General features: G+C 43.2%; 4 protein-coding genes and 2 pseudogenes across 12 annotated transcripts; 3 read left to right on the top strand and 3 right to left on the bottom strand.

Annotated features, from left to right (window-relative positions):
• Window positions 1-71,622: 71,622 nt before the first annotated feature.
• Window positions 71,623-309,901, bottom strand: REPS2 (RALBP1 associated Eps domain containing 2). Of its 8 annotated transcripts, none has more exons than XM_058658823.1 (18): window positions 309,548-309,901; window positions 235,236-235,359; window positions 214,201-214,349; window positions 209,434-209,560; window positions 199,926-200,026; window positions 182,995-183,133; window positions 177,182-177,245; window positions 175,276-175,418; window positions 166,883-166,977; window positions 157,521-157,590; window positions 155,481-155,534; window positions 149,864-149,909; window positions 145,828-145,964; window positions 111,633-111,694; window positions 84,277-84,360; window positions 82,843-82,988; window positions 77,463-77,568; window positions 71,623-73,766 (listed from the first exon to the last, which is right to left on the bottom strand). In XM_058658823.1, exons 1-18 carry the CDS (start codon window positions 309,779-309,781, stop codon window positions 73,698-73,700), a joined length of 1,950 nt encoding a protein of 649 aa, XP_058514806.1. In that variant the 5' UTR covers window positions 309,782-309,901; the 3' UTR covers window positions 71,623-73,697. The 8 variants fall into 8 exon arrangements, with proteins under 8 accessions (XP_058514806.1, XP_058514809.1, XP_058514808.1 ...); XM_058658826.1 differs by having other exon boundaries at window positions 77,463-77,564; XM_058658825.1 differs by having other exon boundaries at window positions 157,521-157,587.
• Window positions 309,902-325,989: 16,088 nt separating this feature from the next.
• LOC118760450 (U6 spliceosomal RNA) lies at window positions 325,990-326,089 on the top strand (annotated as a pseudogene).
• Window positions 326,090-395,776: 69,687 nt separating this feature from the next.
• Window positions 395,777-419,663, top strand: RBBP7 (RB binding protein 7, chromatin remodeling factor). 2 transcript variants are annotated; one of them, XM_058658423.1, is made up of 12 exons: window positions 395,777-395,919; window positions 396,899-397,043; window positions 403,689-403,834; window positions 407,070-407,243; window positions 409,231-409,346; window positions 413,112-413,272; window positions 413,948-414,074; window positions 414,196-414,273; window positions 414,835-414,911; window positions 416,580-416,637; window positions 418,622-418,732; window positions 419,210-419,663. In XM_058658423.1, the coding sequence occupies exons 1-12, from the start codon at window positions 395,811-395,813 to the stop codon at window positions 419,276-419,278; spliced, it is 1,371 nt and encodes a 456-aa protein (XP_058514406.1). In that variant the 5' UTR covers window positions 395,777-395,810; the 3' UTR covers window positions 419,279-419,663. The 2 variants fall into 2 exon arrangements, with proteins under 2 accessions (XP_058514406.1, XP_058514407.1); XM_058658424.1 differs by having other exon boundaries at window positions 395,828-396,131.
• Window positions 419,664-425,609: 5,946 nt separating this feature from the next.
• On the bottom strand, window positions 425,610-470,596 carry TXLNG (taxilin gamma). The gene is made up of 10 exons (XM_004597507.2): window positions 470,378-470,596; window positions 448,450-448,750; window positions 445,394-445,485; window positions 438,064-438,234; window positions 436,584-436,778; window positions 435,605-435,724; window positions 433,018-433,092; window positions 428,984-429,076; window positions 426,573-426,668; window positions 425,610-425,852 (listed from the first exon to the last, which is right to left on the bottom strand). The coding sequence occupies exons 1-10, from the start codon at window positions 470,477-470,479 to the stop codon at window positions 425,610-425,612; spliced, it is 1,488 nt and encodes a 495-aa protein (XP_004597564.2). The 5' UTR covers window positions 470,480-470,596.
• Window positions 470,597-493,394: 22,798 nt separating this feature from the next.
• SYAP1 (synapse associated protein 1) lies at window positions 493,395-530,609 on the bottom strand. The gene is made up of 9 exons (XM_004597487.3): window positions 530,363-530,609; window positions 519,770-519,888; window positions 514,233-514,299; window positions 511,696-511,769; window positions 508,192-508,331; window positions 500,320-500,468; window positions 497,706-497,764; window positions 497,187-497,331; window positions 493,395-493,629 (listed from the first exon to the last, which is right to left on the bottom strand). Exons 1-9 carry the CDS (start codon window positions 530,553-530,555, stop codon window positions 493,502-493,504), a joined length of 1,074 nt encoding a protein of 357 aa, XP_004597544.2. The 5' UTR covers window positions 530,556-530,609; the 3' UTR covers window positions 493,395-493,501.
• Window positions 516,492-516,560, top strand: LOC118760443 (U4 spliceosomal RNA; annotated as a pseudogene).
• Window positions 530,610-539,199: the final 8,590 nt, after the last annotated feature.

Here is a 539,199-nt window from a genome sequence, read left to right as displayed (position 1 = left end):
AACTGGCAGCGATTCATAACTGGAGAACTATTAAAACCACTTGAGCAAATATCTCAGAGCATGCCCCACATCCGGGACTTGGGGTGGGCGGGAAACCGGGTGGGGCTTCTCCCTCAATATCCCGCTTTACCTCAGATACATGATGGACATAATAGTATTACCCGCTTCCCTATAGCCCCTGAACCTTTTTTTTTTAACCGCAATTAACTATGTAAAGATTGTGAACAACAATACAATAAAATAAATTTAAAAAAACATATTTTACTTCATCTACACAAAGAATTTCCAAATATTTTTGCACATAAGAAAATAACCAAGAACACACAACACGAAAATCATCTCTCATACAAGTGAGAATATAGAGCCATTATCTTTATTCTTAAAAAAAAATAAAAGCAGAGCATACTGAATAGGAGAGTTTTATCTGAATTTGAATCAGGATTTTGAGAAATACATGTACTATTAATTCCACTGAGTAAAATTAATAGGCTTCAGGAAGAATGTTATAGAAGAATGTTAATGTAATTGATCAACAAATATTTGCATGCTAATCATGTATAAAGTACTACACTTCCTGCTTTTCCTTAGGACCTCAGTGAAGCTGGGGAAGATCCTGGAGCTCACTTGTGGTCACAGGTGCCAGAGAATGGAGCCCCCGGAGTTCAACACTGGCCCTATACAGCTCATGGCCCTGTGATTTAGCCTTACCTAACTGATTTCCTTCGAGTATGACTCAATTTCTATATCTCAAAGTAGGAGACTATGTGGACTTAGGAAAGCATACAATTTTGAGGAATTTACCTGATAATGTTATTAAATATAAGAGACACTTCCCTTGAACACTTTCTTGGTTTTATTCCTACCTTTCTGAGGTCTGTCTTCTGAGTAGACATGGTCTCCTTGCCTGGAAGCAAGATTTCAAAGCTCTTGCATCCTTGTGCTTTACACATCTTCCTTTTCCACTATCTCCCTACCCCCAAAGTCTCATCCATACCCTTTCCTCAGCCATTTACATGAAGATGGCTCCTAACATTCTATCTTCACCCTACATCTCTTCCCTGAGCTTGGAGCTCTCTGTTAACAGCCTACTTACCAACTCCTCACAGATAGCTCAAAGGCACCTGAAACCAAGCCATTCCAAATCAAACCCACGAGTGTCCAAAATCAACTTGGTCTTTGTTCATTATCTGTCCCCTACCTCAGTGAACTGCACTATCAATTCATCTGAAAGGTGCAGAATGGAAGCTAGTTAATTTTTCTAGGCATGCGTCATGCCTCCTCTCCCTAGAGCCTCATGACCAAGCACTACCAAGTCATGTTGAATTCCCTCCTACATCCCTCTTGCAATTCTTCAACTTCTCTTCACTAACCTCCAACTGGTACAATCTATCATCATTCACTTCAATGACCACCTCAATCAGCCCATCCTCTATACCCCGCAAGAGAGTTATCTTCTGAAAACATAAACATGCACATATCCATTTCCCTACTTAAAGCCTATCAACATATTTTCATGGCTTTGGGGGTCAGGAAAAGCTTATTTGCTATGGTCTGAAAAGTCTTATATGATTCTGTCCCTGCCTATCTCTCCTTCTTCTTCATGCCCCTCCCACTCCTTCTAACTTCTGGGCTCCAGCCACACAGATCTACTTTCAGCTCTTTCTATTTGAGGTTCTTTGCCCAAAGCTATGTCTATTACACACATTGTTCCTTCCACCTAAATGATCTTCCCTCTGATGATAGACAGATTGATAGTCACCCCCAAAGATATCCATTCCTAATCCTGAGCACCCATAGATATGTTATCTTATACAAATTCTGGGGACTTTGCTGATGTGATTAAAGTAAGGACCTTGAGACGGGAAAATACCCTGGATTATTTGGGTAGGCTTATGTAATTACAAGTGTCCTTATAAAGCAAAGAGTGAGAGAAGAGAATCAGAGGCAGAGAAGGAGATATGATGATGGAAACAGGAGAAAGGGGTCATGGACCAAGGTGGCCTCTGGAAACTTAAAAGGTAAAGAGAAGAATTCTCCCCTAGAGTAGCCTAGAAGGCATGCAACCCTGCCAATCTTTGGCTGTCAAGATTTCTGACCTCTAGAGCTGTAAGACAATAAATTTGTGTTGTTTTAAGCAACCAAGCTTGTAGTGACTTGCTGTAGCAGTAGTCAGAATTCAGTAGAGCCTTCTTCTTCATGGAGTTGATTCCTTCTTTGGTTCATCTCTCAGCTTCTCAGGGAATTCCTCTTAGCAATTGAACTAGATCAGATCTACCTAGTCCAGGCCTTCTCAAACTGAGTATGACTTCTTTCTTGCTCTTGTTAAAATTACAAAAGTGTTGACTCTGCCAGTGAGTACAGGCTCTGTGAGTACAGGCCCTGTGCCTGGTTTTCCCCACTGGTGTATTCCTAGCACTTAGCAGAGTGTCTGGAATAGAATAACTCCTAATATAATTGTGAAGGAATAGCACTATAATGCTCTGAAAACTGTTCTTTGTCATAAAATGAGATTCTCAAAAATAAGCAGAAGTGGCATTAGAGAAAACACATCAGAACTAAACAGGATCCAATAACCAATTTTCAAAAACTTTCAAACACACTTTCATTTATTCTAAAAATGGGGACATTCTTGTCAAAATTGGCTATCACACCATTCTTTAGACTGAAGTTTGGCACAAGCTTACAGAAAGAAATCACACTGTAAGGTCCTCTGTAGTTTACAGATGAGTCATGAATATTACTTGACTTAATCCTCAAAACAATTCAATGAGATAGAGTGTATTGTACCACCATTTCACAGGGCAGCTGATACTCACAGAAATTAAGTGGATTACCCAACAAATCACAGCACCCAAGAAACAAAGATAAATCTCAGACTGAGCCCAGTTGACTGCAAATGTAACATGACTCCCTCTGTGTGGTACTTCACAGCAGTATGCCTCAGTGAATCTAGCAGGTCTCCTTATTTCAGTGTTGAGCATGCTATTGGTGAGTGCTTGCTCAGTTCAACTGAGTGGCTGTTAAGTAGCTCTTAAATAAATTGCCTAAAGCCATTCTATTTATCCAAAAAGTATTAAGAGTATTGTGGACAATTTTTGCCATACTTCAACTGTATTTTTCACAGAATCAAAATAACATTTAAATGTGATGTTTTGGAATAACAGAGATTATGAAGGAGACAGTACAATTGGAAAATAATTCCAGGGTATGACTAAAGGAGTGGGAAGTAGAAACAGGCAGAGAAAAAATTACTGGCAGATTGAAAATTAAAGTACCGAGGAAACAATATGAGAAAGTTGGCATGGTATGGTATCCCTTCAGAATCAGGACAGGAGCAGTAATAGAGTGTGGCAATGAGGGAGAAAGCAGGGAAGGAGACACAGGGCTTGCAGATCACTGTCACCAAGTGAAATGGTGGATGGGAGAGGCCAATGACTGAAGGTTCAAAGGTAGGGAAGAGACTGACATAAGGGAGTAGAAGGGGCCCTGGTATTGAGAAATAGAAAGCCACTCCACAGATATAAGGAGCATATGAGAGAAAATAGCATCTCAGGCCATGGCAGGGAAAGTTGTGTCCTTAGGAGAAAGTTGGGATTCATGTACAGCAAGAAGCTAAAAGATATAATCCGATAGCAGATTTAGGTTAGGCGGAATTTTGTTGATGACTAAGATTTATTAAATTATCATTCAAAAGTTTGAGGAAAGGTAGACACAAAAAGTCAGAATGGAGGTTATGTATCAAAGGATCTCCCTAAGAAGTCCTGCCCTTTCTACATGTTCATCAAATGGTAGAGAGCATATTTATTCTTTCCTTAAGTTAGTGCTATTCCTTGACCAATAAAGTACTTCTTTCCTTGGAATACTCCCTTTTGAAATTCAGCATCAGTAGTAGGAGATTTAAGCCTTATGTGGAAGACACATAGCAAGAAACCAAAAATTAATGATCAGCTGCCACGGGAGCTTTCCAACAAAGGCTTGCATCTACTGCCAGCCACACAAGCAGGCCATCTTGAACATTCTAGACCAATCAAGCACCAAGACGACTGTTGCCTCAAAAGAACCATTCAGCTAAACCTATTCACCCATTGAATCATGAGAAAGATTTTGAATGCCTTGAGTTTTGCAGATGACTGAAACAGAAATACATAAAGTCATATGGGGACCAGGGTAGACAAATGAGGGATGACCAACCTTGAACTTCTTTTGCGACTGATGTAATCAAGAATGAAGGTTTAATGAATGTGTTTTTCCCCCCCAACCAATTATATTAATGAAATTGCCGAAGGAAGTGTGCCTTCTTTCTAATCTCTGCAACAGTAATGACTTTGCTTTGCTTCAAGACACATTCTCTGCTGTGGATACATGCATGAATGTGAGATACAGAGGAGCTCAAACCACAGATCTGAAAAGGTGGTGTGTGGATGAATTGTGATTGCAGGATGAATATTAAAAATAATTTCTAATGTAAAGCTGCCTCCATCTGGAAGCTATTACCCAGACACTCAGAAATTAAGACTCTACTTCACCCTTCATATGTGATTTCCCTCTCATTGAAGATCTTTTGAGCAGTTTTCAGGTTAGTATGAGAGAAGTTTACAGATGCAAGTGGATTGTGTAACCATGACAACAAAGGAGGGAACAAACAAAACAATTATGCCTATTCAAATTTGTTCCTGAACCATCAAGGTGAGAGTACACGACTGTTAGAAATCATGTGGAATCGGCAAGGACATATGCTGAGTTAAGGACCTACAGTCAAGGAGGAAGAGAATCAGAAATACACACATGCATATGTGTATTATAGCAAATATATGTGTGATTATTAAACACCAACATATCAATGCCTTTCACACAAAATCCATTCTATTTCACTTCTGATGGTTCCTTCAGTCCAGACCTTCAAAGATTTTTGCTCTACTAGCATCTTAGACATTACTCCAGTGATGCCCTTAACATATCAAACTCTGACTGCCATAAAACAGTCAGGACTTCTCCACCTGTAAGATGCACATGAGTCACCTGGACAGCTATTAAAGGCAGAGTCTGACTCTGTGGGTCTACAGTGGGCTCAATAGTCTGCATTTCCAACAAGCTCCTCCATGAACCATACCTTGAGAAATGAGAGTTAAGTGTATGGTTAAAACTATGGACTCTGCTTCTAACCTTCATGGTTCAAATACTGGCTTTCTGTATATTTGCTCTGTGACATTTGACAACTTGCCTGGCCTTTTAGCACTACTTTTTTGTAAAATGAGAATGATAAAAATAGCCAAGAATATTATCAACCTTTCTGAATGCCTGGCATGTCTTAAACATTCAATAGTATTAATTGCTGTCATCTTCCTATGTCTTGCTCACTAATTGAAATTTTTCTACTTATTGAGAACCATATCCTACATGTTTTTCCTTCACTGCAGTTACAAATTTTTACAACCCTATGAGGAATTTGGAATCACTTTGCAAAGAAAAAAAAAAGATCCTTAGTAAGGTCATGGAACAAATGGAAACAGCGAAAAACTAAAGCTCTCAACATCTATGCTGTGAATGTCTTGAGAAAAGGAACTCTATAAGTGTCCTCACAAAGATAGATTTCAATATATATATATATTTTACTGAATGAATGACCTAGTGTAAATAGACCATCTTTTTGCTCTAAATTTATAGGCAAGTTCAAAAGAATTTTAAAACTTGCCCAATTACACCACAAATGGGAGACTCAGGATTGAAGTCTAGATCCCTTATATATAAAACTTACTTTCTTAACAGAAATAATCCTGACTTCGTCACTAGAATAGATGGAAATGTATAAAGACAGACTGGTGTGGAAGCACTTAAACCCTACCGATTGCAACAAGGACTGCTTGAGTTGTTTTGGAGATATTTAAGTAATAGGAAGGAACCAAAACTAATGCATTTCTTTCATGAAAATATTTTACCCAAATTTATCCCTCTGTTGGGGCCTTTTAAGGGTGTCAAATCATTTCTTCAGCTTCTTTGTACTTCCAGTTAATGGGTTAACAAGAGCTACTTCAATGGTCTTATAAAACCTTTGGTGGATATCTCAGTTTGAGTACCCCCAGGAGCTCAGTATAACTCGTTTATTTGCAAAGTGTTGAGAGCACAAGTGGGAGAGCGGGAATGTGGCTTTGGAAAGGGAAGGCATGCAATAATGAATACGTTATCAAACCCACAATAGGTCATTGGAAATTAATCCCACAAGAAAGTTTTGAGAAATGGTGAAAAACATAGATACTGAATTTATCTCATATGAAGGGAAGGTGGGTTAAGATATTATTCACCAATATCTAATAGTCATTGATCGAGGGCCCCTCCCAGGGGTGTTCATTTCTTGGTAATTCAAGTCTGCCACATATAGACATACAGTGGCCTCCATTGTTTCCAAAAAGGCTATAAGACACAGAGACAAAAATACTGCCATTTGGAAGCCAGTGGGAGTACTCTGAAAAGAGTTCAGAGGTACAGATAGAAACCATCAGAGTCCGCTCTAAACGGATCCTGCTTTCTGCCACTAACCACAGCAATTCATCAAGAGGGCAATTACACTGAGGAAAAAGCTACCCACTTGTCCAACTAGTGTTGTTGGGGGAAAAGTGTTTTAGATTAGGCATTGCAGAGTCATTTTCCAAAAAGGGGATGCAGGAAGAAATGGAGCATGTCTAGTGGACAGATTGTTGATAAGCAGGCTTTGTCTGTACCTCTGTACATCTTAACTTTGAACTCATTTAAATGGATTCCTAAATTTGGTTGTGGGAGAAAGAATTGAAGTTTGATGGGAAATGGAGAGATGAGGGAATACGTGGAGGACGAGAAGATGGCAAGTGGAGAGGGCTCGAAGGAGGCTTCGTGTATTTGTATTAGATGCGTTCTTAATCCCAGAAGGAAAGAATACAAATATTTCCTGAAATATCAGTGTGTTTTCCAAAATCTGTGAGGTCATGGAAACCATAATCTTTGCCACGTGCTCTCACAGCCACAGTTATGCTAATTAAACTGAGGTAGGGGGCTCCAGTGAACCTGCTGAAATCAGACTTAAGTGTGAGAGCTGAAGGAGGAATGAGAAAGCACGTGGGTGCTTACAGTTGTTTTTGCATTCAAGCCTTAAATCTGAGGATGATGGGCCCCAATCTTATTTTTATTTTCCTGATACCTGAACCTTGGAAGCTGGCCATACCCCCAGAGCGTGGAGCAAGGGAGGGCAAGATCTGCCCTCACTGGTAATCTGATCTCTCATCATCAGGGTCTGGAAAGGAATCATTTGAAAAGACTTTAACAACTGGATTCATGATAGAGAGGACTTCGGATGCTGTTGCTATTTTTATTTAGTTTCTTAAAACTAGAAGCTTTGATGCTATCTTGGAATTACAATCACGTGGGCCTCAAGAAGCTACAGTACACAATCATTAGCATTTGGAACTCCGTGTGAAGAGTTGGAACTAAAGTACTGAATATACCATGAAAGCACCAGCCAACCTTTCAAAGGCATCCAAAGGACCTGGGGGAGGTAGATCTGTTTTCTGTATCTAAGCAGTCCTCTTGCTTGTTTCTCTCCGTCCCCTTCTACTTGCTGCCATCTCTGGTTCTCCATATAGAAAATGTTTTAAAAACATAGAGTGGCTATGTGTATATTTACATAACAGCAGTTCTCTGTATAAAAATAAATCTTGACTACATTGCTCCATTGTATATACGTGTGGGCATACATGTCACATACACAGCTTTATTTTTCCAAGAACAAACGTCCTAATGTTTCTTTTCCTTAAGAAAAATCACCAACTGCCAGACTCTCAAATTCCATGTAGAACTTTATAATAATAAGGAAAATATATGTAAAAAGATCAACAGAGAAATGAAATACAGCAAGGACTCAGATTTCGTTTCAAGTAGTGCTGAGTTTCCAAAGACATCAGAAGCCTAGAGGAAGGAAATTATTGGAATTGCTTTGTCCTCTACAGTAAATGAACCATCTTTAAGACACCGAACGATAATTAAACAACTGAGGTTTATTCTTTCCCTGAAGCTAAATGGAGCTGTAGCCACAGGATTACTACTGAGTTGTGCAAAAGTACAGCTTTGCAATCAGACTGTCCAAGTTCAATCACTTGGGCAGGTTTCCAAGTCTCTCAGAATCCGTCTTCTTCCTTAAAATTGGGAGGGGCATTTACAAACACACCACATGGTTATTGCACAGATGAGACAGGCTGCTTGTTAAAGCACATACCATGGGCTACATGAACCGCAAAGGGTCTAAGATTCCCCATAAGTGCAAACTAATAAGCTAGCCTGTCACCTTTTTAAGGATGCTAGCAAAGACATAAGACTCCTCAGTCACAGAAGAAGGCTAGCTTATTCATCGTAGAAACAAAAGCAGCTAGATTACCAGCACCTATTCCACCAGTTTCCCAAGCCCCACATCTCACAGGGCGTTCAAGAGAAGACCACAGACACCTCCGTAAGCAAGTAGATGTTACCACAAGAGAGGAATTCTGAGATTAGGTGTCCTAAACTTTTTAAATAATTATTTATCTATTTATTTTTAAAAGATTTTATTTATTTTTATTGAAAAGGCAGATTTACAGTGAGAATGAGAGATAGAGAGAAAAATCTTCAATACGCTGGTTCACTGCTCAAATGGCCACAATGGCTGGAGCTGAGTGGATCCGAAGCCAGGAACCAGGAGCCTCTTCTGGGTCTTCCCTATGGATGCAGGGTCCCAAGGCTTAGGGCCATTCCTGACTGCTATTCCAGGCCACAAGCAGGGAGCTGGATGGGAAAAGTGGAGCAGGTGGGGTATAAACCCATGCTCATATGAGATCCCAGCGCACGCAAGGTGAGGACTTTAGCCACTGGTTACTGCACCAGGCCCGAGAATTACTTATTTTTTATTTGCTTATTTAAAAGGCAGAATGACAATGAGAGAAGGAGATACACACGGGGATAGAGAAAGATAGAAATCTTACATCCGGTGGTTCACTGGACAGTACGCAAATGTGCTTACCATCTAGTATAATAAAGGCAGAAATGGGAGACCAATGAAGAATGATTTCTGATGGTAAGGTCTCAAAAAATGGTGGGTGGCAAAAGAGGTGGGAAAGGATGATTAAAAATCCTAGTCATTTCTCTGGACTTCGCACTGATCTGCTGTGGAAATTCTCCTGGTTCTGATGGAGGAGCCTGGGCAACTGGGCATTTGGAGCAGCAGGTAAGGCGCCACTTGAGATGCCTGTACCTCACATCAGGTGCAGTAGCTGGTGCAAGTCCCAGCTACTCCAATTCTGAAGCAGTTTCCTGGTAATGTGCACCCTGGGAGGCAGCAAATGGTAGTTAAATTATTTGGTCCTGCCATTCATGTGGAAGATAGAGATGGCATTTAGACTACTGGCTCAGCCCCAGCTATTTGAGGGGCTGAATCAGCAGATGCAGGAGCTCCCCCCACGTGTTTCTCCGCTTTTAAGTAAAAATCACAATAAATAAAAAGTCTTCTTTAAAAAAAAAAAAGAAATTTTGCTTATAAAGACTCATTATAGAACTATAGAAAAGAAAGGGTATTATACTCACAAAAACATGGAATTCAATTCTAGCGTGTCTATTGATACACCGGCGAGGAAATTTTAGCCAGTTTTTATACGTTGTATTTATTTGAAAGACAGAGACAGACCAACCAACAGGGAGAGTTCCCATCTCCTGGTTCACTCACCAATCACCCGTGACAGTTAGGACTGAAACAAGAGTGACCTGGGGCTGAGAAGTTAATCCAGGCCTCCCATGTGGATGGCAGGAACCCAATAACTTATTTATAACCTCAGGATTGATTTTACCACTCAGTAAAATTTAATTGTTTTTACTACTCAGTATTGGACTAACAGAAAGCTGGAGTCAGGAGCCAGAGGCAGGCATCAAGCCCAGGCATTCCAAATGGGATGGGGGCATCTTTACCGCTAGGCTAAATGCCCACTGTGTATTTCCTATCTATAAAAAGAAGATAATAATATAGGCTGCATTAACAAATACTGATACTGCTGATGTTTATGACATATAGAAAGAGTTCAAATAAGTGGTAACTACTGTCATTCTTATACGAAGCAGGCATTTCATGAACATCTACCATGTGCCCTTCATTTATCCTTTTGACAAGTCACTGTGTATATATTTTATATCATGCATTGAGCTAGTCAGTGATAATACAAAGACAAGCACAGAATAATCACTGCCTTAGAGTATAACACAGGCAGGAGTGAAAATAGCAAAATGATAGTGATAGGTCAAAACCAAGTACTCTGAGACCTCAGAGGTGATAACCACCTCCAACAGTAGCAGAGAAATCTGCTTCAAAGAGCAGAAGATTGAGTTGGATTCTGACCACTCCGAACTTTGCTCCAGATTGAAGACAGTAAGAAAGATCCCAAGATGATCTGATGTTCCCGGAGCCTATGAATCTCAAAGTTACCTCTCCCTTCTGGCAACTTTTTAAAAAGAACAATGAAAGAGAAAAGGGAAAGTAAAAAGAAGGGAGAGGGGCGAAAGCAGAAAGAAAGAAGGGACACACCATTTGGAATTCTTAACAAGTGTGGAGAGGGCCAGGGTGGCAATACATAATACCAGCTCCCTTCTTTACATTCTGAATTAAATGTGAAATAATATTAAAATTGGAGAAACAGGAAAGTATCATGTGTATTACTACTAAAGTTCATTTTTAGAGATCATTTACAAGACAGGCTCCATCCATTTGTGTATGTATCATTACCTTAAGGATTTACTCGCATCACAGTGATGTAACTGAGAAGCAAAGTCCAAGGGCTGGAGACACAATCGATAAGGAGATGACCTGGAAGCTGCACACATCACTTCCGTTCATGTCCCGTTGAATCAGACTCAATGACATAAGCCTACCCAGCTACAGGGGATCTGGACATGTGTCTCCTAAAACTCAGGAGCTCTGTTACTACAAACACATGAGAACAAACATGTAAAATTGCTGAAAATTTTCAGAATAGGTGCTAGCAGAAAACAGAGAAAAGAAAGTTGATTTGAGAAAACTTTTGGACATACTGTTCAGGAAGGCACTGAAAATTAACCAATGTTTAGGAGGAAGGTCAGGCCTGGGATAAAGCATTTAAAGTCATCTGCACAAGAGGGAGGTTGCTCAAAATCATGAGACTATCAAGGAGAACAGTTCTGTGACTACCTCAATCCCCAAAGGACCAAGGGAAACATTTTTGAGGATGAACTAGCTTAAAGTGTTGGGAATCTAAAGAAGCATCAGAAAGAGAGTAGACACACAAGTAGGAAGTGAATTAATAGGTTTTATGGCCTAGCAGGGGAAGAGCTTCAACAAGGAAAGCACAGTCACAATTGATTAATGCTACTGAGCAAATTAAAATGGTCTGAAGAAAGCAATAGCCATGATATTTGGGTTCTCAGAAGACACTGCTGACTTTTCAGAGGGCAGAGTCAATATATTCAAGCTGGAAGAAACCGTATCTCAAAGGATTAAAAAGAGGAGTAGTATACGTGAAGATTTAGCAGAAGCAGAAGTAGTCATATTTTATCCTAATTAAGTGATAAATGGAAAACAACAGCCAAGACACTATCTTGGGAGGTACCAGTGTTCCAGCAAGATGTTTTGAAGGGTGAGGAAGATTGAACAAGGCTTGTGAGCTGAGGATAAAGGCCTAATAGAGAGAGAAAGAGAAAGAAACAACAGCATTCACAGGCACATTGGGATGCTAAGTAGTAGAGCAAGGGAACATTGTGGGGGAATGGACCTGAAGAAAAAGGATCTCTACTGTTTGTTTATTTTGCGTGCATGCATGTGTGTGTGTGTGTGTAGTTATTTATATAAGATGAACAAATTTCATATATTTCATATATACAGATTTATATACATTAATTTTTTGTACTCTGTATATTAATTAATAAGGCTTTACTTCATCCCAGTTATAATGGCTATTATCCCCAAATTGAAAAACAAAATGCTGTCAGGATATAGAGAAAATGTATCCTAATCCACTGTTGGTACAGCCATTATGGAGGACAGTTTGGAGAATCTTCAGAAATCTGAAAATAGGTCTGCCATATGACCCAGATATCCCACTCATGCTAATATACCCAAATAAAATGAAATTGGCATATAAAAGAGTCATCTGTACCCCATGTTTATTGCAGCTCAACTCACATGAGCTAAAATATGGACTCAATCCAGAAGACCATCAATTCATGACTGACTAAAGGGTGATATACTAGTCATAAAAAATGAAATACTGTATTGTGCAACAAAATGGCTATAACAACAACAACAACAAAAACCCATTATACTTAGTGAAATAAGTAAATCTTAAAAACACAAATATTACCTTTTTTCTGATTTCAGAAGTGTTATTTTTTTGGGAAAGGTAAAAATATTTTTAAAAAATCCAATAAAATCAGGGGCAGAACAGGAAACAGACACTCAGGTGTCAAATGGATTATAGCTCTCAAGAAAGGAAATGGTCTTATAAGACAAGTAATATTGTAATATTTTCCAAGTACAACCTTAGCACCATCTCCAGTTTCATATACTTTTCCAAAGCCTTGCTGCTTCCCAATCAACAAGTTATAGTCCACTTTCTCTCTTGCTGAAACTGGATGGATCCATGAATGCTTCAACCAATAACGCACAGCAGAAATAAGTGGCTTTCCTGATTAGATCTGAAAAGCTAACTATCTTACACCTGGTTTTCTCTTTCTTGGGATGTTCATCCTTGAAACTGAACCACAGTATTGTGAGGAAGGCAAAGCTACATGGAAAGGTCATGCATAAATGTTCTAACCAAGGCCACATGTTAGCAAAAAAAGCCTTCAAATTATTTCAGTTCTCAGCTGTCAAGTCACAAGCAGCTCCTGAATCTCCCAGCTGAGACCTAATTCTGCAACAGAGAAAAACCACTCCTGCTGTGCTCTGTCTAGACTCTAGGTCCCAGAATCCCTGAGTACAATAAATGTTTCATGGAGTATGTGTAGTGAAAACATGGTTCACGCTAATGCTAGTTACACTGGGATTCCATATCAGCCTGTTAGTCAAGACCAGGCTTCTCTGCTTCCAACCCAGCTTACTGCTAATGCACTTAAAAAGGCAGCAGATGATGATCTAAGTGCTTTGGTCTCTGCCAACCATGTGGGAGACCCAGCCAGAGTTCTATGCTCTTTGCTTTGGACTGGCCCAGACCCGGCTATTTTGGGCATTTGGGTGTGAACCAGTGGATGGAAGATTCCAATTTGTCTCTCCCTCCACCCCTCTTCAATCTGTCACTCTACCTTTAGAATAAATAAATCTTTTCAAGATGTTGTGTTATATTACTGAGTTTCAGGGATAACTTCTCAAACAACAATCATGACCGCAACAATCAATCTACTCACAATCTCCTTATCCCCATCTTAGAAAGGTTGGTAATACTAACCAGAGAGCTAAGTTGGAAACAGGAGTATCCCCTTAAAACCAAACCTTTAGTTAAGGCCTTAAGCATCTTCTGCCTGCACTGTGGTACACAGATGTCTTATAAAAGTGGCCACAATGATTCCCCTTCTTTGTAGCCACAGATTTTGCATGTGGCCTTGTAGTGCATCCTGTTAATTTGTTTCCCTTCCCTTGAATCTGACTGTTTTTGTGGTTGCATTCACTAAGGGGCTAAGTCTTCAATGGTGTTGTGGATCTAGGCCTCCAGGGGTCTTGTGCATTTCTACTCACCCTTGGAACCCTGCCTAGCTGCCATATGCACAAGCCAGGAAGGTCTGCCAGAGGATAAGAGAGCAAATGGAGCAAAAATGAGCTGTCACATCTGACACCAACATGATCAGACAGACCCCTAGCCAGGGAGCCATTCACTGTAGATACATGAGTGAGCCCAGCAGACAGCAGAAGACCCACATGGCTGAGTAAGTTCTCATCATCAACACACAGAATTATAGACACAACAAATGGCCGTTGCTTTCAACACTAAGATTTCAAGTGGTTTGTTCTGAAGCAAAAACTAATTGATATAGAAGACAATGACCTGGAGTGCACAGGTTCTATCAGATCCCAAAGATTCAGAGGCAATTTTTTTACTCCCCTACTTAAAACCTACCAGTAACTTTCCATCAACCACAAGACAAACCAAACCTTCTGAAATTTAGAAAAAATAAAATCAGAGTTCTTTAAAATTTGGCCCAATTCTTAATCTTTCCCATCTCTTCCCTTAATATCTATCCATGACCTACCATTATGAGTTATAAGAAAACATACCAGGATTTCATTTCTACAGGCTTTTTTCTAGAGCTTATTACAGTTCTGGGCATATAATAGGTGACCAGTATATGTTGAAATGGATGGCTCAATTATAGTCCAGCATGGTGCTTGATCCAATTAGAGCTGCCACTTAAGAAGTACTTATTGTGTAGCCAAATAGTATACAAATATCAATGCAACATACAATTACCACCGCCATCATCTTTTGCTTTTCACAGGTAATGAATCTGAGGCTTGGAGTCAGATAGCTTACCAAGAGAAACTGCTAACACAATGGCAGAGCTGTCACTGAAAAATCTGGGGCAACTAATAACATTTTTCATAGTCAGAAAGATCAAGCCCAATGCTTTTCACATCTAGGTCCCCAGCCCTGTTTCCTTACTCTTGTTGACCCTTTCTAGGTTGAGCTTGCATGCAAGTGTTTCCAATTGGTTGTACCATCTGGATCAAGCTCATCTTCTTTCATTCAATGGATGTCTTCCAAAAGGAGATTGAAAACAAATCAAAATGTATATTGAGGAACAGAATTTTAGGCAGTGAAGTAGAGAAGAATCTCTCCTGGAATTACAACCTTTACCTTGAATAAAACCTCTTTGAGAGTCAGTAAACCATGCCCCATGGGCCATATATGGCTGCTGCTATGTTTTTGTGGGACCTTCAAGGTACAAATATTTCTTACCTTTTTCAAAGGTAGAAATATATTAACCAAATACATATGAAGTATCTTTGAAATGTTCCTGAGAAATTATGAAAAATAATGTAAACATTTCAAAATTCTTGCAATAAGATAAACTTTTAATTTCATATCCCGTGAATGTTTTGAAGACCCACAAAGCCTGAACTCTTTATTATTCGATCATCACAGAAAGCATGTGACAGTGCCCATTTTAGGCCATTCTTCTACTACTATTCTTTCCTGAGTGTCGGTTCCTCCAGAAGCTGACTCTGAGAAAAGGATTCCAATGCAAGTCCTTTCTGTAGGGACTGATAGAATGGCAGCTAGAAATGATGAGGGAAGTAATTGCTACAGGCAACTAGAGTACAAACCCTCTGTGAAGATAGTATGGGATATACATCCCAGAGTCACCACACATGAGGGATGCGAGATCTGGGGCATTTACTCAGCCACCCCCATCCATTCTTGGTTAATGGCTACTGCATGGAGGGTGTTAAATTCCAGTGCTCTCACCGCTTCTTGAGTGCGGACACAGCAGATGCAAACTGCCAGAAAAATCCTTCAGGCAAAGAGCTGCAGGTGCTGGCAGTGGGGTGTCAGGCCAGCATCCACAGAAATGGCAAATGCCATAGGGATTCAGGCAGGGACAGCGATAACATTTGCCACCATTCCTTCCCCCATTCTCCTTTGAATCAGTCATACTCTTTAAAAGGTGTACCAGTGGCAGAATTTGAGGCTTATAATCAAGGATATACAAATCTTTCTATTGTTCTTGCTCTTGAGTTTCCATCCCTATTGATGGTGTTAAATCTGGATAGTTTCTTAGCTTTAAATGTTTTTCATTTAAATGAGTGGTTATCTCATTTTTCTTTTTTTTTTTCTATCAAAGATTCTTGCTCCCTCTTTCCCCCAATAAGATGATTAGGTGCATCTTTTCTGGATGGCCTGGTCTTCCCAATGTCATTTGTGGGGGGCAGGCTCTACCTGGTCACTTGACATCCTGCTCTGGTCTTCACATGTGGCTGGTGTTTGGTATACTGTTTTGACATTCCCTGTTATTGATTGCAGTCATGGCTATTATCTCCACTGGAAATTCTGTAACTTCTGTCTCTTCAGACATTCTTAAATAAGCTACCTTCTCAAGTCCCCTGGTCTCAAATTAGGCACCCAAGAACTCTCCACAGATTTCTGGAGTATACGAGGCTTCGGGGCTGCTGTGGGACTCTCTCTACTGCTACTCCCTGACTTCCTCCTCATCTGGGAGGAGGAAGCACAAGGTTATGCTTGTTTCAAAGATGGAGCCTTCTTGTTGCATCCTCACTTGGTTCAAGGTGCTATGGAGGTGTCTGGGAATTTTTCATTTTTTTTTTTAATATGGCCGGGTACTAACGCCATCCATGAGAACTCTGCCCATATGACCTAGTCATCTTCCAAAGGCACCACCTCTTAATGTCATCATTTTGAGGGTTAGGTTTTCAGCATATGAATTTTGGGCAGACATGAATCTTCAAACTCCAACACTGCTCTAAGCATTGGTTTCTGTTATGTAAGAGTTCCACTTTGGAAGTCCTAAGAAAGCCTTTTACTTTCCTTTGTTAGTCCTGCTTTCAAGAATATTGTTCTGCTAAAGACTCTGAAAAGCCTACCTGAAATTTAAAGCTGAGCAATAACTGATCTGTCGTATGCTGTACCTACCTCCTCTTGTCTGGACACAATCTTGATGGCATAAGGACAGTACACAATAATCTTCCTCATTCTTATCTTTTTTCTCCTCATCTTCTCCTTCCTCCTCCTCCAGTAAAACTACCTACAAAAAGGGAAAGTACATTTGGCCGATATTTTAAAACACTAACCTAAGGGCCAAGTTAATTTGAAGAATAAGATCATGGGAACTTGGAAAGCATTAGCTTTTATTTTTAATGATGTCTAGTCCAAGAAAATTAAAATTGGCCTGCAAATAATTAAAATAACTAAATGTATTTGCATAAATCTGAAAGTATGTTAATTGTCATTATCAAGAGGGAAATTTTGAAATGAAAACGAGAAATACTTAACTATTACCTCAAACTCACCCTGTAAAATGTTTTTCAAGTTGTTTCCTATAGTAGAGCATTAATTTAGAAGACAAATTATCAGCTGATCTGGTATGCTCACTGGAAGGCACATTTCTGTTAATGACAAGTTCATTTTCCCAATGTGTACATGCCATTATGATTTAGACTCAATTTTTAAAACTTGGAACATCTATTTGGGAAAGGATGATCCTTGCAGGTAGAAATGACTGGGAGCAAGGAATTCTTTTGGGCTATTTGAACAGTACTGGGATGTTGATCAGCACACCATTTGAGAGGTAGTAGTGAAACTTAGGACTTACCCTAATCACTAATTCTCTTTCTAAAATCTTTTCAGTAGCTTCAGAAAATATTTATTGAGCACTATGCTCAGGTTCAAAGATGAGTGAGGGAGGGAAGGCAAGCAGAAATGAAGGCAAAACAAAGAGGTAGATGCATTAATCCAGTAAGCTGAATTATTGTGTGACTAAATTCTTTTGAGCATTAGTCTTTTATGAGAACCTTGAGTATCTGAAGGGAAAACAGGAAGAAGAAATCAAAGATGGAAATTGGGGGAAACAGGAACGAGAAATGATATTTTCTTGATTCAACTTGTAATGTCTGCTTTTTCTCTCACCTACATTTTATTATTTCTCAGGTCAGGATTGATCCTGCAAACCTATAAATAGATTTAACAAGGCTGTGTGCTTCTTCTTTGTTTTAAATTATTAAATTGAGCTTGTTATTAAATCATGTTTCTTATCATTCACAGTATGTTAGATAGATAATAATTTAATTGAAAATTTTAATGAGATAATTACAGAATTATGTGAAATCATAAGATAAAACAAAGAGAAAGCCCATGGACCCTTTACCCCATTTCACCCAGTGACATTTTTTTCTAAAACCATAGAGCAGTTTCAGAACCAGGATACCAACAATTTGTATATTGTAACTGGGTTTTTCCAGTTTGACATATACTTACGTATATTGAGTTTTACTCAATTTTATCACATGTACAGGTTTATCCACCACTGCAGTCAAGATACTGAACAGTTTCATTATCACAAAATCCATTCATATCGCTCTTTTATAACAATATCCACCTTCCCCCTCCATATTTCCATACCTAAACCTTGACAACCACTTATCTCTTCTCCATTTCTAAAATATTGTCATTAAAAATTCCATATAAATTGAATATATTACATGACCTTCAAATCAGGATTGTTTTTGCTTGGCACAAATCTCTATAGACTCATTTAAATTATGTGTCTTCATTTTATTTCCTTTTTATTGTCAAGTTTTCCATGGGATATACGCAATACGATTTGTTTAATCATTCACATACTGAAGGACATCTGAGATGCTTTTGGCTAGTAGGTCAGTAATATTTATCAAGCACTTACTGTATTTATAGTATATACATTAGGTAATTTTCTATTGTACCAACTAATCTTTACTCAAAAGCATCTTTGGGGGATAAATATTAGTGTCTGTACTCATAAATGAAGAAACTAAGGCTTTCTGATACCAGGGAATGTGCTAGGCTCACCCAATGGGTGAGTGGCACAGCCAAGATTCACACTCAGCTATGCAATTCACAAGCCCATGAGTGCTACTTGTCACTTTGATGGTTTTTCCCTTAGGCTATCACATACACCAGGGCTGAGGCTGGTTAAAACCAGCCCAGAGTGAAAGCATTCAGGATTCTTTATGTGTCCCCAGGTTTCACCATTATTTTCCCACCATAAATCAGGCCAAAGCTGAGGAACTTCACAGTAAAAATGCCTGGTAGCTCCATGGCTTGGCAGGTTTCTGTATTGAAAATGCCTGTGCAAGGAGGGTCATCAACAAGCTAAATAAAAACAGGAATGTGAAATTTGGTTTCCCTACCTTGATAAATACTAATTGTTTCTTGAGCTTTTTTCCTACTTGCTCTTTCAGTTGACAAATGAATCAAGAGACTGGTAGTTAAACTGACACATTGTCATTCTGCAAAGAAATGACTGGAAGTGCCATAACAACTCATACGGTTTCCCAAAAGGCTTCAAGACAACTCATCTGTCCAGGGGAGAGACACATTCTGCCTGTCACCATTCAAGTACAGTCTCCTGGAGGAATGTGTATGCATGCCATTAATGAACCAGTCCTCTGTGGGGGCAGCCTTTGGGAAAACAGGCAGGTGCATCCTACTTGCTTTTTGATTGCAAGGCTGTGATGTTTCCCAAGCCCCTTCTCCTCTCCCACCAGTCCACCTCCTACATTCGCCAACCCATTCATCTGAAACCAATCAGAAATTCTCCTCGTTGGGACAATAGTGAGTGGGCATGTGTACATTTTAAGAGAGAAATTAAAATGTTAATGAGACCCTGTCACACACCCATCACAACAGCAAAAACTAAAAACATTAATTCATCCAAGTGCTAGCAAGGCTAGAAGCAAGAGGACTGCTCATACATTGCTGTTGGAAACAAAACTATCCAATGACTTTGGAAAACTGCTCTGCTGTGTCTACTAGAGTGGAACACGTGCAGCATCTACAACCCAGTAATCCCACTCCTACATATGAACTCAAGAGAAAAGAATTCATATGTCCACCAAAACAGATACAAATATGCTTATAGCTACTTCATTCATAATAGCTGAAAACTATGTAAACTCAAATGGGCAGGGGCCATGTACTTGGCACAGAGATTAATATGTTACTTGGGAATCTTGCATCCCCTATCAAAGTACCAGAGTCCAAGTCTCAGTGCCACTTCCCATTTTAGTCCCCTGTGCTAATGCTAACCTGGAGAGGTAGCAGGTGGTGGCTCCAAACCTCAGGTCCCAGCCACTCAGGACCCTTGAATAAGCTCCCAGCTTCTGGCCTTGCACTGGCTCAGTACTGGCTGTTGGCAGCATTTGGGAATGAATCAGCACATAGGAGATTCTCTCTCATATTCTCTCTCTCTCTCTTTCCCTCCTTCTCTCCTTTCCTCCCTTTCTCTCTTCCTCTGCCTTTCAAAGACATTTTTAAAAGCAATGGGTAAATGAATTGTTCAATATCTGTGCAATAAAATAACATACCACCAAAAATTCTGACACATACCACATGGATGAATTTTACAGATGTTACATTGAGCAAAAGAAGCCAAACTCAAAAGAGTCCCCTTGTATGACAACATTTACGTGAAGTTCAAGAGCAGCCCAATTCCTGCTTTGATGCAGAAGTCAGAATAGTGACTACGTCTAGGAGAGAGTAAGAGATACTTTCTAGCATGAAGAACCCTCTAGGGTGCTTGGTTATATATAGGAAAAACATTCATCAACAAAACATTTGGAAGTTTTGGCTTTATGCCCTTTATTATAAACTGTTACATAAAACTTTTAGCATTTTTAAAAGTATACCATGTTAAACGAAACAATTTAGGCGCAGTGAGACCAAAACCTTATGTTCTCCTGCATATATAGGAACTTAAACAACAATAGCCTCAATATGAACCTAGAATGTTGATTACTAGAGGCCTGGAAGGGTGGAGGAAGAAAAAGAGTTTGGATTGAAAATAGGGGAAGTGGGTGTGGCTTCTGACTTGGGACAAATATATTAACGTAAGATATTAATATTAGTAATGAGGGAAGGGCCTGGCGGCATGGCCTAGAGGGTAAAGTCCTTGCCTTGAATGCGTTGGGATCCCATATGGGCGCCGGTTCTAATCCCGGCAGCTCCACTTGCCATCCAGCTCCCTGCTTGTGGCCTGGGAAAGCAGTCAAGGACGGCCCAAAGCCTTGGGACCCTGCACCCGTGTGGGAGACCCGGATGAAGCTCCAGGCTCCTGGCTTCGGATCGGCGTAGCATTGGCTGTTGTGCTCACTTCAGGAGTGAATCATTGGACATAAGATCTTTCTGTCTCTCCTCTCAAAAAAATTAAATAATAATAATGAGCGAAACTTGCTGTGGGATCCACAGGGATTCTTTTTACAACTCTAAATCGCTGATTGAGAATTGAAAACTATTCTAAAATGCATTAAAAATGCAAAAGCAAACTGCATCCCCATTCAACACAAGCAACCCTGGACCAGGCCACCTGCTTTGCTCCCCATCTGTGGATCTTGTGCATGCCAGGCCTCGTGACAGTGTCCGTTGGCCACTCCACCCAGTAGATTCTGTACGAAAGACAGGCTGATAGAATAGTAGGCAGGACTAGTGGGAAACCAGGTGGGAGATTGGTACTCCAGTCTGAGGTCGGATAAGCACTTCATGCTAAAATGTCTCCAGAGACGTCTCCTATCTCCTGTTAACAAAATAGCAACTCATGCTGAAGTGGCAATGGAGGAATTATTTGAGCATGGATGGTTTCTGCTCTCTTGCAAGCTTAACTTCGGGAGACAGAAACACACACACACACACACACACACACACACACACACACACACAGATGCACAGGGATGTATCTCTGACAGGTACTGATTCCAGAGATATTTAAATACTCCAAGTGGGGGCAAATTACAGAAAAATTAGCAGTACACCAAGCTCACATAATCAATGCACTTGCTGCTTTTATTGAGTTTTGAATTTATCTAAAGCAAAATTCATTCTTTGCAGGGTGCCTTCCTGTAAGCTAGAACAAAAACACCACCACCAAGTCACAAAACAATCCCAGTAATACACCAATTTCATAACAACAAGATCTGCCTCAAGGCGCCCCTTTGTAATGAACGCTGTTTGCACCTTAAACCCGACCTTGCTGAGCTGTCCCCAGCCCTACAGACTTCACTCTGCTGGAAGTCCACATACGCGAAAGTAGAAAGTGGCACCTTTTGGGTCCGGCCTTCTCATTTGGCACAAGGCCTTTGTTTGGTGTATTGATGTTACATTGCTTTTTATTGCTGAGTATTATTCTCTGTGACAGATGTAGCAGTTTAACCATAATAAGTCGAAAGACATTCAGGTTATTCCTGTGATTTTTTTTTTTGCAATTACAAATAAAGATTTTGTGAACTTTATGTACAGATTTTGTAGTGTACATATGTCTTATTTTCTCAGGCAACTACCTATAAGTGGGATTCTGGTAGGTGTAGGTTTAAGTGTCTAAAGCACTAAACATTTATGTCATTTTCCATTCCTACTAGCAATGTATGAGAGTTCAATTATTCCACACCCTTGCCAAAGTTTGGGTTTTGTTATTTTGAATATTGTTGTACTTGTGATAATTGTCAAGTGGTATCTCATTGTGGTTTTTAACTTCCATTTCATTAATAAGTAGTAATGGCGAACATTTTTACTTTTATTTATGTACGAGAGAGAGAGAGACAATATGAATCTTTCATCAGCTGGTTTGAATGCCTACAACAGCCAAGGCTGAGCCATGCCAAATCAAGAATCCAGGAACTCCATCCAGGTCTTCCACATTCACAGGAAAGAGACTTGGAAGCAGAGAGAGAGACAGGACTCTATCACACTCAAATACCGGGTAGCTTAGCCTGTTACATCATATCATGTGCCCAATGGTTAGCATCTTTACCTGTTCTTATTTACCATCCTGGTGTCTTCTTCAGTGATGTATTTTTTTAAATACTTTGCCCATATTTTAAATGGAATGTTTATCTTCTTCTGTTGAATGTGGAAAGTTCCTCATTTAGTCTTGATAACAATTTTATTGTCAGAAACGAGGTTTGCAAATATTTTCTCCCAATATATGGCTTATCTTCTTGTTATATACATGGTGTCTTTTGATAAAGTCTAATTTATCACCTTTTCTTCTGGTCCATGTTGTTGAACACAGTTAAGAATTTTGGGGGTCACAAAGATTCCCTTCTAAATGTCCCCCGAAGCTTTACAGCTTTGTGTTTCAAATTTATGCCATGGTCCACTTTGAGTACAAGTTATGAAGTTGGGCGGAGGTTCATCTGTTCTGCATATGAATGTTTAATTATCCTAGCATAATTTATTTAAAATACGATCCTTTCTCCATGAAACTGTATTTGAGACTTTGGTGAAAATTGATTTATTATGTTTGAGTTGGCTAACTTCTAGACTTTCTCTTTTATTTCATTAATCTGTTTTGAGTCTTTCACCAATATCACACTGTCTTGAGTAATGCAACTTTACAGAAAGTCCTGAAAGCTAAAGGTGTGATTTCTCTGAATTGTTTTGACTGCTATAGTCCATTTGCTTTTCCATATAATTTTTACAATCAACTTGGCAACATCTATACAAAACCTTGTAGGATTTTCATTATGAATATGTTGAATCTGTAGATAAAGTTGTGAAGAATTGACATTTAAACAACATTGAGTTTTTCAATAGATGACCATGATGCATTTATTTGGATCTTCTTTGGTTTATTTTTTTTCAATATGTTGTAGCTGCCAGTATAAAGATCCTGCAATACTTTGTTAGACTTCTACTTAAATGTTTCACATTTTGGGGCACTATTATAAATAGCTTTAAAATTTTGAATTCCAGCTATTTATTGCTAGCATAGAAGAATATACTAAATTACTGCATATATGTCCCACAGTTCACTAGCTGACTTATTCATTCTGGAAACCTTTTGTAGATTCTTTAGGATTTTATAGATAAATAATGCTGTTTTCTGTAAAAATAAATGATTTTATTTTTTTCTGCTTCTATACAGATGTATTGTGTATATGTATTTTAAGGTCAACCTCATCCCTAGTTACAACGTTTACCCCTCAGAAGCCAACCTGGAAGTTCTTCAGATGTTGCCATCGCTCATACTGCACATAAATAACTAAAACTGGGGACCAGCTAGACTGTCAGCGCTAGCTAGGTTTTACTATAGTAACAAGTAGCCCAATATCCCATAATAAATATTTCATCCAGCTCTTGTTCACAGTACATGCTATCATGGGTCAAAGGACTTTGCCCTTCACAGTTTCTCAGAGATTCAAGCAGATGAACCAGAAACTGTCGTAAATGCTACCCATGGCTTGCCACAGCTAAGACAAATTCCAGAGAATTTATAGATGACTCCATGGTTAGGCACATAAGTGATTCACATATATTGTGTTTATAAATCATTGACCAGGACAAGTCACCAAACCCCACAACAACATGAGGGGTTTAAGAAATGCATTTTCTGTCTGAGAAAGCCACAAATACTTGGTGAAGAGTATCAATGACAGTTAAGGAACATACACACACACAGAGAAAGAGAACAAGCAAGAGAGAGAAGACACAAAATAATTCTAATATGAACTAGAAAGTATTATGTGCCTTTAGAGAGTTAGGGAGAAACCAAAACTAAAGTTAAGAGGTTTCCTGTTACATGCACTCAGAGGAAGTCAGCAACTTTTGAAACTAGGTCTAAAAGATGAAATTTACACATCTAGTGTGTCTGTATTTCATATTATAATATAGTAGTTAAGAGTGAGGATTTGGGAACTAGATTGGGTACAAAGCCAAAATTTGCCCAGTATTAGCTGTGTGGCCTTGAGCAATCCATCAACTTCTTTGTACCTTAATTTCTTCACTGTAAGATGTGGCTATGTACTTCAGAGGCTGATGGAAGGATTAACTGAATTAATATTTGTAAACTTCTAGAATAATGGACAGGACGTAAGTGCTATGAATGGTATATACATACCTGGCAATCAATAATAAATCCAAAATCTCAAATTAGCCATTTACTTGCTATTCTTTAAATGCAGACATTGAATAAGAAAACTAGATAATGTGTTCTGCCTGGTGCAATTTCTCCCTGGTTCCAATGAACAATGTGTGTTCCCTGCCAGCCCCGGCCAGTCCTTGTTGCCCAGAGCCTGCAGCACTGAGCAGGGCTCCTGATTGCCTTGCAGACAAGGGATCCAGATCACACTGCTTATCTGACTCAGCAGTTTCCCTTCCCTGGGCCCAGCTGTCCAGTGATGCTATCGCGAGCTGAGCCTTCCCTCAGATATACCCTGTCTCACTTCGGAGACATCTACTGCATCTGGGAAAGTTTGTTTACTAAGGTCTGTGAACTTGTACCTCCACTTTTGCCCTGCCTGGGAGTGTCTTTGAGTACAAGGAGGAGTAGAAATCCCATTAGACAAATGAGCATGTGAAAATGAGGGGTTTTCTCAGAGACACTGACAAGCATGAAGCCAGGACCAGGAGACAACTCAATGTTCTGGAAGATGAGCAACTGGAAAAAGCATTTTTCCTTGAAATAAGGAAATGGGAATGGTCATAAGAGGAGAAATAATGAAAACTTTCATTTGTGTAGCTTGCTTGAATGACTAAAGCTCTTTCAAGTACATCCCCATCTGGCTTGTATGGCAACCCTACAGGACATGAACCGAAAAATCAGTATCATGCCCACTTCACAGCTGAGGAAACAGAGGCAAAGAATGGTAAAGTGAGCTGTCCATGACAGAGGAGAAACTTTAATTCAGAGCTTCTTTTATCCCACCCCAGTGACCTCTAAGGTGACTAATGGCATACTGTCACTTGGATACAAAATGGTCTGGTTTTACACTGTTTATATATATCCAAAGTGCAAAGCCTGAGTTAGATAGGGACTTGAGGCCTCCCTTGGCAATCAATTTTGTTTTATAAAAGCAGTCAGTTTGAAGAACATAATAAGCAGTCATAGCATAGATGGCACACAGATGGTCCCAAAGGACTAAAGGCTACAAACTGCTGAAAGGTGGCTTGGAAAGATCAGTGACTTAAGTATATACAAGGACTATGTGACCTTGTTATACAGCTACTGACCTTTCTGAGCTTCAGTCCAATTTTATGTTGAACAAGATGGTCAGTCGTGATCATTTCTGGAACCAGCCCAACTTGGCATCTTCTCAGAGAGAAGCTGAGGGTTATGGCCAAGAGGAATGTGAAGGGCCAGGCATCTTTGGCCCCTTCCTTCTGCAGTCAGCTTTAATTTGCCTGAAATTGAGCAAACAGGAGGCTGCTGGATTCAGGGTCTGTGGGTCCTGGGCAGCTGCTCAGGAACTGCTTGCTCAGGAGCTTCCAGAGGCTCCTACAGCTGCCTCTATGCCAGTCTCCTTCCATCTCCTTGGCCATGTGCCCAGAGGTCTGCAGCCTGCTTGAGAAGAGAGGCACTGCTGGACGAAGTGGAAGGCAAGGGCTCCCAAAGAGCCATCCTGCACTACCGACAGAGCAGCAGACAAGGCTTGCCGGGATTCCAGCAGTGAGATTGAGGGCAGCCCGAGGAAAGGGACTCATGACAGGGGCGTTCTAAATGCAGTCAGGCTCAATGAAAAGACCTTGTGGAAAGAGCCATGGCTGAGAAGTTCAGGAGGTTCTTGTAGATAAACACAACAGTGCTGGGACAACCGCTCTCCTACCATGAAACCAAGTCGGCACCCAAAGCAAGAAAACACAGAAGGGTTACCATCAGCTCCTGACATTAGAAGGCAGTCCAGCACCACTATGACCGGTTTTGTGACCTTGACCAGGAATTTAATTTGCCTTGTACCTCAGTTTACCCATATGGATATAATAGTTACAATGGATATAATATGTTATAAATGATACAATAGTTATACACATACCATAATAATATGGTATCAATTAAGTATAGTAATATGTGTAAATCCAGGCTTGTGGTAAGAATACTATAAATGTCACTGGTTATGATTTTATACTAGAAATCCAGGATATAGTGCTTTAGCTCAAAGGTAAACAAATAGAAGTTGAGATCTTGCCCTGGCCACCGATCAGTACCTTTGGCTTTGGTTTCCTTTTAAAGAATAGTCACACTGACAGTGCTCACCTCAAAAGAGTATTGTCAGAACGATTTGATTACAGAGCCACATTTGGCACTGGGCAAAATGTCCAGACACCTGAATTGCTCACCAGGGGATAACTGTGCTGGATGTGCAGCCACACCCCACAAAGCTTCCCTCAAGGAAAAGCCTCATTTCCCCTGCTGTGGGGAGGGCTGCCAATGCCCTCAGAGAGTGTGTAACTCCTAACAGCTCTTGCAAGCACTCTGGCACCCCCAAGATATTAAGCACAGCATTGCACAGTGGGTTGGCTCTTAGCAACAGACTATTCTACCGACTTCAACATAGAATACATTCCAACGAATAATACTTTGAAACTGCCCAGGTAAATAGAAGGAAGGGGCAACTCCACCCAGCCTCATTCCAAGCCCACAGGAAGGATGAGGTGGCCTTTGCCAGCATCTCTAGCCAACTTCAGAGGGATTTTGTTTTCTAGATAGGACACAGAGCCCAGCTTTTAGGGATCCAATTTAGTTCTTGTCAAAATCCAGTCACTCTCTCCATGAGCCTGGCTGGGAGGGAGGACACTAGCTTCATACTGACCTCGTTTCCAGGCAAGACTGTCTGGGAAAACGCAGTCTTGGCAGATGTGCCCTTTTGAGGAGATTTTTATCTTACAGAACTTGACAGATTTTCAGCCCCACTCTTTAATTTCAAGTTTCTCATATTACCCCCTCTCTCCTCACCATCCCAGCTTGGATAATTTTTCTTGAAAGCGACAGTTTCTCAGTTGGTGGTTGCATTCCAGAGTGGGTTAATGCAAAAGACAGAATTGCCACATCTTGAATAACTTAAAATGAGGACTGAATATGGGATTGACCAGAGTATAACATGGCCCTGGGAGTTTGAGCAGTCATTTCCAAACATCAGTCCATGGAGCAAGGCCAAAGTCCTGCTCCAATGGAGTCACAGCCCAATAGCAGTATGATAAACTGCAGTCATGGCCACCAGACTTTGTAGCTCCTCTCCTCAAAAAGCTGAGGCTATTCCTCCAGTCCTTGAATCCTAGTCTTGTGATTTGTTTGCTCAATGGAATTCAACACATATGGCACTATAGTTCCTAGCTCAGAGCTAGAGATGCCTTAAAACCTTCATTTGCAAGTTCTTGGAACTCTATATAACCATAGAAACAAACCTGGTCCAACCTCCAAGGGGATGGGAGAATGTGTGGGGAAAGGCCCTACTAGTGCTTTCCTAGCAAAGACCCTTATAAACCAATCAGGCACAACTGACACATCAATCGGCAGTACACATGAGCAGGCCCAGCCAAACTCAGCCAAGCCAGGGTCAAGCAAAACTACTTAGCTGAACCTAGCCCAAATTGGCAACCTATCAAAGCATAACTAATTAAGTAAGGATTTAGGCCTCTAAGATATTCTTATCATCGAGTATACAGAAATCTAGCATCTGATTATAGACAGGACAGAGTATCAGTTCCCAGCTTATGATCCTGGAAGGCAGCAGGGCACGGCTCAAAGCCTGGAGCCACCTGGGAGACTGGGAAGAGGCTCCTGACTTCTAGCTTCAAACTGACTCAGCTCTTACCATTGCAGCCATTTGGGGAGTGAACCATGGATGAAAGATCTCTCTGTGTATTTTTCTTTTGTTCTTTAAAAACTGTCTTTCAAATAAATTTTTAAAAAAACTGGAGTAACAATAGCACCTTCCATATAGTGGTGCTGTGATAGTTAAAATACCCAGTCCATATTTTGGTATTGAGTAAATATTCAATATCAGCTACTAATTGCATCAAATGTACGTAGGATGCCGTTGGGCTGTAGTGTGACTATTTTAAAGTTTCAAAATCACATTTCATGAAAAAAACAATGTTGAAAGATTGCATTTGAAATTTCTTTTAATTTAGCATTTGATTCCTAATTTTCCATCTCAGTGAGTCCTGACTCGCTTCCACTATGCACTGAAGACTCTCAAGTTGACTGTCTCATTGGCACCAGTCTTGAGCTCACGACTGCAGCTTGTGTATGTAAGAAAAAAAGACATCCAGGGACTTGATTAGTGTTTATATCCCTTGGCTATATTCCTGTTGAACAGTGGTCTTCCTACTTTTTACCAGCTGGACTCTTCATTTAGCAGAGCATTAAGCCTGTAACAGTAAACTAAAAAATGTTCTTGTAAAAATTTATAAAGAAAAGGAAAAGGAAGGAGTGGGGAGAGGAGCAGGGAGGGAAGTATCATTGCATTTCAGAGTTGTATCTATGGCGTACATGGAATCTATCCTGTTTGTATTAATAAAGAGTGAAATTAAAATGATAACAACAAAAGGAAAAAAACATGTCAACTACATACCACACAAAGACTATGTCAAACAATGTCACGGAGAGGTTGCCTCTTGTCCCAAAAGTGCCGATGCATTAGCTGACGGAGGGCTGGGGCTGAGATCATTTTGAATTTTATTCAAGTGTCTGTTGTTGGATCTGGAAAGCCAGAAACACCTGCGAGGTGTTCGGCGACCAGGTAGGTGGAGGCAGTCCACCTTACAGGGGAAGCTTGGACCCTCCAGCATGCTTTCTGCTGCAGCAGGCCAAGTCAGGCAGATTCATCCAGTGGGAGAGTCCCGTGCGAGCAAGATTCATCTGCAGGCAATTTTCAAGTCTTCTCAGTGCCCTATCATTGTTCCATGAACTAAATCAAGTCATGTGGCCAAACCAGATCCACCAACATTTTCTTCAAGACGGTGGATACAGGGAAGGGATGAATTGATGACCAATTTTTGCAACTTACAATAGCCTGAGGTATTGTAAAATTTTTTTCATTTTGAAAGCTGCCCTAATTTCTCAGAGACGAGAATCATAGCGAGGAGACGCCCTGGTTGCCCACTTGGGAGGCCAGGGAAGAGCAGGGGCAAGCACTCTGCAGGGCTTCTAGAATCTCCAGTACAGCTCTACAAGATCTATCCATTTAGAAAAATGGATAAAATTTCGTTTATTTAAAAAATACAATACATACATTGCATCCAAGGATTGATAAATATGAAAGTAACACTTTTATTTCAAAACTCTCAATATCACTATCATGATCCATGTCTGGCTTATCTCCATTTTGCCAAAGCATCCCATACTACTAGCATCATACTACTAAGTATACAAGCAGTTAATTGACTACTGCTCAGTTTTTGAGAAGAAATTTAGGCAGTTAATTTTTCAGCCTTAACAATATCTTTCTAAGGCAATGTAACTCAAGTTGACTGTAATCACTGCAATCTATGGTATAGATGAGAACATACAGTTGATGTAATCATGTATTGACTGGTGTTCTCGTTGCTTTAAGATTGTTTCTTCTTCTGGGATCAGCATTAAGGCATTGTGGGTTAAGCCATTGCCTGCAATGTTGGCATCCCGTGGGTACTAGTTCAAGTTCTGGCTAATCCACTTCTTTTTTTTTCCACATAAATAATTTTTTTTTATTCATTGATTACATTGTATTATGTGATACAGTTTCGTTGGAACTGGGAATCACCCCACCCCTCCTCCCGCCCTCCCCCCATGTGGAATATTCCACCTTGTTGCATATCCACTGATCAAGTACAGTTGAGATTCCCTCTTTGCAAGCATAAACTAAACATAGAGTCCAACATCTTATACAGCTCCCTGCTATTGTGCCTAGTAAAGTAGTGGAGAATGTCAAGTCCTTGGGACCCTGCAACACATGGAATATCCAGAGGATTCTCCTGACTCCTGCCTTGGGATTGGCCCAGCCCTGGTCATTGCATCCATGTGCAAGGTAAAACAGTGGATGGAAACTCAATCACAATCTCGGTCTCAATCTCTCTCTCTGACTTCATGTCTCAATAAATACATCTTTTTTAAAAGCAAATTTTTTCTAAAGCCAAGACACAAAAAGACATCCTTACCTATTTCCATGTTTATGATTTTATATCAATAGTATATATTTTGAATAATGTAGGACTCCTGTGTCTCAAACACCACAGTAATATAAACTTGTTGACTTAAAAATATCAGTTTACCCCCAACCCCTAATCTTCAAGTTCACAAAGGCTCAGCAGGGTTCGATCATCTCTGAGCTTAGTGGTGTCCACTGTAGCAGCTCAGAGCCTGGAAAAAATCCTTGAAAATGTTCCCTTATGTGGTTGTTCAGCAGAGAATTTGGTCAGGATTACAGGTCGGGAGCTTGGTTCTTCTCCACTTGGGCCATGCCATGGGCTACTTGGGTTTCCACACAGCCTGGGCATGGATACTAAGTGTGAATGTCTCCAAAAACTAACAAGAAGTTGCATATTTTTTATCCCTCATATATTCTGTGGTATCACTTCTAGCACATTCTATCTGTTGAAATAGCCACAAATCCACCCATTCGTATCAAAGGAGAGGAGAATTAAACTGATGCATGAGGGGAAGGTTCTAGAAGAACGCTTAGGGTAGGAGATATTACTGCAATCACCTTTGGAAAATGCAGTCCTGCCAGACAAAGATCACATAGCTAGTAAGAAATGAAACTAAGACCCAAACTTGGTCTGTTTTCTACTCCCTACTGTGAAAGTGTTTCACTGGTGTGCAAACTGAGTGGCCTCCTGAGGGTTGAATTTGAGGTATGTAAACCAAGTTAAGGAAAGATTGAATGGGGGAGAGGACATTGTGTACTAAATGTTATGGAAATTGATCTATCAGGATTACTTCAATAGCACCTGGCTACCATGTGTCCATAGCACAGCAAGGTCAACAGAAAGCTGACTAGGGGCTCACCAAGACTTTCTAATGACCTTGCTTACCAATACCGAGAGCGACAGTCTGCCACTGTGGCTGCCTTTCACCACCCACCGCCTGCCCCTGGAGGAGTGCTCAGTCAGTCTCAATACAGGAACATCCCCACCAGCACAAACTTTGCCATCATGTCACATCTGCCTTTTCTTCTGTGCTTTTCTTCTTTGTGCATTTCTTGTTTTGATGGGATGAAGCAGTTCAAAACAGGAGACTGGAAGAACAAAAGGTCACTGGGACAGAAGTTATCAGCCACACAAATGAACAAGGTTATGTGGTCTGGGAAAGCGTCGGAGAAGTGCGTGATTGTGCAGAGTGAGGACTTCAATGGATTTCAGAATATCACATTTTAAAAATTGCCCTTGAGATTCCAGTCTCCCTTTGTTTTTTCCATTTAGATGCCTCATTTATTTACCAAAAGTATAAATCACTGCCTTTCTCTGTGGTGACATCTATTTCGGAGGTTAGTACTTAACTAGGCTGTGAACAATTTGTCTCCAAAGAGTAATTCCAATCTCTCTCCTTTATCCTGCTAGCCTGTCCCCTTGCAGTTGGCAACTAACCCTTTTCTGGCACTCCAGTGAGCAGTTAGCCAGGCTGTGGTGGTTGTTGGGAGAGATCTGAATGTGCAGGGGAGGGATCCAACTTGCAGAGTCACAAGCAGCTATGATTAGCTGGGCAGTGAGTATCCTAGACAGAAACCTGGGCAAAGCAATCTAATCTTGATCCTACACTGCCTCACGGATACACCCTAAAGACAACATTCACTAATTTTAGGGTGCATTTTTCCTGTGCTTCTTCAAGTATGTGACTTTTTTACCCAAGTCAGCCCAAAGCATCTTTCTGGGATGTGGGAGTAAGAAATGGTTGGGCATGCGGAGGGTGAGATTTTGATACAAGAGGGAATGTAGAGAGACAGGGACTAAGGTATTTTGCTTCTCGCCATCTTGACTCTCCAGCTGTCCTTTCATGGAGAACTCTCTTAGGAATGTTTATACCACCATTTGCTTCCAGGGAACCCAGCCTACAACAAAAGATAAATAATTGGTATTTGTGAAGGTCTCACTGCCATGCCTTGGGCAAGGCAGGGCAAAATATTAGCTGAAGAGCCTTAGGACTTTGATCTCATCACAAGTTAACAGATGTCTGAGCTAGCCCACCTCTATTTCCAGCTATAGGTCAGAGTGACAAAACCTATCTTCCTTCCATAACTGCCACACTTCTTTCCAATCATGGCAAGGTATTGTGAGCTCATCATATTGGTTTTTTTTCTACTCATTTATTCATTAATTACATTGTATTACATGACACAATTTCATAGGTACTGGGATTCTCCCCCCTTCACCCCAAACGCTTCCCCCATGGTGAATTCCTTCACCTTGATGCATAACCACCGCTCAAGTTCCATTGGGATTCCCTAATTACAAGTTCACACCATACAGAGTCCAGCATCCCACTGTCCAGTCAAGTTCAACGGCCTCTTAGGGAGGCCCTCTCAGGTCCGAAGGCAGAGCCAGCAGAGCGTCACCTCGATCAATTAGAAGCTCCAACATATCATCAGCAACAATCCAGGTACGATGAGGCTGGTGCAGAGTCCACTGATTGACATAGTCCATCTTAGAGTTTCCCCTTGTCCAGTTTTCCACTGCAAACATATAGCTGAGGTGGTTGATTGATCTACTCCATCTTCCATCTTTTCTTGGCTAATGTTTTGACTCCTCCATTTTGTTCAGGGGAATCCCCAAAGAAACTTTGAGGTATTCCCAGTCCAGGCTCCTACATGTACTACTAGTAAGCACAGTGCCCGCCACAGTCCATCACTCGGATCAGCTGGTGGTTGTAATCCCTGGGTTGGTTCTATTCTGAGCCCCAACCTCCATTGGAACCAATGAGTATTGCAGCTCTTCCTGGCTCTGCCCATCACACAATCGTCCCTCACCTAAACCAGTGGGAGGTGTGCTGGTTGGGTGCTGCATTCCCTACTGGCACAGGCCATTTCACCTTGGCATTTTGTGTTTTGTACTGTTTTTATCGCAACCAAAACTGGCCAGGCCCCCACACAGTTCCAGCGCTTGGACTTGCCAGTGGATGACATGAACTGACTCAGCCTGGTCTGCCCCAACCTGAGCCAAATGTATGCCAGTGGGTCACTTTCCAAAGCCTCTTCTGGGTTGTTTACCTCCATGCTTCCTGCGTTTATTTGTAGGGTCAATGTCCCGTCATAGGAACTGTTCAGATTCCTCCATCAGACCCCTTCCTGGTGTCAGGCTTCACGCATACCAGCAGGTCCTTTGGCCAGCACCGCTCTTCGACCCATTCTGGTTCCTGCTGTTGAGAGTTTCAGCCCAGCCATGGCTCGTCCATACCCATATACATCTCATATATGGCTCAGTTGGGGTTGAAACCTAGCCGAGCCTGTCCCACATCTCTCCTGGTCCTCCGGAGCACCAAACTGTGTTGCGGTCTAATCTGGCATTTGGTGTCAAGTCCAAATTGATATTTGTGCCAAGGGATTACAACTGTGACCCGACCAGAACTCAGCCCCCTTCCAGTTCCTGCGCCCCTTAGTGGTAAGCTACACCCAGCCAAAGCCTCCTCCAAGCTCCCAACCAGACCTGTTCTCAGCCAGTGTTAGGTATGCCAGAGGTTGCTCTGGGTCAGCCCAGCATGCCCCATAGACTGTCATGCCTCCTGCATAGACTCAACTGGCCCTTCTAAACCATCCAGTGGGGTCAGAGTTTCCACAGGGATCGGTCCACACATACCTGACACATTCTAGCCCCGAGTATGGTTCTCGAATGCCAGACAATGTCGTAGTCTTGCCTTCTGTGACCCCTCTGCTGATCCCTCATCCTATCAGGTAATGGGGTATCCTGCTGGATAAGCCCGGAATTTTGCCTTTTGAATGAACTGGTGTTGGCCATCTGCACTATAAAGTGACTACAGGTTCTTCAGAGGAAGATTAATTGCCATTGAGAATCTTAAGGACTAATGCACATTCTCAGAGAACTGTGGGTTCAGCATGGAGCGACTCATGTAGCATATCAAAGAAACCAAATTCCAGAACTTCCTGGCCGGGCGACCAGCAGGCACAGCCTGGCGCCAAATGGCACACTGGCTGCCCGAGAGCCGCTCACCCCATGTACGTACGAACGTGGTGGTAAGCCTGGCTGTGCTAGGCTGGAATCGTGGCGGGGAACCCGAGCCCTCCAGACAGCATGGCTGCCCGGGGGTTGAGACGCTCAGGCCTCTGCCCGGATCCTCCTAGCTCCTCCCCCACTCAAGCTGCATGGTGCACTGAGGAGGTCCAGATCCGCTTCTCAGAGTCCTGGGACAACCCTCCCACTCCCAAAAGAGGGCCATCAAACCAGGATTCCAGCAAATCAGGAAGCCGCCCGGGAGCCGCTCACCCTATGTACGTACGTACGTGGTGGTAAGCCTGGCTGTGCTAGGCTGGAATCGTGGCAGGGAACCCCCATCATATTGTTTTGAACCAAGGTCCTCCCTGCTAAAATGTGCATAGGTCTTTTGGAAGCCACTGAAAGTAGAGGTTCGAAGCTTCCTTTGGGTTAGCTCTAATGTTTTAGAAAAGTATCTTGGAAAAGATACCAAAATTTGGGTGTTAGTCACACTGGACACAAAATGAAAGAAGAGTGTGGGAGACAGCAAAAGAATGCTCCCTTAACATTGAATGAGCCTTTATTTATCCCATTGGCTCCAAAGTAAATTCTCCACTCTAAGCATCCTTGATCACAGAGGACCATGAAAACTGCAATTCAATGGAGCATCTCTCGATCATGTATCTTGGCAGCACGGAATCTACAGACTTAGGATGTCACAATTGGCAAGTGTGAAAAATCCTGACCATCCATCACTGTAAAACTCATATTCTCCCTTGGAGCTGAAGCTAGCAGAGCTGAAAAAAGAGGAAAACACAGCAAGGAGGAGACACTGCAAGCCAAAGCATCAGGGCTTTCAGAATCAGACCCATTGGCATTCAGCATCATTAAGCAAATGAAAAGTTAAGCCAAAGGCCTGCAATCTTCTCTGTTCCTGTTTCTGCTCCAAGGGGCAGGCAGACATCTTTTGAGAGGTTCATGGTTTGTGGCCCAATCACCATTTGGTGTGAAACTGTGTGAGACTTCCAGTGAGGCCATGGCCCAAGGAACCTGTGTGCTCCTTCCCTGTCCTATGCATAATGGGTGGAATTTTGGTGGAAAGTAATTGTCAATCAGAAGAGAAATGAAATGAAGCACAAAACGGCTGTCTGGAGAGGGCATGGGCAAGGTCAAGGAGGTGAGGTGTCAGGAATGAGGAGATCTCAGTTGCACATATGGTTGTACACAGGACTACACTGTGTTCACCAAAATCTATCCCCTTGTCCTCATTAGCACACAGCTAGCTACAGTGTGCACTTGCCTTGTGTTACCTATGACTTCCATCTCCTACTGTACTTGCAGAGGCAGAGGACCCAACAGATGCTGCTAAAGAGTACTGGGGGACAGAGCAGCAAGAGAACGGAAACTGGGTCCTTGCATGACTGCAGGAAGCAAACCCCTCCTCCCCTGAAGGTCAGCTGGTCTTTATGCAAACCAAAAGTAAACAGTCCCTGAGAAGGTAAGGTTCCTTAAAACAGCTAATACTGCCTACATTAATCAGCAGGGAAGTTAGACGATGGGAAAAGAAAATTTTAGTGTTAGTGGTTGGGCCAGGATGGGCCCTGATGACAATAATTCTAACAAGAAGCAAGAAAATTGACCCACCCCCAAAATCACATCTACTTGCATCAAAAATTTCTCTTCTCAAATTGATCATTTTCCATGTGTGTGACCTCACAAAGAGGTTTCACCTCAAAGCCTCAATTTCTTCATCTGCAAAACAGACACAAGCATATATAATTCTTACAGTTGTTGAAATATTGAGATTATACATATGACATGTCTCTGCAATGCTAGGCATGCAGTAGGCCTGACCTGAATATGAGTTTTCCATTTTCTATCTTGTCTTCCCCTGAACATTTTCTCTGCCACCTTTTTCCCCAGCAGCACTGGATAATGTCAGTGCTCAGTAAGTTGGCAGCCCCTGAGGCTTCTCCTGGTGCAGCAGGCAAAGAGCACAGAGGTGCTGCTGGTCTTTTCTGCCATGCTGCAGCAACTCAGCCAGGGCTTGCATTCTACTGATTGATACTGCTCATTTGGAGCTGCATGGGGTTGCTCACAAAAATTCATCCCCGGGTATCAGGGTGAGCTGCAAGGCTGGCCAGGTCCCAAAGACACCTCAGCAAATCTGCTCTCCAGCTCCAGTGGCGGGCAGCCAGGCGTCTGCTCCCTCAGTCCCAGTCATGCAGCTATGAGTGACAGGCAGCAGGGAGCCGAAGCTCTGATGTAAGGATCCGCATTGGCTTCTGGAAAAGCAACAGCAGCAGGCTCCATTGGAAAGCAGCCCTCCCAGCATGGATGTGCCTGCTGCCCTGCTGCCCAGAGGCCCACAGTAGAGGCTGAACCAACAGATAATTGATAGCTTCCTAAACTAAATTAGCAGACTGAGTTGACTCCAGAGTTTCAGACAGAGGTCTGATTCTAGCCCGACCCCAGAAGACCATGTCCTGATAGCTCAGACTAGAAAATTAAGCAGAGAGCTGCCTCAGCTGCACACAGAAGCAGCACTCACATGGGTGCTCACACCCAGGGGAAGCCTCCAGTCAGCTGTGTCTGCTCGAGGTTCGCATGTCTGGCTGGATGTTACAATCATGGAAGGACTTCTAAACAATCTTGATGCTCAGGCCAGGATCTTGACCAATTACAACAGATTCTTGAAGGCCAGGACCCAGGCACCTGTGGCTAATAACATGCCCCCCCAAGTCATTCCATTGTGCCAATATGGTAGCGAATCACCGGTGAAGAGCCTCCAAGTACTTCCCCAAGCATGAACTCCCCTGCTGTGACCAAGGTGATACACTCATCATTGGCCTCATTTGGCAGAGGAGACAACAAACAGAAACAGGAAAAATCATTTGCAGGTCACAGCCTACACCATTCCTTGCTCATGAGTGTGGGCAGTCCACGAGACTTGCTACTAATAAATAGACTATGGCAAAGATAATGGGTTGCCACTGTTGTTTTGTGATAAACCGAAATATAGATACAAGAAGCCTTCAAAAAGGTCGTAGATGAATCTTTTTGTAACATTTTTTGAAAGTCAAAGAGGCAGAATGACAATGAGACACAGATGAAGAAATCTCAGATCGATAGGCTCACTTCGCAAACGTCTGCAATAGCCATGGGTGGACCAGGCCAAAGCCAGCAGCTAGGAACTCAACCCAAGTCTCTCACGTGGGTGGCAGAGACCAAGAACTTGAGCTCTCAAAGCTATCTCCCTGAGTGTGCATTAACCAGAAGCTGAAATTGGGAGTGGAGCCAGGACTCAAACCAGGTGTCCAATATGGAATGTGGGTATCTGAAGTGATATCTTAGCCGCTAAACCAAATACCCATCCTGAATGTTACCTTTTAACTTCATTTTCTCAGAAACCTTTTGAAGTTCCCATGTACAGACACAGATTCAGATACACATACAAATACAGATGGAGCTGTAATACTCATCCTACAGGGCTCGGACACACAGACATCCAGACTGTGACTCACCCATGGGAAAGGCCACATGACAGGGAACTATGGGTAGCCTTGAGGACATGAGGGGAGCCTCCAGGCAGCAGGAAGCAGACCCTCAGTCAGACTGTCTCAGGAAAATGAATTCTGCCAACTGTCTCAATGAGGTTGGGCATAAATTCTTCCCAAAATCTCCAGATGAGAAGCCAGCCTGGGCACCATGGCATGGTAGGTTATGCCTCTCTTCCTGTGACACCAGCATCCCATCAATTTGAGTCCCAGCTGCTCCACTTCTGATCCAGCTCCCTTCTGATTATCTGGGAAAGAACCAGAGGCTAGAACATGTGCCTGGGACCCTGTACGAGAGACCTGGAGGAGGCTCATGGCTCCTGGCTTCAGATTGATCCAGTTCCAGCCAATGTGGCCATTTTGGAAGTAAACCAACAGTTGAGATCACTCTCTCTCTCTCTCTCTCTCTCCCCTCTCCTCCTGTCTGTCATTCTAACAAAAATAAATAAATCTTCTTAAAGAAGAAAAATACAACCCCAATTACATTATGATGGCAGCCTTGTAAGATCCAGAGCAAAGGAGCAAGCAGAGCTGGACTTGGACTCCTGACCATGGAAATGACATGACAATAAATACCAGTTGTTGCAAGCCACTGATTTTGGCAATTTGCTATAGTGAAATAGAAAGCAAAGAGAAGCGTCAAGGAAGATGTTTTCTTAGGTGAAACCATTTACAAAATATTAAATTACAAAAGTCAAAATATAAAGCAATATCACACACACAGCAACTAATACAGTAGAAATTGGGATGGCTTTTATTTCCTATACTTTCTGAAATGTCTTTTATCGATAATATTAGAAAATATGGAAAACAAAAATCTAAAATATTCAAGTACTAACAGTGAATTACCTGTGGGTAGTAAATTAAAGCTGTATTTTATATTCTGGAATTCTAGCAAGTTATTATAACTTTCATGCTTTGAAGAAATGACACTCAGTGACAAAATTAAACAATAAATAACTCCAAACTGCTGTTTTATCAGCTGAAAAATAACCCAATCATCATTGTTTCCAGATTAATCAAAAGGGAAAAGTCAGCCAGTTAGGGAGTGTGTGTCATACAACTCAACATAGGATTAAAAGGTTAACAGCACAAATGGCAGTATCAGATAGCCTGGATCCCCAGCCTTGGGTATCCAATCATATTTTTCTGAAACTGAACTGATTATTTTGCCTATGTATCCCTGTTCTTCATCCATAAATAAAATAATACTGACCTCACAGATTAAACATATCATGGAGACGCAAAAGTGTAAATAACATTTTAAAATGAGCCTCACATAAATGGATGCTCGGAAAATGTTGGCTAATGTTAGCATCATCATCATCATTATCAATCAACCTCTTATTATGTAAGCAGCCCATATTTTAGTTCTGGTCTCATTCTTATTTTCAGCTCTTAGAACAAGTGCAAAAAAAAAAAAAGCCATAAGTTACAATTGTGGCATATTTGCTCAACTATTAGGATTCTCACATCTCTTGTAAGACATATGCTATGGGATACTGAAGACACGTTTTATTTATTTTTTACCCACATCAATTCTAGAAAAAATAATTCTTTAATAAAGTTAGCACTACGCTTTTGCTGGTACTTTGAGATTCCAAGTCAAGCTGCTTTGAGGTGTATTGCATGCCATCACCGGCTGGTTATGATGAGAGGTGATCCAAGTCTAAGCCAGAGTTCTCTCAACATTCCAGGTGTCTTCGGGAGCTGGGAAGGGGGTGAGAGCTCTCCAAGGCCACCATGAAGCATGGCTAAAAAGCTTCAGCTACCTTCGGGGCAGTGTTAAAATCTGAGCTTGGTTGATGGGGCTGGTCAACCCGAGAAGACCTGACAAACAGGCTGGAGCAGAGGAGGGGCTAATACTAAGAAGCGTCTATCTGGTCGTATGATCACAGGCGTGAAGTGAATGCCCAGCCCAACAGGCAGCTGGGCTCACAAATGCTCACTGCCTGAGACAAACCAGCCCTTAGCAGTCTGGCAGAGTGGGTGGGCCAAGGGGGGCCAGGACTACTGGTGTCACAAGGGGTCAAGCTTGAGTGCCACAACTACTCATGCTGAGGCTAGCTTATTGTCCCAAGGAGCAGTTCTTTTGAAGCTTGTGGCTCCACACTCCCCCAGACAGGTACAGAACTGTTCCCAGAGGAAGTGGATTCTCCAAAGGCCTCCTGTTTCTCAGGAGAACCTGTGTCCACTGATCTCAGTAGGGCACAGAAGAAAGGATTCCAGACCCACAGTACCTCCCTCTTAAGCAAGGCCAGCACTCTTAGTTTTACTGACATCCTTCAAAAGAACTTCTGCATGTATTTATCTCTGAAAAACTGATCTTTTAAGATTTTGATCCAGAAATTTGGGACCAGTTTTCTAATTCACAACCAAATGGATCAAAAGACATTTATTTATACACATTGTCCCATGCATGCTGGAGCTAATTTTACAAGGTTCTTCCCATGGAAAGAAGACTTTACCTCAAAAGGACACTTTATTTTGATCATTTCCTTTTGTTTTCAAGTCCAAGGCCATATTCATACCCTATATCCAATGGACTTAAGGTCAGTAGGTGTAGAGGGTTGCTCAGCTAGAACACCTTGGTTTTGTACATGTGGTCTTACACCCTCTAACAAGTGGTTCTCTTTTATAAACATTGCACTGGCAGCTTTATAAGAGTTTCAGCAGAATTTACTGATCCACTGAGACCTAAGCTCTGAATTTACAGAATCTCAGTTCTGCTGTATTTGGTACAAAAAGTTGAAGGCCAGTTCAGATGCAACGACAGGAAAATAGATTTCATATTTTTACAGGAAGAGCTTAAAACAACCATATCAGATACATAGTACTATGCTCTCCATGGCTTTCTTACAATGTGGCACTACCTAAAGCCTCCCCCTCCTCCTTGTCTTTGCCTATAGACAGGCATTGTTCAAATTTCAGTGCACAATGGCTTCTGACTTATTTGGGTTCTTTCAAATGCAGAAGCTGAGACAAGAACTTAAGTGCAGATCCTGAGTGAAGAACTGAAGCAAGTAAAACAGAGATGGAGGAAGAGCTAACATAAAAATGATTGACTGAGCTCAGGACTAGAGCCTTGAAGCTGATTCCACAAAGATCTCCAAGAAGCTATGTGATGTCTCTCAAAAGTGTGCATTCTTCAAAGAACCGGAGGCTTGAGTTTTATCCACCACTGCCATCTTCTACAGCTTTATAATGGCCCCAGAGGGCAACTTGTTCCACATTCTCCAGCCTCTCTTAGCCAGCTCCTCACAAACTCTCAAGGCAGAAAGACACATATGCGAACTTGCCTCAAACTATGCACTGCATCTGCATCTGCAAGTAAAGGGATATCAGGGAACACTTTTAAACGATCTGACAGCAGGGGACTTGGCAGGGCAGGGGTGAGGCAACAGACCGTTTCCATCTGCTGGTTCACCCCCAAACGCTCACCTGGTGGGAAACAAGTTTCTCTATTTTTTTGTTCAGGGGATATTTTTGATGTACAAAATGTCAGGTATAATTCCCTAAGGTGTTGTTGGGAGCGAATTCTCCCTCCTAAGGGATCCTGTGCTCTGAAGTTTCCATTGGTACTAATCAATTTTTAATTGTAGAAATTTATCCAACTATATCATCTTCTCTGGTAGATGAAAAGCTCCTAGAGAACGCCAGTGACATTGGTAGACCTTTTTGACCCCTGCCTTGCAAATAGTGCAAAATCCTATCAGTTTTTGGTATGTTGGAGCTTTTAATTGATCGGGATGATACTCTGCTGGCTCTGTCTTCAGACCAGAGAGGGTATACCTAAGAAGCCATTGAACTTGACTGGACAATAAGATGCTGGACTCTATGTTTGGTATACGCTTGCAATGGGGGAATCTCAACTGAACTTGAACTGTGGTTATGCAACAAGGTGGAGGAATCCACCATGGTGGGAGGGTTTGGGGAGGGGTGGGGAGAACCCAAGTATCTATGTAACTGTGTCACATAATACAATGTAATTAATGAATTAAAAATAATAAGTAAATAAATAAAATCCTATCAGTTTTGTTGGGTGAGTAAGGGAACCCCTAGATGCAAGACATTGGATTGTAATCTGTCACTCATTGACTCTGTCCACAAGTAACTGTAACTGCCTAGTATATGCAGTGCAAGAGCAGTTGTAACAAACAAAAACAAGAAGACCTACTATCCCTAATATTCAGAGGTTTTAAGTCCAATGAATAATATAAAGCACACATATATACATAGCATCTAAGGCAACAAAAGTAGTCAGTGGATTTCAGGCAGTGATGGGGTGGGGAGTGACAATGGTTGAGTTGGAAAGACTCAATACAGTTGTACTGTTGATCTGGCTGTCGCAGTGGAAGCAGTGCTACGTTCACAAATGGTCTAACATTTTTACAATATCTTCAGACAGTAAATATGATACATAAGCATTATATAAGATTCAGATGATGGCAAAAAGAATAATAAAAATCAGCCCCTTGTTAACATTTTTATCATAGTTCCTTCTTGTCTTCTTCCTTCATGTTGATGTTGCACAACTGAGGTGACACTGGACATGAATTCCTGCTTTATTTAGAATGAGAGCTAGAAGAGACAAAAAAATGGAAGCCAACTTTCTTGCTGTGTAAACATACTGAAACTCCAAAGAAATCAAGTGACATAAGCAAGCCTCAGAGCTGAGAGCAACTATGCTCTTTCCTGATATGCTGCTGCCTCTATTTACTGCTGCTTTTCCCTACTCACTTGTGAATTTAAACCCCAGAAACTTTGCCTTGGGGCTTAAAATTTCTACAACAAGTACATGCACTTAACACTGTCTATATGTATATACATCGTCGTAGAAATAGTTAAGTGGGTTTCTGTAAGAGTTAAAGAAGATCACAGAAATGAGAAAGCACCCAGAATACAGCATCAACTCCCTAAGTATGACCAGAATGGGGATACATATGGAGATAAGGGCAGAGGAGAAATTCCAGATCTGTTTTCTCCACATGTCCCTCAAGTGTAGGCACGCAGTGTTCTGGAGTTCATGCTGGAAAATAAAATAACAAACTTCTCAGCCAGGAAGGCAGTTCTGCCAGGTCTCTTCTATGTCTGGGTGAATTTATTTTTCTATAAACTCTATGGTCCTTTGCAAAGAATGACTACAAGCACTGCAGATGCTGTAGGCTCCTATGAGCAGATGAGCCTGACTATAAAAATTCCAGGAAAACTATACCTCAACTTTTTAAGACACTGAGCTAAAACCTAACATAACATTCTGAGCTGCATTCTTATTTTCTGTCACTACAGCAGCCTGTGGATTAGTAGTGATGCGACAACTGCATTTTCTTGGGAATTGCCCTTAGTCACTGGAATCACAGGTAAGCCCAACCTCTTAGTCAGTAGCATTATCTTTCTTCAGGGATTGACTACACAGACTCTGTGGTGCCAGAAGAGTAATGCATTCAGGCATTTTATTTGTGAGAAAGAAAGCAACATCTCTCCTCTCTCTCTCAGCACAGCAACTTCTAACCCCTTCACTGCCACATCACCCAAGCAAGGGAAGAGAGAGTCAAAGCATCAAAATAGGGCTTTAGCATAAATACCCATCTGTGCTGGAACCCAGCATGATTTTATTAACATGTATTCATGATGGCTTAAGGGAATTTTATGAAAAGAACCTTAGAAGCTTGTTTGATTCTCCTCCTTTCCTTTCCTTTATTTTTACTCAATACAGAAACATCTTTTTTCCCCCTTAGAACTCAGTGTCTCTATACCTTTGAGGGCAAGGGATTGAGTTATTTCTATAAAGCTATGCATAGTGTCTTTAAGAACTAGGATGTGGCATAATACTCTTACCACCATAAGAAAAAGAACACAGAGCCTGACACAGTAGCCTAGTGGCTAAATCCTTGCCTTGCATCCTCTGGGATCCCATATAGGCACCTGTTCATGTCCCAGCTGCTCCACTTCCCATCCAACTCCCTGCTTGTGCCCTGGGACAGCAGTTGAGCATGGCCTGAAGCTTGGAAAGCTGCACTTGAGTGGAAGACCCAGAAGAAATCTCCTACCTCCTGGCTTTGAATCGGCTCAGCTCTGACTGTAGTGGCCACTTGTGGAGTTAATCAGCGGGTGGAAGATCTATCTCTACTTCTCTCTGTAAAATCTGACTTTCCAATAAAAATTAAAATCTTAAAAAAGAAACAAATTTAGAAGCTATTCTCTTTCTTCCTTTCTACCCAAGCACCCCTCCTCTCTTACCATTTGCACTTTCCAAGTTTAGAAGTAAAAGAATGATAAATACCAACCTCTCTGGCAGGATGCGTCAACATTAGGCCAAGGCATGGTAAATATCACACTCCAAGGAACTTCCAAAAGCACAATCTGTTCAAACAACACTCTGCTCCACACTCAACTACACATGGTGTAGACTGGTTCCCAACCAGCTTTCCCTCCAGATGGAATATAAGGTGAGTGACACACTTTTAACAGAAGAGAAAACCACATGAAAACATTGGACTCACTTCAAATGGCCAAGGGAGAACAAGATCTCCAGGGAATCGAGCACTAGGAACACTATTTAACCAGCAAATAGGTGCTTTTTAGCTGAGCCCACCTCAAGCAGTACAAAGTGTACCCTAGTTATATTGGTGGCAGTAAGCAAAGTCCCAGCTTCCCTTGTTTTATCTTAACTAATTTGTCCATCACTTAAGTGTACAATAACTTTTGAAAATGATGGCAACTAGTGTGTGTCTGTTGAAGGAGAAGGGGTTAGTGTTGAGGAAAATGGAGGAGGTTAGAAATAATCCCTAAAGAAAATGGGACAAAGATCTAAAGACATAAAGAGCAGCCAAGTGTTTAGTACAGCACAAAACTGACACAATAATTTTGTTGATCATTTCCAAGACTAGCCTTTTGTTTCATGGATATTTCTTAATATTTTTCTACTTCCTACTTCGTTAAATTCTATTCTCATCAATGTCATTTCCTTTCTTCCACTCACCTTGGGTTTAGCTCACTTTTTGCCTTTCTAGGTTTCTTGGAGTAGAAGGTTGTTACTGAGTACAGATTTTTCTTTTTCGTTCCAATGTTAGTACATGTGCTGCCGAAGCGAGCACCAGATTTTCCTTTTTAATGTAGACAATTACAATATGAAGTTCTCTGCAAGCACTGCTTTAGCAACATTCCATAACTTTTCTATCCCCCCTTAATTCTAGAACTATTTCATGGATTTGTGGATACTGTTCTTAGCTGAATATGTTTATTAACCTTTTTTAACATTTTATTATTATTATTATCATTTTATGATACAATTCCATAGGCTCCTGGCATTTCCCTTATCCCCTCCCCAACCCCCTCCCCCCACCTAGTTCCTCTATATCATTACTATCATAGTTCTTCATACACAGTCATATGTTCATCATTGCAGGCATAGACAATGGCAGAGAGTCCAGCATCCTATTGTCAAGATATAGTGAACAGTTTCATTGTAAGTCCATCTTTGTCTGGAAGTAGAAATGCATACTACATTGTATCCTCACATCTGGATGTTAGTCTCCATTTCACAGCTACTGTACATCCCCTCAAATGAAAAGTCATAATACAAAATCAACAATAGGAAGAAAAATAGAAATTTATAATGCAATGAAGTTATATGACATGTTACTAGATATGACAGTCTGCATTACACAGCTACTATACATCCCCTTAAATGAAAAGCCACAAAACAAAATCAACATCAGGGAGAAAAAAGAAATTAACACCACCAAGAAGTTAAATAACATGCTACTAAATGACTAACGTGTAGCTGAAGAAATGAAAATCAAGAACCTTCTTGAAGAAAATGATGCCACTGCATGATCTACGAGTCATTGAATGATTTAATCAGAAGGAAGTGTTTTGAAGAGATGAAACTAACAGAAAACAACAAAACCCATGCGATATAGTTTCTGCTGATTTTTGTTGGTGAAGTGTGTCTCTGCTAGACAATAAATAGATGGGTTTTGTTTTTTAATCCAGTCTACTAATCTATGACGTTTGATTGAGCTTAAGCCATTTACATTCAGGGTTAATATGTATGGGTGTTACTTTGGTCCTGTCATTTTAGGAATGGGTTGTTCATTGGTTTAGTCTTCTGTTGTCATTTAGTGGGCTGACATATATTAAACTCACAGGAGATCTCTCACAGGAAACTCTTCAGGCAACAAGAGAATGGAGTGACATATTCCAGATTCTAAAAGAAAAAAATTGTAGGCCTAGGATAACATATCCAGCAAAGCTTTCTTTTGTCTTTGAAAAGGAAATAAAATTCTTCCACAGTAAAGAAAAGTTAAAAGAATTTGCCTCTTCCAAACCGCCCTACAAATGATACAAGATGTTCTCTTCACAGAGAAGAGGAATAGCACCTACCAAAACCAAAGGCAAATGGGAAGAACAGCCCAATAAAATAACCTTCTTGATTGTCACCTTTGTCATAAAATGTGCTTCCTTATCTGTAGCAACTTGGTCATTTCTTACTTAGTCCATTTGGTTTAATAACAGCATAGAAAAACAGATTTTTCTAACATCTTTCAAAAATTTATTTTGCGTCTAAAACTAAAGTGTGTCTCCTTTGGAGAGTATATTGTTGGACTTTTTCTTATTCATTCTACCAATCTCTGACTTCTGATCCAAAGGTTTTAACGATTTAAATTTAATGTAACTACTAATGCAGATTCTACACCTACCATTTTCTTTTTGCTATATGTCTTCTGTCTTTGATCATTTCCCTCTTTCTCCATTATTATCTTCTTTTATGTCAAACTGATATATTTAGTGCATCATCTTAATAACCTTTTTATTTATTTTATAACATTTTTACTTCATCAATGACTTTCTTTGATGTTATAATTAACATCACAACCCACATAAATCTGGTTTGCATCAATATGAACTTGAATTCAATAATACATGTAAACTTTTTCTATAGCTTAACTATTTCATATCTTTTGTGCTGTTATTATACAACTTATAACTTTATACATTATATGCTCATCAACAATTTGTAATTATTTATGTTTACAGTTGCCTTTTGCATCACATATGAGAAAGTAAGGATTACAAACAAAACTGTATTCATAGCGTCTTTTTTCTCTATGTTGTCAATTTATTGGTGCTCTTTATTTAATCATATGGATTCCATTTACTATCTAGTGTTCTTCCATTGCATTGTTTAGTATTTTTTGTAGGACAAGTCTGCTAGTGATAATTTAAAAAAAAAATTTATTTAAAAATGTCTTGATTTTTTCTTCATTTTTGTAGGATATTTTGCGAAATATAAGATTTCTGGGTTCATATTCCTTTTTTAAGCACTTTAAATATATCAGCTGTGTTCTGGCTTCGATGGTTTCTGGTGAGAAGTAAGCCTATAAATCAGCAATGGTTTTGTTGAAGATAGCTTGTACAAGGATACAACAAAAATAGAGTTGAAAGCTTATTTTTGGGCAAAACTGAAATTCCTGCATAGTTTTTTCATAATATGTCTTTTCCATAAGTTTATTGCAGAGTCCCTCATATACATGGCTGACAATGTTTTTGCGCATAATACACTTATTTTCTGACTCTTCATGACATTTTTGGAGTATCCTCAAATATGAACAATTGTTTTTCTCTTTCTACCTTTAAGGTTCTCAATCCCTGGACCTCAATTTGCATTATGGAGTATCCTTCTAATGACTCTTTGCATTTTTCCCACTTGGATTTTTTTTTTTTTTTGCCTTAGACATCTAGGCTAATGTTTATCATAAACTTTTAGGAGGTTTGAATCATTATTTCTGCCTCTTCGTCTCTATTCTCTATTTCTGTGACTATCATTTGCATATTTCTGTACTAAGTAGTTTCCCACAGGTCTCTGAGGTTCTGATTTCTGCCACTTTTTTCATTATCTACTAAAAATAAACAATCCCAGTTCACATATTTCAAGGCCACTGATTCTCTCTTCAGTCACTCAAATTTGCTTGTCATGGTAGTACTTTTCTATGCTGAACTTTTTATAATATATATAAATATAATATATATAATATCCCTTTATTCCCAATTTGGTAAGACATTATTTTCATGATTTTTATTTTTAAGACATGGTTTCCTTTTGCTGCCTGAATATATTTTAAATAGTTTATTTAAATTATTTGCCTATTAAATCCAACATCTGAACTTCCCTGGAAAAGTTTTTATTTATTTATTTATTTAAAATATTCATTATTATTATTATTATTATTGGAAAGTCAGATATACAGAGAGGAGGAGAGAGAGAGAAAGATCCTCCATCTGTTGATTCCACTCCCCACGTGGCTGTAACTGCCAGAGCTGAGTTGATCTGAAGTCAGGAGCCAGAAGCTTCATCTGGGTTCCCCACACAGGTGCAGGGTCCCAAGGCTTTGGGCCATCCTCAACTGCTTTCCTAGGCTACGAGCAGGGAGCAGGAAGGGAAGCAGGGCTGCCAGGATTAGAACCAGCATCCATACAGGATCCCGGCATGTGCAAGGCAAGGACTTTTGGCTGCTAGGCTCCCATGCGAACTCATTTAATTTTAATTCCACAGCAAAAGCCTTCAAAAATTGATGAGAAATGTGAATTATGAGAATGAATTCAAGAATTTCAATAATTGAGACACCAAAATAAACATCTTTTAAGTATGCTTTCCCACAAACTTTCTAAAGTACCTACATTTCTTGTTTCATTGAGTATATTTGTGCAAACTGTTCATTATGGAAAACAGAGAGGAGATTCATCAAAAATCTACCATACAACCAGGCTATCCATCTTCTGGGAGTACAGCTAAAGCTACTGAAATCAGCATATGAAAGAGACACTTGCACTCTTGTGGTTGTACTAGCCCAATTCACACAACAAATGGAATCAACTGATGAGTGGATAAAGAAAATGCGGTAGAAGGCCAGAACAGTGGCTCAACGGTCTAATTCTCCACCTGGCAACACCAGCAACCCATTTTGGCACCAGTTCTTGTTACAGCTGCTGCACTTCCAATCCAGCTCGCTGCTTATAAACTAGGAAGGTGGCAGAGGATGGCTCAGGTCCTTGAACCCCTGACCCCATGTGGGAGGCAGGGAGGAGGCTCCTGGCTTCAGATCAGCTCAGCACTGGCCATTGCAGGCATTTGGAGAGTGAATAAGCAAATGGAAGGTCCTTTCTCTGTCTCTCCTTCTCTCTGTAAATCTGCCTTTCAAAAATTAATAAGCAAATAAATAGATAAATAAATCCGAGAGAGAGAGAAAGAGAAAGAGAGAGAGAGAGAGAGAGAGAGAGAGAGAGAGAGAGAGAGAGAATGAATGTGGTGTATATACTTGATGGAATACTACTCAGCCAGGGAAAAATACTGACATTTTCAACAGAATAGAAGAAATCAGAGATTGTTATGCTAAGTGAAATAAGACAGACTCGAACAAGTAAACTTCATTTCGTTTATGTACTGAAGTTAATATAGAGTATTTCAAAAAAGGGTGAAAAGGGCTATCAACATTTCTTTTTATAGTTTTTCATTTAAGCTTTTTTAGTTAGCCTGTTATGCATTCCTACTTTTGCCTCTGCCTCAGGCAGCCATCATATTAAACAACGGCCACTGATAGTTTGTGACAAACGCTCTTGAGGAGAATGCTCACACGAGCTGAGCTCCTCAGACAGGTTGGATAAAGACAAACTTTGTGAATGGGATTTTCAGACAACTGTAAAATAGGTCAGATAATGGCAGTTGTCTTGGAATGAGGTTTTGAACGCGCCCCAAGACTGTTCTGACCCACTGAGTGCATGTTAGGGCAAACTGGTTACCATTGCAAATGTAGGGTTTCTGTTTGTAAGATTTCTAAGACATGAGAAAAGGAAGCTGGTATAGGGTAATTGAATCTCACTGCTCTTACAGAGATTAAGTCATTTAAAAAATTAACTCTCCCAATAGCTGCAAACTTTTGCTTGGTTTGAAGAGTTGTGAAAATTTGTTTGTGATCATATTTTGCAAAGTACTTACTGCTTTATGGAGATTCTCAGAGTCCCTTGTTTGAATATTCTGAACATTTCCTCAACAAAGTTCACTTTAAAAAACATGTTTAGAGAATTACAGAGATGGAAGGAAAAACACAGACAAGGAAATCTGTCTGCTGTTTTACTCCCCAGATGGCCATCATGGCCAGGGCTGGGGTAGGCTGAAGCCAGGAATTTTATCCAGGTCATAGGGGCCCAACTCTGCTTTTCCTCGTCATTAGCAGGGAGTTCGGTTGGAAGTAGAATAACAGGGACAGGAACAAGTGCTCATATGTGATTCCAGCATCATAACCACTGGCTTATCTGTTAAACCACAATGCTGGCCTCCAAAAGTTCACTTTTATATAGTTCTCTTTTATATATGATGTTTCTTGGTTAATTTTGGGGGGCCAAGTGAAACACAGAGAAATTTGAATGTGCTAGATCTAGATTTTAAAGCAGAGGACATTGCAGCTCACTACTTTTGTGTTTTTGTCATTGCTCTGAGAACATGTCTAGATAGCCTGCGGGTCCAAGAAAGAAGAGACATGTAGGGAACTCATCTGGACCCAATTATTGAGTCCAATATTGGTTCATGTTATTTAAGTGCCAAATAACCCATAGTTGTGAAAGAACAAATTATTTAAGTCACTATGTTTAGTAATGGCTTTTAAATGCAGCATTATTTTGACAATAGCTGAGACAACACATGCTGGTTTTTTTACATGCTGTTTTGATTACGCCCCTAGAGTGTATCTATCCTAAGACTTTGACCTCAAATGTATCCACCAATTACTTGTGGCACCACTACTTCCCTTCTCTCTTTCTAAACAACTGGAATAGCTTGCTCCTTTTTCTTTGAGCTAAGGTTCAGAGCAATTTTATATTATTTGCAGCTATCAAGTGAGTATCTGGTATAAAACCCAGTAAGTACATTAGATGAAGCACACAAAGCCCGGGAAGTATTCAGAAAATGATTCTCCAGACATTAGAAATCCAAGGTCAAAAGATGAGATCTTTTTTATTCTTCCAAAGATAAATGATCTATTCTTTGCTTTCTGAGCCAACAGTTTGCAACAAGGAGAGCTGTAATGGAAACTTTCCTTTTCATTCTAAGAATTTTCCTTCAGAAAAGTAGGTATTCTCTTCACAGCCACTAGAGATCACACCTGTCCAATTGCAGAATACCATTTGTAGGAACAAGATGTGTCTGTTTATTTTTTTTCTGATCAAAATTTGCTCCACTGTCTATAGGTTCTTGCTCCTGAGAAAAGCCAATGAAATAGAAGGAAAATATATGGGTGAATAGATGTGAAGGTACTTGCTAAATTTTTCAAGTGTTTTTCAAAGTGTTGGTGCTTTTTCTGTTGGCTATACATTTCTTACTCAGACACTATGTTAGCTTACTAAACTTTATTATGTTATATGCTAATATATGTTAATTATGCTTATAGCTTAATCATGTTAATTATGTTATGATCTTTTACTGCTCATTAGAATAATTTTAAATATAGAAGAAGTGTAAAAGAACTGAATCTTTTCTGAATAAAACTGTACAATCCATGCATTAGTGATAAATTAGTGTATGAAACCAAGGCCAAAGAGGCTCACTGATGCCTCTGCTCTGAAGCTGCATTTTTTGCTCACATAACCCTTTTCAAGACAGTTTTATGTACATCAAAACAAGTGTCTAAAATTTGTTATACGTGGCAGATTCACACATTGTTTTATAGTGATAGCCACCATGTTTTGCTTATCACAACTCCCATCACACTCTTCCTCTAAATAATAGAACCCCAAATTTATTCAAATATAATGATGGTTTAGCTTAAAGATTTTATTTACACACTTTATATTGCAACTCAATATAGCCAAGTGACTAAATAATGGACAATGAATCGTAAAAGCTCTACACTGACGGGACTTCAAAAAATTATTGGGAATGTATATTATGAAAACACTGAACAAATTTCTAAAACTGTATCAAAATAAGCTTTTCTAAAGTTTTTGGGATGGGGGAAGACCAGGCTGGACAAGGGCTACAACACCTGTTGCTGCATATGAGCTGAGTTAGGGGGAAAGCCAGGCTGAACTAACTGTACCCACTGGTGTATGCATAAGCCAGAGAGGGTGCAAGTTGGTTTGACTTTGCTGCAGCACCAGCTGGCAGGTGCTGGCACTGGGTGCAAATTCTGTCAAGCTAAGCTGCCGAATCACCTGGAGTGTGCAAGATACAGGAGAGGGCCCATTAAGGAATCTGGGTACCTCTCTCTTGGGTTACTGCTCCCACTGGTGAGCATGATAACCCTGGCTGGCGGAGGACATGGCTAGACAGAGTGGCACCTGCCGGCATGAGTGTGAGCTGGATAGAAGGGCTGGTCAGGCTGAACTAGGTTTCAACATCCATTGACATGCATGAGAGCTGAATGGGATGTGGGTAAAACTGGAGCATTATGCTGTACATACTGGCAAACACCGGAGCCAGGGCAGGGGGTAAGTCTGGTAAGGGTTATTGAGGTCACATCAGGGACCCTGGGATGGCGTCGGGTGGCCATTTCCCATCTCTGGGTGCTGGGGTGGTTGAGAGGTTAGGTGTGGCTTCTCCCCTTATTTCCTCCCTTCCCCCAGACACAGGAAGACAAAGAATGTGGAAACAATGTTCTGACCTACTTCCCTCTAACCCTTGACAATGCCCACCTTAATCATCTACGTCAACATCATCAAAAGTAAAATTTTTAAAAATCTTATGAATTTATTAATAAAATAAGTTCTTGAATGAGTAAAAAAAAGAGTAGCAGTGTTCTTAGCTCTTTTTTCCACTGCTTGAATGTGGATGTGATGACTATTTCCAAGTGACCATAACTGACCAGGCAATAAGAGACAGAAAGCCAAATGCTAAGCATTATAAAACAGAATTATTCTCACCAGGCTTCTCTGACAACATGAATTCACCAAGGGATGGGTATTTTGATTGTTTCTAGTGTTTGCAATTATAAACAAAGCTACTCTAATTACTGGTGTATACATCTGAGTATAGACATCGATGATTCCTTTTAAGTGGGACTAACGGGAAGTGTGATGGGTGTATTTTTAATTTTATACAAATCTTCCAAACTTGTTTTGCCCACTGACAATATGTAAGAATTTAGTTCACTCCCCTGTCATAATACAGTCAAGATTTTCAATATTGAAAATATAGTAGGCATATAATGATATTCCTTTATGGCTTTACTTTGCATTTCCCTAATTACCAATAAAGTTTAGCATCTTTTCATGTGTTTGTGTGACCCAGACATATTTGTCTTTTTGTGAAATCTATGTTCAAATCTTTTACCCATATTTTAGGATTCTTCTTATTCACGAGTTCTATTTTGTACATAGGCCCTCCAGGAGATATATACTTTGAAAATATTTTCTCCAAGAATACAATTTGTCCTTCCATTTTCTTAACATTGTCTTTAAAAGAGAAGAAACTTCAATTTTTGTGAAATAACATCAAATTTTTCTTGTATGACTTGTACTTTTGCGTCATTTTTAGAACATCTCCCCCATCTAAATACATCAAATATTTTCTCTAATATTTTCCTCAAACATTTGTATAGTTCTAACATTTATACTTTGGTTTATAATACATTTAACAATTTCTATATATGGTACAAGGGGTGATGTTCACTTTTTTTTGCTTATGCTTGTCTAATTCTTCTAGTATCCACTTGCTGAAAAAACTACCATTTCCGCAAGGAATTACCTTGAAATCTGCAAAAGAAATTGGTTGCTCATATATGCAGTGCACTATTTATGGGCTTTCTATTTTGTCCTACAGAGCTATATGTGTGTCCTTATACCAATGTCACACTGGCTCACTACAGCTTTTAGTAAGTCTTGTACTCTGAGAGTGAGAGTCCTCTTTGTCCTTATATTTTAATTGTTTGACAATTTCAGTTCATTTAATGCTTGATAAAAATATTAGAGTCATCCTGCTAACTTCTACCTAAAAAAAATCTGGAATTACATTGAAACTACTGATAATTTGGGAAAAATTGACCATCTTAACATTGCTGAGTCTGCTGATCCATGAACATGATATGTAAAGGGAGAAAAATAAAAGTCAATCTTGTTTAAAACACTGTTACTTAAGAGTTTATTCTTACATGTAGCCAAGCCTAATGATATTCAATGCAGAGTCATTCACAACTCCACGTGAATGCAGCATTTAAGACACCAAGAAGTTGCTTCAACACTAAAATGGGTTGGGTAGGCCAAAAGGCCGCAGGCAACCTGAAAAGACGTTCAATTGCCAAATGCGAAACAGCGTGAGCAACAAATTCAATAACAATAGTATTAGATTGTAGCACAGAGAATAAAATACCTATTAATTCAAATTGATATAAAATAATAAACAAAGAAAAAAGCAAATGTATTAGAATAACAAATAATAAGTGTGAAAAGGATGAGAAAAATAGAAAGTCACCCTGAAAATACAAAAGTAATATCTTCAGGCAACATTCACTATACCAAAATTCATCAGAGGTTCTAATTTACGAGTGTGCAGCTTATTGCACATCAATTACACCTTAATAAAGCTGGAGATGTGTGAACTGTAGTTTATATTCCAAGGAAACTTCACAATTTGGTGCTTCATTTAAACAGAGGTGAACTTTCTGTGTGCCGGATCATTTTATTAGCTCTAGCTGGTACCACAGCATACCCAACGGGGTAGCAGCATGGACCTGTCAGTGAGCTACTGAACTCTCACTCTTGCTACTCCATACGCTGTCCTGGCCTCCCATAGCAGCACTGGCATTTGCCTGAAGGAGCCTCTGGCCAGTGAAGCCCATTTTCCCTGCCCGTTTGTCAGGCCAGAAATGCCAGGCAATCAATGCTCCCAGTGTAACCATTCTCAATAGCAACTGCTAGGAGTTGCTTGGTGCAGAAATATCCCAACATCCTCACACCATGGTGCAATAACTATGAAATGTGTGTTCTATACTATTTCCCAGAGTTAGATAACAGGACTACAACCTCCAACAGCCCACAGAGCCAAGCCTCTTCTTTAGATACTATTGGCTGCCTTCCTGTCCTTGTCTCACTTCCTTACCGGTATTTCTTTTACACCCAAACAAACCACTTACACCTGAATTCCTGTCTTAAGGCTGTTTTCTGGGAACCAATAAAAACACATAGTGCGCACCTTTGGTAAATGTACATCTTTTGGGAAAAAAGGTTAAGGAACCTACCCTGCTCAAACAGAAAAACTACCAAGAATTTAAAGAATCTAATCGATTGTTTCTCTCCTTACAAGTACTGTCTCTAAATGAGTGGAATTTAAAAATACACAATAATATACACAATTGGCTTGGAATATTTTTTCATGGGTAACTCAAGAAATCTCAGCTACAACTACATTTATTCTTCACCTAACAACACACACTTATCTATTTGTCCAGTTCAGCCATTCTTTACCCATGAGGTTCTTGTTTCGCTACCTGTTACTTTGATTTCACATTTGAGAATAAATGGAGAGGGCCAGTGCATTGCACAAAGCTGCAGTCTTAGAAGGCAATTCCTTATCCTAATGAGAGAGGTGCTAAGCTCAAGACTTGAATATAATGCGCTGACGATGAACACTTTGTGTCACACACTAGCACAGCAGCTGAAGGCCATAGAGATGTAGCTGTTGGAAAGGAATTAGTGCTGGCAGTAGCTGACATGATTCCTGCTCACCTCTGTAAAGACAGTGTCACTAAGCATGACAGACTGCAAAGAATGTCCCAATTCTTTACTATTCCCTGTAATCACGCTCACCTTTGCAAAGTGCTTCCGGGTTCAGCCATGTAGTCTGTTTTAGGACAACAGGATGTAGAACATAACATAACCAGAGACTTGAAAGGAGGTTCTGGGACTGGACTGGCTCACTTTTGCCCTCTATAAGGCCCATAAAAACATGCTCAGAATGGTCCACCAGAGGGTAACAGGCAAATGGGAGAGGGCAATGTAGCTGTGGCTAGCTCGGACCAGTTCACGGGCAATTGCAGATCCACGAGTGATTCCAGCAAGACCAGCCGCATTGTTCAGTGGGATTTAATTAACATATACATGTCAAAATGTAGACATGTTAATTAACTTTATATTTAACATTCTGGGCCCGGCGGCGTGGCCTAGCCGCTAAAGTCCTCGCCTTGAAAGCCCCGGGATCCCATATGGGCGCCGGTTCTAATCCCGGCTGCTCCACTTCCCATCCAGCTCCCTGCTTGTGGCCTGGGAAAGCAGTTGAGGACGGCCCAATGCATTGGGACCCTGCAACCGCGTGGGAGACCCTGAAGAGGTTCCAGGTTCCCGGCTTTGGATGGGCGTGCATCGGCCTGTTGCAGCTCACTTGGGGAGTGAATCATCGGACAGAAGATCTTCCTCTCTGTCTCTCCTGCTCTGTGTATATCTGGCTGTAATAAAAATGAATAAATCTTTTTAAAAATTTATATTTAATATTCTGAGCTACTGATTTTTTTCAGTGGTTATTTTAAATTTTGATACAGATAGACAAATGCAGTTGAGTTAGGATTATGGGAGTATAATCTCTTGATGCAATAAGGTTTCAAATCCATGGGAAAATGGAGAAATTCAGCAAGTCATGTCTCTTAAAATTACAGAGACAAGGGATGTAATCTAAAACACCAAGATCAGAAGTTGCAAGCCACTGGCCCACTCTCCATATCCAGTCTAGAGATGTGTTCCTATGGAACAGAGAATGCACAGTTTCTTCTCTTCCAATTCAGAAGGCATCAGTCCATATTAAAGCGCTCCCCTCTATTCATTTAAATTGCCTTTAGGAAGTAAAATCTCAAGTTAAGCCCTGGGGTCAGGAGAAGTTGACTCTGCATGTTACCCTGGGTTCAGTCAGAGAAATGTTACCAAATAGGAATGTTACCAAATAGGAATTTATGACTGGAATTTGACCCTAAGCAATAACAGGCACTGATCAAACAGCTCTGGGTCAGTTGTTTCTTATGTGTTTGCTCCTGAGCCGGAAGTCAGCCTCGTGTGAAGCAGGAGACAGCAAGGGCAACTAGAACCTGTCAGCAACTAGCTGGCATTTCTGTTGGCTTCTCGTCCGCTCCAAGCCTCAACCTAGGGATCTTTGGGGGGCCAGCAGGAGGTGCTGGTGCTCTTGCCATAAACCAGAATCCCCTGGGGACCTAGAATTTAGAGACTGAAGAAAGAGATCCTGTAAAACACTGAAAGTATAAGCCTGGCTGTTGTTGCACCAATAAGATGCACCAACAAATCCACCCCCCCCACACACACACACTTAACCATGGGACCTTGTCTCACTGACCACCTTAGAGAAAACTGGCTATTGCTTCACGTCCATCTCCCAAATTCCCTACAAATTTCTCATGTGGCCAATTCTAACTAGACACATAGAGGGAAGAGAACTCTTGGAACTGTAGTACTAGCATAGGCAAGTTGACGAAGCTACTGTAACTTGGTCCTTAATCAGACATGTGAAACTGGTGTAAATCAAACAACCAGCTACTTTTATCCTACATTTAAATTTTTGTATGGAAATTACAAATTTAGCTACCTAATTCCTGCTGTATATATCAGTTAGGAAGACACTGACTATAAGTGAATCAAACTGGCCTATGAACATTGGCAGACTTACAGTCTCACACAACAAGTCGGTTAACTAATGGCTCACAGACTCCATCTAGGATCCATACTCTGGTTGTTTGTCTGCCTGCTGCCCACCATCCTTAGCATGCTCGGCTTGAGCTCACACTGGTCTCCTCCTAGTGTCAATGTGGCTGAAGCAGTTCCAACCATCATTCCCCAAGCAGAACATCCAAAGCTACCTGTTACTGAAGTATGAGGAAATCTTTCTTAAACTCTCCTTTTGTCAAGACCTCTCTTGGCAATCCATTGTCAGAACCTGATGACAGGTCCACTTTAAACCAATCATTTGGCAGAGGCGATGGAGATTACAAAAATTGGGGAATTACAAAAATTCCTAGGCTATGTTCTCCAAACTTTCCTTATGTTTTACTTTCTTGTACTGTGAAATATGCTTCAAAGTGCAACTGTTAGCTCAAAAGACATGAAGAATACTTTTTAAGTTTTCGAATGTTGACTGGTACTATAATTGACATCACTTCTTCTGAGTCTATGAAGTATTTACATAGTGAGCCAATCAGTGGATGAATGGATTAGGCTTCCTTGAATCACATGGTTACCCATTGCCTGAGCAAAACAGCATTTCTGTGAACAAGTAACATGGGAAATGGGTGAGATGCAGCTTTTTTCAATCTATTGTTTCATTCAATATTTACTTTACACCAACAAACATGTCAAGACATCAAATGTGGAAGCTCCACAAACAACATGTATGGAAACAGGAAGTATTTCTCCTTGACCTAGAGTAACATATTGTGATCATTTTGTGAGTTTAGAGATAAGTGTAAAAAGACACATAGAAATGGCCAACAAGCACATAATATGTTTAACATAATCAGTTACTACATAAATGAAACTCAAAACCACAGTAAGGTACCACATCATATCCACTGGGATTTTCCAAAATCAGTGGAAACAATCGCTGTTGGTTGGGATGTGCAGAAATTGAAATCCTTGTGGGCTGTTGGCAGGCATGGAAAATTGTACAGCTGTTGTGGAAAATACTTTGGCAGTTTCTCAAAAATTCAAACATATAATCATCACAACCCTACAATTCCACTCCCAAGTAATTAATCAAGAAAAACAAAAACATTTGTCACAAAATTTGTTCACAAAAGGTCATGTCAGCATATTCATGATAGCCAAATTGTAGAAGCAAGTCAAACGTCCATCAATGAAGACTTGATAAATAAATTGTGGAGTATACATACAGTGAAATGTTTGTTACACAGCCATAAATGGGAATGGAGTGCTGCTACATGGTATAAAGTGAATGAACCTTGGAATACTATGGCAAGCAAAAGAAAACTACCACAAAAGGCTAAATTTTCTTTATCCTTTTTACATGAAGTATTCAGAACGGGCCAATCCATAAAGACAGAAAGCTAGAGAAAGCGGTAGCTTGAGACTTGGGAGGCAGTGCTCAAGAGCAATGGGGTTTTCTTGTGGGAACTAGGCAGAGGCGGTATTTACACAACACTGTGAATGTACTAAGTGTCTGCTGCTGAGCTGCTCACTTTAAAATCATTAACTTTATGTAATGTGACATTCACTGTAGTAAAAAATTAAAAATAAACTTTAAAAATAGACACCAGAGGGAAAATAGCTTTTCCCACCTTTAGGTATCACTGTAGGAATAAAACAGCTGGGTCCTATCAAGAAATGTTAGGGGTGGAATATTTTGTCAAATGCTTTTATTTTTCCTCTTTTATTTACATTTATACCTCAGAAGCTGCTAGATTTCTGGAAATACTCCTGAATGACTCAAGGTATTATAATCATATACCAAACTAACAAGCTTCAGTATGGCAAAGAAAACAATGAACCAACATGAAGAGATAACAGCAGAGTGGGGAAAAATGTGCAAACTATGCATTTGATAAAGGATTAATATGCAGAATATATAAGGAGCTCAAGAAATCTCACACCTAAACATGCAAACCAGTTAAGTAATGAGCAAAGGTTACGAGTAGGCATTAATCAAAAGAAGAAAAATAAATGGCCAAAAAAACCACATGCAAATATGCATGGGACCACACGTCATCAAGGAAATACAAATAAACACCAGTTTTTCAAAACATCTGTATGTACCTGCGTGGAGCAAACATGTGCCATTGCTATTGTCACAAAATCCAAGCCCTCTGGACCCAACCATTGGCAGGGCTTAACTATTCCAGGACTTTCAGAGATGGAATTCACAACGAATGGCCACAGCTACATTCTGTCCATTACTTCTCTGCAGGAAATGCTGTTGTGCTTCCGTTGGTGTCTCTTGAACCATGGGCATTTGTAATTCTATAATCAGAAGGAAGCTGACCTTCAACATAATAACTTGGCCTCTTCTTTGTCCCAGTATCACGTCAGTTCATTTTACTGTGTCTCCATATGTTACTGGGAGTCTTCTCACTCCTACTACCACATACAGCTACATTTGAACACACTTGTATACATACCTACCTGCTTCACACCATGTTTCTAGGGAAATATATTTTACCTTCAAAATAATCCAGAAATCCCAATACCACAAATTCCTCAATTTAGTTCTACTTCAGCCTTTCCCACCCCACCTCCCAAGAAAACCACTTTGATAGTAAAAAGGAACTAGAAGGGAGTTTGCCACTTCCTGCCCAAACATATAGAGCTTCAAAGGAGGCAGAAGACCTCTGGAGCTCTTTAAGCCACACCAGCCATTCAGCTGAAGCCAAGCGCAGGGTTTCTTTATTTTTTTCTTCCCTTATCCTCTTTTTAAAAAAATTCTACAGGGCATTTGCTTAGAAAGAGCTCAATCAGTGTCGGCTGATTTATTATCAGGTGTAACAACTCCTAATCATGATTAGGAGATGCTACACAGCTGACAAAATGCTTTCGTATGTTTCATATTATTTAATTGGGACTATAACTCTGCAAGGTTGGTCTTTATCTACATTTCCTGAGAGAAAGCCAAGGAGAAGTGCGAAGAAATTATTTCAAGGAGCCTAGATGTGGCTTCATGAAATCTGACCCTCGCCTTTTCATTCCAAATCACTTCTTCCTCCTCTTATGTCATCTGTGTAGACATCTAGGGCCAGAGGCCAACTCACTCTCGCTTGGTGCTCCATTTTTTAGCCTTATTATTCCAGCATCCATCTGCAATTGTGTTGTTTTCATGGCCAGGCTCATGTACTTGGAAGAAACCAATTACCCAGCAGGACTAATACAGTCAAAACCACAATTACCTCTTGAAATCCATCATATGCTTATGATATTTTTAAAATAAAAGCCTTTTATAAAAAACCATGAATGCTCAGAGAAATAAGAAAGGGCTTTACTTATGTTGGCCTTTTCCTCTATTCTCCCTACTCCAATCCCAGTAAATTCATGGTGGACATAGTGATGTTGGAAATTAAATAAGGAATTGTATTATCTTCCCATTGCCACAATAACATACAATCACAATCTCATTTGCTTAAAGCAAAATCAATCTATTATCTAACAGTTCCGTATGTCAAAAACCTGAATACCGATCTTCCCAACAGTGCAGTATGGCTCAACTCAGTCCCCTACTTACAGCTTTTCAAAAATATCATCAAGGTGTTGACAAGGATGCAATCCTTTCTGGAGATCCTGGATGGAATTTCTTCGAAGCGCAAGTTGTTGGCAGCATTCTGTTCGTTGTGACAACAGGCCTACAGTCTCTCTTTACTTACTAGTTGTCAACTAGCAGCCTCTCTCAGTTCCTAATGGCTGCCTTGCATCTGCAAGTCCTTCTGCTACAAATTGTTCTGACGTCCTACTCTGCTGTAGCGCGTCTGCTTCTACCTGCGCATGTGATTACAATCGGTCTCCCGGATAATCCAGGATACTCTCCCTATTTAAAAGGTCCGTTAGTTAGCAACCTTAATTACACCTGCCAAGCTCCTGCATCAGGTAGCATAACACAACTGTAGAAGCAACACCAGCGGGTAGAGGTCCGGAAGGCCAAGATGCTGCTTGGTTTAATGTACCTGCTGGTGGTCCCCGTGATTCTCATCCATTTCACTGGCAAAGTCAGTCCTCAACAATCCAATCCCATGATAGCACCAACTGAAAGCTGTGAACTCAACCACTACAAAAGGTTCGCACCTTATCATTTACATCATCTAAACCAGATACTTATAAGGCTTTGGGTGTAATGCATAGTAAAACTACTGGAGTGCAATTTGTCTTCTGTGGATATAGAAAACAAAACATGTTATCTGCTGTCAACCTAGTCATGTGACAGACATAGGATAAAAGTTATTAACACAACAGCTTGAAAATGGATGAAATGGGGTGAGGGAAACGGTAAAAAAAAAAAAAAAAAAAAAGGAATCACTGATCCAAACTACCTTTTTTAAGGATTTATTTTTATTGGAAAGTCAGATATACAGAGAGGAGGAGAGACACAGAGGAAGATCTTCTGTCCAATGGTTCACTCCCCAAGCGGCTGCAATGGCTGGAGCTGGGCCATTTCGAAGCCAGGAAACAGGAGCTCTTCTGGGTCTCCCTCGCGGGTGCAGGGTCCCAAGGCTTTGGGCCGTCCTTGGCTGCTTTCCCAGGCCACAAGCAGGGAGCTGGAGGGAAAATAAATCAGCCAGGATACGAACCAGTGCCCAATGTGTGCAAGGCCAGAACTTTAGCTGCTAGGCTATTGTGCCGGGCCCTAAAGTATTTTTTAAATGTAGCTAAGCTGCATTGAATGGCTTCAATACCTGGGAATAATTATCTGCTCATTTTCAATTTGGCTTCTGGGCTCCCAGATTCCCCCTCTAGAATTTGGTTCCATGTTTCAAGTCATTGTTTCTTTTAAATGAAATTTGGCATGCATCTGGATCAAAGTATATGCATCAGCTTATTTCCTGGCAGTAAAATTTGTAGGAACTAACACCTTCTTTCATATCACGCACACTCTGTCCCTTCGGGTTCCAGCCGGCTTTGTTTCTATTAATGTACATTTTCAAGAACTTCATGAATATTTGAACACCATGGGGATTCACTCCATTAAAAAACAGCCAGGTCCACAAATATTTGTAAGATAATTTTTTTGTTTTCTGCTCAGGTACAATGCCCTAAGAACCTTCTGGTCTCACTGCAAGGATCTATGAGCCACACTTGAACCTTTTCAGTGAGCCTTTCTGCATACTTTGACCTTTGTAATAGGATGGACTTGAAAAACCCAAATCATTAAGTGTTGGTTCCATTATGCTTAATAGCTCTTTTCTCAATTTGCTTATTTCCTCTCAACATTTTACTAGAAAGGCAGAGACCAATGTGCACCTTTAACATGCCAGTTTCTCACTCACGAGTTCCGTTTTGCACGGCACTGCACCCTGTGCAGCTTTCGTCGACCTGCCCAGCACCTTCTTTACTCCAACATCACATTTTTTACTTCCTTTTAAGTCTTTGCCAACTACATCCTGTAAGTCCACAGTTCCATTAAGTCTCTTTCTGGTGTTTCGAGTCTTTCTAAGGTGATGTAGGAGTTGGCTAGGATTGTCCTTAATCCTTTTGAACCCTCACCAATAGCCTTTAAGATCCGTGCTTTTAATGACACTCGGTTGAAGGGAATCTGGTCTTTTTCCCTATCAGGTTTCCATATCTTGACCAAGTTACTTCATTTCTCAGGGTTAAGCATCTTCTTATCAACATAATAATTCTAATTTTAACTTTTAGAGAGAGGACTCCACAGTATGATCTTATCTTCTGAGTGACTTTGGATTTTAGCTATTACCAGGTGGCACAATAAAAATAAAATTAAACATTCCGTGCTCACATTTTTGGCTAGTTAAAAAAAAAGCAAGAGGATCACTTTGGCCAAGTTCTTTGCCCATCCTGAAATACGGGATGGCCTGGTAGTGTTCTGGACTGTCTCTGACCCAGGGAGCCCTGTGTCTTCTATTTCGCAAGGAAAAGCAAAATGCCAAAAACCTGACAACTAATTCTCATCAAATTTAAGTTGACCAATACTTGTCTAAAGCTCACATGGTACTATTCATTTTCTTTGTCCACCCTCCTCTCTCGCCACCCCTTCTATGAACACACACACACACACACACACACACACACACAATTTTGGGTAACTTAAACATGAGAGGCTGCAGCATAGAGAAGTAACTTGCCCACGATCACAAAGCTTATGAGGAAGGAAACCAGGATTTAGAAATCACGTAGTCTAATTCCATATCCCATGCTTCATGTCATGCTGTCCGAGTTGCCACAGCACCAGGCTTAGGTCAGCTCCTCTCATATTCTAATAGTAGCATTAGAAGAGGAGACGAGTGGACATTAGCTCTGACCACACTATCACCAACTGAATCATGAACGAGAAGGCCCTGAATGTAAATGGCCTAAACTCATCATTCAAATGTCATTATTAGTAGACTGGATTGAAAAACAAAACCCATCTATTTGTTGCCTACAGGAGACACATTTCACCAACAAAGATCAGGGGAAATTATATCTCACGGATTTTGATTTTTTTTTTGTTAGTTTCACCTCTTCAAAACACTTTCTGCACATTAAATTCTTCACTGACTCATAGATCATACAGAAGCATCATTTTATTCAAGAAGGTTCTTGATTTTCTTTTTTATTTCTTCAGTGACATTAGTCACATTTAACTTCATGACATTGTAAATTTCTATTTTTCTTACTATGTTGATTTTGTATTGTGGCTTTTCATTTAAGGGGATGTGTGGTGACTGTGTAATGGAGACTATCATATCCAGATGTGAGGATACAATGCAGTATGCATCTCTGCTTCCAGACAAAGATGGACTCCCAATGAAGCTGTTTACTGTATCTTGACAATAGGATGCTGGACTCTCTGCCATTGTCCATGCCCGCAATGATGGACACAGGACTGTGCATGAAGAACTGTACTATAGGGGAACTCAGTGAAAGGGGAGGGAATTGGGGAGGGGATAAGGGATATCCCATGGGCTATGGAACTGTAGCATAAAATGATAATAATAATAAGTAAAATTTTAAGAAAAGAAAGATAAGGAAGAATGTTGCTTGGAAGTAGAGTATGGGAAGGAGGTAAGAAAGTAAGGAAGTTGAACACTAACAAACGCAAATGTTAAGAGTTGAAACCTAGTCTGTTTCTGTCTATTACAACCTGAAGCTGACTTCCCATGTCTCTTGACTATCATCTATGAGTGCTGGTAAATTCTAGTCAGACAGAAAATGGCAAACAAAACAAAACAAAACAACAACAATCAGCTAAGGTCTCCACAGAGACAGGGCAGGCTGAACATATAGTAAAGGTCAATTAAAAAGGTTGATTGAATCATATTCAAAAACACTTCCTTTGCTTATTGATTTTTGGGGGGGAGTGGGAGAGAAAACGTTTAAAATCTAACCTATTATCATTTTGCTATCTAAGGGAAATTATTATTATTCAGAAATTGATCTCTGTATTACTTCCTCCTCTCACAGAAGCTGACCCAGGAAAGAATGAGAAACCACAAAAATTCTACAACCTCAATTATTCTTCAGCGCTACTAAAGATGAGAGGACTAAAGTGACAATGTGCTGGCTCAAGCTGGCTCCCAGACCTGTTCTGTTTGGTCTGCATTCTATCCGTCTGCACAGTGGTTTCATTCCCTTCAGTGTTTTAAATGAAAAAGCGTTGTCAACATAAACAATAAGCAAGGATTCTTTGATGGATGTATTGCAAATAAGTTCTACTGTTCTGCTGCTTGCCAAAACTCTTGGTAATGAATTCTGATAAACAAAAGTTCTTAACTTTAATGGAATCCAATTTATCAATCTTTTCCTTTGTGGATAATACTTTGTACATCCTGTTTTAAAAACTCTTATGAAATTCATGAAGATAATATCTGATCCTTTCTTCTTGAAGCTTTATTGTTTTACCTTTCACATTAAGATCTATGAGGCATACTGAATTAATTTTTGCACAATGGTAGGGGTTCCAGGGTTATTTCTTCCATGACTATTCAAATACTGCAGTACCATTTATGTAAGAGACCATCTTTCCACCACTGAATTATGATGGTACTTTCATGGGAAGTCAGGGGATTATATATGTGTAGTTGTGTTTCTCATTTATTTATTCTGTGCTCTTAATTATTTACAGCAATTCTACATTGCCTTCCTTACTTGTAGCTTTATGAGTTTTCAAATATGGCACTGTAAGTCTGCCAACTTTGTGCTTCTTAAAGATCACACTGACAACTCACTGGGTTGATAACTTGAAATTGGTGCACATGTATATGTATGCCAAAACTCACAAAAAGGAAATGGCACAAAAGGGGATGAGATAGATGAGATACTGAATCTATCTCAATGAATAAGAAATCTACCAACACAACACCCTGCACAGCAATAACCTACCTCTATAGGTTGGACGTGCAGGCTACAATCTGCCACATCCTCACTATCCCCCCAGTCTCCTGTCATGAACGCAGGTGAACAAGCCCATTTCTCATTACTCATGACTCATTGCTACCTGAACCCAGCAGGCATTTCAACTACTGGACTAACAGCAGAGCCTGCTGATGTGAATGGGTGCCCCAAGCAGAGAGGAGGAGAGGAGTAAAGCTCTAGATCACTGATGACTGCTCATGGAGGTAAGTGAGAAACACTGAACATTTGGGGATCTTTGTCCCAGCCATGAACCTACCCTAACATATCACGGCACCTACCCCCATCTCGGCACTGCACTCCATCTGTAGGTCTCTGTGCCCTGGGCTGTGAGCTTCTGGAGGCTAGGGGTCTGTCTTCTTGGGCTCATCTCAAGTCCTAACACAATGCATGATTGCACAGTAGGGGCACAGTGCATATTTGTGGAAGGAAACTAAGGGAAGGAACTCACATAGGCACTACTGTTGGCACAGCAGTAAAGCCTTTTGTCTGAATTAGGTGAGATCATAGATCATAGATTACTCAGTTTTGCCTCCTTGAAATGGATTCTGTGACTTCAAAAACAGGCCATCTAGCCAGTAGTTCAACTGTAACGTGCCTCAGCATTATCCGGAGGATTTACTAACACAAAGATGGCCTGGCCAATCTGGGGTTTCTGATCCACTTGAGAGCAGGAATAAGAATCTGCATTTCTAAAAAAATTCATCAATGACACTAATGCTAGTATTACACTAGTAGATGCTAATACTAGTAGCACGTTGAGTATTACTTGCCGAGATGGCAGCAAATCACTTTTATCTTTAAAAGTGAATGAGCCAATGAGCCCCATCAATTCTTGAGAAAGATTAGAGCTTAATGATCCCCAGTCTCCAAGCTTATGAGTCAAATGATGCTTTTCTAAGGTTAGTCTGTCATTTGAAACTACTAGATGGGAAGTATCTTAAATGTAGCCCAGCATTTGCATTTATAACATGGAATAAATCTCTCACCCAACAGGAAACCAATGCCTACTAAATTACTTAAATATCATTGTAAAACATTTTAATCTATGTTTTGATCTATTTCAAGAGCGAGAGAGAGAGAGAAAGGGAGGGAGAGAAAGAGAAAGAGAGAGCGAGATAGAATGCATCTTGCATCTACTGGTACCAGTTCACTCCCTACATGCAGACCAGGTTAAGCCAAAGCCAGAAGCCTTGAACTCAATCTGTGCCTCCAAAGTGGGTGTCAGGGAGCTAAGTACTGCCTCCCAGAATGTGTATCAGCAAGAAACTGGATTGAAGGAAGAGGAGCTGGGACTGGAATCAGGCACTAAGACCTGCGATGCACACATCCCAAGTGACCGCAGTCACAAATGAGCGCCTTTTACATTCTAAAGGTAAGAAAGAGCAACTGGGATAGGGGGGCAGCTTACTAGTCAGGATTTCAGGACAATTTTTTCCATCCATTCTGCTCCAGCTGAAGACATCATGACAGGAAATTTTTGAATAGTAAGAACAGTGATGAATGTGATAGGTACATCTCAGGGCTATTCTAAAGAATACTTGGAACTTTCGAATAGTTCATCACCCATTCTATCAGTGAAGAGCATTTATAAGAACTCTATTTTGAGTTTAGATGATTTTTGTACTATCAGTAAAATTAATTCAAATTGAAATAAAATACTGATAAGGCAAATAAATTGCTCCACATTAAGAAGTCTTCAATGCAGTGGATCCTTAAAATGCATGATGTTATTTCATGATTGTTAAATGTTTATTGTGTACAGATATTTAAAGACCTGTTTCAGATCATGAGAAGGTAAAACAACCACATCTTAGACTTTGATTTAATTTGGAAAATCCCCACTCCATCTCACATGACCTACAACAACACATATGAGACCAAATGCAAACCACAACATATTTATACCCAAACTCCACAAAATCACACTTAGTTATCATATATTTATTTTTAACACAGCACCCCAGTTTCACATCATGTACATTTCCTAAAGCTGGGGATCCTGATCTTGCCATGTTCTCCACAGAATTTTCAACAAGTGTGAACAAGAAACAGTAGAGTTAGCTTGAGTCCACAAGTCACAATCCAAATATAGCACATTCTCAGGGATTTATTTATGTTCAAGGTAATATAGATAATATTCCTGATGCTTAGAAATGAATCATACTCTGAGTAAAATATTAATACAACTTATTAGCACATTACCATGAAAAGACACAAGGCATCAAATATAGAATTTGCTGTTACACCTTTTATGTTCAATGTACCTACAGTGAAAAAATAAACATTTTTATTTTTGTTTGAAGCTAAAATATACCATCAGCTCATTATCTCTCTTGGCCAATAGCTATAAAGACTAAAATGGCTCTTCTAGTCTCTGGCTCATTAGAACATCTTATTTGTGCTATAGATAAAAAAGAATGGCAGTGCTAAAAAAAAGGTTATTTCCAGTTCCCAACTCATAATCAAACTGACTTAAGATAAAAATAACACAACTCAGCAGATCTAAGCTTCACAGCCACTGTCCACCTGCCAGGGCAGAGCTCCCTGATGGGGCTGTGGGGACTAGTCCTGCCATGCAGCAGAGTGCTTTAGGACTGAGTTGGAACCTTACACTCCCCTACTAGAGTCCTGCTAAAGTCTGATATCCTCTCATCTTCAAAGTTATGAACCTGCTTTAGTCCACACTCCACTGCATGAACTTAGCTTACAAGCTTAGTCAGACAGGAGAACTCTCTAAACATGAAAATAACCATTCGTCAGTTGTTGATATCAGAGCAAGACTGCTGTGCCTAAAACATGTTTTGTCAATGAAAACCCTGAAATGCCTCTTAGAAAAGGTTCCTTTGTCAATGCATGAAATGACCATACAAGTCAAAAAGCAGCTGTGCACGTGGAATGTCTTGCTCACACTAGCTGACTGCTGCTTCAGGGCATACTGGCAAGGGAGCCTCCTAAAGCCTGTGTAGGGGAGGGCAGGGCTCTGAGAACCTGCCTCCATTGCTTTGAAAGGCTGGCCTCCACGTCTGCTGCCCTGGCCACTGCTTGTGGGAGGGTCACATAACTAGGCACATTTCTCCTCACAAACAAGCCAAGCAGGGTGGCTCGGAAAGGAAGATTAATGTATAAACTACCATCAGTGACCCATCTGTCAGTATTGGTGGACACTTCTTGCTAGGGACTTGAACCACACTGAGTCATGATGAAAAAAAAAAGCTCCTAGTGCTCATAGTTATAGCATAAATTTATAGATTGAACTGATCCTTTGAAATCAGAGTTCTGAAGAAGTACACTTGAAACAGACTAAACCAGTTAGAAAGAAAAAGTTACCAGTGTCCTAGTTATCTAGAAAGGAAAACAGACCTCTTAACTGCTATTTCATTTTGCTCAAGTGCATAATGTTCAAACCACAACCAAATGAGCCCTATTCGTCAATAGCATGGAAGGATATGCTTGGTGTGGTAAGTTAAAATCTTTACATACTTCTAAAATCACATTCCCTTAGGGGTATCTAGGCAGGTGTGATATTAGTTTTATAGCAAAAATATTTTTCAGTCTAATGTGTTACAAAGTAATTCAGAGCTTTCCAACTACGACTTAGAAGATAGCTTCAAATGCCTGTATTAATTGCAAGAAACACATCAATTTCAGATACTACTTTATTAATCTCTTGGCCATATATCCATTATTACCATGCCTATGAGATGATTTAAAAAATAAATACCATTTAGAAAGAGACTTTTGAATCAAATCAGATCTGAGGAGATGAATGCTTAATGACAATAGGAAGTAAAAAAAAATTTTCACAATTTTGATTCCTCACTCCAAAATGTGACCCAAACAACTGAAGAAATAATGAGGAAAACTCCAGCTTACTACACATTGAGTTCATATCAAACTCAGTAGTCTAATTTAGAAATGAAATCCCTTAAGGAAACAGGGGTGTATCTATTCCAAGCAATAGCTGTCAGAGCTCTGACAAGAAATTCAGAGTAACATATTTCATCATGAAAGCAGAGGTGTTCAGAAGGACAAATATTTCAATTGCATTCTTTTCCTTCAGATTTTATTGTTTTACTTCAATGCCAGAGAAATTTCTATATCTAAAACTCCTTACATGACTTCATCAAGACTAATTATGTAAATAAAATTCAACATAAGTGAGAGAAGACTTTGTATTCTATTTTTAGTACTAATACAGAAGAGGGGACCTAACTCAGAATCCACAAACTCTCACTGGTGCCCCAGCTGTCACTGCCTCTTCCTATACACTGTCTCAGAGAAGGAACTGTTCAGTAGGGCCTTGTTTTCACATATATATGGACTACAAGAGGTGGCTATTACTTCCATTCAGCTCTGATGTTCTCTTCCGGCTAAGTGGTCTCCTGTCCGAATTCGGTCCAAGCACTTGCCTAGTATTTGTTTTTTTTTTTTAATTTGTCCTGGTTTAATTGGACATTAATTGGATTTTCCAAAGATACATTTAGAGCAAATCTCAGCTATTATATAATTTCATTCATAAATACTTCAATAAGTTTATCTAAGAAATAATTTTAATACATTATACCACAATATAATTAGGGCATTACATTAAAATTGCTGTGATTCCTTAGTATTCTCAGAAATACAGTGTTACAATTTTCTCATACTATGGTAGTTTGCTGAGTTCTAAGCAAATCCATACTTTTCACGTGTTTTTATATCATTTATTGCCTAATATTTGTAAAGCAACCAAGATCCTTTCAACTAATGCAAATATTTGTCTTGCTCACAATATATACATCCACTCTAGATTGCCACCTTCTGCTTTTTGCTTTATACCTGCTAGGCAGAGAGAGAGCCAATGTGACGTGTGACATACACGTGACGCTGAGAAGCCCTAAAAGCCCATATTCATCTCCTGTTGTGCATTCCTCCATGGGACTGGAAGATCCTTAGGGAGGAAGAGCACTGAACAACAAAGTAACTAAAGCCCCATGGATGGGAGCAACTTCAATCTTCAGACTATAGAATTCTGCCAATAAAGAAGATCTGATTTTGGAGTGGTTTATAGAAGAGGTATTTTTGTGGTGATTTTAATAACCTAGCCTTTCTACAAATCACATTAGAGGCCCACAGCACTATGAACAGGCCTAAGGTTAAAAGCGCACACCCCAAGAAAACCGAAAGAAAGCAGGAACACTGCTTAGGTAAGAACAATGTGTTTCTACACATACACATAAATGCCTTTTTATAAAAAAAAATCCATTTATAAGCAACCAATAAACTGTGGTCAAAATTAAGTTCAGTCAATAAGGCTGGGTTTGTGCTTTAATGCTATACCTATCTTAAAATACTGGTGAAATTATGAAACTTGGGGGCTCTGATCAGCTAATTCAACCTTTTTTCCTTTAACGAAAACCAAACAACTCCAACCTCCTAATTTGGCTCACTTTGTCACTGGCTTCATGGGAAAACAGCACATCAATATTTTTAAATGCATAGTATAGACTAACATTCCTTAGTTCATATGTCTGGCTAGCAGATATGAAGTGCTATTCTGAGTGAGTACATATGTTCCAGGAGATTATGAGGTAAAGTGCATATGCTGGTCTTTCCTGGATAGGATGTACCAAAAACGAAACATGCTGTAAAATATCTGCAATGAGAAGACTTGATCAAATTTGTTGCAGCCTCCAGACCTCGGAACATGAGAAATGAGGTTACTTGAAAACCTGCATTGACCCATTCACGATCTTAGGACATTTTTAAACTCATTCCCAATCTTACCCCACCCGAACAAAAAAGGCGGCCGTGGACAGAGAGAGAAATGTGAAGGACAGCCGAGAAACAGAGAAACAGTTCAAGTTTCAGGCTCTCTCTCATATGCACACACACAATGATTCAAAACCCTCAGATATGCACGGAATAGATTGTGCTTTTCTTTGAAAAAAAAAATCATGTGTTTAAGCCTTTTGCTTCTGCCATCAAGTAACAGATAAAGCTTGCCAATGAAGTAAGAAAACATTCAACAAATGCCCACTTTTTCTAAAAGCTCTAAACTTGTGAAACCAAAGACTTCATATCACATATTGCAAACTTATCCAAAAAAAACTTCATAAAAGTGCTAGATATACCCAATTCTAGTATCATAAGAATGGCTAAATTAGTAAAATATACAAAAGGCAACACTTCCAGACATTGATGATCTCTGAAAGTGAGGTTAAAGCTGACACCCCTGGGAGGAAAATCAGTAACCTCTGACTCTGTAGGGCCGGCCCCATTCCAACTAGGGCTCTAGGGGAAACAGCAGCTAAATGCATTTCTACAGGACAACAGCTTCTTCAATTTAAGCTAACTGCTTTGCACCACCAGCACTGAAGTTAGCTGAGCTCATCTTGAGCCTGACAGAATCCAATTACTTCCCCAGGGTGAACTTCACAGAGACCAAAAGAGTCAAATGTCCAGTGTGAGGTCTGCTTTCTTTTCTTATTTCTTTATCTCCAATACATTCAGCATCTGGGTTATGATAAGGACAAAAGTAACTACGAGAGATTGCTGGATTGATGCTAAAGCCAGTCCTTTCTTCCCCAGTCTGTATACCTGGGTTCAAACAACAAATATTTATCCATTCAAACTGTCTCAGCAGCCTTTCACAGCTGATGGTGGCTTCCAAACTCATGCATTTATAGGTATGTTATCTCATGCAGGATAAAAGTAGATATCTTGCAATATTTATTTAATTTGATCACTGAGACAGTTAAAGTAGATGGCTTCTTGCACAAAAATTGACATGAAAGGACTGAGTGATCTGCATTGATGGGCTATACTAGCCAAATTAAATAGCTCACTGACACGTTCTTCACTCACAAAGTTGTAAAGACCCCAAAAGTATTTGACATTCAATAGAAAACAACAATTATGTATTATTTATAGCTAGATATAATATAAAATGGCACTAGAGAAGCAATTTTTGGCATATAGTGGTGGAGGGCACAGTGCCAAGCAAAATCTGATGCTTTTCATTTTAACTTTTGTTTTTATTATCATCATGCCAAAGACTATCAAGTTGGAAACCTTATTATTCAGGAAACCAACTGCATGTATGTAGTATACATACAAAAATAAAACAAGCATCCTGTAGGTACTTGGTTAAAGATTTCGTACAAATCATAAACTCTTTAAATAAATAATGCTCTAAATTATTTGTATTTGCTAAAGGAGTGATTTAGGGTAGGGAGCAGCATCTAACACCTTGAGAAAGTACTTCGAAATGGGGATAAATTTCACTGATCTTCATTATAATTTCAAGTGTGATAATCAGTTGAAGCATTTTTTCTACCACATTGAAATGTACAAGTGAAGTGCAACAGAAAAGGTCATACAGATTATATTCTGCTGCTCACAGCTTTGACATAGTCAGACATCTATAACAAGTAGTTGGGCTCAAAGCGTTGAAGAAAACATCTTGGCAGACAAGGTCACCCACTGTCACTGGAACCTTGGGAGGTCACAGCACAGTGACTGGACGAAGCTGCTCCAATTGATTTTCCAATGCAATCCGTTCTTGATGAACTTCCTGAGTTACACAAAATAGAGGAGAAAAACACAGAGTAAAGGGGTCATTCCTGGACTCATTTCCACTTTATCAGATATTCAAAGGATACTTATAATGGAACCCAGAAAAAGTGCTACACAAATCAAGAATAAGTGAGCTGAAATGTATCATATTTAAAGACGGTGACAAGAGGGCTTTACAACTCCTCTCTGAATATGACAAAATGAAACTAACTGACCCCTTCTGCCTCACCTTAGTCTTAGTCATTTTTAACAGATCCAGAGCTGACAGAGTGACAATAAAAATGAAAAGACTTATTAGGAGAAAGTAGAGAAAAAATTCTGACCCTTCCCAACAACACAGAAAGGTGAGGCACTAGAACTAAAGCATTAGTGGAAATTATTGGCTTCTACTCTAGCACCACACTCGGGTCTGAAGGATGGAAAGGTGCATTGGTCACCACTACACCAAAGTCTCATCCAAGCTTCTGCACAAAATATGGTTAAAATGCAGAAGAGAGGGATGGCCATTTGGTATTTAAAAACTTAAGTTTGCACACTAAAACAGATTATTTTTTGGCATGAAGAGAGGGGGCACAAAAATACTTTGAAGTAGAATTAGAAGAGATAGAAAAGAATTTTGTATAAAGATTCAATTCAGAGATGCTCCAGAACCAGTAGCATGCCAGTAGTCAGCATAGTGCTCAACAAGCCCTTACTGACCCACCTTCCAATCCACCCATCTACTATGCGTCAAACAGTATCCTGATTGTGATGGCATCAGCAATGAACAAGACTGATACTCTCACTCATTGGACTTACATTCAAATGGTAATGGAAAGGCAATATAATAAGTTCATGAACAAAACTTCTAGAAGCAAATAAATAACATGATATAACTTAATAGGGTAACAGACTAAATCCAGGAGAGAGCAGAGGGGGTGATGAAGGAAGACTTCTCAAAGGTGATGCAATTTGAGCAGAGACTTGGGTGAAATGAGGAGGAAGCCACATGGAGACAAGGGAGAAATTCATGGCTGAAGACAACATGACAACATAAAGACCCGGAGGGGGGCAATCAGCTTGGTGAGTTGATGAGCAAAAACGTTCATGACCAGAGTAGAGAGAGTAAGGAAGATACTGATAGGAGATGAAGTTCAAGATTCAGTCAGAACCCAGACCATGGGACTTCCAATCACATTAGATCAGAAGTCACTATTATAACTTGTGACTCAATTTATAATTCACAATTTTCACTCTGGCTATTGCAGACAAAATGGATGCAAGAGAGCAATTGCAAGGTTCACACAGGGATCCAGGCAAGAAATAAAGATGGTCTTGATCAATATACAAGCCATAAAAATAAAGAAAAGTAGAAGAATTCTGGACATATTTGATCTACAAAAAAAAATTGCTTCCTGATAAAGTTGATGGGGGAGAAGAGGAAAATTAGATGATGACTCCAAACCCTGGGATTAAGGCAGTGGCCATCAGGTAGTAGCACTAATTGAGACAAAGGAGATTGCATAAAAATGGGAATTTCAAGGAGAGGGTTAGAAATTAACCATCTGAGATGTATAACAATAAATTGCACATGTCTATCTAGAGCTCAGAGGAAGGGATGCAACACTTGAGATACGCATTTAGGTCTCAATAAAGTAGATGTGGTCCTCACAGTAATGGGACTTTGCAGATATCATCCAACTAAACAATATGGAGGGCCCGGCGGCGTGGCCTAGCGGCTAAAGTCCTCACCTTGAAAGCCCAGGGATCCCATATGGGCAAGGTTCTAATCCCGGCAGCTCCAATTCCCATCCAGCTCCCTGCTTGTGGCCTGGGAAAGCAGTCCAGGACAGCCTAATGTATTAGGACACTGCACCCGCGTGGGAGACCCGGAAGAGGTTCCAGGTTCCCGGCTTCGGATCGGCGCGCATCGGCCCGTTACGGCTCACTTGGGGAGTGAATCATTGGACGGAAGATCTTCCTCTCTGTCTCTCCTGCTCTGTGTATATCTGGCTGCAATAAAATGAATAAATCTTTAAAAAAAAAACAACAAAAACAATATGGAGTTCAAGTAAAGACAGAGGACTGACCCTAGCCAGATTCCATACCATATCCCCTTGGGTGCCACTCAAACAATGAAAGAACTTTGGAGTGCCATTTATCTATAGGACAAAAAAAGGAAGAAATTATAGCAATGAAAATTGTAAGTGCAAAAACAAACTGACAAAAGATAAATGACAGCAAATCCAGGAGAAACATATGGGAATGTGGGCAGCAGCTACTTCAAGTACGCATTCTAGAGAGGCCAAAATAAGCAGCCAAGGCCCTCCCTTCGGAGGCCTAGACGCCCCTTCATTCAAGGAGTTTCACATTAGTAAACAAGCTGAATCTGGGAACTGACTGAGAAGCTGCGACTAGAGGTCTGCTCTGATGATTCTTCAGACTGATGTTCGCTAGACCTAGAACATCCAGACTCATACAGACCAAGTAAAGAAAACCGAATCACAAGCTGATGACAGAAGCAAGAAGCAATCTGGTATGACACAGGAGAATCCCTGAGAAATGCAAATTGGCAGCACTACTGACCTGTCAAAGTGGGACTGAATGAATGCAGGGAGATGGGACAAAATTAGTGTTGTTTGCAAGTGTGTTTCAGGAGGAATTAGATTCCCGGATATTTCTTTCCACCAGGCAGAGGATTAAAAATTCATTCCTCAAAAGAGTAAAGCAGATAACATGTGGATGAGCAATACAACAGGCACAACTGGACATGATGCTGGACCGGAAACAGGGAGAGGAAATGCACGTTCTTGCTTTTAAGATTCATTTCTATTTAAAGGCAGTTTTACAGAGAGAAATAGAAACAGAGAAAAAAAGATCTTCCATCTACTGGTTCACTCCCCAAATGGCTGTAATAGCTGTAGCTGAGCCAAGCCAAAGCTAGCAACCAGGAGGCAATTCCGGGTCTCCCCTATGGGTGCAGGGTCCCAAGGCTTTGTGCCATCCCCTGCTGCTTTCCCAGGCCACAAGCAGAACTCGTGGATCAGAAGTGGAGCAGCCAGGACATGAAGTGGGGCCCATTTGGAATGCCAGCACTTTTAGGTGGAGGATTAACCTGTTGAACCACCATTGCAGCCCCCAACCCACATGCCTCTTCCTCCAAGCAGAAGACAAGAAGGGCCTCCAGTCTGAGAACTCCAACTAGACTAAAAGGAAATAGCTGATGATACTGCCTTTGAGAAGGTGAAGCTAGAACCATTTTCAAGGTTAAGAGGAAGGGCTAGCCTTTGATAATACCACTGAAATAAGTATTATGGAATTGCATATCACAAAGAAACTATGTGTGGATTTCAAAAAAAATACACTCAAATATGCTTATGCTTTAATTCCATTTATCATGAACATTTCAAAGTACCTTCACAGAATATCTTCATAGAACCAGAGAGATTCTAAACAACCAAGCTCTTACCTATAAGTTTTGATCAACAGAAATGGCTTCAAAAGCCTCTTTTAGAAGTCTACATTAGTAACACTACTAACCTTCCTGTAAAGCATGCAAGAACCAACCCATGGAGCTTAAAGGCATCTTCCAAAAGAGGCTGGAGAAGAAGGCAAGTCTTACCAGCACGGGTGATCAGGCAATGCTGGGGGTGGAGAAGGGGTAGGGTTATTCAAGGATAAGCCTACAGATCCTAATCCGAGTAGTACTGCCTACCTTGAGCTGCTGTTGAAGTTCACTGTTCAGGCGGGCCAGCACTGCGTTGGCCTCTTTATTTTTGCGGATGGCAGTCTGAATGGCCTTCTTCTGTTTGGAAGACTGCCTACAAGAAAGCACAAAGGTATCTGTGAGCAGCAACTATGTGTCTAGGCTCTCACAGCACTCTGATGCATCAGAGCTTGTAAACTAACAAGGGATTAACATCACAGGGCTCTAAAAATGAAATCTCATAGTCACAGGCAAGCAGCAGGCACACACACAAAATGAAAAAAAAAACTGCCAAGGTGAATTATTTACACCTGAAGTAATTCACATTTTATAACATGAATAAAAGCTGTGAATTGGACCTTTTCAAACATTTGTGTTCCATTTATTCCAAGATATTTTAATAAGCATTTCTTCCTAACAAACCTCGGTAACCGGAATGCCCTTTTTATGTAAGTATCAATGGCATTTTAAAAACCTGCAGGTGGCCCCTCTGGACAAGCCTGAAGGAAAATAATAGAACATTCTCTTTAGCAAAAATCCTGTGTTAACTTATCAAGACTGCCTAATTCTTCCTTATTTCTTTATCATGAGGCATGAATGGCTGAACATACACGCATATGCACACACATGCAGCAGCACACATATGTGGCACCTAAGGGAAACACAGATTACTTTTTTCATATCAGTATTGCCAAGTTAACTCCATGGTAAATTCACAGAATAGATGTAACAACGATGCTGTGTGTCCTATTTAACCAATTATTGTCTCTACTTTTTGGCCTTACATATTACTACTACTCTCTTTGTCTCTCTGTACAAAGTTAGAATGATAAATGAATGTGTTCACCATAGGTATAACCTACCTACAACCTTTTATCTCATAGTAAGAGATGTTAAATTCCTAGAGAACAGAATCCCTGGAGCTGAAGGGAAGAGATTTCCCAGAACAAAACTGCAAAGAAGTTTTGTGAAGAAGAATCAGAAGGAGTAAAAACAACAACAACAAAAAAAAACCTTTCAAACTTCTCTTCTGATTCAACCCCACGTGTCTGACTTCCACAAATCACTTCTCTTTCAATAAAGGATTTGGTTTTGCTACCTCAAGTTACTTTTTATTATTTATAACCAAAAGGAACCTGAAGTAAAGCAAAGACAAGAACAGGCCCAAATTTAGACAGTAATGTGAGCCGCAGAACCCCTCTGGGGGCTCAGTAAGACATTTAACTTGCCTCATCCTCTGTAAGAGTTCCTTCTAGGGTTTGCCAGACAGGTTCTCCTAGTTTTCTACTCAGTGTTCCCGACAGGGCCATAACTGAATCAGTCTCCAGAGAGAAAGGTGAGCCAAGCACACTTCTGTTTTGCCCACTTTATCCACATGTCACACTACCCACTAACTCTGAGGTGCCAGGCCTTCTAGTGGAATACTTCCCCAAACCTTCACTCGTTTTCTTTTATTTTCAGAAATATATTTTCAGGAATATACCACCCTCTGAGCTAGGCACATGACTGCCCAACAAGAAATGATGGCCTTTTCTGTTGCAGGTAAGTGAAATCATGTTCCATGTTTTGGGACAATGAGATCATAGAGAAGTGATATGTGCTATTTCTGAGTTGTGTCCTTTACACATAATCTGGTCTTTCTCCATTTTGTTCTTTCTCCCTGGAAGGCAAACAGGATCTAGAACAAGAAGACACAAGGTGCCTGACTTGCTTAATAAAGGTCTCCTACCCTTCTGAACCACTCAGACTTCTACATGAGAAAGAAAGCAATTTCTGTGCCACAGGGGCCACTATTACCTGGCTTTTGTTCAGGCAGTTAAACCAATATTTTCAAAGATATAAACTGGTTTCTCTACATGCAAAAAAATCTTCTTAGCCTTCACCCTGTGCCCTGACTTCTGAAGCAGTTCTGAGTACTGTTTCTAAGAACTAAATTTGTTCTCCCTTTTCTCTACTTGAAAATGGTAGGTTTTCATCAGAGGAACCAATCATCAATCCCACAGACATTCCAATACCACCATGCCTTAAAGAGGAAAGGAGAAAAGAATGGCAACCATATTGAGACCATCATAAGGTCAAGCAGCACTGCCATAGTGGTTGCTGGGAATCCCCCCAGGTTCCCCAGGAGAGAAGAGGCCACAGAGGCTGGCACGGGCTCACTCACAGTACTGTCAAATGATGTCATCTACCTCCAAAAGACCATGTTTAGCAGACATGTGCAAAGTGGGCAGGGGAGACAAACAACTAAGCCAAACTATTTCTAAGCCTAGTTCTGTTCTTACAAATGATGCAATCTGAAATCAGTTTATTATTTGTAATCTGCACTTAGCAGTTCAGTGAAAGACAAAACCTTATTAATTCCTTTGTGTTAAGTAGCCAATGGCAGTGTGTAAAGCTGAATTTCACTCTTGTGAGTCAGTTCTGATGCTGATTTTCTCACAGCTGATGACCATCTTGCAGCTGGTCTACCTTTTTTAGCTTCTCTCGATTGGTGTGGCAGCAGAGAATTAAGCCCTACAGAAATGACTTGTGACTCTTCTCAACTTTCTCAAGGATGACACTCTAGATGCATAGGACAGAGGCTAAATTACAGCATACAGTGGATGCCCAACGGCATCAAAGCTTCGCTCCCTCCCAGAATCCAGGGTTACATAGACTAAACATCATGTGGCTGGCTGTTTTTCTTTCCAGGGATTATTAAGAAGACTATGTCCCTTTTTACCACCGCAAAATAAGCTGGTCTGAGAACTAAAATAAGAAGTTGTGTGAAGTCCCTTACCTCAAAGCTTATATCCCTGTTATTTATACCACTAAATGTGTTGTTGGCAAGCACTAATCTCTCTCAACTGGATACCACTTGTAGGAGAACAGCATGAGGAAGGACACTCACTGTAGCGGTGCAGAAAAAGTGAAGTTGGCTCATACTCTCGTGCCATGTACAAAAGGAACACAAACTAGACTATATGTCTCACTGTCAACTGAATACTGCCAAAATTTTAGAAGCAAACACAGGAGAAACTCATTATGCCCTGTAGTAGGCAATAGTTTCTTGGATATCTTACACAAAATATAAGTGGTCAAAAACATAAACTGGATTTCATCAAAATTAAAATCTCTCCTGTTATGAACAGTACCATTACAAAAACAGGACAATCCCATAGAATCGTAGAAAATATTTGTAAATCAAATATCTGACAAGGGAGTTGTATCCAGAAAATATAAGGAACTTAGAAGTCAAAATAGATTAATAATCGCATTAAAATTAGTTAAAGGAGATACATGCACACTTCCCTAAAGCAGACATATACCAAAGCTCAATCAGCACATAAGAAGGTTCTCTGCATCAGTTACTGAGGAAATGCACAGCAAAACAACAAAAAGATACCACTTTGTACTCAGTAGGGTGACTTTAATGAAAACAAAACAGATACTATTGACAAAAAATGAAGAGGTGATACTGCTGGTAGAGACATAACATAGTACAGCCACTGCAACAAAATGGTTTGGCAGTTCCTCAGAATGCTAAACATGAAGCTATCAAACAAACCTGCGACCTCACTCCTCGGGTGCTACGTACACGGATAAGCGAAATGCTCATGAGAGGGAATGCAAACCTGATTTTGGTACAGAGTCTCCCAAGAGCCCACAGAAATGGGTATTATGAGAATTATGAGGATTTCAAATTTTTTGGACCAAAATAAAGTTCAGTTTCCTTGAACGTTTTAAAGTATCCTTGTATACCCACGTAGAATGAAAGCATAAATCCACACCAAAACATTTACACAAATAGCATTATTCTTATAGGCCAAAAAGTGCAAATAAGCCAAGAGTCCACCAAATAACTGATAAATGAATGTAGAAAATGGGGTATATACCCATGCAATGGAAAATTAGTTGGAAACAAAATAATTAAGTTTTGATTCATGCTATGTCATTGGTGAATTTTAAAAACACTGATTAAAACATAACAGGCACAAGACATGTTGCATAATTCCATTTATATGAGATGGCCAGAAATCCACAAAGAAAATAGTTTGCTCTTTACAGGGCTGGAGGAGAAAAGGGGAATGGGGAAGACTTCCAATGAGCACAGAGATTCTTTATAGGATGGTGAAATGTCCAAAAATTAGACTGTAGCGATGGCTGCTTGAACTTGTGAATATACTAAAAACAATTGAATTGTAATTTAAAAGGTTAAAGGGAACTCCATATAAACTATATTTCAACAAAGCTATTTCATAAAACAAAAGACCTCTGTGTGAACACCCAGGGCCCTATCGCCCACTTTGGAGGACACTGTACCTACTACTGAATATTAATGTGAAATGGAGATTCAAGTGGGTTGCTAGAGGTATAACACAGAAGAAAATTTAGCCACCTTGTCGCTGGTATCTAACCTCCAAGATTGAAGGTCACTGGAAGATGGCTAAAAGTCTCAGGGAACATGAAAGGCAATGTATATTTCCTTTATGAGCTGTTACCTCCAAGAAACTGTCCATTTGAAAAAAAAATCTGCAGATGAAGGGTACAGAGATGCAGAATGACACTTGGGCTTCAAAAGCACATTGAGAATAGCACCCACAGAGCATGATGTTTCTTTTCCCATACGGATGTAAGCAAAAGAAAGTCCACAGGAGCCACTGAGGTTTGCAGGGCCCCTACAGTAGTGTTGGGATGCTCTTCAGTAGTTTACATTTGTGATCAATCAGGCTCACTGAAGCCAAGTGACAGCAGCAGGAGTCTGCTTGCAACATCTCATTTAATTTCGCCAAAGAGCAATAAAGGCCAATCGAGAGGCTGGTTTGCCCAGGGCATTGAGCATTGCCACATCAGTCCCTGGCCATGTCCCCAGGAGTCTCCCTCTCTCACTGTTACATGTTGCTCCCAGTTATACAGATGTTAACAAAGGATTTGGATGTTTCCATTCTGTGTTGAAAAGGGTCAACAACAGAAACTTCACGGGGATTAAAAATAATCACACAACACATCCACTACAAATTGGGGTTGTGGGTCATGGAGCTAGTCATTTTCTCTAAGGGAACATGAAATAAGACAAAGAGGGCAAAGTGCCACATATAATACTGTCTTCTTGCTAGGAAAATCTGGACCAGCACAAGGAAGAGGTGTGGGAGAAAAATCTAAACCAAACCAAAAAACACAGCGTAGGACTTGCCTGCCTGTTTGGCTCAGGCTGAATCCTGGAGCTCATAAAGCTTTCTTTTATGTGATGGTGACTTTAATCCCATCAGAAAGGTGAGTAAGGTAAGACTTACAACTATCAAATCTTCCCACAGGTGTGACTGTGAATATAAACATGGCTACAGATACATATATTTGCAGATTTAAAGGGAAGTTCCTCCTGTCGCTCTCATCTGCCTGGCTCACTTACTTCTGGACCATTGGATGAGGCTTCACTGTTGCTGTCGAAGCTGGCCCACTTACAATGGCAGAAGGCTCTGGGTTTTCTGTAGCTTGATTCTCAGGTCTGAATTTCCTACGAATGGGCTTTGAAGGGGGCTGAGAATATGGTGCATCCTATGAATTAAAAACAAATATAAAAATCAAAAAGTTAAAATTTAAATGCTTCCCCACCCACTATGTCAATGCTCCACGCTCTTCTAGCTCTGCTCCAAGATCGGATGGCTTCTGTACTCAAAATGCACAGGCGAGGATACATGGCTGATCCTTGGTTTGGCAAGAACTGGAGGGACACTGGCATCAGATTCCAAGGGCCTACCAGCCTGCCTGTACTCATTCCTTTCTTCCTTTTAGTCTTTTCTTCATTCCTACTTCTTTTTATTGCTTTATTATTTGAATTTTCAATAAAATGCAATACTTGTACATATATGGGATATTGTTTAATATTCCAACACACAAACACTGGATGAACTAATCAAAGCATGCACCTTGCCTTGCCTTTGGGAGCCCACAGATCCTGAGTTACCTCTTCTTCACATCTGGAAGGATGTCAGGTCCAGTGTCCTGCTTTTTTGTTTCTTTCACTTTCTCTCTTTTCCCCAGGTTTCAAGCATTCTGTTGCTTCTTGTCATTTAAAACTCACACAGACCCTGTGTATATCTCAGAGAACAAAGCCTTTTCTAGCTGCAGACAAAATGGCTCCTGGCTCACTTTGGGAATATAAATTTTGAATTTTATAAAGGCCTTAGTCGCAAAACCATCATTCTCTTACTCCTGATTTCAACATGAAGTTGGGCCAAAGAGATATGGAGTGTTCTGGAAGGAGAGAATTGGCTTGCTTTACTGAATGACTTTCCTCACTTTTGTTCCTGAATCAAAACCCACTCTCTCTGATGGAAGAAGGGCTTGCAAGAGAATGAGAATATAGAACAAGGGAAGAAGATGGGTGGGAAGCAGGCTGATTGACGGGTACCTACTGAGCAGATGGCAGGTGAGTCAATGGCATTGCTGGGTAGAAGTGAAGATGCCGGAGTACCAGAGGAGACAGAGTATACAGAGAAGAAGAAGGGGAGACTATCCCACATGAAACTGTCATAGAGGCTGGGTCACATGTGAGGCATCACTAAAGGCATGTGTCCCTTCCCATAGGACTTTTTGATCTTGTTAAAAGATCAAAAGGCTACCAGATTTAGCTAGAAGGTTGAGGGACAGGATAAATTGTCAGCGACATCAAAGGTGAAACCCAGGAATCTTCAGGCTCCTACTCTTCATGAAGAATTCACATTCCAGAAAGTCAGGCTTGCTGGGATTCCTTTCAGAATGTGGCAACCTTAAAACCCTGCATCTGTTAGTAGAGGGCAGGGCTCATAATGCCATCAGAATAGCATCTGCACATTGGCCTTACCTTCTTTGCTGGACTACTTTCTCCAGCCTGTGAAGGACCTCTGCTCAGCTGTGGGAGTAACTCAGCCTCAGATACTTGCTCAGCCTGTAACAATAGATAAGAGAACAGAAACGCAAAAGCACAACCAAGTATGTAAGACACAACACTCAGGACAACAGTCACGAAGGGAAAAGTGATTTAGAAACATGGTCCTCTGATCCCTGGAAAACAATGCTTCCACAGACCCTGCTATTGTCTCGCACACCTGCTTCCAGTATGTTCAAGCTTGCAACAAGGAGTCAGCACATATAGATTACTGTAACTGTAACTGGACATATATACTACTATTAAAAACATTAGTGCTTCATCAGATCAAATTCTAAAAGTAATGAGGCTAATCAGAAAAAATAATTGAAAAATCAAAGATTTTTAATTCAAGCATCAAAAGAAAAAATGATCACCATAAAAAACAGTGCAATTTTAAAAATGTTAAATTCCTAATTAAGAAACATTTCACCGAGTGTGGCTCTTTACCTTTATAAAAGGAAGAGGGTGTATGGAGAGAAGAGTAATGTGAAAGGTTAAACCACTGAATGGTAGATAACCAATCTTCCCTCTATTTACCCAGACATTAATTTGCATTACAAAAATACACACTGTAGCACAACATAGTGTCTGAGTGTGCCGCTTGGGTCACTTTCCTATCCTTTGAACTTCCTGCAGGTGTGGCTTCCTCTACAGACTACTCAAACTGCTGCTTCCAAACGGTGCCTCCTCCCATCTCACAGAATCAGACTGTCTCTCAACTCTCCTCTCCACTGACCTGCTCAGCATGGTCTGACGGCCCTTTTAAAATCCCTGCCCCTGCATGTGTGAAACTGCAAACTCCCACTTGTAATCATTTTATTTTTCTTGTTTTGGCTTCTCTTATTGCTCAAATACAGGATTTCCCAAAGTTTCATCTTCAATTCCATCTTTCCAGTTTTCTCTCTCTGTTCATTCTTTCCCAAAGTAATCCCATTTGCTCCTACATTTTGTCCCAACCAATTCCCCATCTCTTCTAAAACCACTGTACAGGCACTCTCTGAGTGCCTGATCTCTAATACAAATACATTTTCTCAATATATTTCTAATCCAGGTATATACCATTAAGAATAGCTGTAGATTTACTGTTATTTTATTAACACTGTGACACATGGAACACTTACTATGTGCCACACATTGGGCATTTGGCATGTCTTCACACATTTCATTATCGCAGTCCTAGGAAGTGGTTATTAGCCCTATCCTGTTGATGAAGAGCAGCTGTTCAGGAACTCACCCAAGATGGCAGGATCTGACCACAAGCGTCAAGTTCCCAAGTTGGGTAGGCCAGCATGACAGCCTCAGGCACTTTTAGTCATGAGTACTACTCACTTAAAATATGTGTATTCAATAGCTTCTACAGGTAATTGAATACTGTGCTACTGTTGGCATCCAAGAATGAAGACATACACTTTGGCTTGAAATCTGTGGGCCAGGCAGAGAAAAGACCAGAAAACTGTGTTTCCATAGCCTAAGGTGGGACATGTGGCCATGGAAGCATGGGTCACATGGAATAGCAAAGACTGGGTAAAGATAAACTGTCAGTGTAATCTTGACAAGCAAGATTCAGTCAGCTAAAGAGGCAACATGTCAGGATGATGGGAAAGGAGACTCGAAAAGCGAGCTCATGAAGGATGTTCTAAATTCCAGTACCTAGTATCTCTGCCCCAAGTATGACAGGAGCACTGAAGCCAGTCCCCAGGACAGGAGACACGGAAGCAGAGGTAAGGCAGAGCTTGTGTTAGACATCCTGAGTCTGAAGCACCTAAAAAACATCCAAGCAAAGCTGTCTAGGTGCTGTTCATTGGCAGGATTCTGGGGAGTAAGTACAATATTCACCTCCCTTTCCCAAGAGATTTTCAAAACCAGACACAGTCCAAGAGCTGTGAGTCGAATGGCTGCCTTATACATGGCCGAGTGAGTGCCCAACTACTACCCGCATGCCCATTTTCCCCATGGGCTATGCCGAAGAACGAGACTCAGAATCCGAAATTAATAGCTTCAAAGGCATATGGCCAACCCCAAGCCCATGCATGCAACCGACTTATCTCAGAGCCCTCGGGTAAGCAACAACATACCCCAGCAGAGACAGAGACAGGAATGACAGACCCCAGCATGCCACCTTTCAGTTGGTCAGCTCTCCATCATCAGGCGGACATAAGTGCTATACACTCTTTGCCCTGCAGACGTGAGTGAAGCCTTCTTTTCACGGAAATAATGAAGGAAATGATAAATTGACCTTTTCTCAATGTGAACAGAACAAAATAGTAGAGTGTCCTTGTCAGTGCTTCCTTTTTCTTAATCATCTCTATAAAACAGAAACAGCACTGGGGCAGGGGGAGAAAGAGGAGGAAGCAGCTGTGAGAAGTGACTGACAATATTTTTTTCCATGTACACGTTTGCCTTCCTAAAACTGCCAAGGTCCTGGATGTTCTAGTGTGTGACTTGGAGGAGGCAATTCCACAGTGCCAAGTCAGCTTGCATCTAACATCGGTCTCCTTAGGAAGAACCCAGGAACTCCCACCCCTTCCGTCTGCTCCAAGACCCATTCCAAAAAGGCCCATGGACTGAGCAGGCAGAGGAAGGAACACAGAGGAGATGGAAGGCACCTAGAATACAGGCACCAGAAAGGTCCCAGAATTAAGCAAAACCTTGTTAGAGCCAAAGTAATCCCAGAGAGATAGAGTGAAAGAAAACCAGCCTCGTGGCAAGAAAATTAAAGATGTGATTTAGGCATATAAGCACTCCCTTCACAGAAAGATTCTCACTTTGTATTGTGAAAATAGTATGAGGCTCACAATTAGGCTTGGCAGCTGTTTCTTCAGACTTCTCTAGGTTACCAATTCTGGAAGACTGACAATCCATGAACACAGAGGAGCCTCAAAGGCTCGCTTTTTCCTCTGAGTATTTGAGAAGGTGGGAGGAACAACTCTGCAGCTATAATGGCCTCATCTCAAATTTTATTTGTCTGAACTGAAATTTAAGGATTCACTCTGGGAAAAGAAATATTTGGCTTACAATTAACATTGCAAATGGCAGTCAGTGTTGTCTTCATGGCTTCCCATGCAATGACACATACTCAGGCAGGATTCAGCGAGCCAGTATGTAATTCAAGCAAAGACACTCACTGAAACTCAAGATGATGTACCTTATAAACTCCCCCACCAACAAATGACAAATGTATTCTCATTTTGCAATGAAATTCCTCGATCAAACATAGGTTTGGAAGGCACTGCCATTCAGGATATGGAGGGTCATCCTATGGCACTGCCCATTCCCATGGGTGATGGGAAACCAATGTCAGGTGGCTTTCCAGAAATGGACACAGACCCAGAGATACTTCTGTTCACTCATTATTCAATTAACAGATATTTATCTTGTACCTCTCTTATATCAAGGACCGTGGTAGATGTGTAGGACCTAAGTGAGAGGAAGCTTCCGATCAAAGGTGCTGTGGTATCCACACCAAGATCCACTCGACCTGGCTGCTACAGCTCTCTCCCCGCTGTTCTGAGGTGACTTGTCTACCAGGGACTTCTCTTTTCCTGGGGTTCAAGAAGCAAGGAAGTGAAAGCTCTTTCCAACAGCCATGTGAGTGAACTGCCAGGAAAGTCGATTATCCTAGCTTCACTTGAGCCTTCAGATAACTCAAGCCCTGGATTACGTCTTGCCAGTGGCCTCATGAAAGACCTTGAGCTAGAACTACCCAATCAAACCACCCCTATCAGTCCTGATCCACAGGCACAGTGAGTGAATAAATGTTGGCCATTTTAAGTCTCTAAAACAAATAAACAAACAAAAAGTACTCTAGCATGTTTAGGATTTGTGGCCTAATAAGGTGAACTAAGAGAACAGAGTAGGGAGAAGGGAGGACTGCGGCTCCAGAAGGGCAGTGGAGTAGACAGTTTCCTGCTAGGACAGGAGGTGGACTAAGTAGGGCTGGTCCATGGACCCACAGGTGTGCGCAAGATCTGGCACTGGGAGAGATCCTGATGGAGGAGCCTGGGTAACTCCTCTGTCAGAACACACTCCCTACAGGTGAGTGCAAGAACCAAGATGGGGAGTGGCCCAGACCCGGTCAAAATACGGTATCCACAGGTATACATTTGGTGTAGGTTGGGGCAAGCCAGACTGGGTCAGTCCATATCACCAACTGGCGAATCCAAGTGCCAGAATGGAACGTGGGTCAGGCCAGGCCAGGGCACAATACCAGCCAGTCCATATGAGGGCTGGGATTGGGGGCTGGCAGGGCTGGGTTAGGCCGTAGCCCCCACCAGTGTGAGTTGGAATTGGGAGTGATCCTGGCCTGGCCAGGCTACAGCACTCACTGGCAAATGCCGAGGTGAGCGGGTTGTGCCACACTGGGCCACAGCACCTAACCAGCACATGTGAAACATTGGGGGTGGGGTGGGGATGGCCCCAGTGAGGGGGCTGTGAAAGCCCTCCTGCTGGGCCACCACTCCCACTGGTGAGCATGGGAGCTGGGATGAGGGCAGATAAGACGGGGCAGGGCTGCAGCCGAAGGCCTAGAAGAGAGCTGGATAAGGGAAAAGCCAGGCTGGGCTGACCTTCTGATACATGCATAAGCCAGTGTTGGTGTGGATTGATTGGGCTTTGCCACGGTATCAGCTGGCAGATGCTGGCACAGCGACCAACTTCTGTCAGGCGCAGGCATGGCCTAGACAGACGGTGACACCCGCTAGCACCAGGGTGGATTGGATAGTGGGGCTAGTTGGGACAAAGTGGGCTTCAATACCCATCAACATGTATGAGAGCTGAATGGGATGTGGGACAGACCAGACCAGTCTGCTGTACATACTGGCAAGAATAGGAACCAGGGCAGGGGCGGGCCTGGTGAGGGGTTTTGTGGGTTGCCCCGACTAGGCTGCAGCTCCCACTGGTTTATGTGAAGGCTGAGTATGGGGTGGGCAGGATAGGGCTGGGCTCCAATATCCATCAGGTTTTGTAAAACACGAAGCTGGAGACAGAACTGACCCAGCACTTTCAACTACCATTGTGTGTAGACTGATTTAGGTAACAGATGGTGCCAGACCCTGTATTGGAAAACACACACAAGAATCAGGTCTGGAATGGCCTGAGAGGTTTCTTGGGAGCTCCCCTTCCAACTGAACTGCTGGACTCAGAATCCTAACCATGGAGAGAATTGCAGGTTCCATAGGCTGACCGTGGGAGTGGATGTGTCAGAGCTGGGCCTCCTCAGTGGCTCAGACGGAGCAGTGGACAGCATATCCAAATGTACATGGAGGATAGGGCAGTGCATCAGAGCCTCCAGAGGACACCTGGTACCATGGCAGAAGATGGAGGACAGAACAAATTGATCAACTACCCCAGCCAATCATCAGCAGTGAAGATCTGGGCAGATGGGGACACTAGTGGACTACAGCAGCCAGTGGATTTGGGAGAGATTTCATCATGATTGGAGTGGCGGGATCGCCAGCAATGCAGGACTGTTGAACTATCAAAACCTCTTGAAAAATTCATGGTGTTGTGAATTTCTATTTTTCTTCCTGTGGTTGATTTTGTATTGTGGCTTTTCATTTAAGGGGATGTGTGGTGACTGTGTAATGGAGACTGTCACATCCAGAGGTGAGGATGCAGTGTGGTATGCATCTCTACTTGCAGATCAAAGATGGACTCCCAATGAGACCGTTAAATAGATCTTGACAATAGACTGCTAGACTCACTGCCATTGTCTATGCCCGCAATGATGAATATGTGACTGTTTATGAAGAGCTATGCTATAGTAATAATATAGGGGAATTCAGTTGGGGGGGATTTGAGGAGGGGGCAAGGGAAATAAAAATAAATAAATATATACCTTTTTTAAAAAAAAAAAAAAAAGAAGTGATGGGTGGGGAGAGTTGAAGAGCAATACTGTGACATAGTTGGCTATGCCTAACCTGCAGCGGCTTATTTGGGTCTCGGTTCAAGTCTCAGCTTCTCCACTCTGACCCAGCTCCCTGCCAATGTGCCTGAGAAAGCTGCAGCAGATGGCCCAAGCTCTGGGGCCCCTGCACATGTGTAGAAGGCCCAGAGGAAGCTCCTGGATTCTGACCAGTCTAGCTCCAGCCATTAAGGCCACTTCGGGGGGTGAACTGGCAGATATAAGTTCTTTCTCTGTCTCTGAGACTATATATATACATATATGTGTGTGTTATATATATATAAGCAATTAAAAGTAACAGGTTCCAGCGTTTCACAGCACAGTAGGGTGACATAATACATGTCCTATGAATAATTAAAAGAAAGGAGCTAGTAGGCACGAAACACAAACACAAGGTAAGGAAATGGGAATGCTAACTACCTGATTTGATGAGTTTTTGCTATGTACCAGTTTTGAAATATTCGACTCCATCCTATAAAAGTGTACACATCATACATGTTAATCAAAGCCCTTTTGGACTTCGGATGATGCTGGCTGCCTTCGCACTGACTGGCATGGAACATCACTCTCTAGTGGTCCTCCCTAGCAGAGCACTCCAACACAAGAAACACTAGCAGAGCTCAGGAACAACTTGGGCGGAAGTGGACAGTGACAGAACTAGCAACTAGCCCCTAGATTTATCAGTCGGAGGGCAAAGTCCCATGAGGATCTCTGGAATTCTCATTTGATCATGGAAAACGTCCTTGAAACAGGCTTCCTGCTACAATTAAAACACTACCATTTGCTTTTTTTTTTTTTAACTGAAAAGTATTTGGCCATGACCAGGGTTTTGTTCTTTTCTGTCCAGTTTCTCGTACTAGAATAGATCTGAGCCAAGACTGAGCCTCGTGCCACACCTCACCCCTCAGGCAGGTTCCAACACCACCTGCAGAGTCAGAAACACCAGCCTCACAGGTAAGGTGACTTCTGGCAGGGATCTGTTGCAACTCATGTTCTCTCTGGTAAAGTCACAGAGGGATGCTTACGTGTATGTGTCACCAAACCAAACAGATCATTGCTGGACGTGTTATCTACCACCCTGGAAGCAGCCAGGACTTGAATCAGAGCCCATATGGGATGCCAGGACTGCTTGTGGAAGATCAACCTGCCATGCATGGGCCTCAAAAGGTGGCTTTTTACAAAATCAATTAGAAATAGATGACTAGAAAGGGAGCTATAGCAATTATGTAAAAGTTAGATGTAGAACTGCAATGAAAATAAAACTGATGGAGTGTAAATCAGCACAAACACTTTGTAAAATGGCTTGACAGTATCTATTAAAGCTAAATATATACCTACATATGACCCCAAAATTCTCTCACGTATACAACTGAGAGAAATGAAAACACACATCCACTCAACACCCTGTACAGCAATTGTTCAGTAAAAAATGCATTGCCAAAATCTCACAACCACCCAAATATCGATCAATAGCAGAAAATACCAATATGCTCATATTTGTTCATAAAATGGAATACTACATAGTGATAACTGTCAGCTATATACAACACTGTGGCTGGATCACACAAACATCATTTAAGCAAAAGTAATCAGACACAAAAGTACATTTCGCACAACTCCATGCAAATTAAGTGACACTAATCTGTAATCTTACAAGAGTGGCAATCCTAAGAACTGGAGATGTGTGGGCCCGGCGGCGTGGCTTAGTGGCTAAAGTCCTCGCCTTGAGTGCGCCGGGATCCCAGGTGGACGCTGGTCCTGATCCCGGTGTCTCTGCTTCCCATCCAGCTCCCTGCTTGTGGCCTGGGAAAGCAGTCAAGGACGGCCCAATGCTTTGGGACACTGCACCCGCGTGGGAGACCTGGAAGAGGTTCCTGGCTCCTGGCTCCAGATTGGCACTCCAGATCGGCAAAGCGCCGGCCATTATGCTCACTTGGGGAGTGAGTCATCGGACCGGACAGAAGATCTTCCTCTCTGTCTCTCCTCCTCTCTGTATGTTTGACTTTGTAATAAAAACAAATAAATCTTCAAAAAAAAAAAAAAGCACTGGAGATGTGGACTGAAAAATAGCATTAGGTTGATTTTAGGGTTGTTAATAATATCCTGCTCTTTAATTCGAGTGCTGATTACATACATGTATTCATCTTGTAAAAAAAATTGAGGTGCACATTCAGTGTACACTCTTCTATCTGCATATTATACTTCAATGAAAATAATTTTTACAAATAAAACAAATAAATTTAGTAAAGCCAATTTCCTGCAATGTCCTTACAGTGCCACCTAGTGGCGAAAGTGAAGTATAAGCAGGAGGGAAGTTTTGCCTCTAGTAACTTCCAAACTACCGCCCCACTACAAATAGTACACTGAGGCTGTACAAAAACAGTACCCTGGACTAACATCACTGATGTGTTGCCAAACCAAAACCAAAACACAAGAAACACCCCACGGTGTCAGTATTGACAACAAAGGCTACAAACTGGGGCTTCTAGCCACTAGGAAAGAAGGTTTACCAACACACCCCTAGGTGATGCCTAACAAAACTTGTTGGGCAGTGCAGAGGATTTTATCATCACAACAACCCTATGAAGATAGATGCTAAAGTTATCCCTAGTGCACAGATAAAGAGATACAAGCAGAGGGACTAAGCAACTTGCCCAAAGGCACAAAACTAGCAACAGGTAGGGACAGATTTGAACTGTGAGCCCATATTCTTAACTCCCTGAACTAGGCCTCTGTCCTCCATGGTCATTTCCCATCAATACCACAGCACATCTGGGTACCAGCCCATCGTTACCCCCTACCACACTTGATCCACCCCTGATCATAAGGAGTGCTTCCTGTTTTCTGTCACTGGGTGGTAGTTGTGGCAGGGTGGAAGGGTGGGGATGGACAGAGAAGAAAAATGAGGATTCCATTGCTCCTGAACCTGGAAAGCAGCCATAGCTAGGGTGGGTGTTGTGGTCCAACAGGTTACATCACAACTTAGGATGCCCACATCCTATGTCAAGTCCTAGATACTCCACATCCAATCCTACTTCCTGCTCATGAGCCTGGGAATACAGAAAATGATTGCTCAAATACCTGTTTGCTGACACTCACATACAAAATCTATTCAGGCTCCTGGCTTTAGTTTGGCCCAGCCCTGGATATTGTATCCATTTGGGAAGTGAACAGATGAAAGATTTCTCTTTCTCTCTTTCTCTCTCTCTCTCTTTCCCTCTCTCTCTCTCTCTCTCTCTCTCTCTGTCTCTCTCTTTCTTATAAAGCTATGAGGCTAGGAAGATCATAACTGATCAGCTCTTTGGAAAAACGCGATTATTTTGTTATGGGACACATGGTGATGAGCTGTTACCTACAACCCTAGCCAATGTAGCATGAGAAAATGGTATACACGGTATATGACATAGGTGTAAGAGATACACGGTAAATGACATAGGTATATATGAGGGAGTTTCAAAAAAGTTCATGGAAATATGTATTATTGAAAGTGTGGAATTATGAAAAATGTGCATGGATTTTAAAAAAACAACTGTATATTGAAACACATGTTATGGAAACTCACATTATGAAAGAAAACTATACATGTATTTCAAACTTTTTCACCCAAATATTTATTGAATTCACCTTTGCCCATGAGCCTTTTGAAGCCCTCTCCTGTCAGTATCATGAAGGAATACACACTGGATGGTGTCAAGTGTTAACTATCTTCAGTAGACATGGAAGGAACTGCAGGATCACTTCGCATTCTTTGTGCTCTCACAGCTATCGGTAGAATGGGGGTTCCAGGTGAGCACATTCCATGAACACCTGATGAACTGATTACACGCACTTCGGTCATCTTCCAGAATGATGCCAGCAAATGATTCCTTATGCAACACAGCTGTATCATGAGCACAATTTGAGGGGGGTAGCTAAGAATGAAAACAAGTCACTAGCAGTGAGGTAATTTCACTGCTGATTTCCTAAGAGGTTTCATAAACTAATGTCTATGCCTAATAAAACGGTTATTTCAGTTATTAAGAGAATCATCATGAGACATGGTTGTGATAGTAGGAGCTGGTGCTCTGGGACTAGACAGCTGGGGTTAGAATTATGCACCATCTTTAACTTGCTGTGGGTGGCCTTGGACAAGTTCCTGAAGTTCTCTGTGCCTTGTTTTCCTTATCTGCAAAATTACGACAATCACACAACCTACCAAACGTGGTTGTTATGAGGATTAAATGTGTTAATATTTAGAAAACACATAGAGGAGCATCTGGTATGTAAGTGAGGGACAAATTAGTAGAATAAGTAATCTCATTGCCTTCATGGCTTGTGAAATTTCAGAAATCAAGAAATCAATTTGTAGATGCATCAAATTAATTAATTTATTTACCAAAAGATGCTTTTGTTCCCTATTAGATGGTATCAGAAGCATCCTAATTGATCTTTTGCTAGATCACATATGGCCCACAGACCAAAACGGGAAGCCTAATTTAGTCAACATAGATAGAGTCTGCATTGGGGATGGTGCTCTGATTCTTACAGCTTTTGCTTTTTTGAAGATTTATTTATTTCAAAGAGCTAGAGAGAGGTAGAGACAAAAGAGATTGTCCATCCATTGGTTCACTCCACCAAGCTGCAATAGCTGAGACTGAGCTAGACCAAAGTCAGGAGCTAGGAGTTTCCTCTGGGTCTACCACATGGGTGCAGAGGCCAAAGAACCTGGCCCACATTTTGCTGCTTTCCTAGACATATTAGCAGGGAGCTACAACAGAAAGGGAGCAACTAGGCCATGAAGCAGCATCAATATGGGATGCCAGAGTGACAGGACAGCTTTGATACTATGCAAAAAAACAGCTCATGAAGGTACTTTTAAAATCAGCATTGTATTTGTCTTCACATAGCGAATAGAAAAGTAATCCTGAATGTAAGAGTGAAATTAACATGATTTTATTATTGTTTATAGACCTTCTCTATAGTCCTATAGAACAATGGTCTTTCTACTTTTTAATTGTTGAGCATTATGGTTGGTAAAACATTAAGCCTGTCATAAACTAAACAAAGTATTTTATCACAAAAATTAAAAGAAAAAAGAAAGAAGGAAGTATCAGTAATTTTTATATTTGTGAAATCTATTCTCTTCATAGTAATAAAAAGCACCTCTGATTAAAACAAAAATATTTCATATTTATTAAATTATTATTGTGTAAAGAGATAAATTATCATCAATGTTTGCTTAGTAAATCTATAGTTAATTTTGTAACTTGTAATGAAAGACTTCTCTCACCAAATTTCTTTTTCAAGAGAAGATCAACTTATTTATTTAGAAACAGTGATAGGGAGGAAGAAGGGGAGGTCTTCCATCAGCTCCAAATGTCCACGACTGCCAAAGCTGGGCCATACCAAAGCCAAAAACCCAGAGCTCAATCCAATTTCCTACATGCGTGGTGGGGTCCCAAGTACTTGACCCATTTATTAACCTCTGTGTTTCCAGGTACATTACTAGGGAGCTGGATCAGAAGCAGAGTACTAGGACTTGAACTAGCACTCTGATGTGGTATCCATGTGGTGGCTCAACCTGCTGTGCCACTATGTCTGCTTCTTATTAAATTTGTAGCACTTCCCCAGAAACCTTTTAGCCTTCCTCTTCTAAAAGAACAAGTAGCTCACTTCTCTGAATCTCTGAATCTCTCTTGCTCTTTGGCTAAATGATAGGTAATGACAGCTATGGCAACATGAGCATGAAAATGTTAAAATTAAGTAGATTTAGACACTTTTAGAAGCAAGGCAAATGACCTTATGGGGCTAAATCACAGTTTGGTAGACCAGAAAGAATATGCAAGCAGAGGCAGCTGGAGCTCACACACAGCAAAATAACAGGAATCAAAATGCTCTACGTGAGGCAGAAGCCTGGGCACCAAGGTCATTTCGGGAAGCAAACATGCTAGCATGGGTGGTACTTGGATGCATATGAAGTTGCAAGGCTCGGGGACAGATGCCTGGGATGCTCACACTGATGCTTCTCTGAGTGCCTGTGTCATGTCCCAGTTCCACTCCTCCTCCGGATTCCTGCAAATACATACCTGGCGAGCAACAGACTTCGAGTACTTGGGTCCCACACACAGGGGAGACCTAGAAGGAGTTTCTGGTTACTAACTTTGCTCTGGTTCAGTTTTGGCTTTTACAGGAATATGGGAAGCAAAGCAGTGGGTACAAAGTGTGTAAAGGGGTCTGTCAGTTGGTCTCTCTCTCTCTATCTCTATCTCCCTCCTTCCCTCCTGCTTTCTAATAAAATGAAATTACTGTTTAACAAAAGAAAAAAGACCAGGATGAAGCCTGTGAAGGTATTCAGGGATTCCCACTTAGAGAAGAAACAGGAAGTATGTATTAATCTTGCAGTTTGGTCCGAGGTTTGCCACCGTCTGATGCCATCTACAAAACCCTTAATATACACATCACATGGAAGTACTATATCCCAATATTAAGAATTTTCTCTACTTCCCCAGGGGATGGAAGAAGTCCAAACACTACCGTGCAGAAACCAACTTCATCGGAAAGACAACCAGAAGCCCTGAGCGGTCCGCAGACACAGAAGAACAATAAATGTCCTTCGGGACCAGGGAGGAGAGCTCTCTCTGGTCTGAGCCTGGCTCCACCTCTGGACCCCCGCCCTCCCTCGCAGTGACCATCGGGATCGCTTCGAAAACCCCTCACAGCAAACAAACAATCATACAAACTAAAAAAAAAAAAAAAAAAAAAAACCTAAAATAAATAGACAAACAACAGAAAGTAGAGCTTGAAATCTGACAGGAAAGAGCTGGCGTGGATTGGCTCATGCCTTGCTGGGTGGGACACAAAGATTAGTCACTCCTCACCATGGTGTTGAGGATTTTCCTGCACAACCCCCCGCAAAGAAAAAAAATGTTCTGCACCTTAAATGTCGACAAATATCTTGTTAGAGTTACAAGCCAGTCTAGATTATCCCAAAATCTGCCAAGATCAACAAAATTATACTTCAACACAACAAATGGCTAAATACTAAAATGAAATAGACACGAGACAGCTGAATGGTACCCTATAGCCATTTTAAGGTATATAGCAGCCGGTCCGGTCCTGTATATAAACTAAAATTGAGATGTCAATGAGCTAATCATAGGTTGTGGTTAGGACTTGTTTTTTTTTTTTTTAACATACTGGTTACTCAAAACCATGTCAATTCCATAATATTGCAAACTGCTGTTGATGTTATATTGGGACTCTTAATTGACTGGGATGATATTCTACCAGCTCTACCTTTGGACCAGAAATGGTCTCCCCAAGAAACTGTTCAACCCATCTGGACAATAAGTAGCTGGACTCCATGCTTAATATATGTTTGCAAGGAAAGAATCTTGATTGAATTTGAACTGTAATACTGCATCAAGGTGGAGGAATCCACCGGGGGGAGGGGCGTGGGGGAGGGGTGGGGGGATTCCCAGAGCCTATGAAACTGTCACATAATGCAAAATATTAATAAAAATATAAAAAAAGGAATTTTCTCTAGATGAAGAAGCCATGAGGGAGACTGAGGAATGTAGTTGTAGTTGGTTAAGTCACTGAACAGCCAGAAAAGGAGGCACACAGAGACCTGGCAATAAAATTTAGACCCCCAACTCAAAATCAATCTTCAAAACAAATCCCAAAAATCATGGAAGAAAAAATCTAACACCAAGAACAGTCCAAAAACAAAAATTCCCACCTGATCAAAGTGGAAATTGAACGAACTGAAAATAAATTCAAAATAAGCATGCTAGAATCCCCAAAGTATGGAAAGTATCCTACAAAAAGCAACAGATGAGTATGAAATAAAAATAGGGGAAAATTAAATAAGAACAGATTAATATAGAAAGAATAAATTAAAATACATAGAATCAAAGAATAGTGATAAAGGCTTTTCAAAAACTAGAAAAATCTAGGCTATTCATTGTTAGAAAATTATTAATTTAGAAGATAAATTTTCATCTAAGAGTAGCCCAGAAAGGTAACAAAATAAAAAAAAATCAAATAGCCCTGACCACAAATGAAAGCTATACTGACAGGCAGAAAATATAGCTAATTGAAGGTTGAAAAGCAAATAGAAGTAGAGGCAGAACTCATAAAAATATATCTAATAGTGGTTTAAAGACATGATTTCTCAGAATGAAAATGCACATCAAGTATCCATTGAAATACATAAACTGAAATCCATGCCCAGGTATCATAGCGACATCAAAAACAAAGTGTTGAAAGTCACACTTTAGTTGATGCAAAGGAACATAAAGCAAAGTAACAGCAAAGGAGTGATACATTCACAACGCCAAGGTCAAACGATCCTCAGTCTAAAATTCCTCTTTTTTTTTTTCAAAGTTACAGAAAGTGAAAACATTGGAATATACAACATCAAACAGATTTTCTTATATATATATTTTTTAATTTTATTTTGCATTATGTGACAGTTTCATAGGCTCTGGGGATCCCCCCCACCCCTCCCCATGCCCCTCCCCCATGGTGGACCCCCCCCACCCCGTTGCATCGTTACAGTTCAAATTCAATCAAGATTCTTCCCCTGCAAACAGATGCCAAGCATAGTCCAGCTGTTCATTGTCCAGATGGATTGAACAGCTTCTAGGGGAGACTATTTAGCTGCGATCAACCCCTAGTGGTTTGTTTTTTTTTGTTTTTTTTTTTTTTAAAGATTTATTCATTTTATTACAGCCAGATATACACAGAGGAGGAAAGACAGAGAGGAAGATCTTCCATCCGATGATTCACTCCCCAAGCGAGCCGCAACGGGCCGGTGCGCGCCGATCCGAAGCAGGGAACCTAGAACCTCTTCCGGGTCTCCCACACGGGTGCAGGGTCCCAAAGCATTGGGCCGTCCTCGACTGCTTTCCCAGGCCACAAGCAGGGAGCTGGATGGGAAGTGGAGCTGCCGGGATTAGAACCGGCGCCCATATGGGATCCCGGGGCTTTCAAGGCGAGGACTTTAGCCGCTAGGCCACGCCGCCGGGCCCTAACCCCTAGTGGTTTTAATATTTCTCTAGTTATGAATCACTGCTAGTCTCGCCTCTCCCAGCTCGATGAGGTCGTTGTAGAGTTCACTGGTTGACACTGTCCATCATAGAGTCTTCATTCGCCCAGTTTTCGCTGCCAACATATATCCGGGATGGTTGATTGACCCGTTCCGTCCCCCGTCTTATCTTGGCTGGCGTTCTGAGTCCAGCTGGTCATCGCCACAATCGGTTTGTACGTGCAATTCCTGGGCTGATTTTGTTTTCAGACTGGAGTTGCTCTGTGAAGGAGGCGGTAGCACTTGGGCCCGGGAAGGAGGTGGTAGCACTTGGGCCTGAAGGATAGCCAGAGAGTCCCTCACTGCCTCGCGGCAGTGGTCTTGGCATACTGAGTCCTGGTTCTCGGATCCTCGCGGCATTGGTCTTGGCATGCTGAGTCCTGGTTCTCGGATCCGGCCTGGCTAGGCTGCCCCCGCCCTGGGGAGCAGCCCGCGATTTTCTTATATTTTTGCAACAATATGTAAGTATAGAATATGATGTAAAATGATTACAACAAACTAATTAAAACATATATTGTTTCACATTGTGATTTTTTCCTGTATAAGAGCTTATACTAATCTTTTAGCAAAATCCCCACATGCAATAATTATTAACAATGTTCTTCATGTCGTTACATTAGATTTTTATGTTTATTCATCCTACATACCTGATACTGTGTAGCATTTGACCTTCATGTCCCTATTCCTCTCTCTTGTCGCTGGTAACTACTCAAAGATACTCTGTTTTTTTATATGTATTTTATTTTATTTTATTTTATTTCTGTTTCTTGGCCCTATTTTAATGAAAAGTTCTTACCCATTTCCAAAGAAACTCCTCCTGCAGTTCCATGGTTTCTTGGCATAACTTGGAATATTATATAAAAGGAAGAATTTCCAATCAGTTTTTACAAAACAGCACCCTGATCCCTGATGTGGAAATGCAAGACGAGATGTGCGATCAAACCTAGTTAAAAAGATAATAAAGCTAACAAAACCAGTCAGAAGGATAGTTATTTGAAAAATCTCAAAGGACAGCTAGATCAGCTTTCAAGTCGCTCAAATACAACAGGTTCATATAAAGTTCCTCTTTTAAGTTACTTTTTATTACTATAAACAGCAGTCTAGAATTCTGTTCACAGTAAAACTGTCATTTAAGAGAGCAGGGGCTGACACTGTGATGTAGCACCAGCATCTCATACGGGCTCTGGTTAGAGTTCAAGGTGCTCCACTTAAAGCCCAGCTCCTCGCTAATGTGCTGGGAAAAACAAAAGATAATATTTGGGCCTCTGGCACCCATGTGGGAGACTTGGAGGAAGCTCTTGGATTCCAGGGAAGTGAAAATATCTTTCTCCCTGTCTTTCCCTCTGTGTGTGTGTAATTTTGCTTTTCAAATAAATAAATCGCTCCCCTTCAATGTAATTCTATCTTCCAAATGAGTAAATCTTTGTAAGGTGGTGGCGGGGGGTGGGGGGAAGCAGAGACCAGCACTGTGATGTAGTGGATAAACCAACTGCCAGTGGTGCCAGCATTCCATATAGGCACTGCCTTAAATCCTGGCTGCTCCACTTCCCATCCAGCTCCCTGCTAATGTGTCTGGTGAAGCAGCAGAGAATGACCCAAATGCTTGTGCCTCTGCACCCACGTGGGAGATTCAGAAGAAGCTCCTGGCCTCTTGCTTAAAACAGGCCCAGCTTCCAGTTCTGCAGACATTGGGGAGTGAACCAGCAGATGGAAGATTCTCCTCTCTCTCTCTCTCTCTCTCTCTCTCTGACAGACTTACAACTAAATGAATAAATCTTTAAAACAAGAGAATGAATAACAGTTCACTTTTTAGAAAACGTATGTTTTTAAAACTGCCAGGTGTCATGTCTGATTATTTCAGCAAACTTTTTATTTGGACCTTACAATTGCTAGAATTACTACAATTATGTGATTACACAATATTACAGGTCTCATACGTTCTGAGAGTATAATCTCCACAGGTAGTTTCTAAAGGTCATTATATTCTGGGAAAGCTTTGAATGACTTTTTTAATTCTAATTGCTTTTTCCAGTTCCCCAACTTAACTCTAAGGGGAAATGTTTCAAAGAAAAACTGGCTAATTTTACCACCAAAACATCTATTTAAACTTCTGCCAACTACTCAGCAATCTACCTTTTGCTTAAGTGTAGCCAGTTTTTCTCATTCTGTCTCATTATGCCCAGAGTTTTAGTTGTAGTTAGCAGGGGGAAACAGCAAGATTAGTCAAGCCATCTCATCCCTCAATTGTGTTTTGAGGCATTTCATATTTACAACACAATTTTTTTCCTGAAAAGAGGAATACAACCTAAACCTTTGCACTAGAATGATCCATCTAGTCCAATCTTCTCATATTTTATAACAGGCAGCAAGTCCATGGGACTAATTCACTGAAAACCTTCCTAAAACGCCTTCGGCAACATGTAGAGTGGGTCTAAGACAAGGACCACATAGAGATCTTCCACATCACTACCACCAGCATCATGCCGCACAGCTTCCGGTGTGTTTATCACAACAGATAAAGACAAATGCTTGGCTTACACCCCCATTCATTAATCACTAAAGCACTCATTAACATTCTGTGTTTTGCATACACTGCAGGACAAAGCCCAGCCACTATTTGAAGGAAAATAAAGCTAGTACCTCAACTAACTGACAAATATTCCTAAACTGAATTGAGATTATTTTGAGTTTCCAATATATGCATGGATAGAATAGTACCTCTTGATGCACACTAATGTATATTCAGAAAAATAAAACTTGAAAGCTTATCAGCATAGGCTACACATTGACATATACACTAAGGAGATTCAGTGATTTTGTTACGTGGGATAAGGTCATACGAATATATTACAGGAAAAGATCTCATGATATTTGATATGTGCCCATTACATTTTAATTTGATAAAGAAAACAATTCTTGAAATGTCATAAGCAGTGCCGTTTCCATCTTGTTTCTTGCTGCTTTCCAGATACTTAAAAGTTGCCAGTGAGATATTATTTCATTTTCCTAAGAGAACAGTATGTTTTAAAAATGGATTCAACATGCACGTTATACTTTAATCAAATACACATTTTAAAATGCTTTAGGTTGGAGCAGTATGATGGTTTAAATGGTTAATCCTCCACCTGCAAGTGCCAGCATCCCATATGAGCACCAATTCATATCCCGGCTGCTCCACTTCCCACCCAGCTCCCTGCTGTGGCCTGGGAAAGCAGTGGAGGACGGCCCAAAGCTTTGGGACCCTGCACCCGCATGGGAGACCTGGAGGAAGCTCTGGCTCCTGCCTCCTAGCTCCATATTGGCTCAGCCCTAGCCATTGTGACCATTTGGAAGAGTGAAGCAGCAAATGGAAGATCTTTCTCTGTCTCTCCTCTATGAAAATCTGCCTTTCCAGAAAAAAATCCTTAAAAACCAGATTAGATAAGAATAAATACGGATGTGAGAATCTGTTGAAGGTGGAAGTTACTTGCTAGATTTGCAAACATGTCACTTATAAAAGATGCTGCATAATTTGAAACCACATCCCCTCATCAGTGATTCTGCATGTATATAAATGGAATTTTGTGCTATTCTTTGCAGATTTTATTTATTTTGGCTTGAAACCAAAAATAGTAGCATTCAACTAGTTATCATTCAAAGCACACATTATTTCTGCTTGAGTTTCAAAGGAAATAGAATTAAAACAAATACAAAATCTAGAGGAAACGGGGGATTAGACAACCTTTGAAAAGATTTGTCACCAGGAATTTCCCCAAAGCAGAGAGAGCTCTAAAAAATTTATGATTGCTTTTATTATCAATTCTATATTACTGCAGAAATAATTATTAATATATTATAGAAATAAAAAATATTGTAGAAAGAATACTTAAAATCGTCAGCTATTAGGGTCCAGCACAGTAGCCCAATGGCTAAAGTCCTCGATCCTTACACTCCAGGATTTCATATGGGCACTGGTTCTAATCCTGGTGGCTCCACTTCCCATCCAGCTCCCTGCTTGTACCCTGGAAAAGCAATGGAGCATGGCCCAGAGCCTTGAGATCCTGCACCCGCATGGGGGACCCAGAAGAAGTTCCTGGTTCCTGACTTCAGATTGGTTCATCTCCGGCCACTGCAGCTACTTGGGGAGTGAATCATCAGATGCAAAATCTTCCTCTCTGTCTCTCCTCCTCTCTGTATATATGACTTTCCAATAAATCTTTAAAAATGGTCAGCTATTAATTAAAGGGATAAGATACTTTTTAAAAACATAGTATCCAATATTTAAGAAATTCAGAGCCTACCAATCACTATTTGTATATAGGTAAGCTTCAACCACTCCTTCTAAAGCAAGCAAAGATAGTATTTAATAAAAAGCTGGTGTGACCTGGGGGATTCTGGGCAGGTGGTAGAGTCCGATGACACATGAGCTGGCTGGGCCATGGTTGGTCCAGGTTCTTACAGAGGCCGTCCGTGATCTTAGCCAGCCTCTCCCACCAGCATACACAGGCCTGAGGCACACAGCCACCAGTCTTTCCAGCAGGTCCTTCCCAGCAGACCCTCTCATTCTGTTCACCTCACCATCACTAGGAGCCCCAGATCCCAGGCCACCCTTCAGGATCCAGGTTTCTATTCCCACATGATCTGTGGCCATATCCTATGCTCAACTGGCATCTGCCACTGCTCCCCAACTCAAACTCCCCTTCCATTGTAGCCTTAAAGAACCCATGGCATCAGACCCACTGCAATGGCTCAATTGGCTAACTCTTCTCCTTGCAAGTGCCAGGATGCCATATGGTCTCCGGTTTCTGTCCTAGTTGCTCCACTTCCCATCCAGCTCCCTGCTTATGACCTGAGAAATCAGTGGAGAATCACCCAATGCCTTAGGACCCAGTACCCCTGTGGGACACCTGGAAGAAGCCCCTAGGGTTTGGATCAACTCTGCTCTGGGCGTTGTGGCCACTTGGGGTGTGAGCCACTGAATGGAAGATCTTTTCTGTCTCTCCTTCTCTCTGTAAATCTCCCATTCCAATAAAAATAAATAAATCTTTTTTTTTAAAAAAGAATGCATAACATAGCATCAACAAAAGCCCCTGTATTCTCACCCTTTTCTCTGGGCAGTCATTCCTCTTGCCCTCAGTTGGTGTTTTCCAACTCTGACAGTGCTGTGGAATCAGCTAGGGAGATCCTTAAAGCTGTCAGCACCTAGCAGCATCGCCTATGGCAGAACGTCAGGGAGTGGGTCCCAGACCTTGGCAGCCTTAAGGCTCCCCCAGGTAACCGTACTCTGTGGCCAACCAGGAAGACTACTGAACTGAATAAAAACTCTGCCCTCTGCAGGGGCTGCCCCCAGGAAGAAGTCTCTTGGTGGGAGATGGGGGTGGGGTAGGGCTGGGGAGGGGAGTGTTGCTCTCCCACAACTCTGGGTCGGCTGGCACTAGACGTGAGCGACAGGTTTGTTCCGCATTTCCATCTCCAGACCATTTGATTTCCCTAAAATTTGCCTAAAATTCAACAGTTTCTCGAACATGGCAGAAGCTTCTGCATTTGGTTTTCTTCTGTACAGTAAAGCTCTATGTCCCTCAGTCATTACACAGATCATCTTGTTTCTTTAAAACTCATTTCACTGGGACTGACACAGTGGTGTAGCAAGTTAATACTCCTCCTGTGGTGCCAGCATTCCATATGGAATCTTACTGGAGTACCAGCTACTCCACTTCCAATCCACCTCCCTGTTTATATACTTGGAAAAGCAGTGAAGGATGCCTCAAGTCTTCGGGCTTTTGCACTCATGTGGAGGACCCAGAAGAAGCGCCTGGCTTCAGACCAGCCCAGCTCTGGTCATTGCAGCCATTTGTGGAATGAACCAGCAGATGGAAGATCTCCACCACCAGCCCAACCTCCTCTCATTTTCTGACTTTCAAATAAAATAAATGAATCTTAAAAAAACAAAACAAAACAAAAACAACAGCAACTAAAAAATTCACTTCATTAGCCACCTCATTCCTCCCATGAGCCTTTGTAGTCTCGCTAAGATTAAAGGTATTAATAAAGTGCATCCTGCATCGTGCTTCCAGCCTGCCGTGCCGTTTTGGTACTCACTACATTGCCAATAAGAAGTACTTGCTGTGATAACATGAAAATCTGTGGCATTGATAGTAACAATTTGAGTACATTACAATACAGGGAGCCCCAAGTCATCAAATGTGATTCTAATATAAAATTCAAAAGGTAAAATTTCTTATACCCCCCCAAATCTTTTTCTCATTTAAAGATGATTACAAGAGGCCTTGTGCAATGACTTTGTAGGTAAATCCTCACCTTGAATGCACCAGGATCCCATGTGGGGACCTGTTCATGACTCAGCTGCTCCAATTTTCACCCAGCTCCCTGCTTGTGGCCTGGGAAAGCAGTGGAGGACGGCCCAAAGCCTTGGGACCCTGCACCTGTATAGCAGACCTGGAAGAGGCTCCTGGCTCCTGGCTTTGAATCTTAGCTTAGGCATTGTGGCTACTTAGGGAGTGAACCAGTGGATGGAAGATCTTTCTCTCAGTGAGTCTGCCTTTCCAATTAAAAAAATCAATAAATATGCAAATGGATATTTTTTTTAAAAAAGATGATCATTGGAGAGCTGTGGTTCTAGCACACTGCTATAAGAAATGTTACCTGAGACAAATATTAGTTAAGAGACTTCATTAATGAAGTGGCAAATGTCCCTTAGCAGACAGCTGACCTGCAGGACAAGAACAAAGGCTGCAGGTGGCACGTGACTCAGCATGCACCAACGCAGGGCTGTGCCAGCACGTTCAGCCCGAGCGTCAGCGCGGCCTCACATCAGTCTGTGCTGACTGCCTTTTGCTCATTTATGCTATGAATTAGCTTTTTTCTTTCCTCAAAAATGTCAGCTCCTGAGTTGAGCCAGAAGACTACGCTCTGGTTTCTATTTTTTTTCTACAGGAATATATGCAAAGCAAATCACTTGATTCTTCATATATTCAATTAGTTCTAAATGTTACCTACAGTATGAGAAATAAAAAGACCTGTTTCTTTGAATTTATTCTTTTTTCCTGACTCCGGGGCCTCATTTAGATAACCTGATCCAGATGTTCACAAGTAGAAGTCGGCTAAACTGTACTTCATACTGGAAAAGTTTATCTCATTTCTCTCACTTGATTAAAGTACATGAATTTTGGATAGACACAGAAACCACAAACAGACAAATGTATGTATGCACAGACATTGCCCTCTGTACACAGGCCTGCAAATGTACTCACTTTTCTTACACACTGCTAACCTGGAAGCATATCACTACTAATGAACCACACAGTTTTTAAAACAGTGCTTCCTTGTAGAGAACACATATTTTCCTATTTACTATAGTCTAGTCTTGACTTAAATAACATGAAATTTTTAAAAATAATAATCTGAATGCTTTATTTCACTTTGTTTAAAGATGGATTTATCAGTTTGAAAGTCAGAGTTACAGAGACAGGGAAGAAAATAGAGATCCTTCATGTATTGCTTCATGCCCCAAAGGGTTGCAACAGCTAGGACTGGGCCAGCCAGAAATCAGGAGCCCGGAGCTTTATCAGGGTCTCCCAAAGGAGTACAGCAGCTTAACCTGCTGTGCTACAAAACAACAGCCCCTAAATGTTTTATCATGACCTAGGTCAGAGTTTTGAGCAAATGCCATGATTTAAATCCCACCAGGATTCCTGCTTTCCCCCATAGTTCTCCTAGAAATGGTACTGTAGCTAAAGCCTCATTTAAAAAATCCCTCTGGAGATCTCACAGGTATCATAAAAACATGGAATTAAAAGGCAAGTTTATTTAAGTGCAAAAAATTGAAATCTATGCATTATTTTGCATAATTCACATGTCCACATATTCATGGATTTCAAAAATGCTTACCACCAAAAATAAATACACCTTTTAGTTTAGTTTTCCACTAACTTTTAAAAGTAGCCTCATATTTCCAAAACCAGGATGATGATCTATATGGAGCAGGGAACATACAACAGATGTGTCACAGTGCAAAACAAGAAGCATGATGTTGAGATTCTCCATAAAGAACCTGCTGTGAGGTGGTGATTCTCCTGGCAAAGCAAAACAAGGAAGGAAACATGGACAAGCTGAAAACTCCAAGCCAGTGGATAGTGAGCCATCCTGTCCAACTCTCCCAGAGAAAACTATTAGAGCAACACCTAAAACATAGCTCTAATCAAATCATACAGAGACAGGGTGGCATATGAGAAAGACATGGTGTATACTAGTGTTTCCTAACCACTATGCCCTTGGCTTATTAAGCTATTTCATAAATGAAGAGATAAATGGTACAAAAGCAAGGAAGCTGTCAGCTTTAACAAAATTGACCAGCTTCCTCTACCTGTAGGACTTCAAAGCCTCTGGTAAGCCCCTACACAGCACAAATGCCCCACATCTGGCACAAGAGCAGTAGCTCACAAGGCCCTATTAACACCTGCCAGACTGTTGCATCACGACTTGTGGGGGAAAGACTGGACTTAATAGTGTACTCCACAAGGACGTCAACTGAGTTACTCCTATGCTTACGATCAGGAATCTGGCATGGCACAGAGACTAAATACAAGTGTATGTTTACTATTCAGACTCCATATATCGAAAAGATGTGTCCCACCTACAATGAAAGGGGAGAACTGAAGGAAGAGATTTTCTGCCTCCATTTCTCACACACCTGTTCCTGCAGTTTGAAATCTCCATAGTTAGGCAGCTGAGCTGGAGGCCTGGGCTCAGTGCCAGGTTCACTGTTTACACTGTGATAGCCAATCTGGTAGACAAAGAAGCAGGTTCACTCATTAACAGCTACTTGAGAATTTCCAGTGCCCCTCCAGATCCTGGGCCACTAAGCCCCCAAACAGGCAGGAAGCCCACCTCCAGCAGCTCAGATGGGGACTGGTGATAGCAACAGCACATTTCAGGATCAGCAAGGAATTACTGTCACTTGTGCAGCAGGACAAAGATAAGGAGGCTGCTAACAAAGCCTGTCAGGTTCTCCACACGCATCTGGGTGGCTCCCAGGCAGATAAGCAGCTCCAGAATGCCTGCTAAATTTGTTGTGACAAAGTCCAGGTCTGTGGATGGTGTGAAGCAAAAGCCTCACCTCATGTGGATCCTGCTTAGGAGGCTGCAGGGAAAGCCTGCGTCGCAGGTCCATTCTTGCTGTATACAGGGACACACAGTGGTACAGAGAGGATGGGCCGCTAGGAGACAGATGTCATTCTGGGAGCTGGCTCTTGTAAATCCTAGCTATACCACCCCGACAGACTTGCCCAATCTCTATATGCTCCCATTTCCTCTTCTACAAAAAGGATAATGTTAGCATCTACTACTTCCTAGGGTTCCTGCGAAGATGGAATATGCACTGAAGGCATTTAGCACAATGTCTGGTCTACCGTAGATGCTTAATATACACAATGTTAGAATGAGCAAAAATTATAACCAAGGAAAGGTTTAAGCTGGAACTAAAGTTTGACAGTCAATATACAGCAGGGACTCAGTGAATACGTTGCATGATTAAGCATCGTGTCTTAGAATCGATGCTGGTTGCTGAAAAGTGAGTTCTCACTTTTTTACATACAGGTTAGGAAGAACTGGGCCATTTACCACCTTTCACATTAAAAACAGGATATCAACACCTCTCAGGAATTACATTTCAAGGTTGGGGGGATGTTAAGGACTATCCAGCCGTCTGAAAGGCAAAGAAACCTGAACAGTGGTTGCAGTGACTCATTGAGTCCCGAGATGTGCCCTATGGAGAGGTGTAAGTATTCTGAACTAGCCAGAGCTGAGAAGAAAATCCTGGACTGCCACTTCTGATTTAGCTCCCTGCTTATGGGACAGAAGAACAGGGGAAGATGGCTAAAGTCCTTGGTCCTTGCACCTATGTGGGAGACCCAGAAGAGGCTCCTGGCTCTGGATCAGCTCAAATCTGACCATTGTGGTCATCTGGGGAGTAAACCAGTGGCTGTAACTCTGCCTGTCAAATGAAAACTAAAATAAGTCTTTACACAAAAAAAGAGAAGAAAAAAAAAAACAAGAAGAAAACCAAGAGGAGCCAAGACTTGAACCTACTAAGAAATGCAAGCTCCAAGCTATGGGCAATGTCCTAAGTTGCACTGTACCTAGCCAAGTGTTAACACTGCTAGAAGAAAACCAGTTAATAGCTTCCAGGCATCCTGAGCCTGATTAATGCCAAATCTGTGTTAGTCATACCAGTGTTCCAGCATAGTTGCCTAACCTGTTCTATTTTTTTCTAAAGATATGTGTAGGGGGGATGCCAGGTCTGTGAACCCAGAAGGCAGGAGGTCCAGTGGGGCTCAGGTTGCTTGGCCTAGGTCCTGAGGCTCACCTGTGTGGTGGGTGCCAGGGGTCTGGCAGGGCCCGGGTCATCCTGCCTTGGCCCACCTGCATGGTAGGTGCCAGGTCCATGAGCCCTGGGGTTGGGAGTCCAGCAGGGCCTAGGTCAGGTGGCTCTGAGTGCCCTCCTCAGTGGAAAAGATGGAGCAGTGGATGGCAGGCGCAGGTGCCCATGGAGGATATGACAGCCCGCTGGGGCCTGCAGAGAACAGTTGGTATCATAGCAGAGGAAGGAGGACAAAAGAAACTGGACAGCTATCCCGATGAAGCAATGACCGCAAACACATGGGTGAACAGAGACTCTAAGGTTGACTATGTCAGTTAACAGACATTGGAAGGATTTCTTCATTCTTGGGTGAGCAGCATTTCAAAACTATCATCCTCAGAACATGCTCCACATCAGGGACCCTGGGTTGATATCGTGCAGCCATTCTCCATCCCCAGGTACTGAGGCGGTTGGCAGGCTGAGTGTGGCTTTTCTCCTATATTTCTCTTACCCCTAAATACAGGAAGAAGAAAAACAAAATGGAAACATGCTCCTTCCCACCCTGACCAACAAAAATAAAAATTAGAAAAAATGCAGGCATTCTAAGGGTTGTCTTAACCATGAGGGCAAACAAAATGCCCACTCGGTAAACTCGTCGTTTAATCTCATTTCCCGACCACCTTTCTGAAGTATGCATTAGACATAAGTGTTGCATTTAGGTGCTGAATTTGTGATGATTTATTCAACAGCAAGTAAAACCAGTACAAAAATCTCCTGTTAAGTCTTCTGACAGCATTTGTTTCCCGTGTAGACTTTCTTTTAGAGAAGAAAATGAATTGGGCAATATTCTGAGGTGGGTTATATGAAATAAAGATCAGGTGTTTTATGAAGGTATTTTAAAAATAAACAAAAATTGGATTGCCTGTGGAGAAAGCTCCTGATACTGTGGCCAAATACAGAAAGGGTCTTTAAAAGAGAGAATGGGCCTGGCACGGTTAGCCTAGTGGCTAAAGTCCTTATCTTACACGTGCCAGGATCCCACGTGGGTGCCAGTTCTAACGCTGGCGCCACCCCCCTACCCCCACTTGCCATCCAGCTCCCTGATTGTGGCCTGGGAAAGCAGTAAAGGATGGCCCAAAGCCTTGGGGCCCTGCACCCATGTGGGAGATCTGGAAGACACTCCTGGCTCCTGGCCTAAGATCGGCTCAGCTCGAGCCATTATGACCACTTGGGAAGTGAATCAGCAGGTGGAAAAATCTTCCTGTCTCCTCCTCTCAGTGAAACTGCCTTTCCAGTAAAAACATGTAACTCTTTAACAGGAGAGAGAGAAGAAAAGGATGGTCTGCAGCACTGCACACCATGCCACAGGCTTGCTGCCTGCGTCCCACTTTCAACTCCATGAAAAGTGTTGATGAAGGAAGCCATAGTAGCACATGTAAATTGGGTAGAATTAATTTACAGGTGAAACAGCTTTGGGTGACACTCTGTCCTACTCTTGCTGTTTCAGCTTACTTTCCTGAGAGAAAATAACACTGTGAAGAAAGCACCTGGACCCAAACCACAGCAGTCACCCCATGGTGATGAGGGCTGTTTGGTTTTAGCTTACATGGAATCACTATAGCTCCTAAAACACTGATGAAACTATCTTCACCCACAACATACACACTAGCAGAAAAACCATATCCTCACCCCCAATGGCAGATGGTCTTTCTTCTCTCCTCCCCATATGAAAACCATATGCAATCCCTGAAGAGCGAACTGCTACATGTTTGCTGGCTCCCTGGGGTAACTCGCTCTGACAAGCGAGGCTGGGGCCTGGCTGCTGGAAAGCAATGCAAGCACACTCGGCTCTTTTCATGCAGATATCCTCTTGGAAATCTGATGGATCAGTTCTGTGGCAACCAACCCTGCACAGCAGCTACGCTATTAGCTCATATACAGAAACCAAACCCTTCTCCTACCTGTGATGGACAAGGTCTCGGGGGGAGCGCAGGTGGTGGGGGTAACAGTCCTGACTTAGTGGCTGAAAAGGAAAACACAGACTGTTAAAGACTCCCCCCAGAAAAGGAAAACAAAAGATACCTCTTGTATTGTCACCTAGGAGCAGGGTGGCATTTGAATTTAACATATGTTCAATTTTTACCTCCTCTGAAGTCTTACAAGGTTTCTCATGCCTGTTGCATTTTTCCCTATCCCAAACTCACCATATACATCAATTGTTATGATTGAGACAATGTAAAGCAGTAAGAAAAATAAAACTTTTTGAACAGAACACAGCAGCCAACTCTGCATGGGGACAAATGGTCATTGCCTCACTATTATGCTGTTATTTACTTTTGAACAAAATAGGGCCAAGGTTAAAGAGGGTCTACTCTGCCTGCTATCATATTTCTCACTGGCTCTAAAGCACTTACACAGTTCATTAGCCCCACACTGAGGCTGCACAAACGGAAGGAGCTGGTACCCAAAGGAGGTCCCATGGGTTCAAGGAGGGGTTCTGTGAATGGCCCGAGAGCAGCAGCGAAGGCGGAAAGCAATGGGCTGAAAAGGGATCTGGGGAGTCTTCAAAGACCGCAGTTCCTCTCGGCCTCATTCATACTTTCGAGAGATAACCAAATCGGCTTCTAGAACAATCTGGCCCCATTCCAGGGTCTTTTGAAAGAAACCTTCAGTCCAATTTTGGAAAGTTTCGTAAAATACAGAGAATACTGGAGTTACGGCAAGATTACAATTTAATGATGAAAATGAATAGCTGCTATGAAATTATAAATGAAGTTCATAACCACACACCAAAAATAAGTTTAGCATCAGACAAGGGCAAGCTAAATCATATGTATTACAAACTGCCTAGAACACCAGGCTCTGTAACTATAGGTAATTTATTTTTGCACATATTGCAAATAATACACATGCTAATATTTGGGCAAGTTTCCAGGCCTTAAAAATAAGTTCAGCAATGTAGCAAGAACATGAAACTTATTGCACATGACTTTTGAGTTCTCTGAGCTGGAAGATGGAATTTGGTGCTTCCCATGAACTCTAATTTAGAGTAATGTCACCAAGATTTGTATTTGGAGCCAGTGCATGGCTATGTACAATCGTGTGAGCTCATCTATGATCTCTCTCAATCTGCCTTTCATTAAAATTTATGAAACACATTAGAGGGTTACAGCTCCAGAGGTGGGGAGCCCTTGCACAGCCCTTAGTAACAAAATGTAGAGCAGCAGAGAATGCCAAAACCCTTCTGTAACTATCCACCGCAGGGTTCCTTCTGTGGGTCCTCAGAGAGCATGCCTGTAAATGACATTGCTTTTAAAGACAAGAAGAAGCAAATACATGAAAAAAAAATCCATGCATGCTTCCACCGAAAAGTCAACCAACTCTGTTCCAGAATAAAGTGTGTTAAAACAACCCTTCATTAACAAAAGAGAGCTACCCCCAAAAAATTACATGCTACTTAACTAAATTGACTTACAGTCAACAAGAGGAAAAACAGATTTACTCCTTTCAAACATTCCACAACAAATGGAAAAAAACATGAAACAACAGTTTTCAAGAAAACAGAACAAGACACATCCCACAGTGAGGACATAAAGGATCAGGTTCAAAAGCCAATCCTCCCAGAGGGCTCCAAAACAAAGCAGGTGAGGCTGGTGGCAACTCCCAGCTCAGTGCTCTGAGAGTTCTCAGAAATGGAAATGGAATTTCCATCCATTTTCAGGTCAGAGCCAGCTCTTAAAAACAAAAACAAACAAACAAACAAACACTGCTATTTAACTTATAAAGCACAAAAGTCCTATTTTTGCAAAACACACCCTGTGGGTCTGTCTGTGAAGACAGTTTTGCATAAACCTACACCCCTACATAACTGGTTTCATGAGCAATTGCCCCAAATAAGAGAGAGAGAGGGTAAAAGACTGAGATCTTTTAAAATGGAATCTTGATTCAGTTTCTTTTCTCATAACTAAGCCTTAAATAACAAAACAGTATCACACACATGTGTCCAATATTCACTCTGAATTTTATTTTAAGAGTTGATATTGACAAAATTCTAAGAGGATTTGGTGGGGGACCCAAAAATTATTTTAAAAATTAACAACAATCTTATTTTCTCTTATTTTGGTATTCTTATTTTTTTTACATTTTATTATTATCATTTTATGATACAGTTCCATAGGCTCCTGGTATTTCCCTTACCCCAGCCCCAATTCTCCCACCCTGCCTAGTTCCTCTATATCATTACTAAAGTATAGTTCTTCATACACAGTCTTGTGTCCATCATTGCGGGCATGGACAACGGCAGAGAGTCCAGCATCCTATTGTCAAAATACAGTAAATAGTTTCGTTGTAAGTCCATCTTTGTCTGGAAGTAGAAATACATACTGCATGTAGCTGAGACTTCTGCCACAAAGTTGAATTTCACTGGGTAATAACTGGCATGTTTGTTTTCCCTTAATAAAAATGGAAAAACTCACTAGTGTGCCAAAATATATAATGTTTGCTATAGGTTTGTTGTAAATATATTTTAATATGTTATGGGAATTATCACCTATTCTAAGATTTTTATGGTAATTTCTTACTGAATTTTAACCAAAGTTGTGATTCAACCCATTGAAATGAAAACATAATATTTTCCTTAGAATTTGCTAATGTGATAAATTACATTACAGAATTTCTAATATTAAAGTATTCTTGCAGACCAAGCATGAACTCGCCAGTGAACACTTTCACATCTGCTAGACTTCGCTCGCTAACGTTTTGTTTAGGAGTTTTGCAACCACACAATGAGTGACACTGACAAATGATTTTCCTTTCTCTTACGCTTGCTTCTGGAAGAGGTTATATACAGTTGGAAATATTTCTTTTCTTAACTATGACATAAAACTTTCCAGTGGAGCCACCTGGGCCTGGAGCTTTGTTTCAAACAAGATTTTTTTGGTGACTGAGTGCATGTTTTTAAGTGTTCTAGGACCATTTAGACTTTCTGATTCTTAAATCAGTCCTGATCATTGGTTTCTCCCTATAAATCTGCTTATTTTGTCTAACTCTTCCACAGTACTGGCATAAGGGTTTTATATGCCCTTTTAACTATGATGTGGGTGATTAGTTCTCCATTCATCACACTATTTGTGTCATCACTCTAGTTTTTTCTTTCCTTAATCTCACCTGACCTGATCAGTTTTAGCTTCTGCCTTTTTGAGCCTTGACATGATGTGCTTACTCTGTTTTCTAAATTAGCTTACCTCCTTGCATTTACTTCAGGCTTCTTTTGTTGGTCTTTTTCTAATTTTAAATTGGCTGCTAAGCTAATTAATTTCCAAATTCTCTTGTTCACTTATTTTTTCTATGTGATCCTCTCGCTAAAATGTATCATTTAGCATTTCCTTTATTGAGAGTGTATTAGTAGCAAATATAGTTATAGTTTACTGAAAAATCCATGTTTCTCTCACTCTTGAGACATTATTTTTTCAGTTATAGAATTCTATACTGATAGATCTTTCCTTCTAGCACATTCACTAGCTTTTGGCTTCCATTGCCACTGTTGAGAAATCACTCTCAGTCAAGTCCTTGCTCTTTGTTAGTCTAACTTTTCTTTGGTCTTGGTACTTTGAAATAGCAAACTTCACCCTTTGTCCACATCTCTTCATTTTTTTTCTACTCCTTGCTTGATCTCCACCACAATTTCTAAGTCACTGATTTTTTGACTATTCCACCATTTTTTCTCACCTCTGAGCTCTTTAGCCAGCATTGTTAGATAATCTCAAAGTTTATTTTCCAATTAACCAATTCCACTTTTAGCTGCACTTAAAGTTCTGTTAATACTGTCACTTTCAGTTATAAAATTTGTTTCATAGGGTTCTATTGTCCTTTAATTTTTTTCATATTTACATTTTCTTGGCTAAACATATTTTCTTCAAATACAGTAAACATATTTATGTAACTCCAATATCTGAGGGCTTTGTATTTCCTACCATTTGCTGCATCTACTCTTATTGTATTTCAGGCTCTTGCTCATTGTATTTCATTTCCTCATGTACTTGATAATTTTTGACTCTGAATTCAAAATCCTTGAAACCTTACCTATAAAAATACTTTGAAGCCTGGGGGGAAATTGTCCCACTTCCATTGATTATGCCAAAAATTTGCCAATGCTAACAACCTGGGATGACTTAAACCTAAAATCTTGAATTTACACTGTGTAGAACTCTGCCTTAGTTTCTGCGGCACAGCCTGACATTTGTTAAATGTGTTGTACTGAGACTTTGCACTATGGAGAGCGATTAGAATGCATATAATTAATCTCATTCTTAACTCATTAAAAATAGCGAAGGGGATTGCCTAAATGCCTCTGTTTAAATTTGGAACTGAGAAAACAGACACAGTGGCTGTCATATCGCTGAACAGATCTGAGAAAGCAGTTATTTGTACCACAAAAGCCACCTCATTTCTCAGAAATTGGCAGAATTAAACTCTGGACACAGAGTAAAATAAGCAATAAAATGTGAAGAAATGCACCAGATCTTCTGATGTTCTGCAGTACCTTCTGTATCCTCCTTCGCCTGACATCTCAGGATACAGGAAATGACCAAGGAATGTTTATCTAAACTACTATATGACCTACAAAATTATGTCCCATCCTCACTTTTTTCAGAAAAATCAGATTTAAGCTATTTAGGAACAATGACTGTAAGATCTGCTCCTGCATGCTGTATAGGAAAGTGTTTCCTACTCTTGCAAAAGGACACATATATACTTTTTGAAGGAGAAGGCCATGCCCAGGCTAAGGCATGAGGGTATATGAGAAAAAAAAGGGGATTTGATAAATGTATGCACCCTAGATGCTGGAACTCTTCCAGCCTACTTTCCTTCTGCTTTCAGACGGTCACACCCGCAAACTGGAATGACTTGTTCCAAATTAGTAGACCAGTCAGGAAGAGAGATCTAAGGATAGTGACATCGAGGGATCAACAACACGACTTAGCCAGTTCATTCTACCATGAAGTCCACATTTCACAAGTTCCATCCATTTGGTCACATAATGCAATCAGCCTTTTATGTGCCATTTAAAAATAGAAACAGATGATTAAGCATTATCAGATACATGCATGTTTTAACCTAACATACACATGTGTATACATTCACATATACATATACACAAACATAAATATATGCACATATAAATGTGTATACATTTATATACATACATATTTGTACATGTATGTATATACAATATACATAGGAAAATATGCTCAAAGAAACAAAAAAATACCTATATTAGAAAATTTTAAAATGTATATTATTAACCAGAATGACTATTTAGGATATTCCAGAAACATTTAGATACTTGCTATGTGTCATACATTATTGAAATATTGAGAAAATATAAACAGCAACCAAAAAATGGGGGTAAATCTCAATCCATATGAAGCTTATAATCTACTGAAAAAAAAACAATGAGCAGGTATGAGCAGGTGGTGAAAGATGGTATGTGGTGAAAGATGGTATGTGGTATTAGGGAGTTTTAATAAGAGATAAGAGATGCAAAGATGAGATAATGGAATGCCATTGAAAAAGGAACTTTTAGAAAATGATAAGAAAAATGAGAAAGAGAACTTGGAAATTAAAAACTAAGATAGCAGAAAGAGAAATCTCAATAGAAGTGTCCAAGGATAACATGAAAAAATTTTTATAGAGTTACACTGATATAAAAGTTTCTCAAAGAGAAAAAAAGCATAAAGAAATCAATTAAATGGTTCAATAAAATGTCATGGAAAAGAAGAATCTGAGTTTCTAAATTAAATTGTCATTGGAGAATTGATGGGAGAAGTGACCGAAGCTCCCTCGAGTCCACCAGAGGAAGGCTGGTGCCACACAGGGAAGGAAGGGTTGAAAACATTCAGGATTGCAGCTAGCAGCCCAGGAGGGTGAGCACAGACCAGCACACCAGGCTGCAGACAAAGCCTGGTAAGTTTCGAACCAGTACAGGGAGACTCCTGGCAGCAGCCTCCTCAAGAAAACAGTGACAGGCAAAGGAACCATAGGACAAAACACCAGCAAAGGAAGGCAAGCCCGAGGGGAAACCTACAGGCATCTGATTGGATGCTACCCTGACTGAGAAGGGCCCACCATTGAGGAATGAGCCATTGGGGAGGGAACAGCATTGGGGGATAGACCATCTCAGAGAGAGATACACAGAGTGAAAACTGAGTCTGCACACACCTGCAGGGTCTATGCCCTGAACTCCTGGAGAGATTCCAGGACCACCCAAGAGGGAGATGCAAGATCCCTGAGGGGCAGTCTGGACCCAGATGCCAAATAGCAGCAAAGTGCATATCCCAGGCCACACAAAGCCATAGCTATCTGCATGAGCCCAAATGATCCACCACTCTCCCTGATCTGCACACCCCATCTGCTGCTTGAAGAAGCAGGGTCAGAGAAGAAGCCTCCCCAAGCAGGTGCACAGTGGGTATCCCTGTGCCTCAGCAGCTACCCCAGTCCCAGACAGTTGCCCCAGAAAGCTCCAGCAAAACACCAGAGACTGAAGGCCCACAAGGGCATGCACATTACCAACAGAAATGAGAAAACCCATAGATCTGAAAGGTCATGGGGAAGGGCAACAGAAAAACAGGAAGCAACATAAATGAGGAAACCAGTGCTTCCCTTTAAAAATCAATAAAAGTGGCAGGCAGGTTTTTTTGAATGAGCTAATCATAGGTTGTGGTTAGGACTTGCTTTTTTTGTTTTTTTCAACATACTGGTTACTCAAAACCATGTCAATTCCATAATATTGCAAATTGCTGTTGATGTTATATTGGGACTCTTACTTTTTAAGACTGGGATGATATTCTACCAGCTCTACCTTCGGACCAGAAATGGTCTCCCCAAGAAACTGTTCAACCCATCTGGACAATAAGTAGCTGGACTCTATGCTTGGTATATGTTTGCAAGGAAAGAATCTTGATTGAATTTGAACTGTAATGCTGCATCAAGGTGGAGGAATCCACCAGGGGGGAGGGGAGGGGAAGGGGAAGGGGGATTCCCAAAGCCTATGAAACTGTCACATAATGCAAAATAATTAATAAAAAAATCAATAAAAGAACATATCAACCTACAGCTATAGCATGAGGATACTGAAGATCTCTCAGACAGGCAATACAGTAAAAAAAAATAATCAGAAAACTCTTCAGAGACAATGCTAAACAATGGCAAGATCTCAAGGAATTTAAAGAATTTATCACCACAAAGATACAACCAATAGAACAAGTCCAAACTGAAATACTTAAGCTAAAGAACACAACAGAAAACCTTAACAACAAAATGAGTGCTGTAAAAGAAAGAATATCAGAATTGGAAGATGACCAATTTGAGAACACACAACTAATTAAACATATGGAAGATAACCTGAATAAAGCCAAGCAATTAATCCATGAAATGAATGACACCATCAAAAAGTCAAATATAAGAATTATAAGAATTCCTGAAGGTGTGGAGAGACAGGATTGCAGAAGGTATTCAATGAAATTATAAAAAGAGAACTTTCCAAAAATTGGGAACATAAGGGGAAGCCAAATACAGCAAGGTTAGAGAACGCCAAACAAATTCGATCCAAAAAGACTCTCACACAGCCCCATCATTGCCAAGTTCCCCTCAGCTGAACATAAAGAAAGAATACTGAACCAAACATGAAAAAGGGATCAGACAACATATAAGGGAAAATCAATCAGAATCACAAGCAACTTCTCAGTAGAGACCCTTCAAGCAAGAAGGGAATGGAGTAACATTTTTGAAATCCTAAAATAGAAAAACCATCAACCCAGGATAATATATTCAGCAAAACTCTCATTTGTATTTGAAACTGAAATATTTCCACAGTAAACAGAAGTTAGAATTGCCAGCACTAAGCCCTAGAAACGCTGCTCAGAAACATGCTGAAGTCAGAAAGGAAATTAATCATAATCAACTATGGCAAAGGTAAAGATCTTCCCATGAAAGCCCATAAAAGAAACCAAAGTTAAACAGAGACTTCAATGTTGAAGGACTGCCCTCCAAAAACCAGACCACCAAATGTCTGAGGACTCTGAATCTCAAACATTCTCGGCAGACTGAGAATTTTGCAAAAGGCAGACTTTTTGCTGAGATTGTAGGCCACCTTTTTGACAAAGCATACCTGGGGAGGTGTGAGGCATCCTGTCATCTTCCCCTTCCTTTAGTGCTTGTGGCCTGAACGTATCCGAGTACAAAGTTCTGTTACATTCCTTTTCCAGATAGATCTGTTTGTTTACTCCTATTAGTTCCTGTAGTTCATGTTTACTTATCCTATTGCCTGAGACCTGGTAATTGTTTTCCAAATCCCTTGTAATTTATTGTTAGAGTAGCTTGTATGCTATTGTTTAGTTAGCTAGTAACTTTTACCCACCTGCTTGCTGTGCCCAAATTATGGTATAAGTTGCCCAGTATAACTCAATAAAGTGTGCATTGGTTCATCTTTCCTTTGCATCCTCCATGTTCCAATTTCTTCTTGGTGCAAATGTCATACCCAAGCCCCAGTTCCTAATAGATGCACCCCTGAGACTCCAACACACACACACACACACACACACACACACACACAGAGGACAGGACTAAATCGCAACATATCAAAACCTATTAATATTAACTCTGAAAACAAATGACTTAAACTCATCAATCAAAATATATAGATCAACACACTGGATCAAAAAGCAGGACCCATTTATCTGCTGTCTACAGGAGATACATTTAATCAACAAAGATACAAGGAAGCTGAGAGTGAAAGGATGGAAAAGAACATTTCATGCCAATGTAAAAGAAAAAAGCGGTGTAGCCATTCTACTATCAGGCAGTATAGACAAACATCAAAAGAGACAGAGAAGGACACTACCATGATAAGGGAACCATCTACCAACAAGAAGTAACAATAATAAATGTATACACATCAAATACAAGAGCACCTAGCTAGATGAAACAATTATTGATTAACCTAAGGGGCAAGATATATGCCAAAACAATAATAGTACGGGACCTCAACACCCCATCAATATCACTAGATGAATCGATGAGACAGAAACTCAGCAAAGAAGTGAAAGATCTCACACAAACAACAGAACAAATAGACTTAACAAATATATACAGAATCTTACATCCCACAGGCACCGAATACACCTTTTTTTCAGTTGTATATGAAACCTTCACCAGGATCTACCAAATGACAGGTCACAAAACAAGCCTCACCAACTTTAAAAAATTCAAATCATAGCATGCATTTTCTCAGACTACCAAGAAGTGAAACCAGAGATTGATAAATCAAAATACCCCAGGAAATTTGTAAACTCTTGGACATTGAACAACATGCTTCTGAATGAACAATGGATTAGAGAAGAAATTAAAGAATAAATTTTTAGAAATTCCTTGAAAGCAATGAAAACTCAAACACAACATACCAAAACCTGTGGGATATTGTAAAGGCAGTATTAAGAGGTAAATTTATCAAAATTGGTGCTTACATTAGGAAACGAAAAAGATACCAGATAAATGAGCTACATATACACCTAAAGGAGCCAGAAAAAAAAAACCAGCAAAATAATCCCAAGAACAATGGAAAAAATAATCAAAATAAGAGAAGAAATAAAGTAAATAGAAACCAAATAAACAATACACAAAATTAATGAATCAAAAAGCTGGTTCTTCGAGAAAATAAAGAGAACAGACATCCCATTGGTCCAACTAACCAAAAAAAAGCAGGAGAACATAACAATTAATGGTATCAAAGATGAAAAAGGGGAACATAACAGATACCTCAGCCATACAGAGAATAATCAGAAATTACTACAAGCAACTATATGCCAACAAACCAGAAGACTTCCAAGAAATGAATAGATTCCTGGACTTATACCATCTATCAAATGTCATGAGGCAATAGAAAATCTAAATAAACCTATAACTGAGGTAATTAAAGCCTTCCCAACAAAGAAAAGCCCAGGCCCAGATGGCTTCACTGCTGAATTCTACAAAGCATTCCAAGTAGAACTGACCCCAATTCTTCATAAACTATTCAAAACAATAGAAAGGGGGGGCAATTCTCCCATGCTCTTTCTACGAGGCCGACATCACCCTAATAACAAAACCAGAGAGAGATACAACAGATAAAGAAAGCTATGGACAGGTCTTCTTGATGAATATCGACTCCAAAATCTTCAACAAAATACTAGCCAACAGAATACAACAATGCATCAGACAGATCATTCACCCAGACCAGGGGGGTTTAACCCCAGCGTGCAGGGATGGTTTAATGTACGCAAGCCTATAAATGTGATATACCACATCAAGAAATTGAAGAATGAAAGCCATATGATAGTCTTAATAGATGCAGAGAAACTATTTGATAAACTCCAACACCACTTCATGCTAAAAACACTAGGCAAGATAGGCATACAAGAAATATTCCACAACCTAATCAAAGCAAGTTATGGAACACCCAATGCCAGCATCATACTGAATGTGAAAATATTGCAAGCTTTTCCACTGTGATCTGGAACTAGACAAGGATGCCCACTATTACCACTGCTATTTAATATAGTACTAGAAGTACTTCCAAGAGCTATTAGGCAAGAAAAACAAATTAAGGGAGTTCAAATTGGAAAAGAGAAAGTCAAACTATCTCTGTTTTAAGACAATGTGATTCTTTCTGTACATAGGAGAACCAAAAGACTCAATGAAGAGATTGCTAAAACTTTATGAGAGTTTGGTAAAGTGTCAGGGTACAAAATAAATGAGCAGAAATCAATGGCTTTAGTGTATACAAACAACTCCAAGGCTGAAAAGGAAATAATCAGTATGGTACCTTTCGAAATAACAGAAGATACTGAAATACCATGGAGTAAACCTAACTAAAAATGTAGATGATCTCTATGAGAAAAATTACAAAACACTGAAAAAGAAATAGAAGAAGATTTTTTAAAATGGAGAAATATACCATGATTCTAAATGGGCAGAGTCATGATCGTCAAAATGTCTGTATTACCACAAGGAAGATACAAATTCAACTTGTTTCCAATCAAAATACCTAGAATATTCTTCACAGAGCTGGGGAAAATGATACAAAAGTTCATCTGGAAACACAAGAGACCATGAATAGCAAACCTATCCTAAAGAGCAAGAACTTAGCTGAGGGGATCATAATCCCAGACCTTAGGACATATTTTAGGGCATCAGTACCGGTATTGGAACAGAAACAGAGAGGAAGATCAATGGAACAGAATAAAAACATTAGAAGGGAGCCCACACATGTACAGCCACCTAATCTTCAACAAGAGAACAGAAACCAACCCAAGGAAGACAGAAGTTCTCTTCAACAAATACTGTTGGAACAATTGAATACAGCCTGCAGATGTAAGAAACAGGATCCCCACCTTTCACCATACACAAAGATCAAAACTAAATGGATAAAGGATCTAGACCTACACCCAGAAGCCATCAGAATTTTAGAAGAAAATGTAGGAAATCTTCTGTAAGATACAGGCGAAGGCAAAGACTTCCTAGAAAAATCAAAAGCAAAGGCAGTCAAAACCAAAATAACAAACGTGACTACATCAAACTAAGAAGCTTCAGCACAGCAAAGGAAACAATCAACAAAGTAAAAAAGCAACCAACAGAGTGGGAGATAATCTCTGCATACTACATAACAGACAGAGGGCTAATTCCAAAACATACAAAAACTCCAGATTAATCATAAAAACAAAACAAGCAAACCAGTTAAGAAATGAACAAGGGAAATGAGCAGAAACTTTTCAAAAGAACAAATCCAAATGGCTAACAGACATGAAAAAAATGCTCAAGCTGCCTAGCAATAAGGGAAATTCAAATAAAAACAAGACTGAGGTTCCACTTAGCTCCAGTGAGAACGGTCCACATACAGAAAACTATCAACAACACCTGCTGGTGAGGATGTGGGGAAAAGGAACTCTACTCCACTGCTGGTGGGATTGCAGGCTGGTGTAACCACTATGGAAGTCAGTATGGAGAATACTCAGGCAACTGAAAATTCACCTACCATATGACCCAGCAATCCCATTCCGGGGAATATATCCAAAGGATCTGATGCATGAGAAATCAATTTGCACCCTTGTATTCACTGCAGCACAATCAACAACAAGCAAAGACATAGAAACAACACAGATACCCACTGAAAAAGGACTGGATTAAGAAACTGGTACATCTACTGTATGAAATACTACATGGCTATTAAAAGGAATAAAATTCAGATCGGTGCAGGTCTGGCCATTGCTGCCACTTAGGGAGTGAATCAGTGGATGGAAGAGCTTCATCTCTGTTTCTCCTCCTCTCTGTATATCTGACTTTCCAATACAAATAAATAAATATTTTTTTAAAATAGAAATTCTATCATTTGCATCCAAATGGGCCCAATTGGAGACCACTATGCTAAGTGAAATGAGCCAATCCCAAAAATACAGCTATCATATGTTTGCTCTAATACAACTTCCATCGAAAATACAAAACAAAAAAATAAATAAATAAAGGAAAGTAAACACATACATGTAACCTCACAAACGAAGGATGTAATGGAGACCACACTATTAGGAATCAAGGAAAATCAACAAAAGGCATCTCTACTAAGGAATGAATGTAGACGCCCAATGAAATTTCTAAATATACCTGGAAAACAAAAAATTTAAATCTCTATTATTGCCCATGACAACAGTGTCATGACTCACATAAAGTGCAAAAAGAACCATTTCTCCTTCATGTCTATTTTTAAGTGGTTGTCCCCTGGTGATGCTCATTGCTAATATGGCTGAAGAGCTGTTCTGCTCATCTTTTTAGGGAATGGCTCTTTCGTGTTTCAATTTGCAATTTTTTTGGTGTCAAGTCTAATTACTTTTACTTTGAATTTTTTCTTTTTGTACTTCCTAATCATTTGTATCTTTTTCAATAAGTCCTTCCTTGTGATTCATCAATTGATCATCCATAAAAGACTTTGTGATTGCCTTAAGCACCTGAGATTGTAATATCCCTTCCAACACTGTTTTTGCTACATCTCATGGGCAATGATGTTCTTGTTTTTATTTATCATTTATTCAGTGCACATGGGTTATGCAGTAGCCTCAATTTCTACAAGAAGGGTTTTGATTTTCTTTCCATCACTTTAGTGATGAATTGATAATTCTGTAGTATGTTGTTTAACTTCCTGTTGATCAAAGTTTTCTGTGTTTCTCCCTGTTGTGGACTGTGTTTTCTGGCTCTGTATTAGAGGGAATATGTAACAGAAGTGTAGCAGAAACTGACACGTCCAGATGTGCAATATGTCTCTCTGCAACCAGACAAAAGACGGACTCCCAGTGAAACAGCTGAATATATCCTAAGAGTATAATGCTGGACTCTGTGACATTGTCCATACCTACAATGTCGGGAAACACTTCAATAGTGGAATGATGGACTTATGACTATTCATGAAGGACCACCCATTGTAATACTAGAGGGGAAATCAATGGGTGTGTGGGGGGGGACATTTAGGGAGAAGGACAGGAAATCCCAGAGCCTATGGAACTGTATCATAAAACAATAATAAAAAATAAATGGTCATTAAATATCCAGAACAATAGAAAAAAAACCCGTGATAATGCACATACACATGAAATTTCAAACTACTGGAGTGAAAGATTTTATAAGTTTTCAGCAGAGGTTGGCATCACAGGAGGGTAGACTGCACACACAAGAACAGGAGTCTAAAAGGTATTAGGTCTATTCATTGCTAGGGAGCAATAAATCAAAATTCTGAAGAAAATATATTACTAATCAACTATCATATACCCATAGTACAGCCTATATGATGGTACAGTTAAAGGTATTTTTAGACATCTCAAACTGTGATGTATGCATCCTTTCAACAGAATCTAATAAAGGATATATTCCACCAAAATAACAGAATAGACCAAGAAAGAGAATGTCTTGGATAAAAGAAATACAACATGTGAGAAAGAAAAGAATATTTAAATGGCAATACAGGGAAATCCTGTGATGGAAATTATATACCAAGCACTGAAGACAATAATTGTTCAGAAAGGTAAAACTGGTAGAATACTTGATGTATCCCAATTTCATAAGAGGAACTCCAGAAATCGAGTAAGTTTACAACTGAATCAATAGCAAACATACTGGAAAAATAATAAGGTAAGTATTTATGCCACGACAAACAAAAACCTTTGCAAGAAATGAAAGTATCTATTATATAGTATGCCACCTTAATTCGGCACAGAGCCCTAAACCTTCCCCTCTGCCATATCAAGGGATGAGCCATGGTTATTTACATTGCCAGGTTATTTTGTCTCTTTCCTGAAGTTATTTTCACTGGCTTACTCATAAATATGGCATTTGCAGGAAAGCAGGTGGGTAGAATCTTTGCCCAAAGCCTCCAGTTTTTTCCTCAAGTGCCACTCTTTAAAAGAAAATGGGCCTATTACTAGTGCTCTAAGGCCTCATTCATTAAGACTTCTCATCAAGTTGAAAACGAGAAGCAGGTGGCAAATCTGTGGAGCATAGTATATGGTGCTCCAGATCCTTCCTTTGGCTGTTGCTGAAAAATCTCTTTGTGTTTATGCTTATCTATTCATTTCCTTTAACAATGAGTGATATTAATCTAACTTCATTGTACCAATTTATGTATAACTCATATTTTGCTTCTGACAGTACCCAAATATGCTGTCTTATGTTTAGTATGTGCCCACATAGTGGTAGAATAATGTTTTCAGCACATTCTGACAAAGTTGTAATCAAATATTTAACTCTTATGTTTGAATAAATAAATATGAAAAAGCACTTTCACACTTAAAATGAAAAATACTCTGGTTAATCTAGTATATGCTTGCAAAAAGATGACAATGTATCTATAAATAGCAACATTTGTTTTGCCAAAAGGAAAAAGAAATCACAGAAGAGAGGAACACCTTTAATATAAGAGCTCCCATGTTCATGAAGCCAATGCAGATTTGTCCCTGGCACTTTATAGTTAGCAAAGTATGACATCAGAAACCATCAAGGTCTTCTTGGCTCAAAATTTTAAAAGTGCGATTAGGGGACAAATAATAAATATTCATATCAAGATAAATAAATACTCACACCCAGATTTCAAAAGTTCAGGAAAAGGGACCAGCCTATGGCATAGAGGGTTCAAGTACTGGCTGTTCCATTCCCATTCCCACTTCCTATTAATGTACCTAGGAAAGCAACAGAAGATGGCCAAGTAAATTGGGCCCCTCACACTTACATGGGTTACTTACAATTAATTCCCACCTCCTGGCTTCAGCCTGGCTCTAGCTCTTGGCTACTACAACCAGAAAGTGAATCAGTAGATGGGAAATCTAACTCTGCCATTCAAATAAATAAATAACTCTTTAAAAGCTCAGGGAAAAAACTGCCACTTGGTCCAAAATTCAAATAACCTTACAATAATCAACCATGCTTAAAGCAATTTCTTAAATTTGTTAAAAATAACACATTTTCAGACAAAGATGAACTGGATATCAATTTCCTGTTGTCTTATCCAAAACTCTAACATATTATGCTCTTACTTCATTAAGCTTTGAAATGTCAAGGAAAAATATTATTCACAGACATTACTATCTGCTAATTTCCTTTGGATCTTTCAAAGCATTAAGTTCATGATTAAATGAAAACATATTTCAATTTACTGAGTGGACATACAGCAGAAGTTTGGCAATTGGGAGTTCAAGAACAGAAAGCTAATTATTCAGGCAAGCGAAAATTGGAATAATTTCATCTGTGAAGAAAATAAAGAAATTTAAATACCAAAGAAAATACATTCAAAGGATGGAAAATGTTGAAAGGAGCCTGAAACTGCGACCTACATTTGAAAGTATCAGTCAAAATAAAGGGCTAACCAAGGAGAATCAAGATGGTGGAACAAGGCAAGGACACATTTAAACAGAGAATTTAAGGAATATGTCACACAGGAAATAGCAACACTGAAACAAAATCAAGCTTAATTATTGGAAATGAAGAATGCAAGAGAGCAAATAAAAAATCAGTGAAAACTCTCAACAACAGAATGAATGTGACATAAGAAAGAATCTTAGAACTGGAAGATATTTCTTGTCACAATGGGAAAAAATCCAAAAGCTGGAGGCAGAGCTGGGTCAAGCTAAAAAAAAAAAAAGTATTTAAGAATTAAGAGACACCATTAGAAGGCCAAAAATAAGAGTTATGGGAGTTCCAGAAGGTGCAGAAAGAGAACCTGGATTTTAAAATATATTTAATGAAATAATAAAACAAATTTTTCCTAATCTGGAGAAAAAATTGGGAAACAACATCCAGGAGGGGCATAAAATTCCCAACAGGATTGACCAAAAGCGATCTTCACTATGACACATGATAATCAAACTCTCTTCAAACATAAGGAAAAGATTCTTAAATGTGCTTGTGAAAAAAATCAATTGACAATTAGAGGAATCTAATCAGACTCACTTCTGTCCTCTCAGATAAAACGCCACAGGCCAGAAGAGAATGGAGTGACATATTCCAGATTCTAAAAGGAAAAAAAAATCAACCCAGAATAACTTATCCAGCAAAGCTTTCCTTTGTCTTTGAAGATGAAATAAAAGTCTTCCACAGCAAAGAGAAACTCAAAGAATTTACCTCTTCCAAATCTGCCCTACAAATGATACTTAAAGATGTTCTCCTGACAGAGAAAAGGAAAAGCATTTTCCAAAACCTAAGGCAAGTGTGGAGAAGATCCCAGTAAAATAACAACTGAAGTCAAAATCAAACAAAGAACAACCCATTGCTACAATGACAGGACCAAATTACTACCTATCCATATTAACCCCAGAATGCAAATTGTTTAAACTTATCAATCAAACATCAGAGATTAGCAGACAGGGTCATAAAACAAAACCAACCTATCTGTTGACTACAGGGGACACATCTCATCAACAAAGATAAGAAGAACCTGAAAGTGAAAGGATGGAAAAAGATATTCCAAGCTAATGGAAAAGAAAACGAGCTGGTATAGCCATTGTAATATCAGACAATATAGACCTCTACATGAAAAACATTAAGAGATGAAGAAGGAGAGCACATCACAATCAAAGTTTCTTACGATGTTTCCTCTTTCATCTCTAATTTTAATTGTTTTTTCTCTCTTGCTTTTATTTCCTAGTTTGGCTAAAAGTTGTTTTGCTCATCTTTAAAAAAAATGGTTCTTTCTTGTTGTAATTTGTAGATTTTTAGTTACAATCAAATTTTTGCTGAAATTTTTACCATTTTTTGTTTCCTATTCATTTTAGTAAGTTGTTGAGATGAATTATTAAATAATTTGAGACATTTCAATTTTTGTAAGCACTTAATGCTATAAACATCCCTTTCAATACTGTTTTTTTATTTCATAGGTTTTTATATTTTTGCTTTTATTTTCATTTCTTCAGCAACACAATTGACATTCAACAGCATGTTATTTAAATTCATGCTGTAGATTTACAATTTTTACTCCTGTTAATTTTATTTTATGGATTTCCATTTAAGGGGAGTATAGTAACTGTAATAAAGACTATCATATCCAGATGTGAAGATACAATACAGTATGCTTTTAAGATTTATTTATTTTTATTGGAAAGTCAGATATACAGAGAGGAGGAGAGACAGAGAGGAAGATCTTCCATCTGATGATTCACTCCCCAAGTGACCGCAACGGCTGGAGCTGGGCCAATCTGAAGCCAGGAGCCAGGAGCTCTTCCCGGTCTCCCTCACGGGTGCAGGGTCCCAAAGCTTTGGACTGTCCTCAACTGCTTTCCCAGGCCACAAGCAGGGAGCTGGATGGGAAGTGGCACTGCCGGGATTAGAACCAGCACCCAAATGGGATCCCAGCGTGTTCAGGGCCAGGACTTTAGCTGCTAGGCCACGATGCCGGGTCCCAGTATGCTTTTCCATTTCCAGATCAAAGATGGACTCCCAATGAAACTGGTAAATATATTTGTACAATAGGATGTTAGCCTCTTTGCCATTGTCCATACTTACAGTGCCAGGATACACATATATAGCAGAATGATGGACTTAAAACTGTTTATGAAGGACTATACTATTCTAATAACATAGGAGAAATCAGTGGGGGCAGAGGACTTGGGGAGGTGGAAGGGGAAATCGAAGAGCCTATGAAACTGTATCATTAAACATTGAAATAAATTTAAAAACATCCTAGAGACAATACAGGGAGTCTAAATATAGATTAGATATTAGATGATGTTAAGGAATGACTATAACTTTATTATCTCTGAAAAAGGTATACTGTTAAGATTATTTTTTCTTTTTAAAATTATTTGCCCATGTGGATCTCTGATTAGGGTGGGGAGGGTCAAGGTATGAAGGAAGGGATATTTTTTTTCCTGTGTCTGCAGCAGGCAAAGGAGGGGAGGCCACTCCTTGCTGTCAAACTCCATTAACACTCAGGGATGAGGGATAATCATTTGCTGATGCTTTAGAGACCCCGATGTGGGGAAGTGTTCCAAGGGTGTTACTTGAGTGGTTTGGATAGTTCTGAGAAGTCACCGGCTTCATTGCACCAGGGATGAGAAAATCTTTCCAAGGTCTATCGGTTAAGTCCATCTCAGTGCATTCACAGACGCAGGGACATGATGCAGTTTGGCCAGGAGAGCCATGCAACCTGTTCTGCTTTCCATCTTCTGATGAGGCAGTTGCTTTCTTTTGCTGGCCTGGATGAACTAGCTGGCTGTCATGTCCCCTCATGTGCAACAGGGCATGCTGCTCACTTCACAGGCATCAGCAATTAGGTTAGACCACTTATCTTGTGATTTTCCCTGTAGCTGGGGTTTGAGCCCAGCCATCTATTTGGGGAGCTCCCCTAAGAAATTTCCCTGAGGTGACATCAAACTTATTTGTTGTATGCAACAGTCAGTGCAGGGTCAGGTTTGGTCTGCCATTTGAAACCAGCCAGTGCACACAAGTGGGTGCAGCTGTTCGAGCAGTTCTACGCCCCCCAGCCCCAACTCTCATATGAACTGACGGGTGCTGTGGCCTAGCTCAGCCCAGCCCACCACATGCACTTTCCTTACACACACTAGCAGATGCCGCAGCCCAGATGCGGTGACCACCAAAAGCCCCTGTCAAACCTGACCCCTGTCCTTCTGTATGTTGGCATGTGCTGCGGCCTCACCCAGCCCATTCCGCATCCCAACTGGCTCTCGTGCAAACCCATGGGTGATGCAATTTAGCTCAGCCCATCCCACTCCCAGACCCAGCTCAATGGTGCTGCTGCTTGACCAGTCTGGCTTGCCCCCAACCCTGGGTCTCATATTCACCAATGGGAACTAGAGCCAGCAGGAGAATATCAACAGTTCCCCAACCAAGTCCACTCCTAGCCCTGGATCTTGCACCTGCCAGGGGGTACTAAGGTCTAGCCTGACATGTCTTGCACCCAGTCACAGTCTCACTTTCAAAATAATTCAGTCAATTTTAAAAGAATACTGAACAAGGAAATTAGAAGATAATACAAGCATTAAGCCACCACCTGGAACCCTACCATTATATGTGGGTACCAGTTTGTTTCCTTGCTTCTCCACTTCTGATCTAGATGTGCCTAGGAAAGCATCATAAGATGGTTCAAGTATTTGGGTCCCTGCCATCCACATGGAGACCATGATGGAATTACAGGCTCCTGGTTTTGGTCTTTATTAGCACCAGCTGCTGTGGCCACCTGAATAGTGAACCAGATGGAAGATACTCCTTTATCTTCTTCTCTCCCTGGCCCTCTCCTGTCCCTCTCCTGTCCTTCTCTGTCTCTCTCTCTCTCTCTCTGTCTTTCAAATAAACATATAAATCTTTAAAAGAAAAAAGGAATACATATTACACAAACTTTTTGCAGATCCCTCTTGACTCTAAGAAATAATGTAGTAATGAAAACAGCATGGAAAATTTCATGATGTGGTACCTAATATTTTAAATATGAACATGACACTGACTTCATAGGTGTACATATACATTCATAAATGTAGTAGAAAATGCTAGGAGTAGGTGATACGGTGATGACTCCTTTGCTTGGGACTCCTGCATTGCAAATCAGAGTGCCTGGCTCAAGGCCCAGCTCCACTTCTATTTCAGCTTCCTTTTAATTTGGACACTAGGAGGCAGCAGGTGATGGCCGAAGTGGTTGATTTATTGTTACCCATGCAGGAGATTCAAATGGAGTATTTGAAGAGCTGAAATAACAGATGAGAAATTCCACTCTCTTTTTTCCTCCCTCCTTCTCTCCCTCCCTCCCTCCCAAATAAAGTAATTCTTCTAAAAGTTTAAAGGAAAAATTCAAAGGGCAATATTCCCTGAACAGAACACTCAGCTTGGTAGATCAAGGAATAGCTTTATAATTGTTTTAAGATTTATTTATTTTTACTGAAAAGCCAGATTTACAGAAGGAAAGAGAGAATGATCTTGTGTTCACTGGTTCACTCCTCAAATGGCTGAAACAGCCAGAGCTGAGTTGACTTGAAGCCAGGAGCCAGGAGCCTCTTCCAGGTCTCCCACACAGGTGCAGGGTCCCAAGGCTTTGGGCCGTCCTCGACTGCTTTCCCAGGCCACAGCAGGGAGCTGGTTGGGAAGTGGGACAGTCAGGGCACAAACCGGCATCCATATGGGATCCTGGCACACTCAAGGTGAGGATTTAGCTACTGAGCCATTATGCCTAGCCCCTATATTGGTTTTTGAGATGTTTAATAAGCTTGCTTTTTTACTTTTATAAAAGCATATTCTTACAATGTTTCTACTTTATTTTTATACATAATCATTGTACATAGTTATGAGGTACATATTTATGTGGCCATTTGATACATATATATAGGAGTGATCAAATCATGAGAGCTAGCATTTCCATCTACTAATCATTTATTATTTCTTTATGTTAGGAACCTTGAACTCTCTTCTACCTCTCTGCAGAATATATAATACATTATTACAAAATACAGTCATCCTCCTAACTTAACTCTCCAATCTAACTGTATCTTGGTGCTTATCAACCAGCTTCTGTTATCCCACCTCCTATCCTTCCCAGTCTCTAGTGATCACTAGTTCATCATTTATTTTTGGAAACTTGATTTGGTTTTCACATATGAGTAAGAGATGTAGCAGTTGTCCTCTGTGCTCTGCTTATTTTACTCAAATTAATGTCCCCTAGTAACATTCATGTTGCCATATTTGTCAGGGTTTCATTCACTGCTATAGATAAAGTTTATGCTGTTATGTAAATACACTACATTTTAAACCATATATCTATCAATGGACATCTATGTTAATGCTATATCTTAGTTATTGGGTATTTTGCAGCAACAAGTGTAGGAATAAAAAGTATTCTTTAATACGCTGATTTCATTTCCTTTGGATATATCTGTTTTTAGTTTTTTTCTTTTTTTAGGGTCTCTCCAATATGTCCCATAATGGTTCTAAAAATACACATTCCCATCAGCAGTTAATGAGAGGGCCTGGCGTGATAACGTAGCAGCTAAAGTCCTCACTTAATGCGCCAGGATCCCAGATGGACACCGGTTCTAATCCCGGTGGCCCCGCTTCCCATCCAGCTCCCTGCTTGTGGCCTGGGACAGCAGTCGAGGACGGCCCAAAACTTTGGGACCCTGCACCCACGTGGGAGACTGGAGGAAGCTCCTGGCTCCTGGCTTCAGACTGGCCCAACTCCAGCCATTTTGTCCACTTGGGGAGTGAATCATTGGATGGAAGATCTTCCTCTCTGTCTTTCCTCCAATCTGTATATCTGCCTTTCCAATAAAAATAAATCAATTTTTAAAAATAGTTAACGAGAGATTTCCTTTCCCAATACCTTCTCCAGAATTTGTAACTTTTTGTCTTTTTGATAGCAGTCATTCCAACTGAGGTAAGATGACATTTCATTGTGATTTTTGCAATTCCATGCTGGCCAGTGTTTTGAGCATTTCTCATATAATTGTAAGTCATTTGTTTGTCTTCCTTTGACAAATGTTTAATCAGACCATTTGCCTTTTCCTGTTTAGTTTTTGCTGCTTCCTTTTATAGTCAATATATTAATCCCTTGCCAGCTGAATAGTTTGAAAATATTTTCTCCCGTTCTGTGAGTCGTCTCTTCATGCTGTGGATTGCTTCCTTTGCCAGGCAGAAGCTTCTTGGTTTGATATAATTCCATTTGCCTATTTTTACTTCTGTGCTTGTGCTTCTGGGATCTTACAAAAAAATCATTGCTTTTACTTATGCCTTGAAGTATGCCCCTATGTTTCTTCTAGTAGATATCATAGTTACAGGTCTTACATTTAGGTCTTTGATTCATTTTGAGTTGACTTTTGTATATAATGAGAAACAAGGGTCTAATTTCATCCCTTGGCATGTTGGTATCCCAGAGGCTGTCCTTGACCTTATGTATAATGTGTAGATTTACACACAAGAAGGTATTTATTAGGGTCAGTGTTGTGGCACAGTTAGTTTAGCTGCCTCCTATGACACCAGCATCTATAATGAGCACAAATTCAAGCTCTAGCTGCTCCATTTCTAATCCAGCTTACTGCTAATGTGCCTGGGAAAGCAGTGAAAGATTATCCAAGGTCTTGGGTTCTACCACACCTTTCCACCTTGCAGACCCAGATGAAATTCTTGACTCAACCTAGCCCAGATCCAAATGTTGTGACTGTCCGGGGAGTGAGCCAGCAGACAGAATATCTCTGTGTGAGAGAGAGTTGAATTAGCCTTTCAAATAAGTACTTTTTCTTAAATATTAAAAAAAGAAGCTGTTGTCCATTACCTAATTTATAAGCATTTTAAAATTAAAGCTCATGATAACAATTCTCACACACTGCTCCAGATTCTGGTCCAGTTCCTCCCAATATGCCCCGAACAGCTGGACAACTGGAGAGTATAAAATCAAAGCCAGCTCCCCTGTCCAGCAGCAGTACTGGCTGCACTCTGAGCTTGGCAACCCTTTGCAGACTTTCTTCAGTCTGTTTCCTTCTCCAGGCACTGCCATGGCACTGTGCTGGTATACAAGCTGTCACATAGCTTCTTGGGAAAGAAGAAACATGTAAATGGACAAAGGAAGAGGAAAAGACAAAAGAAGCCAAAAATACTATAGTATGACCACAACTTCTGAAGACTGAGAGGCATACATGCAGATTCTCACGTTGCAGACTGGTACAGATGGCCTTGAAAATACCCGGACTACATTCACGCCAAAAACAGCCATCTAGCTTTACAAGAAAATATGCTTCTCTAAGACTGAACGAAGTCCTAGACTTCAAATCTTCTTCCACAGGACCACCATATAGCAACGAACTAAGGAAGAGTTCAAAGGGATACTGTTAATGCTCAGCAATATGAATGCTGAATGTGGCATAAGGACAGATCTCTACCACAAGTAAGACCCAGTGGGGGGCCCGGCATCGTGGTCTAGTGGCTAAAAGTCCTCGCCTTGAACGCGCCGGGATCCCATATGGGCGCCGGTTCTAATCCCGGCAGCTCCACTTCCCATTCAGCTCCCTGCTTGTGGCCTGGGAAAGCAGTCGAGGACGGCCCAAAGCCTTGGGACCCTGCACGCGCGTGGGAGACCTGGAGGAGGTTCCTGGTTCCCGGCTTCGGATCGGCACGCACTGGCTGTTGCAGCTCACTTGGGAGTGAATCATCGGACGAAAGATCTTCCTCTCTGTCTCTCCTCCTCTGTGTGTATCTTTTCCAGTCGGAAAGGAAGGATCCACATCTGGAAAGCTCAAAACCATTCCCAGCGATTTAAAGACACTGAATGCAGCCATAGTCAATTGTTAACTCTGATTTTGTCAGTCCTCAATCCTCAATGGAAGGGTAAAGGCCTATGACCAAAAGGAATTAAAGCATTTTGTCACCTGCCCAGTCCTAAGGACTCAACTTTTCAGCAGAGGTGGCTGAACAGATACCCCTACTAAATATCTGACTAAGTAGGCATGGAAAGAAATGCAAGTGGGGTACCATGAGGCTAGAGTGTAGGCTCTAGTATCAGACTGCACAGGTTTAAATCCTATCACCAACAGTTATAAGCACCCTGATCCTGGGTAAACTAACCTTTGTACCTCTGTTTCTGCATTAGTAAAATAGGAATAATACACTATCTACCTCACAGTTTGTGAGGATTCATGGAAATGCAGGCAAAGTGCTTTAAATGTGTCCTCTTGGGCTTGGTGGCATGGCCTGGTGGCTAAGGTCCTCGCCTTGATCCCATGTGGCCGCTGGTTCTGGTCCCGGCAGCTCCACTTCCTCTCTCTGTCTCTCCTCCTCTCGGTGTATCTGACTTTGTAATAAAAATGGAATAAATCTTTAAAAAAAGTGTGTCCTCACCAGGGTGTTGAGGATTTTCCTGCACACCCCCTCCCCCCCAAAAAAATGTTCTGCACCTTAAATGTCGACAAATATCTTGTTAGAGTTACAAGCCAGTCTAGATTATCCCAAAATCTGCCAAGATCAACAAAATTATACTTCAACACAACAAATGGCTAAATACTAAAATGAAATAGACACGAGACAGCTGAATGGTACCCTATAGCCATTTTAAGGTATATAGCAGCCGGTCCGGTCCTGTATATAAACTAAAATTGAGATGTCAATGAGCTAATCATAGGTTGTGGTTAGGACTTTTTTTTTTTTTTAACATACTGGTTACTCAAAACCATGTCAATTCCATAATATTGCAAATTGCTGTTGATGTTATATTGGGACTCTTAATTGACTGGGATGATATTCTACCAGCTCTACCTTCGGACCAGAAATGGTCTCCCCAAGAAACTGTTCAACCCATCTGGACAATAAGTAGCTGAACTCCATGCTTGGTATATGTTTGCAAGGAAAGAATCTTGATTGAATTTGAACTGTAATACTGCATCAAGGTGGAGGAATCCACCAGGTGGGAGGGGAGGGGGAGGGGTGGGGGGATTCCCAGAGCCTATGAAACTGTCACATAATGCTAAATATTAATTAAAAAAATACAAAAAAATGTGTCCTCTTCCTCAAGGAAGACTCAAATTCTTATCAGCTATGATTACCATCATATATGGTGCTATTAATGCAGTAGCAAGCCAAGCTAGAACAGAGAGGACATTTTATAGCTAGAGTATAAACCACAAGTTGAGGATCTTTAATCCAAAAATTAAAATTGGAAATGCTAAAGTCTGATACCTTTTGACTGCTCACATGATGCCACAATTGGAAAAATTCCACACTTGATTTCATAGGACAGGTTACAGTCAAAACATAGGTGTGCTAGAAAATGTATAAAATTATCTTATGATTATGTGTAAAAAGTATATATGAAACATTAACAAATTCTGTAAATAGATGGTTCCCATACTTAAGCTGGATCATTATGTATATCCAAATATTCCAAATTCATGTGGTTTAGTATTTCAGATAATGGTTATTCAACCTAAAGTTGACAAATGGCACCACATAGACTAGTTCCACATATGAGGGAAAAGAAAGTAAAAACTGAATGTAAACATTCAATAATAACTCTCTTGATATTATTCAAACACTAAAAGGGATTGCCTCCTTAATGTGTGGGTAACTACATGACTAGTTGAGCAGTTAGAAGTTCAACAAGGAGTATATCTCTTACCTCTTTATAGAAGCTAAGGATGTGTCCAGACAACTAACCAACAAATTCAACAAGGTTATAGTATACAAAACCAATACACTAAAACTAATTGATTTGCTACACACTAAATACAAATACTTCAAAAATTGATTTTTAAAATTCTATTTAGAATTGCACAAAAAAGAATAAAGTATTAAAAATAAACAACAAATAAATGCATACAACATTATACTTAAAATTATGTGGCTAAAACTTAGAAAACATTGCTGAAAGAAATGCATCCATGGATTGGAAGAATTATCCTTATTAAGATACCAACATGGTAGCACAGTGACTAAAGTCCTCACTTTGAACACAACAGGATCCCATATGGGCACCAGTTCATGTCCTGGCAGCCCTGCTGCCCAGCCAGCTCCCTGCTTGTGGCCTGGGAAAGCAGTCGAGGACGGCCGAAAGCCTTGGGACCCTGTACCTGCGTGGGAGACCTGCAAGAGACTCCAGGCTCCTGGCGTCAGATTGGCGCAGCTCCAGCCATTTTGTCCGCTTGGGGGTGAATCAATGGACAGAAGATCTTCCTCTCTGTCTCTCCTCCTCTCTGTATATTTGATTTTCCAAAAATAAAATCTTAAAAAAAGATAGCAAGACTAATCAACTAACCCACAAATCCCTACCAAAACCACAGCTGTTTTTATTTTTGTCAGAAAGTAATAAATTGATCCTATATTTCACATGTAAGTAAAGGAACTCAGAAAAAAGTAGGAGAAATCAGAATTTGAAATTTCAAAAGTTTACCACAACTCTATAATTGTAAAGACACGGTGATACCAACATAAGGATACATAACCAGATTAATGGGATAGAATTGATAGTTCAGAAGTAAACATCTACATTTATGAGGTGATTTTTAATAAGAGCATAAGGCAAGATAAAGGAGGAATCAATAACCTTTTCAACAATGATACTGAAATAACTAGATATTCATGTGCACAAAAATGCATTTGGACTGGGCCCGGCATCGTGGCCTAGTGGCTAAAGTCCACGCCTTGAACACAACGGGATCCCATATGGGCGCCAGTTCTAATCCCGGCAGCTCCACTTCCCATCCAGCTCCCTGCTTGTGGCCTGGGAAAGCAGTCAAGGACGACCCAAAGCCTTGGGACCCTGCATCCGCGTGGGAGACCTGGAGGAAGTTCCTGGCTCCTGGCTTCAGATTGGCATGGTATCGGCCGTTGTGGTCACTTGGGGAGTGAATCATCGGACGAAGATCTTCCTCTCTGTCTCTCCTCCTCTCTGTATATCTGAGTTTGTAATGAAAATAAAATAAAATGCATTTGGACTCCTGTCTCATGCGGTACAGAAGAATTAACACAACATGAATCATAAACCTAAAGAGCTGAAACTGTAAGACTATTAGAAGAAAAGAGTACATATTTATCATCTTGAGTTAGTCAGTTATTTGTTACATAAGACATCAAAAGCACACGAAAGAAGAAAATGATAGAGTTCACCAAGATTAAAACCTTTTGTGACTAAAAAACCACCATCCAAAACAAGGAAAAGGAGAATAAGGATAGCAGTTACTAATCACATATCTAAAAAGTGAGTTGTATACAAAACATGTAAAGACCTTTTAATACAAAGAATCCAATTTAAATACCATGAAGAGATTTTGAACATGCATTTCTCCAAAGATGAACTAAATATGCCAATAAGCCCTTGAAAAGATATTCAACATCATTAGCCATTAGGAAATGCAAGTCAAAGCCATACTACCACTTCACACATACTAAGATCACTAAAAGAAAAAAAAATAACAATAGATAACAAATTTTGAGAATATAAAGATATTGGAATCTTTACACAGTGCTAGCAAGATGGCAAACTGGTACAACTGCTTCCAGAAACAGTTCAGCAGATCACCAATATGCTCAATGTATAGTCCTATGCATATAAATATATCTAAATGAAAGGAAAATACATTTTCACATAAAAACTTAAACACTATGCTGATAGCAGGATTACTTGACAATGTCAAAAATGTATACATGGCTAAAATGTCCATCTGCTGATACATAAAATGTGGCCTCTCCATACAATTGAATATTTTCCATAAAAGGAATAAAGTAGTAATATATGCATGAAAGACATAGGTGAATGTGGAAAACAATATGCTAAGTGAAAGAAGCCAATCATAAAAGACCACATATTTTATGATTCCCACTAATATGGAATGCGCAGAAGAGGTGAATCCTCAGAAACACAAAACAGGTTAAGTGATCACAAACGGCTGGGAGAAGAGGAGCTCGAAATAGAGAATGACTGATAAAGGCTATGGAGTTTCTTTGGTTGAGAGGAGGGTAGATAAGAGTGGCACACTGATATAACACTATGAATACAGTATAAGCCAGTGAACTGCTCACTTCACAGACTGTATTTTAATTATGTCTCAATAAAGTATTCACTTAAACAAATTGTCCAGATTGCCAAACTGAACCTTTATCTGATTGTGCAATGTACACCCAAAAGTTTGACAGTGGGGCAGGAATCCCATTGCCCTACTAAATATTTAAATCCTATCATATTGCAAAAGGAAACAGATAGATATTACAGAAATAATACAATAAGAAAACCTTTAACACCAGAGTTTTCTGTATGGCCAAAGTTTATTACTGTGAATGTCTTTTATTCAATGTTGGATGTAAACTCGGAAAATGAATCTAAACATTAAATCTGAGCCTTAAAGAATGCTATGGAATGCCTGCCATTTCAACTGCATTCCAGCAAGTGGTAGTAGATGGTCCTCAAGATACGCCAGATACAGAATGGTAAGTTTGAGACAGGTAAACCCAGAAGGAAAGACATCCCTGGTACTTCCAGGTACCATCATTATAACTAGAGTGAAAAGCAAAATGTTTGTAATGGGCAATATCTGTAAATGAGGCAAAGTTTAAAATATACAAATAACTGTTCAGCAAAATAAAAGTCTGTATCCTAATCATGTCCCCAGTCACACTATTTTTCAAAAGTTATCATTACCAGTTTCTTGAGTATTGTTCCTGAATTCTCTATACATTTACAAACATGTATATTCTACACTGTTACCTTTTTTACTTCATTTATCTCCACTTTCCAAATAGTTCACACACATTATTCTATACAAAAACTTCAAAAGAGTCTATGATATAGAAAAATCATACTTTCTTAACCATGGAATAAGTTTTTATCACCATATCTACAGCAGAGATCAGAAGTCAGCTCCTTACTGGCAGACATTATGCACGGGCGTGTCTTGCTAAGCCATTACAATAGTCTTGACATGTAGATCGCAACGTATTTGTTATATGGTATGCAGTAGAAAAAGCTGGCCTGGAAGCTAACTATATCTATTGGACAAAGTCTCTTTCGTTGTTAGATTTGAGTGAAAGTCACGAAATTTCCCGGTGTGAATGGCTGTGTCTCTTCCAGACAAGCTCTGCTCCATCTGCCAGGGTGTTCAATGGCTACAACAGGGACCTCATGGCAGGGGCAGAACTAAGGTTTGTTCATTGTTGTTGTTTAGTTTTGTTTTATTTAACCATTTCCATGGAAACCTCATTGCAAATCTCAGACATGGCCTTAAGAAGAGGTGGATCAGTGTCAAGACTGAAAGCAGAGGAATTCTCATCCTACCCATCGGAACAGAAAAAATTCTATGCACAACATAATTTTATGATAACAACTATTTCAATGAGGAAAAGAAGGCTGATGTCTAGAAAGGACCAGTTTTACAACATTATTTTTCATAAAGGAATGTCAACCATAATAGATATTTCATAGCTATAAATGTAGAGCTATAAAATTGAAACATCACAAAGCAAGTTTCCATTTTGACTAATTTATCTGGGGTTTTCACACTTGCATCATCACTGACTCAAGACTTCCTTGCACATTTTTGTCTCTCAGACACAATACATGTGTGGGACTCTGAGGGGATGGTTCCAAGACCTGCATCAGCTATTACAAATGTGATCTCCCTATGACATACAGTAATCTGCTTATGTGACCTTGTCCCAGTGAAAACATGTGTTTTAGGTTTTATTCCCACATTTGGAGCCCTGGAATAGTCTAGGCTCCTGTAAATCACATGTTCACATTCTACAGATATCAAAGTTGAAGTTCTATTTTTGTTCTATTTTTCTAAAATTGTCTTTGTTCATCTTTATAAATTTATATTCTAAAACATTGTTTTGTGCCTTTTTCCATATTCATAACAATTTTCATATATTTGAAGGCATTAGTGTCACCTACTTCCAAATCATTTCCTTAGATCCTACTTGAACAATAAACTAAGAATCTGTAGACTTTCCTTTGGTTGATTCTAGTATTTTATTCTATTTGTAACTTCCTATTTTGTAACAGCCATCCCATCTTTCACCTTATTTTCTTTCACTCTTATTTCTATGCATCTTCTGTCCAGCCTACTTATTCTCCATATTATCACTCTGCTGGAGGTCAACTTGCCTTAGCAACTTACCTTCACTCTGTTTTTCTCCACAAACCTTCATTTTTAAAACATGCATTTCACTTTATCTTTCTTTTCAGTGCAGGTTCATTACTTGTTTCATCTCACAATATCTCCCCCTCTTTTCTTTCCTTATTCTTGTATTGTTAAAAAAAAAAAAGGTTATCTTACACCATAAATCTGACAGAAGGAAAGGCAGGAAGTGGGTAGGATGTGGGATTTAGAGGGATGTGCAGCCACAGAAGCAGTCTAACTCTGCAGAGCAAGGAACCCATAAAAGAAGAATCCTTGCTGGCTAACAATGATAGGAAAAGATGCTTATCCTCACTAGGAATCAGGCAAACACATATTTTTTTGCCTATCATATACGTAATGATTTAAAATGATGAACATTAACTCGTGTTGGCAAGGATGTGATGAAACAGACAATATTAGCAACTGGGTAAATTGACAGGTTTTCTAAACCATGGCTTGGCAACATATATCTACATTTAAAATGTTTATAGCCTTTGACCATACAATTCTGTGTAGAATTTAGCCACAGAAAACCACCGGAAATGGAAACAAAGATATAGATATGAAATCATTACTAATCTGCCTTGTTTATGATTGGAGCAAAGTAGGCTTGCAGGACAACCTGGCAAAGGGAGGCTCACACATATCAGAGATTGGGGTGAGAGAAGAGGGAAGGTGGAGGAAGCAAAAGCAAAGTGGAAAGGGAAAGGAAGAAAGGGAAGCAGAAAGTAGCACAAGATATGGAAATGGGTAAAGGGAATACAGAGAAAATAGTGAGAGAAGCTTGAAAGAGTGAAAAAGGAGCAAGAAGTAGGGACAGGGGGTAGCCAGTGAGTTTGAAAGGAAAGTATGGAGAAGGGAAAAGAAGAGGGAGAGAGAAAAAAACTCCACACCAATACACAGTCGATTACAGTAACCACACAGGCATTAAGTGGGATGATACATTATCCATGAGAAAATAGAAAGATGGGTAACTGGAAATAAGTGGCCATGGAAAAGCACAGTGTGACCCTACTGGTCTATAATGATTCACCACATAAACAGGGTCAAAATTCTCATCAATGGACTCTTCCACTCCACATGGACTCTGTGCTTCTACGTTTATCAGAATTTCAACAATTTATTCCTGCCAACATGCAACACGCTAAAACTCTACATCATTCAAACTTAGACTTCTGTATTTTCCATGAGAATTAACCAACATGGAAACAAAGTAGATGTAGTGATGCCACCAGCTTTCCACATTCAGAAATATGCTCATATTGTGTGCTAAATTTAAACTGTTGTTAAAATTCCATTTGTGTAAAGCTGTACTGCAGATAGTGGAATTTGCCTATAAAGACAGATGTCACCCATGTCACTGCACTTTGCCCAAGTCTCGGGTTTATCTGAACTATTATAAGAATTCTCATTAGAAAATCTGTCTTCCATCCAAGTACTAACCAGGCCCGACCCTGCTTAGCTTCCGAGATCAGACGAGATCGGGCACGTTCAGGGTGGTACGACCTCACCGAGCGAAACTGGCAGCGATTCATAACTGGAGAACTATTAACACCACTTGAGCAAGTATCTCAGAGCATGCCCCACATCCGGGACTTGGGGTGGGCGGGAAACCAGGTGGGGCTTCTCCCTCAATATCCCCCTTTACCTCAGATACATGAAGGAAACAATATGGACATAATAGTCTTACCCACTTCCCTATCCCCCTGAACCTTTTTTTTTTCTTTAACTGTAATTATGTAAAGATTGTCAACAACAATACAATAAAATGGATTAAAAAAAAAAGAAAATCTGTCAAATCAAAATGTTTTTCATCTTGAAGTCATATTAACATGGGTGACATGGAAGGAAGCTCTCTTAACTCAGGTTCTCCCTAAAGTAGACTATGGGTCAGGGACTCGAGAATAGATATTTTATTTGAGTGTGGGGAAACTCAAGAAAAGGCCAAGTTAATGGAAAGCTATGGCAGGAAATTGGCTATTTAGTCCGTCTCTGAGACTTCTAAGGAACTGTGAATAAGCATCACAGATTTGTTCACTGTGGGTCAAGGGACGTCCCTAGTGACATGAAATCCCTGGAACTTGCAAACCATGAGAATATGGGCCTATTAAGGTCTCTGGGGCCCGGCAGCGTGGCCTAGCAGCTAAAGTCCTCGCCTTGAAAGCCCCGGGATCCCATATGGGCGCCGGTTCTAATCCCGGCAGCTCCACTTCCCATCCAGCTCCCTGCTTCTGGCCTGGGAAAGCAGCTGAGGACGGCCCAATGCATTGGGACACTGCAACCGCGTGGGAGACCCGGAAGAGGTTCCAGGTTCCCGGCTTTGGATCGGTGCGCACTGGCCTGTTGCAGCTCACTTGGGGAGTGAATCATCGGACGGAAGATCTTCCTCTCTGTCTCTCCTCCTCTGTGTATATCTGGCTGTAATAAAAAATGAATAAATCTTTAAAAATAAAAAAGGTCTCTGGATCAAACAGTGCCATTTGGACTATGCTTAGCTCACCAAAACCATTCTACTCTATGGAGTGTTGGCCCTATTTCACAGATTAGGAAGCTCAGGTGCCAAAAGATCAAACTACTTATTGAAGATGAAACAGTTCATAAGCAGCTGAGGTGAGCTCCAAATTCAGTGTCAGCTCTTCCACTATTGGATGCCACATGGTAAAAGCCACCATAGAAGCTCTATTCCAAGACACAGCTGGCCTTTCCTTGCTGGGTCACACAGCCCAAGAGGCCCTTACACATTACCATCCTCCCTATTTGCATGGGAAATGTATTGTGATAGCTTCTCAGTTGCTTCAATCTTCCTGCTTCCATATAAATACACTCTAAGTCATAGTCCATGAGCCATGTGAAATTTTATAGAATCATCACCTGTGGCTATTCCTAGCCTAAACACTAGTTCCTATGAAATCGTGCCAGAATGGAGATCAAAGTATGGGGTGGCAATTTAAGGCAAATTTTTGTCTGATGACCTCATTGCAGAGAATCAAGTTTCACAGAGATCGAGAATTGAAGTATATTAAAAAACAATCTATAATTTTACTGTGAAGAGAGTACTATATTAGAACAAATACAACATGCTGAGCTCTGCCCAGACACAGAGGTCATGCTAACGTGCGAGCCAAGGAGAGTGTTTTCTTGCTTTAGTATAAAAGATAACAATCTGCTAATCATTAGCATCTGAGGCTGGTCTGAGTTAAAAGCACACAGAGATGCAGAAAAAGTTTCGAGAAATTATTGAACTTTCATTTTGCCCACAAGGGGTGGTGGCAAGTTCTGTGCTGCTGCCCCGATGACACCTAGAAAGTTACCAAATCCTATCACCTCCAATAAAGCACCAGCAGTTCTCTCATCACCTGTTCCTTAGGTTCCCTAGTAGGAGGTCTCCTGATTCACAAAGACCCCTGAGGCCTCCCTCCCCTCCAGTGCAGCTGTGCATCTATCAACTCAAGGAACTCCCATTCTGAGAAGTCCCATGTGAGGGGACCCTTAGCATAGACACCTCCACCAACCACCTGTCAGTTAGATCTGTAGACCACCTCCCCACTCTAAGCACTGCATACTACAGTATCTTCTCCACAAAGATAAACTGCAGAAGGCTAGGGCCAACACTGTTCACCAAGCTCTTTCACAGAAGAACTACATAAGCATCTGAGGAAATGACAGTGGTCTTGTTTGCCCACTGCATGATGCAGAAAGCAAGACTCAAGCCACATACTCAGTGAACTTTGTTGGAGTAGAAGCATTTTTGTCCTCTTGGTAGAAAGTTTTATGATTCTTGATCCACAGCCAGTGTGGGCAAGACTCCAGACAAACGTGCTATTTATTTGTCTAGAATTCTTTTGCCACCCAAGAATGCCATAGCAACGTAAAGACCTTCTCAGTATGCAAAACACCCAAGTCTGCTCCTGGGACTCACAAAGAGCTCTGTAGCAGACATGCAACCAGGGGCTCCAGCAGGAAAGGGAAGGACTCAAGGAGTGAAGGGGCACTTCACCTGGCACACTGGGTTGGAAGACTTTATTCAGATCCAAGGAGGAGGCTCTGGAATGAGTTTTCTGTGGTCGCGGTGGTGGGGTGGGAGGGTCCTCACCCCTTTTCATGGCCTCTTCTATGGAAGTGCTAGAGTAAGATCTGCAGCAAAATAAGCGGAGATCAGAAGGGAAATAGCAATGTTTTACTCTCTGAAGTTGAGTTGAAACAGAAACACAAAATCCAAGATGAAAGTGACTGCAAAGGACTGACATAAATTCTGCTCTTTCCTACTTGCCACTATGTACAATAATTGTCCAAATCTAACCATGAATTGGCTTTTCAAAAAAAATTTGCTCTAATTGTCTCTTAGACCTAAATTTATCACCCCCTCAAAAGCTTTCTGCAAATTAAAATCCATTTCTACTACAATTTTTAATAAAAATAACACATAAGCCTTTCAGCTTAGGTACTTCCATGTTTTTAACAGAAGGGATTCATAGTGTTAAGTGATTCCAGAACCATTCTCCTATTTACTTTCAACTGTGATGACAGCCACATATGGAATTAGGACAGCTAAGCTGAAGCCAAGAACCAAATAATCAAAGGACTATACTACAAATTAAATTTACGAAAGGAAAACACACATTGATAAGCTTGAAGGCTCTGGTTTGTCTTACACCTGAGAAATGCAGGTTTTGTGAAATTTCCAAAGCCAAATCCTAATCTTCAACTTTGTCCTCAAATTGTAGCATAGCACAATTTACTAGGGAACATTATTGGAACTGTAATTCCAATAATGACATTTAAAGGAAAAGGAATTGGGGGCCAAATGATCACCGTTCCATTGAACTGCTGTCTACAGACCTTGCCTATATCCCCACTAAACCGAGATCCTTTTGCTTTCACTTGTGGAATTATTTATTTGGTAGAGAACTAAGCCCTTGATTTGAATGTAAATTTTAAAATATGTTATCTTAAAAACTAGAAGAAACAAAGGAGGGAAAGAAACAAGGAATGAAACAAAGTGAGAAGGGAGAAAACCGAGAGGGAGAGGAAATCACTACATTCCTAGAATTGTATCTATTGATGATATTAAATCTGTTAAAAACTAAAAAACTAAAAATAAGTAAATTTCTAAAACATTCTAAAAATTTAAAAATCATTCATAAAAAAGAATAAGACCTAAATAATATGCTAAACAATAATAGCTGAAAAGTTACACAAACGTTACTCAAACTTCAGCCTCTGGTTTTTAAATTGCATTTTTCGAATGTTTTCATACTGTCTATATCTAGGAGAGAAATTATTGTGCAATATTTTGGACTATTACTTAGAAACCAACTTATTTCTAAATTAGTTCAATTCCATACATTAGTCTATTGCTTAAGCACAGATGATTCAAGGACCAATTCCCAATATGCTGACCACAAATGGGATGTGTGTGTTTGTTCTATTCAACTCCTCAGCTAATCTGCCGTCAAAGCAGAAAATGACTTCTGAGTCAGAGATATGTCCTAGAGAAATATTAATCTCAGACAACTGTCCCTGAATGTAGCCATTAGAGTAGCATTCAGGAAATTAGAGCCTATCAATTATTATTAAGCTCCTTTAGTTGTTCATTCGGCTATTTTTTACTTAGTGAGTTTTTATTCTCCTAAATAAGTATCTCCAGTTTCTCTGTGGTAGCCACAAGTTTTGTCTGCCTTTCAAGGTTGCAGTCTTCAATAAAAATCACCATAATGGCATGAGAGGTACTCTGGGATGATTCCTGTAACAAAACTAGCAACAAAGATAGGCAGGTAGGAACTAGCAGAGGAATTTTCTAATACTTTCAACCAGAATCAAAGAAATCGACATGAAAGGACTGTGTTTTACAATGGTAACTCTGAAAATAAAAGAAAATCAGGGTCTGGCGTGGTAGCTTAGTGGCTAAATTGTTAACCTTGCATGCACTGGGATCCAATATGAGTGTTGGTTCTAATCCCGGCAGCTCCACTTCCCATCCAGCTCCCTGCTTGTGGCCTGGGAAAGCAGTCGAGGACGGCCCAAAGCACTGGGACCCTGCACCCACGTGGGAGACCTGGAAGAGATTCCTGGCTCCTGACTTCGGGTAAGCTCAGCTCCAGCCGTTGCGGCCGCTTGGGAAGTGAATCAACAGACAGAAGATTTTCCTCTCTGTCTCTCCTCCTCTCTGTAACTCTGCCTTTCCAATAAAAATAAATAAATCTTTTTTTAAAAAGAAAATCAAAGTACTTTCTATGCTATGTACAGCTTTAATAACATCTTTCACTTAAGAAAGAGAATAGTGGTGGCACCGCAGGCTAAATTGTTGCCTAGGACACCCACATCCAATATTAGAGTGTTCTTTCAAATTCCAGTTATACCACAGCAGATTCAGCTCCCTGAGAACGGAGCTCAGGTGGCAGCAGACGATGGTTCAAGTGTTCAGGCCCGTGCCGCCCACGTGGGAGACCCAGATGGATATCTGGGCTCCTGACTTTGGCCTGGCTCCATCCTGGCTGCTGCTGCCATTTGGAAAGTGAACCAGCAGATGAGAGACCAATTTCAATTTTATTCTTTTATTTAGATAAAAATAAATAAGCAAAAGGGGAAAAATACACATCTAGTGTAGAATAACACATGTAATTAAGCAAACTATTCCATACCACATACCTTATTTCTATTTTATTTCCATATATAATCCATTTTCATATGGAAGGCTACTAAATATTAAAAATAAGTACAATTCAATAACTACAATCAATTATAACACAGATGATTAGGGAACTGAGAAATGATTAATGTATTAGTGTTAGGATAGTGATTTTAACTTGCATTTTCCCTTACATTTCTGCAAATTTTTAAAGAGAGGATAAAATAATTTGACTCTCTTGATCTCAGTAAAGGCTCCATTAGAAATAGTGAAAATAAAATCATTCAAATTATACCAGGAGATCAATTACTAAAATAATAATATATAAATTTAGCTAGGCATGAATATGTATGTATGAGATGTTTCAATTACATTCTCTCTGAAAGAGAAGCTAAAAGTGAAAGTTCAATGTATGATTAACATCTATATATATATATATATATATATATATATATAAGCATATATATATATATATATATAAGCATATATATGCAATTCAAGTGTTTTTTTCTACTATGAAAGGTGGTAAGTATTATCATCCCCACAACCCACAGCTAGAATAATCTGTAAAACAATCACTCATTGCTTCCCCCAAAAGAGCTGATTAATATGGTGACCAAAGATTATACATTTTCTATCTATCAAAATGAATTATCATATTGTTTTTTAAAATCATTGTAGATATTTGTACCTTCTTGAACAAGGAGACAAAACTGCAATTTGGAAAACAGACTCCTAAAAATAAACTAAAGTATAACTATGTTTTACAAAAAGATTACACTTCCTTACATGTTGGTATTCAAACACATAATGTATAAACACACTTAAATTCACTTTTTCAGGAATATATCTAGACGCTAAAGAGGAGAAATGCCACTAAGAACAAAGTAAAACCTAAAACTACACAAATGTATGACAGCTCCATTGTTGAAAAATGAGTCCTGTACCACTGACTTTCTTTGATATCTAAACTCAATCACCATCTTCATTTCTCCTCTACACCTCTCCTCCAAGTGCGGCAACAACTACAGCTCTGCCTTACTGGCTCTCCCTCTTCCACTAGACTCTGGTTCCTTAAAAAGTATGAGACTAAGAAGAGGCATTACATTTGAAAACTATTTCCCTATTTCCATAACTACTTTTCTCTCAGTCATCTCACACAAGCCACTTCCTCTCAGGGAGCCAGAGGACAAGGGCTTCTAGCTAGCTTCCCACCTTCTAGTCCTAACCACCACAGACTCCCAGAGGCTTGCAGCTGCACTGTGCGTTCAACAACACATGTGCAATGAGTGCAATGACACACATCCCAGATGTCCAGACTAAAGAAAAAGGAGACGCTGGGTTTTTATTTCTAGACAGGAGTCGGGGACAAAGGGTATTAAAACAGAAATTAAACAAACACTACCTGGATCTTGGTCTTGCTTTGAGACTGTTGGAATCCTTAGGAGTTGCTGAAACAAAGATTATTTGTTGTTTGTTTAGGTTTCATGTCTAGTTTAACAGGTGTATATGTTGCACCTGGGCTAGTACAGAACAATATCAACAGGTAAATGTGAAGCACAGAGGTCCGTGTGTAAACTTTGCCGGCGTCTACATTTTCACTAGTAATTTTATTCCTAAAGCTGAAGGCAAACTTCGAAAAAGGGAAGGAAGGAAGGAAGGAAGGGAGGGAGGGAGGGAGGGAGGGAGGGAGGTGGGAAGGAGGAAGAAAACACAGTGTATTTTTCCTTTTGTCAGAATGCTGAAAAGCTCTTCTGAAATCTAGGCTGATTCACGGAGATCTTCCAGTATGAAAGACTAGGAAGTTTGTGATGGGTTCCCGGCATTATCAAGATACACTAGCAATAGATTTTGAAACATTTTCCCAGGAAGGCTAGGAAGAAATCTGTCCACACATTTTCTTAAAATGTAATTCTACTACCAGAGGAGCCTGGCCACAAGAAGGCAAAGCTCCTAAAAGCAAGCAGAAATGAGCTATGCAGCATTCTAATAAGAAAATACTATGTTCCAGGGCTTGGCGGCGTGGCCTAGTGGCTAAGGTCCTCGCCTTGATCCCATATGGCCGCTGGTTCTAATCCCGGCAGCTCCACTTCCTCTCTGTCTCTCCTCTTCTCAGTGTATCTGGCTTTGTAATAAAAATAAAATAAATCTTTAAAAAAAAAAAAAGAAAATACTATGTTCCGCATTTGGTTAAAATTACCCAAGATACATGCAGTAAACAGTGCAGTATCCAGATTCTTTTTCTTTGTTTGTTTGTTTGTTTGTTTGTTTATGCTATTGAAAAGGCAGGTCCACAGAGACAAGAGAAACAAAGATGCTCCATCTGCTGGTTCACTCCCCAAGTGGCCACAATGGCTCGAGTTGAGCCAATCCAGAGCCAGGAGCCAGGAGCTTCTTCCAGGTCTCCCATGTGACTACAAGGTCTCAAGGCTTTGGGACAGCCTCCACTTCTTTCCCAGGCCACACTCAGGGATACACACTGCATTAGATACAAGGTTCATTGGCAGTGGAGCAGCCAGGACATAAACCAGCACCCATATGGGATGCCGGCGCTTGCAGGTAAAGATTAGCCAATTCAACCACTCCGCCAGCCCCTTGTCCCACTTTTCTGCTACCAAGTCAGTCAGAGAATATTATAGATTGAAATCTTAAAGTAGTACATTGGGGTTGGTGTTGTAGCACAGCATTTTGGTCACTGTTTGCAACACTAGCATCCCATGTGAGAGTGCCAGTTTCAGTCCCAACTGTTCCACTTTTGATCCAGCTCCCTCCTGGAGGAGGCAGCAAGGATAACTCCATTGCTTTGAACTCCTGCCACCCTCGTGGGAAACCTGGTGTGGCCTAGTCTTGGCCATTGTAGCCATTTGGGGAGTGACCCAGTAGATGCAAGAGTTGTGTGCGTGCGTGCGTACGGGTGTTCATCATTCTGCCTTTCAAATAAAGAAATTGCAGAAAGTAAAATATTTGAGGCCAACATTTTTGTGTAGTTGTTAAGCTGCTACCTGATGCATCAGCATTACACATGGATTCCAAGTCCTTGCAGCTTCACTTCTTAGATAACTCCCTGCTAATGGCCTGAGAAAGTGAAAGAAGATAGCCCAAGTATGTGGACCCCTGCCACTCATGTGGGAGGTCCAGATGGAGTTTTAGGCTCCTTGCTTCAGCCTGACCCATCTTTGGCTCTTTTAGCCATCTGGGGAGTAAACCAGAGGATGGAAGATCTTTCTCTTTTAATCTCAATCTCTCTCTCTCTCTCTCCATCCCTCCCTCCCCTCCCTTTCTCTCTCTTTCTGTGTGTGTGTAATTTTGTCTTTCAAGTATATAAATTTCTTAAAGTAAAATATTTTGTCAACCATACATCTGCTCTCCATCAAACTGAAATCATAAACTAAGTTCCTCACTACCTACACCTATGAAGCCTACTTTCACATCCTAAGCTGGGAAGGGTAATGAGAAACATCAGGAGAAATTAATGCTCCTTTGTTGTTTTCAATCTTGTGGAAGTCAACTTTAGAAATCAGGATCTATGCTAATATTTTACAAATATTGCAAATTTTCATCATAAAATTCATAGAAAAAGTGCTACTATTGAGGAATAGGGAAAAACTATTTCACCTATTTTACAAATTCTTCCAAAAAGAATTTCTTCCACACTGCCCCATTCTCTGCATTATTTCAAATATAAAAACCTCCTTGCTGAAAAGCAAGGTAAATTGATGATCATCATCATTAAAATCCATGGATTAAACAAGCAGGGCAGAAAGGAGGACTGAAAAGCCTCACAAATTCTAACAAAACACAAAGCCAGCAACCAGCACGCAGTCCCTTTACATGACTTTGGTTTGCAGTATAGATGCAGTTCTCTCAACTTAAACATTTTGATTTGTTGTGAGAATGTTAAGTATCACTCACAGCAACCAACTGGAATACAGCAACAGCCCTGAGAAACACAGGAAGTCTGAAGAATGCAAGTCCCTCTCACCCAGCAGCATGTCAAGAACTCTCTCTCTTTCTCTCTTTCTCTCTCTCTCTCTCTCTCTCTCTCTCCTGGAAATCTCACCCAACAAAGAAAGGCAGCCTTTATGGGGCCTCTCTCACAGCCAAGGAGGGATCCCTGAGGTCAGGAGGCAAAACTCACCAGAGAGCTGGGCAAATGCACCTGAAAAGGCTGCCTAATGCTGGCTGTGTCCTTCTTCTCCCTGGGGGCCCACTGCTTTCCAGAAACATCTAAGCAGGAGAGGTCTTGACTATGTTAAAATGCTGTTCCCGAAAGCAGACCATGGTGACCGTTAATTCTTTGGTCAATTGCTATTATCTTTGCCTTTTTTGCTGGTGTAAAGATGGGTGTGGAAGGGTGGGTGAATCCTGCTGATGAGAGATAGGCAGGCAGGCCAGCTAACAGATGGGGTGATGATGTAGATGAGTGATGGAGAATTCTGAGACCTACATGTTCCTCCTCTCAATGACACTTTCCAGCTGTTACCTCCATGAACTTCAGTTTCCTCACCAAAAGAAAGACAATATGCATGTAGCCCCTTTGTCACAGGGACAGCTAAGAAGGTCATGGTACTCTGAAAACTTATTTGGATGTCAGCATTGCAAAATAGCACTCATAACGACAGTACACACATTCTACTAAGGCTACTAATTTTTCAGGCTAGGAATTGTTGTCTGTTTAAATTTAGTTCCTTCTAGGACAGTAAAGAAGGTACAAGTGGGAGCAGGTAATGGAGAGAATTGCTTTACCCCAGGAAGACCATGAGTGACAGGTGGCACAAGAACAGCCACTAGAATCACCACCAACAGTCATCAAAAGATGACACTGCAAAGACAAACTAACCTAGAATACTTCACCCCAACCCAGAAACATCAAGACAAAGATCCCCATTAGGCAGTGTGCTTTGCTGTAAAGTTTGAGATGGGGTATTGGTTTAAAAAAAATCTCATAGATTCTACTAATGAGCAACTAAATTCCATTAACTCCATCTTAAAAGGCAAAAGGGCATATGGAAAATTATTTAACAAGGAATGTCTTAGTTCCCTGATAACAGTACATCTCATGTGTCATCCACCATTTTTTCATAATCATTATTACCACCAATTCTGGAAGACCCAGAGAGATTTCTCCTTCCAACTATACAGGCAGTGGACACCATGATTGTAGTTAACCCTTCCACTAGTCTCCTCGTCCCTGATAATCACACTCAGCTTCTGGTACAGCTGAGTATCTGCAAAGATGGCCAGGGCACGCAGTATGGTGAATTCAGGCAGAGGTAGCCGGAAACAGAGAAGAAGAATGACAACTTCCTAGAATGCTCTAGGCATGTCATCTTTCCAAGGAATGAGAATGGGATGAAGGACCAAGCTTAAGAATAATTCCAAAAGGCAGCAATTGAACTTAGATTAACCATTCAAATGGCATGGAAAAACATGTAAAATTATAAATCACCAACATAAAACTCTAGTGTCTCACATGAGGAATCCAAATACTTCCCAGGAAAGGGAGTATGGGACATTTATAGTCTGAAATGAGGGATTTCCTCATATCAGAAAGGGGCAGCAGTAGGAAGAATGAGCTTGAAAACACAGAATCATCAAGAAACAACATAAAATCATTTCACACACATTTTGCACACTGTGGCGCATGACTTATATCATGTTTGGTGATGCCATGTTCCATTCACTAAAGGTAGGCTAAAGATAAGATCTAAGGCTCAGGCTCCACAGAACATTTGAGATCATGCAAAAGTCCCTAAGGGGAAGCGGGGGGGGCGGGGAGAATATGAAGACCTAAGATCCTCAAAGGCTGCTAGAGAATCAATCATCAATTGAAAAACCCAAGCATAAAAAGCTTTTGTTAATACCACAGCATGAAATGTATAAAAAAATGGAATTTATCTAGTTTATTTCAAGACATCCAAGTTGGAAAAAACTAGCCTCAAATGGTTTGCCTCCACAGAGCATTTCATCTATGATGAATGAATCAAAATCAGTTTGAGAAGTCAAATTAGATTTGGAATCTCCACAACTTTTGGAATTATGAATTATCTACAGTCTTAATTTTCTATTTTGTAGCATCTTCTAGAGTCAGTAGCTCATGAAAGAGACTGCATATCAGAATCATTTGGCTGAAAATAGATTTGCAGGCCCCATCCCTGAAATCAACCATATACTCTTTCTCTCTCTCTCCCTCCTTTTCTTAATTTCTTTCTTTCTTCCAAGTCATTACCAACCCTTCTCTCTTTTAAACCCTGAATGCCGTAGGTGTCTGGGAAATATTACCTCATATCATAAGTCTCAATGCTATATTGATCATCTTGAAGAAGATGATAGCTAATCACAACAGACATAATTTACTTACTAAATATACAAAAGAGACAACAGTAAAGAACAAATCAGCAACTTATTTTATATCCTCATAATCAGAGTTCTAAATAACAGTGTCTTCCATGGCCACTTCATTTTTAGCTAGGTTTACCTTGGTTAAACATTAATAAAGAGCTAAAGACACAGACACATTATGACACTACCAGAAACTGAACAAACACAAATTTAATTTTTGTCCTTGGAATGCACTCCATGCACAAGTACACATACTTATCTTCCTGGAAGTAGAACATAGCAAAATATTTGAGATTTTTGCTTTAGAAATGCGAAGCAACTCAGCTTCCAGTTGGTCAATCCCATTAATTCCTTACTATGCAAAAATAACAACCAAAAAAACCATACCTGAATGAAATCATCTCAACTCCAAATCTTCTCAATTTCATACTTAGTTACAAGACCCTACATTCAACCTGAGTGATCCTTTGGCAACACTTAAGCATGGAACTGAAAAAGAAATCTTATTCTCAGACAGGAAAAGAGGAAAATGATCAAAAACCAAAAGGCTCCCTTATAACAAAACACAGATATTTGGAAAGAATCAGACACACTGTCACAGAGGCAGCAAGCTTTTAGAAATTGTTTTGTCCAATTAGAAATAATTCTACAGAGAGTATATTAAAATGGTTTCCTCCTACCTGAATCCTCAGACGCGTCTTTTGGTAAAGCTTCATTGACAGCATTTTTCAAAGCTGGTGGGTTTTTGTTTCATTTTTAGGGAACAAAAAAGAGAAAAAGAAAACCCATGAAAATTCATTTCTGAGACACATTACATTAAAACAGAGCTCTTTATTCACGTGACTTGCAAAAAAATGGGCATTACAAACTACTAGAGGCTACTACAGCACTAACTAAATAAAGCAACACAGACTTCCTGGGGTACACAAAGATGAAGGATGATTATTTTAACCTTCTAGAAAGTGCCTCTATGCATTAAGAGGAATGTTACCACGAAGTGCCTAGAATTTCCTCCTCATTCATTCTTCACACTCATATCAGTGCTTCAGAATCCCTCAGGCTTCAACACTTTTAGAATTGGCCCAATTATTCCACTGTGCAGCCAAGACTAAGATTCGGCAGTTAGGAGCGTGACCACAGCAAATGCTCTTGTGGATAACGTCCAGTTTCACCTGCCTCTTCTAACCTAGTATTTAAACAAAGAACATGAAAATATTGTTTCTTACTGGAAAACTTTTTCTTCATTTTGAATCCCTTTACAAAGTTGAATCAATGGTGGGTCTCAACAATAAAGTCCAAAATAGCTTTACTGATTTTCAGTCCCTTCAGATGAGCCTCTCTGTCTCATGGGGAGCAAATCAGTATCAGATAAAAATAAATACTGGCTTGAGACTCAAAAAATCTTGGTTCTTCTCTTAGTCATTTTTCTTGCTAACTAAGCAAATGATTCATGTTGCCTGAACTTCAGTTCGCTCATGTTTACATGTCGGGTGATAAAACACACCAGTCTCCAGTTTTGTGAGAACTGAATAAAACAGTATGTAAGAACACACCTTAGTAACAGTTTATAACGTTATGGAATTAATTGATATGGTATTGAGTAACCAATATGTTAAAAAAAAAAAGAATGCAAGTTCTGAACCACATCCTGTGACTTCTTCATTGACATTTCAATTATTAGTTTATATACAAACAGGTTCTATACACCTTAAAATGGCTATAGATTATTATTCAGCTGTCTCGTGTCTATTTTCATTTTAGTATTTAGCAGTTTATAGCGTTGAAGCATGATTTTGCTGAACCTGGCTGTTTTCCGGGTAGTCTAACTCTATAACTCTAACAAGACATATGTCAACAATTTAGGTGAACAGTTTTAGGAGGGGTGTGCAGAGAAATCTTCAATACCCTAGTGAGGAGTAAGGGGGACGGTTTGGGGAGGGGTGGGGGGAATCCCAGTGCCTATAAAAGTGTGTCACATAATGCAATGCAATCAATAAAAAAAACTGTGGCCCTAATGAGGTTAAACTCTTAAGCTAGTCCATACTCAGTTTTCATAAATTAATAAATTATCCATCTAAAAGTTCAAAAAAGGAACACACCTTAGTACATGATAAAGCATTACCAAAGTATATGAGACAGGAGCAGAAAGTCCTTCTTATTCTTTCGGTTATTCCAAGGTCAACTCATCTCTGCTCTGGATAGCAGCTCTAGCCCTGAACACTCTGTTAAACTGTTTGTCAGCTACCCAGTACAATAAGCACATTGTAGCTGGTTCCTTATAATATTTAGACAAAGTCACTAAGAAACAAATACATCCAGAAAGCTGCAAGAGAATTTACTCATGGATTAGACCCGTATGGGAAGCCGCACTGATGGTCTAGTGTCATATCTGCCAACAGCACGAGCTCTCGATCCTTTCGGTCTCTAGTCATTTCCTAATGCGCATGACCAGACCCCCACAAAAGGCATCAGAGTAGCTTGAGGGTCAGCAGTGACTAAGGGACTGCTGAGTTGGAGGGCTTGGAGGGCACTGGACACCTAAGTTCTTACTACCTGCTTAGGAACTATAGTTTTCTGACAACAATTTGTTTTATCTGTCCAAATGTGTTTACATGCAGAGAAGTGCTCTCACATGCTCTGAAAGCTGCCTGTCTGAGACAAGCGGATAAGAAAGCAGAGAGACAATGTCTTCAAAGGGACAAAATCCATTCTTTCCATACCTTGTTTGTCATCACCAGTCACATCTTGAGTAGGGGCAGGAAAGTCAGCCAATTCTTTAATAGCTGTCTTCTTGGAAAATAAAAGTAAATGAATTATACAGGTTGAGATGGAAAATAAGTGATGTGCACATAAAATAAAAATGACTAAAAGGCTATATTTCTTGCAAATATTTCTGTCTTTGTTAAACCCTAACAGTCAACATTTAACAATATTATATTTTTTAGTTACCCAATAAGGTATAAATCAATATGTACTGAAATTTTTACACAAAGGAAAAAATGATATCAATCAAGGCATACACACACACACACACACAACACCATGAATTAAATCTAAATTTGGATTGAGATTCAACCAGAGGATTCCATAGCATTTACTCATCCAGCTAAGAACAAGCTTGTTCTAGACATGCTTTTTCACAAACCAAGAGAATTTCTGACAAGTGACGCTATAATGCAAACATTTTATAGGATCTGTCATGTAAAGGGTGCGAAATCCTGATTAAAATAGCCTCATCTGGTGGAAAAATAAAATGTTATTGAGATACAGATCAGAACTTCCTCCTAATTTACATATGGGTAACTCCTCACTTACACTAACCAAATAAGTACCCAAATAGATCAAGTATGGATTGATAAGTGGTTTGAAGTATGCTTCTTATAAATTGATTTCTTTTTAAAAATTACGTATTTTAAATTTTTATTGGAAAGTCAGATTTATAGAGAGGAAAAGAGAAACAAAGATTTTCTGTCCACTGGTTCACTCCCTAAGTGGCCACAATGGCGGGAGCTGAGCCAATCCGAAGCCAAGAGCCAGCACCCTCTTCCAGACGCAGATGCAGGTTCCAAAGGCTTTGGGCCATCCTCCACTGCTTTCCCAGACTACAAGTAAGGAGTTGGATGGGAAGTGGAGCAACCAGGTCATGATCCAGTACCCATATTGGATTCCAGCAGATGTAAGTCGAGGACTTTAGCCTTCTAGGCTATCACGCTAGGCCCCATAAATTGATTTCTTATAAATTCTCAACTACGTACACTCGAACTATAATTAATAGTAATGACTAATACATTTCAAAATTGTTAAGACAGTAGATCTTAAGTGTTTTCAGCAGCAACAAAACTCAGAAAACAGCATGATGCTGGATAAATATTTCATAATGTATATATCCCAAAACATTTTAAATATATACAATTATATCAATTATACCAAAATAAAGCTGTTAAAAAGCATACATTTTAAGGCCTGTAATGAAATTTAAAATAATACAGGTTCATGCTGTATTTATAATCACAAACTCTTGAAAGCTGTGTAAGAATTGAAAGTGTGGGTAGTGTTTAGGCATAGGATGCCATCTGCAATGCCAGCATCCCATGGGGGTGCCAGTTTGAGTACTTCACTTCCAGTCAAGTTCCCTGATAATGGCCTGGAGAAAGCAGCAGAGGATGGCCAAAGCTTTTGTGTTTGGGCCTCTGCCACTGATGCTGGAGACCTGAATAAAGCTCCTGGCTCCTGGCTTCGGCTTGGCCCAGCCCTGGCGAATGCAGCCATCTCGGGAATGAGCCAGCAAATGGAAGATATCTCTCTTTCTGACTTTCAAATCAATCTTTAATAATAATATAATTGAAAGGGGACTTGAACTGGGAGAAAGGAATGGGAAGAGGACCCATAACCAAATGCCTTTGACATGCTTAATATTTCAAATGCACTCAAAAGCCAGATAAAGATAAATACCAAAAAGAAAAAAGAAAAAGAAATGAGATTAAATTCCTAGAACTGTCTGGTGTTCCAAAGATTAGTTTGTCACTCAGAATTCAAACAACCCCAGAGAAAATAACCATGTTCCTATTTTTACACTGCTCCAAAAATGAAGTTGCAGTCCCATTTGATGGTAACTTCACCTAGTATTTAACAATCCTCAGTCAGATCACTGTTGGAACTACAATGAAGCCTCCACATAAAATTTCCTATTCAAAGTATGTTGTCTTCCATGTAGCAGACAATGCATCTTAGCATGTTTCATTATTCATGCATTCTCCCACCTCTACTATAAACAAAACCTCTTTGGAGAAAAATCATTTGGTAATAAACAATGTAGATTTTTTTTTAAATACTTTTTTTTTATTAATTTTTTTTCTTTTTATTGTATTGTTGTTGACAATCTTTACATAGTTAATTACAGTTAAAGGAAAAAGAAGGAAAAAAAAAAAGGTTTGGGGGATAGGAAAGTGGGTAATGCTATTATGTCCATATTGTTTCCATCACGTATCTGAGGTAAAGGGGGATATTGAGGGAGAAGCCCCACCCGGTTTCCCGCCCACCCCAAGTCCCGGATGTGGGGCATGCTCTGAGATATGTGCTCGAGTGGTGTTAATAGTTCTCCAGTTATGAATCGCTGCCAGTTTCGCTCGATGAGGTCGTCCACCAATTGATATGGTCCATCATAAAGTCTCCGTTTGCCCCATAATTTGCTGCCAACATATAGCTGAGATGAATGATTGTCCTGTTCTGTCTTCTGTCTTTTCTTGGTTAGAGTTCTGAGTCCAGCAGTTCGATTGGGGAGATCTCCAAAGATACTTTGAGGTATTCCCAGACTAGTTTCTTGTATGTTCTAGCAAGCACAGGGCCCGGCACAGTCCATCACCCCGATCAGCTGGTGGTTGCAATTGCTGGGTTGGTTCTGTTTTCAGTCCCAAGTTGCACTGGAACCAATGGGTGTTGCAGTCCAGTCTGGTTCTGCCCAGCACATACTCGGCCCTTACATCACCCAGTGGGAGCTGCAGCCTAGTAGGGGCGACCCACAATAACCCCCACCAAGCCCGCCCCCTACCCTGGTTTGCCAGTATGTGTAGCAGAAGACCAGTCTGTCCCCCATCCCATTTGGCTCTGGTACTTGTCAATGGGTATTAAAGCTTAGTTCTATCTAACCAACTCAACCATCCAGCCCTCCCAGATGTTGTTGAGTGCCTCTCTATCTAGCCATCCCAGCCCCCGTCCTAGTTTTCATGCCCTCCCACGGGAATAGTGACCCAAGAAGGGGGAACCCACTTTTCCCTCGCCTGGTACAATGGTCTATTGGCTAAAGTCCTCGCCTTATATCTGCCAGGGTCCCATTTGGGTGCCGGTTTGTGTCCCAGCTGCTACAGTTCCCATCCAGCTCCCTGCTTGTGGCCTGGGAAAGCAGTAGATGTTGGCACAAAGCCTTGGGACCCTGCACCCGCATGGAAGACCTGGAAAAGCTCCTGGCTCCTGGCTTCAGATTGGCTCAGCTCTGGATGTTGCAATTGCTTAGGAAATGAACCAGCGGATGGAAGATATTCCTCTGTCTCTCCTTCTCTCTGTAAATCTGCCTTTCCAAAAAAAAATAGATAACTCTTTTAAAAAACAAAGTACAAATCTAAGTAAATGGAAAGACATTCTATGTTCATGAATCAGTAGATTAACACTATTGAGAGGGTCAATATTCTCTAAATTGATCAATATATTCACTGTAATTGTTTTTAATTTTGGGGGGTATAATTTTACAAGATTCTCTTAAATGTACATGAAACTCAAAGGAGGTAGAATAACCAAAACACTGTTGAAAAAGATGAGCAAAGTTATATAATATTCATATTTTCACTGAAAAGCCACCATAAATTTATAGTAATTAAAATAATGTGGTACTGGGGAATCAAGATGGCGGAATAGGGTAAGGACACGTTTATACAGATGGAAAAACATTCAATCAGGATGAAGCAGAGAGGACATATTTCAGGTTGTAGGAAAGGACAGAACAACAGCAGAGGGGTACCTGGAGACTGACAGACACAGGAAAGCAGTGGACACAATGGTGTGGTGTTACAGAGACTGATACTCCAGCACGGCGATCTGATCTCCACAGCAGCCGAAACTCCACCAGCAACCAGGTGGGAAGGTACTTTCACTGGGAGCTCGGGAGGTGAACCCAGACAAAGAACTGTCCTGCTGGTCCATTTGATTTGACCAGGAGCAGTGACAGAGCAGCAGATCTCAGACGGGCAGTGCAAGAACAGAGTGGATTTCACAGCTCAGTCAGCCCCCTAGAGCTGAATTGGGCGACATTTTGTGTAAAGAGGAAAGGGCAAGGGAGAGGACGGAGCATGCGCTGAGCTGGGAGTGAACTCATTTCTGTCTTGGTAAACTGCAACGACGTGGCATTCTATGGGTTCCACCCAGGGCAGGTCTGGGATAGCCCTCGGATCTGACGGCCAGCAAATCAAGAACCTTAGTGGTTGTACATCAGGCGCCATTTTGGGCACTGTGGCAATAGTTTTGGGACTGCAGGGGACAATAGTGAACTGCGCATGTGCTGATCTCGTGAGAACTTGCTGAGGATGATGATTGCACTGGTCCCACAGGAAAATAATACCAACTGTGGCATCGTACCAGCCAAAATAGGTCCGTGTGGCACCCTAATGTCCAACAGGTTCCAACAAGATCAGCACCACCAACAACCTAATTATATAGGACACCTGGTGTCTCCCTAATCCTGGGACCTGCTCCAACTGAAAGTGGGAAAAAGGTTGCAGAGACAACAGTGAAGCCTCAGCACGGTATCACAGGAGGTGGAGAGTGGTGAGCTAAGAGCTGGGGCTGTGGAGACCACGGTGGAAATTTGACATAAGAACCCAGACCTGGATTTCACTGGAGGTTGTAGCACAAGTGGCTGCAAGCAAAAAGGTGTGTACCAACTGCAATAAGTAAAATCGCATTGTAGACCTGTGGGTGACACAGCTTAGAAACCTACCCCAAGGAGAAGACTCTGCTAACCAGAAGTACAATGATCAAGAGCAAAAGAAGAAGAGGCACAATGAATATTCCCGAAAACTCCCCTGCAAGGGAGCAAAAGCCTTTGCCAACCTCAGAGTTAACTGAGGAAGACATCGAGAAAAGGGGGCACACAGAATCCATAAGATGCATTTTAAAGATTCTGATTAACAATGAGAAGCTCATGCAAGAGTTCAAAGAATTTAAGGAAGCAATAAAGCAAATCAAGGCTGATATATCACAAATCAAGAACACAGTGGAGCAAATTAAGAGTACAGTGGAGAGTCTCCAAAACAGAATGAAGCAAGCAGAAGAAAGAATCTCAGAATTGGAAGGTATTTCCTGTCATCAGGGAGAAGCAAACAAAAAGCTGGAAGCAGAGCTGGATCAGGCCAAAAAAAGTATTCAAGAATTGAAAGACACTATTAAGAGGCCAAATATAAGAGTTATGGGAGTCCCAGAAGGTGCAGAAAGAGAAGCTGAGTTTGCAAATGTATTTAATGAAATAATGAAGGAAAATTTCCCTAATCTGGAGAAAGAATTGGGAAACAAGTTCCAGGAGGGGCACAAAACTCCCAACAGGCTTGATCAAAAGCAATCTTCACCACGACATATGATCATCAAGCTCTCTTCAATTGAACATAAGGAAAAGATCCTTAAATGTGCACGTGAAAAAAATCAATTGACATATAAAGGAAAGCCAATTAAGCTCACAGGAGACCTCTCACAGGAAACTCTACAGGCAAGAAGAGAATGGAGTGACATATTCCAGATTCTGAAAGAAAAAAATTTTCGGCCCAGGATAACATATCCAGCAAATCTTTCTTTTGTCTTTGAAAATGAAATAAAATTCTTCCACGGTAAAGAAAAGCTAAAGGAATTTGCCTCTTCCAAACCTGCCCTACAAGGGATACTTAAAGATGTTCTTTTGACAGAGAAGAGGAATAGCACCTACCAACACCAAAGGCAAGTGCGAAAAAACATCCCACTAAATGACAACAGAAGACTAAACCAATGAACAACCCATTCCTAAAATGACAGGACCAAAGTACCACCCATGTATATTAAACCCTGAACGTAAATGGCTTAAGCTCAATAAAATGTCATAGATTAGTACAATGGATTAAAAATCAAAACCCATCTTTTTATTGTCTGGAGGAGACTCACTTCAACAAAGATCAGCGGAAACTATATCACATGGGTTTTGTTGTTTTCTGTTGTTTTCATCTCTTCAAAACACTTCCTTCTGATTAAATCATTCAATGACTCGTAGCTCATGCAGTGGCATCATTTTCTTCAAGAAGGTTCTTGATTTTCATTTCTTCAGGTACACATTAGTCATTTAATAACATGTTATTTGACTTCTTGATGTTGTTAATTTCTTTTTTCTCCCAGATGTTTTGTTTTGTGGCTCTTCATTTAAGGGGATGTATAGTAGCTGTGTAATGGAGACTGTCATATCTAGTAACATGTCATTTAACTACAGGCATTGTAAATTTCTATTTTTCTTTTCATTGTTGATTTTGTATCACGACTTTTCATTTAAGGGAATGTACAGCAGTTGTGTAATGGAGACTGTCATATCTAGTAACAGGTCATTTAACTTCATGGCATTGTCAATTTCTATTTTTCTATTTTTCTTTCTATTGTTGATTTTGAATCATGACTTTTCATTTCAGGGGATGTATGGTAGCTGTGAAATGGAGACTAACATTCAGATGTGAGGATGTAGTGTGGCATGCATTTCTACTTTCAGACAAAGATGGACTTACAATGAAACTGTTTACTATGTCTTGACAATAGGATTCTGGACTCTCTGCCATTGTCCGTGCCCGCAATGAAGGATATATGACTGAGTATGAAGAACTTTATGTTAGTAATGTTATAGTGGAACTGAGGGGGAGGGCACAGGGGAGGGGATAAGGGAATATGAAACTGTATTATAAAATAATAACAATAATAAAAATGTATTAAAAAATAATGTGGTACTGGCATAATCATAACATAAATCAGTTGAAGAGAACTGAAAACTGGAAAGAAGCCTTCACATTTATAGTCAACTGATTTTCATTGAAAGTGCAAGACAATTCAATGGGGAAAAGAATTTTTTCAATATGTGTTGTCTGGACAACTAAGTACACGAAAGACGGAAGTGTTAGACCCTCCCTAGGAGGATATATGAAAACATACTCCAATGGATCACAGATCCACATTTAAGACCTAAAACTAAAACTGAGAATTTGTAGAAGAAAATACAATGTCCATGCTTTTATATTAGGCAATAGCTTCTTAAATATGGCACCAAATGCATAAGAATATTTACAATTGAGTAACAGACAACCCTAATTAAAAATGGGCAAATGATTTAAATAGACATTTTACCAAAAGTGGTATACAAATGGTAATAGTCAAACAAAAGATTAGACATTAAGTCATTATGAAATTCAAATGAAAACTATATTGAGATATCCGTTAATTCCATTTGAATAGCTAAATTCTTTTAAAAAATATCAACTAGGATGCATAGAAATCGGAAGCCACATACATTGCTGATAGGAATGTAAAAATGGTACAGCTGCTGTATAAAGCAGTTTGGAGGTTCCTGAAAAAGACAAGCACGGTGCTGGGTTTCAGCTGCGTGGTTAACATACTGTATTACATAGAAGAGTGTCTGAGCACATCGACTGGCGCCAGCTCCTAACTGCAGCTTCCTGCAGCAGTGACAGTTCAAACAGGATCCAGGACACCTTTGTGAGAAACCAAGATGAAGCTCATGGATCCCAGCACCAACCCGAGCATAGCTGTGGCTGTCACAGGTATTGAGAATGAACCAACAGGATGAACATCAATATCCCCCTTTCTGGCTGCCTCTCTCTGTGTCTCACCCTCAACCCTGCCACTCATCTTCCCTCCCTCACTTGCAAATAATGAAGAAGTTAAACACAGTGTTATGATATAATCCAACAACACCACTCCTGGATATATGCCCAAGAGAACTGAAGACACACTCATGTCCACGTAACAACTTCGGCATGTTGAGACTAGAGGAAAAGAGTAGCTAAAAGCACAGCTGTGTAAAGTACAAAAAGCATATGAAACTAGCTGTACATAATGGCCGCCAAGGTAAACATGTGTAAAGTCACCAAAGACAGTGTGTGTACAAAGAAGAGCTTACATTCACCTAGATACTTGCTTTTCTTTCCTTTTAGATTGATGATAAATGACTGTATGGGGAAAGCAACACAAACGAGCAACAAAATTTTGACCCCAAGAAAATCCACATGATTGTCTCTGTTGGAAGAACAAAGACTATCTAATATCACAGTAAGTTGGAATAATGTGTTTATATAGAAATCAGAATTTATGACATTTTTATGACAATCATCTAACCACCAAGCAGGGGAGCCATGCCAGGGCAGAAGAGGGAGAAGAGCGCAATAGAAGTATCCAACCCGGCTTGCTCACCAAACCTCACCAGACATTGCCCAGAAGCCCCAAGGCAAACTGAGTGCAAGATAAACAGTGAATGACTGTGTGAGTATCTGTTTTGTGTATGAGCTGTATTATATCAGTTCTGCAGAAAAAGACATTTTAAAAACTGGAAGTCTTCAAACAATCTATCACTCCTCCTGAAATAATTTCCTTTATAAATTTTACTCCTGAGTAGAAATACGATGAGAAGAGTGTCATGCAGGTTCCAACTTCAAGAAATCAACAGTGTCAAGTAGAGATGCCCAGGCTCAGTGGGGTCCCTGGTGAATGGAGGATGTGATGGCTAACACATACTTCAGGCATAGAGCTCCCATCACACAGTCACAAGCAGTTAAGGAAATGTCCTGGAGTCCTGTTGTTCTATAATCTGCAATAATTTCATTTAGAGTCTGAGCACTCTAACAGGAGTCTGTGAAAAAAACTCCATTTATTAAACATTTTTGGATATTTTTTGAAAGGAACAAGACACATCAAAAGCTCCCACATTAGCAATCCTAATGGTGTTAGTGGTGATAACCATAACCCTAACAACTCTTACTTATTGACTCACGGTCAATGATCACTGAGAACTTGGCTAAGCACTTCCATCAAAGGCCCACCACTGTAGGAATTTTTCAAGCTTCTCTTGGGCTTCATCGCAATCAGCCTTCATTTGGTCCAAAAGCTAAAACCTAAGAGAGCTTTGAATGCAAGTTGGAGCCCTCACATAGAGTTCTCAGAGCTCCTCTCAAAACCGACCCGGTGCATCACGCCTTGTATAGCTACTAAAAATACAACTCAAATTGCTTACTACCAAATTAAAACTTAAACAACTTGACTAGCATTTTCTGGTTTAGTTTGGCTGTACACCTCTGAAAGGTCAACAGACCATGTTGCATACATTATCAAATCCAGCTTAAGGCAAAAAGAAAAAAAATAATTACAGGCATATCTAGTATCTAGATTTGTAAAGTTAATTCTCAAAATAACAATTATAAAGAGAACATATTACAAAAAGCTCATTTCCATAGCCCTTTTAAAAAATATGGACCAATGGATTTAATTCTACACAATCTTCATTTATTAGCATATGAAGTCTTCTTACCTCCATCCGATTCAAGTCACGAGGCTGTTGGTTTGCTGGCATTGACTCAGAATAAGAATCAAATAATGTGCACTCCCATTTAGGCTTAGGAAAAGCTAAGAAAAAGCAAACAGAATGCATAAGAACATTTGGTATAGCAAGTAATCAGTGTTTTTTTTATCAGCTTTTCTGTGCTTGTTAAATATAACAAAATCAGCTAGTATCAGTCATCATCAATAATGATACTCACGTATCGATACTGTTGAGGTAGGCTCTTTAAACATACAGCCCACTACTTCTATCATCCCTATTTAAATACAATCAGACTGAAAAATAATTAAGTTGAGCAACTTAATCAACGTCATGCAGCTGGTAAATGGGACAGGACTTGAATTCGCAGCAGCTTAGTTTAAGGCAATTCGTGCTATACCACAAGTAACCATTTTGCACACAAACCTACACTATTACAATATTTAAGCATTAAATACGCAACTAGCACAATTTTTACATATTAATAACTATGGTGAAAGTTTGCCAACCATGGATATTATTATGGAAATAATTCATTTCAGCTATTACTAGAAATACACAAGATTCTATAATGATTCATGCCCAAGATAACTTTGTACAATATACTGCTCTTTGGTTAGCAAAAATAGCAAAAAGAAAATCGCACCAAATTTTTGTTGGCTTACAACATAAAAATAAAATCATTCTATGTGTTTCTTCTAATCCACAACAATGACAATGGTGAATGAATTAGCATGAGGAAAAAGCATGCTACTTGGTGAGCTAATTATCTAACACCAAACTAATTTCTAGAAGCAGATTAGACTTTGCCACTTTGTCACAAAGCAATTAAGAAATATCTCAACAGCTAAAAAATATGTCCACATTCTGAATAGAATAGGATTCTGGCAAATAATAAACAGAAGCCACAGATCAAATTTGTCAAGACAATCTGTTAGGAAATCAAATTCTAATGCAATCTTTAAAAAAAAAAACCAGGTTTTTTAATCAAATGTGAAAAACAGATTGGCACTGTTTTTAACCCATCCCTACCTCCCACCCCACCAGGAATGGAAGTGAGAATATCCCTCTGCAGTAAAGAACTGGCTACTGTTTGTTTGTTTTGAGGGGTTTCTGGAGCGATCCTGATGGTCATTGCTAGAGAGGATGGGGACCCAAAGTTGGAACCAAGCGAGGACCAGAGAAAGCTCCTCTCCCGAGTCCCGAAGGGACTTTACTGTTCTGTTTCTGCAGACCGCTCAGGGCTCCTGGCTGTAGTTCCGATGACCCTGGATCCTACAAGGAAGGATTTGGGCTTCTTCCATCCCATGTGGGAAATCCAAACGGGGCTGGGTGACCTCAGAGTTCTTGGCCTCCGAAGGCACTCCAATTTCCCGTGGTCTCATTGGCAGTTGGGATGTAGTCCTTGGTGTGGATCTAGGAGTCTTCAGGGTTGGGATACAAGCCTCCTCCTGTCCACCTACTCCACTCTGGGATCCCCCTTGCTCTGTGCATATGACCTCCTATTAAGAGGTTGTCACGATCACTCCTGATTCCCACCATATGCCTTCAAAACAAACAAACAAAAAATCTAAAATAGAGAACAATAAGGAAAGCTTAGAATCAGACAGGAAATGGTCAGTGTGGATTCACTTATACCTTACTAGGTGGGACACAAAGATTAGTTACTCCTCACTAGGGTATTGAAGATTTCTCTGCACATCCCTCCTAAAACTGTTCTGCACCTCAACTGTTGACATATGTCTTGTTAGAGTTATAAGCCAGTCTAGACTACCCGAAAAACAGCCAGGTTCAGCAAAATCATGCTTCAACGCTATAAAATGCTAAATACTATAATGAAAATAGACATGAGACAGCTGAATAGTAATCTAAAACCTTTTTAAGGTGTATAGAACCTGGTTGTATAAACTAAAATTGAAGTGTCAATGAAGAAGTCACAGGATGTAATTAAGAACTTGCATTTTTTTCTACTTCTTTTAACATATTGGTTACTCAATACTATGTAAATTAATTCCATAACGTTATAAATTGGGGCTGATGTTATGTTGGGGCTTTTAATTGATTGGGATGATACTCTGCCAGCTCTACCTTCAGACCAGAGATGGTCTCCCCAAGAAGCCGTTGAACTTATCTGGACAATAAGATGCTGGACTTTATGCTTGGTAGATGCTTGCAATGAAAGAGTCTCACCTGAACTTGAACTGTGGTAATGCAACAAGGAGGAGGAATCCACCATGGGGGGGGGGGTAGGGCAGGGGTAGGGGAAATCCCAGTGCCTATAAAACTGTGTCACATAATGCAATGTAATTAATTTTAAAAAAGAAAAAAACACAAGATATTTCCAAAAAATAAATTAGCATGAATTCTTGCATTGTGAGATCAGGTTAATAACTAAAATATGCTGAAGTTTGGCAAAAGTTGCATGGAATCATTCCCTCTAAATTTCATTCCATTCTTAGGAACTAATTCCATGTTTTACCTTTTCCCAATATTAAAGGACCTTCTGAAATAAAAAAAAAAACTGGCTACTGAATACCAGCTCCATATGAACCTGAACGCAAGCACGTAGGTTTGTTCATTTGCTTACTCTGGTCTGACATTTTGCTAATAAATGGGAAACTATGGGCCTGGTTGATTGTTTGAACATATATGGTAATTTGATTTCCTTGGTAAAAACTCTCAATAAAACATTTTTCAAAGCAACATTTCCAACCCAGCTCCAATGAAAAAATAATGTATGTAATATAATGTATATGAGCTAACTTGATATTTTGAGATTTGATTATTGTTTATACATTATTATTTTTATAATGTTTTCTACTTAACTATTTGCTCACTTTAGTGGAGGGTTAAGCTTGTGATTATAAAGCAAACTGAAAGTATGCCATTGTAAAAATTAGAAGAAAAATAAGAATGAAGAGTGAGGGTGAGAATGAGGAAAGGAGGGAGGATAAAGTGGAAGTAACATTATGTTCTTCAATTGGTATACATGAAATATATGAAATTTGTTGCCCTTAAATAAAAAAAATAATATTCCCAAGTAATAAGGACTGGTTAAGAGGACAATCTATCTTTTTATTCGTATGTTTCATTATACAGTTTTGTAGGTATAGGGCTTATCCCTTTCTCTCCCTTTTCCCCTCACCATTGTCCCCCATGTTTTCCACTATATAGTCATTCAGCTGTAGTGTCAACTCCAGCTTTCTGTTCTTTATGTGTGTCATGACATTGCAGGTGTTAGCAATGGTAGAAAGTCTAGTACCTTGTTGTCAAGGTATATTTAACAGTTTTATTGGGGATCTTCTTTTATTCAGGAATCGAGATGCATACTGTAGTTCTTTCTTTCCCCAGTACTCTGGTCTCCATTACACCACTCATTTGAGATTACAAGTGTATATTCGTTTACCTATATATCTTTTTGTTTCGTATTTTGGGTCAGAGAGAACATATAATATTTCTTGTTTGGGGATTGGCTTATTTCATTGAGCATAATGGTCTCTAGCTGGGAGCATCTTGCTGCAAATGGTAGAATGTCATTATTTTAATGGCTGAGTAATATTCCATTGAGTAGATTAGATGTGCCACAGTTTCTTTATCCATGCCTCTTTCAATGGGCATCTAGGTTGTTTCCATGTCTTTGCAGTTGTGGACTGTGCTGCTACGAATATAGGGATGCAGGGTGTTTTCTTGCATGTAGGTGACACTTCCTTTGACTATGTTGCCAGGAGTGGGACTGCTGGGTCATACGGTAGATCCATTGTCAGTTTTCTGAGCACTCTCTATACTGACATCCACAGTGGCCGCACACGTCTGCAATTCCACCAGCAGTGGAGTAGGGTACCATTTTCTCCAAATCCTCGCCAATAGTTGTTATTACCAGATTTCCGAATGCAGGCAGTTGTTGCTGGAGCTAAGTAGAATCTCAATGTGGTTTTTATTTGTGTTTCCCTGACAGCTAGGGTGCCTGAGCATCTTTTTCATATATCTGTTGCCACTGGAACTTCTTCTAAAAGGACAAATTTAGTAACATCAGTAACTGATGGGCATATTGCCAGGACTTTACTGATCTACTTGTCTACAAAAATAAATCTCCTTTCACATAAGTTACACAGAAAGAGAACAGCGTTTACGAATATAACACACACCTTTCTAGTCTACTAAACAATGCCCTGACTAAGATGATACGTAAGATTAATGGCTTTATCATGAGAACGTCCTCCTACACAGAAAATTAACACTGGGAAAAATTGTAAATTTCAAATTTTTTAAAGATTCATTTGTTTTATTTAAAAGAATTACAAAGAGAGACACAGAGAAAGAGCTCTTTCATCCATTGGTTCACTCCCTGCAATAGTAAGGGCTGGACCAGGCCAAATCCAGAAGACAGCTGCCTAGAGCCAGGAGTTTCATCCAGGTCTCCCACATGGGTACAGGGGCCCAAGGACTCAGGCTATTCCTTCTGGGATGACAGCATCGCAGGCAGCAGTTTAACCTTAATCCTAATGGTAGCCCTAACTACTTTTTTAAAAAGAAAATGTATTTATTTGAAAATCAGAGCTATGGAGACAGAAAGAGAAACAAAGAAAGATCCTCCATGTGCTGGTTTACTCTCCAGATGACCACAATGGCCCAGGCAGGGCCAGACCAAACCAGAAGTCAGAAGCTTTTTCTGGGTGTCTCACGCGGATGTCAGGGGCCCAAGCACTTGGGCCATTTTTCCACTGCTTTTCCAAGGCCTTTAGCAGGGAGCTGGATTGGAAACAGAATGGCTAGGATACAAACTAGAACCTATGAGATGCCAGCCTTGTAGGCAGTGGCTTAACCTGCTATGTCACAAGGCCGGATCTCATGTCAAGGATGAACTGCTAAACCTCTTAAGGAACTCCACATCTTCACCTCCACTGTCACCTGAACAATATGAGGCCTCTTCTGTGCTCCTGATTGGACTGTTCCCTTAACTTGGTCTTCTGCTTCCCACTCTTGCCCCAGAAAGCTATAGCACCCAGCATGATCACTTCAAACAGCAAATCTGATTCTATCACTTTCCAGCCTGTATTAGGTCAATTAACCAACCATACCTTCCTCTTCAACACCATTCTAGCCCCTCTACACCTCACCTTGTGCTGAAATTTCTACTGCTCTTATGTTCCAAATGTCCCTCTCAGTGTTCATCCAGCATTTCTGAAGTGCCCTTTCTCAAGAAACCATCCCCTTAGCTCATCTTTCACATCTCAGCTCATGCAGCACCTGACTGTGTTGGGACTTCCCCTTCAAAGCACGTATCACTGGCTCCAATGGCACTGTGTGAGCCTATCTCATATCTTTCTCCTAACCACAAGCTCCATGAGGGTAGGAACTCTGTTTTACACAGTGTTTTGGCCTCGGGAATCACACAGTGCCTCTCTCATAGCAAGTACTCAAGAAATATTTTTAACAAACCATATGGCAAAAATTTTCAATTACAATCTACCAAGTCTCATAAACATGAAAACAACAAAAGACTCATTCATAGGTAAAGACACTAAATGCTCTAGCTTCTCCTTCCAACTTTGGCCTTAAATTATCAGTGTTAGCAAAAAGGGCTGTATTTGTAATTAGAATTCAAATGACATGAGCTACAACTCTTATTTCATTATTTAGTTGACAGGAAGCTTGTGCAGTTTTGAATGCATCTATACTCAACAATCTTCCTGAAAAACAGATTTTTTTCCAAAGATTGCATAGAAATCAATTAGAAAAGTCTTGGAATAAGACATAAGATTTTTTTAACAAGTAAACAGTTTCATATTAAAAGTAAATTTTATAAAACAAAACATAAAAGGTATGCAATAAAACTGAAGCAAAAAATAAACAAAAAGGACCACCCATATTTTTGCAGTGTCTAAAAGTATAGAAGATATCTAGATGGTTCTGGCCATTTTCATGAGCTTCATACAGGGATAAATATGGATGATAAAACAAAGTTTCCTTTAATATACTATTACTGAGATTTCTGCAATTCGATGAAGCTTCGCATGTATTCTTTTACAACTATAGAATCCAGGATCAATCATGCAACCTCTGGAAATGACGTACATTTTTATTTATATAAACACAACAAATTTCATGTATCTCACCTATACAATTTTATGAACATAATGATACTTCCTACCATATCTTCCCTCCCTCCCTAAACTTCCTTCCTCTTCCCTTTCTTATTTTTCTTTTCGTTTTTATAATGGCATACTTTCCATTTCCTTTTTTATTGTTGATTACATTGCATTATGTGACACAGTTTTACAGGCAGTGGGATTCCCCCCACCCCTCCCCAAACCACCACCCCATGGCCCATTTCCTTTCTAATCATAAGCTTAACTTTGGAAGATATGCCATGCAGTGCTGTTTCCATATAAGTGCATGGGGCTCACCATAAAAGACATAAAGAAAAAAAGGGGTTTCATTTTAAGTAAAGGGAGATGCTTTTTGATTTTTGTTTATAGACTTTCCTCTGTTAAATATGCAAGTCAAAATGAGCCATCTATAGTAGTACAGGAATCAAGTTACAGCCTGTTGTAGGCAAAAAGTAGCTGTTATCACTAAAGTCGAAGCCCTACAATCAGTAGCAGTCCAGAATGGGTCATTCTTCCTCCAATATGCTTACCCATCACTGGCACCTACCACATACACAGGGTTTCTTTGTTTTAGTTGAGTCCCTATCTTCTCCCTACCTAATACATGAAATAACAACCTGTTTCTTTACCTAATATATGAAAGGCAGATATACAGAAAGAAGGAAATACACAAAGAAAGATCTTTCATTCAGTGGTTCACTCCCCAAATGGCTGCAACAGCTGGAGCTGAGCTGATCTGAAATCAGGGGTCAGGAGCTTCTTCTGGGTCTCCCATGTGCGTACAGGGTCCCAAGGCTTTGGGCCATCCTTGACTGCTTTTTCCAGGTCAAAAGCAGGGAGCTGGATGGGAAGTGGAGCAACCAGGACATTAACTGGTACCCATATGGGATCCTGGCGCATACAAGGCAAGGACTTCTGGCACTAGGCTACCAAGCCAAGCCCAACAATCTGTTTCTTTAAGAGAGTCAGAGGCCCCAAGATTCGTCCCTTTGAAGAGAGCGCTACACAAGACAAGCAAAGGCCTTTCCAAATCCAGCCACAAAACTTATACTCTATTAATGAATAGTTACAGGTTTTTTGAAGACATTGCACCCTCTTGCCAATAATCAACCATGACTAAGCTCTCATTTACTTAGAGTCCTTCCCAAAAAGTGAGAAACAATTCTAAAAGCATCAGCTGTTGACTGCATCCATTCACTGGACAATGAGAATCAGGTCAGCACCCAGTGTCTTTGAGAAGAAAGCAGTAATTCTTTCCGTCTTCCAAAGGAAGTCATACTTATGTTGGACTCGCCATTACTCTATGCAAAGAGTTCAAAACCATAGTCACAGGAGAACTATTGAATATATTGAATATATTTGATGGTGGGCCCATAGTATATCCATATATAAAAACTCATTGCCTGCACATTTCAGATGATAGCACCTTGTAGGGTTTACTGCATGGAATTTTTTCACTAGCTAATCAGGCATATCAGTTTTATTTAATTCCATAGCCAATTGTCACTTCAGTACACTGGGAGGTATGTCAAGTCAGCACTTGGCTCTGCAAGATGTTCATTTCATATCACCTGGGAAGTTCAAGACTTGCCGATTCCACAACTGTGATGAATGGGTGACTTTGGTACTAATCCAGTCAGAGGATGGAAATAGATATGATTCACCCTTACCCAGAATAGTCCTATTTCTCGTAAGACATGAAAATCTAAGATCAGTTAAAAATAATTATAGATACTACTGATTGCCCAAATAGCTGGAAACCATTGTAAGAAACGAAAGTTTGGCAGTAGATCAGGGTAGAGATGACACTTGGCATATTAGGCAAGATGCTGCTCAAGGTGCCTGCATGCTATACTGGAGCTCCCAGGTGCAGATCCTGACTCCACTCTCAATTCCAGCTTCCTGCTAATGTGTACCCTGGGAGGCAACATGTGATGGCTCAAATCCTGGGTTTCCACCACCCACCTGAGAGATCTAGATTGAGTTTCAGCCCCTTGCTCCAACCTGACTCTGCCCTGGCTGCTGTAGGCATTTGGGGAGTGAACCAGGAAATGGAAGATAGCCCTGTCTATCTCTAGGTCGGTCTCTCTCTTTTTTTTTTTTTTTTTTCAAGAAAGAGAAGAGAAGGGAAGGGAAGGGAAAAGAAAAGAAGAGAAAAGAACTGAAAGAACTGAAGAAAAGAAGAAAGAGGGAGGAAGGGAGGAAAGGAAGAAAAGCTTCTTGGAAGGCCTGGATGCAAATGTCCGTCATCTGTGATTTCTGAGGCAGCCTTACCTGCTTGCAGGTACTCTGGCTGCAGAGTCGGAGGCAGGCCCTCAGGCAGGGGGTAGCCGTTCTTCCGGGCCACAATGAGATGAAACGCAGCACAGAACTCGGGCAGGGTCAGAGCACCATCACAGTCAGCATCACTAAGCTCCCTGAATGTAAGAGACATCATAAGCACCCACCACTTGGCACAGACCAAAGTTGCTGGGCTTCAAACACTCAAACATATCTCCCAGGCTCTCTGGCAGTGGCTCCACAGAATCTCCAAATTCCCCCAGCCAGACCCATTTGAAATGAAAGGGACCACTGAAAGGAGGAAAAAGGCATCAGTATTTTATTAACCAAAATTTTAATTCTTCCACTTCTCTAGAAAATGTGCTTTATAACACCAAGGAGCTGGCACAGGAATCTAACCAGAAAGAAAAAAGATGGCTGTGTTTGCAGTGAGCTGAGAGTCACTCCATAACATGGCTGCGAGGTATGAAGAACCCCAGGTTTGGTGCTCAAAGTCCATAGGGGAACTGCTATTTTACAGGGGTCCCAACCACTAAGTAGTTTGCTTCGTTTTTCAGCTTTCGGGAAAATCACTGATCTTTTGGAGATACACAGATTTTTGCATCAAACCAATCTCTGCTTGAGGATTTGCTCCTGGGAAAATACAAGTAAGCCTAGAAAGCAATGACTGGAATATGTTTTTAGATGAAACCAGTACCTAGAGATGGCTGGAAACAGACAAGGTCAAAAGCAAGAAAGGGAACCTCTTGCAACAGTTTATCTGTGCTTCAGTTGCTGCTTCCCTCTGAAAGCCACAAACCTATTTATTCCACACAAAAGAAATCTATTTGCCAAAGTCACTACAACCCCAGAAGCTCAACGTGCACAGAACAGATATGTATTCTTGTGTCAGGACAAACACTGAGATAAGACAGTTACAGAATTGTAGTAGAATGATGTTATTTGAAAAAATATCTCTAAGCTAAGTGGCATTACTTTCGTTTATATCATTCACCTCATTCTTCGTGTTGTCCTCCTCCAATTCAGAATGCACTAGCCATGAAAAAGTGGCTCCCCAGGGTAAGAAGCTAAGGAACTACTCCAAATGCTGGATGGGACCGCAGCATTCCACTGTCAGGGGCATGTCGTAGCCAATAGAGAGGGAGCCTCATGCCTATTACATGAAGGTTGGGGATTTTGCCAACACAGACTGTATTCTTTCCAAATGAGAATTTCATCCCTTTTAGCCTTAAAATCTAATATTGCAATGTTTTAACCTTACATTTATGGCAGCATAACCTGAGGCCCAATCATTAGGAGGAGCTAGCCTACACAGCCAGGAGTTACAGCATCATTAAGCACTTTCATAAATGCAAATAGAGCCATCTGGACCAGCCCAGCATGGCCCTGCTGGAGCCAGAATTGCAGCAGGCTCAACTCCAAAGTGCAGTGAATGCTGTAACTGCAAGTCTGAGTCACAGCCCAGCTGATAAACATCAGCCAAATGTTCAAAACTCATAGGCAGCTAGAGTTGCTGAATTTAATTACAAAATATTCCTGGAACTTCTGTCAATCTGTCCTTATAAAATATTATCAAAAATGACTTTTCAAGGTTCTCTGATTTCTTACATTACAATGAGTAGGACAATCTGAAAATAAAACATAAAAAATAGCTGGTATCACATGTCCAACATTGTCTAAGTGGAAAAGGGACCAAGATAGAGATAACTAGGAAATAATAGTTAACGAATATCGTGCTCAGCATGGACCAGGCAACATATATTGTACTTTCATATGACTACTTACTCAACCCTCACAGCAATATACCAAACTTGTAAAACATCATTCAAGACATCAGACTTTAAAAATGCTAAAGGTATATGTATAATAATATGATTCAATCAGTGTTAACTATACTCACCATATATAGGAGAGTTCTGGAATGGAAAGCTTTGATTTCGTGAAGAAGTTTTTGGCCACAGAACCTACCAAAAGCCATTGTTTAAACAAATCATTAGCTATCTAGAACAGTTTTTATATTCATATACATTCTAGTCATCATTTTTTCATTTAACAATCTCTACCTTATAACCACAAACATAACAATTGTTCCTCAGAGCAACCCTGAACCATGGGGCTAGACAGAACATATGAAGTTTCTTAAAAGAATTTATAACTTTTCTTCTATAAATAGCAAAAAGAAGCAATGACAATAACTTATGACAGATACAAATCATATAAATAAATCAATTCCTGTTTTGTTTCTCTCAAAACTGTAAGATTTTACTAGAAATTCAAAATCAAATTGGAAAATCAGCAAAGTAACAATCTATCAAGTGCTCAAACTGAAGTAGTGGAAAATTAATAGATAGCCAAAGGTAGAAAAATGGGCAAAAATAAGGAAATTGACTTCACTAATCCCACCAAAGTCAGAGACACCTTGGAGAAAAGGTCTTTGGTGAGATTTCGGATCTCTTGGTAGCTCTTTAAGAATGTATTCAGGAAGTTTACTCTAGTCACTATAATTTACATACAACAAATGATATCAGGCATCATCACATTTTTACATGTTATACAACTACAATTCTCAGTTGTACTTGAAATGTAGACCTCACTGAGACTATTTTATTTTAAATCTTTAAAATTTTCAGTTATCAACACAATACTGTGGTTCAAAAACCTCAACTTTAACACAAAGAACAGCCAAGCAAAGCCCAATCTCTGTTCTAAATTGATAAAAATCAAGTCTTCCATAGCAATCACAAATCTTCTAATTTGTCTTAAAATAACAGATCATAACAAACCATAAAGCAGACTTATTTTGTTGGAGAGATTGTTAAGGATCAAAAGCAAAGTACCCTATAAACCAATAATTCTCCTCTCCAAAAGTATCCAGGAAACAAAGCTGACATCTGGATTCCTGACCATCAATGAAGCCACCTGTCAAATACTTGTTGGATCTATTTTCCAATACTTTTTACCAATGATTTCATAGATGTAAAAATATAAGACATTCTCCCCAAATCTCAGTCTACATTTCCCCCACTCTAGTTTCTTATGTCAAAGCACACTACACCCAAACCTTCAGCAGAGCCCTGGCTTTGCCTTCTGGACAGATCACCACAGCACTGAGCACCAGGGAAGTGAGATGGAGGAGAGGAAAGTTGACAGCTAACAAGTTTAGTTGTGCCCTGGCTGCCACCTGATGAAGGAAAGTCTATGTGTTCCCTCCTTCTGGGCTGACAGGAAAGTTCAAAAGCTAAACTGGATCTGTCACACCAGCCCTATCACAAAGCACCACAAAATTCCATACCAGGCTCCATTCCTGTTCTTTCAAGCCATTTTCATATCTGCTTTGTTACATAAGTGGAAGAGGGAGGGGTTAGGTTAAAATTATGAATAAATATAAAAATGGATTTAGGAAGCAGGCGTTTGACCGAATGACGAAGAAAATGCATCCCACATCAAAGTACTTGGATTGAATTCTTGGCTCCAACTCCTATCTCCAGCTTCCCTATGTGGGATATGTGGCTTATAATTCAGAACCAGAAGCCTCAGCCCAGCCCTGGGAAGGACATTAAAAACATTTAGGAAGTGAACCAGCAGATGCAATTGATCTCTCCCTCCCGAATCAATAACATATAACTATATTTAGGCTTTTTGTTACAAGGAGTGTCTAGTACCTATTAACTACAGCTGCACAAAGCATTAACGTAACAATGATAAACTATTACTACATAACATACATATAGACTTTAAAAAATAAAGATCAGGGAGCAAATGCTTAGTGGTCTCACATCAGAAGACATGGATTTGGTGATCAATTTGTTCTTTTTTTTAACATATTTTTTAAAATTTATTTAATTTTATCAGGGAGATTTCCAGAGAAAAGGAGAGACAGAGAGAAAGATCTTTCATCTGCTGGTTCACTCCCCAAGCGGCCACAATGGCCAAAACTGAGCCGATCTGAAGCCAGGAGCCAGGAGCCTCCTCCAGGTCTCCTACACAGGTGCAGGGTTCCAAGGCTTTGGGCCATCCTCCACTGCTTTCCCAGGCCACAAGCAGGAGTGGAAGTGGAGCAGCTGGGATACAACTGGCACCTAAATGGGATCCTGGTGCATGCAAGGCGAGTACTCCAGCCACTAGGCTATCACGCTGGGCCCTAGATATTTTTTAATTTTCATTTTTCATGATACAGTTCCATAGGTTCAATGGCTTCCTATTCCGCCCTACCCATTTCCCCTCCCCCCACTGATTTCCTCTATAACAATAGTATAGTCCTTCAGCAACAGTCACAAGTCCATCATTCTGCTACTTAAGTGTATGCTGACACTGTAGGTTTAGACAATGGTATAAAGTCCAGCATCCTATTGTCAAGATACATTTAACAATTTCATTGTGGATCTATCTTTTATTCAGCAGAGATGCGTGCTGTACTGTATCTTACTTCTCGACACGAGTCTGCCTTACAGAGTTCCTCTAGATGAATATCCATGTTTACCTATATCTCTATTGGTCTTGTATTTTGCACGAAGGCTGCCTTACATCTCAGAGAACATATGATATTTGTCCTTTTGAGATGAACTTATTTCACTTCATTCCAGCTTCCTGCTAATGCAGACCCTGGGAGGCAAAGGTAATGGTTCAAGTGATAGAGTTCCTGCAATCACCTGAGAAACCTGTAACACATTCCTAGTTCCAGATCGCAGCTGAGTTCAGCCCTGGCACTTTCAAGCATTCAGGGAATCAACTCACAAATGGAAGTTGTCTATCTTTCAAGTCAAGAGATATTTTTTCCAAGTCTTCAACCTTTTACTCCCTTCATATTTTCAAAATATATGAAGTAAAGACCAATAACACTATAAAAATGGGTAGAGGCATAAGAGCTCACAGAAAGAAGTATCATTTTAGTTACAAGGAAAAAGCCTTGTTTATAAGAGACCTATAAATTAAGCCCACACTAAGATATAATTTCTTGCTTATCAGATGGAAAAAAACTAAAAACATGAGTAACATGCTCTGATAACAAGTTGGTGGGGAACTATGCACACTTCTAAAATGCTGATGACGCAACTCCAGTGCAAGGATAATTTGCAATATCTAGTAAAATCATACATGTCCCAAGCCCTTGAGCTAGCAGTGTCACTGGAAAAAAAAAATACAAGACATGCAGCAAGCTATTTTCAGCAGAAATGTCTGGAATAGCAAAAAGCTAAAACAATCGCAACATAGGAGTGGCTACCTAAATGATGACACGTTCACACAGTCTAGGAGGACATGTATGGATGATACACACCACAGCACAGTCACCACCAGCATACATGTGATCAGTACGGGGAAGAGCTAAGTAGATGCAAGGCTTTTTCAAAGTTATTATGCATCTAAGACAAGATGGGGATACACACACACGTACAGACACACACTTGATGCATACATATATCTGCTTTCTAAGAAATGGACAGGTTAAGCATCAAAAAGTGGCTACATATATTGGCAAAGAAGGAATAAGGAAGACACAATACGAATGAAAATAAAATGTTACTTTAGTGTCGCTTGTTATAAGTGCAGCCATATAATTTTATAATTAAAATTTTAAAGCACAGTACTTAAAAGTTGAAATCAAAACAAATAAAACTGAAAAGTTTTATTGGAAGGTTTATTGGAAGGCATTAATAAAAAACATTTTAAACCGAATTACGAATATACTCAGTGAATACCCTAAAACCAATGAATTGCATAATGTAAATCAGTACATTTGATGGTATATGAATCATATCTGAAGTTTTTAAGGAGATATCAGCTAATTAAATGTATGAGCACCTTTGTCAGACCAAACTTAAAAAAAAGAAAGAAAGAGAAAGAGACCTTTGTGGAGGTGGCCATTTGGCACAGCAAAGCAGCTGCTAGTCTGAACACCTGCAAGCCCCATCAGAGGGCCCGAGGTTCAGTTCCAGGTCTGTTCAGTTCCAGCTTCCTGCTAATGCAGAGCGTGGGCAGCAGCAGGTGAGAGCTCAAGTCCCTAGGCCCCTGGCGTACTCACTGGAGACGTGGGTGGAGTTCCAGCGCCCAGGCTCAGCCTGCTGCAGCCCCAGTTGTGGGCATTTGGGGGAGTGAAGGAGCAGATAAGGAAACACTCTGCTTCTGTCTTTTGCCTTTTTCTCCCTTTTTCCCCTTCTTCCCCCTTCTTTCCTTCTCCTCTCCTCTACCTCCCTCCATTCTCTAATAAATCAAATTTTAGAAGGTATTTGCAAGGAGCAATGGCACGGCACATTATGCTAAGCCTCTGCCTGCAGCACTGGCATGCCTTATGGGCACCAGTTTGTGTCCTGGCTGCTCTGTTTCTCATCCAGCTCCCTGCTTGTGGCCTATGAAAACAGCAGAGGATGGCTCAAGTGTTAAGACCCCTCCCACCTGTGTGGGAGACCCAGACGAAGTTTCTTGTTCCTGGCTTTGGCCTGACACAGACCTGGTCATCGCAGTCATTTGGGGACTGAACCAGTGTCTAGAGGAGCCATCTCTCTGTCTCTCCCTCTGCCCATCTCTCCCTCTCCCTCCTCTTACCCCTGTCTCTTTACCCCTCTCCCTATCTGTACCTCAAGTAAATTTTAAAAATCCTCTTAAAAATAAAATTTAAAAAGGCCTTAACATTAGAAACACGTTTTGAAATATTTTTCAAATGAAATGATTTGCCAGTTATCTGGGCTAAAAAATGATACAAGTAAGAACAGTCACTTCTTTATGATAAATACGTAAGTGTTTGTCACACTGGTTGGCAGAACTGTATCTACATTTGCAATTCCATAAAACAAAAGCACTTCTGACAAATATCCATTTATATTTTACTGGATATCCACATATACTGGGGAAAAAGTGACTTGAGTAGAGAGCAAGGTGACCAAATGGGAACACATGAATGTGAGCTGCTCTTTGTGAATCATCATGCCAAACATTCACTTACTGCGTCACACTCCTCTGGCTTCAATACAGCCACTGCCACCAATCAGAAAGTGATGTGTGCATTTATCTATACAAACAGATTTCGATTACACGTGTTATTTCATGGAAGGAAACTAGCCTCAGTCCACATGCCCAGATGCCACACCACAACGTCCACGCTGTTATTGTTCAAAGTCGAAGTACGAGAGAGAGAGAGAGATTGATACATTTCTCTTGTAGACTGTACTATTTCACTGCTTGCTTAGTCTTCAGCCTGGCAAGATACAAACGCCCAGGGATTCAACCCATTGCTCTTGGCTTGCCGCAGGCGGGAGGGCTCACCGGGAACACTCCCCTCAGCGGGCAGCCAAGGTGAAGACGTTTCCGAAGGAGGGACCCATGGGGAAGTGCAGGCCACTCTTCCTCATGAATCATAACTTCTCTCAGGAAAACCAAACCCCAAAGACTTGAGCCAAAGAAATGAGCAAGAGTCTGCAGCTGTATGGCACGGGCCACTCAGGAGAGCCAAGATGCTGGCTCCCAAGAAAGCGACGGGCCACTATGCCCTAACATAAGCAGCAAGCAATCCGAGCAACCGAGGCGCAGGAGCAGCTTCCCCATGCCTCCATTTCATCTCTGAGATGGAAGCATGATTTTACAAATGTCGTTGCCAATTTTTTAGGCATTGTTTATCCTTGATAAGAAATTCAACCTTAGAGGAAAACAAGTTGAAATCACAGAGGGTTGTGGCGCTCATTCTGTGTGTAGCTGTTTCAAGCAGGGGCACCTTGCTCTCACCTGAGATGAAGGAAGTGGGGTCAGGCTGCAGGGACCGGAACTGGTTGACATAGTACTCCCGCTGCTCGTCTGTTATCCTCCAGGGCTCGTCGGGATAACTACTGCTGTGATCCTGCAGTTCTCTCTCCACTGAAAAGGACTTCAGAAGCAAACAAATGAGCAAATGCTTGGAGAACCTGTGCTTAGTGAGATGAAGCAAGAGTCAAACACCAATAAAATCTAGTGTGCCTCCACACTTAATTTTTCCTGAAGGAAATGAATTGGACAGCTTCACGACCAGAATGTGACTAGAACATAAACTTCAGAGGCAAGATCATACTCTATAATTTCTTTCTTAATTTCCCAAAGTTGTTAACAGGACTGAGAACTTGGTGCCTGACATAAAAATTCTTCCAATGTGATGATTGGTTTAAAAAACAGACAATCTTTCTTCTTCTTTCTTCTCTTCAACTATCCACCACAGTTAGATTCTTTCTATCTGTGTGGACAGAAAATAAAAAGCCGGCATGGCTTTTGAACCCACAGGGATGGAACTACCACAGCAGCTTGTAGCCACATGATCTTTTTTTCTGTGACATTCACCCTGAATCAACGCAGGAGTCAAAGCCCTGGTTAAAATCTATACCCTCTGCTCTTACTTGAGTGGCAAGTCAGGACCATCAACCCTCTCACTGCACATCTGTGGCTGAGGATAACGCTCAGGACTAGAGCTGGCTGGTGAGAGCAGCTGCTCAGATGCCATAAACATGGTAATACAGTGGGGGCTGGGGTGCAGAGGAGCCGTCACTAGAGGGCGCACACGTCAAATCTGAGGATTTGAGTCTAGAAGGTCAGAAATGCGCTGCAAGAGAAAACAAAGCTCTGCTGCATGCTGTGGATAAGAGACAAGCAAGAGCAGCACTGCGGGGAGGGGCCACCAGGGCTTCGTTCTTTGCCTCCCATGTGCCCTAAGACTAAGGCACTGCTTGCCAAGGGCCTTCTGCAGGGAACCAAGAGGTGAACACAGGGAGGGCGAGGTTTTACAACAAAAGGAAATTCAAAAAGGAAGGGCCAGGTGTTCCAGTTGAGGTGCCCAAGAGTCGTCTGCTTCAGGGCACACCATCAAGGAGTTAAGCATTTGGAGGGAACTCTGCCACACTATTCTTGAGACAGCCCAGCACATGCTGTTCCCCCAAAACCATTCCTCCCAGAAATTCATTTCCCCTCTGATGATGTTCAGAGAACAGTCTTCATAAGATTTTAAGATTTTGTGCCGTGATATAACCTTCACATGCCTTTTTTTAAAGTCAAATACCTAAGACTCTGACATCCACAACTTTACACGCAGGGTAAAGTGATTTGGAGGGCAGGTGACTGAGAGGCAGTACCACCTGCACAATGCATAGTCCCAGGAGGGCTGAGTGGGCAGGCATCCAGCCAGGAAGCCATTCCTCAAGGAAAGAAGAAGAAAAACCACGTAAGGATGGCAAGAGTTGTGCACATGTTACTCATCACTGATTAAGACGTTGCTTTCACACCCGTCGGTTTGAGTGGAAGACAGGGCTAGAAACAGAACTGACCCAGCAATTCCAGCGACCAGCATGTGCAGGAGCCGACTGGGGTGACGGGCGGTGCCAGACCCTGTACTGGCAAGCACACACAAGAATCTGGTCTGGGATCACCTCAGACAAAGTTTCTTTGGGGATCCCTCCAACTGAACTGCTGAGCTCAGAAACCCAACCATGAAGAGACTACGTTAGCCAGTGGATTCTGAATAGGTTTCATCGTGATTGGAATGGCGAGACTGGCAGCAATTCAGACCTGTTGAACTATCAAAACTGCTTGAGCAGGACCCTCAGCATGCCCCACATCGGGGATCTGGGATGGGTGGGCAGCGGGGTGGCGCCTCTCCCTTTGTTTCTCCGGTGACCCCAGATACAGGGAAAATGATATTAGTGTGGGAACAATGGTATTACCCACTTTCCTGTAGCCCTTGACCCTTTGTACCCTAATCAACTAAGTAAGATGATTAAAAAAAATTAAAAGAATTTTAAAAAATGTTGATTTCATGCTAAAGAAGCTCCTAGTAAAAGTAAACCCAGTTTTAAATGTCCAGGAAATCAGTACGCACTCACTAACCTTTTACATTCATAGATGGCTTTGCAATTCCCCAAGCCTCCCTGCCTTGCTGGAGCACTTCAGGACAGTGGGGATAGGAGCGCCCATGCTTCCTTCAGATGAGGAAACCAAGGCTCAGCAAGCTTAGGGATATGACCACGGTCATTACTAAACATCTGGAGGCAGAAAATCATGTCCTCCTTCCCTCTTCTCTTTTTTTTTGCAATATTAATTTTTTTATTGTGTATATAAATCTCAGTGAGACATTTACAATGTCAAATACTTGTATTAGAAAAGAAGAAAATATGGGCCCCGGCGCAGTAGCCTAGTGGCTAGTCTTTGTCTTGCACATACCAGGATCCCATATGGACACTGGTTGCTTTTTTATAAATTTTTAAATTTTATTTATTTATTTTAAATATCATTTTATGACACAGTTTCATAGGCTCTGGACTCCACCAGCCCTTCCCCAAGTCCTCCCCTCATATTGATTTCCTCCATATTGTTACATATTCCTTCATTGCGGGCGTGGACCATGCAGAGAGTCCAGCATCTTATTGTCCAGATAAATTCAAAAGTTTCATTGGGAGACCATCCTTGGTTTTTTTTTAAAGACCTACTTATTTTTACTGGAAAGGCAGATTTATAGAGAAAAGGTGAGACAGACGAAGATTTCCTGTCCTCTGGTTCACTCTCCAGATAGAGGCAATGGCTGGAGCTGAGCTGGTCTGAAGCCAGGAGCCAGGAGTTACTTCTGGACCTCCCACATTAGCACAGGGTCCCAAGGCTTTGGCTGTCCTCCACTGCTTTCCCAGGCCACAAGCAGGGAGCTGGATCAGCAGTGCAGCAGCCAGAACACGAACTGGTACCTATGTAATGGGGTTCAGGTACCTGCAGGCAGGGGATTACCTGTTGAGCTATGGCACGAGCCCCTCTCATCTGTTTTTCAAAGCCAGGTTTTAATATCAGGATTTTTTTTAAAGTTGGCTGCTGCTATCCTAATCTTTAAATATGTATCATTCTAGTGATAAATAAACAGTATAAGTAAAGAAAATTAGGGAGATCAAAAGTCAGTCTAAGTACGCAACAGCCCACACAGCAGCTTTTTAATTTGTTCCTATCAAATCTAAAAGCCATGTTCTGCCAGCATCTTGGAAGGTGTCCAGATACCTGACTGGGCATGAAGGCAGAATCCAACGGGGATATCAGCTGGCAATAGACTGACCTCCTGGCTGTGCTACAATGCAGGCAACTCCCAGAAAGTCTACTCTCCAAGAAGGCACTGACAGCAAGAGCTGCAGCAAAGGTGCCTACAGCGCTGGGTGTGCACAGCCAGCGAGCAAGGCAGATGCTTGTGCATGAACAGTTCATGACAGCACGGCTCATTTCCAAGGTCTAGTCCCAGCATGTGCAAGCCAAGAAAGGCAGAGAAGGCTGCACACTGTGTGCTGGTCTGCTGCCTTCCCTGGCTCTGACATGGACGCTCCTACCCCCGGGGATCTGCCCGTTCCATCCCCTGTAGCGAGGCAGTGCCTTCCGTGGCAGCTATGGTCACGTCCTGTGCATCAGAGAGCCCTGCAGGCAGCAGCAAAGACCGGAGCAGATGCACAGCAGGACCATGATGTAGGGAAAGGGCCAAGCGGGATTCAGAGTTAAGAGTGAACAAGAACCCCAATCCACACTATGACGCAGGCAAGAAAGCAATACAAAGAGGAACAGGTGAGAAAGGCTACCAGCGGCTGAAAGATAAGGGGACAATGAAGCAAACTCAAGGCTACAGGGCAAGGTCAGATGCAGGACAAACAAGCACAAACAACCAAGGACTCCCACCCCTCGGGACCACTGGGCTACTTCTTCCCTCTCATTTGTTGAATTCCTGTAGGAAGCATGGGGCCAGGTCAGCAAAAGGAAAACACTTGCAAAGACACTGAAGCAGGAAACAAAATGCCTGTGACCAGGAAGCAAGTCACGAGCCCGAGCACAGGGAGAGCAGGTGCCAGGGCATCACAGCTGTCAGTGCAGCTGCCTCAAGATGCTCCAGCAGACCATGCGGGCCCAGCGCGCCAAGGCAAGGCATCTAGGCTGCGTCCAAAAGACAGGAGGAGGCCGCAGGGAAGTATTAAACAGGCTAACCTAACAATCACATGTGAACTGCAGAAAGACACATCGGTAAGGAAAACAGAGGGGGAAGCCTCCAGACAGGAAGAGCAGTCATGGCTGAATTAGCAACCCCAGCCAGGAGTAAGGCACTGCAGAGCTAGGGAAGGCTGGGAGAGAACTAGCAAAGAAAACCCCACGTGGCCACCGCCAGAGGAAGCTCTTCACATCACCAGCTAGGGGACCCAGAGGCATGGCACCATGGGCTGCAAACCAACCTCCAAATAAACCACAATGCTGACACAGCTAGGGGATCCAGAGGTATGGCACCATGGGCTGCAAACCAACCTCCAAATCAACCACGACGCTGACACAGCTAGGGGACCCAGAGGTATGGCACCATGGGCTGCAAACCAACCTCCAAATCAACCACGACGCTGACACAGCTTTGCAGACAACAATCTGAAAAGGTAGACACAGTGACTGACTGTAAATGCTGGAGACAAGGAGACATGGGGTGGATGGTTTATGAGGCCTGGCCATTCCAGCAGAAGCCAGAACCGGGAAAAGAGTCACGTTGAGACACACTCTAAGAGGCTCTGCTCCAGCTCCAGAACGTTTACTCAGAAGGCTAAGATATTTGCTTCTTGGTGTCAAACATGAGCTCTGACAGTATTTTTAAGAAAAAATTGGGATAGACAGAAAAAGAAATCATCTACATTGCTTAAGCCATATGCATATGATTAATTATACAGTTCCTCCATACACAAGAGAATCAGACTAGCTTATATTTAAAATACTCAACTCCTTGGTTTTTCAAATGAAATGCAGATATTTGGCATTGCAACTTGCTCTCTCTGGGGAAAATAGGCTGTTTATAATGAAACAGACTTCAAAAGACTCATTAAAAAGTAATATCACTAATAAAATCCCAAAGGTGACATTTACCCCCACAGTATGTCAAAAATCAAGTAAAGCTGAATAATATGAATTATAAGGAGGCACTGTGAGGAAGAAGGCTATATTGGTATGCATATTGTTCCAAACATAGAAAAAAATAAAGATCTTCCTTCTGGAATACAGCCTCATCCTAGAAATGGTGCCTAAGAGCACAGCATTGCATTCACAAGTGACTTTTTACCGGTGTCCCCCTGGCGTCTGAGCATGCAAACCATCTGTATTAGCAAAACTTCAAGCCAAAGCCCCAGTGAACATCGGAGCACATATCCCCTGACAAAATGTCTTCATGCTAGAAATACCAGAAGGTAATCCCTGCTCAAGACATGACCACAATGAGCACAGATGTGAGAAAGACAGGCTGGTAAGACTACTCCACACTCCCGAGAGAGCATTTTCATCTGCTTAAACGATCCTGAGAGTTGCTCAGTCATGGGACTGAAAAAAACAAGTGAAAGGCAAACGAGAGCAGTGCTGCTCTGCAGAAGCACGGCAGTCCCCGTCTGCAGGCCACACCTCCCCAGGCCTGCGGAGGCACCACCGAGACACGCACCAGGCAGCAAGACCTTCCCCAGCCCCCCTTGTGCTTACATGCAGCCAGGCAACCAAGTCACCTGCACTGGGAACACCCGTGACTCTGTCCACCGGAAGGCAGTCGTCAGCTCTCAGCCTTGTCTGCCTGTGAACAGGGTGACTGGGTTACAGGACTGAGATGTTCTAGCGCCTAACTCGCCATGTGGAAGAAAGGCACCTGCCAGCAAAAACTGTCCTAGTGAGTGAGCAGACTCGTCCTGTGACAAGCCGTCAAGCTGTAGGGCGTATTCTTCAGAGCAGCAGCTCCCCAAAACTGTTCTCTGCTTTAAACAAGGCCAAAGGAAAGGAAGGTCTGTTCCCCAGCAACACCATCTGAGATGGAAGCCTAAGACCACTTCAGCTTTATAAATTGACTGTCTAATGACATTGACTATTTTGAGTCCAAACAGCTGCCTAATTATAAGCTGATGTCCACACAGTTTATGAGAGCACAGTGTTGCTGTGTTTTGATAGTAGTCTTTCCATGTTGGATTAACAGGAGACCATCTTTCATGGGATTGCAGGAGATTACCAGAGAAGAGGTATAGAGTAAGACAGAGAGGAGGGCCAGGCTAAACCTCTGACGGGGGAAACAACAGAAGGAAACAGAAAGGGGCTGCAAGCTTGCGCTCTGGCTACGTCATATTCATATTGCCCTCCCTATCACTCAGTACAGATTCGGGATGGTGGGCCAATAAATTATACAGAGAGTACCATCACATTTTTCACACAGGAGAATCCTACATTTAGTCATACAGTACATACATCCAATTGCTTTACTGTTATTTAGTATATGGTATTAATACTATCTGATCAACTTAAGAAATACTTGACAATTTTTCCACCAGAAATCAAGATTTGCTGTTTTACCAGGGCATTTCCCCTTAATAATTGTCAGGATTTTTCTGTTAGTTTACATAAGAAAGCCAGAAGAAAATGATACCAGTAGGAAGAGGGGACTCTGGAAGGCTATGGATTTGCAGTCAGGCTGTAATGGCATTCGCACTTCCACCTTAGGCCAGTCAGGTGCAAGCTGCCTGCCTTCTCTGCACTGTGTTCTCCCCTGCACACTCGAAGCAGGCTAAGGTCAGATGAGAGGCAAATGCACCAAGGCTTTTAACCGAATCCAAGGAACACTTCAGATGATGAGGCTACTGAATTAAAGTGCAGAAAGAATACCGGTTCTAGAGGTAGACAGATTTCAGTTCCAATTTAGGATGGTCACTTAATAACTGGTTACTTCACTCCCTACCTGAAAGGTGATCACTAAGTCCGCAAAGCCTGGTTTGCAACTCCAGCCTCATCTTCCTCTCACCCCAGGCTCTAGCCACGCCAACCTTCTCTCCATTGCTTATCCATGTCTGCTGCTCTCTGCACCATGCAAGGTTGATATTCACTCAACATCCACCCCTCTCTCACATGAGTTGCTCTTGCCTTGGTCATTCTCTCTGAGAGACAGAAACACAATGCAAAGAGAGCACCGATCATATTCACCCCCAACCCCAAACACCAGACACACACAAAGGCCAGGGTTGGACCAGATCCTGAGCCAACAACTCAATCCAAGTTTCCTATGTGGGTGATAGGAAACCAATTACTTAGGCCACTACTGCTGCCTCCCAGGATCTGCGTTAGTAAGAAGCTGGAGTCAAAAGCTAAAGCTAGAGCCAGGGGAACTGAAGTCAGGTACTCCATATAGGATGCCATTGTCTGAATCATTAGGCCAAACACCTCCCATCAGTTCTCTCTTAACATAACTTGGGGCACTGTACAATCTGGCTAGCTAAAAACTACACTGCCAGAACACCTTTGCTGTTAGAATTCTACATGGGATTAGGTTTTACTCAACAAATACTCAACTAAAAACTGATTCTGAGGCAAGTCACATGGTGAAAGAGATAAGGATGGAGCAAGGCACTCATTTGGCTGGTTAAAGTCACACATGATATGGACCCTGAGCTGAAGCTAAGCCAGGAGTTTTCCAATTCTCTAGCTTTCTTATGGCAGGGGCAAAGCTCCCTTAGTAGTTCAGCTCTGCTGTGGGGTTTAGGGAACTGTGGAACACTGCTCTCCCCCATGTAGCACTGCCCCCTTTCCCTGTTTGACTCCCACTCATCCTTCACAGCACAGCTCTACTGTCATTCCCTCGGAGGAAACCTGCACTTATTTTCTAGTCCCACGGCAGTTTTGTTATGAGCTATCAGAAGACTCCTTGGCCTTTAGACTTGATTTGTAATTGTACATTCATAATGGAATCACTTGATTCAAATCCATCTCCTCCACATAACTTTAAGTGCCTTAAGGTCAAGAGTGGCATGGTGGCCAAGTGATAAAAGCCATTTAATAAATATTTGCAAATAGATGAATGGGACATGATAATCTACCATGAAACACTGCTAGGAGGACTGGAGGGAATCAGCAGAGCACAGGCACCAAACAAGCACTCATTTGGCAGTGAGTGTTGGTGTTGGGACAGGCAGCTGGGGTTATGACACTGCCTGCTCACCCTAAGATCGAGGGGAATATTGCTGGGCCAAGGACTGAAATAGAGCTGGTGTAACCAAGGCTTCTGTGCTGACAGCCTCGTATGTAACTGAGACCAAAGGGTCACAAGCAAAAGCCAGGAAATACCACTCTCCTCCACAGTTTCACAAAGGATTGTAGGGCAGGAGTTCCATGAAGTGTTTTCAATTGTGGCTGAGAAGCTACATCAGAGCTGCTATGCATTAAATCAATGTGAGCTCTGGCTATCAACAGGAAAATTCTGGCCATCACAGCCTTTAATTCAGTGTCTCCCAACTTCTGCAGAAAAGCAGCATTGGTGATTATGAAAGAATATGTACATGCTCATTTTCATCAGTTCCCTAACCAGCTAGGTGTAAGACCACTACATTGATGCCAGAATTCCATTGGGTACCAGCCTACCACTTTTATCCTCCCAATCACTATTTCTAAGATTGAATTTTGGAAGACTTTAGGGAAGCACTCCTGATTCCTAACATTTATCAAATGGATATATCTTTCCATAGGCATCCTTCCATTTCTATTCCAGATACGCTCTTATTTCCCAGAGCAACTTTTCCTTCAAAGGCTCAGTATTCCTTTAATATTCTCATAACACAAAACATATTCATCTTTCATGTAGAAGTTCCTGACAATAAACAAATGAGGCAATTAGTGTTTCTTTCATTGTTCAGAAGTTTAGGTATCTAATTGATACATTAAGAACACAAGACACAGTTCAAAAAATGTATGTCGAGGAAACTGTGTGTCAGTTAAAGAAAATGTCTCCTTCCTGAAAAATAACAGGTGAAGGAGATAAGTGCATAAGAGGCTGATGTTATAAATAAGGCACCACTCACCATAAACAGTGCCCATTCAGGTATCTGTGGGACAACAGACTCAGTGAAGATGAACACCTGCGACCAACAGCTGGTTAGGCCTTAGGAAAGGGAGAGACAACCCTGCAGCCAGAGAATGAATGTGGTAAACCAGGTCTCAGGTCAAGAGCGAGACACTCACACATCAAAAAATACACCAAAGTGCATCTTCCTCTATCTTTTATCCATACCTCCTATTTCAGAGAATTTAGTTGTGTAAGCAATGGTGAAAGGCACACACACACACACACACACACAGTGCTGACATTTATCACCTCTAACAAGTGTTTCCTGGTCCTAATCTCTACCCATAAACTAAGTAATTCACATTATTGTCATTACTGCATAATCAAGAAACCCCCCCTGCAGGTAAGTCTCATGCACAGAACTGAAAAGAAGCAGAGGGAACTGGTGTGGTGCCTTACAAGCTAATCCTCTGCCTTAGCGCCAGCACCCCATTTGGATGCCACTTTGTGCCCTGGCTGTTCAACTTCCCATCCAGCTCTCTGCTTGTGGCCTGGGAAAGCAGTAGAGGTTGACTCAAGGTCTTGAGACCCTGCTCCCATGTGGGAGACCTGGAAGAAGCTCTTGGCTCCCATCTCTAGATCAGCTCAGCTCTGGCAGTTGCAACCATTTGGGAGTGAACCAGCAGATATAAGATCTATCTCTGTCTTGCCCCTCTGTAAATCTGCCTTTTAAAACAGAAAGAAAAATAAAAGAAGCTAAAGCCCCCAACCTTGCGTAGGGGCTTTTGGGACTCAGACCTTTACACAGAAATATAGCCAAGACCCCAGGAGAACAACAGGTGTTGTCACTGAAGTAACAAATGCAGTAATTATTGACAATATGCAGAAGACAGTTATGTTCTTTATCGCAGCATATATGTTTAGGACCTGAAAAGTGAATATGTTGTTTAAAATAAAAGATACCTTTCTAGTACGACATTGTTGTAAGTATATTTTAGCTGGCAATCTTATATCCCTAGAATCAGGTAAAAATATACTAAATCTTTTTCCAACTTGGGGCTGTTAGCATACACTATGGCTGTTGATTTTTGTTCATTAATTTTGTACCCTGCCACTCTACCGAACTCTCGTATAAGTTCTAGTAGTCTCTGTGTTGAGCCTTTTGGCTCTTCCATATAAAGAATCATGTCATCTGCATATAGTGAAAGCTTGACTTCTTCATTTCCCATTTGGATTCCTTTGATTTCTTTTTCTTGTCTTATGGCCTCAGCGAGTACCTCTAGAACTATGTTGAATAGCAGCGGAGAAAGCGGACATCCCTGTCTTGTTCCAGATCTCAGTGGGAAGGGTTCCAGTTTATGTATAACATGTTATGTTTTGAATGTTATAGGTTGTGTATAAACTAAAATTGAAATGTCAATGAGGTGGTCACAGAAGGTGGCTGGGAACTCGCATTTACTTTTAACATATTGGTTACTCATTACTATGTCAATTAATTCCATAATGATGTAAATTTGTGCTGATGGTATGTTGGAGCTTTTAATTGATCGGGATGATACTCTGCTGGCTCTGTCTTCAGACCAGAGAGTGTATACCTAAGAAGCCGTTGAACTTGACTGGACAATAAGATGCTGGACTCTATGTTTGGTATATGCTTGCAATGGGGGAATCTCAACTGAACTTGAACTGTGGTTATGCAACAAGGTGGAGGAATCCACCATGGTGGGAGGGTTTGGGGAGGGGTGGGGAGAATCCCAGTACCTATGAAACTGTGTCACATAATACAATGTAATTAATGAATTTAAAATAAAATTAAAAAAAAAAGAAATTTGAAAAAAAAAATATATACTAAATCTCTCTTTCTCTCTCTCTCTCATACATACACACACACACACACACACATTTAACTTTCCAAATAACTCTTTTCTCTGTATATCCTTTCGCACTTCTTGGCTCAACCATTGTACTTTGTCACCATAGTGATGATATCAGCTTCTGAATGTATTTGTATACACAATAGTATTTGCTTGTATCTTCATAGAAAGTTCGTGGCAAAATGAAAAGACACATGTAATCCTGGTTGTATCTGAGTTGGGAAACAGATAATGATCAATTCCCATCTCACTGACTGAGATGTAGAGACAAATGAGGATGAACCTATTTTTAATGGGCAAAAACAGAAATATCCAATGTACTAGACAATTATCCCACTTGACATTATCAATGGAGAAAAATCATATATGAATTGAGATAAAGAAGAAAATAAAGATCAAAAGGATGAGTAGATATACTTTTAAGATAGTTTTATATCTGCAGTGGGGATAATTAACAGAAGTGGAGGCAACAAGAAAGTTGTAAGCTGCCATCTCAGCTTTGGTGACAAAGGATGGTGGTCTGAGTCAAGAAGTATATATAGAAGGATGAACAGAGAAAATAATCATTTGGAAGTTAAATGGTCAGGCTTTGATAACCTGGCGGGCATAGAGAGTAAGACAAAGTCAAATACAATGACCAATATTCCAGCCTGTGCTAATGGGTGCATGGAAACTGGAGTAGAAAGGTAAAATCTAGAAAGATGAACATTGACAATGCAATGGGAGATTTGATGTCTGACAGGGGGAGCTATATGACGGTCAGTCTCTATACAGCTGGAAAGTGAGTAGCGTCCAGAGTGGATCAGGGATCACAACATGTGAGGGATGGATGAGGAAAAAGGACTAAGAAGATTAGGCAGAAGTGCCTATAAAAGCAGACAAAAGCCAGGAGAGTGAGACATCATGGACATCAATGAATGACAAGAATCACAAAAAGGCAGCCTGGATCAAAAACTGCCAGGAAATCCATTTTGATAAACTCTTCGCACAAGATATTTTTGATGACCCTGGCAAAAACCAGAGGTTGTGGAGCGGAGTGGGGCAGAAGGTGTAAGCTAAGCATTCTGCCAATCATGTGCCACATGACCGCACAGCTAGAGATTTAGGATAATTGGTGAAAAGCAAACCACAAAATGACATGATCTCAAAACATGACAAAAAGAAAGCTTTACAAACCGCCATCAACCATCCACCAACATGAGACATGCTTAGCATCTGAAATGCCAAAAAAAGGGTAAAAGAGCCAACATTTAACAAAAGAAACTACTAAGCAAAAAGACTAGTCATTCCAAAATCTGAACACTGATTTTCCATAAGCACCTCTAAAGCTCCAACTGCATGGGGTGGAGCAGCACTGACTGTGGGTCCCTAAAGACTTCCTCTAGGGCCCAGAAGCCATGTCTCCTTCTAATCATACAAGATTTTAACATAAGCATCCAGAGGAAGCAGGAAGAGAGAGAGGATGACATGAGCACATACATACAACAAAAAGGGGAATTAGTCACGCCAACCAGACCGAGCACCATGAACCTGTTACGTACTAACTCCTACCATCAAGAATCTTCACTCCAAATCCCCTCATCTTTGTGACTAATTCAGATTGGCATTTTGCTTTCAGGAACATGGAGTCCGGCCAAGCTAAGCTGACAGGCACAAGAAGGAAACCTGAGAACTTAAAAAAGAAAAACATCTGCCATGAATACTGCAGCCTACTTTCCTGAGCAAGTAACCTTGCTCTCATCTTAAACAGAAGGTTCTGTTCCAGCATGAGGGGGCACCTTTACTGCTGGCAAGGAACATTAAGAGAATCAGACTTTGCAGATGGTTACAGTGAACTGTTAAATCCATTCCAGTGTGTTCATGAGATTGAAAAGAAAAGGATCTTGTGCAAAGTCATAGAGTTTGGCAGAACCTGCGTGAGAAACTGTAAGGTTTCTTTTGCGGTGTGCCATGTGACCTTCTGATGCGCAACGGCTGCCAAGTGCCGAGGTCCAGTCATGCGTCTCAGCAAAGAGCCAGAGCACTATAACCTACCAATTCTATGAAACCTCCTTGGGGTTCTCTCCAAAGCTCAATACCTTACATTTACACTGAACTCGTGACCTATCCACAAAGTCAGTGTGACATCTACGGCTTCTTAAAAAACAAAACAAAACAAAACAAAACAGTTGACATCACCATCATTTTGACTCCTGAAACAAACACCAGGGAATCATGACCAGTGTTCCACCTTTAGCTCTATGAATTTTTGTGACCTTGAGAGAAAGTAAATGTCTTTAAACCTAAGCTTTGTCATCTAAAAGCAGGATAACATCTGGCACTATAGGCAGCTGTCTAGGTTGCCTTGTCCATAAACGAGTGTTATACTGCTGGCAGAAAGGCAGCCAATAACTGGCAGGCATTCTGGGCTTGGTTAATGCTAAATTTGTGTTAACTATACCAGTGTGCCAGCATAGTTGCCTATTCCATACTTTTTAAAGATATGTGGGGAAGGCAGGGAACGTCAAGCTGGAACATGCCACCCCAGCCACCCAGGCAGGTGGGTCTGAGGGCATATTAGAGTGGCAATGGCTGAAGGCATGCTTGGCAGGGGAGGAATGATTTCTGGGGGCTTCCAAGGACCGGGACAGTGTAGACTCGCAGGTAGGTGAGGGAGCTGAGATGGGATGGTTTAGAAGGGAGAACAAGAGGGCATATTTGGGTCAGGCCAAGACACCCACCCGTGTGGGAGGCCTGATTGGGCTAAATGGCATCATCTGCCACCTGCTGCTGCACACAAAAGCTAGGACTAGGTGGCAATGTCTGGCTGGCCTAAGCCACAGTACCCACCCTCAAGTGTTGGAGCAGGGGGTGGGCCATGTCAGGTTGGGCCACAGCACCCAGTGAATGTTACAGAAGCACATCTGGGGGCAGATTCTGCAGAAGACTTGTGAGCTCACCTCTGTGGGACTGCAACACCCACTGGCTTGCTCCAGAGCTGAGAGTGATGACAGGCTGAGTCAGACTGGACTACAGACCTCACCTGACATAAAACATAAAACATAAAAATTGCCTCATAAGACAGATAGCTCTAAGCACTGAAAGAGATCATATGTTTCAAATGCTAAGGATGTGGGATATATCTTGCATATATACTCCCCTTTGGCTTCTTGCCTGTTCTTCCATCCTCACCTATTTTTCTGGTTAGCACTCATTTATCTTCATTTCAGCCTAAACATTAATCTCCGCCATTGTTTGATCAACATCTGACCATCTAGGATAAGTTACACTCCACCCCCATTTTACACCCTCAAAGCACAGTATAATTCTCATTTATATAACACATCATAATTATACATTTGCGTTGTGATGGTTTGGTTAATGATTATCTGCTCCAATAGCCTGTAAGCTACATGACAGTAGGGCCTGCAAGTGTTATACTTCATTTTGTGCACTGAACACAGTATCTGGCAGTTAGTAGATGCTAAGTATTGGTTCAGTAAAGGAATAAAGAAGCATGAGTGTCAGCAGAAAAGGGGTCCTGGAGATGAGAAAAGAGGTCACAGGGCACCAGTGCACATGAGCATCCAGTCATCTTTGCTAGGAGGCACAGTAGAAAGGTCCAGCGAACCCCACCCTACCAGGGCAAAGCTGAGAATTCACTGCTTCTTTGGTCTTTGAAGAACCCGGACATGGTATGAAGAAACCGGCATAGCCTTATCCCAGAGAATCTAAGATAAAGCCCATCCCTCCAGTTCCTTTCCTAACATAAATCCCTCCATGGTGGGTGTGAACGTTGTGTTTCAGGACACAGATTTTCATACCACAAGATCTCTAAATGCAGCCAACAACCATAGATAGAGCTCAGCAGAAGAAACAGCTGGGGACAAAATGAGCTCTTCTGGCCCCAAGAGAGAATGGTACCTTGGTTCTCCAAGGTGATACCATTAAGGGATTTTCAGGAATATTTTATGTTTCTCCTACTGCTTGCTTGTGCAATAACTCTACAACCTAACTTCTTTACAAGATAAGACTCTGCTTATGAGGACAAAGTAGTTGAAGTTCAGGTGCTGACACTGGACATGATTGAACTCCATGTATGATTCTAGCACTTACTAGTTCGAATGGAATCTTAGAGCAGCTGTTTCACCTCTGTAGTCACAAACACATCGTTTCTGCTAATAGAAGAGTCTCTAGATCTTATAGTTACAGGAAACATTAAACATAAACACAAGAATATGGCTAAATGATTGTCATTAAGAAAGCTCCTGGTTACACACTGTGGAAGATGAAGTTCAGTTCCACGTGTAACAGTGCTCCATCTCCAGAAGATATTGAGTATCAGGATCCTGCTTGGATTTTGTTTATTCTGTTCCAGATTAACAGTCCACTTCTCTTTGGGAGAGTCAGACATCACCCTTCTATTTTGAGTAGAATGGCCTGTGCATAAATGATTGTTCTTCCTGAGTTACACAATTGAAATATTATACAAACCACCCCACTTCCTCTTCTCTTTAATGTCAAACAGCAAACTCAGCTTTTTTGTAATTTCTATCATACACAGACACCCGCACACTCCATTGATAATTTGACTTCCCCAGCTCAGGGCTCCAACATAACTCTCCAAGACAACAGCTGCAAATGCACAAGAAGATAATAACTCTACAGCTGAAGGAAAACACAGAGAAAAGGTGAAAATGCCTAAGCCATAGGCCAGCCAGGAGAAACTACGATACCACCTGTCCTTTTGCCATAGTATTGCCATGTCCCTCCACATACAGGAAACAGTAGTTGCTGTCACGTGCAAAATCACTGCTCTCCAAATAGCATATTCCTGGGCAGTGAGAGAGAATACAGAAGAACCACTGTGCCTTCCAAAAGATTATTGCATGTTTGGAGGCACAAAACAAATGGAAAATAGCTAACTAGGCACTGAACGAGTATTAATAAAGAAGAATACAGAGCCAACACATTGATTTGGCAACAGCGGTGCGTTCCTGAACAAGGTGCCTAATGATCACACTGATGAAGCTGCAAGGAAATTCCAGATACAATGACAATCAGAAACCAGCCTGACACATTCCAGACACAGAGCAGGGATAAGAAACACAAATGCTGGAAAAGACTGAGGAAAATACAAAAACAGCAAATTTAAAAAGTCTAATATTTGCATGAGAAGACAAAGCTATGCCTTCCTTATGGTAAAAAAAGGGGGGGGGGGACACAACACATCCCCTGGGGCCAGCATTGTGACACACAGGCTAAAGCTCTGCAGCTGCTGCAGAGTCAGCCATATATGAGTGTCACTTTAAGTCCCAGCTGCTCAATTTCTGTTTTTGTTTTTTTTAAGATTTATTTATTTGAATGGCACAGTTACAGAGGGAGCAGGAGAGATAGCAAGCTCTTCCACTCAGTGGTTCACTCCGCAAATGCCTGCAATGACCAGGACAGGGCTAGGCTGAAGCCAGGAGCCAGGAGCTTCCTCCAAGTCTCCCATGCAAGTACAAGAATCCAAGCACTTAGGTCATCCTCCTCTGCATTCCTAGGCACATTAGCAGGGAGCTGATCAGAAGTAGGGCAGCCAGGAGTAAAACCAATGCCCATGCCAGCAATGCAGGCAGAAGCTTTACATGCTATACCACAATACCACTCCCCAGCTGCTGCACTTCCAATTCAGGTCCTTGATAATGCACCTAGGAAAGCAGATAACCCGGCAACTGCCCCCCTGCTAACCATGTGAGAGACTCAGATGGAGTTCCAAGGCTTCTGACTTCTGTCTGTCCCAGCCTGGCTGTTAGAGCCATTTGGGAAGTGAACAGTGGATGGAAGACCTGTGTGTGGATAGGTGTGTGTGTGTGTGTGTGCACGTGCGCATGCATATGTGTGCATGCCTCTCCCTCTTTCAAGTAAATAAATAAGTATGTTTAAAAACTAAACAAAATCCAAGTCCCCAATGTCCAAATCTTATCTCTACTCTCCCACTGGCATAATCCCACATCATCACTCACCCGGATAAGAGAAGCCTGGTGCCGCAGGGGCTTGGTCCCTGGGCCCCCGGATGAGGGGCCCTCTGGCTGCACATGCGGCGGCTGTCTTGCTTCGTATGGAGCTGAAATAGCAGGAGGGAAAATCAGCATGACATGTAAAGATTCCACCCAAAAGTTATGCCTTCACCCTCAAACTGATTTATACCATCTGCTTTTCAGAGTAGAACTTAGCAAAGGAATTAGATTATAACAAGGACTTTTGAAAGTTTATGGAAAACTGGAATTAAAAGATATTACTTTGGTGCAATAAAAAACATGTGCATAGTTTTTTCATTATGTTATCTATGAGGCTGTTTTAGCTCCCTCGTGTACAAAGAGCCACCTACAAGTAAATTCTGATGCCCTTGGCTGCAACTTTACCAAACAACCTAAACATATTTATACCAGTTCGGCCAATTCATGATAAAGCAGAAAACTAATGACAACAGGTTACAGTTAAGAATAAAATGTGAGAGTGGAACAGTGAGAATCCCAACTGGGACAGAAAACAAGAGTAGCTAGCAACACCCCACAGTGGAAGTGTTCTGGTTCTGAGCATCCGTTAAATTCCCTACATACCTCCCTGTGGAAATGTCCTCCACACATCATCCAATGCCCTAAAGAAAGCTAATAGAGATTTTGAACATAATCAACATTACTCTTCATTTCTGAATAATAAATGGCACGGTCTTCCTTATCAGACAAAGGTTTTAAAAGTATAGAAGAAAGCAACAGTAATAAGTATATTTTATATTTTTTCTACTATTCAATAACTAAACTATCGGGCCCAGCGCAGCGGCCTAACATAGTTGTTAAAGTCCTCGCCTTGAACGTGCCGGGATCCCATGTGGGCGCCAGTTCTAATCCTGGCAGCCCCGCTTCCCATCCAGCTCCCTGCTTGTGGCCTGGGAAAGCAGTCGAGGACGGCCCAAAGCCTTGGGATCCTGCACCCATGTGGGAGACCTGGAAGAGGCTCCTGGTTCCCAGCTTCGGATAGGCTCAGCACTGGCTGTTGCAGTCACTTGGGGAGTGAATCATCAGATGGAAGATCTTCCTCTCTGTCTCTCCTCCTCTCTGTATATCTGACTTTGTAATAAAAATAAAAATACATTTTTTTAAAAAAAATTACTAAGCTGTTTCAATGATTTTTCTCCCGTGAAATAAATTTTAAAACCACAAAAATAAATGCATTTACCTCTTCTATTTCCACAGATTTTAATAAGGACAATCCCAAGATGACGGGAAGACAGTTAAATATAATCATGTAATATTCCGCTCTGACAGAAAGGAGAGGTCATCACCCAAATTAAAATTGTTTCCTGTTTCTGTGGTTTAATAGCTTGAGTTTTTAAAAATACATAGGTAGGGCCCGGCGGCGTGGCCTAGCGGCTAAAGTCCTCGCCTTGAAAGCCCCGGGATCCCATGTGGGCACCGGTTCTAATCCCGGCAGCTCCACTTCCCATCCAGCTCCCTGCTTGTGGCCTGGGAAAGCAGTCGAGGACGGCCCAATGCATTGGGACCCTGCACCCGTGTGGGAAACCAGGAAGAGGTTCCAGGTTCCCGGCTTCGGATTGGCGCGCACTGGCTATTGCAGCTCACTTGGGGAGTGAATCATCGGACGGAAGATCTTCCTCTCTGTCTCTCCTCCTCTGTGTATATCTGGCTGTAATAAAAATGAATAAATCTTTAAAAAAAATACATAGGTAAGTAAGATGCTTTCTTTCTGGAGCTTAGTTAAAAATGAAACCAGGCAAAAGCAAAGCATTCTCTTTTGGCACCATATCTGGCACACTTTGGCCTCTTTAACATAACGAATGTTATAACAATGTGCTTAACAGCATGGTGCAACAGCCTAAGCAGCCATTTACACCAACAGCCCATACTGAGTCCTAGTTGTTCTGCTTTGGATCCAGCTCCCTGCTAATGCACATGGGAAAGCAGCAGAGGACGGCCTGGTGCCTGGGTCCCTGCATCCGCAGGGGAGACCCTGATGGAGTTCTGAACTCCTGCCTTTGCCACGCCCTATCCCTAACATTGCAGCCATTTGGAGAGTGACCCAGCAAGTAGAAAAGCACTCACTCTCTTTCTCCCTCTTTTGGTCTTTCCTCCACCCCTCCCACTCTGAAACTCTTTCAAACAAACACAGATCTTTTAAAAGAACAACAAAATAATCTTTGATTCATATCTGTTTTCTGTATTTCTTCCAAGTAACAAGAACACAACATTATGACATTAAAATACGTCAATAACATACATTAAAATATCAAAATCATTTCTGTTAAGCATTAAATGTATTTTCAGAATCTGCAAAGAATGTATAGAAATAAACCTACAAAAGAAACATCCTTTAAGAACACATAATCCAAACCCTAAAAGTAAGTCTCTGCAGGAAGTCAGATGTCTTCTGAGCAGAATTTTTTTAAATCATGCATATTAGTACAATACCAAATTCAACCATTAAAATCAACTGTACTCTGCTAAAAGATTTTTTTAATTACTGATTTTATTATTATTATCACTTTACGATACAATTCCATAGGTTTCTGCTATTTCCCTTATCCCCAACACAATCCCCCCCACCTAATTCCTCCATATCATTAATATAGTATAGTTCTTCATACACAGTCATATGTCCATCATTGTGGGCATGGACAATGGCAGAGAGTCCTGCGTCCTACTGTCAAGACACAGTAAACAGTTTCACTGTAAGTCCATCTTTAGTCTGGAAGTACAAATGCATACCACATTGTATCCACACACATGAATATGATAGTCTCCATTTCACAGCTACAGTGCATCCCCTTACATGAAAAGTCACAGTACAAAATCAACAATAGGAAGAAAAATAGAAATTTACAATGCAATGAAGTTAAATAACATGTTACTAGATATGACAGTCTCCATTATACAGCTACTATACATCCCCTTAATGAAAAGCCACAAAACAAAATCAACATCAGGAAGAAAAAAGAAATTAACACCACCATGAAGTTACATAACATGCTAATAAATGACTAACGTGTAGCTGAAGAAATGAAAATCAAGAACCTTCTTGAACAAAATGATGCCACTGCATGATCTATGAGTCATTGAAGAATCTATTCAGAAGAAAGTGTTTTGAAGAAATGAAACTAACAGAAAACATCAAAACTCATGCGATATAATTTCCACTGATTTTTGCTGGTGAAGTGTGTCTCTTCTAGACAACAAATAGATGAGTTTTGTATTTTAATACAGTCTACTAATCTATGACATTTGATTGAGCCTAAGCCATTTACATTCAGGGTTAATATGTATGGATGGTACTTTGGTCCTGTCATTTTAGGAATGGGTTGTTCATTGGTTTAGTCTTCTGTTGTCATTTAGTGGGATGTTTTTTCGCACTTGCCTTTGGTGTTGGTGGATGCTATTCCTCTTCTCTGTCAAAAGAACATCTTGAAGTATCCCTTGTAGGGCAGGTTTGAAAGAGGCAAATTCTTTTAACTTTTCTTTACTGTGGAGGAATTTTATTTCATTTTCAAAGACAAAAGAAAGCTTTGCTAGATACATTATCCTGGGCCAACATTTTTTTTTTCTTTTAGAATCTGGAATATGTCACTCCATTCTCTTCTTGCCTGTAGAGTTTCCTGTGAGAGGTCTCCTGTGAGTTTAATTGGCATTCCTTTATATGTCAATTGATTTTTTTCACGTGCACATTGAAAGATCTTTTCCTTATGTTCGATTGAAGAGAACTTGATGATCATGTGTCTTGGTGAAGATTGCTTTTGATCAGGCCTGTTGGGAGTTTTGTGCCCCTCCTGGAACTTGTTTCCCAATTCTTTCTCCAGATTAGGGAAATTTTCCTTTATTATTTCATTAAATATATTTGCAAAACCAGTTTCTCTTTCTGCACCTTCTGGGACTCCCATAACTCTTATATTTGGCCTCTTAATAGTGTCTTTCAATTCTTGAATACTTTTTTTGGCCTGATCCAGCTCTGCTTCCAGCTTTTTGTTTGCTTCCCCTGATGACAGGAAATATTTGCCAATTCTGAGATTCTTTCTTCTGCTTGCTTCACTCTATTTTGGATACTCTCCACTGTACTTTTAATTTGCTCTACTGTGTTCTTAATTTCTGATATATCAGCCTTGATTTGCTTTACTGCTGCTATTGCTTGTGTAAAATATTCCTTAAATTCTTTGAACTCTTGTATGTGCTTCTCATTATTGATCAGAAGCTTTAAAATGAGTTTTCTGAATTCTGTGTCCCCCATTTTCTTGATGTCTTCCTCAGTTAACTCTGAGGTTGGCAAAGGCTTTTTCTCCTTTGCAGGGGAGTTTTCAGTAATATCCATTGTGCCTCTTCTTCTTTTGCTCTTGGTCATTGTACTTCTGGTTAGCAGAGTCTTCTCCCTGGGGCAGGTTTCTAAGCTCTGTCACCCACAGGTCTACAATGCGATTTTACTTATTGCAGTTGGTACACAACTGTTTGCTTGCAGCCAATTGTGCTACTCCCTCCAGCGAGTTCCCGGTCTGGGTTCTTATGTTAGATTTCCACCAAGAACTCCGTAGCCCCAACTCCTGGCTCACCAATCTCCACCTCCTGTGATACCGTGCTGAGGCTGAACTGTTGTCTTTGCAACCTTTCTCCCACTTCCGGTTGGAGCAGGTCCCAGGATTAGGGAGACACCAGGTGTCCTATATAGCTAGGTTGTTGGTGGTGCTGATCTTGTCGGAACCTGTTGGACGCTAGGTCTAGGTGCCACACGGACCTATTTTGACCCGTACAATGCTACAGTTGGTATTATTTTCCTGTAGGACCAGTACAATCCACAGAACTCAGTGAGTTCTCGTGAGCTCAGCACATGCGCAGTTCACTGTTGTCCCCTGCAGTCCTAAAGCTATTGCCACAGTGTACAAAATGGCACCTGATGTACCACTACTAGAGTTCTTGATTTGCTGGCCATCAGGTCTTAGGGCTACTCAGACCTGTCTTGGGTGGAACCTATAGAATGCCACGTTGATGCAGCTCACTGAATCAGAAATGAGTTCACTCCCAGCTCAGCGCATGCTCAGTCCTTTCCCTTGCCTTTGCCTCCTTACGCAAAATGATACCCAATTCGGCTCTAGGGGTCTGACTGGGCTGTGAAATTCACCCTGTTCTCGCACTGTCCGTCTGGGATCTGCTGCTCTGTCTCTGCTCCTGGTCAAATCAAACGGACCAGCAGGACAGACAGTTCTTTGTCCGGGTTCACCTCCCAAGCTCCCAGTACAAGTCCTAGTCCCTTCCCACCTGGTTGCTGGTGGAGTTTCGGCTGCTGGTGGAGTTCAGATCGCCATTAGCTGAATTTGCTGGATTATCAGTCACTGCAACACCACACCGTTGTGTCCGCTCCTTTCCTGTGTCTGTCAGTCTCCAGGTACCCCTCTGCTGTTGTTCTGTCCTCTCCTATTTCCTGTAACATGTCCTCTCTGCTTCATCCTGATTAAATGTTTCTTTGTCCAGTTAAATGTGTTCTAACCATATTCCGCCATCTTGATTCTGCTGAAATATTTTAAACACAAGGAACCATAGCAGGATCAGGATCCTGGTGGTCATGACCTTTCCTTAGGAAGCCAAGCCCATATGCTTCTCCTAAAACAAGTGAGGGAGCCTCTGCTGTACATGGAGACACGGGGCCCATTTGGCTCTGTGCTCCATCCAATCTCACCTCCAATCTCTCACCTCTGCCCTTGGAGAAAACAAATATATCTCATTAGTAGGCTTGGAAGGAGACTCAACTATAGAAAGACTCGTTTTCTGGAAAAGCAGATTTTCCGTTCCAACTTATATGAGGATTCTTGACTAATCATGTCTGTAACTGCAAAGGAGAGTGACGCCCACTGGCACAGATCCAGGCACGTGATCTGATTAGTTATATCAGTAGCAAAACTGACAGTCAGGCCTTCATTGGTCTGACTCTAATTTCTTAACTGGATCTGAAACACGAGGTAATTACTTACTTCCTTGACTCTCATTCTTCCCAAATAAATCCAAAGCATCCAACTCCATGCAAAACTAATAATTCTCCAACACCCTTGCAAAAGGTTTAGAAAGGAACCAGAAGAGTTTTGTTTTGTTTTTCTGCATATTAAATACACAATATAGTTTAGTAACAGACAACACAGAACTTGCTAAATTTTAATAGAGTGAATGGTTACATTGTCTGCTATAGTACGTAGAAGACGTCTATAAGTTACCTTCTTAACAGATTTTTAAAAAGATTTATTCTATTTTATTTTATTTTTATTGGAAAGTCAGATACACAGAAAAAAGTAGACACAGATCTTCCATCCACTGGTTCACTCTCCTAATTGATCACAACGGACAGAGCTGAGCCAATCTGAAGCCAGGAGCCAGGAGCCTCTTCCTGGTCTCCCACACAGAGCAGTGTCCCAAGGCTTTGGGCCATCCTCCACTGCTTTCCCAGGCCACAAGCAGGGAGCTGGATGGGAAGTGTAGCAGCCACAACATGAGCTGACACCCATATGAGATCCTGGATGATGCAAGGCGAGGATTTAGTCACTAGGCTGTTGTGCCAGGTCCTCTTTCCAGATTATTTTACTTCATTTTTAAAATTTGTTTTCTATTTTTAATATTATTTACATAAAGTCAGAATTAGAGAGAGAGGAGTAGAGTCAGAGAGAGAGCGAGAGCTTCCATCCACTGGTTCATTCCCCAAAAGGCCACGAAGGCCAGAGGTAAGCTGATCTGAAGCCAGGTGCCAGGAGTTTCTTCTAGGTCTTCCACAGCGGTGCAAAGGCCCAAAGACTTGAGCTATCCTCTACTGCTTTCCCAGCTATAAGCAAGGAGTTGCACCAGGAAATGGAGCAGTTGGGACTTGAACTGGCACCCACATGGCATGCTGTCACTGCAAGTGGAAGATCAGCTTGCCACACCACTGCACCAGCCCAAAGAATAGCATGTTAAGGAAAAAAAAAAAAAAAAAGACGCCTTGAAATTTTCATCACTCTGAAGGTCAATGTCAAACTGAATGTTTTGGCAGTTTCTAATACACCTATTCAGAAACCCAGTGATTTTACTTCCAGGTACTAGGGACACAATAGCATATGACACAAAAGATTAACACATGAATGGTCTAGTATCTTTATTCATAACAACAAGACACTAGTGAGACGACCCAAGTATTCATCGACAGAAGAACAGATCATCAAATCAGCTATTCTTTTTTTACGCTGGAATACTAAATGAAATAACAAAATGGAAAAACTACTGACAAAGTAATATGGATGAATCTCAACCACTTTGCTGAGGGAGAACCAGCAGACAATTGCAGCTACAGTGTTTTCAGCTTGTGTGAAGTTCTAGAAGAAACAAAATAAAATCAATAGTGCTAAAAATTAGGGGAGTGGGGCAGGAAGCACTGGGAAGGCCTATCTTTAAGGAAAATGCTCTGTTCTTGACCTAAACGGTAGTTACATAGGCCTATCCATTTGTTAAAACTCAAAACAAAAGTTAAATTGCGTGAGTTTCATCTTCAATCAGTTTCACCTCACTTGAAAAGTGCATAAAAAGGAATGAAGGCAAGACAGCCTTGGCATGGACTGCTGAGAATTCAGAAAGATGAACAGAAGCAGGCTGCTTCTTCGTCACCGATTGAACACAAGCCCAGTTTGGCTGGAATGAGGAGAGAATGGGAACAAAGCAGAGAAAAGACAGTACCAAAGACTTTTTGAAAAAACAAGACATCACTAGTAGAACTCAGTGACGGGCTGAATTGGTAGAACAAAAATGGGTTCACCTGGAAATGTAGAAGTCAGCACCCAGGGACTGGTGTTTGTCCTAATGGTTTAGACACCCTCAACCTATGGCAGAGTGCTTGGGTCTGAGTCCTGTCTCACCTCCTGACTCTAGTTCTCTGCTAGTGGGCACCCTGGGAGAGAGCTGGCGAGATGGCTCCAATAGTCAAGTTCCCTCCACCCATGGCAATGGGAGACCCAAACTGACTTCTCTCCTCCCAGCTTTGGCCCCCCAGTTAGGGGCCATTATGAGCATCAAGGAAGTGAACCAGCATATGGGAGTACATTCACTTGCTTCTATATAAATAAACAAATAAAACTTAATCATCAATGTTCAAGGTTAAATATGAATAGAAAGAGAAAATGAAACATTTTCAACACTGTTTATTTTCTGACAGTTGTGAGATATTCTACTTGCAGGAGAATAATTTTTTGTTACTATCCATTAGCAACATCACCTTGTATTTGCATAAGAGTGAATTTCCAAATTTTACTCTCACATTCTCTCTGAATCCTCCTAACATCTCCACAGGATACTCTTAGTCCATTTTGACTGAGAAGAGGAAACCTTAGTTCAGAGTAGTGGCTTTGCCAATATCATAAACTAGTCCAAGAAATCCACTTCTTTTGATTCCAATTCAAAGCTCTTTGCATCATGCAGTGTCTGTCTCCCTCTGCAAGCCTGCAGCCTTTCTTCAGCTCAGCCTAACATAAACTGCTATTTCTGGGACCATTTGCAAGTCACCACTATTTTCAATGCATCCAAGCCCTGCAGAAACTGGGACATTTTCAGTCACAGCCCACAAGATAAAAAAGGGAGGTTACAGGATATCCAATTCTAGACATTAAATAGGTCACATCTTAAACTGGGACCATGAACCTCAGAAGGACAACACACTGCAGTGAATTTACAGAGCTTTCAGCGCTGCAGTCTGGACAGCCAACCCTGCAAGGCATCCTCAGGCTCTGCTTGTGCATTTGAACAAACAACACGGCCAGCAGAGCACAAATGTGAGAAAGCAGGCAACCGTGCAACTGTACACGAGACACACTTCTAAACACACTGCCTCGCACTGTCAGCACAGAAGCAACTCTTGTGGTTTTGTGCAGTTAGCATTTTTTTTTGACAATGTTCAAAACAAATTTATTAGGAAATCACTTGAGGTTAACTTAGATAATTTCAACAAATAAAATGCTTAAAGAAAAATCAAGAGTCTTATTTTTAAGTTGAGGAATAACAATTTTAACTGAAGGTAAATCTTACAAAAATATTTGTTATGTAGTACTACCGATATACAAATGGATTCTCTATGAATTGGTGAAGAATCCAGTGATTTCGCAGTTAGCTTTTTCTAAGAAACTTCATAAAAGCAGTTATTACATAGTTATTACATAGACGTGTCCGGTATGCTTTCAAAAAATAACAATTCTAAAGAACACAAACTTTTAGCATGTTGCGTTTCTATTTATGTCTATATGAAAGATCAAATCATCTAAACATGTACTTGTTTCCAGTTCCGGACATGTAGCACTACTGAGCTATGTTTAATTAAATTTTCTAGAAAGCCTTGCTTGAAAACATTAAATTCAGCCATGTTCCAAAACCAGGCGTAATTAAATCAGGAAATTAGGTAGCCAGTAGTGTTGCTGGCTGCTAGATTGAGGAGCCTCCAAGACATCACCTGGGCCAACTGGCCCCTGGGCCGGCCTACCTGCATGCATCTGCTCCCCGCTGCTCCGCAGTTTGCTGTAGCCATGGCTCAAGGGCACCCGCTGGTAATGAGGCGGGGAAGAAGGAGGGGAGGTGAGCGGTGACACCGTGGGAGACTGTGTGTCCTGCTGCAAAGAACCAGAGCAGAGTTCAGAGGTGATTGGTCAAGAGCCTGGCAGTCCTCAGCTGCTGATAGGAAGCCGGTGACCCAGCTGACTTCACAAGTGCAGGAGAGCATTTTCTCAAAAGTGCAGCTTAAATAAAACTGCGTGTCCGAGCAATGGAAAGTCTCATAGAGAATACACTCTGCAGTGCTAAATCACCTAAATTACTAAAGCCACCCTGAAATATTTTCAGTTATTCCAATAATATTTTCCTTTGAAAACAAAAGATACTGTACACAGGAAATAAAATCCATATTCCTTATGACCTCTGTGTGAACAGATTCCATTTCTCTCATTAATAAAGATTCCTATTTCTGAGATTTATGCTTATCAAATCTTTCCAAACATAGGAATACTAAATATATTTTATATGCCTAATGCTAAATATCCTTCAGGCTTACTATTCCGATGTAAAATCTCAGCTTTTTAAAAAACTTGAGGATGGGCCCAGCGCAGTGGCCTAGCAGCTAAAGTCCTTGCCTTAAACACCCCAGGATCCCATGTGGGCGCCGGTTCTAATCCCGGCAGCTCCACTTCCCATCCAGCTCCCTGCTTGTGGCCTGGGAAGGCAGTCGAGGACGGCCCAATGCATTGGGACCCTGCACCCATGTGGGAGACCTGGAGGAGGTTCCTGGTTCCCGGCATCGGATCGGATCAGCGCAGCACCGGCCCGTTGCGGCTCACTTGGGGAGTGAATCATCGGACGGAAGATCTTCCTCTCTGTATAACTGACTTTGTAATAAAAATAAATAAATCTTTGAAAAAAATTTGAGGTTGCAAAACAATTCATTATGGGTAGCCCACTACAACTAGCCTCCACTGAGGCTACAGTTTGAACATGCAGATGTTTAGACCCCAAAGTCTATGTTAATAGTTAATACATTCATATTCACACTTGATGGATTAAGGATGCAAGCTAGATGCAATTGTGTGGAGACATGGAACAAGCCAGATGTCTTCAACTCAGTGGGGGCTGGCCCTCAGAAAGCAGTCCTTGGGGCTAGTGCTGTGGCACAGAGGCTTAAGCCAAAACCTGCCACAATAGCAAGCCACATGGGTGTCCATTTGCGCCCTGACTGTTCCACTTCACATTCAGCCCCCTAGCAGTGAACTGCGGAAGCAGCCAAACACTGCCCACATATTTGGGTCCCTGCCATCCACATGGGAGACCTTGCTGAAGCTCCTGGCTTCGTTCTGGCTCAGCCCTGGATGAAGCAAATGAAAAATATTCTCTCCCTGCTTCCCTTCTTCTCTCTGTTTCTCCCTCTCTCTCCACCCTCTCTGTAACTCTGACTTTCAAATAAATATTGTTTTAAGGAAGGGTAGTCCTCACGAGAACTGGTTATATAAATAAGCTAAGTTCAGTCCACCTGTCTCTGCTTCCTTTTTCCCCCTCTCCTTCCACTGCTCATCAGACAGCAGACTAATGCAGTCACCTGATCTTGGATGGGACCATCTAAAACCGTGAGGTCAAATGAAATTTCTCTTTATAAGGAGCCTTTATGGATATTTTAAAGAGAAGCTAACTAGTAAGATCTAAATACTAGAATATAGTTTTAACAGGCTACAGTTTGAATGTCAACTCATACATGAACCTGATGTTGAACCCAAGGCAAAGCAACCAGTGTAACATATTGTGGATTTCCTTCTTTCTTTTTATTTTTAATCAATAGACTGCTTACATTGGGGGACCCAAGAACAAGAAAATAGCTTTTCTTTTAATCCATACAAACACTATATAAAGGCTCTCTTAAGCTAACAAGAAATATACAATCTGAAATTTTAATTACATACTCTTCTCCAGAAAATATATTTTTGCTTTTTAAAGCATAAGCTCATAGTCACAGATTCAGTGGCTATAGCATAAACCCAGTTTGAAGTGGAAGGATGTCCCTCATTCACAAAACCAGCGACTGGGCCCACAACTTTTTCAGGTCATCACTGTAATTCTTGCCCCTTGTGTACTGGTGGGTAAAACATGTCACCTCTTTCTATACCCACACACATATCCTTAATCTTGTTTAAAATCTGTCAGAATCATGAAAGCAACAGGACCTGTAGTTGTCTAACACAATGTGCTAAACCTCCCTTGTGTTGAAATCCCATCTTCCCTATTCCAGAACCCGATCTGCTAAACGTGTAACACCACATCTCCGAATCTGACATTCCACACGTGCTCCCCTAGAAAGGATTCACCAGGAAAGATGCATGGGAAATGCAGAACGCTGGGGTTTGTCGTTGCAGTTCTCTGACGCTCCACTGTACGCAGATCCACTGTGATTGTCCAAGACTGAAGAGCAAATATGAAGCAGAATTCTCCAAACGTATTTACCCAGAGAAAGCTTTTCTCTGATCTTCTTTTTGAAATAGGAGAGGTAATTAAAAATCCTAACGTTCTCCAGATGTAGGCAGCTGTCTAGGTTGCCTTGTCCATAAACGAGTGTTATACTACTGGCAGAAAAGCAGCCAATAACTGGCAGGCATTCTGGGCTTGGTTAATGCTAAATTTGTGTTAACTATACCAGTGTGCCAGCATAGTTGCCTATTCCATACTTTTTAAAGATATGTGGGGAAGGCAGGGAACGTCAAGCTGGAACATGCCACCCCAGCCACCCAGGCAGGTGGGTCCGAGGGCGTATTAGAGTGGCAATGGCTGAAGGCATGCTTGGCAGGGGAGGAATGATTTCTGGGGGCATGCTTGGCAGGGGAGGAATGATTTCTGGGGGCTTCCAAGGACCGGGACAGTGTAGACTCGCAGGTAGGTGAGGGAGCTGAGATGGGATGGTTTAGAAGGGAGAACAAGAGGGCATATTTGGGTCAGGCCAAGACACCCACCCGTGTGGGAGGCCTGATTGGGCTAAATGGCATCATCTGCCACCTGCTGCTGCACACAAAAGCTAGGACTAGGGGGCAATGTCTGGCTGGCCTAAGCCACAGTACCCACCCTCAAGTGTTGGAGCAGGGGGTGGGCCATGTCAGGGATGGGCCAGGCTGGGCCATGTCAGGGATGGGCCAGGCTGCAGCCCCTGCCAGCACATGCAAAGGCTGGTACTGAAAGCAGACCACGCCAAGCATGGCTACAGCACCCACTAGCTCAGGTAAGACTCAGAGCTGGGGGCAAGCCTAGTAGGGGGACTGTGGGCACTCCCCTGCTGGGCTAAAGCTCCCATCAGTGACCATAAGAGCCAGGGTTGGGGGCGTGCCAGTCTGATCAAGGCCACAGCACTTGTTGGCATATGTGCGGGCCGGGTCTGGGGAGGGCCAAGCTAAGCTAAAGCCGCAGCACCCATGGGTGTACGCAAGAGTCAGACTGACCGGACTAGGCTACAGCACATGATGGCACATGCAAAAGCTGGGGCTAGGGAGGGGCCTTGCAGGGGTTATTAGGGGTCGCCCAACTAGCTTGTGGCACCCGTTTGTGCATGTGAAGAACAGGAGGGTGGCAGGCTAGGCTGAGATGGGATAGGCCACAGCATCCATCAGTTCACATGAGAGATGGGGCTGGGGCAGAACTGATCAAGCTGCATCCACTCAAATATGCATTGACTGGAGTGGGTGATGGACACAACCTGAGTCCGCACTGGCTGGCACACACAAGAGTCAAGTCTGAGGTCACCCCAGGCAAGCTTTCCCAGGGGAGACTCCCCACCACCTAGATGGCTGGACTTAAACCCCAGTTACAGGGAAAATCACAACATATGTGATCTGACCTTGGAGTGCATGTGTCAGGGCAGGGCACCCTCCATTGCTGATGCCTGTGCAGTAGACAGCATGCCCAGATACACATGCAGGGCAACATGACAGCCAGCTCATCTAGGCCAGCAGAGGACATTGAGTGCTTCATCAAAAGATGGGGAGCAGAATGGGTTGGACCACTCCTCTGTCCAAACTTTGTAACTTGTTCCTGGAGGGCCTGTGGATGCACTAAGGTGGACTGACCAGCCAACAGACCTTGGATCGATTTTTCCTCAATCCTGGCGCAGTGAAGCCAATGATGTCTCAGAACTATCAAACCATTCAAGTAACACTCTTGGAACAGTGTTCACCACATCAGAGTCTCTAACGTGCCATCAAATGACCAACCTCCACCCCTGGGTGCTGATACAGTTTGATAGCAAGGAGAGCCCTCTCTTTCCCCTCTGTGGACACAGCCAAAAAGATAATAAAACATTTATCCCATCCACTTGCCTCCACACCGCAATCCTTCCCACCCTACTCAGAGTCCCGCGTGGACATGCATCTCCCTCTACCATATAAACAATATGAAAAATAGAAAAGCACAAAAATTCTAAACATTACATTTCAAAGAAACCATTTATAACATCAGCAACGTAGAGAAATGAGGTCAGGGTATTAGAACAATAGCCCTTTTCCAGACACAATTCTATAATACCAAGAGCTCTGTGGGGTCTGTGATGGCTTGTTGCAATTCCTGTGCATCAGCCTCTTTTTCTCACTCCAAAGAAACTTTCCTGGCTCACTTCCAAGGTATAATTGCATTCCAGATGGTGAGATTTGCTGTGAGCTTGACAGGAGATATGAGGCCCTGGTATGTGAGTTTTCACGGTTAAAATCAAATGAGCATGCCCAAGCAGAAAGCTTACCTGTTTCTCCTCATCATTCATTCTTTTGACGGAATTTTTCTCCACGTTTAAGTATGGAATTTGAATCTTAGTTCCATGCAGCTCAGCTGGGTTCCCAAATCGTATATCACCATCATTCTTTGACATCATAAAGCGAGGCAGAGGCAATTCTTTAGGACCAAAAGCAAGGATGTTTAACTGAAACATTATTTAAACACTGGAATAAAACGGGAACTCAATGGCCAAATGATGAATCATGTGTGAGGAGAAATTTCAAAGCAGTAAATACAGATTAAATTTCAATTCAGAAACAATGAAAACACTTCAAACAATCTCATGATAGAAAAAAATGCAATGGTCTAAGCAAGCAATTCCTGCTTAACAGTTCTAAATATCGCTCAATAATTGCAGAAAAAATCAGAGTAAACTTCCCAGTTTATTCTTTATACAACACCAAGTAAAAGGATGTGACATCATACAAGTATGGTAATAAGTGACAACTGGCAGCAGGTAGAGCTTAAATAACACTTAAATATGCCATGGTCAGTAGCAAAGATCTGCAAATAATAAGTCATTTATTCCTCACAGCCACTCTAACACACAACATTATCAACTAATTTACAGTTGTGCACACAGACCTGAAGGAGCTATCACTCCAGAGATCACAGTTTATGTGCTCATCAAATCAGTATTTGAAACCAGACAAGCAGACACAGTGCAGTGGCTCAGTGGCTAAATCCTTGCCTTGCATGCATGAGGATCCCATATGGGCACCAGCTCATGTCCTGACTGCTCCCTGTTCGTGGCCTGGGAAAGTAGTAGAGGATGGTCCAAAGCCTTAGGACTCTGCATCCTCATGGAAGATCCGAAAGAGACTCCTGGTTCCTGGATTCAATTAGGCTCAGGTCTGGCCGTTGTGGCTATTGGGGAGTGAACCAGTAGAAGAAAGATCTTCTGTGTGTCTCTCCTTCTCTCTGTAAATCTGTCTTTCCAACAAAATTAAATAAATCTTTTTAAAAAGAACCAAGCAAACAAGCTATTTTTCAATTTATTATTAATATAAAGAGAATGAATTTTATGTATTCCCTGCTGACAACCCTACTATATTCACTCCCCTGTAACCTGTAGAAAGGTCTGTGATTCTTAGACCACATTTACTGGGTAGAGCAATTTCTCCCCCAGTATAATGCTCTAAGGAAGTTTTGCACTGCCTCTCTGGTTGTCTTTTTGCAAGGGAATGAAGAAAATTCGGAGGGATTAATGTAAGATTCAACCAAATTTTTCCTGTCATAACCACTAGCCACTCACAATGCTATGAAGAACTGAAATCAAATGAAATAAAATTCTGTTCTCTTTATATTAATTAAAAAGAAGAAAATGTCTAGTATATTTAGTTATCTTTCAAATATCTGACAAGTACTTCAAAACTGGTATTTGTGACACCTCTAGTTCTCAGAACAATCAATCACACACAATGACATAGTTCAAAGGTCTGTACAAACAGCAATAATATGATGGACTATGTGGCATGATTTGCATCTGCAGCCTTTGTTCTGGATAGCACTTATCAGAGTGCCTGTGCACTTCCATCAGCCTTCTATCCCAAAAGCACAGCTGCACATCCAATGATTCATGCTGTGCTAAACCCAGAAAACATCTTCGCTCCCAAAGCCAAGAAAGCCCCTGGTTCTCTGATACTCACATCATGTTTATTTTTAGTTGCTATGTCCACATTTGATTCAAAGAAGCAGGCAAATGACAAATCTCTGCATGATCCACCAGTGCAAGAGACATAAATAGGGTAACCACGCTGGAAAATTAAACCACGATTCTCCTCCCCAAAGAGGATGGCCACCGTGTTTTAATGTTTCCCAAGCTTGGGCAGCACTCAACCACTGAAGGCAAAAATGGATTTCAAAAGCAAACAAGCAAGAGAAAATCAACTCTAGATTCTTAGTAGAGCAAATGAAAGCTAACCCCGAGTTCTATTCTCAGAAACATAGCTGCTGAAGCTCAGTTCACACAAAGGATAGAATAATTTGCACACAATGGAAGGACTCTTAGATGCTCAATATTTATAAGCACCCTAACCAATGTGATACTGTCACTCAGCAGATTACTCCAGGGAAAAACAGCATACAAGTGTAGTATTATACTATTAGCTGATCAGCTAAGACTTACACACAACTCCCAGATAGCCTCCCACTCTGGCTGTGGCATTTTTCTAGAAACAATCCCCTAGGAAACACATCTCTCTCCACTAGCCAGCCACCAAAGAGCAAAATGCAACTACATTTTTCTCATACCTTTTTTGGTCATGTGGTTTCAAACAACTCTTCCTTAAGAGAACTGTAACCAAACATATTAAGATTCTTATCATTGCAAATTCTCCTCAAGCTTCTGCTAATCTATTAGAAAGTAAAAGGTCAAAGTCTAGTTTGTAAATGTCGAAGTCTCCATGTTTTCCTAGTCATACACATACCAAATCTGATAGTGAAGCTTCCTAAGAAAATGCATTCAGTCTTTGCCATGCAGTGATGTGTATCATGGAATCACAGGCGGTTGACTCACAATAATTTCTTACAGCCTGGTCAACACAGTTTGATTAAATTCACATAGAAATGTTCAGATTTAATGTTTATGGGCAATAACAGAAAAAGAAGCAACAATTTCTTAGGAAAAGATAGGCTGTATTCTTTGAACACAGAAATGCTTTGGCGTGGCAGCTATACAGGTTAATCCTCCATCTACAAGCACCAGCATCCCAAATGAGTGCCAGCTCATGTCCTAGGTGCTCCATGTCTGACCAGCTCTCTGCTTATGGCCTGGAAAAGCAGTAGAGGATGGCTGAAATCCTTGAAACCCTGAACCCACGCAGGAAACCCTGAGGCGGCTCCTGGCTCCTGGCTTTGGATGGCCTCAGCTCCAGCCATTATGGCCATCTGGGCAGTGAACCAGTGATTGGAAGATCTTTCTGTCTCCTCTTCCAATAAAAATAAGTAAAACTTTTTTTAAAAAAATGCTTTGTGTATTAAACATAAAAAATTTTCCTTATACACACACACACTGACTCTTACTTTTAAAATAATGTGACCTCTAAAACTTAAGGGGAAAATCCCTTGTTTTTAAATAGTTAATGCACACATTGAAATAAGAAATACTTCGACTTCTTCAATGCATTAGGGGAAAAAATGAGCCAGACAAATGCAATAATAGATGATAAATAACATTGGACTTCATATCCAGAATTTCATAAAATAGAAGCATACAACATTTATGTTCCTACGGTAATCATCCAATTCATTGTATACAGCCATGGTTCAGTCTTTTCCAATGCTATATAATAATCCATTTTACAAATCTATTCACATTGTGACCGTCATTCTGTCCTGAGCATCCGGGTGCTTTTCGCTTAGAGGCCATGATAAACAAAGCTGTTCCGACCATGGCAGTGTTGCACGGAAGACACGCGCTCACCCAGCATAGGCATATAGCTAAAATCCAAATGCAGCCTGCTGCCCATTCCTCTTCATCCTACATGAGTCCAATGCTTCAACAGTGAAGAAATTAAAAACTATTTATCAATTTGTGAAAATTATATGAGATTCAAAGTTTAGTGTTCATAAATAGCTTTGGAACACAATCATGTTCCTTTGTTTACATATCACCCATGTTTACTTTCAAACTATAACAACAGAGTAATTGTAATAAACATCACATAGCCCAAGACATCTAAACCATAATTTATCTATCTGGCTCCTGTCTTACACAATGCAAGAGGCCTATTGAATCATTTAACAAAAAAATATTTTACACTATTTGAGGTTTTAAATTAAATTAAATATTTGGGGCCAGCATTCTGGTGTAGCAAATTAAGCCACTGTCCACAATACTGGCATTCCATATAGGCATCAGTTCTTGTCCGAGCTCCTCCACTTCTGATCCAGCTCTCAGCAGTGGAGGAAGGTCCAAAACCTTGGGCCCAAGCATGCAAGTGGGAGAGCCCCAAGCAGCAGCTCCTGGCTCCCACATTCAGTCCAGCCCAGCTCAGGCCAATGCAGGCATTTGGGGAGTGAACCAGCAGATGGAATATCTCCCTCTTTGTCTCACCCTTTCTCTGTAATTCTTTCAAATAAAATATTTTAAAAAGCTCTATTCCATAGCTATGCTAGCCACATTTCAAGCGTTCAGTAGCCAGCTACATGTTCCTAATGGTTACCATATTGAATACCATAATTGTAGATGCTTTTGTAAATAAACATTATCCTCAAAAATACATTTGCAAAAGCAAATAAATTGATTTTAAGCATAAACAATCCTATCAGCCATAGAAAACTGGTATATTTGTTCACTGAGATTTTAAGCATAAACAATCCTATCAACCACATACAACTGATATATTTCTTCACTGAGAAAGTCATTTCTTTTTTTGACAGATTTTTTTAAATTAATTTTTAATCATCTTACTTAGTTGATTAGGGTACAAAGGGTCAAGGGCTACAGGGTGAAAGTGGGTAGTACCATTGTTTCCACACTAATATTATCATTTTTCCCTGTATCTGGGCTTAGGGGAGTAAAAAGGGAAAAGCCCCACCCAACCTCCCACCCATCCCAGATCCCCAATGGGAGGTGCGCTCCGAGGGTCCTGCTCAAAGAGTTTTGATAGTTCAACAATTCTGGATTGCTGCCAATCTCGTCATTCCAATCGCAATGAAACCTATTCAGAGTCCACTGGCTGACAGTCTCTTCATGGTTGGGGTTCTAAGATCAGCAGTTCAGTTGGAGGGATCTCCGAACAAACTTCACCTGAGATGATCCCAGACCTGGTTCTTGTGCGAGTTTGCTGGTACAGACGCCAACACCGTCCGTCCGTCACACCAATCAGCTTATACACCTGCTGGTCGTTGCGATTGCTGGGTCCATTCTGTTTCCAGCCCTGTCTTCCTCGTGAACCAACAGGTGTTGTAGTCCAGCTCGATCCTGCCCACTTCATATTCGGTCCTCAGGCAAACCAGTGGGAGCTGCAGCCTAGTCGGGGCAACTCCCCATAACCCCCACCAGGCCTGCTCCCTACCCTGGTTCCCATGCTTGCCAGTATGTACTGCAGGCTTGTCCAGTCTGTCCCACATCCCATTTAGCTCTCACACATGTCAATGGGCATTGAAGCCTAGTTCAACCCAACCAACCTACTATCCAGCCCATACACCTACTGGCAGGTGCCTTTCTGTCTAGCCACCCCTGCCCCTGTCCTGGTTTTTGTGCTGTCCAGTGAGCGTGGTAACCCAAGAAGGAGGTGCCCACTATTTCCCTTCTAGGCCACACCCACTCCCAGATTGTGCACTCTCCAGGTGGTTCTGGCATTTGACTTGACAGAATTAGCTCCCAGTGCCAGCCTCTGCCAGCTAATGCTGCGGCTAAGCCCAAACAACCCTCACCCACTCTAATTTTTGCTTACACCAGTCGGGACAGTCAGCCCCCCACCCCCGTGGCCCTTCCCTTATCTAGCTCACATGAGGCCCACAGGTGTTATAGCCCTGCCTAGTCTGATCTGCCCCTATCCCGACTCATGCTTTCCAATGGGAGTAGTTGCCCAGCAGGCAACCACATTCCCCTGTTGGCTCTGCCTCTTTGTCCTGATTATCACATGTGTTGTTAGGGCACTGCAACCACATCTGGTACGGCTCATCTCACCTTGGCATTCCTTAATGTGTACTGGTATGTGTCACAACCGAACGTGGCTCGACCCACACTCTGTTCTGGTGTTCGGATTCGCCAGTGGGTGATGTGAACAGTTTCAGCCTGGTCTACCCCCAACCCATGCCATGTGTATGCCAGTGGGATAATCTCCATTGCCTATTCTGGGCTGTTTGCTATTGTGCTTCCTGCGCTTACCTGCAGGAACTGTGTCCTGCCAGAGAAGTTGCCCAGGTTCCTCCATCAGAAACTCTCCCAGTGCCAGATTTCGCGCATACCAGTCGGTCTAAGAGCCAGCCCTACTCAGTTCACCTCCTGTCCTAGCGGGAATAGAGGCTTTTCCTGACTGGCCTTCAACTCAATCTGGTTCTTATTGTTGGGTGTTTCAACCCAGCCGTGGCTCTTCCATACCCCCATACAGCTCACACATGGTTCAGAAAGGGCTGAGACCTAGCCTAGTCTGTCACACATCTCCCCTGGTCCTCTAGAGAACTAGATGGTGTTGGAGTCTGGCCCAGTCCACACTTTTGCCAAGAGAGATTATAATCGTATCCTGATCAGAACACAGCCCCCAATTCCAGCCCATGCGCTCCTTGGAAAGTCATTTCAAAGTGACAGTAACTGGCCTTAGATCACATAAGTAAAAGGTTATGAGGCAAAGATTCCAAATGAGATAATCTACTGACAGGATCCATACTCTTAACCACCGGAATACATTCCATCTTGAACATTAAAAGTGCTTTCTTTCTATTATAAAATAAAATAATTAGCATAAAACTATGGCATTTCAGAGCTGGAAATTGTTCTAGGAAAAATCTACTCAAATAAGCACAATTTGCAAATGAGGGGAAAAGTCCAGGAAAGAAAGAGGAAGTCTTATCTGAGCCATGCAATAACATGGTGGCAAACTAGCGTCATATCAAGAACTCCTATCTCCTCGCTCCTTCTGTCCACAGCTTTTCATTGCATATCCGTTTACACCAGCTACTTGCAGGTTAATGGGAAAATATGACAATAATATTCTATGATTCCAAAGTAAAATTGTTCCCACACATTTTGTAGAAGTTACTTTGGAAAAACACATCAATCCAATTTTATAAGCACAGGTCTAGGCTAGTCAAAACCTTCTAGTCTCATACTTACGTATACATTGGCTTGAAAAAAATTTGTCAATTTGAAAATATAGACAAATAGAGTGGGAAGGTGGAGGTTAGAGTGGGAATGATGGTTTTATAAATTTGGGACGAGGGGATGGATAATTAATAAGTTATCTTTACTGGCCACACCATGAGTAGAACTGAGGAATATGTTAAAACATTTGAAATCTACTAGATTTTGCTAAAAAGCAGTATCCTCTTCACCTGTTTAGACTTAAACTTGTCCATCTGTAAAAGGAAACCATCTCTAGGCCTCTTTCACCTTCTACCCTCTGTGGCTGACCCTATGTAGCCCCTATATTCTGGTAGAGGGGTTCTATGCTGCATTCCAGCAACAAGTTTTGGAGATCCAGAAACATCTGAACATGAAAACAACATTTTTTACATAAAATATCAATGCAAATTTTCCTGCTGAAATACATGGCTTTTCTGGTGTGTCAAAAAATGTATAACAATAATAAACAAATGAAGCTGGAAATCATTTCTTATTAAGGAAAAGAGATTGGATTGAAGTTTAGGAAGAAAGGCTAAGTTGACAACTGCTTAATGGGAAATCCCAACACAGTTTTTACTATTTGAAATTTCATCTCTGGTTAGATTCATAAACATATTAGAGGCTGTGTGTTCACATGCTCATTTGTACAGACATGCCCATGCACAAATTCACACAGCAACACCCAATAAAATACAAGTTTATCCATCCACTGTGCTTCCTTAATTTTTAAAAAATAATTTTAATTGGAAAGGCAGAGTTACAGAGAGAACAAAAGACAAAAAGAGATCTTCCATCTACTGGTTCACTCCACAAAGAGCCACAATGGCTTGAGCTGAGCCAATATGAAGCCAGGATCCAGGAGCTTCTTCCAGGTCTCCCACATTAATGCGGGGGCCCAAGGCTTTGGGCCGTCCTCTACTGCTTTCCCAGGCTACAAACAAGGAAGGTAGATCAGAGGTGGAGCAGATGGGACTCAAACTAGCACCCATATGGAATGCTGGCACTACCGGCAGAGGCTTAACTTGCTATCATCATGACCCTCCTCCCCATTGCACTTCTTAGTCCACCCCTAGGCTTCCCATTTACCATAAAATGTGGACTTTCCTACCTATCAACCTATCACCAAGTAGGCTATCATAGCCAAATGGTTTCTCTTCCAGGCCTAAGAGGCCTAACATCAAACCCAAGCTGAGATGGTTTACAAAATGAAAAGATATCAGTGAACACTCCCCGTCCTCAATCCAGCCAGAAAATTTCCACCTTTGTTTTATCTTGTGTAAAATATTTCTTATTTGGAAACAGGGAAGCCATGGAAACCATTGGTACAGGACTCCCTGCTGCAAAATTCTTATACCTCTATCACAGGACCTAAAAAACTAGAGCACAGGAAGTAAGGTGGCAAGATGATAGACCCTGTTGGCCACAGAGCTTTGATTACTTTGTACAGGGCTTTCTCTGCCTTGGTACTACTGACATCTGCATCAGGAGAATGTTCTGACTATTGGGAGAGGAGCTCCTGTCCCACACACTGTAGGGTACCTAACAGTATCTCCTGACTCTTCCCTAGATGCCTGTGGCATGCCCTCCACAGTCGTGAAAAGCAAAATTGTCTCCATATATCACCAAGTGTCCCCTGAAACTGGACAAAAGATTGAGCCAACTGTTTTACACCTCTTCTTAGTGGTACACTTATGACTTCAATAGAGGTTTAGAAATTCCAGCATTTTACAGAACAGTAAATCCCCACCTCTACAAATGAAGAGAAACAACATAAAGTTGCCAACATTATACTTTAACACTTCTACCCCAAATCATTCACACCCACTACCAATCTCAAAAAAAAAAAAAATACACTAAACAAGTAGAATGGAGGAAAAGAAATCTTGGAGTTGAGCAAACTTAGTTTTGTAAATAAGTTTGTCTTCAGTCCTAGTTCACTCTCTTTTCAATGAATCACCAAACCACAAACCAGTTTGGTTGGTGAACACAGTCCTAGAGACTCCATGAATCACACCATTGTACTATTTAGTTCTGAAACAACCAAAAATTATCTAGGGGTCTGTCACTTTGGATAAGAAAAAAATTACATATTTATTCCCCCTGTTACAACTGGAACTTAGCATTTACTTCTACTATATATGGAGGCAGCAAACCACTATAATACCATTGGCAATACCTGTAACTTTATCACCCACAAACCTGGTATTTTAAAATTATGCTACTGTTGTGGTAGACAACTTGATGTGCTATTTATGTTCATTACTAGTTCAAGAGTATGGTGGTTATTTCCATCATTGTTAGATCTTTTATTAAATCACTAGTAAGAAAGCATATATCAACTATTTGTAAAGATACACTTTAGTTTATTGGAAAGTCAAACATACAGAGAGGAGAAAAGACAGAGAGAAAGAGCTTCTGTCCATTGATTCACTCCCCAAGCGGCTACAATGGCTGGAGCTGAGCCAATCTGAAGCCAGGAGCCAGATGCCTCCTCCAGATCTCCCATGCGGGTGCAGGGTCCCAAAGCTTTGGGCCATCCTTGACTGCTTTCCCAGGCCACAAGCAGGGAGCTGGATGGGAAGTGGAGCTGCCAGGATTAGAATCAATACCCATATGGGATCCTGGCACACGCAAGGCGAGGACCTTAGGCACTAGGTTAGCACTATAGGCCTAGCAAATATCAATTATAATGCTGCTTGGGACTCCTGTATCCTACATGAAATGCTTAGGCTTAAGTCCCAGCCCTCCTCTCTATTCCAGCTTCCAGTTACTGGGAATACTGGGATGCAGCAGCTCACTTAATTGAGTACTATTACTCACACAGGAGACCCAGACTGAGTTCCTGGCTCCTGGCTTAGCCTGACCCCGCCCTAGTCACTGCAGGCATTTTGGGGGATGAAATCAGCAAATTTAAGGTTGCTCTATATCCGTGTCCCTCTCTCCTTCTGTGTGTCTGCCTTTCTTTAAATAAGAAGCATGTGTATTGTAACACCTTTTAAAATGTTAAAACACACAATCAGTTTCCTTCATAATCATGTATCTTTGTAGGCATTTAAAACATTATTTCAAGAAGAGGCTCACAGATGTCAGACCGCCAAAGAAGCTCATCACAGCAAAACAGTAGGAATCCTATTCTAGGCGCTGTCTAACCTTCCCTCAGTCTTCACACATGCTCAACTCCAGGCCCCAGCAAGAAAGGCAACAGGAGCTGCAAGGACAAATGTTCCACTACCCCTCAATTTTTATTCCCCTTTCTTCCACTATCCCAGTAAGGTGCTTCACCCCACCTCTGAAAAGGGTGAGACTAGAGAGACATGGAATACCAACAGTTCAGGAGGCGCTCACTCTTAAAAATGTGGAAATGCAGAGTCTGCACTGGCAACCCGATGGTAAATGCCTCCTGACAAACTGCTCCTGGCACCAGTGCAATTAAACCTGTGTGTGTATATACAGCCATAATTGGAGCAAAGTCCCTGAAAATGCTTACTCTCACTTCCAAGTCATCTCCAACCTTGGCTCAGCACAGGAAGCATCAGGGAGCTGTTATAAATCATGATGCCTGGGCTGAACAAAAATATCTGAAAGTAGACTCAGGCACCTATATTTTCATTTTATTTATAGAACTCTCCAGGTGTTCTTCAAATGCAGACAAGGTTAGCAACTCCTGAGAAAGATGACAGGCAGATTGGAGTGACTTCTGTAAAAACCCCTAGAGTTCCAGGTAAAACTGAATTGCAATGGTTTTATCTTGAAGAATGACATGTAGCCAAGATGCTTTCTGCATGGATAAACAGTCATCTCTTCATTAATCATTGATTTCACCTATGATGACCCGCGATGCAATAGTTGCCAGATTTACTTCCCTTCCCCTCAGGCAAGTTTATAGATGGTAAAGAAGACTGACTTAAACACAAAAGTCAAGCCTATAAGGAATATTTACAAACTCTGATAAGTGCTATAAGGAAACAGATGGTGAGAGAGAACAAAGTAGGGTGGGGACAGTCATACAGAAGATTATCCAACAGGCCCACCCAAGGGTTACTCAACTTCCTCAGGATATGCACTTCTGTCCACATTTGTTATTTTCTCTTGATTGGGCATTTTACAATTCTAAAAGCATAGATAGTAATTTGTAGACAACTGTAAACTAATAAGCAATTCTTGCGTGATAGTGAATGAATTTTGTTTTAGAGAAGAGGGCAAAGGGCAAGCTGTACTTATACTGTCCTTGAGGGCAACAGCCAGTCTTAAATGTAATTTTACAATCCTATTCCAGCTTCTTTTCTTTACATGATTATAAATAATTTTGACTCTTTGTACTATACTTTTTAAAACCTCCCTTGTCATGCACTGGTTCTGTCATTATTAAATTAATCTGATAGGACCTACTTTGCACAGTAGGGGACAATCTGTACCCTGACCAACGAGCCAGCCATGGAAGCAAAGAGGAAGAACAGGCTGCTAGGAACCTAAGACCTTGAGATAACAAGGGCATATATGCCATGAAACAGAAAAAGATTATCATCTGGAAGCACCTAAAATACCAAGTGAGGCTGGGGACAGGTAGCAGGCAAGGGGGCAAGGACTGAGGTGAGGATGGAAAAGGAGGGGCGAGTTTACCCAGGGCCTTACAGAACAAGGCAGAGACATCGAACTTTTCACTTAATACAGCAAGTCGAGCACAGGAGGGCTTAAGAAGGGAAATAAAATTATCTGATACCTATTTTGAAAACATCACTCCAAATTGGAAAAAGAAATCAGAAGAGTGGAGAAGAGGCCGGGGAACCAATAATAAAACCACCGTGGGTGTACAGGTGAGCCAAGGAAGCCGGCCTGGTCTGGCAAGGACAAAGAAATGGAGGTAATAAGCAGTGGAACTGGAGCCATGATGCCAGGATTTGTGATGGGCTGTACTAGGCACTGAAGGAAAGGGAGGCATCTGTGTAGATGGTAGTGGCATTTCCTGAAACAGTGAAAACTAAACTTAAGAGGCCAGCACCCACATAAACACACATGCACGTCAGTCACAGTACCACCAACATAGCTCTCTCTGGCTGGGACACACTGGGAATAGTGGGGTTACCACAGTCTTTCAAATTAGGTTCCTAGGGCCAGATGCAGTCCTCACCTTGCACATGCCGGAATCCCATATGGGTACCGGTTCTAAACCTGGCAGCTCCACTTCCCATCCAGCTCCTTGCTTGTGGCCTGGGACAGCAGCAGAGGACGGCCCAAAGCCTTGGGATCCTGCACCCACATGGGAGACCAGGAAGCTCCAGGTTCCTGGCTTTGGATCGGCTCAGCTCCCGCCACTGTGGCCACTTGGGGAGTGAATCATCAGATGGAAGCTCTTCCTCTCTGTATATCTGACTTTCCAATCAAAATTAAAAATCTTAAAAAAAAAATACATTCCTAAAGAGTATACTTGGCCTTCAAAGTTTGTGTCATCAAATACATTAACATAATAATATTTCAAAACACAAACTAGATGGGGCTGGCATTGTGGCACAGCATGTTAACCCACTACTTGCAATGTTAACTCCAACATCACAGCACTGATTAGAGTCCAAGCTGCTCTGTTTCCAATCTGATTCCTTGCTAATAAGCCTGGGAAAGCAAAGAATGATCCAAGTAGCTGGGCCCATGCCACTTGTGTGGGAGACTCAAATGGAGTTCTGGACCCTAGCTTTGAAGAGGCCCAGTCCCAGTAGCTGCAGCCATTTGGGAAGGGAACCAGCAGATGGATGAGCTCTTTCTGTGTCTCTTCCTAACTCTACCCTTCAAATAAATAAAATCTTATAAGAAAAAAGAAAAGAAAATAATAGAACATTCTAAACGCTCAAAGTTTGGTCCAAGATTGTCCTCAGATGTTCTTATTCAATACATGCTGACTACAAACAACTTTTACCTAATAAATTTGTAAATGAAAGGAGATAGTTAAGAATTAATTCTACATATATTTAAACCCTCAGGGGTAAAAGGCACCATCTATCTATGTTTGTAAAATACAACTGGGAAGGCTTCTGGGCCCAATTTGTGACCAGGCCTGCCCAAGTGATAGGTTCATGGGAGTCTGGGGGTGCAGGCTTGCTGGGGGATGGTGCTGGAGGGAGTGTGTGGGGACCTGGGGGCTCACATCCAGGCAGGTGGAGTGAGCCTGGAGATTTTCACGTGTGCATGGTCCTGGGCAGAGGAAGGGAAGGGAGACCACTGGATTGTTGGGCTGGCCTGGTGTGCTGGTGGACTGGGCTTGGGAAACTTTGGGTGGGCCTGGATCTTGGGTGTCTGGAGGAGGGGGGTCCTGGGTGAGCACATGTGTCAGGAGCTTGGGAGCCTAGAGGGAGGGCAGAGCTCCAGGCCAGCATACCACCCCACCAGCAGACTGGGCTTAGGAAGGCTGAGCAGGGGAACCCATGTGCTCCCAGGCACAGGGAATATGGATTGATCAAGGAAGTGGGTAGAGAGATAGGTGAGAGAATGGACCACTGAGGGAATATGTTGCAGGTGAGGAATGACTACTGAGGGATTCCATTGACAAAGTCACTATACCTAAAGGTAAGCAAGGAAGCTGAGATTGAGTGGCCTGGAAGGGGACAGCTGGACAATCTTTTGGGTCAAGCTAATGCACCAGCCCCATGGCAGACCTGAGCTGGGCTAGTTAGCATGGACCACCGCCAACCACCACTCACCAACACACATTAAAGCTAGGGTTGGGAGCCTATCTGACAGGGCTAGATCACAGTGCCGACAGTGAAAGTCGGAACAAGGGACAGGTAATGTGAGGCTGGACCATGACACTAACCAGCATGAGAGAGAACCAGGTCTAGGAGCAGATTCTGTGGGGGAAATGTGGACCCATCCCTGAGGAACTGCAATTTCTGCTGGTTTGCATAAGAGCTGAGGGTAGTAATGGACTGAGCTAGGCGTGACCATGAAACCTTCTGACACTCATGGGTACTAGGGTTGGGAACAGGCCAGCAGGCCCAGATTGCAGTACCCACAAGTGCACCCAAGAGGAGGGTGTGGGGAAAGCCAGGCCAGGCCATAATATCTACCAGCTCATATAAAGGCCAGAATGGAGGTAGCAGGCTATGCCAGCTAAGAGCCCAATATCCACTGTCACATGAGAAATCTGGGTCTGGGAGTGGGCCTGGTGAGGGAACTTGGAAAACTCACCTGGTAGGATGTAACTCCCGCTGAGAAGCATGTGACTCAGGCCTAGGTGCTGTTAAAGCCAGGAAAGGTAGCTCCACCCATCAGCAAGTGTGTAGATTGGCTCTGGAGGGCAATGGACTGGGCAGGGCAGGGCCAGCTTTAGGTAACCTGCATGTCCAGAAGCCAGGCTGGAGTGTGTGTCAAGCTGGGCTTGGCTATCACACCTACCAATTTGCATGAACCAGGGATAGGAGCAGACTGCACAGGGCTAGGCTACACCCGCCAGCAAGAGTTGGGACTGAGACAGCCTGGGACAGGTCAGGCTGCAGCATCCAATGGCAAAGGCCATGATGGGGTATAAGCTATGTCAAGCTGGCACATGCCAGATCTATGGCTGGGAACATGCCTGGTTGGCTAGCTAAGAGGACATCCTGGCTAGGATGTGGTTCCCACTAGTGAACACAAGAGCTAGAATGGGGGGGGGGCAGTGATCTGAGCTGGACATAACTGCATCTGGGATATGGCATACTGGGTCCAGCACCCACTGGTGCTTGTGAGAACCAGGATGGGTGTAGAATATGCTGGGTTAGGTCTCTACACTCACTGAACCACAGGATAGCTAGGTTTGGATGCAGACGAGGTGTGGCTGGGATGTAGCATCCAACAGCAAGAACCAGAATGGCTGTGAGATGACTGGGCAAAGACACTGCTCCTGATTGGACAGGAGGTAGACTAAGTCAGCCTGGACCAAGGTGAGCTTGAACTGGGATTGGGGGCAGACCAGGCCAGGCAGGGCTACAACACCTTTTGGACTACATGTGAACTGGGTTATAGGATGAGCTAGGTTGAGCTAAGCAACTGTATCCACTGGTGCATGTATGAGCCAAAGTGAGTACAGCCCAGTTGGGCTTTACCACAGCAACAGCTAACAAGTGCTGGAACTAGAGGCAAATTCTGCCAAGCTAGACGGCAGAACCACCTTAAGAATGCAAGACCTGGGACAAGGAGTGGACCCAGCAGGGAAACTGTAGGCACCCCTCTGATAAACTGCAACTCCCACTGGTGAGCATGAGAACGAGGGCTGGTGGCAGGCCTGGCTAGACAGGCACTAGCACCAGCCAGCATGAGTGTGGGCTGGATAGTGGGGTCAGTTGGGTTGAGCTAGGTTCCAATGACCACTAATATGTACGAGAGCTGAATGGGATGTGGGATAGACTGTATCAGTGTGCTGCACAAACTGGCAAACACAAGAACCAGCCCTAGGGGGAGGTCAAGTAGACATTATTGGGGGGTCACTTCAATTAGGCTGCAGTTTCTGCTGGTGTACACGAGTGCTGAATGTGTGATGGCCAAGACCGGGCTGGGCCACAGCATCCATTGGTTTACGTAAGAGATGGGGCTGGAGACAGAACTGACCCAGCAATTGCAACTACCAGTGTGTGCACAGGCTGGTCTGGGTGATGGACAGAGCCGGACCCCATACCGGCAAGACACTCAAGAGTCAGGTCTAGGACCACTTCAGACAAGGTTTCCAACTGAACAGCTGGACTCAGAATTCCAACCATGGGGAGAATTGCAGGATCTGAGGTCTGACTGTGGAATGCATGTGTCAGAATTGGGCCTCCTCACTGGCTTAGACAGAGCAGTGGACAGCATGCCCAGATGCACATGGAGCATACAGCAGTCCATTGGAACTTGCACAGGACATCCAGTGCCATAGCAGAGGAAGGAGAGCTGAACTAATTGGTCAACTACCCCAGCCAAGAGTTGGCACCAAATATCTGACTGAATGAACACTCTAAGGTGGACTGTGTTAGCCAATAGACCTTGGAAGGATTTCCTCATCCTTGGACTGGAGAAATCAACAGCATTTCAAACCACTTGAGCAGAAACCTCAGGGCATGCCCCACATTGGGGACCCTAGGACGACATTGGGTGGCCATTTACCATCCCTGGGTAGTGAGGTGGTTGGGAGACTGGGTGTGGCTTCATGCCTTATACCCCCACTCCCCACTTCTCCCAGATACAGGAATAGGGAAAAAGAAAATATGGAAACAATGGCCTAACTGACTTTCCCCTAATCCTCAGGCATTCCCACCCTAATCAATTATGTAAACATAATCAAAAATAAAATTATAATTTATTTTTAAAAATACAACTGAGAAAACTTTAAACTAGAGGTCTTTAAAGTGTAAGGGAAGATGGTAGAATAGGGTAAGGACATGTCTAAACAAACACAGGATCATTAGCCAGGGTGAAAGAGAGGTCACATTCCAGGAAACAGGAGAAGACAGGCCAATGGCTGAGGGGCACCTGGAGACTGATGGACATGGGAAAGCCACGGAGACAACAGTGTGGTGTTACACTGACCAGGTACCCCAGTGACATTCAACAAGTGTTGATCTAATCTCCACTGGCAGTAAAGGAACAAGGTGGATTTCATAGCCCACACCCCCACCAGACCCACACTGGATGCCATTTTGTGGAACGGAGATAAAGGCTGTGGGATGGGACAACACATGCACTGTGCTAGGAGCAAACTCAATTCAGGCTAGGTGCATTGCACAAGCATGGCATCCTACAGTTCCACCCAAAATAGGTCCGGTAGCCCCCAGAACTCATGACTAGCAGATCCATTCCTTCAGCAGTGGCACACCAGGTGCCGTTTTGTACAGTGTCGCAAAGGCTGAGACTAGGACAACAGTGAGCTGAACATGTGCTGATCCAGGAAAAAACTCACTTCCACATCAGTGCATTGCACTGGTACCACAGGGAAAATGACTTTGGCATCCTATGGGTTGAAATAGGCCCAGAGGCCCTCAGACCTAATGGCCAACGGGTTCTGGCAAAGTCAACACCAACAACAACCTAGTTATTTAGGACACCTTGTGTCTTCCTATCTCTGAGAACTGCTCGAACTGGAACTGGAAAAAAAGGTTGTATGAACAACAGTGCAGCCACAGCATGGGATCACAGGACGTGAAGCGTGGTGAGCCAGGAACTAAAACTACAGAGACCGTGATGGAAGTCTAACATAAGAGTCCGGACCTAAAAATCACTGGAGGGAGTGGCACGAGTAACTATAAACAAAGAACTGTGTACCAATCACAATAAGTAAAATCAAACTGTAGACCTGCGGTGACACAGCTTAGAAACCTGCCCCACGGAGAAGAATTTGTTAACCAGAAGTACAATGACCAAGAATACAATGACGAAGACGAGACAGAGGCACAATGAATATTACTGAAGACTCCCTGCAAAGGAGCAAAAGCCTTTGCCAACCTCAGAGATTACTGAGGAATACACTGAGGAAATGAGGGATAAAGGACTTAAAAAAATGCTATAAAGCTTCTTATCAACAACGAGAAGCATATATAAGAAGTTAAGGAATATGCCACACAGGAAACAGCAACACTGAAACAAAATCAAGCCAAATTATTGGAAATGAATGATGCAATAAAGCAAATTTTAAAATTCAGTAGAAAGTCTCCATAATAGAATGAATGAGGCAGAAGAAAGAATGTCAGAATTGAAAGATATTTCTTGCCACAACAGTGAAACAATCAAAAAGCTGGAATCAGAGCTGGGTCAAGCTAAAAAAAAGTGTTCAAGAATTAAGAGACACTATTAAAAGGCCAAATATAAGAGTTATGAGAGTTCCAGAAGGTGCAGAAAGAGAAGTTGGGCTTAAAATGTATTTAATGAAAAAATAAAGGAAAACTTCTCTAATCTGCAGAAAGAACTGAGAAACAACATTCAGGAGGAGCGCTCCCAACAGGGTTGACCAAAAGCGATCCCACCACGACACATGATAATCAAGCTCACTTCAATCAAACATAAGGAAAAGATCCTTAAATGTGCATTTGGAAAAAAAGATCAATTGACATATAGAGGAATGGCAATCAGACTCACTGCTGAACTCACAGGAAGCTATACAGGCCAGAAGAGAATGGAGAAACATTTTAAAAACTAAGCACAGAATAAAATACCCAGCAAAGCTTTCCTCTATCTTTCAAAATGAAATAAAATTCCTCCACAGTAAAGAAAATATCAAAGAATACACCTCTTCCAGACCTGTGCTGCAAATAATACTTAAAGATGTTCTCTTGACAGAGAGGAGGAATAGCACCCACCAAAACCAAAAGCAAATGTGAAGAACATCCCAATAAAATAACAAAAGACTAAATCAATGAACAACCCATTGCTAAAATGATAGGACCAAATTACCACCCATTCAAATTAACCTTAAATGTAAACTCATCAATCAAACATCATAGATCAGTAGACATGATCAAAAAACAAAAGCCCATATCTGTTGCCTAGAAGAGACACATCCTACCAACAAAGATCAGTGGGAACTATATCCCATGAATTTTGATGTTTTTGTTTTTATTTTCATTTCTTCAAAACAGTTTTTTATCCTCATATTAAATTCTTCACTGACTCATAAGTCATACAGTAGCATCATTTTCTTCAAGAAGGTTTTTTGATTTTCATTTTTTCAGCGACTTGTTAGTTATTCAGTAGCATATTATTTAACTTCATGGCATTGTAAATTTATATTTTTCTTCCTGTTGTTGATTTTGTATTGTGGCTTTTCATTTAAGGGAATGTATAGCAATGGAGACTGACACTACAGATCCACCACATGGAGAGGAGCTACTCTGTAGGGTCACTCTGACTCACTACTAAGTTATGAACTACTGCCTGGTTCAGGCACTGAGACTGCTGTGGCATTTGTTACTGCAGCTTACCCTGAGCAATGCAAACTAGCACAGTACATGATTTAGCAAGATGCCATAAGCATTAAGTGAGACAGAGATGGCTGTGTCCCTCTCCCCCTCCACAGCATCATCTCCACAGACATCTACAGCAATCTTCTTGGCTATTTGTATTGTGCTACATGGTGTCCATGAACTAACTGTAGATCCCAAACCCACTTAGATCTCAACCAGACACTCCACATAACAGAACTGAACAGCTAACAGGGTTTTATCTCAAATTAAGCAAAGGTGGACATTCTCCCATCGTTCTGTAGTAGACAAATGAAAACAATCTGTCTTCCAAGGAAATGTCAAAGGAATACAGTCATCAGGGGGAGTGAACTAGCAGGTGGAAGATATACTCTCTGTCTCTATCCTCAAACTGTAATTCTTTTAAATAAGCAAATAAATATTTTTAAATAAAAATATGTTAAATCAGAACTTTGAGAAGATAAATTCAGTCTGCTCAAATTGTGGTAGCTCCAACAGTGCTATGGGAGCTAGGAATTAAAGGAGGAACACATTCGATAAGACTGGCAGGGATGAAAAAGAGAGAGGGGGGACGTTCCACTCAACCCTCATGTTACTTCACCCCAATGCCTAACACAGCCTTAAATGACATTACAGCTACCCCAGGTGGAAAATTAAACTGAAGGTTATTATTCAGGCACAGGCTCTAGAATCCCTGCTCCAATCTCATCGAACTAAAGAACAAAATCTGGGCCCGGCGGCGTGGCCTAGTGGCTAAAAGTCCTTGCCTTGAACGCCCTGGGATCCATATGGGTGCCGGTTCGAATCCCGGCAGCTCCACTTCCCATCCAGCTCCCTGCTTGTGGCCTGGGAAAGCAGTCGAGGACGGCCCAAAGCTTTGGGACCCTGCACCAGTGTGGGAGATCTGGAGGAGGTTCCTGGTTCCTAGCTTCGGATCGGCACAGCACCGGCCGTTGCGGCTCACTTGGGGAGTGAATCATTGGATGGAGGATCTTCCTCTGTCTCTCCTCTCTGTATATATGACTTTGTAATAAAAAATAAATAAAAGAAATCTTATGAAGAACAAAATCTATTTTAACTGCACGTCAGTTAAAAGGAACTAATTGCATTTCATTCTGAATATTTCCCAGTTTAAAAAAAAAAAGCAATGAGGTACCACCTAACGCCAGTAAGACTGGCCCACATGAATAAAAGCACCAACGACACTTGTTGGCGAGGTTGCGGGGAAAAGGGAACCCTACTCCACTGCTGGTGGGGCTGCAGGCTGGTACAGCCTCTATGGAAATCAGTATGGAGAATATTCAAACAACTCAAATTCAACATACCGTATGATCCAGCAATAGCACTCCTAGGAATATATCCAGAACACTTGTTCTATGAGAAACCAACATGTACTCCTATGTTCATAGCAGCACAATCAGTAATTGCAAAAACATGGAAACAACCAAAATGCCCATCAACAGAGGATTGGATAAGAAAGCTATGGTTCATCTACTCCATGGAATACTACTCAGCTATTAAAAAAAACAAAATGCAGTTCTTTGTGGCCAAATGGGCCAAACTGGAAACCATAATGCTAAGGGAAATGAGCCAATCCCAAAAGGTTAAATACCACATGTTTGCCTTGATTTAAGATGATATGATGTTATGTATAACATGTTATGTTTTGAATGTTATATGTTGTGTATAAACTGAAATTGAAGTATAGGTGAGGTGGTCACAGAAGGTGGCTGGGAACCCGCATTTACTTTTAACATATTGGTTACTCATTACTATGTCAATTAATTCCATAATGATGTAAATTTTTGCTGATGGTATGTTGGAGCTTTCAATTGACTGGGATGATACTCTGCTGGCTCTGTCATCAGACCAGAGAGGGTATACCTAAGAAACCGTTGAACTTGACGGGACAATAAGATGCTGGACTCTATGTTTGGTATACGCTTGCAATGGGGAAATCTCAACTGAACTTGAGCTGTGGTTATGCAATAAGGTGGAGGAATCCACCATGGTGGGAGGGTTTGGGGAGGGGTGGGGAGAACCCAAGTATCTATGTAACTGTGTCACATAATACAATGTAATTACTGAAGTTAAATAATAAATAATTAAAAAAAAAAAAAAAAAAAAAAAAAAAGCAGAAAAAAAGCTAACTTCTCTTATTTCATTTTACACAAGAGTTGAAAGAAGCAAGAAGAAATTTTCATAAAAGCCTATACAACAGGCCGCAGTCCCAGTATAACTGATTCTTATAAGCAACAAATGTGTCATGGATAGTAAAATATACAAATGTGAGATACTCACCACATTTAATACTCTCTATCCGCACAGGGAGGCCAGACTGTGCCGCAGCAATTAATTTCAGAGCAACATAAAATTGAGTTGGACCAAAATAACCAACCCGCTTTGCACCACACAGTTCTGTGATCTGAAACATACAAGAAAATTATGCTAAAATGCCCACTTCAAAATAGGAAAGGAAGATAAATACATGATGAAATCACAAGGATTTCACAGTGTTACTAAGCAAAATGTCCCACCTATGTGTACCCACAAGCTGGCTTCTTCCTCCTCCAATTTAAAGTTCTTAATTCAGATCATTAGTTCTACCTATTCATGGCATTTCTGGACTAAGTAATTTCTTATTCCACCTCTTTCAAAATAAAAATAAATGTGGTAAATGATGGATGTTATCCTTAGGACAGTGACTTCTTAAAGGGCTAGATTCTAATGTACAAAGTCTAAAAAGTCACTGGGGTGAAGCGAACAGATTAGTCATTACCATTACTTGTGAATTATCCTGGTTTTTTTTTTTTTTTTAAAGATTTTATTATTATTGGAAAGCCGGATATACAGAGAGGAGGAGAGACAGAGAGGAAGATCTTCCATCCGATGTTTCACTCCCCAAGTGAGCCGCAACGGGCTGGTGCGCGCCGATCCTAAGCCGGGAACCAGGAACCTCTTCCAGGTCTCCCACGTGGGTGCAGTGTCCCAATGCATTGGGCCGTCCTCAACTGCTTTCCCAGGCCACAAGCAGGGAGCTGGATGGGAAGTGGAGCTGCCGGGATTAGAACCGGCGCCCATATGGGATCCCGGGGCGTTCAAGGCGAGGACTTTAGCCGCTAGGCCACGCCGCCGGGCCCGAATTATCCTGGTTTACTGAAATTAAAAGTGAATTAATTTTTTATAATAATTTATCTCAGGAAAAAAGATTATAACAATTGTAATTACATCTTGAATATTCATTTCACAGGAACAAAAAAGTACTATCCACACAAATATATTCAAGGCATTGCAATAACCGTTGGTTCCCACCCTATCACCAGAACTAGAACATTCTCCTCCCCACTTAGGCTGAAGTCAAATACTACTACTCTGTAGCTTTTTCTCAACTTCCCAGATATAATTTCTTTTCCCAGTGTGTTCTCAAGAATACTCTATTCAAATATCTGTAAATGTGTGCACATTGTCTTAAGGGGGGAAGAAAGAGTAAGTGATGTCTATAGATGAAACAGGAATAACTGTAAGATTATTACTGAAGCTGCATTCTCCTATATATATTTAAAATTCCATATTCAACTGTTTAATATCTATTGTCTACAATTATATCATTATTTGATAGTTATCTGCTTAAGTCTGCCTCTTATTAAAATGTCTTCTCTTAAAGTGAAAAAGGTAACTTCCTTTAATCTACCACAATGACAGGCACTCCAACATTGTAGTGCACAGGCTTAAGGCACCACCTGCAATGCCAGTAACCCAGATGAGCACTGGGTCAAGGCCTAGCTGCTCCACTTCTGATCTAACTCCCTGCTAATGTGCCTGGGAAAGCAGTGGATTATGTCCCAAGAACTTGCCCCCCCACCACCACCACAATAAAAGAAAAAAAAAAAGAATTTGGGCCCCAGCCACCAAAGTAGGAAACCCGGATGCAGTTTCTGGGGTTGGCCTGACCCAGCCCAACCATCTTCAGTCATTTGAGGAGTAAAGCAGCAGATGAAAGCTGGATCTCTCTCTCCCTCCTTCCTTTTCTTAGTATAGTTTCAGCAACATTAAAATAGTTGTCTTGCATAGTAATTCCTAATATTAAGAAATTGTAATCCTTTATGTATGAAAAATTTAATGACTATATTTCATTGTTAATTAGCAAGTTAACCTTCAGTTATTATTTACCATAACTATCACATTCAATTGGAAAGCTTTTAACCACAGATACCTGAAATTTCTGGCAAAACACTTATGGCACTTTAAGACTAAAATTATAGTTTGACAATTCCAAACACCTTATTTATCTTAGAATCTGTACTTTTGCCTCCACATACCCCAACAATCCTTGCTTTGTAGGCAAAGTTAATCCTATTGGTCACTTTTCTTGCACCAAACCTCTCAGAGATGTGCCAAGAACTTTTGAAAATATTTAAGCCACAAAGAAGAGAAAATCATCATAAGCCTTTGGAACTAAATTGTGGAGAGTCATAAGACTGTGATTTCTCAAACCACACAATGGGTTAATTTTGCAAAGTTTCTTTGTTCATCAAAGTTCAAAATGGCCCAAGTTTCAATTCTCTGTAGAAAAGCTCTAAGTTATGGATATGTTTTTCAATGACAGCTAAAGAAAACAAGGTGGTATTTTATCTCTAATATTCAATTAGCAGTAGGTATCTTGTAGAATCTCTCCTTCATATACTCCAACTCAAGAAGTTTTTCCCAAATAAAGAAAAAAAAAAGATTCCACTTCCCTCTTGAGTCTTGTAACTGCAAACCTGGAACACTACACAGCTGGATCCACCTTAGGTTACCTGTAGTGCAAAGCTCTGATACGGGGTGTGAACCTATGGACTGGAGTTTGTTTTCTCAGGTGGAAAGCAAGAGATGGAAATAAAGAAGAAATCAACTTCGTTACAGCTTACAGAGTTAGCTTACACTAACTGCTGAGATACTGGCTACAAATCAGAAAAAACACATGACCATTTGGGAGGAACTTGGGCAAAGTTCTAGAAAGTTGAAGGCCAGTAAAATTGCTTTCCTCCTAGCCGATTCCGTAAAATGAAATGACTGAATAACTAGTCTACACATATTGCAGATTTTCTGAAATAATAACTCTTTCCTAATTGAAAGGTAATGTTTTCAGAACTGTTTGAAGGTGTCAGTAAGTTTTTCTTTCAAATATTTTTAAAGGCTTCCTTGGGAAGAGTTTGAAAAATCAAAAGCTCTTAGTAGGGAGAGCTGGAAGAACACTGCCAGAGCACCCCTCTTTTTGACCCTCTCTGCTGCCCTTGGCCAAGGCCAGGTTCTTTGCTCTGATTGACAACGTGCAGTCTTGCCTCCAGACTTGTTTATCTTAAAGCCTCTGCATGCCTTCTCTGCTCTCATAAAAACCAGCTCACCCTCCAAAGAACTTTCAGGGGTCTTCATTTCCTTTCTGTGGAACCTACTCTCCAAGCATGGCATTTGAGGCCCTCCTGGATGACCCAAGCTTTCCTTTAAACAACCTCAAGCCTTTCTCCTCCAGCCTGGAAGCTAATTCAGGCTTTAGCCACAACAGATGTCAATTAGCCTCTCCACAGCAAAACCCATTCAGGCCTCTGGGCTCCTGGTGTGCCCTCTGCCTAGAAGCCAAACGACTCCCCACTTGTGTCCCTATGGCTCCTTTAAAGATCACCTCAAAATCACCCTTATGTCTGAAAGCATAGTCAATCCCAAACAGCGTGATTTCTGCATTCCCATAACATTTAATACTAGCCTGGCCCACAGCAAATCTGTGTTTCGGTGACTGTCTCCACTATGCCCCAACTGCTTCTTCCATGTTCCAAGTGTCCAATCCAAGACAAGGGTCTATTATTTTCTTTTGTATTCCCAGGAATCATACTTTATGATGCTTGCTACATACCCAGTTGCTCAATGAATGTTTATTTTTTTTTTAATAATCTTAGTTGATTAGGGTACAAAGGGTCAAGGGCTACAGGAAAGTGGGTAAGACCACTGTTTCCACACTAATATCATCATTTCTCCCTGTATCTGGTGTTAGGGGAGAAACAAAGGGAGAAGCCCTATCCAGCCTCCCATCCCAGGTGCCCGATGTGAGGTGCGCTCCGAGGGTCCTGCTCAAGCAGTTTTGATAGTTCAACAGGTCTGAATTGCTCATTATTTCTTTTATTCTTGTTTATACATTTTATGTCCAAGTGTTTCCAGGTCTCTCCTTGCCTCCTGTATTCTAATTCTGATAACTAAGGAGATTCCATGTTCTATTTTCCCAGAAGAGGGTCAATTTTTTAAAGATATTTATTTATGTTAGTGATGAAGACAGGGAAAAAGACATAGTGACAGCCTTAGGCCCTAGTTAGGAGCCAAAAAACCCATCTGGGGTTCTGATGTGGGTCACAGTAACCCAACTCATTGACAAAAATCCTGACCGGAAGTGGAGCCAGGACTCCATCCAGGTACTCAGACATGAGAGAGATGTGAACAAAAAAGTGGCTTTAACTACTGCATCCCAATGGCCACCACACAAAGTGCCAATTTGTACTCACTGTCCTATAGGAAATTATCTGGCAGCTTTTGTCACTCAATGAATGTTTATTGAAGTGACTCGATTCCATAGCCTGTTGCAGCAAACTAACTCTTCTTCTTCAGTTCGTAATCATTTTTACAAGTGGCCGCTAAGCTGGCTCTAGTCATCTTCCATACAGCCCAAAAGGTTGTTTTAGGGGCAGACAGTTGCATGTGCCTCGACCTCTCAGGAAACAGCTGGACTCCATTCTGGGCTTCTGTTTTTCATTCCCTTATACATCCTAACATATAAGTAGGACTTTCCATCCAGAGATCCAAGTGAGCCATTCCAGTATATATGATCCTCCTCCAAATCCAATTACCCAACATTAGGTAGCATGTGGCTACAGTGAAACCCCACTGTTAAAGAGAAAGCAGTGCTTAGGCATGTTTTCAGACAAGGAATCCCAACAATGCCTTAAAACATAGGTAGGCAACATCAGGCCTGTGGGCTGCAAAAAGGCCCATGAAATCATTTGGTCTGGCTCTGCATAAGCAAATGCAAGCAGGAATCAAAATTCAATACATCTTGGTGGGCTTCAGGATGGGGCGTCCTGCACGGATCCTGACTCCAGCCACCATGTGCACGTGGTGAGCTGTCCCCGGGCCTGCCTGGGTTCGGGGCCTGCTTCCTTCGGGGTGAGAACACCGAGAGGGGGAAGTCTCCGTGACTGGGTAGGTCCGGGGCCTACCCACCACCCTTATTGGGCGGTGAATGGGAATGGGGAGGGGTGCAACCTTGGGCCTGGGGATTTAAACTTCCAGCAGCCGGGAGGCTGCTGGTGGGCTTTAGAATGGGGCGTCCTGCTCGGATCCCAACTCCAGCCACCATGTGCACGTGGTGAGCTGTCCCCAGGCCAGTGCGCCATTTGGCGCCAGGCTCTGCCTGCTGGCTGCCTGGCCGGGGAACTCTGGGGTATTGGTTGTTTGAATCGCTGCTTAGGTAGCTCCAGACTGATCCCACTGTGCTTTTGGGATCTGAGTCAATCCTAAAGATTCCCAATGGCAGTAACTCTTCCTTTGAAGAACTTGTAATCACTTAATAATACTGAGCAGTATACACTAGTTCATGCAAAAGCTAAGGCTCGGGGCTTATCCAGCAGGATATCCTTTTACCTGACATGATGATGGATCAGGAGACTGGTCACATTAGGCAGGGCCATAACATTAACTAGCACTCGAGAACCATATCTGGGGGAAGATTTTGTGCGGGATGTGTGGGCCACACCCTGTGGAAATTCTAGCCCCACTGGTAAGCCCAAGAGTTTGGGTGGTTTCGGAGTAAGCTAGGTGTGACCAAGGAGCCTGCCATCAGTCACAGGTAAAGGAACCCACAACAGTCTGGACTGGTCAGGCAGCAGCCCTCGAATGTGCATCCTGTATAGGCTGTGGGGTGGGCCGGGCTGCAACATTCACCAGCTTGTACAAGGCCAAATGGAAGGCCAGACTGCGCCAGGACTGGCCTAAAACCCATTGGCATGTATGAGAACTGGGTCTGGGAGTGGATCAAGTGGAGGAACTTGGGAAACTCTCCTGGCGAGTCATAGCTCCCACTGGTGAACATGTGGTCCAGACCTGGGGGGTCGAACAAGCTGGGCAAAGTAGCTCCAACAGTTGGCTAATGTGTAAATTGGTAATGGAACGGGATGTACTGGGCAGGACTGAGCAAACCTTAGCCTACAAGCAAAACTAGAAGCCAGGATGGAGCACAGGTCATGCCGAGCTAAGCTCTTGCACCTACTGGTCTACGTGAGTCAAGGACGCTAAGCCACAGTGTCTAAGGCAGAGGCCAGGACAAGTGAGGGACCGAGCCAAGCTGAGTCAGAGCAACCACTGGCAGGCGCGTGATCTACGGCTAGGAACAGGCCCAGTTGGGGAGCTAAGGGGATACCCTAACTGGGTTCAGGTTCCCACCAAGGGGTGTGTGGGCTGGAATGGGGGCTGCGTTCTAACTAGGAAACAGTTGTAGTCGCCAGTGGCACTAGTGTGGACTGGGATTGGATGCACCAGGCTAGGCCAGACCCCAACACCATCTGGTGTCCTGGAGGACCAGGGTAGATGTGGGACTGACTAGACTAGGTCTCAACCCCTACTGAGCCATGTGTGAGCCGTACGTGGGTATGGAAGAGCCATGGCTGGGCTGAAACATCCAACAGCAAGAACCAGAATGGTTGAAAGCCAGCCAAGAAAAGCCACTGTTCCTGCTAGGACAGGAGGTGAACTGAGTTGGTCTGGCTCATGGACCCCCTGGTATGCACAAAATCTGGCACTGGGAGAGTTTCTGATGGAGCAGCCTGGGCAACTCCTCTGGCAGGACACAGTCCCTGCAGGTAAGCGCAAGAAGTATGATAGGAAACAGCCCAGAATAGGCCATGGAAACTTTCCCACTGGCATACACATGACATGAGTCGGGGGCAGACCAGGCTGAATCAGTTCATGTCATCCACTGGCAAATCCGAACACGAGAACAAAGTGTAGGTCGAGCCAGGTTCAGTCGCAACAAAAACCAGCGCACAATATGGAATGCCAGGGTGAGGTTGCCTGCACTGGATGTGACTGCAGCACCCAACCAGCACGTGTGAGAATCAGGAAGGGAGGGGCAGAGCCAGCAGGAGGATTAAAGGGGTGGTCCCCTAGCCGGACAGCTACTCCCACTGGAGAGTATGGGCTGTGAAGGGGACAGACCAGACTAAGCAGGGTTACAACACCTGTGGGTCTCATGTGGACTAGATCAGGGAAAAGCCAGGCTGGGCTGATTGTTCCTGTGGGTGCAAGCATAATTTAGAGTGGGTGAGGGTTATTTGGCCTTAGCCACAGCATCAGCTGGCAGATGCTGGCCCTGGGGGCTAATTCTGTCAAGTCAAACCACAAAACCACCCGAAGAGTGCATAAACCGGGATTGAGAGAGACCCGGGAGGGAAATAGTGGGTTCCTCCCTCTTGGGTTACTACTCCCACAGGAGGGCATGAAAACTAGGACAGGGGCTGGGGTGGCTAGACAGAGAGGCACTCAACAACATCCGTGAGGGCTGGATAGTTGAGTTGGTTAGATGGAACTAAGCTTTAATACCCACTGACAAGTACAAGAGCCAAATGGGATGTGAGACAGACTGGACTAGTCTGCTACACATACTGGCAAATCAGGGTAGGGGGCGGGCCTGGTGGGGGTTATTGTGGGTCACTCCAACTAGGCTGTGGCTCCCACTGGTTGATGTGAGGGCCGAGTATGTGCTGGGCAGAACCAGGCTGGACTGCAACACCCATTGGTTCCAGTGGAAGTCAGGACTGAAAACAGAACCAACCCAGCAATTGCAACCACCAGCTGATTGGGGCAGTGGACTGTGCCGGGCCCTGTGCTTGCTAGAACATACAAGAATCTGGTCTGGGAATACTTCAAAGTTTCTTTGGGGATCTCCCCAATTGAACTGCTGGACTCAGAACCCTAGCCAAGAAAAGACAGAAGAAAGAACAAGTCAATCAACCACCTCAGCTATATGTTGGCAGCGAAATACTGGGCAAATGAAGACTCTATGATGGACTATGTCAATCAGTGGATTCTTCAACGAACTCATCGTGCTGGGAGTGGCGAAACTGGCAGCGATTCACAACTGGTGAACTATTAAAACCACTTGAGCAAGTATCTCAGAGCATGCCCCACATCCGGGACTTGGGGTGGGTGGGAAATTGGGTGGGGTTTCTCCCTCAATATCCCCCTTTACTTCAGATACAAGAAGGAAACAATATGGACATAATAGTCTTACCCACTTCCCTACACCCCCTGAACCTTTATACCGTAATTAACTATGTAAAGATTGTCAAATACAATAAAAAAAATTCAATTCATCTTTAGCAGACTCATAATTTTCTATGGCTCTTGAATGACGATATCAATGATGACATTTGATCCAAATGGCCCTTGGCAGAAGGTTCCCTACCCCTGCCTTAAAGCATGCATTAACTTAAAAACATTTGGGGCACCTCCCTCTTGAAAGCATTACTCAGTTTTATTATAGGAACTGAGCGGGGCAAAACAAAACATTCAATTTTACACACACATACATGCACATGCAACCATACACACACTCCTTCCTTCCCTTTCTTTTTATCAAACCATACCAAAAGCAGGTTATAGACATATCATGATATGTCTATAAATACTTTATAAATACCCATAAATACTTTATTATTTATACCTAAGAACAGAGATGTTCTCTGACACTACCACACTATCATCATCACACCCAGGGAAATCAACATTAACACAATATTATCACACAACATGTGTGATAATAAACTGAAAACTGCCTTTCTATCCTGATATAGGATTTTTGTTAAAGAAATAATTATTTCAGTTGTCTTAGCACTCTCCATACTGACTTCCATAGTGACTACACTAGCCTACACTCTCACCCACAGTGAAGGAGGTATTGTTAATAGATTTCTGAAAGTAGGTCAATCTCACTGGAGTTAAGGTGGAACCTCAATGTGATTTTCATTTGTATTTCCCTAAGAGCTAGGGAGGCTGAGCATTTTTTCATATGGAGGAACACGATGTTTTTCACTTCATGAAATGTCATTATTTCTAGTTTTTATGTACAAACTAATCCAACTTTGCTAGTTAAGGGATATGTTCAAGGTCACAAATTTAGAGCTGGCATTCAAATCTTTGTATGTCTGCACTGGAAAGCTGAAAAGTGGAAATCTGGCACAGTCTGATTTATCACGGTCCACAAAACTGAAAAAGATCTTTACAAAGGAAGATGTGCAATCAAGCTAATGATATGAAAACTAATTATGAATACCATTAAATAAAATGCCAAATAAGAATTCCAAAAATAAGAATCCCATTCTTCTTATGAGTAGGTATATATTAGCACAAAAGTAATCAATTACTGTCATTTAAATTTTGCCTCTCTTGTTATATAAGTAAGTGTACAGTATCTCTTATTTTGCCTCTTGGATTTTTTTTCAAAATCTAGAATATTTACCATATAGCTCTATATGGAAAGGGTCACCAATCCTTGCATAAAGACAGCTGCCTCCCGCACCATAGCCTAGTGGCTAAAGCCTTTGCCTTGCATGCGCCAGGATCCCATATGGGCACCGGTTTATCTCCCAGAGGCCCCACTTCCTTTCCAGCTCCCTGTCTGTGGCCTGGGAAAGCAGTCGGGGATGGTCCAAAGCCTTGGGACTCTGCACCCATGTGGGAGACCAAGAAGAAACTTCAGGCCCCTGGCTTTGGATTGTCTCAGCTCGGGCCATTGCGGCCACTTGGGGAGTGAACAAGGAGATGAAGGATCGTCCTCTCTGTCTCTCCTCCTCTCTGTAAATCTACCTTTCCAATAAAGATAAATAAATTTTAAAAATTGCTACCTCCTTCCCCAAATACCTGCAGCAACTGGGCCAGGCAAAAGCCAGAAGCCTGAAACTCAATCCAGGTCTCCCACATAAGGTAGGGAACCAAGTACTTAAACCATCACTGGGTGCTTCCCAGGGTATACATTAACAGAGAGCTGGAGGGCCCGGCGGCGTGGTCTGCCTGGGAAAGCAGTTGAGGACGGCCCAATGCTTTGGGACCCTGCACCCACGTGAGAGACCTGGAAGAGGTTCCTGGTTCCCGGCTTCAGATCAGCGCGCACCGGCCCGTTGCGGCTCACTTGGGGAGTGAATCATCAGACGGAAGATCTTCCTCTCTGTCTCTCCTCCTCTCTGTATATCTGACTTTGTAATAAAAATAAATAAATCCTTAAAACAAAAAACAGAGAGCTGGAAACAGAAACAGAGCTGGATGTGAAATGTAGGCCCTCCAATATGGGATGTGGGCATTCCAGCCAGCATCAAAACTGCTCAAATGCTTACCCTAGAGAGGGCATTTTCTTGAAATAATGAACTATACCAGGTAAATGACAATGTACAGACAACTGCCATTATAAGAACAGAAAACACATGGACCGGGAGACCGAAAAGTTCATGGAGAATGGAACTGTTTATTGATATAATTTTAAATCTAAATTTTTTCTTTAAAACATATTTACTTATCAGAAAGAGTGATGGGGTGGAGTGAGCCAGAGAAACAGAGAGAGATCTTCCATGTGCTAATTCACTCCTCAAATGCCTACAACAGCCAGGGATGGTCCAGGTCAAAGGCAGGAGCCAGGAACCAGGAACTCCATCTGGGTCTCCTTCATGGGCCACAGGGGAACAAGCACTCAAGCCATCACCCATTGCTTTCACAGGCACAACAGAGGAACAGAGAGTGTTGGAGAAAAAGGGAACCAACCAGGATTCAAACTGGCACTGACATGTGATGCTGGTGTCACAAGCCGCAGCATAACTCACTACACACTCAACTTGCGGCTGGTCCCCAAATTTTTCTATCTTTAAAAAGAAACAATGCTATAAATCTTCACAGCAATTCTTTGAAAGTATCTCTATGAATTTGTGAATACATAAGATTTCCAAACATATAAGCTATTGTCAAGTTGTACATTTTGAAAGCTACATTATCTTTTAGATCCCCCAAGACGCCATTTAATTTAGGGCCAGAAGTCCTAACAACAATTTACAGATCAAATCTATCCCAGATGCTAAATACAGATTATTCTGGCAGAGGTTATGAACTAGATCCAGTCTGTCAGCATTCTTGGCACAAGGCCCAAAACTCAGCTCAGTAGCAGGGAAGATCTAGGCTGCCACTGTGGCTCAGACCAAGAGAGAAGCAGGAAAAGAACCTGGTAAAAATAATCAGGTCTCTGTAAACTGCTAGTGGAAACACTATAACATCCAGAGACTACTTGGCAATATCTTTAAAAATTATAACCCACCCTTTACTTAGAAATTAAATCTCTAAAACTTGCATTCCACATTATATAAGCAAAATGGCATATGTATATGGCCAATTGCCTACTGTAGTGTTATCCAAAAGACTGGAAAACACAGAGTCCACCATCCAAGTTGCTAGTTTAATCAACTATGCTTGATGGACAGAGTAGAATTCTAGGCAGCCCTCGTGGACTTTTGTCTTTTCTATGACTGCCAATCTTCTTTTGGAAAAGCTTGTTCTCTCTACTTAAAGAATTTTTGCATATTATAAGCACCACTTCCCAGCTTAAAGTTGAGATTCAAATTCCCACACTCTCCTGTAGCTAGGATACAGCATGTCATCCTGGCTTTACTAATCAAACACATCTACAAAGATGCTGCCTTGAAGGAAGCAACGTCAGGAAAGGTGCTCTGCTCTGAGCTTCTGCTTTTGCAGGTGTAGCTGCAAGGTAGCCTTCGAGTAAGTAGAAGCAATTATACTCCAAATTCCTAGGGTCTGCTGCTCAATGGAGGGGAGCACCACTGTGGTTTCAACCTCATACTTAAACTATGCATAATTTATGGCTTTGTTTCTAGCAAGTTAAATGTCAGCTCTCCAAACAATTACATGAGTTATGTCAAATCCTAATCTTTTGGCTTAACTATCTGGAGTGAATTTAGTTGCTTGCCATAAACTAACCACAAACTAACAAAGAATGAAGAAACCCTTTATCATATGGAAGGATTGTCAGGTTGAGGTGTGGAAAAGAAAACAAAAAGTAAAGCACAAAACAGTTGGTACAGTAGGCATTACTTCTTTTTAAAGGGAACATGGGGGTTAGTAATTGGCCTTGTGGTGAAGATGCCAATTAAGACACCTGTGTCCCACATCGGAGTGCCTGCACTTAAGTCCCATACCCACTCTCTATTCTAGCTTCATGCTACTGTCCACCCTTGGGGAAGGGACAGCAGGTGAGAGCTCTGGTATTTAGGTCTCTGCCACCTACCTGGAAGATATGGGTTGAGACCAGCTCCTGGCTTAGGCTTGGCTAGCCCTAGCACTGTGGACACTTGGGGGATGAGCCAGTTGACAAGACTGCACTCTTTCTCTCTCTCTCTAAAACTGATTAATTAAATAAACGACAATTGATTACATATCATTTGTACCTTTTGAATTTTTAATTGTGTGAATGTATTACCTACTAAAAACAAATTCAGAAAAGTTGTAAAATGTAAGACACACTGTAACCTTACATAATACAATGTAATTAATGAATTAAAAATAATAAATAAATTTAAAAAAAGACACACTGTAACCTCATATAAGCAAGAGATTTTAAATCCATTCCTCTGCCTTCTACTCCAAGCGTCATTTCAGAAAAAAGTTCCCAGCTAGACAAAACTTCAAGGGATCCCACTCTCTGAGCCCAGATTTAACTCACAAATATAAGGCTCTTTCCTCCAAGTTATTACCATAGAACAAGGAAACAACTAACTTCCTTGATCTTGGGGAAGGCACTTAATCTTCCTGGGATTAAGGTCTCATTCTAGTGGAATGAAGCTGTTAGACTAGACAGAACACAAGGTTTTTCAATACTGAAACAGTCTATGAAAAGGAATTCTGTGAGTAAAATCTAAAACTATGACTTCAACTTCCCCTCCAGTACTTACCACTTTTACTTCATATTATGGTTCTCAGTACATCTGCTACATTCCCCTACAAGGCTGTAAGGCTCTTGAGGGCAAGCCTCGCATTTCTAAAATCATCTTTGCATTGCACAGAACACCCAACCCATTGATTTTCAACCAGAGAGAATCTTGGAATAGATTAAATATGTTTATTGGGTTCTAACTATGTCATGACAAGACCTTACATATGGTGTTTTGTATCTTTGAATACTGAGTTATGTAACTCTATTAACCTACTCAAATATATATTTTTAAGTCTTAAAGGATCAGAGAAATTTCCTGATCACAAGATACTAAGAAACAGCACCTCACATAAGTTCCTTTGTTAATCACCTAATTCTACACATGCAAAGCCAGTAAGAAATACAAGCACATCCTTGCAGAACTCAGAATTTAACCAGCCTTTTGTTAGAGGTGGGATACACATTTTATATTAAAACACAAAGATATGTTAAGAAATTGAATATAATTTAGCATGCTTTTAAAAGGAGAATTCAAGTAACTTCTATCCTCATGCCAGACGTTTCAGCCATGCCCATAATTCCCATAGTGCAGACTCTCCTGTGCCATTAGAAGCTAAAGAATGTACAGATAATCAATGCCAAATTCAACAGAATTAGGAACACAGCTTCTTGTAAAATGGATTAATTTTATTGATTTAAAACATTTATTTATTTACTTGTTAATTTAAAAAGCAAAGTGACAGAGAGACAGGGGAAGAGAGAAACACAGCGCAACTTCCACCTACTGGTTCACTCCCCAAATGCCTATAATAACCAGGGCTGGGCCAGGCCGAAGTCAGAAGCAGGAATTTCCATCTGGGTCTCCCATCTGGTTTGCAGGGGCCCAGGTACGTAGGCCATCACCTACTGCCTTCCGGGGTGTACATTAGCAGAAAGCTGGATAAGGAATAATACTCAATCCCAGGCAGTATCTTAACGTACTGCATGACAACACCTGTTACTACAGATTTTTTTCTTTCTTTTTTCTTCTTCTGTAATGTGCACTTAATTTGTTTCTTTGCAATTAGTGAAGATAGTGATGATGTTTGATTGCAATGATGCCATTACTTTTTAATTTATTTCTGATGATATTTATGATAGTTCACTAGGGAGAGAAAGCTTGAGGATTACGGAAAAGTGGGAGAAACCACTGTTTTCAAATTTTTCTTCTTTCTGTGTCTGGGAGGGTGGGGGGAGTTAAAGCATGAAGCCACACCCAGTCTCCCAACCACCTCACTACCCAGGGATGGTAAATGGCCACCCAATGTCGTCCTAGGGTCCCCAATGTGGGGCATGCCCTGAGGTTTCTGCTCAAGTGGTTTGAAATGCTGTTGATTTCTCCAGTCCAAGGATGAGGAAATCCTTCCAAGGTCTATTGGCTAACACAGTCCACCTTAGAGTGTTCATTCAGTCAGATATTTGGTGCCAACTCTTGGCTGGGGTAGTTGACCAATTAGTTCAGCTCTCCTTCCTCTGCTATGGCACTGGATGTCCTGTGCAAGTTCCAATGGACTGCTGTATGCTCCATGTGCATCTGGGCATGCTGTCCACTGCTCTAAGCCAGTGAGGAGGCCCAATTCTGACACATGCATTCCACAGTCAGACCTCAGATCCTGCAATTCTCCCCATGGTTGGAGTTCTGAGTCCAGCTGTTCAGTTGGAAACCTTGTCTGAAGTGGTCCTAGACCTGACTCTTGAGTGTCTTGCCGGTATGGGGTCCGGCTCTGTCCATCACTCAGATCAACCTGCACACACACTGATAGTTTGCCTCTCCAATGGGTTTCAACTACCACTGGCAAGCGTGAGAACTAGGGCTGGGGTGGGCCTAGACAGACAGGTGGTGAGACTCGCCCACATGAATGTGAGCTGGATAGTGGGGTCAGTAGAATTGAGCTAGGGTTCAATGCCCATTGACATGTATGAGAGCTGAACAGGATGTGGGACAGACTAGACCAGTCTGTTGCGCATGCTAGTAAGCATAGGAACCAGGGCTAGGGAGAGGGGGAGTAGACCTACGCAGGATTATTGGGGGATACTCCGACTAGGCTACAGCTCCCACTGGTGTATGTGAGGGTCGAGTGTGTGGTAGACGGGGTTGGGCTGAGATACAGCATCCACCGGTTTCCATAAGAGATGCAGCAGGACGCAGACCTGATCCAGCAATTGCAACTGCCATTACTTTTGTGAACTAAGATTTCTTTAGCCAGATACGCGGCTAGCTCCACACTTGTGCATGTTTCAGCATAGGGTCAAGATCTCAGGCTCTTACTTGGGGAGAAATGTAGATTTAACAAATTAAGGATAAAGAGAAGGGAAGAGAGCAATGGGTGGACCATTAAGGCACAAAAGAAATGTCCTTCCCACTGTTGTAAGAAAAAAGAATCACAGAGTCAAAAGTAAGAACATCTACCTAGGGCCGAATTGTGCTAGGCACTGATTTAAATGTCAAAAATGAATGAGCTGACACAAACACACCAAGCAGTCTTGACACTAGGACTGAATTAAAATGCAATTATAGATTACAAAAGACAATTAGTTTTAGGACTGCAGCACAAGCTTAGAGGTGCCGCATATCAGAGATTTTTTGTACAGCTGGAGACAGACATAACAGGTGAACACCAATGCTCTATCAGAATTATAGAAAACTTTCACTGGCTCTGGAAACTCAGATTTCTGTCAACTGCCAAAGGATTCAGCTTTATTGGTGATTCAGATATTGACTATTACTGCTTTTTATAAATAAAATTACAAGTTGGAATAATTTGATACTTTTATGAGTGTATTGATTCTAGTCAATTCTGTATTTTATTCAGAATACTTAATATATCATACATGCCAACACATGTATAAACATATAAACTCACATGCACATTTCTTTTTAAATTTGCAAAATTATTTATGTATATATTTCATAAATACAATTCTAATAAGATAATCATACTTCCTTCCCTTCTAATTTCCCTCAATACCTCTCCTTCCTCCATTCTTCTCTCTTTAATTCTTACAGAAACATCTTTTTAGTCCAGTCTACAATCACAGGCTTAATGCTCAATTAATCATAAAACTAGCAAGTAAAAAGAAAAATAAAACAGTTCCACAGAAATAGAAAAAGGGCTAACAACAACAGTGAGATCAATTGTCCATTTTTTCCTGTATGTTTTTTGTATTCTATATTAGCTACTACATTCAAGAGAAAACATATGATACTTATATTTATATATATACTTTTTTAATTTTGAATTTTGAATTGTGGTACAATTTTATATAGGCTGGGATTTCCCCCCCCCCAAACTCCCACCCCCTATCAGATTTTGCCCATTTTGATACAATAGTGTAGTCCTTGATACTTGTATTTTTTTTGAATGGTTTATGTCACTAAGCAAAATGGTTTCCAGTTCCATATATTTAGCTGCAGAAGACAGGATTTCGTTTCTCTCTCTCTCTCTCTGGCTGAGAAGTAATCAATAGTGTATATATATAACAAATTTTCTTTACCCAGGCATCAGCTGATGCACATTTGGGTGGATTCCATATCTTAGCTATTGTGAATTGAGCTACAAATACACTTTCCCTGTGCTGATCTGAATTTGTCTGGATAAATTCCCAGGAGTGGGATGCCTGGATCATATGGTAGATCTATTTTCAGATTTCTCCATACTTTCTTCCCTAATGGTTGTGCTAGTTTGCAATGTTACCAACAGTGTATGAGAGTAAATTTTGCCCACATCCTCGCCAGTATTTATTGTTTAAGATGATAACCATTCTAACTGGAGTGAGACAAAATCTCATTCTGATTTATATCTGTATTTCCTTGATGGCTAGTGATCCTGAGCATGTTTTCAGGTATCCATTGGCCATTTGAATTTCATCCTTTGAAAACTTCACGTTCTTTGCCCATTTCCTAACTGGATTATTTATTTTGTTGGTGTATGTTTCTTTTTTCCTTTTCTTCTCTTTACTTTTTTTTTTTTAAACTAGCGCTGCAGTAAGAAGAGAGGAACAAGCCAGAAGAGTTCATGTAAGTCAGGGTGGGAGAAGCTTTCTTCAGCCCATGACCATTTGCATGTTTACAACATCATTCATGGACCATACAAAATTATCAACTTAAAAATTAGCCTGCTAAAGTTACTAAAATTCAAGTCCTAGCCACGTCTTGCTAAGGCCAGACCAAATGATTTCATGGGTCTTATACAGCATTCCATACCACTGATATACGGTGGAGCATCAGTGCAATTACACACAGATCCTCGACACAGTTTCAAAGGGAATTAATGACTGCAAATTCAGTCTCAGAGCACATATGAGTTTTCACTTTAGAAATCCAGATCAAATCCAAATCAAGTGCAACCTTCCACTACAGTAGCATACTAGAAAGAGACTGAAATGCTTCTTCAGGCAATACTCAACACCTGCACAAGGTCACTTCTATACTCTATGATCAACCCAAGTCAAAAGGCCAGTCAAGACTGGACAGCTGGAGAAATAGACTACAAAGTATTGTGGACATTTGGTAATCTAACATATTTGCAATCTGACATGTTTGATAAGAAGCACAGTGGGCAAGTTACCACAATAGATTTAAACCTAGGCAGTTCCCTTTGATTAAAATTATTTATACCAAACCACTCTCACCATTTCTAATAATCACACCAACTCCAGCCATTTTTATTAAATAATAGCTAACTAGAAGCAATAAACACACGGTGCTGAGGCAACAAACTGCACGTCCTGTGAACAGTTCTGTACAGGCTGGGCCACTTGGCGCTCTCATGCCTAGGGCATGCTAAACAAGCATGTGACACCCACTCTCTGCCTTTTGCTTTTCTTTCTTTAAACCTAGATCTTCCTCCCTCATGTTCAAAAGCAGCATTTCTGCATATAAACAAATGAATATTTTAATTGCTTCAGATAGAAAACTAGTTAATATTAGTAAGTTAAAGAAAAATCTAATATCACCTTAAGGGAATCTTAGAAAGCTCTGAATGTCTTTATTAGGATCCTTAAGAGGTTTAATTGAATCCCCTTCTAAGAGCCACCCAAATTGGCAGATCCCACAAATTGAAACCAGATGTTTCCCTGACAAATGCTGAACTAACTGGGAAAGCGACAGCATTTATTTGCCAGAAGCCTCCATGGACAGCACAAAGTCTTTGCCTCTAACATTCACCTTATACCTTGGTTGGCATTCAAACACACCATATTAGCAATAAAAATGTAAGGAAGTTGAAAGGACTTTGGAGCAAAGAAGAATGTCTAGTTTGGCACAGTAAGATTTTTCAGGAAAAACAAGGCACAGTAAGTCCAAATGTTTCCGGATTCATATTAGAAGCCTCTGCATGTTCAACTCAGTTTTGAATTATTTACTTATTTGTTTGAGGGGCAGAGAGAAAGAGCATGCTCCCTCATCTACTGTTTCCTACTCTAAATGCCCATCACAGTCCAGGTTTGAGAGATAAAAACAGGTGCCAGAGACCAAATCCAGTTGACCCTGGTGGTGGCAGGAACCCAACTACTTGAGCCATCATCAATGTCTCTCAGTTTGCACACTACAAAGAAGCTTTAAGCAGAAGCAGAACTGGGACTCAAACCCAGGCACTCTGATATGGGAACTGGGCATCAATTAGTGGTTTAACCACTAGGCCAAATATCTGCCCCCAACACAGCTTTATAAAATACTTCATATCTTAATAAATTCGAGTTGCTAAAACAAACTGTCTTAGGCTGGCAATTTATAAGCAACCAAAATAGGTTTCTCATAATTGTACAAACTGGAAGGTGTAATATCAAGGTGCTAGTGGACATGGCTTTTCAGCCTCTCAGCTAAGATCAAGTGAAGGTTCTGGGAGATTCGGTGTCTGCTAAAGGCTCACTCTATGGCTCAAAGATGGCCTGTTTTTGCTGTGTGAAAAAGGCAAACAGGCACTCAAGGGCCTCTATAGACATACCGATCCCATTCACAAGGGCCCTACCTCATGATCTAATCACTCTCAGCAACCCCATCTCTTAATACTATTGCATTAAAAATTAGGGTTCAACATGAATTAGGGGCAAGGGAACACAGACATTCAAGTCATAGAAGCCCAAAAAGGATTTCCTAGGGTTGCTGTACCACATATAGAATACCTGCAACAACAAACATGTATTCATCGTGTCCCACTCTGGAGGCTGAAGTCCAAAGACGTTCTGCAGCAGCACCTGCTCCAAGCTCTCACCTAGTTTCCCACAGCCTGGTGTACCTTGCCTTATACACATGCCACCCTCACTTGTCTTCACAAGGTCTTCTCCCTATGTGTCTGTGACTTCACACAACCACTTTACTAGTAAGGCCACAAGTCATATTGGCCTACACCCCATCCTACTCCAGTTTTGACCTCATGTTAACTTGAGTATATCAGCAAAGGCCTATTTCTAAAGAGGGTCACATATGGTACCAGGAGTTAGGATTACAACATATCTTTTGGGGAAGGCATAATTCAACCTAGAAAACACAGTTTTCATATAAAATATAGGATTTTACTTCTTTACTACCTATTTGCTAGCACAAATCAATAAATCCCATTTATTTTGTGGTCTAATCAAAATAAAAAATTTATGTTTGGCAGCCACATACTTAGCTCAAAATGGGAATTTTAACTGCAAAAGAGAATGACACAAAAATTAACAGCAATTAGAACTATCTGTCACACAGGTGAACAGAAAAATACTCAGGACAAATAAGACTACTATCCAAACACTATGGCCTGTAGGTGAGAACTCTCTCCAAACACAAGCTAATAAATAATCATGTTTGGAAAAGACCTTGGAACTGAAATGTGCAAATCAGTTTAACATCTGATAAGAAACCAGAGGCAAGAGGCATTTCAAAGACTACACAATGAAGAGTAGCCCAAATTAGAAGCACTTGAAGGAAAAACCAACCACACACTTAGACACAAACAACTGTATGGACTCACCTGGCACCTTTTCAAAACAAAAATTGACCCAGGACATCAGAACACCACCAAACATATATCATATTATTTTTTATCTGTGACTCTCTGACTCTGATACCTTTAGACTCTGCTGTACTTTTTTCTCACTTTCTAATTTGTATTACTAAACATCTTATTTTAAAATTATTTTTATTATTTTCCGTGATATAGTTGATTACATACAAAGATTCTCCCCATGCCTTCCCCTTGGAATAATAGTCAATTCCTTTTTTACGGCCTAGTAGCATTTCATGCTACAGACATACCAATCCGTTTAATCATTTAGACATTAAATGACATCTGTAGTGTTTCTAGTTCTAAGCCATTATAAACAAAGCTGCCATAAGCATCCATGCACCGGCTGTTGCCTATATATCAATCTTCATTTCTCAGGTAAATCCTAAGGGGCGCAGTTTCCGCACCACATGCTATCTACATGCCTAGTGCTTTTAAGAAACTGTCAAACTGTTTGCCAGAGAGATTGCATCAATTTAGGTTCTCATCAACAAGATATAAAGAGTCCAGTTCCTCTGCAGATGCAACAGCATTTGTTGACATCACTGTTTTTAATTTTAGCCAGTTTGGTATGAATATGGATAGAGTTCACTGTGGTTTAAACTGAATTTCCTCAATGGCTAATGATGTTGGGCATCTTTTTCATGTGCTATGTCTCCAGTGAAATGTCATGGTGTGTCCATTTGGTATTCAGATTTTTAGGATTTTAATGTTGCTTTATGTATGCTTGATATTAGTCCTTTGTCAAATATATGATTTGCAAATATTTTCCTACTCTGAAGTATCTCTTTTCATTCTTTCAGGAGATCTCTCTCAGAGTAAGCATTTTTTTTTTATTTTGAGAAAATCAAAATTCATTGATTTTTTTTTGGTACCTTTCACAACAGGTCTAACAAATCTTTCTACTTCTAGGCTATAAAGATTTTTCAACCTGGAGCCCAGCACAATACCCTAGGGGCTAAATCCAAACCTTGCATCCTTCAGGATCCCACATGGGCACCAGTTTGTGTCCCAGCTGCCCTACTTCCCATCCAGCTCCCTGCTTGTGGATGGGAAAGCAGCTGAGGACAGCCCAAGACCTTGGGACCCTGCATCCATGTGGGAGACCTGGAGGAAGTTCCTGGAAGAGGTTCCTGGCTCCTGGCCTCAGATCAGCTCAACTGTATCTGTGGCGGCCACTTGGGGAATGAAACAGCAGATGGAAGATCTATGTATTGCCTCTCTGTATGGCTGCCTTTCAAATAAAAATAAAACAAAATAATGGGCCCAGCGCAACAGCCTAGCAGTTAAAGTCCGCACCTTAAATACACCGGGATCCCAGATGGCACCAGTTTTTTTTTTTTTTTTCAAGATTTATTTTTTTTAATTTATTCATTAATTACATTGTATTACGTGACACAGTTTCATAGGTACTGGGATTCTCCCCACCCCTCCCCAAGCCCTCCCCCCATGGTGAATTCCTTCATCTTGATGCATAACCACAGCTCAAGTTCAGTTGGGATTCCCTCATTGCAAGCATATACCAAACATAGAGTCCAGCATCTTATTGTCCAGTCAAGTTCAACGGCCTCTTAGGGAGGCCCTCTCTGGTCTGAAGGCAGAGCCAGCAGAGTATCATCCCGATCAATTAAAAGCTCCAACATACCAACAGCAACAATCCAGGTACGATGAGACTGGTGCAGAGTCCACTGATTGACATAGTCCATCTTAGAGTTTCCCCTTGTCCAGTAATTCGCTGCCAACATATAGCTGAGGTGGTTGATTGATCTGCTCCATCTTCCATCTTTTCTTGGTTAATGTTCTGATCCCTCCATTTTGATTGAGGGGATCCCCAAAGAAACTCTGAGGTGTTCCCAGACCAGGTTCCTACATGTACTAGCAAGCACAGTGCCCGCCACAGTCCATCACCCCAATCAGCTGGTGGTTGCAACTTCTGGGTTGGTTCTATTCTCAGCCCCGACCTCCACTGGAACCAATGAGTATTTCAGTCCATCCTGGCTCTGCCCATCACACACTCGGCCCTCACCTAAACCAGTGGGAGGTGTGCTACTTGGGTGCTGCGTTCCTAACCAGCACAGGCAGCCTCGCCTTGGCATTTTGTGTTGTGTACTGTTTTTATCACAACTGAACATGGCCCGACCCCCACCATAGCACCAGTTCTAATCCTGGTGGCCCCATTTCCCATCCAGCTCCCTGCTTGTGGCCTAGAAAAGTAGTCGAGAACAGCCCAAAGCTTTGGGGCCCTGCACCCATGTAGGAGACCCAGAAGCAGCTCCTGGATTCTGGCTCCAGATTGGCTCAGCTCCAGCTATTGCGGTCACCTGGAGAGTGAACCATTGGATGGAAGATCTTCCTCTCTGTCTCTCCTCATCTCTGTATATCTGCCTTTCCAATAATAAATTTAAAAAATCTTTAGAAAATGATTTCTCCCTTTTACTTTTTTGCATTTTTGTTGATCTAAATTAACTGAATCTAATGTAATTGAATTTGAAAGAGCAAGACAAAGAGAGATATCACTCTTTTATCTACTCATTCACTCTCCAAATGTCTGAAACAAACAAGGTTGAGTGAGGCCAAAACCAGGAGCTCAGAACTCAAACCAGGTTCCCACATGGGTGGCAGGGACCCAATTACTTACCTTAGTCGGATACGCATTCGGTGGAGCTGGGAGCCAAATCAGAACTTGAACCCAGATACTCCACATGTTGCTGGCATTCCATGAGGCATCCTAACCACTGAGCCAAATGCCCGCTCTTCTACTACGTAAAGGTTTTTCAGATATTTTACATTTAACTTTCTGACTCATTTTGAGTTGTTTTGGCATAAAGTGCCATTCTTAGGCCAACTTTGGGGGAGCTGTTTCGTCACATATGAATTTTCAACTGATCCAAGGCTACCCGCTGAAAAGGCTACTTGCCATTCTACATTTAATGAGTTTGGATAATTTTGTCAAAAAATCAATATTCTGTGGATCTATTTCTGGGTTCCTTGTATCACTGATTTATATCTTGCTCCCTCCACAAGTACTACACAAGCTTAATTACTGTAATTGTATAAGGGTACTTCAGAAAGTCTGAGGAAGATGAAATTAAGAGATAAGCCTATTTTGGTATAGAACCTTTGAAATTCATGCATACTTTATCATAATATGCATTTTCCTCTGAGCCTTCTGAAGACCCCTTGCAGAAGACACGAAATTCAGGCAAACTGTTTTCTCCTGCATTATTTTTTCTCCAATTGGTTTAGCTGTTCTAGTTTGTTTAGAATACTCATAGCTACCATAAAAAGCAGACTAAGATTTTGATAGGAATTATATGAAGCCTGCATACCAACTTAAGAAGAATTGACTTCTTACTGTGTTGAGTTGCCCAGTCCATGAATATAACATTTATTTTGATCTTTCATTTCTTTCACTGGCACTGTGTATTTTTCAGCACATAGGTCCCATGCATACTTTGTTAAATTTATACTAAAGTATTTTGGAGTGATTATAAATTACAATGTGTTTTTAGTTTTGGTGTATATGTATTTGTAGGCTGTATTCAAAAATATAATTCAGGGGGCCAATGTGAGGGCTCAACTAGTTAATTGTCTTCCTGCAAGCACCAGCATTCTATATGAGTGCCAGTTCGTGTCCCAGATGCCCCACTTCTCATTCAGCCCCCTGCTTGTGGCCTGGGAAAGCAGTAGAGGATGGTCCAAAGCCTTGAACCCTGTACCCATGTGGGAGACCCGGAAGAATCTCCTGGCTCCTGGCTTAAGATCAGATCAGCTCTGGCCATTGCAGCCACTTGGGAGTGAACCAGCAGATGGAAGATCTTTTCTCTCTGTATTTCCTTCTCTCTGTAAATCTACCTGTCCAATCAAAATAACTTACACATAGGTGAACACAATAACTGAAACACAGGCAAACACAATCACTTATATATTGTCTATGGCTACCTTAGCACCACAAGACTGCAACTGAGTTGTTATGATTAAAAAATATATGGGGCACATAGCCCAAAATATTTACCAACTGGCATCAGCAAAAAAAGTTTGCTGAATTCTAATCTAAATAAACAATGCCTATATAAAATAATTATGTGAGGTGAAATTTAGTTCAGTACTGAAATTTAAAATAGAAATAACCTAATTTATGAGCAAGAATAAGCATAAAAAAGGCCTATGCACTGTCCAGAAGAATAATAAAGGCAACCATCAATGGTAACAACTTTTTTTAAAAAATTGTCATTTTTATTACAAAATCAGATATACAGAGAGAAAGAATAACAGAAAGATCTTCCATCCAATGGTTCTCTCTCCAAATAACCACAATGGCTGGAGCTGAGCCGATCCGAAGCCAGGAACCAGGAGCTTCTTCTGGGTCTGCCACATGGGTGCAGGCTCCCAAAGTTTTGGGCTGTTCTTGACTGCTTTCGCAGGCCACAGCAGGGAGCTGGATGGGAAGCAGGGCTGCCGGGATTAAAACTGGTGCCCATTTGGGATCCTGCCATGTTCAAGGCAAACAGTATTCACTAGGGCACCACACGGAGCCCAATGGTAATAACTTATTAACAAAACATCCCCTAAATACATCTTCTTAGGTTCAAAAGCTTGCAAAACTTCCATCATCTCTTCCTTTTGCAGGGGGTAGGGAGTATCAGAGTAGAATCACTTATTCACCAGAATCATTGGGTAGCAGGATATTGTATGTCTATAATAAATCATTCCTTTAAAATATCTATATTCCACATTAGTTCTTTTTTAGTTACTATAGTGAAATATATTTTTAAATAGCAAGTACTTTATAAAGAAGACTAGTTCACAGTTCTGGAGGTTCAAGGGCATAGCATTTACTGCAGGTTCAAGAGCTAGCATCCACTCAGCTCTGGGAAGGGCCCCACAGAAGCGACATCACAATCGAAGAAGCACATTTCAGAGCAGTGATCTGTATGTATAAAAGAGGGACCCATGGGAACTACTCTAGTCCCAGGAAACCTGATCCACTCTCATGAGACAGCATCAATTCAATTGTGAAGGTGGAACCCCTATTACCTCATGAGCTTCCACATGGTTTCACCTCCTTAAGGTGGGTTCTACAATCTCACCACTGCCACATTGGGACCATACTTCCAGCACACAGACTTTGGGGGAACAAAATACCCCCAAATCATGAGAACTCACCAGTTCCATCCATCCTCTTGCTTTTTTTCATTGCTAAGGTGACTAACTGTCCTGGTTACCTGATACTGTGGTTCCAGGGATATGCTAAAACCAAGAAAATCAAAAACTGATCACCCTGCTTACATCAGATCATGCAAGTAAAACAGATAGAATGTTGCATAAATACTTCTTGTCTCTTTTCACTTCTAGTTAACAGGTTACTTCTAGTGACCCAGTGAGTAGGGTGCCAAGCATGGTCTCCCCTTATAAGTGTCACTTATATTGTACCCCAAATGATGTATTTGAAAGCACACTAACTTTGCTTCCAAAATGGGAATTTGGTCAGCAGCTTATGCGACAGAAGTACTCATGGATGTCGTGTCAGTCTGTTTGCTTACTTTCTAGGTCTCAGAGTCCTAACTGATACCCCAGGATACAGCACAGGAACACAAATCTATTTTAATCTAAGAGAACTGGGAAACTTCCAAAAAGCACTGACCAGAAAAATCTTGACAGAGCAGAGGAAATTGATTTTTTACTGCAGCCATGCAGAGGATTAGACTCAGATTTAGGACAATAAAATATTTATATTCCATCTAAGGCCCAATATAACATGATGCATGCATGAAAATATGCTCACAAGCTAACATAGCTGACACACATTACAAAGTCCAAAATAAAAAATCAGTTCTTAAGTATGCTAGTCCCAAAAATAAAAACACAGCATATGATTTACAAACATTTCTGTAATGAGCACAGCATAATCAGTCTTCAAATGGATTTTCATAATTAGTTTTATTCCCAACTTGTTCCATTTTCTAAAAGACTGCTCAGAAATCCTCAAGATCAAAAACTACCAACAGTCATGCATTTATGAAGATCAAAAACTTCTTAAGATAATTCATAACTTTAAATTATAAAAACTTTGTTTCCCAACTAGATGTTTTCAAATATTAGGCAATAGCCCTACTCCTGTACCACACATATAACAATGCAACTATTCTTTGCTTTTATTATAACCTCTGTTAATTACGGTAGGTACCCTGCACACAGCTATATTAAAACCAACTGTACTGGCAAGAAGCTTGACCTTGGTTGACTTAAGCACCTACACCACATTGGACAGTGTAAAATAAGAAAGAAAAGTCTATCCATGAGGTGGCTACATATTCTGGCCATAGTACCAGTTCAAATTAAAACTAGCCTTTTCAGGACAAGTGTGATACCACAATGAGCTAATATTCCACCTTACAGTGCCAGCATCCCATATGGGCACTGGTTCGTCCCCCAACTGTTCCAGTTCCCACCCAGCTCCCTGTTTATGGCTGGCAAGAGCAGCAGAGGATAGCCAAAGCCTTGGAACGTTGTACCCATGTCAGAGACCTGGAGGAAGCTTGTGGCTCTGGTTAGGATCAGCTTAGCTCCAGCCAGTAGATGAAAGAGTGAACCAGTAGATGAAAGATCTTACTCTCTGTCTCTCCTTCTCTCTGTAAATTTGACTTTTCAATAAAAATAAATGAATGCTTAAAAAAAAAAGCCTGGCTCTTTTACAGTGCACCTTTGCAAATGTTCTTAAAATCTTAGATTCTTCTTTCATTCTTCTCTATGCCCAAGAAAGGAGATGAGATACACAGGATCAATCAATCAATCAAGTCAATCAATCAAATCAAGAAAAGTTATTACTATGTAAATGAAGCATGGTGTTGGGACAGCAGGCGGCAAGAACATAAATGAGTGAGCCAGCCTCCATGTAAAACTGGTCACATCTAACTGAAAACAATTTTGTAAGAAAAGAAAGAAAATACTTGAAGGGAACAAAAAGCCACAAGGTGAGACCATCAAAGGTGGTAAAAAGTGATGAGCTGATTCCTGAGGTTGAAACATTTTTTACCTCATGGTGGCAGGACTGAACACGGTAAATTCCTAAACCTCTATATCCAGGCAGGGCCGTGCTTTTATTTCCCAAAGCTCAAAATCAAATTTAATAAGTGAAAGTATAGTCACACTGCTTTAGGTAGACCAACAATTAACATATTCAAGCTTTAGGAAACCTAATTCAACATGTAAGATACAAAGAAAAAAAATCATTTATGAATTTGTTTAAATAAACCTCCTTATAATACTCCTACCCACTTTCCTGTATCACTTGAATCTTTGTGCCGTAATTAACTATGTAAAGATTGTTACAAATTAAAAACAGGAAATAAACCAGCAGAAAAAAATAATAAACCTCCTTTGCAATAACCATGAGAACTGATGGCCACCACATACTAACTGGAAGGGGATACCTTCCAGCAATACTCCGACAAAAAAAGAGGGCTCTTATGAGAAGTCTCCATGTAAACCACCCAGACATTTTACTATCATTCATTTTAGATTTTCTGGCATTTAAGAACACCAAATCAGCCATAAACCTTTAAGAAAGATGGAAGGACTTTGGAAAATGAAGAACTAAGTGTTCGGTACAGAAAAATCTTTTAAGGGTGCGGCAGAAAAAGGCACCATCAGTCCAAATTCCTCCATATTCAGTAATCCTCTGCTAGTCTAGTCCATTACCACCCCTCCCATGGAGATAGGATGGTTAATGAGTACAAGAGTACAGTTGGATGGAAACAACACTTTGTAAATGCTCTACCCATGATGGATAACTACAGTTCACAATAATTAATTATATATTCCAAAACAGCTAGTAGAAAGGCTGACTGAACTTTATGCAACTAGAAAATCACTGGTCATCCCTGTTTAGCAGGGATAGATACAAGTACCTGACTGAATGTACTTCATTCAGAGGACTGGTCACATTAGGCAGGGTCATGACACTAACCAACTCACAAGAGAACCAGGTCCAGGGGTAGATGGAGGGAGTATGCCATACGGACAAGAGCCTAGCACCCGCTGGCACGCATGAGATCTATGTCTGGGAGTTGGCCAAGTAGAGGAACGTGGAAAACTCCTTGAATGGGTCATAGCTCCCATTGGTGAGTACGTGGTCCACACCTGGTAGTCTGGCAAGTTGGGCAAGGTAGCTCCAACTGTTCGCTAATGTGTGGGTTGGTTTTAGGAGGAGGCAGACCGGGTAGGACTGAGCAAACCTTAGTTCACTGGCAAGTGCAGAAGTCAGGCTGGAGTGCAGGTCATGCCAGGCTAGGCTGTAACACCTACTGGTTTGCATGAGCCAGATTGAACACAGCCAGGTTGCAGCACCCGCCAGCAAGAGTTGGGACTGGGGGAAGGCGGAGTCAGGCCAGGCTACAGCATCCAAAGGCAAAGGCCAAGACAGGTGAGGGACTATGCCAAGCTGGGTCAGAGCACGCACTGGCACATATGAGATCTGTGGTTGGAGAGCAAAGGGGATGCCCTGGCTGAGCTGTGGTTCCCACTCGTGAGTGTGAAGGCCAGAGTGGGGGCTGCTGTCTGGTCTGGACATGGTTGCAGTGTCGCTTGGAACAAGTGTGGACTGGGTCTGGGGTGTGGCAGACTGGGCTAGACACCAGAACCCACTGGTGCTTGTGAGAACCAGGATAGCTGTAGGACAGGCTAGGCTAGGTCTCTACCCCTGATGAGCCATGTGTGAGTTGTGTCTGGGTGTGGACAAGGCTTGGCTGAGTTGTAACACCCAATAGTAAAAACTGGAATGGGCTGAAGGCCAGTTAAGAAAGGCCACTGTTCCAGCTAGGACAGTAGGTAGACTAAGCAGGGCTGGCCCATAGACCTACCAGTGTGCGTGAGATATGATATTGGCAAAGGTTCTGATGGAGGAGCTTGGGGAACTCCTCTGTTGTTACACAGTCCCTGCAGGTGACCACAAGAACCACAACAGGGGGCAGCCCAGACCAGGCCAAGGAATGGTACCCACCAGCATACATTTGGCGCAGGTTGGGGGTGAACCTGGCTGGGCCAGTTCATATCACCTGCTGGCGAATCTGAGCACTAGAATGGGGTAGAGATCAGGCTGGCTTGGGTCACAACACAACCCAGTTCACATGAGGGCAAAGAACTACAGTAGGGAGCATCCCAAACCAGGCCAGGGAATGGTACTCATGGGCATACATTTGGCACAGGTCGGGGGCAAACAAGGCTGGGTCAATTCACGTCAACCGCTGGCGAATCCGAGGGCCAGAATAGTGTGGGTCAGGCTGGTGTGGGTCGCAACACAACCCAATTCACATGAGGGCCAGGATTGGGAACTGGCTGGGGTAGGCTAGGCTGTAGCCCTCACCAGCAATAAGCTGGAATTGGGGGTGGGCTGGTCCCAGCCAGGCTCCAGCACCCACTGGCAAATGCCGAGGTGAGGCTGGCCATGACAGACTGGGCCACAGTGCCCAACCAGTACACCTAAGATCTAAGCCAGTAGAGGGGTACATGAGGCTCCCCTGCTGGACCACCCTCCCACTGGTGAGCATGAGAGTTGGGATGGGAGCAGACAAGGCTGGGCAGGGCTACAACACCTGTTGGCCTCATGTGAGCCAGATCGGGCGGGAAAGAAGGGCTGGGTTGACTGTTCCCATTGATGCATGCACAAGGCAGACTGGAATTGGGTTGGCTTGGCTTTGCTGCAGCATCAGCTGACAGATGTTGGCATGGGGGGGAAACTCTGTCAAGTCCAGCTGCAGAACTGCCTGGAGAGTGCATGATCTGGGGGCAGGCCATGATACAGTGGGCACCTCCCTCTTGGGTTGCCACTCCAAGGGTGAGAATGAGAACCAGGACTGGGGCAGGCATGGCTAGACAGAAAGTGGTACCTGCCAACACATGGTGTGGGCTGAATAGTGGGGCTGGTTGGGTTGAACTAGGCTTCAAGGTCTACTGATGTGTATGAGACCGGCCCAGTTTGCTGTACAAACTGGCAAGCATGGGAATCAGGGCAGGGGGCAGGCCTGGTGGGAGTTATTGTGTGTCACTCCAACTATGCTGCAGCTCCCACTGGTTTGTGTGAAGGCTGAGTGTGTGGTGGGCGGGATCAGGCTGGACTGCAACAACCACTGGTTTGTGTAGAAGACAGAGCTGGAGGCAGAACTGACCCAGCAATTGCGACCACTAGTATGGGGTGACAGATCTGTGCCAGACCCTGTATTGGCAAGCACACAAAACAGTCAGATCTGGAATCACCTCTGATGAAGTTTCTTTGATGATCCCCTCCAGCTGGATGCTGGACTCAGAACCCAACCATGGAGCAAATTGCAGGTTCCATGTCTGACCGTGAAGTGCATGTGTCAGAGCTGGGCCTCCTCAGTGGCTTAGACAGAGCAATGGACGGCATGTCCGGGTGCACAGGGAGGATGTGGCAGTACGTTGGAGTCTACAAAGGATACCTAGTACCACAACAGAGGACAGAGGACAGAACAAATGGATCAACTACCCCAGCCAAGTGTTGGTAGTGAAGATCTGGGCAAATGGAGACTATAAGCTGTATTACATCAACCAGTGGATTCAGAAGAGATTTCATCGTGCCTGGAGTGGCGAGATCGGCAGTAATTCAGAACTGTTGAACTACTGAAACCTCTTGAGCAGAACCCTTGAAGCATGCCCCACAGTGTGAACCTGGGATGGTTGGGAGGCTGGGTGTGGCTTCTTCCCTTATTTCTGTCCTTCTGCTAAATACAGGAAGGAAAAAAAAAGAGAATGTGGAAATAGTGATCTCACCCACCTTCCCGTAGTCCTTGGCCCTTATCACCCTAATCAACTATGTAAAAATTATCAAAAATAATTTTTAAAAATGAAAGTCATTGATGCCAACTGGCAGCACGCTTGCCCCTGGATCAGCTGTGTCACAGCTTCATGGCTCCAGAGCAGGCATCTTCATCTTAGAAAAAAAAAAAATCACTGGTCATCATGGTAGAAGATGAGGCAAATCACCACAAGCCACCTCTTAAAAGCTTTGGCTACAAGAAGACACATATCACTTCCCTCTTGCAGGCCACTGGCCAAAGCAATATCTTGGCCAAAGCTGATAGAAAGGCACAATGAAGTTTTAAACAGTAATATAATCTACCATATTCTAAACACCCGTATTCTATACATGAAGAAAGATGCTCATAGGTAACTGACAAAACTTATACCCCAGCCTAAAAAATATTCAAACAGTATCTACCCACTGTACATCAAAAAGGGATATCAACACTTTCCATTTCAACACTGATTTGCAAAGTATATTCTATGGAAGTAATCAGCTTCTAAGAGTACTTTAGGGATTCTGTTAAGTTTACTGAAAATTATATTTCCGTTTTCAAAAATAAATTTGACTCTGCTCCTGCTTATACACCAAAGATAATTTAAAACTTTTGTCCACATAAAAACATACTTGAATGTGCATAGAAACATTATTCATAATAGCACAAAATGGAAAAAAACAGAATGTCCATCAACAGAACAATGGACAAGCAAAATATGATATATTCAGAGCACAATATAATTTGGTCATAAAAATGAAAAAATACTGAATGTTAACCATAGTATGAATGGACCTGAAAACAGTATGCTAAGTGAAAAGGACCAATGGCAAAGAACTACATACTGCATGATTTGATGTTTAGAAAATATAGTAGGCAAATCCCTAAACACTGAAAGGATATTAGTGCATCCAGGACCAGCAGTTTGGAAACTGAAAGGCCTAGAGCTCTGACAGATAAAAGGGTATGGCTTTTCTTATTGGGAGTGACGAAAATATTCTAAATTTGATTGCAGTGATGGCAACACAATCCCATTAGTATACCAAAAGCTACTAAATTGCACTGTTTAAATGGGTGGCTTACGTGATATGACTTATATGGTAATAAAATTATTATGCAAAAAGTTGTCAGAATAGAAATAAAATGTGTTCGATTTTTGTTGTCATCCTTTTTCTCCATATCACTGTAAAAATAAATGTGATATAATTTTTGCTTACAGGTGAAGACAACAGATGTTCTCAGCACCAGTGCTTAATACCACAGTGAGGAACAGCTTCCCACCAGGGGAAAGCACCACAATTTAGTTTTTTTCAAACACAACTGGAAACAAAAGAAAGCAGAGTACTCCGACTCACAAATCTGATGGGAAATTAAAATGAATTGGAAGTTTCACAAAAATCTGTTTGGTATTTACATGCACGCACACGACAGCACCTGTCAGAGATTTGAATACCAACTATCTATTCCTTACACATACCCTTCAACGTTCAGCTAGAGAACATTAAAATGCTCCGAGAACTGATTTACAAATACATTGGCTGTCTGAAATTAAGTTAGAGACCAGATGGATGTTCTCATGTCACAGAAAATTCATTTTGGCACATTTTGCAAAAGAACATATTGGGGGAAAGCCAGGTAAGACAGGTCATTCGCGTCTCCCTGCAGTCATTTTGCCTGTGTTTTCTGAATTTCCAGTCCCAGCCATGAACTGACATGGTTTCATGACTAATCATCATACCAGGCCCCACCAGGACAAGCCAAAGAATATCCCCATGAGAAAGACTCAGGGTTCTAATCCCCAAGGGCATCCAAATCCACACACCTGCTCTGTGGAGTAGGATGGCACATGAGAGGAAGAAAAAGTTCTACAAGCATCTGAGTAACACCTGCCATAAGCCCTAAGAAACTGAATCAAAATTTCTCCCTTCCAATGGATTTAACCAGTGTTTCATTAAATGCAGCCCATCACAGACTCAAACACCTTTTATTCTTAAGTTTCTTGCCACAGTAACATATTTGCCTGAAGACAAATTCTCAAAGGAAAGTCAAAGTACTTTGTAAGGCCCCCATATGAGCCAACAAGAAAAGAATTTCCTTTTAACTTTTAGGGTTCTTATTAAAGATGTCCTATGAAGAGTACTTTAAGTAGGAGACTGTTTTTTAAAATTACAACCAGAAAATTAAGATATACTAGCTCTTAGAATCTGTACTCTATTAGGAAACCAACAGTGCTTTGTACAATGGGGCCTTTAGTAGTCTCTCAAAGTCTTCTGGATCCCTTTCAGAAATTATATTTTTAAATATAAGAAAAAGAGAGAGAGAAACAAAGGACTACAAAGGAATCCAAATGTATTGAAATTTTAGTTATTAAAATATTATAAATTGTTCGTGTGCAATATAGTATACTAATACAAATGATTTCTTTTGTGGCATTAAATATCAAGATCCAGCAATAACTCTAATAAATGTCAAAGTGTTTTTTTTTTTCACAGATAAGCAGCTGTTTATTCTGGTACTCCTCACCCCACTCCATCCCCCACACACCCCACTAGTTCAGTCCATGGAGTCTAGCTGGTCCAGGAGCCAGAAGCAACAGGTGGGATGTGGCCATCATTGGTCTCTGGGTGCAGAGAGAAGATCCAGCCAGGACTAGAACTGTCTGGGTTCTCAGTGCTGGTCCAGCATGAGGGGCACCTGGGCGCTGTCCACACATGGGGGTATCCACTCGCCCGTGCACACATTGAACATGGGCAGGGTGGAAAGCAGCCAGGGCAGCCGCGCTCTGCTTCTCTCGCACCACCCCTGACCCCTAGCAGTACCACGTGGGATAAATAAATAATATTGCAAGATGTTTGCAACAGCTGTGACACAACATGAAAATTGCTCTGATTTACTGAAAGCAGAACCACACATGGCACTGACAGCACTGTGATTTGTGGCCTACATGCATTAATCAAAGAAAATGGCAAAATCTATGATTAATCAGAATGATGATGTACTTCTGTCTCCATCCAAGGTCAGGGTGCCCTTAAATTCTACCCACAGAGCTCTTAATGTTCTCAGAACCCAAGCAAAGAACCTGTATGCTTAAAAAGAAAATAAAATAGGCCCGGTGCAGTAACCTAGTGGCTAAATCCTCACCTTGTACATGCCAGCATCCCATATGGGTGCTGGTTCATATCCCAGCAGCTCCACTTCCCATCCAGCTCCCTGCTTGTGGCCTGGGAAAGCAGTTGAGGACGGCCCAAAGCCTTGGCATCCTGCACCCACATGGGAGACCTGGAAGAAGCTCCAGGCTCTATTTTTCTGGAGTAGAGATGCACAGTACAATTTTTACATTGACTTAATATGCTCATCTTTCAAGGATAAGAGAATCCTAGGCTACTCCTGGTGTTTGTCTTCCTTTTATAGCCTACCTTCACTGAGGAATCTACTAACAGTCTCAAGGCATTATCAAATCTGTCAAGGAAATGAACGAGTCATCCAACACCATAAAGCAAATGATTAAGTGAGTAAGCCAGGCAATTTCATTCTATCATTTGAGTATTTTAAACCTGTACTTGTTCCTTCAGCTCCAGGCAAGCAAGCAGGCTATGCTATCTATTGTGATATTAAAATTGGTCCTAATAAATTTTTCTAATGCATCTAGAAGAATAATTGAGAGCAGGTGAGTTCTTGAGGAACACTGAGGAAGGTTACTAAAAATAAGGAGCCTTTGGGCCCTGTGTCACTTTTTTAAATAAACTGTTTTTTTTTTTTTAATGAAATGTGGAGAGAGAAAGTATATATTTAGAAAAAATAAACGCACGTATACTCCAAAATTTGTCATATTGGATATATTAAATTCAACCTGATGGTGAATGGAAAGGAAATCTTAATTGGATACAGGATTTGTTAAATTAAAACAGCACAAGGACTGGCATGATAGCTCAACTGACTAATCTGCCTGCAAGTGGGTGCTAGTATCTGTGTCAGTTGCTCCGCTTCCCACACAGCTCCCTGCTTGTGGCCAGGAAAGCAATGCAGATAGCCCACAACTTTGGGGACCCCGCACCTGCGTGAGGGATCCGGAAGAAGCTCCCAGCTCTTAGCTTCAGATCAAATCAGCTCTGGTCATTGTGGCCATTTGTGAACCAATGGATGGAATATCTTTCTGTATGTCTTTTTTCTCTATATAAATATGCCTTTCAAATAAGAATAAACCTTTATTAAATAAATAACAAAAATTAAAACTGCACAATCAGTTCAGGTGGTGTAGTTCGGATTATTAAACTGTCAGTGTTTTATGTGCTGGTTGAGAGCTCAAAATTAGAAAGCAAAGTAGTTAGAAATAAATAGAGCTACGGAGTTTATAATTACTGACCTAGCAAAGAAGACTCATTTGCTAGTAAAATGAGAAAATTCATTATCCCTCTCATTTGTCAGGGGTTATTAATATTTGTTATGATTAAAAACCAACAATGGATATAGCAGGAGAGTTAATATAAAGTATATTCAAGATATGCCATAACACATGAAACTAAGCTGGTAAAAATGGAAACATTAATGGAAGAAAGTAGAATATACACCAAGAGACCTGAGAAAAACCCAACCTACTTTTATCACTCAGTATAATTTTTCATTGTAGATAAAGAAGACTAAAGAATAAAGAATTGTTTCTGTAGGTACTTTACATTTTGGAGGCTATATGATCTCTCTCACAACTACAAAACTCTGTCATTATAGTATGAAAGAAAAATGGATTTGATAGTCTCTATTACATCTGTCTCCTACACACATGAACACACAAATAATTTCTAAGAAAAAGTAGAGGGGGCCCGGCGGTGTGGCCTAGCGGCCAAAGGCCTCACCTTGAACACCCCAGGATCCCATATGGGTGCCGGTTCTAATCCCGGCACCTCCACTTCCCATCCAGCTCCCTGCTTGTGGCCTGGGAAAGCAGTCGAGGACGGCCCAAAGATTTGGGACCCTGCACCCGCGTGGGAGACCTGGAAGAAGCTCCTGGCTCCTGGCTTCAGATTGGCTCAGCTCCGGTCATTGCAACCACTTAGGGAGTGAACCATGAGACGGAAGATCCTCCTCTCTGTCTCTCCTCCTCTCTGCATATCTGACTTTGTAATAAAAATAAATAAGTCTTTAAAAAAGAAAAAGAAAAAGTAGAGGGCCAGTCCCATGGTATAATAGTCTAGGCCTCAGTGAGTGACACCAGCTGCTCTACTTGCCATCAAGCTCCCTGCTTATGGGCTGGAAAAGCAGCAAAATATGGCCCAAGTCCTTGAGACATTGTACCCACGCGGCAGGCCTGGAAGAAGCTCCTGGCTCCTGGCTTCAGATCAGTTTCCCTCTGGCGGTTGCCACCATTTCGGGAGCAAACCAGAAAATGGGAGATCTTTGTTTCTCCTCCCCTCTGTGTTAACCCTGCCTTTCAAATAAAATAAATCTTTTTAAAAAGAATTAGAACTGTTAGTTTAGGTGCAAAATCCTCAGCATGCTATTTTCTAAAGAGTCAAAAATTCTCAAAGTGAGAATTAAATTTATTTGGACCTAAGAAGCTGTTGCTTGCATATTACAACAAATCTAGAAATCAGATGAAAGGATGGCAAAATGTTTGAGATGGCTGCTCTATGAAATTACGCAAAGAATTTTTTTCAAGGAAAGATTAAGATCAGGGTCAGAGTCTGTCTTTGGTTATATGTGTGAAACCAACACTAAAACCACAAAAGATCTGACCTTTTCCAAGGAATTGCTCCATCTGAGAACCTCCAAGAAGCCATTATTTGATTAACAGCTAAAAGCACATCTATTCTGTCCTGTTTTCTAAGTACAAGGAATCCAGGCAGAACCATGTGTTCAAGAATGAGAAAATGATCGCTTCTGACCCCTACACTGACCTAGCACTGTACACGTTACAGCACCAACAGCAAAGAGTAGAGATGCCATTTACTTCTCACTGTCAGTGGCGGCTGCAGCCATATTACCCTGATCCGCAGAGGAGGGCTTGTAACTCATAATTAAACACAGCACCATGACTTGCTTTTCTCAGGCAAGATTATATTTTAAGAGAAAAAAAATCAATATCCATTTTGATTGCATAACTTTCAACAATGAAATCTGGGAAATTGCTCTTGGCAAAGCAGTCTGCTATACACACCCAGCCACCTGTCTCTAACATGATTCTTGAACACAAAAGGCTATTTTTATAAAGTACACAACAGAGAATATTCCATTGCCATGGCAACAAGTTTTCCATACGATATGTTAATCTATGAAGGATGAAAAAGAGAACAAAGCTATTTCTTTTCACTTGCCTTTTCAGTACAGAATAGGAGGAGGATTTTAAATTTCTATGCCCCAATTGGCTCAATAAAGTCTTAACAGGTGTGAGAATTTACAAAGAAATTCTGAATATACACAGATGTGGATATAGCTATTTTTGTTGTATCAATTCAAGTGTTGCAGCATAATATTTTGATATACAAACCTATAGTGAACTTATTACTACTGGTAAGCAGTTTAACATACCCATCACCTTCCACATTTACTTATGTGCATTAATAGCACCTAAAATCTACCCTCTTAGCAAAGTTTCAATATATGACACAAAATTTTATTTGAAAGGCAAAGAGAGAGACTTCCCATATGCAGGTTCACTCCTCAGATGTCTACAATGTCCACGGCTGAAACCAATAAATTATTTTGATGCTGTAATATTTATGAAGTAAAGATCTGTGTATGTTCAGTACAGATGCATTTGTGGGGAATATTTTTGATGTGCAAAACATGGAATCCACAGACATGAATGATCAACTGTGTGTACCACAATTTCTTTACCTATTCATCTGTTGACAGACACTTAGGCTGTTTCTATATCCTGGCTACTATGAATATTCCTGCAATGAGTGCTGGAATGCAGATCTCTAAATCTCTAAATCTCTAAAACATATTGACTTCATTTCTTGGGTCCATACACAGAAAATGGAGAACTAAATCATTTGTTAGTTCTTCTTTTTAATTTTGTGAGAAACTACCATACTGTTTTTCCATATTGTTATTACACCAACAATGTACTAGGATTTCCTTTTCCCATACCCTTGCCAGTAATTGTCATCTCTTGTCCTTTTGATAATAGTAATCAAAATATGCATGAGGTGATACCTCACAGTGATTTTGATTTGCATTTGTTTCATGATTAGTGAGTACAACACTGCACTTTTTCATATACCTACTGCATTCTTTGAAAGAATGTCTAACTGGGTTTTGGCTGCTTTTTAATCAAGCTGCTTTTCTACTATTAAATTGTATGTGTTCCTCATATTCCTTCCTAGGTGGGACACAGAGATTAGTTGCTCCTCACTGGGGTATTGAAGATTTCTCTGCACACCCCTCCTAAAACTGTTCACCTAAACTGTTGACAAATGCCTTGTTAGATTTATAAGCCAGTTTAGACTATCCTAAAATCTGCCAAGTTCGGAAAAATTATGCTTCAACACTATAAACTGCTAAATACTAAAACGAAAAATAGACACGAGACAGCTGAATAGTACCCTATAACCATTTTAAGGTGTATAGCAGCCAGTTCTGTATATAAACTAAAATTGAAATGTCAATGAGGCAGTCACAGGATGTTATTAAGAACTTGCATTTTTTTTAACATATTGGTTACTCAGTAGCATGTCAATTAATTCCATAATGCTGTAAATTGCTGTTGATGTTGTGTTGGGGCTTTTAATTGATCAGGATGATACTCTGCTGGCTCTGTCTTCACACCAGAGAGGGTATACCTAAGAAGCCATTGAACTTGACTGGACAATAAGATGCTGGACTCTATGCTTGGTATACACTTGCAAAGAAAGAATCTTGACTTAATTTGAACTGTAATACTGCAACAAGGTGGAGGAATCCACCATGGGGGTAGGCACGGGGTGGGGTTGGGGGAATCCCAGAGCCTATGAAACTGTGTCACATAATGCAATGTAATTAATAAAAAAAATTATGTGTTCCTGACTTATTTAACCTGTTTTCATATACTTATATATGTCGCATAAATATTTTCTTCCAACTCATAGGCTGTCTTTTCGTTTTGTTGGTTGTTTGCTTTGCTATGCATAAGATTTCAGGTTTGATGTAGTCCTACTTGCTTTTTGCTTTTGTTGCTTCCTCTTTTGGTGTGATATCCAAAAAAATCATTCTTAAGGCTAATATCAATAATCTTTCCTCTATGTTTTCTTCTAGAAAGTTTATAACTTCAGATATTACACTTAGATTTTTATCTGTTTTTGAGGATTTATATATGAAAAACATATGTTTAATTGATCTTGGTAGTTGACAGGGACCTTGTTAAATTCATTAGCACATAAATATCCAATATCCAATTTTTCAGTTTGACTATCCTTTCCCATTTTTGTCTCCTTGGTGAAGATATCAAAATTAGTTGACCATATACTGTTGAAGATTGTTTTAAATTTATTTATTTTATTAGTTTAAGATACAGTTCCACAGGCTCTGGATTTCTCTTTTCTCCCCTCCTTAAATCCCCTCCCCACCACATATTTCCCCTACATTATTACAATACTATAGTCCTTCATAAACAGTCATTAAGTCCATCATTCTGGTATTTAAATATATCCTTACATTGTAGGTATGGCCAATGGCAGAGAGCCCAGCATCCTATTGTCAGTATATATTTAACAGCTTCATTGGGAGTTCATCTGTGATTTGGAAGTAGAAATGCATACTACATTGTATCTTCACATCTGGATGTTATAGCCTGTATTGTAGTTACTAGACATTCCCTTAAATGAAAAGCCACAAAACAAAATCAACAACACAGCAAAAATAGAAAATTTACAAAATGAAGTTAAATAACATGCCCAATGTGTCACTGATGAAAATAAAAAACTTTCCTGAGATAAAAGATGCTACTGTCTGACCTATGAATCAGTGAATAAATTAATAAGAAAAAAGTTTTGAGGAAATGAAAATTTAAAAATTATCAAAACTCATAAGATGTAACAAAAACAGTATTGAAAGGATTATTGATCTTGTATTTTACATGAAGGTTGCCTTACATCAAAGAGAACATAAGAAGGGGCTTTTTGTTTTCCCGAGTTCCTTGTTCTGACCCATTGCTCTGTCTATTCTTCAAACAATACCATTCTATTTATACTACTCTTACTTTGCAGTATAATTTGAAATCAGAAAGTGTGATACCTGCAGCTATGTTTTTCTTTCTCAAGATTTTTTTGGTTTTTCTTGATCTTTTGTGCTGCTATACAAATCTTATGCTTCTATTCACATGGAAAATGTCATTGGAATTTTGAGAGGGATTGCACTGATTGTAATACAGCTATCTTAACAACATTAATGCTTCAAATTCATGAGCAGAAACTTTCTATTCATTGATTTGTTTTCTTTGATATGTCATCAGTATTTTAGTTTTCAAAGTATAGAACTTTTATTATCCTTGATAAATTTGTTACTAAGCATTTTATTTTTATGCTATCACAAATGGGATTGTTATTCTTGATTTCTATTTCAGACAGCTCACTATTTATACAGAGAAATGTAAATGATTTTTGTATGTTGACTTTGCATCCTGAAACTTTATTGAATTCATTTATTAGTTCCAACAGGTTTTTCATGAAATCTTGAAGGTTTTCTACATACAGTAAACAACAGCACCTGAAAACATAGATATTACTTCTTTTCAAATTTATATGCCTTTAATTTCCTTTTCTTTTCCAATTGGTCTGGCTAGTACTTCCAATACTTCATTGGATAAAAGTGAAAAAGAGTTAGCATTGTTGCTTTGTGCTGGATCTTCAGTTTTTCCACATTGATTATGACATTATCTATAGACTTTTCATGTCAGGCCTTTATCCTGTTGAGGATATTTACTTCTGTATCTATTTCACTGAAAGCATTTTAAAGGGTGAATTTTTAATTTAATTTATTTTCATTTTATTTGGAAGGCAGAAATGCAGACAGAGAAAGAGACAGACAGAAAGACCTTTCACCTACAACAGCAGAGACTGGGCCAAACAAAATCTAGGAGCCTGGAACCTAGTCTGGCTGGCACACAGGTGGCAGAGACACGATTATACCAGCCATCACTTACTGCCAGACAGGATGTGCACCAGCAAGAAGTTGTAATGCCAAGCAGAGCCAGCTCTTGACCTCTGATATAGCATGCTGCCACCCCAAGTACTATGTTAACCACTGCATCAAATACCATCCAGTTTTGCTGAGAATCACCATGAAAAGATGTTGAACTTTGTCAAATGCTTTTTCAGCATCTGCTAAGTTGTGGCTTTTTTTTTTCCCATTATATTAACATGGCGTATCCACATATATTGTTTGGGGCATATAAAACCAACCTTGAAATACAAAACCAGTGAGCATAGTCCACAGCAGGTGAAAATAACAAATTTTCATCAACATAAAGTTAACAAACATGCTACAAAAATAAAAATGCATCACAAGAGCGGTAAAAACAGGAACCAAAAACCTTCTTGCAGGAATAGATGCTAGTGCATGATTCTTGTGGCACTGAAGGAATTACAATTAAAAACTAGACTTTAGAGGATATAATGGAAGTGTAGCGGGGACTGATATGTTCAGATATGGAGAAAAAGTGCTGTTTGTCTCTATGCAAACAGACCAAAGATGGACTCCCAATGAAAAAACTGAAAAATCCTAACAGTAAGCTGATGGACTCTGACAATGTCCAGGCCTACATTGTTGGGAAACACTTCAATAACTGTTCCTGAAGGACATCCATTGTAAAATTAGAGGGGAAATCAATGTGTGGGGGAAGGACCTTGGGAAAAGGCATGGGAAACCCCAGAGACTATGGAACTATATCGTAAAACAAAATGTTTTTAAACGTAAAACAAAAAAGGCCAACCTTGAATCCTAGAGATAAATTCTATCAGGTTATGGTATATAGTCATTTTGATGTGCTGTTGAATTCAGCTTTCTAGTGTATTTTTAAAGGATTTTTACATTTACGTTCATCAGAGATACCGGCCTACAGTTTTTTTCTGCTATCTTTATCTGGCATTGGTAGAAGGATAATGCTGGGCTCATAAAATGAGCTTAGAAGGACTCCTACTTCTATTTTTTTTCTTTTTGGAAGTGTGTAAGAATTGGTATTAATTCTTGTTCAAATGTTTTGTAGAATTCATCCATGAAGCCATCTGGTCCTAGGTTTTACTTTACTGAAAGTACATACAGCTATTTTTGAGTGAGAAAGAATCCTTGAAGAAATCCTGTCCTTTAGGCAAGGAAAAAAGCCAAACCGTCACTTGACCACACTCTAATAATTATAATACATTTTTTCTTCCTTTGCATGATTATCTGTCCCAAGGCAATTCCCATCAGGTGTAATACTTCCTAAAAGAATGTGCAAGAGGATCATTCCCAGTGCTATGAACAAGAACAAAACATCTAACCCACAGAAATGACTTCATTCTGATTTAAAGGAAAAGTACACACAGACACACATACCCATATCCAAATGCAAACAGACAACCCCACTTTCATGAAGGTGTTCCTGGAGAACTGAGAAGAGTATCAGCAAATGGACATTCCCAACCAGTCCTTTTTGTCTCCTGCTGGATACGAAAGAACTCCTCTTTTTTTTTTCTTTTTTATATTTATTATTATTTTTTCAATAATGATTACATGATTGATCAGGGTAGGAAGGACCAAGGTTTAGGGAAAATTGGGTGAATCCATTGCTTCCAAATTTGCTATTTCTTCTTGTTGTTCCAAAAGAACTTCTCTTTCTTCCATTACCAGCTATGCCCCATTCTCCTAAGAATTCAGCATAGTATTCTACTGCAGCTTATAGCCTGTGCTGGCTCCTCCTCCATTTGTCGCCCAGAGCCACTCTCACCTTCTTCATCCACTTAACCCAGGGACCTCAATAACCTCCAATACTTAGGCTTTCCTGCCTCTGGATTCCAGCTGGGTTAAGACATTTAGAAAGGTGGGAGAGAGAAGTCAGTTACTTGGCTCCAACCCCAGAGGCCCTCTGGAGTCACAGTTCTGGCAAAGGCTGCAGTATTCCATCTGTGTCATTCCTGTGGAGGGCCACATTGCACTGCTCTAGTAATAGCATTTCCTCCTGTCTCCCCAGCTGGTCTAAGGATGGCAATGCTTTCCTGCTGCTGCTAGTTCTTCATGTCCCAACATGGCAGCTTTCACAAAACCACTGTAGGCCTATGAATGACACATACCCTCAGTCCCATTTCTGATGCCTTCTTTGATTTCAAGGGTTTTGTTTTTGTTTTTATCCTTTATTTTAGACAGTTTAATAGACATTGTGGTTCCCTTCCCCTTCCCCACACCCCCCATTGTTCTCCTCTCCAGTCTTTCAATAGGTGTCTTTCAAGGACCCTCAAAAGTCCATCATACTGCCATTGAGGTGTCTCCCAACAATGTAGGGGCTTATCTGTCATTTTGCTGTAAGACCATCCTTGTATTGCAAGTACAGGGATATACTTCTCTGTTTCTGCCTATGGGCATATTTATTTCCACTGTGCTTTCATTATACCTTTCCTTAGGTACAGTCTGATTGTCCATCCTTGCTCCTATACTGCCCCTGGTTCTGCTTCACTACGGTATACAAAGTACTTCAGAAGGCTTGTGAAAAATGTAACTAAAGGGTAAGTTTATTATGATGGTATAAAATTAAGAAATCCATGCAGTTTTTCCCTGATATGCATTTTCCATGAACTTTTGAATGTCCTTCATATATGTAGAACCAGAGGAAGTTTGAACCCCAGGGTGCAGGTGAAAATGTCTAGAACCTTTTTTTTTTGTGCTATTAAAACTGGGAGAGGAAAGCTACTGGCATCTAGTGGGAAGAGAGCTGTGATGTTGCTAAACATCTTACAATATACAGAATAGGACAGACCTCCCCCTAACAATTTTCTGGTCCAAAGCATTGGGGAAATCCATCCCAGGACAAAGAATAAATTAAAAGAGGCTAAAATATACATACACAAAATCTGACATGCTCTGCTGCCACGGCTGCATCACTAGCACCCCGAATGAGTACCAGAGTGTGCACAAAACAAGTGTAGAGATTTTTAAGGAATTTTTTAAAGATGTCAAGGGAAATTTTTTTTTTTAATTCAAAAAGGCACACCAAACACCTGTAAGAGCTAAAAGCTAATGTTTGTGTATTATCTGTTTTTTACAAGGCTGATCTTGAAGTAGACACAAAGAGATTATTGAATTTAATGTGTTCATTTGTAGCCATCAAGGACAAGCATTACATGTTTCAGAAAGCCAGCCATTAAAAAATCTTAATTGCTGGCATTTATGGGCTTTACTTCAGTTATTCAGGAAATTAACATAGGTAAAACACTTAATTATCCTCAGACTGAACCAACATATGTTCTGTAAAGAAAACGCAAATTGTTAAAAATAAATTCAGTCAGAGCAAACATTTTCCTCCCAGCCTGATGTTAATAGCCTCGCCTGGTCCAGAATTTTATGAAGAGCTGAGTTTCTCATCTCTTAAAATGACTTTTTTCTTCAAGTCTACCTTCTAGCCAAAAGCTCTGAAGCCAAGTACAAACAAAAGAGGTCCAACCAGCAGTTGGCACTTGCTCCAAAGGGGCTCTCCCTAAGGCCAGCTCGTCATCCTGGGCGGTGAAGCACAGCTGAGAGGACCAGACACAAAGGCAGGGGCAGAGCTCAGAGCTGACACTACAGGGACTTTTTTGGGTGATGTCTGGAGTAAACAGTTGAGTGAACATTTGCTCTGGGCTTCCTGCAGGATGGACTGGAGGAGGCTGTATGACAGTAGCTTTATGTAATCTCTCTTCTAACCCTACGCTTTCCAGCAGTGCTGCTGCAATCTGACTTGAAAAACAATGAATCAGCAACAATCAACTCCACTACTGCCAACCCCTGGCAATCCCTGAGACCAGGCCCTCAGGAGAGTTTTACTGCAACAGCTCCTTGGAAGCTGGTGATTGCACCTCTTCCGACGATGCTTGAAAACACAAAATATTGAAACACTTAAAATTCATAAGCTCATAAAAGAAATATGTTTAAATACAGTCATCAAGACATTATAAAACAAATCTATGGCATTAATAAATGTGTTAATTAACACAAGAGCAGCCAGAATTTAAACTATGACATATCATCACTGAAATATTTGCGACAACTGTAAGAAATTTTTTTAAAAAAATATGCTGGGAGAAGCATTTGGCACAGGGGTTAAGATGTCACTTGAGGGCCTGGTACAGTAACCTAGTGGCTACCTTGCCTTGCATTCGCCAGGATCCCATATGGGCATGGGTCGTAAGCCCACGGACATGCTTCCCTTTCAGCTCCCTGCTTGTGGCCTGGGGAAGCAGTAGAGGACAGCCCAAGGCCTTTGGACCCTGAGTGCCCACATGGGAGACCTGGCTGAGGTTCCTGGCTCCTGGCTTCAAATCAGCTTAGTTCTAGCCATTGTGGCCACTTGGGGAGTGAATCAGCAGGTGGCAGATCTTTCTCTCTGTATCTCCTTCTCTCTGTATATCTACCTATCCAATAAAAATAAATAAATCTTTAAAAAAAGATTTCCAGCAAGTTCCAGGTCTGTGTTCTTAGGTTAGATTTCCACCATGGTCTCTTTAGCCCCAGCTCCTGGCTCACCACTCTGACCTCCTGTGATACCATGCTGAGGCTGCACCACTGTCTCTGCAACCTTTCTCCCACTTCCGGTTTGAGCAGGTCCCAGGATTAGGGAGACACCAGGTGTCCTATATAGCTAGGTTGTTGGTGGTGCTGATCTTGTCGGAACCTGTTGGCTGTTAGGTCTGAGAGCCACACAGACCTATTTTCTTTTCCATTTCTTCAGCAACACATTAGTCATTCAGTAGCAGGTTATTTAACTTCATGGTGGTGTTAACTCCTTTATTTCTTCCTGTTGTTGATTTTGTTCTGTGGCTTCTGGTTTAAGGGGATGTACAGTAACTCTGTAAAGGAGACTATCATACCTAGCAGCATGTTACTTAACTTCGTGGCATTGTAAATTTCTATTTTTCTTCCTGTTGTTGATTTTGTTTTGTGGCTTTTCATTTAAGGAAATGTATAGTAACCGTGTAATGGAGATATCATATCCAGATGTGAGGATACAATGCAGTATGCATCTCTACTTCCAGACAAAGATGGACTCCCAATGAAACTGTTTGCTATATCTTGACAATAGGATGCTGGACTCTCTGCCATTGTCCATGCCCGCAATGATGGACATATGATGGTGTATGAAGAACTACACTATAGTAATAATATAGGGGAACTCAGTGGGGGAGGGAGGAATTGGGAAGGGGATAAGGGAAATCCCAGGGCCTATGGAACTGTATCATAAAATGATAATAATAAAAAAAAGTTTAAAAAAAAGATCTCACTTAAGACACCTCTATGGCACACTGTGTTGCCTGTGTTAGGATCTGTCTGCTGGTGCACATCCTGGAGAGGCAGCAGGACGCTACGGCTCAAATACACGGGTCACTGCCACCCATACGGAGACCTATATTGGGTTCCTGGCTCCTAGCTTTGGTCTAGCCCAGCTTCAAAAAGCTATATTGATTTACTGATTTACACAAACCCTGGAAAGCAACTGTGGTGGAGCAATCCTAAAATGTACTGCCAACAAGCCTCACCCTATACCGTTCAAGTTTTTGTGTATTCCTCTCTGCTTCTCCTTGAATGCAAACAGAACCTGTGACTGGCTTCCACCTAACAGAACACATGATGAGAAAAGGAAATGAGATTCACCCGCTTTCCCAGACAAGCATCACTTTCCAGCTGGCCTGGTAGCAACAAACAGTCATGTTGCAAACTGTCTATACAAAGGGTTATGTGATAGGAACTACGGGATCCTCAGGAGCTGAGCGGCTCAGTCCGGAAAGTCACAAGGAACCGTATTATATCATCTGCCACTTGAGCTGGACAAGATTCCCAGGCTTCAGAGAGACAGACATCCGGATCAAAAAACCAAAACCTGAGCTGAGGACTCAGTTTAGCTATAGCTGCAATTCTGACTCCGAAACTGGGGGATCACAAATGTGTGCTATTTTAAGCAGCAAACATTGTGATAACTCATTATAGAGTAATATATAACTAGGTAACAGTCAACAGAGGAGGTGACCACCCATCCTAGTCGGTCTGGAACATCTGAAAACAAGAAGTCTTCAGTCCTGAGCAACCCATATAGATTGGTTGCCCAGCAAAAGAGTGTATGAAGACTAGAATGCCATCAATACAAAAACAGAGATATCTGTCTTTATGAAACAAATAGAAAGTTTGAAAACAATCTGATAAGAAAACAACCTTTTTTTAAAAAAGTTACAAATAGTTAGCAAAAGAGCCCAGAATTTCCTCAAAAACAATGTTCTATGGCAGCAGTGGGAAGATGGCCGACCATAGAGAGCTGGTATAGGGCAGTGTGGGGACAGAGGGGAACCGATCCAGCAGAGAAACAAACCAGGAGACACAGAATTGAGGGGATAGGTGTAGGAAGGTCACTGGAGTTCGCTGAAGTAAGAAGATCTACACAGCGTGGAGAGACGATAACAGTAAAAAAGAGGAGACAGCACGCCGTGAGAATTTTGGTGAGTCACGATCCCAGCCAGGGGGAAAGCGGCGGAATCTCAGCCGTTCCTGTGAGGACAAAGGCAGTGGGAAGGGCAGGCGTCCACCCCCACAGGGGCACAGACCACTGGAGTGCAGGAGCCCCTAAAGGAGGCTAATGGATTGAACAAAGGGGGCATCATCCCACGAAGATAAGCAGGGGGGGTTGCCCAGAAACTTGCCTCCCAGTAGGTCAGCAACTTTGAGAGAGTGCAGAGGAGACTGGAGCTGCGCTCTGGGTCCGGGTTACAGTAATCCCCAACTCAGCTCCGAAAGGTTGACTATCTGCAAGAGTCCCCAGTGGAAACTGCTGCTGGACTCAGCCTGAGCATTAGGAACGGGGCAACACTCGGCAGAGCCTCCCTGGACAGAGGTGGGTGCAGGCTGGTGGGAGCACAGCTACATGACTCCCACGGCTCTGCTCCCAACAGCCGGTTCTGCAGAACCACGGGGCAAGTTCTCCCAGCGGACCTGTGGCCTGAGGTGGCGCAGAGGCCCCAGCTACACACGGCTCCCGCCCCAAGCCCAAGAGGCGGGACCAGCTCTGTAGACCTGTGGCCTGAGGTGGCGCAGGGGCCCCAGCTACACGCGGCTCCCGCCCTGAGCCCAAGAGGTGGGACCGGCTCTGTAGCCCTGTGGCCTGAGGTGGTGCAGAGGACCCTACTACACACAGCTCCCGCCCCAGCCCAAGAGGCGGGACCAGCTCTGTAGACCTGTGGCCTGAGGTGGCGCAGAGGTCCCTACTACACGCGGCTCCTGCCTCAAGCCCAAGAGGTGGGACCGGCTCTGTAGACCTGTGGCCTGAGGTGGCGCAGAGGCCCTGAGCCCAAGAGGCAAAACACAGCTCAGTAGAGTCAACCAACCCAGACGGAGGCGTGGAGCAGTGTGTCTTCCAGTGGGGCAACGACTTTGAGTGGGAGCTGCAGGGGGAAGGCCTGGCACTAGGGCTGGGACATAGAGTCTCCTGACCCAACTCGGGGCTGTGGTCCGCAAACTCCGAACAACAAGCAGCTGGAACCCCCTGCTGTGCTTAGCTATACTTAGGCCAACACTCCATACAGCAGTTGCTGGGTCAAACTTCCTATAAGCTACAGTGCCGGGGCAACGGCTCCAGACAAGCAAGTCAGAGGCTAATATCCCAAAATGGCAAGAAACAACAACACAATGAGGAGAAGTATCAGAAAAGGTAATGACTCAGAAGAAAGATCAAGCATTTCCCCCCAAAACAACCAAAAACTAATCTCAATATCTGAGATGCAAGATGATGACATAGAGGAATTACCAGAGAAGGAATTTAAGAAACTAGTGATGAGACTCATCAGAGACAGCGAGAAGCGCTGAGAAGAGTCCAAGGAATTCGAAAACCATGTCACTGCAGAAATAAATCAAGTCAAAAAGGGAATCCTCGATATAGAACACAAAATTGAAAGCCTAACCAACAGAATGAACACAGCAGAGGACAGAATATCAGAATTGGAAGACATTCAGAATGAAAGGCAGCAGTTCATCAAACAGTTGGAGACAAATCTGGAGAAAGCCAATAGGTCCATACAGGAAACGAAAGACAACCTCAAAAACTCAAATATTAGAATAATAGCTCTTTCAGAAGGAGTGGAAAAGGAGATAGGCTTGCAACGGGTGTTCAATGAGATAATACAGGAGAACTTCCAGAACACCGGAAATACAAATCCAGCACAAATCCAGGAAGGTCAGAGAACCCCCAATAGATTCGACCCAAAGCGATCCTCACCCAGACATGTGGTCCTCAAACTGCCTTCAAGCGAATACAAAGAAACAATTCTAAGACAAGTAAGAAAAAAGGACAAGATTACTTTCAGAAGAAGGCAAATCAGAATCACAGCAGATCTCTCAGAAGAAACACTCCAGGCAAGAAGAGAGTGGGGTAAAACCTTTCAAATCCTGAAACAAAACAACTGCCAACCGAGAATAATGTACCCGGCAAAACTCTCATTTGTATTTGAGAATGAAATTAAATATTTCAACAGCAAAGAGAAACTAGAAGAATACACTAGCATGAAACCGGCCCTAGACAACCTCCTCAGGAAGGTGCTAAACACAGAGAGAAAAAATGAAAACCAAAATCAAAGATGGCAAATGGAAAGACCTCCCCACTAATATCCATAAGAGGATAGTCAACCAGGCAGAGACTCTAATAGTCGCAAATACACACTTGCACACTTACACACACTCATGGCAGCTCAAAATCAATTCCTCTCAATATTATCTCTAAACACAAATGGCCTAAACTTACCAATCAAAAGACACAGATTAACAGACTGGATCCTGAAACAGAACCCATCAATCTGTTGCCTACAAGAGACACATCTAACCAGAAAAGCCTCTAAGAAACTGAAAGTAAAGGGATGGAAAAGATATTTCATGCCAATGGACGAGAAAAAAAGGCTGGGGTAGCTATTCTAATTTCACATGATATAGACTTCAAGCTGACAGACATCAAAAAAGACAGGGAAGGTCGCTATATATTGGTGAGGGGACTGATACATCAGGAAGTAATCACCATAGTGAATATATATGCACCAAATTCCAACGCGCCTAGCTACGTGAAGCAATTACTTACAGTCTTAAGAGGAGACATAGATGTACACACAATAATAGTGGGTGACCTTAACACCCCGCTAACAACAACAGACAGATCAACAAAACAAAAACTCAACAAAGAAACAACAGAGCTCGTACAAACAATAGAACAACTGGACTTGCTAGATATTTATAGAATTTTTACCCCAAGGCCACAGATTATACATTTTTTTCAGCAGTACATGGCACCTTCTCCAGGATTGACCACATGATAGGACACAAAGCAAACCTAAATAACTTCAAAAAGATAGGAATCATACCATGTACCCTCTCAGACCACCACGGAATGAAATTGGAAATCAGCAGTACAAAATGCCCCAGGAAATACAGAAACTCTTAGAGGCTGAACAATATGCTATTAAACAAACAATGGATCAGAGCAGAAATTAAAGATGAGATCAAAAAATTTATGGAAACCAATGAAAACTCTGACACAACATTCCAAATCTTATGGGACACTGCCAAAGCAGTGCTACGGGGTAAACTCATCTCAATTGGAGCTCATGTCAAGGCTTAAGAGAGGCGCCAAATACAGGAACTAAACACACACTTCCAGGAATTGGAAAAACAACAGCAGAAGAGCCCCACATACAACAGGAAACAAGAAATCATTAAAGCAAGGGAGGAAATTGATCAGATAGAAACAAAAAAAAACTATACACAAAATCAATGAATCAAAAAGCTGGTTTTTTGAGAAGATAAACAAGATAGACATCCCACTGGCCCGACTGACAAAGAAAGAACAAGACAAGGCAAGAATTAACAGCATCAAAGATGAAAAAGGCAACATAACAACAGACACCGCATCCATTAAGGCCATAATTAGAAATTACTACAAAGCACTGTACTCCAACAAATCAGAAGATCACCAAGAAATGGAAAAGTTCTTAGACTTCTACCACCTGCCAAAACTTAGCCCAGAGGCAACAAACAACCTGAACAAACCCATAACTGAAGCAGAGACTGAATCAGTGATTAAAGACCTCCCAACAAAGAAAAGCCCAGGCCCAGACGGCTTCACTGCAGAATTCTACAAAACATTCCGAACAGAACTGACCCCAATCCTCTACAAACTCTTCAATACAATAGAAAAAGAGGCAACCCTTCCAAACTCATTCTATGAAGCCAACATTACCTTAATCCCAAAACCAGACAGAGAACTAACGGAGAAGGAAAACTACAGACCTATCTCTTTGATGAACATTGATGCTAAGATTCTCAACAAAATCCTAGCCAATAGAATTCAAAAAATCATACGACAGATCGTTCATCCAGATCAAGTAGGATTCATCCCTGGAATGCAGGGATGGTTCAACATTCGGAAATCCATAAATGTGATACACCACATCCAAACATTGCAAAACAAGAATCACATGATAGTATCAATAGATGCAGAAAAAGCTTTCGACAAAATCCAACACCACTTCCTACTAAAAACCCTAACCAAGGTAGGCATAGATGGAAAAATCCACAACATAATTAAAGCCATATATGAAAAACCCAACGCCAGCATCATACTGAATGGAGAAAAGCTGGAACCCTTCCCACTGAGATCTGGAACAAGACAGGGATGTCCACTTTCTCCACTACTATTCAACATAGTCCTAGAGGTACTCGCTGAGGCCATAAGACAAGAAAAAGAAATCAAAGGAATCCAAATGGGAAACGAAGAAGTCAAACTCTCACTATATGCAGATGATATGATTCTTTATGTAGAAGAGCCAAGAGACTCAATACAGAGACTGCTAGAACTTGTACGAGAGTTTGGTAGAGTGGCAGGGTACAAAATTAATGAACAAAAATCAACAGCCATAGTGTATGCAAATAGCCCCAAGATGGAAAAAGACCTAACCAACAAGATACCATTCAAAATAACTGAGAAAAGTATGAAATATCTGGGAATAAATCTAACCAAAAATGTAGAAGACTTATTTGAAGAAAACTACAAACTACTTAAAAAAGAAATTGAACAAGACCTCAAAAGATGGAGTAACATCCCATGCTCCTGGATAGGTAAAATCAATATCATTAAAATGGCTATACTGCCAAAAGCAATATATACATTCAACGCAATCCCAATCAAATTGCCCAAAACATTCTTCATGGAACTGGAAACAATGATCCAAAGGTTCATCTGGAAACACAAAAAACCACGGATAGCTAGAACTATCCTGAAGAACAGGAAGTTAGCAGGGGGAATCACAGTTCCGGACCTCTGGACATACTATAGGGCAGTGGTTATCAAAACAGCCTGGTACTGGCAAAAAAATAGAGAGGAAGATCAATGGAGCAGAATAGAAACACCAGCAGGAAACCCACACAGATACAGCCAAATAATCTTTGACAAAAAGACAAACGACAATCCAGGCAAATGGGAAGGTCTGTTCAATAAATGCTGTTGGGACAACTGGTTAATAGCCTGCAGAAACAAAAAAATAGATCCACATCTCTCACCATACACTAAGATCAGATCTAAATGGATAACAGATCTAAACCTACATCCAGAAACCTTCAAACTTTTGGAAGAAAATGTTGGAAACACACTGCAACACTTAGGGGTAGGCCCTCACTTCCTAAAAAAGACTCCAAATGCAGTAGAAATCAAGACCAAAATAAACAATTGGGACCTCATCAAACTAAGAAGCTTCTGTACAGCTAGAGAAACAATCAACAAAGTAAAAAGGCAACCCACAGAATGGGAGAAGATCTTCGCACACGACATAGGTGATAGAGGGCTGATCTCCAGAATATACAAAGAGCTACAAAACAACCAAAATGTCAAAACAAACAAGCCACTCAAGAAATGGGCACGGAAAATGGGCAAACACTTCACAAAGGAACAAACCCAAATGGCAAATAAACATATGAAAAAATGCTCAAGTTCCCTGGCAATAAGGGAAATCCAAATTAAAATATCAATGAGGTACCACCTAACACCAGTAAGACTGGCCCACATGAATAAAAGCACCAACAACACTTGTTGGCGAGGTTGTGGGGAAAAGGGATCCCGACTCCACTGCTGGTGGGGCTGCAGGCTGGTACAGCCTCTATGGAAATCAGTACGGAGAATATTCAAACAACTGAAATTCAACATACCGTATGATCCAGCAATAGCACTCCTAGGAATATATCCAGAACAATTGTTTTATGAGAAACCAACATGCACTCCTATGCTCATAGCAGCACAATCAGTAATTGCAAAAACATGGAAGCAGCTAAAATGCCCATCAGCAGACGATTGGATAAGAAAGGTATGGTTAATCTACTCCATGGAATACTACTCAGCTATTAAAAAAAACAAAATGCAGTTCTTTGTGGCCAAATGGGCCAAACTGGAAACCATAATGCTAAGGGAAATGAGCCAATCCCAAAAGGTTAAATACCACATGTTTGCCTTAATTTAAGATGATATGATGTTATGTATAACATGTTATGTTTTGAATGTTATATGTTGTGTATAAACTAAAATTGAAGTATAGATGAGGTGGTCACAGAAGGTGGCTGGGAACTCGCATTTATCTTTAACATATTGGTTACTCATTACTATGTCAATTAATTCCATAATGATATAAGTTTTTGCTGATGGTATGTTGGAGCTTCCAATTGACTGGGATGATACTCTGCTGGCTCTGTCTTCAGACCAGAGAGGGTATACCTAAGAAGCCGTTGAACTTGACTGAACAATAAGATGCTGGACTCTATGTTTGGTATATGCTTGCAATGGGGGAATCTCAACTGAACTTGAACTGTGGTTATGCAACAAGGTGGAGGAATCCACCATGGTGGGAGGGATTGGGGAGGGGTGGGGAGAACCCAAGTATCTATGTAACTGTGTTACATAATACAATGTAATTAATGAAGTTAAATAATAAATAATTAAAAAAAAAAGAAATCAGCAATTCAAAATGCCCCAGGAAATACAGAAACTCTTAGAGGCTGAACAATATGCTATTAAACGAACAATGGATCAGAGCAGAAATTAAAGATGAGATCAAAAAATTTATGGTAACCAATGAAAACTCTGATACAACATTCCAAATCTTATGGGACACTGCCAAAGCAGTGCTACGGGGTAAACTCATCGCAACTGGAGCCCATGTCAACGCCCAAGAGAGGCGCCAAATACAGGAACTAAACACACACCTCCAGGATTTGGAAAAACAGCAGCAGAAGAGCCCCACATACAACAGGAAACAAGAAATAATTAAAGCAAGGGAGGAAATTGATCAGATAGAAACAAAAAAAAAAAAACTATACACAAAATCAATGAATCAAAAAGCTGGTTTTTTGAAAAAATAAACAAAATAGACATCCCACTGGCCCGACTGACAAAGAAAGAACAAGACAAGGCAAGAATTAACAGCATCAAAGATGAAAAAGGCAACATAACAACAGACACTGCAACCATTAAGAACATAATCCGAAATTACTACAAAGCACTGTACTCCAACAAATCAGAAGATCACCAAGAAATGGAAAAGTTCTTAGACTTCTACCACCTGCCAAAACTTAGCCCAGAGGCAACAAACAACCTGAACAAACCCATAACTGAAGCAGAGACTGAATCAGTGATTAAAGACCTCCCAACAAAGAAAAGCCCAGGCCCAGACGGCTTCACTGCAGAATTCTACAAAACATTCCGAACAGAACTGACCCCAATCCTCTACAAACTCTTCAATACAATAGAAAAAGAGGCAACCCTTCCAAACTCATTCTATGAAGCCAACATCACCTTAATCCCAAAACCAGACAGAGACCCAACGGAGAAGGAAAACTACAGACCTATTTCTCTGATGAACATTGATGCTAAGATTCTCAACAAAATCCTAGCCAATAGAATTCAAAAAATCATACGACAGATCATTCATCCAGATCAAGTAGGATTCATCCCTGGAATGCAGGGATGGTTCAACATTCGGAAATCCATAAATGTGATACACCACATCCAAACATTGCAAAACAAGAACCACATGATAGTATCAATAGACGCAGAAAAAGCTTTCGACAAAATCCAACACAATTTCCTGCTAAAAACCCTAACCAAGGTAGGCATAGATGGAAAAATCCACAACATAATCAAAGCAATATATGAAAAACCCAACGCCAGCATCATACTGAATGGAGAAAAGCTGGAACCCTTCCCACTGAAATCTGGAACAAGACAAGAATGTCCGCTTTCTCCACTACTATTCAACATAGTCCTAGAGGTACTCGCTGAGGCCATAAGACAAGAAAAAGAAATCAAAGGAATCCAAATGGGAATCGAAGAAGTCAAGCTTTCACTATACGCAGATGATATGATTCTTTATGTAGAAGAGCCAAGAGACTCAATACAGAGACTGCTAGATCTTATACGAGAGTTTGGAAGAGTGGCAGGGTACAAAATTAATGAACAAAAATCAACAGCCATAGTGTATGCAAATAGCCCCAAGATGGAAAAAGACCTAACCAACAAGATACCATTCAAAATAACTGAGAAAAGTATGAAATATCTGGGAATAAATCTAACCAAAAATGTAGAAGACTTATTTGAAGAAAACTACAAACTGCTTAAAAAAGAAATTGAACAAGACCTCAAAAGATGGAGTAACATCCCATGCTCCTGGATAGGTAAAATCAATATCATTAAAATGGCTATACTGCCAAAAGCAATATATACATTCAACGCAATCCCAATCAAATTGCCCAAAACATTCTTCATGGAACTGGAAACAATGATCCAAAGGTTCATCTGGAAACACAAAAAACCACGGATAGCTAGAACCATTCTCAAGAACAGGAAGTTAGCAGGGGGAATCACAGTCCTAGACCTCTGGACATACTATAGGGCAGTGGTTATCAAAACAGCCTGGTACTGGCAAAAAAATAGAGAAGAAGATCAATGGAGCAGAATAGAAACACCAGATGGGAACCCACACAGATACAGCCAAATAATCTTTGACAAAAAGACAAACGACAATCCAGGCAAATGGGAAGGTCTGTTCAATAAATGCTGTTGGGACAACTGGTTAATAGCCTGCAGAAACAAAAAGATAGATCCACATCTCTCACCATACACTAAGATCAGATCTAAATGGATAACAGATCTAAACCTACATCCAGAAACCTTCAAACTTTTGGAAGAAAATGTTGGAAACACACTGCAACACTTAGGGGTAGGCCCTCACTTCCTAAAAAAGACTCCAAATGCAGTAGAAATCAAGACCAAAATAAACAATTGGGACCTCATCAAACTAAGAAGCTTCTGTACAGCTAGAGAAACAATCAACAAAGTAAAAAGGCAACCCACAGAATGGGAGAAGATCTTCGCACACGACATAGGTGATAGAGGGCTGATCTCCAGAATATACAAAGAGCTACAAAACAACCAAAATGTCAAAACAAACAAGCCACTCAAGAAATGGGCACGGAAAATGGGCAAACACTTCACAAAGGAACAAACCCAAATGGCAAATAAACATATGAAAAAATGCCCAAGTTCCCTGGCAATAAGGGAAATCCAAATTAAAATATCAATGAGGTACCACCTAACACCAGTAAGACTGGCCCACATGAATAAAAGCACCAACAACACTTGTTGGCGAGGTTGTGGGGAAAAAGGAACCCGACTCCACTGCTGGTGGGGCTGCAGGCTGGTACAGCCTCTATGGAAATCAGTATGGAGAATATTCAAACAACTGAAATTCAACATACCGTATGATCCAGCAATAGCACTCCTAGGAATATATCCAGAACAATTGTTTTATGAGAAACCAACATGCACTCCTATGCTCATAACAGCACAATCAGTAATTGCAAAAACATGGAAGCAGCTAAAATGCCCATCAGCAGACGATTGGATAAGAAAGGTATGGTTCATCTACTCCATGGAATACTACTCAGCTATTAAAAAAAACAAAATGCAGTTCTTTGTGGCCAAATGGGCCAAACTGGAAACCATAATGCTAAGGGAAATGAGCCAATCCCAAAAGGTTAAATACCACATGTTTGCCTTAATTTAAGATGATATGATGTTATGTATAACATGTTATGTTTTGAATGTTATATGTTGTGTATAAACTAAAATTGAAGTATAGGTGAGGTGGTCACAGAAGGTGGCTGGGAACTCGCATTTATCTTTAACATATTGGTTACTCATTACTATGTCAATTAATTCCATAACGATATAAGTTTTTGCTGATGGTATGTTGGAGCTTCCAATTGACTGGGATGATACTCTGCTGGCTCTGTCTTCAGACCAGAGAGGGTATACCTAAGAAGCTGTTGAACTTGACTGGACAATAAGATGATGGACTCTATGTTTGGTATATGCTTGCAATGGGGGAATCTCAACTGAACTTGAACTGTGGTTATGCAACAAGGTGGAGGAATCCACCATGGTGGGAGGGTTTGGGGAGGGGTGGGGAGAATCCAAGTACCTATGAAACTGTGTTACATAATACAATGTAAGTAATGAATTAAAAATAATAATAAAAAAAAAAACCAATGTTCTATGTCCTTCAAGTAGGGCAGTCATTACTTAGGAATGTGAAATTAGAACATTATTCAAGTGCATATGGTCTTTCTAATCTTCATTTGGGTAGTTTTAATCTCCTGATTGGTTTCCCTAATGACTTGATCAGCTCTCAAGCATCACTACCCTGATGACTGCTAAAGTGTGATCATGGTGAACAGCATCAGTCTTGCTATTCAACATAAGCCACAAATACCTTTTCTGCCCATTTTAACTCCCCACACACTCCCTCTCCTCCTTCTGACCACCTTTAGGTTACTTCCTTATAGATAAATGGTGTAACCCACATGATGCCTGAAACTTGCTTCAGAATTATAAAGGGGAAGGCAACAGAACTAGAAATATAAATGCATGGCAATGCCAATGCACTATTGGGGGGGCATATATACATTTTTGTTATATTTTTTATTTGAATTTTGGTGGTACAATTTTGTAAGGACTTGGATTCCCCCCCAAACTCCCACCCCCCGACATATTTTCCCCACGTTGCTACAATAATCCTTCATAAGGAATCATAATTCCATCAGTCTCTCATATAAGTGTGCCCCGACATTGATGGTACAGAAAATGTCAGAGAGTCCAGCATCCCATTGTCTTCAGATTTCCAACATTTTCATTGGGAGTCCATCTTTTGTTTGGAAGCAGCGATGTATGTGGCATTATACCCTCACATCTGGATATGGTAGACCCCAGTACTCCATCACTATACTTTTCCTTAAATTAGAAGCCATGAAATAAGGTTAACAACTGGTATGAATCAGAAAAACAGTCAAAACCACAACAAATTACAGAACCATGAAAAAAAATGCACCACTGAGTAACCAAAACATGGGTGACAAAAAGGAAACACAAAAGTATCTTGGGAAAAATGATGCCACCGTGTAATCAATCCATGAGCCAGCAATGAATTTGAGAAAAGAAAATGTTTGGAATAAATGAAACTGAAACCAAAAACATCAAAACATATGGGAAAACAGTACGGGTTGGATTATTGGAGTTACACTCTCCATGATGGTTTCCTTATATTAAAGAGAACATATGGTATTTGTTCTTTTGTGATTGACTCATGTCACTGAGCAGAACAGCTGCTGGCAAGGATGTGGGGAGAAAGGTGGGAGTGCAGGCTAGTATAACCACTGTGGAAATCAGTATGGAGAGTATTTGGAGAATTGCAAACAAACCTGCCATATTACCCAGCTATTCCACTCCTAGAAATATACCCTATAGAAATGAAATCTGCACATGAGAAAGGGACCTGTAAGCCTATATTTACAGCAGCACAATCTACAATAGCAAAGACATGGAAACAACCCAGATGTGCATCCAAAGAAGAGTGGTTAAGGAAACTGTGGTAATTCTACTCCATGGAATATTATTCAGCTATTAAAAAGAATGTCAGATATATTTACAACCAGGTGGTCCCAACTAGAGATCATTATGCTCAGTGAAATGAGTCTATGCACTATTTTTGAGCCCAAGTGGCAAATACACTGAGACATAAAACATTCTGGGTCCAGGGCAGTAGCCTAGTGGCTAAAGTCCTCACCTTGCATGCAAGGATCACATATTGGTGCCAGTTCACATCTCAGCTGCTCCACATCCCTTCCAGCTCCCTGCATGGGCCTGGAAAAAGCAGTGGAGGGTGACCCAAAGCCTTGGGACCCTACACCCATGTGGGAGACCCAGAAGAGTCTCTTGGCTTCAGATTGGTTGAGCTCTAGTCTTTGCAACCACTTAGCAAGTGAACCAGCGGATGGAGGATCTTTCTGTCTGTCTGTCCTTCTCTCTCTAAATTTGAGTTTCCAATAAAAATTGAATAAATTTAAAAACATTATTCTATCTACTTATTTTTATTTCATCTTTCCTACTTTTAAAAAACATGAGGAAAAAGTACATCAACATCTAATTAGTGTGAGTCCTACAGAATCTTCAAGAATATCAGTGTACATTCTACAAAACAAATTCTTAATGTTCTGAAATATTTAGACTTGTCCTTCACCCATGTGGCATTCCTACATAAATAAGGAAAAAAACCTACTTTCCTTTGGCATCCAAGTCTCTACAGCACTGTAATAATGAGTCATCGTAAGAGTAGGCAATAAAGATTTTAAAAATGGAAACATAAATGAACTAAAGCCACATTGTGAAGAATGATGAATTGCAAAAACATAACAATGAGAGGAAAAGTGAGTTTACAAGGTTAAAGAATATGATACTCCTCATTTTCCACAGAAAAGACATTCAAAACAACATGCTGGCTGGGTGTTAAGGCAACACTTGGAACACCTGCATCCTTTATCACAGTGCCTGTCTTCAGGTCCTGGCTCTCTTCCCAGCTCCCATTTCCTGATAACATGCACCCTGGGAGGCAGCAGGTGATGCCTAAAGTGCTTGTGTCCCTGCCATCCATATGTGAGATGCAGATGGAGTCCTGGGATGCTGGCTTCAGCCTGGCCAGGGCTCCGCTCAGGCAGTGTTTGGGGAGTGACTGAATAGATGCAAGAACTTTTTTAGCCTTGTAAACACAAAAAATAAACAACATAAATTTCAAAAATCAAAATTGTTTCAGTGATTCAGATATATACACATTATACACACACATAAACTGTACACTAAAACTAGAAAAATTCAAATAATGCACATCAAATTTATGATAGCAAATTTATGATAGCAATAACCTCTGAGGGAGCATGGGAGGGGAATGGAAACGAAAGGGGACTCTTGGAAGCTGCTGCTCCAACTGGGCTGCTTGGCTTCTCATCCTGAGTGATGCTGACATGGTTCTTTATTTGAATTCCAGATAAGCTTTACTATAAAACAGTGAGCAAATGGGGTCAGCACAGTGGCTTATCAGGCTAATCGCTTGCCTGCAGTGCCAGCATCCCATATGGGTAGTGGTTCATGTTGCAACTGCTCCAGTTCCAATACAGTTCCCTACTAAAAGGCAGCAGAGGATGGCCCAAATCCTTGGGCTCCTGCGCCATGTATGGGACCCGAAGGAAGCTTCTGGCTCCTGACTTTGAATCACCTCAGCTCTGTGGCCATTTGAGGAGTAAATCAGCAGATGGAAGATTTTTCTCTGTCTCTCCTTGTCTCTGTAAATCTGCATTTCCAATAAAAACAAAATTTACAACAAGAAATAGATCATTCAAAAAAATAGTCAGCAAGTAACTATACCGTAAAAATATTCCTTTTAATCATCAATGATTTGGTTTTGATATTTTCTCTGATTCCATTTACTCTTTTTAAAAAAAGAATACTAACTAAAACAGCATATGAGGTGATCTAAAAAAAGCTCATGGAAAGTATATATTATGAGAAATTTCACATGGATTTTAAAAAATTTTTACACCAAAATAAATTTACCTTCTAACTCTTTTCTCTTTTTTCACAAACATTTTTTATTTTTTATTTAATGTTTACACTGCTGAGAGGGATGTACGCCCATGTGGACAGCCAATTAGGGTGGAGAGGGTCAAGGTATGGAAGATGGGTGGGATAAATGTTTTACATTTTTTTCTCCTCTGTCCACTAAGGTAGAAAAGGAAAGGGCAGGTCCTTGCTGTTTGATTACATTAGCACCTGGGGATGAGTGATGGCCCTCTGATGACACCTTAGAGACCTCCATGAGGGGAAGAGTGTTCTAAGGGTGTTAAACTTGAGTAGGTTGGATAGTTCTGAGAAGCTGTTGGTTTCATTGCTCCAGGGTTATGAAAATCTTTCTAAGGTCTATTGGCTGACCAGGTCCGCCTTAGTGCATACACAGACCCAGGAACATGCTGCAAAGCTTATCCAGGAGAGTGGTCCAACTTGTTCTGCTTTCTATCTTCTGACAAGTTACCTGACATCCCCGGTCATGTCCCCTGTGTGCATCTGGACATGCTGTCCACTGCACAGGCATCAGCAACTGAGGAGGTCCAGTCCCAGTACAAGTACTCCAAGAATGGACTACATATGTTGTGATTTTCCCTGTGGCCAGAGTTTGAGTCCAGCCATACAACTAGTGGAGGGGAAGGGGTGTCTCACAAGAAACCTTGCCTGGGATGACCTCAGACTTGACTCGTGTGTGCCAGCTTGCACAGGGTCAGGTTGGTTTTGTTTCCTGCACCAGCCAACAAACATACCGATGGATGCAGCTGCCTGGTCAGTTCCACCCTCAGACCCACCTCTCATATGAACTGATACGTGCTGCAGCCTAGCCCAGCCCAGCCTGCCACAGGCCAGTCATCACATATACCAGGAGGTGCCATGATGACCTCCAATAACTCCCACTAGGCCCTCCAAACCCCAAATTTTGCATGTGCCAGCATGTGCTGCACACCTAGCCTGGTCCATCTTGCATACCATTCAGCTCTTGTGAAAACCCATGGGTGTTACAGCTTAGTGCAGCCCAGTATGCTCCCAGACCCGACCCACACATATGCTGACAAATGCTGCTGCTTTGACCACCCTGTGCTGCTCCCAGAAGAAACTACAGACCTGTAGGGGAATGCCTACAGTTCCCCTACCAGACCCACTCCCAACCTCAAATCTTGCCAGGAGGGTACCGTGGTTGAGGCTGACATGACTTGTACCCAGTCCCAGTACTTGCCAGTGGGTGCTGTAAACTAGCCTTGCTGGTCCTTGGCTCTCTTTTATACCAGCATGTGTGGCAGTTCAGCCTGTTCTGGGCTACATGCCAGCTGACAGGTGCTACAGCCCTGCCCAGACTGGCCCACCTCCAGTTCCAGATATCATGCTTGCCAATAGAAGCAGTGGCCCAACAGGGGAGTCTCCAAAGTTTCCTTAGCAGTTGTGCCCCAAGCCCCAAGTGCTGCAGCCCAATCTGAGATGGCCCACCCCCAGTCTCAGCATTCATAGGCAGCTGCTACAGCCTGGCTCAGCCTTGCCTCTCCACAGCACCCACCAGGGGGTGGGAGAACCGGTTCTAGAGGCAGATTCTGTAGGGGATTTGTGGACCTGCCTCTTTGGACTGCAACACCCACTTGTTTGCTCCAGAGCTGGGGGTAGTGACTTGCTGAATCAGGCTGGATCACAGAACTCACCTGACATTCTGGAGCTCGGAGGTACTGGGCTGCGCCAGGCTGCCTCACGTGCCAGCACATGTAAAGGCTGGGACTGAGAACAGACCATGCCAAGCAGGGCTGCAGTGCCTGCAGCTCTAACACTCACAGGTAGTAACCCAGCCAAGCAGGCCCCTCAGCCCCAGCTTTTGTGTGTGCCTTCAGCCAGGACCGTGGAACTCCAACATGGTCTCCCACATGGGTGGCAGAGTTCGCAACCCTTGGACCATCTTCTACTTCCCTCCCAGTTGCATTATAACAGGAAGGTATCGGAAGCAGAACAGCTGGGACTCAAACTGGTGCTCCAATATTGGATGATGGCATCACAAGTAATGGCTTCACTGGCTGTGCCACAGTGTAGTCCCCTAGTTACTCTTTTACTCTACATCCCTAAAGTAACACACTTGAAAGATAACAGCATTAAAAAAGTTTTATGCAACTTTTTAAAAATAATTCTGGCTAATAATCTAGGAACAGAAAAAATACTTTCAAAAATTTTATCATTCACTTATAGTTTAATTTAATAATAAAAATTGCTTCCAAGGTTTAGAGGAAAACCTTTAGAAATAGTATCTCTCCATTATGCTCAGTGAATTAAGTCAATTTCAAAAGAACAAACACGGTATATTCTTTCTGATATAAGGCTACCTTCATGCAAATTATAAGATCAATAGCCCTGTCAATACTATTTTTGCTGCAACTCATGGGCTTTGATTTTTTTTTATTTTTGTTTCTTCAAAATAGTTTTCCTCTTATTAAATTCTTCACTGACTCATAGATCATACAGTAGCATCATTTTCCAAGAAGGTTATTGTTTTCTTTTTCATTTTTTCAGCAACACATTGGTCATTCAGTAGCATTTATCTAACTTTATGGGGTTGCAATTTTTTTAACTTTATTCCTGTTGTTGATTTTGTTTTATGGCTTCTCATTTAAGGGAATGTACAGAAACTGTGTAATAGACTGTGAAACCCAGATGTGAAGATACAATGCAGTATGCATCTCCACTTCCAAATCCAAAATGGACTCTCAATGAAACTGTTGGCTATATCTTGATAAAAGGATGCTGGACTGTCTGCCATTGTCTGTACCTGCAATGTAGGATACACTTAAACAGCAGAATAATGGATTTAGGATTATTTACAAAGGACTATACTATTGTAATAATATGTGGGAGATCAGTTATGGGGAGGGAATTTGGGGAGGAGGTAAGTAAAATCCCAGAGCCTATGGAATTGTATCATAAAATTACACACACATATATATATATATGGGCGCAGTGCAATACGCTAGTGGCTAAAGTCCTCGCCTCACACGCACTGGGATTCCACACAGGTGCCGATTCTAATCTCTGGGGACAGAGATTGTTACACTATCCCCCACTTCTCACAGCTTTTCCTTCTTTGCCTCAATCTAAGCAATTAAACAATGGGACATTAGCTGTTGCATTTTCTGTTCCGACTAAATGACTGCAGAATCAACAGCAGTGAATACATATTCCACTAATGTCCAACAAGAGTTAACTATTATAAAAATGAAAAATTATAATGGTGACTTGAATTGTGCACAACATTCCCAGAGGCTAAGTTACCATCCTAAAAGACACATATAATAAAGAAGCCAACATAGCTTAATTCATTATATCAAATATATAACTTAACATCTTAAGGTATTTTATTTTTAGATATTACATTTCAATTCTTCCTTTAACCAAAACAAAAACTCCGATGTATAAAATCATTTGCACAGAAATGTAAGTTTCGTGAGTGCCTGACACTCAAGTGCATCACACCCAAACCTAATTCCCTCCACACCCTATGCCTTCTAATAAAATGCCGGACTGACTCAAGAATATCAACGAAATACTTCACAACGTGGAAAACCAATCACTCTAACTTCTCTAACTTGAAATATTAAAAGGCCATTTACTTGTTCTCAGACAGACATTCATAACCTCTTTTTCTACTTAAAAGTATCTCATTCTGGGCACTGCATGGTAACCTAGCAGTTACAGTCCTCTCCTTGTATGCGCTAGTTCTAATCCCGGTGGCCCCACTTCCCATCCAGCTCCCTGCTTGTGGTCTAGGAAAGCAGTCAAGGACAGACCAAAGCCGTGGCACCCTGTACCCACATGGGAGACCCAGAAGAGGCTTCTCGCTCCTGGCTTTAGATCAGCTTGGTTCTGGCCATTGCAGCCACTTGGGAAGTGAATCATTGGACAGAAGATCTTCTCTGTCTCTCCTCCTCTCTGTATAACTAAATATCCAATAAAAATAAACCTTTTTTAGCAAAAACACATTTAAAAAATATTTTATTCTACACTTTCTGCCTAGTGTTAGGTTCCTGCTTTAAAATAAAGTAGCACATAAAAACAGATATACTATAAAGAAGCCAAAAGGGCTTATAAATAGGCTACTACGATGCATTAAAATATAACTCAAGATGGTAAATGAATACATGAATATGATGAAATCACCATCATATATCATAAGAGGATTGCAAATTGAGACATCAATGAAATATTAACAAGTATACCTTATAATGCCCCAAATCCAAAACACTGACAATACTAAATGTCAACAAGGATACAGGGCAACAAGTACTCTCATTTATTGCTGATGGGGAAAAAAAATGATACAGTCACACTGGAAGGCTGTCAGTGGCTTACCAAACTAAAGATATTGCTACCACACAATCTAGCAATCATATTCTATGTTTTACACAATTAGACATGCACATCCACACAAAACTTTAAACATAGATGTCTGTAATAATTCTATGTATGATAACCGAAAGTTGGAAACAACCAAGACATCACGAAATAGGCCAATGAGTAAACTTTGGTACAACCAAACAATGATATACTATTGAGGCTAAAAAGGAAGGAGTCACCAAAGAGAAGTCACCATGAAAAGCAGAAGAATCTTTACTGCATATAACGAAGTGAAAGAAAGCAATCTGCAAAGACGACATATCATATGACTCAACTGCAAAGTATTTTTTTAAAGACAAAATTATGGGAAGTAAAAAGATCAATGATTTCCAGGGGTCACTGATATTTTATGGGGTGAAAACAGAACAAAAAAAAAAAGATAAGGCAGTGAAATTATTTTGCATGCTAAAGTAATTGTGGCCACAAGTCATCAGACTCATACATGTGTCCAAATTTAAAGAGTACATAACACCAAAAGCAACAGTCCAATGTCAACTACAGACATTGCACAACAATGATGCAATGTAGGCTCAGTGAGGGTAACAAATGTGCACCTCGGATGCCAGTGGCTGATAATATAATGGTGGAGATGTGATGCTGGGGACAAGAGGTAATCGGCAATTTATGTATTCTTGGCTCAATTATCCTGGGATCATTCACTACTCTGAAAATGCTTTACTTTTTTAATGCTGAGATTATATGCACAAATGCAAGCGGTTTTCAAAAAGCTCATGGGAGGGCCAAGGCTATAGCATAATTGGTTAAGCCACCACCTATAGTACTAGCATCCCCGATTGGTATCTATTCCACTTCTGCTCCAGCTCCTTGCTTGTACATCTGGGAAAGCCTAGAAAATGACCCAAAAGTGCTAAGGCCTCGTATCCATTTGAGAGACCGGAAAAACTTTCTGGGGCTCCTGGCTTTGGCTTAACCCAGCCCCAAACATTGCCGCTATCTAGGGAGTGAACCAGTGGATAAAGATCTCTTTTACATTCTCTCCCCATACCAACCTGTAACTCTGCCTTTGAAATAAATAATTCTTTGTTAAAATCACATTTAAATTGCTTGAAACAAATGAAGGAATCAACACAACATATCAAAACTTTTGGCACACAATCAAGGCAGTGTTAAGAGGTAAGTTCATCTCAATCAATGTTTATGGTAAGAAACTAGAAAAAAGTGCCAAGTAAATCAGCTAACCCAACAGTTGAAGGAACTAGGAAACAACACCAAAGCAAACCCAAGATTAGTAGAAAAAAGAAATAGTCAAAATAAGGGAGGAAATAAACCAACTAGAGACCAAAAGAACTGTACATAAGATCAATAAATCAAAGAGATTGTTCTTAGAGAAAATCAACAAAATAGACTCTCCACTAGCCCAAATAATAAAAAAAAAAAAAGCAGGGAGAAGATACACATCAATAGCATCAGAGATGAGAAAGGAAACATAACAACAGATACCTCAGACATGCAGAGAATCATTAGGAACTATTTCAAGCAATCATATGCAAACAAATCAGAACACCTAGAAGAGATGGCTAAATTTCTGGACACATACAATCCACCAAAATTGAATCAAGAAGCAATTAATCTAAATAGACCAATGACATGCACTGAGATTGAATTGGAAATTAAGGCACTCCCTACCAAGAAAAGTCTTGGACCAGATGGCTTCACTGCTGAATTCTATCAAACGCTTCAAGAGGAACTTATCCCAATCCTCCACAAGCTTTTCCAAACAATTTAAAGAGAGACAAATCTTCCAAACTCTTGCTATGAAGCCAATGTCACCTTAATACAAAGCCAGATAGATAAACAACAGAAAAAGAGAACTACAGACCGATATCCCTGATGAACATAAATCCTCAACAAAATACTAGCCAACAGGATCCAATAGATCATTCACCCGGATCAGGTGGGATTTTTCCCAGGCATGCAGGGACCGTTCAACATTCACAAATCAATAAATGTGATACATTACATCAATAAAATGAAAAATAAAAACCATATGATCCCCTCAATAGATGCAGAGAAGGCATTTGATAAAAGCCAACATTACTTCATGGTAAAAACCCTAAGCAAGACAGGCATAGAAGAAACATTCTACAACACAATCAAGGCAATTTATGAAAAACCCAATGCCGGCATCATTCTAAATGGGGAAAGATTGGAAGCCTTCCCACTAAAACCTGGAACTAGACAGGGATGTCCACTGTCTCCACTACTCTTCAATATAGTATCGAAAGTCCTTGCCAGAGCTATTAGGCAAGAAAAGGGAATCAAAGGAATACAAATTGGGAACAAGAAACTGAAATTATCTCTAGTTGCAGATGACATTATTATGTAGGAGAGCCAAAATACTCAGTCAAGAGACTACTGGAACTCATATGAGACATTGGCAGGGTAGCAGGATACAAAATTAATGAACACAACTCGATGGTACTAGTGTACACAAATAATTCCATGACTGAGAAAGAAACTGTAAGTACAGTTCCCTTTAAAATAGCAGAGAGTAACCTTAAATACCCAGGAATTTAGCTGCCTAAGGAAGGCCTCTCTGATGAAAACTATAAAACATTTAAAAAGGAAATAGAAGAAGATCTTGAAAAAATGGAGAAACTTACCATATTCCTGGATTGGCAGGATCAACATCATCAAAATGTCCATATTACCAAGAGTAATACACAGATTCAACACAATCCCAATCAAAATCCCAACAACATTCTTTTCAGAAATAGAAAAGATGATGCAAAAGTTCATCCAGAAACACAAGAGACCACGAATAGCCAAAGCTATCCTGAAGAATAAAACTCAAGCTGGAGGAATCACAATTCCAGACCTCAAGACATACTACAGAGCAGTAGTCATCAAAACAGTCTGCTACTCGTACAGAAACAGAGAAGAAAATCAATGGAACAGAATAGAAACACCAAAAGGGAGCCCATACATATATAGTCAACTAATCTTTGACAAGAAAACTGGAAACAATCTAGGGGGAAAGCCTGGTCTGTTCAACAAATGCTGTTGATACAAATGGATAGCAGCTTGCAGAATTAAGAAGCAAGACCTGCACCTGTCACATTATACAAAAATCAGCTCTAAATGCATTAAGGACCTAACTCTACACCCAGAAACTGTCAAACTATTAAACGAAAACAGGAAGCATTCTCCTAGAAATAGGAGTAGGAAAACACTTCTTAGAAAAGACACCAAAAGCATAGTCAAAGACAAACAAATTGGACGACAGCAAACTAAAAGCTTCTGTACAGCAAAGGAAACAATTAACAAAGTGAAGAAGCAATGGAATAGGAGAAAATTTTTGCACACTACACAAGTGATAGGGGACCAATATCCAGGATTTACAAAGACCTTCAGAAATCCAGGAACAGTTAAGAAAAAACCCTGTGAAAAAAATGGGCAAAGGAAATGAACAGACATTTGTCAAAAGAACAGATCCAAATGGCTAACAGACATATGAAAAGATGCTCAGGCTCTCTAAACCTCAGAGAGATACAAGTGAAAACCACATTGAGGCACCACCTAACTTCAGTCAGATTGGCATACATTCAGAACTCAACTAACAATACCTGCTGGCATGGATGTGGGGAGAAAGGCACCCTCCTTCACTGCTGGTGGGAGCATAGGCTAGTACAACCAATACGGAAATCAGAATCAGTATGGAGAGTGCTTAGAGAATTGCAAATAAACCTGCCATATGACCCAGCTATCCCGTTCCTAGAAATGTATCCCAAAGAAATGAAAACTGCATATGAGAAGGTGATCTGTAATCCTATATTTACAGTAGCACAATCTACAATAGCAAAGACATGGAAACAACCCAGATGTGCGTCCAAAGAGGAGTTGTTAAAGAAACTTTGGTACATCTACTCCATGGAATATTTCTCAACCATTAAAAATAATGAAATCATACAATTTGCAACTAGATGGTTCCACCTACAGACCATTATGCTCAGTGAAATAAGTCAATCCCAAAAAGACAAACACCATACGTTCTAATATAAGGAAACCATCATACAAATTAAGCTTTTTTGTTTCGTCACCCACACATTGGTTATTCAGTTGCGTTTTTTTCCGACTCCATCCTGCTGTAATTTTTGTTGTTGCTGCTTTAACTGCATACTCGTTGTTGACCTTATTTCGTGGCTTCTAATTTGAGGGAATGCATAGTGATGGAGTAATGGAGACCACCATGTCCACAGGTGAGGATACATTGCATTAAGCATCCCTGCTTCCAGGTCAGGGATGGACTTCCTGTGAAACTGTTGGACATGTCTACACAATGGGATGCTGGACTGTCTGACATTGTACCAGCAATATTGGGGCACACTTAAATAGCAGACTGATGGAATTATAACTCCTTATGAAGGACTGTACTCTTGTATATGGGGAAAACCAGTCAGGGCGTGAGAGTTTGGGCAGGGGGAAATCGCAGACTCTACGGAATTGTACCATAAAATTCAAAATAAAAAACAAAAATTCAAAACAATTTAAATATCCCTATACCAACAAAACCGTATATTGGAAAATAATAAAAATAGTAATATTAATTCAAAAATAATCTCAATTATTATAAAAGAGCATAATATTGGTATTTATAAAATAAATTACAGTAAATGTTTTCATGCATATCTTAATTTTTCAAGATATATAATTATTTTTCATAGAAGTAGTAAAAGATATCTCACTTTGCATAGTTAATGTTTTGCTTAAAGCATGTTTATCAACAGCTAAATCGTGCAAAAGGTAAACAATTGGAAATAGTTGACTATTATATTATTTCTTTAAAAACATTATTAATGAAGTTGAAATGTGTTTGAAATGCAAACTATCATTCTTAGTTACACACAAGAAAATAGCTCTGATTTCTTTTCTTGCTGCTATATTCACATATGTATATATGGAAACCTCCAGAAAATATCATGCTATAGGACAATAAATGCATGGTAAAATGATATTTTTAAAAATTTAACTTATTTAAACTAAAATATTTATATTTTAGTAAATTCAACTACTATTGAAACATTATTCATATGTCATTGTTATTGCTAGCTTAATATAATAAGAACTACTCTTTTAGTCCAAAGAGAGGATTTCCATTTTAATCTTCATCTCATAAGATTTTACTGTGGTGTTTGTTTATACGTTCTGGCTTCCAAAGATAAAATAGTCATCATTAAAAATATTATGGGAAACATATTTCTAAAAGCCAAAGCAGTGAAGCAAACATCAGGAAATAAAGCAAACATTGGCAAATAAATATAAAGAATACTTGTCATACAACTAAGAGTTATCTACCCAGAGCTATTCACCCAGTACACTTGGGCACACGTATTTCATTTGCAATTTGTCAATAAAATTAAAAATATTAGGACTATTCTATTCTCACTTAACCTGAATATTATTAAACATTCATTGGCATAAGCTACTATCTATTTTTAAATATTTAATGTTTACAACAAATTTTTGTTTATAGTTAATAATAACCTACGGATTTTATTTTGAAAATGATAAAACAGTTCCAATGGCAGATTATTTTAAAAGCCTATGTAGGGCCCGGCGCCGTGGCCTAGCAGCTAAAGTCCTCGCCTTGAATGCCCCGGGATCCCATATGGGCGCCGGTTCTAGTCCCGGCAGCTCCACTTCCCATCCAGCTCCCTGCTTGTGGCCTGGGAAAGCAGTTGAGGACGGCCCAATGCTTTGGGACACTGCACCCGCGTGGGGGACCCAGAAGAGGTTCCTGGTCCCAGCATCGGATTGGCGCGTACCAGCCCGTTGCGGCTCACTTGGGGAGTGAAACATCAGATGGAAGATCTTCCTCTCTGTCTCTCCTCCTCTCTGTATATCCGGCTTTCCAATAATAATAAAATCTTAAAAAAAAAAAAAGCCTATGTAAAAACTCCATAGAAAGATGTTTTAAACTTAAGTCACTTTCAGCAAATAAGCCCATTCCGGATCATCAAACCAACAAGGAACATGCTATCAATGGTGTCTGCATTAATGCTTTACCTCTAAGCCCAGTAAATTATTTCCCAGAACTCTAAAACATAGTAAAAGTTTCACCACGGAAAGAATAATGGACCACAAACTGAGTTACCGATAAAAATTATCATCTTTGTAGGGTTGTATCTAAATGTGAATTCAAGTCATTACATATTCTTTATTTAAATATGAGTAAGTTATTTAACCTCTTTCCAACACATTTTTCCCTTTTGAAAGTTGGTTAACACATACTTAATTATTGTAACTACTGAATATGGTAAATGCATTAAAATTTTTAAATGAATGTACACTTTTTAATGCTGCAATTGATGTCTTAATTAAAATGCTTAAAAATACATTAAAATGCACATTATGAAAAACTATATATATGGATCTCATTTTTTTTGCTTCAATATAAAGCTGTCTTTAAAAGATTTGTTTTTTAAAATGGGATCCAGAGGCTGGCATGTTGTCTCAATAGGGTAATCTTCCACATGCAAGTGCCAGCATCTCATTTGGGCATTGGTTCATTTCCCACTTGCCCACTTCCCAGTCAGTTCCCTATTTATGACCTGGGAAAGCAGCAGCAGAAGGTCCAAAGCCTTGGGATCCTGTACCTACATGAGAGACCACGAAGAAGCTTCTGGCTCCTGGATTTGGATCAGCTCGGCTCCAGCCATTGCAAATGCTTGGGGAGTGAACTAGGGAATGGAAACTCTATCTCCCTCTCCTTCTCTAAATCTGCTTTTCAAATAAAAACACATAAATCTTTAAAAAAAAATAACATGAGATCTACACAGTTATTTCATAATCTGCATTTTCCTTTAAATTTTGAAAACCCTTGGCATATATTAACGGCAAAAGAAAATCCCTAAGTCTGTAGGCTCATTTACATAGGCTCATTTACATAACAAAGCAACAGGTGCAGTAGTTCATTTTTACTACAAGAAGATAAAAATGAAATATTTTTATTGAACATTTATTGCTGGTAAGCTGGTAAGTTGGTAAGACTATCACCCTTCCTGGAACATTATGATAATCTTAATTGTATGACGATTAAGAGGTGGGGGGGAAATCCGACTGGTCAGTGCCTCCATGATTTGAGCAGTTACACCTGTTGGGCTACTTCAATGTAAACTCTGTTTCCTGTTTAACTGGGAAAGGGTAAGAACGGCTAACACACTGATGAAGTACTGCGAATTAAGGTGAATAGACGAAACACACAGACTACCAAAATGGTGCATCAACATGAGGTGGCTGCTGGTGGCTGACCTTGCTTGATTCTCTTTGGATTACATTTCCCTGTCCAGAATGGCAGTAATGTTCATTTTCACTTGTACCATATCATGTTACAACTCCATGGTGGTTGAAGGGGAAGGATGAGTTTTGTTTCACTAGGCTGAAAAGGGAACGTAAAGCTCTGAGATTTATTTCATGCAATCGTCCAGAGACATGCCTTTTTGCCAGCATCTGAAACAGTGTTTGGTTAGTTTTCAACTAAACATCAAGAGTATAATCTCTTTCATACAGACATTGTGCTTTGGAGTGTTTGGATCATATGTACCCAAGTCAATTTTAATATACCCACCTCCTCTTCTTACAATTCCACGTCTCACTAACAATAAAATACACCTTCAGGGGCCCAGGTGTCACTTAATTCTGCCTCAGTCACCTATTTTTTTGCAGCTAGCAAGTGGCCACAGCGTCGAACACATTTATTATGCTCAGGAGTACCCTGCAGGCGTCATGTAATGGCCATGGCTTGTGACAAAGGACATGACCTTTCTATCTGAGCCAGCTTGATGGCTCACCAGCCATGACTGAAACACCTACATATCAAGGGCTTCTTAGTGGACCCACAGCATGCCAAATTCTATGAATATTAGTTATATTTTGAGAAACCCTAAGTATGAAAAAGTGAAAGATTATCGAGTGGTTCAGCTTACACTCATAAACACACAGCCATGTGCTCTAGGAGTATATAATGCAGACAATCCTCAGTGATTGTACATACACACATAAACATAACGATACCACCAGCAAACCATTTCCCCCAGGACTCCTGTGAAAGTCGATTTTAAAACACTTGCCACTCTAAGTATTCACTTTTGTGTTAATATGTTTCAAACTATTGCTTGTAAAAAAAAAAGGCTTGATTTCCTATTTTAGTTCTGATATTAACACTCTTATCAGCATTTAGCACTGTGACATCAAGTGACAAAAGGCTTATCTAGTGTTTCCCCAAGAACAAAACAAAAACAGTATCTGCTATGGCTTATCCTCTCCTTCCTTTTCCACCTATGGGGCAGCCGTAAGGAGAAAGCTTGGCCACCCATTAATTTGCATCTCCTTTCCAAGTCCAAACAATGATACAATGGGAAACCACAGCTGTTGCCTGTGGTGGACTTGCAAGGTTCACCCCTATCCCAGGCACAGAATTTGACTTTGACTTGACCAACGTCCTCCTGCAGCCCCGTGTCTCTGCTCTGCAACTTATCATTGGGTTCTCCAGCTTAAAAACAATATCCGGGAAACATTATTGGGTGAGATGGATGGATGGACGGATGGAAGGAAGGAAGGAAGGAAGGAAGGAAGGAAGGAAGGAAGGAAGGAAGGAAGGAAGGAAGGAAGGAAGGAAGGAATGAATGAATAGATACATAGATAGAGATAAATGGCAGCTATGTATATATCACAGGTCTATGGAGAGGAGAACATTTAGACCTGGGACCTGAGGACAGGTTCCATTCAGATCTCGGAGCTGAGCTGAACTAGACAGACACACACACACACACACACACAGACACACACACTCAGGTGCAAACCTCACTCAGGAGAGGGAGGGGCAGGAACAGCGAGCAGAGGTTAAATCAGACACCAGCCAAAACAAACACACTTCCAGAACTTTGGGCGGCTTCAGAGACCTGGCAATGGCCGGAGAAGCAGAGATGGTGTTAGTTTGTATTAGGGGGAAAAGATGGGAAGAGCTCCCAGCACGGGATGAGGGGGTGAGCTGCGGAGGAGCCTGGTGTCCCCTAGAGACAAGGGCGTCGCCGCCAGCCCCGGCTGCCTGCGAGGCCCCTGAGATCTGGATTAGGCCTCCTGATCTCTAGAAGCAGCCCCGTCTTCGCACTCGCAGCCCTGCACACACACACTCACACACACCCGCCCATTCCCAGGGACACTCTCCTCACAGACCTCCAAGGACAAGACGGGCGGGGACGTACCTGGTGCAGCGTCTCAGCGGGCAGCTGCGACGCCTTGAACAGGTCAGCCACGGGACCAGCAGCCGCGGTGGCGGCTCCTGGAACGACCCTGGCGGCCTCAGGGAGCCCGGTCCCGGGGCCCCCGGTCGCAGTGCTCGCACAGCGTGCGAAGAGCTCCGAGTAGCACTGCTGCTCGCCCTCGCTCAGCAGCAGCGGCAGCCCAGAGCCGCAGCCTCCGCCTGCCGCTGCCTCCATGAAGCCTGCAACCGGGCCCAAACGAGCACTGACCCCGACTAAGGTGCAGGCGTCGCCGCGCCACAGCCACAGCCACCGCCTTGGCCGCCGTCGCCGCCGCCCCCACGCCTCGCAGCTGCCGCGCGGCTGCTTCCTCCTGGTTCGCACCGGCCCCGCCCCCGGGCTTGAATGTTGTGCCTCTGCCGCGCGGCACATGGAGACAGGCGCTGCGCCGACCAATGGCAACCTGGGATCCCACTCAGGCCCCGCCTCGTAGCAGGCCCAGCCCCGCCCCTCGCCAGGTAACTAACTGTGCGCCCTCAGCCCACCTGCGAGCACTGCCAGGTGGGAGACCTGGGAAACCTGGGAGACCTGGGTCCGACTGTTTTCCAAGCTCTCCAAGCACCAGATGGGAGTCTTTGGTTCTTCCCCACGGCTGGCAAGGAAGCCTCCAGACCCACCTGGAGACTAATGATTTTCAGTGGCTTAAGAACACTGGTTTTCTCCCCCGACATGCCTTGCCCTTCCCAGAAGCATAAGAAATGAGTTTTTCCTTCTTCTGTAGCAGTACTGCTTATGTGCTGAAAGCCAGATAACAGAGATGTCCATACGTACACTGTTCCAGCGCATGCAGAGTAGTGATAGAGTTAGATCACTTTCTCACCACAGATACGGCTCCAATCTGGAGTTGAGATTCAAGGAATAACACTGACTACTATGAAACACTGCAGTAACTGGAGGGGTTTTTTAAGCTCTTACTGTATATCATTTGATCCAACCTCTGATTTTGCACATGAAAAATCTATTGAGTTCATCTCTATTCATTCTACACACTATGTCTCTACTATACTATGTAGATTTATATACTAGGGGCTGAAAATATGTTTCAGTAAGACAGGGTCAACACCAAAAGGAGCACTTTTGGTAGGAAAACAGGCATGCTTTAAAAAAAACTACATATTTGTCCAAATTCATAGCAAACAGCAATACTAGAACCCGCATCAGTACTAGACCCACAGCAGTACTAGATCCACATCAGTACTAGAACCGACATGAGTACTAGACCCGCATCAGTACTGGATCCACATCAGTACTAGAACCGACATGAGTACTAGACCCGCATCAGTACTAGACCCACAGCAGTACTAGAACCTGCTTCAGCACTAGATCCAAAGCAGTACCAGGACCCGCATCAGTACTAGAACCCGCATCAGTACTAGATCCACATCAGTACTAGAACCGACATGAGTACTAGACCCGCATCAGTACTAGACCCACAGCAGTACTAGGACCCGCATCAGTACTAGACCCACAGCAGTACTAGAACCCGCATCAGTACCCGGACCCACACTGTCACATTCCCGGCCATTTGCCCTTGCCCTCCCCCTCCCTGTTCCTCCAGCCCCATTTCTCTCTATTCTAAACCATACATAATGAATTTTTTTTCCAATGTGCTCCCTTCCCCCGTCCACCCCACCAGTGTTCTAGCCACTTTGAAGAGAAAGCTCAGAAAAGCAATCCCATAAAGAAAAATGCTTGCCCCACCACAGCACTGAATGTCCCAGCATCAAGCCTGCATCTCTCTTGCAAAAGAAGCGAGTTGTGCAAATTAACATCCCTGGAAAGAGCTGCACAAATTAATTTATCTAGCAACCCTAGGAAGCACTAACCCAAAGGTAAAAGAATTGGGGGCAGGTGTTTGGCGCAGCAGTTAAAACGCTGCTTGGGAATGCCAAATCCCTTAGCAGTATGCCTGGTTTGAGTCCCAGGTGCTCCACCTGGGATCCAGTTTCCAGATAATGCGCACCCTGGGAGGCAGGAGTGATAATGCAAGCATTTAAGCTCCTGTCACCGTGTGGGAAACCTGGATTGAATTCCTGGAGCTTCAGTGTAGCTGAGCACCGCCTCTTATGAGCCTTTGGGAAATGAAGCACCACATGAAAAATCTCTCCCTCTCTCTCCCTTTCCTCCCTCCTTTTTGCTGGCTTTCAAATAAAATGAAAAATTATTTTTTACGATTTATTTTTTTATTTGAAAGGCATATTTACAGAGAGAAGGAGAGACAGAGAGGAATATCTTCTGCCTGCTGCTTCACAATGGCCAGAGCTGAGCCAATCCAAAACTAGAAGCCAGGAGTCTCTTCCAGGTCTCCCACGCAGGTACAGGGTCCCAAGGCTTTGGGCTGTCCTCGACTGCTTTCCCAGACCACAAGCAGGGAGCTGGATGGGAAGTGTGGCAGCTAGGACACAAATTGGTGCCTATACCGGATGTCAGTGGTTGCAAGGCAAGAACTTTAGCCACTAGGCTGAGTCAGAAAGAATTTTTAAAAAAGAAAAAGTGTTGATCCAGAATTAAGAACTGATAAAAAAATAGATTTTTGGAATTTGGTTAAATAAAGAGAGCTTGTTTTGTATAAGACTTCTATATAAATTTGGTTTTTAATCCAAAACAGAAAATAAAAAATCTCAAGAAATACCACTGATGATAGCAAACACACTGATACTAAGGTCAATTGAAATAAGAGTCAAGAAGAGAAAGATGGGAAAAGCAAAAAGTGAAATGGTAAAGACAAAAGAAGAAAGAAAGGCAAAGAGAGAAATCTAAGAAGGAAAAAGAAGAATTATGTCAACATCAGTCACGGCCAGCTAATATTTTCCTTTGAGAATCTGAAGAAACAGAACAGAGACCAGGTACCTTTTCCCTAAACTTCCCTCACAGCACCTTTTACTCCGGAACTCAGAGAACTGAGACAGCACTGGCTCTTGGGACATAAGTACAAAAAGGATAGATAAGAGCAACAGAGACTAAGTTCACTTGGAACTTTTCATTTCAAAATCTCACTGCTGTGTATTTAGAGTAGCTTGTACATCTCAGGAAAATGGGAAGCCAAAAAATAATGTTTGTTCTCATTTCACCTTGCCAGTTGTAGTCAAGGTTTCCCTGAGAACAACTCACCATTGTAACAGAGGTCGGCAAGGGATCCACCGACTTATGTGAGAAACAGCAAATGGTACTTCCCCTGTGGCCCCAGCAAGCAGCAGCAGCAGCATAAGATTCCTTAACATTCATATGGGAGCAAGAGCTACACAGCTTTTCAAAACACTTCCATGTGCATGATTTCATTGAAGCCTCCAGTAACTCCGAGGTCAGCTGGAAAGCCATTTTTTATTTCCACTTTGAAGATAAGAAAATGCAGAGACAATGATTTGCACAACTAAATACTAGATTTGAAGTTAATCTCCATTGCCCAATTCAATTTAACAAATTTGACAGATGTTTAGTTCCCATCAGATATTAAAAATGGGTATAAAGTCTCATATCAAGCCATCCATCAATCCATCTGTGAGACAAGCAACATTTATTGGTAGGACAAGGAGTATTTACTGTCTCTACGGAGTACTGGGAGGTATAAAAATTCACACTCCATGTGTGGCTTTCAAAGAGGGATGCAGGGACACTGGAAAAGACAGAAGTAACACAACAAATAAAAACAAATAAAAGATAACGTATAATTGTGTATTAGAGGTAAATTCTGTGGGAGTTTAGAGAAGATAGAAAATCCGTGAGCCAGAGCTCACCCAGGCAGGCGTGACGAGGGGCTCCTGAGATGGGTGTTGACTGGGTCTGGGTGCGATGGGGAAGAAAAAAAAAGGACAGAGAGGAAGCTCGTGGGAGGGGAAGGAGCCCCAGGAACTGGGCACAGAGGAAGTGATGAGCGAGGAGCAGCAGGCTGGGTCAGGAGGGAGGGCCACCTCCGAAGTTCTCCAGGATATAAGAGGGGAGCTGCTAGGCAAAAGATGTGGGGCCCAGCCAGAAAGGACCCAGAAGCAGCTGGGCTTAACCCTGGGACACAGGAAGCAAGCCTGGCGTCTATAAAAACATTTTCATGGCTAAGGAATGCCAAGTGCTAGTCTTTATTTGTCCAACAGAGTTTTGAAACGTCAAGATAAATACAAGTTAAAATGTAGACACTAGAAACACTCCTATCCCCCAAGGTTGACAGTACACAAGAACCTTCCAGGAGAGATTTTTTTTTATATTTTTAAGGCTTACACATTTGTTTCGGTTCCACCACACTAAGAATAGCCAGAATGATCCCATTCTTAGGGATAGCCAAGGGACCATCCGTAAGCTATGCTTTTTTTTTTTTTTAATCAAGTACCCGTGTACTATAGCAAGATGACAAGTCAACAAACTCAGACAATGGAACTGGTTACCTATAGGGAAGAGATTTAAAAGCAAATGTCCACAAGCCAGCAACAAAACCAGTCACTGCCTGATTTCCTAAGGCTTATCAGTTAAGAATGAGTTTCACATATTTTAAATCATTGAAAAAGCACTGCTTTCTGTACACTGAAAAATATGTCATGTGCAGTGCTCAACCAGCCTATTTCTTAAGTTCATATTGGATTTGTGTGGGTTCCATTTCCAGGCCCAACCCCTGGACTCCTGCTTCGTGTCAATGCAAATCCCAGGAGGCAGAGGCAGCAGTGATGGCTCAAGTAAAGGCTTCCTGCCCTGCACCTAGGAGACCTGCACTGAGTCCCGGGCTCCAGTCTGGACTTGCACTCAGACCCAACTGTCATGGGCAATTGAGGGTAAATGAGAGGGTGAGTGCCATCTTGCTCTCTATCTCTCACTGTCTCTACCTCTCTTAAATAACTTTTAAAGCACACTTTATGACACTTGAAAATTATATGAAATTCACATTTCAGTGTTCATAAGTAAAGTTTTATTGGCACATGGCCACATCATTCATTCATATAGTATCTATGGAAGTTCTAGCACTACAAGAGCTGGGCTGAATTATTGACAGACACTGCATGTAAGTAATTACTTCAGTAACATTCACTACCTAATCCTTTACATAAAATAATTACCAGCCTCATTCAGAAGTTTGAAGACCACTGAAGCTTTGCAGGTCACCTGTATGGATAATCTTTTTGCTGGGCTTTACAGTTGTCTTGAGTGATACTGAGATACCACAGATCACATCTCAAGGATGGGAAGACTTTTTTTAAGAGTTATTTATTTTATTACAAAGTCAGATATACAGAGAGGAGGAGAGACAGAGAGGAAGATCTTCCATCCGATGTTTCACTCCCCAAGTGAGCCGCAACGGCCGGTGCTGCGCCAAACCTAAGCCGGGAACCAGGAACCTCTTCCAGGTCTCCCACGCGGGTGCAGGGTCCCAAGGCTTTGGGCCGTCCTCCACTGCTTTCCCAGGCCACAAGCAGGGAGCTGGATGGGAAGTGGAGCTGCCGGGACTAGAACTGGCACCCATATGGGATCCCGGGGCATTCAAGGTGAGGATTTTAGTCGCTAGGCCACGGCGCCGGACCCAAGGATGGGAGAACTTTTAAAGGTATTTATTGTAAACACTAGGTATTCACTTGCTTGATGACTGCCACATATATCATTTTTTTCCCTAGAGGTGAAGAAAGGTAGAAGTTTACTTCCCTAGGAGATTTTCCATGAGAAAGCGCTACTCCTCAAAAGGAAATATTAATGCAGTAACATTGAACACTGGCATCTCCCCCAATGGAAAGTGATGAAAGAAAAAGTTTTCTGGTTCAGGCATCTTTCTCTCCAGTTTCTTCTCCCCTCCCACCATCATCCTTGATTACACATGGCAACCTCTTGTAATCTAGGACTTCTCTGGCCCATTTTCAGGATTTTCTATTCCTGGTAATATACTGTTTCATAGACTTTTCTGAGGTGGACAACAAAAGGGGTAGGGAAAATAAGAAGTAGCCAATTTGTATGTCCAGCCCAAATCTGGGAACCATGGAGCTGACTCTCCCAGTCAGTTCTACATTGATACAGAGAGGGATTTGAGTCCTTGGATTCCCCTGTAGCCTAAACACATCTAATAACAGTACAGTCTTAATCTTAACAGTGACTATCTCCTGGAGCTGTGGCCTACATCTGCTCTGTTCCTCAAGCTTCAGGTGCTGGAAGCTTGGCTCCAAATGTGGCCATGCTGAGATAGCAGAACCTTTCATGGGAATGTAATGAAGTCATGGGTGCTCCATCTTCTTGGTTGGATGACTGATGGGCTCACACACTGAGCTGGGTCTTCCATGAGTGGATTCGTTCTCATGAGCTTGGATTATTATAAAACAACAAGCCTAGGATGGCTATTTAGCATAGCTATTAAGAACCTACATCTGGGCCCGGCGGCGTGGCCCAGCGGCTAAAGTCCTCGCCTTGAAAGCCCCGGGATCCCATATGGACGCCGGTTCTAGTCCCGGCAGCTCCACTTCCCATCCAGCTCCCTGCTTGTGGCCTGGGAAAGCAGTCGAGGACGGCCCAAAGCTTTGGGACCCTGCACCCGCGTGGGAGACCCGGAAGAGGTGCCTGGTTCCCAGCATTGGATCAGTGCGTACCGGCCTGTTGCGGCTTACCTGGGGAGTGAAACATTGGATGGAAGATCTTCCTCTCTGTCTCTCATCCTCTCTGTATATCTGGCTTTCCAATAATAATAAAATCTTTAAAAAAAAAAAAAGAACCTACATCTTATATCAGATTTTCTGGGTTCAATTCCCTGCTGTGGCTCCTGCCAATGCATATCATGGAAGAGGAAAGGCAATGGTTCACTTAATTGGGTCAGCCACACATGTGGCAGACCTGGACCACATTTGTAGTCCAGCTTTCACTCGAGCCCAGCACTGGCTATCACAAACACTGGAAAAACAAACCAATGCATGGAATCTCATTCTCTCATTCTCATTATTATATAATATATAATATATCATATATCATATGTCATATATGATATATGATATATTATATATTCATATATTTGTATATTCATATACATTAAAGATGTATTTATTTGTTTGAAAAACAGTTACAGAAAGAGGAAGAGTGAATAGGCGAGAGGGAGAGTAAAGGGGGGAACAGTAAGAGAAAGAAAGAGAAAATATGAAAATAAGAGAATATTCTACTTCCGGATTCACCCCCCAAACAGCCCTAAGAGCTGAGATTGGTCCAAGCCAAAACCAGGAGCCAGAAGATACTTCCAGGTCTCCCATGTGGAATGGTAGCGGCCCAAACACTTACGCCATCCTATGTGGTTTTTCCAGGTACATTAGCAAGGAGCTGGATCGGAAACAGAGCCTTGTCAGCACTGTAGGCAATGGTTTGGTCCACTACACCAAGCACTGTCCTCCCTGCCACATACAAAAAAAGTTTTTTAAGATTTATATATTTTTATTGGAAAGTCAGATATACAGAGAGGAGGAGAGACAGACAGGAAGAGCATCTGTCTAATAATTCACTTCCTAAGTGGCTGCAATGGTTGGAGCTGAGCTGATCTGAAGCCAGGAGCCAGGAACCTCCTCCAGGTCTCCCACGTAGGTGCAGGGTCCCAAGGCTTTGGCCTTGTCCTCAACTGCTTTCCCAGGCCACAAGCAGGGAGCTGGATGGGAAGTGGATCTGCCGGGATTAGAACTGGCACCCATATAGGACTTTAGCCACTAGGCTATCACACTAGGCCTGCCACACACACACACACAAAATTAAGATTGATTTTATTTTTATTAGAAAGTCAGATAGATAGAGAGAAGGAGAGACAGAAAGCAACATCTTTTGTCCATTGATTTACTTCTCACGCAGCAGCAATGGTCAGAGCTGTGCCGATCCAAAGCCAGGAGCCAGGAACCTTTTCTGGGTCTCTCACGCAGGTGCAGGGTCCCAAGGCTTTGGGCTGTCCTCTACTGCTTTCCCAGACCACAAGCAGAGAGCTGGATGGGAAACGGGGCCTCCCAGGATTAGAACCAGTGCCCATATGGGATCCTGGTGTGTGCAAGGCGAGGCTTTTAGCCGCTAGGCTACCGTGCTGGGCCCACCACACAAAAATTTTTAAAGAGTAAGCCTGGATCCTCCACACTCACTTCATTTCCACCTCACTATGTGATGTCTCTCTCCCATGTATGTTCCCACCATGATGCCATCTGCCTGACTGTAATACAGCCAGAAGCCCTCAGACAAGAAGCTGAAAGATGGGGCTATGTGATCTTGGGACTTTCAGGAACTGTAAGGTCAATAAACGTCTTTCTATATAACGTCCTCAGCTTGGGGTGTTACCGTTAGAGCCACACGATACAGGCTAAGAGATCCACAAAAGCAGCTTGGCATTTTGGCAGAAGTGATGTGCTACGTTCTGTGCCTGTGCTCCCGTGTCATCTTTTCTCCTACCAACCCCATCCTCGTCAGCCAAAGGCTGACAATGGCTGTTCTCAACAGTTATTCCCAGCTGTCCCGTTGCCTTGTTACATCATATGTCCAACAGCTCATCTAGCTCCACGGAATTAAGCCTTTGCAAGCCCCGGGAATAGCTGAGCAGCAATGTTAAAAGCTTTCTGAGCATTGGTGAAACTCCATAGTTATGTCAATTCTCAGTCCTTGTTGCATTAGCAAGCTGTCTAATCCTGGGAAAGCAGCTTCCTGCTGAGTTTCCCTGAACAAGATTTTAGATAATCATTACTCCAAACATATATATTCATAGTGCTTTGAAAATTGCACATAATATCAAAATGTACAATGAGAGTTTTATTTTTAGAGCTTTCTTCTATTGTTAAAAGGAGAAAAAGAATTCTTACTTTGGCCATTTCCGACTTCAATCAACAAAGAGTTGAGTGAGGATTATGATTGATTAAATTGGTAGAATTTTGAAAAGCAAATCTTCCAAAGCTTTTGTGTTTCTGGAAAACACAGTGTTCACTGAATGAGTCAGGGTAGGCTCACCAGTGTAACAAGCAACCGGAAAAGGTTGAGCAGTTCACATAATCGAGACTTCTGCCTTGCTCACTCAGTCTCAGCAGGAGCTGCGGAGGTGGCGGCTACTTCATGCCTGTGTTCATTTGGTTATGCTCTCTGCTGGCTCCTCTAGCCTCTCAGAACCTAAGTCCTCCAGCACCTTCTCTGCAACTGACAGAAAAAGAAAGCAAGAAGGAACTCAGTGGATATGGGAAGCCAATGTGGGAGACTGCTCATGCAGGGGGCGGGGGCATGGGTCAAGGGCAGAGGTTGCATAAACCACTCTTCACTGATTTCCATCAGTTAGAAATGTGTCAAATGGCTACACCGAACTGCAAAGGACTCTGGGAAATAAAGTGAAGCTGTGCACCCAAGATAAAGAAGGCTGGGGTCTAGTTAGAAGCTGGAGACTAGCTAGAAGATGCTGCCATAATTACCATGAGAAGATTTCAGACCAATGACAGGCACTGCTGCTATACAGTCACAATTTTCTTCACCAAGCAATGCATCAATGTTATCTGCTAATGGCCTGCAGTTTCTCCCTTCCTTGTAGACTTTCCCTCAACCAAACTGTAGCTACTTCACCTTTACAGCCACACTCCACCCACACAGAATAGCCCATTTGCAATAGTTGACCACCATGAAGATAGAAAAGCCCAGGCTTCAAAGTGGGCCAACTGTGCTTCATAGTGGCCCAGGGGACCAGGCTGAGGCAAGCCTGAAGGTCAGCTCAAGGCTGACACCTTCTCATCACTTCTCCTGAGACCTCCTCTGGGGAAGAACTTACACAAAACCCCCATTGCAGTTTTTGCTCCCTGAGAACGTGGCCTGAGCCAGAACAACATATCAGAAAGTAACATGACTCTTATAAAAAAGAACAACAAAGCATGTGGAACGCACGCTAATCTGTGGCTATGTCAGTGCTCTCAGTGGAGTTTAGATTGTCTCGTACTCTGTAAACAAAGACAGCTACCCTAGCAGTGCGGACAGAATCCTTTTACAGCAGCATAGATTGTACTCTCATTTTCCATTTTTCTTTCCTACCCGCCTCTACTTTTTGGTGCCTGAGTCATCCAGGATTTGATTTTCAGCCTAGCAAGAGCAGAAGTGAACTTCTCACTTCTTTAGAAGTGTTACCACCACAGAAGAGTGCAGATACATAACTCCCAATCGCCATTAGCTGTCTTGCTTCAACAGTACACCTGCTCTATGAACTCTGGTGCTTGGCACACTGCATTTCTCCTTCCACTGTGTAAGTTCTCTCTGGAGGGAAGTTTTGTTTATTTGGATTTTTAAAGATTTATTTTATTTTTTTATTAGAAACTCATATATACAGAGAAGAGGAGAGATAGAGAGAAGGATTTACCATCTTTTGATGCACTCCCCAAGTGGCCGCAACAACTGGAGCTGAGCTGATCCAAAGCCAGGAGCCCAGAGCCTCTTCTGGGTCTCCCAAGTGGGTACAGGGTCCCAAGGCTTTGGGCCGTCCTCCACTGCTTTCCCAGGCCACAGGCAGAGAGCTGGACAGGAAGAGGGGCCATGGTCACCAAGATTAGAACCGGCACCCATATGGGATGCGAGTGTATGCAAGGAAGGACTTTAGGTGCCAGGCCACTGTGCTGGGTCCTGGAGATAAATTTTGAATAAAATTACTTCTTAAATATATACCCATAGAACAAACAGTAACTAAATCAGAAGAGCAATGAGACCCAAATATCCTGTTTCATGGTCAAGGGTATTTCCAAATAGTGTTTTAGGGACAAGGTACACATCCTAATCTTCTGATGCTGAATACATGATTGTTTATTTAAATCAAGGAAGGAAACAAAATTACTAGAAAGTTCTAAAACACAGTATCAGAGTATCCTTCCAAGATTTGTTTTTGTAAGAGGCTAATGTCTTCCTTTGCCACTATATCCCACACCTACTGAAAACTACTTTCACACCATGCTTTTATTATCAAGTTCATGTCTCATTTTACACATTTACTCATTTCTTTAGTTCCCTAAGAGTTTCATCCAGCCAATAAAAATGTAACTTTTAACTTCTCTGGTCTCTGATAATCTCCAAGCAAGTTCCATGATCTCACTAATAAAAGTTACTTCCAAAATGACAACGTAGATTTGATTGTGTCTTGGAAATGTGTGCAGTGAAATTTGAAGTACTTAAGACATGAAATTATATAAGTCATCTATTGCTACCTGACAGTAGCTTGAACAACAGCATTCATTACATCACAATTTCGGAGGGTGACTTCACTGGGTACTTCTGACTCAGAGTCTCTCAGAAATGTACCTACTGCTGGACAGCCCTTGAGTTAGCTAAAGGCTTGCAACTGCACGAGGCATTTTCCAGGCAGCTCACTCATATCACTCTGGGCTGGAGATTTCAGTTGCTCCTAATGTGGGCTTGTGTGTAAACCCATCTGAAGTGTATGTACAACAAGGTGAACAGTTTCTGAATTGGGAGCAAGTGACCTGAAAGACTGCCACCAAGCTCTGACCTACTCTCATCAGAAGTGACAAACTATCACTTCTGTCACATTCTACCTACTGGAAGTAAGTCACTAAGGCCAGCTCACATTCGTGCACCAGGAATTGGGTTTCACCTCTTGAAAGGCATGTCAAAGACCTTCTGGAGCACTGTCTAAACCACCTCCCGACTCCTCACACAACAGATTCCTAACCTGTCGCTTGTCCTTTGGAGCCCCCACCAAATCTGCAAGGGCATTTTAACTGAGTTCAAACCCATGTCAATATACTTACAAATGTACAATGGGAATAGATAGGATTTTTCATTTTGTGTGTTATTTTATTTTATTAATTGTTGTATTAATTTCAGACTCAAAGAAAATTGCAAAAACTGAGATAAAAGTATGCATTTAACACATAAGTCCCAAATGTTGCCACATTCATCTGATCATTCTCAGATTCTCCCTCTCTCTTTGTACATATATTTTTTCAGAGTCTTTTCAGAATAGCATACAGGCATAACACCCTTTAAACCTAAATACCACAGTACACATTTTCTAAACACAAGAATGTCCTCTTGTATAACTACCATATGATTGCCAAAATTAGGAAAGCAGCTATCATCTAACCAATAAATACTCAGTTTTCACCAACTGTCCTAGTAATGTTCTTTGCAATAAAAGAAACTTTTTTCTCAAATAAATAACACTTGTCATGCCTGTTTCATCTCCTGTAATGTAGACCAATTCTTCTGTCTTACTTTGTCTTTCATGAGCTTGACATTCTTCAAGACAATAAATCATTTGTTATGTAGTACTTACTAGCCTTGGAAAACAGATCATATGCCTTCTTGTTCCTAATATAAGCTTTGTACATATTTTTCAGAACCACATAAAAACAAATAATGCTCAATATCTATAAGGTTTACTAAGGACCAATTGATAATCTTGTGAATTGGTAAATAAAGGAAACAGCCAAACACGGATCTTGGTTGCCTAGCTATCTGTACTATTGGGGAGCCAAATATGGAAAAGGTAGATAAATAAGGCTTCTCTTTATAGGGATGATCCAGCAAAAAAAATACAGAAGGAATGACATAATGAAAATATCACTATTTCACAACCTCTAATGAGTAAATAGGTCCAAACATGGATCATCAGTGGCTGCTAAGATACCATGTGCTTTTGGCCAGACACACTCTACGCTACCTGTACAGTACATCTGTTGGAAAAAGCCATTCTGAATGACTGCCACTAGGGCACAGTGGGTTAAGCCACCTCTTGCAATGCTAGCATCCCAATTTGTAATAACTCTGCTTTTGATTCAGCTCTGTCTTGATGCATCTGGGAAGGTAGAAGATCATGGGTCAAGTATTTGGGCCTCTGCCACCCTCATGAGAGACCAGGATGAAATTTCTGGCTCCCAGCTTTGGCCTAGCCCAGACCTGGCTGTTACAGTCATTTAGGGAGTAAACTAGTGCATAGAAGATGTTGCTTTTGCCCACTCTCCCTCCATTACTCCCTTGCTCCCTCTGTGTTGCTCTGCCTTTTAAATACATGATTCTTTAAAAAAAAAAAAAAAAAGCCAACCTGAGGGCCTGGAGCAGTAGGCCTAGTGGCTAAAGTTCTTGCCTAGCATTTGCCAGGATCCCATATGGACGCCAGTTCATATCCTGGCTGCTGCATTTGACATCCAGCTCCCTGCTTGTGGCCTGGGAAGGCAGTGAAGGATGGCCCAAGGTTTGGGACCCTGCACTGGCATGAGAGGCCCAGAGGAAGTTCCTGGCTTCTGGCTTCAGATCAGCTCAGCTCTGACCACTGCAGCCACTTGGGGAGTGAACCATTCAACAGAGGATCTTCCTCTCTGTCTCTCCTTCTCTGTAAAATCTGCCTTTCCAATAAAAATTAATAAATCTTTAAAAAAGATAACAAAACAGCCAGCCTGAAATGCATCACATCTAATAGAAATACAGTATAAGATACATATATAATTTTAATTTTAAATACTGTACTAGTCACATTAGAAGAGACTAAAAAGAAATGTGTGAAGTTATATATTAATAATGACTATCCAACCCAATATATCTAAAATATTATGTCAACATAGACTTAATTTAAAAATTATTACACAGGGCTGGTCACAGTAGCCTAGCGGTCAAAGTCCTCACCTTGTATGCACCAGGATCCCATATGGGCGCCGGTTCTAATCCCAAGCGGCCCTGCTTCCTTTCCAGCTCTCTGCTTGTGGCCTAGGAAAGCAGTCGAGAACGGCACAAAGCCTTGAGACCCTGCACCCACATGGGAGACCAGGAAGAAGCTCCTGGCTCCTGGCTTTGGATTGGCTCAGCTCTGGCTGTTGCGCCCACTTGGGGAGTGAATCATCTGATGGAAGATACTGCTCTCTATCTCTCCTCTCTGTATATCTGACTTTCCAATAAAAATAAATAAAATCTTTGAAAATTATTAGGCAGAGTTTGTTTTTTTAGCTAAGTCTTTGAAATCTGGTATGTATGTTGTGCTTACAACACATCTCAATTTACAGCAGTCACATGCCAGTGGCTGCCACATAGAGCAATGTGGCTCTAGGAGGAAACACAGGAAACAAAGGAATAGACACCACCACTAAGAAGCAAGCAACTCCCGAAGCAAAACAGCGGGGTCCTCTACAAGGCAATGTGATTTTTTTTCAGTCAGCAAATTGAAGTGGAGAAAGGAGATGGAGGCAGAATCTATATGAGAAAAGAGACTTCAGGTGCACATAACCCAATCACAGTCTTGCAGCATACTTAGATTTTGATTGAAACAAACAAAACAAGTGTATGATAGAAATGGAAATTTGAACAATGGCTGGGTACTCTGTGACCATAGGTAATTAACTCTTTTTTCCAAGTGTGGCAATACTGTTCTGGTTATGTTTAAAGCATATTTGTCCTAATCTTTTAAAGGTACATCCTGAGGTATTCATGCATGAAATTACTTAGTGTTTCTTTTTTTTTTTTTTTTTTCATGGAAAACAGAATTAAAGATGTTTATTCTGGTGCAAAAAAAATCATAATCTGTGCATAGCTTTTCCATAATATGCATTTTCACTAATTTTTAATATTCTTCATATGTATAGATTTCAATTTTTTACATCAAAAGAAACTTACTTTCTTTTTTTTTTTTAACTGTTGCAATACATTGATTTTATTTATTTTTTATTTTTTTTTCTTTAACATTCATTTATTCATTAATTACATTGCATTACATGACTGGGATTCACCCCCCCTTCACCCCAAACCCTTCCCCCATCATGAATTCCTTCACCTTGATGCATAACCACAGCTCAAGTTCCGTTGAGATTCCCTAATTAAAAGTTTACACCATACAGAGTCCAGCATCCCACTTGTCCAGTTCAAGTTCAACGGCCTCTTAGGGAGGCCCTCTCAGGTTTGTAGGTTCAAATTTGCACCAGTAATGGCTCAACTAGTTAGGCTCCTACTACTCACATGAGATTTGGATTGAGTTTAGAACTCCTGCCCTAGCCCAGCCCTGACTCTGATGGCATTTGCAGAATAAATCAGTGGGTGGAAGGCCTCTTCTTAATTTGCTCATTCTTTAAAACAGTCCTCAACTGTTTTAAATAAGCATAAATTTAAAGCTAAAATTTTTTAACAAAATAACCATATTCAGTCACACCTTTCTCGTTGAAAATAGAGAAATATATAGCAAATACTCAGATTTCTTTGTTATTTTAGAATATGATTTCATGAGAAAGTTCAGCACATCTGGCTGGCCACGTTTGCTTCCTCTTCTGCACTGGAAAATGTAGAAGTGCATGTTCGTTTTTGAAGAGGATGTTTATTTCCCGTTTGGTGTATTATCTATGCAGGACCTGCTCTGCCAACTAAAATGGGAGCCAGGAGCAAAAGCTCTGGCTAATAAATTTGAGTTCTTGTTCAACTTCAGAACTTTTTAGTTGAATATGCATTTGCAGTTTCCACATTGCTACACGTGCCAATTCAGCCACCATGAAAGCAGTAACACTGGATTCTTTTTTAATTTACAAACTGATCACTCCTGAAATTATTTTCACTTTGGAACCTGAGTCCTGCCCTTGTATTTATAGGAAAAGGCCTCAGAGCATGATGAGGCTCTAATCAGGCCTGTGTGACAAAAATACTGGAAACATTTTTCAGTTCATGAGACGCATTCTCAGTTCTGACCTAAACCAGCTTGTTTGATTTAAACCAACAGAGATTTTTAAACATTGTTACTCCTGGAGCCAGATCCTTTCTAGTCATGCATTAATAGACTTCTGATCATTTATTAGAAATCTTTTACAAGCTTGTAGCTTCCCCAGAGATTTCTCTTAACAATTGGATTAAAATGTATGGTTAGTCAAGTATATGAGAGTTCACCAAATACATACAGAATGACCAACTAGGAGGCCTATAATAATAATAAAAGATGAGTACGAAAATATGACAATGTTGGCAAGGGTTCAGAGAAACTGGAATCCTCAGACACTGCTGGTGAAAATGTAAAATGATACAGACACTTTTGAAATGTCTGGCAGTTCCTCAAAAAAAAATTAAACATGGAGTCATACGACACAGCAATTCCGCTTTTAGGTATGTACCCAAGAACAATGCAAACCGTGTCTATGGGGCCAGCACTATGGCTCAACAGGCTAATCCTGCACCTGCAAGTGCCAGCATCCCATAACGGTGCCAGTTCATGTCCTGGTAATAGTGGAGGATGGTCCAAGTTCTAGGGATGCTACACGTACGTGGGAAACTTAGAGGCTCCTGACTCCCAGCTTTGGCTTGGCACAGCTCCAGCCATTGCAGCCAATTGGGGAGTGAACCAGCAGATGGAAGATATTTTTGTCTGTCTCTCCTTCTCTCTATAAATCTACCTTTCCAATAAAAAATAATGAATCTTAAAGAAAAAGAAAGAAAACCACGTCTACATAAAACTTGTCTACACATGCTTCACAGCAGTATAATGGGATTTGCTTCAGCAGCACATATACTAAAATTGGAAAGATACAGAGATTAACATGGCCCTTGTGCAAGGATGACAGCAATATTATACATAGTAACCACAAAGTGGAAACAACCCAAATATTCACCAATGATGAATGGCTAAACAAAATGTGGTCTAGACATACAATGGAATATTATTCTTACCGAAGTACTGCTCGGCGCTCCAGCATGGGTGACCATATACAACATTATGCACATGGTGGCCACATAGTGGATGAGTTTACATGAAATGTCTGCATCAGGCAAATGTAGAAACACACAACTTTAGCCTAGGAATGGGCAAGAGAAATTGGGGTAAAATGGGAAGTGACTTCCAGTAGACACAAGGTTTCTTTTTGCAGGGATCAAAAGTTTCTCAATTTAGTAATGATGGCTACACACCTTTGTACTGGAACCACTAGATTATATATTTTAAAAATGTTAATTTTATGGTATATGAATTATGTTTCAATGATTTATATGAAAGGCAGAGTTGCAGAAAGAGGGAGAGGGAGAGAGAGAGAGAGAGAGAGAGAGAGAGAATCTTTGATCCACTGTTTCACTCCCCAAATGGCCACAACAGCCAGTATTGGCCAGCCAAAGCCAGGAACCAAAACGTCCTTCCTGGTCTCTCATTTGGGTACAGGGGTTCAAGTGCTTGGGCCAGCCTGCACTGCTTTTGCAGAGGCATTAGTAAGGAACTGGATTAAAAGCAGAGCAGCCAGGACTTGAACTGGTATCATATGGGATGCAATAGCTTTGCCTACTACATCACAAAAACAGCTCCAAAACATTCTCCCATTATTTTCTTGTAGAAGCAAAAAATAACATTGTGTAGTAGATAATTCCTTTTCTTTTTCTAAGTCATGCTTCAAATTAAACTCTCCAGACATAGTCATCTACACTGGTCCAAATAAATAACACAATGATGTTGCCATTCTTTGCCAGTTCATTACCTATTACAAATGCGATGATCATCTTGAATTACATAAATTCAAAGCAAACATAAAGACTCTGCAGCAGGAACAGTGATATTGAACCTTTTCAAACAGTGCCCTTTTTAAAGCTTACCTCTCCCTGCCTTTTTCTTACCCTGGATAAGGATCCCAACCAGAATTCCATGGCTCTCAAGAATAGGATCACATTTGAATATCCAGCTGAGAAGGAAAGTTCGCCAATCTTTGCCCAGGTATCTTGACAGCCATTTCTCTTTCCCACCCTATGGGAAAACAGAAACAATTTCAATGACAGTGGATATGTATGGACATGTTTTCCAAACCATCTGTATAAATTGAGTTTTACCAAAATGAAATATGATCAAATTCAAGATAAATAAGTATTATTATGAGTCATTTTATTAAGTGACTTATTATTTCTATTTCCTTGTTGAGGTAATCCACTCATTCTTCTATGTTGTTACTTAAAACATGCCAGATACATAAATATTCTAATTATAGACATAACTACACATATCTGGGCATTGATTCATAACTATAATTCATCAAAAAAAGCTTCCTGAGTACAGAAAAAATGGTTAGGTTCAGATTACAAATAGTGAAATTTATACAAAGCTTCCTTTTTGCAAGTTTCATATCAAACATTCAAAATTTTGTAAGGAAGGTGGAGAGGTGGCTTTGTGCTGTAACTGGTTAAGCCACCATCTGCACTGCCAGCATCTTGTATCAGCCGTCAGTTTGAATCCCAGTTCCTCTTTTCCATTTCCAGTACAGCTCCCAACTAATGCACCTAGGAAATAACAAAAGATGACCCAAGTCCTTCTGCACCTGCAGCCACATTGGAGATCCAGATGAAACTCCATGCTCCTCACTTTGGCCTGACCTATTCCCGCATGTGGTGGGCATTTGAGGAGTGAATCAGCAGATGGAAGAACTCTGTTTCTCTCTCTCGCTCTCTTTCTTTCTATTATTCTATCTTTCAAATACATAAAATAAATCTTAAAAAGGTAGTGAGATAATTATAGGTAGATTTTTTATTTTATTTATTTTTAACTAAATGAAACTTCTAATGTCAATTTAAGAATTAAGCAGGTAATAAATAGGGAAAATAATAACTAAATAAAAATAATTATAATTACTATATTGCCCAGATGTCTATCAACAGGAAAATGGATAAACAAAATGTGAAGTAGATAAATACATAGATGATGAAATATTATTCAGCCAAAAAATGAAGGAAATCCTACCATGTGCTGAAACATAAATGGATGTTCAGAACATTATGCTAAGTGAAACAAGCCAATCACAAAAGACAAATATGAAAAAAAAATACCATATGATTCCATTTGGGTTGTCAAATTCATAGAGGCAGAAAGTCGAATGGTGGGTGGTTGCCCGGAACTTGAAGGAGAAAAAAATGGAAAGATGCTCTTTAATGGACACAAAGTTTCAATTTGCAAGATGAAAAAAATCTGGAGACTGACTACACAACAGTGTTTGCATAGCTGACACTATTGAACAGTATGCTTAAGAAGCAGTACAGAAGTAAGCATTCGGCTTTGGCTTAGCAGTTAGAATGCAAGATCAGATGTCTCCATCCCACATCATAATATCTGGGTTCCATTCCCAGCTCCAGCTCCTGATGCCAGCTTCCTGGGATGCAGTGCTGATGGCTTAAGTATTTGGGTCCCTACCATCTATATGAAAGTTGTGAGTTAAGCTCACGACTTTGGCCCCTCAGTCATTCTTGGCATCTGGAGAATGAACCAGTACTTTAAACTTTGTCTTTCTCTCTCTGTCTCACTCTCATCCACTCGTTCTCACTCTCACCCTCTCTCGTTTTCTCTCACTCAAACACATATACGTAAATAATTTTAAATTGTTAATATGAGAAATTCTATATTGTGCATATTTCAGAATTTAAAATTTTAATTGAAAATATGTCATAGACCATGCTAATTTTTGCTTAATTAAAAAAAAAACTTTTTTAAAACACATTCTCCCCTCAATCTGTTGACTGCTGATATTTTGCAAAATTAAACTGTTGATAAAAATACTCCCTCTTATTTCCAAGGTTTTCTTGTCCCCAGTCACTTTCTTGGCTACTCACCCCACCAGCCACAAAAGTATCCTCTGGAATGTGTTGGCCAAGAACAGGCTTCAGATAATCAACAAAATCTGGAGCCCATAGAGGAGGTCCACACACAGTTCAGGGGTCTCAAAGGAAGAAGAAAACAATTGTGCTTGCAGTGCATTTAATAAAACTAGAATTATAGTAAATTTTTATTTTTCAGAATTTTCATTGTGGCCTCAATTATCATTAAAATCCTAAACCTTTTGCTTTCAATACAAAGACTCAATTGCAGGCATGCATGTGATCTTGGCTAATGTATTTCAATGTCATTTCCTTATTAGTGATGATTGTTCACTTGCATTTTTACCATAACTGTAGTGCTGCATTACATTCCCAACTTGCAAAAATGGAGCAATATTTCATGGAAATCTAAAAGCAGTTAGGTTAAAACTATCTGAATACTACAAGGCAGAATAACTTCATAAACGCACACTTCTTAGGAAGTCACTGTGAATACAGAGAGTGACTTGGTCTTATTGGAACAAAGGTATTTTTAAGAATGATGGACAGCGTGGGGGGAGGGTGTGGGGAGGGGCCGGGGGAATCCCAGTGCATAAAAAATGTATCACATAATGCAATGCAATTAATTAAAAAAAACAAAATGCAATAAAAATATGTTTAAAACAAAAAAAGAATGATGGACAGATAAAAAGAATAAGAAACATAGTAATTATGTAAAAATTCAGTGTTGTTCGTGTCTAGATCCCTGCGCTTTGTCTGTTAGGAAACTGTCAAATAGTGGCAAGAGGCCACTGCAGCTTTTGAATCCTTTTCAAAAATAAAGAACAATGACCTCTTCAGTGAACCAAGTGAGATTTTCCAGAATAAGCTAAAAGTTGTGCTCTAGGATGCTAAAGGTTCAAGTTGAGCCGCTGCCAAAAATTTTGTAAAACCACATAAAAGAAAATAGAAATATTGCAGTAGGAAGGAAAATGAAAGAACCTGCTGGCAAAATCCTCTCATCAAATGATAGTATTGTACATCACCTAACAATATCATTCTCTGTAAACACATATTTATTACAGTGTTTATATGAACAGATATTTCTCATTACAGCAACAGTACATTTGCTCATGGCATACGTCATGAGCATTCACAAGCAAGAGTGTTAGTATTTTCCTTTGCTGATTCTGAAGACTCACGTTAAAAAAGTGGTTTTTCATTTGGGTAAAAATTACTATGAGAGCCAAGACTGGGGCAGCATCAGCTATGCAACAAAGCAGCGTTTTGCTAGGTGAGCCGAGCAGTGGCAAGAAATGGAAAATCACAATTGTCTTAAGTCATAGAACATTTATTGACTCACAAATTAAATTTAGATATTTAAGCAGTATCATTACAATTGGTTTTGTCTCCATCTTGCCACTCTGCATTCTGCTATGTTGGTTTCATTTTCAGGCTCCACAGAGCATCTCTCAGCTGTTACAATCACATATACCAACAGACTGAAGTCCAACATGCCACTCCGCCAACAGCCCTAACCAAAATCTACTTGATCATATTGGCTGAGTCTTTTTAAAAACATTCATTTATTTAGAAGGTGAGGGGAGATCTTCCATCTCAGATGACTGCAACAACAACAGTGGGTCAGGCCAAAGTCCAGAGCTGGGAGCTTTGTCCAGGTCTCCCATATGGTTAGCATAGGCCTAAAGTCTTAGGCCATCTTCTGTTGCTTTGCACAGGCGCATTGCCGGGAACTTCCAGGTCTCCCACAAGGGTAGCAGAGGTCCAAACACTTGGGCCATCTTCCACTGCTTTGTCTAGGCCATTAGCAGGGAGCTGGATTGGAACTCTAACAGCCCGACTCGAAATGTCACCCAATGGGATTCTGGCACCACAGGCAGAGTGTTACCCACTATGTCCCAAAGCTGAACCCTACTGGCGAAGTCTTGCAGAGTCTGAATCTGTTCTAGGGCCAAGAGAATACAATGTGATGATGCCACTCTGAGTCACTTGGAACCAGGGACAAATTCAACTTTCTTCAAAGAACAGTCTGACATGCAAGAACAGCTAGTCTTTCAAAGGAAAATCAGAGAATCCTACCAAGAGAAGGCTGAATGAATGCTACATTTAGGTATCATATCAGATGTTAATTAGAGGACAAAATGAGTTTTTTTCACAGGGTGTATTCACTCTGAATAGCTATATATCAGCAACATGCCTTTTCACTTTCACTTTTTACTTTAAAAAAGGTTAAGAATTTTATTTGAAAGGCCAAATAACAGAGAGGGATACAGAGAGGTCTTTCATCTGCTGGTTCAACTCCCCCAAATGGCCACAATGGCTGGAGCTGAGCCTATCTGAAACTGGAGCCAGAAGCATCTTCCAGATGTCCCATGTAGGTGTCTGAGCAGGACCAGATCAAATGATTACAGAAACTTATACAAGTGATAGACTGGGTGTTCCCCACCACATCCTAGATAATAAAACCCTCTTTGGTCAGGCCTAAAGGACAATGCTACCACATGACACTGAAATGACAGTCTGTCATTCATTTGCCTACTGATGTTTTGGATAATTTTACTTAATAAGAGATACAAACCCTCTTCAGAAAGTCATCCTAGGGCTGGTGCATTGATGGTTCAATTGGCTAATCCTCCACCTCCAGGATCCAGTATCCCATATGGGTGCCTGTTTATGACTCAGCTACTCCACTTCCCATCCAGCTCCCTGCTTATGACCTGGGAAAGCAGCAGCAGATGGCCCAAAGCCTTGGGACCCTACACTCATGTGGGAGACCTGGAAGAAGGCCCTGGTTCCTGGCTTCAGATCAGCTCAGCTCCAGCCATTGTGGCCATTTAGGAAGTAAACCAGTGGATGAAAGATCTTTCTGTTTCTTTCTGCAAATCTGCCTTTCCAATAAAATAATTCAAAAATTTGTAAGCTTCATCCTTGTTTGGATGTTGATTTTGTGTAGCTCACCGATGAATAAAGTACAACCCATAGGCACTCTCCATTACAGGGAACAAAGCTACTGGGAGTTCCTGAATCACAAACTGTACCAATTCTACCAGCAGTGAGAGATTGATTTAGGCTCCTTCCAAATGAGAATTTTAAAGTTCTGGAAAAATTTCTGATTAACCTATTCTGGTTGCTTCTCCATACCAACCCAACATGACTGAGCTGTTGAAATTTCTAAGAACCGGGCCCGGCGGCGTGGCCTAGTGGCTAAGGTCCTCGCCTTGAATGCCTCGGGATCCCATATGGGTGCCGGTTCTAAACCCAGCAGCTCCACTTCCCATACAGCTACCTGCTTCTGGCCTGGGAAAGCAGTTGAGGACAGCCCAATGCTTTGGGACCCTGCACCCGCGTGGGAGACCCAGAAGAGGTTCCTGGTTCCTGGCATCGGATTGGCGCGCACCAGCCATTGCGGCTCACTTGGGGAGTGAATCTTCGGATGGAAGATCTTCCTCTCTGTCTCTCTTCCTCTCTGTATATCCGGCTTTCCAATAATAATAATAAATAAATCTTTCAAAAAAATCTTACAAAATTGAAACTCTTTATGTAATAAACAACACTTTCCTATTTAAAAAAAAAAAGAAAAGAAATTTCTAAGAACCAAGTAGCTCCCAGTTGAACCATGTGGTTGGGTAGGTAGGAGGAAAGCAAATGCTGGATCATCTACTTTGGATTAGGAGATGAGCTCATTAAAACACATGGCCATAAGCCAGCAAGACATAAGGCAGCTCTGGGTCATGGTCCCAGCCCCTGAGCTGCCCAGCTCTCACCCTCCAATGTATGGCTGTACCTGTCTTCCTTGGACTCTATGCCAAACCAAGACCCTTTGTTACTTAAGCAAGTATCAGCTGGGCTTCTGCCACTTGCAATTAATAACTCAGTGGTGCCACCATTGTGGCACACTAGGTCATCAGTTGCAGCACTAGCATCCATATGGGTGCCAATTTGAGTCCCAGCTGCTCCACTTCCAATCCAGCTCCCTGCTAATGGCCCAAGAAAGCGGCAGAGGGTGGCCCAAGAAAGTGGCAGAGTGTGGCCCAAGAAAGTGGCAGAGTGTGGCCCAAGTGATTGGGCCCATACACCCACATGAGAGATCTAGATGGAGTGCCAGGCTCCTGGATTTAGCTGGCTCAGCCCAAATCGTAGTGATCATCTATGGGAATGAACTAGTAGATGGGGGAGTTCTGTCTCTGTCTTCTTTTTTCTCTTCTCTTCTCTTCTCTTCTTTTTCCCTCCCTCCTTCCCTCTCCCTCTCTCTTTCAAATAAATCTATAAATCTTTTAAAAATAGTAATAATTCCAAGTGATGTCTATTTATATACCAAATTTTGCATGTAATTTTAGGATCTCATAATAGCCATTCATGAACTCCAGCTTACACAGCCCTATGTTAAGGACTTAAATATTTACTTTACTAAGGGTGTGTCTCCATAATGCTGAAATCTATAACAGAGCTTATAAAAATCCCCATTCATTCACCTGTAGTCAAGTGGTTATAAATAATAGCTTTGAAATTTTCAAGGGAAAAAATGTCTTTTTTCCCTTTATTGGGTCCCCCACACTACATAAAATCTGGTCTCCAGGATTTATTTCTCACTGCTATTAAGACTTTTCAAGAATTGGTACAGTATTACATCCCTATAGCAATGGGCCCAGTACTACATGAGAAAGTAGCTATGACTCCATGCCCCTTCCTAGGCTCAGAGCTTCAAGTCAAGTGAATTCAAAAGACAGGTAAGCAGGTGGTTTTCCTATTTGCCCCTAAGGTACCACTGACATTTATTAAATTAAATTAAAATTGTTTACAAAATTTTCAGTTTGGTATTATCTATTAAGGCTGAACATAGGGCCTGGCACAGTGGCCTAGTGGCTAAAGTCCTCACCTTACATGTGCCAGGATCCCATATGGGTGCTGATTTTAATCCCAGCTGTTCCACTTCCCATCCAGTTCCCTGCTTGTGGCCTGAGAAAGCAAGCAGTGGAGGACGGCCCAATGCCTTGGGACCCTGCACCCACATGGGAGACCAGGAAGAAGCTCGTGGCTCCTGGCTTCGGATCGTATCAGCTCCAGCCATTACGGTCACTTGGGGAGTGAATCATGGGACAGAAGATCTTCCTGTCTATCTCCCCTCCTCTTTGTGTATCTGACATTCCAATAAAAGCAAATCTTCTTTTAAAAAAAGCTAAACATATCCCATTCCATAATCCAGTAAACCTATTAGTAACCCAAGGAAACTGATATATAGTTCTGGCTAAAGATATCCAGGAATGTTTAAGGCTATTGTCTTCATAACAGCCAAGAACTAGAAACAACCCAAGGGCCCAGCATGATAGCCTAATGGCTAATATTCTTGCCTTGCATGCACCAGGATCCCATATGGGCAACGGTTCATATCCTGGCTGCTCCACTTCCCAAACAGCTCCCACCTGCATGGGAGACCTGGAAGAAGCTCCTGGCTCCTGGCTTCAGATTGGCTCAGCTCTGGTCATTGCAACCACTTAGGGAGTGAACCATGAGATGGAAGAGCCTCCTCTCTGTCTCTCCTCCTCTCTGTATTTCTGCCTTTCTAATAAAAATAAATGAATCTTTAAAAGAAAAAAGAAACAACTCAAAAGTTCTACAACAGAGCAACGCATAAGCAAAGTATGATATATTGATTTAAATAGAAAACTACATAGTAAGAAGTTAAGAATAAATTTTGTTGTACCCAACCACATGTATAAATTAGATATAGCAAGTGAAAGAAGCCAAATACTGAAGAGTAAATAAATACTAGAGGCCAGAACTGTGGCAAAGCAGGTTAAGCCTTTGCCTGGAACACCAGCATCCTATATAAGTGCAAGTTTGAGACTCAGCTGCTCCAATTCCCATCCATCTTGCTGCTTGTGGTCTGGAAAAGCAGCAGAGGACAGCCCAAAGCCTTGGGACCCTGCTCCTGTGTGGGATATGTGGAGGAAGTTCCTGGCTCCTGGCTTCAGATCAACTCAGCTCCAGTCATTGAGGCCATTTGGGGAAGAAACCAGTTGGTGGAAGATATTTCTCTATATAAATCTGATCTGCCTATCCAATAAAAATGAATAAATGGGGAAAATCTGTTGGGGGGTGGGAGTTTGGGAGGGGAATCCCAGTCTATATGAAATTGTACCACATAATTCAAAAATTCAAAAGAAGAATATAAAAAAAGAATAAATCTATAAATCTTTTTGAAAGAAACAGTATTGCTGTATAATTTGATTTAAATAATGTTCAAAAAGGCACAAAATGAATTTAGAATGATAGAATTCAGGAGAGTGCTTCTGGGCTGGGGAGTGGAATTGACTGGAGAGAGCATGAGAGAACCTTCTAGGATCCTATAAATGTTCTATATCTTGATCAAAGTGACCTTTACATATGCACTTAGATATGTAAAAATTCAATGAGTTGAATAATAAGGTTCACGTATTTATACACTTTACCATCATTTGTGATATCTATGGCAGCATAAAACACCACCCCAAGACTGAGCAGTTTAAAGCAATGACAACTATTCATTACCACTCACGACACTCTAGGCTGAGGGACAACCTATCCCCTGCAAGTCCCAGTCAGACTGTGGCCTCGCTTTGTGTGTGGTGTCAGGGCTCCTCTTTCCACAGGGCCTCTCCAGAAGGATGGCAACAGGTGACACCTACACAGACACACACAAAATGCTACTAGTAATGTCATTAGCTGACAGCCTCCAGAGGTTTCACCATTACCTTCCACTACTGCCTTCTCACCAAGACCATGTGCTTCTGGGGCAAATTCTAGCCAAGGACTTAGCAGAGCCAGATTACTACACTTTGCCCATTCCTGCCAACAGAAGGGACTTCTCTGATGAGCAGATTGATCTCTTGGGTTCACCATCAGCCTGGACAAGAGACACATTGCTTTCTTCTCAAGCCCCCTACCTTCCCCTCTCCTTCACAACTGTCTTGCCCATAACATGATGGGAAATCTTTCCCAGGCTCCTCCTTACCTATCTCCCTTTCTCCTTCACTATCTTTTGCACATATAATTCAGTCAGGGTGTTTGCTTCTTAGAGCATCAAAACTGGTAGGGCTCCCCAAAACTAGTGTTCCAAAAGAAAGCAAGCAGAAGCTATCAATGCTCCTGAAAACCTGGACTGGAACTGGACAGAAGCATCTCTGTCATTTCCTAGCGGTTAACTCGAGTCTCAGGCAAGAATGACTGCCCATGTGAGCAGACTAACAGTGCTTGGGGACTGAGATATTTTTAGAAAGCAGTTTCCACAGCTGTGAATCTATAATACCCCAGTACTGAAAGTTTTTCTAGGAAACATATAAATCAGCCATTTTGAATGGTCTGGGGCCTGGAGCCTGGAGCCATGCACATGGGCCATATTGCGAACATCAACACTATCGACCGAGGGACTAATGTTGTAGAGCAGTGGGTCGAACAACTTCCTGAGATGACAGCATCCCATATGAACACTGGTTTGAGTCCTAGCTGCTCCAATCCCAATCCAGCTCCCTTCTAATATACCTGGGAAGCATTAGATGATGACCAAAATGTTTGGGCCCCTGTCACCTAGTGGGAGGCCTGGATGTAGTTCCTGGCTCCTAGCTTTGGCCCAGCCCAGCCCTACCAGTTATAGCCATTTGAGCAGCGAACCAGTGAATAGCAGATTTTCATTCTCTCTCTCTCTCTCTCTCTCTCTCTCTCTCTCTCTCTCTCTCTCTCTCACACACATACACACACACACACACACACACTGCTCTTCACATAAATAAATTAAATCTTTTTAAAAAGTCATAGAGGGGGCCAGTGTTGTGGGGTAGTGAGTTATGCTGCATCCATGTGGATGCCGGTTGGAGAACCAGCTACCTCATTTCTGATCCAGCTCTCTACTAATGCACCTTGAAAAGCAACGGAAGATGGCCTAAGTGTTTGGGACCCTTCCACCCACATGAGAGACAGAGAAGAATCTCCAAGCTCACGGCTTCAACCTGGCCCAGTCCTGGTTGTTGTGGCCAGTTGGGGAGTGCATGAGCAGATGGAAGATCTCTGCCTCTGTCCCTCTCTCTCTGATTCTGCCTTTCAAATAAATGAAAATAAAGAGATATTTTTAAAATGTCATAGAAGGAGACCTCTGGAAGCCACTGCTGTACACCTGCTGTGCACCAGAATTGAAGAGGGGAGCTCTGCAAGTGCCAACACTCACGTCTGGCTTTCAAGGCACGCTCAACTGTGAACTGCATGTACTTAACAGGAGGCATTCATCTGTCATCACAGCCGTGTATCCCTTCCGGTGAAGGAAGAGGCTACACACACAAGAACATTTAAGACAAGTACTGGCTGATCTCCACTGATTTCCCCTGCATGAGCTCTTGTAAATTTTTCTAGTTTAATCATTATTTAAGTTTAATAGGAATAGTAATCTGATCCAATTAGGCAAATATGCTGCATCATATTTGGCAGGTATAAAAGTCAAACACGGGTTGCAGCCATGAGGGCGAACAGGGAGCTGGACTAAACTAGCTCCGTTCTGCTGCCACAGCGGCAGGACCAATCAGGGCGGATTCCATTCTTAGGGCTGGGATGGACTGAACCACTGTGCAGGTTGGCAGATGCGCGGTGGAGTCTTGGCTAAGAGGGATCCGGCTAAGGGCTCTAGCCCTTAGTTTTGGGTGGCCAGTGCACCGTGTGGTGCCAGGCTCTGCCTGCTGGCCGCCCAGCGGCGAGCTCTGGGTCTTTTTAAATTTTAAAAGCTGCTCAGGGACACTCATGAATTAGACCAACTTTTGTACAGGTGAAACATGAATTCAAGGCGATTGCCAGTGATGGGGTATGTAACTTTGTGCTTACACCGGCAGGTCTACTTTAGTCAGGGCCACAGTGTCTTGGGCAGAGGCCAGGACACGTGTGGGAATGAGATAAGCTGAGTCAGAGCAGCCACTGTCAGACGCAGGATCTGCAGTTAGGAACAGGCTAATTTGGGGAGCTGGGGGGACACCCTAAATGGGATGAGGTTCCCACTAAGGAGCAAGTGTGCTGGAATGGGGGCTGCGTTCTGGCTAGGCAACAGTTGTACTCTCCCATGGCACTAGTGTGGCTGGGATTGGTTGCGCCAGGCCGGGCCAAACACCAACACCAACTGGTGTCCTGGGGAACCAGGGTAGACGTGGGACTGACTAGGCAAGGTCTCAATCCCCTACTGAGCCATCTGTGAGCTATACGTGGGCATGGATGAGCCATGGCCAGGCCGATACATCCAACAAGAACCAGAACGGGGTGAAAGCCAGCCAGATAAACCACTGTCCCTGCTAGGACAGAAGGTGAACTGAGTAGGGCTGGCTCATGGACCCCCTGGTTTGTGCAAAATAAGCACAAGAAGCAGGATAGGAAACTGCCCAGAATAGGCCATGGAAAGTTTCCCACCGACATACATTTGGCATGGGTCAGGGGTGGACCAGGCTGAAACGATACATGTCATACACTGGCAAACCCAGGCGCCAGAACGGGGTGTGGGTCGGGCCGGGTTTGGTCACGACAAGAACTAGTACACAAGACAGAAAGCCAAGGTGAGGTTACCTGTACTAGATTTGAATGCAGCACCCAACCAGCACACGTGAGAACCAGGAAGGGAGAGGGCAGAGCCAGCGGGGGGGATTGAGGGGCTGGTCCCCTCGCCCGACAGCCACTCCCACTAGATAGCATGGGCAGAAATGGGGACAGACCAGACTAAGGAAGTAGTGGGTTCCCCCCTCTTGGGTCACTACTCCCGTGGGAGGACATCAGAACTAGGACGAAGGTTGGGGTGGCTAGATGGAGAGACACTCAGCAACATCCGTGAGGGCTAGATGGTTGAGTTGGTTAGAAGGAACTAAGCTTTAATACCCATTCCACAGATAGGTATAGGAGCCAAATGGGAGGCGGAACAGACTGGACTAGTCAGCTATGCACATTGGCAGGCCAGGGTGGGAGGCGTGGCTGGAGGGGGTTATTGTGGGTCGCCCCCACTGGGCTACAGCTCCCATCAGTTGATAAAAGGGCCGAGTACGTGCTGGGCAGAACCAGGTTGGACTACAACACCCATTGGTTCCAGTGCAAGTCGGGACTGAGAGCAGAACCAACCCAGCAACTGCAACCACCAGCTGATCGTGGAGATGGACTGTGCCGGGCCCTGTGCTTACTAGAACATATGGGAATCTGATCTGGGAATACCTCAAAGTTTCTTTGAAGATCTCCCCAATTGAACTGCTGGACTCAGAACTCTAACCAAGAAAAGACAGAAGACAGAACAGGTCAATCATTCATCTCAGCTATATGATGGCAGCAAAATACTGGGCAAATGAAGACCCTATCATGGACTGCGTTAATCAGTGGACGACCTCATTGAGCGAAACTGGCAGCAATTCATAACTGAAGAACTATTAAAACCACTTGAACAAATATCTCAGAGCATGCCCCACATCCAGGACTTTGGGTGGGTGGGTAAACCGGGTGGGGCTTCTCCCTCAATATCCCGCTTTACCTCAGATACATGATGGAAACAATATGGACATAACAGTATTACCCACTTCCCTATACCCCCCGACCCTTTTTTTTTTAACCGTAATTAACTATGTAAAGATTGTCAACAACAATACAATAAAATATATTTTTTAAAAAAGTCAAACACATCATTATGTTTTCTTTAAAAAAATTAGACTGTGATAAAACTCAAAAGAGACATTTTTTCTTTTATATATGTATAACACCTCACTAACAACTGCTTGTCAAAGGACCAAGGAAAAGCTAACATAGAAAACAAAAATGAAAGTCAAGACAGGAGTGGCAGCTTTCATTAAAACATTTAAAATGAGTTTGGAAACTGAATCACAGGGTAGGTTAGAGACTCCACCCAGGTTGGCAAAATGCTACCCAGAAACAGTTTCTACACTAAAGCTTGTCTGAGTAGATGCAGGGTTGCAGTAGGAAAGAACTTCATTTTAAACATTTAATTATAATTGACATAAAACACACACATCTTCAATATATTGCCCAGTGACTCCTGACAACCATGTGCCATGGGTAGTGTGACTACCACCCAAATGAGTACATGGAAGTTTCCCTTAGGCTAGAGCTTCTTTTAAAAAACTGTTCAAAAACATGTTTATTTGTGAAATGCAGAGAGAGACAGAAACATATGAAGCATCCCCATCTACTGGTTCTGCCCTCAAATTCCTGCCAACAGCCATGGCTCCTCAGGACAAAGCCAGGATCCAGGAACTCACTTCAGGTTGTCTATGTGAGTGGTAAGAAACCAATTACTTGAGCCATCATCACTGCCTCCATGACCTACAACAGCAGGAAGCAGGGATCCAGGGCCAAAAAGAACTATGCCAAACGCTGCCACTCTAATGCGGGATGTGGGTATCTGAGGTGATATCTGAACCACTGTTAAACAGCCACCCTCAGGGGTTGCTGCTTTCCAGTAAACTCCTATTCCTTAGCCCCCAAATCTCCACCACTTCCTGGTTTTTTTTTTTATCACCACAGGTTAAATGTGCTTGTTCTAACAGCTGGCACCACAGTGTAACATGCTAATTCTCCACCTATAGCACAGGCATCCCACATGGGACCTGGTTTGTTTTCAGGTTGCTCCACTTCCAATCAAGCTTCCTGCTAATGGGTTGGGACAGCAGCAGAGGGTAAGCCAAGTGCTTGGGCCCTGAACCCATGTGGGAGACTCAAAAGAAGTGAACCAGCATATGGAAGACCTCTCTCTGTCTCTCTCTCTGAGACTCTCCCTTTCCAATACATATATAAACAAATATTTCCGTGACTCATGAGAAAATACCAAGGTATGGAGCTATAGCAGATATCTGTTTAACTTTATAGGGAATTGACAAAAACTTATCAAAAGCTGTTTTATCATTGTACACCCTATTAACTTGACAGTTTGTTTGGAGGTTCTAGCAGGGGAGTGCAGCTACTCCTACATCCTTGACAGAAGACCAGTCCTCCTCTAGGGAGGATGGTCATCCTCTCTGACTGGGAGCGCAGCTCCGGGAGGGATGCACATGGAGCCAGGAGGCAGGAAAGGGACACCCTCCTGGCCAGCCAAATGTCAGCCACTCACAGTCCGACTGCCCTCATATCTTACACCAGTATTACCAATTCAAGAGAATTCCAGTTGCTGCTCCACATCCTTTACCAGTAGTTGGTAGTGTTGATTTTTTTTTTTTCTGTAGATGCCCTCAAAATAAAAACAGAGAGGCAGGTCAGCCTTCATCATGGGCTTGCTACCTGGAACAGCTGAATCACAAATGAATATGAGGGACAAACCCAGTGTCCATGCTCTTTTTAATTTTGGTCACCACAGTAACAATATCTCAATTGGGTCTTAATAACATGCCAGGATGATGAATGATGTTGAGCATCTTTACATATGTTAGTGGAAATTACTGTATCTTCTTTTGTGGAATGTCTTTTTTTTTTTAAAGATTTATTTTATTTTTTATTACAAAGTCAGATATGCTGAGAGGAGGAGAGACAGAGAGGAAGTGGAGCTGCCGGGATTAGAACCAGCGGCCATATGGGATCAAGGCAAGGACCTTAGCCACCAGGCCACGCCGCCAAGCCCGGAATGTCTTTTTTAAAAAAAGGTTTATTTTTATTGGAAAGTTCACATACAGAGAGGAAAGAGACAGAGAGGAAGATCTACCGTCTGTTGATTCACTCCCCAAGCGGCCGCAACGGCCAGAGCTGAGCCAATCAAAACCCAGGAGCCTGGAGCCTCTTTCAGCTTTCCCATGCAGGTACAAAGCTTTGGTCTGTCCTCGACTGCTTCCTCAGGCCACAGGCAGGGAGCTGGATGGGAAGCAGGCTGCCAGGATTACAACTGGCACCCATATAGGATCCAGGTGAGTGCAAGGCAAGGACTTTAGCTGCTAGGCTACCGTGCCAGGCCTGGAGTGGTTTTTGTTGTTGTTGTTGTTGTTAGTATCTTTTTTAATGCCTTTGATCTACCATTTTACAACTTGCTTTAATTCTCCTCTTAAAGAAGAAGTTATCCAAGTTTGTTGCCTGAAAGAATCCCATGATGAAAGAGATCAATGCAAGCAGTACATTTAGGCAAACAAGCTTATTTATACTGGTCCAGCTTCCTGTTAAGAGCAAATACTCTTGCTCAAATAAATTGCTCTACCCGTCCCAAAGTAAAATGCTGCATCTCTAGAGTTCAATTTCCAACTCTGGGATATGTGTGTTCTCTAAATAAGCAAGGTTTGCCACAAGCCCAACTGGAGGCTATGACCTATTATAAATAAGTTGTTTTTCAAAAGATCATTCTGTTGACTTTTAAATGAACTCTGGTCTAAGGAAACACTGCAAATCATAACTATTTCTACTCCCCAATAATGAAGCTGACGCTGAGGCTGAGGCTGTGTGTGTGTGTGTGTGTGTGTGTGTGTGAGAGAGAGAGAGAGAGAGAGAGAGAGAGAGAGAGAGAGAGAGAGAGAGAAAGAGAGAGAGAATTCATGCAGGAGACCCAGATGAAGGTGCTGCACCCTGGCTTTTGGCCTAGCCCAGCTCAAGCCATTGCAGTCAACTGCAGAGTGGACCAACAGATAAAAGATTCTCTCTTTCTTTCTCTCTCTCTAACTCTCAAATAAATAAATAAATCTGAAAAAAAGAATGATTGGTATAAACTGTAACATTTCATTAAAGGGTAAATAAGAAAATTCATTTTCACCCACTACAAAATGTTTCTGAAAAGAAAAAAATCTTATAGGAAGCAAGTACTGGGTTTCTGAAACAGATTCACAGTAATTCATCCAACTTTCATGTGGAATACCACAGGCAATACTAGCGTTATCTTTGAATCTAGACTTCATTTGTTTCAAAGCTAGATAATTATCCGTATGCCACTTAACACACAAATTGGTACCTTAAATTTTTAATTTGTTTATTTTCATTTTATTTCAAAGGAATAAGAACAAAGAAGTAGAAAGATCTTCCATTTGCTGGTTCATTCTCCACATCCCTGTAACAGCCAAAGCTGGGCCTGACTGAAGACAGGTGCTCAATCTTGGTCTCCCCAGTTATGGTGCCATTATCTGCAGTGTCCCAGGTCGTGCATTAGTAGGCAGCTGGATCAGAGGCAGAGCATCTGGGACTCAAACCAGGCACTCTGTCAAGAAATATAAATAATCCAAACTGCACAACCGAACTGCTGCACCAAATGCCCACCCCACAATGGGTACTTTAAAGAACTTAATATGAATGAAGGTAATAATAAATGTGACACTAGGATGTTGGTACAACGATCACCAGTTATACCATTACAGTTAACTCAAAATTAATTTCCTCTCTTCTTGTGTATCTGTTGCATTGTACTCTCAACCACATCTCAACATTTTCTGATTTTACATACTACCATTGTATGTAGACTTTTGTTTCCTGTACTTCTGAATACTGATGACTCTTGCTGTTTCACATTTGGAATTGACTTTGTCTAGAGTTGTCATATTATACTGAGTCACCTAAAACACTGCTTTTCAAGCCTTACTATTCATAGAAATCATCCAGAGAGCTCATTAAGCTGCAAATTCCAATTCAGTAGGCCTGCAAGTCTCCATCCCTCACAAAACTTCTGTTATTATTAGAATTCCCACTTCAGGGCTGGAGATATGGCATAGTGTACTAAAGCCTCTGCCTGTTTCACTGGCATCCTATATGGATGCTGGTTCGTATCCCAGCTGCTCCACTTCCCATCCAGCTCCCTGCTTGTGGCCTGGGAAAGCAATAGAGAATGGCCCAAAGCCTTGGGACCCTGCACCAACATGGGAGACCTGGAAGAAGCTCCTGGCTCCTGGTTCTGGATGAGCTCAGCTCTGCATGCTGCAGCCATTGGGGAGTGAACCAACAGATGAAAGATACCTCTCTCTCTCTCTCTCTCCCTCTCCCTCTCCCTCTCTCTTCCCCCTCCTCTTGCTGTAAAATCTGCATTTCCAATAAAAATTAATAAATCTTAGAGACAGAGAGAATTAGCTTGCCAGGGCCAGTAGGCTAAGCTTCTATCTGCAGTGCCAGCACCCCATGAGGTTGTTGGTTCATGCCCCAGCTGCTCTATTTCTGATCCAGCTCCCTGCTAATGTGCCTTGGAAAGCAGTGGAGGATGGCCCAGGTTCTTGGCCCCTGTACCCATGTGAGGGACCTGAAGGAAACTCTAGTTTCGTGGCTTCAAATCAGCTCAGCTCTGGCCATTGAATCCATCCGGGGAGTGAAGTAGTAAATGGAAGTTCTCTCTCTCTCTTTCATTCTGTGTTTCTTTTTTTTTTTTAATTATTTATTATTTAACTTCATTAATTACATTGTATTATGTGACACAGTTACATAGATACTTGGGTTCTCCCACCCCTCCCCAAACCCTCCCACCACGGTGGATTCCTCCACGTTGTTGCATAACCACAGCTCAAGTTCAGTTGAGATTCCCCCATTGCAAGCGTATACCAAACATAGAGTCCAGCATCTTATTGTCCAGTCAAGTTCAACGGCTTCTTAGGTATACCCTCTCTAGTCTGAAGACAGAGCCAGCAGAGTATCATCCCAGTCAATTGAAAGCTCCAACATACCATCAGCAAAAATTTACATCATTATGGAATTAATTGACATAGTAATGAGTAACCAATATGTTAAAGATAAATGCGAGTTCCCAGCCACCTTCTGCATTCTGTGTTTCAAGTAAAAGCAAACTAAGACTTTTAAAAAAAAAGAGCTTTCATTGCATTCAGGGTAGCAATCCAATCTTAGATACTCGATTCCTGCTTGCTAAATATCCATTCTCCCCTTTTCATCTAACAGTGGCCCTATAACCCAATACTGTGAAATAGGGTGGAAGAGAAAAAAATCCCCTAGGGGCCTCTGGGAAAGCTTTTTTTTTAAAGAAACTATGATACAGGCCTGGCGAGATAGCGTAGCGGTCACCTTGGACGCTTCTGGATCCCATATGGGAGCTGGTTCTAATCCCAGCAGATCCACTTCCCATCCAGCTCTCTGCTTATGGCTTGAGAAAGCAGTCAAGGATGTCCCAGAGCATTGGAACCCACGTAGGAGACCCGGAAGGAAGTTCTTGGCTCCTGACTTTCGATCGGCACAGCACCAACCGTTGTGCTCACTTGGAGAGTGAATCATCAGACAGAAGATCTTCCTCTCCATCTCTCCTCCTCTCTGTACATCTGCCTTTCCAATAAAAATAAATAAATATTTTTTAAAAAAAGAAACTATGATACAATAAACACCTCCTCCTTCTCAAGGCAAATTAAATATCACCAGCCAAGCACTTCAATGACACTAGTTATATTCATTTCTAAGCCTACCCTAACAAATGATCACAAACCTGGTGATATGAAACAGAAATTTAGTCTCTCACAATGCTAGAAGCCAGAGGTCTGAAAACAGTATGCTCACCAAGTTGCTTTCTCTCTCCTAGCTCTGGCTGTTGCTGGCAATCCTTGCTGTTCCTTGGATTGCAGATCTATCAAGCCAACTTCAAATGGCCTTCTCTCGTGTCTTCTCTTTCCTGTCCAGTCATGTGGTTCGGAACCACCCCAATCCATGACAACCTCTTGTTGAGATCTTTATCTTAATTACACAAGCAAAGGCCCTTTTGTCAGATTACATCACACTGAGGTTTCAAGCTGACATCTCTCTTTTTTTTAAGATTGATTTATTTATTTGAAAGGCAGAGCTACAGAGACAGTGAGACAGAGATACAGAGAGAGAGATCTTCCACACATTGATTCATTCCCCAAATGGCCATAACAGCTGGAACTGGGCCAGTCTGAAGGCAGGACCCAGGAGTTTCACTGGGTCTCCCACATGGTGCCAGGTGCCCAAGCACTGGGCTACCCTCTACCAGTTTCCCAAGCGTATTAGCAGGGTTGAAAGTGAAGCACCTAGGACTTGAACCAGTGCTCATAAGGGATGCCAATGCTTCAGACAGTTGCTTTACCTGCTTTGTAATGGCAAAGGCCCCTGACATATTTATTTGGGGGATCCACTGATTTCTCAGGCCTAATCTGTCTTTTTCAAGGGAAATGCTCCTTAGCTCACACTTGAAATATAGGGCTTGTGAAATACAGGACATTCAAGAAAGCACTCTTCTGCAGTTCACCAAGCCCTTAGGAACCTACAAAAGCAAGGGCATAGGGCATAAAACTGCCACTCACAGCATTGGCATCCCATATGGTATCATTTGAAGTCCTGTCTGCTCCACTTCCAATTCTGCTCCCTGTCACTTGCCAGGGAAAGCAGTGGAGGGTTGTCCAAGTGATCGGGCTCCTGCCATCTGCAGGAAACATCCACAGAAGGTGCCTACCTCAGCCTGGCCCAGCCCCAGCCACTGCAGCCACCTGGGGAGAAAATGAGTAGACTGAAAATTTCCCTTTGTCTGTCTTCCCCTCTCTGCAACTCTTTCAAATAAATAAGTAAATTTTAAAAAGCAATGAGTTTTTTGCCTAGTAGGGCCATGTTTTCATTGCAAGTTCAGCTTCAGGGATCCTGCATTTCACCCTTGAGGCTGCCTGCACTATGCTCTGTCCTAAAGTAACCCCCTGGCCTCCCCACGAGAGGAAGAGAAAGTCCCACCACTGTTGCCTTTTGTTCCCTTAATCTTCCCAGCAGTTCTAGCAAGAAGAAATGTAGGATCCTGTGCAAAATGAAAATGCTGGGGCCCTTTTCCAAAAATTACTGACATGAGCACTTGAAAGATCCGTCTGTCTCTCCTTCTCTCTCTGACTCTGCCTTTCCAAATAAAAATAAATAAATCTAGAAAGTATGAGAAATTTCGGGAAGGCAACAAATAGAGCATAAAACCATGTGTGGGGCCCTGTGAAACTGCCTGGATAACTCACCTGCAGTGCCAGTCCCTTCTGGAGTTGGTCAGATCCATCACACGAGATCGGGTGCATTCAGGGTGGTATGGCCGTAGACGGTCAGATCCATCAAAACTCTCCCCTCCACTGCTTCTGCTTCCAACAAGACAAACAGAACACAATAGTCCAAATCTGTCTCTGGGGCCTAGAGACAGAAGCTCAGAACACAAGGCATGGCAGGCCAGAACGAAAAGCACAGCAGAAAAATCTGAAAAAAGTCACAATACAAATGCATGTTGTCAGGAAACTGCTCTGTTAGGAAAGGAGGGTTTTAGGAAGAGGGGGAAAAAAGCCTACCCTCACATATTCCGAGGATCCTAGAAAACACTGCTTATCTTCTCAAATTTAAATCTTAAGGTTTTTCTTTTACAAAGTTGTCAAATGCTCTATAGGATGAGGAAGCTACTAGCCACAATCTTCTGGTCACCAAAAAAAATGTCAGTTTTGCAAAGCCCGACCTCAAGCTGGAACGCACTAACAACAATAAGAACTAAGCAATTGCGGGTGTTAAAAATAGATTTATAACCTAACCAGTAATAGCACGGTACCACCCTGCCTCCTGACATTTTCATTTCTATTTCTTTTAGAAATATTATTATGAAAATATTTAAGCTGCTAAAATTTGGGGGGATGAGAGATTTTCATTTCTTTTCTTTGATAATCTTAATAACTGATTAGGGTACGAAGGGTCAAGGGCTACAGGAAAGTGGGTAAGACCACTGTTTCCACACTAATATCATTTTTTTTTCCCTGTATCTGGGGTCACCGGAGAAACAAAGGGAGAGGCGCCACCCCGCCTCCCACCCATCCCAGATCCCCAATGTGGGGCATGCTCCGAGGGTCCTGCTCAAGCAGTTTTGATAGTTCAACAGGTCTGAATTGCTGCCAGTCTCGCCATTCCAATCACGATGAAACCTATTCAGAATCCACTGTCTAACGTAGTCTCTTCATGGTTGGGTTTCTGAGCTCAGCAGTTCAGTTGGAGGGATCTCCAAAGAAACTTTGTCTGAGGTGATCCCAGACCAGATTCTTGTGTGTGCTTGCCAGTACAGAGTTCGGCACCGTCCGTCGCCCCAATCAGCTTATGCACATGCTGGTTGTTGCGATTGCTGGGTCAGTTCTGTTTCCAGCCCTGTCTTCCACGTGAACCAATGGCTATCTCAGTCCAGCCCGATCCTGCCCACTTCACACATGGCTCTCAATCAAACCAGTGGGAACTGCAGCCTAGTTGGGGCAACTCCCCATAATCCCCACCAGGCCTGCCCCCTACCCTGGTTCCCATGCTTGCCAGTATGTATGGCAGACTTGTTCAGTCTCTCTCACATCCCATTTAGCTCTCATACATGTCAATGGACATTGAAGCCCAGTTCAACTCAACCAACACTACTATCCAGCCCACACACATACTGGTGGGTGCCTTCCTGTCTAGCCACCCCTGCCCCTGTCCTGGTTTTCGTGCTCTTCAGTGAGCGTGGTAACCCACGACTGAGGTGCCCACTATCTCCCTACTAGGCCACACCCACTCCCAGATTATGCACTCTCGAGGTGGTTCTGGAATTTAACTTGACAGATTTAGTTCCCAGTGCCAGCATCTGCCAGCTGATGCTGCGGCAAAGCCCAAACAACCCTCACCCACTCTAATTTTTGCCTGTACCAGTCAGAACAGTCAGCCCTACCTGGCCTTTCCCTGACCTAACTCACATGAGGCCCACAGATGTTGTAGCCCTGCCTGGTCTGGTCTGCCCCTATCCCAACTCTCTCCAATGGGAGTAGTTGTCCAGCAGGTGAGTCCACATTCCCCCCGCCAGCTTTGCCCCTCCCCCCTCATTCTCACGTGTGCTGTTTGGGCACTGCAGCCACATCTGGTATGGTTCACCTCAACTTGGCATTCCATAATGTGCACTGGTTCATGTCACAATCGAACCTGGCCCAACCTACACTCTGTTCTGGTGCTCAGATTCACCAGCGGGTGATGTGAACTGGTTCACCCTGGTCTGCCCTCCACCTATGCCAAATGTATGCTGGTGGGTATCTTTCTCTGGCCTGGTCTAGGTTGCTCCCTATCTTGGTTCTTGCCCTCACCTACAGGGACTGTGTCCTGACAGAGGAGTTTCCCAAGCTCCTCCATCAGAACCCCTCCCTATGCCAGATCTTGCGCATACTGGTGGGCCCATGGGCCAGCCCTCCTTGCCAGCCTTCAATCTATTGGGGTTCTTACTGTTGGATGTTTCAGCCCAGCCAAGGTTTGTCCATACCCAGACACTGCTCACACATGGCTCACTAGGGGCAGAGACCTAGCCTAGTCCTTCCTACATCTACCCAGCTTCTCCAGAGCACCAGATGGTGAAGGCGTCGAGCCTGGCTAGGTATACCCAGCCTCAGTTCACACTTGTGCCAAGGGAGATTGCAGCCATATCCAGACCAGAACACAGCCCCCACTCAGGCGCCCACACTCTCCCATGGGAACCCCAACCTAGCAAGGGTGTACTTTCATAGCTCCCCAACCGAGCCTATTCCCAGCCCTACATTATGCACATGCCAGTGGTTGCTCTGACCCAGTTGGCTTAGCCCCTCACCTGTCTCAGCCTTTGCCTTTGATGCTGTGGCCTTAGTATCCCTGGCTCATGCAGACCAGAGCCCAGTTCAGCATGACCTGTGCTCCATCCTGATTTTGTTCTCCCTTGTGAGTTAAGTTTTTTTTTTAAGATTTATTATTATTGGAAAGCTGGATATACAGAGAGGAGGAGAGACAGAGAGGAAGATCTTCCATCCGATGCTTCACTCCCCAAGTGAGCACAACGGCCGGTGCTGCGCCAAACCTAAGCCGGGAACCAGGAACTTCTTCCAGGTCTCCCACATGGGTGCAGGGTCCCAAGGCTTTGGGCCGTCCTCGACTGCTTTCCCAGGCCACAAGCAGGGAGCTGGATGGGAAGTGGAGCTGCCGGGACAAGAACCGGTGCCCATATGGGATCCCGGAGCGTTCAAGGCGAGGACTTCAGCCGCTAGGCCACGCCGTCGGGCCCCGTGAGTTAAGTTTTGCTTGGCCCTGCCTGGTCCGCCCCCTTCCAGTTGCAGCTCAGTCCATCCCACATCCTGTTTTAGGATGCACATTCGGGTGTTGCTGCCTTGACCTGCCCAGACTGTTGTCGGTTCCTTTACTCGTAAGTGATGGCAGATTCCATGGTCAAACCTAGCTCAACCCATCACCACCCCAGTCTGCGAGCTAACCAGCGGGCCTTGTATTTCCACAGCGTTGTGCCCACACTTCCCCCATAAGATCTACTCACAAACCTCTCATGTTCTCTCATGTGCTGGTTAGTGTCTTAACTCTGCCAAGCATGACCCATCCATTGTTTCACTGCTCAGTCAGGTACTGGTACCTAGCCCGTGTGGACTGGTGTGTGGCAGTCAGTGACCATCTATGCAAACAGCCCAATCAGGATGCCCATTTGGGCTGGTGAATCAGTCTAGCCCAAATAGATCTTATGAACTCTCCCCCTCAAACTACCAGGTCTCAGTCCCCATGCTTGCCAACAAGTTCTGTGACCCTGTTGCTGGGAATCACCCAGAATTCATCCCTCACCTACACTCACACTGGCCTTATCCATGGGTGTTCCTAGGCAGCAATTACATATCCTAAAAACTCCAGAGCTCGTCATCAGGTGGCCAGCAGGCAGAGCCTCGCACCCAATAGGCACACTGGCCGCCCAAAGCCCAGGACTTGGTCACCTCCTGGTAGCAGCATTGGGCCTGGCCTGGCTGGGGCACCCCCCACAGCCACCACACTGTGGAGTGCTGCTTTCACCCCAACCCTACAGCTAAACACTGCCCAAACTCTTCCTGCCGCAAGATGTTAGCGGCAGGGTGGAGCCGGGGCCTTAATCCAGTTCCAAGTTTCCCTTATGGTGTATTTGCCCTGAGAGAAGAGATCTCTCAGGCTTGGAGAAAGCCTAGGATACGGTCACTGCCTTTTGGCAGTGACTGGCCTGAGTCCCCAGCATTGGGTACGTTCCGGCTGGGGCACCCCCACAGCTGACACGCTGCAGGGAGCTGCTTTTGCCCCAACCCCACGGCCAAATTGAGAGACTTTCTTAATTTAAGGGTTGCCCCTTATGTTCATGAAAAGTACCCACTCAAAGAAAATCAACAAAGATTTATCTTTCCACCTAAACAATGATCTCTAGATTCAACATGTTACATTCAGTTTTGTTTCTGTCTGTGTTGCAGAGCCTGATATTTCTTCTTTCAGTACAAATAGTAGTAGATTTATCCCCGACAAAGTTTGCTTGGAAGTCTTCGGAATTTCAAGGTTTTTGTTTTATAAAATAAATGAAACAAGATATATGCAATTTGAAAACATGCTTGAGTTAGTGTTTTCAAACATATAATCCTACAAACAAATATAACTGAAACAAAAGTAAACTTTTATCCCATGAGAAAAGTGCAGATACAAGTAATAAAAGGATGCTTAATTTTATTGGTTATTAAGTTATTCCATGATAAATATGCAAATAGTAAATGTACATATGAGAAATCCCTGATCTCCCCAGTAATGTAAAAATACATATTAAACCAATTCATCTCAGCATTCATCGTCCAAAAACTGCTAGCTACTGTGTATTCTAGAAATATAAGAAAACTATAGCCCCTGCCTGTGAGAAAATTAGCATCTACAAAAAGGGAGGTAAGCATGCTTATAAAATTTTTGATATTAATTTTTCTTCTCTTTTATTTTGATGATCTTTACATAGTTGATTAAGGCTCAAAGAGTCAAGAGCTACAGGAAAGTGGGTGAGCCTACTGCTTCCACATTCTCTTTTTTCCTTCCTGTATCTGGGGGAAGGGAAGAGACAAACGTAGAAGCCACATATATCAATTTTTAAAATTTGTTTTATAATACAAACCAATAGGCCCAGGGATTCTCTTCCCCCGCCCCAGTCCCAACTCCCTCCCTTCACTGCAACAGTATAGACCTTCAAAAAAACAGAGGTGGTGCAGCTACTGAGGTGCAAATGAGACATGTGTAATGTGGTTCTTCAGTTTCCAAAGAAAGGAAAGTTCATCCTATACACAGGAAAGAGTGGGCTTCTCTGAGATGGTAAACCTTGTTCTATTTTGAAAGATGTTCAGCAGACAATGAAAGTGGGGAGGGTCAGTTTGTAGCACTTAGAATGGGTGACTACATTGCAGGTGACACACCAGGAGTCATGACAGAAGATGTGCAATATCTAGGTCATGTCAATTAACTGCTAACAGCTCTGCAGACTTACAACCTATCATTTGGAGGTGGCAGTAGTGAAATAAGGTATGGGAGGTAGTTGAATGGCAGAGCTAAGGACTTCAACTTCCTTCTTTTAAGGACTGCTACACTACAAACTAACCTTTTCTATTTCTTTCTTGGCCTAGATGATCTTGGTTCACAGAAGCTTCTGCAGTCAATGACTGATAATTTGCTAAATAGTTTTCACCCTTTCCTCTCCCTGTGTTCCCCATGGTCTAACTGTGGCCTTGGCCTCATGACCAGCTTTCGGCAATAGGACAAGAGCAAACATGACACTTGCACATTGGGTTTGTTCAAGGGATCCATGCAGTCATTAGCATGTGAATAAGGCCAGGGTGGCAAGGGAAACATATGACAGGGTCACCCACGATCACCTGAGCCAATTGGCAGTACCCATTCAGATACAGCAGCGATGCACACTAGATCAATCATTTCTCTTACTGCATACTCAGTAGGGAAAATAAAGAAACATATCACCTGTAATCATACTGCCTAAAAGTAATCATTATCCACTGTTTTCCCATCTTCATTTTCAATATTTTTCTCTGCACAGATTTGTTTTCTATAAGGCTATAATCACTGCATATGTTACTCTTTGAATGCACAACATTCAGTGGTTGGATAATAGTCTATCTGGGGAATGAACTCTAATTTCTTCATTGTTATTGAGCAATTGAGTATCTGATACAATTAACTGTCACAAATGCAAAGCTAGGTTAACTTTATCACAAATGGCAGGAATATTTTTTTTTAAAGATTTATTCATTTTATTACAGACAGATATACAGAGAGGAGGAGAGACAGAGAGGAAGATCTTCCGTCCGATGATTCACTCCCCAAGTGAGCCGCAACGAGCTGGTACGCGCCAATCCCATCCCGGGAACCAGGAACCTCTTCCGGGTCTCCCACGCGGGTGCAGGGTCCCAATGCATTGGGCCATCCTCGACTGCTTTCCCAGGCCACAAGCAGGGAGCTGGATGGGAAGTGGAGCTGCCGGGATTAGAACTGGTGCCCATATGGGATCCCAGGGCTTCCAAGGCGAGGACTTTAGCCGCTAGGCCACGCCGCCGGGCCCAAGGAATATTTTTTTTAAAGATCACAATACACTAAGAAAATCACCATACACTGACAACTTTCACAAAGGATTTTATGTTTATTACACACCTATCAGCATTGTCTGAGTACGCATTTCATCAAAACCTCAAAGACCCTGTGGGGCTTTTTGGCTGTTCATTTTGTTTCACTTCTCCCTTGTTCACTTGGATTAGTTGTTTATTTAATCACCAGTAAGGTTGAAGAGTTGGAAAGTCATGTTTCCTCAGTGCCAATCAGAAGCTAGCTGATTTCTTTAAGCAATTTGGTTCATGTTATCTACACAACAGCTGCTTCCAAATTTCTACCTCAAAAATCTCTAAAAATAGCTATCTGTTTGAACCTGTTTACACAGCAATCTACGAATTTTGAGAAAATGTCAGTTATCCATATGTACAAATGGGCCTACCTATATGAAAGTTATTGGCTGGTTGCTGAAACTCCCCTCAAGCCAGTGTAGACATTGCCAGGGAATCCACACCACAGTGCCATTACAGTTAAATCAATATTCTTAGGCTGAAACACTTCAGATCGTGTAATAGACTATCAGAGCAGAGGGGAAGGATTTTTTGGTCCATAGAACAAAAAGCCAATGAAGTGACAAGAACAGCACAACAAGACATTTCTTGTACTGTACAGCTCAGATAACATCATGTCTCACTCTCTCCTAGCAACCCAGTGTCTCGCTCTCCCCTGGCTCCTACAGTAACTAGTTAACTAGTTTCCTTCCTCTAACAAATCTCCTTTACAAAGAACCTATATTTCATATGTTTAATGGTCTTCCTTTTCCTTTTATTCACTCCGTAGAGGAGGAAACTTATGTAAGTGATTCTGGTTGGCCTTAAATAACATCTTTTTAGCTTTCTTTACTCCTGACATAGAAAATGATAAATTGAGGCAGAAGGAGGCATGTGAAGCAACAGTTGAAACTCCACTGGGGACAGCCAGCATCCCACAAGGGAATGCCTGGCTTTAAGGCCAGCCTTGTCCACCCTTGGCTAGTTTAGGTATCTGGGGAGTGAGTTAGCAGATACAAGACTGTGTCTGTGTGTGTGTGTGTGTGTGTGCACGTGTGTGCACGTGTGTGTGTATATCTTTGCCTTTCAACTAAATAAAAGTAAAATGAAGAACTATAAATACATGAACCCTAGCCAACTCATTTCCTCCTTTGTAACACTTGGGCTTTGCTCATGCCTGGATGGAAGAGCAGCCTGACTATTGTGTCAGTCATGTGAAACAGTTTCCCTCAGTCTCTCTGCTCGATTCCCACACTGCCAAATAGTGGGAAAGCCTTCCTGCATACACAGAGTAGGCACCATGCTATATACTGGGAACACAACAAGAAGACACAACAGAGCCTAATATTCTGGCACTTATGTTCTTTCAGGGAATACTGACAAGAATAAAGAGAAAATCATGCTGCATGATAAACATTAGGAAGAACATGGAGTGTTACACTAAAAAGCAAAAGGAAGGAAGACCAACTTAAAGCACATGGTTGACAAGAGCCCCCTTGTGAAAATGGCATTTAACATACTTCGACAGTATGATACCAGACTTGCTACCTTTGCTTATACCTACAATCCCATTATACACCTAAAAAACATTTTTTTAAAGATCTAGTTATTTTTATTGCAACGGCAAATTAGATCTGCAAAGAGGAGGAGAGATAGAGAGAAAGATCTTCTATCCACTGCTTCACTCCCCAGCTGGTCACAAGGCCAGAGCTGAGCTGATTCAATACCAGGAACCAGGATCTTCTTCCCGGTCTCCCATGTAGGTGCAGGGTCCCAAGGCTTTGGGCCGTCCTCCACTGCTTTCCCAGGCCACAAGCAGGGAGCTGGATGGGAAGTGGAGCTGCCGGGATTAGAACCGGCGCCCATGTGGGATCCTGGCACTTGCAAGGTGAGATAGCCACTGAGCCATCACACTAGGCCCACCATGATACACCTGAACAGCAGAACATTAGACCCGTTAAATGTCACTAAAGGATTATAGTACTGTCATAATATAGTGGAAAATGGTAGGAGGGGAAAATGAGGAAGGGTAAAGGAAAGGCCAAGGAAGGAATCCCTATACTTACAAAATTGTGTCATGGAATAATAATAACAATAAAAATAAAAACAAAGAAATGAAGCTGAAACTCAAAGAGAAGGACAGCTAAGGCTGAGAGCGATAAATTCCAAAGCCCTGAGGTGGAACAAGAAAAAGTGGGCATATTCGGTGAACTGCAAGAAGATCAGAATGTTCCTGGTCACAGTGAGCAAAGGAAGGTTTGATATGAAATGTGCCTGCGATGTAAAAAGGATAAGGCCATAGAGAAGATGGTAAGTGGTTTTGGATGTTATTCAAGAAAATGCTGAGAAGTTAAAAGAGGGAAAAGAAATAATCTAATACTCCTTGATGTTTTGTGGGGAGTTGATTGGCATGATCAAGAGCAGGGGAGGGAAGAGCAGGCAGGGTACTGTGGCCCTGGAAAGGGACGGATGATGGCTGGTGCCCCTGACAAAGGAAAGAATGCAAGGAATCCAAAGATACATTTTAGACATAGGATCAAAAAAAATCGCTAACAAGAGATTAACTTTTCCCAAATAGAAAAATAGTCTCACTGTTTAGCAACCAAAAATCATGAAATATCCTTAAATTGAAATGTGAACAATATTCGGGAAAGACAGGCTATATTACTGTTGGTGATTTAGATTTAACGAAATCTAAATGTTCTGATGGACGTAGATGAAACAGACACAATTTGTGATAATTCACAAAATGTAAGAATTGCTAATAGAACAAGAACTACAGCTGGAATAAACGGGGGAGACAGATTCAAAGAGGACTCCAAGAGCTCTGGCTGAGTAATGAATTGATTGACATTGCCTTTAATAGGATGAAAGCCACTGAGCACGACACAGGATAAATAAAGGTTGCACATGGGGATGAAAAGTTCAATTATGGACATGGTAAGTTTGAAATGGACTTGGTTCTCGAGTCAGCCTTAGGTAAACACACAATGGTTCCTTATTAAAGAAAATGTGACTTAGATTGGTATGACAAGAAATTGAAAACTAATAATGAAGTAGGAAAAAGGGGAGCTTTGTAAAGAAACATCCAAAACATGAAAACATCCAGAAATGCTGTGTTCCTAAAAGGCTTTATTTGAAGCTTGCCGATGAGAACATTATGATGTGGTTACAAAATTATTGCTCTCTTTTTTTAAGATGAGTAAACGAATCAAGTGGAAGCTTTGAAAACTCATCCAAATTACACAACTAAGAAAGAAACTAGGATAATATAAAGTGTAATATTTCATGCTAAATGTAGGAAAAGGTTACCTTATTCTTCTGTGACCTTGTGCCAGACAGTAAGTTACTGTCTCCCAGTTTCAAACTGGTCCTTCTCTATTGGTGCCAGAATAGCAGGGCTGGGACTCTTCAAGCATTCCTACGTGGGCAGCTGGTCCTTGTTAGGCTCTGCCACCAGGGAAAGCTAGAGTAAGGGAGACCAAATCGGGACTAGTGAAACCAGTGCTGTGTAGGCTCCGGCCACAGGTCTTCCCTCCCAGAGGGGTGAAAGAGCACCCCAACTCCCCAGACCTTTAGCTTCCAGTACCTGCAAGTTTCTAACCTTTAATAATTCCAACCTCTTCCCTCTGTTCACTCAATCAAGACATCTTAGCATTCTCTCGAAAAACAAAACTATTTATATTAATTTATATTATATTTTGTTTCTACTTTACACTTATTTTCTTTGTATTGTTTACAATTTATATTAATATTCTATTCATATTAAGTTTTGCACCAAATACAGGGTTCCTTTATAAAATCTCCTTTATTTGTTTTTGACAAACAGATAGAAAGACAGAAATCTTCCATGTGGTGGTTCACTCCCCAAATGCCCACAACAGCCAGGGCTGGGCCAGGTCAAAGCCAGGAGCCTGCTGGAAACTCAATACATGTCCCCTGCATCGGTGGCAGGGGTCCAGGTGCTTGAGTCATCATCACCACTGCCTCTCAGTGGTCAATTAGCAGGAAGCTAAAATTGGAAGTGGAGCCAGGACTCAAAGCTAGGAACCCTGATCATGGATGTGAACAATCCAAGCAGCATTGTAATCACTTCAGCGAATGCCTGCCCTCAGCATATAGTGATCTGAGACACAATTTATTGAGCAAAGCTGGACAAATTATTGATTCCCTTTACTTATCATTTAAAAAACAACCATTGGCAGTAGCAGGCAATGTTGTGGCAGAGCAAGTAAGGCTGCTGCTTACAGCACCACTATCCCATATTTCTGTAGGCTCCAGTCCCAGATGCTCCACTTCTAATCCAGGTGTCTGCTGATGTGCCTGGGAAAGCAGCAGAACATGGCTGAAGTGTTTGGGACTCCTGCCATGATAGGAGACCAGAAGAAGCTCCAGGCTCCTGACTCCAGCCAGGCCCACTCCTAGCTGTAGCAGCCATCTGGAGAGTGAACCAGTGGATAGATCTCTGTCCCTTGTCTCTCTCTGTAACCTTGACTTTCAAATGAATAAATAAATGCTTTTAAAAAGTAATCATTTGGTTTTCTAACATTCACCAAAAATGATCAATGGCTGTTTCAATATTATTTTTTCAAGTAATCATGAGGAATTAATTGATTGAGACATGTTTTATGTGTTTAGCTTTATGGTTTTTAAATTACTACATAGCGGGCCCAGCGGCATGGCCTAGCGGCTAAAGACCTCGCCTTGAACGCCCCGGGATCCCATATGGGCGCCGGTTCTAATCACGGCAACTCCACTTCCCATCCAGCTCCCTGCTTGTGGCCTGGGAAAGCAGTTGAGGACGGCCCAATGCACTGGGACACTGTACCCGCGTGGGAGACCTGGAAGAGGTTCCTGGTTTCCGGCTTCGGATCGGCGCAGAACCGGCCCGTTGCGGCTCACTTGGGGAGTGAATCATCGGACGGAAGATCTTCCTCTCTGTCTCTCCTTCTCTCTGTATATCTGACTTTGTAATAAAAATAAATCTTAAAAAAAAGTAAATAAATCTTAAAAAAAATAAATTACTACATAGCAGAGGACTGGCACAATGGCTCAATTGGCTAATCTACCAGCAAGCACTAGGATCCCATATGGGTGCCAGTTTGTATCCTGGCTACTCCACTTACCATCCAGGTCCCTGCTTGTGGCTTGGGGAAGAAGTCGAGGCTGGCCCAAAGCCTTGGGACCCTGCACCTGTGTGGGAGACCTGGAGGAGGCTTCTGGCTTCAGATCGGCTCAGCTATGGCTGTTGTGGCATTTTAGGGAATGAACCAGCAGATGGAAAATCTTACTCTGTCTCTCCTTCTCTCTGTAAATCTGCATTCTCAGCAATAATAAATACATCTTTAAAAAATAAACTGCTACAAAACCATGTAAAACACTGAAAAGAAAAAAAATACAACTTTATGCTTATGTGTCAGGGATAACCCCTAAAATTTTGCTTTTTTTATTCCCATTCTTTTTTCTACACATACAGTTTTACTGGGGGCAAATACATTAGATTCTGAACATTTCAGCTTTCTTCAACTCATATGTATACAACTACGATATGCATCAGGAAAGAACTAAAACACAGACTCTGGTCACACAAAAGCTCAGATCAGCATAACTTCACAGAATACAATCATTTTCTCATGAATCCTAGGCTTGGCAGGGTGCAGTCTATCAGGGAAGAATATAAGAGTATGAAGAATTAGAATTCAATGAAAATCCTACGGGAGTGTAAAGGAAGGAAAGATGATTCGTGCTGATCACAACACCTTCCAAATCTGAGTTATCTTTTCTAGCATCACTCAAGATCTTATTATGATTATCCAAAAAAGAATAGGAGTCTAGAGCAGGTTTGTTGGCACATGTTAGAATCATCTGGAATGCTTTTAAAGATCTCACACTTACCACAAACCACTTAATATCAAAATTTGGGAAAAGAAACCGAAGCATCAGTAATTCTTTTAAATCCCTGAAGTGATTCCAATATGTAGACAGGTTGAGAATCAACAGACTATCATAGTATCCAAAATCCTACGCTAAATTCTGGAGCCATTTAACACACACACACACACACAATGCAGGCCTATACAAGCATACTCCAACAAGTTATGAAAATGGAATTTAAAGCTAAGTTTATTTGCACAAAATATTTCTTTTAAAATCTATACATAGTTTTTCATAATATGAAATTCCCATGAAGTTATTGGAGATTCCTTAAATGTGGTAACACTTGGTTTATTAATAACATGTTCTTTTCACATCAAATAATTTTCCAGGAGCAGTTCGTTCTGACCAAGCCATTTAAAATTAATAGACTGGTCAACTGAATTTATTTATAACTGTTTGTACCTTATTAATTGCCCACTCTAATTTAACTAGTGGGAGTTGAAATACAAATGAGAACTACAGGTTCAAAGCTATCAAAAAGTTAATTATTTATCCATCCTTTATTGACATAGAAAGATGACTATTTGATAACTCTCAGGTTTATTTTGAAAGCAATGGAGATGGTTGATATAAGGAATGAGTCCAATCACCACTCTTTTTACATAGCATTATAAAAAGATAGCCACTTTTCTAAAAAAGTTTTATGATGAAAACAGAGATTTCAACCTTACAGAAAAGTTGCACACAGGGTGTAAAGATCTCTCATACACTCTCTTCATCACAGTTCAAAACCATTTGTTAACATATTTCCACACTTGCTTTCTCACTCACCTCATAGGTAGATAAATGAATGGATGGATGGATGGATAGATGGGCAAACAGATGGAGAAACACATGGGTGTAGTCAGGTTCAGTTACAGAGGTTCAATCCATAAGAGAGTCAGCTTATCATATCCTTAAAATACTTGAGAGTGTAATTCCCAAGAACAAAAACATACTCTTATGTAACCACAGTTCAATCACAAGAACCAGAATATTTCTGATTCTACTGATGAGATCCTTTCTGGGTCCTTGGGTTCCAGTACCCACATGGGAGACCCAGAAGAAGTTCCTGGTTCCTGACTTCAGACTGGTGCAGCTCCAGTCATTGCAGTCACTTGGAGTGAATCATTGGACAGAAGATCTTCCTCTCTCTCTCTCCTCCTCTCTGTATATCTGAATTTACAATAAAAAATAAAACAAATCTTTAAAAAAAAAAAAAGAAACATGCCCTAAGGAGAAGCTGCTAACCAGAAGTACAATGACCAAGAGCAAAAGAAGAGACAAAGGCACAATGAATATTACTGAAGACTCTCCTGCAAAGGAGCAAAAGCCTTTGCCAACCTCAGAGTTACCTGAGAAAGACATTGAGACAATAGGAGACACAGAATTCAGAAAACTCATTATAAAGCTTCTGATCAACAATGAGAGCACATGCAGCAATTTAAGGAATATGCCACACAGGAAATAGCAAAACTGAAACAAAAATCAAGCCAAATTATTGAACATGAAGGACACAATAGAACAAATTAAAAATTCACTTGAAAGTCTCCGTAACACAATGAAGGAGGCAGACGAAAGAATCTTAGAATTGGAAGATATTTCTTGTCACAATGGGGAACAATTAAAAAGCTGGAAGCAGAGCTGGGTCAAACTAAAGAAAAAATATTCAAGAATTAAGAGACACTATATAAAAGGCCAAATACAAGAGTTATGGGAGTTCCAGAAGGTGCAAAAAAGAGAAGCCGAGTTTAAAAATGTATTAAGCGCCCTGTACAATTGCCTAACGGCTAAACTCCTTGCCTTGAATGTGCCGGGATCCCACATAGACACTGATTCTAATCCCAGGGGCCCCAGTTCCCATCCAGCTCCCTGCTTGTGGCCTGGGAAAGCAGTGGAGGACAACCCTAAGACAGGACCCTGCACCCACGTGGGAGACCTGAGGGAGGCTCCTGGCTCCTGGCTCCTGGCTTCGGATTGACTCAACTCCAGCCATTGTAACTGATTGGGGAGTGCACCACCAGATGGAAGATCTTCCTCTCTGTCTCTGCTTCTCTCTCTGTATATCTGCCTTTCCAATAAAAATAAATCTTAAAAAAAAAAAAGAAGCTGTTGAACTTGACTGGACAATAAGATGCTGGACTCTATGTTTGGTATATGCTTGCAATGAGGGAACCACAACTGAACTTGAACTGTGGTTATGCAACAAGGTGGAGGAATCCACCATGGTGGGAGGGTTTGGGGATGGGTGGGGAGAATCCCAGTACCTATGAAACTGTGTCACATAATACAATGTAATTAATGAATAAATTTTAAAAATTTTTAAAAAATAAAAAAAAGAGGAAGCAGGAAGAGCTATGCAAATGGATGAGGATTAGGATAAAAAAGCAAAGCAAGCAGGAGAATGCGCGGCATGTTGGGTTAAAAGTCATGGTGCTTGGAGAAGAGGGTGCTAGTGGCAAAGGCCTCAGAACTTGACCCTGAAATGCATCCTTATCCACCTCCAGTCTGTCTCAATCTGGAAGGGTGAGTGATTCTCTAAACATCAAAGGGCTGTCTCGTCACTCCTCATTGCTCTCCTAGTGAGCCGCCCCCACCCTACCCACCACTCACCATAGCTCACTGACTCACTGGGCTGCCCCACTTCGATCTTCAATAACAAACCAAGCCCTTGTGCTTAACTGCCTGAGGGACTCAATACTAGCTCCTAGAGCCTAGAACATGGTGTCCCACTTGGCCCCTTCCCTCCCCTCCTTCAGATTTATGCTCAGTCTTCTCAAAGAGTCCTTCTCCAAAATCCCCTGCCAAAATCCTCCTTCTTCACTCACATTCCATATCTCCCTTCACTTTACCTTTCCCTGGGATGGTTATAGCCACACATGGTGGTACTTCAAAAAGTTCATGGAAAACGTAACTCAAATGTTTACTTGGTGCAAAAAAAATTTTAGAATCCATAAACAATTCACAATACACATCTACACACTGTCCATGAACCCTTTGTAGACCCCTAATACAAGTGAGTTTCTTTGCTTTATCTGCTGAAGCTTACAAGAAGGCAAGCTCTAGGACAGCAGGCATTTTGTCACTTGCATTCCCTTCTGGATCCACAGTACCTAAACCATTCCTTATATGTGAAGGGTCAGAGTGTGTGTGTGTGTGTGTGTGTGTGTGAGAGAGAGAGAGAGAGAGAGGGAGAGGGAGAGAGAGAGAGAGAGAGAGAGAGAGAGAGAGAGAGAGAGAGATCAAGCAATACTGAAAAAGCTCAAAGCTGGCACTGTGGGTTAAACTGCTGCTTATGACACAAGTAGCCCATATGGGCACCAATACATGAGACTTGGCTGCTGCACTTCTGATGCAGCTGCCTGATAATGTGCCTGGGAAAACAGTGGAGGATGCCCCAAATGCTTAGGCCCTTGAACCCATGAGGGAGAGCCAGAGGAAACTCCTGCCCCCTCCTGCTTCAGTTGGCCCAGTTGTAGCTCTTTTGGCCATTTGGGGAGTAAACTAGAGGATAGAAGATTTTCTCTCTCTCTCTCCTTTCTCTTTCTCCTCTCTGTAGCTCTGCCTTTCAAATAAAAACAAAATCAATCTTTCAAAAACATGCATTTTTCACAAAAGGCTAACAAGGGTAGCTTCCCATGACTCTGAAGGAAAGGACTGGATGATGTGTCCACATGGCCATAGACTGAAATTTGCAGAGGTTTAAGCTGTCTCTTTCCCACTCTTGACTTCCTCTCCATCACTCCTACAGTGTCTTCATCCTGTGTCAGCTTAGCTAAGCTGGAGCTCTTTCCCAGAATTCTCTGTCCTGTATAGTTTCTGGTTAGGGCTTACCATTAGACATTCTACAGCTTTACACCAGCAAACAGGCACATTTTTGTAGCACTGAACGTTTGTGTTGGGGGTCAGGTACTGTGGAAGTTCACACACAGTGTCATCAATGATTTCATCCCTTATTCAACTGCAATGGGCAGCAGTCAGGCCAACAGGCCCTTCTGTTCCTCTCAGATCTCTTTCTGCAAATCCAAATCCTGGGCCAAATGCACCACATCGAATGGATCCAAGCTTCATGCAGGTTACCCACATAACAGTGGAAGGTAGTGAGTGAATCCAACTGAGAATTCCAACTATCCTGTGAGATTCAGTTCAGGTTTGCTCTTACATGCCTTCAGTTGACCTAAAGCGACTTCTGTCTCAACCACAGACTCTAAGGCAGCAGCCCTATGCACTCTCTTCCTTCAGCTCCCACAGTGGAATAAAACCAAACCCAGATGATGAACCCCTCATTCTACATCACTTAGGCCAGTACTAATTTCTTGATTGAATCCTGTCTGATATTCTTCCCATTGCATTCAGTGGCACTGAAGTTGCCATAGGGGCCCAGACAAGAAGCTGAGTTGCAGATATGTTTGGATAAAGTTAACTAAAGTACACTTGCATATATCACTTCCATGAATGGTTACATCACTGGTAGCCACCTGAAACAGAAATGGTTCCCAGAAATACTCCTACAGTCCACTGCCAGAAGGCATTTAACACAATATGATTGTGTCTTAAAGCATCTGGTACCAGTAGTATGTGGGTAGTAGAGCAAAAAAAAAGCTAGGTTCAAAATGTACAGAGGCAGAAGTCTGTGGAAAGTTCTTTCAGGCATATCATATGATTCCTCCAGAGCTTGTGGCACTCTGGTTTTGTCTGCTTTTGGACATTGTCACTTGCTATGACTTCTTTTTCATTGCAAATAATTACTTTTGTATCAAATGTCATACTATTAAGTAATAATCATTAATACTAAATGTGTATTATTAATATCAAGGGGCCCTCAAATGCATGAGCTTCAGGTTTCATGAAACCTACAACACCCCCCACTGGCTCTTAGGCAGCAAGTTGAAGTTGCACTCAAGCCAGAGGCATCACATGACTCTGGCAGAAGAACGGAATAAGCGGATCTCATCAAGTGAGCCTGTGCTCAAGCTGGGCCACACTGGCTACACTGGGAAATTTTTCAGGACTTTTACAAGGTAGTTGATGTCACTTCTGTAGCTTTAAATCAGCCACTCTGAGAGTATTTATATCACAGAAATCAGAAAATGCTACAAGTCAGGTCTCTTCAATGGCCCCAGAGAACAAGCTATTCAGCACGCTAGCATATTGCTCATACCAAGTGATTTTCCTAGCCATGCATCTTCATAAAAAATATCTCTGCAGAGAATCAAGATGGCAGCATAGGATGCAGACATGTTCAAGATGACGGAGAATCATTAGACAGCGTAAAGCACAGAGAGCAGATTACAGAAAAAGATAGGGGTCAGGTAGTCAACAGGGGTACCTGGAGACCCCTTGGACACAGGGAAGAAGCAATGACAGCAGAGCGGTGTTACAAGGAACAGAAAACCCAGCAGCCACCTGTGAGCTGTGATCCAGACTCCAGCAACAACCAGGGATCCACTGGCGGCCACAGATCAGCCCTTGCAGTAGCCTGGTGGGAGCTTCGGTTCGCACGGGAAGCGCAGGAGGTAAAGGCAGGCTGGGACTGGCCAATCCTGCCAAATACTTTGGCCCAGCAAGGAACGGAAAGGGAACTGCAGACTCTGTGGGAAGACTGGTGGCTGAAAGGGTTAATCACAAAGGTGATTGTACTCCTGGAAGTCTGGAATCTCCAAACAGACACCTGCATTCTGTTACGAGTAAAGCTCCTGCTTCCTGCAACACCAGGAGGCAGACAGGAGATGGGGAGAATCTTGGAGTTTTTAGATTTATGGGAAAGACAGCTACCTTCGAGGCATGCTGTTTTATTACTGTCTGCATTGAAGTGATATGATCAGGACCCCCAATCTCTATATTGTAAATTCCTATTGCATGTTTTCTGTTTTGTGTAATTGTTAGCCCTTAATCATGCACTTGCTCACTATCACGTAGCTTTGGATTCTCTTGCTACAGAAACCCCATGATTATTTTGTTCAGGGCACTTCTTGCTGATGGCAAGAGGTTGCTCCCTGCACTAGAAATTAAAATCATTTCACTCACCTTGGAATTTTGCTTGCTTGGATTCATTGAACCCCAACAGGTGACTGGTCAGAGCTCACAGCACAGGGATCAAATGCCAGAGTGGGCATGTTTCTGGCTAGTCACCCCAGCTGATCCCATGGGGAGGACAGTGCCAGCTTCATGTCCTGCAGGATCTGTGTGGTCCCCAGACCCGAAGGCCAACAGTCCCGGCTCTCCAGCAGTGCTCCACTGGGCTCCATCTTGTATGCTTAGACAAGATCACTGCTGCCGACAAACCAGTTATCTGGGACAGTTAGCATCTTTCTAATCCAGGACACTGATTGAACATAAAAATTGGCTTGTAGACCTGTAGGTATTACATCTTAGATATCTGCACTAAGAACAAAAATACACCAAACAGGATTGCAATGTCAAATGTTAAAAGAAGAGACAGAGGCACAATGAATGTTACTGAAGACTCCCTGGTAAAGGAGCAAAAGCCTCTACCACCCTTAGTGTTAAGTGAAGCAGACATTGAGAAGATGCAGGACACAGAATTCAGAAAACTCATTGCTGGGGTCTGTGCAGTGGATGTGGGGGACAGGAAGGTGTGAAGAGTATTGTTCCACTGCAGGCAGGGCCGCAAGGAACTTCCCGCTGTATGGCAGGGCCCAGTGGATGTCTCTACAACCACCTGAATGCAGTTCCACCTCCCTTTGCATAGACACCAGACCACCCTGCAGAAGAATTCTAATCCATTCAGGCATTAAACTCATCCATAAAATGCCATAGATTGGAGGACTGGATCAAAAAACAAAACCCATCTATGTGCTGTTTATCTGACACACAGCTCACCAACAAAAATCAGAGGAAACTTAAAGTAAGAGGATGGGAAAAGATATTCCAATAGAATGGTAAGGAAAAACGTGCAGGAGTAGCCATTCTTACATCAGATGATATAGACATTGATGTGAAAAACATTAAAAGAGATGAAGAATGACACCATATAATGATCAAAGGATCCATTCAGCAAAAAGAGATCACCATACTAAACGTATATGCACAAATGCCAAGGCATCAAGCTATGTGAAACAAACATTAATGGACTTAAAGGGAAAAACAGATTCTAATACAAGCATAGTGGGTGGCCTTAATATCCCTTTAATATAAATGGATAGATCAAAATGACAGAAACTCAGCAAAGAAACAACAGAACTTATTCAAACTCTAGAGCAAATTGACATAGCTGATATCTACCGATCCTTTCATCCTACAGAGAGAGAATACACTTTTTTTCATCAGTACATGGAAAATTCTCCAGAATTGACCATGTCATAGGACACAAAACAAGCCTCTGCAAATTTTAAAACATCGAAGTTATACCATGCATCTTCTCAGACCATCATGGAGTGAAGCTAGAGACCAAGAAGTCAACAAACCCAAGAACACGTGCAAACACATGGAGACTGAATAATTTGTTACTAAATGAGCAATAGATTAGAGAAGAAATCAAACAGTAAACTTAAAAATTGCTTGAAACAAATGAAGGAATCAACACAACATATCAAAACTTTTGGCACACAATCAAGGCAGTGTTAAGAGGTAAGTTCATCTCAATCAATGTTTATGGTAAGAAACTAGAAAAAAGTGCCAAGTAAATCAGCTAACCCAACAGTTGAAGGAACTAGGAAACAACACCAAAGCAAACCCAAGATTAGTAGAAAAAAGAAATAGTCAAAATAAGGGAGGAAATAAACCAACTAGAGACCAAAAGAACTGTACATAAGATCAATAAATCAAAGAGATTGTTCTTAGAGAAAATCAACAAAATAGACTCTCCACTAGCCCAAATAATAAAAAAAAAAAAAAGCAGGGAGAAGATACACATCAATAGCATCAGAGATGAGAAAGGAAACATAACAACAGATACCTCAGACATGCAGAGAATCATTAGGAACTATTTCAAGCAATCATATGCAAACAAATCAGAACACCTAGAAGAGATGGCTAAATTTCTGGACACATACAATCCACCAAAATTGAATCAAGAAGCAATTAATCTAAATAGACCAATGACATGCACTGAGATTGAATTGGAAATTAAGGCACTCCCTACCAAGAAAAGTCTTGGACCAGATGGCTTCACTGCTGAATTCTATCAAACGCTTCAAGAGGAACTTATCCCAATCCTCCACAAGCTTTTCCAAACAATTTAAAGAGAGACAAATCTTCCAAACTCTTGCTATGAAGCCAATGTCACCTTAATACAAAGCCAGATAGATAAACAACAGAAAAAGAGAACTACAGACCGATATCCCTGATGAACATAAATCCTCAACAAAATACTAGCCAACAGGATCCAATAGATCATTCACCCGGATCAGGTGGGATTTTTCCCAGGCATGCAGGGACCGTTCAACATTCACAAATCAATAAATGTGATACATTACATCAATAAAATGAAAAATAAAAACCATATGATCCCCTCAATAGATGCAGAGAAGGCATTTGATAAAAGCCAACATTACTTCATGGTAAAAACCTTAAGCAAGACAGGCATAGAAGAAACATTCTACAACACAATCAAGGCAATTTATGAAAAACCCAATGCCGGCATCATTCTAAATGGGGAAAGATTGGAAGCCTTCCCACTAAAACCTGGAACTAGACAGGGATGTCCACTGTCTCCACTACTCTTCAATATAGTATCGAAAGTCCTTGCCAGAGCTATTAGGCAAGAAAAGGGAATCAAAGGAATACAAATTGGGAACAAGAAACTGAAATTATCTCTAGTTGCAGATGACATTATTATGTAGGAGAGCCAAAATACTCAGTCAAGAGACTACTGGAACTCATATGAGACATTGGCAGGGTAGCAGGATACAAAATTAATGAACACAACTCGATGGTACTAGTGTACACAAATAATTCCATGACTGAGAAAGAAACTGTAAGTACAGTTCCCTTTAAAATAGCAGAGAGTAACCTTAAATACCCAGGAATTTAGCTGCCTAAGGAAGGCCTCTCTGATGAAAACTATAAAACATTTAAAAAGGAAATAGAAGAAGATCTTGAAAAAATGGAGAAACTTACCATATTCCTGGATTGGCAGGATCAACATCATCAAAATGTCCATATTACCAAGAGTAATACACAGATTCAACACAATCCCAATCAAAATCCCAACAACATTCTTTTCAGAAATAGAAAAGATGATGCAAAAGTTCATCCAGAAACACAAGAGACCACGAATAGCCAAAGCTATCCTGAAGAATAAAACTCAAGCTGGAGGAATCACAATTCCAGACCTCAAGACATACTACAGAGCAGTAGTCATCAAAACAGTCTGCTACTCGTACAGAAACAGAGAAGAAAATCAATGGAACAGAATAGAAACACCAGAAGGGAGCCCATACATATATAGTCAACTAATCTTTGACAAGAAAACTGGAAACAATCTAGGGGGAAAGCCTGGTCTGTTCAACAAATGCTGTTGATACAAATGGATAGCAGCTTGCAGAATTAAGAAGCAAGACCTGCACCTGTCACATTATACAAAAATCAGCTCTAAATGCATTAAGGACCTAACTCTACACCCAGAAACTGTCAAACTATTAAACGAAAACAGGAAGCATTCTCCTAGAAATAGGAGTAGGAAAACACTTCTTAGAAAAGACACCAAAAGCATAGTCAAAGACAAACAAATTGGACGACAGCAAACTAAAAGCTTCTGTACAGCAAAGGAAACAATTAACAAAGTGAAGAAGCAATGGAATAGGAGAAAATTTTTGCACACTACACAAGTGATAGGGGACCAATATCCAGGATTTACAAAGACCTTCAGAAATCCAGGAACAGTTAAGAAAAAACCCTGTGAAAAAAATGGGCAAAGGAAATGAACAGACATTTGTCAAAAGAACAGATCCAAATGGCTAACAGACATATGAAAAGATGCTCAGGCTCTCTAAACCTCAGAGAGATACAAGTGAAAACCACATTGAGGCACCACCTAACTTCAGTCAGATTGGCATACATTCAGAACTCAACTAACAATACCTGCTGGCATGGATGTGGGGAGAAAGGCACCCTCCTTCACTGCTGGTGGGAGCATAGGCTAGTACAACCAATACGGAAATCAGAATCAGTATGGAGAGTGCTTAGAGAATTGCAAATAAACCTGCCATATGACCCAGCTATCCCGTTCCTAGAAATGTATCCCAAAGAAATGAAAACTGCATATGAGAAGGTGATCTGTAATCCTATATTTACAGTAGCACAATCTACAATAGCAAAGACATGGAAACAACCCAGATGTGCGTCCAAAGAGGAGTTGTTAAAGAAACTTTGGTACATCTACTCCATGGAATATTTCTCAACCATTAAAAATAATGAAATCATACAATTTGCAACTAGATGGTTCCACCTACAGACCATTATGCTCAGTGAAATAAGTCAATCCCAAAAAGACAAACACCATATGTTCTCTCTAATGTAAGGATACCATCATGCAAATTGCAATGTATAGTGGTAGAGTAATGGAGACTACCATATCCAGATGTGAAGACACAATACAACATGCATCCTACTTCCAGGGCAAGTTTGGGAGGGGTTCAGTCCTTGGGGTTGGGAGCAACTTCAGCTCCCTGCAGTGTGGCGGCTGTTGGGGGTGGCCCTGCCGGGTCGGACCCAATGCTGGGGACTCACACCAAAGACACTGCATGAAGGCAGTGAACGAGTCCTTGGCCTCCCCCAGGGCAGCCAGTGCACCAACTGGTGCCAGCCTTTGCCTACTGGCCGCCCGGCGGCAAACTCTGGGGTTTTTAAGATATCTAGTTGCTGCCTGAGGTCACCCATGACTAAGGCCAGTTTTAGTGTAGGTGAGTAATGAATTTTGGGTGTTTACCAGTGACAGGGTCATGAAAGTTTCAGGCATGCGTGAGGACTGAGACCCGGTGGTTTGGAGGGAAATATCAGAAGATAATTTGGGTTAGACAGATTCACCAGCCCAATTAGGAATCCAGAGATGGGCTGGTACCATAGAACATCCCTGATGGCTACACACCAGCCCACACCAAAGCCATGAATGGAGGCCTCTTTGGCAGTGTTGGGTACCATTACCCGACTGGGTGGTGGAGTGGTAGAGTGGTCACATTTGGCAGGGTTAAGACTCTACCCAGCACGCGAGAGAACTTGGTCTGGGGGTAGACTCTGCAGGGTTGTGTGGGCCCAACCCTGCGGAAATACAAGTCCCCCTGGTTAGCTCGCAAGCTGGGGTTGCAATGGACTAAGCTAGGTGTGACCATGCCACCTGCCATCACTCATGGGTAAAGGAACCCACAACAGTCAGGGCAGGTCAAGGCAGGTCAAGGCAGCAGCACCTGAATTTGCATCCTAAAACAGGATGTGGGGTGGGCCGGACTGCCACTGGAAGGGGGCAGAATGGGCAGGGCCGAACAAACCTTAACTCAAAAGAAACAACAGAAAATAGGTTGGAGCACAGGTCATGCCAAGTAGGTCCTTGCACCTACTGGCCTGCATGAGACAGGGACACTAAGCCACAGCATCTAAGTGGCCAGGACAAGTGAGGGGCTCTGCCAAGCTGTGTCAGGGCAACCACTGGCCTTCACATGATCTAAGGCTGGGAGTAGGCCCGGTTGGGGAGCTAAGGGGATACCCTAGCTGGGCTGAGTATCCCACCAAGGAGCGCATGGGCTGGAATTGGGGCTGCGTTCTGATCAGGATACAATTATAATCTCATTTGGCAAAAGTGTGGACTGGGACTGGAAGCACCAAGCCGGGCCAGACTCCAACACCATCTGGTGCTCTAGAGGACCAGGGGAGATGTGTGACAGACTAGGCTAGGTCTCAGCCCTTTCTGAACCATGTGTGAGCTGTATGGGGGTATGGAAGAGCCACGGCTGGGTTGAAACACCCAACAATAAGAACCAGATTGAGTTGAAGGCCAGTCAGGAAAAGTCACTGTTCCCGCTAGGACAGGAGGTGAACTGAGTAGGGCTGGCTCTTGGACTCACTGGTATGCGCAAAATCTGGCACTGGGAGAGTTTCTGATGGAGGAACCTGGGCAACTTCTCTGGCAGGACACAGTTCCTGCAGGTAAGCGCAGGAAGCACAATAGCAAACAGCCCAGAATAGGCAATGGAGATTATCCCACTGGCATACACATGGCATGGGTTGGGGGTAGACCAGGCTGAACCTGTTCACATCACCCACTGGCGAATCCGAACACCAGAACAGAGTGTGGGTCGAGCCACGTTCGGTTGTGACACATACCAGTACACATTAAGGAATGCCAAGGTGAGATGAGCCGTACCAGATGTGGTTGCAGTGCCCTAACAACACATGTGATAATCAGGACAAAGAGGCAGAGCCAACAGGGGAATGTGGTTGCCTGCTGGGCAACTACTCCCATTGGAAAGCATGAGTCGGGATAGGGGCAGATCAGACTAGGCAGGGCTATAACACCTGTGGGCCTCATGTGAGCTAGATAAGGGAAGGGTCACGGGGGTGGGGGGCTGACTGTCCCGACTGGTGTAAGCAAAAATTAGAGTGGGTGAGGGTTGTTTGGGCTTAGCTGCAGCATTAGCTGGCAGAGGCTGGCACTGGGAGCTAATTCTGTCAAGTCAAATGCCAGAACCACCTGGAGAGTGCACAATCTGGGAGTGGGTGTGGCCTAGAAGGGAAATAGTGGGCACCTCCTTCTTGGGTTACCACGCTCACTGGACAGCACAAAAACCAGGACAGGGGCAGAGGTGGCTAGACAGAAAGGCACCTGCCAGTAGGTGTATGGACTGGATAGTAGGTTGGTTGGGTTGAACTAGGCTTCAATGCCCATTGACATGTGTGAGAGCTAAATGGGATGTGGGACAGACTGGACAAGCCTGCAGTACACACTGACAAGAATGGGAACCAGGGTAGGGAGCAGGCCTGGTGGGGGTTATGGGGAGTTGCCCCGACCAGGCTGCAGCTCCCACTGGTTTGCCTGAGGACCGAATATGAAGTGGGCAGGATCGAGCTGGACTACAACACCCGTTGGTTCACGAGGAACACAGGGCTGGAAACAGAATGGACCCAGCAATCTCAACGACCAGCAGGTGTATAAGCTGATTGGTGTGACGGACGGACGGTGTTGGCGTCTGTACCAGCAAGCTCATGCAAGAACCAGGTCTGGGATCATCTCAGGTGAAGTTTGTTCGGAGATCCCTCCAACTGAACTGCTGATCTTAGAACCCCAACCATGAAGAGACTGTCAGCCAGTGGACTCTGAATAGGTTTCATTGCGATTGGAATGGCGAGATTGGCAGCAATCCAGAATTGTTGAACTATCAAAACTCTTTGAGCAGGACCCTCGGAGCGCACCCCCCGTTGGGAATCTGGGATGGGTGGGAGGTTGAGTGGGGCTTTTCCCTTTTTGCTCCCCTAACCCCAGATACAGGGGAAAAATGATAATATTAGTGTGGAAACAATGGTCTTACTCACTTTCACCCTGTAGCCCTTGACCCTTTGTACCCTAATCAACTAAGTAAGATGATAAAAATTAATTAAAAAAAACAATGCAACATGCATCCTATTTCCAAACAAAAGATGAACTCCCAAAAGTGTTGGTCATATCTAGACAAAGGGATGCTGGACTGTCGGACATTGTCTGTACCAATAATGTCAGGGCACACTTAAATTTCAGATAGAATTGTAACTCCTTATGAAGAAATGTTCTGTTGTGACAATATGGAAGAAAATGGTAGGGGGTGGAAATTGGGGTAGGGGACTTCTAGACTATACAGAATTATATGGTAAAACTCAAAGATTGAAATAAAAATCTAAAAAAAGAAAATATCTCTGTAACAAATTTACTCTCAACTGTAACTGATGGAGACAGAAGTTAGAAAGGAAATACAACATAGGGGCCCGGCGGCATGGCCTAGCGGCTAAAGTCCTCGCCTTGAATGCCCCGGAATCCCATATGGGCACTGGTTCTAATCCCGGCAGCTCCACTTCCCATCCAGCTCCCTGCTTGTGGCCTGGGAAAGCAGTCGAGGACGGCCCAATGCATTGGGACCCTGCACCTGCGTGGGAGACCCGGAAGAGGTTCCAGGTTCCCGGCTTCGGATCGGCGCAGAACCGGCCCGTTGCGGCTCACTTGGGGAGTGAATCATAGGACGGAAGATCTTCCTCTCTGTCTCTCCTCCTCTCTGTACATCTGACTTTGTAATAAAAATAAATAAATCTTTTTTAAAAAAAGAAAAGAAATACAACATAGGCGACAGCACACAGTAGAAGGTGCTTAGAAGAGAAAATAGTAAAAAATGGGAGAGCCTTGAGACAAAGCACTCTCACTTTTCCCTCAGATAAAGCTTGCTGACCTTAATTCCCTTCGATGGCAGGGGAAGCAACACACTGGAGACTTCTGAGCTTGTCTGTTGCACACAATGGTTTGGCCACTGGTTGTAGCATACGCAATCTAACTGAAGGGCTTTTTTTTTTTAAGATTTATATTATTCATTTTGAAAGTTAAAGTTACAAAGAAAGAGTGGGAGAGACAGGCATAGAGATCTTCCAGATTGGAAATAGAGCAGCCAGCACTTGAACCGTGGCCTATTTGGCATGCTGGCACTTCAAGGTGGCTGCTTAACCCATTATGCCACAATACTAGCCCAGAATTGGGTTTTGAATTACATTAAAACGTCATTAAATTTTTTTTATTGAGTCCAGCATTGTGGCATAAAGGTAAAGTGCTTGCCTGAGATACCAGGCCAAAATGGGTGATGGTTCATGTCCTGGCTGCTTCAGTTCTGATCTAGCTGCCTACTAATTTACCTGGGAAAGCAGATGGCCCAAATGTTTGGGTCCTTGCACCCATGTGGGAGACTTGGAAGAAACTCTTGGCTCCTGAGTTCATAGTGGCCACTGCAGCCATCTGGGGACTGATCTAGCAAATGGAAAATCAATCTCTCTCTCTCTCTCTCTCTCTCTCTCTTTCGTGTGTGTGTGGGGGGGGTTCTCTTCTCTCTTTGTAACACCATAAATAAATACATCTTTAAAAGAAAAAAGAAAGAGACAAAGAAACAAAGAAGACAGAAAGAAAGAGAAAGAAAATGAGAGAGAAAGAGAGACAGAAAGGAACAAAGGAAGGAAGGAAGGAAGGAAGGAAGGAAGGAAGGAAGGAAGGAAGGAAGGAAGAAACTGCCAAGGGACTTGCACCCAGGCGCTCTGACATGGGCTCAGCTTTCCCAAGAGGCCACCTAACCACTGCATCAAACACCCAGCCCAGGTCATTGTCCTTGCCTCTGCAGAAGATCCAAATTCTAAACTAAATACCAAGATAATTATTTTCACTGTTAAGTTATACAGATCACATTTCATTTTGTGTAAAATGTCAGGATTATAAAACACACCAGCATTTTACATATAAAATGAAGAGAACTCACTGGGAACTACATTGTGACATGCTATGGACTACAAATGAAACCTGAACTTAGAAATGCTAAAACATAAGGAGGAAGAAGTGAGTTTCCGACTCACTGGAACATGCAATAACACTTGGAAACCTCTTAGAGTAAAAGCATTGCTTGAAAAGGAGGAAAGTATGGCTCTGGATGAGCAAGCCACCCACTTAAGGCCACAGGCCTGGTTAGTGAGAGCTGAAAATGGAACCCAATTATCTTCCTACCTAGATCAAAGCTCACAATGATTAGAGAATGTTATTTGCTAAAGATAGCTATAATGATCAGTTTGTAAATTCCTCTCAATTCCAAGAATTACTGTACCAGAATGTATGAATCATCCTCAGGTGAAATACAAAAAGCTATGTAGGATAAGATGACCGAATATGCTAAGAAGGATGCCATGTCAAGCACTGGTTTCTGTTACGGATTTCTAGGGTTTACAACAGAACTTAGCTGATACATTCATTAGTGTATTGAAGGTTCCTGCTCAACATTCAATGAGTACATTTGGCTCAACAGCTATCTCAATGCTTTGGGACCAGTTATTGCATCTCCCTGAGTGTACACCCTTGTTCATAAGCAGACATTCATCATTCAAGCGCATAATGAAGGCTTAATGAGATGTGTTGATAAGTACACCTGGCACAGAAGCTGGCCAAGGGTGGGAACATTGGCCTTGATTTCCTTCACCTGTTAGGCTGTCATTGTTAGATTTGCTTTACTGCTAACCTCATGAAGTCATTCAGAAAAACCAATACTCCTACAGACTCTAAAGCACGGTCCAATAGCCATATGTAGCCATTTAAATGTATAAATAAATTAACTGAAATAAAAATTTTGCTTTTTAAGTCACAGGAGCCACATTTTGAGGGTTTGGGATTCGCACGGGACTAGTGGCAGATGTGCTGGACAACACAAACACAGAACACTTCCATCATCACAGAAAGTTCCATGGACAGGACTGTGGACACTAATAATACACACTGCCCATGGGTTTTTGTTGTTTTTTTTTTTTTTCTGATCCCAGGTAAGAATGGAACATCTTATGCTAAATTTCCCTTGATGAATGTGTCTGTGCCCCCTCCTGTGGCTAGAGGTACGAACCAGTGTGTATCTGCCAAGGTAAAGGGATAAGTTGGACATCTTTTATAATTCGACCTCATTAGAAAATAAAGAAACGTAAAAGAGTATATGCTTTCAAAATCCTTGAGGCTACTAAGGAAGTCTGCTTAGGAAGGATTGATCACTTAACCACGTGATTCTTAAGTCTTAGTACATCATTAATAATCTACTCTTGCAGGAGAGACATTCCCAGTTCACTTGAAAGGTGCTGTAGAGCTGCTTAAATGTATATGCAAACAAACAGGATTATTCCATCAAGGATCCCAAGTGCTCTCCCCCTGGTGGGGAGTGGGAAGGCTGACCTGAAGCTTCACTTGCCACTGTATGAAGGGGCCTCCTGTTTTGGGGTGCCTGGCACAAGACCCTTCCTGGCACAATCCTACACAGCTGGCACCTACGCTCAGCTTTGCCTAGTGTCTGAAGCCCAGCTTTTAAATCCCACCTTCCCAACACTCATGAAAAGACATTCTCAGGCTTACGCAATAAAAATGGAGCCACAGGCGCCCGCCAAGCGCCCCCTCCCTGGCTGCTCAGAGCCTGAGGCACCTAGTGACCGCTGACCAGCCCGCCCAAAACGGCTGCCTTCCAGATAACGCTGCGTTGTAGCATTTGGGACCTAAGCTAAGTCTCTTTGCAAAGGTTTAATTTTTTTTCTGAAGACATTACTATGTCGTTTCCACCATGGAAACAATTAGAAAACAGAGAAACACAAAGAAAATGAAGCTCGTCCATAATGCTGTCACCCAAACAGAATCAACAAACGTAGCCAAACAGAAGGCTGTATTACATCCTTGATTTTGACACCACATGATCACATTCCTTTCCACATTCACGCCTCCAACCCCTGCTGCTTCATGCAGCTTTAGAAGCCACAGTCCTCAATGCACGTGGGCAAACAGCAGCATCCTCCTAGGAGCTGGCTGCAGTCAGCTCCCAGGTACTCCCGTACCATCACCACTGTGGCAGGGCATGCTCCCTGCAATTGGTGGCTGCACTTAGTGGAGAGCCACCCCTTCCCTGGGGCACCTACATTTATCCTGTGCTCTGTGTGTTGGCACTGGAAGCTAGTGCCAAGCATCCCTCAGTGCAGCTGCAAGTCATCAGAGCTTTCACAATGAATGCTTGTGGAAAACAGGTACAAGCTGACCCACTAGCATTCCACAGTTATCTGAGCGCACTACATTCTGGGCGTAGATACAGAGTCTTCTTTTTGCTTTTCTTAAAAAAAAAAAAAAAAGTTTTACTGAGATAGAATTTACATACCATAACATCCACTCACATAAAATGTACCAGTAACTAACATTTAGTAAGTTCACGATCCAATTTTATAACATTTTCATTCCCTCCAAAGGAAACCTGGAAAGCTTAGTAGTCTCTTTTCTATTTCCTCTCAAAACCTCCCAACCCTAGGCAATCATTAATCTAGTTTGTATCTCTGTGCATTTGCCTAGTCTGCCATTTAAACAGAAATGGAACCACACATGTGCTTCTCCTGTCTGGCTTCCTTCATTTTGAAGGTTCATCTAAGCTATAGCATGTTTAAGTACTTAATTTATACTTCCAAATAATATGCCCTTGTGTCGCTAGCCCACATTTTATTTCCCCATTTATGTATTTATGTGTAAACATGAGTCTGTATCTGTTGGCTGTTATAAAAAATGCTACTGGCCATCCAGGTACAAACTTCTATGTGAATGGTTTTATCTACCTTGGAAGAGTTCCACCTAACAGCGGAATTGCAGACTCATTTGATAACCCTGCTGCACTTTTTTGAGGAACTGCTAACTCATTTCAAATGTGGATGCTCTGTTTTCCATTCCACCAGCAATGACTGAAGTGCCAGTCCGTCTCCATACCAGCCAACACTTGCTGTTGTTTTCCTCTAGCTGTCTTTGTGAGTGTGAAGGGGCACAGCACCAAAGGCTTCGTGTGCATTTTCCTTCCTAGATGCTCACAGGTCTCTGTACATCTTCATTAGAAAACTGTTCAGATCCTTTACCCGTTTTAAAATTGGGCCATCTCCCATTATCGATTTATGAGAATACATGACATACTCTGGATACATTCCCTTATCACACATGATTTCAAATATTTCATAACATTGTAGAGTTTGTCTTTTCACTTTCTTACTAGTATCACTAAAGCACAAAAGGCTTTGACTTTCAAGAGTCCAGTTCATGTTGCTTTGGTCTTTTTGGGTGTCATATCTAAGCAACTCCAGGTCATTAAGATTTACTCTACTTACTTCTCTGAGAGTTTCATAGTTTTAGCTGTTCCACTTAGGTCTAAGCTCTATTTTGAGTTAACTTTTGTGCATAATAAGGACACACCTTCATGAGGCTATCCAATGATCCCAGCACCACTTGTTGAAAGGACAGTTCTTTCCCTCTTTGAATTGTCCTAGCAGCCTTGTTGAAAATCAAGAGACCATAAATATAAGGTTTTATTTCTGGACTCTCAATGTGAACCCATTGTTTTAGTTGTCAGTATCACACTGCGTGGATTACTGTGGTTTTGTAGCAAGTCCCGGTAGGGAAGTGGGAGCCCTCCAACTCCATTCCATTGTTTGGCTTATTCTAGTTCCCTTGACTTGCCACATGAATTTAACAATCAGCTGGTCGGGGCCAGTGTGATGGGGTGGCAGAGGCTACTCCTCTGACCTGTGGCACCAGCATCCTACAACAGCACTGAGTTCATGTCCTGGCTGCTCCACTTCCAATCCAGTTCCCTGCTGATAGCCTGCAAAAGCAGCAGAGGATACCCCAAGTTCTTGAGACCCTGCACACATGTAGGGCAACCAAGAAGAAGCTCCTGGCTCCCAACTTCAGATCAGATCAGCTCTAGCCATTGCAGCCATTTGGGGAGTGAACCAGAAGACAGAATCTCTCTGTGTCTCTCTTTCTCTGTCTCTCCTCTCTGTGTAACTCTGCCTTTTACATAAAAACAAATAAATCTTAAGACACTGCATCCACCATTTTAAAAAGCAATTCAACAAATATTCATTAAACAATTACAAGACACAAGTTGGCCAGGTTGGTGATTACAATGAGATGATTTAGAAATGTGTATGATGCTTGGAAAGGTTCATGGAAAATGGAATTTAAAAGGTTTATGTCGGTAAAAAGATTTTGAAGACCATGCATAGTTTTTTCATAATGGGCATTTTCCCTGGACTTTCACAAAGACATATTTAAAAGACAGAATTATGGAGAGAGAAGGAGAGGCAGAGACAAAGACAGACAGACAGAAAGATCTTCCACCCACTGGTTCACAGCCCAAACTGCTACAACAGCAGGAGCTTGGTCAAGCCAAAGCCAAGAGCATGGAACTCCATCCAGGTCTCCCACATGAGTTACAGGGGCCCAAATAATTGGGTCATCTTCCACTGCTTGCTCAGATCTAGCTAGGACTGGAACTGGCTTTCAGATGGGATGCCAGCATCCCAGGCAGAAACCCACCTGTATCAACTCACTTGTAAACTTTCTGAAGACTCTTGGTGTTTCCCCTATAGAAAGAAGCTTTCTACATAGGAAGAGAATTTTTTAATGAATATAAATAATCATATTCTAAGTATGAGAGATATAGATCAAATTCTACAGGAATGAATGTTACCAATATGAGGACAGAGTTAAAAGCTTCTTTGAAAGACAGAAAGATTTTGCATCCACTGGATCACTCCCCAATGGCCGTCATGGCTGGAGCTGAGTCAATCTGGAGCCGGGAGCCAGGTGTCTCCCATGCAGATGCAGAGGTCCAGGGCTTTGTTCCATCTTCCGCTGCTTTCCCGGGCCGCAAGCAGGGAGCTGGGGGGTGGGGTGGAGAAGCCGGAACACAAACTGACAGCCATATAGGATTGCAGCACTTACACAAGGTGAGGATTTGGCCACTGAGCCATTGTGCTGGGTCCTATTTGTTCTACAGTGGGGAAGCCACCTGTGTACTCTGCCTGTTAGGGCCACTTCATAATTACTGCATGGAGGAGCTTCATTGAGCAATAAAAAAAAAATAAGCAATGCTAGGGGCCTTTTCATCAATTCTGGCACTTTCTACTGTGTATCTCCTCAAACAACTGCTATTTGTCATACAAGAGTATGCATTAGGAGACAGGGAAGTTTGGCTACCTTCCAGATCCAGAGAACTTGAAGGCCAGGAGCAACCTGGGCTGCCTTGGCTGGTTTCCACCAAGGTGGAGTATGATGTCGCAACGGATTCATAAGGAGAACTGAGTAGGAAGACAGAATAGGAGTCAGCCACAGGGCTTCATACATAGATGGAGAGAACTCTCTTCTTTTTTTGAATGGAGATGGAAGCACTAAATTAATATCTCAGCTAAATATATTCTAATTACCAAATGAAGTCTTGTTTCTGACTTAAAATGAATAGGACTGCCCATTAGCTAAGAGTTCTTGGTATCTGTCCAAGTTTCTGGCGGAAATTAGGAGAAAAATGACAATTTCTGAGTAAAAAGTTAAGAGATAGTGGGTGCAAAAATCAGGTTACATTTCAGTTACATCACAAATCATGCTGGTTGCTCCAGAGTCAAGTACATGCAAGAAACTGTAGGCAATATAATTTTGATTTGATTTCAGGTACACAGGAAAAGGATAGGGAATGAAGAGGCAAGCTGCAGTCTGTTCACAAGCTGAGAAAAACTTTCCATGCCACACTAAGGAGTTTGTATTTTGACAAGAAATGGAAATAGGCACAGGACTCTTTACAGAAGAGTAACATATTTGAGCATCACTGTGTTCCAAGTCTTACATGAAAAAGATTGTTTATCTGTCCTGAACCAAGTCACTAGCCTGGAGTCACACTGCTCATCAGATTCTACTCAGACCGGTCTGACTCATACTGTACCTGCTTTCTGTCACATGACAGAGGGGTGAGGGGTTTCTTCCTCACAGACCACATCTCTGAGTAAAACTCAAAACCTCATTCCCACGGGTCTGTCTTCTTTAATAAGCAAATTGTTAGATCTTTACCCCCAAGTAGTTTTATCAACAGAAAGGGCTTTAACACTTAAGGAATCGTTGGGGTCTCTACGAAAGGTCCACAAACTAAGAAACTTTGGATTGGGTCATAGATTTCAGAGTCAAGTTGACGCTTCCTGGCTAGGGAACAGAGGTGGTGGCTCAGACTAGAGTCTGGAGTGCGTAACTGGTTTTGAAGCTTGGTTTTTCCCATTTCCTTTCATTTGATTTGGAAAACAGTTTCGTCCATGTGTTCAAGTTTTGGTTCCTAAAATTTGTGGTGAATTCAGGAGAAAATTTTTTAAGGTTTATTTATTTTTATTACAAAGTCAGATATACAGAGAGGAAAGACAGAATGGAAGCTCTTTGTCCATTGATTCATTCTCCAAATGGCCACAACAGCTGGTGCTGAAGCCGATCTGAAGCCAGGAGTCAGGAGCTTCTTCCAGGTCTCCCGCACGGGTGCGGGGTCCCAAGGCTTTGGGCCATCCTTGACTGTTTTCCCAGGCCACAAGCAGGGAGCTGGATGGAAGGCAGGGATGCAGGGATAGGAACCACAAACGCCATGATAGGAACCACGGTCATATGGGATCCTGGTACATGCAAGGTGAGGACTTTAGCCACTAGGCTATCACGTCGGGCCCCCAGATAAAATTTAGGCTAGGTCCTTGGATAGTAATAGATCAGCTTTGTAAGGGTGAAGTGCCTGTGATTCATCTTTGTGGTTATTTAAAGAAAAATACTCAGGCCAGGCACAATGGTTCAATTGGCTGATCCTTCCCTTGCAGGTGCCGGGATCCTATGTGGGTACTGGTTTGTGTCCCGGTTGCTTCGCCTCCCATCCAGCTCCCTGTTTGTGGCCTGCAAGGGCGGAGAAGGATGGCCCAAAGCCTTGAACTCTGAACCAGTGTTGGACACCTGAAGGAAGCTCCTGGCTTCCTGGCTTCCTGGCTTCCCGGCTTTGGATGAGCTCAGTTTCAGCCATGGCAGTCATTTGGGGAGTGAACCAGCCATTGGAAAATTTCTGTCTCTCCTTCTCTCTATGAATCTGCCTTCATATTAAATAAATCTTTAAACAAAGAAAGTAAAAGAGAAGGAAGGAAGGAGGAAAGAAAGGAAAGGAAGGAAAGAAAGAAGGAAGGAAAGAGGGAGGAAGGGTCAGAGTGCTTGCTAGTCCCTGTTTCCCTACTTGGCACGTAATCATCTCTAGCACCTTCCAGCCCTTACCAGATCGCTGAAACATAGGGCCATCCATTTTTTGAACTGTAAGCTTCAAAAACTGTAAGCCAATGTCAACCTCCTTCCTAATAAACTCGATTATTATAAAAAATGAATAAATAAAAGCTTCTTTGTAGCTTGATCCAGGAGCTAGTGTAGGGCTTCTCAGCCTCAGGTCACTGACTTTGGGGAGTTGTTCTCTGTCACTCTTTGGGGGCTGTTCATTTGGCGGCATAATTGACCTACCAGATCCTAATAGCCCCCAGTGAATGACAACCAAAAATGTCTCCAGGCATTGCCAAACATTCCCTGGGAGACAAAATCAGCCCTGATTGACAAACACCGTGTTGGACATCACCTAACCAAAATTGCATTGCACAGCCCAGGAACAATGTACAATTTAGGTAACTAATACCCTATAATTGCACATTGCAGTTATGTACAATTTTTCTAATTTTTTAGAAAGTATGATGTGAGTTCTTTAGAATAAATAATTACATCTTGCTAGATTTTTTAACTATAAAAGCTATACATGTGAAAACTAATTTTTCAAATTTGGAAAATTAAAAAGTTTTATCTTTCAATCCTGCTCCTCAGAAATAGTCTATGATATGTCAGTTTAAATTTTTTATATTTATTCAGAAGTGAAATAGAAAAATACCTTCTTTCAGTACATTTTCTATCATCATGTGTGCTAATTTCGTCTACTTGCTACACTTTAATCTTGAGCTTCCCAAGCTACACTTTGGCACATTCATGAAATCAAATTAGAGGGTCATGAGCAGTATTCTTCCATGAAACAGGACAAAATAGATTAGAGCGTGTTACACATAAAAACGATAGGTATTACTCTGTGAGAATGATGTTTCAGTATCCAATAGATAGATGTAAAATCTGTGCATTGCTGTGGGTTGCAGCCAGAAAGGATTTCAAAGCTGTTGCTGCAAGCAATCTAAATATATATTTAACATTCCTTCTATAATGGGAGTGAAGTTGTGCATGAAGCAAGTCTCTTCATTCATGATCAAAACAGAACAATTAATATAACATAAAGCACAACTAAAAAAAAAGTATTCAATAGTACTGGATGGAAATTGAAGGCCAGAGCAGTCCCTTTTGCCCTGATTTTGTAGGAATTAAATGATTCCATAAGGATCATCCATAATACCTTTAAACATTTCCAACTTTTTTAAAAGTACAATAAACCTGAAGATGACTGCTTGCACTTTTCATTGATTCTTTCTTCACTCAGTGTGACTCATTGAACACCATCACCAAACCTATGACAACCTGTACAGAATATAATGACTACTTCATGTTGTACCTCCCCTCAGCAAGAAGTTGAACTGTAAGACTTAATATAGCCATGATGTTCTTTTTGTTTTTTTTTTAAGATTTACTTGTTTAATTGGAAATTTAGATTTAAGAGAGAAAGAGAGACGGAGAGCTTCCATCCACTTGTTCACTCCCCAAGTGGCAACAACAGCCAAAGCTGAGCCAACGTGGAACCAGGAGGCAGGAGCTTCTTCCAAGTCTCCCACTTGGGTGCAGAGTTCCAAGGCTTTGCACCATCCTCCATTGCTTTCCCAGGCCACAAGCAGGGAGCTGGATGGGAAGTGAAGTAGCCAGGGTACAAACTGGCACCCATAATGGGATACTGGTGCTTGCAAGGGGAGGATTAGCCAGTTGCAATCACACCAGTACCCCATGATGTTATTAAATGTATTTTATTTCATACTAGGATAACACAATAGAGACCACATGATCCATTTACCTTGCACTATAATATAAATCTTTCCTGTTCATTTAAGTTCATTTAACACTACTTGTTTTGATATTTGGCTACATGGCATGATTAATGAAGGACTTCAGTAAAATAAGAAAAATTAAGATTTCCACCCAAAGTCAGATTTACCCTGTTTTGAAATGATTATGTTTTTCAGGTCAGTGAACTCAAAATCATAGATGTCTTTCAAAGTAACAGATATAGGAAACATTTGATAGCCATAAGAAAAAAAATTACCTAAATTTTTACATAAAAGCTGACAAGAAGACTTCATAAAGAAAATAAAACTGTTGATACTTTTCTGTGATCCTGTTCTTTGCCAGAACTGTCACAGCCAAGAGATGTCAGCTTGGCAGACAGATCAATGCAATCATTGCAAGCCACATGGCCAAGAAAGAAACAATCAACTGAGTGATTTGGGGAATGGAAAAAAGACAACTGCTCACTCCAGACACGAGGAAACTGAGGCTTGGATAAGACCTGGAGACCAGCTTTATGAAAAACAGAGTGTTCCCCTAAAGGTCCTCAACTCACAAATGCAGCTTCTCATGTGAATTCACACATATGCATCCCTATTCTCTGACTTTACACATGTTAATGTTACTTTCCATCATGATCTGCACTTGAGGAAGTTCTTAGCACATGCTTCTTTGGTGACGTAGAGACATAGGCCTTACACCTCTCACACAAGTTAACTCAGTATGTATCAAAGACCCATGTGTAAAGTGCCAAACTACCATGCTTTTAAAAGGCAACAGCAGAAGATCTAGGTGACCTTGGCTACGGTGATAATTTCTTTGTCACAACACTAAAAGCCCAATCCATGAAAGGAAGAAATATGAAGTGAACACCACCACAATGACAACAATCCAATTGAATTGAAAAAAGGACACAGGGGACCTGGGATGATAGATAGCCCAGTGGCCAAATGCTCCCACTGCATGCTCTGGGATACCCTTGACGCACCCATTTGTGTCCCAGCTATTAAACTTCCCAGGCAGCTCCCTGCTTGCAGCCTGGAAAGGCTGAGCAGGACGAACCAAGGCCCTGGGACTCTGGACTCACATGGAAGACCTGGAAAAGCATCGGAAAGTCTCGGCTGGCATCAGATGGGCTCAGCTCCGGCCACTGCGGCCACTTGGTGAGTGAACCAGTGGACAGATCTTTGTCTCCCCTTGTCTCTGTATATCTGACTTCTAATAAAAATACAGAAATCTCAAAAAAAGAAAAGGGACAAAGTCTCTTGTCTTTCTCATCTCTTTGCAACTCTGCCTTTCAAATAAAACTAAATAAATCTTAAAATATATACAAGCATATATTTATTAGTTCTCTAGATTCCATTCTGATTTTTATAAAATCATAGACCATTTAGGCATTTTTTTTCAAAGTGCATTATCTGCAAACTCACCTGGAGTGACAACAAGCAGATGGGTGGTTGCTCAGAGAGTGCTGGAGGAGAGGGCATGGGGAAATTCTGCCCCCACTGTGGCAGTAGTTTCATGAGTGCCAAATTATTGAACTGCATCCTTCCAATGGGTAAAGTTTATTGTACATGAATTATCCTTCAGTAAAGGCAAAACACACACTTGAATTTATGGGACAAACAAGGAAATACAAATGACACCCAGATGTTGATATCTAGGAATTACATAGTGACAGTGTATTGGAGTTATTTAAATTTTTTAAAAGGAATCATTTCTTGGCCTTTTGGCTAAGATGAAGGTCACATTTTAAAAAGGAATCATAGGGCTGACATTGTGGCACATTGGGGTTAAACCACTGTTCACTCCCCCAAATGCCTACAACAGCCAAGGCTGGGCCATATCAAAGCCAGGAGCCTGAAATTCTATGCCTAGGTCTCCCATGAGGATGGCAGAGAGCCAAGCAACTGAGCATCAAGTGCTGCCTCCCTGAAAACACATTAACAGGAAGCTGGAATTGGGAGAGAGCCAGCATTACAGCTAGGCACTCTGATATGAGAAGCCACCTTCCCAAGGGACTTCTTAACCACCATGTCAAACCTGCCTGCCATAGTCACCATCATTTTTACTAAGAAGTTTTAATGAAAACTTTGGAGGTAACTATAGATTCACATGCGCTTGTAATAATCAGTGAGATTCAGAGTATATTTTGTCATTTCCACAAAGGTAACACCTTGCAAAGCTCTGGTACCATATTACAATCAGAACATGGATACACTAGAATCCACAACATCTGATTAACACTTTCAAGTTTATGGCCCAGTGCAATGGCCGAACTGGCTAATCCTTCCTTTGCAAGCACCAGAATCCCATATGGGAACCAGTTTAAGTCCTCACTGCTCCACTTCCCACCCAGCTCCCTGCTTGTGGCCTGGGAAAGCAATGGAGCATGGTCCAAAGTCTTGGGACCCTGCGCCCACAAGGAAGATCTGGAAGAAACTACTAGTTCCTGGCTCCTGGCTCCTGGCTCAGCTGTAGCCATCGCAGCCATTTGGAGAGTGAACCAGTGAATGTGTCTCCTTCTCTCTATAAATTGGTATTTTTTTAAAAAATCATTAAGAGTTCTCTGGTTTTATGAATAACCACGTGTGTATATATAAACGGTATACACAATTTATCACCTGTATAAGTTTGTATATTTACCACCACAGTCAAGATATTGACCAGTTACAATACTACAAGCACAAAAACTCTTTATTTTGCCCTTTTATAAACACACCGGTCTTCATACGCACCCATAAACATAAACACACACACACATCTCCTTAATCCCTGGCACCTCTAATCTGTTCTTGATTTCTAAAATTTTACCATTCAAAAGCTGTGGTAAATTCAAGCGGCCACTTATGATTTGGACATCCCATACCTGAATGCCTGTTCAAGTCCCAGCTGCTCATTCTGCTTCCAATCCACCTTTCTGCTAAAGTATCTGGGAAAGTGATGGATGATGGGCCAAGTACTTGGGTCCCTGCAACTTCAATGGGCTTCCTGCTCCTGGCTTCAGCCTCGCCAAAGCCTGGCAATTGCGAACAGCTGGGGAGCGAACCAGCAGGCAGAATCAATCTCTCTCTTCCTCTGGTGCCCTGATTTTCAAATTTTTAAAAATTGATGTTTTTAATGTTAGAGGAATGTCATCATAAAGTATGTAACTCCTTGATATGGGCTTTTTGGCCCAGCTTAATTTCCTGGAGCTCCACTAAAGTTCGTGATATGAATGTTGAGCCATTTGGCAGATGAAGGACATCTGAACTGGGTTGTAGTTACAACAAATAAAGCTGCTGTGAACATTTGTAGATGGGTTTCTTCCTCCAACATTTCACCTTGCTACTACTGTAATAATTTGCCCTTCTGATGATGCATCTCAGATGACTGGTAATTTTGCAAGCTTTTCCAAATTAAATCTGTTGTCTTAACAGATTTATACATTTGAAGCCTGTATAATTCCATCAAGAGATTGAGAAATATTTTTGCAATGAAAACAATTTTTTTCTTATAACATTTTGAAAGGCAACTGTAATTGTGTGGTATAATTACAGACCTATGGTGACTCTGATAGCTTTATATCAATGTGGGCTTCCTCTTTGTAATAATCAAACTGAACAGAGGTGCTGTACCTCCTTGTACCTCCCACATGTGTATTGAGAGGCAAATTTCACAACTGATACATCCATTTGCCATCACCAAGGGCCGACAACACGTTACAGGTGTGGAAGTGGTACCCTCAGGTCTTTCAGCATAGTACAATAACCATGTCATTTACCTTCAGCCACAAGCACTTTACTGGGGAATTCTATTTCATAAACTGCTTCTGATCCTCTTTAAAGCCACCTGTTCTTTTGGCGGGATTATTTGCCTGCTGACTCTGGGCAGTAAGAGCTCTGAGTGCTTTCTGTATTCCTTCCTGTGACGGTAGGGATGGGACTCTGCAAGCTACTTTTCTCAAATGCCTGTGCTACTGGCCTCCCAGTCGGGCCTGACCTTGTGCGTTTCTGAGAGGAGACTAAAAGACACATAAAGAGACTTGCGTGACCAGCTTCCAATAAGCAAGTCCCTCCCCCACCTTCCCTACACACAAGGCATCACCCTTTCCTATCCAGAGTCAGCCACAGCTTTCTCAGCAGCCTGAGCAGCAGCCCTGAGCGTGGCTGTCTGCCCAGGAGGTTTCTGACCAATGACTGTGGGGAGTGCCTTGGCCAGAACAGCCTGTAGCAGCTCAGGCAGCTGTTCCTTGCTGTGTTTGTCATCCCACGGCAGAGGAAGCCATAACAAACATCAGAAATACCCTGTTGTCCCTCTTCTACCACCTTTGTACCCAATGCTCTATACTGAACCTACTCTCTTTGAAATACTTAGCACAGAAAAAAAAAGAAATATTTAGCATGTCTTTTTTCCCAGTTTCAAAACCTTTATATATGATTGCATACAAAATAAGCCCCCATTAGTTATTTAAGTGTGCCCCGACGTTCCTGGTACAATGTCAGACAGTCCAGAATCCCATTGTCTAGACATGTTCAACAGTTTTATTGGGAGTCCACCTTTGATTTGGAAATAGGATGCATATTGCATTGTGTCTTCACATCTGGGTATGGTAGTTTCTATTACTCCATCACTATACATTCCCTTAAGTGAGAAGCCACAAAATAAGGTGAAGTTAAAACAAAGACAAAACAAAACAAAACAAAACAAAAAAACACATCACCATAGAGTTGAAAGTTTTTTAGTATCTTATCTGTATCTTCTCCAACTGTAGCGATGGCAGCGGTCATGTTTCTTAGAGTAATCCTGTAGCTCTAATCAGGACTTGCAGGAGGCAGCAGGATTGGGTGACCATCAGAGTTCTTTGATACTAACCAACGAATAGACTGGGACTAACCTGAACAAAAACAGAACCGGGAAGGCCCAGTGAGCAGCTCACAGAATCGAAGGAGCTGGCTTGGGAAGGGTGGGAACCAGGACAATTCCAGAGGAGCTAAGCAGCAGCAACTAAGGGGCTGCACCTTCACCTCCAAGGGCTTCACCAGCAGAACTCTATGAAATCCATATTCCTGCAAAGGCCTGTAGACTCAGGTGTCTGCAGTTTGCAAAGCAAGCTATCCCGAATGACAGTTCTCGCAAACAGAAATTGAGAAATTTAGCACATTGCTTCCTGAAGAAGGAAAAAATGTACAGTGGCCAGCAATCACAACTACAGTGAACTTCATAGAGGTCTTCATTTGGAAATTAGAACGTATTTTCTATAAAATATATTTTATACAGAATGTATTTGTAAATACTTTACAAATTTACATAAAATGTATTTTATATAGAATGCATTTGTAAATTAGAATGTATTTTATATAAAAATTGGGATGGGGACCAGCACAGTGGCCTAGTGGCTAAAGTCCTCACCTCGAACGCCCCGGGATCCCATATGGTCTTCGGTTCTAATCCCAGCAGCCCTACTTCCCATCCAGCTCCCTGCTTGTGGCCTGGGAAAGCAGTCGAGGACGGCTCAAAGCCTTGGGACCCTGCATCTGCTTGGGAAACCTGGAAGAGGCTCCTAGCTCCTGGCTCCTGATTGGCTCAACTCCAGCCGTTGTGGTCACTTGGGGAGAGAATCATTGGATGGAAGATCTTCCTCTCTGTATATCTGACTTTGCAATAAAAATAAATAAATCTTAAAAAAAAAACTGGGGATGAAGAAATATGTGTTTGAGGTAGAGTACTTGGAGCAATGTTTCCAAAAGATGGTTTCACAGGCCCACAAAAGGAATAAGCTTTTGTGATTTGTTGCACAGAATCCATTTTATATTTCAAAATTGCTGTGAGTAGCTCTTAAAGGTTTCCACTACAGAAACAATGGTCTTATCCACTTTCTTGTAGCCCTTGACCCTTTGTGCCCTCATCAACTATTTTAAAAAGGATTTTTTTTAAAAAGTTTCCACTACAAAAAAACGATAAATATATCATCTGATACCCTTGTTAAAATTAACTTGTCTTCATCATTTCCATAATGTAAATACACAGCAAAGCATCACATTATACTGCATAAACATATGTAACTGTTGTTTGTCAATTAAAAAACATAAATGACTTAAAGTTTTGCCTGTGAGGACTTTCCATTGCAGCCCAGGAGGAGTTTTTTATTTTTCACGTGACAAATATGTATTTATATGTCCCACTGATTGTAAGTGTAGACCCAGTGGTTCTGATCTAGGCTACTTCTTTTTTTTAATTTATTTTTTTTATTAATTATTTTGCATTATGTGACAGTTTCATAGGCTCTGGGAATCCCCCCACCCCTTCCCCACGCCCCTCCCCCCGGTGGATTCCTCCACCTTGATGCAGTATTACAGTTCAAATTCAATCAAGATTCTTTCCTTGCAAACGTATACCAAGCATAGAGTCCAGCTACTTATTGTCCAGATGGGTTGAACAGTTTCTTGGGGAGACCATTTCTGGTCCGAAGTTAGAGCTGGTAGAATATCATCCCAGTCAATTAAGAGTCTCAATATAACATCAACAGCAATTTGTAACATTATGGAATTGACAAGGTTTTGCGTAACCAGTATGTTAAAAAAAAAAAAAAAAAAGCAAGTTCTTAACCACAACCTATGATTAGCTCATTGACATTTCAATTTTAGTTTATATACAGGACCGGCTGCTATATACCTTAAAATGGCTACAAGGTACCATTCAGCTGTCTCGTGTCTATTTCATTTTAGTATTTAGCCATTTGTTGTGTTGAAGTATAATTTTGCTGATATTGGCAGATTTTAGGATAATCTAGACTGGCTTGTAATAGGCTACTTCTTCACTCACCATCACCCACACAGAACTGATGGTAACTTGAGGGCATACGCTGATCTTTACAAAATCCAGAAATACACCCCACTAAGGTTAGCCACGAATGCACTTGTATAGCGAACACAGTTATTTAATTTTGCCTAATAAAATACCAGAATGATCACTAAAAGTGTAAGTTCAAACAAGCACACTATGTTTTCACCATTTTCTTCAATTGCCTGTGACACTAACACATTATAGGACCTTTGTGGTAAATCACTTTAATTCTACAGCCCATGACAAAGCATTTGTAGTGCTTCACTACCATTTCTTCAGAGACCTTTTTTCTAAAATATATGGGTATTTTTCCTGTTAATTAAAGTGACCTGTGCCCACTGAAGAAAGGTTTAAAATAAGACAATAAATAAAAATAAAATAACAATCATGCATCTACCAGTGACAAGAAAAAGAAGAGTATTAATATTTTAGTGTGTTTTGTGCTCGTAATGCTTTGGTTTGGAAAAAACGACTTGATCAAAACCAAAATCAGTTTGTGTGTGTGTGTTTAGAGGCTGCTCTCATCTGTTGGCTCAATCCCCACATGTCCAGAACAGTCTGAACCAGCTGAAGCGGGGACTGTGAACTCAACCCATTCTCCTTGAGGGCAGGGACCTACAAGCACTGGCGCCAGCAGCTGCGCCTTCCCCACCTGTTTATCAGCAGGAGCTCGCAAGCAGCTACACATCAGAGCCTTGAACCCAGGCACTTAGAAAGAAACTGAGAGTGTCCACAAAATTAAGCCAAACACCTCCGCAGCAGTCTTTGTATTTGCTTGTTTATATTAGAGAGCTAGAGAGACAGAGAAAGCTCCCAGCCTCTGGTTCACTCCTCTGTGCTAACCACCACCGCTGACTGCCATGGACTTTGTTGGCAAGAAGCTCAAGTCAGGAGGCAGGGATGGAATCAGGCTGAGGCATGGGCCACACACCAGCTATCCACCCCCACACTGATACGGGGTTCTTAAAAATGAATTACCATCAGAGGTAAAGCAGAAATGAAACGAGAAAGCAGGGAGCTCCCACCTGTTGCCTCAATCCCCCCAATGACCACAATAGCCTCCATCTGTGACTGATATCAGGCGCAGCTAAGCCAACTATTCTCCCCACACACCCCAACTCCAAGTATTCTCTATGCTTTTCTTTTGCTTGTGTGCTTTCCAGATTTTTATGTAATGAGATTTTTTATAATATGCAAAATAATCAATATAAGAATGTCTAAAAGAGCAGGATCTGGGTTATTCTTGCTCTCCCAGGTAGCTCCTGTTTCCAAAACATGGCTTGGCACACAGTAGGTACTCCAAAAAGCTCCCTTGACTGGTGGAGAGTTTCACTCCCAAACCAGTGCAACACAGTTGCTAACAAACACAGCTATGTTCAGGGATTCTTTCCGCTATCCTATGGTTTTTAGTAAACAACTCTATCACATATGGTCACTCCTGCTGACCTAATATAAGAGTGAACTCAAATAACAGTTACAACACTCACTTGCTGTATGACCTTGACAGGAAACATCACCACTCCGTGTTCCAGCTTCCATTTGGTAAGCACTGCTCCAAGTACTGCAAGCACAAAACAAAGATACCATTCTGAAATGTATAGTCTAGGAACAGGTGTTCAGCCTACTGGGTAAGACGCTCATTAAGAAGCTAGCATCCCACAGTGGAGTGTGTGGGTTGAAGCCCCAGCTCTGGTCCTACCTGCTAATACAGGCCCCGGAAGGTAGCAGTAACAAGTCAAGCAACTGGGTTGCTGCTCCCCCCGCCCTTACCCCATCCCCGTGGGAGATGCACATTGCACTCCTGCTCCCTGACGTAGGCCTCGAGCCAGCCCTGCCCACTGTGAATTTGACCATTATGGAAAGCGGGCCAGTGGATGGGAGCTGAGCTCGCTTGCTCTCTACCTGCCTCTCAGATAATTATTCAAAATTTTACAGTCTAGTATAAAGAAAGCCTCCGAATAAACATTCGTCAGGTGGTGATAAGTGCTATGCGGAAAAAAGGGGAAAGAAAATGATTACCTGCTGGGGTGTGTGATGGTGTGTTGTTATTTCACAAATGGGTTGTCAGGGACAGTTAAGGGTTTAAAAAAAAACCCTAATGTGGCTTTTTTGAAGAATTCAGGTTATGACTAAATGCAATTATAAAAATCAACTCAGAGGGTGATCTGCATTTTCAAAAACTGAAATAAAGTGCCAGAGTGCAGCACACATATTAAAGGTCAGTGCCATTTTGTGCAACTTATTGCAGTTTGCGTGTGTGTGTGTAACAGTCTGTAAAACACTGATTTGGAGAAAGTGGTTCATCCTACAGCAACTTTCAGGAAAACAGTGTTAGGATAAGGTCCCTGGGTAAGGTTTCCTCCACTCAGATCCCCACACCATGTGCAGGTCCTTCAAGAAGCTCAGGGAAGTAGGCAGCGGTGCCACACAGAGGGTGGCCTGACACAAGGCCAACACCCTACCTTAGAGCAACAGCTCAAATCCTGGCTATTCTGCTTCCAAGCCAGCTCTCTGCTAATGTGCCCGGAAAAGGGAAAAGAAGCAGAAGATGGCCCAAGGGCTTGGGTCCCTGCCACCCAGATGGAGACCTAGATGGAATTCCTGGTTCCTACTGCCTGACCCAGACCTAGCAGTGGCAGCCACGTGGGGTGTGAACCAGCAGACAGATGGAAGATATCTCTTCCTCTATCACTCTACATTTAAAATACATTTTTAAAAAGTCTTTGAAAATTGTAAGATTATTTTGGTGCAAAAATTTTTTTCTCAAAATGCACTCAAAAGAGTGGCCTTTACAAAGTTTATAGAAATGGATATTATGAAAAGTGATTAATGGCTTTAACATTTCGTGTACCAAAATAACCTTATCTTTAATTTCATTACCTATGACTTTTTAAACATTCCTTTGTATATGTACCTTATATGATTAGATTTAACTGGGTGCTGGAGAGGTGAGAAACACACACACGCACACAATAAGTGCCCAAAAACACTAGGACCAAAGTTTCCAGGCTGGGGAGAAAGGTAAAATAGAACTGAAAGGTAGAGCAAGTCAACAGGAAAAAAAAAACTGCTACCATTTTTTTACACCAAAAAAACCTGATGAGAAAAAAAGACCAAAAGAATTATAGACAGAATTGACAAGTTCAATTCGACAGTAAGAACAAATATCCAAAGGCAATGAAACACATTATACATGCTACTTCTGCAGTAAGTAAATGATATGCCTGGATATTCTCAGAAACCTCCATAAAATGTCAGCCTCCTACTTCTCTGACCCTTAGTGAGACAGGCAGTATAAAGAATTCAAAGTCATATTGTTTAGTAAGATTACATGTCCCTCTCTTAGACATTTAACGTTTAGGAAATGATGTCTACCTATCAGAGGTGACTAAATCATATGAAAGGGACAAGAAACCATCTCTCAAGCTTTTTCTTGCTGTGCACAGGAGGCTCCCAAAGAGCAGAGCTCTAAGAGCTAGAACCCAGTGGGCAAACCACAGTCCCTCAGCTCAATCGAATTCATAACGCGTTTTGGTATGGCCCTTCAGCTGAAAACGGTTTTTCCCGTTTTAAGGGTCTAAGGGGAAAAAGGAACTCTTTAAAAGAGTGTTCTGTGTCCCATGAAAACTACATCAAGTTGAAATTTCAGCGTCCATAATTTTATTGAAACACAGCCAGGTTCCTCCATATTCTGTGGCTGATATTGTATTACAACACAGCACGGTCTTGTAGTTGCCTCCAGTGTCTAAAATATTGGCTATCGGCCCCTTTTAGAAAAATTTGCCGACCAGTGCTCTGGAAGACTAGGGCCATAAGCTGAAACACCCTTCCAAAGTTCTTCCCTCTGCGGCTACTCTGTTCCAACAAGATTCTTCAACTTGACATGGAGGCAGGGCGTTATCACAGGGAATTGTGTGGGAAACCAGACGCCTAAGACAGTAAATTCCTATATAAGGGAATTGGACCAGTTCTGCCACCGACGAGGCTAACGTGTGGGTTTGTTTCCCGACCAGGAGCGTGGGTACCATAGCCACATGTGCACACTAGCATTGAAGCATGAAGGCTCTTGGAAAGCTATCTAGGCAGCCAACGTGCTGGGGGGTGCTTTCTGCAAAGGGGGTCCCGCTGGGAGACTGGCAGTGGACTGCGGTCCCCGGTGCACGTGGGCACCTCTGTCCCCCCTCTTCGTGCCCTCCGCTTCAGCAGTTTATTTTCTTCTTTCCGTTCTCCTTCTGGCCTCATCCCCCTCCACCCCCACCCCCCACCGTTCTGCTCACCTTCACTCACTCCTCATGGGCCCCAAAGCTTTTGGGCAAAGCAGGACTCAGGTAAACTGGTTTGAGTCAGCTAAGCCCAGCTCTCTCCAGCTTCGCTCTCTCGGGCTGGGGTCGCCCTGGGACCGCCCTGGGTCCCCTACAGGGAACAAGAATGACTCAGCAGGGGTAGGAGCTGTGACTAGCCTAACACCTGTAGGAAAGCAAAACCCCCTTAAAGCACAAAGAGGCGGAAAGCGACGTTTTAAGGACCCAGAACTGCATACCAATGACAGTGTGCTTCAAGGTGGCCTAACAGCCTGAACCTGCACAGGCCGCACGCTTAGCCTGACGGCGCAGCCCGACCGCTTGTGCAGGCAGAAAACGCCCGCAGCCTCCCCCAAAAGGTCCCCTTCGTTTCCCCATAAACCCTGCAGAGGCCTAAACGGACCCCAAGAAAGCCCAGAAGCCTGGATGGGAAGCTTCCTGGGGGATACTGAGAAACTGCCCGTGACTACTGCGGAGAGTTTGAGGACACAGTAATCTGTCGGGAACAGGAACCATTTTCCTCCCTCGCTTTGAGATTTTTGCTTGGCTAAGCGGAGGCAGGCTCCCCACCCCCCCACTCCAGGCCTACAGCGGCTGTTGCTCGGAGCAACCACGCCCCGCGGGCCCCAGGGTTCGGCGCCCCGGGGCTCGCGGCCCCCGCGCAGCCCGCACGCCGCGCCTCCATTTGCCCCGCCCCCGCACTCCCTCGCAGCCCCCGCGGCCGGCCTTGGGAGCGCCGGGCGAGTCGCCGCGCCTGCGCCTCTCCAACTTCCTGCCGTAGGACGCCCCGCCCACCTCCAGAGGCCCGCCTCCCAACGCCGTGAGGAACGCGTCATTGGTCGAGGCAGCGGCGCCGTTGGCTCCCAGGCCCGCCTCTCCAGCGCCTCTCCCTTTTCCCAAGGCGGATGCGCCTGCGCTCAGCTGCCTGGGCGGGCTTGCAGGCGCGGGTTGAAAAGTCTCGTTCCAAGTTTGGAGAGAGAGAGAGAGAGAGAGAAGAGCGCCTCGGAGCTCTTGGTACCCGTGAGCGAGGGGCGAGGGAGAAGAAAGACGCAGCGTCTGGGGAGAACCCAGGCGGTGAGACGGCGCTCAGGTTTTGAGAGCTAGGCGTGTGTGACGCGCCTGGCAAAGGCAGCAGCGGCGGCGGTCGAGCTGCGCCTGCCTAGCGAGGGGCGTCTCAGGCGGCTTGGAGGGGCTAGCGGGCCGACGCAAGATGGCGAGTAAAGAGAGTAAGAGGCCCTGCGGGGCGGCGCGCGCCGGGGCGGCGGGGGGCGGCGGGCGCGGGGCCGTGGCACGCGCCGGCGAAAGGCGCGAATTGGCGTGCGGAGCAGGGGGCGGGGCCGCCGCGGGACCGGGCCGCCGCGCCGAGGGCCCGCACCACTTCCGGAGCCGGGCGCGGGGCCGCGGGCGGGCGCCTTCCCCCCAGCCCCCGCCGGCGGCCCGGGGCCCCCCGAAGCGGAGGCGCTGGCTGCCGCTCCGCCACGAGCCCGGCGGCGGGGGCTGCTGCGCGCGCACGTCTCCGCCGCGGGGTCGCGGCCCTGGGCCCGAGGAGGGGGGCTCCCGACGCCGCAGGCCTATGGCTGCCGACGCGGGCGGCGCGGGAGCTAGGGCCTCCTGTGGCGGAGGGTGGAGGGAGCAGGCCTGCGGGTTTCCGCTGCACGTGCATTTTGCGCCTCGAGGGGGTCGTGGCACCCCTCTGCGCACAGGTAGCGCTTGGGAGCAGGTGCGAACAGCTGCAGCAGGCTGCACAATCCGTGTTTGTGTAATTCAGTGTGTGACTGCATACGAAGGAGGCGTTGGACTCGACATAGAAAAATGGGAGCTTCCTGGTGGTGATCTCCACATTTTGGAAGAGCAGCTAGTTGTTTGTGTCCGGAATTGAGGTAGGAGGAAAGAGTAAGCTAGGTGTGGCCATCACGAGGTGACCTCCATAACTGTGCACACACTCTGCTTTTGATCCCTCTCCAACACTGTATGGGCTTTCTCGAAATTTCAGTGTTCGAAGACACTGTGGAGGAGCGTGTGATCAATGAAGAGTATAAAATCTGGAAGAAGAACACTCCTTTTCTGTATGACCTGGTTATGACCCATGCTCTGCAGTGGCCCAGTCTCACCGTGCAGTGGCTTCCTGAAGTGACGAAGTAAGCATTGCTTGCTGCTTGTATTTCGAACAACTTAAAATGTCATTCTGAAGTTTCTTGGTTTTGGTATTTTATGGTTATAGTGGTACTTCAAAATATCCAGGGTGGAATAAAAGTAAAAGAAGTTAATTTTGGTGGGAAAAATAGTATCCAGGCCTGCTTTTTCCATGACCTTGTTTTGAGACTGTGGAACACAAGCAGGCGATCATACCTTGGAGAAGGCGGCAGCTGGTGTTGATTTTCAAGGCCTGAGTGACTTGCGATGACTTCAAGCAAGTGTGTTACAAGATGTGGTGAGAAGTGTTGTGGGCTTAATGTTTATGGGAAATCCTCCAAGTTGCCATCACTAGGCTGTAGACTAATACACTTAGTTAAAATTACTGAAAGATTAAGAAAGAATATTGCAAAGTAGCCTACAAGGAAAAGGTACAAATAGTAAAAAGTTAGTTTGATGAATCTTCATGAACTGCACACACATATAACCAGCATCCATGACCAAGAAGGTTGAATTGGCAAAGGCAGAAACAATTTTGCAGCAATTTCCTGCAAAAAAAAAAACTGCTGTTGGGAGCAGGCGCTGTGGTGCAGCAGTTCAAGTTACAGCTTGGAATGCCTATATGTTATAGCCAAGTTTAAGTGTGGGCTAATGTTCAAAGACAAAACATCCACACCTAGAGTTTGACTGCAACTTCTTAAAAGACACTGAGGCAGAATCACACAGTAAACACCATTCATATTCCAAAGTCTTAGAAATATGTGATATAATTACTTGCACTGAATATTGTACTAAATTTATACATATTTTCATTCTTGCTTTATTTTCATCTGTACCCTTTAAAAAGGTACTGTTTACAGTACCTGTTTGTATATACAAAAAAAAAAAAAAGTGTGGGCTAATGCACCTGGGCAGGGTTCAAGGTGCTGGCTGAAGCCTTGGCTTCCCTGCCCCCCCCCCCCAGGAGAGGAGAGCAAGATGTGCGTTCTTGGTTCCTGGCCCCGTGCTGAGTGTGTGCACCTTGGGAGAGAACTGACGGGCAGGGTGGGGAAAAATCTCTCCCTTTTAAATCGTGACTTTTCGTTCTGTGGTATGAAATACACTTTGAGATTATAGTTAGTGTTTTTTTGTTTTTGGCGAGTTCAATGGAATTCTTAGGATGGGGTCTCGCGCATCACTCAGTTTTACATCCTGTTTCTTTCATCCTAACAGTGCTGTGGAGTAGGTACTGGCTAGTCTTGATTTTACCAATGAGGAAATGGCCAACAGGTTAAGTGTCATGTCCAGGATCACAGAGTTGGGAAAGTGACAATGGGACTTCCACCAAGTCTGAACTTGGACATGCAGGATGGCATGAGACTACCTTTCTCACGGCAGGAACTTGGCCACATGCTTTAATGAGGATTAAATCAAGCTCTAGAAAGCATTTTGTGATAAAAATAGTAGACGAATTCATTAAAATTCTGAGGCCAGATTTTTCCTAATATGAACATTGATATCCCTACAGATGGGAGCTTCCAATAGGAGTTAAAAAATATTTTAATGTACAGATGTGGAAAGTTAGTGAAGAAGTAGATGATGGAGACTTCTAAGAATTGAAATTTACAGCTGTCTGAACAGATTTTAAAATAGAATGTGCTTGCTATACCCACAGGAATTTAGATTCTGGTTTAGAGCATCCTTTACCTGTGCCCCTCTGTCTTCCTGTTAAGCAAATTAAGGCTTATTAGCAGCTTACTTCCGGGGAGTTGGGTGTTTTTTAATCTATGGTAATATAGTAGAAAAGAGGAGGTGCCAGCAAGGTGAGAGATTTGAGTTTGAATCCTGCCTGTTTCTGTTTCTTATCAGCTTTGTTGAACTAAGCCAAGTTGTTCAGTCTCTTTATCATCAAGTTATCTGGTCTGTAAATAGAGATGTTGATAGTACTGACTGCCCACACTTAAGAGAATGAAATGAACTCCTGGATATTAACATGATTGGCACAGCTCCAGCACTCAGTAAATGGTGGCTGATACTCATCCTGCTCAGGAACAGTTTGTTAGAATAACTGATTGTTAGTTTGGATTTCAATGAGAAGTACTTAATTTTTTTTAAATGTTAGTTACAATTATACATCTTTCCTAAGGGTTTTAAGGATAACACAGGATTGAGACCAGAGGCATTTGAAGCTGTGTGTGTGTGTGTGTGTGTGTGTTTCGGTTTTTGGAATATTTACCTGTAAGCAATGAAGTATCTTGAAATTAATTATGCATAATGTTTCTAGTGTGCATACCTTTTAACTGTAACCTATTATGTGAGGTCAGGTGTGGAATTTTCCATTTGAGGTGTCATGTCAGCATTCACAATTTCATATTTCTATGTTTTAAATAGTTCTGTGTGATTTTTTCAGCCTAGATGGGTTGCTTTTATGTTGGTAGTTGAATGTAACAGAAAATAGTTCAGTTAAATTATTTATCCTCGTGCCACTTATAAACAGAGGAGTTGTAGGATGCGTAGTGGTGTAGAGAACGCAAGAACGCCGTGCCAAACAGCCTGCGTTGTTGACTGGGGAGGACTGTGCGGTGCTCTGTAGGCCCATGGGGTGTGCGTGAGCCCAAGTGCTGGCTGCTCTCACTTCCTGGCTCCTGAAGGAAGCGGACCGCGCCTCACCTGAGGTGCCCTTCTGCCTCCATTCAACCTGCTTCCTGATGATGGCTGCATTTTGTGTGCTGTTTTGCTTAAATGCAAGTGGGCAGTTGTCAATAGTTGGTCTGGCTTTTTAAAAGAATTTATGTACTTATAGGAAATGATTTTTAAAGACAGGTGGTTTTGTATTGCTTGTTAAACTGGTTTCTTAAATATATTGCAGCTGTTTAATTCTATGTCTAATTTTTTGTCATTTTCAAATTTAGATAATATGAAAATATATAAAGGGAAAAATAAATCTGCGTTTTACATACTCAATGTTCCTTCCCTGCCACCCCCAGCCGAGGCAGGCATTGTTTTCAGTCTCTTATCTGCCCTGCCAGTGTATCTACATACATACAATATATATGTCTTTGAAATTTTCGAAAATTTATTTCAAAGGCAGATTCACAGAAAGGGAGGGGGAAGAGAGAATGTTCCGCTGGTTCACTCTAAATGCACAGCAGCCAAAACTTGGCCCAGAGCTTGGTCTGGGGCTTCTGTGTCTGGCAGGGACCCAGCCCAAGCACATGAACAGGAAGCTGGATCATATTAGAAAGAGAGGAAGATCTTCCATCTGCAACAGCTGGAGCTGAGCGAACCCAGAGCCTCTTCCAGGTCTCCCATGCAGGTGCAGAGTCCAAGCCTTTGGGCTGTCCTTGATTGCCTTCCCAGGCCACAAGCGGGGAGCTGGACGGGATGCGGGGCTGCTTAGATTAGAACCAGCGCCCATATGGGATCCCGGCACGTGCAAGAGGAGGACTTCAGCTGCTAGGCCACTGCACCAGGTTCAGACCAAGCAATTACATGGGATGCAGGCATTCCAAGATGTGGCTTAATTCATTGTGTTACTATTAGCAAGCCCCATCTTCGTTTCTATGGCAGCAGCATGTTCACTTGAGTTTTCAGTACGAGTGCATATTGAGGACTTCCCTATGAGCATGTATAGATAGATTTTTAAAAAAAGATGCCATAAAATAATATTTATGCTTATCCCATGATATGTCACCAGTTTTCTTACTAATATTTAGGTGAGTTTCAGTCATTTGTTGCTACAGTCTGTTAATAGACTCTATTTTTGTCATGCTTGGGCGACTTTGCGAGCAGTACATTTAGCACTGAGGCTGGGTAGGCGCTCTTCAGTGCCTCTGCAGCTTTAGGTGAATTCACTAGCAGAACAAAACAATATTGACTAGTTCAGGAAAGCAGTCTGTTTTTGATGATGGAAGTGGAAAAAAAAAAAAAGAAAAATCAGAATTGGAATAGTTCAGTTTCGGTCAAGAGAAATTTTTAGGATCCTCCCATCTGTCCTGGGACAGTACGTATGCCTTGGAAACAGATTGTGATGAGCTGACTTGTCTACCTGTTGACTTTTACCTGTGGTCGTAATTTTTCTGCTTAACCCAACACCAAACAAGTAACCAAACCTAGCAAAGATTTCATTTTGTTAAGGTACATTGCCTATAACCTAATTTTTCTGTGTGTGGTTTTGCTGGCTAAAAATGAATTGGCTTGGGTCCAGCGCAGTAGCGGGCTGATCCTCCACCCGTGGTGTCGGAATCCCATAGGCGGAATTCCTTTCTGCTCCACTTCTGATCTAGCTCCCTAGTTAAGACCTAGTTAAGACCTTGGGCCCCTGCACACACGTGATGTCTTGGTTTCAGATTGGCCCAGCTCCAGCAGTTTTTGCCATTTGGAGAGCAAACCAGCGGATGGAAGCTCTCTGCCTCTCCTTTCTGTGAATCTGTTGTTCAAATTAAAATAGATAAATCCTGAAAAATAAGTAAATTGGCTGTGCTCAGTTGCTCCCTCTCAATATGAGGACCATGTAAGTATGCAATTAATTGCCCAGTCATAACCATGGCTCACTCGACATGTGTCACCCAAGATTTGCATCTTTTTTTTCAAGGAGGTTGCTGTTACTTAGCCATGACTGCTTATTCTGGGGTTGTGGGGTTGTTTTCCCCTCATGGCCCACATCTTGATAAAATTTCATGTTGTATTATGTATTATATGAAAATAAAAGATAAATATTTTGGTGTAAAATCTGAAATCAACGGAGTTTTCCATGAGCTTTTTGTTCATCACACTCTCTCTCTTTAAAAAAAAAAAAAAAAGATATATTATTTGAGGGCCTGGCGCGATAGCTGCCTGGAATCCGCTGAGATCCCACATGGGCACCAGTTCCTGACCCAGCTGCTCCATTTCCCATCAAGCTTCCTGCTTGTGGCCTGGGAAAGCAGTTGAGGAAGACTTGGGACAAATAGGAGACCTAGAAGTTGCTCCTGGCTTCGGATGGACTCAGCTCCAACTGTTTTGGCCACATGAGGAGTGAACCAGTGGATGGAAGAGTTTTGTCTGTGCCTCTCCTCCTCTCTGTAAATTTGCTTTTCCAAAAAAAAAAAAATCTTTAAAAGTTGTATTATTTGGAAAGCAGAGTTCAAATGGAGTGACAGAGAGATTTTCATTTAGGCTACTGTGCCAGGCCCAACCATTTGGTTCACTCCCCAAATGGCACAGAAGCCAGAGCTGGGCCAGCCAGGAACTTCTTGCTGATTTTCCACATGGTACAGGAGCCCAAGGACTTGGGCCATCCTTCTTTGCTTTCCTGGGCACATTTCCAAGGAGCTGGTTTGGAAGCTGAGCAATAGGGACTCAAACCAGGTGGCTAAACTTACCGTGCCACAACAGTGGCCCAATTTGTTAAATTATTATGCTGCATGCCTAGAAATAATAAACTTTTGGTGGAAGCATTGAATCTTTAGTACAACTGAAATTTAAAAGCATAAATGACCTAACTTGTCTGGTGTTGGGGGACTAGAGCCTTACTTCTTGGTTGTCCCCCATGATAGGTCTTCTAGATCGTACAAATAGTAGAAAAGCTTTGTTGATAGTGATGAAAAGTCAGTGCTGAAACTAAAGTGCCCAGGTGCATTGCTAAGTTCTTCTGCCTCAACATGGGTATCCACAGAACACAGCAGCAAAAATGTTACCCTCCAGTACAATCGAGGGGGTCATTCCATACCCTTCAGCAGTCACCAGCATTAATAGGCGATTTCAGATCATGCTGTTTAAACTTGTTACCTATTAGGTGAAGAAACGTTGAAACCCAAGGGGAAGCTTTTAAGCCATTATACATAGTTGATTTTAGCTTCATCTAGGATTTAAATGTAGGTGGTGGTGGTTGTTTTTAACTTGGCATTTTGCCTTTCTTGCCTCTTGGGAAAACCAGAAACATCTAGTATATTAAAATAAGACTATGGACATGGGCCCGGTGGCGTGGCCTAGCGGCCAAAGTCCTCGCCTTGAACGCCCCGGGATCCCATATGGGCGCCGGTTCTAATCCCGGCAGCTCCACTTCCCATCCAGCTCCCTGCTTGTGGCCTGGGAAAGCAGTTGAGGACGGCCCAATGCATTGGGACCCTGCACCCACGTGGGAGACCCGGAAGGGGTTCCAGGTTCCTGGCTTTGGATCGGTGTGCATCGGCCCGTTGCGGCTCACTTGGGGAGTGAATCATCGGATGGAAGATCTTCCTCTCTGTCTCTCCTCCTCTCTGTATATCTGACTTTGCAATAAAATAAATAAATCTTTAAAAAAAAAAAAAAAATAAGACTATGGACCAAAACTATGTTTAGATGGAAAGTCCTTACTTATGAGTGATGGGTGATTTTAGTGTATCCCTTCTGCCTACCTTCCCCAGAGTGCTGCTCCTGAAAGATGGTGTGCGTGTTGATAAGCAAAGCAGGGGAGGATGACTTTCTAGAAAGGGGCAAGTCCTCTGCATGTTGTGGTTAGAATATTTCTGAAGAATTTTTATGTGTGGGCATTTTAAAGTTGGTAGCTAGAGGGGGAATAGGTACAAAATAAATGGCACAGTATACATTTGTTAAAGAAATGTTAATGTGTTTTGAGAAAACTAGACTGGATTGTTTAGCAAATGAAGATTTCTTATGGAATGAGTATGACTCTGTTCTTTCTTAAACAGACCTGAAGGGAAGGATTATGCCCTTCATTGGCTGGTCCTGGGGACTCACACCTCTGACGAGCAGAATCACCTGGTGGTGGCCCGAGTGCATATTCCCAATGATGATGCGCAGTTTGATGCCTCCCACTGTGACAGTGACAAGGGGGGTAGGTGTTTTATATATTCTGTCTCTTTCCAAGGGCATGTTATTAAATATGTTTATAATGTTAGTTTTTGGTCCAGCACTTGACCTTCTTGGACTGTATCCTACAGAACCCTCACCTACATGTGTGCAAAGATTTCACAATATTATTACTTTGCATTTGAAAAATTAGTACCTGGCAGCCTAGATGTTGGTTCATAAGAAATTGGTTGAACACATTATGGTATATTTGAAATGTTATTTAGCATTTAATAAAAATGAGAAAAATATATGCACCAATGTAGAAAATTTCCAAGATGAATTTGAATAACTGGTACGAATAATTACAGTGTTGCATTTTGGTAAAAGTAGTGGTGTATGTTGATATGTCATAGAAGAAGAATTAAGAGGCAGAGCAACATTTACTGATGCAGGTTTATTTTGGGGGAAGATAGGCAGTAGGTAAGGTCAGTTTAGGAAACTTGAAAATTTCTTCTTTACTAATGTCAGATACACACTGTTTTGGTTATTTCCACAGCCATGCTTAGTTTAGTGATTTGTCTAGAAGGATCTGCAAGACTGAAGAGGAAATTTCACTTGTGGCTAAAATTTGTGAGCGTACAGAACAGAATTGCAGCAGGAAAAATGGCATTGGAGAGTTTGTGGAGGATAGGCACAAATGTTCCATCATTCAGGGCCACCCAGGATGCACTTATTCTCTCTGGCAGCAAATTACAGTGACAGGGATGGAGTATCTTTGCCCAAGGAATCCCAGCTGGGTCTTGGGGTGTGAGCCTTTCCTGGAGGACTGGCTGTGCCGCCGCATCTTGCTGGAAACAAGCCAGGTCAGCTCCAACTCAGAGTCCCAGTAAGGAAAGCAGGTGCATTATCATCACCGTTGTTTGTACAAACTGGTACAACATGGTCTGTTGCTCCAGATGTACACCACAGAGTCATCAGTCTATCAGTAACATGAAGAACATTGTGAGGTCCGTGTTCCCAGGAATTGGCTGAGAGGCAATAGGGTCTCAGTGTCCTTCAGAGATAAAATGGCTAAGCAGCCAGACCTGCCAAGTCAGCTCTTTGTTCGTAGTTTCAAGTGGCTTGATAATCTGAACATTCTGATGTTTACTTAATTTTGACTGAAAAGAAAATGTTATGTTGTCCAGTGTGTTGAAATTGAAATTGTTCGGCCAATGGTTCATAGTCATTCTGCTGTAACCTTGAATTTTATTTTTGTAAATATTGTATACAGAAGTTTTAAATTCTAATCCTGAAACACCTAACTGGGATTTCAGATTAACGAAGTAATCGCTGCAAAATAGATAGGTATATTAAATTTGCACATCCAGTATATTACTTGGTCCGTTATTATTTGGTCTTACAAATTAATGAGTTGAAAATACCTTTTTTAAACTTTGATATTGATACAACCTTTTTCAGAGGAAACCAAGTCCTGTATTCCAAGTAGATTGTACACATAGTGCTCTTTCTTCTAAGCTGTTCGGATTTTAAGTAAGGGAATTGGCAAAATGGAGTGTCTGTAGGAAAGGGGTTAGAATCATTGGAATCCCTGGAGATGGGATTGTAGGGTAGTCTTAGAAAGTGAAGTACATGTTTCCTGATGACATTAAGGAAAGGGAAAAGTGCTGAAAGAAGATGGATGTTTTTGGATATAGTTGTGTGGCACTTGGGGTGGAGGAACTTTGGAAAAGTTGTGTGGAATAGGACATGGTTTTCAGCCGCACTGAAATGGCATTCCGTGTTTGTTGCAGGGAAGGCTGGCTAGATGTGGGTCCTAAGCCAATGTTCACTGAGCATTCCCAAAAAGCAAGAACTAGTTAGAACTGAGAAATATAGTTCATTCCTTGCAGTGCAGTTTTCTCCCAGGCCCTGATCTGTTTTACTTACTAGATGCATAGTTCCATCAGGCGTTTGAGTCAGTGACTGGCCTGAAACTAGTGGTATGTGAAATCTCCTAAGTTTTTAAAGCATTTTTAAACTTAGGGGTGAGGTCCTGGCACAGTGGCCTATCAGCTAAAGACCTTTCTTGCATGCACCGGCATCCCATATGGGCGCCGGTTCTAACCCCGGCAGCTCCACTTCCCATCCAGCTCCCTGCCTGTGGCCTGGGAAAGCAGTCGAGGACGGCCCAAAGCTTTGGGACCCTGCACCCGCGTGGGAGACCGGAAGAAGCTCCTGGCTTCAGATCAGCTCAGCTCCCACCATTGCAGCCACTTGGGGAATAAAATAAAGCTAGTTTAAAAAATAAACTTAGAGGTGAATGAAGGGAAGAGCTCCTCTCTTCTGGCGCACTCCCCAAATGTCCACACACCCTCCACCCACAGCTGAAGCTGGGAGCTAGAGCCAGGAACTCAGCCACTTGAGCCATCACTGCTGACACCAGGGTTCATGTTAGCAGGAAACTATAATCACAAATCAGCTAGTATCAAATTCAGGCATGCCTGTATGGGCCAAGGGCTTCCTAACTGCCGGGCCAAATACCGCCCCCAGCCTCACATTTTAAGTGTCAGCAACAAATTAGAAAATGTACTTGATAATTATATCTGCTTAGATGTTCTCTCTGCTAGTTAATAGTGGTGTTTCTGCACAGCTTTGTTACCTTTTCGCAGATAGAACCACCACAGTCTTATTCATGCAGCAGATAGGTTCACCCCCCCTTGTTTTAACTTTGGCATGGTACATGCAGTTGAGCTAAGTATGCTAGCAAGAGTATTTCAAAGAGTTCACATGAAATGGAATTAAAAACAAGTTTAATTTGTTGCAAAGTTTTTTGAATTCCTTTTATATATAGTGTCCTCAAAGTACATGGACTTTCCAACTCTATTGCACCAAAAATGTACTTGGTTTCATTTTTTGCTGTGCTTTGTATGTATGAGTTAAGGATGAGTTGCGGTAAGTTGTATGAGTTCTTCAGGTTATTTCTGATCAATATGCAATGTGTATTGTCAAGCTGAAATCTGTTGCACTGATTAAACAACTAGTGACTTTAGTTGGACTTCACTAGACTAAAAGATGTTGGACTCTATGCTCGGCATATGCTTGCAAAGAGGGAATCTCAACTGAACTTAAACTATGGTTAAGCAACAAGGTGGAGGAACCCACCATGGGGGGAGGGTGTGGGGAGAATCCCAGTTCCTACAAAATTACAACACAATGTAATTAACGAATAAATTTAATAAACAAAAAAACCTAGTGACTTTAATTCTAAATGTGTGTTCTTTTTCTCCTCACCTTAGAATTTGGTGGCTTTGGTTCTGTAACAGGAAAGATCGAATGTGAAATCAAAATTAATCACGAAGGAGAAGTAAATCGTGCCCGTTACATGCCACAAAATCCTCATATCATTGCTACAAAGACGCCATCTTCTGATGTCTTGGTTTTTGACTATACAAAACATCCTGCCAAACCAGGTGTGTAATAGTAAAGATAGCTCATTACATGAGCATTTGTTTTTTGTTAAAAATGGTAATGTTAGAAAAAGTAATGTTTTAAGGTCATTCACAGTAGTACAACTAATATGTAAAGGTTTATAATTGTTTAGGTTGAGTCCCATAACCACTTGTGAGAAACACCTCACAACAGGCTTATATGGCTAAGCTTTGTTAACGGCAAAGGATCACGAACAAAATAGGTATCAGGTGAAATGTAGCAGTCAGGCCCAGTCTGGAAGCACACAGGATATGCTGTCTGTCTAGTAGGTAACCACAGGAACTAATCCTAAGTGTGCCAGTTAAGGGAAGCCTGTTTGAGTCTCAGGGTCTAGGACTTTCATGGGGTCTGCTCACATAGGCACATCCTGTGGCTAGCTGTGTAGTGGAAACTCGGGACCCCAACATTGAAGCCACATGTACTGTGAATCGTGCTAGACAGTCCTGCAAGTGGTGGTGAGTTGCTCTGAGGGTCTACTGCTTGATCAGGCAGTGACAGAACAACTTTCTAGGCTCACAGTTTCAGTGATTGGCCAAGGGTCATTCATGATCGTACGGTACCCTAAAGCCATTCAAAGACTGTAAGGAGACCTGCTCTGCAATCCCAAAAGGTTAAATACCACATGTTTGCCTTAATTTAAGATGATATGATGTTATGTATAACATGTTATGTATGTTATATGTTGTGTATAAACTAAAATTGAAATGTCAATGAAGTGGTCACAGAAGGTGGTTAAGAACTCGCATTTACTTTTAACATATTGGTTACTCATTACTATGTCAATTAATTCCATAATGATGTAAATTTTTGCTGATGGTATGTTGGAGCTTTTAATTGACTGGGATGATACTCTGCTGGCTCTGTCTTCAGACCAGAGAGGGTATACCTAAGAAGCCGTTGAACTTGACTAGACAATAAGATGCTGGACTCTATGTTTGGTATATGCTTGCAATGGGGGAATCTCAACTGAACTTGAACTGTGGTTATGCAACAAGGTGGAGGAATCCACCATGGTGGGAGGGTTTGGGGAGGGGTGGGGAGAATCCCAGTACCTATGAAACTGTGTCACATAATACAATGTAATTAATGAATTTAAAATAAAATTAAAAAAAAAAAAGAAGCCGTTGAACTTGACTGGACAATAAGATGCGGCACTCTGTTTGGTATATGCTTGCAATGGGGGAATCTCAACTGAACTTGAACTGTGGTTATGCAACAAGGTGGAGGAATCCACCATGGTGGGAGGGTCTGGGGAGGGGTGGGGAGAACCCAAGTACCTATGAAACTGTGTCACATAATGCAATGTAATTAATGAATTAAAAATAAAAAAGGAGACCTGCTCTGTTAAAAGTATTTCGAAAAATTAAGCAGTAGAATGGGGTTGCTGCTATACAAATTTGTGAGATAGCTAAAATTTGGGGTTTTTGTGGTATGGTATTGGATTTTCCAAATAAATCAGTAATTTAATGATTATGAGACTGACTTGGAGTTTAAAATGAGGCAGGGAAGGAAAACCAATTTTTCTTTTTTTTTTTTTTTTTTTTTATTAGAAAGGCTTACAGAGAGGAGAGGCAGAGAAAGATCTTCTGTCCTCTGGTTCACTCCCCAAGTGGCCACAATGGCCGGAGCTGAGCTGATCTGAAGTCAAGAACACCCTCTGGGTCTCCCATGTGGGTGCAGGGCCCCAAGGCTTTGGGTTGTCCTCAACTGCTTTCCCAGGACACAAGCAGGGAGCTGGATGGGAAGTGGGGCCACTGGAGCCCATATGGGATCCCAGTGCATGCAAGGCAAGGACTTCAGGCAGTACACTACCACACCAGGGCCCAGAAACCAGCTTTTTAAGCTGTTGTAACAAGTCCTTGATCATGTGCAGTTGGTGTTAGGGGTTACTTCATAGAAGAATGAGAATTTGCTCTCGACAGTTCTGATAAAATAACTTGCTAATTAATGTATTATTTTTTTTCTCAGACCCAAGTGGAGAATGTAATCCTGATCTTAGATTGAGAGGTCACCAAAAGGAAGGGTATGGTCTTTCCTGGAATTCTAATTTGAGCGGACACCTCCTGAGTGCATCTGATGACCATGTGAGAAACGTGTTCTTAACGTGTTCATGCAGTTGAGACTTGAGAGAAATTTTCATTCTATAATGCCCCTTCGCTGCAGAAGCGAAGGGGCATTATAGAATGAAAATTTTCCTACAATAATGCTGCTATGGGATTGTTGCACTGTTTTCCCAGGTGTTCAGGCATGAACGTCAGTCTACTCTGGTGGAGCCCTAGGGCTTCACAAAGCTGTTTTGAAGTAATGTTAGAATGAAGGGAAGGTGGGCGAAAGGCCTCTGCCGTTGTTGGAAAGAGAACCCGTAGCTCCTTAACACGGAAACACTAAATTAAGTATTTTAGAGCCCGAATAATGCATTTTTAACTGTGTGTGCAGTTCTGTGGCTTCTAGTATATTGAAAACTTCTGTACCTATCACTTACAATTCTGGCATATTTTTTATCAAATGTTCAAAAAGGAAGTTCCCTGTTACTTTGCTGACTGCTTTACTCCCTGCTCCCTTTCTGTCTCTGTGGTAGTTTATTCTCAACATTTCATGTAATTGGAATCATGCAATACATGGCTTTTCTCTATGGCTTCAGGTAACATGTACTTGAGTTGTTTTTATGGCTGAATAATGCATTATTGTAGGGAATACTCTGCAGTTTGGGTTGGTTCCACTATTTGAGCATTTGGACTTGTGGCTGCCCTTTTTGGCTATTTTGCGTAGCGGCATGTTTTCAGTTCCCTTGGCTAAGTACCTGACTCCTACAGTAGTATTGGGGTTAACTTTTTGAAACCCTGCAGAAACTTTTCAAAGGTGCTGCCCATTTTACATTCCCACCAGCAGCATAAATGTTGGCGTTTTTCCACATTCTAAGCAGCACTTGCTGTCTTCGATTATGGCTGCCTGGTGAGTGTGTGATTTTTTATCTGTAATTCCTGACGATGAGTATTGAGCATCTCTTGTGCTTATTAACTGTAGATTTCCTTTAGACAAAGTATTTTCAGATCTTTTGTCTATATAAAGTGGGTTTTTATTGTATTTTTTTCTTTCTTGAAAGTGGACAAAGATCTCCTGTCCACTGGTTTGCCCTGTAGCGCGTGTAGCAGCCGAGGGAAGCCAGAGCTAGGAGAGCACACAACTTCATCAACGGGCTCCTGTGTGGGCAGCAGGGACCAAAGGACGGGCATCACTGACCCCTCCCCGCGTGCACATTAGTGGGAAGCTGCGTCGGAAATGGAGTGGATGAGACATGAATCAGGCTCATTCCGCACAGTGCCCTCGCCCTCAGTCCCCGTTACTGTTGTTTCACAAAAATTCTTTATGTGCTCTAAGAGGTATTGAGCAGGCTCATAGAAAGTGCGTATTATGAAAGAACCATGAGTCCATGTTAAGATTTAAGTGTTTTGCCTATTGTTTATTTTTTTATGGAGTGAAAAACATAACTTTTTTTGCATGTGGATATCCAATTTTTCCAGCACCATTTATTGAATAGACTTACCCTTCCACATTGAACTGCTGTGGCATCCTTAGTACAAATTTTTGTTTGTGTGTTTTTCCTTAACCTCAAAGTGCCACACTAAGACACATGTTTATTCCAGTAGTTAAGACCTGAATTAGGATGCCCGCATGGTATACTCGAGTGTCTGGGTTCAATACCTTGCTCAAACGTCTGGTTCCAGCTTCCTGCTCCCAAGGTGGGAGACCGGGATTGGGTTCCCGGCTTTGTTGCAGGTATTGAGGCAGTGGGTGGAAGTGGACTGTTTTATCTTTCTCTTCCTTTCATGTAAATAAAATGACATGGATTTCTTAAAAAGGTTAGCAAAGTGATCTTGTTAATGTAGTGTAAACCAGTAGTTCTCACCACTAATAAGCCCAGTACCTTTTTTCATGGATCCCCTTAGTACAAGTGAAAAGTATTTGGTGGGTTTTTGAGACTAGACTTCTTTCAAAAGCTGCCCAGGGTCAGCAGTTAGTGCCATGGGCTCTCCTGCTACCCGTGACGTCAGCATCTCTGAGTGCCCACCACTGTGGACTGCACTGCCTGCTGCTGCACTTGGGAAAGCAGCAGAAGGTGTCCTAGATGCTTGGACCCCTGTGCCCACATGAGGGACCCGGATGGAGTTTGTCTCCTGGCTTCCATCTGGCCCCATCTCTAGTCCTTGGTGCCAGTTGGGGGTCTGCTTCTTTCTGCCTTTCAAATAAATAAACCTTAAAAAATGCTCTAGTGATAAAAAAGAAAGCACGTGTAACTTTGCCTCAGTAATCATGTCACATTAGCTTTTTTTGGATTTTTTTTTTATTTTTGAGATGTATTTTTATTTGAAAGGTAGCGTTAGAGCAGGAAAGAAAGGAGGTACGCTTCATCTGCTTCTTTGTTGCCAGGATGGATTTAATGGCCAGGACTGTCCCAAGCAGAAGCCCGGAGCTTGTAGCTCACAGAATGGCTCTGACAGCTGGAGAAAGAAGCTAGCAAACTGCCCAGAAATAGGCGCCATAGCCATGAGGAAGTGGCTGTCACTACCCTGGAAAGCAGCTGTCGCTCCGCGGTCCCTCCTCCCCAGAGCACAGGCTTCCTGCTGTTTGCTATTCAAAGGCCGCCGCACCAGGAAGCTTGTGTGACATTCGTGTAGCCTGGCTGCTAGGGATACTGTGCAAACAAGACTGGCCTGGGTTTGCTAAAGGGAAGCTCACCTCAGCTTCCCATGTGCCCAGCAGGGGAGGTGGCCTGTATGGACTTGGTGGCCTAATTATGAGAACCTGCTGAGGAGTCCAGTCTTGGAATATGTTGTGATGATAACAGCTGGCATTACCAAGGGCCTGTGTGACAGACGTGCTGGTCTTCTCAGGGTCCTTTTTGAGCTATAGCCGGTTGGAATAAGGACACATGCATGTTTGTAATGGAACTTTTAAAAAAAAGATTTACTCATTTTTATTGGAAAAGGAGATTTTAGAGAAGGAGGAGAGACACAGAGAGGTCTTCCATCCATTGGTTCATTCTCCACGTGGCCAGAGCTGAGCCAGTAGTCATGGGCCTCTTCCAGGTCTCCCACGCGGGTGCAGGTCCCAAGGCTTTGGGCCGTCCTCCTCTGCTTTCCCAGGCCACAAGCAGGGAGCTGGGACGTGAACTGGCAACCATATGGGATGCTGGCACTTGAAGGTGGAGGATTAGCTGGTAGGGCCATCATGCCATCTGCAAGAAAATTTTTAATACTTAGGAAATAGCTTTGTAACAGGAACCCCTTCATATAAGGAACTGATTTAAAGATGAGCCCTCCGCCACTGTTGGAATTGCAGTTGGTGTTAATGTGCTTTAAAAGGCATTCTTACTTTGTACCATTGCATGACAAACATCACCCTATGGCTTATAATACTTTCCCATGAAAACTCAAGACTGACCTCTGATGAAAGGCTCACATCTTGAGCTGGAGGTGGTGAGGCTTTGTGACCTGTGGGTGGCTAAGCTTCCCACTGCTCGGGCCTGCTTTAGGGGGGCCCGCTGATGGTTGCCAGGGCCCACTATGCAGCTGATGTGCAGGCTCAATATCTGGCCTCTTCTGTGAAGTGAACTACAAGTCTTAGAAGACCTCTGGCTTTACAGAGTAACATTTTAGTTTGAATTCCCCATTCTTCCAACCCAGTGTGTGTGTGTAGGTTGTGCATTTCTGTTGTAGGCATCAAGCTCTTGATGTTATTGTTCAGATGACTTTTGGTATTTAAATGTATGGGTGCAATACTTTGGTTTTTAACAAAAGCATTTTCCATAAGGTATCATAGCTCTTGTTCTTTTCCCTCTTCTTCCTCAGACTGTCTGTCTGTGGGATATAAACGCAGGACCGAAGGAAGGCAAGATCGTCGATGCCAAGGCGATCTTTACTGGTCACTCGGCTGTGGTGGAGGACGTGGCCTGGCACCTGCTCCATGAGTCGTTGTTTGGATCTGTTGCTGATGATCAGAAACTTATGATGTAAGGTGGCAGGTTGAGTGGGATCTTGTTGAGTGGATGATTTCAGTGACCATCAGGGACTGTAGTTTTCATTTAATAGTTAGATTTTGGCTTTAGGTAAAGTATAATTGATGTAATAAAATTAACATATGTAATACTCTTTTTATAAAAGAGGTATTGTGCTATATCGATACCTTTGTTTCAGAGAGAAAAACAGCTAATAAATATTAAGGAACGTGCTTCATAAAGAGCCTAGTTAGGAGCCTGGGTGACTTCATCTCGGGTTCAGGGAGGAAGAGGATTCTAGCAGGTGCCACCACAGAGCTCCTGCATCTAACTGTGTATCAATTTGTCCCTTGAAGAAACTAACCTGACAAGCTACGATCTGAAAATCATAGGGAGACAAGTACTGAAATTGGACAAGACAAGTTGGATACCAGCTATATAGTTGTGTATGATTTGTGTTCTGTGTAAGCTTGGGGTAATTGTTAATTAAGGCGGGATCTACACAAAAACCGGAAATAATACCACTTCTCTGTAGGCTCGAATTGCATCGCTTACTCATAGAAGCCATCCTTTGGTCTTAAGCAGAGCTTACTAGCAGATGGTATCGCCGTGGTGCCGGCATCACAGTGCGAGAGGTTGGAAGACTTGGTGTCCCTTAGGTGCTGTGTGCTTGTTTTCCTTTTGTTTCAGATGGGATACAAGGTCCAACACCACTTCCAAGCCCAGTCACTTGGTGGACGCACACACTGCCGAGGTCAACTGCCTCTCGTTCAATCCCTACAGCGAGTTCATTCTGGCAACAGGCTCTGCGGATAAGGTTTCCAAGTTTCTGTATATTTGGTGTTCACAAGACACAGTTGTTTTCCCTGCTTTATTGGGTATTTTGAGATTGTTTTTGTGAAGGGCAAACATCATTTTCACTTGTTGCTTTTCTTCAGACTGTAGCTTTATGGGATCTGCGTAATTTGAAATTAAAGCTTCATACCTTTGAATCTCATAAGGATGAAATCTTCCAGGTACATGACATTTTCTACTTTCTGTATGTTGTGTGTTATGTTTTTCCATCTTAATGGCTTGTGTGGGACATGGCTCTATTTAAAAAGCTCCTCTTATGCATAAGTAAACTAGTAAGAAATGCCTTGCAGCTTTTAGAGAGTATCTTCACTCAGAACCAGAAGGAACACGTAAAACCAAGTCCATCTGAATGCAGGCCGGGGAATCTTCAGTTCACAGACACAGGGAAAACCTCATGGGCTCAGTTTAACAGATTGACACAGATTAGGGCAAACCTCCTGGATAAGTTTTTTTTTCAAGTTTCTGCAACGATGATTATGACACTTAAGTAGGAGTTTGTTGAGAGCCCCTCACTGATATTCTTGGTATAGGAGTGCATGACCTTCCTGGGGCCAGACCAGGGAGCTGGGGTCCCTTTAAGAACCCTGGAAAGGCTAGGACAAGGCTGTAAAGAGAAGATACAAGAGCACAAAATGGAAAAAATACCTTGGGTTGGAAATTTCTCCACAAACTTCGGAGCAGGTGATTGTTAAAAATTGATTTTTCTAAACATCTATTGTTAGGTCCACTGGTCTCCACATAATGAGACTATTTTGGCTTCAAGTGGCACTGATCGTCGCCTGAATGTATGGGATTTAAGGTAAGTTAAAATCTGGCTACATGGTACTGCTGCATAAATATGGCAAGATGACATAGGAATTCAAAACTAGAATAATTATTTGCTGATCCTACTTCAGTAAACCTAATACTAAATTAACTGACTTTGTTTTGTGAAACAGAAGTGAATTAGCAAATGATTTTGAGTTTTTCCCTGCTGATATTCAGGCATGAAATTTGGTGTTTGTGTGTATCCATCCAAATGATTGAATTCTTTAGTGTAAAGATTTACTTATTTGCATTTGGAAGTTGGGGAGAGACAAGGTGACCTTCATGTCAGCACCACAAGGTGGAAGAATAGCTTGCTCCACTACCATGCTGGCAACTATGTGTGATTTCTTAAAATTCATCCATAATTTAAGATTATATTTGATAAAATTCAAGTTCAAAATGGTGCTAGCAACTTTATCTTTACCTATTTATTTATTAGAAAGGCGGAGTTACAGAGAGTGAGGGGTACAGAGATTTTCATCCCCTGGTTCACTCACTAAATGGTTGCAGGGCCAGAGCTGGGCTGGCCGGGAGCTTGGGGATTCTGCAGGTCTCTGCAGTGGGTGCAGGGAAGCAAGCACTTAGGCTGTCTACCACTGCTTTTCCAGGCATATTAGGAGGGAGCTGGATCAGAAGTGGGATAGCCAGGAGCCTGATATGATGGGTCAGTGGCGAAATCCTTGCCTTGCATGCACCAGGATCCCATACAGGATGCTGGTTCATGTTGTGCCTGCTCCTTTCCCCATCCAGCTCCCTGCCTGTGGCCTGGGAAAGCAGTGGAGGACGGCCCAAAGCCTTGGGACCCTGCACCCGCGTGGGAGGGGCAGGGGACTGGAAGAAGTGCCTGGCTTTGGATGGGCTTGGCTCCAGCCATTGCAGTCATTTGGGGAGTGAACCAGCGAATGGAAGATCTTTGTATCTCTCTCTCTCTCTCTGTCTTCAAATCTGACTTCAGTAAAAATAAGCAAATCTCAAAAAAAAAAAAAAAAAAAAGTGGAACAGCCAGGCCTTGAACCAGCACCCATACAGAATCCCAGTGCCATATTGCTCGCCTCCTGTGTTGGTTGTCTGCCCCCTTTTTAACCAGTTTTTTTTTCCCTAAGGCAGGATGACTGATGTTTCATCTGCTGTTTTATTCCCCAAATGCCTGCGACAGCCAGGGCTAGGCCAGGCTGAAGCCATACTCCATCATGAGTTCCCCACGTTGTGGGGAGGGGCCATCTGCCTGAGTCCCGCAGGCATGTAAGCAAAGAGATGAGTCGGAGTGGAGAGCAACTCCAGTGTGGCATTCCAGTTGCAACAGCATAATTAAATCTGTAGACATTTTGGATTAATGACAGTTCCCCCATTTTATAACTTCAGTTGTGAATAGTCTGAAAACATTTTCATGAATACAGGGGAAATCAGTAGTGGGGTGGCAAGGGAAATTCTCTGAGTCTATGGAACTATAGCATAAAAAATTTTTAAAAGAAAAAAATTCAGTGAAATAAACTAACATCTACTAAATAATTTAAATCCCTGATTGCTTGTAGCATACTAAGTTTTTCGGAGAGGGAGGAGAGGGTTTGTGAGTGGACAGGTGCAGATGGGCTTGCTGGTTTCGTGTATGTCACGCTACAGGAATTTTAGGTGATGAAAACATCATGCTCTTTCCCAATAGTAAAATTGGAGAAGAACAGTCAGCGGAAGATGCAGAAGATGGGCCTCCGGAACTCCTGGTAGGCATTGGCTTCCTTTAAAAATCACAACATCATACGCAGATTGGATGACTTGTTATTGATACATTTATCTCATGAATGAATTTATCTCTACTGGTTCACTCCCCAAATGGTGACAGTGACTGGAGCTGAGCTGATCTGAAACCAGGAGCCTCTTCCAGGTCTCCCACGCAGGTGCAGGGTCCCAAGGCTGTGGGCGTCCTTAACTGCTTTCCCAGGCCACAAGCAGGGAGCTGGAAGGGAAGGTGAGCACTTGAGACATGAACCAGCACCCATATGGGATGCCAGCACTTGGAAGTGGATGTTAGCTAGTTGGACCATCACGCCAACCGCCAGGTTCTAGCTCTTGAAGATGATTTCAAAGTGAGAGTTTGGAGGTTATTGTAATTAAGTTTTGACACTCTTTCAAAACTAGCAGATGCATTCCAGTAGCTTTTTATGAATGTCCAAGTAGTTTTAGCTCCTGGAAACTGAAGAATTTCTCACTCATTTCAACTATGAGAATTGGGGAAGGATTTCATTAGTGATACGTAACACTTTCAAATAGTATGAAACATTTTGAATGGCCTAACTTGTGTATGAAGCAGAGCAGTGCTTGGTTGTCCTGGCTTGGAAGTCAGAATTTGTCCGTCTGCTCCAGTCCATCGGCTGAGAATCACTCACCACTCTTGAGGTGCCTGCAAGAATTGTTAGTAGATTTATGCGTGGCCCTTGAGACTAGCCGTGGTGTGCACATCGTGTCCCACCTTGCACGGCCTCTTTTAGACTTCCCCGCCAGCACCGTGCCATGCCCTGGCCCAGGTGTGCCTCTCCATAAGCTGTGGCACAACCTGATGGTAGCATGTTCCGTTACAGTGTGTTGTGTGAGCCATGACTTCATAGGATTTCAGGATTTTCTGGGAATGGCATTGTTCCAAGCTATTTTCGTCCTACTTGCACTTTAGTGAGAGCTTTGTTGAACTATAACTCACATACCATACAGTTTATTAGTTTATGCAATTCAGTGGTTTTTTACTATATTCAGAGTTGTACAGTCATCTTCACAAATGAATTCTGGGATATTTTTGTTCCCTCAAACTATCTCTGAACCCTCTCTCCATAACGCCCCACCACCACCAATCTGCTTTGCCTTACGATGAAGCTGTTCTTGGAATTTCTATGAAATGCACTCGTGCAAAAATTTTCTGTGGCCATTTACTTGGCATGTTCTCAAGGCTCGCAGCCAGCTTTGGATAGCAGAGGGACAAGTTCGTTATTTTGTATGTCATGGCTCTGCATCAGCTTCCTGGTCCTGGAGACAATCCTAGGATTTTGTTCTTTTCACAAAAAAATCTGAAATTAAGAGACTTGAGTAAACTGTATGCTATAATGATAATTACAAGTGTGCCTGGTGATTTTTGCATGTGATTCAAGCTACAAATCTTTGGATATCCCCCAAAATGTTTGACAAGTTACTGTACACTATCATATTTTGAAACAAAACGAGCTGAAATAGTTATATCACTTGTAAGCCACTGATAGCCTAATAGCTCATTGTCAAAAGCAGACTTTGGCACAAAGTATGCGTTCCATTTCGCAAACAATGTGTTAGTATTGTCCTTGACAAGAACTATTGCTCCACATCTTAAAGAGAAGTAAGCAAGGTACCGCGGCTTCCTGTGGCGTTCTCTTGCAGGAAATGCAGTTGTGCCCTCCACCATTTTTTTTAGCCAGGCTGTCTGCTCAGGCCTGCATGGGAGCTCTGCGATGGTGTACTCTGGCAGAGACTGTGGAGGGCGAGGGATCCCTTTCTTAGAGACGTCACTGGGCGCCAGGGAGACTCCGTGGCAGATGCAGTGTGGAAGCAGTTACTAAGCCTGCACTGCCCTAAAGCTGCCAGGTCTCCCAACCTGCATCCTGAAAGATGGGTGCTCTCAAAAGTGAAGTCTTTGAGGCATTTGGATTCAGAGGAAATGAAACAACCTTTGGTTGTTCTTATCAACAGTTTATTCATGGAGGACACACTGCAAAGATTTCGGATTTTAGCTGGAACCCCAATGAGCCGTGGGTCATCTGCTCGGTCTCAGAGGACAACATCATGCAGATATGGCAGATGGTAAGCTGAGGCGTGCCTTTTTCCCTCACTGACTGGTGAGATGAAAGATGAGTATTGTACAAACATGTTGCCACAACTGTTAGTTCTGTACCGGTGCTGTATCTGTCTGGAGCACCTGCTGGTATAGGAGAAAGCTCTGTAATGCTCCATATGAACACATGTGACTTCATCCAAGGCTGCCTTGGTGCCGCTTCTGTCTCCCGGACCTGTGATGGAGACAGAAGAGCAGCGTCAGTGTGTTCAGATGATGCGAGCACTTGACCCTAGCTCCCTCTCAGTGATGCCTAAGGACTGATGGCCAGGCGTCTGTGTGAGGCCACATGAGGCAGGGTAGACACAGCAGTGAAAACCAAATGAATTGTAAAACTGTGGCCCTCTAGTTCACAACACTTACACAGAATTCTGTTTTTAGAGATGACTTTGTAAAATCCACAGGGAAGAGTTTTACCTCTGACTTTATTTGGTGGTTCTCTCCAGGCTGAAAATATTTACAATGATGAAGAGTCAGAAGTCACAACATCGGAGCTGGAGGGACAAGGATCTTAAGCCCAGTGTCTGAGAGGTCTTCTGTTGAATGTCATGCTACATGAAAGAATGCTTGATTTATCAAGCACCAAAAAGGCATTGTATAGTAAGAATTGTTAAGTGGGATGGCTTTTGGCATTCTTTACTCTCTGATTCTAGCACTTTCAAGTGAGCTATTGCGTACTGTATCATATTGTAGCTGTTAGGGAAGAAAAGATTGTTCCTTAAGAAGAACGCCATTGTTTTAAGATGTAAGTAGCAGGGTACTGCGTTTGGTTCAACTGTTTTAAGTCCTCATTTTCTCAAACTAAGTGCTTGCTGTTCCCAAATATGCAACAGTAACTTTTACACTTTTTCCTTCAACACTTTCTGGATTGGCTTTGCAGAAATAAAGTTTTAAAATAAACTTAGTGTTACTCTTTTAGAAGGTGGGGAGGCGAATGGGTGTGCATGCATCCTTGAGTACAGGAAGGACTTGCTGGAGCCCAGGTAAGTGCGGGCAGAGAAATGAGTGTCTGGATCCCCAACCACGCAGCTGTGACTGGAGGAGTCCGTGCCGGGCCAGGCCTCCTGCTGGGGATCCTAGCTCCCCATTCACTGCTGCCAAACAGTGGGCAAATCGCTTGTGGGCGGTCGAGTGCCAACGGCACCGGGCTTCCCCTGCTGGGCGCCCAGTGACAAGCTCTGCGGTCTTAAGTGTGTGGAATTACTGCCTAGGGACATGCATGGCTAAGGCCACTGTACGTGTAGGTGAGGAAGGACTCCTTAGGGACTCCCAACGACAGGGCCACTGTACTTGCAGGTAAGCAAGGGGACTGAGACCTGGTGACGTGGAGGGGAGAGTCGGTATGGGTCAGACCAGCCCACATGGGAGTCCTGGGTTGGGTTTATTAGCATGGAACATTGCTGAACCACATGCCAGTCACACGAAAGCTGGGGCTGGGGGCCTGTCGGGCAGGGCTAGATCCCAGTACCTAACTGAATGTCAGAACAGGGTATGGGTCACTTTGGACAGGGCCATGACACTAATCACGTGAGAGAACCAGATGTGGGGGTGGATTCTGTGGGGGATATGTGGACCTAACCCTGTGGAAATAAAGTCCCACTGGTCAGCTCAAGAGTTGGGGTGATGCTGGGCTGAGCTACGTGTGACCGTGGAACCTGCCAACACAGGCACAGGGACTAGGAATAATCTGGGCAGGTCCGGGTTGCAGCACCCGCATATGTATCCTAAAACAGGGTGTGGGGCGGGCCGGGCAGCAACATTAACCAGCTCTTACTAGGCCAAGATGGAGGGGCAGGCTATGCTGGGCAAGGGCCTTGCACCTGCTGGCATGTGTGAAATCTGGGTCGCGGATTGGGCCAAGTGGGGGAACCTGGAAAATTTCCCTGGTGGGCACGTGGTCCGGGCATGGGGGTCGGGCACGATGGGCAAGGTAGCTCCAACTGTTGGCCACTGTGTGGGTTGCTTTTGGAAGGGGGTGGGCTGGGCAGGGCTGAGCAAACCTTAGTTCACCAGCAAGTGCAGAAGCCAGGCTGGAGCGCAGGTCATGCCGAACTAGGCTGTCGCATCTACTGATTTGCATGAGCCAGGGGTGGGAGCAGCCTGAGCAGGGCCAGGTTGCAGCATCCAAAAGCAAACGTCATGACAAGTGAAGGACTTTGCCAAGCTGGATCAGAGCAGCCACTGGTGTGCACAGGATCTGTGGGTGGGAACACCCTAGCTAGGTTGTGGTTCTCGCTGGTGAGTGAAGGCCATAGTCTTCCCTCAGCATGTGTGTGGGCTGGGTCTGGGGTGTGCCAGACTGGGCTAGACTCCAGCACTCACTGGTGATCGTTGAGAACCAGGTTAGCTGTAGGACGGACTAGCTAGGTTTCTGCCCCTACAGTCATGCATGAGCTGTGTCTGGGTAGGGACCATGCTTGGCTGGCCTGTAGCACCCAGTAAGAATCAAAATGGGTGAAGGCCAGTCACGAAAGGCCACTGTTCCTGCTAGGATAGGAGGTGGACTAAGTAGGGCTGGCCTAGTGAGATTCTGAAACTGGGAAACATTCTGATAGAAGAGCTTGGGGAACTCTTGTTGGGACACAGTCCCTGCAGGTGAGTGCAAGAATAGGGAGCAGCCCAGACCAGACCAGGGAATGGTACCCACTGGCATACATTTGGCGCAGTTTGGGGGTGAACCTGGCTGGGCCAGTTCATATCACTTGCGAATCCGAGCACCAGAATGGGGTCGGGGTTGGGTCGTAACAAGCCAGTTCACGTGACGGCAGGGAATGGGGACAGGCTGAGCCCGGCCAGGCTACAGCATCCACTGGCAAATACCAACGTGAGGAGGACCACGACTGACTGGGCTGCAACACCTAACCCAACCCCTGGGGGGCGGGGGTGTGAACCCAGCGGGGGGGCTACACGGGGCTGCCCTGCTACTAGCACTGGTGAGCGTGAGAGTTGGGATGGGAGCAGATGAGGCCGGGCAGGGCTACAACACCTGTTGTCCTCATGAGCTGGAGTGGGGGCAAGCCAGGCTGAGTTAACTGTTCCTGCTGGTGCATGCATAAGCCAGTGTGGGTGTGGGTTGGTTTGGCTTTGCCACAGCATCAGCTGGCATATTCTGGCAGGGGGCAAATTCTGTCAAGCTAAACTGCAGAACCACCTGGAGAGTGCATGATCTACAAGTGGGAGTGAGCCCAGTAGGGAAACTGGGCATCTTCCTCTTGGATTGCCACTCTAACTGGTGGTTATGAGAACCAGGAATGGGAAAGGCATGGCCAGACAGACACCTGCCAGCAAGGGTGTGGGCTGCATAGTGGGGCTGGTTGGGGTGAACTGGCCTTCAGTGCCTATTGACATGTATGAGAGCTGAACAGGATGTGGGACAGACTGGACCAGTCTGCTGTACAAGCTGGCAAGCATGAGAGCGAGGGCCGGGAGCAGGCCTGGTGGGGGTTATTGTGCGTTGCTCCAACTAGGTGGCCACTCCCACTGGTTTGTGTGATGGCTGAGCGTGTGGTGGGCGGGATCAGACCGGGCTGCAACGCTCAGTGGTTTGTGTAGAAGACAGGGCTGGAGACAGCTGACCCCACAAGGGCAACCAGCATGTGCATGAGCTGATTGGGGTGACAGACTGTGCTGGACCCTGTACTGGCAAGCACACACAAGAATCAGGTCTGGGATCACCTCAGATGAAGTTTCTATGGGGATTCCCCCCAGCTGAACTGCTGGACTCAGAACCCCAACCATGGAGAGAATTGCAGTCCATGGAGTGCATGTGTCAGAGCTGGGCCTCCTCAGTGGCTTAGACGGAGCAGTCAGTGGACAGCATATCCAGATGCACATGGAGGATATGGCAGTACACTGGAGCCTGCAGAGGACAGAACAAATGGGTCAACTACCCCAGCCAAGAGTTGGCAGTGAAGATCTGGGCAAACGGAGACTTAACATGGACTTCATGAACCAGTGGATTTCATTGTGCTTGGATGGGTGAGATTGGCAGTAATTCAGTACTGTTCAATTATCACCAAAACCTCTTGAGTAGGACCCTCGGAGCATGCCCCACATTGGGGATCCTGGGGTAGTGTCGGGTGGCTGCCCTCCATCTCGGTGTAGAGGCGTTTGGGAGGGTGGGTTAAGGCGTGTCCCTTTATCGCCCCCAAGATCCAGGAAGGAAAAGAGAATGGAAATGGTAGTCTCCTTAGTCCTTGACACTTATCACCCTAATGAAATATGTAAAAATCATCAAAACTTTTTTGAATAGCAAGAAAAAGAGGTACTTGCTACATTATAGAGGCCACATGAGCAAAAAAATACACAGAAGCTGGTAAATTTATCATACATATTTACTTAATCTATACAGAATTGAGTAGATAAAATCAGATTCACATTAGTGAAAAATCTCTACAAAATGTTTTTGAAAAGCAAAACAAGACTGCCTCTTAACAATTCGTATCCTCATGAAAGACGTGGGCTGTAAAAATAAAGCAGTGTGTTTAGCACAAACTAGAAGATAATCTGCATCATTTTTTCACAGTTATTTCCATCTACAGTCTGAAAGAGGTAGATTTTTCTGCAACACCTGAGACTTGAATTGTGATAAGCAGGTGTAATAAAGGCAGTTGCATACATAACTAAAAACACTGGTCTCGAGACCAAGAGATGTACTCCTACAAGTCTGAGGATGAAGTGGTCTGTTAACCCAGACCCGAGTTTCTGCTACACCCTGGAGTCTACTGCCACTATAAATAATATACATCAAAGATTCCATGGTGGTGCAACAAATGCAATTTAAGTGAATTCAACATTTAAAACTTTTCTGGGCCAGCCTTAGTAGCATTACAGTGTTTAGAATATGGGCGTGCTACAAAAAGCCACACCACTGGGCTGCTGAAGTGGTTTCAGGAGGGTGTCCTCCTTGGAGAGTCCCATTTTTTATTCACAGGGCAATGGGAGGGGATTCTGAAAGGATGCCAAATGTATCCCAGACAGAATCTATGTCCTCTGGCACACCATGAAAGCATCTACGTACAAGTCCACAACGAGCCCAGAGCAGCAGGCCAAGCACTGCCGCGCTGCCTCATCAAGCCCTTGGAAATACGCAACAGGTCCAAGATCTACAACCTCCCACACAGGACAAGACCACAAAGAAACGTGGTGGGTTACACGAATGGCTTGATACAATGTGAAGAGCCGGACGTCAGCAGAGTTCTTGGGAAATGTGGTTAGTGCTAACTTTAAGGTAGATAATACTTGTGATATACACCTTCTTTCCTTCAAGGAAATGAGTCCAATATTTCATCTGCTAGCTGAAGTGGGTGTGTTTGGGGTATTACAAGATTGTGGGAGAGTTGTGTTTGTGCTTCCAACTCATTTCAGCCAGAACAGGTGACTTCCTTTGTCTCCTACTGTCCCTTGATAACTAATGGTGGAAGCTTAGAGAGGAAGCCAGCTACTGGACAATTTTCAGTCCCTGAGTGACGGAACTTTACAAATTTAAGCTGTTAGCAAAGAGAAAACCCCTTTTAACTGGACAAAAGAGTTTATTCAGTCCAGTAGGCAATTTAACAAGTATCAGTTTGATAGTCCTGCTCTGTGGAATGTGCTCACATCAGTTCAAAATACTTCAATGTAACTGAAACCAGGGCATCTTGGGTGCAGCCTGGGCAATCACCGATCCACTGCTAGGTACTGGAAAAAGAAAAGCAAAAGGAAGTTCAAGAATATCAACAGCTAATGTGCTTAATTGCAAAGTTTCCCCCATTCCAAGTGTAGAGACCTTGGATAACACTGTGGGCTGGCAGGAGCTGGGGGAGTTTGGAAGAAGGTGCTGCGAGACAGAACAATAGCACGATAAATCCTGCCAGGTACTCCCAAAGCTATAAATGTTTTTTCCAGTGTTTTAAAGATGGAAGCAGTTTCATATACTACAGTACTAAATTTAAATTCCCTTTTCAAAATACTTGGGGTACTTTGCTGGTGTACTCCTTGTAACAACTGAAACCAGCGTTCAAGTAGCCACCAGGTGTTGGAAGCTCTTCGTTTTAATGAAAGCTGCAGGTAAATATGCCCCTGTGCTCTAAGCAAGGGGCGGGACTTGTCCAGAGCAGCTTTCAGAGAATGACCAGCTTTCTGCGGGAAGTGGAGCCTATGAATGCAACCTGGAAGGCAACACTGCCATACCCAGGCAGTGAGCGTCAGGTGGGGCCAACTCCACGTGGCGGACTTCAAGCCCAAGCAGTCGGGACTGTGTAGAGTCGCAGCAGCAGCCAGCCTGTTTGTCCAGTGCTTTGCTTGTACAAGTGACACCTCTGTACACATATTCTGCCAAAACTTGAGAGTCACGGCGTGTAGCCATCTCAGTTTGTCAAGCGATACAAATATCATCAGAAAGCTAATCTGAATCACACACGCTCTGCGTGTTTCACCCAACACAAGCGTTTTTACTTGGCATTTAAATGGCTGTTACGCAGGGCTAATCAGTTTTATAAAGTGTCAATGGGGCTGAGATGTTTAATTTTGTTCTAATTTTTCACAAAAAGGAACCATTATTAGAACAAAATGCGCTTGTGACAATTGGCCCTATGTTGAGCACGCAGAGCAGGAAAGGACATGGCAATGGGTACATGCATTCCAGGGAGAGGTGAGGTGGCTGTGCAACACAATTGAGGGAAAGAAGTGATTAAAACTATCCAGAACTGCTAATCAGCCTCCTGTACCACGTCAGTCCAGTAGTTCTAAGAAAATACAGATATGGTAGAAAAAGTAAGAAAATTTTCACCACAAAACCAATAGTTACTACCAACAGAGAAAGTGATACACAAAATAGAGCTCTTCACCCAGGGCTGAGCCTGGCTGCTAGTGGGCCGGCCTGGGGGGCTGGTGCGCAGCGCTGCCCGCTGCCCCCGGCCTGGCCTCCAGCCGCAGCGCCCGGGCGGGCACGGCCGAGTCCCCGGCGGCCGCTCTGCCGGAGACGCGGCCCGTCAGCACCTCCACCGTCTCGCTGAGCTCGTCCCTCTCCGTCTCGAGAGCCCTGCACAGCTTCTCTAACCGGTCCAGTTTTATCTGAAAGGCCTTGTATTCTTTATCTCTGACAGTTTTCTGTTGCAAAAGAAAAGATTCACCTCATGAAATGATAAGTTTTTGCATATTCAATAGCTACTAGATATGTTTTCTTGGCGTCACTGCACACACACAGTACACTGAGTGGCTGTTCTAGGATGAAAGAACAAGTTTTCTCTTGGTCATGCTTCTTAAACAAATTCAGCCTGCCATCATGGCAGGGCAGCTTGCGATGCCAGGAATGCTTGTGTCCCATACAGACATGCTGATTCAAGTCCTAGCGACTCCACTTTTTAAAAATGTTTTGGGCCCGGCGCTATTGCATAGCGGTTAGTCCTCATCTTGACCGCGCCGGGATCCCATATGGGCACTGGGTCTAATCCCGGCAGCTCCACTTCCCATCCAGCTCCCTGCTTGTGGCCTGGGAAAGCAGTCGAGGACGGCCCAAAGCCTTGGGACCCTGCACCCGTGTGGGAGACCTGGAGGAAGCTCCTGGCTTCAGATCGGCTCATCTCCGGCCGTGTGGTCACTTGGGGAGTGAAACCACCGGATGGAACATCTCTGTCTCTCCAAAAAACTGAAGGTAGCCCAGTTGCCTGCTGGTGAGCTCTGATGGTGACTGCCTGCCTGCCCAGCTCACACCTGGCATGTCCGCCTGAGCGGCTCTCCCTGGCCACCCCTACCCTCTGCCCAGCCCAGCCTGGACCTGCACGCGTCCTCAGGACAGTCACAGGACTGAGTTGCAGGAAACCAACTCACCTCCTCGGCCATTTGCAGAAGTGCTTTATTGTTGTTTTCCCACTTGGTACGCCATATTATTGTTTCTTTTTCCAGTTTTTTAATTTTCTTTGTCATCTGTGAATCAACACATTGCAAATTCAAGTCCTGCACTTGTTTCTCAAAAAGGTGTGCAGTCCCTCCATTGCCCAGCGCTGTCTGCAGTGACTGACGGCCGCGTCCATCTCCACGGCAGCGTGCGTGCTCTCTGCCACGCGCAGGGCAGTCACATGAGACAAGTGTCGTCATCTCAGGTAGCAGCACAAAGAGGGAGCCACCAGCCATGTCACTGCCAATTCCACCACGGCTGGAGGGCAGCTGGCAGGCCCACGGGCATGGCCAGAGCCTTCTTCCCATGTTATGTGCAGAAGTGCCCGTGAGGTTTCTGGACATTCAACTCCCTCCTCATATTCTTGAAGACTAAGAACTGCCGCTTCTCCATGCCCTGAAGCCACATGGTTTCCAAACTAAAGGCAAGCTGCCCAAAGGCTCCGCTGAAAATACTAAAATCAGCCTGCATGCTCTGCTCATCCCACAACGCACACGAACATGGGTCCAAGAATCAGGAGGGGGCCTGGCAGTGAAAGTCCTCGCCTTGAACGCATCAGGATCCCATATGGGCGCTGGGTCTAATCCCGGCAGCTCCACTTCCCATCCAGCTCCCTCCCTGCTTGTGGCCTGGGAAAGCAGTCGAGGACAGCCCAAAGCCTTGGGACCCTGCACCCGTGTGGGAGACCTGGAAGAGGTTCCTGGTTCCCAGCATCGGATCGGCGCAGTACCGGCCGTTGCAGCTCGCTTGGGGAGTGAATCATCGGTCGGAAGATCTTCCTCTCTGTCTCTCCTCCTCTCTGTATATCTGACTTTGTAATAATAATAATAAAAAAAAAAACTTTAAAAAAAAGAAAGAATCAGGAGGGCACCTGCAAATCTATGCTACCAGAACTTCCTTTCTAGAAAATGTGTGGTGGGGGCCCGGCGGCGTGGCCTAGCAGCTAAAGTCCTCGCCTTGAAAGCCCCGGGATCCCATATGGGCGCCTGTTCTAATCCTGGCAGCCCCACTTCCCATCCAGCTCCCTGCTTGTGGCCTGGGAAAGCAGTCGAGGACGGCCCAATGCATTGGGACACTGCACCCGTGTGGGAGACCCGGAAGAGGTTCCTGGCTCCTGGCTCTTGATCGGCGCGCACCGGCCATTGCGGCTCACTTGGGGAGTGAATCATCGGACGGAAGATCTTCCTCTCTGTCTCTCCTCCTCTGTACATCCACCTTTCCAATAAAAATAAATAAATCTTTAAAAAAAAATGTGTGGTGAGCTTTAGGTATAGCATCAGTTAGCTATGTTCTCTATTCCTATTTCTGCTTTGACTGCACGCTAGCTCTGCTCCACAGCCAGGCCCATGCCCCATGCCTTAGGTAATCACCTGCCACACTAACACAGGGGCTGTGGGCTGAAGGCCATGGCCAGAACTGGGGACAATCTCTGCAGCCATGGCACCAACGCGGCACGCATTCCAGTCGCAGATCCCGCAGCCAGACGGCACGCTGGGACTGTCCAGAACACACTCGCGCTCCACTCTGCGCATGCGCTAGGAACCCTGCAGCTGTGCGTGACGCTGTCCCTCAATTGAAGCTTCCACTGAAAGGCCAGACAGGCAGCACTGATCCGCTGCTCATGGAATTCTCCAGACTGCTAGATCTAAAAATACCTGAAGCTGGTAACCTGAGCACCATTCAGCATGCTAAGTGGGGATATGATAATACAATGCCAAGCACTACTGCAACTCCTGTGTCCTGAAGGGCCAGTGTGTTCTTACTGTGTTTAACAAGGGCACAGAAAGGTGGTCTATGGCCACACCGGCGTGACAGCTGCTGGACACTTACCCAGTGCCAGGCACTACTGGCCTTGCCTCTGAGCCAACACCATCTTAACTCCCCTCCCCACCTTTTTAATGGAAGACAGGAAGTAAAACATTTAAAATCTATGGATAGTATAATATATTTTGGTTCTTTGTCGGCTATGCCAGATGTTGCGTCCCTTTAATTTCGGCAAGAGAATGAAGCAGAAGCCAAAGACTTGGTGTGGTTGCGGGAAAGAATTTGGTAGGAGCAAAAGTCAGAGAAAAAAATCATAGAAAGGCAGAAACAGCAACATCTAGCCATCTCTGCAACCAGCTCTACCGCCCAGACGCAGCGACAAGAGCCAGCCCCACCGCTACATCTGTAACCCACTGAGCAGCGACCACGGGCCACTAGGAGCACGGGGGGACAAAGTGGCAGAGCAGTGTCACTGCAAGCTCCAGGCACGGAGAGCGGTCAACTGTTAACAATCATGCTGAAAACAGGTTCTTGGAGAAGTTTCCTTTTACGTAACATTTTCCTAAAAGCATGCAAATACCTTTTCCATTTCCTGCCTGAAGGTTGTGAACAGTTCATTACTTTTTGCCATCGTAGTCTGGAATTCTTCAAACTTATCCATATAAAGAGAAAGCTACAAAAAAAAAGTATGAAATATTCTAAGTTCCAGGTAAATAATTCAAATGCCCAAACTTAAGTGAATGTAATTAAGTCATGACAGAAAGCATATGCACACCAGTGCTTGTGTATCATAGTGGACGTCACACCAAGCCAGGGTGACATGTCACAACTCGCCTCCACCATCATCTAGAACAGTCTATGGAACGCGGTGTTGCCATGCACTCCACACCCCTGTGCCGGCCAGGGAAGCGGCCTTCTCACAGTTATCTGACGCTGTCCTTGGGGAAGGAATGTGCTTTTGGATTGCCACCTGCACAGCAAGGCCATGTTGCCTTGGCATAGGCAGAAAGATGAGTGCAGCAGCGAAGAACTGGTTTCACTGGGGAAACAGAAAAAGGCTGAAAATGTTACGAGGTGGACATGGTGGCCCAAGCAGCTAAGCCATCATCATGGGGCTGCGAGGCGCAGCTGCTGGACTTCCCCTGACGCTGCAGCAGAGTGCATGGGGAGACAACGCAGAGGGCTCCAGCCAGGACTGCCTGCCTCCTGGCTCTGGCCTCACCTGGCCCTGGCTACTGGGGAACTGGGGGCGAGTATGCAAAGCCTCTCTCTCTCCCTCCACCCCGTTAACCACCCTTCCCAGTAGATGATAAAATAAATGCTTTGAAGAGGTAGGAAACCCTTTTTTTCAACCTTCTACTTTTAAGGAATTTTTATTCAAGATGAGGAAAACATGCTAACCAATGAGGCAAATGACCAGAAAGGCACGGGTACGGGGGCAAGAGACAAGGGGCCGCTTCCTGTGGCTCAGCCTGAGCCAGGCCTCCAGGGCAGGCGTCCATTTCATTCCAGGAGGGAGCCTCTCAGGGACTAACACTGCTGTGATGCAGAAGGAGCAATCAAGTGTTTAACCAATATCCCACAAACACGGAAGAGAGGCGGAGAAGAACAAGACGAGCAGCAGCCACAGTGCTGGGTAAGACTAGCCAGCAGCAGCATGAGGCACGATGGGCCGAGACCTGGCCTGGGACAGGCATCAGGTGACAGGAGCTGGGGGCACTGCTGGAGACAAGGCAGAAGCTGACTGCAAGCGAGGAGGCAGCCAAAGCATGCACGGAGAGAGGAGGGCCTGGGCCTCGGCACAGAGCAGGCAGCCAGCCTTGGTGCGGACGTGTAAGCCGAGAGCCGCCCCCGAGCAGTGCAGCCGGCAGCCGGGCCGAGTGGCTCCCGAGTGGCTCCCGAGCACTGCTGGCCGGCAGACAGCTGCCTCCCGAGGCGTGTGTCTCGGGCAGCTCACTGTACTGCCATGAGCTGGACCTATTCTCCCTGAATGCACTCACCACTGCTTTGCATTTACATAAGTATGCCTAGCAGCACCAAGGCAAAGAGATTAAGGGAGAAGAATCAGAGAATTTAAACGTGCATCAGAAAGGCTCACGGAAAATGGGAAGAAGCTTTAGGGTAGGGGCTGGCTGAAGTACTGGCTGGCAAAGTTGGCATCCAGCTCCTTGCTACTACCCCCCGGGAAAGGAGCAGAAGATGCGCCCCTGCGCCCATGTGGGAGACCTGGTTTCAGTTCGAACTACGGGCTTCATCTGGGGTGAACTCCACCCTCTGCCCCATTCGGGAATGAAGCAGCGGATGCAAGATCACTAGCTCTCTCCATCTTTCTAAGGAACCACCTTTTGGATAAATAAATCAATCTTTTTTAAAAAAAAATGTTCAGGCTGGGTGTGTGGTTACATGGCTGAGCTGACTAAAAGCCTCCATTTCAGCACCCCGATTCCAGAGCGCCCCAGGGCTCAGGCAGCAGGGACAGCTCAAGCACGGGGCTCTGCCACCCTACCTTGTCTCCAGCCTTGACCAGTTGTGACCACTGTTGACGTTTATGGGACTAATTCAGTTGATGGGAGGTCTTTTTCTGTCCCCCAAATGTATTTAGAAAATAAATTGTTGGAAACTATTCTAGGGGCTGGCACGGGCTTGGTGGCGTGGCCTGGTGGCTAAGGTCCTCGCCTTGTTCCCATATGGCCGCTGGTTCTAATCCCGGCAGCTCCACTTCCTCTCTATCTCTCCTCCTCTCAGTATATCTGACTTTGTAATGAAAATAAAATAAAACTTAAAAAAAAAAAAAAAAAAGACCTCTCTATCTAGGGGCTGGCACACTGGCAACGACTTTGCATGTGGGCACCAGCTGGAATCTGGCTGCTCCCTTCTGATCCAACACCCTGCAAATGTGCCTGGAAAGCAGCAAAGGACCCAAATGTTTGGCTCCTGAACCCACATGCAAAACCTGGAGGAAGGGCCCGGCGGCGTGGCCTAGTGGCTAAAGTCCTCACCTTGAACGCCCCGGGATCCCATATGGGCGCCGGTTCTAATCCCGGCAGCTCCACTTCCCATCCAGCTCCCTGCTTGTGGCCTGGGAAGACAGTCGAGGACGGCCCAATGCATTGGGACCCTGCACCCGCGTGGGAGACCCGGGATCGGATTGGCGCGTACCAGCCCGTTGCGGCTCACTTGGGGAGTGAAACATCGGATGGAAGATCTTCCTCTCTGTCTCTCCTCCTCTCTGTATATCCGGCTTTCCAATAATAATAAAATCTTTAAAAAAAAAAAATCCTGGAGGAAGTTGCTGTTGCAGTCATCCGGGGAGTAGCAGATCTCTCGGTCTGGTCCTCACTGTAACTCTGTCTTTCAAACAAACACATCTTTACGAAGAACAGCTTGCACACATGACAGAACGCAATCACAGTGGCACAACTTGAGAGAATCGGAGTCGGCCTGTGGCTTTGGTCCAAGGCCGTGCAGTGACCTACGGCACCAGAGGGGACCCCGACCCATGCATGTGTGCAGCTCTCTACAGCCAAGTGAACATACAGGATTGGGAAGGGCTCGGGTCTTCCATGTGCCCCAGGCCTCTGCCAGCTGCTGCCTCTGGAGTTTCTGCTGGTAGGCTAGCTTTACAGGCAGTAACAGCACCACTCTGTGAACTGTTCCTGAAGTGAAGAGACACAGGCAGGACCAGCGCATTGCTAATATGGAGCAGGGACTTTCTACCTGCTTCAGTGTCTGTACAAATGAAGCAAACACATGCTAAACTTCGGAAGGTAACACATGCAATGTAGTTGACTGCTAAGGGTGATTACAGATGTAAACACAGAAGTTCACCTCTCAGGAGACAGCGACATTCTTTCCCATCTACTTTTTCCTTTGGCTAAGGAGATGGGACCTGCTACTCTCATCCCATGGGATACAGAATGCAACTGGACACACAGATGGGGTCTGGACTGAAACAGAGGTAGGGTGGTGGCACTGCAAGTAAAGCTGCCACATGCAACGCCAGTGTGTCATATGGGCATAAGCTGGAGACCTGACTGCCCCACTTCAGTTAAGCTCTGCTGATAGCCTGGGAGAAGCATCTGACGGTGGCCCATGTGCTTGGGTCCCTGTCACCACAAGGAAGACCCGAAAGAAGCTCCTGGCTTCAGCTGTTTCAGCAGCTGGGAGGGGTTCTCTGCCTCCCGCCCTCCTTCTCTCTGTTTAACTCTGCCTTTCAAATTAGGAAAAAAAGAGGTTAGGTGCTCAAAGCACACAATTATAAAGCTAATAGATACCACAGCCAACCATAAAAAAAAAATGTCGCTTTGTTTATCAACAAAGTCCACCTTGGGTTCTTGAGCATTTTATAAGACACAAAAGAATTGCAGTGTGCACATGTTCACTCTCGCTTTGCTGGGCAGAAAGGCGACTGGCAAAGGGAACAAGTATTGGGAATCCTGGAAAGGCAGGCATTGAAGACAGGGTGACCAGCCATCCCACTGTGTCACCGACCTCTGCGCTCGGCTTTCACCAGCTTGGGAACACACAAGCCCATCTGGGAGGAGCTCCCAAGTGTAGCCATAAAAAAAAAACATAACTTTTTCCTATGAATTCTATGCCCTGCTGTGAAGTTACCTGCTGTTTTAGTTGTACTTCTTGCTGTTTCATTTGTTCATATTTGTGTCTTGATTCTGTTGCTTCTTTTAACAACTAGAAAACAGAAACATTCTGGCAAAATACTCATAGCAGTTACAAAACGAGTAACTCAAATGACCACAGTAAGGCCTCATCCTCCCGTAGCAGGAACCACTGGTCCATAGACAAAATCCCATCAACCGCTTGTTTCAGCGACCTTCTAATACTGATTAACATTTAGGAATGGAACAATAATCTTCCACTGTTCAAGCTGAAACTAAGTACCTTGAAGGACTATAAGAATTTAAAAAACTCAGGATTAAGTAGTGTTTCAGATGAAAATACTTGTCAGGTAGCCAGCAGATTAACAAGACTGGAATCTTGTTTATCCGAGTGGGAGACCCTCTATTCTCAAAAGGTGAGACAAGATCAAAATGTACGGTGCAGGCCCAGTGCGGTGGCCTAGCAGCGAAAGTCCTCGCCTTAACGCCCCAAGATCCCATATGGGTGCCAGTTCTAATCCCGGCTGCTCCACTTCCCATCCAGCTCCCTGCCTGTGGCCTGGGAAAGCAGTAGAGGACGGCCCAAAGCCTTGGGACCCTGCACCCGCGTGGGAGACCTGGAGGAAGTTCCTGGCTCCTGGCTTCTGATCAGCTCAGCACCGGCCACTGCACTCACTTGGGGAGTGAATCATCGGGCAGAAGATCTTCCTCTCTGTCTCACCTCCTCTCTATATCTGATTTTGCAATAAAAATAAATAAATCTTCAAACAAACAAACAAACAAACAAACGTATGGTGCGAAGCACAGCCATTCTGGGGCCAGTTCAAATCCCAGCTGCTGCACTTCAGATGCAACTAACACGCCTGGGAAAGCAGCGGAAACCAAGTGTTGGAGCACTGCCCCCACCCAGGAACCTGCATGGAACTGCACCTGCAGCCTGGCCCAGCCCTGGCTGTTGCACCCAGTGCAGAGGAAACCAGCAGACGAAAATCATCTCTTTGTGTGTCTTCCTCTCTCACTCTAACTCTCTCAAATTTTTAAAAAGCAAGGGAGGACAATAGGTTAATTCTCTGCTTCCAGCACCTGCCATTCCAAATGGGGGCTGGTTCTAGTCCTGGCTGTTCCACTTTCCATCCAGCTTGTGGCCTGGGAAAGCAGTCAGGAATGGCCCAAAGCCTTGGGACCCTGCAGTCACATGGGAGACCCGGAAGAAGCTCCTGCCTTCTGGCTCCGGATCAGCTCAGCTCCAGCCACTGTGGCCATTTGAATGAATGGGCAGATGGAAAATCTCCCTGTCTCTCTTCTTTCCAAGTAAAAATAATTTTTTTGAAAAGCAGGAGAGACAAGTTAGGAGCTTCTAATTTATCTACTCAAGGCTTTAAAAAAATCTGTGGCAAATTTGTATAGTAGGCACCTTTGACATTTTGTCTCTGAAGTAATTGCTGCACATAGTTCAAAGAATCCCAGAATCGGATGTGCAGTAACACACGTGGACTGGTGTGTATAAAACGTAGCCCTCAACTTTGGAAAAACAGAGCCATATCCTCATTTAACCACTGGGCGCCGCTGTTTGTCCCTATGCAAAGATCTGGCTATTAAAAGCCATCTTGGGGTCAGTGCAGTGGCGCCAGCATCACATACAGGTGCCAGCTAACGTCATGGCTGCGGATGGGCCTGGGATGGCAGTGGGAGGTAGCCCTGGTCCTTGCGCCCCGACACTCACGTGGGAGACCCAGTAGAAGCTCCAGGCTCTGGGACTAGGACCAGTCATTACAGCTATTTGGGCAGTAAACCAGCGGACAGAAGTTCTCCTCTGCCTCCTCTTTCTAACTCTGCCTTTCAAATAAAAAAATCTTTTACAAAATACTTTTTAAAAGAAAACTGGCTAGTCCTCCGCTCAGGAGACCTTGTTCTGAGCAGGAGCAGGCAGCGAGTCGAAGGAGCAGACTCTGCTACTATGGCCACCAGGGAGGGTGCAGGCCGCCGGAGCGTCACCTGCACATTAATTATTTCTTTGACTAAGAACACAGAGCTGAACTTGCACGTCTTCAACAAACGTGCCCGGGGGGACTGCACTGTATGCAAGCCCGACAGGCAATACAGGCTGCGCGCGCACCGGGGCCGCCATGCCCAGCCCGGAGCGTCTGGAGCTCTGGTAGTATTTTAGCCAAGGACGAACGACGCCAGAGTAAGAAAACAAATGGTTTCCCTAGTTCCAAGTTGTTGTTTAAGGGCAAAATGTGAGTAACTGTGCATGGGAGCCCTCCGGTGAGCTTGCTGTTCAACTGAACCGCTAGGCTCGATGCGCTAAACCCTTACTAATTCTTGAACTAGATGATCATTTCCCAAGAAAAGTATTCTAAGTACAGAATAAGTACAGGTCTTTCTAGGAATTTGTTTAATCCCTCCAAATTGCTTTTGAATAAAAAAATTCAAACCCAACAGCTGAATGCTTTCCAACACCCACCCCCAGCAGGGCAGCCAGCTGCCGTGTGCGCCGCATCACAAGGAAACTAGAACAAACTTGCATGTTTTAAATGGCTTTGGTTACAACTGTGGTAATCACCCTAAGGAACAGAACTTACAAACTCTCTCTCTCTCTGATGCTTTTCGTCAGCCTCTTTTATTAGCTGTGTTGTCTGCTGCAGTTTGGCGTCCACGAGCTGTTGCTGCAGTTCCTTGTGCTTGAAAACCTTATCGATATGCTGTGGGGAAAGCACCACCTTTAGTCAGCTCGGGAATTAGGAGCAGTTCGGGAAGCAGCGGCAGCAAGCACAAGGCCTGCTCAGCAGAGGGCACGCTGCCCGGCCCCGCTCGGGGAAGGGGCACCCAGTCAGCCCTCCGTAGGAGCAGGGCCTCCTGCGTCCCCAGTCTGCGCTTACTCAAACGCACAGGTGGACCAGGAGAGCCAACCAGTAAACTCACACACTAGCCACCGCTTGTTTCTTTAATCTCTCCATTAAATTTTCCCAAATCTCTCAGCTGGCAACAAGGTGACAGAGCTGGTCAAACCCAGGCCAGTGTTCCCATTCGTGCCACGGCACGGCCACATCTACCCCGCAGGCTTGTAACGCAAACAGAGGTTAAACTGCATAAAGTACCTAGTGCCTGATACACATCAAGCATTTACTAAAAGCCTACTGGCATTTCCAAACCAAACTGTTAACTGGCTATGTATGAGCAACAAAGTCATCAGAACATCATTTGTCAGCTGTAGAAAGAGAACTCTTCCAGATAGAAAATTCTGTAAAACAATACACTCAAGTCTGAACTGGAGGCCAAAGAGCAAGTGCAGCAGCAATGGGCCCCTCCAGTCAACTCTGAGCTTCACACGGCTGTGCGTGCTACGAAGAAGCGGCTCTTTTCTCCTAATAGTATAAAATCCCCATTAACGACCTGCTGAGCTGCAGTGGGCATCACACAGCTGAGGGACAGCACATTTTCAGGGCATCACCGACTCCCTGGGACCGTGTTCCCCATGCATGCCCTACACACCGCCTCACAGCGGTCTGCCTCTCCTGGTGAGGGGTGATGTTTTTGCTCCTGCAAACCAAACACGGGTACCTCTTCCCTCAGCGCGTACTGTTCGATGAGCTTCTTCAGCTTTTCGCCCAGCTCAATGTTCTCCTGGCGGAGCTTGGCGTTGTGGGCGTCATGCTGTTCCAGCTGCGCCTGGATTTCATTTAGGGTTATCTGGAAATGTGCAGTTGCTTCTTTCCGCCGCTCTTCTTCCTCTCGTGCCTGCTGCACATTTTCATCCTTATCATCCAAAACAATTTCTGTTAATCATCTGGGCCCAAGGATCCTCGCAAAGCTGCTGCTGCTGCTGCAATACCCATTCATTCCTTGCAGCCCCAAATGCTGCCTCTCCCCCTATTAGGACTGAAAGGCTCTCATTTAAAGGTAAGCACCTCTGCCTAAGCAGAAAATGGTACAGAAACAAACTCTCCTACTACAGAAGTCGTATGGTTATCCAACACGCACTGCAGCACAACGCAAGGCCGGAGCCTCCCCCGGCGCAGCTCCCTCCTGGCTAGCGGATTCTGGCTCACGCTTCTCATACCCCAGAGGGCAAGGAACAAATGAAATCTTTATTGCGGAAAGCTTGCTCGCAACTCCTGCTGGGGTACAATTGTCAAAGGACCGTTGCATGACTGAACAGTTACCGCTTCACTTAAAACACTGATTTGCTACTGGGGAAAAAAATACCACCAACTTTAAGATCTAAATCTAAGGATTCAAAAACAAAGAAGGAAACTCACAGCTTCAATGGCAAAGACTCCATGGCCTCGAAGGTTTGGGGGGAGCCTGCACATGGACAAGGCCGCCATTCTGGCACATTCCTTCCAGTGACAGCTCTTCCTCCCTTCTCCCCTGCTCAGCACAATTTATCTTCAGGTCCCTGGTCCCCCTCCTTTATAAGCAACCAAGGTGTAAATGCTATTCTCAAATAGCTAGCGCACATGGGCGGCAGCAGTGGACACTAGCTCAGGTACCCAAGTCCTGATCCCCTATGGAAAGGGGACCCATACGGGATTCTGGGCTGCTGCCTGGCTATTACGGGTATTTGAGGAGGGAATCTGGATGGAACATCTCTGTCTCTCTCAAGCAGGTAAAAATTGAAAAGTAAATTAAAAGTTAAAAAAATCAAAATATCAGTGCTCCAACAGCTGCAGCTAGCCCAGGAGACACGCGCAGTGCAGCCTGTAATGCAGCAAGATCTCAGACTCCTGACTCGGTCGCTTCCCAGTAGCTCACTTCCTAACAGACAACTGGCGACGTGGGGCTTCCTATGCCCCCTGTGCGCATTAAGCACCCTCGGGCCCTGAGACCAAGTCTGAGGTAACCCCAAGGGCTTTTGCTGCATAAAACACCAAGTTTCACCTCCCATTTACAAAGGCCTCACATCAGCCACCAGCCCAGGCAGAACAGAGTGGCTGGTAATTCTGTCTCCGAAAAGAGAAGGGACTTACTTCCAGCACATCCAAGGTGATTATAAACCAGTTAAGCCTCACCTGCGAGACAGACAGCCGAGCCAACTAACCTTTAAGCTCTTGTTGTGGCGCTGGAGCTCCCTGCACAGGGATTCCAGCTTGCTTCGTGCCAAGATGGCCTTGCTGTGCTCACTTTGCAAGTGAACCTTCTCTTTCACGATCTGGGCTTGCTTCTTCTGCAGGATCTTCATCTGCTTCTGAACAGTTCTGCTCTCCTCCAGCTAAAATTGACAAGCACTTTTTATTTAGGAAGAAAAACCCTACAGGTCTGGCTGGAGCAATTACACTAAGAACTGTCAAACACACTTTTAAACAACAGAAACTGCAGTGTAATACTTCACTCACATTATTTCATGCCACAGCACACCATCAACCTTCTCTCTTCCAGTTGGGACAGAAAAATAAGTAAATTTGCGATAATGAAGAAAAGACTTGATATTCTTTCTTAACCTTCAGATAGATGTTGAATAACAACTCCATTACTCAGGCTGGATAATGCCTGCGCAGCGAGGGGTGCACTGAGAGAAAGCAGCCGCGGTCACCGGCAGGCCTGACTCCCACACTGCCCGGCACCTCCGCTCGACCACCTTGCCTGCCTCAACACGGTCACTCTCAGCAGCGTGTGGGCCTCAATTTCAAGCCACAATTCTATTTCTGACCTGATGATACCCTTCAGCTGGGTAACGCCTGCCCAGGCAGTTTCACGAGGCCTACTGACAATGGTACCCAGGTATTCTGAACTAAGTCCTGCTCCAGTTAAGACCGACTATAATGTTGAAGCCAAGGCTAACTCAGCTGTAAAGCCAGGTATAGACTGAATTGCTGTTTGGTGGGTCAACGTCTATCTAGTAGTTCCTGCTTTTATCTGCTGAAATTCAAACACACAATACAGGTTTGGTGTGTTTGTGCTCCAATTCTAATTTAAACAAACAGTAATGTTTTAGGAATCAAAACCATGAAGTTTCATTTTGCTAAAATAACACCCATAGGCTTCTGCACTGAAAGAGACATCAGAATTTAAAACTTAGCCGTACTCACAGGGTTTTATTCTATGACTGCAGTTTTACATTTGGAACAAATGAGTCTATTTCAAGGTTAAATCAACACTAACAGATAAGATGGCAGCCATACTAACCTTTCAACAAGGCTTTCACAGATCAAGAAAAATGATGCTGAGTCACAATGTCAAGATCAACAGTGCCATCTTGTGGTCAATGAAAGTATCAGGCATTCTTTCAAGCAATGTTTGCAAGAGATTAAAAATAACTACGCCTTCTGAACCTCCCCCACCTAATCAGAGTTCCACATGGGCGTGTGTATCTCTCAACGAGGTAAACAATATTAAAAACAAAATAAAAATAAATACACTGCATTTCGTAAAGAACTTTCTGTATAATCGGGCTGTAATCTGACTTTGAACAGCAGGTGGCAGCACAGTTTAAAAGGTTGAGCCTCCATGTGAGCAAGTAGCTGCTAGCCCTGGCTCTCAGGATCACATCCGGACTGCCTCTGCTTCCTTTTAACGTTACTGTATTTCACCTGTATGTAGTCTGGCTTTTCCACCTTTGGCTAATGAAAACAGAAGGATTTTGTTTTTTACTTTAATTTACATTAATTTAAACAGAAACAGCCAGATCTGGCTAACAGTTTCCACCCTGAACAATGGCAACCCTCCATTATATTGCTAGGACTTGGGCCCAGTGCAATAGCTCAATGACTAAGTCCTCGCCTTGCATGCTCCAGAAGCCTATATGGCACCGGTTCGTGTCCCGGCTGCTTCACTTCGCATCTGGCTCCCTGCCTGTGGCCTGGGAAAGCAGCCGAGACGTGGCCCAAGACCTTGGGGTTATCTCCTTCTATCTGTAAATCTGCCTTTTCAATAAAAAAAGATAAATATCAATAAATATATTGCTAGGACTCACGTGCATTGTTGGATTGTGGATAAAGGTATCATATCACATTTGGTCTTTGTTACGTATTATTTAAGAAACATTTATTTAAAAGTTAAAACCCAGCCATACATAGACACTTAAAGCTATCTTGCTAGGCACACTATACTTATACTGTTTTTGTGTAGTTTATCCACTTTCTTAGTGAAGTATTTTTTGTGTAAAAGCTGTTAAAATTGTTTTTCTTAAATTGAGCCTAAGAATGGAGTTAATTGGAAATACACGGCACATATTAATAATGTATATGACATTTAAAGAATGGTAAGCATTAATTTTATTGTTTATTGTTAATGAACGTTTTCTCCAATTAAATTTATCTTGAGTTTGCGTTTAAAGAAAAAAAAAACAAATGTTAAAACCCACGTCTTAGCTTAAGGGTAATACAAAATCAGATGCCAGCTGATTCGGCCTAGAGCCACAGAGCATATCACTGTCTTCACACACGTCACTAATCCAGTCTCAGGTCGCTCACCACTTGGGAGGGCTCTAAGTTTGGTTGTTACACAGTTATGAACATTCTCACTTGTGTTTCCTGGTACATATGTTAAAAAATTTCTCAGGGAGTGGGAGTTTGGGAGGGAATCCCAGTGTACGAAATTGTACCATAAAATTCAAAAATACAAAATAAAAATTTTTTTAAAAATTTCTTCCTGGTTACAAACAGTTGGATTGCACTGGGCAATGATTTCTGCAGGTCCAATTTCAAATGACTCCATAAACTATTTTCCAAAGTGGCTGGCAAATTTATATTCTCAGCAGCAATGCAGAGATTGCATAGAGCCACTTATTCTCCAAAATATAGGATAAGCAGATTTCCTAATTCACGCCACTACAGTGGACAAAAACTCGCTGCGGTTATGATTTTCATGTCCCTAATAATCTTATTTCACAAAATCTCACTCTGTGTTTACGGGCCTGTATGTCAGGAGATCTCTGTACCCTTGTTTTTCCGCATCTACAAAATGCCTCTTTCATGTCTCTTGCTCAGCTTTCCACTGAGTTATTTGGTTTTTTTTATTATTATTATTCATTTGTTGATACCCTTCATGTATTCTTGATGCTTTGGTACACCACTGTGGCAAAGTGGGTTAAGATGCAACTTGCAGGGCCCGGCGGCGTGGCCTAGCGGCTAAAGTCCTCGCCTTGAAAGCCCCGGGAGCCCATGTGGGCACCGGTTCTGGTCCCGGCAGCTCCACTTCCCATCCAGCTCCCTGCTTGTGGCCTGGGAAAGCAGGAGAGGACGGCCCAAAGCTTTGGGACCCTGCACCCGCGTGGGAGACCTGGAAGAGGTTCCTGGTTCCCGGCATCGGTTTGGCGCGTACCGGCCATTGCGGCTCACTTGGGGAGTGAAGCATCGGATGGAAGATCTTCCTCTCTGTCTCTCCTCCTCTCTGTATATCCGGCTTTCCAATAACAATAAAATCTTTAAAAAAAAAAAAAAAAAAAAAAAAGATGCAACTTGCAATAGGCCCAGCATTGCAGTATAGTAGTAAGCCAATCATCTACCTGCAACTGCCAACATCGCATATGGGCACCAGTACATGTCCCAGCTGTTCCACTTCCAATCCAGCTCTCTGCTTACGGTCTGCTTATGCTCTAGTTGTTGTCACCCTGCAACAACGCTGCGCATGCAAATGAGGCTCCAGAGGACGCCTCCTCTCCTTCTTCCTCTGTAAAAATTTGTCTTTCAAGGGGCCCGGCGGCGTGGCCTAGCGGCTAAAGTCCTCGCCTTGAATGCCCTGGGATCCCATATGGGCGCCGGTTCTAATCCCGGCAGCTCCACTTCCCATCCAGCTCCCTGCTTGTGGCCTGGGAAAAGGACAGCCCAATGCATTGGGACCCTGCACCCGTGTGGGAGACCAGGAACAGGTTCCTGGTTCCCGGCTTCAGATCGGCGCAGAACCGGTCGTTGCGGTCACTTGGGGAGTGAATCATAGGACGGAAGATCTTCCTCTCTGTCTCTCCTCTCTGTATATCTGACTTTGTAATAAAAAAAGAAATAAATCTTTAAAAAAAAATTTGTCTTTCAAATAAAAATAGATAAATGTAGCTCGCAACACCCCCCTCCGAGAGTGCCAGTCTGAATCCTGCCACCCCCACTTCTGATCACACTTCCTGTGACTGCTCCTGGAGCAGACAGCCACAGCTGGCCCAACACCTGGGGCCCAGCCCCCACGGAGAGCCCAGAGCATCTGCCTGGCTGCTCCTGGCCGTGGCCTGGCTCCAACCTCAATGTCACAGTTACTTGGGGAGAAAAGCAGATGATGGAAGATGTCTTTATCTGTCAGTCTGTCATTCAACTCAATCAATCTTTTTAAAAAATAATAGCTATTCTTGATACTAGATTTGTCGGTTACACTTGCTGGAGGTGCGCCCCACCAGGTTACAGTATCTTCTTGCTTTACTTCTGATGAAGAGGATTCTTAATTTATTCAATAACGCCAATTAATTCGATCTTTGGTAGTACTTCTGATACTGTAAGCAATCATTAATACATCTAAACAATCTAAGATTTTTAAAGTTTAATTTTTGACCATTAAGTTTTTAATCTATTTGGAAATGCTAACTGCATTTAGCAAGGCTGATTTTTCCCTGTAAGCTTAATCACTTCCTAAGTTCCACTCTGTCATAAGAACGACAATCCAAATCACACACCCCAACCCTTCCACAGATTCTATAAAATCCTAAATGTTGTCCCCACAACTCTCATTGCCAGGAACTAAGATGAACCTAAGAATTATAAAGAGCACAGAATTCACAAGACATTTCTGACAAAAAGACAAGGATATAAAGTCCAGAGCCATGGCATAGTAACCTAATCCTCCAATGCAAAACCAGCATCCCGTGTGTGTGCGCAGGTTCAGGTCCCGGCTGCTGCACTTCCCATCCAGCTCCCTGCCTACAGCCTGGGAACAGCACTAGAGGACGGCCCAAAGCCTTGGGACCCTCTACCCACATGAAAGACCTGGAAGAAGCTTTCTGGCTCCTGGCTCCTTGCTTCAGATGCGCTCAGCTTGGGCCGTAAGTCATTTGGGGAGGGGAACTAGCAGACCTCTGTATCTTTCAAACAGAAATAAAATAAATCTTTTTAAAAAGACAGTATCTACCCAGATATTCACATTATTCAAACAGATTTACACATTACAGGGCTGGCATGATGGCTGAATTGACTAATCCTCCCCTGTAAGTGCTGGGATCCCACACACATGCTGGTTCTAATCCCGGCAGCTCCACTTCCTATCCAGCTCCCTGCCTGTGGCCTGGGAAAGCTGTCGAGGAAGGCCCAAAGCCTTGGGACCCTGCACCCGCGTGGGAGACCTGGAAGAGCTCTTGGCTTCGAATCAGCTTAGCTCCGGCCATTGCAGTCACTTGGGGAGTGAACCACAGAAGGAAGATCTTCCTCTCTCTCCCCTCCTCCTCTCTGTATACCTGCCTTTCCAATAAAAAGAAATAAATCTTTTTTTTTTTTTAAAGATTTATTCATTTTATTACAGCCAGATATACACAGAGGAGAGACAGAGAGGAATATCTTCCGTCCGATGATTCACTCCCCAAGTGAGCCGCAATGGGCCGATGCACACCGATCCAAAGCCGGGAACCTGGAACCTCTTCCGGGTCTCCCACGCGGGTGCAGTGTCCCAATGCATTGGGCCGTCCTCTCCTGCTTTCCCAGGCCACAAGCAGGGAGCTGGATGGGAAGTGGAGCTGCCGGGATTAGAACCGGCGCCCATATGGGATCCCGGGGCTTTCAAGGCGAGGACTTTAGCCGCTAGGCCACGCCACCGGGCCCGAAATAAATCTTTTTTAAAAATCTGCTTTTCCAATAAAAATAAAGCTTTAAAAAATAAAGCTTTAATAATGATTTACATTGCACTATAATAAGCTCCACACACTGACTACAGAAGGGGAAAGAACAGTCTTATACAGTGCTTAATGATGTTAAGAGTATCCACACCTAATGGCAAAATACCACACTGTGACGGGCCCATAGCACCTGTTTAATGTGACAACCACAGGGACTGCCCCAACTACAACACACACAACTCCATCCCACCCGCTCCGCACAAGTCCCCAGATGTAAGGTGACAATATCACAAAAGGGCAGCTAAAGATAGTGAAGGCAGAAGAGAAATTTTGGGACAAATTTTTGAAAAGGCTATTCCCTGAATGTTCTCACAGCTTAATAACCTATTTGCCATGTTTTAAACGAAGTGTTGCTTAAAGAAATAAAACTAAAACACTTTCAGAAAATAGTACATGCTCCATTTCTCATACGTTCAGTACAAAACTACATCACGGAGACTATTCATCACCATGCCTGCTCACGCACGCGCGCACTCTCTCTCTCTCTCTCACACACACACACAAATTAAAAGCAACAAACACTCTACATCCTTGCCACTAAAAGTAGTGTCCAAGGATTGGCAACATCACTAAATGAAGCTTGGCAAAATGCAGACCCAGGGGCCCAGCACGATGGCTCAGTGGCTCAATCCTTGCTTTGTAAGTGCTGGGATCCCAAATGGACAGCAGTTCGTGTCCCGGCAGCCCCACTTCCCATCCAGCTCCCTGCTTGTGGCCTGGGAAAGCAGTCAAGGACGGCCCAAAGCCTTGGGACCTGCACCCATGTGGGAGATCCGGAGGAAGCTCTTGGCTCCTGGCTCCTGGCTTTGGATTGGCTCAGGACTGGCCATTGCAGCTTCTTGGGGAGTGAACCACTAAATGGAAGATCTTTCTGTATCTCCTTCTCTCTGTATATCTGCCTTTCCAATAAAATAAATAACAGACAAAAACACAAGCAACAACACTTTGCCCAAGTATGTCACAGACGGCAGTAGTTACAGCCACTTATTCTGTAAGTTCCCCTCAACCTTTCATGCAAAAAGTTCTAGGATTTTCCCACTCTTCAGCTTAAATGGGGTGCCAGGGCTCCCAGGTTGACAATTCACACTACTTGAACTAACACAGGCCCAGAACAAACTCTCTGGAAGATGCAGGAAAGCATGCTTGGCACATAGTAGATGTAAAACAATATTTTCTAAAATAGTAAATACTATTTTAATAGACTATTTCATCTAACAATTTCAATCAAAATGCTTTCAGTTTTGATCTGTTAAGTACAGGAACTACTATCCCCCACTGACATCTACCATCAGAACACAGCGGTGAAAAGGCTCACTTAGAATTCACAACTGAGTTTAGACAATCTATGTCACGCCTTAGTATTATAAGGTTCACTGCATATAATCTCGGAAAATACAAGTACGCAACTGCCAAAAGCCCCAAAGAAATCAAAATCAACCATTCAATTTTGGAATCAAATATAATTTTACATTGAAAGCTGTATCAAACCTGTATGTTAAACGTTTCTCAAGCACACACACACTCTGCTGTATTTGACAACGTCCTTGTGCCCTTGATTTATACTCACAAGATCAGCATATTTCTTACAGAGAGCTGCCAGCTTCTCCTCTGGGGTTGAAAGGGTGTTTAGGGCTTGCATCAGTAATAAAACTTCTTTTCCTAATGATTAACAAGATAAGAAATAAGTCCCAGAAGATCAAATCTAACCTGTGACTTTGACTAACATTTCCCATGTTCTGATATCCAAAGCAAAATAACTTATAACTAGAAATAAGATTTACCAATTCACTTAAGAAAGCTGTTTTTAACTTCCGACTGAGTGTGTCTCCTTCCTTTTCCCAGCCCCTCCCCGAATTTCGGCATCCTACCACTGCTAGCTGTTTATAAGAACTCTCCAAGTGAGGACAAAGGGCAAGTTAGAAAGGGCAGAGAAAATGCCTAAAGGCTTCCTCCTAACCAAGTTCAAAGGAGCTTCAGTCGGTAATACACACTGCCTCTTCCTCTGTGCCATTTCAACAACATGACTTACTGAGCACGTTCCATTGGTTAACCAAGGTCAGTACAAATAAAGGATGACAAGACAGCTCTGGCCTTGGAGAAAAGAGCTTCAACAGTTTTTTTAAGGAGTTTGGCAGCAGGGAGAAGCAGGTGGCTGAGACGGGGGGACAAATGGTATTCCAAGTAAGTCAGAACATTTGCCTTATTAAGCCAATTGGCAAACATCATTTTTAGTTTTTGAATTGTTCACTTTTATACACGTGATATTAAAATATATATCTTAAAAACTGACCTTGCTATCTGGTATACCGACTGCTATGGGTAGGGAAGCAGGCTGACTTCAAAAAACTAGTATTTTTTTGGTTTAAGCTGCTAAGATGGCACTTGACAGGCAAGTGAAGTGGCATGCTGGTAAAGCCGCTGACTGAGATGCTGGCATCCCATATGGGCAATGGATCTGTGCTGGCTGCTTCACTTCTGACCCAATTCTAGAAAAGCAGAAGATGGTCCAAGTACATGGGAGATCCAGAAGCTTCTGGCCCAACCCTGGTCTGTGCAGCCATCTATGGAGTGAACCAGCAGATCTCTCTCTCTTCCTTTCCCTCTGTAACTCTTTCACATAAATCAATCTTTCAAAAGAAAAAGAAAACTTGTCATTTGGCATCCCATATAGCCCATATCACAGTATGGGGTTCACTTCCTGCTGCTATGTAGCCTGGGAGGCAGGAGGTGGGGAATCGGGCTGCTGGCTTCCTGGCACACTATGCCCCTGGGAGACTTGGACTGAGTTCCAGGCTCTTGGCTCTGCTTGGCCTGACCTAGCCATGGCTGTTCCAGGCACTTGAGGAGTGAACCAACAATAGGACATCTCTATCTTTCAAATAAAGTAAAAATGTTTTTAAAAGCAGTTACATTTTTATCCACCTAAAATTTTACGTAACAAAATCTGCTGTCATTTAGTGCAAGGTTAATAAGAAGTTTAGGAGGTAATTAAATACGATAATTGAATATGAGCAGAAAGAACTATGCTTTACAATTTTAGGACAATTCTTAACATTCAAATACCATCCTGTTTTTGATAGAATCCACTCAGCATAAAATTTCTTTTAAAGTATATGTACAATTTAATATATTCACAAGATTGTGCAACCACCAATATCTAATTCTAGAACATTTTCATTACAACCAAAACAATGCATATTCCCACATTCTCCCTAGCTCTGGCAACCACAAATACACTATCTTCTGGGATTTGCCAATTCTGGACATTTAATATGAATAGAATCACACAACATGTGATGTTTTACATGTAGTTTATTTCACTTTGTAAAGTATTTTCAAGGCTCATCCACATGGGATGTACCGATGGTGCATTCATTATCATGGCTCAGTAATATTCCATCCTATGGACAGGCATTTTACTTATCCATTCATCAGTTGGAGGATATTTGTGTAGTCTTAAAACTTCAACTGTTATTCATAATGCTGCTAGGAACATCTCAATATCTGTGCATAAGCGCCTCTGTAGATTTTTCATTCTCTTGGGTATATTCCTAGAGATAGAACTGCTTTGGTCTTATAACAGGTATAAAGCTTCTGGAGATTATACTTTACACAAAATTGAGAATACTGGTTTTGAAGAAATCTGTCTTGCTCATAAGGAATTGGAATTGCTTTTTTTCATGCTTGTATACAGTTTTACCTTTTCCAGGGTAGATGAAAATAGATTTAATAAGGATAATCCCAATTTACAGTCATATAGAAAACCATGCAAATGAAACCTGTAAATCTTAGATATAATAAGTATTAAAAACTCAAGAGGACTTTTAGCTTTTAGTAAGGATAAAATAAAAGTGGATCAGGGGGCCAGCATCGTGGCATAGCGGGTTAAGTCGCTACCTGACACTGGCATCCGCTCTCAGTGCTGCCTTGAGTCCTGGCTGCTCTAGTCTGGATGCAGCTCCCTGCTAATGCACCTGGGAAAGCAATGGGAAGTGGCCCAAGCCCTCAGGCCCCTGCACATAGGAGACTCAAAGGAAACTGCAGGCTGCTAGCTTCTGCCGGGCCCAGCCCCAGCCACTGCAACCAAGTGGGGAATGAACCAGCAGATGAAGGATCTCTAACTCTGCCTTTCCAGTGAATCAGTCTCTTAAAAGGGAAAGGAAGATTCAAATTTCACTGAGGAGATCTACGTCGGAAACTGCGTTACTATAGCTAGAGAAGTGAAACACGCCCTGCACGGCCAGGCTTGGCCACCGTGTCGACTGGAGAGAACACTACTGCTAACTGAGTGCTCAAATACACATACAGTCTCCCTTTTTTTTTTTTCAGTCAGACTGCATTAAAGATGCATTCAAGGCAAGTCAAAAACCACTTCTGTCAAGCTGGACCCATATGTTTTCTAGAAAGCCAGTTCTTAGTTCCTGAGACATATGACTACGCTTGGTGCTCTGCTGCGCTCGCCTCCTGCACAGAGCTTCAGAAGACAGCGGGCGGGCCTCGGCAGAGCACAGGTGTGCTGCAGGCACCTCGGACCTGGCTATGCTGCTGACCGCTGTGCCACGGGAGACAGGAGGAAAAAAGAGCAGTGCATGAAAACACCCAACTGCGGAGAAGTGTCATTACCTAAGGTTTTCTCTGTGCTCCTGCTGCACTCTGAATCCTGCTGACCGTCAGGGGGGTCTGTTCGCGCTTCTCGCCCAGGAATGTCCTCTCTCGGCTCTTGTGCGCAATAGGCTGTGCCCACCAAACTCCTGTTCTTTGTTACAAAGTCACTGCCTTCATCCGCGTCCAATGAATGCTTCTTAGTTGTGCCACCACAATGTGAGTCTTGATGTTGAAGAACATTTGACTGAGAGTTACACAACACAGCTGCTTTCACCCCTAGCCCACAGATTCCAGCTTCTTCCATTGTGCCAATTTCAAACTAGAGGGAAGGGGAAGGAGCAAAAAGATGGGAGAAGGGGTTAAATCCAATCTAATCACTGGCCAACCACCGGCATGCCACAGCGTGCAGCTTTTTTCTTCCTCAGCAGCTTGCACAATGATGTGGAGATGGTAGTTTCTAAGTTTCACTGGGAGGTGGTCTAACTATAAAGAATAAGAAAATCAAAGTTAGAACAAATCCTAGAACTAAGTAGCACAAAGCAGGCAAGAACTCCCAGTTAGTCATAAATCTAAACTGACTTCCTTGTCAAAGTTCAGCACTTAGAATAATTAGTACCTGGAGGATTGGCACAGTGGCCAAGCCCTCGTCTGAGATGCCCATGTCCCCTATTAGAAAGCCTGAGTTTCAGTCCTGGCTCTGCCACAAAAACCAGCTTCTTGTTTATACATGGCCTGGGAGGCAGCGGGCGACACCTCGGTTGGTTGCTACAGGCCATTCGGGGAGTAACCAGAAGATGAAACATCTCTCTCTGCCTTTTAGATAAAAAAATCTTTTACATGTTTTAAAAATTCTATAAATCAAAGTAATAACAATAATGAGCACCTTAACAGAAGCTAATAAGCTGTTCCAATCCAACAGGCATTAATTACTCTCATCTTCAAGGAGCTGGTACAGCAGAGCTGGCTAGCTACCCACTCAGCCAAAGCTAACTCCTCCAACAGCCTGTGGGGCTGGCCTGGGCACAAGCACCCAACCAGAAACGCCATTTCCCACCCCCTTGTGAAGTTCCCAGCAAGGGAGTGTGAGCAGACAAGAGCTTTATTCTTAGAAGTATACATTCTTTCTCTATCACCTCTTCCCAACGCTGGGTGAATGCAGAGGTCTCCAAGACCCTAAGCAATAGAACAGCCAAAAGATGTTAAGTAGTCTGTATCCCAAAATCCCACGTACAATCAAGCCCTCCTACCTACAAAGAAAACCCATACAGGGGAACAGGAAATAAACTCCTCTCACGTTAAACCCCTGAAATTGTGAGACTGTCCCCTGAGCAGCGATTACTGACCTAATTATCACGAACATACAGAGGCCTCTCTTGCAGTATCTTATTCTGGACTCAGCCATTTCACTCCACGCCATCACACTGTTCCTCGTCTGTGTCAGATGAGGTTTGTCACCTGGTGAACACTTCTCGGGATTGTGACAGGGTACAAATGTAAATTCTGCACATTTCTGCCCTGTACCAAAGACTTCTTTTTCTGAAGAATACTGCTGAGGGGAGGTGTCTCCTGCCCTCTTACCACAAGTAGACAAAAGCTACCAAAGGCTAGTGAGAACAGAGGGAAGTTATTGCCAGTAAGCGTGGGACCCAACGAAAGCACTAAACATAAGGCATCAAAGTAGAGCGGGCTGGAGATACGATGCAGTGAGAAAGAGAACTTACGGACTGCGAGAGAAATCAACTATTATGCTTTTGGAAGAACAAACTGGCTGCTTTGAAACATTCCCTAGCATTAGCCATCTCTTAACCCAGTCAACCCTACTTGCAGAATGTCACCCTATCTGTATATCTGTACCCAACAACCAAGAATGAGTAAAGCAGCACTACGTGTAAGAGCCCTCCCAAATGGCGTCAACTCACAGCTTCCATCAGCCTAGCAACAATACACTGCACTCTGCTTCACACTGTCCACAACGCAGCAAAACGGAGGGATCTCACAGACAATGTTGTGGGGACGCTGCCACAGCAGGACCTACTTCAGGAAAACATCTAGACACAAAGTTCAAAAACAAGTCTGTTACATGTTGTGTATAAACTAAAATTGAAATGTAAGTGAGGTGGTCACAGAAGGTGGCTAGGAACTCGCATTTACTTTTAACATATTGGTTACTCATTACTATGTCAATTAATTCCATAATGATGTAAATTTTTGCCGATGGTATGCTGGAGCTTTTAATTGATCGGGATGATACTCTGCTGGCTCTGCCTTCAGACCAGAGAGGGTATACCTAAGAAGCCGTTGAACTTGACTGGACAACAAGATGCTGGACTCTATGTTTGGTATATGCTTGCAATGGGGGAATCTCAACTGAACTTGAACTGTGGTTATGCAACAAGGTGGAGGAATCCACCATGGTGGGAGGGTTTGGGAAGGGGTGGGGAGAACCCAAGTACCTATGAAACTGTGTCACATAATACAATGTAATTAATGAAGTAAAAATAATAAATAATAATAAAAAAAACAGGTCCTCTAAGGAGAAAGAGTAACGATATGTTGCTTTTTATGACATACATATGTGTAAACTGCCAATTTCTTAAAATCTATTAAAAAGCAATGACATGGGCCTGGCACAATAGTGTAGTGGTTAAAGTCCTCGCCTTGAATGCCCCGGGATCCCTTATGGGCGCTGGTTCTAATCCCGGCAGCCCCACTTCCCATCCAGCTCCCTGCTTGTGGCCTGAGAAAGCAGTCGAGGACGGCCCAAAGCCTTGGGACTGTACAATGTGTGGGAGACCCAGAAGAAGCTCCAGGCTTCTGGCTTTAGATTGGCTCAGCTTCAGCTGTTGCAGCCACTTAGGGAGTGAACCAGCAGACGAAGATCTTCCTCTCTGTCTCTCCTCCTCTCTATATATCCGCCTTTCCAATTAAAATAAAATAAAATCTTTAAAAAAGAAAAAGGCAATGACTTGTCTATTTAAGCATCTCTGGTACAGCTGGTTAAACCACAGCTTACAACGTCAGCATCTTAGCTCCACTGCTTCTCCCCGCCACGCATGTGGGAGGCCTGCGTGGGGCTCCTGGCTTCAGCCTGGCTAAGTCCTGGCCGCTTCCACCATTTCAGGAGCGAACCAATGGATGGAAGATCTCTCTCTGTGACTCTGTCTTTCAAGTAAATAAATAAAACCTCAAAAAAAAAAAAAGGCAATCCTTTTTTTTGGAAACAGACTGCATGGAAATTAAAAGCCTCTAGAAAAAAAATTCAAGACACTTGTTTCCCTTCTTTGTGATTAGACACAAGTCACTAATGCTCTTCCAAATATAACTGAAGTTAAAGAGCCATATTTCCTTGGCTTGTTCTTTTTAAGGGGATTAAATATTTTCAGTAATAATTGCTCTATTACCAACAGTGGTGTAAAAACTAAAGAGAAAACAGCCAACATCCATACTTGCTGCGCAATTACTTCCACTGCTGTCTGCTCCAAGGAGCGTGAAGGCCTTCCAGCATCACCAGGCGTGTGCAGTGTGGGGCGCCCAGGCCTGGTCAGCAAGGGCCAGGGGTCTGCTGAAGGGAGCAGGTGGGAGAGATGGTGGACAGTTACATATTCTCCTGGGCATGGATTCTTAGCTTACCTCAGATTCCTGAAAGAGGACACAAAGAACTTGCAAAACAGGCAAAAGAGACCTTTGGTCCCAACAAGCAGACACTATACAAGATGCCCTCAAAGCTACCCCCATTTAATCTTCCCTGGCAAGAGGCAGGCCTAATTGTCCCCAGATAAGGAAAATGAGACTTGGTGGCATTAATTAACTCTTGCTCAACATGACATTAAAATAAATGGCCAGCTCGCGACATGGCACGTCCGCTCGACCAGCCTGGCTCCAGAGCGCTGGTGTGGGGCGCATTAGCAGGTTGCTGTCTAGGAGCAGAGGGGCTGAAGGAGCTGGAGAAGATGCGCCTGTGGGCCTGAGGGATCCTGCCAGCCAAGCGCAGTAAGATGTGATCAGATCAGATTATGAGAAACCTCAAAAAATAAACAGCCAAATTCATAGCTAACAAGTTCAAGAGCCTAAGTTCTATTCTACTACTTTCCTCAATTACAAATTAGCCTTGGGAAATCAAAGTTCAAATCGAAACAGAACCTTGACACAGCTACGAAATAAATCTAACAAATTAAATACTTAAAGAGATAAATATGCTTCCCTTCAGATGTAGCTTGCTGCTAACTGCCTGGGAAAGCAGCGGCTCAACTACCTGGACCCCTGGTACCCAGTGGGAGACACAGAAGCAGCTCCTGGCTCCTGGCCCAGAGCTGGTCATGCTGACCATCTGCTGAGCGAACCAGTAGATGGAAGATCTAAGTGTTTCAAAATCAATCATTTTTTAAAGATTTACTGATTTTTGTTGGAAAGTCACGTATACAGAGAGGAAGACCTTCTGTCCGCTGATTCACTCCCCAAGTGGCCACAATGGTCAGCGATGAGTTGATCCAAAGCCAGGAGCCAGGAGCCAGGAGACTCCTCTGGCTCTCCCACGTGGGTGCATGGTCCCAAGGCTTTGGGCCGTCCTCCACTGCTTTCCCAGGCCACAGGCAGGGAGCTGGATAGGAAGTGGAGCTGCTGGGATTAGAACTGGTGTCCATATGGGATCCTGGCGCATGCAAGGCAAGGACTTTAGCCACTAGGCTACTGTGCCAGGCACAATCAATTTTTTAAATATGTTAATTTTTTTTAAAGATTTATTCATTTTATTACAGCCAGATATACACAGAGGAGGAGAGACAGAGAGGAAGATCTTCCGTCCGATGATTCACTCCCCAAGTGAGCTGCAACGGGCCTATGCGCGCCGATCTGAAGCCAGGAACCTGGAACCTTTTCCTCCAGGTCTCCCACACGGGTACAGGGTCCCAATGCATTGGGCCGTCCTCAACTGCTTTCCCAGGCCACAAGCAGGGAGCTGGATGGGAAGTGGAGCTGCTGGGATTAGAACCGGCGCCCATATGGGATCCCGGGGCTTTCAAGGCAAGGACCTTAGCCGCTAGGCCACGCCGCCGGGCCCTAAATATGTTAATTTTAAATGGTGTCATTTCACATAAATGATATGCCATATTTCCAAAACCAAAATCCTTCAGATCTACCAATATGCAGACATGAAAAATAAAAAATAACAAAAAACCAAAAGGAATTTTTTATAAAATATCTTTCACAAACTTCAGACTACAAGAAACCATGCAAATGAGTCAGAGTCAATTTTCAAGGATTCATGAACAAGTAAATCACAATTAAAGAACTAAAAATAACCTACACAGAAAAACATTTTCAACCTTGCTCTAGTTAAGGGAAATACAAATAAAAATGCAAGTCAAAGGAAAGCACCATCTTTTTGTTTTCAGTTTTTCAATGGTATCTAAAAATACGACCCTAACGTGGGCAAGCCGGTTACTCATGCTACTCTTACAGGACTTGAAATTGGCAGTGTGGGTTTTGTAGAGATCTGTGCAAAATTCTATGAATGTCCAAATGCACATTCACTTGCTGCCAGCAACTGCACAATCTGGGAATCTGTAGTCTCAGTGAGCACAAAAGGTTATTCACTGAAGCACTGTCTGGCACCATGCACAATGTGCAAGTAATCTGGGTGCAGTACAACGACAGCTCAGTGGCTAAATCCTTACCTTGCATCTGCCGGGATCCCATCTGGGCGCCAGTCTGTGTCCCGGCTGCTCCACTTCCCATCAGCTGCCTGCTTGTGGCCTGGGAAAGCAGCAGAGGACAGGACCCATACCCCTGTGGGAAATCTGGAGGAAGCTCCTGGCTTCCGGCTCCTGGCTTCGGCTCAGCTACAGATGTCACAGCCACCTGGGGAGTGGTCCAACGGATGGAAGATCTTTCTGTCTGTCCTTTTTCTGTGAATCTGAATTTCACTAAAAATAAATAAATGAATCTTTTTAAAAAATCTGAAAATACTCTAAATGTTCATCAACAGGGAACTGGTTAACTCCATAATGGTCATTCACACAAGGTAAAACTAAGTATGTATTCAGAAGGGTAAGGTAGACTCCATGCCGATACAGACAGATATTCAAGGTGTCACAGGAAAAAAGGCCAATGTTTAGTACAAAGTGCACATATCAATATAAGCAAAAACATGCATATATAAGCCAGCATATGGATACAATTTTACTACAATATATCCCCCAGAACTGCCCAGCATCAACACCTTTGGAGTGAGTATGGACCTACCAACTGGAAATAGAGGAAGGCATTTTTCTTGTAATTCTTTGTTCTACTTAAATTAAGTTGATGTGTAAGACTTTTTGAGATTTGGCTTGCATTTCAGTCTCACACTTTCATTATTCCAACTGTCAGTTCAAGCCCAGCATCTGAAGATAGCAGAGGCAACAGCTCCTTCCCCACCATCTTTTTCCCTTGGCTTTGTTCTATCCCAGCAGGAAATGCAAATGAGTAAGCTCACTACAAGGAGTGTCAGAATCTGTAACAGTAAAGCTCTCGAACTTACTCCAAACTAGAAAATTGCCAGACAGACCAAGATCTAAAACTGGGCAATCCAGCTTTGTTCACATCCTGGCTTTCTATCACCATACAGGGCCCACACAAAATGTTAGCAATTAAGGATAATAAAACAAGTGTTAAAGTAGGAAGAGAGAGAAAAGACAATAAGCAGAGAAAAGTAACTACCCTTCCCCTCTAACGTCAATCCAAAAGAATTAATCTATGATGACTTTAAAGAAAACACTACCTTTAGGAGGAAGGCAGAATGCCTTTAATGAGCTGACCACTGAGTAGAGGAGGCAAACTCCAGGACTATCTGGATAGTTATGAAAATAGAATTCAAGTAAGTATAGTGGAAAAGAAAGGACTCTGTCTGCTAAGGAACGGTTTGCTAGGAAACCCGCCAATAAATAAGCGTTCTGCATGTCTCCTCCCTTGCACAGGTGCATCAGGCAACAAGCCTTCTTAGCGCTTGCAAATCCTCCCACTAGAGTGAAGTAGGCTCTACTGCTAAACATGACAGTTTATCAAGAACTCTCCATTTGGGAAGTGAACCAGTAGCAGACAGACCTATCCACTCCTCCCCTTAGACCATTCTGCCAGCAGCCCGCTTCCCGCCCAGCTCCTGGGAGTGATCGAGGACGGCCCAAGGCTTTGGGCCCCTGCAACCGCTTGGAAGACCCAGAAGAGGCTCCTGGCTTCAAATCAGCTGAGCTGCGGCCATTGCGGCCACTTGGGGAGTGAACCTACAGATGGAAGATCTTTCTCTCTCCTCCTCTATGTATATCTGACTTTCCAATAAAAATCAATAAAAAATTTTTAAAAAGATATATGAAATACACAAAAGAGAGCTACCATATTATATACAGGACTGTTATCCTGAGTAAAGAAAAAAAAGCAGAAAAAAAAATCTAACATTACTAATTGTTACATTCCAGGCACTCACAAAAATTTATTATTTAGTTTACACTTCGTTAGAAGATAGTTAAAAAATAAAAGATTTTTAATCTATTGAGACTTCCCTATTACAGAAACTAGGGAGTAGAATAGGGCCAATAGCTAGTAACGGACACCTATACCTAGAGTCTGGTTATGGAAGCAGGTGCTCCCGTAGGGGATGCCCTAAGCAACCGCAGCTGTTCACATGGTTCTTGTAAAATCATTTATTCTGGGGCCAGTGCGGGCATCACAACGGGCGCCAGTTCTAGACTCGACTACTTCACTTCCAAAAACAGCTCCCCACTGAAGACCCGGGAAACAGCACAGATGGGCCTTGCCTTGGGTCTCTGCACCCATGTGGAAACCCAAAAGAAACTCATTAACTCATAGCTTCAGATAAGCTCAGCTCTGGTCATTATGGAAGCTCTGTGTCTCTAACTCAAGGGAATAAAACAAATCTTTCCTCAAAAAAATTTTTTTATATTTATTTGAATTGCAGATTCAGAAAGACAAACACAGACATCTTTTATTCATTGGTTCACTCCCCAAACGGCTGCAGTGGCCAGAGGAGGGCTTGTCCAAAGCCAGGAGCCAAGGTTACAGGACAGGTGTGGGTGCAGGACCACAGAAACCTGGGCCATTTTCACTGCTTTCCAAGGCAGACTAGCAGGGAGGTGGATCAAAAGTGGCAGAGCCAGGCCACAACGTGAGCACCTTTATGAAAGAGCGTCACAGAAAGATGCACAGCACAGCAGTGAAGGGGAGGAACAGGACGGAAACAAGGGCACATATGGAATGCCGGCACCGCAGGCAGCAGCATGACCCACAATGTCACAGCGCCAAGCCCAAGAACAAACAATGTTTGCAGTTCATCATGGGGCTCATGAATGACATGATGAAGCTGCCACTTGGAACAGCCACAGGCCACACTGAGTCACAGTTCCACCACATTCAAGCCAGAGTTCCTGCTGAAGCACAGCCTGGAGACAGCAGACAGTGGCAGTACTGGTGTCCCTGCCACCTATGTAGGAAACTTAGACTAAATTCCAAGTGTCTCACTTTGGCCTGGCTGTTGCAGGCATTTGAGTGAATCAGAAGATCAAAGATCTGCCTTGCAAAGAAAGTAAAAATTTAAAACTTTTCTCAAGGGTCAGAGTTGTGGTGTAGTAGGCTGAGCCTATACCTGTGGAACCGCCATCCCATATGAAAGCTCCACTTCCACCTGGCTGCTCCACTTCCCATCCAGTTTCCTGCACCCATGTCGGAGACCTGAATAAAGCTCATGGCTTCACACTGCAGCCACCTGGGGGAGTAAACCAGAAGAAGGAAGGTTTTTGGTTCTGTTTCTTTTTGTTACTCCTTCACTCTGTAACCTTGCCTGCCTTTTTTTATTAAAGATTTATTTTTGTTGGAAACTCAGAGTTACAGAAAGATCTTCCATCCACTGGATTATTCCCTAAGTGGCCGCAACAGCCAGAGCTGAGCTGATCTGAAGCCAAGAGCCAAGAGCTTCTTCTGGATCTCCCACGTGGGTGCAGGGGCCCAAGGCTTTGGGCCATCCTCCACTACTCTCCCAGGCCACAGGCAAGGAGTTAGGTGGGATGTGGAGCAGCTGAGACATGACCCGGCGCCCAGATGTGATCCCGGCACACGCAACATGAAATTTAGCCAATATGATATCATGTCAAGGCTATAATCTTCCTTTCAAATGAAAACAAAACAAATCTTTAAAACAAAAACTCTTAAAAATCCACAAATATTCCATAAAAATAAAGTTAATGGGACCCAGCACGTTAGCCCAGTGGCTAAATCCTCTCCTTGCATGCGTCAGGATAACATGTGGGTTCCGGTTCATGTTCCAGCTGCTCCACTTCCCATCCAGCTCCCTGCTTGTGACCTGGGAAAGCAGTGGAAGACGGCCCAAAGCTTTGGGACCCTGCACCCACGTGGGAGACCTGGAGGAAGCTCCTGGCTCTGGATTGGCCCAGCTCTATCCATTGCAGCCACTTGAGGAGTGAACCAGCAGATGGAAGACCTCTCTCTTTCTTTCCTTCTCTATGTAAATCTGACTTTCCAATAAAAATAAATCTTTAAAAAAAGCTAATCGTGATGAATACCCAAATGTTCATTTATAAGTGAATGGATAAACAAACTGCAGTGTATGAAAACCATAAAATATTATTCAATACTGGGGATGGTGCTGTGGTATAGCAAGTCAATCCACTGCCTTCAGTGCCTGCATCCCATATGGCTGCTCTACCTCTAGGTAGCTAATGTACCTGAGAAAGAAGTGGAGGATGGTCCATGTTTAAACACTTGTACCCACTGGAAGACCCAGAAGAAGCTCCAGGGTCCCCACGCCCCTGACTGGCTTGGCCTAATTTGGGTGCTGCAGCCATTGGGGAGTGAAACAATAGATGGAAGGTTTCTCAGCAGGAGGAGGCCCAAATCCTTGTTCCGTTCACCTACTTGGGAGATCCAGAAGAAGCTAGCAGCTCCTCATTTCAGACCAGCTGAGCTCATGCCATTGCTGCCACTGCGGGTGGTCAGAAAAGGAAGATCCCTATTTTGCCCTATAATAAACAAATCTTTAAAAATAAGGGGAGGATGCTGGGGCCCAGCACAGTAACCTAGTGGCTAAAGTCCTCACCTTGTACGCACTAGAATGCCATATGTACACCAGTTCTAATCCTGGCAGCTCCACTTCCCATCCAGCTCCCTGCTTGTGGCCTGGGGAAGCAGTGGAGGACGGCCCAAAGCCTTGGGTCCCTGCTACTGCATGGGATACCCAGAAGAAGCTCCTGGCTCCTGGCTTCAGATCAGCTCAGCTCTAGCTGTTACATTCACTTGGGAGTGAATCAGTGGATGGAAGATCTTCGTCTCTGTAGATTTGACTTTCCAATAAAAATAAATAAATGTTTCAAAAGTAGGCCTGAATGTTCTCAAAAATGTTATTCAGCATTAAAATTGCACCAAAATGGGGCAGGCCTATGGCCCAGTAGGCAAGTCCAGCTCATCGGAATCCCATGAGTGCTCCTTCAAGTCCTTGCCCCCTGCCTAATCACTGTGTGTCTTCTGCTCCTGTAACACTTTATTCCAGAGTTCACTTGAGGCCAGCATGTGGTGCAATGGATTAAGCCGTTGCCTGCCATGCTGGCCTCCCACTTGGGGACCAGTTCCAAACTCAGCTGTTTCACTTCAACCCCAACCCCCTGCTACTGTGCCTGGGGAAGGCAGTCGGAAAAGGCCAGAGTGCCTGCATCACTGCATCCACGGGGAGCCCTAGAACTGGCTCCTGACCGACCCCCTTGTACCTGCTGCAGCCACTGAGCCAGTGAACCAGTACATGAAGGACCTCTGTCTCTCCCTCTAGAACTCTGCCTTACATGTAAATAAACAAATTTCTTTCTTTTTAAAAAGAGATATTTTCATTAGAAAGGCAGATTTTACATAGAGAAATTGAGACACACAAAAAAATCTTCCATCTGCTAATTTATTCCCCAAACGAGGGTTAACAGCCAGAGCTGAGCTGATCCGAAGCAGGAGCTCTTCTGGGTCTCCCACGCATTGAACCCCAAGGCTCTGGGCCGTCCTCACCTGCTTCCCAGGCCACAAGCCGGTTGGGAACTGGACCAGCTGGAACATGAACCGATGCCCACATGCAATCCTGGCACATTCAAGATGATTAAACCACTGTGCCGTTGTACTGAGCCAATACGTAATTTTTTTTTTAAATCCTGACACATGCTATATATAGCACGGATGAACCCTGAAGGCATAACTCTAAGTTAACAGAAACCAGACACCTAAGGAAAGATATTGTGCCATACACACAACACAGTTACAGCACTAGGAGTTGGACTACCAGGAAGAGGCATCCGGAAAAGTGCTTATAACATTGCTCAGGACACTCACCTCCTGTGCTGATGCCTGGCTTTGACTCCGTGCCCACAGTTCAGCTTTCTGCTAAGGCAGACCCCGAGAAGGGGCAGATGCTGCCTCAACTGCTTGCAACACCCAAATTAGGTTCCAGGTTCCTGACTTCAACCAAACTTAACCCCAACTGTATTCGATATTTAGGGCAGGAATGAGCACATAACAGCTCTCATTCGGGCCCAGCACAGTAGCTTAGTGGCTAAAGCAGTTGCCGTGCATGCGCCAGCATTCCATATGGGCACTGGTTCATATCCTGGCTGATCCATTTCCCATCCAGCTCCCTTCCTGTGGCCTGGGAAGGTAGCTGAGGACGGCCCGAAGCCTTGGGACCCTGCAGTCACATGGCAACAGCTCCTTCCTGGCTCTGGACGGACTCAGCTCTGGCCACTGCAGCTACTCGGGAGATGAATCAGCAGACAGAGGAGCTTTCTGTTTCTCCTTTTCTCTGTAGATCTGCCTTCCCAATAAAAATACATAAATCTTTTAAAGAAAAAAATAATAGATCTCTTTGTCTTTCTTCATGTCTTTCAAAGAAATAAACCAAAATTTAAAAAGAAAACAGAGTAGCAATGCAGCCAAACGCGAAATGTACTTGCTTAAATGGGTACACTTGGGCCCAGCATGGTAGCCTAGTGGGTAAATCCTCGTCTTGCATGCACCAGGATTCCATATGGATGCCAGTTAATCCCAGCTGCTCCACTTCCCATCCAGCTCCCTGCTTGTGGCCTGGGAAAGTAGTCAAGGACGGCCCAAAGCCTTGGGGCCCTGCACTCACATGGGAGACCCGGAAGCAGCTTCTGGCTCCAGATCGGCTCAGCTCCGGCCACTGCGGCTGCTTGGGGAGTGAATCATCGGACAGAAGATCTTCCTCTCTCTCTCTCCTCCTCTCTGTATATCTGCCTTTCCAAAAAATAGAATAAATCTTTAATAAATAGATAAATCAATAAATAAATGGGTACACTTTCAGCTTAGGAGAATGAAAGAGCTCTGGAGCTACACGGTAGTGATGGCTACACAGCAATGTGAACGCACTTAGTGCTGCTACTGAACTGCATGTCTAAAAATGGTTCAGTCAGTTTCACATTATGTGAACTCTATCCCAGGTAAACAAACGTATGTGCACACATGCAATGCACCTTAAAAAAAAACTTGCTGAACATCCTTCCAGCCCTTACCAAATAAAAGGTCTAACTCCACAGTGGTTGCTAAGAGGACTCAATGAGCTGCTCCACCAGCAAACTAAACCAGTGGCATTAATAATCGGGATGCCACATTCCTAACAATCTTACTCTCTTGCAGAAGAGGGGCAGTGTTTCTCAAAGTATGTCTTAGGGTCTACAAAGCACAAAACTATTTTCCAAATAACACTAAAAACATGCAGGCATGTTTCAGTGTTGACACCTGCATTGCTGGTACAAAAGCTGCAATGAGTTAACACTGCTGGCGGGCGCCTAGCTGCTTCACACAAATCAAGCAGTGGCACTAAACCACATGAGAAGTCAAGTCCTTGTTCCCACCACACACTCACTGGGGATGAAAAGGCCATTTTTATTTGGAAATGTCTTCAATAAAGCAATGAAAATTATTAACTGTATTAAATCTCAATCCTTGCATACACATGTTAATTCCATAAGAAGACAGACACACACGGAGCACTTCTGCACGCCAAAGCATGCAGTGAGGAGCAGACTAGCCATTCTTTCCATAAACCTCTTTTTTCCCTTTTTAAAAACAAAGATTATCTGCTCAGACTTAAAGGAGGGTGGCAGACATTTTCTCCAAAATATCTGAAGAGCACCTGTCAGTTTAAGGCAAACAGGCAACAGGATTCATTGTTAGCGCTACAATTGGAGCTATCAAGAAATACTTTTTGAAAACTATCTGGCGCGGCCACCACCACCAGCTTGATACTTTCCCAGTTCTTAAAAAGATCTCTCTGATGTGATCAGCAGTGACTTACTAACTGCGATTTCTTTATATTGCATAATAAAACATGTCAACATGAGAAGATCAACAGTAAACCACTATTTTCCAAATGACTAAACGATGCTTGAGGAAAGACTCACCCAGATGCAAGACAGACCAACAGGATGAGTCAAAGTATTTCCACAATTATTCCAAGTCTTCTTCCTGTCCCAACTGCATACATGTGTCAGCCAGACTGTCCTTATGCAATGCATGGAAATGGCAAATTACAGAAGACTGACTGCAGAAGCAGGCACGAGGAGTCAGCTGTCTTTTACTGAGCCATTCACTGATGAGACATACAGGTACTTAAAAAAAGATTGATTTATTTTTATTGGAAAGGCAGATTTACAGAGAAGGAGAGACAGAAAGATCTTCCATCCACCGGTTCACTCCGGAAATGGCCACAACAGCCAGAGCTAAGCCATTCCAAAGCCAGGAGCTAGGAACTTCCTCCAGGTCTCCCACGTGGCTGCAGGGTCTCTAGGCTTTGGACCGCATTCCACTGCACTCCCAGGCCACAAGCTACAAGGGAAGTGGTGCAGCTGGGACACGAAGGAGCAGCTACATGACATGCAGGTACATGCAAGGTGAGGATTTCGCTACTAGGCTACCGCGTAGGACCCCTGCAGATAAAAAAAAAAGCCAATCTTCCCATGAACCTTTTTGTTGTTGTTTTGGAAACCAGCCATTTTATCACTCAACTATCTTTTTTTTTTTGCTGCTTCATTTACATTGCTCAGCGTGGTTATTACCTCAGTGCCATTACTATCTCAATGCCTTTTGGTTTTTACTTTCTTGGTGTAGGCAATGTCCTCATCTCTCAGGAGTTCTGGCATGACTCTTACCACCTCAAGTTCCTCTGCTCAGATTCACTGCTCAAAGCATTCCTTCCAGGCTGGACATGAGCTGTCTCGGATCTCCATCACACTGAGCCCGAGTGTTGGCTGTCCTTCCTGGTCCTTCAGGGGCCAGGTACAGTAGGCAGTTTCTGACTGCCCTCTGCTTCACACCCCAACAACCTCTCCCCTTGACTGCTTCCAATGCAGACAGCCTTCAGGAAGTAAGGGGTGCCACTTCTATGACTACAAGGACGGGACTTGCTTTTCTCTCACGGCCTCTAGTAGAGCCAGAGGTTCTGTGAAGCTGCGCATATGCAAAGGCCCTTGTGCCAAGCGAGGCACTACCCCAGTCCAACAAGCGACAAGGAATTAAATCCTTCCAACAGCCACACAAGTGAGCTACAAAAGAGATCCCCTTCGGTCAGGCATTCAGGTGACGGTGGCCTCTAGGCGAGACCAACAAAGCCATACCCAGGTGCCTGAGTGACACCAACTGGGACATTACAAATATGTACAAGTCACTAAGCTTTGGAGCAACTTATTACACAGCAATGCAAAACTAGTGCATCAATTTGTTAAAAATGTATTTTTATTGGAAGACAGATTTACAGAAAGGAGGAGAGAGAAAGATCTTCCACCTGCTGGTTCACTCAAGAGGCCAAAACAGCCGGAGCTGAGCTGATCTGAAACCAGGAGCCAGGGGAAAAGAGCTTTCTGGGTCTCCCATGTGGGTGCAGGGAATTCTCAAGAAAACTGATACTCTAAAAAAAGAAATCAGAGAAGCAAAAGATACGCTGGAGTTCTGAGGAGGGACATGAACTGGAGGCAAGATGAATTCTGGGAGTGTGCTAAGTACCACAGGATAGAGTCAGAACGCAGGTGAGTGTCACCATATGTAAGAGGACAAAGTGCAGACAGAGGCACTACTAGGTAAACAGCAATTTAAAAAGAGGTAAACCAAGCAACTTCGTTTCCCCAACTAATGAAAATGCCAAGAGCCCAGCACACTGGCTCCACCAGCTAATCCTCCACGTCCACTAGCAGACCACTCTGCCTCTCCAACTCTGCTTTCAGAGAGAAATAAAAAACCCTTCAAAAAAAAGAATAAATCAATCCTGAAAAAAAAAAAAAGAGTATCCATCCAAACATACATTAAGATTTACATTACAGGGCAGCATGATGGCCCAACTGCCAACTCCAGCTTCCCATGTCTCTCCTGCTCTCTAAATCTGCCTTTCCAGTGAAAAGAAATCTTAAAAAAATAGGGCCTGGCACAGTAGCCCAGCTGCTAAAGTCCTCGCCTTGAATGCCCAGGATCCCATATGGACACCGGTTCTAATCCCGGCTGCTCCACTTCCCATCCAGCTCCCTGTTTGTGGCCTGGGAAAGCAGTGGAGGACGGCCCAATGCATTGGGACCCTGCACCCGCGTGGGAGACCTGGAGGAAGTTCCTGGCTCCTGGCTTCGGATTGGCTCAGCTCCAGCCATTAAAGCCACTTCCTCCTCTCTATATCTGACTTTGCAATAAAAATAAATAAATTTTAAAGAAGCGTGTATTTTAGATTGAATTTATTTCTTAATTGAAATTTTGTTGATGAAGAAAGGTAATTTTTAAAAGTTCGAGAGAAAGTACCTTGCATCTTCTGGTTCACCCCCCAAATAATGGTGGCTGAAAGTTTAGCCGATCCGAAGCCAGAAGCTTCTTCCAGGTCTCCCACATGCAGGTGCAGATCCCAAGGCTTTGGGCCATCCTCGACTGCTTTCCCGGGCCACAGGCAGGGAGCTGGATGGGAAGTGGAGCTGCCGGGACTAGAACCGGCACTCATAAGGATCCCGACATGTGCAAGGCGAGGACTTTAGCCTCTAGGCCACAGCGCCAGGCCCATTCTTTAGGTATGAATGGTCTTAACGATCACCTGACCTATTTTTGGAAATGTATCACCCTGGGAAATTTTTAAGTATAATTCTCAATATTAAGAAATACTATATTAAAGTTACATACTACTTTATACATTTTACATACTGACACACTTGTTATATTAATTAGCAGTTAACAGAGGACATTGGAACCAAACTGGAGTTGACAGTAGGCTATGTGAAGAGGAAAAAGAGGCAAAAAAATTGGGGTGGAAATTAGCTTAGAATGTGCTAGTCAGCAGAAACAGCACACTAAGTAGAGCACAATGGTTGTGCTATCAGTTACACAATTATTAAAAAGAATTACACAACCTGACAATTCTAGGCACACTTCACCAACAGAGCTGTTACTGAAGGCAATCTGCTATTAATTGCAACCCAGAGACCTTATATATCCTCCCACACCTTGAGATACCACCTACTTTGCAGAAGGCAGCAGATAGTAGGATGCATGCACACTTCATCAATGCCTAATAAAGCATCCAGCACAGTAGCCTAGTGGCTAAAGTCCTCACCTTGCATGCCCAGAATCCCACAAGGATGCCGACTCGTATCCTGGCAGCCCGCTTCCCATCCAGCTCCCTGCGTGTGGCCTGAGAAAGCAGCTGAGGACGGCCCAAAGCCTTGGGATCCTGCACCTGCATGGGAGACCTGGAAGAGGCTCCTGTCTTCTGATCGGATCAGCTCAGCTCAGCTCAGCTCTGGCCACTGCAGCCACTTGAGGAGTGAATCAGTGGATGGAAGAACTCCGTCTCCTTCTTTCTGTATATCTGCCTTTCCAATAAAAATATATCTTGAAAAAATGCCTAACAGTGCGTGAAAAAAATTTGTGTCCTCAAATTTATATCCTTTGAAGTGTAACTTTTTTAAACAACTTATTTATTTTTATTGCGAAGTCAGATATACAGAGAGGAGGAAAGACAGAGAGGAAGATGTTCCATCCACTGATTCACTCCCCAAGTGACCGCAACGGCCAGTGCTGCACTGATCCAGAGCCAGGAGCCAGGAACTTCCTCCAGGTCTCCCATGCGGGTGCAGGGTCCCAAGGCCTTGGGCCATCCTCGACTGCTTTCCCAGGCCACAAGCAGGGAGCTGGATGGAAGTAGAGCTGCCAGGACTAGAACCGGCGCCCTTATGGGATCCTGGTGCATTCAAGGCAAGGACTTTAGCAGCTAGGCCACAGCTCCTGGCCCTGAAGCATAACTCTTTGAAAAGTGTAAATCACAGCCAGTTATGTATCTTTACACAGTGAGGTCTGTGACAAATTCCACACTAGCAAATCACAGTTTTATGCCCTGTGGTATGACACATACTTTCTCAAATAAAATTCACGCCAAGGTGTGGGCATTTGGTGCAGCAATTAAGATGTCCACAATCCAAACGGGAGTGAGTGTTGGGAGCCCCAGCTCAGCTTTCCCCCCATCCCTGTTCCTGCCTATCCCTGGGGGCAGCCATCCTTGGCCCCGCCCGCTGTACGGAGCACCAGGCTGACAAAACTTCCTGCCTCCTGGCTGCAACCCAGCCCGGCACAGGCCCAGCTGCTGCAGGCATCTGGGGAGCAAACCAGCACATGAAAGCTCTCTCTCTTTCTCTCTCTGCTTTTTCAATTAAAAAAAAAAAAACTTCTCTCGTCAAGACCAAAATGATGCACAAATTAACACATACAACTGACATTATGATACAGCAGGCTAAGGCATTGCTTGCAACCCAAGAATCCTCATTTGAGTTCCAGCTACTCCACTTCCAATCACACTTCTGGCTATTATACTTGGGGAGGTAGCTGCTGATGGCCCAAGTATTTGGGCCATCATCACCCATGTGAGCAACCAGAATAAAGCTCCCCGCTCTTAGGTTCGCTCTGGCCCAGAGCTACTGCTGCTGCTTTGAAGAGCGAATCAGCAGATGGAAGGCCTCAGTCTCTCTCTCCATCACTCTACCTTCCAATATAGAAATCTTTAAAAACAAGTAACACCGAGGCCAGCACCTTAGTGTAGCAAGCTAAGCCTCCACCTGCACTGCCAGCACCTCATATAGGTGCCAGTTCAAGTCCCAGATCTTCCACTTGTGATCCAGCTTCCTGCTGATGGCCTGGGAAAGCAGCAGCAGATGCTCCAAGCACTTCTAAGCCTGCACTCACATGGAAGACCAGAAAGAAGCTCCTGGCTTTGGCCCAGCTCCATCCATTGCACTCATTCAGGGGGATGAACCAGAAGATGAAAGATCTCTCTCTGTCTCTTCTTCTAACTCTACATTTCAAACAAAAATATAGGAATTAAAAAAAAAACTTTACAATAATGTAACAAATATGATCTGCTATGATATGAAAACGTGATATTAGTAAATGAATGTGCGTTATCTGCTCTGTTCTCATTGCCTCTTTTCCTGTTTGATTCCCAGAAAAAAATGCAAATTAACAAAGTTTGGGGGTATAATTAGAAAAGTTTTAAATAGGGCCCAGCACGATGGCCTAGCAGCTAAAGTCCTCGTTTAGAACGTGCCTGGATCCCATATGGGCACCGGTTCTAGTCTTGGCAGCTCCACTTCCCATCCAGCTCCCTGCTTGTGGCCTGGGAAAGCAGCTGAAGATGGCCCAAAGCCTTGGAGCCTTACACCCACATGGGAAACCCGGAAGAGTCTCCTGGCTGCTGGCTTCAGATCGGCTCTGCTCCGGCTGTTACAACCACTTGAGGAGTGAACCATCGGAGGGAAGATCTTCCTCTCTGTCTCTCCTCCTCTCTGTAACTTTCAATAAAAATAAATTTTAAAAAAGAAAAGCTTTAAATAGCTAAATAAATAAAATCATTCTTTCTTCTCATTGAATCTCTGTGCCAGAAAGCAGTTCATTGAATTGACAAATGGGAAGACAAAGCAAGATGAGTGGCCTGGCTTCTCCCTGGGTGTAACCCTGAGCTGCTTCCTCCTGAGGGCTACCACAGAGCCTCCCCACGCAGAGGGTTGGAAGGTGGACTTAGAGCATCAAGAGCACTCTAATGCAGAACAGCAAGTTTCTTTCAGGCATTCTCTCCTCCAAAGCACGCCCTGCGCAGGGCCAAATGCCCCACATCAACTCTTCAGTCTTATGCAATAATCCTACGTTGTATATGAGCATCTTTCCCACTTTACAGATGATGCAAGTGAGGCTTACAAAGATTGAGCAACCTGCCGAAAGCTGCACAGCTATAAAGTGGCGGAGAGCCAAGAGTCCTGACTCTAAAACCCACACTATGTCCCCACTGCTATACTGTTCATTACTGTGCTGCACATGGAAGCAGACTGGGCTCCAGACTCGGCTTCACCCCTTGTGCAAATCAGTTGATCTTGTTTAGAAGTTTGTCACGGGTAGAGAGGGCAAGTGACAGGTGCCCAGTTTTCTCCATAGCATCTGACACTACAAGAGCTAATGTACAAATATGCAGCAAGCTCCAAGCGGACAGGACTGAGGCTGGAACCCAAACACTGACATGGAATGTGGGTGCCAAGCAGCATCTCAAACACCATGGCAAATGCTCAGCCCCACAATTTTTCCTTTTATTTAACTTTAACAAATGCCAACAGCTGTATGTCACGTCTGGCCAATTCCTTCAGAGATCCCTCGATGCGCGCCGTAACTGTAAGGATACATTTAGAAGAGCACCTTTCAGAGGGTCAGAGTTAGCAAACAAGCCCAGTTACTGAGCAGGTAAAGCGGCCGCTGAAGACCAGGAGCCAGAGGCTCAAGCAGTGCCCGTGCCCCTTACCTGCATTGCTGAGGCTCAATCAGACAACCTCAAAACAGCCAGTTTCCCTTCAATCCCCCCAGCATTTACAAAACACTAAATCTGTTAAATACAATTTCTGCTTCCTGAAAAAGAGCACAGAGCTCAAATCAGAATTAAGGAACAATTTTCCAGTCGGTGACCCAGAGGAAATTTCAAAGAAAAAAAAAAATTAAGGATCATAAGGAGGTAACTACAAAGCTACTTTTGGAGATACAATTTATTCACTCAATTTCTCAATGAAAATCCAGAAACTATTACCTCACCAGGTATTTCTTAATTCTATATCATAGTCAGCTGGAAATCAAAAGGACAAAGACCCCCGAGAGGTAATGAACAGAGAAGGCAGGAGTGTAAGGTGGCCAAACCAAACAAGCCCGCTCAGGAGAGACACTTGGGACTGCTCCCTGTGCACCAAGCTTTGTTCTCCCAGGGTCATGACCTCTCATCTTGGTTGTTCAAAATAGTAGTTCATTAAACCTTAATTCCTAATTCAGCGACTTCTATCCTCGCACCAGTGGCATAAAAGGCAAATTTTGTCCTCAACTGCAGTTGCCTTTTAACAGAGGTCTCCCCTGGGGAACTGAGGAAATCAGATATTAGCCCCCACCCTCAGGGAACAAGCGTCAAAAGTGACAGAGTGAGTCCCTACGGTACATTCAGCTCTTCCGGTCCGGTCCAGCTTCTTTTCCAATCTTGCGAGCATTGATCTTTCTTTTAGAATACAAAGAGAAGGAGAGAAAGAAAGAGATGTAATTAAGAAATCGCAACACACTCGTGCAGAGACATGAACACACCTGACGCAAAAGCCAGGTCCCCAAAAGCTAGTTCTCGGTGCTTTGCTCAAACGTGGACCAGACCTTTGTTCTCGCTTTTGAAGTTCATGAATCGCATTAGAAAAACATTTCGTAATTTCATTCAGGAGTGATTTATTCTAAGAGTATTCAAATACCCAATGAAGCAATATTAAAGGGCCCTGCGCGAGCAAGCAGTGGGTCCAACAAGTGAACGCTCCAGCACCTCCACCTGCCAAGAGAAAGGTGTTCTCCCCGCCACCCGCTCAGGTCTCGGTCCCCGACACCGAAAGCTCAGCACTCCATTCGTCGTGCAATCTTTTTCAAACTCCACCCACTCAGCTCCAGAACAAGTGGAATTCTCCCGTTCCAAAAAAGCTCTCGATTTTTCCTGTATCCAGGGAGACACTGAAAACTCCCTGACGTGAGTCAAGTAAGGCAAGGGGAACGGCGCAGCCTGTCCGCTAGATTACGACCAAAGGCCACGGTCATGGAGGCGCTCAAGTTTCCGATCACCAAATTAAAAGAAGAAGAAGAAGAAGAAGAAGAAGAAGAGGGGGAGGGTAAGGGAGACGGGAAAACAGCAAAGCTAGGAAGTCGCCTAACAGGCAAGACTGCTCCCAAGCTTGAGGGACCAAGGTCCCCCCGTATCGTTTCTCCATCCCCGGCTGCACGTGCACCTAGGCCTGTGACGCCCAGAGCCGCCCCCGGGCCCCGGCGCCCACTGGCCCGCTACTCCGAGCAGTGGCGGGGAGCACAGAGTGTGGGGGAAGAAGGACCAAGCGCAGCCCCGACTCCCGCGCGGCTATGTTACTGCGCAACAGCCTCCACAGAGTGGCCCGGGGCCATCCCGCAACGCGCCTCGCGCACCTGCCGGACACTGGCAGGACAAGCCCGGGACCCCACTGAGCCTCAAGCCTGCAGCGGCCCAGCGTCGGGAGCTCGGTGACGGAAGGGGCTGAGAGGACACCTGGCGCCCGCGGCCGCAAGGTGCCAGCCGCACGTGGCTGTCACACCTGGCGCGCCGCTCCGTATCCCTCGGAGGCCTGCCCTCCCCCTCCGCCTCACGTCCCTTAACACCAACGGCCGCTCCTTCGCACCCCTCCCGTCCTGGTCCCACCTCCCCCACCTGTTCCCACTGTCGTCACCCCCGGGAGGGAAAAAGGGCCGGATGTTCGTCCCGTGGCTAAAGGTAACCCGGGAGAGTAAGGAGCGGGGTCGAAAAAGGGAGTCCAAGGAAGCCCGACGGTGCCCTCGGTCCAGCAACGAAAGCATCCCTATAACTGACCTTATGCCGCGGGCCGCGTCGCCGTCCGCCCCGACCGGCCTCAACTGCCTCCTCGGCGCCGCCGCCTCTGCCCCGCGCTGCCTCCTCTACCCGCGTCGCCATGAGGTGACGGCAGCAGCCAAACAAGCGGCCCGACCGGAGAAGCACGGAACCTCTCAGCGCCTTGCGCCCCGCCCCACGCTCCCCCACGGCCAATCACCGCCTGGTAAGCTTCCCACGTGACCGGAGGAGGTAGTCCCCTGAGGGGCTAGAGCGAGAATGGGGGTGGGGAGCGTTGAATTCTGGGCTGGGTTTGTGAGAGGGCCGAAGGGTAGAAAGAGGCCGTGAGAGTCTGCGCGGACCAGGGAAAGGACTCAGGAACGTACTACAAATACCAGCAGGCAGCGCAGCCGTGACGCCCAGACTCGCAGCGCAATTGGGGCGTAGTGAGGCGTCCTGAGAATGGGCGAATACGCTCGAGGGTGCGTACTGTGCTGCGCGTATTGCCTACTGGTTCTTGTAGTTCTACAGAAGATCCCGGAAAGTACCTGTAAATCGGCTTCAGGGCAACTGTTAATGTACTCCAGTGTTTGAGAAGCAGTGGGATCAGAGACACTGTTGGTGGTGGTGGTAATGGTGGCTGCGGTGATGGTTGTTTTTGTTTGTTTTGTTTTGTTTCTATGGTGGTTGCTCTTGGAATTAGCCCTGACAGGGAGAGAGAACTTGGCGATTTTTCTGGCGGGAACTGTAATGGATCTCAGATTTTGAGGTTTGGGCTTGGAGTCCTCCCCCTCCAGCAGAGTTAATAGGGCTTACCCATCTGGCCCTCCTGCGGAGGGGGGCTGCCCCCTACTCACCTTGGCTGAAGCGCCCAGGGCTTCTCGCCTAGTTCTCTGCTTTGTTGGGCCTTAATCCACGTTGACTCTATTCTACTCGCTCTGCCAGTCATTTTGTCAGTTGGAGTTTTCAGTACTCAACTTTTATATGATGGGCAGGGAAGACTTTTCCTCAGGAATATTCCCTATTTCCATCGGATGGAACAAATCTTTGAAAGTCACACACTATCAGGAAAACTCAACACGTGCAAATTCTGTGCCACTGTTTTTTCATTACACTTGAACACAAAACAGTGGCAGCAGGCACCAAACAGTAAATAACGTGAGAGCAAACGTTTAGCATTGGGCAAATGCCATCCATGGATTTGAATTATATTTGTAAATTTAACAAAATAAGTTGCCATTGTTACATTTTATGAGAAGAATAGCTCACATCAGCTTTGAGGTTTCAGAACTAAAAGTTGGAGATGCAGAGAGCAGTTGCTCATAAAAACCAGCGACTCTCAGGCACCTTGTCTCAACTTCTTGAAGGCATAAGCCCCAGCAGGGTGCAAAGCAAGCCTATCAAAAACGCATTTCTCCAGGAAATAGAATGACAAAATGGACGATAGTTCAAGTAAGTTACAATGGAATACCATACAGCTACTAACATGATAGACATTTTTTTAAGATGACCTAGAAAAAAAAAAGATGCCTTTTATGTAAAATTACCTGAGAGTTTCTTAATATATGTTTAGAAGGTTCTTCATCACATTGTAACAGAGGTTTTCTCTGGGCAGTGAAATGGCCAGTATTTTCGCTTCATAAGGTCATGCATCCTTTGGTAGGTATGTATATCCACTAAGAAATTAATCTTTATTGCCCTTATCTATATTCCTGTGAAAACAGTAATCTCTTCTCCTTTTTGCTTGTTGCATATGATGGTTAGCGTGACTAGGAAGTAAACTGAAAATGTTATTGTAAAGAATTAGAAAAAGACAAAAGAAGGGAGGGAGGAGAGGGGGGAAGCATGATTATCTGAAATCTGTTCTCTTTCTATTAGTTAAAACTTTTACCAAGATTTATTTATTTGAAAGGGAGAATTACAGGGGAAGGAGAAGCAAAGCGAGATCTTCCATGCACTGGTTCACTCCCCGACAGGCAGCCATGAGCAGAGCTGGGCCATGGTGAAGACACCAGGGGGGAGAGACCCAAGGACTGGGGCCATCTTCCATTGTTTTCCCAAGCACATTAGCAGGGAGCTGGATGGGAAGTGGAGCAGCCGGGACATGAACCGGTGCCCATATGGGATCTGGAGCAGGCACCTGTTGGCAATGTCAGCACTGCAGGCAGCAGCTTCACTTGCTACCATGTCAGAATGCCAGCCCTAGCAAAAACTCAAAAAAAACCTATTCAATTGACCTAATATATATAGCTCCTCACCAACTGATATATAAACATCATGCCATAGATGCATGTGTAGGTCTGTATACAAACCTATGCACACTGGGAAATGAGAATGAAAGAATAACATAGGAAAACAGCATGGTATCGTGCTGAGCTGAATTTATAATACACACATCTTAAGGGATTGTAAACAACCTGCAGGTGAGCCAGTGTTTTATTTTGAGCTTCTTGACAGCTGAGAAAAGAGGAAAAACACAGTTTACAGACTGATTCAAAACAGCACAATCTAAAACACTATTCGCTCTTTTAATGTGTTTAATATAGGTTATGGTACTTTAAAAGTCCGTCCCTAAGTTCTCAGATGCCTTTCCATTTGAAAGATGGAGTCTGATTCATCTGTCCTTGAATGAGCGCCTGCCGTGGAGATTTGTGCAGCAGAAGCAGAAGGAAGCAAGTAAGTCCAAAGCTCAGGGAGAGGAAGGGCGGCTTCTGCCAGGCTCTCCGGGTCTAGGATCACTTCTTCCCGGGTCTGGCTGTCCTGATTTTTTGATAGTCCCGTTCTTTCATTCAGGTGTTACATTACAAGCCTTTGCCCGTGGTTCTGGAAAGCACTTTGCCTGTGTCTGCTGGACTCCATCGCTGGGCTTCTATTTAAGGTCTGCAGCATCTATGGCTTCCTTATTCCCAAGCCTTCAAGGGGTACCACATGTTCTTTATTGATGATTCTGACCTTTGCTCCAGGAAGTATTATCTCACTTAAGAACTGTGCCTTCCAGCAGGGTAAAGGTCACAGAAACAACAGCTCCTTGTTGAAAGGGGGCAGTGTCTCCAAGCTCCCTGAGGGCTTTGGCTGTAACTAGAGCAGTCTTATCAGGCCATTTATTCTGTTGTTTATTAAAGTCTAGAAGGGGCTCACATTTTGACACAGAAAGTTAAGAATAAGATTGTGATGCCTGCATCCCCTGGGGAAGTGCCTGGTTGGAGCCCTGGCCACTAAGCTTCCCATCCAGGTTCCTGCTAATGTACCTGGAGGCAACATGTGATGACTCAAATTCTGAGGCCCCTGCCGCCCCTGTGGGACACTAGAATGGAGCTCCTGGCTCCTGGCTTTGGCCTGGTCCATCCCTGGCTGTTGCAAAAGTTTTGGAAGTGAACTAGCACATGGAAGGCCTCTCATTCTGTGTGTGTGTGTGTGTGTGTGTGTGTGTGTGTGTGTGTGTGTGTGATTCTGCCTTTCAAGCGCATGAAAAGAAATAAACATTTAAAAAAGCTTGAATAAACAGGTACAAGACAATTTGTGTAAACACTAAGCTCAATGACGTACCAGCCCCCGAACCGGTTAGGTGGCTCTAGTGCCATTTCAGTACTTTATAAGGCACTCCGAGAAAATTCGCCACTATTGCAGAAGCAAGAATTTGTTGGCCATGTAGCAATTGTCAGGGAACCGGAATCCTCAGAGGCTATAGCTTGGCACAGGGCTATTTAGAAGCTACAAACTTACAACATTCTGACACTCTGGTAAGACAAGACTAAGCGGACGTGAGTATCAGTGATTTTACTGTCGTAAGCTCACCTGTAACACCAGTAACACTGGTAATATTAACTTTTTTTATAAAAAATTTATTTTTATTACAAAGTCAGATATACAGAGAGGAAGATCTTCCATTCAATGATTGAGTCACTCCCCAAGTGAGCACAACAGCCAGTGCTCCTCCGATCCGAAGCCAGGAGCCAGGAATTTCCTCCAGGTCTCCCATGCGGGTGCTGGGTCCCAATGCATTGGGCCGTCCTCGACTGCTTTCCCAGGCCACAAGCCGGGAGCTAGATGGGAAGTGGAGCTGCCGGGATTAGAACCGGTGCCCATATGGGATCCTGGTGCATTCAAGGCAAGGACCTTGGCCACTAGGCTACTGCACTGGGCCCAATATTAACTTCAACAAGAATTTTGCTACTTAGCAGAAAGGCTCTGGTGCTGACTGAACTGTGGCTAACAGAAGTATATGCAGAGGCTCAAATATAAAATATGGACCGTGTAAGCCATCCTAGCTGACGACCCTGGGGTCTGAAGTCCTGAGAGGCAGTGTTGCACTGAACTGAACACAGCATCCCCCTCCTGGTACTTCTCCTTGCTGCCCTTCAGCTTTTCCTCCTCTGTATTTGCTGGCAATAAAGCACAGACCTATTCATGCTCTGTGACATAGTCAAAGGCCTCAGCATATCCAGAGGGAAAAAAAAGCATAGCCATCAAAAGAGTGGAAGCCTAGAAACCTAGGAGAGAGTCAGGAAGGTCAGGCTGCAAGATTTGGAAGACTGAGACTCTTGGTCCAAAGGAAACTTTAAGAATAAACCTCCCTGAAAATGGGGGTGGAGGCCCCAGTAATGCTAAGCTAATGCCTTTGATCAGGTCTGATGTCTTACCGGCTTTCCGTTGTCATCAAGATGCCTTATTGGTTCTCACCACAGAGAAAGAATGGAGAGATGTGTTTACTTCCATGCTGTGACACCCGTGCATTGTTCATTGTTAATCAGAACACGTGTTGACTTCATATATCAGGCTTAAGAGCCGGTTACCGTGTATTCAGAGCAGTGCCTCCTCCTAGGAAACCGGGCTTACCCCGGTCTGCATCTCAGGCCAGCCCCACTCTTCACCATAGTGGATTGCCTGATGGCCTCTGCCTCAGCTACATGGTAACCAAGGCGAAGGAATCTGCCTGTAGACCACCTGTGTTCACAGCGCCCAGCAGAATGCCACACCCAGAGAAAACTCAACAGGTGCTTCGTTTGAAAAAAGAACCTCTAAACATGTCAGATGCACTGCTCAAACAAGGTTTTTGAACCTGCTCAGAAGAGAGCCAAACCTGCCATACTGAAGTGATATACCTTCCTGTGCCGTATCTTCTCTGGAGAGCCTCCTGGGAGTGGGGCCACCCAACAACACTGGGATGGCCCTTTGCAGCCGCAGGACCAAGGGCAGCCCAGGGTAAACTTGGCAACAATGTATAGATTTTGGTCACCATTGAAACATTATTTGAGCTCTTATAACATTCCAAGCACTTTATTATTAGACACTGGAAATACCCCCACATGGAATAAGCACTATGCAGGCCAACACTGAAAGGTCATACACAACACTGTAATTCACAAAGCAGAAGTATTACCAAGGAATCTCCTCAAGGTTATTTTCTACAGCAATAAGAAGTTAATGGAAGTTTAAGGTGCCATCTGGGCCAGGTCTAAAATGGCCCACAGAGGCAGAGATGTGGCCTAATGGTTAAGATGTGCACGTTCCACATTGGAGTGCCTTAGTTCAATTCCTATCTCCCAACTCCAACTTCCTGCTAATACAGACTTAGAAACAGCAGGTGTTGCATCAAATACTAAGGTCCCAGCCATACATGTGGGAGACCTGAATTGAGTTACCCAACACCAAACTTTGGCCAGTCCCAGTCCAGACAATGTGGCATTTGGGGAGTGAACAAGTGGAAGATTTTTTAAACATTTATTTATTTTTATTGGAGAGGCAGATCAGATTTATGGAGATAAGGAGAGACCGAGAAAAAGATCTTGCATCAGGGCCTGGCACAGTAGCCTAGTGGGTAAAGTCCTTGTCTTGAATGTGACAGGATCCCATATGGGCGCCAGTTCTCCCGACAGCTCCGCTTCCCATCCAGCTCCCGGCTTGTGGCCTGGGAAAGCAGTCAAAGACAGCCCAGAGCTTGGGACCCAGCACCCACATGGGAGACCTGGAGGAAATTCCTGGCTCCTGGCTTTGGATCGGTGCAGCTCCGGCCATTGTGGACACTTGGGGAGTGAATCGTCGGACAGAAGATCTTCCTCTCTGTCTCTCCTCCCCTCTCTATATCTGAATTAGCAATAAGAATAAATAAATATTAAAAAAAAAAAGATCATCCATCAGCTGGTTCACTCCCCAAATGGCCACAATGTTCAGAGCTGAGCCGACCTGGAGCCAGGAGCCAAGAGATTCTTCTGGGTCTCCCATGCAGGTGCTTTGGGCCATCCTCCATGGCTTTCCCAGGCCACAAGCAGGGAGCTGGATGGGGAGTAGAGCAGCCAGGACACGAACTGGAGCCCATGTGGGATCCCAGCTCACGCTAGGGGAATATTTAGCCATTGAGCCATCGTGTTGGGCTCTGGAAGATATTTTTCTGTGTCTCTTCTCTTTTGTGTGTGTGTGTCTCTTCTCTCTATGAATCTGCCTTTCCAATGAAAATAAATAAAAAGAAAAAAGAAAGAAAGAATGGAGGCAGGCATGAACAAGGCACTCTGATGTGGAATGTGGGTGTTCCAAACGTGACTTAACCACTGTACTGAATGCCAGCCCCTCTAACTTTTAAATCAGACAATAGTATTTTCATCACAGGAGTTGAAATTTATGTTTATTGCATGCTATTGGCTGTGTAGCTAGTGAATATGAGTATTTGTAATTTCGTAAAACAAGGGCTTCATTGTTTAAAATTACCCAAACCCATCTTTCCAGGCTAACTTTGATTTTAGTCTTTACAGGGATTTGGCAAAAATCTGCATTTATTCAAAATGTATACATTTTTGACAGACCCTGATTTAGAAAACGATTATAGTTTGTACCGAGACCACTCAGCCATATTGCTGCTAGGATGTGCAGTGTACTGACACAGCGATTAGCAGCTCTAACCTGAGATGTATTCAGATAAACTCTCTTGTACAGATCATTGGCAGAGAGTGTGTGCACTGAAAAAGCTCATATACGTGTGTTCTGTATTTCAGAATATTGGCATTCATGAATTTTGTTGTGATTTGTCTCCCTGAGTCTTATGTATAATTATAGACTTCCAAAGAAGTGGAAACGTTCCTAATGATTAAGATAATGATTAAGGACCCAACGGGGTAGCCTAGTGGCCAAAGTCCTCGACTTGCATGCAGCAGGATTTGTATCCCCGCTGCTCCACTTCCCATCCAGCTCCCTGCTTGTGGCCTGGGAAAGCAGTGGAGGACGACCCAAAGCCTTGGGACCCCGCACCCGCATGGGAGACCAGGAAGAGGCTCCTGGCTCCTGATTTTAGGTTGGCTCAGCTCTGGTAGTTGCAGCCAACTGGGGAGTGAGCCAGTGGATGGAAGATCTTCCTCTTTGTCTCTCCTTCTCTGTATATCTGACTTTCCAATAAAAATAAATAAATCTTTTTTAAAAAAAGACAAACTACTCATGAGTTTAAGCTTTGTTAGAAATCACTATATATACACATCTCGTTTTCCTTGAGGAAATATCTCTGATTTGAAATGTTATCCTTCTTCACTAAACGTTTTTTGAAAGATTTATTTTGTGTTTATTTGAAAGACAGATATGCAGACGGGAGGAGAGACAGAAAGACATCCTCTGTCTGTAGATTCACTCCCCACACGGTCACAGCAGCTGGGAAGGGCCAGTGTAAAACCAGGAGCCTGGAGCTTCTGGGTCTCCCACGTGGGCACAGAGGCCCAAGCACTTGCACCATCTTCTGCTTTCCCAGGTTCATTAACCAAGGAGCTGGGCAGGTGTTGAGCAGCTGGGTCTTGAACCAGTCCCCAGATGGGATGCTGGCATCAGAAGTGGAGGCTTAACTGGCCATTCCATAATGCTGGCTCCTCTCCTCGAATTTCTTTCCAAAGGTTGGTCTGAGCACTAGAATTTCAAATTCTGAGATGATAAAATGCAGACGTCAGGCCTATCTCCAAGATCTCATTTGAAGGAAAAAGGCATTTTTAGGAGTATTTCATTCCCTATCCATGGAACAATTGTTTCTTTCCATTTCTTTACACATTCTTTAATATCTCCATACATCATTTGTTAGATTTATCCTTAGGGAACTTTTTTGGTCTTGTTAATAATTGAAATGTTAAAAATACTGAAATGAAGCCTTCCGGACATGCAGAACATTATAAAGCACTTTACAATGAACAGCTGGCTGCTGGGAATGTGTCAGTCAAGGTCCTGTCCAAGGACAGTGATGATACGTGGAGTGTTCAGCATAGTTAACCCCTGGGTCCATGTGCTGCAAAGCAGAAAGGAACCACTGGCTTGTACATTTACCTTATCAACGAAGGTGCTGCTGGTGAGGTGCTATCCCTCGTTAGAGTACTTGTGTTCAATGGCTGACTCCAGTTTCCAGCTAGTGTGCACCCTGGAAGCTATTAGGTAAGAACTCAAAGAATTGGGTTCTGCCACCCACGTTGAAGACGTGAATGGAATTCCCAGCTCCTGGCTTTGGCTTCACCCAGTCTCTGTTGTGGACATTTAAGGAATGAGTCAGGGTCCTGGGTAGTTATAGCATTGTAAGGTGTGGGGTGCGGTCGACCCCAGGTGTAAGATAGACAGTCGCAAGATGGCGGCTGGCCGAGGGCCAGGAGGCGGGGTTGGTCCCGCCAGTAGGCAAACAGGAAGTCACGGGGATAGACTGATGCCCTCAATGTGATTATGTCATTGCTACCGGCCTATCAGGTAGTGCCCAGTGGACCCACGGGGAGAAGTGATTGGTGGAGAACTGTGTATAAGCAGCCCACTTTTGGCAATAAAGCCCGTTTTTGGTTTGCATTCCCCTATTTTTGTCGGCTTTTCATTCCCTCGTTCATTCGTTTGTTCCTCCAAGTGTTCGTGTGTTCGGTGTGTGTGCGCTGGTTGCAGTGGCGGTTCGTGTTTTTCCAGGCCCTCGAGATTCCTCGTCATTATAGTGTCGCTGCTGGACGGCGACAGTAAGGTAAACCCACGGCCTGATATGCCAGCACCCCATATAGGGGAGACTCCTGGCTTCTGACTTTGCCCTGGCCCAGCCCTGCCCGTGGTTCCCATTTTGGGGGGGAGCTAATGGATGGAGGGTCTTCCTCCCTCCCTGTCTCCTCCCATCCCTCTTTCCCTCCCTCCATTTTCCTCTGTCTCTTACTGTGCCTTTTAAATTGTTTTTAAAGATTTATTTATTTATATTACAAAGTCAGGTATACAGAGGAAGAGAGAGAGGAAGATCTTCCGTCCATTGATTCACTCCACAAGTGACCACAACGGCCGGTACGCGCCAATCCGAAGCCGGGAACCAGGAACCTCTTCCGGGTCTCCCACGCGGGTGCAGGGTCCCAAAGCTTTGGGCCATCCTCGACTGCCTTCCCGGGCCACAAGCAGGGAGCTGGATGGGAAGTGGAGCTGCCGGGATTAGAACCGGCGCCCATATGGGATCCCGGGACTTTCAAGGCGAGGACTTTAGCCACTAGGCCACGCCGCCGGGCCCTCAGTCATTCTTTAAATGATTTATTTATTTAAAAATTTAAAAGGCGGGTCCTGCATGGCCTATCGGCTAAAGTCCTTGCCTTGAACGCTCCAGGATCCCATATGGGCACTGGTTCTAATCCCAGCAGCTCCACTTCCCATCCAGCTCCCGGCTTGTGGCCCGGGAAAGCAGTTGAGGACGGCCCAATGCATTGGGACACTGCACCCGCGTGGGAGACCCGGAAGAGGTTCCAGGTTCCCGGCTTCGGATTGGCGCGCATCGGCCCGTTGACGCTCACTTGGGGAGTGAATCATCGGACGGAAGATCTTCCTCTCTGTCTCTCCTCTGTATATATCTGGCTGTAATAAAATGAATAAATCTTTAAAAAAAAAAAAAAAAAAGAATGACTGAGTAGATGGGGCCTCTGTCGTTCTGTGTTAGAAGTCACTCTGCGGGTGGTGGTAGAGAGATGATAATCATGCAAGTAGCAACTTCTGGAAGTGGCTATCATCCCCAGGACTACAGGAGAAAAGGAAAGAGGAGGGTATGACTAAGAGGGAGCAGCCTAGGGCCTGGCACAGTAGCCTAGCGGCTGAAGTCCTCACCTTGCAGGCACCAGGATCCCATATGGGCATCATTTCTAATCCCAGCAGCCCCACTTCCCATCCAGCTCCCTTCCTGTGGCCTGACAAAGCAGTTGAGGACTGCCCAAAGCTTTGGGACCCTGCACCCAAAAGAAGACCCGGAAAAGACTCCTGGCTCCTGGCTTCAGATCGGCACAGCACCAGCCATTGCATTCACTTGGGGAGTGAATCATCAGATGGAAGATCTTCCTCTCTGTCTCTCCTTCTCTCTGTATATCTGACTTTGCAATAAAAATAAAATACAATCTTTTTTAAGATTTATTTATTTTTATTGGAAAGGCATTGAGACCCAGCCCCCGGAGGGGGAGGCAGCTTCAGTGCCCAGCTCCGAGGATATCTGGGGATGGGTTGGGTGAAGGGTGAGAATTACATACTACCTTTACAAGCAGCCAAGGCCAGGGGAAGACCTTAAATGAGTCTGTGATGTCAAGACCCAGAAACTGGTCTCTGCTCCTGCTCTCCAGTCTCCTCGAAGTGGCTGCCTGCTAACGGCAGGGTCTAAGTGGAGGCTGCCAGCCAAGGAGAACTGAGCGTGGAGACTCCGTCCTCAGACTCCAGGGCTGAGTGTGGCAACTAGGGTTTGTGACTACTGCAATGCGCGGCACAGGAGGGGGCCTCTCATAGCGCCAGAGGCTGGGCCGTGCAGAGGCTGGCCAGAGTCCCCAGGTGAAGTTCCCATAATCATTATACATGCTAACAACTCCTCAGGGTCACCCAGGATCCAGTCTATTTTTAAGTTCACTCAGTTGACTCAAGAATACCTGAATTATGTACAAGTATATGTTACAGACATCAGTATGCAAGCATATCGAAAATCATACCCATTTTAAATGTATTGAGTTGAAATTCCTATAACACAAAATGAACCATTTTAAGGGGAAAAACTCAGTGGTATTTAGTATATTCACAATGTTGTGTCATTGTCACATCTATTTCAAAATAGTCCTATTATTCAAAAATAAAATCCATTAACTAATTTCTCCTCAATCATCCTCCCCCCAGCCCTTAGCAAGCACCAATCTCCACTCTGTCTCTATGTGTTTACCTGTTCTGACTGTTCCATATAAATGGACCTTTTGTGTCTGGCGTCTTTCATTTAGCAAAATGGCTTTCAGATCCCCTTGCATGATGTTGGAAAGGTGACCGCAGTGTGCTGACTGTGACATTGGCTCAGTCCTGATGCCGTGAAACCTTCTCTGTCTTTTCTTGCATGATGGTGCTTGTTTCACTGCCTAACTATAGTTTATTTATTTTTTTAAAGATTTATTTATTTTTATTGCAAAGTCAGATATACAGAGAGGAGGAGAGACAGAGAGGAAGATCTTCTGTCCAATGATTCACTCCCCAATTGAACACAACAGCCAGTGCTCCTCTGATCCAAAGCCAGGAGCCTGGAGCTTCCTCCAGGTCTCCCACGCGGGTGCAGGGTCCCAAGGCTCTGGGCCATCCTCGACTGCTTTCCCAGGCCACAAACAGGGAGCTGGATGGGAAGCGGAGCAGCCAGAATATGAACTGGCTCCCATATGGGATCCTGTCGCATTCAAGGTGAGGACTTTAGCCACTAGGCCGCCTCCGGGCCCAGATTTTCATTGTTGATAAGAAGCTTTATAACAAGTGTTTTGAATTCTGTATCCCCGACTTTCTCAATGTATTCTTCAGTTAACTCTGAGGTTGGCATAGGGTTTTGCTCCTTTGCAGGGGTGTCTTCAGTAATATTCATTGTGCCTCTGTCTCTTCTTTTGCTCTTGGTCATTGTACTTCTGGTTAGCAGAGTCTTCTCCCCTGGGGCAGGTTTCTAAGCTCTGTCACCCATAGGTCTACAGTTTGATTTTACTTATTACAATTGGTACACAACTGTTTGCTTGCAGCCAATTGTGCTACTCCCTGCAGCAAGTTCCAGGTCTGGGTTCTTATGTTAGATTTCCACCAAGAACTCCGTAGCCCCAGCTCCTGGCTCACCACTCTCCGCCTCCTGTGATGCCGTGCTGAGGCTACATTGTTATCTGTACAACCTTTCTCCCACTTCTGGTTGGAGCAGGTCTCAGGATTAAGGAGACACAAAGTATCCTGAGTAGCTAGGTTGTTGGTGATGCTGAACTTGGCGGAACCTGTTGGACGTCACGTCTGAGGGCCACATGGACCTATTTTGACCTGTACAATGCCATGGTTGGTATTATTTTCCTGTGGGACCAGGGCAATGCACTGAGCTCAGTGAGTTCTTGCCCTGCAGTCTTAAATTCTTTGCCACACTGTAAGAACCGGCGCCTGATGTGCCACTACTAGAGTTCTTGATCTGCTGGCCATCAGGTCTGAGGGCTACCTGGACCTGTCTTGGGTGGCACCTGTAGGATGCCATGTTGTTGCAGTTCGCTTAGTCAGAGATGAGTTCACTCCCAGCTCCATGTATGCACAGTCCTGCCCCATAGCCCTTGTCTCCTTAAACAAAATAATGCTCAGTTCAGCTCTGGGAGGCGGACTGGGCTATAAAATCCACCGTGTTCCCACACAGCCCATCTGGAACCTGCCACTCTGTCTCTGCTCCTAGTCAAATCAAACAGATCCGCAGGACGGGCAGTTCTTCATCTGGGTTCACCTCTGGAGCTCCTGGTAAGTGTCCCTTCCCACCTTGTTGCTGGTGCAGTTCTGGCTGCCAGTGGAGTTCAGATCGCCGTTAGCTGAATACCGCTGGAGTATCAGTTCCTGCAACACCACACCATTGTGTCCACTGCCTTCCTGTGTCTGTCAGTCTCCAGGTACCCCTCTGTGTTGTTCTGTCCTCTTGTATTTCCAGGAATGGTCCCTCTCTGCTTCACGTTGGCTAATGTTTCTCCATCTGTTTAAATGTGTCCTTACCCTATTCCACCATCTTAATTCTTCTCAAGAATTAAGAGAAGGAGAGAAAGAAGTTTTTCTGTCTACTGGTTTACTCTCCCCAACTGGCTGCAACAGCCAGAGCTAAGCTAATCTAAAGCCAGGAACCTCCTCCAAGTCCCCCACGCGGGTACAGGATCCCAAGGCTTTGATCCGTCCTTGACTGCTTTCCCAGGCCACAAGCAGGGAGCTGGATGGGAAGTGAAGCAGCCAGAAGATGAACCGGCACCCATATAGGGATGCCACAGAGCAAAGAATTATCCTGTTGTACCACTGCCCTGACCCCAGAACATCAACATTTCAAGATAACAAGTTAGTCTAGCTGTTTTTTTGTATTAGTTCATTATAATTTCTCATTGATCTTTTGTGCTTTTAGCATCTTGGATGATGATTGCTGATAGACCCATACCACAGTTGGCTGTGCAAAAATGGCACTTTGTATTTTTAGGTGGAATTTTTCTTATTTATTTGAAAAGTGATACAGGAAGGAATGAGAGGGAGACAGAGAGAGATCTTCTATCTGGCATCCAGTGGTTTATGCCCCACATTCTGCCGACAGTCAGGGTTTGGCTGAGCGCAAGCTGGAACCCGGTATTCATCCACTTGAGCTGTCATCTACTGCCTCCTGAGATGTGTCAGCAGGAAGTTGGATGGAAAGTAGGGAAGTAGGGACCCGAACTCTTCTGTGGCATGTGGGTGTCCCAAGTACTGACTTAACCCACAATGCCTGCCCTGAAAGACACAGCTATAGAAAGAGTGTGAGGAAAAAAAGAGTGAGCGAGAGACCTTCCATCCTGCGGTTCACTTCTAAAATGACCCTAGTGGCTTGAGCTAGGCCAAATAGAAGACAGGAGCCAGGAGTTTTAGCTGTATCTCCCATGCAGGTGCAGGGGTCCAAACTCTTGGGCTGTCCTCAGCTGATTTCCCAGGTGCATTACAGGGAGCTGATTCAGAATTAGAGCAGCCAGGATTTACCAGTTGCCCGTATGTGATGCCATCACTGCAGGGGGAAGGTTAATGTGCGATGCAAAAGCACTGGCTCCTGCCATTAATGTTTTGATATAAGCTATTTTTTTTAAAGATTTATTCATTTTATTACAGCCAGATATATACAGAGGAGGAGAGACAGAGAGGAAGATATTCCGTCCGATGATTCACTCCCCAGGTGAACCGCAACGGGCCGATGCGCGCCAATCCGAAGCCGGGAACCTGGAACCTCTTCCGGGTCTCCCACGCGGGTGCAGTGTCCCAATGCATTGGGCCGTCCTCAACTGCTTTCCCGGGCCACAAGCAGGGAGCTGGATGGGAAGTGGAGCTTCCGGGATTAGAACCGGCGCCCATATGGGATCCCGGGGCTTTCAAGGCGAGGACTTTAGCCACTAGGCTACGCCGCCGGGCCCGATATAAGCTATTTTTTAAAGATTAATTTGGTTATATTTTTTCATTAGAAAGATTTATAGAGAAAAGGAGAGATACAGAAAGAACCTTCTATCTGCTGTTTCAGTTCCCAAGTAGCTGCAATGGCTAGAGCTAAGTTGATCCAAAGCCAGGAGCCAGGAGCTTCTTCCAGTCTCCCATGTGGGTGCAGGGTTCCAAGGCTTTGGGCCGAACTCGACTGTTTCCCAGGCCACAAGCAGGGAGCTGGATGGGAAGTGTAGCAGCATGCATACGAACTGGTACCCATATGGGATCCCAGTGCATGCAAGGCAAGGATGTTAGCCACTAGGCTACTGCACTGGGTCCCCAAATAGTTTTTAAAAATATCTTTATTTTCAGACCCAGCACGGTGGCTTAGTGGCTAGAGTCCTCACCTTGAACGTGCTGGGATCCTGTATGGGCACCGGTTCTAATCCTGGTGACCCACTTCCCATCCAGCTCCCTGCTTGTGGCCTGGGAAGACAGTAGAGAACGGCCCGAGGCCTTGGGTTCCTGCACCCATGTGGGAGACGTGGAGGAGATTCATGGCCCCTGGTTTCGGATCAGCAGAGCACCGGCCTTTGCGGTCACTTGGGGAGTGAGTCATTGAACAGAACACTTTCCTCTCTGCCCCTCCTCCTTTCTGTATATGTGACTTTGCAATAAAAATAAATTTGTTTGGGCCCGGCGGCGTGGCCTAGCGGCTAAAGTCCTCACCTTGAAAGCCCCGGGATCCCATATGGGCACCGGTTCTAATCCCGGCTGCTCCACTTCCCATCCAGCTCCCTGCTTGTGCCCTGGGAAAGCAGTTGAGGACGGCCCAAAGCTTTGGGACTCTGAACCCGTGTGGGAGACCTGGAAGAGGTTCCTGGTCCCGGCATCGGATTGGCACGTACCGACCCGTTGCGCTCACTTGGGGAGTGAAACATCGGATGGAAGATCTTCCTCTCTGTCTCTCCTCCTCTCTGTATATCCAGCTTTCCAATAATAATAAAATCTTTAAAAAAAATAAATAAATCTGTTTAAAAAATCATTATTTTCATGTACTTGAAAGGCAGAGCCAACAGTCTTTCTATATGCATAGACACACTCAACGTATGTGGACAGTGTAGACATCTGAAGATGTATGTGTGATGTTTTTGTATTATTGGATGTTAAGTCGTGCCCTGACTAACGTGGCCTCCTGCTGCTTTCAGACAGGGGACGCAGCTCTTCAGCTGAAGGAAATCACGCTCTAAGATGGAGGCACACGTTGCCGCAGCTTCCAGGTAGCTTGGGGACGGGGCTTTCACTGCCCACCGCCTTCTGCCGCTCTCCAAGGTGCAGTGCTAATCCAGAATAACGACTCAGCCCCACTTTTGGATCACTGTGGTGCACTGTGGGTAACGTGTTTTCAAGGTAAAAGCCCTAGGTTTTCTGGTTGACAGATCCCTCTGCGTCTCTCCCGCAGGCTCGGTAACTCTGCTTTTCAAATAAATAAATCTTGGGGAAAAAAAAAAACGACAACAGCAGCAACAGCAAGCCTATTGTTTCCAGAGGATGGGACTCTGATTCACACATTTGCTCTGAGCACTTGAGTGCGTCCAGTTGGCCTCTGAGTCGCAGGAATGGCAGTTCCTTGGCTTCCCGCTCAGCCCTGGCAAGGTCCCCGACATGCTGACGGTTCTCCTCCAGTCACACAAGCCTCTTGGTCTTCACTGAAGACTTGCACAGAGGGAAAGGCGTCATCTGAAGCAGTTTCTTGAAGTCTCGTATGTGCCGGGCTCAGCCCTTCGTGTCCAACAGCAAACGCCTTTGCCCAACAGTTGTATCCTCTCGTTTTATTTCTCTTGAGACATGATAGTTCTAGTGATGTGATAGCTAACTTTTGTGGCAGTTGCTTCTTCAAGGTTTACTATCCATAATTGCCCAAATGATGCATTTGAAGCTTTGGTGTGACTGAGATTCCTGTTCTTTTGGGCCTTAAGTTCTCTGCTTAACATGCTAGTGTGATTCTGAACTCAATTCGTACTCTGTGTGGTTATTTTTGATCCTTTAGTCTTGTCCGGGATGTTTCTACCACACACATTGACTTTTTTAAAGATTTATTTAATTTTTATTACCAAGTCAGATATACAGAGAGGAGGAGAGACAGAGAGGAAGATCTTCCGTCCAATGATTCACTCCCCAAGTGAGCGTCAACGGGCCGGTGAGCGCCAATCCGAAGCCGGGAACCAGGAACCTCTTCTGGGTCTCCCACGCGGGTGCAGTGTCCCAAAGCTTTGTACCGTCCTCGACTGCTTTCCCAGGCCACAAGCAGGGAGCTGGATGGGAAGCGGAGCTGCCGGGATTAGAACCGGCGCCCATATGGGATCCTGGAGCGTTCAAGGCAAGAACTTTAGCTGCTAGGCCACGCCGCCGGGCCCCCACATTGACATTTTAATTCCGTGTTGTTGGGTGCAGCACGAGGTCATTGGAACATGTTCCATTCTTAGGAACTTTCTTGCATTCTTGACGTACGTACCAAGAATATATTTAACTGGTACTTTCCTAAGTCATTGTATCCATTTCCTCAGTGGTTGTACCATTTTGTGCTCACTGAGAGAGAAACTGCTGGCTAAAGAGGAATAGATATTCAACTCTTCATTTAAGTAATGTCAGTTTTGGCTTTTTCCCAAGCCGATTGTGCCAGTTGAAGTGCCTGCCAGCACTACGTTAGCATTCTTGTTGTTTCACGTGCTTACTAACCCTTGCTGTTTTTACACTTTTACTTATTTTTAACCATCTGTTGGGTATGAAATCCATCTCTTAAAATATTTGCATACAGTTCCCTTGATTTCCAATTTTTCTGTTACAAAAAAGCAGCGCTAGTCCCAAAATAGCCACATGATAAATTCCAAGGATGGATGGTCTGCATTAAGAATTCCCACAGTGATGGCTCAGTGGCTAAATTCTTGCCTTGTATGCATTTAGTTCATGTCCCAGCACCTCCACTTCCCATCCAGCTCCCTGTTTGTAGCCTGAGAAAGCAGTTGAGGACGGCCCAAAGCCTTGGGACCCTGCATCCGTGTGGGAGACCTGGAGGAATTCCTGGCTCCTGGCTCTGGATTGGCACAGCAATGGCCATTGCATTCACTTGGGGAGTGAATCATTGGATGGAAGATCTTCCTCTCTGTCTCTCGTCCTCTATGTATATCTGACTTTGTAATAAAAATAAATAAATCTTTAAAAATATATTTTGTTTTTATTGGAAATGCAGATTTGAAGAGAGAAGGAAAGACAGATGGCAAGATCTTCCATCCACTGGTTCACACCCCCAGTGGCTCCAACTGCCAGAGTTGAACTGATTCAAACCCAGGAGCTTTTTCCAGGTCTCCCACACGGGTGCAGGGTCCCAAGGCTTTGGGCCATCCTCGACTGCTTTCCCAGGCCACAAGCAAGAGGCTGGATGAGAAGTGGAGCTGCTGGGATTAGAGCCCGTGCCCATATGGGATCCTGGTACATTCAAGGCGAGGACTTTAGCCACTAGGCCACTGTGCTGGGGCCACAAAATATTTTTTTAAAAAGAGCTCTCCATGTTTAAAATTTTGATCCATATTATCTAACTGCTTTTCAGAAAGATTTTATAATTTTACATTTCTGTCTCCAGTGTTTACATGCCATTCTCCCTGAATCCTTGTGAAATGCAGGTATTTGAAATGAAAGCTAAATGATGCATGCACTTAATTTTAAATGTGAAATAACTTATAGAGCCCTGGGCTTCGCTTTGCTGGGATTCCCACTTCCCAGGAACCATTGATTTAAACTTCTCGCAATTCCATCTGTCTGCTTTCCTATCTCATAATACCATGCTGTGCACCATTCCAGGAGAGCTGCATTGTAGATCCTGAGAGGTTGCCCACCTGACACTCCTTTTCTGTCCACTTCCAGAATTCCTGAGCATCCCTTAGCTCCCGATGCATGCATATCCTGCCAGCACTTGGTGGCTGCTGCTGCTTCTGCTGTTATTGTCATCAGGAGTTTATATCTTTCCTTAATATAGCTGAATGTGGAGTGGAGACGAATGTTTGTACTTCATCTGCTACACTCAAGATAGTGTACATTTCAAGAAAAAAATCCACTTAAAAGAAGAACTAAATAGTATTCCTTTTACAAGGCCCTCTCAAAATAGAGTGCCATTTCAGACATGAGATGGACCATAAATTACAGGTACTGTAGGTCTTTCCATTTTACTAACATAGAGAGCATCTTGCAAGGTCTTCTGATTTTTCTCACAGGCTTCCCTGCCTCAGAGTCCTCTCAATCCTAGTGAGTGAGCTGGGTGTTACAGGAGTTCAGACTCCTGACCTCAGGGATTCCCCCTTGCCTATGACCTCAGCATCTGCGGGTCGTGCCTGGGCACGAGCAGCACCTGGGCCTGCCAGGTGCTTCTGCTGTGCAGCCAAGGTGGAGGACGACCACCCCAGGCCAGGAGATGTACCAGCACAGCCTATTACTTTTAAGATTTATTTATTTTTATTGGAAAGGCAGATTTACAGAGAGACAGAGGAAAGATCTTCCATCTGCTGATTCACTCCCCAAGTGGCTGCAACAGAGCTGCGCTGATCCAAAGCCAGAAGCCAGGAGATTCTGGGTCTCCCACACAGGTGCAGGGTCCCAAGGCTTTGGGCTATCCTCGACTGCTTTCCCAGGCCACAAGCAGGGAGCTGGATGGGAAGTGCAGCTGCCGGGATTAGAACCGGCACCCATATGGGATCCCAGCACGTTCAAGACCAGGACTTTAGCCTCTAGGCCACAGCACTGGGCCCTCCCTAAGTGCTTTCTATAGCCAAGCTGGGCTGAGTCAGAAGCAGGAGTCAGCAACCCTATTAGCATTTCCGATGTAGTGGCAGGTACCCAAGCACTTGGGCCGTCGTCTGCTGCCTCCCAGGTGCGTTAGCAGGGAGCTGGATGGGAAGTGAAGGTGGGCCTTAATGCCCAGCACTCTGACAGGGATATGGGTGTTCAAAGCTATGCCTTAACTTCCTGTGCCAAGACACTGGCCTGCAATAGCTCAGCTGGAGTGAGCACTGTGAGGGAGAGCCTAATCACTGCCTCATTTCTAGAAAGATGAATTGCTTTAGTTTTTTTTTTTTTAAAGATTTATTTTATTTTTATTACAAAGTCAGATGTACTGAGAGGAGGAGAGATAGAGAGGAAGTGGAGCTGCCGGGATTAGAACCAGCGGCCATATGGGATCAAGGCGAGGACCTTAGCCACCAGGCCATGCCGCCGAGCCCATTGCTTTAGTTTTTTGCTCAGGTTTTCCCAATTGTGGTTTCTCGGTTTGCATGAATCATTCCATGAGCACTTTCCCTAGTGGGCGAGTCCGAGATTTGAACTGTGTGAGCTGGAGCACAGTGGCCACGGCTGAGGAGTCCCCTACTGGCCAGAGCTTCTGCAACCACCAATAACCAGATAGCTGCTTCTTGGCGAACACCGACTCCACGTGCCCAAATATTGCCCTTTGCCACAGCAGTTCTTGCAGCATCCTCCAGGGCCCTCCATGCAACTCGGCCCTCCTGCTAGCCTCCAGGCAGCGGAAGAATGCGTGCTAAGGATGTCAAGTGGTTCTCCAAGAGCCTCTCTCTGTGTCTTAGGTCAGCAGGCCTTTTCCTTAGAAATGGGCACTGCTGGAGTCTATAGTCATGCCACGCAGGTGCATCTAATTGCATTCGTAACGTGTGAGAATGGAAACCGCACATTTAGCAATATTCTACCTTGTACTCTTCCAATGCTGGGTTCTCCTCATTGTTCTAGTGGGAAAAGGGGACCAGTCCTATGTAAGGACCATACCCACAGACACACCAGCACCACCGACTCTGAACCTACTGCTGCTCAAGGATGGAGACTGCAGGGGGAAAAGGAACGAGCACCGGAACCTCACCTGCTGGGAGATACCGGGGAGACCAGCATGGCCCAGATCCCGTTCCCCAGGGGTGCAGACTCTGCACCCCAAGTCAGCTCCGAGGGAAGGGCCCACAGGGCTGCTCCCACGGCCATGCACTCCACAGTGAGGTAGAATCATCGTCGTGTGACAAAATGTTAGTATTTACTTTAAATAGTTTATAAAGCTTACATACATCTTGCTGGCTAATCCCAAGGCATACAGCGAATACTGAGAAACTTCCCACCAAAGGTGATTAGAAATTATTTTACCCTCTAAAGGAATAACACTTCAGTTACCTACATAATTACCAACGCTTGATCTTAGCCCAAAGGTCGAGAAGCGCTCCTTCATCATTTACTGAAGCAAAACATTTTACTACTTTAAAATCCAAGACTTATTTATTTCAAACGCTGTGACAGAGAAACGGGGGGGGGGGGGGGGGGGGTTGGAGGGAGGGAGAAAAAGAGAGAGGGAGATCTTCAATCTTTTTGTTCACTCCCCAAATGCCCCCAACTGGGGCTGGTCAGGCCAAAGCTAGGAGCCAGAAACTCCATCCTGGTCTCCTACATGGCTGGCAGAGGCCCAGCTGCTTGAGCCTGCGTCTATCCCTTCCATGGCACGTCAGGAGCATGAGTGCAGCCGGGACTTTGACCTGGGCCCCCACACCAGACGTCCGGAGTAGCAGCTTAACGAGCTGCAGTGCAACACCCACCCCAACATTTTACTCCTTGATGAAACCTTAACAGCAGAGCTCAACCACATCCTGCTCTGCATGGAGTCTTCCTCTTTACCCTTTTACCTTCACAAACATATAATTAGCTTGGCTCTTTTTAAGATTTATTTTTATTGGAAATTCAGATATACAGAGAGGAGGAGAGACAGAGAGGAAGATCTGTCCAATGATTCACTCCCCAAATGGCCGCAATGCCCGGTGTTGCGCCAATCTGAAGCCAGGAGCCAGGAGCCTCTTCCAGGTCTCCCACACAGGTGTAGGGTCCCAAGGCTTTGGGCTGTCTTCTACTGCTTTCCCAGGCCACAAGCAGGGAGCTGGGTGGGAAGCAGTGGAGCTGGAATTAAAACTGGTGCCCATATGGGATCCCGGTGCGTTCAAGGCAAGGACTTTAGCCACTAGACCACCGTGCTGGGCCCAGTTAGCTTGGTTAAAAATTCAATAGGAATATCATGTAAAATTGATAGTAGCACCCGTAATAGACTGCTAGTATCATTTTAGGGTTTCTATCCTTTCCTAAAAGGAAAGGCTGAATTTCTGTATTGATTGAACATTAAAAAGCATTTTAGTGTGGCTATTAAGAGCCAGTCACTGTCACCTCCTGATCTACTTACATGTTGGATGTTTTGTTTTTGCTGCTTAAAAACATTTCCTTCCAGCAAACTCTGAGAAAGAAAACCCAAACTATTTCCCTTCAAAAGATTATCTAAGGACCTGGTGTGGTAGCCTAGTGGCTAAAGTCCTCACCTTGCATACATGTGGGAGACCCAGAGGAAGCTCCAGGTTCCTGTCTTTGGATTGGCTCAGCTCTGGCTGTTGCAGCCACTTGGGAGTGAACTAGCAGATGGAAGATCTTTCTGTGTTTCTCCCTCTCTGTAAATCTCACTTTCCAATAAAAATAAATCTTGAAAAAAGGATTCTCTCAAAAGCTGCTGGTTATTTCTGAACCTCAACTTAGTCATAAGCAACAGTGGTATCATAAGTGGGCATTTTTTGATAATGGGGTTAGAGGTTTCACAGAACCTGGAAGCTGATTGCTATCATATACCCAAGTGGCCCCGGCTGAGGCCGTCAGAACTCCTCCATGTGCGGACCCAGGGGCAGCACGCAGACCCACTCTGTTTTCTCTTGACCATACCTTTGCCAGAGGATCGCAGGCTAATTTTTATGGGCCAAAAACATAAATATGTACATTTTTTCTTATAAGGAAACATCTTAATTCTCTTCCCCTGTATGCAATAAAGGATCCTTGGAAAGTCAAAAAGTTTGGGAAGGAAATGCTAACATAATTACTCTACGAACATGTGCCTGCTGGTGTGGTCAAATACCTGTGGGATTAATACGGTTCCAGGTTGTGCTCAGGGGAGCACAGTTTTATAAAGACTGACAATTAAGTTAATTATGTGATGACAGTTATAAAAAGAGACTTTAAACAGGCTGAAGATTATTAATACAAAAAGGATGGAAGGCCCCACACTTTATTTTGTGGAATAGGAAGAAGAAAAGGAAAGGAAGAAGGAAGGGAAGGCAAGGCCTCAGTATGTTTGCACAACAGTTAGCATTTCTTCATGTCAAATTGTGTAAATGTTTATCAGTAAAAATGGCCTTTTCAATATTTTGGCTTCCATGTGGAATTTTACAAAATACCTAGCAAGAAAAAAGTTCTGAAAGTGCTTCCTTTTAAGTTCTTTGGTATAATTTGGTCATTTTCATAATAATCTATTAAGTACATTAACATTCAGGAATCAAGGAACATGCAAGAAGGAGTACAAATGTTTAGAAAAGCAGGCCTGCAGAATAAATTAGATTTTTGACCTCATGGAAAACAACTTGAAAATTTTACTTGTGTTTTTATGGCAAAGATACTCCTATCATCCCTACAAAAACAGTGATGCCTTGATTTATTATGGAAATGTGACATAATATATCCTGTTTTCATCACCAGAGTAGCTCTTCTATCTACTCCTTTAAAAGTAGAAAAGACGAGTTTTAAGCTGAAAAACAAAAAGAATCCTTCGGAATTTCACAACGTTTTACTCTGTGCCTTCTGATTCAGTGTTTCAACATCTACAATGTAATGTCAGTTGGTAAAATGTTAAGGATCACTGAGTTATTTCAAGAAACACTAGTTTTCTTCTTGGAGCATTTTTTCTATCTCCTTGTCCCAGTTTTCATCCCGTTTCTCGGATTCCGTCACCACTTCGTATTCCTGCAGTTCTTGCTGCAGCTCCTTTTCCCAGTCCGCAGAATCCTCTGAAAGACAAAGCAGAGGGAAAGGGGAGGCTCACTCTGAGCCCAGTGCTGCAGGCGACTTCTGGGAGCGACTGCGCTGTTAATATCCCAGGCTTCCTTCCTGTGGCAGCTTGGAACAACACAGGACATTTTCACCTGACCAAGGGGAACAATCATTAGAAAGATGAACTTGGGAATGCAGCAGTAAAGGGATCAAGCCTGAGTGCATCTGGGCTAGTACTTTGTTTTACTGAGGCCTCTGCTTCTTGATTGACATGGGAAGTAGATAATTACCTGCAAGTTATGTTCCACTGCCATCAGGGATATAATGGTAGCAGAAGCAGCAAGTGCTCACTGAGCCCTTACCAAGCCACGCAATGCCCCAATGCCTTCAGGCTGTCACTACTCTCATCCTTGGAGCAAGCTATGGACAAGACAGCACCAGCCTCCCCATCTTAGAGCATTAGAGAATTAAAAAGATATAGTTTTCAATGTTTTATTTGCTTATTTGAGAGGCAGAGAGATGGTGCAGCGTAGGGGTCGGGGTGCATTCCCACTCACTGGTTCTCTGCCCGGATGACCACAAGCAGGAGTGAGGGACCCGTGCACTGCCCTTCAGGCCCATTAGCGGGAAGCTGCATTGGAAGAGGACACAGAAGCCGATTCCGAGCACTGTGCCTTAAACCTGCTCTGGCAGCACTCCTGCCCTAAGATGACAGTTCTGAACAGCACCAGATGTGGCACTAAAGCCGTTCTGCAACTCCACAACCTGTGCTCGCCCATGACACACTGAAAAGAGCCCATCTCCCTCAAGTGCCAACAGAACCCGAGCTCTGGGGCCGGGCATTCTCAAGCCCCAGCCTGCACTCTCCCATGCTGTTCCACCTGGAGTGCCTGCGCAGCTCTGCCAAGCTGTGAGTCCGAGCTACGAATCAGCTGTGTGTGAGCATGTCTGCGTAGGCCAGCACCTGCCGGGCAGCTGGGATGTGGTGCTCTGATACAGCAAGAAAACAAAGCAGCTCCTGAGAAAAGGGCAGCTAAAACTCATTTTCATCTTGTAAAAATAAAAACCTTAAACTTAGCTGTAAAGACGGCATAAATAAAACGTTTTCGGTTTTCTGCAATGGCAACCTTAGGGGGAAAGGCTCTCTGTGTTGCATAGGAAAGCCCAAGTTCACAAGTTTATCAGGTGCCTGCTGAGTGCTAAACCCTTGCGGGATGCTGGGGCATGGGCACACAAGGTGCACTGCCACAGAGGCACTAAAGATTGAGCTGTGGAGCCCAGGCACAGGAGAGGAGGTGAAATGGCCCCAATTTGAGCCTGGCCTGGAGGTCAGAGGAAAGGATGGTGGCTCCCCTGACCCAGGCCTCTGTCTGCTTTCCACAGGCTCTCTGCCGCAAGGGTTATCACCAGTCCAAAGGGAACTGCTGCCAAGTTGGCCCTCGCTCCTGCCTCCATAATGTACTGGGGTCCTAGCCTCCTGCTGTGGTATCTGGCAGCCTTCTCAGAACCCACACAGGGTGCCAGGGACCTGCGCAGCTAAGGAGCCCAGCTTCTCCCTCGTCTCCCTCCTCCCGAGGTTCTCCTGAGCATGCCATAGCGTTCAGGGTCGCCTCTGGTGGCTGCGTGCTGAGCTGTGGGCATGCTGGACTCCTGAGTGCACTGCAGTCTAAGAGGATTAACTCAGCCCTGGCCTTTCCGAACCTTGGCCCAGCGGGAAGAAAGCAGCAACCCACACCCCTTTAAAAAGACTTATTTATTTTTTTTCATTGGAAAGTCAGATTTTATAGAGAGGAGAGACAGATCTCCCACCTGCTGGTTCACTCCCCAAGTGGCTGCAACAGCTGGCCGGAGCTGAGTTGATCCAAAGCCAGGTGCCAGGAACCTCTTCCAGGTCTCCCATGCGGGTGCAGGGTCCCAAGCTTTTCCCATCCTCTACTGCTTTCCCAGGCCACACGCAGAGAGCTGGATGGGAAGTGGAGCAGCCGGGATTCAAACCAGTGCCCATGTGGTACGCAGGGCAAAGACTTTTGCCACTAGACTAATGCACCAGGCCCCCAGCCCTTCTTAAAAAGAATTTGCTTTGGGACCCTGTACCTGCATGGAAGACCTGGAAGAAGCCCTTGGATCCTGGCTTCGGATCAGCTTAGCATCGGCCTTTGCAGCCACTTAGGAATAAACCAGCAGGTGGAAGATCTTTCTCTCTCTCTTTCCTTCTTTCTATAAATCTGACTTTCCAAGAAAAATGAATATTTAAAAAAATGTGAAACCCTAACCACAAAAAAAAAAAAAGGAATTTTTCAGGGATGTCATTATGGCGTAGTGTATTAAGTGTGTTACGATGCCCTTATGGGCGCTGGTTTGTGTCTCAGCCTCTCCACTTCTAATCCAACTCCCTGCTAATGCACCTGGAAAAAGAGTAGGCTAGCTCACATGGGAAACCTGGAAAAAGCTCCTGGCTCCTGGCTTCAGCCCGTCCTAGCTTTGGTCATTGTGGCCATAAGGGGAGTCAACCTGAGGACGGACGATCTCCTCTCTGTCTCTCTTCCTAACTCTTTCAAATAAATGAATAAATCTTAAAAAGAAAGGGAAAAAACCCCAGCTCTTCAAAGGCAGCTTGCTGCTTCCCAGAAGTGATGCTCTTCTCGCCTGTAGCCACTGGGTAGAGACTCTCCTGCAAACAGGCCTACGGTGCCACCAACTGGCAGTTCTATCCACAGAAGGGTGCAGGCTAGCACTTGGCTCTAGCCTCCTTCCTGGACTCGTGGCCTTGGCACTCAGGTGCCTGGGACAAACCACTTAGTGTCTGCTCTGGGTCTCAGTGCGTGTTACCAAAGGAGCTCCAATCTTAAGGCTGAGCCACAGTGCTAGCACTGTGACATAGTAGGCTAAGCTTCTGCTTTTGCACTCTCATATGGGCACTGGTTCATGTCCTGTCTGCTCCATTTTTTTTTTTAATTTGGGCCAACCTCTACTGCTTTCCCAGGCCACAACAGGGAGCTGGATCAGAAGTAGAGCAGCCGGGTTATAAACCGGCACCCATATGGGATCCCGGCGCATGCAAGGCAAAGACTTTAGCCACTAGGCTATGGCACCAGGCCCTCTGTTCCAGTTTTGATCCAGCTCCCTGCTTGTGGCCTGGGAAAGCAGTGGAAGATGGCTCCAGACACTGGGACTCTGCACCCACATGAGACTCAGAAGAAGCTTCTGGCTCCTGGCTCCAGCTCAGCTCAGCTCAGCTCCCGCTGTTGTAGCCATTAGGGGAGTGAATCAGTGGGTGGAGGAATCTTTGTCTCTCCTTCCCTGTAATCCTGCCTTTCCAATAAAAAAAATGAAAAAAAAAGATTAAACCGCGCTGCACTTGCAACCCCCTGAGCTGCTTCCGCGTATGCTTAAGACAAACGGGAACATGAGGTCTGGTCACGTTCGCTAGAGCCCACCTTCTAGTTGAGAACAGAGGAATAGCGTTGTTGCTACAACACTGCAAACATAATTTTGGTACACTGCACAAAATATTTTGCCCATTTCCACAGCCAACTGGCACACTTCAGAAAAGCATTCTCGGAGCGTTGTTTACCTTCCGAGACAGCCGCTGCCTCCTTTTTGTCAAGTACGAGTTGCTCCATCTCTTTCCTTAAATCCTCCTGATTTAAGTTACAGTCATCAAAGGCATCGCTGACAAATTCAGAAACTCCCGGGCTAGTAGAAATTTCTTCTTCATCCTGAAATGTAACAGAACTCTTACAATGGCTTCCTCAGCAACATCTGTGTGTACCAGAACCCCGAGTCCCAGCGCTCTCCTGATGGAAGAGAGCCTACTTGTTCTTCTCAGTGCTGCTTGGCATCTGACTGCGTTCCCACCTGAGGCTATGATTCTAGCTCCATCTGGATAGCTCCAACCATCCTCTACAATCCCTCAGGGCCCAGGCAGCATCATCTGTGTGGAAAAGGTGCTTGGCTAGTTACAAGCATCAGACAGTCTGTCTCAAGACAGATCCAAACCCCTATTCCTCAGTCATTTTAAATGGTATCATGGTTAACACAGTCACTTCATTGCCAAACATCAACTACTAGGTACAATATAAAACTGCATTACCTCTTGAGATTTAAGCTGAGATTTGATTACAACAGGTGGTGTTTTGGGCCGTACTGCCTCTAAGAAGTGAGAATAAAAGAGACAATAATTGCTTGGATCATTTCTAATACACATTATAATAGCTAAAATATCCGTAAGTATGAAGATACTAAATAATTTTCAGACGTAAACTCTTTTTAATGATTTATTTATTTTTACTGGGAAGTCAGATAGATATAGAGAGGAGGAGAGACAGAGAGGAAGATCTTCCGTCCGATGATTCACTCCGCAAGTGACCGCAATAGCTGGAGCTGAGCCGGTCTGAAGCCAGGAGCCAGGAACCTCCTCCAGGTCTCCTATGCAGGTGCAGGGTCCCAAAGCTTTGGGCCGTCCTCGACTGCTTTCCCAGGCCACAAGGAGGGAGCTGGATGGGAAGTGGTGCTGCCGGGATTAAAACCAGCACCCATATGGGATCGCGATGTGTTCAAGGCGAGGACTTTAGCTGCTAAGCCACCATGCCTGGTGACAGACCTAAATTTTTATGTTATGCTTTCAGCTTTTCTAAATTAATGCAAGAAACATTTATGTGAAACCATCTCAACCTCTTCTTGTCAGGGATATATATTTTTTTCATTTTATTCTATTAGTTTTAATCTTGTTTACATAGTTGACAAGAATGCATACCCACGAGGACCACTGAATAGGGTGGGCAGGGGTCAGGGATATTTTTAATCTGTCATCATGTTCACTGCTCCTTATTTCTTTGAAATGTTCAGCAGAAACACATTTTGACATCTGTTCAGCAAAACTCTTTCTTTCAGATCATAAGAATGCAAGTCTTTCCAGAGCAGCCCTGCTCAGTCACAGCAGCCGGCTCAGGCTTTGCTCATCTTAGTCACCTCCTTAGCTGGACAGGCCTCACGCAAGGCTCGCTCTAGTCCTCTTTCTTCAATACGTAGTACTTGGTAAACTGGCCTTTTACAGCAAAACTAATGTAAAGGACTTCTGAAGAACAATGAGCAATTGGGATGCATGGTAACATCTACAAAGGCACTTCAAAAAGCTTGCAGGATGTCGGCATTTAGCGATTAGGATGTTGGCCGAGATGCCTGCATCCCATACTGGAATGCCTGGCTTAGAGAGCTGCCACCAGCTCCTGATTCCAGCCACCTGCCAACAGACCCTTAGGATGATGGTTCTACTGAGTTCCTGGCATTCAAGCAGGACACCTGGATTCAGCTCCGGCTCCCAGCCCTGGCTCACGTAGTCCCAGACATGGGCATTTGGGGAGGGAACTAGTAAATAGGACTTCCCCTCACTGAGCTGTATTTGTCTATGTGTATGCAGCTGATCAGTCTCAAACAAAACAGTTTTAAAAGTTTATAGAAAAAAATCAGGTCCAGCCTGGTAGCCTAGTGGCTAAAGTCGTTGCTTTACGTGTGCCTGGATCCCATATGGGCGCTGGTTTGTGTCCCGGCTGCTCTACTTCCCATCCAGCTCCCTGCTTGTGGCCTGGGAAAGCAGTTGAGGACAGCCTAAAGACTTGGGACCCTACACCTGCATGGGAAACCTGGAAGAGGTTCCTGGCTCCTGGCTACGGATCGGCTCAGCACTGGCCGTTGCAGTCACTTGGGGAGTCAACCAGCTGACGGAAGATCTTCCTCTCTGTCTCTCCTTCTCTCTGTACATCTGACTTTCCAATAAAAATAAATAAATATTTAAAAAATTATAAAAATATAAATATATTTTGTTAACAAAATGCTTTTGAAATCCTTGTGTACTTTTTTTCATAATACATTTTTCATAAACTGTATGAAGACCCCTTGTATATACAAAAGGATCCATTTTACTGTGTAGAGCAATTTCATTCCGTTTCCCTGGCCTTAAATGCAGTGTCAGATACTTTCCCAGTAGTCTGCACAAACTGTAGTTGAGGCCATGCCATTTGGCTCAGTCATTGAAAATTCTATTATAAACATTCCCCTATGAATTCAGTGTGCACACGTCACTTCTTGTGCGAAAAAATATACAACTGTCATTAGTCTCTGCACACACAACAGGTGTGTGCTCAGAATTATAACTGCAATAGATATTAAATAACTGCCAATATTACAAAAAAAACCTGCTCCAGAGCTTGATGAAAGTGTCCTAAGAAAGGGCCAGCTGGTTAGCAGTGCCTCGCCCAGACCCAGAGGCCTATACCTGTGAGCAGGAGGAGACATGGCTCTGCAGCACTGACCACGCACGCTAGGGACAAACCGGCTGAGTGAGAGACCAAGACACAAAGAGAGCAGGGCACACAGGCCCAGAGTGGAGTACAGGGCGTGTAAAACGGCTCATGAGAAAGGGAAAGGAGATGTGGGAAACATGGCATGTATTTGACAGAGAAGAATAAGAAGGAAAAGATACCAATGGAAAGAGAAAGGAAAGCAAAGGAGATAGTGAAGTCAAGGCAAGTGTGGGGAAGGCATCCCTGACGTGGGTCAGATATTTTCTGGAAAGAAAAGTATTTTCCCAGGAGCTGATGGCATTTCTGGTACGTATGAGATGACAGCTCATTAGAGTCTCTAAGATACACATTTTGAAACTATTGTGTCGTGCTTTGCAGAATGGGGTGTTCCCCCTCGGACCATACCTGTCAGAGGCAGGTCAGCACCGGGGCTGCCGCTCTTGCCCTCCTTGGCCACGGCCTGCTGCTGGGCAGCCAGGGCCGTGAGCTGCGCCGACTGCTTAATCAGGGACACGCGGTAAAAGTAGTTTCTCCAAAACACCTCTTCCTTCAGGCTGCAACACAGACAGAGGAGCCCACGTGAGAGCGTGTGCACACCAAGCCCACACAGGGCCTGCGCGCCACAGGGGAGCCCGGGTGGCTGCTCTAAACTACTGGACCCAACCGAAGGACCAGGGAGATGTCCACGGCTGCACAAGTTCCCAAATATGGATGAAAGCCCAGTACTACTTGGTATTGCTAAGGGAACGACACAGTTGGGGCAGAGGCAGATCTCCGCCCACCATCTGCTGTTACCTGGCCAGTTCAATGCTTTCAAGCAGTGGGAAGCACCATGGGTGTTGTTCCTTATGAAAGGAAATATCTGGCAGCTTGCTAATGCTAACTGCTGGCAACCGGTAAGAGTTGGCAACACAGTGGGAGACAGCTGAGAAAAAGACTGAAGTACACTTCAGCCGAGACAACTGTCCTGGACACTCCCGTTGGGGTCGCACCGTGATCACGCTTTCCATTCCATACCACCTAAAGGAGCATGCGCACATTCCCCAGCTGTGGCTTTGAGCCAGGTGTGGAGTAGCAACACTCCAATGGCAGAAGCATGGGGGCACTACAGATTGATTCCTAAGTACCACTCACTGCCAGCTCCCTACATACACAGCTGATTCTAGGCTTAGAGGAAAGAACCCGATGAGCCCAGTTTATCTTACACTAGGAAGCAAGAATGATGGAGATGAGTTAAAAGGATGTGCAAGTCAGCTTCCACAAGTTTTGCATCAGCCACACTGGTGATAATTTGGGCATCAAAATAAATAACAATAGCAATAGATTAGAAGCCACTGTGGCACACAGGCCCATGAGTCCAAACAGATAAAAAAAAATTCATAAACATGTGAAAGGTTTGATGAGAAAAGGAATATCTACAGTGTCAAAGCACCCCCACAAAATGAGACTTTTCTTTTTTTTAAAGATTTATTTATTTTTATTGAAAAGTCAGATTTACAGAGAGAAGGGGAGACAGAAAAAACCTCCACTACTGGTTTACTCCCCAATTGGCAGCAATGGCCAGAGCTGAGCTGATCCAAAGCCAGGAGCCAGGAGCCTCGAGCCTCTTCTGGGTTTCCCACACGGGTGCAGGGTCCCAGGGCTTTAGGTTGTCATCCACTGCTTTCCCAGGCCACAAACAGGGAGCTGGAAGGGGAGTGGAGCAGCTGGGATACAAACCGGCACCCATATAGGATACCGGCATATGCAAGGTGAGGACTTTAGCCACTAGGCTGCTGTGCCAGGCCCGGTGTTTATTTTCAAAAAGGAAAAGAAATAACTTCCTAGGTATGCTTCATGATCAAGTGAATAAAATGTGAAGAAGAATGTGACAAGTGGCAGCATGGGCCACCTGAATGCATCAGCCCAAGAGAGGCTGAGGAAAACTGAAAATGAGCTGCAGGGGCCTAGACGGCTAATGCTATCTCTGTAAGCACCAGAATCCCATATGGGCGCTGGCAGCCCCACTTCCCATCCAGCTCCGTCTGTGGCCTGGGCAAGCAGTTGAGGACGGCCCAAGGCCTTGGGATCCTGCACCTGCGTGGGAGACCTGGAAGAGGCTCCTGGCTCCTGGCTTTGAATCGCCTCAGCTCTGGCATTGAGGCCATTTGGAAAGTGAACCAGTGGATGGAAAATCTCTCTCCCTGTCTCTCTCTCTAAATCTGTCTTTCCAATAGAAATAAAAGAAATCTTAAAAAAAAAAAAAAAAAAAGCCCTGCGCTCTAATAGTCTGAGCTGCAGTTTCATGCTGAGAAGGATGTCATGGGGACACGTGGAAACTGTGGCTAGGGCCTGTGACCTGGAGGGCAGTCCCGTGGCAAGGGTTGCTGGCGAGTGGGGCTGGTCGCATGTGGCTAGCTGGAAGAGTGCTACCTGCGGGAAGATGTGCGTGCACCAGGGGTAACGCAGCATCAGGCCTTGAAGAATTCAGAAGAAAGCTCTTTCTGTTCTTTGTCTAACTCTTCTGTAAGGCTGTGATTGTTTTGAAATAATTACAATGGGGAAAAAATGGATGACTATGCTCACATCACAGCAACTAAAGCAAAGTCTCTAGAAGGGAAGAGGAACTAAGACTTCACACAACTATAAAAAGTAAAACACGTACATGTACATACACACACGCCTGTCCTTGAAACCAAGGGCACCTCAGCAATGGCTCTGGTGACCCACAGGCTGTTTGGGCAGAACTTTAGTATTTTGGGTTTTTCTGTTTTGCTTATTTGCCGGAAAGAATCTTTCATTTCTTTGCTTTTAAAGTTTTACAGTTTACTTATTTATTTGAAAGGCAGAGTGACAGAGAAGGGGAGACTGAGGGCCAGTACAATGGCGCAACTGGCTAATGTGTCAACTTCAAGTACTAGGAGTCCATATGGGTGTGGGTTCCTGTCCCAGCTGCTCCGCTTCCCATCCAGCTCCCTGCTTGTGGCCTGGGAAAGCAGCTGAGGATGGCCCAAAGCCTCGGGGCCCTGCACCCGCATGGGAGACCTGGAGGTAGCTCCTGGCTCCTGGCTTTGGATCAGCTCAGCTCTGGCCATTGTTGGCCATCTGGGGAATGAAACAATGGATAGTAGATCTCTCTCTCCCCTTTGTGTATATGCCTTTCCAATAAGAATATACATCTTTAAAAAAAAAAAGCAACCAAGAGAATTTTACTTCCGTCTGTTTTACTCCTGATACTGGTAACAGTAGAGCTGAACTGGGGAGGCAGTAACTCCATGTGGGTCTTTCACATGGGGGGCAGGGCCCCAGATATCTGAGCCATCTCTGCTGCCTCCCGGAGTGCATGTTAGCAGGAAGCTGGATTGAAAGTGGAGGCAGGCCTTGAGCTGCAGCAGGTGGTAGGGGATGCTGCTCTTCCAAGCAGAGGTTTCCCACAGCATCATGACACCTGCCGCAACTTGCTCATGTTTACCGGTGTTTTTGTGCAAGTAGAAAAGACCAAAGGCTGGGAGAAAGTCTCTACTTCCTGGGCTATGGAAAAGGATAAGGTTTTTAATAAGCCAGAACAGCCAGAGCTGAGCTGAGCTGAAGCCAGGAGCCAGGAGCATCGTCCCGGTCTCCCATGTAGGTGCAGGGTCCCAAGGCTTTGGGCCATCCTCTGCTGCTTTCCCTGGCCACAGGCAGGGAGCTGGATGGGAAGTGGAGGAGTCAGAACAGGAACCAGCACTTGTATGAGATTCTGGTGCTTGCAAGCAGAGGATTAGCCTGTTGAGCTGCAGGGCCGATTTGCTGACAGAGGCAAAATGTAAGATCATCTGTGCTAGATAGGGCTCATCTTTGATTAATTCTGCCCTAATTTTCTAAGTGCCACATGCATCAGGTACTGAGCCAGATGCTGGGCATGATTCAGGGACACTGAACCAATCATTTGCCATCTCAGGTGATCAGGGAAGAATAACTTGCGTGCTTCCTATCACAGGCCCCAGTGCTTCCTGAACTCAGGTGACTGCAGTTCGGCTTCTTGCTCCATCTTTTACAAGTAGTTAGGCTGCAGGGAGCCATGGCAGTTCATGAGGGGTCAGAGTTGACCACAGGTTTGGCCAGGCAAAGAATCACATACTTGTGGCTGCTGAAGGCACTATGAAGTCCTGAGCTGTATTGAAAAGCAGACTGTATGCTATAGTGTGCTCCCTGATATGAAGCCTCACATCATTTGCACTCCTGACAGACACGTTAACCCTGACACTGACATGCTAGCAGCAAATCTAACTGGACTGCTTAGGCTGGGAAGTTCAAAAGTCCCAAAACATAACATCGCAGCCAGGTAGAAGTGACAGGAGGCTGTGAGGCAGTGGGCTGCCCAACGATCTTCAAGGCCACTTGTAATGGTGAGTGCTTTGCAGTGTCCACAGTGGGGCCGGTGTGATGGCTTAATGGCTAAATCCTTACAAGCGCCAGGATCCCATATGGGTGCGAGTTTGTGTCACGGCTGCTCCACTGCCCATCTAGCTCCCTGCTAGTCCCGTTGGGAAGGTCTTGGGTCGCTGCATCTGCATGGGGGACTCGGAAGAAGCTCCCGGCTTCTGGCTTTGGCCAGCTCATCTCTGGGCACTGTGGACATGCGGGAAGTGAACCAGCAGATGGGATATCTTTCTATCTCTCTTTCTCTCTGTAAATCTGCCTTCCCAATAAAATATATAAATCTTAAAAAAATTTTAAATATCCACAGTGCTACTTAAGTGCACTATGTATCCATGGGGAAGCAGAGACAGGGTTTCTCTCTCAACTAACAACATTTGTATGGCTTTCCGGCACACAGGCTCTCCTTCAGAGAGAAGCATGCAAGTCACATGACAACTAAAGGCGCTGAGAGGGCAGCTGCTGAGCCACCTGGCACTCTAGTCCCAGCTGCTCTGCTTCTGATCCAGCCCCTGGTAGGGGAGAAGTGCAGACACAGGAGAAAACAAAATTGAAACATTTGCCCCACCCACCTTCCTCCACACCTTAACCGTCCCCATCCTAATCAGAGACCTACCCTTGTGGGTGTGCATACCTCTCAACTAGGTAAACAATATTAAAAATAAAAAACAGTAGAGGGAGATGGCCCAAGCCTCTGGGCCCCTGCCACCCGTGTGGGGACCCTGACAGCGCTCCCAGGCTCTTGGCCTGTCTGGCCCAGCCTTGGCTGTCACAGCCACGGCGAAGAATCAGGGACTAGCAGGCCTCGTGCACTCTGCTGTGCCCTGCCACTCAGCCTTTCAATTTTTTTTTCACTTTTTTGTTTTTAAGGAAAGTTCTGAGAAGTCATCTGGTGAAGAAATGCCTGGAACACAGTCCCTCCCAATGCTTATCTGATCACTGTGCTTTCCGGCAGCACCCTCCTGGAAACTCTGGGCTGACAAAGAATTCGTACCATTTTCCCTACTGCTGGCTGACTCAGGGGCTGGAGGATGCCTGAGACACATGAGGAGGGCCCGTGCTTGGTCGAGGCATCAGGCTGTCATGGGTAACTACTAATGCACTAAAGCGTTCTCAAGTAGCCATGGCTTCTTTTTAGAAGCATCTCAGATGATCAAAGTGGTATGGCTACAGTCAGTGAGGAAAAGTCCCCAAGTGCTGTATTTGTGTTCGGTGGCTTGCTTTATTATGGAAATTTCCAACAAAACAAAGAGTGGAGAGACTAGAACAAGGAACTGCATGTGCTGGTGACCTAGCCTCTGCAGTCATCTGTACCTCATTCCGCGTTCCGTGACTCCCTTCTCTCACATACTTTTCTTGGGTGGAGTTTAAAATATTTTAAGGCAAAAGCCAGACATCATATCCTTTCATCCATAAACACTCCAGGAAGCAATTTCAAACGATTATTTAATGTTTCAGAGGCAAAGTGACAGAGCGTGCTCAATCTTCCCTCTATTGCTTATTCTCCAAATGGCGCCCAAAGCTAGGGATGGGCCAGGCGGAAGCCTGAAGCAAGGAGTTGGATCAGGGTCTCCCATGAGGGTGCAAGGCCCAAGCACTTGGGCCACTTTCCACTGCTTTCCCAGGTGCAACAGTAGGGAGCTGGATGGGCAGCAGAGTAGCCAGGACTCCAACTGGCACACTGAATATGGGAGGCAGGCGTTCCAGGTGGCTACTTAGCTTGCTAGGTCAATTCTCCAAAGCTTTCCAAAACTCTCAACTGGCTGTCAGCATTGGGGAAGGTGCAGGTAGAGTTGTCAAGAAACAAAATCCTAGAGTTTAGCTCCCTGCTGTGTGCACCCTTGGCTGCAGGGCTCAGCAACTCAGGGCCCCGCGAAGACCCTTCCGGTGGCTGTCACAGCAGCAAGCCCAGCATGTGGCCCAGTATGACTGGCAGTTCTTCCGGCTAGGGAAGCCTGATGTGTGAAGGCCCCCTGGACCCCAGAGTTTGGGCACTCTTCCTTCAGAACCCATTACTCAAAATGGGCACAGCCTCTAAGGGTGAGAATGACAATGGCACGACTTCCAAGGCTGAGAATAAACGGCTTCAAAAAGCTTCACACGCACAGCCACACAAAACAGAAGCTGTTCCAAAGTCAATTTCCAGGGTTCACAGCTGCCAATGCTGGCATCTCCAGCTGCAATCCCACTACTCTGCCTTTGGTCCAGCTCCCTGGTCATGTGCTTGGACACGCAGCAACAGATGGCCCAACTGCTTAGGACCCTGCTGCCCATGTGGGAAATGCAGATGGAGCCCCTGGCTCATGGCTTCAGATCAGCTCAGCTCTGCTTGTTGCAGCCATTTGGTGAATGACCCAGTGGATGGAAGATCTTTCTTTTCCTGCCACCCTCCTTTTCAAATTAATTAACAACCAAATACATTTTTTTAAAAAAGTCAATTACTAGGGTTTTATGAGCATATGCAATGAGAAATAGGTTGTTTTTTTATATATAAGCTTAACAAAAAATAGATCTTTTAGACAGTTTAAAGAAATATGTAGGTGAAAATTTTAGCTATAAAGCATATACTTTTCTTTTGGGAGAGGTATGGAGGGTTGTAGAAATGTATCCCTAACAGGGATGCAGAGTTGCACTACAATGAGTAAAAACAAAGAGAAGATTCCATATAGCCAGCTCTCCAAATGTCCTTAGCCACACAGAAGACCTGTGCCGCCATGCGTGCGAAGCCAAGGGCTAAAGCCACGTAGAGCCCTGTGTGGCCAGTAGCACGCCGCAGGACAAACACACACACCTGTGCTCTCCCCCGAAAGCGCCCCTGAAGAACAGGTGGAGAACAGCAGGGACAAAGTTGCTTTGAGCTATCTGCTGGCCTGCTCCCAGCTGGGCTGTGGGCGCAAAAGGATCCTCACAGGGCCAGGCTGGGGCAGGCTGGGCTGCAGACGGTGGGGTAGGTCACTCGTCAGGAAGGAGCCCAGGCACTCGCGGTCATGGAGAGCCAGGGCTGCTGAGGCTGCGCTGCAGCACCGTACTGCAGCCACAGGGCCAAGGGGCAAGTACTGCCTGCTCAGGCTCCCTGCCTCAATGGCTGTTCCCTCACTCAGGGGCCAAGCAGCCTTCCAGGGCGATGCTGGTAACATTTAAGGACAGTTAAGGACAGCCTGCAGCAAGACAAGACAGAGCTCCAAACTCATACAAAGATTCTGGGAAAATTGCAGGGGGAAAAAATAGGCCATGAGAACTCATGTCCTCGGGGAACTGCAATACCCAGTCCCTGTATAACAAAGCTAAAAGTGCTATGGGAAAAGGAACATCCACAGGATAAGAATGCTGACTGCAGAAACGAGATGGGTTTTTCAATACAAGAGACTGCACTGGAAAAGGCTGGGGAGAGTGGACCAGGCCCTGAAAGCAGCAGCAGCTGGAGGTCGGGTTGCCCTCTGCTGGCCATGCCATCACAGCCAGCCACAGGCCACACCCACCTAGCACAGGACACAAAAGGACTCTGGCAGAGCAAAGACCACACTGGAGCGCAACAAGATTGTTGGTCGAAGACCAGGGCCTCAGTGTGAAATGTCATCTGCTTGGAGAAATGGCCCATGTCTCTTTCCACAAGGCCAAGGTCCTGATGGGCCTCACAGACCTGAACTGGATTCAGAGAGATACAGGGTATATTTGTTGTTTCAGGAGGCAAACGTGTTCAGCCTTATACCAGGGGCCAAAGAGCACATTCAATCCCCGGCACGAAGCCCTGGGGCTGCTCTGATGAGCAGATGCGTGGAGGGCACTCGGGTGTCCCTCCCATGAGTCTCTGGCACCGAACACCTGACCTGCGCAGCTAGGAAAGGCACTGCGAGCCCCAATTGAGAAGTCACCGCTCACAGTTTGGGGACGAGGGCGAATCTCATCTTGCTCAGGAGCTCATCCTCTTGTAGCATGACCAGGGCAACGGGGTACATCTGATCGAAGTCAAAATTAAACTGCACGCCAGCTGGAGGGTCACGGAGGAAATTCCTCTTGTCCTTTGAGGAACAGACAAGCATGGGTGAAAAGCGCAAAATGCCATGAATAACTACCGTGTACAGCGGGCTGGCTGTGAGCGGAGGTCCCCTTGGAGCCTTTGCTGAGCTACCCACACATCCCTGAAGAAGGGCTGGCCAACAGCTCAGCCTTCCTTCTGTTTCTCAACATGCTCAACTGGACAGAGGAGCACCCGGGAGGCGAGGAATCCCAGCAACAATCACACTTTCAAATCACACACACGTGCTTGTTCCGATGGGGATCTGTACTTCCGTGATTTACTCAAGTGAAAACTATCAGAAATATTTTAGGAAACAAGTTCAAGAGTCACTAAGTCATGTGGTCATATGAGCTAAGACAAATATATGACCTAACTGAATCTTTTATTGTTGTTGTTTAAGATTTATTTTCACTGGAAAGGCAGATTCACCCAGAAGGAGAGATAAAGATCTTCCCTCTGCTGGTTCACTCCCCAGATGGTCTCAATGGCCGAGACTGGGCTGACCCAAAGCCAAGAGAAAGTTTTTCTGGGTGTTCTCTAGGGGTGCAGGATCTCAAGGCTTTGGGCCGTCCTCGACTGCTTTCTCAGACCACAAGCAGGGAGCTGGTGGGAAGTGAGCAGCTGGGACACGAACCAGTACACACAGGCAGAGGATCATCCAACTGATCCATCATGTTGGTCTCCAACTTACTTTTTTCAAGATTTATTTATTTTTATTGGAAAGGCAGATTTATACAGAGAAGGAGACACAAGTAGAAAGATGCTCACTCCCAAGTGGTCACAAAGGCCGGAGGTGAGCTGCTCTGAAGCCAGGAGCCGCCTCTGGATTTTTGGGCCGTCCTCCACTGCTTTCCCAGGCCACAGGCAGGGAGCTAGATGGGAAGCGGAGCAGCCAGAACACAAACTGGAGCCCAAATGGGATCCCAGCACATGCAAGGCAAAAAATTTAGCCACTAGGCTACCACGCTGGGCCCCAACTTAATTCTTAAAAAAGGGGGGGAGTGCAGCAATCTAGCAGTTAAAGTCCTCGTCTTGAATGTGCCGGGATCCCATATGGGCGCCGGCTCTAATCCTGGCTGCTCCACTTTCCATCCAGCTCCCTGCTTGTGGCCTGGGAAAGCAGTCGAGGACGGCCCAAAGCCTTGGGACCCAGCACCCGCATGGGAGACCTGGAAGAAGCTCCTGGCTCCTGGCTCCAGACTGGTGCAGTACCGGCCATTGCGGCTCAGTTGGGAAGTGAATCATCAAATGGAAAATCTTCCTCTCTGTCTCCCCTCCTCTATATATATCTGATTTTGCAATAAAAAATAAACTAAATCTTTAAAAATAATTGGGGCTGGTGCTAAGTCTTAGGAGGCTGACTCGGCCTTCCACGCTGGCATCCCATATGGGCATGGTTCATGTTCATGTTCATGGTTCATGGTTCATGTCCTGGCTGCTCTGCTTCTGAGCTATAGCCTAGGAAAGCAGCTGAAGGTTGCTTAAGTCTGTGGGCCCCTGCAAGTAAGTAGGAGACCCAGCTCATGCCTGTGGATGGGCTTTTGTCCCCAGACTCTACTAATGACAAATCTATACTGAGCTCTGCTGCTTCTCTCCCTGTCTTCGGGGGCTGGGACTTTGATGGTGAACAAGAATGACTCACATGCTCTCCTCTGAGTGGGTTCATGTTGGAAAGAGGCTCACAAGTTGTCCTGCTAGGTACTGCGGGGGGCAGGAACTCCCACACAAGGCCCTGCTCATTTGCTTAACCCACTGTACCACAACACTAGTCCTTGTTCAGCCAAGTTCCTCTGATACATTATGCCACCCTAAAATGGCTCCTCATTTCAGCAAGATTAAATCGTTACTCAGCTGTACTAAGAATTGCTCTAAGCTACTGCCTGGCTGGATCAGAGAATGGAAGGCAAATACGGAGAGATTCAGAGATAGCTCATTGTCCCCAAGAAATGATTTGTTCCTTCCTGCCGGCCAGGACTCCATCCCTGTATTCTATGGGACAGCCAGTCCCCTAGCCATAGATCACATTGTCTAGGCTCTCTTGCACCCAGAGGTGGCCATGGTATCAGGCTGCCAAGGAGCTGCCAGCCCAAGTGATGGGTGCAGGTTCTGGGTATCAGTGCAATGGCTTGGCTTCTCCACCTCTTTCTCAACAACTACAGGCTACAACAGTCATGCCTACGGGCAATCAGCCTGCACACAGGAAAAGGACAGATAACACTCTCTGTGTTGGTATGACAACAAGACAAGACATGAGGAACGTAGGGCTCTAGATGACCTCATGGGTCAAAGCAAAACTACTTGGAGCATCCAGCTGCTCCTGAGCTGTCACACGCCGGGAGATGACAGAAGAAAGCAAGAGGAGAGGAGAGGGCCTTGCGTGATGGCTCAGGGGCTACCACCCTTGCCTTGAGCACACTGGGATCCCATGTGGGTGCTGATTCATGTCCCAGCTGCTGCACTTGCCATCCAGCTCCCTGCTTTCGGCCTAGAAAGCAGTCAAGGACGGCCCAAAGCCTTGGGACCCTGCACCCACGTCAGAGACTCGGAAGAACCTCCTGGTTTCACATCAGCTCAGCCTCAGCCGTTGAGGCCATTTAGGGAGTGAACCAGAAGACGGAAGATCTTTCTGCCCCTCCTTCACTCTGTAAATCTGCCTTTCTGATGAAAATAAATAAATAAATAAATCCAGAGAGAGAGAGAGAAGCCTGTCATTCGCTTAAGCTGGTTCTGTTGTGGATGTTTCTTAGAGCACTTGAGTGTGTTCCTCATCAGACCGAGCAGCCAGTGCGTGTGACCTCTCTTCCTGTCACTCTGTTTCCAATGAGTAAAGGAATCTTAAAAAAACCAGTTAGGGTGTATATTCCTGGTATGCCTTGGCCTCCAGGGTGCTGCTAGTGGGAAACAGTGGGACCTTTAGGTGATAGGGGCCTAGCTGGAGGTTTTGATGTCAGTGGGGAATGCCCTAGAAGGTTCTTCTTCTATAACCTCTTGAATCCTCACTTGAGGGCTGTTACAAAAGTCTGAATTTGGGCCCACCCATTCTGCTTCCTAGCTTGCTGTGTGCTCACTCTTACACACACTCCACCACTGTCATCCACCATCATCAACAGATGCAAACCAATAGGACCGCCCAATCGTGGACTTAAACCCCTAAAACTGTGAGCTGAATTATACCTCATCTCTTTCTAAAATTAGCTGTCTCAGGTATCCTGTTGTAGTAGTGATAACCTGACTGAGACAGTTCCTAAGGTTTGGAAATAGTAAAGCAACTATGCAGAAGAAGCAAATCTGCTAAGGATTAAGTCCTATGAACAGAAGCACCATGATGGGAATGGCATGTTATCCTAGATGTTGAAGATACTTACGGCTGATAAGGCCAAAATTTGTTGCTGAATGGTCTCCTCATCATTACTGTCCACCCATGGGGGCACAGCAACTTCTAAGGATTTTAATGGCAAAGACAAAATATTAGTTACAATGGATATACTGCAATCTATTATTTAAGAAAATGAGAATTTAAAAAAATTTATTGGAAAGGCAGATTTATAGAGAGGAGAGACAGAAAGATCTCCATCTGCTGATTCACTCCCCAAATGGCCACAATGGCTGGAGCTGAGCCAATCCGAAGCCAGGAGCCAGGAGCCAGGAGCTTCTTCCGGGTCTCCCATATGAGTGCAGGGTCCCAAGGCCATCCTCTACTGCTTTCCCAGGCCATAAGCAGGGAGGTGGAAGGGAAGTAGAGCAGCTGGAATACGAACTGCCACCCATATGGGATCCTGGCATTGAAGGAGTTGCATTAGTCAATTAAGCCATTGTGCCAGGCCCAAGAATGAGAAATTTTCTACATGACCATTTAAAATAGCAATTTACCAATACATTCCAAATATGAACACTTACCGTAATACTCAGACTTTATAAATTTTACACATGCTTTAATTTCTCGTTTAAAACAAAACAAAAAACAAAACAAAACAAAACAAAACAAAACGAAACAAAACAAAACACTTGGGGCCGGCATGAAGACTCAACTGGCTAATCCTCCACCTGCATTCCCTAGGGCGCCAGTTCATGTCTCAGCTGCTCCAGTTTCCATCCAGCTTGGTCTAGTGGGGATTAGGTGGCAGAAGAGGACAGAGGAAGGCTGTGGCTCTGGGAGCTCCACACAAAACAGACCCAGGCAGGAAGTCCTGAACATTGTCAACAGTCCACTGCAGCAAGATGAGAAAGGAGGCAGGAGTCTCCAGGATGGGCACTGCTGGGGACTGGGCACTCCCTCACCCTTCCAGCCTAAACACTCGAGTCCAGCCTTCCTAGTCTGATGACATACAGCAGACCGAGGGAAATCCGTGCAGGATGACAAGGCCGTTTCACAACACAGGGTGTAGTGTGAAGTGAAATAAAAGTGCCACCAGAGCCTGCTGAGTCACCACAAAGCTGCCGACAAGCAAAACCTGGCTGCCAGAGTGACTATGGGCAGAAATGTGAGGCTAGAGGCCTAGCAAGTACTTTTATTTTTAGAAGGGAATCTTTTTTTTAAAAAAAGTTTTATTTATTTTTATTGCAAAGTCAGATATACAGACAGGAGGAAAGACAGAGAGGAAGATCTTCCATCCAATGATTCACTCCCCAGGTGACAGCAATGGCCGGTGGTGCGCCGATCTGAAGCCAGGAGCCAGGAACTTCCTCCAGGTCTCCCACATGGGTGCAGGGTCCCAAGGCTTTGGGCCATCTTTGGACCGTTCTCCCAGGCCACAAGCAGGGAGCTAGATGGGAAGCGGGGCCTCCAGGATTAGAACCAGTGCCCACATGGGATCCCGTCACACTCAAGGGGAGGACCTAAGCGGCTAGGCCACCACGCCGGACCCCTAGCAAGTACTTCAAAAGAGAACAACCTGCAAACCAGAGAGGCAATCAGGAAAGGTCCTTGGGAAAATGATGCTGTCTTGTAATATGTTGGCCAAAATAATCTCTTTTAATACTGTACTCCAAGAGTAAAATGAGAAACATCCTTGGGGCCAGTACATTGGCTTACCTGGTTAATCCTATGCCTTGTAGTGCTAGCATCCCATATAGGCACCAGCTGCTCCACTTCCCATGCAGCTTCCTGCTTATGGACTGGGAAAGCAGCAGAGGATGGCTCAAGTGTTGGGCCACTGCACCCACGTAGCTGACCTGGAGGCACTCCTGGCTCCTGGCTTTGGCCTAAATTAGCCCTGGCAGGTGTGGACATTTGTGGAGTAAAATAGCAGGTGGAAGATTTCTCTCTCTCTTTCACTCTCTTTCTCCACCCCTTATCTAACTTTGCCTTTCAAATAAATAAAATAAAACTTTAAGAAAAGGTACTCACTCTTACATAATTTGAATATAACATTTACCACTAGCCAGAAATCTCCTCCCTGCTTTAAACAATAATAAATACAACTGGGAGCCCATTAATTTAACTTAAAGCAGCATTGCCCAATAGGACTGGTGCGGTTATCTGGCACACTACAGGTGCAAAAAAAAAAAAAAAAAAAAAAAAAAACCAACCAAACAAACAACCTTGGCAGATTGGGGTCAATGTTGTGGTAGAGCACATGAGCACATTGACCCACCGCAGGGGACACCCACATCCCACATTGGGGCACTAGGTTCAAGTACTCACCAGTCTACTTTTGATCTGGCTCCCAGCTCATGTGTGGGGAAGCAGCAGATGATGGGCCAAGTAGTTGGGTCCCTGCTATACAAGTAGAAGACCAGGATGTAGCTCCTGGCTCCTGCATCTGGAGTGAATCATTTGGGGAGCAAATGGAAAACCTCACTCCCCATCTCTCCCCCTCTTTCCATCACTCTTTCAAATAAATACACGGATCTTGAAAAGTAAATAAAATGATATATTAAATAAAATAAACTTATACTATACCAGACTTCTTTGTATGTTGTTCTTCAACAAATTTTTTCTGCTCCTTCTGAAAATCTCCTATTATTGTCTGTTGAAAAAATACAGAAGGTTAAAATTACTTTATAAATTTGATTATCAGATAAGAACTACATTCAAGATTTTTGAAGTATATTTGAGACATTTCATTTTCCTTGAATAAAAAGAATAGTAAACAATATTTTCTCATTTTCCTAATAACAGAAGATCTTAAATGTTTTTGAATTGTTTGAAAAAATGTATTTGGGCTCGGCACAGTGGCCTGCGGCTAAAAGTCCTCGCCTTGAATGCATCAGGATCACATATGGGTGCCGGTTCTAATCCCGGTGGCCCCACTTCCCATCCAGCTCCCTGCTTGTGGCCTGGGGAAGCAGCAGAGGACAGCCCAAAGCCTTGGGGCCCTGCACCCATGTGGGAGACCCTGAAGAGCTTCTTGGCTCCTGGCTCTGGATCAGCATAGCAGCAGCCCTTGCGCTCACTTGGGGAGTGAATCATCGGATGGAACATCTTCTCTGTCTCTCCTCCTCTCTGTATATCTGATTTTGCAATAAAAATAAAATACATCTTTAAAAAAATGTATTTTACTTGGAAGGTGAAGTTACATAAAGAGGGAGAATCCTATTTTGCATTTGCAGGCTGCAATGGCCAGGGCTGCATAGGACAGAGCCTGGGATTCAGGCTCCCACGTGCGTGCAAGGGCCCCAACCAGCATTTGCTGCTTTCCCGGGCCATAATCATGAGCTGGATTGGCAGCAGAGCAGCAGAGACAGGAACCAGTGTCCATATGGGATGCTGGTGTCACAGTGGCACCTTCAACTGACATGCACAATGTCAGCTCCAGTGTTCTTGATTTTTAAGTATGCAACCTCCTTTAGGATACATTGGCTTTTAAAATACAAATGACATAAAGACTACATTTCCGGGGCTGACATTGTGGCATAGTTGGCTAAACCTTAGCCTGTAGTCCCAGCATTCCATATGGCGCCAGTTCGAGTCCTGACCCCTCTACTTCTGGTACAGCTCCATGGTTAATATTCCTGGAAATGCAGTGGAGGGTAGGCAGGGCCTTGGCGCCCCACACCCAGAAGGAAGAGATCTCTCTGCCTTTCATTCTCTCTCTGTGAATCTGCCTTTCAAATCAAAATTAATGTATGTTTGGAAAAAGAATACTAAATTTCTGTGTCACTCCATAAAACAATAAAAGATACATCAAGTCTTATCCTAACAATAAAAATATCTAAGTAACAGTATACGTGGGCCTGGCGGCGTGGCCTACTGGCTAAGGTCCTTGCCTTGAACGCGCGGGATCCCATATGGGCGCCGGTTCTAATCCCGGCTGCTCCACTTCCCATCCAGCTCCCTGCTTGTGGCCTGGGAAAGCAGTCGAGGACGGCCCAATGCATTGGGACACTGCACCCATGTGGGAGACCCGGAAGAGGTTCCAGGTTCCCGGCTTCAGATCGGCACAGCACCGGCTGTTGCGGCTCACTTGTGGAGTGAATCATCGGACGGAAGATCTTCCTCTCTGTCTCTCCTCCTCTCTGTATATCTGACTTTGTAATAAAATAAATAAATCTTTAAAAAAAAAACAGTATACCTAAGCTTTAATTCATTACTTCTTTTTTTTTTTTTTTTAAAGATTTATTTTATTTTTATTACAAAGTCAGATATACTGAGAGGAGGAGAGATAGAGAGGAAGTGGAGCTGCCGGGATTAGAACCAGCAGCCATATGGGATCAAGGCGAGGACCTTATCCACTAGGCCACGCTGCCAAGCCCATAATTCATTACTTCTTTAATTCAAGTAAATACCAACGTAAATGAAATTCCCCAACTTAGCATTTTAATACTGCAAAAAATGAACCAATTCGGCCTACAGAATATTAAAGGCTGAGTGGTAAGATGCTGCTTCGGATGCTCACATCCCACATTAAAGTGCCATCCTTGGGGGCTGCCCCTGGGGTCAGAGCGGTAGCCTCCAGGGCCTCCCTCTGACCCCCTCTCTTCCCCTGTGGGCAAAGCTAGCCCCAGCCTCCTCCCTTCCCAGAAGCCAGGTGGGAGAACTGGATATGATTTTTAGACTTTTGTATTGTGCATTTACTTTGTGTCACATTGAAAACTCATCCATGGGAAAAAAAAAAAAAACAACAGTGTCCAGATTCAAGTTCCAATTCCTGTTCCCAACTCCAACTTCTGACTAATGCACACCCTGAGGGACAGAGGTGCTGACTCAAATACTTGGACCAGCTTTGCGCAATGGCAGTATCGCAGCCAGTGAGGTCTATCCGAGGCGCGATTGTTGCTAATTGGAAGACCTGCATCGAGTTCCTGACTCCTGTCTTTGGCCTGGCCTAGCTGTGGCTGTTATAAGCATTTGGGGAGTCGACCAGTAGATTGGATATCTGTCTTTAAAAACAAAAACAAAAACTAGGGCTGGCACAGTAGCATAATAAATTAATCCTCCACCTGAAGCATAAGTATCCCATATGGGTGGCAGTTTGAATGCGGGCTGCTCAATTTCAGATCCAGCTCTCTGTTTATGATAAAGCAGCAGTGGGCCCGGCATGGTAGCCTAGGGGCTAAAAGTCCTCACCTTGCATGCTCCGAATCCCATATGGGCATCGGGTCATATCCCAGCTGCTCCACTTCTCATCCAGATCCTTGCTTCTGGCCTGGGAAAGCAGTGGAGGACGGCCCAAAGCCTTGGGACCCTGCACCCGCGTGGGAGACCCAGAAGAAGCTCGTGGCTCCTGGTGTCAGAAACACTCAGCTCTGGCCGTTGTGATCACTTGAGGAGTGAGTCAGTAGATGGAAGGTTCTTGTCTCTATCTCACCTTCTTTCTGTAAATCTGCCTTTACAATAAAAATAAATCCTAAAAAAAGATAAAGCAATGGAATATGGCCCAAGTTCTGGGGTCCCTGCACCCAGTGTGTGGGAGATCCAGAAGCTCCTCGCTCCAGGCTTGGATCGGCTCAGCTCTGGACACTGTGGCCATTTAAGGAAGGAATGAAACAGCGGATGGAAGACCTTTCTGTGTGTTTCTCCTTCTCTCTTTGTAAAATCTGCCTTTCAAATAAAAATAAATATATCTTAAAACAAAACAAAACAAAACGCTGGACCCTGCACAACAGCACAGTGGTTAAAAGTCCTCACCTTGAATGTGCTGGGATCCCATTTGGGTGCCAGTTCTAATCCCAGCAGCCCCGCTTCCCATCCAGATCCCTGCTTGTGGCATAGAAAGCAGTCGAGGACGGCCCAAAGCCTTGGGACCCTGCACCTACATGGGAGACCTAGAAGAAGCTCCTGGCTCCTGGCTTCAGATTGACTCAGCTTCAGCCATTGCAGTCACTTGGGGACTGAACCATCAGAGGGAACATCTTCCTCTCTGTCTCTCGTCCTCTCTGTAACTCTACCTTTCAAATAAAAATGAATAAATCCTTGGGCCTGGCACAGGGGCCTAGCAGCTAAAGCCCTCACCTTGAATGCACCGGGATCCCATATGGGCACCAGTTCTAATCCCGGCAGCTCCACTTCCCATCCAGCTCCCTGCTTGTGGCCTGGGAAAGCAGTCGAGGACGGCCCAAAGCCTTGGGACCCCTGTGTGGGAGACCTGGAGGAATCCTGGCTTTGGATTGGCGCAGCACCGGCCAATGCGGTCACTTGGAGAGAGAATCAGTGACTTTGCAACAAAAATAAATCTGTAATAAATAAATAAATAAATAAATAAATCTTTAAAAAAAAAAAAACAAAAAGGGTTGTTCCTAATGGGCTAGGATTAAAAAACTAAACCAAGTGATGCAAAAGTATAAATATGAGGGAAGTTCAAAAACTATGGAAAATGCATGATTTGAGAAAAAACTAGATATGGATTTCAAAATTTTTGCACCAAAATAAATTATCTTTTAGTCATTTTTTAATGAACTTTGTAAAATACTTTATATCCTGAAATACAGTTTAAAATAAAATCAATGTAATTGAAAAATATCAATGGATTTTAAAGTCTATTAAAATAAAAACCAATGTTACTTAAATCAAGTAATTTATATTGCAGCCAATTATACAAAGAGAAGGAAAAAAAGAATCTCTACAACCAACTTTTTTCGAAGATTTACTTACTTGAAAGGCAGAGAGAAAGAGAAGAGGAGACAAAAAGAGGCCTTCCATGTGCGGGTTTACTTGCCCAAGGACTGCAGTAGCAGGTTGAGCCAGGCTGAAGCCAGGAGTGCCACATCAGGCTCTCCCACGTGGGTGACAGGGGCCCAAGTGCTTAAACCACCATCTGCTGTTTTCCCCAGCACATTAGCAGGGAGCTGGCTCAGAAGCAGAGCAGCTGGGACACAAACTGGTGCCCATATGGGATGCCTGTGTTACAGGTCACATCCCAGCCTGGTTATCGCTACCGTCATGATAACCTACTTGGATTTTTAAAACTTCTTTTTTTTTTAAAGATTTATTTATTTTTTAGAAAGTCAGATATACAGACAGGAGGAGTGACAGAGAGGAAGATCTTCCATCCGATGATTCACTCCCCAAGTGAGCCGCAACGGCCCGGTGCTGTGCCGATCTGAAGCCGGGAACCTGGAACCTCTTCCGGGTCTCCCACGTGGGTGCAGGGTCCCAAAGCTTTGGGCCATCCTCGACTGCTTTCCCAGGCCACAAGCAGGGAGCTGGATGGGAAGTGGAGCAGCCGGGATTAGAACCGGCGCCCATATGGGATCCCGGGGCATTCAAGGCAAGGACTTTATCCGCTAGGCTACCATGCCGGGCCCGGATTTTTAAAACTTCTTAAGAAGGGACATCATATCCCCTGAGCATGGTCCCTGTGTACTGCTTAGATGGGACAATGGACATAGCAATGTGGTTTTTTATTTGTGTGCTATCAGGAGCTCCAGGAGGGGTGAGGCCTAGCAGTAGTGGAATGTGGGCAGAGACGCCAGGGAAAGGTGAGTGTCTGCAGCTTTGTGAGTGTGTCCAGGTTCTTTGTGAGTGTGTCCAGGTTCTTTGTGAGTGTGTCCAGGTTCTTTGTGAGTGTGTCCAGGTTCTTTGTGAGTGTGTCCAGGTTCTTTGTGAGTGTGTCCAGGTTCTTTGTGAGTGTGTCCAGGTTCTTTGTGAGTGTGTCCAGGTTCTTTGTGAGTGTGTCCAGGTTCTTTGTGAGTGTGTCCAGGTTCTTTGTGAGTGTGTCCAGGTTCTTTGTGAGTGTGTCCAGGTTCTTTGTGAGTGTGTCCAGGTTCTTTGTGAGTGTGTCCAGGTTCTTTGTTGCATGTCTCTTAGGATAACTTGCATTGTTGGGGAAGCTGGGACATAGGTCTTCAGCTTAGCGGATGGACTTAAGGGTAATGACTATTTGTTCCTCTATGGATTATGGTTGGTTGGACTATGGTTGGTTGGATTGCCGTATGGACTTGTGATTTGCTATTTCTAGTATGGTCTATTATCACCAAGCTTGGTTAATAAAGACTCCTTAATAAACCTTAAAAAATAAAAAGAAGGGACATCATATCAGCTGCTAATGAACCACGTACCTTATCAATGATGCCATCAATTTTGCCTTCTTCCACAGATTTCTTTATGGTCTGGGCAGTTTCAGCAACTGATTCTGTTATCTTTTTTGTTGCAGCCGTGGCAAAGTTATACAGGTAATCTGTAAAGAATAAAAGAGGTGCTATTTCATTCAAATAAAATGGGTATTATAGAACTGCCCTCAGTATCTTTAGGGGATTATGGCCCAGGACCCCTCCTACATACAAAACTCTGGGGATGTTCCAGTCCCTTAGAGAAAATGGCTGCTTCACAGGCAACTTGTACACAGCCTCCCACCTACTTGAGTCAATTTGAAACTCCTTGTACTGCCCAGCACAACGCAAACGCTATGTAACAGCTGCTGCCATACCAATAGGGGGAAATCTGGGTGGGTTCAGTACAGGCGCAGCTGCTTTCCAGCTGCAGTTAGTTGAACCCTCCAATCCAGAGGGCAGGTGAAATGGAAAACAATAGGGTGACTTTATTGCTAATTCACATTTCAAACAATGAGCGACAAATGCTAGAGCGATGTTGTGGCATATCAGGTAAACACACTGCCTATGACACTAGCATCCCACACGGGCCCCAATCTGAGACAAGGCTGCTTGGGCAATGGAGTCACATGGGACACCTGGAACGAGCTCCTGGCTCCAGGGTTCAGCCTGGCACAGCCTGGCCCTTGCAGCCATTTGGGCAGTGAACCAGAGGATACAAACTCTCTAACTCTGTTTAAACAACAAAAAACCAACCTTAGAAAACAAAGCCTCAGGGAGAGGTCACAGCTCCCCTCCCCAGCAGCCAAGCTTTTCTAGCCCCTTTCCAGTCTCTAGCTTTACCTTATCTCAGTAAATAATCTCTCCTCCTACTTTACAAACAGAGCAAAGCTGCTTTAGGCTTTCTTTTCTACACTCCACATCTATTTTTCTTCTTCTCGTCCCTGTCCTATTCAGAGACTATGTCCCTCTTTTCCCAGATTAGCCTGTCCCATGTTAAATCTAGGGAATTTTTTTTCAATAAACAGAAACCTTGGCGAGCCCTAACAGAAACATAAAGCCCTCTTAAAAATGATCAAATACAAATATACAAAGTAAGATCAAAGTTGGAAAACTTCAGTTTACAAAGCAGAATCATGGGAGCCAGCACTATGGCCTAAGTGGCTAACCCTCTGCCTTCAAGCTCCGGCATCCCATGTGGGTGCTGGTTAGTGTTCCGTCTGTCCCGTCTGTTCTGCTTCCCATCCAGCTCCCTGCCTGTGGCCTAGAAAGCAGTCAAGGACGGCCCAAAGCCTTGGGACCCTGCACCCGCGTGGGAGACCCGGAAGAAGCTCCTGGCTTTGGATTGGCTCAGCTCTGGCCATTGCAGCCACTTGGGGAGTGAGTTGGTGGATGGAAGATCTTCCTGTCTCTCCTTCTTTCTGTAAATCTGCCTTTACAATAAAAATAAACAAATATTTAAAAAAAACCCAAAACATGAAATCAGCTTTCCCTGAAGAGCTAAAATACATATCAAAGTTCTGCTGTGTACAACAGAAAGGCCCATTTGTAGATGAGCTTTCAAAGTCCATACTCCACAGAGCAGACCCCAGCTGCAGGATGAGACTGGACGGAAGCCGAGCCACTGTGAGAATGCCCAGGAAAACCTGTGCAGGTTGGGGCAGTCTTGCTCATGGTACTTGCACTTGCTGAGGTGGCAGGCAGGTGGACTTATCCAGTATTTGGGCAGAGAGAAGGCCCTAACGAGAACGGCGACGAGAACTCAGCACAGCTGGCTACATCCTCTGTGGGTGGCATCACCTCCAGGCAGACCTGTGCCTATCTGAGAGCGAGTGGCATCCTCTCCCAGTATGAATGGCTGTCTCCCTCTCACTTTCCATATTCACCAAAAAGTCTACTTTTCCCCTTGTGTCTGGTGGCGTTTACCTGTCGTCACATCAACACTCCACCAGGACTATACTACAAACACCAGTTGCAGGACCAGTACTGTGGCACTCCACTTCTAGTCCAGCTCCAAGCTAATTTGCCTAAGGCAGGGGGAAATGGCTCAAATGTTTGGGCCCCTGTTACCCATGTGGAGACCATGATGGAGTTCCAGGCTCCTGGCTTTGGCCTGGCCTGGCCCAACTCTGCCCTTCAAACGAATGTATCTTTTTTAAAAGGGACACTACTAGGGCCCAGCGCAGTGGCCTAATAGCTAAAGTTCTCTCCTTGAACACACCGGGATCCCATATGGGCACCGGTTCTAACCCCGGCAGCTCTACTTCCCCATCCAGCTCCCTGCCTGTGGCCTGGGAAAGCAGTGGAGGACGGCCCAAAGCCTTGGGACCCTGCACCCGTGTGGGAGACCTGGAAGAAGCTCCTGGCTCCTGGTTTGGATCAGCTCAGCTCTGGCCATTGTGGCCACTTAGGGAGTGAATCATCGGATGGAAGATCTTCCTCTCTTGTCTCTCCTCCTCTATATATCTGACTTTACCATAAAATTAAATCTTTTTCTTTTTTTAAAAAAGGGGCGCTACTTATCTTTTAATTTTTTAATCTACTCATTTCAGAGGAGGGGAGAGAGAGCTCTTGTACCCATTGGCTCACTCGCCAAATACCTCCATTGACCAGGGGCGGTGGGGGCTCAGGATGGAGGAGGGGAAGGGCTATGTCAATTCAATTTATCTGCCACCTACTGAAGTCATGCAGGCTCCTTAACAGGCAGCTGGAGTCAGAAGCGGGTGCCGTATACTAGCTTCAAACTGGTCTGCTGAGGCAGGTATTTTAACCACTAGGCTAACCGCCCTCCTTTATCTGTGGTCCTGTTCTCACTACTGTCGCCCTTCCTCGTCTACACGACCAGGAGCATGTGCCAATCCTTCAGTACCTACAAGGAGGCCCTGAAAGTGGTACGCCTTGTTGGGTAACTTTGATCTGCCCAGCATCTCTCTGGCTGGCCCTACACATCCTGTGCTTGAAGCCTCACTTTGGGGCTCACTGAGCAGGCACTCTGTCCCTCAGCTTCCTGTTTTCCCCAACACTCAGCACACTCTGCCAACCAGTTGGAGAATGTGGTCCTAGGCCCCATCAGGGTGGGCATCAAGGCCAGTTCAGCACCGTAGCCCCAGTGGGGGACCAGTGAGTGCTTGTTGATCAATGAATGGGGAGTCACACCACAAATGCTGAGCTGCAGGGACAGCCCTCGTTTCTCTGATTATGACTAGTCTACTCACACTTGCGTAAAATGGGTAGAGACGCTTCCTAGTTTGCAGACTCTTTGCAGATGCATGAAGAAGTCTCCAGAGTTTCTCAGAAAGACATGAATTCAAGCCCTCCCTTTTATCTGAAGGGAGAACTCTCATCCAAAAATTGGTACTTTAACATAGTTATCTCAATTCTCAGATTTTAGTGACTGGGTAGAACTGACTGAGCACACTGAACACTCAAAAAAAGCACAGTTCTTGTCTTCAAGACAGATTCATTGGTAAAGTGAATGAAGAAACTAAAGCCAAGAGGAGCCAGATTCTCCAGTAAAGTGGCCTGCCAGTGCTCAGGGTGGAAACGTCGCCTGGGAGCTGAGTGGCCTGCATTCTGAAATCAGAGAGGCAGGAGAGGACGAAGCGAGACCAGCTGAGAAGGTCAGAAGGGCCGGGTTGGTGAAGTTTACAGTTCTGAGTCAACACCTAATTGAAATGTGTTCTGTTGAGCGCCTAGGGAAAAGGTGAGAGTGAACATTCACAGAAAGTAAGAACAAGGTGCACTTGAGGAATCTGGGCACATAGAAAACGTCTGAAATGAGGTGGTGACCAAAGCAAGCCAATGCCACCTTGGTGAGCAACTGCCTGGCAAGAACACCTTGCGGAAGCATTTAAAGTGGTGATTTGGGGCCCTGTGTGGTAGCCTAGCAGCTAAAGTCCTCACCTCACACTCACTGGGGCTGCCCCCTGCTCCCCATCCAGCTCCCTGCTTGTGGCCTGGGAAAGCAGTCGAGGATGGCCTAAGGCCTTGGGACCCTGCACCCTTGTGGGAGACCAGGAACAGGTTCCTGGCTCCTGGCTTTGGATTGGCTCAGCTCCGGCCGTTACAGCCACTTGGGGAGTGAATCATCGGACGGAAGATCTTGCTCTCTGTCTCTCCTCTCGGTATATCTTTCTCAATAAAAATGAAAAATAAATCTTTAAAAATTTTTTGAAAAAGAAATAAAGTGGTGATTTGACTCTTGTTGTAATTTTAGCCTTCCAGTCTTCCTGGCAAGAAAAGTGAAGTCTGAAATTCCATCTGACAGAGTCCGAGTAGAAGTTCACAGAGGAGGGCCCGGTGGCGTGGCCTAGCAGCTAAAGTCCTCGCCTTGAAAGCCCCGGGATCCCATATGGGTGCCGGTTCTAACCCCGGCAGCTCCACTTCCCATCCAGCTCCCTGCTTGTGGCCTGGGAAGGCAGTTGAGGACGGCCCAAAGCCTTGGGACCCCGCACCCGCGTGGGAGACCTGGAAGAGGTTCCTGGCTCCTGGCTCTGGATCGGCACGCATCGGCCCGTTGCGGCTCACTTGGGGAGTGAATCATCGGACGGGGGATCTTCCTCTCTGTCTTTCCTCCTCTCTGTATATCCGGCTTTCTAATAATAATAAAATCTTAAAAAAAAAAAAAGTTCACAGAGGAGAACTGGTTTGTCCACTCTGACAAGGGCAGATCTTGCTGACTGCCCACTCGGTTGCCCATGTCCTGCCTCCTTGCCAAAACCACCCTTATCCTGATGGGTGCCCAGGTGGCCATCACTAAGAATGCATCTTGATAAGGGTGCGCTAGTCAAGGTAAGCACACTGCTTCTTCCAGGATCTCTGCCAGATCAGTGCTTTCAAAGTCCTCGAAGCTCTGGAAAATCCACGTGACAGCCCTAGCCAAGGCGACTAAGGGGACACTTGCAAGGTGGCATGTGGGTAAGAAGTCCCTTCCTCAGAACAAGGGAGCTACTGGGAGCCAAGACCCTTGCCCCTCCTGACTATAGCTGGCCTCCTGTGTGCAAGTGAGGACAGACGCCATCCCACTGCGAGAGGGGGAAGCTGCAGGAGAAGCCGTGCCCTGAGCTTCAGTGAGCCTCACCACCAGCTCTGCCACTGGGAGCGGTGGTCACTGCGTGCCGACGGCCGCGGCGAGCCATGCGGCAGTCCGTGCTGGACACCTGCTTCCTGCTCTAAGTCTGCAGTTCTGCTGTGCAGGGTAGGCAGAGGGTGACTGGCCCCAACAAAACCCTGAGGGATGGCTTACTCCTGACTGGCCCTGGCACGTCACTCTGTGCCCTGTGCTGCCACATCTCTCACTGTGACTGGGTTCTCGGGGCTTCAGCCTGGGCGCCGGCTTCCCTTTGCTGATCTGCTCTGCAAGCATTTTGCCATAGCAATACTGCAGTCCTGAGTCCTCTTAGCCAATCATCAAATCTGAGGGTAGTCTTGGTGACCTGGCACAACAAAGCCGTCAGGTCACACCTCTCCTTGCATTGCTGGACTGTAATTTACAGCTGAATTTTCTGTACTTTGCAAATAATGTCACAATAACGGCAGCAAGTGGCATGGAGAACTAACCGAAGCTAAGTGTGTGAAGCCCAAGCTCCCATCCCAACCCAGTGTCAGCTGGGCACGTGACAAATGTTAACACAATTGAAAGAAATGAAAGACTATGGAAAGTACAAAAGATTCTCAAAGGGCAAGAGGGCATCTATTTGTCAAACTCAATAGCAAGGCAGAATTTAAAGCCCAATGCCAGAACAACAAAACAAGCAAGGTGTGCTAAAGCCTTAGAAAACGAATATCCTCATGAAGAGGACGACTACTTTGTCAAAGACACGTTACAGGCAATGTTAGAATCTCTGAATTTGAGTGCAGTAAGGGACCTTAGACGCTGCCTAATTCAACCTCCTATCCAGGTAGCTACATGTCTAAGAACGGGTAGTGGAAGACGTGAAGGGCAGCCGCTTGTTACTGTTAGCTATCACTACTTCAAAAGTCACGGTCACTTCCCTTATCACCTCGCCTCTCAGCCTTGTGTCCTGTGAAGGCATGTAAATGACTTGTCTACAAACGTCTTTCAGATACTCAAAACACAATGACTCTAAGTTTCTTCTTCAAAGTAAAATCCCAATTCTAAAAAGTATTATTCAGGGGCCCGGTGTGGTAGCCTAGCGGCTACAGTCCTCGCCTTGAACGCACTGGGATCCCATATGGGCGCCGGTTCTAATCCCGGCAGCTCCACTTCCCCTCCAGCTCCCTGCTTGTGGCCTGGGAAAGCAGTCGTGGACAGCCCAGAGCCTTGGGATCCTGCACCTGCGTGGGAGACCTGGAGGAAGTTCCTGGCTCCTGGCTTCGGATCGGCACAGCACCGGCCATTGCGGCTCACTTGGGGAGTGAATTATCGGACGGAAGATCTTCCTCTCTGTCTCTCCTCCTCTCTGTATATCTGACTTTGTAAAAAATAAATAAATCTTTTAAAAAAAAGTATTATTCAGAAGCCATTTGCATTCCAAACCTGAGTTTGCCATCAGAAGTCAATTACACATTTTAGTTTTGTATCAAAGCAGACACATACATGTTGCCAATGAGGCACCTGGAACTTGAATGTACATTTCTCAGAAGGTCTAACAGTTCCACTACAATACTAACATACTGAAATGAGAAAAAATCCAAAGCTCCTCTCTGGTAGCCCTCCCACCGATGCAAACTGCAGGACTCACTGACACTTGCCCATCTCCAGGGGCAGGGCTTGTACTTTTTTAAAAGAAAGGATACCAGTGAAGCACTAAATGTGGGTGACTAGCACGGAAACCAGCTAAGGGCACAGGCCTGTGCAAAGGCAGGGTACATCCCCTAACCCTTGCCTCCTGGGAGCCAGTCCTTTCAGGAGGAGGTTCCAAGGCCAAGGATAGTGATTGGTTTGGGGTGAGGGAGTAGATTCCGGTCTGGGTTTCAGGTCCTGGTGAGTTGCTTAAATGCATGTGCAGGTCACATGAAGCAGGAAGTGCTGAGTCTAGCTTTCCGGGCAGGCACTCCACATATGTGTGGAGACAAATGGCACACCCAGAAGATTCCATGTAGATGTCAAAAGATGAAGACAGGGGCGAGGGGCCAGCGCTGAGGTACAGCAGAGTAAGCTACCAGCTGACATGCTAGGGACCCTTGTGGATGCCCGTTTGAGTGTTGGCTGCTCTACTTCCAATCCAGCTCCCTGGTAAAGTGCCTGGGAAAGCAGTGGAACATGGCCCAAGTCCTTGGGCCCCTGAACCATGTGGCAGACCCCCAAGAAGCTCCTGGTTCCTATCTTTGGTCTGGTCTAACCCAGCTGGGGAGCAAACCAGCAGATGGAAGATGGCTCTCTGTAACTCTGACTCTTGATTAAATAAATGTTTAAAAAAGACAGCAAATCAGGGAGAAGGAAGGAGTGAGGGAGAGAGGAAGGGGAAGAGAAGGTGGAGGGTGGAAGGGCATATCATAATATTTTCAGAATTGCATCTACAAACCACATTGAATTGGTTAAAGATTTAAACATAAGAAAAAATAAATATTAAAAAGAAAAAAATAAAACAGGAGCCAGAGTTACAGCCCAGTGTGTAAAGCTGTCGCCAACATCTGAATGCACACTGGTTCAAGTTCCAGCTGCTCCACTTCAATCATGCTCCCTGCTACGTGCTTGGCAAAGCAGCAGAGGGTGGCTCTTTTTTTTAAAAGATTTATTCATTTTATTACAGCCAGATATACAGACAGGAGGAGAGACAGAGAGGAAGATCTTCCGTCCAATGATTCACTCCCCAAGTGAGCCGCAACAGGCCAGTGTGCCGATCCGAAGCCAGGAACCAGGAACCTCGTCCAGGTCTCCCACGCGGGTGCAGGGTCCCAAAGCTTTGGGCCGTCCTCGACTGCTTTCCCAGGCCACAAGCAGGGAGCTGGAGGGGAAGTGGAGCTGCCGGGATTAGAACCAGCGCCCATATGGGATCCCAGTGTGTGCAAGGCGAGGAACTTAGCCGCTAGGCCACGGCGCCGGGCCCAAGGGTGGCTCTTGTTTGGGACCCTGCATCCTTGTGGGAGATCCAGATGAAGCTCCTGGCTCCAGCCTGGCCCAGCCCTGACCATCACAGCCATTTGGGAGTGAACTAGCATAGGGCAGATTTCTTTCTGCATTTCATTGTCTTCATAGCTCTGCCTTTCAAATAAATAAACAAGGCAGAGTTCAAGAGAAAAAGAGGGACAGGTACAACGAGATCTTCCATCCACTGGTTCACTCCCTAAATGGCTGCACTAACAGAGGCTGGTCTGATCTGAAGCTGATCTGGGTCTCACACGTGAGTGCAGGGCCCAAATACTTGAGCATCCTCCACTGCTTCTCCAGGTACATTAGTGGGGAGCTGCATCGGATTAAGTAGCTAGGACTCCAACCAGCACCTATATGCAATGCTGACATTGCAGGCAGCAGCTTTACGTGTTACACGGCAACACTTGCCCTCTAATCTTTTTAAGATTTACTTGAGGGCCTGGCGCCATAGCCTGGTGACTAAAGTCCTCGCCTTGCATGCGCCAGGATCCCATATGGGCACCAGGCCATATCCTGGCTGCTCCAGTCCCATTCCAGCTCCCTGCCTGTGGCCTGGGAAAGCAGTAGAAGATGGGCCAAAGCCTTGGAAACCCTGCACCTATACAAGAGATCCAGAAAAATCTGCTGGTTCCTAGTTTTGAATTGGCTCAGCTCTACCACTGAGGTCATCTGGGGAGTAAACCAGCGGATGGAAGTTCTTTCTCTGTTTCTCCTTCTCTCTGTAAATCTGCCTTTCCAATGAAAATAAATCTTTAAAAAAAAAAAAAAAGATTTATTTGAAAGGCAGAGTTACAGACTGGGCCTGGATTTGGGGGAGGTCTTCCTTCCACTAGTTCACTCCCTAAATGGTTGCATCGCTTGGGGCTGGGCCAGATGGAATCCAGGAGCTTCATCTGGGTCTCCCATGTGGGTGCAGGGGCCCAACCACTTAGGTCGTCTGCTGCTTTCCCAGGTGCATCAAAAGGGAGCTGGATTGGGAGTAGAACAGCCAGGACTCAAACTGGCCCCTATATGGAATGTTGTTGCCACAGGCAGTGGCTTGACCCCCTACAGCACGATGCTGGTTGCACAAATGTTTTCGTAAAAAAACAAATAAATAACAGAATTGCACAAATTTCAGAACGCAAAGAGCTCTCATGTATTCTGAAACTCTGAATGTACCATCTGGGGGCAGGTTGGTATTTGCGTCTAAGCTCAGCTTCTGCAAACATCCACAGGAAATCTGGTGAGGCAAGCAAGATGAGGGCATTAGCATCTAAGTAGATATATCGAAATCACAAACTAGAAAATACGGCGGGGTCCGGCAGCATGGCCTAGCGGCTAAAGTCCTCGCCTTGAGCGCACCGGGATCCCATATGGGCGCTGGTTCTAATCCCGGCAGCTCCACTTCCCATCCAGCTCCCTGCTTGTGGCCTGGGAAAGCAGTTGAGGACAGCCCAGAGCCTTGGGACCCCGCACCCGCGTGGGAGACCTGGAAGAGGTTCCTGGTTCCCGGCTTTGGATCGGCGCAGCACCGGCCGTTGTGCTCACTTGGGGAGTGAATCATCGGACGGAAGATCTTCCTGTCTCTCCTCCTCTGTGTATATCTGACTTTGTAATAAAAATAAATAAATCTTAAAAAAAAAGAAAATACTGCGGCGCTTTATTACTAAACACAAACGAGAGGATTCACATGGACAGTAAAGCGCCAAGTCTGGGGAAGCGTGCTATTGCCTTGACGCTGAATGGGATAGGTTCTAGGAAGATGAATACACACCTATTCCATGCTTCCCCAGAGCCGCAAGGGTGCCCCTCAACCCCTTTACATCGTCTCTCTGCTGTCGTGAGCTTCACTTCCTTAGAAAGGGCATTCGACATAGGATGCTGCGTGTGATTTTTAAATCCTCCGTCTGTGTGCTTGGGTTGGAGTCCCGGCCCCAGTGAACGTGCACCCTGAGAAGCAGCAGGTGTAGGCTCAAGCAGTTGGGTCCCGACACCTGTGTGGGAAACCTCCGGGCTTTGGCTTGGCCTAGTCCCAGCTGTTTGTGTGTAAAATAGGTGACACTGTAACTTGCATGGGACAGACAGCTGGCAGCCAAGCAGGTGACCACGATAGAAGCATTCAATTTACTAGAAACGACGCGTTCTGGCCATGAGCAACAAGGCCCCTTTAAAACTAAGTCAAGTTCGCCCGCGTTCCCCTTCCAGCGCAAGACCGAGCGAGCATACAGGCGAAACTGCGCGACCACAACGCCAAATGTTGCTTGTGGAACCTCAGGGCGCCGATTGCAGCCGCCCGAGTGCAGCCACGTTCCAGAAGTACCCAAACTCGTCGCAAAGGGACACGTCGTTCCTCAGCAACGTCAACGGCAGAACTCAACTGCTCGAGGAAGCTCCAGCCGGGCCCAGCTCCTCCCGGAGCGCATTGGAGAAAGGGCAGCCCGCCGGACACACCTTCCTCCCCTCCGCCCAGGCCAGTGAGGCCAGCCCCTCCGGCGTCACGGCGAGGGAACGCCCGCAACCCCCGCCCCTTAGGCTTCGGTCCCGGGGGGCCGGGAGAGACTCACTGCCGAGGCCCTTGGCCTGGTAGAGGAGCTCCGGCTCCCCCGCTTGCTGCTGCTCCGCCAGAGGGGACTGTGCCTCCTCCTCGAGCCGCGACGGCGGCGGAAGCTCTCCCGTGGGCTCTTCGTCTCCCACGGGTGGTTCGCTGCTTGGCGCCGGCTGCTGCAAGCCAAGCCAGCTACTTAACCCTCGAAACATCACGTCGGCGGAGCCGCCGTCGCGATTGCGGTGGCGGTCGCGGTCACGGAGATCCCCCCTGGGTGCCGCCCGCTCCAAACTGCACCCCGCGGGTCTCCTGGGAAGACTGCCGGAAATCAAAGCGAGGTCGGGACACTCCTTCCCGGCGTCTCCCAGCCTCTGTGACGACACCGCCGGTCGCGCGCGCGTCACATCCGGCCCAAGGCTCCGCCCCTGCCTGCGTCGGTTAGTGACAACATTGTTGTGCCTGTGGTAAGGGGGCAAGAGACTTTCCCGCTGTGGCTCGGCCTAGACTCTTCAGCTCCTTGCCCTGCTTTGCAGCTGAGTGACCTGGGTTTATGGGCTGTGGACGGCGTCTTTGTCACAGCCCTTCTCAGTCTCATGCTGTGATTTCCTCTAAGCAGCTTCGCAGTTGCCTCTTGCTTTTCAGGTTCCGCTGCATCAGGCAGAAACAGACTTCCTTACCGTGTTCCTGAGGCCCAAAGAAACTAAACCAGGGCCCAAAGTCCGACTAGAGGAAACACAGGGGACTAAGGAGGTGTTAACCACCATCTGGGTTGCAGCCATAAGAATGTTGAGGACGAGGGTCCCACACGATAGCCTAGTGGCCAAATCTTCCCCTTGCACTCTCAGGGATCCCATAGGGGCTCCGCTTCTAATCCCGGCCACCCCACTTCCCATTCAGCTCCCTACCTGTGGCCTGGGAAAGCAGTGGAGGATGGCCCAAAGCTTGGGACCCTGCACCCATGTTGGAGACCTGGAGGAAGTTCCTGGCTCCTGGCTCCTGGCTTCAGATCGGTTCAGCTCCAGCTGTTGTGGCCACTTGGGGACTGAACCAGTGGACAGAAGATCTATCTCTCCTCTCTGTGTATCTGCCTTTCCAATTAAAAAAAAAAAAGAATGTAGGCAATGAGAAATCACAGGACAAATTATCTTGTGGCAAGATATTTTTATTAGAAAGGCAGATTTATAGAGAAGGAGAGATAGAAACTCTGTCCACAGCTTACCTCTCTGAATAGCTGCAAAGACTGGGACTGGCTAATCTGAAGCCAGGTGCCATGCAGAAGCGCTTCCATAGCACATAACTAATATGAAAGTGTAACAGTTGGAGGGGCAAGAGCCATGGTGTAGGAAGCTAAGCCTGTGCCTGTGGTGCCATTATCCCATATGCACAGCAGTTCTGAGCCCAGCTCCACTTCCATGCCAGCCCCCGTTTGTGGCCTGGGAAAGCAGCAGAGGATGGGTGCTTGCACCTCAGACCCGTCTGGAAGACCTGGAAGACGTTCTGGGCTCCTAGCACGTGCTGTTGCGGAGGACACTTAGGGCGTGAACCAGTAGGAGATGGCCTCTCTGTCTATCCTCCTCTCTGTAACTCTGCCTTTCAAATAAGAATAAATATTTTAAAAAGGAGTTGAGAACCCTGCACAGTAGCCTAGCGGCTAAAGTCCTCGCCTTGGATGCACCAGGATCCTATATGGGCACCGATTCTAATCCCGGCAGCTCTACTTCCCATCCAGCTCCCTGCTTGTGGCCTGGGAAAACAGTCGAGGACGGCCCAAAGCCTTGGGACCCTGCACCCGCGTGGGGGACCCGGAAGAGGCTCCTGGCTCCTGGCTTCGGATTGGCTCAGCTCCGGCCGTTGCGACCACATGGAGAGTGAATCAGAGGACAGAAGATTTTCCTCTTTGTCTCTCTGAATTTCCAGTAAAAATAAATAAATAAATATTTTTTTAAAAGTTGGAAATTCAGGTGCTAGATAGACTAATAGAAAATTTACCATCTTAATCATTGAAAAAGATTTTAATTTGCATTATTTTTAAAACTTTTTTAAATATTTATTTTATTTTTATTGCACAGTCAGATATACAGAGAGGAGGAGAGTCAGAGGAAGATCTTCCATCTGCTGATTCACTCCCCAAGCAGCTGCAATGGTTGGAGCTGAGCCGATCTGAAGCCAGGAGCCTGGAACCTCTTCCGGGTTTCCCATGCAGGTGCAGGGTCCCAAGGCTTTGGGCCGTCCTCCACTGCCTTTCCAGGCCACAAGGAGGGAGCTGGATGGGAAGTGGAGCAGCTGGGACATGAGCTGGCACCCATATGGGATGCTGGTGCTAGCAAGGCAAGGTTTAGCCAGTTGAGCCATTGTGCCAGCCTCCATCCTAACCATTTTAAGGGTACATTTTTTTTTAAGATTTATTTTTATTAGAAAGGCAGAATTTACACAGAGAGAAGGAGAGATAAAGATTGAGAGATCTTTCACAGCTGAGCTGATCTAAAGCCAGGAGCCAAAAGCTTCTGTTGGGTCTCCCACATGAGTGCAGGGGACCAGGGCCTTGGGCCATCCTCCGCTGCTCTCTAGGTTATTAGCAGAGAGCTGGATTGGATTCAAAACAGTCAAGACTCAAACTTGCACCTATATGGAATGCCTGTACCACAGGGTGGAACATCAACTTACAGTGCCACTGTATCAACCCCATATGTAGAATTTTTTTCAAAACAGATTTATTTATGTATTTATTTAGGAAAGGCAGAGTTGCAGTGAGAGGAGAGACAGAGCTCTTTCATTTGATGGTTGGCTCCCCAAATGGCTTACTCAGTCAGAGCTGCTCCGGTCCTAAGCCAGGAGCCAGGAGCTTCTTCCAGTTCTTCCACGTGGGTACAGGGTCCCACAAACATTTTTCCTCTGTTTTCTTAGGCTATCAGCAGGTCTTGGATGGATGGAAAGTAGAGCAGCTGGGACTTTAAGTGGCACCAGTAGCGATGCTGGCACCATAGGCAGAGGCTTACCCTGATAACAGCCACAGTGTGGGCCCTCAGAATTTTGTAATGTTAAGTAATTTACATTATTGTGTAATCAATTTCCAAAACTCGTTTTCATCTTGCAGAACTGACACTGTAAGTGTTAAGCAATTCCCCGTACTCCCTCTCCTGGTGGGTAGCAGCCAGCCCTGTGGGTTCAGTCTCTGAGTGGGGCTCCTTTGGATGGCTGAGCTGAGTGGAATCAGGCAGCTTTTGTCTTTTGCGATGTATGAGGATGTGTGGGATAGGGGACTGCTGAGGGAGTATGTTACAGGCGAGCAGTTACTTCTGGGGGACTTCCACCAACCAGGCCACAGCACTTGGAGGTAAACGAGGGGGCCGAGACAGGGTAGCTTGGAGGAAGGAAGCTGGAGGACCTTTCTGGGTCAGACCAATGCACTCATCCACATGGGACACCTGAGCTGGACTAGTTAGTATCAACTACCACCCACCAGTGCACATGAAAGCTAGGGCTGGGAAGCCTGCCTGGCAGCGCTAGGTCAAAGTACCTGCCAGTGAGTGTCAGAACAGGGAATGAGTCATTTAAGGCTGGGCCATGACACTAACCAGCACGTGACAGAACTGGGTGTGGAGGCAGAAGCTGTGGGGGATATGCGGGCTCATAGTTGTAGGAGTGCAATACCTGCTGCTTTGCTCAAAGGCTGAGAGTGTTGACAGACCGAGCTAGGCCTGACAATGGAACAATCCAATACTCATGGGTACTGGGGTAGGGAGCAGGTTGGGCTGGTTCAGGCTGTAGGACCACAGGCCCACCCAAGAATTGGATGTGTGGCTGACCAGGCCAGAGCATCCACCAGCACACACTGGGGTAATACTGGGGGGGTGGGTGGACTCTGCTGGGTAAGGTCCAGCAGCTGCTGGCATGCATGCATGAGATCTGGGTCTGGGAGTGGGCCTGGTAGGGGAACTTAGGGGAACTCTCTGGTAAGCTGTAGCTCCCCATGGTGAGCATGGGTGTCAGGGCTGGGTGTTGGTCAGGCCCAGCAAGCTGCTCCACTTGCCAGCAGGTGTGTGAGTTGGCTCGGGGGTGGGGGGCAGACCAGGCAGGGTTGGACCTAACCATAGCACACTGGCATGTGCAGGAGCCAGGATGATGTGCAGGCCGTGACAGGCTGGGCTATCACACTTGCCAGTTTTCATTGAAAGCCAGGGATGGGGGCAGGCTGGACTGGGCTAAGCTAAAGGACCCACCACTGAGAGTTGGGACTAGGAATGGGCTGGGCCAGACCAGGCTGCAGCATCTGATAGCAAAGGCCAAGCAAGGTGATGGGTAGTGCCAAGTTGGGTCAGAGCAACCATTGCATGTGCAGAATTTATGGCTGACAGCAGGCCCAGTTGAGGAACTAAAGGGATGTCCTGCTGGGTTGTGGTTCCCATTGGTGAGTACAGTATCTGGGATTAGGGGCAAATCTGGCTGAAGATGGCTGCAACATCCCTCAGCATGTGTGTGGGATGGGTCTGGCGATGAGCTAGACTTGGCTAAGCTCGAGAACCTGCTGGCTTTGCAAGAGCCAGAGGGGTGTGGGACAAGCTGGACTGGGTTGCAGCACCCACTGATCCACATGAGAGCCGGGTCTGGGAGTGGGTCAGATAGGGCTGAGCTGTAGCACCCTAATGGAGAGATATGGAAAGGCCATGGGCTGGTCTGGTAAGGCTGCAGTACCCGACTGTGACTGTAGGGCCTGGAGGTGGGCCAAGTCAGGCTAAGCCAAAAACTCATTGATGTGCATGAGACCTCAATTAGAAGCTGGTCTGATAGAAGAACTTGAGGAACTCTCTTGTTAAGATATAGGGCTGGGGCCCGGTGTGGTGGCCTAGCGGCTAAAGCGCTCGCCTTGAACACGCCAGAATCCCACATGGCCGCTGGTTCTAGTCCCGGCAGCTCCGCTTCTCATCCAACTCCGTGCTTGTGGCCTGGGAAAGCAGTCGAGGACGGCCCAAGGCCTTGGGACCGTGCACCCGCGTGGGAGACCAGGAAGAGCTTCCTGGCTCCTGGCTTCAGATTGGCACAGCACTGGCCATTGTGGTCACTTGGGGAATGAATCATCAGACGGAAGATCTTCCTCTCTGTCTCTCCTCCTCTCTGTATATCTCACTTTACAATAAAAATAATAAATAAATAAATATTTAACAAAAAGATGTAGGGCTGACTGGAGAGTGCAAAAACCTAGTCTAGGGTCAGTCCAGGGAAGGCTGGGCTACAGTAACCCCCAGCATGTGTGTGGATCAAGTCTGGGGTGGGCCAGTCTGCAACACATGCTGGCAGAAGTGAAAGTCAGGATGGGGTACAGGCCAAATCAGGTTGGGCTACAACACCTGCCAGTTCACATTAGGGCTGGGACTGGGAGCTGGCCAGACTGGGCTAGGCTGCAGCACCCCCGCAGCATGAGTTTGGACTGTGGGAAGGCCGGGTAGAGCCAGGTTGTGAGATGGCCCATGTTACACTGGGCACCCACCAGCATATGCAAGACCCCAGGCTGGAGTGGGCCTGTTAAGAGAGCCTTGTCTGGAATCTGCTTCAAGTTAATACAGGATGTGGGAAATGATTTAGTATATAGATTAAGTAATGTTGACTCTGAGTTGGCAATTATGGAAGCTTTCATGCCCACTTTTGTGTGTGTACACACGTATATATTTGAAAGGTTGAAAGGCATATTTTTTACTTTATTTATTTTTAAAGATTTATTTATTTTTATTACAAAGTCAGATATCATTTTCTTCAAGAAAATTCTTGATTTTCATTTCTTCAGCTACATGTTAATCTTTCAGTAGCATGTTATTTAATTTCATGGTGTTGTTAATTTCTTTTTTCTCCCTGATGTTGATTTTGTTTCATGGTTTTTTTTTACTTAAGGGGATGTATAGTAGCTGTGTAATGGAGACTGTCTTATCTAGTAACATGTTATTTAACTTCATGGCATTGTAAATTTATATTTTTCTTTCTATTATTGATTTTGTATTATGACTTTTCATTTGAGGGGATGTACAGTAGCTGTGTGATGGAGACTAACACCCAGATGTGAGGATACAATGTAGTATGCATTTCTACTTCCAGACAAAGATGGACTTACAATGAAACTGTTTACTATATCTTGACAATAGGATGCTGGACTCTCTGCCATTGTCTATGCCTGCAATGATGGACATATGACTGTGTATGAAGAACTATATGTTAGTAATGATATAGAGGAACTAGGTGGGGGGAGGGATTGGGGAGGGGATAAGGGAAATGCCAGGAGCCTATGGAACTGTATCATAAAATGATAGTAATAATAATAAAATGTAAAAAAAATAAAACTGCTCAGAAAAAAATAAAATAATTACAAAAAAAGAAAGGAAGATTTTACAGAGAGAAGGAAAGACAGATTTTTTTTTAAAGATTTATTCATTTCATTACAAAGTCAGATATACAGAGAGGAGGAGAGACAGAGAGGAAGATCTTCCGTCCAATGATTCACTCCCCAAGTGAGCCGCAACGGGCCGATGCGCGCCGATCCGAAGCCGGGAACCAGGAACCTCTTCCGGGTCTCCCACGTGGGTGCAGGGTCCCAATGCATTGGGCCGTCCTCAACTGCTTTCCCAGGCCACAAGCAGGAAGCTGGGTGGGAAGTGGAGCTGCCGGGATTAGAACCGGCACCCATATGGGATCCCGGGGCTTTCAAGACGAGGACTTTAGCCGCTAGGCCACGCCGCCGGGCCCAAAAGACAGATTTTTCAATGCATTGCTTCAGTGCTCAAATGGCTGCAAGAGCTGGAGCTGAGCTGATGAAGCTGCGAGCCAGAAGCTGATTTGGGTCTCCCACGGAGCGGGGAGGGCGCAGGGACTTGAGCCATCCTTCACTTCCTTCCCAGGTCATAAACAGGGAACTGAATAAGAAGTGGAAGAGGACTCAAACAACCAGGACTCCTCCTATATGGGATGCCAGTGCCAAAGATGTAGGTAGGATTAGCCTGTTATACCACTGTGCCAGCCATTATTTTTGTATATTTTTTGACTCCCCCCCACATTAACATGTAAAACAACATCTGGCTACGTTAACAACTAACTATCCTTGTAAAGTAGGGATTTCCTTAACTGTTTTCTGAGCACAGTTTCCAGTGATCTGGTGTGGAGGGACACCCAGACTGCCTCCTCCCTACCCCATTTTCAGAACACTAGGATAATTTTAGTGACTACTTCAGACAGAGAAGACGGATCATGGTGAGCACTTTCCTGCTGGCTAGTTCAGAAGCCTGATTTATATTTACACCCTATTCAGCTTCATGCCTTTAATTTAAAAAAATTGTTTTTAGATTTTACTTATTTTTATTGCAAAGTCCACAGTGGCCACAATGGCTGGGGCTTAGCCAACCAGAAGCCAGGAGCCAGGATCTTCCTGGTCTCCCATGTGGGTGCAGGGTCCCAAGGCATTGGGCCATGCTCTACTGCTTTTGCCCAGGCCACAAGCTGGGAGCTGGATGGGAAGTGAAGCAGCTGGGATACGAATGAGCACCCATACTGGATGGCGGCATTTACAGAGGGAAGATTTTAGCCAATTGAGCTACTGTGTCAGGCCCTACTCTGTTTCTGATCCAGCTCCCTGCTAACGCACCTAAGACGGCAGCAGATAAGGGCCCGAGTGTTTGGGCTGCAGCCATTGACGTGGGAGACCCAGATGGAGCTCTTGACTCCTGGCTTCACACTGGCCCAGCCCCAGCTTTGTGGCCATTTGGGGAGTGAACCAGTAGATGGAAGAGCTCTCTTGCTCTGTCTGCATGTTTCTCTCTCTGCCATTCTGCTTTACAAATAACTAAATATGTACATCTTCTTAAAATGAGGAAAGTACAAAATTCAATGGCATATACTTTATATATTATACTAGTACTTTTCAGAGTTGTGGAAGATGTAAGATTTTTCTGTCTTAACCACTTTGCAGTCACAGTGCAGGGGCCTGGGTGATAATTCCATCGGAGGGTAGAGTCCGTGCGCTGCTTCAGCTCTGCAGGTTGGAAGCTGTCCCAGGGCTAGTACCTTTCTAGGTTTTACTCAGAGGCTAAATGTGCTTGATGCCTCCAGAAAAGGCTGTTTGTTTCAGGAAGAATTGCAAAGGGCCTGACATTTTTCCCAAAAGCTTAGGATGAGGATTCGGCCTCTACCATGTACAAGTGAATAATCTGAATTTGCACTCTCCAGTTTTCCTCAGCTCTAATGGAAACATAAGACTGGTCCTTCCTGTAGCAGAAAGGGGGCCCAGCCACTCAGCCCTGCTTTGCTTTTTCTCCAGGAATAGCCCAATTCACCCAAGGAGCACACGTTTTTATAACGGTCCTGAATGGTAAAATTCTTCATGATAAAGGATTATAAAAGAACATGAACAAACAACGATGAGGTTCTTTTTCATTAAAAAAAAAAAATTGGGGCCCGGTATGATAGCCTAGTGTCAAAAGTCCTTGCCTTGCACCAGGATCCCATATGGTCGCTGGTTCATGTCCTGGTTGCTCCACTTCCTGTCCAGCTCCCTGCTTGTGGCCTGGGAAAACAGTCAAGGACAGCTCAAAGCCTTGGGACCCTGCATAGGAGACCTGGAAAAAAGCTCCTAGCTCCTGGCCATTGCAGTCACTTTCAGATGGAACACATCTTTCTGTCTCTCCTCTCTGCAAATCTGACTTTCCAATAAAAAAACAATCATCTTGGGGCCCAGCACCGTGGTCTAGTGGCTAAAGTCCTCGCCTTGAACAATCAGGATCCCATATGGGCGCCGGTTCTAATCCCACTAGTCCCGCTTCCCATCCAGCTCCCTGCTTGTGGCCTGGGAAAGCAGTTGAGGACGGCCCAAAGCCTTGGGAC

This window comes from Ochotona princeps, chromosome X (genome assembly GCF_030435755.1).
Source record: "Ochotona princeps isolate mOchPri1 chromosome X, mOchPri1.hap1, whole genome shotgun sequence".
Classification (NCBI taxonomy): domain Eukaryota; kingdom Metazoa; phylum Chordata; class Mammalia; order Lagomorpha; family Ochotonidae; genus Ochotona; species Ochotona princeps.
This window is presented reverse-complemented; position numbering and strand designations above follow the sequence as displayed.

Excerpts from the sequence above, each read along its gene's own strand:
- REPS2 (XM_058658823.1), bottom strand. The coding sequence starts at position 309,781 with ATGGAGGCAGCGGCAGGCGGAGGCTGCGGCTCTGGGCTGCCGCTGCTG. Across the intron at positions 214,350-235,235 it reads GATAGAGAGTATTAAATGTG|AATTGCCTCTGCCTCGCTTT; the intron begins GTGAGTATCTCA and ends TTGGTCCTAAAG. Across the intron at positions 149,910-155,480 it reads AGACGCGTCTGAGGATTCAG|CAACTCCTAAGGATTCCAAC; the intron begins GTAGGAGGAAAC and ends TCTTTGTTTCAG.
- RBBP7 (XM_058658423.1), top strand. The coding sequence starts at position 395,811 with ATGCGCCTGCGCTCAGCTGCCTGGGCGGGCTTGCAGGCGCGGGTTGAA. Across the intron at positions 407,244-409,230 it reads AAAACATCCTGCCAAACCAG|ACCCAAGTGGAGAATGTAAT; the intron begins GTGTGTAATAGT and ends TTTTTTTCTCAG. Across the intron at positions 409,347-413,111 it reads TGAGTGCATCTGATGACCAT|ACTGTCTGTCTGTGGGATAT; the intron begins GTGAGAAACGTG and ends CTTCTTCCTCAG.
- TXLNG (XM_004597507.2), bottom strand. The coding sequence starts at position 470,479 with ATGGCGACGCGGGTAGAGGAGGCAGCGCGGGGCAGAGGCGGCGGCGCC. Across the intron at positions 448,751-470,377 it reads GACGCGGCCCGCGGCATAAG|TTTGAAATTGGCACAATGGA; the intron begins GTCAGTTATAGG and ends CCTTCCCTCTAG. Across the intron at positions 435,725-436,583 it reads AGTACGCGCTGAGGGAAGAG|CATATCGATAAGGTTTTCAA; the intron begins GTACCCGTGTTT and ends CTTTCCCCACAG.
- SYAP1 (XM_004597487.3), bottom strand. The coding sequence starts at position 530,555 with ATGTTTCGAGGGTTAAGTAGCTGGCTTGGCTTGCAGCAGCCGGCGCCA. Across the intron at positions 519,889-530,362 it reads CCAGGCCAAGGGCCTCGGCA|ATTACCTGTATAACTTTGCC; the intron begins GTGAGTCTCTCC and ends TATTCTTTACAG. Across the intron at positions 508,332-511,695 it reads AAATTTTGGCCTTATCAGCC|GACAAGAGGAATTTCCTCCG; the intron begins GTAAGTATCTTC and ends TGTTCCTCAAAG.